Source organism: Lepeophtheirus salmonis, chromosome 6 (assembly GCF_016086655.4).
Source record: "Lepeophtheirus salmonis chromosome 6, UVic_Lsal_1.4, whole genome shotgun sequence".
Taxonomy (NCBI): Eukaryota; Metazoa; Arthropoda; class Copepoda; order Siphonostomatoida; family Caligidae; genus Lepeophtheirus; species Lepeophtheirus salmonis.
In genome coordinates, this window is record NC_052136.2 from 45,697,233 (window position 1) to 46,251,695 (window position 554,463).

Genomic DNA, 554,463 nt, shown 5'->3' on the forward strand with positions numbered 1-554,463 from the left:
TTCTATTGTAAAAAAAAGTTTCTTGAGTTTTGATTATATATATATATATAATATAGAAAAAATAAGTTATCCTAGTTGATAGATAGATACATTTTGATCAATATTTAGATATTAATTAGGATTACAAAATGATGTTTGAGCACGTCCTTGTGGAAATCTACTACTATCAATGGAATTTTAATAATATTTATACACAGACCAAGAGTGAGTGTGAGAGATCTAGAGATAAATGAATTTTTTCAATAAATGTAATTTTTTGTTTTGTTTGTTACTATTTTTTGGAGGAAACATACGTTTTAAATACAAATTAAGTCCTGAGAATAGTTTGTTTAAAAGGGTTGACTGATAAAAAAAATATTTGTTTAATATATAAACTGATATTTGAATGCATGTTCTTCAGTATGAATTTAGTTGGTTCCACATTTATTTTTATGTTTATATTTTGAACAACAGGAGTGTCAAGGAAAAAGGGAGGCAATAAATAAGACAAGTAAGTAAATGAGGAACATTGTACATATTTATAAATAAATACTTTTTACTCCTTTTAAAAAACTGGTTTTTTTTTTTTTTTTCAATTTATACAATCAAATATTGAAAATAAAAGTAAGGAAAAAGGGACTGAGAAGAGAAGAGAGGGAATAGAAAAAAAGGAGTAAGAGAGAGAAAAAAAGAGAGGAATGGTAGAGAAATTGAGAGCTAGAGCAAAGAGGAAGAGATGACATCATGAAGTTGCGTGAGGTATTATTATAGAATGGTACAAAAGAAGGGAAAGGAAAAATGTATTTGAAATTATTGTATTGTAAGAATACGGACTCCAATACTTTGATTATTATACATACATTTGTATGTATGTAAAGATTTATGCAGCACACATAAATATTGAAGTATTCATTGAGAGTGAAACTATTCTATAAATCACTCAACTTCGAGCCTCATAGTTCATGAAAGACAGATATCGAAGTACATAAGATTAAAGTACTTCTGCATTAGTATTAGTATTTTTTTTTTTTTTTTGCAGAGGTGACATCATACTCATATTAATCAACATCATCACCGCAACCCGTGTGGCTCTGAGAAGAGAAAGGGAAGAGTGAGTGATGCAAGAACTCAGGCAGTGGTGGATGGAAAAGGGCCTTAGAAGAGCGAAAGAGGGAGAGAAAAGGGGGAGGAATAAAAAAATACACGAAACATCCACATACAATGGCTTAAACTGACTTACAACACCATGGAAAAATTTAAAATTAATTATATTTCGATTGATAATTCGATAAATCGTTAATCAATTATTTACCCCTATTTAAAAAAAAATGAGTTCGATAAAATAAAGACGACTGAAGAAAGGGGAATCAAAAACTATTTATCTATTTATAGTATCGCTGCTTTAGTTTGAAAATGTCCTATCTGGTCCATTTCAAAAAAAAAAATTATCAATACCATCTTCATGTTCAGATTATTCTGAACAGTACTATCTCAAAATAAAGTTTTTTCATAGCTATTATAATTATTGTGGCGTTTATCAATGTTTAAATATTTCCTGTTTGGAGGAATCTTTTATAATTGACTAGTTATTACAAGTGTTGCCATGATGCCAATATTTTTGCATTGGTTCCCGTATCAAAATAGGTATTGGTATTTCGGTACTTTTTGATACTTGTGCGACTCTAAATACAAAATGAAAATGTAGTTCAGGGTATATGCATTTATAGGGGCGTCCGCAGGATTTTTGTTTAGAGTGTCCAAAATTTGGGTACTTAATTTTTTATAAAAGATAATTGTTATTTTTACTTTTTTTTTGTTATAAAGAAGAGAGTTAGGGGCGAGGGGTAAGAAATTTGAGGCGTTAAGAAGTCGGTGGTATAATGTGAAGGTTCCAATAGCAGTTTAAAATAGTACCTTTTAAATACATGAGTACCCTGGTAGTAAGTCTATAGTAGTGTTATAGTAGGAAAAAACACTCATTTTGTGTGAGTCCCTATTAAGGATGGAGAACTACAATCAAGTCCAGTCTCACTTGTCGGTCCTTGAAGAATGTAAAATCGATCTCTCGTCCCGTCATTTAGGGTGTTTTTCCTTTTTTTTAAATTATTCCGTTATGTTATAGAATAAATTAAGTAACCATATACTGTGTTCGTATTTTTATATGAAAAAAGTATTATTTTTTTCTTCCAGATATGTGCAATAATCTTTATACATATATCTTATCTGACTTAATAAACCATTGGAAAACTCCAAGGATTGACAGAGCTAGGACCTCGAGGACCGTTCCTAAGAATGGACTGGACTGAATAAATAAGGATCGATACAATACTATTTTTATGTCGACATATATTTTAAAGACCAAAAGGGGAAATATTTTGCCTCTCCTGAACAATTTTGACATGTTCTAAAAGGACATTTTTATTCTCAGCCAACGATGTAGTAATAAGTCAGAATTATATTAAGAAATAAAGGACATCATTTCTTTTTTTTCTGTGTACATACTGACGGATGAGAGTCAAATACACTGTTTTAAAAACCATAGATGACAATATAGGCCTAGATACTTGTTCAACCGTATTTAATATTTACAATGATTCAAAATAAAAATAATATATTTTATGAGTTGTATTTATCACGAATAATTGTATTTATGTTGTATTTTTAATATATAATGTATATTTATAATATATATGTAACAAGATATAAGTGGAAAGAAAGAAAAAAAAAAATGAAAGAGAGAGAGAGAGAGAGAAAGAGAGAAATATGGACTCCTTCTCAAAAGACCTACGAATGAGGGGGGCACAATACAAACAACAATCAGCAAAAGCTGCTTGGCAGTTCAAAAGGCTATAGTAATAATAATAATAATAATAATGTGTAATATGTAATATCCCTTTTGCTATTTGAGTTTTTTTTTATTTTTGGTTTTTTGGTAGTGTATTGCTTTGAGGTTCAATAATATTACATCACTTATTCTTCATCATTATCCCAATAATGAGAATGAGGAGGTCGAAACATGAAGAAGAAGAAGATAAAGAAGATATTGAGAGGTTAAGAGATAGAAAGATAGAGTGAAAGGGAGAATTGTATGAATATAACGATAGATTAAAAGTGTTTACTTAAAAAGATGGATAGATATTAATAAATAAATTAATTAATAAAGAAATAGGGGTAATAGAAGAGTTTTGGGTGTACAAATGTGTAGAATAGAATAATAATTTAATTAATTATCATTAATTTTGTATCTAATAATTAATTAATTTTGAAGAACGATGATCTCCTCATCCTGGTTTGCTTGCGTGTCTTTCTTCTTCTTCCTTATGATCATCTTCATCCTCGTTATCCCTGCTTGCTTGATACCTTCCTTCCTCCCTGATTCTTCTTCTTCTTCTCCTCCTCTTTCGTCTGATTCTACAATAGAGTTCCGGAATAAACATTGGATATAACGCAGAGTGATATGGAAATCCCGACAGTGATGGCGAAGGGTCCAGAGGATCCAGGGAGAATCCCATTGCACAACGTCCGTTTATTCCCTGACCCAGTGTACTTGAATCGATCCGCAGTGTAGAGTTTCTTCCAAATCTGCGGAGCGAGTTTATATCGGACTTGTGGAATGACGGAAATGTTGACAAGAGGATGATAGGAGGAGGGCTCCATGTAGCCATGTACAAGAACTGCAGAGTTCTGAAAGGTCACGGACTGGCCCCCAGAGCCTCTTTTATAAGGTCCCTTTTCAGAATAGTACATTTGGTTGAACCAGTAGGACGATGAGGTAAATCGGCCCCGATTAAATATCATCCCCACGGCAAAGTATGAGTCATGGAGATTGAAATTGAAGGGAACGCTCCACATGACAATGAGTCGAGTGTCGAGGTGCTCTATTTGCCAACTCACCGTTCCACAGGTACCCGTTGCCGTACCACCCTAGAAAAAAGAAAAAATATCCATGTTACATATATATAAATATTTAGAATGATTGATGGATGTACAATACAAAAAATATCATTATAAATCTTGACAGAATCCAGCTTTTGGACAATAAGAGAGAAAAAACCCCCAAAGTTATATAAAGCCTGATTTGTAAATCCTGATCGATATTATAAACTATGAGATATAAAAAAAAATAAAAAAACTTATTTTAATTTGAGACAATCATATTCATATTTATTAAGATTCTTCCCATATTTAGAAGGTATCTTTAAAACATTTCGAAATTAACACCCTCCTATTATAAGTTCTATTAAATCCATTAAAAATTCGGGTGAGTCTAATTAATATTTAATTAATTTTTCAACTTTATTGTTATATTATGAGGTTGTGTGTCTCCTATATGATCCTACAGCCTTTAAAGTCATTAATTTAATCATGAATCAATATCATTTACTTTTTTTCTCTCTTTTTTTTTAACTCTCCTTGAAGAGGATACATAAGATAAAATAAAAAGAATTCAAAATGATATAGTAACCTTGAAACTTTTTTTATTCTTGGATAAGAATTTTTTTTTTTAAAACATAAGGAGAAAGAAAATATATCTTTATGGACCCTATTTCGCTGAATTGATGAATATCAATCTATGTAGTTTGATATATGTTTGGTATATATATATAAAATTTTCTATCAAATATCTTATGAAAAATGACAATCAATAAACTGAAAAAAATAAAAAATATTATTAATAAATTTGAAAAGATTCCAAGCCGATTTTTCATATGTTTTTATTATTATCCATAAAGTGTTTCTATACACATATGTATATACATATATTTACGCGTACACATAAATTGTATTTGGCAAAGGGAAGGACACAAGGTCCTTGTATAGGATTTTAAAGCATTTAGCGGGTATTTACATATTTTTTAAATTTCTAAAGCTTTTTATATACGAGCAAAATCCTTTCTAATTAAAATATCAATGTGTACATACATATGTATACTCTATCAGCTGCCATTTCTAAGCTCTCAAAAAACCCACTCACATAGGATAATAATATATGATATTCTAAAAAATAAAAGTTTCAACTTAAAAAAATAATACACATATTTTATTTTTTGAAAGACAGAAAGTTTTTCCATGAATTTATAATTTATATATGTATAATGGATATTTTAAAGAAGTTTGTACGCCATTTTGTCCCTGGATTGCTCATTAATGGCCCCACTTACTACTACTTAAAATCAATCACAAAAATGGTGCGGTGTTATAACAAAACAATTTAGAACAAAATCAAGAAAATAACATATGCCAAATTTATTTTTGTACATGCTGGGTATTGTATCCATATAGCCCAATATTTTAATGAGATATTTCAATCAATTATAGACTTCCAATTCAAATTTCTAGGATCAGTTTAGATACCTAACAATATTAACTTAAGTTTAAAGCTTTTAATTGATTTATCAAGCTTAACTTTTTGAAGTAAAATTTGCGGTGCTCCCAAAGGTTTAATCAGAATAAATTGTCAAACAGTACAAAATATTGTAAACCAGACTCAATTTAAAAAAAAAATCATTCTATCGCGTTTTTGTGTTGATGGGCTATATATGTGAGAGTGGACTCGTACTTAGAAAAAATTATAAATTGGGCAACAAAGACTGTTTATGAAGTTTTTTCTCCCCTTTTTTTTTCTTTTTTGAGTCTCTATTATCATCCTTATGATAAAGAAGAAAAAAAAATGAGGCTCATAAATATAAAACAATGGCAGAGAAAACCTCTGCTTGTAAGCAGAATTGGATCTGTAAAAAAGTAAAAAAAAAATATCAAAAATATTTTTTTTATCTTTTTTTTTATGCATAGAGTTTATATGTATATATTGCAAAAATCATATGTATAATGTATGTACATGTACATATTATTTGCAAAAAAAAAAAAAAAAAAAGAAAAGAAGTCTTCCTTTCCAATAATTTATAAATTAAACATTAAAGATTCAATATTTTATTTCTCTCTGTATCTACACAGGTACAGAAATTGTCAAAGGACAGTTTATCAGACGCCTTCGATTTTCGATTTAATCATTTAAACCATAACAGATATTAATTTTAATATTATGAAAAATACATTTCATACTATATGTAATTAGCATTGGCAAGAATGGTACCTATTTAACGGGGTAGGAAGCTCTTGTAATTTTTTGAATATATTTAGACTTTGTTAACAAGAGTATTGAGGTCGTCCAAGCTGCTGTGGATGTTTTTACAGAGCTTGGACTCAATGTATGGCTAGATTAAAAAAGCGAGTGTTTTGAGATCTTGGCTCTGTGTACCAGAATTTCTTAACTATATAACTATGCCATCTGAGTTTAGATTAAACTCAACCCTAGGACGATGTTTAAGGTATTATTTGACCTCAAGGTGCTCGGATAAATTGCATATATAGTCACCTTGGAGTCTTCAGGTCTACATCAATTTTAAGTTTGTAAAGGCAGCTAGTAATCAGATACATTTTTTAATATTTTTTTTTAAATAATCGGAAGAATTATTTATAATTTAAATGTGACCTTTTAGCATACAGAAAACATATTACCTTGGAGATCTAAGTTTGTGTGTTCAACCAGCTGGTTGTATTCCAAAACTAATTTTTACCATAATATACGGTAGCTAAGTATTTGTAGTTTACAGAAATATATTTTTTATTTTCCAACCGTCTATGCAAAGTTCTTAAAATTGTACTTGAAAATTTTTACAAGATAATACTGAAAGCTACTTTTTGAATGGTTACATTTCTGCACTACTTAATTTTTCAGACATACAGTTTACATTTTTTTATGGACAATAATGTTATTCAATGTGATCTCCAATTTTACAGCCATTCTCTGAATTCTTGGCCAGAAGGCCTTGCACACCTTGACAATTTCTACAGGATCAAGAAACTCACAGTGCTTGGTAATAGAGATCTTCAGGGCCTTGATGCTGTTGTGGCTGGTTGCACAAACCTGTTTCTATAACTTCTCTTAGAAGTAGAAGTCGAAATCCATATTGATGGCCCTGGAAATGGTAGATACGTTCAAATTCCTCTTCCTGGCCAAGGTTGACATTAATGTCCTAGGAGATGTCTCCACTGACTTCTACAGCCCTTTCACGAGCCTCGTGGTCCTCTTTTGATTACTTCTAGGACAGTGGGCCTTCCTCTGGACTTGCCCTCCTCCTTCAAATGCTGGATTCATTATAGCAAGAGTGTTGCTCCTTGCGTCAGCGAGCTTGACAATTGTTAACTTTCTTCGCTGCTCCGTCGATACTTATTGTTGGATACATTCAAAACGAACTGAATCAAAAGGTAATAACATAACCTCTCAAACGGTACATTATATTGATATATACATACATTATTATATATGCTGTCTTCATTGATGTGGATGCCCCAGTTTATCTGTAAGACTCTGTATGTGTGCTATAACGTTTATTTGGTAACAATAATGTTTTAAATAAGTGAATTGAAGTCGTTTATCACGTCGTTACTTTAATTGTATCTCACAACCTTTTATCCCAAACAAAAAAAACAAAAAAACCAGGGGAAAGTCTCAGAATCGGTTGGTAGTTAACAACCATCTACAAGCTAATATTCAGAACATTGATAACAATGAATATGAAAAAATAAAGGCCGTAAAATTCAAAAAATTATTCTCGCTGCATGTTGGTTTGTATCTTTTCACACTTTTTTTAAAGGAGATTATAAGGTTTAGAGAAGAAGAAAAATGAGCGAGAATAAGGCACAGGATTTTTGGGAATAATATGATAGTTGAGCGAAGGAGAGTTCAACTTGAATATTTTCTCTTCTCTATACCTTTTAATCTCCTTTTTAAAAAAGTGTGCATAGATACATACCAACATGCAGCGAGAATAGTTCTTAGAATTTTACGGTTTTTATTTTTTGTCTTATAGGAAGTAGATGAATTCCGAAATAATTTTAATTTCTTAATGTTTTGGGCAACCCCAGGCAAACTTATTCTGGTAAGACATAAATAATTAGTCTTATTTTTGAATCCTATTATACACTAATAGGATTGGGAATAATTTCAATAAATAATATTGAGACGTGATTGATTACGAGCAGATTATTGTTTTGCAACCGAACGCCATGGATCGCATTTTTATTTTATTATTATGGTACCATTATTTATTGAAAAAATCTACATTAGGACTCGACCAATGTATCAACGTGTCAATTAAGTCGGTTAATTATATGCAGTTCGATAATAATCGGTAAACATTAGCCAAAGTAACACATTATTATTTATTTTTTTCCACTAACAGAAAAAAATTAAATAATTATTTCTAAATACAAAATCTTAATTTAAAAATAATGAGATTGAAGAGAAGTTATACAACTTAACCCTTTGAAAGTTAGACGTAACCGAATTAGCTATTTTTGAAAGTGATCTTTCCTTTCTTTTGTCCCTGATGATGCACGTAATATAAGATACTTGCAATCCCCTTTCACCATGGTTGTTCCCGGTTCAGGTTCAGCGGTTATATCGGTCTCGTTTTTTTCATTTCAACGGTTTCGTTATTGGGGTTGGTTAAACTTTATCGGTCTCGGTTCTTCTTTATACATGCTCATTTTGGTAACAGACACTTAAAACAAGGGGTGCCACAAGAAAATTTAGTCCCAGGAAATGGTATTTGATACAAACAGTACGCAGAGTGCGTAATGCCCCAAAATTTTCTCAGGGACCCCGAAAAACAAGGTTACTTACTACAATTGTTTTCATAGTGAGGGCCGTGAGAGGAGTCAAAATGGAGGGGAGGGCGATTTCAGGAAGATGGAGAATTAAGGATTGCTTTCAGTCTACACATAAACATGTTTTATATATAAAGGGGGACTTAGCTAATAATGTATTATTGTAGCGAGGGGAGCCTTGGCATTGTAAAGTTTGGGAAACCCTTGCTTAAGAAATATTATCTTTATAATCTTTAGGGCCCCGACAAGCTAAGTAGCAGACCTGAATTTATAATCTACCCATCCCTTCCCTCTTTTATTTAAAGCGCCTGGTGCCTAAAACCCCTTTACTGGGTCCATAAGAAGCCCATAGCTATTTGGAACTGAGATACAACTGTATCACCCTGGTGACGTAAAAAATATAATTGGAAAAAAGTTGAACTTTCCCATAAGAAACACATAAAATTGACTTGTAGATAAAAGCTAATTTATTTTCTATAATATATATATTATTTTCTTTATATATTCTATATAGGAGCAAAACAGAAGAACAGAGACTGATACGCAATATATTGTGATCTCAGTTTTACTTTGTCGAATCTTGTTCTAGCAGTTCAAGAACCAAACCACTTGAACCGTTAGAACCGCTAGACCGATAAGGGCACAACCTAGCCTTTCATTGTTAAAATTTTGATACATTTTTTAGCATAACTTAATCATTAATTATCCAGAGACTAAAAAAAATGCATAAAATTCCATACATGGCATATCAACCATCAATAGAATAAAACACCTACATAATTGGCTGTTCCTTACAAAAATGAATCACTAGTTCTGAAATAATCCAAAAAAATATTATTGAATGTCCTAAAATCTTAGCAGATGGGGAAAGTTAAAGAATTATCAAAGTGATGATGATTAAATATCTTAACGTGTTTATTATTATTAAATTTTCCAGGCTTAATTTGATTGATAAAAATAAATAAATCAGGTTATCGTTTTTCACCCAAAAAAAACCCGTATCGGTCGAGTTCTACTCTTTATGTGATCTGTCTATACAAAAATAACTTTGAATACATAATCAAGGAAAGGAAAAATTCCAAACTAATTTTGATTCTTCATAATGAAAATATTTCAATCAATTATAGGTTTTGTATTCAAAATTTCTGGAACAGTTGAGATAGTCAAGAATAATAAGTATAATTTAAAGCCTTTATTAGATATATGATACTTAATTTGGACCTGAAATGTTCTTGCAAATATAACCTCACAATTTTTTTTTACTCCATTGTGACAATGATTTTTGGGAACTTTAAGTGCAATATGATGCGTCTCTTAAGGATTAATCTGAATAATTTGTTGATAGAAATGGAGTATTATAATTAGTTAAAAAATAAAAATATATCCTAATTCTATATCATTCTACTATCATACTAGCTCGCCTTTGTATGGACGGGCCACATATTTAATCGATTTGCTATTTAAATGATGTGTTTGGCAGACAAATATTTGTATAGAATATTGATAATGTGGAATAATGAGATTGATTATAATTCGTTTTATATGTATTTATGCACATATGTTATACTGTGCTTAGTAATGAAGTATAATTGATCATTTATAATATTCTTACTTTAGGTATATGGAAAAAAAGTGCGTCAAATAAATTGACTAAGAAAGATTAATAAAAGATGTTAACTTTAGTACGATAACTGTCGAACACTTAAGGGTTCATAATTAAGTTATATCCCATCATCATTATCTCTAAATACATCCATATGTACAACCTATGTATGATAGGTAAGAACTGTTTTCCCCCTTTGCTTTCTACCCCCTCCCCTCCCTTTGAATCACTATAAATATGTAGCTATAAAAAAATTAATATTCACTGGTAGAAGCAATAAAAATGATTTATTTCAATGTGGATCTCTACGTCATAGATAGTACATACCATTGATGGAAATTGCAAAAAAAGTGTCAATATTCACTAATCCACCCCCTTCCTTTACCCCCCTTTTCCCTATATTTATTTTTGTCTCTATAAAGTATATATTTTAATGATGAAAAGAATACGTTTTTTTTTGCTTAGCGTTTTAAATGAAAAGATTTTCCAAGATTTTCCATTTATACACATTTTTTTAAACATTATTAAACTAGATAATGAATGCTCAGTCAGTCGTGAAATACATTATTAAGTCAGGTATGTCAAGAACTAGGCGCGTTCAATGTGTATGTAGGTAGAGAGAGAGAGGCATGTAAATAGAGAAAGAAATTGAAAGGAAAGTTAATACATTTTTTGACGAAAGAGGATGATTTGGAAATGTTGTAGGTATAAAATGAATTTTATTTTTGCACATGGGCTTAGAAATAAACCAGCTAAATAGTCTTTTTTTAAACTTTGAAAAAAGAAAAACAAAGCAAAGAAATCCTTTCTGCAAAATATCAATTGCTTCTATTTCTTTCTCTCTAACTCCCACTTTCCCCCTACAATCTACAGGGGGATAACTGAAAATATGAGTCAGCATCCAGTGATTTTTCTCTTTTAATTTTCATCGAGAAAAAATTAATGCAAAAGTAAAAAAAAAAGTGAAGGACGAAATTATAATTTAATAATGACGCCATGGATTAATAGAAGCAGAAAAAAAATAAGAGAATGAGTAAAAAGAAAGCCTTTTTGTATATATAAATATATATACTTTTATTTACTGGTAGCCTTGCAAGTCAAAAATTGGGCTTGAAAATAGAGAGAGAGAGAGAGAGGGAGAATGGAAGCCTAAAGAAGGAAAAAGAAAAAAAAGGAGAGAAACGAAAATTACAGGCATGAATTCTCCTATTTTTTTATTATATTTTATGTAGGAAAGGTCCAATTATCCATTGGTAACTGTTTCAAAAATCCAAATGGACAAATTGACTTTAAAAAAAATAAATATACATATAAATAACTTAATACTGATCCATTTTGTGGGCTTCTAAAAAAAAAAAAACTATTCAGTCTCAATTTATTTCCATTTATTTAATTATTATTATTTAAAAAAAATTTACATATATTTATTTTTATTTCGCTAAAATGTTTTTATAACTTTAGAGTTATTTAATTAGTTGCTTTCTTCTTATTCATTTATATAAATATATTTTGTTCATTTTCTAAAATGAATTTATTTAGAAATATAGATAACTTTACATAATTACAACTCTGTCTGTTTATGTATCTATTTCATTGGCTAAGAAATCAACCAAAGAATAACATAAAAATAAAATAAAAATTAGGGAGTGAAAGCAGGGCTATAAATTGTATAATAATAATAATAATTGTTTATCTATTGCTTTCGCATTTTTTAATATGTATTTTTCCAAATAATAAAAGTTGCTGTTTTATTGTATGTATACCATATACTCAAATCGAATCGGCGCTTGTATGCCCCGAAATTTTTTTATGATACAACTGTGTAAAAGGATCTTTTTTTTGCTGGGAAAAACAATGTTGTATCAACAAACTTTAGTGAATTTTTGGGCATCAGGTGACAGTTGCTCTAGATATATAGAAGGCTAGATTTACACAAGATAAACGGGGGAAAAAACATGGAAATTGTGGTACTTTTGCCCTAGAAAATCACTAGATATAGGACTTGGATCTGGCAATAAGACTCTTCACCATCTCATGTATCGGACAGGCCGCTAAAGTGACTGAGAGAACACTGCAATGAATTCATGGGAAGGAAATATAGCCCCTCAGTAGTACTGATCTGAATTTGATGGATTATTTTGTCTGGATGTTGAATCTAAAACAAATTGAACAACTTGTGTCATCAAAGACTTTTTGATTGCCTTCATCTAGGAGGAAAGGACCAACATGTCAAGGAACTAAAATGCCTGCTTCTCCTTCCATGCCTTATATCTAGACCGTGATTGACGCTGGATGCAAATATGTTAAATAAGCTCTTGCTCAACATTCATATTTACAATTCAATTTAATTTTCAAGTGAATCCACCGAAAAATGTGTTTTCAGTGAGAATTTAAATATATGTATATATAAATAATTATATATGATTTGTGTCAAAATCTAATAAAAAATATGATTTTTTAAATTGAAAATACTAAACAAATAGTTCTTATTTTGCAAAACATTTTGTCAATGATTGTCGAATTTTAAAAGTCTAAATAACTTGGAGATCTTGATATTTTTGCAGGTAGTACACAAAGTCTTTGAGAACTTCTGGCTATCGATAAATTCAATATCTAATTTTGAACTTTCATAATGAAAATCACTGATTTGATAAGTATTCTGTAGCAAGTAAGATAATAAAGGACCCACATTTCTATAAATAGTAAAAAAATACGACAATTTAATAAATGAAAATAAAATGAGAGCATCAATTAGTTACTGGTTAGTAACTAAAAGGATGTTATAATAATAAATATTATTATTGAATATAAATAAATGAGGCGCTATGTGACGTACAAATGGAAACTTGCACAATCTATTTATACAAGCTACATATTGTACAATATCGTAACTACATAGCACATTTTAAATCTTGAAAATTTGAGGATAATGTATATTACAATTTATTTCCAAAAGAAATTCAGATATATATATATCTTTTGCTCATTTGTATATGGGTACATAGTCAAGTCAATTAATCAAATTAACCACTTTCAGCTTCAACCACAGCCTCTATCCTCACCCTGAGCATGGCACATGAGTTGATGAAGAACTAATTGTCCCTGTTGAACACTGCCTCGAGAAGGGATGCCCGCAAGGAATCAACGGTGTTATATATATGTTTATTAGACTCACTTTAAGACGTTTCACACATAGCAGTCCAAGGGACTGAGATCTAGTGTGCTAGGAGGCCACATTTCCTTTGCCCAAAACATAAAGGTGATAAAAATGATTTTTTTTCCAGAGAAAATCCGTTTCTAGTTACCTGGTTTGGACAAATTACACCAACTTAAAATTCTAGTAGACACTGAATCTGTTAACATCAATTTAAGCTTTCTAGTATAAATATATATGGAGTTATTTACGTACTTGGCCGTGTGCACGGTACAAAGACCCACAATAATGGCTGCGCACCGTTCGTATTCAGAGAACATTTCTATGATTTTGTAATTTTTTTTATACATTTTTGTCAGTTGAATCTAATAAGCTCACTTTTATAAACATAGATCTCACAGTTGCCAAGAAATTGGGGTCTACACTTATTCCGAACTTCATATCCCCACCTTGTATACGTATATATATAAATTTATGGAGAGATGTAAAAAGTATGAATGGGTATGAAAACCCCTGAAAGTTAATGTTGTAACCATGAGAATTTTAAGAATATTTGGCAGAAGAGAGCTAATCTGTTAAGAAGTTTTTTGATTAGCTGCAAGCTAATGCAATGAAGGAAATACGAATTCAACTTCGTATCTAGGAAATCTAAAATTTCCCAGGAATTACTACAATATCGATCCTCAATTCTACTCTGAGTGAGTTCAACAAGGACTTAAATTTATAATTCCCCAACAAAACCTCCGTCATCCCGTCATCACTTTAACCCTATAACGCTGACCACTTTAATGTGTGGTTAGAACTTTTTAATTATTAAAATTTAAAACCTTGTCCATTTTGAAGAACAAAAGTGTTTTTTTTTTCAAAGTGGAAAACGTTTACAACACGGAAAGGTCAAATTCACATCCTTTTTGATTGTTTTAAATGATTAATTGATATATTTGCAATTGAATCCATAAAGTTTTTGTACCAAAACATTGTTACACTGCTCAAATCGAGGATTCCAAAACTCATGGTGTCAAATGTGATACAAATGGCGTTCTATTTTTAAGTATAAAGTGCGTTAGAACTGCGATGTTCCCTCCTCAAGAATTAAATAATAAGGATAACTGATATTAGGAAAATATAAACACTTTTCAAAAAGTATCGCTCCCGTTTTAGACTTTTTACAATTTTTTCTAAATAAAGATAGCAGGGGTTGTTTGTTTGAAAACGACCACACATCCTTTTTTGATGAGTTCATAAATTTTTTTAATATTACAATTTTCTTAAAAATATTATAAATACACAACATTTATAAATTGCGTTCTTCTGGTGTTTCTTTTTTACATGAGTGAAGAAATATGTAAATTGGTGAAATAATTAAATTTAAATAAATATATTTGTATATGAAAAATTGTATGTTTTTATTATAATTAATATAATTTATTATTAGGTTGTTATAAAAACATATACCCATATTAATTTATTATTTTTCCTATGAAGAGTAGGAAATATTAATATTGCCTCCCCCCCTCATCTCCATTCCCTTTCCCTTCACACAAAACCATTAAACACATCTTCTACTTGTAAATGTTTGCGATAATAATGTGTCACTTACGTGTTTGTGTCCGAGCATAACTTCTCTGAAAGCCGGTTCTACGTTAGGCGCTTGAAAATCTGAATGAATATATCCGCAGTGATTATGGGCTAAGGCGTCTTTAAGTTTCCAGGCAGTCCAATTCTCTATATTGATGAGACAGCGTACGCTATACTCTGTCATGGAATTGTACCGCAAGTTTTGGAGAGATGTTCCATTGAGGGAACCTCCATTTTCTATCACACTCCGATTTGACAAACTGGAAGAAAAAATTAGAATGATATTAAATGAAATGAGTGTGGTTTATGAAAGGGTAGTAAAAAATGTATTAGGCTAGTTAGCATCATAAAAACAATCTTGAAGAAAAAAAAAAAAGAAGAGAAATGTAAATTTTATCTTTTTTTTACCTCAAATATACATACAACTCAAAATTCCAAATACATACTTAGTTAAGTTTTGGACTATATAGATAAATTTCAGGTATAAGTTAAGATACATAAGATTGTTAACGATATGAGCGTTCTAATAGAATTGCTGAATTTCTAGTTCTTTTGTTCTGACAATTTGCGAAAATGTTGTTACTAAAAATGGACGATAATGAAAAAAAATCTATACATATAATAAAAACTCAATTTTTGAGAAAAATCCTTCTAGCATCTTGCTTTTGGGTTGACAAGTCATATGTGAGAGTAGAGTCGTAATTATAATTAATGGTATAAATTGGACAACAAATACTTTTTATGAAGTTTTTTCTTCATAAATCTTAGTTTGCTTGAGTGTTTGTGGCCCACATAGTATGTATGTATGTATGTAAAGGAGTGCCAAATGTAGGTATGTGCTATTTTAACTACAACAATAACAATTATAGAAAATGGAAATAAGACACTTTTTTGAGAAAAATAAATACATATATATAATTTTTTTATTTTTCATTCATCATTTGACAAAAAAAAACTTTATAATAATAGAAAATAAGAAAGAAAAAATACACAGTCACACATAAAAAAAGTTCTTTGGATGTCATTTATGTAACGTATATAATAATAATAACAATAACCAAAATAATAAGAAAGGTAAAAAGAGGAAGAAAAAAAAATTCTAACTCTTCTTGAAAGGTTTTTAGCTTAAAAGAGATATTATTCAAAAAAAAAAAAAAAAAAAAAAAAAAAATTCAATCAACGTCAGTGGTTTTTTTCTTTCTTTTCTTCGTGAGTGTTTCCTTTCTTCTTCTAGTTACAAATGAAGTACCTACTATGTACAATATACATATTCATTACTACATACATACCTATGAAGTGGTGGTAAAGGGGCTAACCCCCCCTTACATTTTACAGAATTCATTCACCACATAATTAAAGAAGTTTAAAAATTGGAATGAAGGAGAGAGGAAAAAACCTAACGGGGTTTCCTTTTTTCTTTTCTTTTATAATAATTATGAGGACCTTCCCCTATCTTGATCTAATTAGTATTGACTCAACCTCAACCTTTACTCCACTAGTAAGTGTAAAGGGACAATCTAAACATTTAAAAGTAAAGGAACCTTGGGTTCCTGTATGAAATAATGGAAAGTCATATTGTGTGGAAAATATATATATGTACAATGGAAATGAGCTAGGTTAATAGAAACTCAACAGTTAATATGTGGGACTCATTCATTTCAGATAAAAACTACAAATGTATAATGTGTAAGGTAGAAGTTGTACAAATTGAATATAAAAAAAATACTTGGTACTTGTGGTGAAGATAATGCAATAGTTTAATATTCCTTAATTGGTGGGTATATTAAAGATATATCTTTGGACTTTTATATTGAAAATTACTAACTGATGAGACATATTCTGTGGCACATTATATGTCCACTGTCATATTAACTACATGCTCAAAAATTCACAGGAGCACCCACAGGATTATATTTTTAATATATTATTTCTATAATAAGTACAAAAATTGTATTTTTTGAAAAAAAAAATACAGAATCCATAGCAATTCACAAAAAATTAAATGTTTGCGGAAAAAAAAATTATATTTCAAATAGTTAATTTTTGGAACAAAATTTTAATAACCCTTAGCTATTCGCAAAAAATTAAATTTTTCGCTTTGGTTCGTAATTTTTTCCATGGCGAACTTATAAAAGCAACTTGCTATTTGAAAAAAAAAAAAAAAAAAAAAAGATTTGCTGTTTGAACTTTGCAGTGTTTCCATGTGTTGACTCTTGTACAATTTAAAATATCTGATTCTTCCTTTGATGAACTCAAAAATGGTTGAACAAATGGTTTTTATTTTATAAGAATTAAGGACCTTCATATATAATTCGTGTTATTTGATATTAAGTCATGGATTTATATATTGATAAAATTAGTCATTAATGTATATAGTAATTAATTTATAAATAATAACAAACAGTTAGCAACAAGAACAATACAGATGTATATTTATCATATGTTTTGTTTTTCAAATTTTCGATTCTCTTTTGAGAGTGGATAATAAACTCGACATGAAAAAAATAAGATTCAACTATTATCAACGTGGTAGTGTATAGCCCACTTGCCTTTGCTCTCTACTTGCATATAGCTAGCTCGCTATATGTAAACAAAATATTTGCTGGAACTATTAGTTGGTAATGAAAATGATTGATGTTGTACTTAAATTAAGCGGTATGAGACGCACAAATTGTAACTTGTACAAAATCACAACTGGTGCACAACATTTTAATGTACATATATATAGAATTGTAAATCAGATACCCTACTTGTTTGAAAACAAAAAAAAACATGGTAACCCTGACAGTTTGAAGAATGTCTGGGAGAAGAACAGCTTTAATTAGATCAGTTACACAAATCCCATTACTAAGGACGTAGGTAGGATTGACTACGATGTTAATCCTTAATTCTACTATGATTCTGTCAAGGGCTTACACTCATAACTCCCCATATAATTCTTAGTCGTACTCTGCATCATTCATGAGCATATTCATGTTATACTAAGATGTTCCCTCCACAAGAATGAATGAATAATGGTAACAGTTTCGGTAAAAAATAATGCATTATATTTTTATACAACTCTTAAGGCTGATTCATTGATGAAACGCGCCGCCTCTAAAAATACCTACCTCTATGAACATATTTCGAAAGGTCAGTCCAAGTTTTTCCTTACGGCCAAAATTGTTCAACCTATCAACTAAGTAAATAAGTATTAGGAGAAGATCCAGTGTTCAAAGGAAAGAGGTTTTCAGGTAGTAGACTTGAAAGGCTCGTTTGTCCTAGGGGAAATACGTTCCTAGTCAATACATACATACGATGTTCAAGTTCGAACCAATTTAAAAAAGTTTGTCTCATATTCATCAATAAATAGTTAATAATAGTTAGTACTTCGAATAACAATCTGTGATGATAACCGATAGGGTTCAACTATTGGATTGGAGAAAATAATCTATTTCACGGATATGGAGGATTCCTTGTTTGCTTAGTCCTTTTTATGTTACCTGCATTGGCGAGTATCCTTTAATTTACTAATCGAATGAATATTAATAATTTTTATCTCATTCTCATATGTCTGTCTGGAGTAGAATAGATTATACGATAGAGCTGTTCTTTGGAAACTTGGATGGACATTATTTTTAAGAGAGTCTTCCTCCAACTTGTAAACCAGAATGAATATCCTGTTCAGCTCAAAGTTTGGAGCTCGAGTCAAGATGAATTCATAGTATGGGTGATGCAGAAGTTAAGTAACTACCTACTAGAAATAAGAAAATTCTAAAAATCATCGAGAGTATAAACAACAAATAGGATTTTTGATAACTTTGAGTCACTATATAAACTATAGTGCTCATTGCTCGATAATCTATTTATTAAATGCAAATGTGTATGGGTGGATATGATTGTCCGGGAATAACGGCCAAGCCAATGAATGGATTTTGCTGAAATATTTCATGTAGACTCTTAAGGCTCCGGAGAAGATTTTGGGAACATTTTCCTAGTCTTCAAGGTCATGGTGACCTTCAAATGTCATTTTACTAAAAAAGACTACTTCATATAAAAAATAAATATTGAAGGGTGATAAAGTTTCGAGATTAAACAAAGAAGAAAAAAAATTGGATAAATAATTTTTGACCATAACATGACAATGGAGGGAAAGACAGAAAACCGAATAATTTCCTTTTAAAAATGTGTGCAAAGATACATACCAACATGCAGCGAGAATAATTATTGAAATTTTACGGCATTTCTTCTTTGTTTTAATGAAGAAGTAGAAGAGTTCAGAATTAGTTTTAATTTCTTTATCTCAAGGGGAATGCCGGGTAAACCTACTCTAGTACGTTTGAATAGTCAAAATAGTAAGGAGGAATTAATAAGTGTATTAATATCTGGGAGGCTATCAATATATACCTAGTTGTTTCGTTAAATGTATTCTCACGGTTTTACAATTTTCAAATCTCTATTCATACCCTTTGTCCGGATAATTTCTTGTAGTTGTTTTGAATGAACCTATATTTTATGTTCAGTTGTTTTCCTATATCATTTATACATATGAAAGCCCCTCTGTATCTGAGTTGACTTTCCTCTTTATATGAGTTCATCTGTACATTTCACCCTCATTGATTATAAGGGAAGAACATGTTTGACAGTTCTTATTTCCGCTTGAGTGACTTGAGAAAAAGTATCATTTCGGTTAATAGATATTTAAGAGCTTCCATTGAGCACGGATGACGATGAGAACGACTTCTTTCCAAGTAGGAAGTGAAGTAAATTTATCAAGATTCGATACATATATATATATACATACGAACTTTTCAGATAATAATAAAAGCTTCCATAGAAAGTATTACACACATACATCAAATCAAGAGTATGTAGAATTTATAAACTATAAAAAAAATCCATCAAATAAATAAAATATTGTAACCCAATGACTGAAAGATAATCACATTTCCCCGCTTTCTCTATTTATACTACATATAAGGGTTTCTTTTTCTGCATAAATTTTGTCGTAACATCTTTTTTTATTTATTTATGTGATAATGAATAAAGTATCAAATTTTATATATAAAATTGACAAATTCTTGATTTATTTCATAAATTATAAATTTGTTTTACTTAATATATGTACAGGGTGTGCAAGCTATTTATTCCCCCACTTTGGTGCGCGCTCATAGGGCAAACGTGTGAACTTAAACAACTGTTTTTTATTTGTTAGATAGCTTGTCCAACCTACACCATTTGAAAAAAAAATTGAGTCATTCGTTCGTAATTATAAGACGGAATTTGAGGCCTCTAAACGTGATTTTGAGACTTCATTTCACCGGATTTTTGACAATCAAACTGCCAACCAGCCGAACCTCCTGCAACATCAAAGACGAACTTATCAGTAAGAAAAATAAGGAATTCCAGGATTTGACCAGCAACCAAGTGGCGAAGACCTGCTTGCTCTTACGGCCTCGTATAGAGACTGTAATTGAGGATGGAATCGGAATTTATTTAGCTTTCATAATCTGTTTTTTTTAAAAAATCTGATAACGGGTTGGAGAGAAAGTTGTCTTTGAAAAAATAGTCCTTTTCGCGGCACAGATAGCTTGCACACTCTATGCTTTCTAGATACTCATTAAACTGTTTCAGAATTGCAATCACAAGGTAGTTTTAAATGAAAAACAGCATCTTTACATTACGGGTGTCTATTTAAGCTAATATATAATTATTATTTCTTTTTTTGAGATTTTGATATTGGTATGTGCATTGGGCTTAAAGATTATTATATTGTGAGATATGAAGAAGACATTTCAGCGTTTTTAAATCATTAATATTTCCGTTATTTGTGTAAGGATGATTTGAATTCAATGTAAGGTAAAAGCTGGAACTCAAGTGAGATATTTGTTACTTTATCATAAAATGGAATGAAATAAATATTTTTATCCCGTAATTATCCTTAAAACATAGTTGTGAGTATATTTTCTACGTAATTACAATGGTTGATAGGAGAAAATACCATTCATATTTTCCTCTATTTGTTGATGAATAACTAGTGTTGGATCGATAAAAAAAAGTTTAAAGAGACTACAGTTCTAATAAAATTTGTCAGTCCTAGGATCCGTCTATCTAGGTATTTTATGGTAACTAAAACAGCTGAAAGGACGTAGTTACTAGCTTTGTCTTTTATGCTGTTCAGCATAACCTCTTACAAAAAGACAAAATGCCAGAAATTTAATGTAGGAAGTGTTTGTTTAGAACGTATAACACTCAAGTTTTATACTCCTTGCTATTATTCATTATTTTCTTTGTTTACATATTCTTCAATCTTGGAAAGGAATGAAGAAAATACAAAGATAGCTAGGACTGAAGGACCAACGAATCTAAAGGACCGTGGAGTAGTAAACAAGATTGAACCGATAAAAAAAAAGACAAGGACAGAGGGTGAGGGCGGTTGCAGGGAGAAGGATTGATATTATTTAAAAAATCCGTCCTAAGACTGACTTAACCCTGCCAATAATATAATATAAATTCAGAGTTGAATAAAAGCTTAAAACCCTGGATTAGATCATGAAGAAAAAAAAAAAAAAGAAGCATAAATCTACAACTCAATAAGAAAAATGAAGCAAAAATTAGAATAAAACCCCCAAGACATTTGCACAAATGATGATTTCTTCCAATATTTTCTATGTACATATATATCATGTAATTTATAAAGGACCCAAGCGTCTTTTAAGAACTCAATATAAAAACATACCAAATACCTAAGTAGTATGTACATACATATAACTCTATAACATTATATTTTATGCCTCATAATTCTTAATCAAAGCCATATTGTATCTTATTACAAAAAGAAAAAGAAGAAAATTTAGTCCACGTTAAGTATACCATTGGAATATTAAGTACATTTATGTATGTATATCTCTCTGTGACACACTTAATTAAGAAATCTCATCACATTCATCCCCCTTGAAATACAAAGGAGATACAGGAAGAGGTGCAAGGCAATGCATCATTTATACTTATGTGAGCAGTTAATGTATACAATATCCTGACTAAAAGATTAATTTTTGTCCGCTAGGGGCTCTTGGATTATTCAATTACAACAATATATCTTTATTGTATATCGCAACCATTTTTCCAAAAAAAGAGTAGGTCCAGTATCAGTTGGCAGTTAGAAAATTCTTTCCAACAGTTGGATTATTTGGTATTCAATAATAGGAAGTAAGAAAATGTTGATGCAATACTAAACATACATGGACTTACAGGACGGAGACCATATTTTCATTTCATTCTTAGTTTTACAAGGAGGGGATGACTATTTTGAAATGAATTAAATTTAAGAATTAGATATTGTTGTTATTTATGGGAAAATTTATGTTGGAATTGTCGTTTTGTCTCCGATTTTAGTAAACTAATCTATTTTGAATTTTGCTTTTATTATAAGTCAACCCTTAAGTCTTTCTTCTACAAAAAAACGCACATTTCATTATTATATTTAAAAAAAAAAAAAAAAAAAAATACTTGTACGCATAGAGAAGATGAAAAAAGGACTTGCCCGGAGTAAATACCATGGTCCTACTTAAAGGGGTGTTCTTATGTTTTTGTTTTGTTTTGAGGAAGGAGGGGGTTACCGTCCAATATTTTTATCACATAAAGGCGAGGCAAATACGTATTTTAATACAAACATTGTATTACCATTATAAAAAATACATGAGTACTCCGATAAAACTACATTATGCACCGATATAACGAACAGTACTAGTAGAAATTTGTTGGCAACTCTTCGGAAGCTAATTCCATTTCAACCAATTAACGTTTCTAATAACACTGTTGTAGAGTAGGAGGAATAGTAAAAAGAAAAAGTACATTTGTATGTCTTTAGATACAAAACCATGCAACCTCCATAAATCTAAGGTTAATAGAAATACAAGGCTATACCATAACGCCTGTAATACTCGTGGTTGACTTCCAGAATGCTTTTTAATATTGCCGTCATAGTCGATGAGTGGTGGCCTGTTTTCTCAAAATCAGCTTTTCTTGTCCAGCAGTGGGTAAAATACATTAAATTGAAAATTAGAGCAAGAGTGACGTCAAAGACTATGAGTGGTTGCGTGTTTTGTCAAAATGTACATATTTTGACCAGCAGTCAGTACGATACATCAAATTGAAAATTATAGCAAGCCCGATTACATGATGGTCAAACATTGCATTTCTATTAACCTTGAATACATCCACCTTCTTAATTAAAAAATAAGGTTAATTCTGTGAAGGGAGGAAAATTAATCACATGGAAAAATCGGGGTATATGTTTTCGACAAAAAGTTATTATCTTGTGAAATAATTATTCTCAATTTAGTGTTTTAGTACATTCTTGTATACCTTTGGATCTACATAATCATTCTAATAGTCGTAGATGAAAACAGTCTGATAATGGAAGCTAAAAAAAGGCTCCTGTTTTTTGTAGTTGGAATCGGAAAACATGTTTTTATTTTCCAAAGCTGTTATTGTTATTATTTTATTATTGACGAGAGATGATATAAGTTTACAGTAATCATTAAAAGTGAAAAAATAAAAATAAATTGATAATTTGTTGTCGAGTTATAGGTTTAAGTACTTGTTGGACTCAGAGTAGAGTTGAGGATCGACATCAGATAATTCCTGCCTATATCATTACTAAATGAAGAGTGGGGTTTGTTTTTATGTGCTTCATATCCTAGCTGCTTGGAGTAAATTTAATGAAACGTGATGACAGCTAAACTGCCTTCTCCAAAAATATTCTTCAAATTGTCGGGATGAATTTTTGTGTCTTGTTAGAATGCTGTCAAATCAAATTATTTTGGACTTCAATTATGGCCATATCATTTAAACAACAACAACAACAATAGAAACGAGGTTGCGTGACTAAAAAACTTACTTTCACTGAAAGATTAAAAGTAATAAATTGTCTTTTATATGTTTATTAATTTGTTATTCATATTCTATAATAATATTATTCTTATTATTGCTATAAATATATTATTTTACATTATAGTTTTTTTTCTAAGTGTTATTAATTGCTCCTACGAGAAAGTTAATTGTTCAAATAATAATAATAACAACAAAAAGAAAGAGGGGAAGAGGACAACAGTCTTTAGAACAAGGTATACGAATGTATGTACCTGTAATCTGTATAAATATATATTTATATATGTACATTGTACACATAAAAATAAATTGTAACACAATTTTGATAAAGTCTATATTATTTTCGATTTGAGATATATGACCCATCAACACAAACGCAAGCTAGATAGTTTTTCTCAAAAATGGAGTCAATATAACAGTCGCATTTTTTCACGAATTATAGTCAACTTCTATCAACAAACTAGTCTCATAAACCCTTTGAAGGAATCACATATTCCACATAAAGTAACCAAAATAATTATAAAATTTACTTGAAAGGCCATGTCAGAGTCTTTACAATCAAATAAAGGTAGATAAAACTCTTGGGTATCTGAACTCATAATTGACTCAAATATTTCTATAAAATATTGGGCTGTACGTAGTTATCAAGTATGCATATTAGGCTCTTCTTTTTCGGGATAATATTTTTTCCGTTCTGTAGAAATAGCATTGCAAAATTTAACACTATAGTTGAAGTTTGATAGTTGTGGAACAAACCCCTTCGTTTATGGAAAGACTTTAGGTCCTCCCTATCTTAATGTACAGATCTGAGATCTTAAATCCTTCTAGAAACCACAATTTTATGTCCCTGGAAAAGGTGCAAGCTAGGTTTGTGTCCTTTTTTCTTTCATTGGGAGATAAAGACAACTATTTAGGGAAAATAAAAAAACTTGCTTTCATAACTCTCTATCAATGACGTGGCAGTATAGCTGTTATTACGCAGCAAAAAATTACAATTACAAAAAAATAAACCTATTTCTCTTACACTGGATACTAAACAAAGTCTACATCTTCCACGAAACGAGACTCTCTGATCACAACACCATGTACCTCCCAAAACAAAATATATAGATTTTCAAGCATAGTTTTTACTAGAAATCAGTTAGTTTTTATAATTCATTGCTTCTTTATTTTCTGGATGTCAGCAATTTTTAATTGATTCTTTTTTTGTGTCGCATATTAATTCAATTATTATTAACATGCCGTTCCGCAAATCATGGAGCCTGAGTAAATATTATTAAACCCACTTTTGAATTATTTAAAAAGATAGTCAATGTAATAGATTAATAAATCAAATTATAGAAAATATAAAACTAATTTTTTGACTTATAGCACCATATTTGGCAGGATGGTATAAATCAACACAAAAATGACGACCAAAAAATCCATTTTTTTCAAATTAGAATGACTCGCTGCTCCACGCCAAAAAGGGTTTGAGAGGCTTCAAACTTTTCCAAAGTACATTTTTTATCATCCCTAGCAAAAAAAGTATTTGTACATGGGAAGGGAATAGTTCGACAAAAATGGAGCAGTCTGTCTACCTTTCACCAAGAGGTTAGTTTTCATTCTTCTTAAATATTTGTTTTATATCTGAACAAACATGGAGTAATGAGGAAAATCATCTCATCATACTGTTAAATATCTATCTATCAATGTATAAAAGGGGAATCAAGTCAGGAAGCAAATACATCTGGCTTTCTAATATCAATTTACACTTAAATTGTTAAGAATAATAAATATGTGGGTAGACGTAAAAATATATAACAAGGCTCATCATCTGATTATTTCATGCTAAATATACCCATTTATATATGTACATATGAACATCATCATCACTCATTTTTTCAAGCAATGACCAATTTATTAGGCATAACAAATATTTTTGTATCGAATGAAAAGATTGTTTATACTTTTATTTTTTGCTTTTACCCTGTGAACGATTGGGTATAGAATTTATATTTATGTATATTACAGAGTGATGATCTGGTTTTTTTATAAATGTTCCTTTAATTAATAAGATGGATTTGCATTGATCAAGTATAAGTAAGCATTATAGCATTGTATAAGGTATTATAAAAATTGTATTTGAAGTGCACAAGCTATCTGTAGCACAAAAATGTTTTTTTTTTTCAAACACAATTTTATCTTCAACCAGTTATCAAATTAGAAAATAAAACCAGATTCTAAAAGCTTGATGGATTCTAATCTATTTTATCTAATACAATCCCATCCAGTCTCAATTACAGTTTCTATATGAGGGCAAAACCGCAAAAAGGGTTTCGATAGGTGGTCTCTTGACAAATCCTGGTTGTTCTTTCTTGATCCGATTGATAAGTTCATCTGGTGTATTGCAGGGGGTACGGTTGGTTTGTCGTCCAATCACGTCCCACACACACAAAAAAAAACCCATCAGATTCAGATCCAGCGAGTTTGGAGGCCAAAGGTCCTTCTAGATGAAGTCTTCAAAATTGTCTTGGAGCCATTTACAACATTTTTCGAGGTACTGCTCCCTCAAAATTATCTTTAGAGGCATCAAATTCCCTCTTAACCTTGCAAACGAACGTTTCACCGAGTCTCAGAGTTCGAGCAATTGTTATGTATTCACTTCCTGCGTAAATACCAAGGATCCCGAGTTTTCCCAAGAGATTGCTTTTGTACCCTATATATTCAGTATACTTTCTTGGCTAGGTAGGAACGACCGAGACGCGAACAACCGCCCATTGAGTTCAACAGAATAATTTCTCCCGAGCTTGTTTTCCATTGAGCTACGTTGAAGATAAAATGTTGTCAGTCCCTTCTATTTCTTATTTTTAGAGTGTAACCGAGGGGAAGACTTAATAACTCTGCCACGACGTTTAAACACTCTCAAAGCCTCCATTGATTATGAATAAATTATTCCAGATAAATTTGTCGATCATGTTTATAATTTATATGAATGATTACTTTCAATAAAACTTTTTTAATATTTGTATTCAACAAACAAATTATATTCACTCTAAAAAAAGCAAAATTTCACAGGGTCACCCTGTGTTTGTAAATAATTGTAGTAGCCTCTATATTTGATTTAAGTAATGCCTATGAAAATTCTTTTGAGGCTCTGAATATTGAATGTATGAGAAATAGGCTGTATATGTAAGAACATGCGTCATTAAAGGAACCAACTTTCATATGTAAATGACCAATAACAAGAAAGCAAAAAATAAAAGGAAGTTTATAGAGAGTATTACTATGAGCTCATTATCATACCAACAACTCTGTTATGTATATTTTCCCCCTTTTTTTGTACTACATATGTATGCATGGGAAATTAGGTATACATACTTCCTTGTTTGGTGTGTTCAGTACGTACAACTAATGAAAAGAAGGGAAAAGGCACAAGAAATTGCATGAATTTGTATAACATTTTAAAGAGATGAAAGTATATACTATAATATAAGATTATAAAGATATCATCATCAACCATTCAGAAAATGAGGAGGGAAAGAAGTAGCTAGTTAATTTCATACAACATACATTTGGGACTCAAAAACTTTTGGACCATAAAGAAGTTGAAGACAAGAACAAAAAACAACAACTACAGACCTGAACAAGACAAACTTTGTTAATTCTTTCTTTGTCTCCCCTTATTTCTTTCCTTCTTCAAAAATATGTAAAGATAATCTGAGTAGAAGAACAAGAAGTGTTGTGTATAGGATAAAAAAACACACAAGAACATGGAACGACAAACTACATAATATATACTATCGAAAGTTTTTATTTGATTTGTGATTCAAATAAACGGATTTGCTTTCTTTTTTGAAATTGGTTCTTGTTTTTCTGTTAGTAGAAGAATAATCTCTGAGGGAAAGACAAACGTTTACATATATGTAGATATAAATACTTGACATTTGCGTATCCCCTCTGGTTTTTCATGCATGTACTATTTCCTCGAAAAGTGAGAGTGATTTAACAATTTATTTATTTATTTGTTTGTGTTAAGACCTTTTATGTCTTTAAAAAACAATCTAATTGGGTCATAAAATAAGAAAAAATAAACTACTAATAAAAAAGACACTAGTAGCTAATTACTTATTTTCTCAGGTGTTATTTATATATATATATACATATTATACTATATATATGTAACAAGGCCTATTACAAAGAATGAAAGAAAAAAACAAGAACAACAAACTTGTTGCTTGCTTTTGCTGAGGGCATTCCTTTGACAGGGACTATTATGAAGTGATTAATTGTCATGAAACGATTATTTATTGTTATTTTGATTACGGAACGAATAAAATTATATATATAGAAACGTACATATATAATATAAATGTATGTATTAGAACACCACAATGCAGGCTATGAAAAGAAATCCGCTTCATTTAATATTGTTTAATCAACCTTGTACTAATATATAGTGGTATGTAGGTACTAAATGACACATACTTTCTCGATAACAGCTATTAAAGAAAAAAAGGGGTGACTAACTGAGGGTGAGAGTCCGTAGTTGGAGTAAATTATGGTTGTACGTGAGTTGGACCTGTAGCAAAGATACACGTGGAGGACCTTTCTATACTAGACTTCTTGGCCAACATGTAGAAGGAGTTCCTGATCAAGGCCTATGCTAGGTTGGAGGCTTTGGCCTAAGCTGGAGATGGTCGATTTTACTGATTGACTTGACTTGGATATTTAAGAGCAAAATATTTGTGAAGTATTGAATTAACTTTGGGATACAAATTATAAAATACAGTATCCTTAAATTTTCCAGATTTAAATTCCTTAAACTGTATACATATATGAATTTGAATTTTGTTTTCTAATATTATATATATATAAAATAAACCCCTGTCATTCCACTTTATAGATGTTCTCTGAATAAGGTTGAAGCAATAATTATAATTTATTGGAAAATAAACTTAAAAACATAGTGCCCAGATTACCTACTACTAAAAATTTCAGGTGTGAGTAAATATTACGAATTTACAACTCTTTCAATGATATTTATTTTTGATTTTTGTGAAAAGGGGAATACCATTTTTTGTTTGAGATGGAAAAGGAAGATCCCTGTTTCTAGCCAGTAGCTTCTTCCCTTCGCATTCAATTGCTCCAACCACAGTAACATACCTCCTTATGTAAATCCTTTGTCTTAATGACGTATGAATCTTTCTATATCTCTCTCTTTCTCTCATTATCTTATCCCAAATAATAATGACGACCTTCAAAACAAGGCTTTTTCATCTTCTTTAGTTATTCTTGAGGGTATTATGTGTGTTATTTGATGCAATCAATTCGGTTCCCAAAAAGAAAAGAAGAGGAAGGAAGAAGAGAGGGAAGAAATAATCGATTTGTGGATTATATTGAAGAAAATCAGTACATGACAATTAAGATATCGATTCCTCACATGTACTCGTATCTAAGAATATGCTGTTCTTTTTTTTTCAAGGAGTATGCAGTTGATATGAAGAGAAAATAATAATTAGGGATTCATTACTACTACTGTATGTATATATACTAATAATATTCTTATATACAGTATGTATTTATTATGTGTAATCCGCCGAATAAGGAAGGTACAATGAATCATTATACTTAAAGTTTTATAAAATACAATCTGAAAATTTTTTCTAATTTGTAATCTGAAAAATGTTTCCTATAATCTAAAAGCTGTTATCATAATTCAAGAGCGTTTGTGGGATTATATATATATCTATTCTATTATTATTATTATTTTTTTTTTTTTTTTGGGGGCTTGATTTTTGGAACTTTTTTTTAAAAATTACAAAAATTAACTTTTTTTTTAAATTCCAAAAATCTATAGCTATTCTCAGAGAAGTACATTTTTTTAGAAATAAATTTCAAAAGTCAACAGGTATCCAAAAAATACTAAATTTTTAGAAAAAAAATTTAAAAAATCCATAGATTTTCACACAAATATTTTTTTTTTTTGAAAAAATTCTATTAAAAAGCATATGGCTGTGTTTTTTTTTTTTGTAATTCTTTGATTCTTGACGATATTATATCTAGGAGTGAGGCATTTATTTATTTCCTTCCCCTCTTGCTAGTTTGCAGGTGATAAAATATAAATTCATGATTCTAAGCTCCCATCCTCTATAATATTCCTCAAATTGTTAGTGTTACCATACCTGTTTTTAATTTTTACTTTTTAGTACACCGGTAAGTCATACTTGATACAAAATATTGGTTCCAAAATTTTGACGATGTAAACTTTTTGACGCAAAAGCCGCCCATAGATAAATAGTTTATTCTTCATTAAATAATGAAACACCTCCAACAATTTTCTTATCTATTATCTATTCTATATATCGTACACTAAAAATTATTCGCCGGACATGTAAAAGAATAGTAAAAATATTATAAACAAAAACAACACTCAAATTAAGTGATGTGCCGGCTTGGTTCGTACTCCCTGCAGATATTATCCCATCTTTGATAAATGCCTTCATCCTAGGTATCTCAGTGATGTAATTGGTCAATCAATATTCACCAATTTTCATAGCAATAATGAATACTTTCCCTAAATTATTCAAAATAGTCACGTTCTATTTTCGGCATAAGAGGTGCTTAAAGTTTTATTGAACTGATTCCATTGGTAAATTGAAGAACCTTGGTATAAAATTAGTGAAAATTATGCTTTACTAGAGGAAGTTCTAAGACTTGGGACTAACAAACGATAAATGGGTTTGAACAGCCTTGACTTTTAGTCCAATATCAAAGATGGATACAACCCTATGTATGGGTGATTTAGTGATGTTATACAGTTGTGATATTTGTTTTTTTGGATGTCTACTGTGGCCACTAATGTTGATTTGTTGGACTTAGGAAATTGATGAACGTATCATTTTAATCTATAAAATATTTTTTCATTTAGTTTTCTATTGATTTGCCTTGATTTTGTAAACACAAAGTTATATTTGTACTTATTTAAAAAAAAAATAATAATAATATTTTGCAAAATTTTATGCAAATTTTTTCTTAGGTTAAAAATTTACGTAATTTTGTTATTCTTCTTCAACATTTGGTTTAATTTTTAATTATATTATTTGATATTATGAACTATATTGTATTTTATCCCAAACTTAGTTATTCACTCATAAAGAAATACATTTTTAGCATTTGCCTGTAATAAACATTTGTTTTTTCACTTATTATCGCCTATGTATTCATAGGCCATTTAAAGAATAATATGTAACTTTTAGTAATAATTATTTATGTATATTAAGAAAAAACAATGTACAGGTAAGAATTATATTACTTTAAAAACTTGGGGATCATAAGATATATATACAATTTGCATATTAAAATAAAATTATTTTCAAGCAATATTTCAACTAACCCTAAATCAAAAATCGCTGAAATAGCTTCCTTATACTACATTTTATTTGAAAGAAAATCAAATTATCTAATATAATCAAGATAGCCTTATAGAACTGAAAATAAAAAAAAAAGTTTTTTTTTTGTATTATTATCAAAGAACGCAAAAGTAGGCATGAAAAAGGTATATTTTGCAATAGAAATTGTGGTGTTTAAATTAATTTATTAGTTTAAAAAAACAACAAGAGGAAAATGTAGCATTGATTTGTTTATATTTTTTTGAGAGCTATTCCGAATTAATTCATAGAAGTACAAGGTGAATAAAATAGTTTGTATATAGGAATATTAAATGTTTTTTGAATAATATTTTTCTTTCAAAATTTCAATTCTTTGTTTTTGTAAGCAAGTGAAAGTAAGAACTTACAAGCATCCTTTTTTTAGTTTAGAAAATATCTCAACTTCATTTTTATTTTATTACAAGGTTAGATTATCTAACTTATATGGTAAATATCAAGATGAAAATATGATTTTCGTCTATATTTTGAGCCCTTGTGATGCAAATGATGAAAAATATGTATTGGATACAGTTGTACAATATATTTTTATACTTTTACGTACTGTAAATAAAGTGTAAGAATTTAATGAGACCATGAGTTGGGGATAACTTATTCCCTTCAACTCAAAGTGCGTAGATTCAATTCACAATTCCTACTAGAGAAGAAAATATATGAACATTATATTTATGTACTTCAAAGACAAGGTTTGCGCAACTCTATCTGACCAATTAAAGAAAACATTAAAAAATTACCAAGAAGAACAGTTAGTGTTTGTAGATGAGTTAATTAGCTCCATCAGTATTGTGTATTATATATTGTCAATAACATGTAGTTCATAGAATGAAACAAAGGAACAATATAACAATTTGGGCTTACTCAATTACCCCAACAAAACTCACAACTCAAAGCTAAGACTATTGGCCAGAATTTTATTCTGGGGCCTTGCTCATAATTTGTTTATCCAGGGGACGTTTTTTATTTGAAGTTACAAATCACATTTTTAATACAAAATTTGACAACAATATTTCACTTTTTGAAAAAATATTTACAACCATAATATAATCATTGATTTTTTAAGAAGAAAGAAGACACAATTTTATCGCCATAAGGTACATGACTATTTTATGTTATATATATAAGTACATTTTTCCAATTTTTCAACCCCTTAAAATTTGAATCATTATCACAATGTCTAATAGGAGATGGGCAAATTAAAAAAAAAACACACACAAACATTACTAAGGTAATATTTTTTACAACTATATGTAAGCAACCTCTGTCAGCAGATATGTTGTCCCTCAAATTTATGAAAAATGATTTTTTTTTAAATACAAAATTTCACAACAGTATTTCAATTTGGACACAAAATCTACAACTTTACATTATAAAGTCATAGATGTTTAAATAAGGGACAATACTTTAATATATCTATATATTATATACCATGTAAATATTATTTACATTCATAATAAATGATAAATTTGAGGAAGAAAAGATAAAAAAACCAAATAGAAAAAAATGTAAGAAAAAAAAACAAACAACAACACAAGATGCTCTTAATTTTTTTCTTCCTTCTTTTGGAATAAACTTCTTTTTGCATTTACTGTATTTGTGTGTGTCTGTAGAGCACTGCTGTTTCTTTTGTGTACACACCATGTTTAGATATTACACGCATATGATAGTTATGTACATACATACATAAATGCATATGTAGAAACCAAGGACTGCCTACAGATATAAGAATATTAAAATGAAATGATACAATGTTATGTTCTATGTATGTGTTTTACACTGATGAGAAAGAAAGAAATAAGAACATGATGATGCTATCGTAAGCCTCATCTTCTCTAAAGCTTTTTGAATGAATGTAAAAATTATGTACATACATAGTCAATCTTCAACAACGCTCTCTCTCAACATGGTGTGTGTTGAGACTCAGTACAAGAGCGAATTCTTTTTCTGTTCAATCTTTTTAAACCTACTTGGACCGATTTTTCGGTCTGTCTCAAGATATAAACCAATTTTCTGCCTTGTCAGTGATAAGTTGTACAAATATGATTTATACAACATATTTAAAATCATATGACGTTAAAATGCAGATGTTCACAATTTGGAAAAACATATGAAATCATCAACAATTCATCTCCAGAATCCGTATAGACTGAATTCTAAATGAAACCGATCTAAACCGAGCATATTTTGAGTATTGAATTTGTTACGTCTACTAAAAATCAAAAGCTCAAAAGGAAGCTGCAATGATTTCTATGAAAAATGGAGTTTAGATGATTAAATGTGTGTTCCTTGACAAATTAATGTTAATTTCTATTATCAAATAGTTCAGTTTAATCCTTGGGAGACCCTACAAATTGTACGTTATGTTTGCAAAAATTCATCCCTCAATTAAAATCAAGGCTCCAGTTTGTATAAGACTCACACATTTGTACCCAATGCCACGCTTACATCCCACACCTAATATTTATTACGCATTTGATAATGATTACAGTGTGAATGATTGATTTAGAATCAAATTGTTTCAAATAGGAGCTAGCAAATCTCCTTATAACGGTTTTACAAATTAACCACAAGTACTGTTTAATGTTTTATTTGAAGTCAGTAACTTTTTGAGTGTGTTCCTATCGAATGACGTCATAAAAATGATGGTTCCCCTAAAAATCTCACCCTTAATTAATTTCAAAACTGAGAGCTCTAGAAAAAAAAAATAGTAAAACTCATAAATCAAATGAAGGTTCTAAGCAATAGTTAACACTCTGCGATATTTCAATGCCTCCCAGAAATTTGAACAAAAATACATAATTGAGTTAAATATGTTTATAAAACATGGAACTGTATTAGTAAATGATATAAAAAAATATACTGGGCATTTCTCCTTTTCTTGATTTTTCTTCAAGATTGTATTTGCTTCACTTACCAAACATATGTTCTACATACAAAGACGATAACATAAATATTTAGACTTTCCTCAATCAGAGGATCAAATAATATGTAAATAAATAAAAAAAAATTGTGAAAATTAAATATACCCACTTAAAAAAAAGAAGATTTTCTAGAAATAAATTTATACTTTTTTTTTTACTCTTGAAAGTCATTTAAGAGAGATAGAATCAACAGGTGATTTTTAAGTATAATATATATATTTTTTTCTTTTTCCTAAGGCACCTTTCATTTTATAAAATTTATATATTTTATTTTATTAGGGGAAAATATGAAAGACATGAGTTGAATTTAAAATGATAATAAAAATAATATCAAATAAATCAGATTTCAATGTTGAACGTGTCTTCAATATATTTATTATTTATTGGTAAGATGGAAGGAAAGATACACAAATTTCACTTATCCACAAACATAATCTCTATTTATTTACAACCCCATGCAAATTTTCAGGCGACCCCAGTTGGGGTTGCAACCCAAAAGTTGGGAACCACTGCTCTATGTGTACATGGATCCTGCAATGCTTTTTTCCTTCCTTTATTAAGAAAGGGCTATTATTCTATTAGTAGAATAGAATAAAATGGAAGAGATAATTAAATTAAAGCAAATGTGCCACAAATATGTTTTAAGGAATTTAACTTAATTTATTATTTATCTATTAATTATGTACCATCAAAATAATAATTTATAAATAAAGTTCTTTTATTTCCTTTTGATATCCATTAGACAATTGTGTGGCGATAACATCAAAACAAGCTGGTATACTTTTCCTCAATATTGCAACTGTATGATAAACATATCCATTGATATGAGTAATATAATTTATATTAATTTAAAAATGTGATAAAGTCCTTAAGAGCTGCAGTTTTTAAGGTTAATTGAACCTGATGAAAATTGTATATTCAGAAACACTGATCATGAAAGCTACTGAGACGTCACGACGGGAAAATTATTTTAAAAGTATTCATGTTGCCGGAATGACGAAAAGAAGAAAGGGATGAACTGGTTAAGAACTAGCATCACCAACTGGTGATTGATGATATACAAATTTGATTTAAACTTCAAATATCGCACGATCAAATTGATTGAACTTGTATATAAATTGTTAATGTAAAAATGGAAACAAATATTAGTAATATTAATAACTTGTTGGACAGCTTTCGGTGGTTTAATATCGTATTCGACAGATTCAAAAATCCTCTTCTGGTTTTCATTGAAGTAAAAAGCTTATAATGCGTTTTTCTTTGTTTCTTCAAAAAAATCTCAGCTTGCTTTTATGTTATCGCCACATAATAATTGTTTTAATGAAATTCACTCTTTCATTTCATGGCTAACTTACTAATACAAAAATAGTCCTTTGTGGGTCAAAAAGAAAGGTATCAAAAGAGTATAACCTCCATGAAATAGTACTCCTTGACTAAATACATACATCATATAATTGAATTAGAGACACAATATAGTTATTGGTTGATCAGATATTTCTCAGATTGATTAGATTTATGGACCCTTTTAGTAGTAGTGAAGCACGAATGAACATTTTTCATCTTCCTCTAATTTAATTAGTTATGTATAGGCATAAGTATTTATGCTTATACCTTTATTCCCTACTTAGAAAGAAGGTAAATTCTTGATTAGGAATATATAGGTACATGTGTAATATATGTATAAATCAGATATTGCTAATTCTTTAATAACACAAATTATAAAATCTAAGTCATAATTTGATCCCCCTTCTTAAAAATTAAACAATTCTTTCCGCAAAGAAATGCTTCCCCAACTATGGAAAGGGATGAAAATCGTGTGTATTTTGGGTATGGTAAAAAAGAAACCGAAAACCAAATAATAACCCTTGCAATTTAAAGAACGTTTTGGAGAAGAACAGCTTAGCTGTCATGACATTTCATTTGATCAGCTATAATCAGTGGTGACAAGGGAAAAGGAAATATAAAAATACATTGACAAGAGTTAATCTGTTGTAGATCCTGAATTCAAAGCTCTGAGTCCAACAAGGACTTACAATTATTACTCTGCAATAAATATTCAAAGTTGTTCTCCGTCTTTTATGACCACACAAAAATGTTTTATCAGTTTTTGAATATAGTTAAAAATATACCAAGATTTCATATCTAACAATAGTAGAACAGGGTTCCTGACACATTTAAAAAGTATTATACTAAATTAGAATTAGATCTGGACTTGCAGCACCATTATCACATTTGAATATTATCCCATCCATGACGTACCCCCGTCTGCATAATGCATAAACAATTATGCAGACCTTCCAGAAAGCGCATGTGAATTACCCTGAACGACATTAAAAATAGTTTTTTGAAACACAAAAAGTTTGGAAATAATGATACCAATTTTGGTTAAAAAACCAGTAGGAAAATATAAGAATATTTACTAGTATTAGATAGCACTAGTTTATTATTGATAAAAGAAGCAAGCATTGCTTCCCCTTTTGGAGTTTAAACACTTCTTTGTAATACGAGGATTATTTATAATCCAGAGTATTACTTTTTAATATTTTAGAGTAATTTTGTACATATTATATATACACATGCATGTATGTACATTTGGGAAGGTTGGTAACTTGTGATAATGAAAGGGTCAAAAAAAAAAAAAAAAAAGAAGAGAAAGAATGAGCCTGTATGTTGTTACAGAAAAGAAAGCAAAAAAAAAGTTAAGAATAAAAATATTTTTCATCTTTTCTTATTACTTTATACAATATATCATTAATAATAATAATACAATTCTACGCTTTATTCGTTCAAGCCAAAAAACTAATGATTTTTTTATTATATATATAGAACTAAGTAGTGTTGTAATCGAAAGAACCCGACTTCCAAACCATTTCTTTTCACTCGTGTTTTTTGATAATTAAGCCTCGTTGCCACTTCTCTCTTTAAATACTTCCCCCTCTTCTATGTTTTCACACTTGCACCTCACTTTCTCTCCCTCTCTCTTTCTTTTCCCCCCTCCTATCCATTAATTTCTTTAATTTCCTTCATTTCATCATCGTCTAATAAAAAGAAAGAAGAAAAAAGTAAATCAAGAACCAAAAATACACGTCTGATCATATTATGTACAACTGTAAATCTTTTATTTTTTTAAATATATTTTAGATACAAAGGAGGCAAATTCAGAAATCATCCATCCTACATATGATGTCATACACTAATATTTGTTAATTATTAGCTCTGCAAAAAAACAAAACAAAACTGAAAATTGACATGGTAACTCCGATAGTTTGAAGAATGTTGGGCGAAAAGAGATTTTAGCTCTCAATACATTTTATTGGATGATTTACAATCCACTATGAAAGGAAGGATATAACACAAATCCTTCTCTGTATTCATCAAGGCCATAGGAAGGAATGTTGATTTTCAATTCTACTCAGAGTCCTACAAGGGCTTACACTTATATCTTCTGCTGTAAATTGTGTGTATTTTTCAAGTGATTCCCTTTTTTTGGAATTTTTAATATGAAGAATGAATTTTCTTTCCCTTTGCTGATGTCATTATTTTTAACTCCCGAGTAGTGAAGTTATTTTCCTACTAAATTCAATTATATTTAAAATTTGAGTTATACATTGTACAGTGTAGTACAGTGACTACTACATTCAATTTTATTCAAAACTTGATTGAACATTCGTATGGACTCATAATAGACGGAGATTCAACTTCAAGATAATGTGGTTGAGCTATAATTGTAATTCCTTGTTGGTTTCAGTGTAGAATTGAGGATCGACATCTGATAAATTCCGATAGCTGATATAATGAAACGTCACCACTGCTAAGCTACTCTCCTCCAAACCATTCTTCAAATTGTCGGGGTTACGATGTTTATTTTTGGGTTCTTTTTTACCCAAAATACAGACGATTTTCATCACTACTTATAATTACCCAACATTAAGTTTGATATTTTTTTTGCTCTTAATGGATGCAATTGAAAATAATGAAAATGAAAAATTAATGGAGTATTAAACAGGTAAAAAAATCTAATTTCTTTGTAATTTTTTTTCTGTGTTGCAAAAATTATCAAAAAAGTGTTAAAATCACGCATTTTCTGAAAAATTATAAATTCAATTTTATAAGTGTTATATGGATATAATCATTTATATATGTATATATATATATTCATCAGGAAAAAAAGTTAGTCAGTTACTTTGGGAAAAAGTAATCTTCTCGATTTAGTATCAAAATTTCAAAAAAATTGATTTAAAAAAAATCAAACAGCTTAGATTTTTCCAAAAACTGAAACATTTTTGTACTTCAATAGGACAAGAATTTCAAAAAATAAAAACATTCTGACCACACATGGAGCTAACGTTTCTTTTAGAGTTCAAATAAAGGGAAACCTTCAACTAAAAATTGTTTTAACTATTGTTTCGTAACTTTTTTACTTTCATTGTTGAGGTTATCTCATTTGTATTTTTTTACTTATATTATCTTTTTTTTTCTTTTTCTTTTTGATGGGTTTTTCTCCGACAAAAATAAACTTTTTTTTCTTTTCCTTCCTTTTTTACCTACAAAGGTAATGTTTTACTTGAAAAAAGAATGGAAACTTTTTTCCAGATCATGAGCTCAACAATATTACACATAGAAAATTATTAATCTCATCAAGTTTTTTCAAACTTGCTAATTTTGTTGTGGTCTTTGTATTGCAGAAAAAAAGGATGAACAATTAGAGCGGTTACTTGATTTTGATGTTCATCCTGGAACTATAAAGTGGGAGGGTGATTGAAAGTTAGACATGCAGCTATTTGATGTATTTAAGTAAATATTTACAGTGTATAAATCTTGGGGCTTTCTTATCGACTTCTTTATATGTAATTGTAGATATCTTGCTCTTTTAACAATAACAAAACATAAACACACTGAATGGCAATAATAATAATAATAATACGGAATTGTTTATTTATTTTATCATCTAAAAAGTAATTATCGCCATATGCTTACAAAAATAACAAAAACAACAACATTAAAGAAGAAGTTGAAGACGGAAGCACTCACACACAAATTGTTTATATTGTGTACATCAAGTATAAATAAATATATTCAGTCTCGTCTCAATTCACAAATATATTCAATGTTTCTAATTTCACATACAGCAGTACCATGACATACTAGTTCAATTCATTCCTGGACCAAGTCTTATGTCCAAGCAATTTATCCCAAAAGAAATAATTAAAAAAAATTAAAGCTGAAAACAGCTCTTGCATCCCATAACTTACACTCGATCAGCTCTTATCTCAATAAAAACTTTAATGTTAGGGCTTATTTTGCTCTAGATCCATCTCGTACCTGAAGGTATTATACTGTATTGTCATTTTTTGGTGATAAGACAAGATTATATGAAATACACTTTGTTTTGATATTTAAATATAAGTTATAAATTTAATTTTGATCCCACTTTTTTAAATGAATTTGTTAGAGGTATAGGCTATTGCAATCCAAAAGTACTGTAATATATTAATCATTAATTGTTATTGTTCTGTATTTACAAAACATAAGTTTTCAAATATCTTTAGGCATTTTCAAAAAGTCAAACAAAATCACCAATCAAATCCGGGCATGATGCCTGCCAATGCAAATATCTGTAAAAATGTGAAAAATTAAACTTATCCCGTACAAAAGACATTTTATGGATGGAGAGGACCTTGGCTCCTGTACTTTATCTATAGTATTTTTGGCTGAAAATACTATTTATTGGTCGAAGTACTCTATACTCGCCTGACCTCAATCCAGTTGATTACAGCCTGTAGGTATGTATTGATACCAGGGCCTGTACTAAACTTGTACCAGATTTGAGTGTCCTCAAGAACATCCTATTGAATTAAATATGGGTTTTAAGCTCTTTTTACGATATATCACAATTTTGTAGTGTCCAGCAATTCATTTTTGAGATATTACTTAGAAGTACAAAAATGATTAATAATCTAAAATGTGTCAGAATTAAATTTACAGCCGGTATATGTGTACTTTATATCAATTGATATGTAATTTTTGCTATCAATGCCGACTACTTATAGTCATAGAAGCCGATAATCGAAATTTGGAGTCATTATTCATGTGTAGTGGGTTAAAAGTAAAGTAGAATATTTACATTGGATATTTGAATAACATAAGGCCTTAGAATGAATCACTTTCAAGGGCCTTTTATTTTGTGATCATTAACTTAGTTGATTATATTGGTAACTTACATTAAAATAGAAGTATTTTCAGATTATATAAAAAGTGGAAAAAGCAACTATGTTAATTAAAGTTTATTGGAAATTTAAATTAACAAATATATACATTTCCGAAGTTTAATTAAGTAAATAAAAATACCAAAGTAGTTATTACAGAGATCACAAACTATTAGTTTCCTAGTATCTATCCTTGTTGTAACATTTCTTTGTTGCTAAGGTACTCAGTGCCAGATTTTACATTTCAAAGTTTATTGATTTGATTGCATCCATATCGCCTTACTTTTTTATATTCCAATTAGTTTGTGTTGGAATTTGGCTCAATCGTATCAATGCACTGCAATCAAATCTCACATTGCATCATACAAATAGTTTTCCCTCCGTAAAAGAGGGTTTTCTATTATGTTTCTCCAAAAGAGGAATGTAACTCTCTACAATTTTCCCTCCAGAAAGAGAGGGGCTTTGTTTTTTGGTTTTTCCATTCTAATGAGGGCGGATTTATTTGCATGCAGATTATCACTTCGCAACTGCTTATGATTTAAATATTAATTATTCATTCGAAATAAAAACGTTCGACGATTAACACTACCTTTTGTTTAACGCGTATTTATTTATTAGTAAGTTATACATTGCACATTTATTACATTATCCTAGAGTATTGGGAGAGGCCTCAATCCTTATATTGTTTACCTTGGAACCACTGTTGTTCTCCTTAGAACCTACGTAGTTCTTATCAGGGTCCTCCGAAGATTCTCACAGTTTGATATGATACTAAAATATATCAAATATTACCAAATGCAAATTATAAAACTTATGATTTTTGGGTTGTTTATGGTCCAACATGATATAAATTAAGAAAAAAAAATGAAAATAAGCAATCTAATTTCTATACAAACTTGTGAAAACATGACTAAGGGGTGTCTTTTTTTATAATATGCTTGTCATTTTTGTCTACTATGTTTTTTTTCTTCGGGTCCAAATGAACAAACAGTGTGATGAAGGAAAGTTAATAAGTAAATAATCTTTTATATGATACATTGAAGGAGTACTGGGTACTTGTCATATTTCTCAAACAAAAATGTTTATCCTGAGACAAAGTTCCTCCCAATATACTTAGAAATATACAAAGTAAGAAGAAAAAAAACAAAAAATGAATATTGGAGAAATTTAAAAAATAATAAAATCTAATTCATAAGTGACTCGTTAAAATAATTGATCTGACTAAAAAATCAAAAACAAGATTAAGTTAAAATGATATTTTATCAACTGTCAGATTAACGTTGGTATGGCGTAAAACATCAAATATCCGCAGATATCTATAATGATCTGCGTCTGTTTATTTAGATGTTCCACAATATGTAGTTAATCCTCAATTGCTAATGAGGAAATGTCAGGCTTGATATACGGAGACATCACATAAATTCTTCTCTTTAAGGGGGCTCAGAAAATTTACTTAATTTTTTTTTATGAAAAGAAAGAGGAAATTGAATAATATAAATTCCCAGGTGAAAGAAAGCCTCACACAGAAAAAAACCAAAAAACAAACAAACATTATAAGCAAACCCATTGGGGTTTGACCTTAAAGTGAGGAAAAGAGGTGGAAAATGTATGTAGGAGCTACATTTAGAAAGAAAAGGTGAAAGTCAAATATATATATAAATATGTACATATATTTATCAATTGAATTAAGTCTCAAGTATGTTGTAGGGTATATTAAATTCCTTTAGGATGGACTATTATTGCCCAGAATCTTAATTATATTGTATTTAATAATATAGAGTTCACAAACACAAAAATAATCTTTAGAAAAGAAAAATTGAAGGAATCCTTCCGGAATTATTCCTTATTTTATGTGTTGAGTTAAGATAGAAACAATCTTAAACCAAAAGAAGAAAAAAGGTCCGATTTATCCTTTTTTACATCACATATGTACATATGTTAGAGTGCCAATATTTGATAGACATATTTGGGGACCATTTACACTATGCAACAGCTTATTTTTTCCGGCTAAAACACGCCTTTATTATTTTTATTCAAGCTATAGAACAGAAATTGGCTATTAATATTTTCAATTGCAGTAGATTGACCTTTAAAGCAATTTTGTGAATATCACGTTTTTTTAGAATAATTTTGATTCAAAGCCATATTTTGAAATGAAATAACTCTAATAGTTGTCTCTAGAATATTAATTACTTCTTAGAATTAGTCAAATAATAGATTTAATTCCATGTACCCTTAAATTGGATATTATTTATAAAATATTCTATACAAAGTAAAAAGATAAACTGAAAAAATCAATTAAAATTGAACTTTTTTTTGGTGATCAGATTTATTCTTTAGTTTTAGTTATAATATAATGCAGTTGAAAAAAAAAGCAAAAATATTAGCTTTCAAATAAGATCCTTCATTTTAGTTGATTTCTGTATCATTTTGTACTAAATATATTCAAAATAACTTAACAAATATTGGAATATCTTTTATAAATTGTTATTCCCTTTAATTTTCATCTATATATGGATGGCTCTGAATCAAAATTATACCCTAAGAAAAATAATTTTGTCAAAAAGGTAAAAAAGGCCAAACCTACTACACGTGAAAATTTTCAAGATCATTATCGTGTTCTATGGCTTAAATAAAATTACTAAATGTGGGGTTTAATTGTCGGCCGTTCCCAGATCTGAGTTTTGTTGTTTGATCTTATATTTCAATTTATGGAATGTGTTAAGGTGCACAAGGATATTAACTATACAAAATAAATATCCTTCATCTGATTTATGATATTTAATTGGAGCCCAATATGATCTTCCAAATAAAGTCCCTGGAGTTTTTACAGCTGTAAGCTGCGCCTTTACAGGATTACTCGGAATACTTAAAGCATTCGTTAAAGAATATAAATGACATCTAGACTTTAATATTTGAAAATCATTTGAGTTTGCTTTTGTGTTGACAGGCCACAAAATAACTTTTTCTTAAAAATAAATTATTTTTCCTGATGAATTGACTGGCCTCTTCAAGTGGCATGATCAGTATCTATAAAGACATACAATTATTTGTGCTGCTTCTACTTTTTATATTTATTGGCAGCACTAGAACAAAGTTTGTATTTGGTTTTCATCATGTGAAAGAGATAATCAAGACTTAGTATACTAGTACTGGTGTATGATTTTGAAAATTCTAAGCATCTTTGATATTTGCCAAAATTAAATTTCAATCAGTGTTCCTCATTGTACATATTCATATAAATATAAAAATTGTAACCCAACAAAAAATGCACTTTAAATAATGGGTTGTTCATTCTTTTGCCAAATTATAATTTAATAATAATATTCTGTATAAAAAGTCACTATTAAATGCCTTTTTTTTGTAAAGAGGAAATAATCACAAAAATTATTATCAAGTATAGTTCTGGATACTTCTCTCTACATCCTTTTTCTTTCTTCAAGAAAGATAAAAACAAATATAAATGGTTATCATTGGATATAAGATCTCATTAAAGAAAAAGGAAGAAAAGTCCCAAATAACATAAGTATGCACTAATTTATCTATCTCTGAATCTAATACGTTTGATATTTAATATATCTCATTATAATTTGGTGGGATTCTAAAATTTTAAGATTATGTCTAATAACATCATAAATTTCAAGGATGCGTCTGCATTGGATGTAAAAATCGCCCCAAAGAGTAATATTTTCTAAATAATGTCCCTTTATAAATTATTTAGTGACATCATTATCAATAATCTCAACCATCGAGGGTCCAATGGTAAAAAAATTATTTATACTTTTTTATTCGTAGACATTTTAGTGATATAATAATGAATGTATTTGACCTAACAAATGTAAGACTATGTATACAAAAGTATTAAACTTCTAAGTTTTGGCGCAAAATAATTTGGCAACAAAGTTCTATTTGCAATGTGATTTGTTGTTACGTAATATGGTTTCCATTCTTCTCTTCTACTATAAAATGAATGCTATTCAAGTTATTTTCGTTAGTCGAAATGCATCAGGTAAGGAAAACAATAGAAAATCTCTAGCGTCCTGATAAATCACCACACCAAATATTTCGGTTTTTGAGACCTTTAATTAGTCTCAGTACATTAAAATATAACATCAAGAAGATTTGAGAGACTGAAAATATTGAATTTAATCCAAGACCAAGATCCCCAAGGTCAGTTAACAATCTAGAAAACGCCCGGATTTGTAAAAAAAAAATTACAAGAGCCCTTACAAACTTCCCAAAGATGTGGTGTGTGCAGCGTGTGAGACATTTCAATCTCGTATAAGGGAAGTAGTTGATACACAAGGCAGATGTATCGAATAAATGATAAAATATAGATTTAAATTCAATAAATTTTCTGAAAAATTTACTTTGAGTATTTTACTCTACGATCAACTTATAATATTACTGAAAATGATGCCTTGTTGGAGGCGTTTTAAAGTTTAATACTTTTTTAAAGGACTCATAATAGAGAATATAACACTTATAATTTGTATAAGTATATGTCATGTACAGCAAAAAGTACAATAATTTAGAGTATTTGAGATATGAATAATGCAATCACTTAATACCTATTCCGTGGATTATTGATACATAAGTTAAATATAATTTTTGACTTTTTACAAGTTTACTAATTAATTAGCATTCTGTAGATTATTATAAAGTTCATATGTTTATAGTTATATTTTTAATTAATTTACAAATAAATACAAGTTTTAAAAATATGATAATTAAATAGTAACATCAAATATTAGTTGGTAATTAAAATGACTGATGATGTTATCAAATATCAGACGTAATGATACATATGTAGAATTGATTACTTGTACTCAACATATATAATTCATATATATATATATGCCAGAGCTAAAAAAAAGTTACTAGACTAGTTTTGGTCAAACTGTACACCACAGTGGTAATAGTTTATCCCTGAGAATAGCATTGTGTATTCAAAATTTATATTTCTGTGTTATAAAATAATAGAAAACCAATTTTTTAATGACGAGTTCCCAGAGTTTTTGTTATCTCATACATGCGCCCTGATATAAAAGTTAGAGAAGCACCTCTCCAGAGTATATGTAGCTAACATTCCTAAAAATATCAACCCATCTCATAAATTTGAAAATAAATTCTATAATTCAGCGAATCAAATACTGGGGGTATTTTTTTTCGCTTTTAGGACATTTTGTTGAGCTGATATAATTGTAATTGCAAAAAATATTTCCTACTGGAATGGAAAAAATAAGTCTAAAAATAAAAATGGATGCAATTTGATGGATATTATGATAGAGATCAGCTTCGAAACTTTTTCGACGTTTTAGTAGATCAGCTACTAGGTGCTGTGAAAGGAAATAAATGAACCCAAATCGTTCTCTGTATCTTGCAAGGGCATTGCTAGGAATGACTCTATTTTCGATCCACAATTCTACTCTGAGTACAAGAGGTACTTACAATTAAATCTCTCTAAATAATCCTAAGTGTTACGTTCCATCATTCATGAACAAACACACTTGTGATGACTTTATAATTAAATTTTCCCTCCTCAACAACTAAGAAATAATAATAAGAGCTTTGGAAATAGTAAAACACTTGTTTAAATTGCCATCTAACAAAAATTTAATGCATGAGTAAGGACATATTTTTTACAATTCTATCTATATTTCCCATTCATTTTACTTTGATTTTAAAAGTAAGTCCTCCTATACAATATATTTTACTGAAATATTTGTTTGGAGAGTCAAGGATTAGGGAGAAGAAGGAGGAAGGTATGTAATTTGAGAAGATGAGATGACATTTTGATCAAACATTGATGATGAAACTACTACCTACATAATACAAACATACATAGTGAGGCTTTCTCTTTCTTCTGAACTCAAGATATGCATGGTTAGTAGCTGTATAAATTAGAATTTTTTTCGTAGTCTGTATATATGTACATCTATGTATGTATATTATAAATCTTAGTTTCTTCCATTTCGAGTATACTTTTACATATGAACAACATTCCTAGTTGAGCACCAGTCTCTCTTTTCCTTCCATCCTTCTTTTTCCCTTTTCTCCCTTGAATGAGCTTCAAACAATTAAAAATCATTCAAATTGGAAAACAAAATATTTTATTCAAAGCTGAAATTATGTTCAAGATACATTCTTCTAATATGCTCGCATAACTTATATACTGCCCTATTTTTGTATCAATATCCCCCCTCTTCAAAAATACGATTTTGTGTTAGAGATTATCAAAAAAGGCAACTTTGGCACAGTATCAGGCCTCTCAGACCTTTTTCAGTGTAGTATAGGCTATTTTAATTTAAAAAGAGGGAATTTTAATTAAATATTTTTGTGCAGTTCCCTTGTTTCATCAAACATAACAAATCAGAATTTAACCCTAGTTGTTGAAATGTAAAGGTTTTTGAACAAAATCAGGAACGTTATCTTTGATAAAGATTTGATAAAAAAACATCTCAACATTCAGTAGTACTTCTTAGACCCCTTAAATTAGAAATTTTTAAAAGATAGGATTTCCCTCCCAGCAAAAAATCTGAGGCCACAAATAAAACATCATCTATGAATGTAAAAAAAGGTATTTTTTTCGTTAAAAATATGAAAATTAAGTAATTAAAAAAATGGTATTGAAATTCGGTAATCGAGATAAAATAGTTAAAAACGACTGTCATAAATTATGAAAGTAAGCAAAATATATAAAGTACATTTTTTGACATCATGTTGTCCACGGTGGGATGTACAAGAGGCTAAAAATGGGCAATTTTCATCCATAAATTATATTTATTGACACATACGACGGTCTGAGAGGCCTGTAGCTTGTCAAAGTCATTTTTTGGATTGTTTCCAGCAGAAAAAAGCCCTTCTGATTTCTAAATTAAAAGGGCAAATTTATCAAGTGAATATCTAACTTCGTGCTGTGGACAAGGTGCTTTAGAATTTGCCAATCTTTCTTGGAATCATAGTTTAAATAGAATATAAAAGTTTGTTTTTTGACTGATTATTTATTTATTGTACTACGGAAAATTGGCAAATTCAACTTTTTTATTGTGCCCAGGATAAAAGGTCTACAATATGCAGGTGAAAGCAAATATTAACCTAAAAACAAGACACTCTAATATATATACAATATTTTTTCTCTCTTCCTCTCTCTCTCTCTTCTCCTTCTTCTTATCAGCAGATTAGTACTACTCTTCTCTATGTACATTCTTGGAATATGAAGATGATGATATTCCCTTCTCATTTTATTCTTTCAGAAAAGTCCTTCCAGATGTTTGCATCTCTTTCTTTCTGTTTCAATATTTATATATTATCTTTTCTAAGCCTTTTATATACATATATGTACAGCTATGGTCGTACGTCTGTTTATCTTTATGTTCTTCTTCCAAAATTGACTTTTATAAGTCACCTACTTACGAGCATTAAAGATTGTAAGATTTAAAATAGAAGAAGATTGAGCAACATTGCTGATTGAACAACAATTGCTTGAAAATATTATTTTCTTGAACTCAATGGGTCTAAGTAAAATTCACTGCCCTCCTAGTGAAGTCCATAGACCTTAAGTATTTTTGAAATTAATATTTGCAACTTTATTCGTGGGGTTTAATTAAAAAATGGCGTGTCACAAAGCATAAGGATATTTATTCATTAATTATTTTTCTACAAGATACTTTCCTTTTATTTTATTACATTTTATATGAGAGTAGTCAGGGAATACGTGTACAAAATTATAGACTTATAGATCAAATTTTTATTTCAAAAATATCGTTTCGATAGAAAAAGGTGTCTTCGCATTGGTACAATAATTTCTTTTGGAATACTATATTTTTATGTTATCTACTACTATAGGAATAGTCAGTTTTCTTGTATACATTTTCAGACCTATAGATCAATTCTTTGCGAGAAAAAAAATATCGTTTTAAAGGGAGGAGGTGTTAAATATGTAAAATATTTAAGAGTCTCGAAACTAACATAACAACATAAAAAAAAGGATTAAAGTGAGTGTTTTTTTAGCTTTAACTATTCCATGGCACTACGGAAAAAGTCTACCTCTCCATGTTATTCATCATTTTTGGATATGATGTATTTGGAAAAAAGAAAAAAAAGGGTATAATATAAAAGTAGAACGTATGCTTCACTATTTCGGGTATTCTAATGGTACTTAAAATGGCACTATACTACATTAGCATTTGAACGGTTTTGGCTGCATCATGACGTGAAAAAAAAAAAGTGGCCTATGATTTAACACCCAAATTTCTGAAATAGGACCCTCTGGAACTACCCAAGATAAAAATCCTGGAGAGGTCCATTGGAGTGCATTTCTTTAAATGAGCAGAAAGATAAACTATTATAGTTTACTTATACTCCATTATGTTTTTTTCACTGAAAGTATGAAAAGAATTTGAAATTTGTTGATGCTTTTTTATAAGTGAGAACTATTATTCTTTTTTATTTATTTTACTTATTCTCAATCAAAACAGGTGAACATAATTATTATCAATAAATAAGTAAATAAGTCCATATAGATAATATAATACACAGAATTCAAATTATTATAAAATGATTTTGACAAATTATTTCATACTTTCATTGGGAAGTTTCTAAACGTGTAAGAAAATTTAAATAATTAAAATCATGTCATTCATTTTTTTCTTCTTTTCGTTTCTCTTTTGTAGTTACTCTTTTCTTTTTCTTCCTCCCCCTCAAATAAACAGATCAATTATCAAAAAAAAAAAAAAAAAAAAAAAAGGAACACACAACGAGGAAAGAAAAAAAGAATTGAAAACATTTGTGACTGACTAAAGAGACGGTATTACTGAACTATTTATCTGGATTCTGCGGCATTTATTTGTGTAAACATTAAAAAGAAAATACGTAATATGTCCTGCATATAAGTCCTATAAACTTATAAAGTTCCATTCTTGTTGACGTCACTCAATTTTATTATTTAAAACAAAAAATCAGTTCTTATAATGACAGTTCAAAGGTGTTATGGACTGGTCGATCCCCAGAACTGATATGACCGGTTCTAAGACAGGATTGAACCAAATAATTAAGGACTAAAATATCACTAATTGAGAGCGTTTTCACGTGACATCAGAATTACTAGAGAGCACCACTTAAATATAGGTTTTTTAGTCATATAAGTTAGTAAATATCTTCATCTCAGGTCTGTTCATTAGTGATATTTAGGGTTAAAATAACCCTAAAGGAGAACAGAGACTGAGATCGTAGATGATATCCTTTTAATTCGACTTATGATGATGCACCTTTGCCTTATTTTACAAATAATAATGAAGAGAGTGAAAAGGACTATCTAACTAGCAATATTTATCTCTCTTCTTCTACATTCATATTAATACAAGACAATACGAAAAATGTCTTATTATTTTTACGACTAAGAACTCTAATGAAACATTACTTTTTCCTCTCATTTATAATAATGTTTGTATACATTCATAAAAAAACAAACAAGGGAAGCGCCCAGTTGTATTTTGTTTGATAAAAACAAAAATAAAACAATTTCCGCACTTTTTATCATTATTATAAAAACATCTTCTACTTATATGTACATAAAGGGCCATAAATTAGAAAGAGAAGTTTCGTGAGATACACATTATGAACGATATATATATATACTCTAATTTACCGCATAAATCATTCGAAAAGTATTTTTTTAAAAGAAAAAAGCAACTTCACACATAGAATAGGGGAAAAAATTGAGTTTTTTTTAAAGAGGGATAAAAAAAATGATATATTATGATAATTTTATAAAATAAAATAAAAAATTGCCAAATAAATATAAATAAAGGAGAGAAAACTCAGGTAAAGAATAAAGTAAAATAAAATAAAACCGGAGAAAAAATAATTTTCAAACTCGTTTCATTTAAAGAAAAGAATATATAATAATATAAACTGGTAAAGTTTCAGTCTCATAAATCTACAAATCCAAAGTTGTTGTAGTACCATGTAGGAGTTGACTCTGTGTACTATTATATTATAAGGGTGAAGGGGGACGGGGGGGAAGGAAAAAAAAGTCGCAAATTAAATAAGAAAAATAAATGATTTTTTTATGATAAAAAAATAATATAAAAATGTGGTTTTGTAGACGACAGGATAAATGTAATATAAGGAACAGGTTTTATTTAATTTTATTGTATTCCAAGCTCCTTGAAAGTAACTCCATTTTTTAGAGTCCATTTAATAAATTGAAATATCGATTTATTTTTGTTCTTTCTCTTTAATAAATCTTATCCCTTCCTCCTCCCTAAATATGTATACATATAGAACAGCCAACATATGATGAGGGGAAGGGGTCTCATTTAAAAACATACTTATTCTATAAGAGGGGATTTAGAGAATGAAAATTGAATAGAAAATGTCAAACGATAGATTTTCTTATCTAAATAAATATTAAAATAATATATATGTTGCAACCAAAAAATGAGATGAATTATTTTAAATGAAGGATTTACAGTACTTGGAATAAGGAGTATCCAATAATTGAATATTCCTTGGATGATTGATACATTATATTTTATAATTTTTGACTATTTTAATACAAATTACTTTAATATTTTTAGATATTCTATGGCATACTCTAAAGTTCAAATACCCTCAGTTATATTACTCATAAATTCATTATAACCATGTAATTTTAATGGATTAAAATGAAATGAAAGTATCGATCAATAGTTGGTAATTCGATTAATTCATGCTATAATTAAGTCATGCATTTTAACAAATATAAATTGTAAATTGTATAATTTGCTTTAAACAGGTTGTAACTTGTACATACATCGTGATTTGACATAACATATAAATACAGACATATTACAAGTGATGTCAACTGTCTTGGAGGACCAAGTTTTTGTACATATGGGATTGAAAAAAAGGGCTTAAATATGTTATATTTGCTTCTATAAGCAGTTGAGACAATTCTTACATGTATCTAATTATCCTACTTATATCCTTCCTAATCGATCTCAATTAAAAAATTAATTGTACACATCTAGCCATTTCAAAGAGATTTTTAGCGTCTATTACTTTGATTTAATTCTAAAATCACTGTTTATTATTGGTATCAATTAGATGGGTCTTGTTTTAGTGAGTTGATTAAATATTCATAGGGAGTTTGACCAATGATTCCATAATAAGGCATTTAGGATGCAGTTTCTGACTTATAGTAAAAAAGCTGAATAAAAAGAGGACATTCATCAACAAAAACCTATCCCCCTAATTAGGGACATTGAAGGATGCTGAGTCATACTCGATATATCTTTATATATGTAAATATTTAATATGAGGACAATGGATGAGGAATCTACGGATTTGTCCATCTAATTTATTCTTTTTTATTTATCTACTATTGTCATGCAGATTTTTCCCCTATAAGTAAGAGAGGAAGAAATATATATATATTCTACAAACATACATAAGTAACAAAATATAAATTCGAAATTTGTCAGTTTGTAGATAAATAAATTTATTTTTTCTCTTTGTTTCTGTTTCTCTCCCTCTCTTCCTTTCTTCCTTATATTTATATTTTATTATATATCTGTATTCTCCTTCCTCAAAGATACGATAGGATTGTTATACATTCAAGACAGCAACAACGACTATGTACCTACATACATATTCAAATAGCCATTCAAAAAAGCCATAGTATATGACAATGACCATACCTATTTGATGAGTTAATCCCAAAATATTATTGTACAAAAATGAAATTTTTTTAATACTATACCATAAATACAACCAACCATTTTATAGACATATTTTGGGTAATTATAGGTCTATATTCAAATTTCTTGAATAAATTGAGATGCGTCAGAAGGTTAACTATAGCTTAAAACATTTATTTAATTAATGAGACTTCATTTGACCCCAATATTGCCTTTTAATTAAAGACAATTGATTTTGAATTCTTTTATGAGTAATTTGATATGGAATTTTTGCTGATTTTAAGTACAGTTTGTAGAGCCTCTTCTTGATTAATGAGAAACATTTATCCGTAGAAATTGACCATAGTTAGTTGAAGAGTACAAATGTAATCCAGGATCAGTTTGTAAAAAAGTCATTGTATATTGCTGTTGCACACAAATAAAAAATTGTGGGTATTCTCTGTTTCTTCTATCTATTCATAATAATTATTGTTGGTGTTGAATTCAGGTATTACTCAAGCCCAAAAAAATTAGTTCGTCCATAATTTTATGAAAATTCGTTGTTACTTGAACTGTAAACATTCGAATTATAAATTTGTCACATTTTAAAATAACTCATTACGATAGTAAAAAACCAACTACACGCACTCCTTCCTTAATAAAACATGAGTCGATGTATAAAAAATGAGAAACCCCATTAAATACTGATTATTAATACACCAAGCTCAAGAATTGTTATATTGTCCTATCATGATTCGAAAACTTGGAGTCTAACCAACACTAATAATTAAGGTTTCCAAAATAATTCTTTCAAATAACATTTATAAATATTTTTTGTCAATTTATGTCTTTAAATATCTATGATGCTATCAGTTTTGTTATTTGTACGTATAGTAAGTTCCAGTCTTTCTCCTGGCCTTGCTCCCCAAAGAGCATTTTAAAAACGGTTATTTTGTTGATACATAGATGGTACTGTGGGTGGTAGGTAGGAGATATAGTATTTTATTATAAATAAAAGAAACTCCCAAAAGATAAATAATGATAAATATACAGTAAGCCTTTCCTTTGTTTCATATCTCCTCATCATCATTCTCCATGATGACGTCATGGAATGAGTCGGCATTGAGGGAGGACGAAAGCGATAAAATAACAAGAAAAGCCACCCAAAATATGTCCATGATTTATGGCTCTAGTGCCTTGAAGAAGAAGGGGAAAAACCGAGGAAATAATCTTCTTATCAGAGTAAGAAATCATAAAAACACATTAAAAAATTGCAAACTCAGCCAGAATCAAACTTTCCTTTTAATTGAGTTGTAAATGTATATACATAAATATAATATAATATATGATGTAATATGACATAAATATTTTGAAGAAAAAGGAAGGCTGGAGAAATTAAATCATTTATGAATGACTAATCTTTTTACTTTGATGTCGTATACTGAGACGAAAAAACAATGTTATGGTTGTACAAGCAGGGGCGTCCTCAGGATTATATTGGGGAGGGGGTTTGGCTTTTAGAAGTTTTTGAAAAAATTAAATTTTTGGAAAAAAGTGATTATATAAAATTGTCTGAAAAAAATTTCAAAAGCTCCCAATTGTTAACAAAAAATTAATTTTCTTCAAAACAAATTCAAAAAATGTATCTAAAATATAATTTTTTTTAAAAATAAAGATCAAAAGTCTACAGCTGTTTACAAAAAAAAAAATTTCAAATGTTAAATTGTGGGAAATTTTTTTGAAATATTTAATTACATTTCAAATAATAAATTTTGTAGTAAAAAGCAAAAATTCCTTAATTTGTCCTTATTATTATTTTTTTTTTTTTTGGGGGGGGGGGAGATACAGCCCCTGATAAGATACATATATATATCAAAATACTTTCTGTCTCAAATATTCCTCATTTTAAAAAGAAGTAGATATTAATTTTGTAAGACAACAAAAAAGGTCAATTAATGGTTAAACTAATATGACGTAGTAGTGACGTCAGTACTTTCTATTTCCACTCTATCTATCCCTTTTGGCTGCATCCATATATAAATATGCATATAATATGTACTTGGTTGTTGAATAAAAATTCCTCTACCCTCTTCTCAAATAGAGATTTCTTGAAATATTTCTTGTACATATGAAGTTGCAAGTGTGTCAAATGTCTCAATGTGAATTAAATTTGGAATACTCTGTCTTCTCCCTTAACTATCCTTTCTTCTTCAATGCACATATGTGGTACGTCAATATTAACGGCGATATTGAGTATCTTAATACTTTTCTGAGCTATTTTAATTACCCATTCTATCTGTAAATGATTCCAATTAATTTTTAAAAGGTGCCCCACCTTTGCCCCGAGTCTTACGTTACTTTAGGTTGCTTCGAAATGATTGAAACTTTCCCAGTAAGACAAGAAATTATATCTCCAACCAGTTGAGGGAGTTGGTGAATCAAGTTCCGACGTTATAAGAGACGGAGGAGACTATTTGTCATAATTGAGTACATTTTTTATACTTTTGAAGGTAAATTCCTGTCTTACTGGGGTAGTCTCAATAATTTTGGAGCAATGTTTTAACCACTTCAAAAGATTTTCTATAAAAATAGTTCTATTTTGATTGATTTCACCCGTTTAACTTTTAATTTTCTAATAGAATATTTAATAAATATACAATTAAAGATTATGTAAAAATGTTTCCAAATTAAATATAATTAAGTCGATTATTTCAATAATTCTAAGAAGTAATGAATATTTTAGAGGCAGAAAAGTTTCACAAAGTAAATACAGATAACTCGATTAGATTACTTACATTGAATCCATGCATACATTGGATATTATATATTTAAATTGGGCTTAATCTTCCTGCCTCTAAAATATTTACTATCGAAATATTACAAAGTACGACAGGGAAATTTTACATGATCAAGAAGCAAAAACCAAAACCTTAGTAGCATTTTATTACAAAAGTAATTTGAAATTTTTTATTAATAATAACTTTTAGCAATCAATCTTGGCAAGAATGATTCAATATGGCCGACTCTAGCTTCTATCACAGCCTCCATACGATGTCGGAACTTGGCACAGGTTGCCACAATATAATCTGCGAAAATGTTGGCCCATTGTTTCTTTATGCTGACCTTGAGCTCCTGAAAATTTCTATGTGATGTCTTCCCAACCTTACTCTCTAAGACACTCCACACACTGAAGTCGGACTGGAAAAGGGCCAGAAAGTCTTGTCCCAGAAGTCAGCAATGTACTCCTTGCAAAAGTTCTGTGTCTTCAAGGCCGTATGGCTGGAGGCACCATCTTGGGTCCACATATAGCTGTTCTCAGGATAGTTAGCCTTCAGCCAGGGAAATAATTTCCACCTCAGGAACTTATAGTAGGCATGAGCCCTGATTTTCTCATTGGGCTTGAAGAAGAAGGGACCCATTTTCTTCCTATCAGAGGCCACCACTCTTAAGTACATTGTTTGACCGGAATGTTTTGCCGTGAAAGTGGCATGGACTACCTCTGGTGATGCTGCTATAAATCTGTCTTTTCTGGATCTTTTTGTCTGAGAATATATTCACTGTCGACGGAGGAGTCTTCAATTAATTAAGCACTCTCAAGCCTTAAGGCCTTCATCCTGTCAGTGAGGAGATGTCTTGGAGTCCTGACAAAGATTTTGAGTCAGAAAAAATTGTGAACTACCCTCCTTGTGGTGATATCGTCTATATTGAACTCGTCAGCCAAGCGGCACATTCATGCTGTTAGATCTTCCATGATCTTGGCCTCCAGGGACTTGCGAAATGTTTTATCACACTTCAAACCATTTTCTCCACTTCCTACCTTATTTTTTCACTCCTTTCCCATTCTCTTTAGCCACCATGATGTTACATACTATCTTCACGGTCACGTCTAAAACGTCTTTAACTAATTGCTGATCAACATCCGTGCTGAGAAATTCCGAAACTTATTGCCTTTCTGATTCCTGTTCACTCATTTTTTGTCCGATTTTAATCAAATCAAAAAAAAGCGCAATAAAAACAACTCATGTATTGGAACATTGATTGAAATGTCACTTGAAACCTTAATTAGCACAAAAAATAATGTTTTTAATGACGCAGAAAATTTCCCTGTCGCACTCTGTATATATTTATCGATCTATTTATTAGTTAGATGTAACACGAATTCAGTCCTTCTTGATAAATATAGAAATGAATTGACTTTGACCTAAAAAACAAAGGAACTGCAACTTCAAAGAGATACATTTTGCATGATAAGACCCAACAAAACAGCTCAGATCCTTATCTATATTTGATTAAATACTTTTTGTAAATAAAAAGATGTATGATGAAAAGTTATATGATTGTTCGTTATGAAGTAAAAATAGTTTGAAAAAGAATCATCCTTTTTTTCTCACAATTCTCCTTTTTCATCCGATTCTGCTTTTATGTTGAAGTATCACACTTTTAGAGTATATTTATGGAAGTTTAATTGCAGGGACATAATATATATGTATATATTTTATTTATAATAGGTTGAATTTTCAACAGACAAACAAGGCTGTTTATTTATAATATATGATTTATTGGGAGTAAGAAGGATTTTTTTTGTAGAAATGAGTCGTACCGGCACGGTTTATAATCTTACTCATACGTTAAAGATTATGTAAGGTGTACTAAATGTTTATCCCTTTGATAATCAAAACAGTGCCTATATGACGGTCGGACTCGACAATTTCCTTTATTTTATCCATAATTCCGAAAATTGTTTTTCTAGAGCATTGCTCATCTTTGACACCAAAATTACTGGAACGGAATGTATGGATCCAAAATTGCGCATGATTGGCTGTTGCAGTATCAGGGCCATTAACACTATTCACATTTTCAGCCACCTGGCTTACCCTTTCATATTGCTTAAAGAAAACTGTCAAATATGCCGTATTTTCTAGTTCCTGGTATCCATCTTTGACAGGCTCTCAAAAACAGAGTCAAACGAACATAAAACTGTTGAAAAAGTTTGTTTTGTCCGAAATCTTATCTTTCTAAGACCATCTAGCAAAAACCGGTGGCACTGATACAACGTGAGATACACATTACAAAATCCATATATTGGAAAAATAACGGATTTCTTTTTTGACTTATTCCTAAATCAATATTGTGAACAGCATTAAACATACGGAAAGTTGGAATTCAATGATACCAACCTCTCGAATAATAAAGAATGAAGATAACATTTCAAACCAATACCCCACTCTCACGTCACGCTTTACTCTTCTGAAGTATTTATACTCAATCATCAATTATGAATGACGGATTTAGAATCACAATGTCTCAAATGAGAGCCAATTAACCCTGTCATAAAGACCTCAACGTGATGTTTTGTATTAAGTTAATTAATATTTTTGTTCCATTAGGTATTATTCAGTTTATTCTTCATTTTTCAGACCTTATTTCAAAACTTGTGAGCCAAGTCAATAACATCATAACAATGATAACTTCAAGTAAAAATCTTAGGCTGAATTAATTTCAAAACTTGAGAGCCCTGCATACATGTCATCAAGTTTTGTAATCATGACAGGAACACGTAAATCATGTTATACTTTCCGTAATAAAATTTGATACATTTCAAGACTCATCCTTTGGTCTACATATAGACTCTGAGTCCCTCTGATACTCTATAATAGACGGATTTACAATTTTTTCCACATAATGATGACTAAAATAATGTATTTGCAACCGGTTAATAGCTTAATCCCCGATGGCTTCTTTTTATTATTGTTATTCAAAAGATTGTGATCCTTGAACTTCAACTTTATGTGTTGGAATCTCCATGCCTAATGAGCTTCTATTTTAATGTGATATAGAAAAATTGATGTTATCAATATAAAAAACAATAAAATTAGACGTATTCTAAATGGATTTAAGGGATAGGACCTTTGTAATCAGTCATTAGATTGTATGCCCAATAAAAAATGTTGTTTACTACCTAGCTATATCTTCAAACTTTACCTTAAAGTTCAAAAGAAGTCATTTATACACTTATAGGTACATGATATTAAAATAAAAGATGCAAAATCCTTTATTGCATATTATATAAATTAATATAGGAGTAAAAATAATTTTGAGTTCAGAATACATAGAGAGTCAGCTACTTTAAATAATTTAAGAATCAACTGATGAAAACATCTGACAAGGAAATATCTTTGTTTATTCCAAAAAACGGGTCGTGAGCATAGTCAATATAATAAGGTTTGAGCAGTAAAAAAGAAAACAGTAATTTTAAAGACGTCCCTGTGATACATTTTTGGGAATTTATTTTAAGATAAATCGTGATGAATATTGATAAAAGAATGTTTTCAACAAAATATTCTTTTGTAGAGATAAACATGTACATTTAAACCAATTTTTATATCATAATCATAAAAAAAATTAAGAATATACTCCCCACTTCATACCGCAGTAACGTCATTATATAGTAACCCGGGCAGGAGTTACTGTTTTCTGTTCTACTTCCTCAGCCTTATTATATTGACTGTGGTTGTGACACGGTCTACAATCTTGGGATAGATAGAGAAAATATGACGTATGGGCAAGATTATAGCCCAATTTTCAAAGGACCCCAGATGTCTGTCATCAACAGTGATGTTAATCGTAAGTATTTTTATTTTGATTTACCTTTTCCTAAGCTGTTATCAGAATAATTTAATTGCTGAGAGCTGAATTTCCTTTTCTGTTACATATAAGTGAAACTATATCATTGATTAATACAATACCGGATCGAACATTTGTGTGTGCATATAAAAACCGGAGAGTAACATATTTACAGAGCTATAAGTGTAAGCCCTTGAATAGAATTAATGGCCGATGATGATTAATTCTTTATTTCTCCCCTCTTTCATCACAGCTACTTGTAGCTGATCTAATGAAACGTCTTGACAGCTGAGCGTCATTCTTCAGAAACATTTGTCAAATTGTCAGGGTTACAAGGTTGATGCTAAGGGGTTTCATCACTACACATAAGAGAAGAAGTGATGCATATTTATAGAATATTTAAATTTATATGTATAAAAAAAGACAGGAAGGATAAATGAATATGCTTGTAATATGTACAACCGTATGTACATACATATGATGAGAGAGAACAAAAATGAAATAGAGCCCTCGAGTCGATATGCATTTTAAACGAGTTTCTCACTCTGTTTTAATATGACTTCATATCTAGTTATTTCTTTATTTTCTGTGCTTTTTACTTTAACAAGAATTCTTATATATTTTAATGATATTATCTCATCAATAAGGGGAAGTTTCAAATAAAAAATAATGATGATAAAACAACAAAATACTCCAAAATTTTCCTTTTTGTAAAAAATGAAGAAAATATAGTTTGAGCCATGTTAAAAATTATTTTTTACTTAAAAATAGTCAATATAAGTCAAAGAACCAATTCATAGCCTACAACTATTTAAACCAATAAACAATTTTGGATTTCCCTCCTAAAATACTTATTTTTATAAAAAAGGAGGAATAAAATATTATCGTATTACGTATGGCGCGCACTTTTCTATGGCTTTATCTTTAACTCTATCCCTCACAGAGGCAACACTTCAGAAATAGTCTATACTATCAAAAAATATCAAAAAAATTATGTCCTGCAAGAATTATCGTTTCAATATGTGTTTAGGGATAATTATTAATGCATTTCAGCATAGGAAATACCGGAATACTTGTTTCACGATTATTAAAATCCTTTCTGTTTCAATAACCATTATGTAGTTATGTCTAGGAAATTGTTAGTAAATTATTTATTACTGGAAAAATAATAAAATATTTTTTTAAATTTTATAAAATGAATTTTCATATAAAATAAATAGAATAATCATTATATAATCAATTAAAAAATATTTATTTTTCTCAAAGCATTGCAAAAAGTAAAGATTTTTTTTTATTTCACCTATTTTTAATTCATGAGAGAAAAGTTTAACATAAAATGTAATTTTTTTTCGGCAAGAAACGTTATACTAAATGAAAAAGTGCACATTTTCAAAAAAAAAAAGTATATATATATAGTAAAATGGATTGTAGAAATATATATTCTTTCATTTTTTACTAAAATTAAGATTTTTAGTTGATTTTTATCCCCCTTCCCCCGTTTCCCTAATATTTTGAAAAAACAACAACTTCAGGACCTATCAAAAATGTTCATCTAACACTAAGCCCTTTTATTTATAATATTGTCTTTATTTGTAGCCTGGAAATTACAGTTCAATGTCTAGAAAAAGCTTAAATTCTAACTGGATAATTGTTCTTATTTAATTCAAACTTAATCTGGAACATATTTTGCAACTAAAAGTCTCATACAATGCTAATCATTGAAAACTCTATGTTTGGTCATATATATATTATAACATGGGGATATACTCACAATGTTCACCTTAGCAGTAGAAGTACTTGTCTGATTAAATTATTCTATAAATTAAAAGCTGTCTAGTACGAAATTTAGTTTAATTTTAAACGTCACCTTTTGAAATTTATTTATTATCTACATTAGCTTAAATTGACCCAAATAATGTTAAAAGGCTGTTTCCAATTTAAAACTCAATTGTGATCGCTATGCAACTCTGAAAACTATTGTATATGTTTGCACTGATGATGCATTGAAATCAAAAGTTAATTATTGTTATTTTCTATATAATACAATGTATATTGTGTGGTTTATTGTAAAAAAACCAAAAAAGTTTTGGGTCAAGTAAAAAGGAAGGAAGCAAGAAAAAGAGAAAGAATAAAATAGATGGTATCGCTTAAAAATGATGTATATTCCGCGGATTCTTTTCAGCCCTCCCCCTCTTCCATTTATCTCTCTTTTATTATCCTTGTACCTTTTTAGTATTATCAATCAAAAGTACTATTAGCAGTCCTGAGGGGGGAGTGAAAAAAAGTATATATCAAGCCCTGTAGAAAAAAAAACCCCACGTTCAATATAAATATGTAATAATAAAAACACACAAGAAAACTCAGATTAAAACCGGAAATGAATCTTCATATAAACAGACACACATACGCACTAGACAAATAGTTATAGCAATCAAGCAAATATAAGCCACATAAGGTCTTTTTGTTTGGTGGTCGTGTTTTTTCTTTACTAATAAAACGGAAGAATGATAAATAAATTTTGGTATATATCATCATTGTACATATAACCTATGCTTAGTTACGTTGGTTGCTATTTTTATTTCTGGCCTAATAATGAAAATGCGAATATTTATCATGCAAAATGGTTTTATTGTTTTTCAAAGTATTCTCCAGCATGATTTATACACTTTTAAATACACTCTAACAAATTGTTCAAGCTCTTTTTCCACTCCGATTGAAACACCTCCAAGATATGGTTTTTAAACGCTTCAACGTCATTGGGTGCCAAGTCAGGGTTGTACGGTGGATGCCCCATCAATTCGAAGTTTTGGGTGGTCAAAAAGCGCTGGTTTGAGCCGATGTTTGAGAGCTTGCATTATCATGGTGAACAATGATTCCTCTTCTCTTGTTCATTTTTCAAATTTCTCCGAAGATTTTAGGGAAACAAATTGGGATGCACCACTTAGAATTGAACGTTGTTTTGTTTCGGGCTCATACAAATAGATCTTTTGGAGCACCACCAGCGTATTTTTCCAACAATTCTTTGCACCAATCGACACGAGCCTTCTTTTGAGCGATTGTCTAACTGTACGGATCCAACGAGAACAAACTTTTTTTTACAGCCAGGTGTACATGCAATATCGAATGTATGCTGGTGGAAGAAATACCAAGGATCTCACGGTATGTCACATGACGATCTTGCATTATCACTTCACAAACAGCATCAATGTTCTCTGGCACAACGGCCTTTTTTGGACGACCTTCACGGAATTTATCTTTGAACGAGCGTCGGACAAGATTAAATTCATTAAACCAGTTTTTTACTGTGCAATCGGATGGTGCTTTATCTCTTGTAGCGATAATCCACGTCGAAAGTTGTGAAAAATGATCGTACAAAAATGTTCACGACTTCGACCATTTTTTTGCCAAATTAATTTTTTCAAGTCACTATAAACAACACAAATAATGATCGTACGTCAAAACATTCTGAGTACGAGTATGCTACAAAAATGTCAAACTTACCAAAAGAAATTGCCCCTGGCAAAATTTAGTGTAGCCTAGGCCAGATATATATTTAGCAGCCTACGTATTGTGTTGTACCAATACGAGGGTGGCCTGAAAAGATTTTGAACTGAATGTGAAAAAGGCACCACTCCTATATAAAAGCTAATCATATCCATCTAGAATCTATTGACAGCTAGTCAACAAAGTTTCAGGGATTTTGGACGCAGTCTTTTGAGTAAGTTTATGTAATTGTTTTTGTGGACACGGAAAAAATTGAGTATGGAGCTCCGTATTCGATATTTTCCATTTTACAAAAACACTCACAACATATTCTGGATGGATGTGACTAGCTTTCATTTACGAGGTGTTCCATCTCCATGTTGAGGTCGGTATTTTCGATCTGGTTCCGTTTCCTAAATTGCTATGGATATTTTGAGACCATTTGTTACTTTTTCTTACAAAATATATATACAAAAAAAAGCTCACAGTATGAACCTTCTTCCGAGTCGACCACAGAGGGTGGGGTGGAGGGGCTGTAGCCCCCTATATATGCGATTACAGGGACTTCCTAACAATTTTTTTTTTGTGTTGTGGGAGGATTGGAATGATGAATATTACGTATTTTAGGCATGTTAAAAAAAAGAAACTGAAAATCAACATGGTAACCCTGATAATTTGAAGAATGTTTGGGAGGAGAGTAGCGCAGCGGGATGACGTTTCATTATATTAGTTACAATCATCTGTGACGAAGAAAGAGAAGTAAATGAAAAACGCTTTTGTAAGAATTACTCTGATGTTGATCCTCAATTCAACTCTGAGTCCAACAAGGACTTACAATTATAACTGAGCAACAAATCCCCAAGTTTACTCACAGTCTATTATGAGCACACACAAATGTTCATTCACGTTTTGAATACAATGAATGTATTATGAAAATAAGTTCACTACTCAGGAGTTAAATAATAATGACAACAGCTAAAGAAAAGAAAATTCATTTAAATATTTTCTTCACTTATTCAGATCAATTATAGATTCCCTATTTAAATTTCTGGGATGAGTTGATATATTTAAGAATGGTAGGTCCTGTTTTAAACTTTCATTTCATTTAGGATAATTAATTCGAATTTGATGAGGCCTTTCAACTATTATTTATCAATTTATAATTCTTTAATTGCAGAGATTAATCTTTTGGTAACATAATAATGAAACAATAAAAACGTAATTCCGACTCAACTTTGAGAAAAAAAAAACCATTCTAATTTGCTTTTGTATTGACAAATATATAGATGCTAGCCAAATTATAAAGGTTTATAATGTTAGTGTTGTCTTATTTTTGTATTGTGAACCATTTTTTTGTGACACACCTCATTCTCAGTACAACAAATAATATATCAAACTACCTCCAATATCCAAAAAGCAACCAATATTACCAAAAAAATAATCATTAATAGAAATAAAATATTTTTCTGAAAAGGATTTTAGCAAAAAAAAAAAAAAAAAATCAATCAAAAAATTGTCAAATTTCCTTATTGACAACTTTTCCGTATTTTACATATTTGATCATCTATATTGGCATAAATATATGACTGAAATTATCGATAAAACTCTGATCTTTAGATTATATTCACAGTTTTGTATTAATGAAATGCTTTTTACGATCTTAATTAAAAGTTAATTTCAAAATAACTTATTTTTAGGTGAATTTTTTTACATAAAACATTGAATGTAGATGGTTTGAAAAACAAAACAAAAACAGTTATGTCATTTAACTGTAATGTACCTTTAATATTTACTGAATTATAATTAAATATGAATGAAATCCTAATTCCTTGATAAATATAGAAAATAATATTCCTTCACACCAAAATTGCAACTTCTAAGGCAGAAAATTTTGTGAAAAAAAAAAGTTATCAAAAAGTTCAGATCTTTATCTATTTTTGTAGACAACTTTATTACCTATATTCTGTAGATATAAGGATGTGAATGAACCAAAAAAAAAATAAAAATGCTTTCATTTCTAATAAAGTAAAAATATATTTTTAAAGAATACGATATTTCTAGGTATTTTATTAATTTTTTTTTATTCATCCCAGCCTACTTTTTTTTGCTGTTAAGTTGCAGTAATGTATATGGCAATATTAGTTATGATAAAGTGCAAGTTTTTGTCATCACCTGCTTAGAACTATAACTATGTGTGAATTTGGACTATTAAAATAGGTAATTAAAACTCCGAAACGCTAGGTCGAACAGAAAATTATATAAAATTCGCAGAATACAAGAAAGATTATTTTTTAGACTGAAAATATTTTTACATGTGTATAAAATCGTTCTTCCTCTTGTCCCTCCTGAGGCCCTTGTCGAAGAATTCAAGTCTAAGACACATAAGAAAATGGGAAGAAAGAACTTGTTTTTTTGTTTTTTTACATAAATTATTCTACAGTGTTATTATAATTTATATCGAATATCTTGTAATGCTATATTTTACTTAGTTATCATTTGTAGGCAAAAAGTTTAATTTTTTTATGATATACATTAGAAAATAAAAATAGATGATCTCCAAATGAAAAAAAAAAGTCAACATTATAGTTTTGCAATTACTTCATCTGAGAAAGAAATTGTCTTTGAATTCCATATACATTAGTATCTTTCTTTTTCTAGTAACGACCGAGAATCGAACCTCACGAAAATAGAGTTCAAGATAATAATTTATCCTTAGCGTGTTGTCCATTAAGGTACGTCGATGAACCGGTTGTATCATTAATTAATCGTACTTGTTTTCCTTATCAAATTTGTAGCGAGTGAGTGTGGCCACCTTCTTCAACAGAATTAAATTAATAGACTCTACTACCTACCTTTATTGTCTATTTTAGAGAAGAACGTTTACTGTACCTACCACAGCAAATTCAATTAGCTGAAAGCCAAGATCAACTTTAATTGGGTTATCAGTGTCGACAGCAATGCTGTATTTAAGAGATTGAACAGCCAGATGTGGTTATATCAATTGAGTAAAATACTCATTAAATTTTATATGTAATAAAACATTGTTGTAGCTGAACAAGGTTTTGGAACAATAAATATTTTGTCAGACCGAATGTTCCCGAGTTTTAATCCTTTTTAATAGTCCCAACACATATGTGTCACCCTGTAGTTATGTTTGAACTTTTATCCCTTGAAAAAAAATCTCAAAAGTTAAGAGTAATAATATGTGATATGTATGTTCATATAATAAAATCCATATCAAGTTCAGATATTTTTAAATTTTTATCATTATATATATGGCACATATGTATTTTTTTCTTGGAAGTGACAGTCTCTTTCTAATCCATGGAAGAAAAAGATCCCCTCTTTTTCGCTCTCTCTCTAGTATTTTTAGTCATTAAGTACATACATACTAAACTCACTATATATCTATATATATGTATGTATATACATGAAACTACCATACCACGAGTGAAGAGAAGGCATAGTCTTATTATTATTATGTCTAAGGACACATTAAAACGAAGGCTACTCCTTTTATGTATATATATATACATGTAGAGTGGAAAAAATTCATTCCTATCAAATGAAAAATAGCTGAATTACATAGATTAAAGCGTAGAGCGGGGCTAGTTAGCATGGAGTTCACTTTTTGTACCATGTATTACTCAGAAGTTGTAAATAGAAGCAGTATTCTGTTCTTCCTTATTTAAGATTAACTACTCGAGCCTCAGTGCGGTCCATTTCAGTCCTAGCTTATAAATTTCGGTTCTTGATGGTGTCACTCAGCTCTATTTCTTCTTAAGTCTTTGTTATATCAGTTATAATACTGACAGTCTTGAGAAGCGGTTTCAAAGACCGATAGAATCGATCCTAAGTCTGGACTGAGGAGGACCGAATAAATAAGGACCTACACAACACTATATAGAAGTAATATTAAGATCTTAGTATTATTACCAAGATCCAAACAATATGGAACTTTTGATACCCAATCCATAACATAGTTAACTAGAATGAGCAATGGGTTTAAAAAATGTAAGATCTTTTATATAATATCCTTTCAGAAAGTTTGTCAGAGCTCAGAAGCAAGACATATATATAGTTATTCTATCCAAGTGCTAAAGGCTCAGCCCATACAAAAATTATTATAAAATAAGTCTGTCAACTAGCCCCATTACAACATCAATTTATGAATTTAAATTATATATTTGGTTAAATTTCTTCTTAAAAAATCAGATTTCATTTTTTTCACCGATGATGAATTGATTCTCTTTTCATTATCATAATTTTCAAATAAATGATTTTAGTAAAGTGCTAGCCAAGTCTCTTTTTATACGTTTTTCTTCTTCCCTCTCTTTTCCACTTCTTTAATTGGACAATAAAAAGTACCTTGTTAGACTCTAATTGCTTTTTAATAATTCTCTTTTCATGTTGTACTACAAATACATGTATATATACATTAAAAAAATCATTTTAGATTTAAGATTTCTTTTTATTTCTTATCCTAAGTACATTTCATGTACTTATGTACATACATAGTCAAAAATCATTAACCCATTCTCTTCCTCACTTCATATAAATAAATTAATTCTCCTTTTTTCCCCTCTTTGCATAGAATAACCATTTAAAAGTATTTATACTTTTTTGCTTTCTCTTTCTTTGCCGTGTATCTATATAATAAAAAACTTTTTTTATTTATTAAATAACTTCATTAATTATCTTTTTCTTCAACATTTATTAGACTATATTTATCTATATGTAAAAAAAGAATAATTTTAATAACCAAAGAATTTTGGAAAATTATACCCTTCTTTATTTCCCCAACTTTTTTATGTTTAAAGAAAACAATAACATTTCTATAATATTATTTTGGAATCACTTATATATTGACTACAATTCACATCCCCGTTAAAAAGAGCCTTTTAAGAGGTATATAATATGTAAATAACAGTATATATATTTTTTTTTTTTTTTTTTGTGGGGGGAATTCATATTCGATTGATTTAAATAAAATAAAATCCCTTTCATTAGTCTGACATTGGAAGTGTATACATTAGTTACATTTCATTTCATTCTGTAGGATTGACCGAGAGATTAATTAAGGGAATAAACATGCAAAATTTACATTTGACTGCTGCAACATTTTCTATAGTCAACTCCTGTAGAAATTTAATTGGTACATAAAAAAATAATATTGTTCATCTTTCTTTTAACAAACAAAAAATGTGTTCTTATATTTTAACGATTTTTGTTGTTTTAGAATCTACAAAACTTGACCAATAATCTATTATTATCCACTCAAATAAATCGGATTCTAGTCGTCATAACTATGTCTATGGACGTGATATCTCGATACAAATTAAAAACAATCAATTACAAGTTATTTTAAAGTATATATAAATGATGTATATATGTAGTGAGTTATCACAAAAACACTCTTAACAAAAATAAAGAAAAATAGAATGGCCAATTTATTTTTTACTTCCTTGTACTACAATATATACTACCCAATATTTCATTGCCATATTTTAATCATTCATAGTATATAAAATCTATATATTTATAATTATTTGACTTTCACAAATATGAATTTGTGCCGCATAAATTACAATTAGCTTGCCTTCAAAGAATTAATCAGGACAATTTGTAGATAATCATAGTTAGTTTTTGTGTAAACGGACTCATACCAGGTGCGGAACCAAAACTTGGAACTTAATTAGAATCTCCGTTAATATTCATCATGGGAGGTTGTTTAAAAAGAAAATTGAAGTTCCGATTTTCAGTTTTTTGTTTATGCCCATGATTCTCACATAAACTGGAAAGTCCGGGAACAAGAACAAAAAACAAACAACAACATGTTTTTGATTTTCTCCAGCCACAAATGGCCGCAATAAGGGCTAAAGGCATTGTTGGTATGTCCTTGATTACAGTCTACAACATCAGAGAGATCCTGGATGCAGGTAATGTCTTGAGAAGAGAGTTAAGAAACGGTGGATTAAATAAAATTCCAAGAGTTTTACCTAGAATATGATCAATTTCTGGCTTCCTAACTTGTTGCCAGAAAAATCCCGTTATTAATCCATTAGATTGCGGTGCGTGGGGCGTTTTGGAGCCCCATACCAATAGGACCTCTCACTCCTAAATCCCGAATTCCTCAACGAGTAGGACAACCTTTATGACCAGTTCATCATTAACAGGTGCTTAATCTTCAGACCTCTTGTGGAGGTTGTCATTGAAGAAAAAGGGGAATATATGAAATTAAATAGATTCTTCTATATGTTTTATAAAAGTAATTTGTGCCTAAAAACGTTTCTATATGCCACATTTTTCCAAACAATAAAAATGATAAATAATTCCAAGTTTTATTTCTGCACCCTGTAAATAGAGTTATATTTGTACCACCCTTTCGTGTCTTTTCCATGAATAGATCAGAAGGCTAATAAATATATCTTTATCCATCTATGATGCATGCTTACTTAAATGCCTTATAAAGAATCTGCATTCTCATGAAACAAAATATCGTATAATTATATATTTTATTGTGTAATTTTTTGTTTGTACTCTATTGTGTGTACGGCAAAGTATATAGAAGAACCTTTCTAATGGGCAAACGAGAGAAAAAAAAGAGACAAAAAAGTATCCACAGACTCAAGCATAATCAATTTTCGGAAAAGCTATAAAAATAATTGTACACAAAATATTTATTCGAAAGTGTTTCTACGTACAAATATTTTTATGTAGGTATTCCACGAGGAAAGAAATTGGAATGAAATTAAAGAGGAATTGCAAATAAATCGACTGTGAAAATATTTTTCGATAGCAGCACAGATACACGACCTCTATTTCTTGTCTTCCCCATCTATTTTCTATCCATCTACATAATTTGTTCGGATTCTCCCCCCCAAACTAAATCTAATACCTTGTGACTTTCTTGTCTTGATCCTCATAATTAATAAAAGTAGTTATATTCAATGATTTATATTCCTTCTTCTTTTCTCTCCAACTAAAAAAAGCAAAGGAAAGAGATAATAAAAATAATTTATGACATACAACCACATAGAGATTTATCCATTGCCTACAACCTAGTAGGATTGGAACATAAACAGTGAGAGAGAGAAAGATAAATATTTGCAAAAAATTATGCTCTATTTAAGTGGGATAAAGAATTTTACGAATAGATCTATGTATCTTTACTTTTAGAGTGGGTAAAAAGGATAATAAGAAGTGCTTCATTTGTAAATTCATCCAGCATTGGCCAAAAAATCCACATGTATGATGATTAAGGATATGCATAAATTATTCTTAACCATTTTAGAAAGGGGGGAACAAACACGGGGAGAGAGGGAAAAGAGAGGGAGAGAATCAGCTTTCCAAAAAGAAAAAATACATAAATAGCAGTTTACCAGAGGAATAAAAAAAGAAAAAGAAAAGAGGAAAGTGTTTCTGTATCATTTCGCCTTCCCCCCATCTCGCTCAAAATAACTTCGTACATATGTGCAAAATATATATTATGGGTAAATTTGATGTAGAAGCATTTTGATGTGGCATTCTAATAATAAACGATATATGTATGTATATTTGTCATCTCTCTAAAAAAAAATTTAATTTATTAATTTTGTACAAATTCTTAACCAGCGTAAAGACAATTTTTCAAGACATTCTAAAGGAAAAAGTAAATACAACTAGAGTTGTAATTCATGATGTGATCTGCCTGGATATTAAAAAAACAACAAAAAAAGAAAAAAAAAGTGGTAAACCTGACCATTTGAAGAATGTTTGGAAGAGTAACTCTTTAGCTACTCTCATAACGTTTTAATAGATTAGCTGTTAGCAGTTATGAGAGAAGGAATTCAACACAAATCCCTTTCCATATCTAGGAAGGAGATATGCAAGAATTACTTCAACATGGATCCTCAATTCTACTCTGAGTCAAACAAGGACTTACAGCGATAACTCCCCAAGATATTATCAGTGTTACTCCCCCTCTTTTATGCGCACATGTAGATGGGGAAAAAATAAACTGTTCAATTTTATTAACTAAAAAATTAAATATCGCTCTCGTTTTATTTTTTACAACTCTAGATATAGTTACATAAAGCCATAAAACGCGCTTGTTAGATTGAGTAGATTCCTTATTATATTATTATCTTTTTCATAATGAAGATGTCACTTTTTATGATAGCTGTAATGACATCACTTAATTTTTTCTGTCGTTTCCCATCATGACGTTTGTAACTTTTTATAAAAAAATGATGAATTTATGGAGATTGCATAGTTATTATTATGCTGTAGTAATCAAAGATACTTATAACTTTGTAGCTACCTGTCTATAATTGCTTCCTTCCCCTTTCTATCACCCCTCCCCTCCTCCCTTCACTTTTTTATTTAGTGACTAAGAACATTTATACATATATATATAAGTACATTTTTGGATTTATTTAAAGTAGAACTCTCTGACTTTAAGTCTTTTACTTTCCCCTCTTCATACACACTTTATTTACAGGCTCAACTTCTTAATTGAGGCTAAGTGAACTTCCCTTTCGTAATAAACATACTTATTCAGAACAAAAATAAACTTTAAGGTAAAAATAATAATAATTAAGAAAACTTTTTTTTATGTACATATATATTGTTAGGTATTGGATAGAATTGCATGGCTGATTAAGGATAATGAAACATTATGATATTGTGATGACTCCATCTGACGGAGGAATTGTCTTTGAATTCCATTTACATCATGGATGTTCCGTCTTTTAGAGCGAGCGAGTATCGAACCTAAGCAGATTGAGTTCTATTCTACTTTTGCTTAAATAATTCGAATTTCCCCTTCTTTTTTCATAGCGTATCAGTAGGGGTCTAAGTATTGCCTACTTTATTAGGATTCTTATTTCATATCTTGTGCAAGTATATACATAAATACAGCGTAACCATGGAACTCGATTTTCTGGAAGGAGCATCAAGAAGAAATGTAGTTTAGCTCCAAACCATATTTCTTTATAAGTAATAACTAAAAACATATGGATCTGTTTCAACCACATACCTGTTACTCTAATTTTGCCTTTTTATACAAAAAATAAAAAAAATTTGTAATTTTTTTTTCCCTCATAGTTGTCTAAAGAAATATATAAACTTACAAAAAGCAAAAAAATATAATAAAAGATTGAATCACAGTCTTACAATGGTATAAAACTTGCTAAACAACAACAACAACGCTAACTTGCGGTATGTGACTGAAGCATGAGCTGTATTGTGTTTACAATAAGTTCCAAAGTTTTTTTTGACCGTCTCTGACGCCAAAAAATCCCCATTTTGTGTGAAACTTCAAAAATGTCGAGTATTAAGACGGTCGAGTTCCGGAGTTCTACTATAGGACTACAGTGTTCCAGCAGTTATTTCATGATACAGCTGTCTCATGGCGTCTCTTTTTTTGCCGTCAGAAACATTGTGGTATCAACAAACTTGAGTTATATTCTGCCACCATGTTGACAACTGCTCAAGATAAAAAGAAGTTAGTATTTACAGAGGAGGAACGGCGTTGAGCCTTGATGCTGATCTCTGTGATGTGATTGAGAAAATTGTGGTACCTTGGATCGTGAAAATCGCAGGAGATCGGCATTGGCTCTGGTAACAAGACTCAGCACTTTGTCATGTCGTAGGCAGGTAGTTATCACTGCTAAGACTTAATTGGGAAGAATCTCCCCCCTTGCAGTCCAGATCTTAATACGATGGTTTATTTTATCGAGGCTGTGATTTTGTGATTTATGATGGGGGCGGATACATCAACAGATCTCTTTTTCAACATTCATATGTGCAATTAAAGACAATTATCAAATAAATCCGCCTAAAAATGTATCCTCGCTGAGAATTTAAAACTTTTCGAAAAATGCACCGATTTGATCTTAACAACCTGTATAGATCTAAAAGATAAGTACATTATTCAACATCATTATTAACATATCTTAGCTATATCGGTGATGCAAACGTAAAATATTGAATACTTATAACCTAAAAATAATTGGAAACTATTTTTGTGTGTAAAAGATAATTAAAGTTTAAGTGAAGCACTGCACTAAAATATTAGTGAAATGGATGCCTTCTCTAGGGTGTATTAAGGTTATTCATGTTATTAAGGGTCGATAACATAAACTGAGCCTATTTTAGGTTTCATATTAAGAAACAATACAAAAGTAATTTTTTGCACTAGTAAATGAATTTGTTAATATTTAAGACAAGAAATAAAAGAGTTAACAACTTTGCAATGCTAACTTAAAAAATCCTTGCAAAATCAAGTTGTCCCCTTCTATGTACATTTAAAGAAAAAAGATCCTTACATTAAAACAAGAGAATAAAGTTTCTATACAACTACACAATATATAAAGGAGCTTAATTTTGTTTGTTTTAAAAACGTTTCTTTTGTACAGACAGTAGCACTGCAATTATCCTCTGTTTTACGCCATGATTTAAACACCCTTTTCCCAAAAAGGGGCGGGAAACTACATAAAAATTACCTAACAAAATAGAGTCATTTGAGGGCCAGCCTTGACTACTAACTCAAACTTATTAAAACGCCTCTTTTTTAAACCATGAAAGTTACCTTAACAACTTTGTTGTTGTAACTAATACACACCTCCATATATTTTCTTTTATTTTTTACTAGTCCATGATTAAATTATAATTTTTTTTAATTACGAATGATTGAAGTGTAGAGTAGAGTGTACCAATATTGCAAAAGTTGGAAGCTTGGTATCACTTTTATTCATATAATCAAGAAAATGTCGGAAAAAGGTTTCTTTATAAATGCGTTTTGATTTTAAAATCTGTAAAATTTCTTTGTTACACAGAAATTATCGAGTTGAATCGATATAAATGATTTTTATAAATTGAAGTATTCTTCAGAAATTATAAGTATATTTTTCAACATTACTCTAATTTTCCACATGTTTTGAGTATTTTAGTTCAAAATATGTTACAAATAAGTAAATATTCTATTTTGGTGAAGCAAATTATGTGCATATATTTTCTTGTTTCTCTATAATTATTACTACAAAATTATCGTTATTTGATTCCAAGTGTCTAATATATTCATTACTATCAAATATACTCTCATTCTTAATTTAACTTGAATACTAAATCATAGTATGTCTATTTATCATTTATTCTAGTTCAAGCACATACAATACATATGAAAAAAATCTACTCATGTATCAAAAGACACAGTCTATCAAGTGGAGTCATTTAAAAAAAGACCTCTTCAACTCAGGAAATGGCACTTGAATAAATCATATGTATTTATGTAGATACATACATACTTAGGTATCTTATAACTCAATGAATAAATGTAAAAGGGCCTCAGGGTCAAAAGGAGCTTATCCATGAAAAAAAAAATATATATAAGGATAGTAGACACAGTTCAATCTTTGAGTAAGTATTTACAAGTTCAACACTTTAGAAGAGATTCACATACCATACTGGAACTTACAGAAAGGAACATCAGACCTAAAAGCACGTCTACCATTGTTGGGGAGGGAATGGGGTGTCCATTTAAAACTAACTAGAGGTGAATAATATGCTAAGATGGCATAAATGATATCATAAGAAACAGGGACATATTTTTTGAAAAAAAATTAGAAAGGGTCGTTCTAGAAATAAAAAGAAATATTCTGTATTTTCTAAAAAAAAGACACAACTGCGTATTTACATTTTTATTTAAAAATGAAATAAGACAATATTCTAAAAAAAAATAATTGTTTGATAAATATAGTCAAAAATATTTTTTAGGGGGGGTGGGTATAATTAAGTAAGGGTATATGTGTAGGAAGTTGTTAAAAATTATGAATGCCCCCTACGTCCAAACAGGAAAATTATTGGTTGCCTGACTATAAAAAAATCTTTAGTATAATCCGTTATATTGAAAATGGACCAATAAGACCGACATTTTAAGAAGTAACTGTACAAAATAAACTGGGCTGTACCAACACTGGCTCAAGTACATATTTTAATGCAAGTAACTTTGAGCTTAGGATTAAGTTGTATAAATTTGCAATCATTTTAAATAATTGTTTCTCTTTGAATGTTTACAAAACGAAATCAAATTGGCCCAAAAGAAATCAGGTTCACTGTATATGTGTATCCACATGGAAAAGATGAAAAACGTATATTTAACATAAATGTATTATAATTCAAAGCTTTATCCATCCTCGAACATACTTTCCATTGGCTCTGATATTAAAATTAATGATTTTTAGAAAAACTTATTTATTATTTTTTCAATAAAAGATAACATAATGTTCAATTCTACCTTGGTAACAGCTAAGCTTCTCTTCCTTTTTCGATTTTCTCTCCCTCCGTCTCTCTCAGTATTATTTTTCCCCTACTAAACAAATGTATTTTTTTTTTCACACAAAAAAATAAAACCTTATTATTTTTCCACCTTTAGGCAATTGTTGTATACTTTTCAATGAATGAGTTTAACAAAGCAAATACAAATTTTGATATAATAAATAAATGATAAATATTGCACAATATAATTGTAAAAACCGTATCAAGGTTGTTTAAGTTGTCATTTTGATACATATTGATTGACATCTGCATTCAATCAACTGCTAGAGAAGACTACAAACACATACATATGTATATTATAAGCATGCTTGGGCAATAAAAGTTGGATAGTTGGAACTCAAATATTCGAGTACACACATGAGTAGATTCATCTGGACATGATACAGTGGATTACAAATAATTTGTATATTTCCTAGTGATTATAAAGGATTGCTAAAGTACAAAGTCATTGGGGATGTATCAGTCATAAAATTTGCATGTCTCCATTAGTCCTATACTAAATCTTTAATACGCATCATAATCTTAGGCAAAATCAGTCTTATAGAACAGTCCTTGTTAAATAACGTAATTATATATATAAGGCAACTTTGTCGTCATAAATATATCAGGACTATATTGGAGTTAATATTACGAGTATATTGGGTAAGATGAAGGGCTTTATTAAAATATTAGCGATAATAATGACTTGCCTCCTTGTAAACTTAGAACCCCTTTTCAAAACTAGTGATAAGGGCGGCAGTGTTACAATCCAACAAAGAACATTTGTCTATACTTCCAGAAGATATTTAGGATATACATTTGGGAGCGTATATTTCCACCCAACAAGCTTTTGCAAAATTAGTTCTAAATTTGTCAAAATTATTTTGTGTACTTTTTTTTCTAGATAGCTATCCAATCAAGTTTTTTGGGGGATTATAAAATACTTTTTTTTACTAATTTTTTTTTTTCTGCATTAAAAAAACACCATACGGTTATCACTTTAAAAAAGTTAAGCGTACCAATGAACAATAATGTAACCATCAACATTTCTAGACTTTTGCTTCTTAAATTAAAAAATCTTATATGTTGTCATCAAATGGTAAGCAGTTTGTAAATTTATTTATAATTACAATAATATCCTGGATTATGAGAAAATTTATATTTTAAAAAGTATTTGTAATCCAAAACTGACTGAAAGTTATTTTTTAAAGCATAAAACCACTTCATGAAAATCAAAAAGGTACGAAGAGCTCTCAAAAATTTGCTTTACAACCAAATGGTAAAAAAGAAAAGTAGAAACATATTATAAATTTATAAAAAATAAGGGGAAAGGCTCAAAATTCCTCTCCAAAAATCAAGTTTTACATTTGCTTTAAGAAAAAAATCATTATATAACTCGCAAAATAAAATATGAAATTAATAAATTTTTACTTTTTATATACATAATTCCTATAATAGATGTATTATAAATACTAAGAAAGTTAAATTCACATGCATGCAACAGATGACCTCTTATGAAAACACAATACTATACTTATATTGATTTCAACAATGCTTTCAATATCAAATTGAATTTCACGAATATAATATGTTATATGTAAAAAAAAAAAAAAAGGTGAAAGAAAATCTTTAAAAAAATATAATAAAAAATAAATTTATGCATACATATGTACGTATTAAAAAATTCCAAGTCAAGAAATTTCTTTCTTGACAATATGAATTAGAACCTTTATCTCGCCAAATCTATTAAGAAGTAAGATATAATAAAGAAACTTGGCAGGCCTTTCTTTAATAGTATTTTTTAAATATTTATTAAGAAATGTACATAATATTTTTTTGCGAGTTTTACATCTAATAGATAATAAATATTGAGACGATGATTCTAATTATGTGTTTTTATCCTTGACCCAGGTCTTAAAATATGGGTAAATAATGCTAATAGGTACTAACTACCTTTTATTTATTTGCCTAATATTTACCATCCTTTCTCTTAATGCTCAAATATGCCAAATATTTAATGGGCTTTTGAGTCAGCAAGAAAAAAAAACTGACTTAGACAAAAGAAATATAAAATATTCCTTTAGATAGTTCAAAAAAATAAACATTACCCTTGATTATTTGTTTATTTATAATGTTAGGTGGTCCGTAAACAAATTATGATAATTTTGCACTTTACATAAATCGGGAAAAATACATTTGACCCCCATTGAAACTACGACAAGAATTCAATAACAATTAATCAGAGGATTATATTTATCATTTGTGAAAGGTTTTTTTTTCTTTTTTCAAATAGGGGGTCAATTTATTCGATTTCTACAAATATAGTACTACACATATGTATGTCCATATTTTAGGTAGCATTTAATCCCCCAAAAGTTGTCTTTTGAATGTATTTAAATAAAATAAAATAGGTCATATAGTTATATATAATATGTACAGTGTAGAAACACTGTTACGAGGGAAACTGTATCAATAAATATTGGATAAATATCTGTTTGCAGATAAAATACATTATATGTACACATTAGAATCATACTCATAAATCTACTACGAGAATGATTTTTGAGATTCAATATTTGATTTACATACCAATGTAGAGCCAGTCAGTCGTAGATATAATTAAGTACACTTATTGTATACACTACGGGAAAAAGGGAGTCACGACATGTCTCACTGACCTAGTTTGTTCGTTCGTATTTTTCTTACCTGGACGAAAATAATAATCTAATCTAATGAGAGAAAAAGAAGAACTCAAAAGACACCCTAACTACTTTCTCTTCCATTACCCCCCCTCCTTCTCCACAAAAACACACTAATTAAGTCTCTAATTGCTCCAAAAAATAAAGAGGCCAGAGACGATCCAGCTAGCCACTTACATAGCTTTTTGGCTCTTTACATATATTGATTCAAAATGTAGGCTATGCAGTAGAAAAATACTTGTTATAATTTGTCAACCCCTTCTAAAATATAATGTAAATACAATGAATGGGGGAAAACATACAGAAGGCACGCAATCAAAAGGGTTAGAGCAAGGTTTGTAAGAAGGGGGGGGGGGAGAGAGAGTAATCACCTGACTTTAAAAAAGAATATTTGGTAAATATATAAATAAATTGAGATGATGGGCAATAAGTGAGCAATAACACAAATATGGAATGTATATATTAGTGTCTTGATATATTTTCTAGTTCGGTCTAATTTCAAATTAGGTCTCAAACAATTTTATAGATGGACTACACACACTAATCTACGAAATTTTACATTTTTTTCAAAAATATTTTAAATTCTAGTAGCACTTAATTACTAAAAGGTAATTAGTTTTTTCGTATCAAGTTTGACTTTCTATTTGAATTGTTTCCCCTTTTTAAAGGTTGTAACCAACTTTTAATCAAGAAAAAATCAATAATCCATGTAGAATTTAGTTTTCTTATTGCAAAACTGTTATGCTTATTTCAAATGGTTATTATTTTATATGTGACCTTGAGAAAATGTAACTTAAAAGATAAAAGACCAACATTTAAAAATCCTTGTATTAAAAAGAATAATGCCTTAGTTTTTCAATAGTTTTTACGCAAAATGAGTTTATTTGAAGTATAAGTAAATATCATTTCATGTACAAAAGAGCGTTAATTTTGATTTTATTGAGGAAAGAATCAATAAGAGGTTGATAAAATCATATATAATAAATTCTATTGTTTAGTTAATTATATTTGGTTTTAATTAATTTCCTTTTTTTTGTACAATAAAATTTATTATCATGGAATTTTAAAAATCTCAACACTTAACCTTAATAAATTTCTGATTAAAAAAAAATTCAAATCGATATTGGAGTTTAACTACACCTTCTAGAACCAAATACTTCTTTTTAAAATAAGTAAACATTGGTTCAAAACGATCACTAAAAAATAGCTTAAGAGCTAATCAACACAAAAAGCACTGAATTTCAACTTTATTACATGGATATTATATACAAGTGTTGAGCTTGAGCATTACTCAAGCTTGAATTAAACTCCATTTTACTAAAGCAGACAATTTGCAGAAAATTACTCGAACTCGCAATATATATATTTTTTTTGTGTATTTCAATTACTTTCTTTATTGTATGATACAATCAAAACTAGAAACATTCCAGTGATGATTAGTCCAATTTCTATGATGTCTCAAAACGGATATTAAAGAACTACAACCAACGCTTGAAAGAAGAGTTGACATATTAAAAATGGGAAACAATCATATTGGGTGGAAGATCACAAAAACTCAAAATGGATCAAACTCGAAATATTTGACTCATAGTCAACAATTATATACATAAGAGTTGGGGCTTCAGTATGGAAATTCTAGACCTGTTTGTGACAATAGTAAAATTTGGACTTGAGAAGGGATCACGTCTTTCTTGTTAAATTTTAATTATACAGAGTGTTCCATTTAAGTATGAACACTTAGAATTTTAAACTCCAACAAGATATAATTTACTAATTAAAAATAGAATTTCAACAAAATTAATAATATAAATAGTTGTACATATGTATGAGCTCTGGCTGACAGTAGCATTGAAGGCCTCCTCATTTGTATGAAGGACACTGCATGCCTTCCCCTCGACCTGCACGCAGAAGGGGTAGTCGAGGGGGTTGGCATCAAGGGTGTACAGGGTCCAAAAGTCTCAAAAAAAAAGTTCAAAAGAATCTTAGAACGGATGAGATGGGGTTCTTTCATTTCTGTTATCAAAAGTGGCCTCTCCCCCCTAACCAAGCTCTTTTTACTCATTTTTTTTTGGTTCACTGGAAAGTCTTGAATGAAACTCAGAGATCTCTTGCATGGACCCTCATGGACTTGAGGGACATTGTCTGGGCTATTTTATTTAACTCCTTTGTATCTATTTTGTCCTTTTTGACAAACCCCTCTTCCTCTCCAAAGTTTCGGCCTTGCTTACGGCGTAGACGGTTGTCCTGGAGATTGCCAACTTCTCAGTGTGTGGAAATGGAAGTTACATGTTCAAGTGCTATTTTCTCGACTTGTACGTAAGCAAGAGAGCTCATATTTATTCAGTTTTCTAACTAATTGTTAATGCTTTAATGTATATAAATATGAATTAATTTCAATCATTGAACATTCATTTATTATTGAATGAGTATGGTTTCAGATTTCAATGAACCACCCAATAGAAAAGGAATGTCGTTTTACTTATGATTTTGAAATATTGTTCTAGATGTGTGTTGAAAAAAAGTCACTTAGGACCAGTCCAAAGCAGCCGAGCTACGTACATCATTCTTACAATAGGTGTTGTAAATAGAAATTCAGTGTATTTAACCTATTTTTTCCCCCCATGTATGTTTATCTCCTTAGCAATCAAAACAGAGTTCTTACATGACAGTCGGACTCAACAATTTCCATTATTTTATCCACATTTCCAACACTTGGTCTTCAAAATTACCGTAAAAGAATCGACGAAACAAAAATTTCACGTGATTGGCTGTTACAATATCAGGACCAAAAACACTATTCACATTTCCAGCCACCTTCCTCACATTTTTTCTATTTATTCAAGAAAAACTGTAAAATTTTGCCGTATTTTTTACCTCCTATTGTCGATCCTTGACGTGCACTCAAACAATACCGAGTCAAACAATCACAAAACTGTTTAAGTTTCTTTAGTACAAAATCTTATCTATCTACTAACATCTAGCGATAAACCGATTGCACTTATACAACGTGAAGTACACATTACTAAAGTCGTTAGTTGGAAAAATAACGGATTTTTTTTTACTGCACCTCATACATATATATATACATGTATAAGTGGCAAGTTCTTTCTATTCACGTGACTTTAACAATCTCCAATTAATTACTTCAGAGACATACATACAAAGACTGAATAGCTCTATCTATGTATGTAATATCGATTTCGGATTTTCTTGAATTATTTCTTGTTGTTGTCGTCTTCGGGTTTTTTTTTATTACGCCATTTTTGATCTTAATTTAATTAATAATTAAATATATATATATAGTTATATGTATACTAATTAAAAAAAACATATTTGCTGACTAACACAAATGGTATGTGTATCCTGCAGAATCCTTTTCATGATGGGTTTTTTATGTTGGACATAAATAAACTGCCTGTTCCCTTCCTACTTATTTATAGCTTTGAAATAGACATCAATAAATAAATAAAATGATATAGGGGAGATGAATGGGTGGAAGGGAAATAAATTCATAGGCAATAGGCCAAAGTTGGTGTCTAACTATTAGGTATTATTGGCATGAGGAGGGAGAAATGATATGAATGTACAACATAAGTACATATATAAAAATAAACTTGTATTTAGCTGTTGTTATAACCTAAAAATATATATAATACATATATAAAAAACCAAGTGTAAGAGCAAAATTTTTGTGAGAAAGGAAAGAAAAATACATGTTCATATATATACCATTAAACTGGTTTTACTTTTTCTCTTTCCTTCAGTCTTTGTTTCTCTCTCTTTTTTTCTCTCTCCCCCTCTCTTTTACTTGTTCTCTGACGTACGAAATTATAATAATTAATTTAAGTAATACTAGTTATAATAAGACCCATCATAATTAGACTATATTAATTACCCTCCTTCCCTCTCCATCAAGATTTTTTTCTATATATCCTACAGACACTCTCCACTTACCGATTGCTATCAATGCATACATCAAATCCTAATCAAATGATGACTATACTTCATTACCACCTAAAATTTACAATATACTTTGATGACAGATGTGGATTTGTTTAAATATCTGCCCCTAATCTTGGATATGATTTGTTGGATTAGAATTAGAAACTCTTTAATAATTGGTGAACTATTACCAACCCATTTTGGGCCCTTCCTCCTTCTGTCTTTATGGATAAAAGGTTGCGAGATAAACTAAAGGTAACTGAATACCATATGTGTACACACATAAAAAGTAAATTAAATAGAAATAAAAACGAAGATTCTTACAGTTGTGAAACAAATCTTTCGTCGTAGGCAGTAGCCAATATTAGGCATCGAATGAGGAAGACACTCAGTGAGGCTGCAGAGGATGAAAAGGCAGAAGAGGACAATGAATGAATCCATTTCATCATCCTCACTCCAGATCTTCTGTCCACTATTCATAAAATACAGTTACTGAGCCCTCCTGGCAGAGTGACGGAGGAGACCAGGCGGTGTGGTTGCTTGTAAACTATAATAAGGGGTGGTTGCAGCGGCAGCAGTGGTAGTGGCGGCGGTGATAGGGCGATGGCTAGGAGGAAAGGTTTGAAAATGAGAAGAGTTACTACTTGTAATGAGAATGAGAGTACGAAGTTGTGTTGATTGAAAATGTCTGTCCAAAATATAGTGATCATTTACAGATAAAATAGGAAGGTAGGTGAGATTGGCGGCGGGAGCAGCGGCTCATAAGAGTGCACTGTAATTTGAAGGTGAATGTTTGGCTCTTGAGAAATGCCCTCCTACTATGGAGTCACTGTTATCAGGTAGAAGATTGTATGTATGTACTTATGAAGGTAAATTTTTTGATATAATATGTAAATAGGTTTTGTAGTTGTTATTGTTTTTTGTAAAAGAAAAGGAGATACTAAGTAATGAAATGTAATGTTATAGACCTAAGTATATTAAGTATAAGAAACTAAGAGCTAATTTAAAGGAAATAGTGAAGTATTTCTTAATAGGTATGTATGAATGTATGTAAACTATGGAGAGATAGAGACAGAATTAGTTGTATGCAATGAGTTGATTTCAATTGTATTTGTTTTAAATTTTGTTATCACATCTGATTGATTAGATAGAAACTGGAAAATATGATTGTGTAATTTTTCCGTGGAGGTAAGGAGGTAGGAAATTGTTGTTGTAACTTGATGAAAAAGATAAGGAGTAGGCTAATGACGAAGATGGAAAAGAAGAAACAGAAAAAGAAGATAACAACAACACGATAAGAATATGAAGAAGAAATTCCGATGGAACAGCAATAGCAGATGAAGAAGAGAAGAAGAAGAAGTAAGGAGGCATTATTCTGTTTGACCTTCACCTCACGTTTTCTCCTTCTTTGAATCTCTGTTTCTCCGTTTGTGTATCTGTTTATCTGATTCAATCTTTTCTTCCTTTTTTTCAACACCACCTTAGTCCTTTTCCCATCCAGACCCTCTGCATAAGATCAACATCCTTTTCCTCTTCAAAAACACTCTAAAAATGACTTGTTTTGTGTAATTCAAAACACTCTCTGAAAACACTTTTTTTTCTTTCAACACAATCACAACACAGACACACACTTTTAGAAGTTAATGTTGATGAAATGCTCCACTCTTGCATGTGCTACACAATTCTTCCACCGATGACCAAAGCAACCACATAGTCTCCTTCTCCTCAAGTAATCATGGTGATGCCCTCTTTTCAACAAATGAATGGGCATGTAACTCACTGGATATTTGCTATTTCAATATTTTGGAAAGAAGGTGAAATGAAATGAGTTGCAACACAGAAAAGAAAAAAAGGTAGTTTTTTTTTGTTAAAAATCAAAGTAATTTGATTTTTGGATTCGTCACCCACTACTACTCTACTACTTTGTTGCTCCTTTCCAGTTGCCTCCTTCTTGACTGAAGAAGTAGAAAAAAAAGTTGTTCGAAATATACAACATGTATGCAGAAACCTAAAAAAAAAAAATTATATATATATTCTCCCCAATAGAGAGCCCGGTATGCCTGACGTCAGAATTATAGAAAGTCGCTCGCCCGAAAAGTGGAAGAGGAATATCAAAAATAAGCTCCCTTAAAAAAAATTGGGTACCTGAAAATTTGTTAGGATACTTGTAAAAAAAAGCAAAAAAAAAAAAAAAAAGGCATCCATATTTTTTTCTTCTGCTTTTTCTACTTATAGGTAGAAATGTAAACTCTCTCCAAGAGTTGTTTAATGGTTTTGAAAATACTACTCATACAATTTGTACCTATATGTAGTTACCTAAGTATATATTAATAAATACATGCTCGAAATACAAGATTGGGTTGTCTTTCTTTTAATCCTTCCTTTTTTTTAGTTATCAATCTACCTTCAACAGCCATTGGAGTCTGATTAAACGTGGGTGGGTAAAATTTAATCATTATTATTAAAACTTTGGGGAAAAAAGACTACTCTTTCTCAAAAAATAAAATAAAAAATAAACTCATGAATGAAAAGAAACAAAAAAAAAAAAAAAAGAAGAGGAAAAAAACATGGTCGATTTTGCCATGGAAAAAGGGAAAAAGAATGAAAAGGGGAGGAAAAGGGGAAGAAGAAATAGTTAAGTATTTATATATATATATTTTTTGCAAGTTAGGGAATAAATGTCTTTTAAATATTGATAAAGTTTTTTATTTTATTTGTGTAAAATATTTTTTTTTGTTTTTTTTATTCTTCTTGCTATTCAACATTATTATTGAGTTGAAAGGAAGGGACAGGGAGAAAAATAAAAAGAGAGAATTAAAATTGCGTTTCAGCAGATTTTGTTTTTAATTATAAAAACTTTATAGCTAGGGATGTAAATTATAAGCACTTTCTGTATGTAGAAATAGAAATCTAAAAATGACAAGGTTACAATATTTTTTTGATAAATGTTTGAGAGCAAGGAATATTTTGATAATAACCGTGGTACTTAGGCCTTTACAAGACTTAGCATTTGAAATTAGAGTAAACACACTTAGTTATTATAGATCTTCCTTTATTAACTACCTCACTCCCTCTGGGCCTTCTCCCGATCAGGGGTAAACATGTTAATTACATAACTATGCAAAAATACCAATACCAAGTAAATACACAAAATCTTGCAAGCTACAAATACTTAGAATTGTCAGCTTTATACATATTAAATGTAGTGGAAGGGTCTTATGGGTTGGTATATTGAAAAGGTCTTAAACATTTGTTTAATTTTTTTACATGCCAAAATGCTTTGAATTTACAAAACAATGAATTGATTCCATTGCCTCAGCTGAAAGAAAGGGATGTATACAAAGTTTAACATTTATTTTTGTTGTTCTTATTTTTTTTTTTTTTTGCATTCAAAAATGGAAAACAATTTGCACAAAATATAAAGAAATTAAAGTTTTGTAATTACTATTTTGCAATTTTATTACTTGCCTCGTCAAAATTGAGTAAATATGTACAAATAGGGATATGCTTTTCTATTCTGACCCCCTCTGACATTTTCATATTAAGTTTTATTTATTCCCAATTTAACTTTATACACTTATGCATTCCAACATGTTCTTTTCTTGCTTGCTACATATATGCATGTCCATACTGTCTGGATTTGCTTTCTTTTTGAAATTGTATACAAATACATATATACTTAAAATCAAAAAAAAAAAAAAAAAAATGACAAACCAATTTTGTATTTAATGTTAATTTAGAAACTTAAATGTTACTTTAGAACTCACAAAGTATATAAACACAACTAACTTAAACTTTTTTACATTTTATTACAATAGCTTTCTAAATTCCAAATCTAAAAAAGACATTTAATCTGGAGGTACAAAATAAACACTCTAAATGAATATTTTTTCAAACTTTTCGAATTGAAAACCCATCACAGACCAAAATTAAAAAAGTGCACACAAATATTCAGTGAAATTTAAAAGTCCACGAGTGTATGTTGTCATTGTTACTTATCCAGCTAGAATGGGGACGTTTTGTGTTATTTTGACGTCTAAAAAATTTAATAGTCTTTTACTGTGACTATATACAAGTATAATCTTTGTACCAAGTTTAATCAAAATCGAACGCTAGCTTTTGCCGTAATTCTGGTCACTAACAAATAAACATAACCTCCGTTCAACTTCGTTAGCTGAGTTAATTATCCATAACCGTAAGTTATAGTGCTTAACATTCCAGGATTGTATTAGGGGGGGGGGAAGAAGTTCATTTGAAGGATACACCATTGATCATTTTCATAATTATAGGTTTGAGGAGCTGGTATTTATTCTGTTAAAGTTGTGAAGAAACTATACCCTTGCAACATGATACGAACAATATTTCATAATGAGTTTTATAATCCTTGATTTGGGATGCTTGACAATTTTGAGGCTCGAAAAATTTATGAATGCAATTGCAGGTATAACATATAATCAATGGCCCATTAAAAATGAAATAAAAACGAATTACTGACAAATGATCTTTAAGTGTTGCAAATATATTGCCTTCGATAAAAAGCAACATTTTTTTTGGGAAAATTAATAATATAATTATTTTTGAAATGTAATATAAAAACATCATTCATTTTTTTATATACATCAGAAAAAAGATTTAAAAAATCTTTATTACAAACCAAAAATCCAAAAATCTTCAATTTTCGATAATAAAAATTCCTGTTTTTGTATATGAAATGGACATAGATTCTAATTTTTTTAAATCAGAAAATTCGACTACACATTAACCTAGTGAGTGTTGAAGGGATACAAAACGTGTCTTTACCCTTCATATAATTGAGTGGCGGAATAATGATTGTTCCTCAACCTAATTTTACAAAATAGCAGCAAATCCAAGCGTATTATACAATTTTTTTTGTTGATATAACGATACATAAAGGAGAGCATGTATAATGTGAATTACCGTTATAAAGTTATGTACAACAATTTTTATTAACTCATAAATAGTTGTAAAATGTACATACAAACATATAAAAACCATAAATATATAATAATTTAAATAAAATTAACGGGAAGCAATTATGATTGCCATGAATTATGATTATGCACTCAGGTATTTCAATTACATATTAATAATCTTTGCGGTAGTTTCATATTTTTTTATTTGTAGATCTAAACAAATAACTACTATCTACAAGAATGGTTCTCAACCTTTTAGCCCTCGTTATTCCTGTCATATAAGTTTGTAATCCTAATGGAGTGGCTTTATGCAGTAGACAACGTGCTATGGATAAATTATTCCCTTAAAGTAGCCTAGGTTCGATACTTGGTTGATCCTACAGAGGGAAATATTCATTTAATGACTTCAATTTCTTAGATCAGATGGATTCATAGTATTAGTAAAATGTCTACTTACTCCCAATTGGTGTAACTCTATTTGACCAATATGTAAAAAAATAGAAAAAACAACAACCAAAGGACACTCCATTATGTATCTATTTTCAAAAGCTTTATTTTCTAATTATTTTCTGTGAAGGAAATGGAAAGCAACAACTTACAAATTCTGTTAATTCTTTGCTACGCGACTCAAAATCCAAGTACTCAGCAGTTGGGTTCGGAACTCCTGATCTACAATAAGTGCAGTTTACCATTTTTTACATTCGTTATATTTTCCTTTCTATCTGATTTTTATGGACAGCATTGAACTTTATGAAAAGGAAAATAAAATCCAAAATTCAACTTATTTATAAGGAGCGCTTCTGAAAATGGGTTTCTCAGTGTCTGATGATTATGTCATGATTCATTGTAGATACAAGAAACATTCGTAAAAAATCAGATATCATCTTTAGAACTCATCCTTAGCTCTCGGATCTACAATTCCTTTGTATGATGCATAGGATATATACACACAACTTTATATGAATTTTGCAATCCTGTCAAGAACTAATAATTATAAGAAAGATCCCACTCTTACTTTAAGAATGTTTTAGATCACAATCAGTAGAGCTTCTTCTCCTCCTTTGCTTCTTTCTTTTCTATTCATATGGTTGGGATCCTTCAATTTTAATTTCCCATTTTCGAAACTAGGACATATGTGCAAAAATGTAAACTGCACCAATACATAAATCTATACATAATGAATAAAGTCATCCAAATTCCCAATGAAGTTATCTCTATAAAAACCTCATTTAAATACTTAATAAACGGTCCAGAATATTTTCAAACAATAAGTTTAAAAATAGCTTTTAATATAGCCAATTAAATTCAAGTCCACATTCTGAGACTTCAGTCACGTCCAATTAAAAAAAATTGGTCAACAATATGAAAACGATTAAATTTTGGTAAACAGTCTGCTAATGCTGTCTTGGCCAAAAAAAAAAAAAAAAAAAAAAAAAAAAAAAAAAAAACTCGTTCCAAATTGCTTTAGAGAAAATTGCTTAAGTCTGAACCGAAAGAATATAAGTTAGTGTTGAAACTGACTCAATACTAGTAATTATATCAGAAAAAAACTTGGGTAGTATAAAAATGATGGATTTATAGTATAATACAAATTTACATAAATTTGTAATATATTTTTTAGGAACTGTACAATTTGAATATTAATAGTGTTCATAAATACTTATATCAAGTATATATGTATCTACCTAGTAGATATGAAGAACGAGGGCTCACATATAGGCTATTTTTTCATAACCTATTTTTTGTGTGAACATGAGCTGAAAAGTCCCGGGCTTCACACCTAGATGCGCTAATTATTTTTTTTAATCCACCCTATTTTCATTAAGTAGTAGCCTTCAAAAGACACCTGTAAACATTTTACCAGAATTGTTCTTTAGTTTGTGAGTTATTGTGCTAAGTGTGACGCTATTTTTGATATTTCAAAAACAAATATCAAAAATAGTTTAGTATTTTGATTTTACACTGTTTTTTAATGAAAAAGCTATGCAATGGCTTAAAAGGTGATATGAAGACTCTTCTCCATAAAGTGAACCAAAAATAATAATTATTATTATTCAAAAAAGTTAATTTTGTGCTTCCTTTATTAAATCTAGGACTTTTCAGCCATAGAATTAGTTAAACATGATGAAAGCTTTCTATGTATATTTGATTCAGTTTGCAGTTTTTAAACTACAATCATCACACAAAAGTAATGGACAATTATTCTATGCAGCTATTATTGTTAGATTTGTAAAATCTAAGGATTTTCTCGAGTGCAATTTTGTTTTGTAGTTTGTAACCTCAAGAGTGATTTTCAATGATCGATAGCTCTGATCATTATTCTTGATAATATAATTTGTAACCATAAAGTAACTACGTGTGAGTGTGATCATTAAAGGCATAAGTGTAAACTTCAAGATTTGTTGGAATAAGAGTACAATTGAGGGTTTAGAATGGAGTTATTCCCGTATATGACCTTGCTGGAATAGGATTATAATTTGGGTTTATTTCATTAATCTCATAGTTGCTTGTAACTAATGCAATGAAACGTTATCTCATTTCAGCACCTCATCTTCCCACCATTATTTTAATTGTCGGAGCTACCATGTTCCTTTTTTAGTTTCATTGTTTTACATGCTGGACGTGCTTAAAATAAACAACTCTGGTTATGATTTAAAGGAAATAATGCTCTTTCCTGATGCAAGGATAAGAATTTTTTGATTTGGATGTTTTTTTCATTAATTCAAAGAGCTGCATGCTGTGATAATCTATATTTATTATTTCTTTATAACATGCACATAATAATTTGAGGATGAAAGAGCCATCAAAACCTCTAGCTTAAATTCATAGTACATAGTTATACGATATATACATGTATTTGTGGAAGAATGAAATGATAAAAACCTAAACATTAAATCGAATTTATTCCTTAATGACCTTCCTTTAAATTGATTCACGTTTCGTTACCTTTTCCCACCTTTAACGTCTGTACTATAACATTTTTAAGTACATATTAGGCTTGGCAAAAAGTAATTTCGTATTTATCGCTTTATTTCCATGCTTTATAAGAAGTATTACAATCATCCAATTTAAGCCAATTATGCCCTATTCTGTTCGATAGCTTGTTGCCAATGAGAATCCAACTTCATAATGCTCTTTTCGTAGAAACCCTTGCCCTATTGGCAAAAAGCTTGGACATTCAATTTTCATATGCCTCTATTGTGGCCAAATTTGTACCCCCCCAAGCACATTGAACATAGACAGGAGCAGATATTAGTCACTTGGTACTAGGTCCGGACTGTAGGATGGATGCATAAAAACTTCCCATCCGAGCTGCTGGAGCTCCTGGCGCGTAATAAAAGATGTGTGTAACCAGGAGTTGTCTTGATGATGTCTTCTTGTCTCTTATTTAACAATACTGTCAAAAAAAAATAAAAAAATCGGTGGAACAACTGTTGTACAACATGAAACGAAAAAGTATCGACCTGTATACATTATAAATTTTGTAGGTTGCTTTTGACGTTTCTTTTCCTTTCAGTTAGTAAAAAATGGTGAATTTCTTCCTTTGAGATCTTCAAACTCAACGCACGATAATTCACTACTGATCTGACAAAGCGCAGTACTTTCCAAAAAGGGTATGTAGTATACACTCACACCTTCACAACACCTTATTGTATGATCCGATATGAATAATCATGAACAAGATATACTTAATTAAAAAAAAGTGGGAAACGCGAAATAACTTTTTTCACAACCTAATATAGAGAAATACATATACCCTTATATTTATATGTATTTTTATTTAGAAACAGAGAAAAAAATTAATTTTAAGTGAGCTGTTAAAAAAAGCTTTGGAAGTCATACATATTTGCCACAAAGATATCATGGAAAATTGTTATTACAACACAAAAACAATCATGAAAAAAAATTAAGAAAATAATCATTAATTATTTTTTTACTTCATTAACATATGCTTCCCATTGTTTTATTCAAATATCTGGAATAAGCTGAGATATTTAAGAATATTAGTTATAGTCGGAATCAATAGTGTAGCTTAGAACATTTAAATTTACTTAAGTCAAGTAAAAGTACTTTATTGAAATTTTAAGTACACGTATATGTCTTATTTTTATGCGATAATAATGTAATTTACAACGTATTTAAGTATTATGAAGAATATATTTACTCATCATTTGGTCTCGATCACATTTTATGAGTCATTTTATTTTTCTTAGAAGTAAATAAATGGAATAGCTATGGACTTCTTCAAAAAAAAAAAACACTTGTTGTCTGGAAATTGAGGCGACATATGTAATGGTATCTGGTACTTTTGCCTTAAACAATATTGCCTTAATGCATTTCGTATTAAAGTCATTTTGCCTTAATATATACCTAAATGAGATTTAGTTGTTGTGGTTATTTATTTTTGATATAAATTGATGTTCCCTTTGAATTTTCTAAACAAGGAATGTAATGTGTATTACTCTAAAAAGCATTAAATAGTTGTTTTTTGTTGGAATAACGTCCTAAAATTTTAATGTATATTATCGAAATCTCATTATAAAAGGAGTTTCAACGAGGGAAAAAATAGGTAATTTAATAATAAAAATATCCAAAAGATTTGAATGGAAGAAGTGTTAATCACTTTTGCGTTATGAATTATCATTAGACATGATGGATTAATGTTTCATAGTGGAAAGTACTAATGGACTGACCTAGGAGCTCTAGATACCTGGAAGAAAGAAGGCATTTTTCCTTTTTCCAAGGGAGTCATTTTTTTCTTTTATTATACATATATGTAGGAGTTCGACTTGTTTAGATGATATTAATTATTCATACCTTATATTCTTTTTTCCTTTTTATGTTCGTATAAAGGAATGATCATTTTTACTCAGTTAAGATATTTAAATCTTAACATTGGTGAACCCGACGTGATATTATTTCTCCTAAAAAATCTCATTCTGATGGTCAAGACCATGCAGACAATGTCCCTCAGATCGAACAAAAGTACGTAGCGGAAGAGGTCAGCAACTTAACTCTTGTCGTAGCAGAACTACGAATTTCATCAAAGATTGGTCTTCCTCAGATTATTTTAAATTATACATTTTAATCTTAACAATTATTTTTACAAAAAAATTTAAAATTTAATTAATAAATTGTTAAATATAAAACATATCACTTACGTTGTATATTGTTTAATATCTTTATTTCCAAAGGATTACCAACAAAAAATGTATATTAATTCAAATTATACATTAAGAACTGTACATTCTGTCAAAAAAAACAACAGGAATATTTAAATAAAACACAAATTTATCATATAATCATTGAAATTTATTTTGTTTCCTTCATAGTATTCTCCATTGGATGCAATACACATATACCAACGTTTTTTCCAGTCCTCCAATCATTTTTATAGGCACTTTTTTGCACGGCCTTTAGCTCCTTCCACGGATTTTGTTTATGGATTCAATAGACTCATTTTGGATTCCACGGAGTGGCAATTTAAGTTTGGGGACCAAAAAAAAGAGTTACACATAGCTAAATCACGTGAAGATGAGGGTTGAGTGATGGTATTTACTGCATGTTTGCCTTTGAATTCGCTCACAATCGTGGCTCTGTGTTATCGTAGTGTAAAATCCACGAGTTATTCTTTTATAATTCTGCCCTTTTTTGACGGATTTTCTCATAACAAACACACTCCTTATTGACACCCTTGGAACAATTTCATGATGCACCAGACTGCAAATATTGAAGAAAACGATGAGTATCATCTTGATTTAGTCGTGGTTTTTTTCAAATTTGGCTCGTTTTTCTCCCTCCATTCTGATTATTGTTGCTCGTTTGCATGGCATACGCGTAGATCCACGTCTCATCACCAGTTATGATGCGTTCCATGAACGTTGGGTTGGAATTCTCACGATCAAGAGTGTCCAATGATACTTGTCCACGGTACTGTTTTTGCAGAAAATTCAGTTTATATGCCCAAATTTTTTGTCAGAATGTTACTAACTGACTCGTGAGAGATGTTAAGCCAATTTAATAACTTCCTTAAGCTGGTATAACGCTTTTTCAACACCATTTCCTTCACTATGTCGATGTTCAGTTCGGTGGTAGAGGACGAAGTTTGTCCAAAACGCGGCATGTCTTTGACGATCTCACGGACCTCCTTGAACGCTTTATGCCACTCATATGCACGGGTTTTTGATAAAACTGATTCGCCAAAAGCTTTTTCTAACATTTTCAAACGTCAGCACATGAAATTTTGTTATCAGCACAAAATTTAAGTATGAACCCTGATCTTCATTTCGTTTTGATACACGATGTGTCTGAAGAAGATGCAGTTGGTTGTAATGAGGCAACCCACCGAGGGGGCCCTTAAAAGTCAGATCGTAGAAGATCACGAGGAAATGGGAGACCTAAGTGAATAAAACTGTAAAGCTCAGTACAGTTGGAACAACAAGGAATTGGAATAGAAAGATGAGAGAGATACCTTTCGTCTCTTCATGAATCATACTTTTTTACTTTTGAATAATTAATATAATATTTTCTTCAGTTTTCTATTTTTTTAGAAGTTAGAGAATTAATATTATATTTTGCTAATTGTATATGGAGAGACATAGAATTAAATGAAGTCGTTGTAGCTTAGTACAAGAAAAAAAAATATCCCACTACCCTTTATCTCATTTTCATATTCATAATTAAGGTAGATAATGGATAATAATCTAATAAAACATTCTTTGAGAACTTTATAATTAATTCCATAATTGATTAATTACGCAGGCGCTAATCAAATACCATTCCCCAAAAATCGGGTATAAGAATTTCATTTATGGTAAATTAAGAATTTACATAGAAAGTGGGACAAAAATTTGATTTAAACCCAAACTCCCTCAGAAACATATATTAGATTGTGAAGGCTGATAGCATTGTTAAACATGTTAGTGCAAAGTGTTGATTCGTATGCAAACGGTTCATAGCAAAAACTCAATTAAAAATTATGTCAGTTCTTCCTAAAGAACGATCAATCCTGGAATGAAACCATTTTCGGTTATAGGGTATTTTCTATGTCCAGTTTATATCAGACACGAATTTGGTAAGAAGGTAAACTTCATCAAGGGGTGGATATTTCTTTTTACATGTGGTATATCAGGGTCAATTCATCATGAACTTGTCAAAGATATGACTTCCAGAACATTCTAAATGCCTCTCAAACAAATGTTGAATCGACAAGGTACGCCAAGAATTATTATTAAGGATGTTGCATAGACATTTTCAAATACATCAGGATTCAGCTGACCTATATGTAGAGTTACTGAACTAATTCCGTCACAAGATGGAAGAATAAGATCTTTTTATGGTTTTAAGTAATAATCGGAAACTTAGACGACCCTTGAATCACCAAGGATTTTGTTTTTTAACTTACGTCTAATTACTCCAGGCAATGCCATCTACAACCACTCCTGCAAATATATGTAAATGTCAAACATTTATATTCAGCTTTCTTTTGTGTTTGCAGATAACAAATTGAAATAATTTTTATTTCAGAAAAGAAAGAACGACAAAACTTATTGTCAATGAAGAAAATAGTTACTATAAGAGCAGGAAACTGTGGACATTAGGCTGATGAAAATCACTCGTATATTCATACATACTAACATAATTTTCTGAATTATATTTATGTGTGAGAAGAAAACTAACACCGTTGTGAATCTTTTTTATAAGTGAAGATACTGTAGGTATAGTTAATATATTACTTATTCTAACGTGTGCACTGTACTCTCATATAATCAAAATTCCGGGAGGAATTGAGGAACGCGATGTGTCCATACTGGATAAGGAGTAGAATTGGTGTTTATTTCTTTCATTATGAATAAATTACAATTGTTTTTTATCCTTGGATTGACATGGTGTATTCCTATATGCTTCAACCTCGTTAAATGACATTTAGAATGGAAATGTTCTGGATTTTAGGCCTTTTGAGTGCTTTTTGATAAATATTTTTATACAAAATATTCATGATTTTTCCTCTCAAAAAGCCAAATAACAAATAAAACATAATATATAGTTTGTAGGTACTAGTTTCTTGATTTTGAATATGCCCTTCTACATTAGACAAAATGTCTTGTATGAATAAAAAACATTTACGCTATCTTTGAACGTCGTATATGTAAATAACTCATTTATGACCACAATGACAAAAATTATAGCTTGTAATGAAGTAGAATATAAAAAAATTGTTTGTAAAAGTTATCTAACTTTTTTTTATTTTTTCAGCTATCAATGTTTTTGATGGCATATAAAATTTTGCTTCTTAAGGTCACAAAAGCAAAAATTATAAAGGTTATTTTCACGTTTCTTGGGGTAAAAACAATTTGGAACACACTATTTCAATCCAAGAGAATATAACATTTTTGATTAGTGTTATTTATTATTCGGAAATTATGCCAGATTCTTGGACAACCCTTTTGTGTACTAGCTAAGTGCAGGGATAGATGCCACAAAATTTATTTCTTGGATTATTACTCAGGATCTTCGCTTTTTTTTGTTCCGATTGAAAAATAGGTAATATTTCGGTAAATTTTTGATACTTTTTGGACAAAAAAAAAAAAAAAAAATCGATTCAAGGCAATTAACACGTACTTACAGTGTGCAATAACAAAAATTTTGTTGAGAATTGCAGCTAGCTCATAAATTTTAAAATATTTTAAAAACGACCGTTTTTAGTGTTGCAAATTTTTTCAGATATATGACGAACAATTTTGTTTGAGATTGAAAGTCTGAAAATTTACAGAGGTAAATGAATATATTTTATGACAATTAATGTGCTGCAAGTATTTTTTTTTCTAAAAAAATAAAAATAATTCGAAAAATATCTTAAAAATTAAATTTCAAATATTAAATTTTTATTTGAAAAAAAAACTTCACAAATCCACAGCAACTACAAAAAAAATTAAATTTGTAAGAAAAAAAATTCAATAATTTAATTCTTTGTTAAAAATTTCAAAAATTCATCGTTACTCACAGCAAAGTAAATTTTTTGAAAAAAAAGTCAAAAATCCACAACTCTTCATATTCATAGAAAATTATTTTTTTTTGGAAATAAGATTTTAAAAAATTAAAGTAAACTTCAAAGATTAAATTTAAAAAACCCAAAAAGAAGTTTAAATATTATCATTTTTGAAAAAAAATTATAATATTAAATTTTATAGTAAAAACAAATATATTATAGCCCTTCTAGTCCACATCTAGGGACGCCCCTGATAATAATTAAAAAAGTGAAAGTTAGAATCATACCAAAAAAATATACAAATTTATTAAGTCTTTCTTCTTCTCTCTCTTCCATTGAAAGGTAAAACGATATATCTTTCAAAGAAGGAGAGGGGGGGGGAATATTGTAAAACAAATTCGATAAACAAATGCATACTTAAGAAAAACTTACATTCATGTCTACATTTCTGCAGAAATATAGGTATAAACTTAAATCCTCTTTTTTCCATTTCTCTCTATTTTTTTAATGTGTGAAATATATTTTTTAGTGATTTTGTTCTATTAAAAATAAATAGAATTAGAATATCATTAGTAATGTAAGAATATGTATAAATTTATTTTTGTGAACAAATTAACCCTGTACATCTTCTATCGCTAACTCAAGAGTATGAATCTAATAATCGCGTCGTTATCTTTATTGTATGTATATCTCGAAAACATTTCCTCTTTCAAATAGAGTAAAAAAAAAAAAAAGGTTCAAAATCAGGTTGTAGGAGTTAGATTGTATTTTTCAACACTTTTTATATTAGAAATGATTATTTGGAGGGTTTTTAATCAAAATAATCTTGTATGAATAAATCTTATTGAAAAATATAAAAAGAATGATACATTCCAAATCTATATAAATAATAGGTGTAGTAAAAAGAAGGTTTTCTTTAACTTAGTTAGAGCGATCTAATTTAGCTCAAATATGCACCGTATTTTTCAATGACTAGTTGCCTTTTTAAAAGTAATTCATGGAAATACTTGTCCCTATTGGCAAAAAATGGGACAGTCAATGTTTGCAAGCTTTTATTGAGGTGAAATTGTTGCCAGCGAAATCATTTGTCATTAACAGAAACAGGTAGAAATCACTTGGTGACAGGTCTGAACATTAATTTGGATATATAAGAACCCATCAACCAAGCCCCTGTAGCTTGCTCCGATTCACTATCGATGTGTGTGGCATGGCGTTGTCCTGATTGACCACAATTTATGTCATACTGGTGAAAGCTGGCTGCTTCATAGACAGTCCAATTGCTAACAGTACAGGTCTGATTAAGATTTTGACCGTAATGGACCATGATGTCTTTTCAATCCCTCCAAACACACAGCAAAGCCTTCCTATACCTCAATCCTGGCTTTGCCGCCACTGCGTTTCGACCAAGACTATTTTAGGTTGACGTCGTCGTGATCCACCCAATTTTCATCACCAGTCCCCATCTGCTGTAGGAATAGGTTGATTTCGTTGCAGTTCACAGGGGGAAATTCTGTCCATGAGGTTTTTGTGCCATATTTCGAAGTTCTTATTGTATAGAGCCTTTTTAAGCGGTTTCATTAACTCGTGATGACTGTTTGAATCGACAAATTCCATTATTCCATATTCATTTTATTTTTCAGAATGTGGTGTTCTTATTGTAATGGGGCGTAATTGGCTGTTACAGTGTCAGGACAATTTTCAGCCACCTGGCTTGCGTTTTTGCCTTGTTTGAAGGAAAACTGTGAAATATCGTGTTAATTTCTAATTAGCTGCTACCCCCTCCCCCCATAACATCGGTCACTGTGGTAAAAAAAAAAATTGTGATGAAAAGATTGAAAAATCAATTGAGAATAACTACAGAATAAAAAAAAAACTAGTTCGCTAAGCAATAGAAAATGGAGAAACAGAAAAAAAATATATATATTGAGTCTGTAATATAACAATTTGCTAGGACACACCTTCGATTAACCATATAGTTAACGAATTTTTAATAAGTTTAATAAATATATATACATTAAATTTTATTATTAATATTTAATAAAGTTATTATCAAAAATTACATATATGAAATAATTTTTTTTAGATCCTCCGCTCACATACTATGATGGTATTTAACTTGCGTGTATCTTTTAACCCCCTCGAAAAATTAACATCTAAAACTGCACAAACCCAACTATGGATAAATTTTTCATTTTATACTACCAGAAATTGATCGAAGATTATTCAAGAGATAATTTTTGTTCAATCAATCAATGTTTAGAAGAAGTATAAGATAAATATAAAAAATAACTGACAAATATGTACAGTGTATAGTTTTAACACATCAACTTAATCAGTAAACTGAAGGTGTTATAGATAATGTTGCCCAGAATTGTATATTCTAAGTACTTTCGGTATGTAAGAAAACAACAATTGAAAAATATCAATTGCAATTATGTTTGGGAGAAGAGCAGTGTAGCTGTTCTAGCATTTAATTAGATTATTTGCTAGCAGCTATGAGAGAAAATAAATAAATACAAATTCCACTCCTTAACTAACAATAAAATTGTGAGAAAATCATTTCGATGATGTCGATTCTTAATCCTACTCTAAGTCCAACAATTATTTACTTGGGGGTAGAGTTTTAAACGAAAGAGTGACAACAATACAAATTAAGACGTTGTCTAAATTTATTCAATATCAAAAAAGTTATAAGTAAAAAAAAAAAAAAAAAAAAAATTATGAAGTTGCAGCATTCTTTTTTTTTTTGGTGCACAAATATTAATATTTTATAGAATATGGAGTATGTCAAAGGTCATTTTTTTAAAGACATTATTCTCCATAACTTTTTGGGCTTTACAAGTACGAAAAAAATCTGTGTACGTTTATATTCCTATTTACAATGCAAATCAATGCTTTTTTACTGTTGTTTTTTTTGCAAAATTATTGCAACAGTTTTGTCATTTTCTTTGCAAATTTTGATTTGAAATTTGTATTACAAGAGTAATAGATTGAATTCTCATCTAGACACATTTTTTTATGCATACACGTTGTTATGTTATTTTGCGTTAATAACACTTTTTTTATATGCATAATAACATTTTGCATATAATTATATATATATTAATGCATAATAGAATACCCTAATACTCCCCCACAACGAAGTGGTCTAAGCATTAAGAAAATTGCAATGTGAATTCCCGCTCCCTTCTAAGCCCGAGTAACGCAGGGTAATCATGCACTAGTTCAATATAAAACAAAAGTGTATGTAACTCATTTAGAGGACAATGAAATAGTTTTCTCAGCATGCACCATTATTTTAAACAACTGGATTAAACAATAAGCTTCAAACTGTCACAATTCCTTGCGGAGAATATATATTTTTTAGATTTATATTGTCCTATTCGAAGGATACCTAGTAAATGATTATTTAAAATTTAAGACAGTAATCAACGACTGATAGTAAAGACGAAAGGAAACTGATTAAGGTCCCGTATTATAAAGACCGGTACAAATCTAGGTAGTGCTTAGATTAGTATACATTAAATATTCAAGAAGGAACCTAATATTGATAATAAAATGATTTATCAAACCTTAAAATTTTAATCCTAATAGGGGTTTTTATGCTCCCTCTCCTCTTTTTTATGGCCCACATTTCATTAACCCCCCCCCCCTCACACACACAAATAAAAATCAACAACTAAAGAATGTATTGGATACTATTCATAAAAACATTACATCCTTGACGCACCGTGTATATTATATAATATGTAGAATAGAGAGCGTAGTAATTGTCTTAAATGTTATATATATTTATACGTTTTTATTGCAGATGTTTCCTTTCTTAAGTAATTAAAAAAATCGCAAAATAAAGATAGAAGAACATGCGCAAATTATACTAAAAAATAAATTGAACAAAAAACTAATTGAGGTTAACAAAAAAAAAAATGAGAGAAAGTTTTATTAATTTGGTTCATGAAATGAAACTATTTATTTATAGTATTTACTGTAAATGAAAATGTCCGAATATCAGTTCCTTATAGGGAAAAAAAGGTATAAAATATTCAATACAATATTCTAATTATATTCATTACTAATTATTTTTATTCCTCATTAATTCAATATATTAGATAGGGAGAAAAAAAGGAAAAAAAAAAAAGACAAGAAAGGTTGTGTTGAATCATTTTTCACCATTGTTGCGTTAACTTCAATTTTACTAGGTTTAAATAAGCAACCTAAGTAGATAATCAATTCCCAATTTAAGGGTGAACACAACCCCGCATATACTTCTAATCCTTCAACCATAATATCAAATTTAGTTATATTTTTAAATTAACTAATTTAATAACTTCTACATTTGCGTTTATACAAGTAACAAGACTTTATAATTATTATTTAGTTTACCTATATATATATTTTGCCAGAGGTGGGGGGGGGGAGTAGCTAGATTTTAAATCTTCCTAGGTTCTTAAAGTTTCTCATTACTTTGTCCAGAAAGTTGCAGATATAAGGTTGATTATATCTTCCATTAGTTAACTAGAAATAAAATCGACCTTACATAACCTAAGCTGATTTTTCAAAATCTCTAAAATCGATTTATATTACATGAACGTGTTGATTTGATAGGGAAACTACAAAAATAATAAGGTCTTGTTACTTGTTTCAAACCACGCGTAGAAGTTGTCTGTTTAGGTTTTATTTTAAATTATAATAACGATTTACAACAAAGTTACACTCCTGTTAGCTTGAGTATATTCAGGGTTAATATTAAATCTTTTTCTTTTCTCGCAAGATGTCACTATTCATAATACCAAAAATCACGTCACTTTGTCATTTTCCCTCATAAAGTATGCATATTTTTTTTTCGCTTTGCCGAATTCACCTTGTTAATTCAGTTAACAGGGATAATTCATAGAAGTTGCACAGTGAGTTAGTTATTGAGTAATATTTAAGTCTACTCGACACCCTTAGGATACAAAAAGTTGTATTGTAGCCAAATTACTTGATTTTTGTTACGCGAAATGGTGTCGTCTCCTTACACCATTTTGCTTTTGTTTTAGAACCAATTCTTTATTTAAATGAGTGTTAACTTTCTGTATCTATTTGTATTTCAGAAGTATACATAAAAAAACAAGTATATTGATCAAAGTTTATTGTACGACACTAAAGATAAAATGAATATATTTTTTTGAAATAGGAAAATAATTAAAAGATATTTCATTGTTTTTGAAACACATATGTCATGTACACTAAACTTTATTTTCATCTGACATCAGATCCACTTTATTATTTGATTATGAAATAATCTCAAATAAGTAATAAACTAAGTTTTTTAAGCATTGATTGACAGTAATTTTATGTATAAAATGGTTAGAATCGATTTAATAATAATGAACTTTTATCCTTACTCTTTTAAGTTACTTACTCAACTAAAAAATTTAGCTTACAAATCTAAGCAATTGTAGAGATACGTCAGTTTTTTTCAAGTTTAAATATGGCGAAAGAAACTTACTATATAGTTACACTGGTAAGAAAATGTTTGGAAAAAAGGGAACTTTACTTATTTTTCTAACTACCTTGACTTTATCCACCAGTAACACAGTAGTTAATGTTCAATGTGGGTATAAACATTCATTGTTAAATAATCAAAGTATTTTTATTTTAACTCCATCAAAAAATACTCACATTGCCAGTATAACTGATAACAGCATTCTTGCTGTTAGTTTTTCCAGATAGACAGGTGTGAAATCATTCCAAACATTATTCAAAATGTTCCACAACTCATTTTTACTCACTAAACTCTTTTCCCGAACTTTTTCTGTCTAGGTGTTCCCATAATACCTCTATTGGGTTCAAAAGAGGAGATAGAGCTCTCTCCAGAAGGATTGGATTAAGTCTTCAGGATAAAATGATATCCATTCTGAAAGAATTATCAACCAATCTCTCGTACTTGCCAGAGAGAGACACTACATATGAAATCAAGCCTTGTCAAAGCATCTGGATTTTTATAGACAAATAATAAAAAAAAATATTATATGGATATATATTTTGTATAGTAATTTTCGTAGGATTATAGTAAGAAATATTGTTAAAGTTAGAAAAATGGATGAATATGACGAAAAAGTTTTTCTTTTCCAAACTTTTTCTGGCAAATGTATATTTAGCAAAAATGTTTAATATTTCTTAAAGTTGAGCTATGCAAACTATGGGACTGGATTAAAAAAATCCAATTTGGACGAGAGTTCAGTTTAAAATAACTATAAGTTTAATATAAGAACCTATATATTTATTATGTAGTTTAGTTTTATACTCCAATCTTATTCCTCTAATTGCCATAGGTGAAAAATGTGTTTCGTTTATTGAATGATTTGCGATTCCACTTACAAAATGTTGAAGAATATGAGATTCCAACTATATGAGTGTTAACTAATCTTTAATTATCTGTTAAACTATGTATCTTGTTTGTTTGGTTTTTTCTATGTAGTTATACTTATGGTTCTAGCGTACTATCTGAGTTATCTATGCATACACAAATGTTTAACATAGCATCAGGAACCCACACCACCCAACGATATTAGCCATACTACATTCAATAAACATTATTATTTTTAGAAATAAGTGAACAGTGACTTAACCTCTAAAACAAAAGTCTATCAAACTGTGAACGGCCTCTACGTGGTTCATGATGTTGTTATTTTATTGTCAAAATAAGAAATACATCTTTAAAAAGAAATAAATACCATAATTTTTATTAAACAAATTAGTCATCAAAATTTTATGTATTTTGTAAAAAAAGTTCCTCAATTAATTTTTTTTCCTTTTATAAAAACGGTTCCTCAATTTTTTTATTATGAAAGTCTTTCAAAAAATACTAATTTCAAAAGAAAATGGTCATTTATATATTTTCCTCAGGTGGTATTGTGGCGGTCCTTAATTATTTTGCCTAGTCCAATCTTAGAACTGGCCCTATCAGATCTTAGGACGGATGCTCAAGGCTGTCTGATAAAAAAAGGCAAAACAAAGTTTAGTGACGTCATCAAAGACAAAAATTATTCAGTTTTAGGACTAGTCAGGAGGACTAAACTGGACAGAACTGCAGTCTTCAGTCCTAAATAAGGACGAACACAACACTAGTTTGAAGGTATAAACGATGTACAAACTTGAGAATTATTACTTTACAAACCATCCAAGATAAATACTAACCAGCTATAATGGTAATAGGAAAAAGTATGTAATGACTTGAAATTTTAAAACGAACACTTTATTTAAATAGTTCTATGCTATTGAATCGAAAAATCAAAAGAACTATCGTAGAATCAAAAGACATATCGTAGACTCAATTGTCTACATAGTTAACTCTGAGTTGTTTTTAGTCTTTCAAAAAACTGATTTTTAATATTCCATGCTCTGCACCATAGGAAAAACAAATAAATTTGCATTATTTATGTGACAAATTAGTTCAACTTGCTAAATAGTATGTTACATGTCCATTAGCTTGAAAAAAATTACTCATGTTTTAAATTTAAATTCAAATATGCTAAATACATTGATTGAATAATCTAATGTACAAAATATATTATGTATTTATTCCTTGTAAAAGATTGCGTGTTCTAAGTGGGAACTGAATAAAGGAAAAAAAAAATATGAAACGTTTCTAGGAATATAACAATTAAGATATAAAAGGGAAGAAAAATAGCATACTACAATTTTGTAACCTTTTATTATTATAACATAAAATTAACTTGTCAAAAAAGGCAGTGGAGGGGAGACCAAATCAGTTCAAACAAGAAATGGCGTACACAAATAGAATGACAAATCATATTTTTTGGAGCAAAGACTCCATATTATTAAATTCATTTTTAATATGTATGTATGTATTTTTGTATATTCAAGTATTAATATAAATAAATGAAAATTACGACACTTTCTCCAACTATTAATATCAATTTAATCAAAAAATGCGGTTCCATTTCGGAATAATTATATTTTATATGTTCTCCCTATATATGGAATGGGATTTACGTTTATTTTTTTCCTCTCTCGTCTGCTTCGAGCTGATCTAATAAACGTCATAACCACTAACCAGCTCTTCTCCCAAACATTATTAGGATTATCACTTTCATACTCAGTTTCTTTTATTTCTACATATCGGCTGGATATGTTTTATACATCACTATTAATAATTCAAAGGATTTTTGGCTTTGCAGGGCTTAGAATATGCTATATCTCATATATGAAATTAATTAACTGTATAAGAAAGTATTAAGCGTCCAATGATTTGATAAATCCTATTTTCACTATAATATATCTTTACACTTGAGTTATGAATGACCTTGTGCATTCCTAACAAAAAATATATAAATTCCTTCACTTGTAAGACTTTGATTAACCTGAAAATTAAAATATATTAATAGCTGGAGAAAGGGTCATAATTTTCATACTGCCAATTTATTATGGTTCTTTTTTTTTTTTTTTTACTATTAAGAAATAAATTTGAATTGATACCAATAAAATTTTTTATGTGATTAGTAGTGGTGTCACAATACCAATATCACCGATTCTGATACCAAAATGAGTATTGATATTTCGATACTTTTCAATGCTTGACTACACATATATAACCAAATTGTACCTAAAAGGCAAATCAAATTTTGATTTGGAAAAGGGAACACGAAAAATTTTATTTAAAAAAAAATATGAAAGATATTTTTGTATATAAATAGTTGCAGAGGTTCTACACATTGCACGGCTGAATAGAGGGGAATAAAAACAAAGAAAGAAGGTAGAAGAAAATATATAGCAAAATGAATGTAGAAAGAGACATAAAAACAAAGAAGGGATATGAGCTTTTATTTTCCTCAAAAACAACCCTTAATTACTTCCGACAGAGATGTAGTTTGTTATGGGTATAAACACATTATTATCATCTATTTAATGAAGGAATGGGATATTTGATTTCTTTTTCACGTAATTCCAAAAGCACAAAATAATTACAAAGGGTTTAAAATCTCTCCAAGAAGCCAATAGGTCCAAAGAATAGACGAAGAAGGAAACCCAATTATTAATGAAAAAGTTATGACAATTCATTGTCTGCATGAGGATATTAATGTTGAAGATACTTACAATGTGGTGAAGGAGTTCGAAAAGGTTGTGGGTCCTGTTAAAGTGGACTATTAAGGACTAAGATTGAAATAAAGGCCTTATGAATGAAAATTTTTAGTGTTAAGGCTACACTTAAATATGATATTTCTAGTTTTCCTTCATATTAGGGCGTTCAAGACAAGAATTAACCTTTTTAGTACAAAACAAGCTAAAAAATGTCTTAATAAATTTGTAAAATAGAGCAGCTATGTGGAAACTATAAATATGAGAAGAAATAAATAAGATAACATCAGAGAAGAAGAAATAATAAGTGAAGCCTAAGAATCAGATGTGGTGACAAAATTGCAGAATTTAAAGAAAATGTATTTTATGTTGTATCTAATGGGCCTCTTATATTCGATAAAATAGATCAACCCTAGTTTGTACACAAATATAACTCAAAAATTACAACTAATAATAAAATACAAGAGATTTTTAAGAAAAAAGATAACTCAATGAATGTGAATAAAACGCAAAAAGAGATTTCATTATTGGAAGAAGATCCTCAATCAAAGATGGAAAAATAAATGGTCCTCGAAAAACAAAACAAAAAAACACACGCACATTTGGAATATATGTAACAAGTTCAATAACAAAATACCATTTTGTGTTATACCCGAAAAGAAAAAACAGGCCGAATAAAGTAAGAAATCTGAATATTGGTGATAATTGGATATGCACAAATTAAAATAATTATAGTTTATTGAAATGTTAATTTCATTGCTGGAGAAGGAGAATGGGGACAAATACTAAAATAGGTCTTTTCACTTGAGGATGTTCATGTGTTTGCTCTTGTAGATACAAGGATTATCCAGAGAATAAATGTATTTCCTATGACCTGGTGAGAGAGATATATATATATATTTATAAAATGCAATTTACTCTTATACAACACAGACGGATAATCAGCCTTCTAAATGTATTAATAGTATTAAAAATGGTGTGTATTTTGAGCAGAAAAAGAAAAGCAAAAATGAAACCGAAAATCAAGATGGTACCCTTACTATTTGAAGAATCTTTTAGAAGAGAGCAGCTCAGCTGTCCAGACGTTTCATTTGATCACATACAATCATCTGTGATAGGGGGGAGGGGGAGAAGGAAATAAAGAAAGACATCTGTAAGAATTACTCTGATCTCGATGCCAAATTCTACTCAGAGTCCAAGAAAGACTTATAATTATAACTCGTAACAGATCCTCAAGGCTACTCTCCATCTTTTATGAACATGCATGAATAATCAGTTTTAAATATAACTGAGTAAGAAAATAAATTATTACTCAGAAGCTAAATAATAAGAAAATCGCTGAGGAAAAGAAAATTCATTCTTAAAATTACCAATTCCAAAAAACTGGGCAAGCTAAAAAATTAACAATACATATTTATATCATTAAGCATTATATTGTTAATCAGAATATGTATTCACTGCAGACTAGTGTGAACGAACAACTCAGGTAATATCATAGTATGTGACGGTAAAAGAAAGAATACCATTGTAATTTTTCTTCTAAGAAATTTCCCAAAAAATATTAAAAGTACTACCTGAAAGAACTTCAACCATTTTAATGACCGACTTCAACGCTGTAAAAGACTTCCCTAAGGACACTGAAAATTATAAAAAAAGAAAATAGTCTAGGCAAAAAATAAAAGAAGCTATTTAAAATCTAGTGTTCTGGGGATGTTGGTGAACACGTAAAGACTACACCAAAGCACATTTTTGAGGTAAAAATTGTTGTTACGATTAGGAAATTGGCTACACTGGATAGGTACTTAATCTTCATTTATTTGTGGTGTAGAATAATCTAGTATTTTGATCGCACTACGGCAATCAATTGAAAAGCCAAAAATGAAAGTTATGAAAACAAAACTTTAGTCATCTCCTAGAAGGTGTAGAATTTTCTCATAAAGACTGGGGAGGTCTTTATTTTTATATATAAGTCCCGGGAAGATCCTAAGAAGATAAATTGTTATTTTTGCCAAAAAATAATTCTAGACTTGGTTTCATTAATTCTACCAATTTACAAAAATTACCCCAATCTTTAGGATGGTAGATGAAGAAGTCTGGAAAAACTTTCATGTCAGATTGAGTACCTCGGAATGGTTCATTGTAACATCCTCATGGTATAAGGAAACGTGGAAAATATTGTGTCTTGACGAGGTTGAGGAGACACAAACTATTTATACAAAGGAATCCAGGAGGACCGGGAGAATTGAGAGGAAAGACGTGGAGGAATAACACAAGGTTTGTTTAATAGGAATAATTATATTCCTATAAATACAAAACACTACCCTGATGCATCTTTATAATACATGGGTACTTATACTTATAAAGAGGTAAAGACCGTACTTTACAGAGAGATATATATAAGAAAATACTATAAATAAGAGAATCAGAGGGAAGGAGCCATGAATACATTACAGAAAATTAAACGGCTTATCTCGAAAGTGCAAGGTATAATGTACGCTGTGAAGCCCAAGAACCAGGAACTCCCCTCTTGGCTAAGTGATTACGTCTCTGAAGCGATATTAATTTTCAGCTCCCTCTCCATCGAAGGGAAATTTTAGTGAGAAAGAGACACTAATTACAGGTTTTCTTTTTAATATTTACAGAAATAAATGGCATGGAGTCCAGTTAAACGGTTCAATCATAGCGGAATGGATTGAGAAATCAATGCGTGCACTCGCTCTACATTAATCTTGTCTAGACTCACAATGTTGACAATTCTTTTTTTTATTATTCAGTGTTCTTCTTTTATATATATAATAATTAAATGATTTGCATTATGTAAGGGGGAGGAAGGAATGGGGAGGAGAAGAGAAAAAGTGAAAATAAATCTTATCAATTGTATAATTATTCATTAAGGCAAGGAGTACTTTATTACTAAGGTGATAATTACATTTTACACGCCCCCTCCCAAAAAACAAAAACAAACTGAAGAAGTTGTTACAGTTTTTTTTTCCCCGACTATAACTTGCATTATGTATTTACGCTTAACTCTATTAGGCTCCAATTATAGGCAAAATTTATAAAGAATACTATCACAAGGGGTATCTACCACCATTTGTGGCAAAGGGAATAAATACTTTGATATCAAAGGGAAATAAAGATCCTCAGGGAGGAAAATAGCTAAAATCTATTGCTCTACAAAGCAGCTGTTATAAAATCATGACTGAGGTACTCACAGAAACGTCAAAAACCATAATTCATAGTATTATATTTTCAGATCAAAAAGGCTTTCTTCCAGGTAGTTCAATGGGGATATCAGTGTTGGCCCTATCCAATTTGCCGCCCTAAGCAAGAATTTAGATGGCTCACCTTGCATTGCAAAAAAAGAAATCAAACAAATAGCTATGTTTTAGGAAATGTATTATTCAGGGATTTCGAAACATAAATTGTGTGCGCATAAAACTTGAAAAAGGATTAAATGTTGTTTAAAAAATAATTAAACAACAGACAGGACAATATAATAACACACAAAAGAACAATCATCATATAATGTATAAAAAAGGTGAAATTTTAAACATATGTGATTTTATTAGCACCTCCGATGGTGGTGACAACATAAGAAATGCACTGGAAAAAATACTCCACGACATCCATAGTCTCACATCACATACTACAACTCTACTCTTTGGGTCTTTTTGGCAGCAAAGTCATCAATAATGGTTCATATAGCAGCTGATATAAGATCACATTGTTGATGCTGATAATGGCAAGCTCACTTAGACGGTCCTAATGCATTGTTGATCTCAAGTATGTTTTTATTAACTTGAGATTTGATAAGCTTCTCTCAGCAAAAGCTACAATAATGCAAGAATGGCTAAGATTTGTAAATCAACCCATATATTTGGGTAAATTTCTGTGAGCTTGTTTGCATGCTGTAAGGTCAAGATTTCCATGCTCGTCATGTTGTTTGATGACAATGGTGAGAAAAAATCCTTGATTAGTCCGATGCCATCAATTTCCGGTTGACTGTCATGAGTCAAAGCAGCATTAAAGTTTGACACTTCTGTAGCAAGTCCTCTCTCCTAAATTGCTGCATTTGTGGAGCACATCATAAGTTTTATTCATCTCTCCAAGAATGAAAACCCTCGTCAAATGAAGAGATTGCAGTATCCACTCTCATATTAAAAAAATGCAGTTTCCATTTTTTGACGTACAGCTTGTCAAGGCCTCCTGTAAGCAGGACCGGGCACGAGCAAACATGAATTCAAATACGCGTGCAACATGGGTCCATTGAAAAAAAAAATGCAACGTAATTGGTAAGATAATAAGTAATAACTAATAACTATTAGTTACTTTGTGGACCCCATTTTTATTGTGTTTTGTAATTCCATTCATGTCCACTAAGTGTTGTGCTTTAGGGTGTAGAACGTGCTATGACAACGAGCCACAACAGTCTGGTGTTACTATCAAACAAAGAGAGAAAATCTGGACTTGATACAGCCTTGCTGAGAACCATACCAAGGGAAACAAATCGGAAGAAGACAGATTAGGCACTATGCATAAGTACATAGCTGTGTTCCCTGCATTCCAACGAATCTGATTTGATCTGTAATTCTAAAAGAAGTCGACCCTTGGCAAGGCTCTAAAGAAGAGGTAAGACAGCTGCTCACTTTTGATGCGTATGCTTATAACTGTCCTTCTTTAACATGTATCTCAAACCAGATGTAGTACCATCCCTAGGGCCAAACTGCCCCAACTCAACTCCTAAATCTTCATCAAGACCAACTCAGGCTGCAACCACGTCACGTAGGGCTCAACAGTTCAATCAAAGGAGTTCTGTGGAAGAACTTGGTGACAAATTGGCCAAGGAGACACTCCCATCAAACTTCATCGTCATCACAAAACCAAGTGCTGCCCTTTTGAAGCTATCCAATGATGAGAAATTGGGCACCCAAGTAGTAGCCAGCATCCAGTTTGAGAAAGATATGTCACTCAAAATTTACCACTCTGGTGTGTTGATTGACAACAAGGCAGTGTCAAACATCATCTCAGAAGGCAAGGTCAACACTGTGATTCAAGCCATCAATTTGGCTTCCTTTCGGAGAGCAAAATAAGAATTGAATCAAACAGACACCCGGGAAGACATTTTCAACAAGTTAGTGAAGTTTCTGAAGTCCTCAGAGATTGAACCTAAGCAAGCTTATAAGCTCTCTTTCACTCGTGAGCAAATGGATCTCATCTTCACCAAGCCAACAGCTAGATAATATTCACCTGATCTTCTTTCTACCGCACTCATGTGGGAGCTCAGGACTATGTAGACTATCCTAAAAGTCAAGACACCTGGAGTTGGCTACGAAATGAGCTTCGGGAACCAATCTCTGAGAAGAACAAACTTGGCTTCTCTTTCTTGAGAGATTTTGTCAACTTTCTCATCGAGTGGCAAAACAGTAAAGCACCTGGCCTCAGAAACCTTCCTAGGAACAAAGAAGACGTGCCTTGCTGCAGCAGATCTGGCAGAGTATCTTCTCCTAGATGAAGACTTGTCCTGTGTACTCTTCGGCATGTTCCAGTCGGATCCCATCGAAAGAAGGTTCGGCTGGTACAAGCAACTAGGCGGAGGTATCTACCACATCAGCGTGAGACAGATCCTGGAAGCAGAGAAAAAGAATCGTATTCTGAGTCTTGTCAAATTCTCAGGTAAGGGGTAAAATATTTGTTAATAGTAAGCTTCTTTATTTTGGTATTACTTATTTTCACAATATAATAATATCATAACAATATTTGACTTTTTTCATTTTTCAGGACTGACAGATAAAAGCTGAGCTCATTTTGACTAACTGGCTACCAGATGACCTCCAGGAACTAGCTTTCAAGGGAGAGAGTAATACTTTCTACTTTGTTGCAGGGTATATTGGTTTTTCTTTGAAGAAAAAGATCAGCTGTACATCATGCCAAGAGTTAATGGTCATCAGAGACACACGGACTCAATAACGTTCGATAGCCCAACCAATCAGCATGTAGACCTGAAAAAGTTCATCGACATAATGAGCAGAGTGGGTTGTCGACTCCATCCAACCTTCTCTACCTTTCCTGTCTTTATACTCACTCCATGTTCTTTTACATCACACCAACTCCTGAAGAGAAAGACAGTTAACTTGGTGCCCCAAATCCTAGAGCTTCATTTGTTGCACCATTCCTTGACAAGATGCAAGATAGTTTAAATACAGACATTATTGCCGTTGTGGGAGTAAAGTGTGAGGAAGGACACTCCTGGTCAGCTTTTCTTCAAAGAATTTCATTCGCTTTGTTTAATAATATGGGTAAAAATTTCAGTTCTAACGTGAATGATGACATTCGATTTTTAACAAAAATGAGAATGCCAGCTAATAATTCAGAAGCTAATTGAAAAAAAAGCTAAATTTCAATCAAAATCATTTGACTTGTAGACTTGGACCAACATTGTACTTTTTGATTGTGCCTTTTCTCTTTTATATGTTTTAATGTTTATTTTGATTAAAGTACTAATAAAATACCTTTTCTATTAGAAATGTATAGTTTCATATTTTGATGATTTTTCCGAGCAAAATACTTTTAAAATCTTTATATTTTATAGGAAACCACTTGAAGAGAGACATTCCATATAGAAGAAACAAAGACACATATTGGAAACACGTGAGCGTTGTGTCCTGTCCGGCTTACAGGAGTACTTTATCTTGATCTCATCCGGAGACTCATAGCAAAAGCACCTGTTGGTGCTTCAGCTTGAGTTTGTAGACTATAGCAATTTTAAATGAAAATAAATTCAATCTAGCGTTTTATGACTAAAAGTAGAGATAGTAAGTAATTTATTCTTTTGAACATGACCAATTTAAATACAAAATACACGGCTTATACCGTTAGATACATAAAAAGTAAAAGGCAACATATTATATGATTACATAAAAATATACTCACCTAACTACTATTAATAAAATGGTAAAATGTCTATGCAGATACTCAAAAGGTAACAACTAATATACCTCACGACTAAACATGGTAATTACTAATTATATTAATATTTACATCAACTATCCATTAACACGACATCTGAAAGGATAATATTTAATTAAACCCTTTTTTCATCTCTTAATGTAAAGTATTCCTCACATGTTTAAAATGTATTTATTTTCTTCTTCTTTCCATATCAACTCGCTCATTCCCTTCTCTTCGAAACCCTGCTACAAGTTCAACCTCCACGTTTATTTCCACACAGATCAGTTTTGCAGTTATCTGTGCAGCAGCAAATCCAGTTTTTCCATAACTAGTAAGGAAATGTCTGGCTTTCTTCAGCAAGTCGACAGCCACGCCAAGCAGCATGGAGGGTGACTCCATCAGTTTACTGACATACTGGATCTTGCTGATGATATTATAACATACAGCTGTGCCAATGCAAAAGCGAAAGGATCCAAGCTCCTCGGCAAAGACAGGGCTTCAACTCTAACCACCGGATCTGCAGCTGTTTCTCTCAGCGAAGAGCCTCCCTGGCTTGCTCAGCCTAATACCTTATGCTTCAATGATTTTTATCCTACATTCCCATTTGGTCTTTGTCCATAATTTCAGAGTTATTCTCACTTGTTTCAAAAGGATGTCCCATCTATGAGTGGAGGCTGAGAAAAGCTTGAATAACTTTGTCAAATGTCCAAAGTAGTTAAGAGCATCTTACAAGCTTTTTGCAGCATCAACTACAACCAGATTTAAGGTGTGGGCACCACATGGAATAAAAAAAGCTCTTGAGTTCAGCTGAAGCAACTTTGGCTGAACAACTTTTTTGCCTGCCCTTCATGTTCACGCATTGTCATAAAACTGGCCTCTACAATCCTCAAATAAGATTTTAAGCTTGTCTAGCTATTTCAGTGTTAGAGATGATAAATGTTCTCCTGTCGACTGGTCTGCAACAATAAAGCCCAAGAAAAGCTCCTTACCTTGGATTACGTCTTCTTGTGACACGATCCGGACTATGACAGAGAGCTGTTCTTTATGATTCAGATCAGTGATGAAATCCAAAATGAATGATAAATATTTCGACATTTTGATCTCAATTTGCTCAATTGATTTAGAACTGATGGGTTCAAGCAGTTTATTTTGGATTCTTTTGCCGAGGAAATTTATATGGCTGGGAGCTCTACTTTCCACCCTACTGACATGTTGCTTTGTAACAGGATCAAATTTTGCCAATAACTATACTTCTTTCTGAAAATTCCAATTTTCTTTATTGTTCAATGTGTCTGTGGAATACCATGTTTCTGACCAGTAACGACTGAATTATTGCCACTAATAGACATCAAACATCACGCCACCTTCTTTTCTCTGCCTCTGTAAGTTCCATCTCTTGTTTGTCAATTGTGAGCCCTTTTGCAAGACGGATCTGTAAGTCTTGCCATGTTGTCACGTTAGTATTATGCTCCTAGCCATCCTCATGGACCTTCAGCAAGTGACCTGCATTTATCCAATTCTTTAGGGCTTCCTTTTGCAGTTTGTACTCTACGAAAGTTTACAGCATAAACAGTTTAAGCTATCTTATTTTTTTAGAGTACATTAGCCAAATTCTTCTCACTTTTTCACCATTGACTAAGATTATGTTAAAATGGTCATATTGGCACGTTCGCCCATCGTGTTTAGGGAATGTACAGCTGCTTCCCATTTTAAATGGTCCACTCTGAACTAATTCTGGTCGTACGTTACCAGTTAGGGATAATGGCTGGTCAACTGGGTCGATTGGAACAGCAGAAGGTCCACTTGAAGGCCGCGTTGTAAAAGTGGAGGCAACAGGAGGAGCGGTTAGTTCTGCTGTGTTGGTACTAGGTTCTGTTGCTGAAGTAGAGGCAACATGTTTTGCGACACATCAACATAGAAGTACAACCATCCAAAACTTAATGGTAGTATTGAAGGAGTTTGCAACAAAGAGTGGTCCGATGATAAACTTGCCAAAAACTGAAATAATAACAATTGAAGAAGATATTGAAGATAAATCGAAAACCAGGGCTAAGATTTAAGTTATAGAGACAGGAAATATCCTGGTAGGTCATTTAAAATTGAAGGTATAAGACAGAAAAGAAAATGTGTTTTAACGGTAGTCCTTGTTTATCCTGGGGCGTGTTTTATTACGGAACAAAAAGCCCTTATCCTTTCATTCACAGATGAGAGGGGAAAGGTAATAAATTCAAGTCGTTCCAGAATTTAGGTGACAATAGTTATGCTTTGGGCGAAGCAATTTACTCTGAAATGGCAAATATGTTTGAGTAAGATCTGCAAAAACCGTCAAAGTTTTTTCCATAACGATATCATTAAACTTTTAAATCTAAAAGTACATTGGAAAGGCCTGAGTTCGTCTTGTATAACTATTGTGGATGCATTAATCAAGCAGATGAAAGGAGCACAACCTTTAATAAAAAATGGTAGGATATTGCAGATATTCAGCGAAAATAGAGATGACAAGCTTATAAAAAGAGGCTGAAAATTAACATAAATATAGATACAAGTCAGCTGCCAGAGTAGGAGTTGACATTAATGAAGTTTACTAGATATAGGAAGAATGCTTTTCTGAAGAATCCTGAAAACTTGTGATTTCTTTCTTCTTAAAAGCTTAAAAAAGATGGAATATAAAAATAAAAAAACGAAAAAAACATCCTTAAAGATTTAAAAAGCCCTCGAATAGCTCACAACACATCGTGGGTAAACTATAGACTGGTCACTAACTCCCTACACAATGAATAGTTCGATTTAAAAAAATGGAGGGGATATCTACATACACTGTAAGACAGAGAAAGAAGATTCTATTCATCTTTTTTTGGAAGTATTTGAACTCGGAAAAATCAAGAGTGGGCCTAACAGAGGTTTTAGGATGACCTCTTGATGACTGGGTTTCAAACTCAAGAGTATTGAAGGCTCTAATCTGGAAATATACAGCAACATTGCTTACAATTTTATCACTGGTCTGGAACTCCTCAATGAACCCAAAAGTAATGTATCTTATGAGGTTTACTCTTTTGAGCGGAGATGTATGGCAAAAAAATGAACAGGACTCCAGAAAACTCCTTATGGGATAAAAATAGGCTATATATATCTTAATGTCGGTTGGAGGTCCCTATTAAACATAGGGAGTTGGAGGGGGCTAGGGTGTCCAAATCTAAAAACTAATCTATCTGGGTTCTTGAGGTTAATTCTCAGTGTGGACTTCTGGACACATATAATTAAAAAATATTCTCGAAATTAGTTGGGAAACCATCTAAAAAATCGACTCGAAGTAGGTGCCGAGAGTTATGCAAAGTAACAAAATCAATAGACAATTTTTGGCAGATTCTTATCTACTATTTGAACTCGATTCCCCCATTAGTTATCTCGATAGTTAGTCTACACCAGATCCTTAATTACAATAATTTTTTAAAAAATCAAGAAAAACTACAAAAATTCCTTAAAGGTAAAATACTGATTTTATTACAAGTTCCTTGTCATAAATGCAATATTTAGCTGTTGAGTTGAGTTATAATATCAACTTTCATACGTTTTTTTTTTAAATCCAATAATTATTATTACCAAAATTGGACCTGTGTACAATTTATACATATTTAAAAAAATAATTTTGCGTACAAAATAATAGAACATCAACGCATTATTCTATTCAGAACAAAAATTTAAAAAAAAATAACATGTCTACCTATGTTTTACTTCTTGATCCGAAGAAAGTATTAAAATACTAACACGTTTTGAAAACTCGCAAAAAATTACTAATAAAGTGGGGCGGGGCTATTTCTATATGGATTCACATTCAAAAGTTGACTAAAACATACATTTTTTGAAAAAAAAAAAAAAAAAATAGCTACAGATTTGGGATTAGTATGATGTTTGTTTGTAATTTGTGTTATTTTTCACTAAATGGTAGGGGTAGACCCATTGTTTAACAAATCTGGTTTAGTTTGAGTTTAAAAAATCAACATTTAGAACTCTAATAAAAAGAAAGGGTTTACAAATTTACGTGTGAAGTTGGATTAATTGTAAGTATTGGAAGATCTATCTCATCATGGCTACTCAATCTGAGAAGTAGGGAAACAAAAACAATGAATAAGAATGGAATATGCTAGGACAACCCTTCGTACTGGCCATTATATTATCTTAAATTTTTTTCAATGAGTGAGTTATCAATTTTGATACGTTAGCAAAAGAATCAATAATACAATTGATATAAATTAAAACAAAAAGTATATATAACGTACTACATTACCAAGAAAAATTGTGTCTCCCAAAAATTACAACCACTTTTCAAAATTTGTATTTATGCAATATATGGATGATATGTTGACGATAATTCCCCGCATAATAACTACCATTGTATTATGCAATGCCCATTTTTTTAAATATTACATCCATGTTGATATAAAACCCGATATTTTCGATGTATAAAAGGTAAATTTCAATGATTTTATATATAAATAAATATATGACTATTAGCTAAAAAAATTAAAAACACTTTTTAAAATATAAAACAATATATAAATAAAGTAAGTTTTTATGACTGCTTCTATTATACTTGGATCCGCTCTTTAAAAAAACAATCACCTAATTATACAAAAGTTGAGTAACTTTTGAAAGTAATATATGCATACGAGTATATATATTTTGTTATTGAACTTTTATTTTAAAGTAGAGAATGTTGAAACAAACAAATATTTTTTAAGAAAGTGTTTTTTTCCCTCTAAAGTATCCACATTTAGATAAAAGTATATATATACAATATTTATAGAAATAAAATCTCTTTTGTTTTGTCATCTTGTATAAATGCATTCAGACCCTGTGAATCTCAGTTATTGATACTAAAAATGTGATAAATAAATATGTATCAAAAAGAAATTACTCAAATATATTTAATCACGGAAAATGATTGAAATACATATTCACTCAATCTTTCAAAAACCTTGAAAATAAATATCTTATCCATCAGAGGGCGTCATGAAAAGGAAAGGCAGACTGACGTAAAGGGATTTCTTTACTCAAATCTAACACTCCCTTCTACCAGTCCCTTTATTATAATTTCTGAATGAAAGGATGGGTAAGAAGTACCGATAGGGGGGAGAGGGTGATCAATTCAGCTTTCTCTTTTTTTCTCCTTCTTCTTCTTTCCTTAAAACTTACAACTTCTTTGGGAAAAGGAGAACAAAATAAACAAAAAGGTTGTGTGATTAGTGCAAAGTTTATTTTCTTCAATTTATTTATTTTATTATCCTTTGGCTCATTTTCATTGTAAAGACTGTGAATTCGTTAAGTGTTACTTTAGTGATTAAATATGGGCAAAGATACGGAATTGGTGGATGCCGCTCGTGAGGGGAATTATCCTCTCTGTGAAAAACTTCTGAGTTCCAAACCAAAGAGAGCAGGACCTTTTGCAAGGTAAGAGTAAACTACTCTTCTAAGGGATCATTCACCTATTAGTTCGTGATTCCATCTCATGGAGTATAAATAGAAAAATAATAAAGCTCAAGAAACGTGTTTCTAGCTGTATTCTACATTTGAGATATATCCTTTAGTTGTGAAAGCTCTATTCTTAGAGAAGGTATAATTGCAGCCTTTCATTTGGATTCATTTCATTAATATGTAGAAATTGTTTAGGATATACAACTATATTCAACAACATACAACATCGATAGTCATACATTAAATTTGAGGTATTAAAATGTAGCTGCTCTCATTTAATTGCTTTCACATTTAAGCAAATAAATAATTGAAAATACATATACTCATATTACTGTATATTTTTGCCTAAAATTTAAACTTTATTTTTGCATTTTATACGTATTCAAAATATATATAAACCTATATAATGTATAAATATATACATTAAATATATTAGGGTGTCAATTATTTAACTTTTTGTTAAAAAATAAAGATATGAAAGCTCTAAAGTGTTCGTTTTGATACAAAATTATATGATTAACAAAGTTTGAACCATTTTTATGAGTATTTAGAGGTCAAAAGCACTTAAGGGTTGAAATTATACATTTTTTATCTTAAAATGTACTTTAGTTTTAATATCAGTCGTAAATACATATTACAGCTATTAAGTTAAATTACAAAAAGTTAAGTTAAATAAAATTACTATCAAAAATGTTTTATACATTTTTATGTGCCCTTAGTATTCATCCGTCTAAAAGAACGATAATAGTATTCAAAGAAAATGTAGTTTTCTGTCGACTCGTTAGCGTATCACAGCCAAATTATTTCATAGAGATATGCCCTAATTTGCAAGTAACTAATTTTTTTTTACTTAGATAAACAAAAAAGTTATACTTTTGATCACTTTAAGTTGATTACCTTTTTTGGGAAAAACAATATACTTAGCCAAATTTCATTAAATACATTCAAAATGTATGGGAATTCCGAAAATTTAGTAAAAGTTAATTATATAAAAATATTCATCTTTTTATAAAATTAGCTCCTTTGAAATTTTTAGCGGAATTTTTTTCAATTTATATAAATTTTGAGTTTATTTAATAAAATTGGACTATTGTATTGGAACTTTTTCTCAATAAAGATTATAAAAAGGTTACCAGGGTCGGAGCTATCAAAGTTATGTATTTCTTTTGTTTATCTAAGTAAAAAATAAAAGTACTAGCAAATTTTGGTATAGATTGGTCAAATCGTTTGACTGCTAATGCGCTAATGAAGTGACAGAAGCCAATATTTCATTTTGATATTATAATTATTGTGATCTTAGACAAATTAATACTGAGTGCACATAAAAATCATAGTTTGGAAAAATAAATGTTAAATTTCAAAACTTTCAGACCATTGTGCTACCTCTAAATGTAAATAAAATGATTCAAACTTTGTAATTCATATTCTTTTATGCCTAAGAATACTTTTAACCCCCCATAGATTTATTTTTCCACAAAAAGTGAAATAACTGGCAGCAAAATATATATTTATATGAAAATTGATTTGATTTATTGATTTTTTTAAATTTTTAAATGTTTGTATTTATCTGAAAACATAAACAATCTTTTGAATATATATTTCTCAAAAGATTGTCCAAAGAATAATTCTATATTTTTTTATGTGCATTCAGTATTTATCTGCAAATAATTTGTTGGTAGTATATATACAAATATAGATAATTGCAAAGTAGTGATGTTAATCTTGAATATTTTTTAGCTGTTTTTATCATTGGTAATCAGAAGAATGAATTTTCTTATCCTCAGCTGGGGTCATTATTATTTAACTCTTCAGTATTGAACTTCCTTTTCTACTACATTCAATTATATTCAAAACCTGATTGAACTTTCGCGTGTGCTTATAGTTGTAATTCATTCTTGGACTCAGAGTCGAGAGTCGACTTGAGGATCGACATCGGAGTAATTCTTGCCAATGCACTTGTATATTTCCTTCTCCTCCTTTATGCTAGCAGATTTGATCTAATGAAACTTTATGCTAGCTTAGCCGCTCTCCTGAAGAAAAACACGAGCTATGAGCTATCATATTTGCAAGACGTTTTGATAGTTATATGCCAGCGTTATTTTATCAGCAATTGTTTGTATTACTATTTCATATATGTTTGGTACTCCATTGCTAGCATATAGTTAATAACATAAATACGGACCGACACGAAAATATCTATAAATAGTTATTAGTTATTTGTAGTAAACAATTGTGCCAGCTATAAATACATCTTCTGGAATATAAGATATTTTATATAATGAACAACAAATGAAATTGATCACAATCTATCTATTGCAAATAGATTCCTATGTTCATAAACATAATTTATGTACTCGAAACCGAGGAATAACAATAGGTACAAACAACTTCTCACAGCAATTTTACACTATACACTGATGCCATTGACCATTTACATGGCTATGCTTTACCCACTATAATATGGACTGTTCGGGAATTTTAATTATATAGACTATAGAGTACGTTTGAATTTTGTGAAGTAAACTTATCCATGAATTCACTGTTAAGTTTAATAAATAAATAGTACTTAATATCTATAATTTATAACCATTTAGAAAAAAAAAACATTACAAACACTCAAAGAACCCCTTAAATTATAAATAAGTTTTATTTACATAAGTTATAATAATTTTTGTAATTGAAGTCGTTACAAATTTTCCAAGTCTAACTCCACCAAAAAAATGTAGCCACCCGACTCTATAGTCCTGATGTCATCATGCGATAAGATATATTTTTCAGGGAAGTGATTATATCTGTGCCTTTATACATACAAAATATAGCAAATTTTATTGTATTGATGTACAATCTGAATTGTTATGGTATATTATTTATATTTCATGATCCGCAAAGAGAGATTATATCACTATTATTATTAATAATTTAACAAAGAGATATATTGATAAATATTAAATTTCAATTAAGTTAATAAGGAATAAAGAAAAATGGAAATAGTTTTTTATTTTGCACTTTGTACTGTGTATTACATTTATTGATTTAATGTATTGACATTCAAAAATGGTCAATTATAATTTTATATATGTACAAAAAAACAAAAAAACTTTTTACATTAATTATACCAGGATAATTTTCCTTAGTGAGCGATTTTCCAAGTACATAAATGGTATTTGACGCACTTGTGGCGAGTCTATAATTAATTTTGTATTTGTATAAATCTAGTTTTTGAGAATTTTTAATTTTAATTTTTTGAAAATGTTAAATGAACAATCAAGGTATATATATATATATATATATTCATTTGTAGTTCAATATTTCATAGTTTCATCTTTTAATTTGAAACAATTTATGCCTCAAAAGAAATAAAAGCCAATCCAATATTACTACTAAACTAGATCTTTTAGAAGCAAATACTCTTTTGCAAATAAAAATAACCAATTAATAATGTACGCTGTTAAAGAACTAATTCGGCTTAAAAACAAATAAAAAGCTCAAAAGTGTTATTCTTCTCCAAACAAACTTCTTTTAAAAGAGGATTAAAGACCTCTGTATTGCATTTAATTAGAATTGAACAATTTCACATGAAATATAAACTTGTACTTGATGTTTTTTTTTCTCAAAAGTTGATTCTAACCTATAAAAACTGTAGTCATACTTAAAAATTCCATGAAACCAGAGTTGAAAACAAAAATCCTTTCAGATTCCTGATTACTGCTTGAAGCACTAATGGAATGAAATATTTACTCAAAAATATTTTTTTCGTGTTGTTGATATGTGTTACTTGAATGGTCGAAACATGGCCTGAATATTTGAACACTTGATAAAATATTACCTTTGCTGCCACTATTGAACAGTTAGTGTTTCGAGTTAAACATTATCAATTGTCTTAAATTTTTTTGTTTCCTATTATTGGATTGATTAATAGTTAACACTGCAAAAGTATAAGCATATCTACACTTATGTATACACTAAAAAATATGTATGTATAAAATTAAACGAAGTTTGATAACTATGCAGTTTATGTATAAAATTTTTGTACTAGTATTATTTTAATTAAAAACCGGATTAGAAATCCGTGGCATGTAAACTATTTTATGTAAAATAAATCGCTTAAATGTTTTTAATCATAAATATTATGGAATGTAATAACGTTCTACTTTTTTTTTTTTAAATTGGCAACTAACCCAGATTTATAAACAAATAGATAAAATAATCTTATAAAATTTAAATTTCTTAAAACGTACAAAAGATAAGGTCAGAGATGCCTATAATTACACGAACCATTAAACAGGTATTAATTGACACAAATCTTCAGACATTATACTTATGGGCTACATATATAAATATCTTTATATTCTTTTAAACATATGTAAAACAGTTATATATATACATGAACTTTTTAGTTCACTATGGTTCTTTCTATTTGAGGACATCAAAAAATTTCCAATTCCTCAAGCCATTTTTGTAACCTTTAAATTTGAAATATGAATGTGGCGTAAATACAGGTTACAAAAGTAGATTTGACTTCACGGCCAGGCCATCCAAAACTCTCCGTGGCCATTTTAAAGATTTAGGCTAATTTGAGGTTGTAATAATAATTTATATTGATTTTAAAATGTATTCTGAGCAATATTTGACTTTATTGATTTGAGAAAGCAAGATGTACAAGTTATTGGAAGATACCAAAATCCTTTCATTTACCTTTTTCGGTAGGAGATACGTGAGTTTTTTGTTGGTGTTATTCAAGTACCCAGCCAAATACTACTAATTAAGACTATTGAAATAATTACATAAAATATGAATACGTCGATCATGCGTGAGTATATATTGATGTAAAAATTAAATGTTTGTTCCCTTGTACAACAAACGAAAGCAAATCCCTCTGTAATGAATTTTCTTTGATTAATTACATTTTATGTGGAAGGAAGTAGCAACTGTTTGGTTGTGTTAGGATTACGCGTAGTAAGATTGTCACAGTTCTTAAGATGTAGCTTAAAATCAATCCCGTCCCATGTTCCGCTTTGTCCTATTCATTCTATGCTATTGGTACTTAAAAAAGGGCTAAATTTTAAACTACCATTTACATAGCATTGTGTTCACTAGTAAGGAGAGGAAGTATCAGGTTATGTTTTGTTAGTCCGTTAAACACTAATCTACTACTTAAATTACCTTAATGGAAAGCTCTGTCAAATGATTTCTGGATTACAAAGGAAACCGTTTAGGTCAGAGATTCTTAACAACGGGAAAATTAAGAATATTCAAGTGAGGAGGGGAGATATGTGTCTTGTTCTTGATTTAAAACTCTGTTAATGCGGTAAAAATCCTCTGCAACCCCTCTCCCACGCGTCATGAAAAAAAAAATATTATTCGAAAATGTGACCTCTTAATAGGCCAACACTCATACCAAGTTCTTTTTTTTTGTTTTTTGAGCCCATTAAGAACAAACTCAAAGCATTAGGGAAACTTTGGGCTTGAATATTAAATCTTCAGAAACCAGTAGATCTCTAAATAGAAAGAATTAATTATGGGAATATCCTTCTTACAATTTTGTTATAACTAATCCTTTTTTTTCTTAGTCTTCTAATTAGTGGATTAGCGATTAGCAGAAGATATTATCATGAAAATAGTTTTTCATTATAACATAATTAGGGCAGAATATAATATTCCTATAAATACAATGGATGTTTAATATTTCTAATATATACAAGATGCATTAATGATGACGACATTGACAGCTATGCATAATGAAATCCAAAGTTACACTTGATTTGAAAACTTCTTTAAAATTTAAGACGCTGTGAGAGTGGATGTCAAAATTTAGGAAAAACGTTTACATATATATATTTAGACAATTTTTGAAATAAGTGTACAAATTCAAATTAACATTATTTTGATAATGTTTTTCTAAATTGCAGAGAGTGTAGAAATGTTTATTAAAATAGAATTAATAAAGACCAAACAGACTAAATAAGATAAAATATATATTAGATTCGCAGATTGATTCATTAAAATGTTTCAACCAAAACATCCCTTATCAGTTTCAGAGAGTGTAAAATAATCTTGCGGGTTTTCCTTGATGTATTCATGTAACTTTGACACAAGTTATGGCGATTGTTTATTCTATTTTTTCTTGTAGTGGAAGATCTTATAACAAAGTCATCAAAATCTGCGCTTCCTGTCTTCAACACAGCAGACATCATGGTGGTAGTCTGGTTGTTAGAGAGTGATAACCGATTTCCAGTGCTACAAATCTCTTTACTTGTAAAAACTGAACGTGGAAAGTGAAGGCGTATTGTACTTGGTTTTGATTAATATCCTGGTGTTGTATCAGTGTATTCTGAAACCTTACTAGTACCTGAGCTTTGACTGCTCTCTGAGTTTGCATCACTTGAAATTTTTCCAACATCTGCTACTACATCATTAACTTAGGATAATATTCTACGTTCTCCTGGTTCTCAAAGCTTCTTCTTAAACACTTAGTCATGACCTGCCTTAACCACATTTATGTCATATGAGCGGTTATCGATTTTAATACGAACTGTGCATTATCATTTAATATTTATTGATGTCTTTTTATTATTACTAAACATACATCAAATTACTTATATTATGATGTCATCCTTTCTATGCATAAAAGATGTGTATGTCTGTGAATTAAAAATAGTTAAAATTCTTACAAATAATAATTTGTTTACTTTTATAATCAAATAAATTTTATAAACTTTTATTTGATACCACTTTCAATCTAATATCGCCAACTTTGTGATAGCTACAATGAAAACAACGACATCATATCTCGAATTTTGAAGAATAAAAAAAAATACAAGTAACAGTAAAGCTAAATGATTGTTGCGGCAGGCATATCCAATGTGCAAAATCAAAGTTATTTTTATAGTTAGTTACCTTGGAGAATGGGAATAATATCAGTTTGCATATGTTTGAGGAAAAAAGTATATATATATATCTTTTAATTCTTTGTCAAACTCATAAACCTCAATTTAAAAACTAGAATTTTACTTCAAGAAAATATAAAATAAAATAAAATTCTTTTTTTTGTATGTATATTTTTTCTCAAGATTTTTGATTTCTTGCACCTCTATTCGTCCCTGACACTAAATTACCTTCGTTATGTTAAGGAATGCATAGAAAACAAAGAACGTGCTAAATTCATGATGAAAGAATAAAACTGTGATCAAGAATGGAGAGGATGGCCTTCAATCTATGTCATAACTAAATAAAGTCTTTTTAGACTAAAAAAAAAAAAAAAACGCTTAAAAATTTTATATAACCTTTTATATGAGTCCTTTTATGTTCCAATATAGAGTTTTATTATTTTTTACATTCTCTTTGATTAAAAAGTTGCTCATATGTATTGATTTTGTGCAAATTATTCAATTATGGTTCAATTAATTAATAATAACTATGAAAAAAAAATCAGGTCTGGGAACGCCCAGCGGATAAAGTCTTCATAAATGTTTGTTATTTAAACCATAAAACACGAAAATTATCTTTAAATTTTTCACTTGCAGAAGGTTTGGCACTAACTTTTTTAAATCACCTTTTTTTGAGTAAAATATCGATTCAGAGCCATATTCCGAAATGAAATTAAAATACAGATTAAAATTAAGGGAAATAAAAATTAATAAAAAACATTCCAGCATTCAAAAAATAGAATAATTATAAAGATGTCTTGAATACATTTCCTACAAAATGAGTATAATAATATCTTGGCAACCCTGAGATATTTGTGTATGAAAGTGTGTGCATCAGATTAAGCAAACAAAACTGTTGTAAGATGTTCTCATAATGCAAACGGTGTGTGGGCATGATTGTGTGATTTTGTGACAGGTGCACGCCCAAGGACCATACATAATGATAATTGGTATTTAAATTGATGTTAACAGGTCTGGTGTCATGCTAGAATGTTAAATTGTTGTAGTTTGTCCTAATCGGGTAATTGGAACCGGGTTTAGTAGGAAAATACTAACCTTAATATTTTGGGCAAAGAAACTGTGGCATCATAGCTCGCTGGATCAGACCCCCCCTGGACTTATGTGAGATGCTTCATGGAGAGAGAGTTGACTGTTGACTCCTTAAGGCTTCCATTCTCGAGGTAGTGGCCAACATAGAGAAAGAGTTATTCATCAAATGTTGTGCTAGGGTCAGGTTTTTGAGGTTGTGGTTGAATCTGGAGGTTGTTTATTTGAGTGATTGACTTTATCATGGACCCTGTCAAGTAAGAGCAAAAGATTTGTAAATTGCTGAATTAATTTTGGGAAATAAATTGGAGTTTACATTATACTTCAATTTCTGGATTTAAAAATCCATCCTATATATAATTACATACGGAAGTGATATAACGGTAATTTAGCTCGTAAGTTAGTAGTTCCTTGCAGTTAAAAATGTTAGACGTTGAAGAAAAATACTTTTAGGGACGTATAATTTTTCATGAATAATAACGCCAACTTCCTTCGAGGAGTCAGCTAGCCACCTCCTCCTCTTTAAATATTCATAAGTATATGAAAAAACAGAGCAGAATGAATAAAAAAAACGAAATTGTTCTGAAGCAAAAACTTATCAAGTAGATAACAGTTTTTTGGTTTCATATATTTGGCGTTTAATTTATAGGTAGGGAATGAATGAGGAACAAAAAAACTTAGGAAATTTCCTATTCTATTCATAGTTTCTCCAAATAGAATTTTAAGAAAAACACACAAAAAAAATGGCTAAATGATGATGATGATAATGAACATGGAGTTATATTTATATTCTTCATTGTTGAATTTAGTTGTACCATCATTTTCAATTTTACAGGAGTTTAAAATTGAGACATCACTCTATTGCCTCGAGTAAGTAAATCCATTCATATATAAGGGCCTACATAACGTTAAACAGCTGTTATATTTGCTTTATTTGATGAAATGAGTTGTATATAGCTTATAACCTTTCCCTCCGTTGGAAATGTTGTTCACAGTAAGTACAAAACTTGCAACACCAATAATTATTTATTTAATTATTAACTTGTTCACCTTTTGATATAATATAAGCTCAATAAATAAATTATTAAATATTTCAACAAAAACAGAGCATTCACTGCTTTAAAATATAAAAATTGAAATAAAAATTTTGTATTTATACAATAATATTATGGTTATTGTGTGAGAATTTTTTTTTTTTTTACTTTAGAATAAAAGGATTAAATAAATGAAGTAATATATTTAAAAAAAACTGTACGATAATCATTGAATTAAATATTATATATTTGAACCTTTATAATTTTTTTTTGACTAACACAACCAACAAAATATAATTTATTTTCCCTACGATATCTCTTGGTAAATAACATCGCCAGTGCTGCCTCTGCCCAACTGCATCCCTGTCTCCGCCAATTAATCCGGGCAAGGGGTAGCTATTTCTAACAAAAGTATTTTGAATCATTTAAACTACATTTTTATCTTTTTCACAAAAGTGTATCCTAATTAATAAGTCTATATTGAATTTATAACTAACACATGCCTTTCCGAACTTATTCATCACCCTGTACATGTACAATCATCATTTTTACCTTTTAAAAAATGATCCATCAAATTGATGACCAATGAAAATATTTGCTTTTGTTGTGCACATGTGTTGTTTTCATTTTGTTTTGTCCATCACAATCACAATGATGGGTATTCATTTTTTTACATCAAGTATAATTGTTTTTCCTATTGGTCAGATGGAATTGCACGGATTCTATTTATATGTAGACATTGAAGTACTATAATTAATGAATCTGACATAAGAAGTTGAAATAAATATATGTACATAATATAATATATAAGTATATTTCTTTCACTAAGAGAGACCGGGTATCAAACCCTACGCACATTTATTTTAGGAGGATATATTCTGCCGACTTTGTTGTCCACTAGGCTACGATGCTCCACTATATGTAAACTTGAGCTTTAAACATATATATATATATATTTTGTTAAAATTGTATTAGTCTTCATATAATTAAAATAATATTCTACATTTTTTTGCATACCAACATAATTTTTACGAGGACTAATAGTTAGCGATCTCTGCTCTCAAGTATTTTCACATATTATTTAATTATAGAATAAACTATTTCATAAAAAACATAATATAAATTTCATTAATCCACGAATGACTCATACAATATCCGTATTACGTTATTGGTTTTCCAAAAAAGTCAACACATACATACTTACTGTATTTATAATTAATTAATTATTGCTATTTTCTTTCACTATAATAGCTTCAAATGGCAAGGAGATTTGTCGTCACTCATTAGTTACAGTTCACCATCACTTTTTTGTCATTAGGAGTTCCTTATTCATACTATTGTCTAAATTAACTTATTACAAGTAAAGTAACATTTATTTTTATATAATAGGAGCTATAGAAATAGTGTTTATGAGCAAGTGTATGTTGGCATACCTACACTTGGGTTTTGTCAAGTATTTTTACTGAAGTGACAGATTAAATATTATGTACACCGAAAGTAAAAGTTACAGAAAATATAACTGATATAATACATCACTTAAATATTATTTAATAAATACAATACACAGATTTACGTCCATAGAGTTGTAAATCCTAAACATTTCCTTCGCGTACGCGTTTTTTACAGGTGCTTCCTGAACCGTGGTTTTTATTTTCAAATCCTGTTATCATTAATTTTTATTGGATTTTTCCATCCTTTTTCACGCTTGTCATACTTATTTGTAGCTAATCTAATTCAACATCATGGAAGCTAAGCTGCTCTTCAGACAAACATTCTTTCCAATTGTCCGGGTTAGCATGTTGATTTTTCCTATATTTTTTACATAGGTAAAATGATTAGGATTTAGGGTTCTCATGGATGATAAGTGATAAAAATGGTTATATGTATGATAAAAGTTATATTGTCCCATACGCTATAGTGGGACGTCACAAATACCCAACCCAACTTAGATCAATTTAGCCGAAAGTAAACTGCAACTGTCCGAATCTCCCTCTATATACTATTATCAATGAAACAAAAACACGGAAATAACCCCCAATACATTCTACATAAAGCTAAAATACACAAATATTTTCTTGTAAAAAACATGTAAAATAAATCAATTTCATAAGATTATTTATTTGGAAAAGAAATGAAATAACAATATTTTAATAAAACCTTTTATAAAAATTGTTTTCCTTATAGGTGTAAATTCCTACTTCATAAAAAGGATCCTCCAAAAATTAGTTATCATGAACAATTTAGTGGGTTCCTCAAGTCTAACTTATTGTTCCAAATGGGCAATGAAAGTTTATTTTGTATAAAGTTTTTATCTTTTATATCATCATCACTATTAATACAAATAAACTTATGAGCTTACATTAGTTTATATTAGGTTTTCCTTCCATTGTATGAAATTACATGGAATAATCATTGGGCAACAAAAACTAAGAGGTTTCATTTGTTCATTGTAAATGAGTATAATATTATATATATATATATATATTAGTATTGAAAGTTGTGCAGGCGCCAACCTTAAAAACAATCATCTAATGGACCAATACACAATCATGATTTGACACTTGTATCATTTTTGAACCCCTGACGAAGAGATTAGAGAATAAAAATAATAGAGGAAAAAAGAGTTATTCCAAGTGTGCAAAAAATCTTCCCTGACATTATGTTTTATAATGGAAGGGAATAGAACTTTAAAATATACATAGAAATATATATATATACTTCAAATAATATAATGTTTTTCGAAATTCAAAATTTTCTTTTGTAAATATGAGAGGGGAAAGGAAATCTCATTATATTGCTACGTTAATTCAAGCAACTTTCGAAACCCATAAATGACAAAAATTGACTATTTATAATAAAAATTAATAACAAGAATCCCACGGATCTTGGGGACGTTAGTGTATACTAATCTTTTCCTTTGTTTAATGTATGTAAAGGTGGATAGTAGTCCCATTCTGACCACCTTAACACTAGCAACCTTTAATTTTGTTGTTTTCGTACAACTTTAGTGTGTCTGTTTGTGACCAGAGCAGATAAATGAATTGAGCTGACTTGTAGCATTGGACACACTTCCAACACTGCACTTAACATAAGTAGGTTTTTTTAATACTCAATTTCCTTGTCTTCGTACTTCTATGAAAACTTACCTTATATATATATATATATAGTACATAGCTTAAAAATTGAGGTCTCTAGGTCATAATAAGTAATCATTAAAATAATTTATGTATCCAAGTAATTTTTTGGGTAAGGGTTTGACACCAAAAAAGATCAAAATGAAATATTATAGCAATAAAATAAACGTTGTTCAGTGTACCTATATTTTCATGAAAACACTGACTACTGATATTTTCATAAATAACTCCATGGCGTTTATATTGCCAATAAGTTTGTTAATTTTTTTTAACAAGTTACACCGAGTATGACATAAATTTTCCAAAAACTAAATTTATAGACGCCCAAGCATATGGGCCTTTAAAAAAGTGTTGACCTCAGTAAGTAATACGTATATATTTATGATAAAAGAAAGTTGAATTTGCATTCACATTCAGACCAAGTTATTTACTGATCTGGTAATAGATGTGGTAAAAAGTTGGTCAAGCAGTCCTGACATATTTTTTGAGTATTGCTACTCTGTGAAAATATGTATGTGGAAAATATTATATTAAAATTTTTTTCTTTACTTCATTTTCAAATATTAATGGTTTGTCTCTATTTGTGAATTTTATAATAGTTCAAGAAAATAATTTCAAATTAATTAATAAATGACTATATTTATTTCTGTGAAATGGAAGGAACAAATATTTGTTTCTTAAATAATGAAGATCAAAAATACATAGATTTAAAAAGAATATTCAACCCATATTATAACGAATCCTAAGATTTACAAGTATCCCAAAAATATATTTCTATTGAAAAAAAAAAATACAATTGACAAAATTTATATATATAAACTAAGAGGGATTCATTTATTTTTATTTAATTTGTAAAATTTTTATAATTCGATTAAAAATGAATATTTCATGAGCTGCAAACGATGGTTTTCTTAACCAAAATAACAAATTAAAGTGTAATAATATATATTTTATGAAAAAACTATTTATTTCCCAATTTTGTTATTTCATGTTTTTCTTCAAATATTGCTTACAAATTTACATTATATAAGGTTTGATTTTGAAATCAATAGTTAAAGATTAAATAAGCTTCAAACATTTATATTTTTGATTTATCTTATAAATTAAAAAAATACTTATTTACATTAGTGATTATTAAACTTTCTACATTGTGTTTCATTAGTGAAAATATCAAGATATCCAATTACTAATATTAAAAAAAAAAAAAAAAAAAAAAAAAAAAAAAAAAAAAATAGAATTCGACAATTTCAGATGTTATTATTCTCTTATGAAAGACGTATTTGTTGACTTTTTTTTTATGAAAAAAATTATATTTTTGAATGATATTTTTTATAAAAACTACCTAACCACTCATGCCTCTTTGTACCACACGTTGTTACCTTTATTATTTCCCACAAACTTCAAAAAGAAATAGAAAAAGGCTCGAAATCATCTGATAGTTATCGAAGTAAAAATAAATAGTAATTTACTATACTTGTGATCCATTTCCAATTGAACGGGAATACAATTTCTTGTTGATCTCACGTCGTGTTTACAAATAACATATATATGTATATTTACCAGTACATTTGAGTGATAAGATCCTAGACTTACAAACTTACAACAAGGCATTATCAAGGCTTACAATTTTTTTATGAATCACTTTATAGACTTGATCAGCATTAAAAATCCATGTTAAAAAAAGCTCCTAATAGTCCAGTTCCCAATTCCTTAACCATGATTGCATGGGTGATCTTGTTTGGACATTATGCGCTCCTATTTAGACCAGGGTAGCGAAATCAAATGTTTGTAAGTTATGAAACCTTCCTACTAGAAGAATACATTTCTTACTTACATCCATAACTACCGTATGTAACTTTCCTAGAGTTCATGGGAATCCTATATTTACTTGTAATTTTTTGTTCACAGCATGTTTTTTCTCCTTACTTAACGTACTCATCCTAATTTGTCTTCTTTATTTTATATCTATTCATTGTTCACAAATTATTATTAATATTTTGTGAATAAAATAGTTATAGTTGACCTTGGGTATTTATTTTATTTTTTAAAAGCAACAAAAACGGAGGAAAGGAAACGTAATGACCATAAAATTTCTGAATAAGTTATTTATTCATATTTTCATTGAAAAATGTTTTTTTTCATAGTTTTATCCAATATTGTTTGCTTTTTCTTTAAGATTAAAGTTGAATGTTCTAGTTTAGGCATAAAAGTACACAAATATATTCAATTCAAGAGAATTGCCAACATATGTATACAACATTACAATCTAAAAAAATATATCAAATATAAAGTTGAATTTAAAGAAACAAAAAATAAAGAAAAAGGACCAAGCATGGAAATGGTAGAATTTAACTAGTCTTTCTAGGGAACAAGGTTTATCTTCAATCTGAAAAATAATATGAATGTATATTAGGGTGGAGTTTACTTTTTGAAATTAATAAATAGTAAAATGCTGGAGTCGAAATTTTTAAATTTTAGACTGAAGACATCGTATATAAATTTTGACCCGTTTCTAAAAAATATTTAGACTTGCTCCATAGCTCCAAAAGTATAGAAATTTAACTATTTTTTTTCTTCAAAAATGAGCGTTTTTACCTAAATATCATCAAACATTTCGTGTACAACAAACCTTAAAATACAAGAAATTTAACTAAATACATTTGATATTGAAAAGATATTGTAGTTTTTTCACTAAAATTTGGTGATAATTGGTCAAAAAGAGCAAAGACTATAACTACTTGCATTTTTGTTCTACGTCCATCTGATGTTCGTTAAAAGAAATGATATCTATATTGACAATTTATGTGTTCCAAATTATTAGCAATTGTTAATTTATTATTCGAAATAGAAAAATCAGATTAAGTTAGGATACATTTGACCTTTTTTGAATACAAATACTTTATTAGCTAAATTCATTAAGTAATTCGTAATTGAGTATTAAGAAATACTAATTGAAAAGATGTTGACCTTTTTCTGACCTTTACATGATCCAAAAAGTCGTAATAGGCAACTTTTGACAAATAAACAAAATAATTGTATCTTATTTTATTTTAAACTGGCTTACAATTTCTGAGCACTGAAATTTAGTTCAAATTCTTCAGGATGGATTATACATGATCAAATTCAGGGCACGTGCATTGAAACAACAAATTAATATTCGGATAGGACTGCTAGAGCTTATATTTTTCTTCTGAAAAAAAATAAAGAATACACCTTTTACCTTTCGCATGTAGACACCATATTATGGAATTAATCATAAGCACATCACATAGTGAGAGTATATCTCCGAGCCTGGATGTCTGCTCCTCAAGCCTTAAATGACCTGAATTTAATAAAATGCCTCCTTAAATATTCTTCTATTAATTCAGACATATCGAATCTTAACATCAAAATATTATTCAAGCATTTATGATACTTGCCCGAGGAACTTGTTGGATAAGCTCTCTTTGACAGTGCATTAAGTTCAGAATAAAAAAAAGGTGTAATAAAGACCATGCAAAATTAGAGTAATGGAAATAAAGAAAAGTCTTTCTTAACTCTTAAATGATTTAAAATACAAAATATGGAAGATTTTGCAACAGAAAAATCAAAGAAACTGTTTCAAAGTCTGCACCTCAAGAGTAATTTCTTGAGACAATCCTGACTTATGGAACGTTATTAATGCTCCTGTTGAGCTTGGAGTAGGACTCATTAAACAATATAGTGGTCTACTAACATCTGATGAATCGCAGCTCCAATTACTCCTCTAAGTGGTCCAAGATCATCATAGTTTATATTCCATGATTCAAGAAAAAGACTGTTTTAAAATTTTAATTTAGAAACATAAGTGCAATAAAAATTACAAAAACTTTATTACGTTGTATTCAAAATTTAGATTAATGATGAATTAGGAAAATATATCAAACTTTTATTATTGAGAAAAAAAAAATCTTCACGTTGTGATATTTTTTAGGCTCACCCCAAAATAATCGTAATTTAAAATGATAATTTTCACCTAAAACTATCCTACAATAGTTTTAAATTACAATTACTACGAAAATCTTACATAATTTATATATTATGAATTTGCTTTTAAAGACTTTTATCAAAAAAGGTGAGTATAAGGTCAGAAAATGGTCAAATTTATCGTATTTTAACCTGCTATATCTACATCAAGTGAAAAAAGGAACATTGCCAATGATTTTTAAAACATAAATTGTAAATATGGATAATATTCTTTTAAGAGCAGACAGATGAAAAAATACAAGTTATGGGGAAATTTGCCCTTTTTGACCCATTAGAAGCTAAGCTAGTAAAAAGAAAAAATAAAGAATATTTTCGATTGTAAATTTATTTGACTTAATTTTTTGTGCTTTTAAGCATGTTGTTAGTCCCAATTTTTAGTTGATATTCAGGTAAAAACACTTTTTTTTTTAAATTATAAATTTCAAAACTTTGGAGCTGTTGAGTTACGTCTAAATATTTTTCCAAACCATTCAAAATTTATAAACGATCTCTTGCACCTTAAAGAAAAAATTTGCAACCCTCGCAACTCAACATTTCGTAAATTTTAATATACACCTTAATGTATATTGTTCATATTTTTACAACCACATTTTTTTTATCGTATGATTTCTAAAAGAAAAATCTTTCCAAATATGTTATCCCATATCCTGTTTCTTTTAAACATTAATTAGAATTGGTCCTTTATATAGTTGATTTAAACTATTATTTTTAGGATTTTACTTGATTGCAAGGTACAATTTTGAGGAAATTACACTCAACAGAAGTATAGCATATATTGTTCTAAATTAATTTTGCTTCATAACATTTGGTTTGAAAATGTTTATTTTTTAATTTGATAATCATTTCACTCATTTTAAAATGGTTTAATCAAAACATTCACTAATTTGTCAGATCCTATTTTTGATTATTTTTCTTAAGTGATTGTTTTATTTATATGTAGTAGCAACTTTTTAAACTTTTCTGATTTTGTGAATGTCTAATAGTAATATTAAATATATGCAAGATTGCCTTGTAAAAAAAAAATATCTGAATGTTTTCTATAATATATATGTATATATATTATATCATCAAAATATTTTATGAATTAGGTTTTCTAAATGTTTACAATCCTTGATTGTCCAAAGAAGCTCTAAAAACATTGAAGTTGACTCAAAGTATGCTGTTGCTTTGGTTGAAATATTTATACCATTAATTTTGGATAATTAACAATGCATAGAAAGCTACTGTAGTTACCTTTTACAAAAATGTAAGAGATTTATTTACTTCATACCTCCAAGTCTGATACTATACTTGAGAGAGAGAGAGATATATATATATATATTTATAAGCTTGTCTATTATATTAAAGGCTTTTTTGTCATGTGTATCAACCTACATAGACCTAGAGGGAAATGATTATTTAGGTTTATGGAATTTAATAAGTATCTTTCATAAAATAAATGTGTATACATTCAAGTTACATTATCTTCTATTTGGCAGTCTATTTGAAATAGTGAATTTCTTTTTTCTATATTCCATTTTTTCTAGAAATTAAATGTCAGATATGTAATTTGTTCTAGTGATTTTTATTCAGGGTAGGCAGCAAAACGTGTACTGTTAATTAATGTATATTTTCTCAATACTATAATATGGTTAAGTGATAATTTTTTTAATATTCTGTATCCGCCGTCCTTTTTACATCCACAAACTAGTCTACACTTTTAGTCATTTCATCATCATGAGCAAGCAACAGGCAGCAGATCTTACATATCCTAAGATGCTTAATTTGATTAAGATTACGGACATTGTTAGTGTGATAGGGGCCTGGTTTTTAAGTTGGCCGAGATAGAAAAAAAATGAATATGGAAAATACATCTCAAGGATGTCAGGAAGTGGAGGGATACGAAGTTATTGTTAATTTGGGAGATCCCACTAAGTCGATGAATCCCCCCAAAATTTGAACCCACTGGACTTTTTTATGTGGGGTACCTTGGAGAGGGAAACCAACAGGTCTTAATGCTCAAATGTGGAATCAATGAAGTCCTCCATAGTAGCTAGATGGGACAACTTGTCAGAGGAGTTTGTCATTGACTCCTACATAGTCTTCAGGTGACGTGTAAAGGCTGTGATTCATAATGAAGGTGGACATATTGAGTGAAAAAAGTTTTACTTCTACATGTTTTTTTAACATTATTTTTTTGCCTGTTATTTAAAATTATTGATGTATTTCTAAATCCATCTCTCGAGTCCACGTCTTGCTACCCTACCTTGGATATGTTTTTTCAAACCACTGTGGCGGAGAACAAAGAAGTAGTTTATAAGCCAAAAAATTAAAAAAACTGTGAGGACAAAAACTTTGCTTATAATGTTTGTGTTTATAAGTTATATACTATCCCATAATTAGGGAACTTTCAATGTTTTTGACAAAATATCAATTGATTTTAGTTAAGTTAAGGTAATTATCAAATCCTTCCCAGGATAAGGATATTATAAATTTATGTAAAAAGAAACAACGAAAAAAATTTAAGTTCTAGTATTCATAACTATATGAATTTTCATATGCAAAGAATGTTGTCGAAAAAATATTTCGGTGAAAAAATATAAATAAATTTATTAATATTCCATGTACATTTTAGATTGTCCCGTTTTTGATGAGATCTCTTTTTTTTATTTGCATGTATTGTATATGTAGTTTCGCCTTCAAAGATAATTTGCATAAATTTTCTTTGAAAAGCTGTTTTCCATATTATTTTTTTGAAAGTTCAGAATCTAATAAAGGCATCATACTTTTAAATGACAGACGTGTCAAGCTCTTTGAAAAAAGGGCATTTTGGTCAAAAACTAGAGAGAACTAAAAAAATACCCTTAGGACGGAAAATTACCGATCAAGATGTACCTAAAAATCCTATTATAAATAAAAAATAAAAAAGAGACCCCTCCAAAGACAAGGCACATTAATGTACATTTGAATTATGATTCAAATGTACAATACTGTAAATTAGGCTCAATCCTAGACTAAAATACAATTAGTAATCTTTATTATTCGACAATTATGTACCTCATAAGTTCTTCTTGTTTCGTCATATTTTGTTCCTTCTTTCTCAAATTTCGTCACATTTAGCATCACCTCGATTTTGGCATGAAGAGAAATTTTTTATTTTAGTCCGATAAAGCATTGGAAAAATTGTTTTGTCTTGTCTTTTTCCCGTCATCTCCATACAAAACAATTACTTAACGAATACATTTTGTATAGTCCTGATGAGTGTTGAAACAATACCTATATGTATGTCCCAGTTTTCCTAATCAATTTTCATAGCTTTATTTTGATACTATTCTATACTTTTTAGTAGTTATGGGACAATTAATCGGAATTGGGAATCGGAGAAACGGATGTTTTTTCTGGAATCGAAAATAATGTGTAATTTACAATTACGATTCTTATGTATTATTATTAGGGATTCTCTGGTTTTCTTTTTTCGAGTCGATTGTTTCATGTAAATCTAGCTTTTTCTATGAAATTTAAAATTTATGTTTTCCCCATGCTATGTTGAAACTTGTTAATTTTTGTACAATGTGTAATTTTTATTTCAGTTTGTTTAAAAATTAATCTTTATTTAATTTTTTTAGAGAAGCAGGAGTAATCGATATTGCTTTGAATTACACATTTAATTAAGGACACACTCAAAAGTCCTCCTCCTAAGACCAATATACATACGAAAAACTTGTCGGCATTAATATAACTGAAAGATAATTAATAAATGAATATTTCCAAAGGTATGAAGTTATTATAAATCTGAAAGACCAAATTTGATTTTCAATCTGCTAGCTACTAATTCATTTGGCATATCCTTTGAGATTTTAGCATAAACCTCACCCCAATTCTTCTTGCAGCATTTCAGTACAAGTGGATAATCTTAGTAACTATCATTATCTTCTTTGTTTAAATAGTAATTACAACTTGAAGTGAATTTACTGGTTAAAATGTAAATGTGTATTCGTAATAGATAATTTAAAAAAAAACAATTTTCCCTCTTTTAATCATAAATATGAAGAAAAAAAAATATATTAGCAGTCTAAAAACTTTTATTTTTATATATATTATCATATGCATTCATATTAATAAGCATCTGTATCACAAAGACATATTGGTTATAAGTTATATCCAGACTATAGTCAAATATTGATGTGTAAAATTTATAAACTGCAGAATTACGTTTATGGCCATGATTAAAATAAGTTAAATTAATTTTTATGCTAATTTTGGAAAATAATTTTTCTATTACATGTTTCTATAATTCTTTAAAAAAATATAATTTTTTGGTCTGACGAGTTTTTAACGAATAAAAGTGTTAGGGTGAGTAATGAGTATTCAGGGGACTAACAATTAACAGGTGAAAACGAGTATTCAAGGGAGTAACGGGTAAAGTTTGTAACTCCTCGAGTGTTTTTTTTCAGAAACTCAAAGATACTCCTGCAGCAAAATTCAAGTCTCGGCATATCACTATTAATATTATATACATTAAATAAATGAAGGCGACTTATTGTATCAATTGTAATTCTTACAAATTTATAGCAATTTTTTTTTAACAGTTATAAAAGTTATTAAAAAATCAGAATTGGCAACTGAAATTAGATTTTTGTTAAGGATAATGAAAGTATAAAATTTGAGTAATATGATAATTTTTTTAAGCTTTTCAGACACATCTGAGTTTTTCTACAAAAAAACAAAACATGTGAAATTAATGTATTTAATGCCCAATGTCCTTTTATTAATTTATATTTAATAAAATACTTTCAATTTGTACTTTGTGTTACCAGCTTTTTACATATCATTGAAGCGAGAGCGTTTTATGAGCACGTATGAGCTAATAATATTGTTTAGTAACAGTGAGATCGATCAATTTGTTACAAAACAGGAGTACATGTCTCTGCAGAGATTGGAAGAATCTAATTAGAAATTGTGATTGATTACTAAATCACTCAAGAAGAGCGCCACAAAATTCAAAACCCTGGATAAGGTTAAGTAATACAAAGTATGCTGACTCAATGTAACATTAAGCCAACTAGGGATTTTTTTAAATTTGAAAATCGACTCACTATTTGAGTCGAGTAAAAAAATTATCAGATTTCACACAATACTAAAATGTTTCCAACTTCTTCTAAATAAGTGAGCCTTGTCAGTTTATAGAATTATATCAAATGGTAGGAAGATAACCATTAATATTCCAATGATACTTATAATTTAGAGCAAAAATAATGAATAACTAATTACATTAGTAAAAAAATATTGTTCCTCTCAAAAATAATTTTATCCAAAATCTCAAAGAAAAGTCGCCATATATTTTTTTTCACAATAATTTGTATTACATTATACTATTGTAATCTAAGTTTTGTGACAATCTTTTTTTTATATTTCTCTGCTTACTAAAAGATTATTTAAGAATTAAAATGAGCTAACGATAAAGCAAATCTATATAGATAAAATATAGGCAGAGTGAAATTAATTTAGCTAAAAATAAAATATAAAAACATGGGAAGGAACACTAGATTTGTTCATTAAAGTGGTAGAAAATAAGGGGGATAATGTCACGTTTTTCTACTTTTTCTAGATCAGAAGGTTAGGTAAGTCCTTTGTTTACAAATGTTGAAACGTCTTTACATCATCATTGAAGAATAAAAAAATTTTTAAAACAAAGCAAATCCTCGGTATACGAGGTATTTAATGACTCCATTCTCCTCAAAACTAGACTCTTGATTAATTTATGCTCAAGAAAAAGGGGTTGTTGCAACCGTTTCATGTTATAATTGTATTTGGACTACCTTGATACATATTTTAACCACTAGATCAGCCAAAAATGTCGAAATTACATCCCTGGTTTCATTTATACGAAATAAAATAAAGATAAAAAAATTCCATAGAAGTGTATTTTTATTACTTTTCTTATTTCACACATTTATTTAATTTCACAAAATATTAAATATGTATGGTTAACAACGGTACAATACTTGAGATGTTATTTTGAAGTCACATACGTCCTTAATTTGTTAGGGAATATCTCAAAATGGCTTCCAAATTGTACGTTAATTATATGTCATGCACCATATCTTTGGTTTCATTCAACGAGTATTTTGCTAGTACAATTCAGCCTTATCCGTATTTGAATACTTTAATAGTCTATTATCTTACATGTTCAACTATTTCTTCCAGATGTTGATTCGTTCAAGTGGAAGAATGAATTATCATACAATGCTCCCCCCATAGTTTAATCCTCTCTGCTTGAATATTTTCTCATATAATAATTTATGTGCATTGTACAAACTTTAATCCATTTTCTGCTATTTATCAATTTATTACAGTCATAAAAGGGATTCCTAATCCGTTTATTATAAGCGACTTTATAAATGATGTGCACTATTATATATATATTATTAAAAGTAATTGACTACTGGTAATTATGCGCAAACTATCTATGCTGCAAAAGGATTTTTTTTTGCAAAGCAATTTGCTCATAAATTAGTAATACTATTAAAAAAATGAAACCAGATTCTGAAAGCTTAATGAATTCTAATTGATATAATTTAATAAAATCCCATCCAGCCTCAATAACAGTGTCTATACGAGGCTAAAAGTATGAGGGGGCCTTCGCCACTTAGTTCTTTGTCAAATCCTGGAATTCCTTGGTCCAAAATTAAAATCCCATTAAAAAAATAAAATTATTCACAAATTGCATTTTGTATTGGAGTATCTATTAAGACTTTTTGTCAGTATTAATACTTTAATGGCCTACAATTGACTTAAATCAACTTGAATATGTTTCCCAGGAACTTGGTGAATACGCCTTGTCACTGACTTTCAGCTAGAACGCTTCTGGAATATTTTGCCAACGCAGGTTCCAATAGCTGAGCCTGGAAACTAAATTGACCGACCTTTCGACAAAACCCTACATTAAATATTTAAGGGAACTAACATCTTATATAGAGATAGTTCAAAAGTTTTTGTCCGAAAAGTCCTCAAACTGGTTTTTGAATAGCAAATCAATCGACTTGCAAATGACTTTCAACACGAATCATATCATCGACTTATTTTTATTTTGCCTTTCCTAACACATTGATTATCCTTTTTCCCCTTTATTTTTTATCTTTTCCTTTGTGGGAAATTTCTCCTATAAGTAAGTAATTGTAAACTACGTTAGTATAAAGAAGAAGAACAAGGTACTAAGAAACAGATTACGAGTAAGTATATAAAGGTATATTTGATATATCTTCGCTTGAATTTTTCATAAATATATAGATATACTTTCTTTGTAGAATCATATATCAAGGATGAGATAAGGCTACTTAGAAAAAAGACCTTTATAACTTTTCTGCCATTTTTCTTCTTTATCCTTTATCTTAGATAACTATGAATTAGACGACGATAATAGGTATGACAGGTATATATGTACATATATAATATTTACATCTGTTCAATACACATACAGTAATACCTTGACATACGAGTTTAGTTCATACCTTAAACAAGCTCGTACGTCGTAAGATCAAAGATCCAACTTGAAATTTTTTTCTCAGAATACAGCTCGTATCTCGTTTAAAAAAAGTTATCTCTGTACCTTATTTTATTATTTATTCTCTATTTCGACCTGGCAAAAACATTATTGTCATGTAGAATAAATATAAAACTTATTTTTACATATTGCTATTTTTATATAAAAACTATTGAACTGACAAAGATTTATTTTTATGAGTATCAATATGAAGGTATAAGTTGTAATGAACCTAAATATGAGACAAAAAATTTAATGTATATTCTTCTTGATCTTGAAAAAAGTCCCATTGCTGTGTTTATAGTGTTTTGTACAGTTCTGCTATAACAATTCGGCTTGGTATTTTGATATTTTTGAACAAAAATATAAAGCAAAAATATTATTAAGTGAAAATGTGTTGTATGACATTATATCTTAACGACATTTTTGAAAAATAAAATAAAAAATAGAGCAGAATAAGCTAATTGAACAATAATTCCGGAGTTTGGGAAAAATTGGTTGTCTACCAACTGGTTTAAGGCCTTAAGTTTTTTAATGAAAAGTTGCGTGATTCAATAAAGAGAACTCCTTGTTAGATACCCATATCTCACAGGATTTTTGTTCGGGGTGGGACAATTATTGACGTTTTCTATTGTAAAAGAACATTCTCTTTTCTTATATTGGAACATTTTTGATTTTTGGACTCAAAAGCTTGGGGGATTAATTAATTATTTAGCCAATTTTTGTAATAATATAATGATGATGCAAATACCAATTCCTACCGATATAACGTGCTTGCTTTATGCCTACAAAATGTTTTCTAAGAATATTGATATAATGGAAGTTTAATCTAAATTGGAATTTATATATTTTTTTGATGAAAAAAAAGAATATTTAAGAGAATGACTACTTTATGTGCATATATTAATAGATATAATACATGGGTTTGAAGAATCCAAATGAAATGAGGGACTCAAGAAAAAAAGAATATTTCCATTTTTCGATAAATGGACTTCATAAATATTGTATAGGTATATTACAAAGAAACCTACATATGTTCATTTATCTAGCTTTAAATATGGTGCTAAAATATGTGTATATATTTTAGGGTGTCCCAATACATATAACAAAAAAAATTCCCCAAAATTTCAAATGCATTTCCCCCCATTTTTTTTTTTTTTTTTTAATTATCTAAGACAACGATAACATTTGCCGACCTGAGCTTAAAGTTAATTCGATGACTTGATTCTAGGAAATACCGGGAAATTTGCATTCTAATAAAGATTACACAAAAAGTACTTATCATAAATTTGTATTACTCATTTGACTATTAGCATATAGATGTATGTCTGTTGTGTAAAAGTTTGGTATATTAAAATTTGAAGTATCTCCAAGTAATTTAGAAGACATGTTCAAATTTTTCCGGTCTACCCTACTCTATATAGAGTGATTATTTTGAGTTTATCCTTCAAAATTGAATTCCATTATTGTATTATTATAACAATATACTTAAAAAAATTTTTTTAAAAATTAAAGCCTTGCCTTCAATATAATGATTTATACTTGTTAAACCAATTTAAAGCTAAGGGAAAAATAGACAAAGCAATATCATATGCTGCCTGAAGTTAATAAGATAAACCAAAGATCAACATGGTAACCTTGACAATTTAAAGAATGTTTTGGAGGATAGCAGCTTAGTTGTCATGAAAAACAAGAAGGACATTAGAAAAAATGAGTCAAATGTCGATCTTTAATTCTAATGAATCGAGTGTTAATATAATTCAATGAGATCACTAATCAGGAGTGAAATAACAATAAATATATATACGACAAGGGACCAACAAGAAAATGTATTCCTGTGCTTTTGGAACGAGGGAATTGACACCTGACAACATAATGCAAAGATTATTTTTGTATTAGTGAGGTAAGGCCGAGATTTTTGCTCACAAATACCTTGTAACAATCCCACATTCTATAAATTTAACTTTTTATGCAGTTGTAGATGGAAAGCGGTTAAGTTGAAGAAAATAGATAAACAACAAATTGATCAACATTTTCAGGAGAGAATTCAAATTTTCTTTTAAAAGTCAGGCCTGTCATCAATCAGGAAAAACAGTTACCATCCAATCAAAAAAAAAAATACTGTGAAGCACGACATTGTATCTTTGAAATACCCCCAGTTCACTGACAAATGAACTTCTACTTCCTGCTTGGCCAAATCCATCTTTTTCAAATGAAATCCAGGCCTATTCATCAATCAGTCAAACCCAAGGTTTGTTAACTCAAAAACAGACCAGGACCAAGATTTGTCATCCAATCAAAAAAAAAAATACTGTGAAGCACGACATTGTATCTTTGAAATACCTCTTTGGCCTTCCGGTGGGTCAAACTCATTTCCAGAGTTAGGTATCTTTCTAGGTAATTCCTGGGATTTCTAAAGAAGAGGAAAATCCATCTTTTTGGGACGTTTGTTAAAGTAATTACTTTTCAGTTTTGCACACGAAAAATAAGAGCTGTTTTACCAAGGAAGTTTTTTAATCTAGTACGGCCAATATAATGTAATGGAATTAATGGAAAAAACAATTACGCTAAGGAGAAGTTAGAGGCGGGGCTGTCCTTCGCCCCGCGGGTTTTCATTGCTGCAGTCGCAGACCTGGTCATGGGTGTTATAATAAAATTTATTGGATTCGGTGTAAAGCTAGTGGGATCGAGTCATGTGATAGATCTCTACGCTGACGATGTCACTCTAACAATAGAGGGAAGTTTCTAGCTGCTCTGCAGATGCTGATTGAAGAAATTATATAATAATCTTAAATACTATTGAGAAGTGTGTTAGATTTTTCAGTAATACACCACCCATCAGATATGAAAAAACTGACGGCCTGGATATTAATATCCTGTTACAGTCGTTTCATCTGTTGAGATAAGCCATATGAGAGCATGTATAAATTAAGGGAAGATTTAGCATGGATACATTCAATAGCATACATTTCAAGGTGGAGGATTAATGCTCCAACAAATCACTGGTCTACTGCTCTACGCACATAAAATTTATGTGTAAGGCACTGAATTTCTTGTGGTTAAAACGAGTTGGAAGTTCAGATGATTTTTCGGCAATTCAACTAAATAAAATCTTACAATTGATTGGTTGTCAATTTGCAGAACGGATCTGTATGGGTACATCTGAAATGTTCGGATTGTTTAAAAGATCAGATCATCATTCGAAGAAAGTGTGCGCAGTATGAAGCTCCACCGTTGATAATCTTTTTCCTTTACTAGGCTCAAATGAATAGTTATATTGTGTTAAATAACTTTTTCTGTCCTATAGAAATCAGTGGATGTCCTTAAGGCGAGATTTTAAAAGTAAATATCTTCATCTTTCAATCCCAGCTTTCATTGCCTTAGAAGTCATTCCATACAAAACGATTAAGCAAGCTTCGAGTATAATTATTGGTCGTGAAGAGAAGGTCCCATAATATCGCGCTAGTTGAAAGCTTGACAGACTTTACCTTGGAGACGTCATGGATGCAGATAACAACGTCATTCTGAAGAATCCATTCACTGATGTATGTAAAAAATGGTTGATGTACAAACTAAGAATGTTTTGTATTTTTAGAAACAAGTTCTGGGCAGATTCTGAAAAGAGTAATTTTTTTTTTCCATTAAAAGTTGAAAACCCGGTTTTATCTATTCTAGTAATGTGTAAAAGTTACCCAGGTATTTAAGAGGGTTGAAGAAGATATCTGGATAAATTTTGATGTAAGACTGATTCCCTTGGATTGATAACTTTCCTTTTTTGACTCCATGATTACGTCTCTCAGGCAATTAAAAATCTCTACTCTCTTTCCATTGATGGGAAATACTAAAGATCTCAAGGGAAAGAACGGAAAGTAATGCACAAGAAGTGCATTACTTTTTTCCTTCTCGTTGATGATTAGCTTAAAATCTTCACCTGCTATATTTCCTATATGAAAAGCCTTGGGTGCGTTTAATTTACTATTTTGTAGCTTAATTTAAATATTTGTTTTAATTACCCAATAATTCCAATATATTTTTCCTAATGATAATTTCAAATATGTAGTGCAGTGTATTGTAAAAATAGATCAGCTACAGATAAAAAATCTTGAGGTTTCTTGTCCATCAAAAAGTTTACTTTTCCAAATCACATAAATATAATCAATGTTTTTATGCTGTTGTTGTTAATTTGTTGTCTGTCCGCTCTTTCCCTTGAGTCTTTTAAGAAATACTAATAAAAAATATAAAATATTTTCCAACAATTATCTGTCAGAACTGGCTCAAGGTCCTTCCTTCTTGATCTGATTTATTTATCAGATTTTTGGATATGCTGGCTATCCTCCCCCCCTCCCTCGTGTTGTTTCGTTTTTTTTTTAATTTTATGTTCCTTTAATTTGTTAGATGGAGTAAGTTTGAAGTATTATAGCCTTAATTTTACTCCATATAAACTAGAAATATTTTTGTGAAATCCATATACATGAAATATACTTCTTTGTATAGGAATCACTTGGGTGCGAACTTACACACATTGAATTCAAGAGGGTAACTTCTCCCGAGCGAGTAGTTTTTTTTTTTTTTCTTTTTATCCAAAACATGTCTTGTGTTAAATTTTCCCATTAATTTAGACAATTAATGATTAAGAATAAAGATATGCCTTTCGCATTAAAAAAAGAAGATGATTTTATCTTAATGTGTAATAAATTAAAATTAAAAACTTAAATCATTTAAAAGTTTACTTATTTATTCCTCAAAAACATATTATTATATTTAATTTTCTTAATTTTTAAATCAACTCCGATTGTTTTAAATTGCTGTAAGATTCCCTCCCTACAGATCATAAATAACTATCTGATATAAAGATTATTATCTAAGGAAAACTTTTAAACCTCCATAGCTTTACAATATCTCAAATTTCTCCTCAATGGGTAGATTTTCTACTATGATAAAAATTATGAAATTAAAGCTAAATAATCAATAACTCAAATGATATAAATTACAACAAAACATTGAAAAAATTATTGCAACATTTAAAAAAATATTTTTAGCTAAAAATATATTCCACTCCTTAAACTCAGTTTTTACTCTATATCTCAAAGAAAAGTTAAATAAAATATTTTTTTAACAATAATTGGTATTAAACTATACAATTGTGATGTGAATTTTTTGCTTATAGATTTTTAAATGTACCCTTCAAAAAAAACTTTTTCAACTGTTCTGTTCTTTTCTAAAAAAGGAAAATAGCAGCTTTGACAATATCTAAGAAATAGTAAAGAATGGGCAAAACTTAAAGAAAAATAATAGTTTAGAGATTAGAAAATAAAAAACAGTTTGTGTTACTGTTATTTTTTAATATTATATTCATTATTTCAAAGTTCATAATGGAGGATGGCATCCCTTTCTCTGAAAGAGGAGTTCCTACCTACTTTTGGATTATTTAAAAAAAATTGCAGAATAAATTAATATTTTACAAGTATGCTCAAATTTATCTATATCCCTTGCATTAATGCTATTTAAAACGTTGATGTTTCTTTTATCTTTAGTAGTTGTACCCGCCCATAATCAGTGAACTGATATTATTAACAAGGGCCATTATTCAGTAGAGCCATAAATCTCACTCCCCCCTTTTTCTCACATTCTATGAAATGCCCATCCCAAGAAATGATATACTTACGAGTAGGTTAGTAAATGAGGAATGTATTTAATTTATTTAGTTTGATCTTTTAGAGAAACAGTGTATTTTAACTTCCTTGATTACTGTAATTCTCACAAGTACCTAAACACAATGTCAAATATTTAGTGGGTGTACATTTGATTTTATTGTTGTATCATTAGAATGGAGTAATTGAATGGTGGAGGAGGCCCATATATATTTTGGTTTAAATTCACTCAATTATCCTTTTGTTTTTATAATTGCGTATATATAACATGTAGGGAAATCAAAACTCTAATCATTATTATTTCAAGTACCTTCATGGGCATTTTTGTATATATATAAGTATATGTTAATATACTTATGCCTTTAATGTACCCATTTAGAAAAACTAACGAGCCGAAAATAACATAATTTATATATTCACTCAAAAACGACTCACCATGTTTAATAATGAACCTCACATTTATGTTGAGAGTCCAATTTATGTATCAGACTTCTTATTATATTAAGTCAAAGAGGTTTTTGTCTTATTTTCATAGATTTTTCAAAGAGATGTAGCTTGTATTAGATGTATTATTAACTTGTAATTTGACATTCTGTTTAGTTCATAAACAATGCATGAAAAGAGGCAAGGGGGAATAATTTTTTGTCATTAGAAGCAAATAACTCATAGAATGAAAAATTGTCAAAAAAATAAGGTGCATATTGACTCGTTGGGCAAAGAGAAAAAAACAGTCTATGACTAATTTATTACTGCTATGTTAGTATTTAAAAATAAAAATAATAATTTGTATCGAAAAGGATGAAAATTAATTTTCAACTCTTGAACCAATTAATATTTTGTGAGTATCTGAAATAATAATTATGAAAGAGTTTTCAGAAATCAAGAACGTAAAAAAGATTTTTTTTTATATAAACTCAGATTTGGCAATTAATAAAGTAACACAAAATGTCATTTAATTTGCTTTTATGTAATTACTTGGATAACAATTTCAAATCTTAGATGATTGATGCCCTATGGTCCCATGGCGGATATCTAAAATAAAATGATCACCTTGGATAGAGTAATATATATTTTTTTAACTTCTGATCTTAAAAAGATTTCCTTCTCCATGATTTCTTTGTAAATCTACAGGGTGGTTTTTTTAAAGAGCTCTATAGTAAATTTGGAACCAAAATAAATTTGAACTTTAGTATAATTGATGTACATAACAAACAAACAACTCATATCTATGACACTTAATCCATTTGTAAAGATGAATTATTAATTTACATGAAGATGCATCAAGCCACACTTCCAAATCCTTCATTACCTGTGAGTATTAACTGTTACTGAAAAAGTAGAAAACGGTTCTAAACGACAGAAATAGTTCATGGGAACTATTTGATGAAATGATTTTTTTAAATTACATAATCACTTTATTTTATGTACATTAATTTCAAATATATCTTTACATTCTAAAAAACACATAGCAACTTCATCACAAAATAATATTAAGAGAATTATTTGTTATAAATTGTTAAAAAAAAAAACATGGTAAAAACTATAATAACATCTTAACGAAAATCTACTAAACAATTGAATTAAAAAACAAAACTATAAGACAGTCCATTACCATTCACGTCGAACCTCTTCAGCACTTCGTGAGATCTTAAAATGAGACTGTCCACACTAGTAGATATTCAAATATTCTTACCTTTTGCGGCGTAGAGAATATATAGGACCTATTTATTAAGTATTCTATTTTGAAGTTAAATCTATGTTTAGGTGGTAACATTATAAGTCAATCCCCAATTATTATTTTTGAATAGTATTATTTCCTCAAAATCTCAGTGGTCATGTGTTCAATGTTAACCACTTTTGGGCAATCCTGAAACAAATGTATTGAAGTCTCTAAACTGGATTTACAGAATGTGTAGGCTCTCTCTGTATCTTCGATTCTCGATTTTCCTGTAGCGGAACCCCTTTTTTTTTAGTCCATGAAAGGGTTGCAAAATATTTTTATAAAAATTCTTTGTACATCTTCCGACAATTTACAATCGAATCGAAGGAAGCGTTTACGCACCAAATTAGCCGGAGAACCCACAATTTGGCTTTTGATTGCTTTCTTTGAGACACTTGAAATAGACATGGTTCCTAATGCCATGTAGCACGGGATATGTGGGCTATGAAACTTTGTATATATGGCTTAATCATTTTTTTATTCTTTTGATATGCAAGAAGGTCGTTGGTGTGGCATCTGTGGACTCACTCCCCAATTGTCTAATTGCTGAAAGTCCTGCTTCCTTGAAGAATTCATCTCTAGTGGTTGAAGTTCATTGGTTCGTCTACGCCCATCATAGGAAGAACAGAGTCCACAATTGATTTTCATGAATTGTTTATTTTCTTCCAAAAAGCACTAACTATACTTGAAGACTTGAACAGCTCAGCAGGACCCATGTAAATTCTTTCGCTGAATAGAAACACCGTATTCCTTTTGAAATAGTTTTCAAGCATTTTGCCCAGAAATCTGAACAGCATCTTAGTCCAATGAGCCATGTAAAGTTTAAAAATTTCCACACGGTTTCTTTATTTTTTAGACATATACGCCACGATGCAGTTGGATGAAGTGATATTTATATATAAGAGATATCATAACTTCAGTTGACTTATAATGGAATATATGAATTTCATTGCATATATCTATATCAAAATATGCAATAAGAATATAGGACGAAACTATTTATAAAATTATTGATTCAGTATTCATTGACTATACCAAGTACTTTGAACATAGTAAAGCGTATTAATATGACATACAATACTTAAAATTATTGTCTTTTTATCAACTGTGAATAATATATTATTATTTATTAATTTCTATTTTAATTTTAATTAACTATTTACTCTTATAATATATTTGATAATTGATTAATTTACTCAAATACTTGGTTATAAAGATATAGCTAAAAATCTTTTTATATGTTTATTAATATTACTATTTACTTTATGGACATTGGATGATTCCTGCAAATATAATTGCAAGATTCTCATTAGGGTTGAGTTTATTTTCTTCATCTCATAGCTGCTCGCAGCTAAATTAATAAAATATAATGGCAGTCATGCTGCTTTTCTCTCAAACATTCTTTAAATTATCAAGGGTACCACGTTATTTTTTGGTTTCTTTATTTTTAACAAACCGGAGGATAATACGATTTTTATCTATTTTCCTAAGATATCTAGACCCATTCTACAAATTTTAACATGGAGGCCATAATTGACCGAAATTTGTCAATAAAATACTAGTGTCCATATATTTATGAAGTAAAATAGTAAATTGCAAATTTCATTTTTCTTATTTTTTTTGCTAAATATTGCTTTTATTTAGGTACACCACATATGTGAGGCAATTACAATAAAAACACATACGATTGTTTTTCCTAAAATTAAGTCGATATTGGTTTACTATTCTTTGCATAATGATCTACAATTTCTATTGGATAAACATTTTAATTAACCCTCTGTAGAGTGTTTAAATTAGGTTTATTATTATCAAAATATCCTGCTAAAAAGTAATGTAGCTATAATAGTTGGTATAGCTGAACACAAGGGGAGGTGGCTTTATTATAAATGCAAGAAATAACAACAAGTCTTCATGTTAGATCTGAGTTGAACTGCAAAAAATCTCAAATTTCAACACAGTTTTTTCAAATTCGTCAATTAAATTTGTCCCAAGTCATTTTGTTTTGAATTAATAGAACATGGATGTGCCTTTCATAGAGAGTATCTGTTATCTTGTCCAAAATTTGTTTCCAAGTTGTTCATAGATATTTATTATGTCTTTTGCTTCTCAGTAAGAGTTATTGCCGTTTGACTAAAAATAATCCGTACTCAGAACTGCAACGATCTCATTTATATCGTCGTCAGAGTCTCCTCTTTCCCAAGATTATGAAATATTAATTTTACCTTTTTTGAAATTTTTAAGAATAATGGAATTCCTATACTACTCCTATTCAATTTAGTATGTTTACTTTTATCACTGATAATGATTCATAAGGTAGCAATGAATTTCACACCCAACCATAATATGAGTCATCATCTTAATTAAAAGTTGGCATGTTAGATTTAGATTTACTTGCTGTAGCTTGTGAACTATTACAAAATATGTATAAAATGATTATTGTAATTTACATATATATTTTTTAGTATGACAATTTAATTCAAGTTTAACCATTTTTTAAGTATAAAACTTAATTTACCTAGAATAAATAATCAATACATGTTACTTACTAACATTTATTTATAGGTATATGTTTGGATTATTAAAAAATTGTATATAAAGTTAAAAACAAAGCAAAAATAAAAACTACAAATAAATTAATGTTTAGTTTATTATTAATTACCTCTAAAATAACAAATATGTACATTGTACAAATTTCGTATTGTTGCATCACAACAAAAATAAAAATGGAAAAATTAATTGTGGAATTCGTTTTACATATTTTAATGATGAATAATTTTTTTAAATTTCATTTCTAACTAAGTTAAAAATGACGTCGAATACGTAGGTGAAGATAATAAAGGACTGATATGGAGAGATAAATGTTATTTGTTGAAAATCTGAAATGTAGAAGTAATTCCCTAGAAATAGTTTTCAAATGGCAATTCATTAAAAATTTCGTTCCATAAGAAAAAAAAAGTATTTACATAATATGTACATTAATTCCATTCAGAGGATATCAGTTGTATTTCGTACATATAAATCTTTTGCAGGATTTATTAAGATATTTTTTCCTGCAATGTTTTAAAGTTACACATTTTTGTATCTCCTTCTTGAAATATTTACTGTGCAAATCACATCCTCTGCATGAAAAACTTATTTTCTTTCTTTTCCCATGTGACTGAAACACATCAGTTGCATATTCATGTGAGAGTCCTTTTTCTGGAAAAATGCGTTGATAAGTTACTTGTAGAATCAAAGTAACATGCTGAGCCTGATTATGGAAAATGGGTGGATTACAAATTAATATAGTTAAACAACTTAATGTTGTGTGATACCTTGTCATAAATTAGCCGATAATATTGAAGGAGTATCTTTTCCCAAATAATTAGATGGTGAATTTATAAATGATGTAGAATATTAGGATAAATTGACAGATGTAGGAGAAGAAGTGAACGTAGGCAAGAAATTGTTATTTTGTGGAAAAACAATATTTATTAATTCTTTATTGGATAAGTTTGTTGCATTTTTTATATATTCAAAAGAAGTTGTTGTTTTTATATTACAAGAAAGCAAAGGAACGACATTTTTCTCTTCTTAGAGGATATAACATTGAATTTAGTGGATGATTTGACAACAATTTCTACAAAATTATTCAACACATTCAATGTTTTGTTAATTATAATAAGATTTGGAAATTACGCAGAAGCTACCGTGTGGCGAAAACTTTGAATGATTTTCCGCAAGAAAGTGCCTTGAAACTTCATCAAATGCACAAAAATAACCATGTATGCTACAAAAGCCGTAATGATATAATTTTTATTCTGGTCTCTGTAAAGGAAATTAATATTTAAAAGTAGAAGAACTTGCCATTTTATTCTAATTTTCTCACCCAAAATTATCACATTGAATTTTAAGACGTAGAAAACAAATTTTACGCTGCAACTCATAATCTATGAGAGATGGCACACAATTTGAGACTTTATTAATAGTTTCCTAAACTTATTTTAGAACAAGATTACAAGAACTGAAATATTATATATCAATGTACCTACTCCGCTTCATCAAAAATATACATATTGGATCTTCCTAACCCTTAATTCACTGTATCAAAAAGGTTATTCTTAAAAAAAGAAATTAAATGTGTCTTTCCTATTTAAATTGACGAGAAGGGATTTATTTAGCTTAAGAAAAGTCGACAGTCAATAACGTACGCGATTCTTGATTTTTTTTGTGTATTCAACCCTCCTATTGTAAGATATCGTGTTCGCTTTGGGCATGGTGAATGTACTCCTTATCACTGTCGTTAATATTTAAATCCAATCAATCAAAGCATTTTTTTGTATAGATTCTCTGAAAAATTCATGAGAATGATCAAAACAAATATGGCAAATACCGCTTCGCCGTAATATTACAGGTATTGAATTTGGGCGAAATAGTCTTCCAATGAATTTTAATCCTTCTTATCCAGGGTATCAAAATGTCCAAACATATAGGCTTCATAACTCAATGGAGAAATACAAGATATTTCTGAGCATTGATCTCGGTGAAAAGGAAGACATTCATCATCAAACCAATTAAAAGAAGGAGATATGTTTCCGGATGGATCCCATGGCCCTATAGAACAGGAACATCCATTTTCGAGCAACATTTCAATCCTAGGTCCTTTTTCTTCATTCAAGTCACAAAATATGACATCTACACGCTCCGAAGTTCGGATATGAGAGATATGGTAAATAGATGAAGAACAAAGTGGGGAATTAATGACGAAAATATATTATGATTAATGTCAATAGACAATATAAGTTATAACAATCATAATGACACTGAAAGATTAAAAAAATGAGACTAATAATAATTCTACATCAGCTGGCTAAGAACTTAATCATACAAGCATCAATTTCGACTCATCTTTATTATCTAATTTAATGTTGTGCCATCTTTAAGAGGCAATTGTAGATCCTCTGAAGCATTACACTTTTGAAAGATACATTCAAATTAAACTAAAGATTCTAGCAATACGGGTTTCTTTGCATTTTTTTGAATTTATATCTAAAAGTGGTGGAATTATGTGACACAAAAATAGTCCTTTCTTTTTTGTGAAACAAAAATAGCTAGAAATAGAAAAAACCGTTTTTCTCCTTTTCACATATTTTTGTAGGAGTTTATTTCTTGTGATGGCCTCAATTATGTGATCAAATATTTTTTATATTTATTGTGTATATTAAATGGGTGTACGGGTGTAAATTGTGGATAAACATACTAGGACAGAATAGTGGTTAAAATGAATTACTGATATAAAGAAGATAACCTTTTTAATTCAAAATGACATTAGTTTATGACAAATATTAAAATTTTATTCAAATTCATATATAACATGCTACTATTTTATTATGGGTTCTTTAAACAATTTACTGTAAAGATAGGTGAGAATGCTTAATTCAGAGGGATAAGTTAAGACTACGACGACTAATTAAATAATGAACGAAATAGAAGAAAGTACATATGCAACAACAGTTTTTTTCTCCTAATTGCTAAACTTAGTTTTTTTCTTTCTACAAATTCCTTCTTCAAAGCGCGTTTGATAACGTACGCTCTTCATAAATATATATTAACTTCAGTTTTGAATGATAATATTTAAAAAAGAAGTTGAATATAAAATGTACATCTTCAAAAAAATAATAGGCATACAGTGTGAGTATCTAATATATGATGGCTATAGAGTTACTTAAAGAATATGTACAACGCAAATTATATCATTAGGAATTAAAAACGTACTGAGACATTAATTTTACTTAAGGAATCCTGTTTGTATATCAAATTAAAACTGTATTGCTCAATAAGCTAGAAGTAAACATACACACTTTAGTCTAAATAAAAATTATAATAATAAATTTTACAACAATGTACAACATTGAAAAATACACTGTGCATGTATGAGTAACCCATTTTCTTTAGTTAAATTTTAATTTGTATGTTTTTGTATAAAAACTTATTTATATTTTAAGTAAACAGATGTTGTATATCATGTTTAAATTATTACATTTCCTAGAATTTATGTAGTTTGTTTAATATCCTACACATTTATGTATAATATACATTTGAACCAATATGACCCTTAATTCACAAATAAGCTTAAATTAATTTTCTCAAAATTGAATTGGGATTATGACATTTGTTTTCTTTGTCGAATAATTATCATTAATTTACGAGTATATCCCCAAATTATTCTCATTAATCCTTTTGGGTACAAAAAAATAAACAAAAAAAACTTAAAGTATCATAAGTTAATCGTCACCAGGTGTGTTGCTAGCTTTCATCATTGGAAGAGGGGGATTTAGCCTAAAAAATTATTAACATCGTAATCTATTTTTCATTGCAGATTGGTTGGAACTGCTTTGAGTTAAAGAAGTTACAACTAATTCCAGCCTTTTCCCTTACATTTAAGTTTACTTCAGAATCAAATGTTATCAGTTAATCAATTTTGTCCAAAAAGACGTCCCTTATTTGACTTTATTTTTTCCAATTGTTACAATGGAGAACTCACATATGACGTATTATTATTCAAATAAAAAGTAATATTTAGTTCCTTCCTCTTGTTTTTTTTTTTTCCATTTACCGAAATGATTTATAGCTTCTAATTTAATTAAACTATGTACTAATGTAATATATGTCTACTTCATTCAACAAATGTATTGCACCTATTACTCTAGTAATCTAGGTCATGCTACATTTAATAGCAAGCTTTTTCCATGTAACTTTATAGATAGGTATCATATGTCATTGAAATTTGAGGACTTTAGCTTGTTTAGCTCTTCTTTAAAATTATGTTTAGTTGTGAACTGCGTAAGGGGGGGGGGGTGATTTTGATTTTGAAGTATTAAAATTCCCACAAAAGTACATGTTCATTGTTTACTAGCTAGTCTAGTCTGTTATAGGGTAGCTGTACTTATCAATTCATAAAACAATTATGAAAAGTAGAAGATTTATGCAATTATGTTTATGAAAAAACTGAGATAGGATCTTTTTGTCAATTTACCTCATGACTTTTGAAAACAATAGTGAGCAACTTCAACAATTAATAGACAGATTATTAGATAACCAAGATTATAAGCAATTGAATAAGAAAAAAAAATTAAACTCTGATAAAGGAGAATTTGACAGCAAAACATTAGATAAATGTGTTGAAAAATCTTGTGAGTCAAAAATGACTCGTATTTTTGGAATAATATTACATGCCATTATGTAAAACATAATCATCAGTTCTTTTTACCAGCTGTCTAATTGGGAACTTATTTTTCAAATACATAGCAGTGGAGAGGGAACTAATTCATAAAAAAAAGAGTATGTGACATGTATACTTGTTAGACTAAAATTGACATTTTGAAGTCATCACTATGGATGGACTAAATGTAGAGAAAAATATTATTTTTAAAGATTACAAATGGGAAAAATGGTTGGTAATAACGTGTGGTGAATAAGTATTGCACAACTTCTCTAACTATATTTTTGAGAAATGTAATGAGTTTCAATTATAAAATTGAGCCATCAATAAAAAGCTGTTGTTGTTATCTTTAAAACAAGATATTGGAAACAAAACAATCTTACTTCTAAACAGCGATGGATAAAAAAAGATTTGAGATTGCAATTTTGATCTGCGCCGGCCATGAAACCTCCGAAATCCTCATACAGCTTGGTTTAACCACCACACAATCTACCGCATTCTCAAGTGCCTGAACGATGGATGCAGTAATGCTAATCGTCCTCAAAGCAGTGAGCTAGTAAAGTGAACCTCTGAAGCATACAAACACTTTTTTGAGGCCTCCCGCCCATGCCTAGGGCCATATTTACAATAAAGAAGATCCCGGACTGGTTTATAATGTCAAAAGGGGTCAATGGTGTTGGGGGTATTTTAAATGTTTGAGTAGATGCCTTTTTTTAATACAATATAGGAGTCTTCTTAATCACTTCCATCATCCCCCCAGAGCCCGGATTTCCTCTGAACTACAACATTTTTTAAGAAGTCACCAAACCTAGTCCACCAAAGCACATATATGTGCACAGCATCCAGTCTCGCTCAGACTTATTCCCTACCCGGTTGTGTTTTTCTTTTGAAATTTTGATAATTTACATATACGACAGAAAAATGCAAAACAAACTTACATTTTTTGACACATATATTTCTAGTTTTGACAACAATCATCGTCGTTTCTATAAATATGCCAAAAATTATTATGCTTTTTTTTTTAAATCTTTTATTTTAATTTAAGTGTAAGTAAAATCTTACAAGGGTATAAACAGGGAGCGGGGATCAAATTGTTGCCAAAATATTTTTCTACAAAAAATAACACAAAATATACATTTTTTAACTTTTTTATTGAAAATTTATATTATAAACTATTATTATTATTATTATTAACTATGACGAGCATATAGATATAGAGTAGCTATTCATTTGATATAATCCCCTTTGGCATCAATAACGGCCTCAATACGGCCTCTGAACCGGCCGCAGGCTCTTCTGACCATCTCATTGTCCAAGTTGCCGAATACCTCCTTGATGGAGTCCATCAGGCAGGCCTTGGTGCTATGTGGATGTCTGTTGGTATGTCTCTCGACATAGCCCCAGACAAAATAATCCAAAGGATTTAGGTCGGGAGAGTTAGGGAGGCCACAAATCCTTGGTTACGACGTCATAACAGTTCTCGGTTAACCACTGCAAGGAGATTTTAGACACATACCAGGGTGCTGAGTCCTGTTGCCACACCCAGAGCCTGTCTCCGGCCACCCCTTGGATCCAGGGCAGAACCACCTTCTCCATAACATCCAGGTAGACCCCTGTATTGACCTTTAGACCCGTTTCAAACATGTGGGGAGGCATAACATGACCTTCACTGCTGACCACCCCGAACACCATGACCATTGCAGGGAACTTGGTCTTCATTACCTTCCTCACATGTATGGTGCAGGTGGCTATCCACCTGTTGTTCTGCTTGTTGACCTTCTGATCTTGACAGAAATTCTTTTCATCAGAGAAAAACCACAGCATCCCGGGCTGCTTTGGGTGCTTGAGCTTGTTGAGCAATTTTGTTGACTTCATCAGCCTGTTGTCCTTTGCCTTCTGGGTCAAGATCTTGCCCACCTGCATCTTGTAGCTCCTACACCTTAAATCCTCAGATACACAGTCCCTTATTGTTTTCTCATGGCAGCCTAGATCCCTCGCCATAGCCTTCATGGACCTGGTAGGGTCATCCTCAACCATCTTCTTCACCTTGCCCACAAAGTCGGTGTCCCTGACCTTCCTGTCGGCGCCCTCCTCCTTGGGTGCCCTCTTTATGGTGGCATCAACATCCCAGGTGTCATCTAGCTTCTTACGGATACGCTGAACAGTCCGTAAATTCACTCCTAAGGTTGAAGCAATCGTTGAATTGGAGATTTCACCTCCATTATTAACCAATGCCATGACTACGGCGGACCTCGAATGCTCCTCGTTCCATTTATAGCCCTTTATCTCCTCATATGATGATGGCATGATGCTAACTGAACTACGTATCGTCAGCTGACGAGAATAGCTTTCCTATTTGGTAACCAGTTTTTTATTTGATAATGTCGTCTTCAAGTTATCAAGGTTTAAAGTAGGCGACAATCTGATCCCCGCTCCCTGTATGTTGGCTATTAGGTACTTATTTCTAAGGCTGTTATCTATATTTTTGATTAAGGGATATTTATTTACATATACTTTTATACTCGTTTATGTAAGTTCACAACTTTTGAAGAAGTTAATTTTGTATAAATGTTCTTTTACTTATTAAGTAAATTTGCTTTCGATAATATAACCTCATAAATAACTTAATGTAGGCAATGACTTTTTTTTTTGTTGAATAACGAGCAATAATGAAGTGTGTAATTGTTTTATATTAATTTCATTACCGTCAATTAAGAAAACCCTTGTACAGTTAGAGACCCAACATATAAGTTTATATATAATAAAGGTGAGTAACGTTTGGCCTTCGAGCCTTATGCAACTCGTGATACCCTCTGAACGTAATATAATTTTTAAGATACATATATTCTAAAAAAAAATAATGAATAAAGTAACGCTTTTTATAATTTTTCGAAGATTAAAAAAAAAAAAAAGATATATGTGTGTCTAAATCAGTGGTTCTTAAGAATTTGGGATGTACCGCAAGGTTTCGTATAAAATACGTGAATATAAAAAAGAAAACGCAATACCTTTCTATAAAATAGATCATAATAATATTTTTTGTATTATAAAAAAAACGTCAATTACATGTAAAAGGTTAAGATACCCAAATCTAAATCAAAGTTATTTTTAATGACCATATGCTTATTTATTTCAAAAATTATCGGAGATGCTAACTCACCTAATCAAATTTTGTATCCCTATCGATTTTGATATTTTTTTGTCTCCCTTAAACAAATTTTAAAACAGAAAAAATAATAATACTGCACTCATATGAGTTCTTATGTTACTACAATGGATACATTTAGTAAGAGATTTCATATTTTTCGTAACAATACTTTTGTAAATTTTCGTATGGCCTTTGGAAATTTTATAAAATATAAAATAGCTCTGAATCGGAAAAAGATTCCCCACTCTTCATAAACTTATAATATAAGCACATTTTTTATAATCCTTTCTACTATTGCTAAGGATAAAAAATATTTTTAAAAAAAGAAGGATTTTTTTGGGTAGGTTTATATGTACATAAAATCCAATTTTCCATAACTTTAATGCTTTGTATTTTCCTTTGGAATCAAAGGAATAAATAAAGATTTGAGTTGAGTGTTTCGTTTACTTCAAATATGTACTCCTCATCATATGGGAGTTACATGAGATAACTAAAATGACCATTCACTAAATTATCATCTGCTACTTGACATTTGGTTTCTATTGTTGGCATTCTTCAACAACTTTTTTTTGTTACTTTTTGTATTATACAAAATACAGTGATGGGTAAACAAATAAACTATTGTTGGTGGTAGTAGATACATGTTTCATTTGCCAAAAGGCATATAAATTTATTTGATGTACAATGTATGTATATGTAGGTGTGCCGTGATTATAAAAGCTGGGAATTTGGTTTCGTTGGATATTTTTTATTTTGCATTTTATTCCTCTAAACAAGAAATTAACCATCAAACGTCCTAAGAATATGTTCCGAAATAGACGTGTTTTGATTTGAAAATCTGTAAAATGTCAAAAATTAAAATAAAATTTAGAAGTTGTTTCTTTAAAATTATCTATTTGATTCCAGTTAGAGGATTTCAATTTTGTAAAGTATTATAAATGAAACATATATTTTGCAAAAATATTTCTTAAACTTTTCTCAAATTTGCCTTGTGGAATGAGTATTTTATTTCTAAAATATTCCCTTTACTGCGGCGTATAACGCGTATTTATTTCCGTGTTTTTCATCATTTTGACTACTCAAATCTAGTTTGGATACCAAGTCTATAATATATTATTGGCAAATATACTTTTATTGTTAATTTATGCCAAATAAGATACCCTACTTTACCCATTTATAACTTAAGAATACGAAAACAAGCTATTAATACCTTCCTTTTATTTATTATTTCTTAATTTATGGGGTTGATTTGTATTTATTTAAGGGGCTCTTATTCCAAAAGTCCTTAATATTAAACCTTCTGCTGCCACACGGAGGGGTGATACCTAACTGCTATTGACGTCTTTTTATTAAATATTTCGGGTTATTCTCAAGGTTCTTCGAGAAAGTATTCAGACGTCTTCAAGAAGAATAAACTATCATTTTGATGAATATTTAATTTGTGATATATCGTGAATCAAAGTTGTGGTCAACAAGTATAGTACATCATTAAAACGTTCTCAAATATCTAAAGAAAACTTACAATTAAAAAAAAAAAAGATTTCTGAAAAGAAATGAAAATTTTCAAGGTTGGTAGTCGTTTATTTTTGAGCACTTAAACCCTTTAATTATTTTTTATAATTATAGAAAGTTAATTCTTGGAATTAAAAAAATGCTGTGATGTATGTCAATCATAGCCTAATTATGTAAGGCGTTAAGATCAAATCGTTGTTTGTGTGAGTCGGTGATTTTTTAATTATACAGCTGTCTGATGAGCTCTCTTTTTTTGCTGGCAGAAATGTTGTAGGATCAACAAACTTTAGTAAAGTTTTGTACATCATGTTGACAGCTGCTTCAGATATAAATAAAATAGCATTTGCAGAGGAGAAATGGTGTTGAGCCTTGACGATCATTTTTGTGATTAAGGAAATTATGCTGCCTTGGATCGAGCGAATCGCTGGAGATCGGCCTTGGGTCTGCCAACGAGACTCAGCAAGTTGTTATGTCTATGACTATTCGCTGAAGTTGCTAAGTGATCAATGCTATGACTTCATTGGAAAGGAAATACGTCCTCAGCGGCCAGCAGTCTGGGTCTTAATCCGATGGAATATTTTGCCAGGGGCTACGTTGAATCGAAAACGAATTGAAGATCCCGTGAAAACAAGGACTCTCTAATTGCCTCCATTAAGGAAACAATGACCAATATACCAAGAAACTACCTTGTAAATTCAATCCATTCTTCGATACATAAAGTGATTGATGCTGGAGGCAGATACATCGAACGAGCGTTGTTTCAGCATTCATATGTTCAAGTCAAGCCAATTTTTAAGTAAATCCACCAAAAAATGTACCTGAGTGACAATTTAAATATTTTTTTAAATTGCCGATTTGATCTTTACACACTGTATAATAAAAAAGAAAATAAAGTCTCATCGAACATACTCTTTTTTTTGTAAAATAATATAAATATACAAAAATACATTATCAATCAAGTAATAAAGGAAAGATAAAGTAAATAAATATCGCATAGCTTAAAAAGTGAGTATATGTGGACACTACCAGAAAAATATTGTCGATGGAAACATGACGTAACAGAGCATCAATCTTGCATTTAAAAAATCCCATTTTCTAAACAATGACTTGTTTATATCAATTAATACATTCCTATATAATCACCCTTAAGGGAACAGCATATATCTATTAAAGGAAACTTTTTAAAGAATTCTTTTTTAAGTGAAATGCATCAATAAGTTTTTTCCCCTCGCTTTTATCTCTTTAGAAGGTACTTAGCAATTACATATTATTGATCAATTACAACTACAAAGTTTTCATTTTTCTTTTTTTTTTTATGTAAAAAAAGGAGAGGAGAGGGCCAAAGGTTTTTAAATAGTTGGCTTTTTTAAAATTAATTTCTTAAAAGAGAAAGTAACTTGAATCGATTTGACCAAAAAGTAATTAGAGCATAAGATTTTCGAAACAAAACTGAAGCATTGTTTTTTTTAAATGGCCAACTATTGCTATTTTACATTGTGTAACACTATACGTATATAGTAACTCTGCTTAGAAATGAAGGTAGTACCTCTGATAGGAAGAGGAAGTGAATTAGTGAATAAACGAAGATATATAATAATAGGTCTATGGACTTTTGATTAAGTTTTATAAAGACCCAATCACCACACGTATATAAAGTATTACTTAATAGTATACACTTAATTGAGCTATGTTTAAACTTATTTACATTTAAGTATTTTTTACAATTTTATTGCATTAAGAAAAGTCTTTAGTATTTAATGGAGACCTCAATAAATAAATATTTAATCAAATAGAAAGGCTAATAAATTCAATCTCTATATGGCAATTAAGAGGGATACGCATTGGTTGTAAAGTAAGGGAATGCAAGGCATTATCAATTAAACAAATAGATATCTTCAAAAAGATAAATATTTAAAAAAGTGTACATCTTTTATATATTTGTTGACAAGCTGTATAGCTATAAAACGGATAATTGGATTGAACCTATTTTTGGCATGGAGTCACTTAGAACACTGCATTAACTATTACTGACTTTTTTCTGCTCCAAGTGCTAAAATTCCTTTTGGAAAGCATTAGATAAAAATTCAATTTCAACTAAGGAAATTTTCTTTTCACACATAAAATTTTGTTCTAACAGTATTAGACCTTCGCTTGAGATTTGAAATGACTAGTTATAAAAATGATGTCACTAGATTTTAATAAGTATTTTTTTGGCTTTTTGAGCTGAAATTTAAGGTAAAAAACACAAAATAAATGTTTACAATATTAATATAAATTGTATATTATAGTCTCACACAGCATAGACTTCTAATTTTTCTTCCCCAATCGCCAATGGCAACATTTTTTTAAAAACAGTTATTGACAGATAACAGATAGATTGACAGGTATTAACAAAAATTATATAATATATTTAAGGCAAGGTGCTAGGGCCATATGAATAAGTAGACAATGTTTAATGAAGGCTTTTGTAAAAGTTATAAAACAAAAAAATAAAATAGTTTATTTTTAGAGTATACATTTAATAAAAAGTTTTACAAAATCAGTCTATTAGAAAACATAAAATGACGGGCAATGTCTCTTACCAACTTTGATAAAATCCAAGTTAACCAGTATATCATAAAAACTACTACTAAAACTTGAGTAAAACTATTCGATCTCTTTTTTACAACTTGTCATTAGTTATAAACTGTTCTCAAACCTGATTAAATACAAATTTTTCTTGTATGTATTTTTATTAAGAACCATTAAACCAAACTTAATTAATAAATTGTTAAGTATAATTTTTTAAAAGACGTAGTACTGTACATTACTTATTTTTCTTAGTTTTAGTGAATGATTTTTTTATTTTATATCAAGTTTCTATAAGGTATGGACAAATTAAATGTACTCTCTACATTTGGTGGAAAAGATTTTTACATATTAAATAACAAACTTGCATTTACATCACTTTGTTTTACAAACAAATAAAACAATACACCTTTTTAAATCTTAAAGTATATCATATACATGTTCATTGTACATACTTAAAAGTGCTTGTCATGATACTGATATTTTTTGTAACCATTTTGTTTTGGTCAATCATATAATCTGTTCGAAAACCATCTGTAGGGTTAACGTTGATTATTTTGGACTTTTTCTTTACACGAAGGACATTCTTACACGGTCTCTTTTTATAGCAGCTTAGTTATTCTACTGAAAGACCCAGAAGTATATTTAACAATACGTCTACCTCATAATTCTAAACTACCATAAAAAATAACTTATCATCTCTATAAATTTATTTTTCTGTGGATTAAACCATTAACAGGTCAATTAGTTTTATGACGTAGTGGATTTGTAAGTACATGTACCAATACCAGTCAAGAATAGTATCATTTTAAACATATCAATGCCCCATTACCATTATAGTACCGCTATACCAAACAATATATCCTTCTTGGGCACATTTTTAACATGAAGATTCATTATCTATAACAGACATAAATGATCTTTTCATAGAACTCATAGGACAATGCTTCAAAAGATGAGGAATGGCTTTACTACAGCAGCATGAAGAAAAGTATCATAGAAATAATATTTTTTTTTCTTTAATACTTGATTAATAGTCATACATGTTATTGAATCACGCGATGGTGTTGCTTAATTGAATTGACAAGTAAAATTCAAATTTATAGATTATAAGTAACTTAGAGATGTGAAAGTTACTTGAATCCCGACTAAGATATATAAGAAAATGACTGTTGGTAAGCTGCATAATATTTGTGTGTATAGTAATCATTCTTGAAACATTTTGAAAGTTCTTATGTTATCATAAAAAAAAAAGATCACTAAACTATTTTTTGTTAACAGGTATGTCGTCTTTCAGAGTTATTAGATTTATTATGACATTATCAGATGCATTAATTTTTCTCTCACCACGATTTCAGCAATTTTTACATCTTCATTATTCTCTTTTTTTTAAAATAAAATCATATTCAATTCCAGTAACACTTGAATTACAACTTTTTTTTAGTCTTTTTTAGTGCACCAAATCTTCTTATAAAAAATATTGATTTGAATTTTTGAAGTATTTTTAAACTATACATATGTCTGAACCAGCTAGAATGTAAGTTAAAAAAGTAATTAATATAGAAATTAGTTTATTTTTTTAAAGAAAATAATATTGATTTCAAATATGCCTCAATTTTATAAATAAAATAAAATAAAATTACCCAGACGACCAAGGAGCAAATATTTACTTGTAAATAAAACAATCATAATCTATGGTTTAAATGAACTAATTCGGTGTAAAAACAATTGGAACCCCTGATTTCTTATTCCCTTATTAACGAAATGTCTAAAAGTTGACTGGTTTTTAGCCACATTAGACCGAAAGTTTTTTTAAAATTTCCAAATTTGAATGTATCCTTCTATTGAAATTATAGTTATTTAAATAAAAAAATTCAAAATTTGTACATTTATTTCCAAACTATTATGAAAAATTAAGTTTTAACATAGAAAAGGTATCCTAAAAAAAAAAATGCAGACAAGGCTCTGTATTATTGTTCAAACAAAATAACATTTGATAAAGCCTCCTTTATATCAAGATGATATTTTTTTGAAACAGAAAATGGATTTACATGTCTCTAAATTTGTATTTATATCCCATTGTTATTCTTCTATTATTTCATATAACATAAAAAATATGTATATGGAAATCACTTAATTTTAAACAATAAGGAATTAACTATATCATCATTAGGAAAAACAAAAATTCAAATAAATTAAATATTCACGGATATATTTAAACTGGTTTAAAAAGCTATGAATATTAATATAAGCTTTGGTCTTAATATATTCTTAAATTGCATTTTCTCCAGATTGAATGATTGTATATAAAATATAAGTACAAATCTAAAATTAATATATAATTTTGTTAAGAATAAAAAAAAAAAAATCAAATGGACTGCTGTGAAACTGTTAGACTATGAATAGGGTCACAATACTAATAGAAAATCGAATAGAAAATGTTTGGAAGATTTTATACGAAAAAACCATTGACTTCTTCATGGTCAACGGGTCAAGCGCTAATATAAGGGAATAAAGACCTTATAATATTTTTATATCGACAACTGTAATCAATCGCATTGTGCTCTAAAAATATTTTTAATAAATCACGTTCTCATTGGCGTATTGATAACGAAAAGAAACTTTTTATATCAAAAATATCATTTTTAATATATGTTTGAAAGTTCCAAATACTCTTCAGACCTCTGAACGTCTGTGATACATTAATAACAGTATATTTGGAAGTATAAAATTAATTATCATTTTGAATTCTGATATGTAAAAAAATTGGTTGTCAATCCAGACACAACAATTCTAATTGTTAAAATAAGAGACTTGATGTGACAAATGTAAATCAATATGTAATAAAGTAAAAATAACTTGTTGTTTTTTAATGTTCCTTTTGATTGGTCAGATGGAGTTGGACCGATTAAGTATTGTTAAACATCATATTATCAGTAGGGTTGTACTGATGCATCGGAAACGGTCAAAATTGGCCATTTATGAAGGATCAGATTCGGTTATCGGAATTGGCTCAATAATGCTGATTCAATGGATATCACTGCTGACTAATTTTTATAGATTATTAAGGGAAGAAAAATCTAATTATATAATTTTTAAATTTGTCAAGCAATATAAGGAATTGAAAATCATATTAACGACGAACCTAAGTTTAAGACAAGGGCCTCCCACTAAAATCACTTATTCTTTAAATTTTATTTTAACATAGATGATATGTTCCATAATAATAGACTTCACGAATTCTGGTCCATGTGATAAAAAGGAAAGTCTATTTAGTTGTGCGGGTCATATATACTAAGCCAACCAGGAAGATATTGACTCCTGAGTACGGATAGGAACTAATTTTTTAATTAATTTTAATTTCAAATTATTCCTAACTAATTATAATCATAATTATGAATGATATATTTATGTATTTTCTTGTCAAGCCCTTATTAATAAAAAGTTAAAAGATGTAAATCATTTTGTTATTTTTTATTATAATTTCTTAATATATAATATTAATAAAGATGATGCGGCGGTGAAATTATGTTATTGGTACATGTATAATTATTTAATTACTCCATCCACCCAGGAAGTGACTTTGAAGTCCATATACGCTAATTATATTTCCTTCTTTAAGAATGATCAAAGCCCAACAAAACCACATAAAATTTGTTTACTTAGGATGATCAAAACATGATACAAAAGTTATTTACTAGTGAATGGAGAGACAAATCTCTAATTTGGATGGGCATTTCATTTATTTTGATCAATCTTCATCCATTAAAGACGTAAAGACTTGCATTTTCTTTAGGACAAAAGAAAAAATCAAAGATACTTTATCCTCAAGAAAAGATGTTTGAATTTCAATATCTACTGTGATGATTATTGGACGATGAAAATGTATCCAAAGAATGAAAACTAAAGCAAGCTAAGCTAAGGAGTTAACTCCTTCCTTGAGTGGGAATACACATATAACAATGAATAAATTGAAGGGTAGAAGCTATGAAGGGATCCATTCACTTGCAGATAAGAGGCTCTGGATATGAAATATAAAATAAAGACATAATAATTAAGTACTAATACGGCTACTAAATGAAGTTATCACCATAAAACTAAAATATATGAAGAAACTACAATTAAACAATTTATTCATTCTAATTGAGACAAATTTGAAATTTAGATGTGAGTTTAAATTGACAATCGCTCAGACTTAAAATCATTCTTTATTGAGACTGGAGAAATTAAACATTTGTTAGAAACAATTGAAGATATAGGGAATCGAAGGAATCTACTTCTAACTGAATAATCCATCTCAAGAAATGATCTTATTCGAATTTAGTATTCCACGAAGGACGACGTGGTTAAAATTAATCTGAGGAAAACAACCAGACTTTATATGAGAGTCTCAAGTCGACTCCTACTTTGCAAAGGAGATTCCAGGATTGAACAAATAAATAAAATCTCTTCACAATGATGTCATGATAAAGTAGTAATATGATAAATAATTTGCTAGTAAACCTACATAAGAAATAAGATCAATCAAAATATACAAAATCGAACATATTTAAAAAAATGAAACAGTATTATTTTCTATACTGTTAGCGAAGATATTCCTAATCACTATGAATGATGAATAAAATATATTGTGAAAAAAGACTGTTGTTTTTCATCATTGTTCAGCTTTAAAAAAAAAACACTCTTTCGAGTTCAGAACAATATCCCGAATCAATAAAAACTCTTTCACAAAAGTTTTATTAATAGTTTTATTTTATTTTCGTGATTGTGTTGATGTTAAAAATGACAATAAACGATAAAAGCCGAATTACTATAATTCTATAGAAAAAATGCGATCCGGAGTGAATGATGCACTAAAAGATAAATGCCATTCTTAGCTTCAATTGGTTGGTGCAAATTTTGTGTTCCCCAGTGTAATTGCTGTTCAATTCAATTTATAGAATTATCTATGTATTGTCACGAGTAAAGTTCTGTATTATTTTTTGTAAGTAAAAAAATATACATATTGCAACATTAAAACTTGGATATTCAAAAATAAGTATCCTCCTGGAGATCTAAGTTCCAAAGCTTAACAGACAACATACTCAAAGGAGGCTGCAAGATCGTCAATATTCTTTATTTATAAACTGCCTCTCTTTATTATTAAGTAATTATTGACGTAATAACTATTGAAAGAAAATAAAAGAAGAAGAAATGAGGGAAAGTTTTGGATTTATTTAGAGGGGAATGATTACACTCCCTCTAAACAAACTGAATAGAACTTGGCATACATTTTGGCCGAAAGCTGTAGACTTGAATACGTATTCATTTCAGCTGATTTGGCCCCTAATATTAGTCCGTGTAAAGATTTTACAATAGAAGTCTTTGTTGGTAACCATTAGTTATCCTCCAAAATACGTGAAGGAATTATGCCCTCTATCTTAAATTACGGAATTATTTCACTTATACCAAAACCTGATAGCGCCACTTCTGATCCAACAAGCTTGCGTCCAGTAATTCTACTTGAAGTTTTGTACAAAATAATTACTGGTACAATTACTCAAACGATAATGCCTACTCTAACCAACATCATTCCTAGGAAACAAATTGGATTAATGCCCAAAAGATATGGATATGGACATATACCATAAAGTTAAGTACAACAGGAATGGCTAAAAACGTCATGAATACATGAGTTACTTTTAGTCCAATAATTACAATAGATTTTCGTAAAGCCTTTCATACCATAAGTCATCGACTTGTTCTGAAACAAATTGAAACAAACTTTGACGGTGACATTTTTAACATGGTTAGAGGTTGCATTTCAATGACAGTCTCTTTCTTATATATGGATGGAGTTTTCTCTAACGCAATAAAGTGTAAAAGAGGTGGATGGTCAAGGTTACCCTTTATCTCCATATCTTTTTAACTTGGCACTTTTACCTTTGATGGATAATGTAAATAATAATAAACTGTTGGAATTGAATTTGCCGGAGAAAAAAATTAGTAGTAAATTTTATACTGACGACAATTATATATTCATAGAGGTTAAATCAGAAAAAAATATTTAGCAGAAGGCTAGATATTGTTTACGACTCTATGAGCGATTCAGGAAGAAATCTGGCCAAAAAATCAACAAATGAAAGACAAACATTTTTAAAATTGGTGTGAAGGTTTTTTTTTCTCAAAATCAATGGCAGAATATGCAGTCGTAGACTCCATCAAACAGTTGGGAATATCATTCACAAAATCAGACACGGACACATCATATTTGGATGAAAAAATGTCAAAAAAAAAAAAGAAGAGACATGCAAAAGTGATCAAAGCTTCAAACATGAGCTACACCAAAAGGGTATACTGGTGGAATTTTCTATGTGTACTCAAAGTTTATTTATTACTTGACGGATGACTGGAAGGGAGTTTCAAGCATCGGAAAAGGGTTCCAGTATATTACAAGAATTATGTTTCCCCAAGTAAACATTCAACGTTTAAAAGTTCCAAGAAATATGGGCGGCTTTGGTTTGAACACCGGATAATATTATTTCCAAAATTTTCAGAAAAATTCTTGTCATAATTTTAAAAGAAGATATTCCATCCATGGATGATCCATTTTAGAACTACACCTGATTTTAATTTGCTTTTATTTGGATCAGAAAATTTACTCTCCTCATTTGAATTGAGGGACGTGGATATTTGATATTTTGGAAGGAACTTATTCATGGGGAGAGAGATCTTCCTGTATTCGTAAAGGTGGAAGTACTGCTACGAGGTATAAGAGGAATTAAGAAGGTGAGAGCAGAAGAAAGTGCTGCTGTAGAGAGAAAGGCAATATGTATTTGAAGTCAACTTTAGGAGGACTTCTTCCAAATTTAGACCTGAGATATGTCAGTCAGACACTAGACAGACCATTGTATATTTTTACAGACTCTATGAAAAAAGTAAATTCTAGAAAACTTGGATCGAAGATTCAAGAGATTTTGAATTTGGTAGAAAAGTCCTGGACTTTTCTTTTTGGGCCCGTCGAAGGGGGTTGACAGTCAATTATCAGAAGGAATCTGTTGAGTCAAATTAAAAAAATATCATGATTTGCAAAATGGATAGGCCATCGATTAACTGAAGAGTCGTCTTATATTTTATCTGTTATCTATCAGTTATTTTAACTGTACTTTTTAATGGACCCAACAATTTTACAAAGCTTTTTAATTTGCCAGTAAAGTCTGATATAAAAAGTATCATAGTGAGATGATCATCCAAATGAGGAAGTACGAACGCTTCTGTTGATGGTTTTGCTCCTTTAGTTATGTGGGTATATCTAGATGTTTATATCTATATAACGTTTTTATTATTTTGATTTAAGAGCATTTACATTGGGATGAAATTAAAAAAAAAAAAATATCAGTAGAAAATGAATATTATTATTGTTGATCTTGTATTATTTTTTAAATTATTTATTTTAAACATTTAAACCTATTTATTTAAAATAAAGTTATTGTACTTCGGTACATAAAAATAGTTCAAACTCCATTATAAATAAGTAATTCAATAAATATCCTTAAATATTTAATTTTTTTAAATAAGTAGTTCATTCTAAAGATAAATAACAGTATACACAGGGAAAAATAGTTGTTGTTTTTTTAAATAGAGTATATTTATCCTCTAATAATCGATTTTAAAGCCCATTTATCTAACTCTTTCTTCTACTGAAGACATGAACAAATAACATACAAGTTATGTATTGTTTTTAAAAAAAGCAAAATATTTACTATGAAATGCGTTATGTTCATTTTCAACAAAATGAAAATTGTCTTTCTGCATAACTAGTTAAAATAATATTAGATAATAATTGAACTATACATTTTTATCATATCTATAATGGTAATTGTGGGAAATTAAGATTTATCAAAATATGAAAAATATTTAATATTTATTTTTTCGAAAAACTCATGAAATAATAGGATATTTATAAAACCCAGTATTGTGTTGTGTCGACTCAAACAATTATCGTCTCGGTTCTTCTCGAATCAAATGGTGAATTGATTCTCAAATTCGAAAATATCTGAGGTGGCTTCATATTCTTGGTTTGGCCTTTATCACTAAACCTCATCAAATGGTTGAAGTTTTACACAGATCCCTTCTGTAAGTATAACTCATTACTAGAGTTGAGTAGTTTAAGATTAAAAAAAGAGTACATGGAGAAGGCGAAAGCGAGACATATTGTACGAAAAAATTTAAGACCCTTTTTAATATCATCTGCATTTTATATTTTTTTGAGGGGGGTATGAATTACTACAATAAGGATGAGGACCTTCTATATTTGAAATATCATTAGGGCAGGGAAAATATTATTATTAATTCATTTATATCTATTTTATTATGCATTTTTAAAACAATTTAGACCAAAGATATGCAAGAATGCTTACATCAGAGGAAAAAGTAAATACCAAGACAGTTTATCAAATAATTAACAAAAGAGGAAGAAAAAGCTAACGCAACAACCATTTTTCTTTTTCGCTAAACTTAGTTTTTACTTTACACAAATCCCTTCTTTAGTCATTAGATGCAACTTCTGAGATGCACATATGAAGAACATCAGGGGGACTCTGGGACTTTCTTCCAGCCAGGACTCTAAATTCATCTATTGTATGACCCTTCTCTAACTTTTAAGAAGGAATTTCTAGAAAGAGATCAATGACAAATCAATAAATACATACATTATTTTTTAATTGGAAATACCTTTTTTCAGTCTAGGAAATATGAAATAATTTAAAATTAATAAAAGAATAAAAAAATATTCAGTATAGACCTATATATATTTGAAAATTATTCGAAACTAATCAATGGACAGTGAGCATGTGCATTGCGTAGCTACTGGATTTTTTCTGTTTCTTTTCTAATTTATCGACTGACTGATGAGTTTTTATGAGTTTGAAAAATCGTTAACATGAAAAAAATATATTTAGTAAAACAGGCATTTTCAAAGATTTGGAAATGTTGATGAATACAAAATTTTACATAACAAATCCAGATTCATTAATTAATGATCTCTTTTTTTTTTAAATTTAATTTAAAAATACTGAAATTTATATAAATAGCTCTTAAATGCCAAATGAAAATAAATAAATGCTTTCTTTACTTTGCTAAATGAAAATTATTGAAAATATGTATATGAGTTCTGATATTTTTAGAGCAAGCTCAATGATTAGATACATATTTTTTTTTTTTTTTTTTTATATTCGTTAAGTGCCTTTTATCTCAAAACAAGTTATGCTAAAAACTTATGTACTTTTTCCCATTAAATCTTTAATAAAATTACATTAAAGATATATATAATGTAAGTACATACCTAAAGATATAAAGATTTGGAAACTAAAATGTATTTCTTTTTTTTCAAAGTAATAAAGTAAAATTACAAGTAAGTACTTGCAAAAATGTTTATATCAGTAATTATACATAAATAAATTTGAGTTTGAATGTCAATTAAAAATCAAATATAAACATATGTGTGAAACACATATAAAATAAATTATAATTATTTGTTTACCACTAAAATAGGAGTGCTTTAAATATTATATTCTTCAACTAATGTTATACATAATATACTACTTGCTTACCTGGTAAGGAGATCAGTTCCTCAAGGGTGAGGGCTTTTCACAGCACAAAGGTTATTTCATTTAACAAAATAAATTACAAATGATATTTTCTTGTATTATGTTATAAATAAAAAAGAGAAAATGCGTGCCTTTTTCAGCTAACAAGGTTTCAATTGTAAAAGTAGTTTATCCCAGTTTAAAATTCTTGTACAATTATAACTTTGCACTCTTTCAAATGCACGCAAGTTCCTGTTTGTTTGGTAAGACTCATTTTCAAAAAGAAAAGTGTGTAGCGTAAGCTCAGCGTGTCATATTAAAAAAATAAAATAAAAGTGTAGTATAAATTTAAAAAATTAGCAATAGAAGGAGTGGATTGACTAGTGAGTCACAGCAGTCATATTCAGAAAAAGAGAGAGTGCATATATTTAGTGCAGTAAATCCGAAGTATTTTATAGCACAAGAGTTGTTTTTTTGGTCGAGGACCTGACAGTAGCATTTGTTTTGTCAAACTATTATCAATATTGAGGAGATAATATCGAAGTATTTGGAATTAAATTGAGTGCTTCCACTTATTTCACAATTTCCACCTCATTTGATTTCCTATTAACTTCTAACAACTCTTGGAAATTAAAAATAAGAAATGAAACAAAATCCAAAAGAACATAATACATTATGTCCATTATAATTTTACCCATTTCTTAATACAGCCAAAAGAAAAATCAAATTAATGTTTCTTCCTTAAAAAAGGAGATCCGTTTTTCCCCTGTTTTTAAATATATATTTCACATAAAAATCCACAATTTGTACATAGATTATTAATTAAACTATTATGACCTAACGTCTTAAAAACGTTTTTAAAAAATAGATAAATAATTCTTCTTCTTTTCCACGGAGAATGTTTGTGCAAAAAAACAATTAATGGCTTCGTTAAAACATTACTATTTGTTCAAAAAAGAGAATCAAAATAAACTATGTATTAATTATGATTTAATTACAACTTATTCTTATTAAAACTATGGATAAAAAAAACTTTTAATAATATTGGGGGAAAAGTGTTGTTTTTTGTATAATTTATACAGTTAATATCTAAACGTAATATAGTTTAGGAGGATGTGTAAAATTAAATTCTTATATACTTTCCCATATTTTATTTACAATAATAAAATTTGTTGAGTCCCTTATTAAAAGATGAAATTTAATGAAATTATTTAACTACCTAACAGAAACCTTGGGTAAATATTAAAGAAAAAAGAAGGATTTTTTTCCATTATTTGCATCAGGATATTAGATAGTAAACGAATACGTCTATGCAAAATAGTACATCAATAAAGTTAATTCCATCCTTGGATATCCCTACCTCTGTGGTGCATCACATTAACAATACATTGGTACATATGTAGAGCCTTGTCATATTGCTTACTTAGAAGACTTGAACCCCGGGGGGGTAAAGTATCCTCTATGTACAATTTATAAAAACTCTTTAAATTGAAATGCATACATATTTGGCAAAGGGATACCCAGTTTTAAATGGGGGAAATTTTGTAATGTTTGTTAAAAAGAAAATATAAAAATAATATAAGTTTTTATAAGTCAATCACACCAATGGTTGTTTATCTCTTCAGAATTATTATTGTCATATTATTTGTACACACATTTTAAAATGAATAAAATGTATATATATTCATAATATTAAAATCCTAAATTTGTAGTATTTTATTAGATACATTATTATAATAGCTCTTAGTTATATTATACCAAAAGCGTAGATATACATTTCTATTAGTACATGATAGTCAAAATTTCTCCATAGAATTAATAAACTGGCCAATATATATATATATACGACGAGGGATCAACAATAAATTATATTCCTGTCCTTTTGGAAACGGAGTATAATTATAGTATTATTAAAGAAGGGATCCATGAGAAGAAAAAACTTAGTATAGCGATTAATAAAGGAGAAACGGTTGATGCATGTGCTCATTTTTCTTTTTTTTTCATTATTTAAGATGTCGTTAGGGTATTAACATCTACCTCGGTAAGCGAAAATTTCGTATAAATCTTTGTTGTAAATTGATTTATAAATGAATAATAAAATAAATATCGATAAATTTAAATATATTAAGATATTTTTCCTGCCCTAATTCTATTTTAAATGTAGAAGGTTCTCTTCTTTATGGAAGTAATTCATTTTCTCCACCCAAAATCATATAAACGGCAGCTGATATTAACAAAAGTATAAAACTCAGTAATACCATATGTCTCGCTCCCACCTTCTCCTCTAGTTGTTACACAAATCCCATCTTTAAGTATAACTTATTACTTCGTTTATTTATGAAACATAATAAATTATGAAGGAGTCATGACCGTTCCAGTGAGACGTGGGGACCAACAGCTGAAAACAAAATACAAAGAATATTGCTATGTTAGCAAAGTAACAACCTGTTATAGCTCTAAGAGGATGATGATATCACTACATCATATTATTTAGCAATGATTTTTTAATGGGTGTCTTTGTTATCCGATTGAAATTTGTCCATTAGTACACAGAACGCTCCTTATGTATATTTCGAGCTGGGGTTCGTAGAGGTTGAAGCTAAGGGAGAGAGGGGTGCTCTGTCATGACTTCACTGTGGTTTTAATTGTTTCTCGTCTAGTTTTGGATCCACACTTCCGTTTCTCCATCTGTTTGGGGAAAGAAGAACATCTCCAATCGCTGAGCTGTATGCTCCTCATCTACTTATGGATGAAAATATTCCACGGGGGTGAGGTGTATTTCGTCACGTCTCAACAATTAGGTGCTCTGGAGTGTAATTGTGTATTTAGGATCCATGTATAGATGAGAAGATTCTGAGAGCGTGAGGCGTGTTTCCTCACGCCCCAACGAGACGATTTTCCAGATAGATATATTGCTTATTTGTATAGTCTTGCTTATATTTTTATGTTTTACAATTAAGTAGTGCCCCTCCCTCTCAATCCCATAAAAAATCTGTTCCGTCCCCGTTATGGGTCCTTGAAAACGTCTTCTACATTGCAGCATTATCACAAATAATCACCTAAGTACCTACTTACGTAAGTTTATCAATAGTATATAAGCGTTTTTTCTTATGTTCGTTTGTAAACAAAGCGACAAAACACCGTCTAAGGGTAAAAAAATACAACTCCCTGAATGATAATACTATTTAATAACAAAGAACATTAATCATGGATCTCACATCGAGAGCACAATAAAAAAAAATTAGAGACTATCCCAACACCTTGCAGATAGAATATAATTTTATAGCTTGCTCATGCATTATTTAATTTGTCCATTAAAAATTCAAGTATTATTTATCCACGTGAATAGTTTGTCACTATTCTTAACTAAGATTTAATTAAAATATAAGTATATCATTCTTATAAGCATGGCTGATGTAGATTCATAATGACGTCATTTAACAAAGGTTGTTTTTTAAGATTTCTTATGTGTTTGGTTCGTATTTGCGTTCATAAGATTTGGAACGGGACGTCATCAAAATGTGAAAACTGATACTCGTACAACTTTATTATCAAATACATATATAAAGAAACTCCTGTACATATTTATTTACTCCTATGGGTGTTAATACACTTTTCTAGTAAAATTTATGGCAAAAAAATTTAAATAAATTATAAATAAATAGTAGTGACAAAAAAATGATAAAGAATCAACAACATTTTCATGTTTTGCAAAATTTATTTGAATAAAATATGATCAAATGACACATTGAAAATTTTACTAAATATATAAGTACGATACACATACAAGGAATTGCTATATTCCTATAAATGTACACAATATGTAATAAAGCAGGAACTTTGGAAATTAGCATATTGGATGAAAATAAAAAGTTTTTCCTGAATACCTCAAGGAAGCAATTTAGTATTAGTAAGAGTGAAATATATGTTTCATAGCATTGCTTACTACCTGAGCTTTTATATATCTTTTTATTTATATAAAAAAGGTTGAATAATTTTCTGATAAATCATGAACAATGATTAAATGTAAGTCAGGAATAACTGTTTATGGCCCTAATTCGGTATTATAATATATGGTTTGATTAGTTCTGAATATGGAACATAAAATTGTCCCGGACAGGGCCACACCCTTATTAGCCATTAAAAAAAAATTTTAAATCCGTCTAATTTTATTTATGAAGTATTCTTGTACATTCATGCTATTTTACTAAAAACAGGGAATTTTCAATGAAACTTTTATTTCTTTTTTTATTAGACAGTATTTAAATTGTCACTGAGGCAAGATTTTTTGTCAGATTTACTTAAAAATTGTCTTGCATTGTACATTTGAAGTTTGAAGAAAGGATCATTTGATGTATCAATAACTCCTTGGATCCAATCCCGGAAGGATAAATAGGGGTTGACAATGTAGTTCCTTGGGATGTTGGTAATTTTCTACTTGATGGAGGAAATCAGTGATTCATTGATGGCATGAGATGTTCAATTCGTTTTAGGTTTAAAGTAGACCTATACAAAATAATACATCAGATTATGATCTGGACTGTTGGGGCCATATTTACTTCCCAATGAAGTCTTCTGTCTGATACATGTCAACCTCTAGCAATTAAGTGGATCCAGGGAAGCACAATTTTCACGTTGTTGTGGACGAAAATCCTCGTGACAGTTTTCTGTAAATTCTATCTTATTTATATCTGGAGTAGCTTTTGTCATAATACCTTAAACTTCACTAATTTAAATTTATACAACAATGTTTATGCCAACAAAAAATGAGACACACTCAGACAGTTATGTTATAACAAAACTGCCAGTGCACTAAACCACCAATTTGATGTTAACGTGTTGTCATCAACTTATATTTTAGTAAAGTATTCTGTTAATCAATTGAACTAGTAGTTTTGTAAAACTTTAAAGATATTTTAGGGACAAGAACAGTCTGCAGTTGTTCATAATTTAGACCTAATTAGAGTATTTATTAATTTTATTTACATTGGTGAAGATTGTTTAATGATGAAGTCATTTAGCAAAGATTGATCTAAGGGGTGACTTCTGTTGTTGATTCAAATGTATCCTTAATATTTAGCAGGTGGATTGACGTAAATTTTTTTGAAGCTCTAACATACCTATTAAAAGACGAAGGAAAAAATTGAGGAGATTAAAACAAAGAAGTAGAAATTTGGTAGAGTTTAAAACTCCTAGCTTAAATACTTATTAAAAGATATAACAGACAACAATGATAAAATTAAAAGTGCCACAGCCTTAAACTTTTTTACAAAAAGTTAGTGATATAATTATACTTCTTCTTCCACAAAAAAAGGGAAATATAAAGAAAGGCATTGCAAAAGAGTTTTTTTCGTATTCTGAATGCTGGAAAATAAACAACAATTATACACATATGATAAAGATGATATTTCCAGGACCCGTATAAGTTTATGGTTTAATTTAAAATTAAAGCATAGTTAATAGATAGAACAATACAATACAAGCCTTTCTGGACTTTCAAACAATGAAGGAGAATATTTTTTTTTGAAAATTGTCTTATGTCGTGTTTTCCAATCCATAAAATATTTCAAAAAATGTGTAGGGAAAATCGAAAATAGTGCAACATGCTCTTTTTCTCGAACATAAAGAAAAAAATATAGTGTACAAAAATTAATTATTGCGAATTCACTCTTTTGATAGTTAAATGTCATTTTTTGAAGGAACAATATTTTTGTTTTACTGTAGTTAGTTTTTCATGGTATACGTCAAAACTTTTTTTTTAAAGACCTCCCTACCTATTCTATTTTTATAGCATGTAATTTATACTACTTAAGTTGTCTGCCTCACAATGGCGAACCACCATCAAAAAATAAATTCATGTTTTCGATGGGGGAAGGAGATCAAAGTTCCCTTCTGTCACGACGACCTAACCCTAATCAATACTTAAATAAATATTTCCTTCAAAAGTAGACAATTAGTTTTTTGTTAATTAATTGTATAAATTGTTGCTTCTGTAATAAATGTACATAGAGTTTAGGTCTATTTTTGGTGGAGCAGTGGGCAAAGAGGAACTAGATGGTAGTTCCTATTTCTTGTTTCGTTTCTTGTGGAGTCTTCAAAGACGAGATCAATTCTTTTAAGGCAAAGATACGATGGGGAAGGTTTCTTTGCTCTATTATATGAAGGGCTACTTTTTACTCAACCTTATCATTTGATTGGCTAAGAAAATCAAAGAGTGATAGAATATTAAAGGAAGATATGCTTGAGATAAAATCGAATAGTGGATATAATATTAAATAAACATCTTTGTGAGGCAATGACGAGAAAAAGTCCTTATAAAGCAAGTCCGAGTCAAGTCTTAAGCCTTTGCTCACAAATCCAAGTCAACGAATATTTTTATAAGTTTTGAAAATATGGAATTGAGTCCAAGTCCCCACCTCTACTATGAGGTGTACAGTATCAAAAATATTCTCAAAACTTTCAAAAACAGCAAAAATGGATGCTAAGGGTCAAATTCAATTTGATGTCGGAACATGTGAACTTGAATTTTCTGGTTTTCCTTCAGTTGAAGATACCTTGGAGTAATTTGAGATTTTGACGATACCTTGGAGTAGCTTGAGATTTTAAAGATAACTTGGAGTAATTTGAGATGTATTCTCTTGTTCAAGAGTTGTTCTTTGCCTGTATATATTTTTAACTCCAACATCCAAAGAAAGTAAGACTGATTTCGGCCTTAGTATACATATATACAGGTTTTTAAGCGTTCCGCTATTTTGGCACTCACTTCATTTTTTTTTTTCGTTCATCGTTCAGGAGGATAAAATATATTACTGCTATAAAGAGGACAACCTTGTACATTTAAAATAGCATTAGTGCTGGGGAAATATTGTAATTATGTTGAATTTCATATATACTTATTTTATTATGCACTTTTAAAATAACCAACACCAAAGATAGGCGAGCATGCTTAGTTCAGAGGGATAACTTTACACCACTCTGACTTATTAAATAATGAACAATAAAGAAGACAGTCTTATTGTCACTAAAATTATTTTTTTCTTAACACAGATCCCTTCTTTAAATTTAACATATTACATTGTTTATTTATATAAAAAAAATAAACTATGAAATAGTCTTGACGTATCCAGAATGAGGAGGGGATTGACAGCTGACAACAAGATTTTGTGTAACAACGTATTAAATTACAATTTTCTAGCTCAGAAATTAGGAGATGATGTCAATAGCAGGCTTGGTTGTTTTCTGGCCTAATTGTTTGGTATATTCTTGTTTCAATATCAATTATGATAATAAGATATGAGATAAAGTATTAAAATCCGTATCCGTAAATATTACCAGGCTTCTGGTCTTTACTACTACTATCAGCATAATATGTAGATACTCAAATGTACCATGAACAGGAAAATATATGGGAAGCCTATTCCAATTGTAAACAGTATGCGTTTTTATAATACATTTATATAAAATAAAGTCGCAGATAAAAATATTGAAAATAAATTACACTGAACTGTATTATTTTTCTTTTTGTTTCTCTTCTCCAAAAGATAAGAAAATAGTATCCACATTATAAAGTACGGTTTAAAAAAGCAGGTTTCAACATGTAGTAAAGTTAACTTCTGTCAATGTAATTGTTGTTTGAGGACTTTCATATTTATAAAATGTATTCTCATTTTGTTCAAAACATTACCATAATTAAAAGATGTCACTATGAAAAAAAGTGAATTTTAATTTGTCCACCTCCTTGCTAGTGATGCTTGCATGAGAAAATAAATTCATGAGTTGATTCAGTTTATTTTTAGCAATATTATATATATATATATATATAAAGAGGGGTTGTTTGTGGTTATAGAAACATGCTCAAAAATATGAATGAAAAATAAAAACAGAAATTGAATAAATATAGATCAAATAATGCACAAAGTCACGTAGTAGAGAGAATGAATTTATTATAATTTATCTTTTATTTTTCGGCCTTGAAGTACAAAGTAGTTCAAACAAATGATTTTGTTTATTGAACGGTTCAAATATTCTTAGGTAAAACATCAAAAATGTGACTAAAAGATATAAAGAAATACATTTGACGTAATAATTATGCATTTTATAATAATTAGACATATATTGGTAATTATGTAGTACCATACAACCCATGGAGTATTGACGATTAATATATCGTTTAATTTGTGTGCCCTGTAGGGTACAAAATGTTTGTATATTGTATTGAAGTAGTTGTATCCAACAAAAACTCTAACAATAATGAATCATTGTCATTTCCAAAGTTCTTGAAATATTTCATAAAAGAGTAAATAGTAAGACCAGTAGCAAAAGTTAAAAATAAAGAAGAAAAAGGGAAATAGATAGAGGGCCATGCGATCAATTTTCTCATAGCGATGTCTCACTTTGCTCCTCACAGCAAGGAAGCCTCCTCCTGTAGGCTCTGAGGTGTCTGTACTCGAACTATTCCCTGATCCACCACCTCCGCCTCCTTTACTCATAGAGTCATCGAAAGAAGATGATCTTTTGGAGTGATTCAATCCTCCTCCAACTCCTTCGTCCTCTCCCTCCGAGTTATGACAGAATTTGTTGTTTGTAATGTGACGACACGTCACAACAGAAGAGGATCCGCTATTGTTATTACAAAAAAGAAGACCCTTTCCCACTTCAGGAGTTTCAAAGACCTGCTCTAAGAAAGGAGCATTTCCTGGAGCACTTCCTAAGTTAACACTTCCACTTGATGATGCATGATGAATGCGATATGTGGTTCGATGTGGGTGCCCCCGATTATTCCCCTTGTTATTCTCCAATGCTCCAGCAGATTCTTTTATTGTTCTTTTTTTCATTTTAGAGAGTTTTATACAACGTTTTGTGCTTTGAGTACGCTCGGATTGAATTATTTTGAGGATACATGCATATTCTGCGAGGACAGCAAATACATGAAGGATGCACATTACGACCCATGTTTCTACTGCCGTAAGTCCCTCAGATTTTGGAGCATTAGCCGTTACAGAATTGAAAATATTGACAAGAACAAGGAATAAGGTCACCAGAAGAGCCATACGACCTGAAAGAAAAAGAAAATGTTATATTAAAAACAATATTAAGTACATTAAAAAGTGTTAATTCACTTTTCCCATTACATAGGAGTACTTCAACTTTTACACTGTTTTCATTATGTATATAAATCTCCTCTTATGTATACATGTGTAGGTACAAATATACATAAATAAATATATATGTATATACATTAGGCTAATGACTTATTTACTTTTTTCTCAAAATTAATTTCCACTAATGTCAACGCATGGACTTGTACCTAAAACGGACACAAATTACCTTTGTTTGTTTCAGTTAAGTAATTAAAAGAAAATATGCATAATTTACTTCATAGATCATTGATATAAATATATCCATAAAACATTAGCATAATATTTTGCACGCCGTTTCCAATATTTTTAGGGTCCCAACAAATAAATGTTTAATTATTTTTAACGTTCTATCAAAATAACAGTGTCTTCTATGAATATCATGGGAGTCCTAATCAATATGGATTTTGTTATATATTGATGTGATTCTTAAGTTTGTATTAAACAAATTATAAGTTATTTTATATTTTCAAAAACTATATATAATATATACGCTTAGAGTATTAATTTTAAATGTGTGGTGGGTTTTTTTTTTAGTTACTTTTTTTGCTCCGATTACTTTTAATTTAAAATTGACTCAAATAATAATCAAAAGTTATTTAAATATAATTCAGGGATTGAATTTTTGAAACATGGTTTTGCTTATGTAAATATATGTCATAGAAATCATATTAAGGGTCAATGTATGGAGTGGAACTTACTCATAATATGTGTATTGAAGTAGCTTTTTTCATTCAGAAAATACAGATAATCGATAATTTTTTACTTTATTTCCTGAGACTCTGAAGATCATATATAAACATCAGGACTTTATTAGATATCTCGTCATGGATGTTGTTTATATATACATAATATGTATTTGAAAGTTGTTTATTTCCTTCTACTATCCAAGTAATTAGACCAACGAAAAAACATACATAAAACAAAGTACCCAAGAAACATTTCGTGTGTGCAACTGAAAAAAATATGTTTGGATATGCCTTATTTAATAATCAAGTAATAGCATACTGTAAACAGATAGCCTTTAAAAAAACACTCTTCGTTTCCTAACTTAAAGAAAAGGAAAAACACATAATTGGAAAGGTTCTAGGTAATTTAGCCATAAACATTTTTGATCTCACACTTTAATATTGTATCTCCTATAGGCATTTTTTTTTTTTTTTTTTTTTTGAACAAAGTTTATACGAGTTGACCAATTTCGGATGAAAAATGATGGTTTTCACCACCAATGGTTTCGTGATTGGAACTTGTGCTCCTCAAGCTATTATTATTAGAAAATCATCCACTGTTCCTCTTCTATTATTATTTATTCATCATTTTATCACTATTATCTTCTTTTCCTATCTATATAATTAATCTGATCGAGATTCAAAATTAAAGTTCAACCCGAATAAATAAAAACATAATATGTCATGCGGCAAAATGTCTTTGAATGAAAATAACCGCTCACTCTTTAAAAGAAGAACTATTCTCTTACCGGGTACAACCTCTGGAGGAACGATGAAAGAGATCCAGGAGACGACAACAAAGAGCCCAGAAGGGAGATAGGTCTGAAGTAAAACAGGAGTTCTTCTTCGATTTAATTTAATCTAAAAAAAATTAAAAAAATAATACATCTTTTGCTCACATAAATCAGGACAATCAAATAAATCTTCCTCCAAAGATTTCATTTAATTTTTCCATTTTTTTCTACTCTAATTTATGCATAGTACATATATACGCCTTACATACATGCTTTTTTTTAATTAATAATATTTTTTGATAACAATGGAAGGTAAATACATTTTGTCATTTGGGAAATCATTTGTATTAGCTTTAAGAATAATGTGTTTCCTTCTCTTTCAACTTAGGATACAAAATGAATAAATACACCACCCAGTGACTTTTTTATGTTTTTGAAAGATGATAGATCTGCTACATTTAGACATACATCACACTAACATAATATCTAATCAAATATGTATCCGGAAAGGATATTGAATTGAAGGAACAAACAAGAAAAAAAAAGTATTTGATATCGGTTATTCTTCTCATATCTTTCTAAAAACAAAACAAAAAACTGTAAGAATAAATAAAGACAGAAAAAGGGTTCACTTATCCATTTAAGTCAACTTTATATTCATGTAAAGGGTGAGTTAACATAAAAACAATCTTTCACAAAACCATGAAATATAGATTATATGTCCAATTTATATTTTCACACCATTTTCTATACAGCCCAATATCTTAGACATATTTCAATACTTTATATACTTTGTTAACCCAGTTATGGAATAAGCAAAGATGTACAAGAGCATTAGATATAGTTTGCAGCCTTAGTTTGGTGTATGACACTTAATTTAGAACTAATAAGGACTTTGTAATAATATATATATTTCTAATTATATCATTGTGACGATGACTTTTTGCTATATTTAACTCAGAATAGCTTACATATAGAAATGGACGATATTTATTCGTCGAAGAATACGAATATATATCATTCAGCCCCAATTTTGAGGAAATAATTATCGCTTGCTTTAGTGTTGAGTGGATATATATAGCTATGTATAAATAAGGGAAGAAACATACCTTGAACCCTGTTTGTGAATAATCCCTATTGGCCCATTTCACCATTTTATCCTCAAGATCAAGAGCAGTTATGTTGATCTCATACTGCTGGGCCCTTTGATTTGCGACGTCGTGCCCATAGGTGCCGGTGAAATAAATTTGTGAGGCGTCATGGATGTAGCTTCCAACATGGAACTTGCATTCCTAGAATGTATGTATGATTTCATTTAGGGGTTGTATATTTTATGTCTTTGCAGTTGATGCAGTTTGTATTATCCACATAAAGAGAAATGAGGATCAAAAATAATTAGTGGGTTTATGTATATATATATAAATCATATGATGTAACAGACGTGTTTTGCTTAATTGAGTTATTTTAACTTTAAAATTTATATTATTTGCAAAAAGGGGGAAAAGATAGGTGATAATCCTTCCTCATTTGTTCAATATTAAGTCTTGTATTGTATCTGCACAAAAAAAAAAAAAAATCAGCCCTACCTGATGATCCAAAGGATATGCACTAAACTTCATAGGACACGAAATAATAGCTTCAGTGGAGACGGTATAAAGAACTGATCGATTTTTGAAGAGAATAACTCCCGACACATCCGTAACAATCTGCCTCTTTTGAAATTGTTTTAAATTAAGAATTTGTACATCTGGGAGCCACATACCATTGATGTAATTTGTACTCCCCATGATGCTTCCATCCTCGCCCCATTTACTGGACGATTCATCAATCAAGAATCGAGACTCATTCCAAGTGAGATCAAAGTAGAGCTCAAAGGTCATGGAGAGGGAGATATCATCTATTTTGGAGACTTCAAACACCCATATGTCAACATGGACATTGAGAGGACCCTCTGTAGGTGGAACGACGTCCTTATTGTAGTTGGAAGGAAGGCAGAAGGGGTTTTCGCTAAAATCAGGATTTTCTGGATCACAGATGGGGAGAACACACTTGGAGAGTTGTGGGGAGAAGAAAAGGAGAAGGGTCAAGGAAGTGGATAGTGATAGCATATCAAAGGACACACATTTTTCCTTGGTGTAGTCCACTTTCTTATCTTATATATCTACATAAATTTTATAACAATCATATAAGTAAGTTTATATCAAGAGAGTAGGACATCCTTTTCTAACAAAAAAATATTGGCTTTACTAATATTTAAATAAAGTTTGTTTAAATTCCTTATTGTGAATTGCTAAATTTTTTTGTTATGTTTAACATCAAAAGTATTTTTCTGCATTTTTTTTTCACTATCTGAAGTAAATAGTATAGACTAAAAATACTAACATAAACTAGTAACAAGAATAAAAAACCTCCTCAAAAAAATATTTCAATCTCAACTCTACTATAACGGAACAAAAAAAATTACAACATTCATTGCTTCTTTTTAGATGTTCAGCAAACAAATAATATTGGAATAACGATCTTTCTAAATTGATTTGACGCAATCTGCAGATATTTTCAAATAAGATGGATTTAAAAAAATCGTTTATAAAAAATAGAAGAAATGTATTTGTTTCTTTAAAGAAAGTCATCAAAATATTACGTATATCACATATGGGGCACATTCACTTTTCAAAATCTTCAATGGGTACCAAAGTTGGTACATATGTGGTTTTGAATAATCTTTTTTAAAGGCTCATGGATTACATAATGCTCAATATTTGAATAAAAACATGTTAATACTTTTTAGAGATGTTTGATTTATAGACTGAGTGTAAAATTTATATATATATATTAATTTTTAAGCCCTAACAGGTTAAACTAACTTCGAAGTTGGACACAACTTAGCATTTATGTCAGCTAGAAATGTCATATAAAACGATGTACATAAAAAAATTATTTAAAAAACAATAAAGTAAAAAAAAAAAGAGGATTAAATCATTCGATCCTCGTTCAACAAAAATTAAGAAGATACGATGTTTGATTATTTCGTTTTTTCTCCAGATAGTTTAACGTCTCTAAACTTGTTATGAATGACAATAGCTAGAGATCATATTAAAAGAATATAAATATATGTGTAATAACTTTATACAAGGAAAAAATAGGAAAATAAAAAGTAAAAGGTCTACTCATAAGCAGCCTTAATGAGAGTACAATACATAGAATATGATTGTACTCTACTCATTATCAAATTAACAAGACTCTTTTCACACGGTACAGCAAAATAAAAGTTAAATATTGAGCATTACTTAGAAGAAGAAGAAGAAGAGAGAGAGAAAACAATTGTAAAATTATTCTGGTAGAAAAAGAATTAATTATATACCTATGAGTGTTTGAGTGTGTATCTTTACTCTTTCTTCAAAATCAATTCGTTTGATTAGTTTTTTATTTATGTATTTTCTTTTATATATTTATAAGCTATTGAAAGGGAGGGACCCCTTACTATCCTAAACAACAACAAAACATGTTAGACGCAGCCTTTCTTATTTGCTTCTCATTTACCTTTTCACGACTGATGCTTGCTCTCTTGTCAATGATATTCTATGAATATGATTTGATTATTGTAAGATGAATCAAGTTTTGTACATTGACTATTATTTATCCGTTTGAGTGAACACCAAGTTAATAACTGAGTGATATAGACTATGTTTCTTCGTTCTATTTTTTTTTCTTTTTTTCCCTCTCTTCTTCTTGAGCAACCAAAAAAATGTGAAGAGAAGGGGATTTCTCCTTCTATCTGTAATATCTTCCTCTTATTACCCGAATTCATCTTTCCATTTCTCCGTTGGATGAGAGAAAAAGTATTACATAGATATAATATAGCATAATATATAATATACCTACATAGATAAGCTACAAGAGACATCTTCAAGAAAACAATATTTAATATTATGTATTATGATTAAAAAAGGAGAAGACAATAATAGACTCCAAAAGCTCATTCGTCACACTCTTAACTCTGTCTGTCTCAATGGTGAGATTTTAAGGTAAGTAAAAGTAAGGAATTACTCTTATTTCAATATATGTAGTATATCTACAAATATTTGTGCCTAAATATACTGTTCATATATAAATCCCCTGGAGTGGAACATTATTGTAAATACTAATATTTTCTCTCCGATAAAAAAATATTTCCAATTATTTTTAATTCTAAGAAATTTACATAAATAAATATAGACGGACTGGTAGATATATACTAGTTAATATATACTTATTAAGCTGTGTGTAATTTTTAACAATTATTTAAAATAAAAATAAATAGTTGGGAAGTTCTGTTTCTAATTATTTTCTTAGGAGAAAAAGTTGAGAGATGCAATAAAGGTAACGGCGTATCTTCATTTATTCGTAGAGACTCCCTCACGAAATATTATTAGTGTTTACCAGATAAAAATACAAAAGAATATAAATAATAATTACAATAGTCGACAAATAAACAACTATCAAAAAAAGATATATGATTTTTGGGAATAAAAATTAAAATCTAAACACTTTGAATTTTAAACTTCAACAAGTTATTATTTATTTATTAACAATAGAATTTCAACAACATTAATGTTATAAATAGATGTGTGTATGAGCTCTCTTAATAATTAATGTATCCGGCCTTAGGGGCAATGATAGCTTCAATCTGCGAATGTAGTACTCTGTCACGACGTCCAGTACTGGCTGACAATGGCTTTGAAGGCCTTTGTGTTTGGATAACAGACACTGCAGGCCTTCCTCTCGACGTGCACCCAAAATGTGTAATCGAAGGGGTTGGCCTCAGGGCCGCAGGGGGCCAATGTGGCAATAAAGAATTGAAAAGAATCATGTAATACAGAAGATTGGTATCTTTCATTGTTGCTGTGAAAAGAGGCCTTTCCCCCCTTCCAAGGCTCTTTCCCCCAACTTTTTTGACAGTTATCTCGACAATTTGGTGTGAAACCCCTAGATCTCTTGTATGGGCTCTCAAGGACTTACGATGTTTCCTTTAACTCCTCTGGTTTCAGTTTGGCCTTTTCTGACAGAGGTGTTCTTCTTCTTTAACGTTTCAGACTTCCTGGCGGTGTAGACAGTGGTTCTGGAGACGCCCAACTGCTTGGGCGTCTCCATTCGTCAATCACGTTGAAGTATAAATTGATCGACTTGTACGTAAGCTAGAGAGCTCTGGTTTGTTTTGTAACTAATTGTTTATGCTTTAAAATATCGAAATATGAATTAATTTCAATGACTCAACCTTCATAAATGATTGAATTAGTATGTGTTCAGATTTCAATGGATCACCCGGTACCATTGTGTCCACTCCAACCGTTTTGATAATATTTATTTTGACTCAATTTGTACATGTCATGTACAATTTATATTCATTGAATCAATTAAATTACTCAATAAAAGTAATAGTCGACATGAAAATCAACAATACAGGGGAAAAAAAATCAAAGAAAAGAGTTTTATTCCCCAAAAACTTTGATACCTAGAGTGACAAAATAAGATTTTTCATTAATATAAATAGCTGACTCTAATAAAGTGATGGGTATAGATGCCTCAAAATCATTAAATATGTGTGTCTTATATTACACCTATTACCTTTATTGATACATGGTACATTTTGATTATAAATCCTAACAATGATTGTACAAATTACTTTATTTATGTTGGTCGTAGGAGAATACTTAAAAAGTTGCTGACAAAAATATACTATTTAAGTTTATAAAATAAAAAAATAATTATGACTCTTTCTTCGATCCTTTACTCATATATACACTTCTCATTATGTAGAGGATGTTGTGAGAGGGACTTGGAGTCGATTTGCAGACTGAGAGATGAAACCAGAGGTGATCACGTCGCATCATATGAGACATGTTTTCTTGTATCTTGGCGTTCCATCAACTTTCATGATCCTCCAAAGTGCTAATTGTCCGAATATCTCGAACAATTCGAAATCTCTCTCCTCATAATCCAAAAATATAGTGTTCGCATTGAGTCACTTTGCTTCATTCAGCGACATTTTTTCCTTATTATTAAAAAGTTTAATATAATAAAATTTCAACTTTCTGCGTTTGCAGTCTCCATTTCGAGATAGAAAGAGAAAGTATGACGTGCTGTGTACAAAACGATATACTGGTTATAAATGTCATATCATTTTTTTAAATGCAAGAATGTTTTAAAATATATCTAAACTTGTATACTATTTTTTAACTTCATTTAAGTACTATTATTGGTGAGGATTACAAATTTTAAATTTCTGTATATTAAAATTGCAATTGCTTAAGATAAATATTAATATATTTCTACGTAATTGCATATATAATTAATTAGGGCCCTATACAGTTGGGGGCCGAAAACCAAAAAGTTAGAGCTTTGAAAAATATGGCTTGAAATATTTCAATGTTATGAATAAAAATAAGCAAGCTGCCTGAACTAGATTAAAATATCAAAGTATCATATCATTTTATTATGCCCAATTTTTAGACTACATTACATAGTAATTTGAAAAATTCAAGTTTAATAGTGAATAAATTCATCATTCATTGGTATTTTACTTACAATATTTTCAAAAGTATTTACCAGTGGTTCTAAAAAAAATTATTGACCTACCCCCTTCGAAATATGTTTTCACCCACATATTCACAACCCAGCGCAAACTTTTTTATTTAGTAAATATATATACCTATTATATATTTAAATCTCACCTACCTCTTGGAGATACTTAGCGTATCCCTATTTGAGAATCATTGGACTTTAGACAATTAAAATTAATTGAACATATTTGTACGTATACCCCCAACAATAAATAAAGAAAAAAACGATATACTGAAAATGACACAATTCTGACTTTTCTTTTTCAAACTTGGTTATTTTGTTTTTAAAGATATTTGATATAAACTATTGTCTATTTGTATACCTTTCTAAGTATAAGTTAAGACAAATACGTGTGAAGAAATATTTAAAGTGTCGGAAGAAAGGTAAAATAATATATCAGTAATAACCTAATAATTTTATATTATTTTAATTTCATCACATATTCAACAAAATGCATGGCGCAATAATGTAATTGCGCATTTTAAAAAAACAATTACTATTAAAAAATTGGCTATCAAGTGATAATTTTTTTAAAGATTTGTATAAGCATAAAATGGCTTCAACACCAGTGCAAAATATAATGGTCTCTTTTTAAATGTGTTTGTTACTTTAAAAAAACTCCACTGCCAAGATATGATCAAGTGAGTTTTATCGTATAAGGGGTATTCTAAATCCTTCACTAAAAAGAACTTTCTCTGAAGTAAATTAGTAAAAATTTTGCAATCAAAGTCATAAATATCTACCAAAAAGCTACAACTCCTACTGTTTATACAAAAAAAGTGGAAAATCAGATAGTATTACATCATAAAAAATAATGAAATTTGATGAAACCGTTAGCAAGAAGTTACAAGGTTACCAAGGAAATATTGATTAAGTTATGGATGATTCACATTCTTTATTTGATATTTCATCTTGTAAATGTAGAAATTTTTCATCATATAAACGTCCATTAACTAAAAAAATTCCTGGAATGGAACAAAGCTTCTAGTCTAGTCAAAGAAATGAAAGGAAAGTGGTTATTGGTGGCCTAGACAAGAAAGCAACAGTTGCTCTACAAGAAAAAAAAATAGAATAATTAATTTCCCAAACATTCAAAGAACTACCTTGAATCGATAATCCAAATCAAGATTATGGATTTTCTATCGTAAGTAATAGTAGCGACGAAGATTTTTACCAACAAAAACGACTTATAAGAGGATAATACCAGAAGAAAAAGAAGGTCTAATTAGTAATTTCAATGACAAAATAAAATATTCGTCTTCACATACAGAAGCATGTGCCCGTTAAGGTGTGTCAGATAAAGGGTTGCATTGCCATCTACGTCTCTATTGGATAATATTGGACTTATCAATGAATCTAACGTTAAAAATATCAAAAACAAAAATAAAGCTAGAAAAATTATAATTAAAGGATGAGAAGAATGTACTGTAAATATTCCTCTGTCAGTAATTTTTATACAAGATGATTCATTTAATATTGTAAAATTAGCTGATAAGTTTTACCGAAAAAAAAGAATATGTGCTCTTGATTTAGAACCGAATAAAAAGTATTTAGGAGACATTACTCCAAATACTGGAAAAGCTCGTTGGTTGTGTGATAGAACTATTAGTGTAAATAATTAATAATTCTAATTCTGATAAGCTATTGTTATTTTTCATATTGGTAAAAAGGTACGAATAATAAGTTTATTTTTATTTATTCTCATGAAAATGGTTGTTGTCAGGTCTGGTTTTACATTGAGTGGACCTTAAAGAACTATAAAATGCTAAGTTCCTATATTTTACGTAAAAGCGCAAGGCCTAGGGCAAGTACCGCCTTAAAACCGGCAATGTCTGTAGTAATTATGGTTATAAAACACTAAAATGCTGCTCGTTAAAACACAAATACACTATATAAATTCTGTAAAAATATTTATTTTAGGATAAATTTGGATTTGAAACCTGTATTGTTCTCGATTCTATTTTTTAACCAAATAAATGCTATTTTATAAAAATCTACTTATTAATATAATTGCAATAGCCTATAAAATATTTGTATCAAATAGTTTTGATATAATAATAGCAAAGCATTTTAGCAAAGTTAAAACAGAAAATTTCAATCGAGTGTTGGCAGCTAAAAAAATTAATTTTCACACATGAAATTTTACATGCTGTTTTTTAATCGTACGTATCAACTTTTTATCACTAGCCGTTTCTATTTCCAAAAATACGGGTTTGCCCCTCAAACGGCCTGCCCTACTACATAGTACACAATATAGTGTTGGCTATTTAAAATCGTTTCCCTCCATCCAGTCAAAGTTCCAGAGTAATGGAAGTACTTCGAAATGAAGTAAAATAAAATATAAAAAAAACTTTATACAATTATGGCCTATGAAAAGATAAAATATTTCATAATTTCTAAGTGATTTTTTTGAATTTATATGTAGTCGGGTTTGAAAATTATAATTTATAAGTAATTATTGACAACATACAAATATAAATAAATAATTATGATTTTTTTATTAATTGAGTTATTTATATTATTATTGCATATAATCAATCAACAAATTTTAAATAATAATAATCTAATATTTACCAGAATTTCAACTGTTTAACGCACTACAAAAGAAGACTTCCAATTAGCATTCTTATTTATATATTTACAAATGGTCATAAAGTTGTAACGTTATGGATATACCTCCTTACTAGTTTCTTACCCAAAAAAAATTTGAGGATTTTACCCTTACGTTAAATTTAAGATAATACCACATATAACTAATTTAAACATAAAGGTTTTGGCCACATAGTTTTATTCTTTTGAACGACAATAAACAAATCTTATATTTTAGAAATTAAAGCCATAATTAATGTAATAAAGTTTTAGTATAATAATTTATTGTCTTTTGATAAATAGGGATAAAATTATTTTATTGCCCAAAAAGTTAAACACTTCATCCAAATAATAATTTAGAAATTTACATAAAAAATTATATATACAGCTCATCCAAAAAAAAAAAAAAAGGTTGAACACATTTCCTAAATTCTGGGGTGCAAAAAACGATTGGACTTACATAAGTTAGTGCTAGATGGTTCTTAAAAAATTTCTAGGCTGTAGTCCTCTTCGTCTTATCTTTTATAATTTTGTCAGTCATAGGACCAATCGTCATCGGTCTCTTATTTCTACGGCATATCAGTTGTTGCAGTTTCATCAATAGGTTCGATCATAAATAATTATTCATAACTAGAGCATTGATTGATAATAAGATATTGAATTAATTTTGTACCAATGGACAAATAGGATTGTGGAACCAAAAACGGGCTAATTTGTCCTAGAACTGTTAAATAGAGCGGATAAAAGAAACTTTTTTCATTCATTTAATGTTAATAGTGTTAAAAAGTTTCTGAACAAGGATTAATTTAATCATGCAAAATATCGTTTAAATATATATGCATCGTCAGGTGTCAGTGAAAAATATATGAAATTACAAGAATAAGATCTGAGAATGTTTACTGTTATTATTTTGACACACAATATGATTAATATTACTTGAACTGAAAAGACGAATAAGGGTTTTCAATGTTCTCATAAATTGTGATATAAATTGAGACTCGATTTCTATTGTTTGATATGCAGAATAGTAATGTTGATTTAATAGAACGAAAGGTAATAAATAGGATGTGGTAACTTCAAATAAATAAACCGTAAGTCTAATTCATCATTTGATTGTCAGAGTTACACGACAATGAACTGCCATTTCGTCATTTGATGGGTCTTTTTTTTTCTGGAAAATGGTTATGAAATAGCAAATTTGACATATTTGTGAATTGCCCTATTTTTGAAATTGGTTAACATAGGAAATAATTCATACATTCCAACCTTTAAAAATGTGACGAAATACTAGTTTGTACATTAAATATGTTATTTAAATTAACAAAAAATCTATAGTTCAAAAATTTTGTAAAAATTGCTAAAACTCAGGAAAGATGACAATTGTCGTTATATTCCCGTTTTTACTTTATCCATGTTTCGAATTAATTTGAAGGCCTATTATGTAAAATACCGCAGTATTCTTAAACCATAAAGAAGAAAAGAAAGTGACTTATAGTGAAAAAGTTCAGGGTTTCAGGACATAAACACAGACAATACATGTTTCAAGTCTATTGCAGCCTGTATATTGTGAAATTACTTCCCAGTTTTTAAGTCATTCAAAGAAAAATTTTTACATCAGAACCTTCATCAATGATTGATGAAATAACGTAGAAATAAGAGCTATAGTTGGATAGACCAGAATCAAAAAGATTAAACAATCAGAAAAAGAAAACTATGAATTTTTTTCTAGTTTTCTTTTGCTATGAATTATTGTCAATTTGTTCAGAACCAAGATCAAAGACCCATATAATTAACAAATCTAGATGAAGAAATAGATGAAGACATGGGTAAAATATCATTAAATTCATTTTCAAAAAGATAAATTGATGAAAATAAAATGGAACATCAATTTTGATGGTGATAAAATCAAACATTACTTACTAAAGCATAGGGGGAGGCAAATGTTTGAGATTTGAAGAACATATAACACTAGTTGTGAGCTCTGGATCATCTTTTTGGATGTGTATTAACTCAGAGATATTTAAGTGAAGATACAAAAAATTGAAATGTTTAAATACTGCCAATTTAACTTAATATTGTACAAATGTCTAATATGTTTAAATACCCTGATAAATAAAAATGAAAATCAAGACTAGAGGTAAAATGCATATTTTTAAAAACTTTAATCGTTTTGGGGCACCTAAAAATATTTAAATATTACAATAATATTTTAATTCATATACAAGGTCTGTGGAAAGTTCTCTTAAATGTTTATCAAAGTACTTATGATATAACTATTGAGATAATTTGCATACAATTATAAACAAATGTTTCAAAAACATATGACATTATTTTCATTCAAAAGGTGTCCCTTAGTGTTAACCACAGCCCAAAGTTTGCATGCTGCACGTACCATCTCCACAGAGATTGAGTCCCAGGCCTTCAGGTCATCCAAATTCTTTGTAGAGGTCATATAGGCTCTACTCTAAAGAATGGACCACATGGAGTAATCCTTGACGTTTAGGTCGGAGCTGGAGGAGGTCTAGACTGTCTTGTCTTGGAAGACACTTAAATTGGCCACCCACCACCGTTACGTCTTTCTAGATGTGTGGGAGGGAGCACCATCCTGTCGAAAGGTATATGGCTCATTTTGGAAGAGCTATTGGCCCCAAAGAATAAGACCTTCCTCTAGGATTGTGCTGATGTACTTCTTGGTTTTGATCTTCATCCCAGCCGGCAGTAACACCAATGGGGAATTCTCTGTCTCAGTTACGGCAGCACAAATCATCAGAGACTGTGGATTCTCCACTTTGTTGACTCCATAGTCACCCAGCTCCCCTTTCATGGCCAGAACCCGATCATTTTGTTTGTTAAAAGCCTGTTCCGCAGTAAAATTCTTCTCATCACTGAACACAATGTTGGGAGCCGTGCCAGATCTCAGGTTCTGCAGAATGGCATTGCTTCTTTCAAGTCTTTTCTTGACCTTCCTTGACAGGTACTGTTGCCTTTACAATTTGTACGGATTCATTCAAGATCATGTGGGATAAGGTATCTCATTGTTGTTGCACCCATTTTGAAATCCTTGGCCATCGTGGTGAGGTTCCTCCTAGGATTTTTTGCTATCCTTGCATTGACGACTCCGGGCGTCCTTTTTTGACATTGGTCTGCCTAATCTGGATCTGTCCTTGATAGATTGAGTCTCCTTGTTATTCTCAACGGTTCTCTTGATGTGTATAGGGTTGACTTCCAGGCACTTCAGATACTTCTTGATTATAGTCTCTCTCTTGGCTTTGATTGTAGTTAACAAAACTGTTATTTTTTTCAAAACTCTTTGCTCTAATCTAGTTTTGACTCAAATTCAGTTTAAAAATAATCTCTTGCAACCTTAAATATAATTATATTATGTAAAGTTTATTTAACAGGACTTTCCCTGGACCCTGTTATATGATACAGTTGTACACCTTTTCCAAATTTTTAAATTCGCCACTTTTCGATCGGCCCTAGTGGTCAATGGTAAAAAAAATTGACCAGGTTTGAAAAAAAAAAATTGGGAAGATAAAATACTGGTTAGAAACGCAGTTCTGGGACCGATCCAACAATAATGCATGGTCAAACCATCCTCTAAACCTATCAGAAATGGTAGACCAACCTGATTTTTTAGACCAGTCTAGTGTTCATGGGCCATAAAAGAATAGTATTATTTACTAATTAGCTACAACAAAAATGCCCATAGATTTTTTTCGTTTTAAACATGATAAAAAACTACATAATTGCTATGTTGTAAATATGCCAAAATGTATGTATGCAAGATATTACTCAGTTCCTAGACGACAGTCTAACTCACAACATTACTTTTATCCCATAATTATTTTTTTTTCTTTAAAATAATTATAATTTAAGATTTGTGTATATTATAATAGCTTATGTGTTAGCTAGCTATGTGAAAAATAATGCTACTTAATTATTATTATTATAATAATGGAAGTAATACTTTGATAATAAAGCTCAAAGTAGACAATGCATAGATTCAAATTATGTAGGTTAATAAGATTCTTGGTATCTGTTAAAAATAATTATATGCATTCGTTTCAATCCTGTAATTGTTCCTAAAAAGTACTAAGTTGATATATGATGTAATTTTGATTTATGCCAATATTTCATATATGTATATAGTAGATAGATAAAGAATTTCAAAAAATCACGTCAAATTCTTAGTCATTCCTCACTTCAAAAAGATCAATTATTGATTAATATGAACATTGAACATCTTGCAAAATTGATTATTATATGTAGGGGAGACCGGAGACAGTTGCACCATTTTTTGCTTTTGGCTCAATTACTCAGAGTTGTTTTGACTTCGAGAGGACAAAATTTAGAACTACATATCTACATCTATCTAATTATTAGTTGAATTTGTTAAGAGACTACACGAATCCCTATTGATTCAACAAATTGAGTTTCAATGTGACTCTTAAAATGGGGATTTTTTTTTTTTTTTTTTTTTGAACAAAAAGACGGCAACAGTTAAAAAATATCGATGTAATTATAATAAAATGTAACTACGTACCTCAACGTACAAAGCTCTAGGGATAAATTATTCTTTTAAACTCAATGTGCGTAGGTTCGTACCCCGGTAGTTCCAACAGCAAGTAATATGTATTATGTGTATGGACTTCAAAGAAGATTCCAAGGTCAGACTGAGTAAATGTAATACTACAGGGTATAGAAAAGTACAGAGATCTGCCTTTAAATAGGTATTAAAATACTCATAATTGATCAGGATGATGATATACATATAAAATTTTATTTTATAATATTTTTACTAAACCAATGGACATTAATTATGAATTTGGTAGCCATCAGCCTCAATGATAGTCTCCAATCGCCTCTGGAACCCCTTACACATATTGACAAGGTAGTACTTCTTCATAATCCTCCACTGCTAGTTAATGGAGGTATTCAAGACATAAATATTCGGGTGGGGGACTTTGCAGGCCTTCTTCTCAATTTTTCACCAAATGGAGTAATCAAGTGGATTCAGATCTGTGCTCTGAGGGGGAGGGGCAAAGGTTATTGGACCAGAAGTTCATGTTACTACCCATCCACTCTTGTACAATATTAGCAGTATGGCCCAGATCCCCGTCCTGCTGAAAAACGTACGTTACCTTGTTAGACTTGTCATCAGGCTTCACTTTGGTAGGTTTTTCACTCATGAGTTTGTCTTTAAGGTTGTCCCCATCACCCAAACAATTTCTAGCACGACAGACTGTGGCCTTGCTGACGTTTAAGGCATTCATAATGCCCGAGGTGGTCCTCCCGAGTGGATTAAATTGCCTATGATGGCTCTTCGTGATTCCATCACGACATATACATAATTTTTATCCAAAACATATACATCATCAGAGGCTTAGAATCTAAGCTATTCAAAAATAATCAGAACTTTAAGATTGAATCAAGAACACCTATTCAAAACTGTATTTTTAGAAAGACTCACAACTTTTTCTACACCCAGTATAATACTTACTCATACTTAATCTGTGCAACTCTACCTGACCAATACAATTAACATTAATAAAAATATCGAGTTTGAGTTCGAAATTAAAAATATTACTCTAAACGCCAGTTTTAAAGCAATATATAACTATGTATTTAATTCATTAACGCATAAAACTAACGAGTGTTTCTACTAAATGAATTTGTAGTATTTGTTCATCTTATAATATTATTTAACTTTGCCAAGTTTAACTAAAAAATATTAATTCCTTTTGAAAATAAGGGGAATCTACTTTTTTAGACATTAACAATCACTTATGCGAAATATTTAAATGGAAAAAAGTATCCTTTGATTGTTTTATTATTTATCAAATTAAAGTGAATTTGATTTAAGATGTCTTCGAATAAATTAAACTTAAAAAGGATGGCAGAAACAGAATATCTAAAAATAATAACAAAACTTTTTCCTTTTAAAGAGAAAATAAAAAGTAATTAGCAATACCCGTATTGCTGCCTAATTTGTAGAGGTTCTGTGATTCAGAACAAGACAGTTAGTAAATTTTTTACAAATTAATCTTTTGATGGTGTTTCATTTTCTACAAACAAGAACAGTTTTAAATCACAAGGCCTCTTCATTTCGAAAATTAGAATGATTAAGATTTGAATATTATCAAAAGCACATAATAATTATATACATATGGCCCATTCTCAATCACATCGCGTCGTGAACATATCTGATAGATGTAAAAGCACACCTTGACAAAAGAAAAAAAAATTATTTTTACCATTTTTAAAAGTATCCCAAACAATAATATAAAGTTATGTACGTATGTGCACGATATTCATACTATTTCAACTGTTTTGTGTATGTTTTTGTTTTTGTTAAATGAGTGCCATTTTCATAAATAAGATTATCATTAAAACCGACATTTATGAAATAACACCTATATAATCATTTCAAATTATTACATTTCCAATCATAGTGTATCCTTATACTATATAATATAATAATTATATAAATGTGGATATTATTATTGAAGGAAAACAACTTATTTAATCAATTATATCAGGACTTATGGTAAGGTTATGAGGATTGATTATCATTTTAATGAGGAAAATAACACTACTACATACATACATATGTATAATATATGGTGTAGTGTTGTTTTTAATATCCATGACTAATTTTCGCCTTAAACCCCCATCTCCCTTTTAATATTTTTTTTTACTTTCCTGTTTTCTTTCAATCCAAGATTAAAAGACACAGCAACAAAGAAAATTAGATTTATGTAATTCAATTGTGAATATTATTATGTTTTGTTTTTTTATTTCATTTTTCTAAATGGTTTCAATTTTGCGGATTTTATTGATGATTCTTACTCTGGAAAGGGAATCCTATAAAACATTAAGTACGCTTTACTTCTAGATGTATCCAATCCTTCCAAGGTGACTTCTTGAATGGTATAATTTAACTTAATGATGAATACAAAACTTTCTTAAATCTTTTTTTACTCCTTGTCTTTTTTTTTTTTTTTTTTTTTTTTGTTTTACTCTAGGTTTTTATAAAAAAACATTATTTTATATCATGTATCTGCCCACTCTTAGAAGATTTTCTTACAATTAATTTTAGAGAAAGATTGTTACTAAATTACTTGGATCGATCAAGTATTTATTCCACAATCGTGGAAAAGGGAGAGTGTCCTTTTATTATCTACACCGGACGAGACAATGTTGAGATTACAATTTCTTAGACCTCAACATATCCTATGTTTGAAGAGTCAGGAAGGGAATAGAAAAGTCTGGAGATGATTATAAATCAACAGCAACACGTGGTGATCAAAGGATGAAATCAAGACTACCAGAGAGATCAAAATTTCATTCGAAATGATAATATATATTTTTTCCACAGTAGCCTAAATGTCAATGACTTCATTAAGGTCCAGGATGATCATTTAAGTCCTTGGTTTTAGTAAGTTGCAGCTGGGAGTCCATTAGTCTAGCAACCAGTATCTGTTCCATGCCACACTACAAAGAAAGCATTGATCTGATTGTTATGTTTTGTTTTACTCTGTTGGACCAAGTGTTTGGTCTCCAAGATCACCAGAACCCAATGAACTCTTTTAGGGTTGAGGCACACACCATCCGATCCTCATTTGACACAAAATCTGAGCTGATGTCCAGGATCCAGGATAAATTCTTTCATCTGCCAAAGGAGACTGTAATCAAGACCAGCTCCGTTTCTGAGGTCGATTCGAGGTATTTATTAACGTAAAAGGCAATTATATTGAATAATAATAATACAAAATTGGTTCAGCTTTCATTAAGCATTGGTTTTTATTAAAATGTGATAATTAGTTCAAGAGAAAATCTATTTTCTTATATTGTGTTGGTTCTTAAATAGAGATTCCACCCTGTACGAGTCCCCATTGATCAATAACTATGGACCGATCTCTACATATAAATGATCAATTTAAAGAACTTCTTCTCACGGTTTCTCTCTTGTTCGAATTTATGAAATAATTAATAATTTTAATTAAATGCAACCTTTTCATTTTCAATCCCTTTTACCTAGTATTATCTATACCTTTTATATGTCTTTCTCAAAAAAATTCTCTGCTTTTGTCGTCGATAGAATAAAATCTCGTCTATCGCTCTTATAATTTAAGAAAATAACAAGAAATTGCTTCTAATTAATTTTTCTTTTCTTTTTTGTGTGTTGAGGAATATGAAAATGTCACGTAGTATACTTTTCGAATTTATATGCATATGTGCACAAATTGTATTTTATAATCGGTATTCCGACCAACAGCAGATGACAAATTCTTCTTTTTTATGTACAAGTAGGTATATTAAAAATATTTTTTTAATACATAGATTATACTAGATTTATAATAGGGGTTGTATCATCAGTCCTTAATATATAAATTGAAATCAACCTCATCCTTGATATTGGATCTTGAAAAACGTCCTATATTTTAAAACCCCCTCTAAACGTCGTCATTATCGCAAATATCAAATTAAAATACCCGAATCAGCAATTTATAAATTATATTCGTTCAGTAAAACCTCAATTATCTTTAATCCACGATAACTAATTGACTGGAATTTTTGAGCGAGCAAATAAGCTAATAGAGCAAATATACCTTCCATTCCCCACTACATCTCTGTCATTTTGCCTTAAAAAACTCAAACTCTTCCTGAAATAGGGCAATGAGGAAGATTCCATAGTGTGATGAGGCATATTTCTATTTTTCCTTTTGCTCTACCAAAAATTGACTTTATAAATAATGGGTTATAATTTAAGTAATAATAGTATTTTTTTAAATTTGTTAAATAGAAGTTACCTAGTTACAAAAATATTAGTCATAAAAGTGAATTAACTATGTTGTAGCATTATGTTCATTTCAGATGGTTGAAGTTCTATCTGAATTTAATTCAAATCAAAAAGACTATTTTGTTTGTGAGGAATAATTGATTTTAAGAATTCCAACGTCTGTATTTATTTAATTGTCCATCCAATGTTTTGTTTTGTACTTGATTGAATATGATATTGATAAGCTTATTTGAGTAAACTAATCGTCACTTTACGTCATAAACCGACAAAAGAGGGTTGGGTATGATTTGAATCGAATCTAGTGTCAATCTAAGATCAAGTTTGTTGAAGAGAGTTATAATGCTTCAATGAGTGGGAAAAGAGCAATTTTCGAATGACGGGCCATAATCCTTTCTCTTTTTTGTTCAGAGTTACGTTTTTTCAATATATACAAAACGTTGATAAGCCTGATATCAAGACTTTGAGGGATCGAAGCAGAGACAAAGCCAATACCTCCAAAAAAATAGAAAAGAAAACTATATCGGAAAAGGTATCACTAGATAAACCCCTATGTATGTATACCACATGCGCCATATTTAAATGTACACGCAAGGAAATGCCGACAGCTCGAGTTTTGATAAGCATTTTTACAAAAGTAAGGTTGCCTTATGTTCTAATAATCACTTTCAATTGTTTTTATTATAAATATTGGTGGTATACTCAAAGACGTCAAAATTGAAGCCAAAATCATTCTTGCTCTGGAAATACTCAGACGCCTAAAGACCCCCAACAGACACTGCCAATGACCTCAGGATCAGCTCGACTGCCATATATGTCATATTAAAAAAATAAATTTGAAACCCAAGGAACAGTCACCAGATAGTCTGTACTAGGTCGAAAACGAACAAGAAGATGAAGGTGAGCAATTTTACGCTTCGAAGGATAATTAAGGATAACTTTGGGAGAAAATCAGGAGCAAAGAGGAAGAAACATCTCATTACGACGGCCACATAAGAAAAGAGGTGCAACATGTCCAACAACATGTGGCCTCCCACCTAGGATTACTCAATTGAGGAAAAGTCATGGGAGCTGCTTGTAACAACCCTCATGGGTCTGTGATATCTATGGCGTCCATCATCGACTAACTTTTCAGAAGGATACATATGTAAGGCATGTGCAGCCTTCAGGAAGCGGGTTTAGGCCGTCATTGATGCTGAACGAGACCTTTTTCAATAAAAAAATGTCGATTTCAGTTATAATTGACTATTTTTAACTTAATTTTACTCTCACTGTTGTTGCGAACTACTGTTTAACCCTCCGTTAGTGGAAATCATTTTTTAACGTACTTAATGAACTTAGGTCAAACGTTAATCCAAATATTAAGCGAGTTTTATTTCTTGATACACACTTGACATTGACTAAAAATTACGCTAATTAATGATAAAAACATTAGATTTGGGCATCAACAAGATATAATTTGTGATTTTTATAATTCCATTTTCCATAAAAACTTCTATAAAATATTCATTACTTTTGAGAACAGTTGGTAATAAAAATGTACTCCCGAAGTTATATTAAATTGAGTGTAATATACATGGGATAACAGCGGATATTAGATATTTAGAAACACGAATACATTAAATTGAAAAAAAGGGAAATGAAGAAAGCAAAAGAATGACTTAAAGTGAACAAATTCATCAAATCTTTATTAAAAATTGCAAATAGTTCCAAAAAAAGTCCTTATTGCAACAAACAAAAAAGAGGTAGCATTCATTCTAAAAGATGTATCAAGAGTATATTAATGCTTTTTCCAGTATTAAAATCTATTTGAAACTAATTTAAAGCAGTTTTATCAAATTGGGGGTGCAGAAAATCTCAGTTCTCTTACCAAGGGTTAATAAAGTTTGAAAATCAATCTTCAGTATAAATTTAAATATGACGAATGGGGTAGAAGCTCATATTTTTCCAACTTTCAATATCTTGTAGTTGTTTTTTTTTGTGGCGAGGGGTGGGTGTTAATGATACGCCCTACTTCTGCCTCTAAGGACTTACAAAATAAAAAAAATACTTCGATGTACTCGAATCATTTTTATTTTGTTTATTGTCGACAATAATATTCGTGTAAAAAATGGAGAATAAATCTATCATGACATGATTTTTTATTGTTACAATATATTTGTATTAAACTAAGACTGAGGATATAAATAAATTTGTAGCTGGATTGCAATAAATCATGGTGACATTTTTTTCTTTAGGTTATAACTTTTTCGCGTATTGGTGAAGGAAAGTTGACATATTTAGGACTTAACAATAATGCTGTGTTTTTTGTCCTTGGGGGCCGATATCATATAATCTATTATCTCATAGACATCTAAGAAAATAAATTTGTTTCTAGTAGGAATCTATATTTCATATTCCAAATATAAAAAGTTCAGTAACCATGAACTAATATACATTAAAGATAATGTTTTTTATTTTCCTGCCAAAATGTCGTCTAAACAATAGACTTTGTATTATTAAAATATCGAACTATCTCTAAATATTTATATTCTGGAACAAAGAAGAAAATAACCTGCAGGATTTATACCAATATGCGACATATTATACAGTCTTTAAATCATAGTTCCAAGTGTGAGAGCTCTGTTGTTTTTTTAGGCCAAAGATAATTTCTGTTGACCAAACCACCTACTTATGTAATAAGAAAATTGGTATCTCGTATGCCACACACACAAAAAAAGTATTAACACATACAATGAGGTCTACTATTTGAAAACGAATACATTTCAATCTTCAGTCTGAGAATAGTTGTCTAGATCAAAATATTGCTCTAAATCTGTATAAAAATCATTTAAGACCAAGTGGAAAAAATATGATTATATATTTATGTATATTAGAGTGCTCGCCATATTTAAAGTTAAAGTAGTATGAAGATGTGCATTTTAAGGGGGAATTTAGGCATACCACCTAAGGGGACCAAAATAATTTGGTTTCACTTTGAGTCATTCCAAAACTCGCCACGGTCTTTTTGCAGATTTGGTCTAATTTTAGTGTGAGGGTGTGATAATAAATACTTTTTGATATCACTCGAACAAATTCCAATAGCAGAAAAGTAAGAAGCAGTCATCAAAACAAATCAATACTTCACACAGTTTCAAAAACTCAATCATAAACTTTGAAAATGTCTCAAGAAAGAAGCAATTCGAGTAGTTTATATTAAATGGAAGCAAAATGAAGGACCAAAACCTTGAGATATCATTGGTTAATTGGTGATTTATCTGACCATTTAACAATATTAAGTTGCCGTCTCACATCGACATAGTTAAATATTATTTTTATCGTTAATATCGACAAATTTGAAAAATTATAGACAGTTATCTGACAACGAAAAGGACATGATTTTAGAAACGTTAACAAGAGATTTGATTGAAAATTGGCGCCACTCATCTTTACCTACTTTAGAAGACAGATACTTCAAAGAAAATGTGAAGAGTGTATTATAAGGATGTCAAATCCATTCAACAATATGTTTGATTGTTGCAAATGCCGATGTTTTAAGTATATAGTCAAGCTTGAAGACATTGGTTTTTTTAATTGTATCTATAAAGAAGATCAAAAGATTTAAAATTCAATGTCTTTATATAGTTTTAGTGATGTAGAGTTTTATATTGACCAGAAGACAACTAAAAATCTAATGATAAGTTGGGCAAAATACATAACTATTTCATCGGAAATGAATGCGATTCAGAATTAACAAAAGAAAGATGTCACATGAGCGTCACCGTCAAAAAAGATAAAGAACTTTGCAGTCCTTTGATCATACCGAGTTGAATTGGAATGGAAAGGGATTTTAATTGCAAACAAAATCGTGAGTGTAGGTGAAAAAGATAAATATAAAAAATCGTTAAATGCAATATTAATTGATTGGTGTGGTGTGAACACTGGTCCTGAGAAAAGGGCTATTAGATTTGTCGAATTAGAATTGCAATGGTCTCTACAAGTCATTATTTGTTTATTAAAAAAAATGAGTTGCCCTACAGGCACTTATTTGAAGAAATTGATGGGTAAGCTGAAGTACCAGAAAATTATACAGGATTCATTGGTAAAATAATTTCTTCAAAAGATAATCTCAAGCCAAAACCACCTGAAGAATGCAAAATGTTTGAAGCAGTTGATGGAAAAGTAACAATTATGAGATAAAAAACAATGACTTAGAGTACTTATTTCTTATGTGCTATTTGTCGAGCATGGGCCAATTAAAAGAGATTTGCCCATTTCCCTTGCAAACCTGGAAAGCTGAGTTTATCTCGTTGGAATACTACTGCAGCAAATATTCTTAGGCTCTATTGTCAATCTAAATCAAAAAACGAGGAATATAGTGAAAGACCAACTAGTAATGACCCTGATTGGTACTTCAATTTGAATCTTCTTGAAAAAATTGTATAAAATCATACACTCCTTTGTGTTTTTCTATTCGAAAAAGACAGTTATCGCTTGCAAGGGATAGTTTTTAAGAACTGCCATTACAAAGGTCGACCTTGAAAAGGTCTTTTAAAATAATTCCTACTTTCCTCAGTCTGAGGCAATTTTGTTGACAGGCATGTATGATTCTGACTTAGAAATAAGAAAAAAAGCTCTAAAACACATATTGGGAGCCAGGAAAAGGCAGTCAAAGACCAAAAATATTAGAAAATTCAAAGTAATAAAAGGTTATATTACACTGGATGGCATCTAATTATTTTGACATGTTGGATGGGGAAAAACTTAAACCAGAGAAATTTCGTCACCTCCCCTCCTAGAAAAATATTCAAAAGAAGAACTAATACTTACAGCTCAAGGAAACCGAGATTTAGAATTAAATCAAATACCTAATCTTTCTCAAAGTGAGAAAGTCTAGTTGCTGGACTTCAAGGGTTCAAAATATGAAATTGGATAGAAAAAAATACATTATAGTATTCCTAATAAGGTGAACTCGTTCAATAAACTTCCATGTAAATTTAAATGTACAAAGAAATAGTCGATTATCAATAAAATATTTTGTATACATATGATTTTGATTAAATATTACTTAATTAATAATCTATGGAAGGGCTGTTGTCCTAAGAGCATTTCTTCGGGCCATATCAAAAGTATTTATCTCGCTAGTTTGTGAGTTATTTTCCTAAGTGTGACGCTACTTTTGTTACTTCCAAAACAATGAATCAAAAACAATTTTCATCCCCCAAAAAGAGAATAGCGACGTCATTGGTTAACAGGCCAGCATAACAATTTGTCCTAGAAATTTGAAAACAAAGTCCATAATTGACAAAATATGTCTGTGAAATATTGGGTTCTCTGCATATACGTCGTTCAATGAGAAATTTTCACAAAGAAGGGGGTTTAACTCAAATTAGGAATTCGGTATTATTGACAATATTACACTTAGAAATGAAATTTTGGATCTATAACTTAATCGAACTCTGAGTTTTGCGCCCTAAAGATGAAAAAATTAGCATTTTGATGAATATTTGATTTGCGTATGTAAGTATAATACATCCATACAAACCTCAGTTAGCTTAACAAAATTTATGCTTTATTTTTTTTTCTTAAATAAAAAAACTGGACTTAGTTATTGATCCTAAAAGTTTCAAGGTAAGTGATTTTTTTTTTTAACCATATAAAGTTAAAACTAGTGATGTGCTGCGAGCTGAAGTGCTTGAGTATTTTCGAATTTCTACAAAAACAACACTCGGGGAATGTTGAGCTTAATTCGTTACTTGCTAGAATACTCATTACTAGTATGAATACTAGTTACTCAGCCTAACAATTTTTGTTTGTAGTAAAAAAAGAAAAACATTTGGGGTTTTCTCCCCCTAATCCATGTTCCACAGATTAATGTAAATGTTAGTTTTAACTTATTGAATCGTGGTCATATGCCTAATTCAACGATTTATATAGTCTACACATCAATATTTCTGGTTATAACTTATAATCAATATGTCTTCAGTCGTACTGAGTGAAAGATAGGGTGTCTAAAGGATTTTTTTTTAGGGGGGGATTTGGTTTTTGGATTTTTTTTCTTAAATTCAAAAATTAAAATTTTATATAAAATTTGAAAAAATAAACTTTTTCAAAACTCCACAGCTATTCACAACAAATTAAATCCAGTGGAAAAAATTTCAAAATTGGACCACCTGAAAATCCATCAGTGAAGGAAGATTTACATGTTATAATGGGTTCGAAAATAGAAAACAAAGAATCCCTAGTTTTGAAGAGTTCCAAGTAACACTCAGATGCCAAGGAGCAGATATTTGATTGTTTCTTTTTATTTACCTTATAAAACTCGATTACCAATTTACGAGATTTGGTCGTGGCACATCAACTACATAGAACACTTATAATTTTAAAATAAGACGCTTCAGAAATAAAAAATTAAGTTATAAAGCTATTATTTATAAAAATCAAAGCTTTGTTTATAGTGTATAAAAAATGGTAACATAGGAATTATGCTTTTATATTAAAAAAATAATAAACGAACAAAAATTACTATATATATGTTATGATTTTTACAACTCACATCATTGCTCCTAATTCCATGAGTTTTCCAACCTAGATTTGTTTCTACTTTTTTATTTAAATGAGTCTACTCTTAAATGGTTAAAATAAAAAATAAATTACATACGTTGTAAAATTTAAATAAAAAACTGAGGTTCTTTTTTTTTTCTTTCAAGAATTTAAAAATACACCAATAATCTTTGAGAACGTTTCATGGTGTTTTGTGAAGAAAAAAACCCTGCCCCTTGTTGTGATTCATAGCCCTCCTGATGATCCTGGGAGTCACAGAGAAGTGATGGCGAGGCGATTTATTGACTTAGTAGGATCCTCCTTTTATTCTTCCCCAAACTTAGCAAGAACTTCGTATCTCTTTTCAAATTGTTCTCTCAAGTTCCTGGCATCCTGGTCCTAGAACACTTAATAATGTTTATAATCTTCATCACAGCAACTACAGCATTTAAAAGGTCTTAGATGAGCTGAGTTTTTGCTTGTTGATCGCTCATGATGGCGAAATGACTGAATGATTACTATAGCTTGTTCATGTAAAAAGGACGACAGAAAAACAATTTTGAAAAAAATAATCACTGAACCTTTCCATTGTAATGAGAGAAAAAAAACATTCATTAACAGTCTACTTTTTGTTGCCCTGCCTAGTATTTAAACGGGTTACAGAGATACGATCATCGCTGTAAGAAATGTGTAGAGTTACAAGGAGACAATGTTGAAAAATTTGAAAAAATGTCTTGTATACTTGTTAGTTCGGAAACTTTTCAGAGCACCCTCGTATATGACGTAAAAAATTATAGAGGACATTTCTCCTTTGATTTTTTTTTTTTATTTTAGGATTGTTTTTGTGTTAACCAACCACATTTATAATCTTCTCAATATATATTTTTTACTCCAAATAAATTTTTTTATAAGCACAAATAGATCATTATAGTGTAAGTATATTTCATGTATACTTTGTAGGTTAGTAGGTACGTAAAAAGTTTTATTTTTATAGGTATGTCAAATGATTAAGATTTGACAAAATCTAATTAATTACAAAGAGATGAACGAGAAATAAATGTTTTTTACATTAATAAAAAAATCCAAGCCAAATATATGTCAGATTGGAAGTCAGTTTTGAATTTAAAAAATTATTTCGATTTATAACAAAAACTATTAGAATTTGGCAGTCATAAAAAGCTTCGTCATTGTTTGGTACTTTTAAATTACTTATAAACATAAATAATCATTCAATTAGGGTCTTAGTACAGCATTCACTTAAATAATTTTGTATGGTATCATTGTCTAAGTGAGCGCTTCGTAAAAAATGTTTTTCCCTTGAATGTATTAATGCGATAACTAGACCACCTACGTATGAAAAAAGTTTAGAACCATACTTAACATTCATATAGACATCAAAAATAGAAGTTTAGGAGTAAAAAGTTAGGTAACCTCCGGGTATACTAGTATAAATTTATCTATTCAATTTCTTTTTAAATTCACATTTTGAATTTGAATAAAGCTAAATTTTCGAATTTTAATCTTTGGAAATTTGACGTTTTTCTTAATATTTTTAAATTAGTATGAAAGGGATAATTTTTATTCTGAAAATTGCCAAAAAATGCAATTTTTATTTTTTAGATTTCTGTTTAAGTTCCTCTGTCGAAAGTAGATTCACAAAAATAAAATTTCATTGTCATCAATCTAATTTACATTCATATATTAGTAATGAAATATCGAAGTATTCAACGAGTCTTACAAATTTATTGTTGTAGAGTTTCTATTTTATAAGAAATCAAATTGCCTAAAACAATGACATGTTATTCAGTATCAGATCATATGTGGACATATCGCCGTCCCTTAATAGTTTTCTTTTTATTTATTTGATTTTTTTGGTATTTTTTTAATCATGTTTCTGTATAATTAATATATATTTTATCATTTTTTTTAATAGATACATTTTGGTCTTCATTTGAATAAAAAGTAAAAACCTTTTATCTATCATGCAATAATTTTCAATATAGCAATCCTTGAAAAAATTTTCTTGAGGAAGGGGACAAGACTCCCGTTTCAGGCAGCCATTGTTCAATATAATCGTTGATTTTTCCCATCAAACTATTTTTCTTCATGATCCGACAGTTAATTAACCAAATAGAGACTGATATTTTTATATTTATATATATTGTTAAAGCCGAAACACACACAAAACTTCTTTCATAACGCACGGCTCAATATTAGCAAATATATTATTTTAGAGTGTATATAAAAAAAATGTAAATTTCTTGCATTAAAATCCGCTGTACTTGAAATATAAATATTTTGCAGATAAAGAAAGATATCCGATTGACTTAGTTTGTAACTTTGAATGTAAAAAGTGCAAAATTATGAGTAGGCAAAATTTAAATAAAAAATAATTGTGTATACACTATGCAATCATTTTTATAATATTAATTAATGATCCGAAAAATGATTAAATAAGTCAAAGTCAGTTTATCTTATGAGTATAAAGAAGAGCTGCTTTGCAATCATTAACATGGACGACATGAACTATAAGTGGATGGATACTCCAAGTAGGGATAATTTATTTTATTTATTGAGTACTAATGGTAGTACACGACATTGCTTTAATAATCCATTTATAAACTCCCCTTTTCTTTTTAATATGACAGGATGAGCTTTAGCTACACACGCTCGTTACTACATTGTTATTTTTATATCATTTAATACAGCAGTTTTAAGATTTTAACAACACACTCAAAAATAAGACCTTAACCGACAAACAAATAGACACACTTTATAACACGTCAATACTTCTGTTGCATTTTGCAACCTTCCTTCCGAAAAGTAAAAGAAAAACCCCACAAAATGAGCTGCTATTAATTAGATAACTATGGAATTAAAAGTATTCAACGATTGTGGCGAATTGTTAAAAGCTTTACAGAGTAAATTTACATTCCACTTATCAACGTTTAATACCAAAAGAAGCCAAAAAAATGGCGGGAAAACACTAGTGCTCTAGTTCCCCGTTACTTTTTGGATCTTGTTAAGGAACCTAGAAGAATGTACTGACTAAAATTTTAAGAATAATTTTTAGAATTCCACAGCTTCCAAGACCATTTACCGAAAGCAGTGTTGATTTTGTCAAACTAGGCTAAGCGAAATCCACGTATCCAAAAAATATTTTATTATCTTGTTTGCAAAATTAATAGTGTCAGAAAGCAGTTTGCAGAAAAAAAAATTGATTATGATTAAATAGAACATTATAAAAGATTTATGATTCCCATTCATGATGCATAAATTTTGAAAGATTTAATGTTTTGTTATTTGCCATTATTTGAAATTATTGAATGGCTGCTGTTGATTCATCTTTTGATGAAGATGTTTGCATAAAAAAAAATTGAAATAATAATTTCAATTTTTTCGGCTTATATTATTTGTGTCAATCCTTACTTTCATTCCATTCAACAATTTCGATGTATAATTTGTATTTTATGGTAACTTAATTGAATAAACCATTGAATAAGTAAATAATATATAGAATAAATTGAATTAATTAAAAAATTTGAAGACAAATGTCTGCATTCAGCTCCTTATTATTTGACATTCCAAAAGTTTTATGTTCTTTATAATTTTTCAATCCATACTAAATTAGTTGCACATGCCAGTATTTTTGTACAAGTTGTATCTTATTAGCAAATTGTAATAACTTAATTACCTCATAAGTTATTTCAATTACAGGTAGATCGTTCAAACTTATTATATATTTATATGCGATGGGATTTATTGTCTAATGTTTTACAAAATTCTTATAAATTATTCATTTTAATCAAAATAGTACATCAGCAATACTCGTATATTGAGAATTCAAGAAATATTACTCTAATACTATAATTCCTCATTTAACCTTATAATACGACAGGATATTGGATATTAGTCATGGAAACCATAAATTTTGACTATTTTTTGTCTAAATAACTTTATAGATGTAATTGCAAATAAATAATCAATTGGTCATTAGATAGGAAAAAAATATCTTACTTATAACCTATCAAGGTTGTAAACAGATCACCTCATCAACAATGCAATAAAATCCATTTTTCAATGAAATATTACAAATTGAGTGTTAATAAGTTTTTTAAACCATCAGTAAAAACAGTTTGTCAGTTACTTCCATTAGAAAAAAAGATCATTTTTTAATCATTCAAACACTAAAAAATCTCAAATTTAAGAAATATCAAAAATAAAACATTTTAGTTCTTATTGTTACAAATGGAAGGAGACTATAATTTTCAAAAATAATAACGTTTTGACCCCATATTTACCTTGTATATGATATAGCAATTATAACACTTTATTTCATTTTTTATAGCATTTTGTATAATATACTTCTAATATTAGTTACAACTTGTACACAGTATACGTATTTATCATAATTAAACAAATTTGCAAAAAAAAAAAGCCTTTGTAAAAATATGGATTGCCCAAAATAAATATTTAAACAATTATTTTATAATAGGACTTTCTCTTTAAATAATATTAAATCATAGCTTATTTGATATTTTAATTTGAATGTAACGTCCTATTCGTTTACAAGGTATTAAACACATTCAATATTTGCTCTAAAACAGTTATCAAATATCAAAAACACCATTTAAATCATATGGAAAATATGTATACCCATTTGCATATGTACATATTTGCATTTCTGTGCTTATCATTTTCCTTCAGGAGGACATAAAAATATACTCAAAGATATTTAAGTTTGTTTTAAATGAATATTTTTTAACTTCATTAAGAGTACAAATGCAATTAAAATATATATATATATATACATTAAATAAAATCCTAAAAACACTTCAAAATTTTATATTGTTTTCAGTATGGGTTTATATAGAACTGCTTATTATTAAGTTACTAAACCACGTTAAAAAAGTAAATTATAGAGAAAGTAGAAAAATTTTTTAATTTAAATGGGCAGTGATTTATAAATGTATTGTTTAAAAATGTCGATTAGAAATCCCAATACATATTTGAGTATATTCATATAAAAGGACCGTAATCACTGGGGCCCCATTTAATGTTGTGTTGGTCATTTTTGAAATCCGCGTACCACGGTCTAGTTTAGTACAGTCCCATCTAGTCCAGTACTATTTGTCAGTCATTAAATAAGGTAAAATCGATATCTTGTGACGTCATGGAAGGGTTTTTATTTTTTTTTTAATTATTAAATTTTTAAAAATTAAGTTATATGACAAAAATAATTATATAACACAATAAAAGTATAATATATTCATATTATATTTTATAATAATGAAAATATCATATTTTTTTGCTAGATATACACTCCTAAAGAACAATAAGACTAGATTCTAAGACTGAAATGGACCGGAATAAATAAGAACCGACACAACATTAGCCGCAATGACTTTTTCAGCAGTATTCATTATCAGCAATTTATTGTGTGAGTCATCCATAGTCACTCCAATCAGCCCCCCCCCCACACACACACATTACAAAAGCGTGATTAGAGATGAAACATTATCTCTGATAAAAAAAGGTAATTAAATTTTTGAACTAGAACTTTTCAAAAAAAAAAATCTTGGTGAGGGAGTGGGTTGAGGTTTTGTGTGGTTCTATAGAAATTTAGTACTTGAGATAAAAAGGTTACGAATTGTTGATACAAATTTTCACACTATTAAGATATACTTTTATATTGTCACTGATATATTTTCTTCTTAGTATGATAAAAAAAAATGAGCATATGTGGCTAGTAAAGTCATTGTTTTTTGGATGGGTAAAACCAATTTGTGTATGGTTAGTTTCAAATTTATTTGATAAAATACACAGGAAAAATAAGTTTGGACAAAAATGTAATTTTACTTTTTGGGATTGTACAAATTATATATCGTAAAATGATGTCTCTGATAAATAATACGACAACTCTTTTCTTGGCTAAATTTAAGGAACCCAATAATAATTTGATGGAAATGGAGAAGAACAACAAAAATATGGATTTAGTTAAAAATTAAAACAACATATTTGACCTTATTTTTTTATAGTTTTTTTTTTTAATATGTAAAGACTTATAATTTTTTTTGATGATTTTCCGTTTCATGAATCAAAGTATACAATGGAAAATAGTCCAAGTAACTATATACTATATCTATTCTATAGAACGTTTAAATATTGTATCTCACTCAAATTGTCCTTTAACTTCTAAATGTCAAGAAGCATCCTTAACTGGTTTACAACAAATGGTCTATCACTCCGACAATAGATTCTTTTGTTCCCTCAGTAGTCATTAAACAATTTAGTAAGGCAAAATATACGTAATAGTACGATTCGGTATAAATGATAACAACGATTTGAAAATAAAAATCGTTTTGGGACACTTTACCAAACAAGAATAATAAATATATTTGATGATAATTCATGCTGCAATACTATTTAACTATGATTCTCATTCAAATTATTTCTATTATAAAAGATAAAATATTCAATTATTTGCCACGAATAGCAATCATTATTAAATAATTGATTCATTTAATCCTTTTTCTAAACATTTTTTATCTTTCTAATTTATTTATTAATTGGGTGGTTGTCATGTTACAACGATTCTAATAGCGGTTTGAGCCAACTTTTGAAGCATCCTCACAATAAATTGTCCATTCAGTAAAGTGTGTGCTCACGGAAATAATACTATCAATTCTACTATCTCCAAATTGTGGCAGATTCTGATCAGTTTTTGAGAGATTTTTTATTGGTATAACATAACATTCTTATAGAATGTGCAGAATGTCTTATGTTCTTTCTATTACAATTGATTTTAATAACCTTCAGTACTACTTAATTATGTTAAGACAAAGTAGTTAACTTAATACTATGTACACATGGAAACGACATTCAAAATACAATATGAAAAGTTGGTAATATTTCATTTGACAAAAAATCATTTTACTTATATATAATTTGAAATTAACTCATTTTTTTCTCAAAGAGATGTATGTAGTAGGTGTCTCTTAAATTCTGGATGAAGCTATATTGTTGAAATTCTCATTAAATTTAAATTGAAGTCAGTCAACGATAACCTATTTTTAGAATAGTTTATTTCAATAATTGCTCGTTCATGTATGTTGACCCAAATAATTATCACAGTTTGGCTATAAAATTATATAAGAGGGGAAATATGTAGCTAAAAAAGATCTGTAAAAATTCAAAAGAATAACTGACTTAAACATATCATGGAAATCAAGTAATTCCAACTATAAATTCTTTGTGGTTAATATGGTTAACAATATAATATGTTCGTATTTGTCTTCTTATATCTTGAATGTGAATGTCTGTGTGTGTGCCTCTGGGGTTCTCAGTCAAACCAAATAATGATTATGGTTATAATTTTTTTGCCCTTGAAGGCATGGTGACCTTAAAAACGCATTTTTCTACAAACGAAGGATTTTCGGACTAATACTTCCCCTAAGATAAAAAAATAAAAACCGTAAAATTCTAATAGTTATTCTTGCTGCATGTTGGTATGTATTTATGCACACTTTTTTTAAAGGAGATAATAAGGCTTTGAGAAAAAGAGTCAAGAAAAAATATTTTTCACAATAATATGAATAAAATGAACAACAGTTAGCGCGGGAATATTTTTTCTTCTCTAAACCATATAATATCCTTTTAAAAAAGTGTGCAAAGATACATACCAATATGAAGGGAGAATAATTATTGAAATTTTACGGCCTTTATTCTTTGTTCTAATAAAGAAGAAGAGTTCAAAATTAGTTTTAACTACTTAATGTTTTGGCCAACTCCGGGCAAACTTACTCAAGTTATAATTAAAAAAAAATATTTTTTTCAAAATATGTGCAATAATCCTTATACATATCTCATATTTGGTTTCATAACCCATCGACAGTTTTAGGAAAATAATCCAAGGACTAACGGTCTTAAAGATCAATAGGACAGGTTCTAATACTAGACTGTACCGAATAAATGAGGACCAACACAATACTACCTACAACTGGTTGCACAAAATGCTTTATACAGATTTATTTGCCAACCCCTATACTAAATAGTTACTTTAAATCAAACGGTGAAAATAAACGTATTTTTTCCTTTATACCTCTAAAGGATTTGAGTAATAGTTTAAAGATATAATGTCGATTTTTTTTATATTGTTTATTTTCCTTAATTTTCCTTTTGCTTTTGGGTGTCAAAAGTATAAATATTGTTTAAGAGTTTTTGGAAAATGTTCCTCATGGCCCTTAAAGATGTAAAAAAACCTATTTTTAAGTTATTTATAATTATGAAAAATTAATTGAGCATGATCGAAAAGAAAGCATCACTGATTCCATGTAGACTGAATTAACTGTTCATTATGTATATATTTTTTGAATTAAACTTATAATTTGACTGTCATCTATTTATACATTAAGTATGTCGGTATATTTTAGCTTTTTAAAACCTGTAATTTTGAGTATGTAGTATTGTAGTATATACATAATTATTTGTATTTGAAAGAAAAGTTGAATTATCACAAAATAATTATTTAATTCTGAGTAGACTGTTGTTTTTAATTTTTTGGAAAAGTCTCAATAAGATTCTTCGTTTATCTAAATTTCCTTTTTCTTATTTATTTGGCAGAAGCGAAAGTTTCCTTTTTTCTTTAAAAAAAGACTTTATGCTTAAAATTTGTATTAAAAAGATATTCTTTGGAATTGTTCTTGGTATATTTTCGTATGAGTTTCATTGTTTACTTTTGGTCATACATGGCCTAAATGCACATTCAAGGAACTGATATATAAATTTTATTGGCGTATGTGTATATGTGTTTTCAACAAAACTCTACGGTAACTATGTACACAACTTTTTTTGATAAACATGAATTAATTATCAACAAGTAAATTTGTTAATTAATCTATTTATACACATTAAAACAAACAAAATAGCCTCTTAACCATGATATAAAAACAACCATAACAAAAAAAAATCAGCAGCCTAAGTGCCTACATTTGCCCAAAAAAAATCTCCAGCCTAAGTACCTACATTTGCCCAAGATGGTACGGAAAAGTGGCGGGCATAGATAGCTTCCACATCCAGTAGATGTTCGTATTATTTCTATTTTCTGGTGGTTAAGGAGAAGAGTTAGCTACAAAATTCCACCAACATGGATATTCTCATAATTTTTTTAATGGAAAAACTTTACATAGTTATTTAGAGACTAAATAGCTAATACCTACATACCACATTTGAACATGTTTCTCCATTCGTCGCTGAACATGGAGACTCACAATTTTCACTTGTATACGTTTCAAATTGGGAAAAATAGTATCTAAGATCCACACCGACTTCACTAAAGTTTACCCTTATACCTGATCTAGTCGTGCAGCCATCTTTTGGTGGACTAGTGAAATCCAGGATAGTACTTTTAAACTCGATAAAGGTGTCCCATCAAGACGTCTTCGGGAGACAAGAACACCCAATAACATCGCCCAAGTCAAGGAACTAATAAAGAACAAACCCCCAATCCTAAAGAAGAACAAAACTCACCTGAAGGAAATTCTGCCTTTGTGGGATAAAGCATTTCTCCATATAGCCAACTATACTAGGCAGTTCTTAACGCAGAGCAAAGTGGAAACGATCAATCAGAGCCCATACAGCTCGTATCTTAATCTCTGTGACAGATATATCTCCGTAACCTGAAGCACCTGCTCCGAGATTAGGATTTTGATAGCCATGAAGAACTCATGCGCGGTGTTCAGCGGTGATGAAGTTAGTATACGAAAAGGAGCTCTCCAGGCAGTTGTGAGAGTTGGAGAGCCAGTACCACGACGTTATCTGAGCCGGACGAGCCTATATGACATGATTGAATACTTTTATTTTGGAACAACTTACTATACTTAATTTTGTTTACTTAAAATTGAAATATGAAATGGAAAAATAACTTGGTAACATGACTTTTTCACCAAATATTTCAAAATTTTTTTAACAATCATTGAAATTTGACTCATATTTTTGTTTGATTTTTTCATTTTACAAACTAAATTAAAATTTCATAATATTTTGGATGAAGTCTAGTTCAAAAATATTTTTTTTCAATTCTTATTAATAAGATCATTTATATATATATATACATATATATATGTCGACTCAATACAAATGTTATACGACTCCACGTAGTTACAGGGCCTAGAGGCACACTTCTGAAATAAACGATTCTTAAGCACAATACTTTAGAGCAATGGTACTCAAACAGGATACGCGAACTCTCTCTAGGTGTAATATCAAAGGGTAACTAGTATGAGGGGAATACAATACTCATTATAGAATTTAAAATACACTAATGAGGGCATTTTAATTTGTGTTTAATTATATTTTGTCAAAAAAATAAATAGCATTTATAAAAAAGGTACTCAAAGAGATATGTGTTTTGTCAAAATTTGACAATAGTGGAACTTTGAGATCTTGATATTTTCTGAGGTGATATGCAGTGTATAAAATTTGAAAACAACTGCTCCAGGATATCGTTATGTATAATTGAATACTATTACTATTCTGTGTTTTTAATAGAATAAATTTCAAATTATATGTATATTCATATTTGAATTATGAATGAGTATTGTTTACTTATATTAATTTATACTATTAAAAAAAATCGAAAGAGAGTGGTGGTGCTGTCTTACGGCAAAATAATGCAGCTCCCTCAATAATATAATAAATAAATATACATGTATGTTACTTGCATAGAGGGACCCTGACAATTCTTCTCAGCGTTTGCTATTTTTTAAATCTTTGTTAGTGAAATGGGATTTTCTGAGCTCCAAATTTTATAAAAATAAATTTGATCGCTGGAATTGCTCCTGAGACTTTCTAAAGAATAAAGTAACTTTTTGATGTTGTAAAAATGTATTTTCTTAGATTGACATTTTTCCCAAATTTTAATCAAAATTTGGTGAATTTGACTAATTTATTTACTTTTCAGTCGTTTTTCTTTTTTGTCTATTTCCTTCTTTTTTTTCAATTAATTTATACGCGTTGCTATAAATGTAATACTTGCTGATACTCTCTATATCACATTCAATCTCTTCAATGTAATGAAAATATTTTTATACCAAAAGTCGTTAAAAGTAATTAATATTTCCAGAAGTTTTTATAAAAAATAAATTTATAATTTTTTTTTTCTATAATAATCACAAATTATATCTTGTTGCAGCCGAAATCAAAGTATCATTGAATAAAATTCACTTGGAGTTAATGTTTAACCCCAGTTCCTTAACTACCTCAAAAAAGGATTCACTAGCAGAGAGTTAAACAACTAGCTTAAACATTAAACTACAGACTGTCACACCACCTTGCAGATAATATATATATTTTAGTTTACTCAAACCCTCTTTCGGACACAAATATCTTCCCATAGTTATAGTCCACTGTAAAGAACACATTTTTTGAAATGATATGACGAATTTATCTAGATCATGATGTATGTTATTGAAATGTTTTATGTCATTTCCAAAATCAAAAGAAATTTCTTTGATTTTGTAATTCTAAAATAATGGGAAAATATAGATGCTTTAATCTCGTTACATCAAAAGTATGGCATTTTTCATAAGTTTGATATTAAATCACATCAAAAATATTATTTCTTAAATAAGAAAGATGATGTCTTAAATTATTAATAATTAATGTAAGGACTAGATATGGGCGGATATCAAATTTCTTACAATCCCATATTTTATAAATGATTATACATATCTGTATCTTTGAAAGCATTTTTTTATTTTGTCACAGTTGGTTTGTTTGGGTTAGCAATTGTGTAATATTTATTAAGGGTTTTTTAGTTACAAAATATCTAGACCTGATAAGATATACATATTCAGCCTTGAAAATATATAATACACCAGTTTAGTTGATTTGTAGTGAACTGTCTGAAAGCATTTTTTATGCTTAAGAAATTTTTGTATCACTAGTTTGATAACTCAAAAATAATTTTGAACTATTTAACCAATTAAAGACATAGGGAAACAAATTTTTGTGTCGCACTCTCATGACTAGGGATGTGAAAATTGTCGAGATCCTCATGAGGATACATTTTTTTTAAAGGTTATCTCTGTAACCTAAAATATAATATTGCTGTTGATAATTAATTCTCCTTATTTTGAAAATTCAAACGTATTAGAAAGTGAGGAACACTATAGTTTTCAATGGGATATCTGTCACAATGTATGAAAATTTGCCAACATATAATTTTTTTGTTTCTTTACATTCAGGAGGGCTTATTAAATTTTTACACTCATAATCATAACAGATGCACTCATTTCTTCATTAATCCAAAGCGAATAATACTGTGTATTCCAAGGTTACAAATATTGTTTTGTTTTTTGTTTACTTCCAGTCTCTTTTCTGATTGCATAGTAAAGTATCGGAGGAAATATCGAATTTCTAAGAATTTTCACCGATACTACGTTGCTTTTGGATATTTATCCGATTTATCAACAGTCAGATTTCAATCCGATATATGTATACTGATAAAAATTGTGTGTATTTTTTAGTTAGCCCATTTTTTTTTTTTTTTTTTTAATGGTAATCTGAAGAATGAATTTCCTTTCCTTATTAGTTGTCATTATTATTTAACTTCTGAGTGGTGAGTTTCCTTTTTCACTATGTTCAATGATATTCAACCCCTGATTGAACATTCGTGTGTGCTCATAAAAGACGCAGAGTAAACCTCCTGAGGATTTCTTGTGGAGTTTTAGTTGAAAGTCCTTGTTGGACTCAGAGTAGAATTTGGGGATCAATATCAAAGTAAGACTTGTCAATGTCCTTATTTATTTTCTTCTCCTCTCCACCGTAGTTACAGCTGATTGTAACTGCTCTAATTAAACGTCATTATAGCTTAACTGCTCTTCTCCAAAACATTCTCTTAATTTTCAGGATTACCATGTTGATTTTGATACATGCCCCAAGATATACACGATTTGTGGGACTACAGATGTATCACTCCACGTTTCGTAAATACCTTGTGAAGCTTACTATGACAAATAAAAGAAATACTTAGTTATAAGTCCCTCATTTCAGAATGAGTCCTACATGTGCCATAAATTAGAATCAATCATCTAGAAAAGATCCTACATCATATAACTTAATACGTTAATTAGGGAAAACATATATTTCAAATGAGTGAATACATAAATGATTACCTCCTTATTCATTTGCGTTTTAAGTTATAGGAACAGTAACAGAAAGGAAAGGAGGAAAATAAATAATATGTTTTTCTAGTATTATTGATACTTATTTTTATTATTAAAGTGTAGGGTATTTCAGTAATAATTTATAAACTATACAGATTATTTGTCCATTACAAATAAATCATGTAGGTAGTGCCCTCATAAATAAGTAAGACTCTAATATTGTACTATAGATTTAAGCCTTTTCAATAAATCATTTATTTGTTATTGATATATTTTCGTAAATATAGAAATAACTTATCATATTTGTTTTTTAAATAAAACTTCTTAGTACATAAAGAATAAAAAACATGTTGCAAAAAGACACCTTGCCTCTTTTCCTTCATATAACTGGAGCAGTTTTTTAGGAAACCCGTGCTTATATATTTTCTTTTAATTTCAATTATAAACACGGATAATATTTTTTTAAAGTAAAGTTATAAAACAAATGAAAAGGATTAACCGTTTTCTAAAAAAAAACCGTCATTAGGAAAAAAAAACATTAATTGACAAGAGATGCCCGGTGTAAAAAAAAATTAATGAAACTTTCGAAAAATATAGTTTGGAATAGGTTTTTTTTTATAAAAAATAACTATATACAAAATCATCCTGATCAATTATGAGTATTTTATTGATTACTTAAAGGCATATCTGACTACTTTTTCTACATACGGTATTTTTAGAAAATCTGTTTAAAAAAAAAAATTATACCTCTTTTAAAAGACTACTCTTTTAAAAAAACGGAAGGTTCAAAATTTCTTTGTTTAATTCAAAAATCCCTGCACAATTGTCTTTACGACTGGCTCACGCTAAAATTTGCCTTGCATTACCATTCCAATTTTTCTGTTTATAGGACAAAACCACAATAAATTATTATTAAAATAGGTTCTAATTTAATTTAAGGTTCATTTTGTACCATTATTATATTCTTATGCATAAATTTCATTCAAAAACTGTTAAATGACTTCAAAATGGTCATTTTTTACATATTTAATGCCCATGAGGGGGGACTTTTGGACATTTTAAAAGAAAAAAAATTTGAAAGATTCATACTTTTAATATCTAAAACCACAGGAAAAAATACGAAAACATGACAGATTTGAAATAACGATTTTATGAAATGGTCAAATGTGCAAATTTGACGATTTTTAGTATCCAAAAGACTAAGAAAAATCACCCTTAAATGTTATTTAAATATATATTCTAATAATATCCTGAAGGAGGGGCAAAAGTGCTCTAGATTAGATTTGACTCTGACGCTTGTAAGCTTTAAAAGCTCAATCATTACTTGTGTTCATCTATAAATTAATCATAGATAAATAATAAGAGGCATCATAGCTTAATTAAAATAATTTCTTTAACATGAATGGAAATAATATTCTTAAAACTAATAGGATTAAATAATATCTTTTATATTATATTATCTTTTGTCTAATCAAAGTAAGGGATTCAGTTATTTTTCATTAATACCGACAAAATTAGTACTGGGGTAGGTTCACAAAAAAGAATCATGGATACATATTTTCTTTTAAATTCAATTATAACCACTGAGAAGATTTTTTTTATAGAAGAGCCTAAATAAAGGGATTAGCTTTTATTAAAAAAGGTTAAATATATGAGTGCTAGGATCTGCCCATCTAAATAAAAATAATATTCAACCATTTTTTAGAATTATTCGAAAGGATGTTTATAAAACCTGGATAATTCAAGGACAAACTATTAGTTGTAAATTTATTGAATTTATATTTTAAAAAAAAAAATCTTTCTTTTAAAAAGTGACTCAACTCTTTGAATGTCTTCAACTCCTGAGCGAGCTCTGGACAAAACATAATTCAATAATTGTAAAAGGAGAATCAAACTTTACAAAAAAAAAATGTATCAAAATATTTTAACATTTCAATAAAATTCCCATGAAGATCTTTCAATCTCAAACTGGAGAACTCAATTTCTGGTAAATTTCCCACCTCTAAGAACCTATGCAGAAAAAAAAGGTTACTGGGTTTCATAAATAAGTAGAGAGTGACAGTCAAATATGCAGGAAACATCCGGAAGGGATACTTAAGATATCAAGAATAAGCCACTTAAATTTTTAGTTGAATATACCTATTATATGGCTTAAGAAACCATGGCATGTCTACGAGTTTAAGGTTTTGTTGTTCATGATTTTAAAAGATCTGATTAATTAGGAAACATTTGCAGTTTTATCAATATCCGGTCGTATAAATAGTTTCAATGTGAACATCTCTTTCTTTCTAAATAAGAACTCCTGCTTAATTTTGGTGCATTTGAAAAATGCATAATTAATTGATGTTTAAGTATAGCTACAATATTTGATGCTACTTAAAATGTAGATGGTTATCCTCTTTATAGAAATAATATATTATCTCCCACAAAAATCATATGACAATTAGCTGATGTCAACAAAGGTCTTAACTCACTAATATATAGGCATGGGAAATGTGTAAGAGTAATAGGAGAAGTCGAGAGTGAGACTTATGATACTACTGAATTAAGACCCTTGTTAATATCATCTACTTATTATATGATATTAGTGGGAGAAAAAGTATTACTCCTGTAAAGAGAATAACCTTCTGCATTTAAAGGAGCATTAGTTTAGGAAAAATCTAATATCCAAGATAGGCGAGAATTTTTCTTTTAGTGAGATATACTAACACCCCACGACTTATTAAATAATGAACAAAAAAGAAGAAAAAGCAAAGGCACCAACCAACTTTTCCTTTTCTAATTTCTAAACTTAGTCTTCTCAAAACACATACCCCTTCATTATTAAAACTCTTGCTCCCACCTTCCCCACGCACTCTATAAAAACTCATTTTCTAGTTAAGGAGTAATTTTCATGGCACCCTCAACGTCAGTACGAGCAAAATTGTTGATGCGTAGCCAATTGTGTATATATGGTAAAAAAAATATAGACACATGATATTCGTTTTGTTACTTGCATTATAGCGTCCTTCATGCACGTCTCAGGGTCATTCATGTACGATACTAGTTTGAGGTTATTTTAAATAAACTTAATAGAAGTATTTATTAGTCGACATAAATGGATGATGACGTCACTTGCTGATATGCACACATAATTATGATTAGTAGGATTTTTTTTTGATATGAGATAGCTTTTGCGTCCTCACAATTTTGGATGAGAACGGATTGGACGTCAAATTTTGTAGACTTTTTCATTCCTAATAATTGCATACATAAATAAGCCTGGTGCATCCTTACTTACATAGTTATGCCACTTATGCACATTTGTAACTACATTCGTAGTTATAATATAATTTTTAAAGGTATTATGTCTAAAATACAAAAAATAAACATATTGCATTACTTATAGAAAAAATAAATTGTAGAACAAATGTAAGATTACCAATTAACAAAAAAAATCCAATTTGTGAAAAAAAAATAGCATTTATCATATTACAAATTATAATAATGATTGCTATAAAAACTTTTTTTTTAGATAAACACATAGATACATAAAGTGCAGAATGTACATACGTATATTACCATACATAAAAAAAAATATGATAATATAATACCGGAATTATAGTTTTTTATTTGCTAAAGCTTTTCTTGGAGAGAAAACATAGAAGTATAAAAAAACACAATTGTGTCAAAAAAGGTGAAAGCAACACCAAGGATTTGTTGGGGAGTTATAAGTGTAAGATCTCATTGGACTTGGAATAGAATTGAGGATTGACATCCTAGTAATTCCTGCCTATATCATTACTAAATGCCGAGTGGGGCTTGTTTTTATTTCCATCATCTTAAAGATTCTTGCAGCTAATTTAATAGAACGTCATGACAGCTAAGTTGTTCTTCTCTCAAACATTCTTAAATTGTCAGGATTACAATGTTCATTTTTTTTCTTTTTTTTTAAGCAAAATGTCGGATCATATTATTTTAAATTACCCTTAAACGAGTCATATAAAGTAATATCAGAAGTATCTGACATTGCTTAGAGTTATTTGTTAAACTATACCACAAAGTTTTGAACGCCTTTGTTAGCCTCATTTGTGGAGCAGTAAATTGGAAAATTTTCACCTTTTTGATATCTACATATTAATGCCCAAAGTTTAAATTAACGCATGTATTTAAAAATTATTATTACATTACAGAAAGTTAAAGTTATGTTTTTAATATATAGTTTTAAACAATTATTCCACATCGCAAATCAATCCGGCTCCATTACAAAGTTTTGGACGATTTACTTACCACGTGTTTTGTCAAACAGGGGGGAATTATGGTAAGTTATTGATTGATTGATGCTAGAATTGCTCAGTCTTATAAGACTATAATTTCTTTGAAGCTCTGAGCACAAAGAGTTCTTTTGAAGTTTTGCTGAAGAAGATTATTTATTTCCACAATTCTAATTTCATCATCCCATCGTGGACATTAACAATTCTTGCTTTCATAGGGTTTTTTTTTTCTTTTCTTTAATAATATTATTTTTTCAATATTGTGTACAAGTTACAACTTGTATAAGGAAACTATACTAGTTGCTATCTAAATAAGATTTATAATTTTTAATGAAGAATTTTCAGTACTTGAAAAAAATGCAATAAATGATCAAACAATGATGTAATTTTTGGTCATTTTAATACAAATTACTAAAATACAAGTATTCTGTGTCATATTATAAAGTTGAAATGCTCGCACTTATAAATACATAATAACCTTGTAATTTTAATAGGTCAAAAGGAAATGAAAGTATCAATTAATAGTAAGAAGATTTCATTGCTTACGCGAAAGCAATTTTCCTCAAAATTATTAATTAATTTTTATCCATTTGCTGAATTCACCCTGCTAATTCAATTCAAAGGAGATTACGCAGTTATTTATGAATATATTCATAGTACCCCATAGGGAACAAAAAGTATTCTCATAGCCAGCAAAATGTTGTCATTATTGACCATTTGTTCGACAATTAGTTTATTCTTGGTTTTTGTTTTTAGTTATTGTCTGAGTCCGAACGTATGCACACTTAATTGAAGTGTTTTTATTAGATTTATACTATTGTAATTGAAATATAAACGTTCAAAATCCATAAACGTTTAGTTATTTATTCGTCAAATGTATTAGTCAGTCTAATTTATATTCAAATTCAAATGTTTTAAATTGTTGCAACCATCGGGAACTTTTAGAGTGCTCAAATTTTGTTTTTGTAAATACGCTCTCTGTAGCCAGCTGTCGATGAGGGTATTTCATATCACAAAAACAAAAAATACAATACTATGCACAAAACAATTCACTTTTTTTTAAATACTTTATAAAACTTCTTAAATCAAAAGAAAGCACAATATTTTGTATTAAATACATATTATTAAAATTAGCTCTTTTCATACTCCCAACAGCTATTTTGTATTTAATATTTGAAATACGTGCGACTCTTGAGTAGTCTTAGTAAAAGTTTTTTAACGGTTAAAATTGTTTCTGTAGCCATAAAAACAGTTCCAAAATTGGACGGGTTAAAATCAGAAGAAAGTTGTATATAAACCACATATTACTTTAAATAGAATCAAACAGAAACATACATTTGAAATTAATGAATGCTGTGTTAATTTTTTTTTCTCCATTGTTCAGGAAGAGTTTCACCGGCTACATAAGAGGCTGCAAACATATCCACGGAAAAAAAATATTACCAAATTGAATTCTGATAGATTATTTTTTTCTTAGCCATATTCATCTTTTTTATCAAGTCATTATTAAGGATCTGTATTCAACACACACACAAAAAAAAAGCATAATTTTGATAAATATAGTTATTTTTTTGTTTCATTTCATCTCTCCTGTCACCTCCCTGCTTCGAGTATTCTTAGGTATAAGTAGACATTTAAACCATCTGACTTATAGTCCGAGAGCCTGTCACGGAAGATTTTACCCCATAAGGTACAGAAGGTTTGACCACCCGAAAAGTACTCACCTCCCTTTAAATTAAAATAATATAGATTCTGCTTTATCAAGACATTATAAAATTGCAGTCTTACTATGTTTTTAGTTACACATTGTATTATAAACTTTATAGATACATATTTAAATGAACTGGAGACAGGTCTGACTTAATTTACAGAACGAAAATTTGTTGTCAGTCTTGGTTTTTTTATAATGCCCTATGATACAACTACACATTAATACAAGTTTCGTCTTTATAAATACTTTATGGGGTAAAATAAATGGTAAATTTAACGTTTTGGTGCGTTTTTTGGGGGGGTCTGACCTCAAGTTTCCGACCGTTTTTTCGTCCGTCTTGGTTTTTATGATGTCTTGACATAGTGATATACATTGGTGCAAGTATTGTCCACGTACCTTATGGTTCAAAACCCCCGTTCAGAGGCTATTTTTAGGGGGGTTTGGAGGCCAGACCCAGCAGGGGGTGGGGGGTCAGATTGATAAGAAAAAATCAATATTCTAGGTCACATGAGTGATTTTAGGGGATCAAATTTGCGGTACCTTATGGTGTTATTTCTTCCGTGGCAGGCTCCCAGACTATCAGGAAATATATTTATTCCTAATATATCATATATAAATATATTCACGCTCATAAATGTGTCAAAAGAATACTTCATTTGAAAAGAACGACCGGAATTTGAACTCACACACACTGATTTCAGTAGAATATCTTTTACATAAAGCCTTAAAACAAAGTGATTCCTTGATTATATTTTTTTCCACGTAAGAAGTTTTTTTTCCATCATTTCCTATCTATTCCCCTTTTTACATATGTAACTTTTTCTTTTCATCGAAGAATTCACCTTGTTAATTCTGTTAAAAGAGGGAATTCATGGAGGCTGCGTAATTAGCTATAGAACAATATACAAGTATACTCAAACACCCGTAGGAGGAAAAAATAGAATCTTTAAGACCTCTACTTTGTAAAAATATTGATCACGTGGTCTTCCTTTCACCACTTGGTTTTAGGTTTTACTTCTCCCGAGGGCGTTGTTCACAATACTATCTTGGTCCACTTTGAATATTCTTATATCTATGTCAGCTTTCCCTGATCTCCCCTACATTGCATTGATGTATTAATAAAAAATTTAATTGTTTGTTAATTTCATGAGGCAATGGAGTTATGAAATACCACTCCCCCCCCCCATTATCATAACACTACATTTAATTAAACAAGTTAAAACAAAATAATCTTTATAAAAATACATAAATGACATCTTTATATGGTAATACTATTAATATATTACACTCTAATGTGTCTTTTGACTACTCTTGTATGGGCTTTGATATGGTTTTTTGCTGTAGAAATGCATCGCTAATAATAATAAACCTCATTATATTAAATAAAAAACAAAATAACTAAATATAACTAATACTTTTATATACATATTTAATACAATTTTAAATTAGTATGATATTTAATCCATTTTCTTCTTCGTAATAGAAATCATTAGAAGAGCTCTTTCATATACATTATTAGAATTAATTTGATTATTTTATTCAAGAAATACTAAATTTATAAACTTGCAATCTTTTTAACTTTTAATTCACTCAAAGTTAGTGAAATTAGGATTGAACGGTTATGAAATGAAGGAAGAAATTGAATTAAAACAATTACATGATGAACGTCTTCAAAAGATCCTCGCATGCTCACACAAGTTGGGCTCATTGTTGTCCTGAGTGTGAATATGTTGGGTTGTGGCATTCCTTATTTATTAAGTCCAGTTCAGTCTTATTACCAATGCTATCATCAATCTTAGATACAGGTCCTAAAGACTGTCAGTCCTTTGGACTCTCTGTACTGGAACTTATTACAAAAAAAAAAGAAGTTTTGTGACGTCATCAAATACACAACTAATTATTTTTTAGGACTTAATTGGACCGGACCGAACTGAACGGGATTGCATTCTTCAGTCATAAATAAAGAATGGCACAACAATATGAATGTATATATGATAAATTTTGACAAGTGAACGGATTTCACTATAGATTGGCATGTAATTTTATGAAAGTATACTAGCACAGAAATGAAATTTTGGATTTGTAACTCAATCCAATTATAAGTCATGAAACCTTAGTGATAAAAAAGTTAATATTTTTAGGAATTTTTGATTAACGATATCTCGTAAACCAAAGCAATGATGGGCAAGTATAAAACTATCAGTTAGCTTAACGATACTTATCTTTTAATTCATTTTTTTATGAAAGAAGTAAACCAATACATTATTTTTTACCTTAAACTTTTCAATGGATTTGATTCTTTTTAAATTTTAACTATATAGAGGTAAAACCTAAATACTTTCTTTTAAAAACTGTAGAGTGAAAAATTCATGGAGTTAGGAATAATGATGTGATTTATGAAAATCATATCTGTTTTTTATATGCTGAAAAAAAAAAGAATTCATCGAAAATATCATTATATATGAAAATATAATAAATGTACAAAAAATACTATATAGTATAGCTGATAGATTTTCAATGATGTATGATACTTGCCTATCATTGCTTTAAATTTATATAAAGCTAGGATTAAATATCGCATACCTCGTTTTAATAAGAGCGCATGACGTTATTTTAAGTTTATAATGCTCAAGGTGGAAACATGACGTCCAAAATATCAAACCTTGATTTAGAAAGACCTGATTTTTTAAGCAATGGCCTATTTTTCATTAATCTTTTTTTTTTTTTGCTCATTTACTTTTTGACTGAAATCCTATATAAACCTTACGAGTTAGTGATAACTACTCAAAAATTGAAGTATATTATATATCCATAGGACTCGTCAGTCCTACTAGCCCTTGGCTAGTCTAAATCCAATTGGGCTATTGCAGGGTGGTCTGTGTCTACCCTGTTTGGCTACGTTATGTCATAATTTAACCCATTAGTGCCGATGGTGTGCTTAAACATCTCAATATTAAAAGAATTAAGCATTAAAATCTCCATGAATATTTATTTTCATAAAATTATTTTTTTTGCTAACGACGCTCATGATGTCCTAAATAATATTTACTTTAATCTCTCTTCGGATATGAAGTACTTTTAGCATTAATATTTGTAACTATATTCATAGGATATACATATTATAACAATGGCACGTCTGAAAGCGTACTTTTTTTAATGATCCTTAATTGGGCAGATGGAATTGCACTGATTAAGTAAAAGTAAACATTATGGTATTACAATTACTCCATTTGATCTCAGAATTGTCTTTGAAGTCCATATACATAAAGTATGTTTCCTTCTCTAGAAACGAATGAGTATCAAACCTAGGCACAATCAGATCAAGAGAATAAATTGTCCCAAGCACGTTGTTCACTGAGCTACGTCATTCCATAACTTTTTCTTAACTTTTTAAATTTTAAATTTTATTTATAGTCAAGGGATATGTGTAAAAATGAGAGACTTATAGATCATTTTCTTATTTTTTAAATTGCCTTTCAATAGAAAAAGAAGTTGAAATATTTCGTAAAATATTTTAGAACCTCGATAATGATTTAAATACAGCATATACACGGTTAATTTTTGATTCAAATAATGAGAATTACCGTGTGTTAACATATAATACGTCGAATAAACATTGAAAACAAATTTTAAAACAAAAATGCCTCATTTTTTTTCTAAAAAAGTTTCGATTTTGTTGTATTCTGGGCTAGTTATTTTTTTAATGGCCTAATTAAAAAAATGAACCTTCCCTGTAGGTTAGTGTCTAATTATAACGAACGTCGATCCCTGTATATACATACTCACACTCAAGAGGGAAATATTTATCAATTAATTCCAACTTGTTTGAGCATGCATGGATCTCCTTAAGGAATTTGATTTTTTTTTTTTAGTCGATCCATTTATTTTTCCATTCTATTTCCTTCACTTAATTACTATTTTATCGATAAGAAAAAAAGAAAAGATTGCCTGTAGTAGGGCTCTAAAAAAAAGATTGGGAAACACGAACTGCATGAGATATCCTTGAATTTTAGGTTGCTTTCCTAAAAATCCCGGGGCTTCTTTTTCTGTGCGAAAAACAAACTTTCCAATATTTATGACAGTTTTTGCATTTTAAGAAGTATATAATATTTATTATTCTTTAGAAGCCAATTATTTATATATATGTAAGTATAATTATCAGAGTAGGTAATAAATATAATGATTCAAAAGACTGGATGCAATCCAGGTTAATGATATAAACCATTTACTTTGAGAACACCTAAAAATATTAATAAATATGTCCAGCTAACTTTCTCCAAAAAAGTGTTAATCCACCCTGAAATGCTAGATAATTACTTAGACTAAGGAATTTACATATATTGTGATCTGATATTTAAGAAGCATATACACTACACCATAAGGAAGGTCAATCGACACCTGCAAATCATTAAAAGAAGATTCAAAACTCGTAGCACTTCGTTGGTTGTAAAACTTTATCAACTATATGTATTCCCGATCTTAATGTACGGGTCTGAGATCTGTATTCTTTCAGAAACTACCTAATTCCTATGAAAAGGTGCAAGCCATGTTTGAGTCGTTTTTCCCCTCATTAGGGGATAACGACAATTATTGATGCAAAATCAAAAAACATGACCTTATAACTCTGTATCATAGATGTGTTATTAAGGATTTTATTACGCTCTACCGAATTTTAAACAAAAAGATAAGCCTATGTCTCCCCTGGAAAGTAAATACTTCCACTAAACGAGATTCTCCGTTCACAACATCATCTACCTCACAAAACCAAATATTAACATTTCCTTTATTATAGATCAGCTAGTCCTTGGATTCCATAGATCTATACTTTCGTTAGGGGAGTGATGCTGACCTCAAGCTATTTTAAGTTAATTTTCTTTTTTTTATTGTGACATATTTAAATACAGAGTAGAGAGTAAAACGTAGACGCGAGAGATGGATTTAGAAATACATCAATAATATCATATTTTCATTAATAGGCAAAAAATAATGGCAAACAACCTCTAACAAGTTGTCCCATGTAGCCACTATGGAGGACTTCAGTCAGTCCATATTTGGATGTGAGGTCCTGCTGGTTTCTTTGTAATAGAATCGAGCCATGTAATCTTAGAAGAACTTTTGACACTTGGCGGACGTGTCAAAGGGTGCGTCGTGCTGATTCCACACGTAGTTACCCTCTGGATAGTTGGTCTTCAGCCATGGTAAAATGGTGTACCTAAGCACCTTTTAATGACGCGATTCATCGACCTAGTGGGATCCTCCTAATATTCTTCTCCAAAACTTAATTCAGAAATAGGCCATAAATGTTTTGCTATTTTTAAGGTTCAAAGCTATTTTAAGGCCTCGGTGTTGAAAATAGGGCTAAATTATGTTAATATATTTTAAAGCCGAATGTTAAAAAATTCTAAAAAATGTTTTTTTTTTAAATATCTGCATCATCTTATAACTCGGGTTATCTTTGTTGAAAGTGGAAAATATGTGAAAAAGAAAAGAATATACATTATACAATTTGTTATAACTTTAAGTATAATGTCTTACCCTATTTAAATTATTTCAAGCTCAATGGACAAAAAATGACATTTTACATACCGTAAGTTGAGTTAGGGATTCCAAAAGACGTACATTCAAGGGAGTCCTCGGTGCAAATTCTTTATTTACGTGAGTGAATATATTTTACAGGAAAAGGAAGTAATAACCTTGTCAATAACGAATAAAAAAAGGGGCACAACCATAAAGATACAAAACATAGAGTATAAATGTGAGAAAGAATCTAACACCATCGTAGTTGACCAACACATTCAAATTGAAATGGTAATAAATAAGCACCTTAACAAGATAGAGGGTGCTTCAAATATTGTTTTATTCGATCCTCACCGTATTTTACATTTAATTATATTTTTCTTTATGGAACTCTTCAGTTTTTATAGAATGATATCATACAAGATCTCGAGTGTTTTATGTATTTACTATATTTTATATGTTTTCTGTCAACTTACTTTCGGCTTCAAAATTGTCCCTTGCCTTTGCTTAGCGTAATTAATCTTTATATTTTATTTATATGTGCGCAACAGATTCCATAACTCTTTATATCCTATACCAGCCCAACGTTTAGTAATAATAATCATTTCCATTATGTAAATTTTAGGAGGTTAAGAGTAATTATTTTACAGTTTTACCAGAAGCAATGTTGTGGAACACATAATTAGCTGTCGATTGCAAAGAAAAATATTTCCCTAGTTGCCATCATGAGCACACAGAAGGGAGATTGAGATACCAGCGCTCCTCCATGTGAAATTGTCTCGGAAGGCCATCGGGGAGCAGACTGAGGCCTCAAGTAGGGCGATTTACAATGTATCGTTTAGCGTATCCCTTAAAATTCAAGCTTAAACATAATCCCCATTCCTCTTGCAGCATTTCAGTACCTGGGTAATTTCATTGTGACTATCATTATCTTTTTGTTTAAATAGAAGTTACATCTTGAAGTGAATTTAATATTAAAATTTTAAATTGTATTTGTATTCGATCTGAAGATTAAGAATTAATTTTTAGAGTTGAGCCTGTGAATAATGAAAATGTGCCACTAAGAATTTCAATGATGAGGAAAGTAATTGTGAAGTTAGTTGTTTTTATGGCTTTAATAGTAATGTTTATATTTTTGAATCTCTTTTTGAGCCTGAAGATTGGGAAATTGTCAACTCTGCTTTTCTTATACCAGTTATACCAAGTATTAACTCAAATTCTTGAAATCATTCCTCTCCATCAGCCTAAACTCTGTCTGCTATAAAAAAGGGAAGAGGGTAAAAATAGCATCGCTTAGAATTTTTTTGCAACATTTAAAAAAGATAAAAACTTGGGGATTTGCAGTCTATGCAGCAAAAATATAAAAGTTTCTGGGGGTAATAGCTCAACCTCAATGAAACGCCAAATGGAAAACATCCATGAAGTTCATTTAAATTATTTATCAATAATAATACTTTACAACAATCAATATATTATTATATGCAGAAAAAAAAAACATGTTACATGATCCTCGAAAAGAAATGCTTAATCGGAAGGCAGCTATGATTCGGATCAAGGGTCTAAAAAAATTTATCGATCGTAGATAGAAAAAAAATTAAAGAATACAGCTTTGCACCGTATGCATATTATGAACCCCTGTCTCGCGCAAAATGATGGCTGAATATGTCCTCCCTAATATATATGAGAAGTAGAAAAGGGCGGTTAAGGGTGATAAATACTTATTTTATTGCATTGACGACAGATATATAGTATCCCATTAATATCACGGCATTAATCTCTATCATGGGTCCTTTTCTAGACAACCCCAGGAATCTGGTACAAAATTGTATTTCTTGTAAGTCATTTTTTGGATCTCATAGTGGTAAAATATTGGTGAGCTTTTGAATAACAATATTATGGAGTATGGTCTAATCAACATAGTTGTGAGTATTAATACTGATCATGCCACAAATATGTCTGGCGGATTGAGCAAAAACAGCAAAATTTGTAACCAATATCAAAACTGCTATCTTTTTACTAAAGAACGATTCTTTGAAGCTCATGAAAGGGTCTGTCAGAGATCTAACTTGAAAAATTACATGCTACTTTAGGGGGTTCCTACACATTTTAATTCCTTATATCTTATGCTGGAGAGACTTTTAATACTCAAGTTGATTCGTTCTATTAATTTTATCTGTTGATTATTTTTTTTATTGGTAAATATACCAAATTTGATGGTCTGTCACTAAACTCCCTGAGTTCTGTGTAAAGGAAAATATTATATAAAATTAATCTAAAATATGTTTGTCTTTTATGCAGATATGCCCTTCCAATTGGTGGAACAAAGTATTAAGTGTCAGAACATTAGATGTTTAAATTGAAACTAAGTGAAATTTATAACTATTTCCATTGGATCCGCTATCTTTCTCTTTGCAACTTTGCGGAAGTAATCTAACAAATAAATTATAACAATCGATTTCGATTATTAGAAAGTTATTGAGAACCTTCTAATAGTGTTCGGAGCTATGTATCTTAGTAGAGGTAAGCTTCGAAAAAAGGGCACTGTATCTCTCAAAGCTGTTATTAGTCGATGGCCATTTTTCTTAGGAATCATATGTCGGAAAGCTTGTCGTTGATATGATAATTAGTTTGAAAAAGTGGTAATGTAACACGGAAATCAATGCTACTCTCTGTGGAGCTACGATGCTTGATCCAAGATTACGTGATTTTGAAAAGACTTTTCGTAACATGAATCGTGTAGAAACAAACAAAATTGAAATTTTGGGGGATTAAAAAAAAGATTAAACACCACACACCTACAGTTCCCATAAAGTTGAAAATCAATGAAATCATTGTTGATGATAAGGATGAAATGCCTTTTGTTTTTGTAAAGCTTAACGTTTGGGACAATTTTTTCGAAAAAAATCCACCTTTCCTAAATATGAAACAACTATCAAAATTAATCAGGAGTGGCAATACTTTATCAACAAGCCTAAAGTTAAACCAAATGAAGATAAAATTGAGCGAGGGTCGATCTGAAAACGACACAATGCCTACTCTTTTATGTGTAGCAATGAAATATTTAATTGTTCAGGGGACATCGCAATTATCTGAACGTCTTTTATCGACAGCTGGACAGCCTCTGACTAAGTGGGTAAATCGATTAACAGACTCCCATGCCGAGCAATTAATCAGATTTAATAATTTTCTCCGTAAATCCCTCTTTAAATTAGTTAAAAAATCCAATAAATAATTATTCTAATATACATCTTTTAAAGTTTTGAATTGTATATTTATTATTTTTCTATGTTTATTTATTTAGATTATTTTTAATTCGTGGAAATTGTATTTTCTTTGAATTGGTAGATAATAATAGGCAATGATTAAGAATATAATCACAAAGTAAAAAAAATTGATAAATAAATTCATAAATAAAATATACTAAGTACGTACTTATAAAATTTTTATATCAAATATGTCAAAATAAATATTAGTCGTCTAAAAACTTGTATTTTTCGACATAATATCATTATTATGCATTCATATTAATAAGCATCATTGCCAGTAATAACATATTGGTTATAAGTTATAACCAGACTATAATAAAATATTGATGTGTAGACTATAGAAACTCTTAAATTACAATTATGACTATGATCAGAAATGTTCAAAAAGCTATTATAAAAGAGAACCCGATTTTTTTCAGTTGTTATCTGATTCAGGGACAGTTTCCCCTGCTTTAATATATGTTTTTAATTGCGAAAGCTGCCATAATTATTCTTTTATTGCTTTCTATACTGAATATGCCGTCACAAAGTCAATGGAGCCCAAAATAATACATATTTTAGATTTTTTTTTTCTGTTTGAATGAATTTTACTATTGGAATTAGATTCAAAGTTTTTGGCAAACATATTTAGAAAATGGTACATATATTTGTAAAATTTGAACTCAAAGAATAGCCTTGGTCACATGAATCACTGACCAAGTAAAGTCAGAAAAAAGAAATAGTTATTTATCTGCTCTCACAAAAACTAATCTTGGATGAGACATACCAATTATAAAACAAAATATTTCTTCCTTATTAAAGATGTAATCGAGATATTGATAAATATGAGCACGTAATAAAAACATAATATCACTTGGTTTTTTAAGGTTACCTCTATCAATTTTATTTAAGAAGGTATCTTCTGCATCGGAATCGTATTTTTCAAACTAGATGTTTCCCAGCGAAGATAGAAATTTCTGACAGCAGAGAATTTTTTTCTTCAATATCGCACAAGTTGCATATCCACTGAGGTAATAAACGTTACCATTGGAGGTTGATGGTAGATTTAAAACCAAAAAACAATCTGACAGAATTGAAGTAAAAAATATTTCAACATCGTGATCAACTTCCTTAATTTTTTCATTAGTTTCCGACGAGAAAATTTCCTTCATCTGGGATACTGTTGTAATTACTACCCGAAGAAGGAGAGACAAAGGAATCTTTTTTTTTTTTTCAGCTTCCAGGAACTTTCGACAGCTAAGATGGTAATTACCACCACCTCTATAGGATCAGAATTGATTTTTCAAAGAAGAAGAAATTCAAATTTTGCTGCATTCAATAGGTATTCAACATATTCAGCCTGACCCAATGCTATTTTATATACTGCATAAAATGTTTCCGGGCTCAATTCCTTTAAACCAGTAGCCTTGCAATTGATTTCCCATTTCTTAAGTCATTCTGCAAATGAAATTAAAAGGCCCATTTGCTCTCTGTCATTTGATGAAATGGGATATAATGCAGAATCATTTTTGGATAAATGAAAAGAATTCTCTTGATATAACGCGAAGCCATTTCTTTTTCAATTCCTCGTCCTCCTTTGGAAATAGATGGAGGGAGACTTTGGGCTGGGAAACAAAAGGAACGGCATTTTTATATTTATATTTTTGAAGCAGAATAACCAGTTCGACAGCCTGGGCAACAGCACGTAAGCATCACTAGACCAAAATTTGACCAAACTTTAACCAAAATTTGGACCAAATAGATTGCAAACAACGAAATGAACAACATTTCAGAAGAGAAAAATTAAGCTAACCTCCTTTGCCGTTGTTTGTACTTTAACGAACTCATGTTGACATAACATCGCACAACCTCGTATTTAATATAAAAAATATAATATTTCTCATAATATATAACTATACACTGAAATTTTGACCTTACCGAAAAATTCGGTTTCCAATAATATGAGGTAATGAGTCGATTTTAAGTTTTCATATATTAGTTTTCTTTACTATGTGAATATGCTTTGTTGTTATTTATTTTTGTTAGTCCATAAAAAGAGTAGACCCTTCAACAGAAAGAAAAAAAAAAGAATAGTAATATTTTTATTCCTTAAGTAGGTCAATGTATAAAATATGTAGTATAATATTTTCAGATCTAATGGATCTTTACTCTTTTCTTTAATTATATTAATTATTTTCTATTTAGAATGAGTAGTTAATAATTATTTATAGAATATGAGGAGGATCTATAATGAAGATGCAAAATAAATAATTAGAATTATGAATATAGGTAGATACGAGTATAGTATTATATCTTCATATTTGGTTTCTTAAATTGAGTGTACTATGTAAGTTTTATTGATGATAAACTTGACAAAAAATGTGTAGTGGCCTCATTCTTCAGTAAGCATTTAAGTTATGAGTACAAATTTCTCTATAACAGAGGTTTGATATGGCATGAATGGATAACGTTATCGTTGTTGTATTAATTGATTACATAACTTTTTTCATAGAAATCATTGATACTGAATTGAAGTACTCGGTGTAGTAATCAACCGTTTTCGATCATCATTCTTTGATAATTTGAAGTAAACAAAAAATTTTACTTGAGAGATATTTGTGATGTTTGTTTCCCAAGTAATTAGGACTGAGCGTTACTATTCTGTTTAAACCATGAGGGAGACAAGTGACATGCAATATAATTGGAAAATGTAGTCTAAGGTTTTCGACTGTTTTTATACAATAATCTGCACCCTCAATAATGAAAACTTTTATAAGCCACAGAAATCGGAGCTCTAAACGTTATTAAGACTTTTTACTTCAATACTTGTAATTTTTCTATTTCCAACCTTCTTATCATCTTCCAAATTTATTAGATAAGGGGAACTTATCAATACTGCAGTCATGGAGCGTAGTTTCGTCTAAGACAAGAAGATTATCATTTGTTACAAGCTCTTTCTTAATTTTTGACAACAATACATTCCTTTAGGACTACATTGACTTTGTGATATAATAGAGAGAAGGAATGGTTTTGCCGATATAAAATTGCAGTTATTTTACAAAATTTGGATGATTATCAATATAGAGTGAGACATTGCAGGAGACATGCATCTTGTTCATATTTGACATAAAATTAAAAGCATCACGACTTGATTCAATTATATTCTTTAAATAAAACTTCAAATTGTTATCGTGAATACGACTTTTATTATGCTGTTAAAATTCAAATTTTCTAAAAGCTTGCCTTCTAAAATCAAAAAGGCCACATGATTAAATTCTGGAAGCCTTGCATTAAATCTAGACTTTTCTCCTTCATTATAAACAAAAAAATTAGATTAAATTAATATTTATATATAACAATTATATAATCAAATTGGATGTTATTTAATGTTAAAAAATTAATGAAAATTGATAAATTTATTTGTTCTTGTTACATGCATAATTTGTTTTAAGGCATGTTCAGATTCTTCATCAGAAAATTAAGTAATATTGAAATTGTAGGTGCAATAAGTTTTAGAATGAATACATTTAAAAAAATTTAACTACCTGTAATATACGCATTATATTTTATAAATATGGAAAAAAAAAATTATCTAAAAAAACTATATGCTTTAAAATTAACTTTATTTTTTATTTTTTAAATTCTGCATCAATTTTATTTAATTTTTAATCAAACATCGGAAATTTCCATCACAGTTATACATTTAAACAGTTTGGGTTGTCTTTCTTTCTTTTTTTTTTTTTTTTTTTTTTTGTCTTTTTGATGACGAAGAAATTTTTCTTTGACGTCCACCATAACATTGAATGCGATGCATGGGAATGACAATTTTGTAATTAAGAGGCTATTATGATTTTAACATTTAAATAACAGAACAATTTAATATTGTAATATCAAAGATCCATATCGTCAACTCTTCCTATACCTTTATAGAGAGCAATGCTATTTTAGGACACTAATAATCCAGGACTGGGTCATTCTCTTCAAACTTGAGCATTTGGTAAGTCATTCAACCTTCATAAAAACTGAGTAAGATAATGGATTATCTTAGTCCATTTGTACTTGTAATCCTTAATTAATATTGTAACCATTCTTCGCTATGCAACATTAGTTGCAATGTTATGATTATGGTTATGATAAAAAGTCTTTGTTGGACAAAGACTAAAGTTTAGAATCGAAAGGTATTTCAGACCATATTTTTACTATACACAGAGAAAGATTTGTATTTGTTTCCTTTTCAACTCCAGGGTTGCTCACAGCTAATCTAATAAAACATCATGACAGTTGAGCTGTTCTTTTCCAAAACATTTCCAAATTACAAGTGTCTATAATTATTTTTTTAAATATGATTTTTATTTCTGGTGAGTTTTTTTAGCGAGCTAAAAGTGTTAGGGTGAGTAATGAGTATTCAGGCAAGTAAAAAGTATTCAAGTGAGTAACTAGAATAACTCGAATAATAATATTAGTTCCTCCATATCAGTAAACTTACTAAAAAAGAAAACGTAGATCCCCACGGTCGGTAATCCTAAGCTTGGTCATTTGATTGAAAAAACAAACAAACAAGGCAATTATACGGATGGCCTTTCCTACCAAATATGATGTTTGAAAAGCAATAAAATATATTTTTATCTTTTTTCATAATACTGGATAGAGGTGGGATACTATCTTGAGCTTTGGACTTACCTCAATCTAGTTTTTGGAGAATTGTATGGGTTTGTCCTCACCTTATAATTTATCTTCCTTTTCTCAAATTGGAGACAACGGCACAATGGATAGTTGAAAAAATTATATGTGTATCGGGTGGGGGGAAGGGTTAGAAGTCTAAAGAAAAAGGGTATTTGAAAAAAAGTATGTTAACCTGACAGTTCCTCATTGTGTTTCGAAATATAAAAAGGATGTAGGAGGTGATCTCTTGGATGTAATAGCAGCTGTGTATGAAGGACTAATGCTATACAGGAAAGGGTGGTGGCCTTGCCATGAGTGCGTCTGATGTTTAAACCTTGCGATCCATGAAAGGTAGAACAAAGGTATTGCTCTCTTTTTTTATAATTCCTTTGTCATATAATATAAAAGACCCAAAGACCCAGAAAACATCTATTTTTGAGGAGAGGAACAGCTACCTAAATAAAGTTGACAACGGCAACAATGATATCCGCTTTATCAGGTCTATTTCTTAGCTAAAACGTTACAAATGTCCAGGATGTGTAAGGAAAATGCAAAATTTAAGTTTCCTTGATTCAATATTAGGCTACATCTACATTGCTTCTATAATTGTCTCAAAACTTTATTATATATATATTTTTTTTTCATGGAATTTTATTTGCATAAATATAAAGTCTACCTATCTGAATATGATTATTTAATTTTTCGTGTAATAATATCAATAATTTATCCTAAATATATACCTATTCTTATATATAAATACTACTGATGCTAGACATAGTTTTATTAATTAACCAGCCACTATTGGAGCCCCATGGGTCTTTTTAAATTAAAAAAATAAGAATTATCTCATTTAAATAATTAATGAATGAAGTTTACCACAGAGTTATTTCCAAGCCTAAACAATATAACCTTTAATGTGTTAATAGCCAAAGTCAATTAAGATTATAATTAAATCTGGTTTTAATTAATTATATGAGTAGAAATGGAGAGGGAGAGCCTCATTGATAGGTATTTAAAATTGTCGAGCATCTTAGTATAAATTTGTACACTGCAATATATAAGTGCTCTATCCATTTTTTTTCTCTATTTTAAAATTCAAACGTATTAGCAAACAAGGAGCACTAAAGTTAATAATGATCCTTTCATCAGATATCTGGTTCCCAACATATAATTTTACTTTTTTTAATTTATACTCACAAAGATTTAGACAGCTTTCCCATCCTTACTTATCGACTCTTAATTTACTGCTGTTAAAGCAGTATTAATTGATTTGTGAAGTCGACCACTAAGGTTTTTATAGCCCCTGACGCTGCTTATGGATTACAAAAAAACCAATACAACTACACCAGTTACGGCTTTTCAAGAAACTGACGAAACAACGATGACAATTTATCATGTATGGTTTGTCGTCTATCGCACCACAATATTGTTAGCAAGTGGGATGTGTTTATCTTGGAAAAAGCTTGTTTGTTTAGCTCCTAGATGCACCCCACCACGCCGGAACTCAATCTGGTATCAGCCATTAGAGGTTAATCTATGAGTTTCTAACTATATTATTACAAAAATTAAAATAAAATAACATAGTAGCTCATCAATTGATTTTTTCTTTTCTACAGACTTCATAGACAGCTCATTCATTTCCTGCATTGTATCAATATTTAATTCATTGGACTCCACAGAGAGGTTGCTCTTCTAATCTTTTTTGGATTTTTTAAATTTATTTATTTCATATGAGTTAATATATTTATTTCTTTGGACACTGCTTAGAAGTTCAACAATTTTGTCCAATATACCATGTTTCTTCTTTTTGATTTCCTTTACACCTTCAACCTTCTTTTTTTTCTTCATTTTTTTGCTTGTAATTATTTTTGGCTTGTCCTGATTAATACTACTAGACTCAGTATTGTCCTGTAGTTTAACTTTTTTCTCTTCCTCGTTACTTAACTCTCTTTTCCTTTTCATATTGCGTCACCCCACAGTTACAAAGCCTTCACCAACATTGATTTTTTCATAATATCTTCATGCTGTTTGTTACATTTAGTCTTTCAATGTCCAAAATTAAAGCAAAATTAACCATTGCTTGATCGTATTTGCATATTCCATGTGAAAGATCCTGCCGTTTACAGGAAGGAATGTGGAAGGTTTTTAGGTAACTCCTTAACTAAACGTTTAATGATGAGCTCAGTTGTTTTTGCAGATGGGGAAATTGTTTCAAAATTGAGGATCTTAATTCCTTCAACTTTAGCAAAAGGAGCTAAATGATTAGCTACTTCAAATGAAAATACTGTGCCCAGGCACTCTTCAATCTGATATTGAAGTTTATATCTCTTTGCAACATGTCAGTAAAATCCCAAAAATCTACTTTTGCATTAAAGGGATCGCTTTGATTGTCTTTTAACTCTGTTGTGAGAGGGAAACAAATTGTTTCATACAGAAGACTGAGGGTTTCATTGGAATTATTTCAGGTTTATAGGGGGTTTCACAGGAAACAGTTCTAACATCCATTAGATTGAGACCTAAAGTATCCCTTAAAATGACAGTAACGTTTTCCAAATACATGTGTTGGAAGATTATTCTTCTACGACTATTTGCATCACTAACAAATAGTAAGAACTTAATCCAACCACTCTCAGAATTTTTGAGGATGTCCATTCCATCACACTTAAATGCCTGAGGATCAGGCAAATGGGAGGATTCATTCTGAGGTATTGGTCTCTTTTTTTTCTTCCAACAATATCAGAGTAAGAACATACATTACCTTCCTTCTCTTTGCTTGTGAGAGTATCAGCAGATGACCTTGATACAACGTCTTCCTTTGATGTTACATCATTCTTTTTGTTATTAGAAATTTTTTGTTCATTAATCTTATACATTGAGTCCTGTGTCGTCCGGATTATTTATCACCTAAAAGGTATCCATCCACTGTCTGGAGATTCCTCTAAATCACGAACTTATTAATATCACAAGAAGAACACCGAATTAACTAAGTAAAAAGTTAAAGTAAAAAAATAAAAAGAAAGCGCGATGTTACACGTCTTTATACTTGGAAAGAAATTGAATACTCTGGAAAAAGCTATCAATGATATTAAATACCGACTCTCCTTTAGTATTTATTTTAAGATTAATAACAAATATCATTTTCTGAACCAACTTTTCATCTTTGACAAACAGAAACATAAGTGTGAAACACATATTCATTTCCTAGTAAAATGGACTCATCAAAATTACATATTGCACCATTTATCTTCTATGTTTTCAGGCATTTCATCTATTCTTCCAAGAACGGAGTTATTACTAGTCTTGTGTCGGTCCTTATTCAGAACAAAGGACCGCGGTCCTGTCCAGTCCGGTTCATCCAGTCCATTCCAGTAAAATCGATCCCTTGGGACGTCAATCAAGGTGTTTTTCCTCCTTTTAATTATTATGTTATATAATAAAATAAGTTATATAACAAAGTAACAACATAATATGTTCGAATTATATTGTATAATAGTACCAAAAAAAATATTTTTTTATCGAGATATGTGCAAAAATCTTACTACATATTTCATATATCTTACAAATTGATTTCATGACTCTCAAGGACTTTTGTTTTAAATAGTTAAAGAAATATATTATTATTGATCCAAAAAATATTTTAATACAGTTTTATAATTACGGGATCCTGTAAGTACTTGCTTAAAGTTTTAGATTACATAATTTGGGTTTTATTCTTTTTTAAACTAAATTATAAGTATTTATTCTACGTAGTCTATTTATATTTAAGAGAAATAGTATACGGAGTATAAAATATAAACGCGCCAATAATGAAGTACATTAATACAATCTCGAAATAACTTATTTATATCCTATTAACCGGATAATAATCAACATATTCATTGCTGCTACCTAGTAGTCACATTTTATTAATTTTGTAGCTCAATTTGTTCGTTCTTTATAAAAATATGTATTATTATTTTTTTTTTTTTTTTGCCCCTTCCCCAATCGACCCTTTTTTCTTTACTGCCCATGGATCAAAGTAACTTCCTAAGGGAGGGGTATCACCCACTGTGGGAAATGCAGATATATGTTATGTAAAAGTATCAAATTTACACATTCCTTATGTATTTCAGAGAAATATAAATGTAGCTATTTGAACATATTTGCCAATTACTAAGTTTCAGTAAATAAAGTAAAAAATTACATCATTAATATATCACCATTCATGTAACATTAATTTATTCCATTATCCTCATCAAAAGTTCCATATTTTTTTTGTGCTGTGACCTGCATAATTTGTTTATACAAGTTACAACATGTACATACACATAAAACACGTAAAAAAACACTTTGGCAAAATGTTTCATGTAAAATAAATTTGAACCCTTTTGTAAAGGTTCTTGACATATCTACTTTTTGAGCTCGTAAATTGAGGAGTCTTAGTAATAATTGTATAGAAGTGTGTTTTGTAAAAAAAAAGTTAAATATAAATTTAAGATGTATTTATATTTTAGAAGCAAGAAATATGATGTAACATAAAAAACGAATATAATTTATTCGGTTAAAGTTGATCCTTGGTATAAGGCAGGAGCACTATTGATGTTTCTTAGAAAAATTACATGTAGAGTAGGGTGGTTATTAATTGTTTATTTCATTCTTCTATAATGTTATTTTTAGGTAAATATCTCAATCAAGTTTGAAAAAAGGAAACAAATTATTTAGTCAATGAAGAATAAGATAAACATGTATTCGTTAAATCAATTTTGATATACATTTTTCTTAACTATAAAAAAAAAATTATAAAGTAATTTTCTAAAGTTACCTTATGAAGTAATAAAGTAGAACAACCTAAATAAACTTTGAACATAGATTTTGACTTTTTTATTTGAAAGTACCGGGCCGTGCAGAATTATTCACCGATTTTTGTCCAGAACATATCGCGGACAATAATTACATTTCCGAATGACTTGAGAAACAATTTATTCATACATTTTTAGAATAATAAAATAGTTTGTGATCAAATTTAATCAATGTAGCCACCATTTGACTCAATGACACTGGTAAGGCAACGTCTGAAGCTGCCACAGACTTGCTGGATGTAATCGGCATCCATGAAGACCCAGGCCTTGTTGACAGCAGCCTTTAAGGCATTTATGTTCTTGTGTCGTTTTTTGCAGGCCTTGGTCTCCACGTGCGCCTAGATAGAAAAGTCTAGTGGGCTCAGATCTGGGCTCTGAGGGGGCCAGTAGTCCTTGGGCTAAAATTTCATGTTGTCCTTGAGCCACTCCTGAGCTTTCTTGGAAGTGTGGGCGGGTGCTCCATCTTGTTGAAAAACCCATGGAGAGTTGCCGACTATGGATTTGATCCACGGAAGGACCTTGGACGCCAGAATCTTCACATAATCATCCGCTGTTAATCTGTAGCCAGTGAGGAACCATACCGGCTTCATGGCCTTCCCGTTGGAGGCCACGATACCCAACATCATCACCGAAGCAGGGTGCTTTGTTGTTGCCACATAGCGGTGCTTATCTTGCACATCTCCAAAGCTCACAACACGGTCATTTTGCCTGCTGCATACAGGATCGACCATAAAAGTTTTCTCATCTGAAAAAATGAGGATGCGTCCAGATGAGCTCTTGATATCATTCAAGATTTTCTTGCCACGCTCAAGTCTGACTTCCCGCTGACGTTCAGTTAGCAAAGGGCGTTCAGTACGCCTCAGGGACTTTCCTCCAGCCCTTTTTAATGCACTTGAAACAGTTGATCTCGACGTTCCCATCTTTCTGGCCATGCCGGCAATGGACCTGTTGGGAGTCCTCTTGTCTCACGTGTGGAAGTTGTTACACTCTCACAGGAAGGATTTTTGTTTATTTTAACAGTAAAAATACGAAACAATCAGATTGGTTGCCACAAAACCTCTTAAAAAGTATATTTACATCATCGGTAAATAATTTTATACGTCCCTGTATAATAAAAAAGATGCATGAGGGTAGCCAACACAAATGAACTTACAGAACCCAAACAAAGGCTGATAAATAATCCTTCAAAAAATCCAAAATCTCCAATTTTCCAATGTCTGAGTTAGTTAAGTAAATTAAAAAATTTCTTCTCAGAATTTACATTTTTTATTTGAAAAATAGTATTTTTCAACATTATCTTTATTTCTATTCTTGTATCAGCACTCTACTCACTTGATAAAACTACTTTGTAGTCATCCATGATGATGGTGTTGTATAGCCCTTACAATTCAACATTGTAGGTATTAACAACAATGAAGGTCCCAATCAGGGCCTTTGGCACACTTGGTGCTGATGAACTTCTGTATATTTTTTGCAATATGATAACAGCAATTATTAATGTGCAAGAACCACTACTACTTCGTCGTAGTAGGTTTTTTGTCTTTAAAAATTTTCATTCAAATCTCTACCATAAATAGAGATAATTATTTTTGGTAGCAAATTGGACATAGTGATGGAGGATAAGCCCCTTGTTGTCAAACCAGGGGAGGATCATCTGTTTTTTTTATTCAATCTACATCTTGAACTTGATGGAGCCTTTTGTTCTTATTTCAATTTTTTTTTTTGTCGTCTTTTGTCTTTGGGTCATAGAGGCCAGTTTTGGTTGCATCTGTAGTGACGATGGAGGTGTAAAATCAATTTCTTTGTCATCCATATTGGAGCTCATTTTAACAATACCAAGATTAAACTTCAGTGTCCTTCTAACGGTTTCATTGGGCAGGTCAAACTCCAACATGATTTTTATCACATTAACTTTCTTAAAGTTGCCCACAGTCTCGATCATGTCCTCTGGCATTTTAAAGTTATGATTCCTCTTTGGAGTTTGGTACCGTTTGTTTGAGATGTTCTTGACAGTCAATGTATAGTAAATTTAATTGAAACTGGTGGTATTGTCACTGTGAGTGACTTTACACAATTTGAAGTAGGTATTAGGACCCTGAACGATACAAACAATGTTGACAACAAACGTGCAATTTTCTTAACAGAAAAATTTGTTGGGGATCATATCAGTTACGTTCAGTGGCAAGGTGTTACAAACTATGGCAATGTCGATAGAAAAAGTTGTACTGAAATTTCACAAAACTTCAAGAAGGAACTTTTTTTTCATTTAAATTTTTTGTTTGTGCGTCAGCATATACATTCACATTTGTATTAGTTATACCTTCGTATACGTATATATTTGTATAATTTTTAAATGGAGCAATAAATAATTTATTTCAAAGAACTTTGCATATTATAATCTTCAAATCTCAACAATTCTCCCTTTTAAAGTAATGAAGTTCTGTAACTGAACTCTTTCACACTTATGGAACACCAGTGTTCCATAAATTTAATATTAATATTGCTTAATGAGCTTGTTTTTAAACCGAATTATATTTTTCGAAAGCTAATATGTCAAACTATATTTCATATTATCTATTAATTCATCAGAAGTTTGTTTCGAATATTTTGTAGGCTTTTGAATGTTATCATTTTTGAATATATAAAAAAATCAATTTTAAAGCTCCATAACTTTTTATTTTTGAAGGGAATCAAATATATACTTATATTGTATATTGAGACATCAATGTTTAAAATATTTTTTAGTTCTAATATATCCATAAAAAGTTGTTCATGTTTGAATTCATTTGAACACAGTTGTATTAAAGGGTCTGAAGGCAGTTTTTTATCAATGTATCATGTTATACATATATTATAGTTTTTTGCGTTGTATCTTTTGCTGTTTTGATTATTTTTAAATAAATTCGGTTGAATACTATTATATTTTGGTATAAGAGACGGAAGATCAAATTAATGGTGGTCTTAACAGTGAATAAATATGTACTCTTCTTGATTAAATTGATAGTAATTTTGTGAATGATCCATATACGTAATTTATTGTTGATGAATATATTCCAAAACAAAAAATAACAAATAACCATTTTTCTCCACTCCTGAGGCAATATTTACGTTATTTGAAACACTACAAACATGATTTCAATTGAGTAAAACTGTTTAAATGAAGCAACAACAGCAGGGCTTACTGAATAAGACTACTACAGAGAATATGAATTAAAATATAACCCTTATTGAAGTCTGCAAAAAAATTATAGAACGGATGAATTAATAAATTGGCGGACCATAGGGACATTTATGGGTACAAAAATTGCCAAAACTTTACAACAACCCTTGACAAAATATGAGTATTGTGCAAGAGACGATAAATGCAATAAAATTTTTGTTGCATGTATGGCATGTGAAGTACCTTTATGTTTATAAATGATATAAATTGCTTTCAAATACCTTGGGTTTGATTAGATAAAAATGTATCTTGTTTGAAGGAATGAAAATGTTTTGATAAATTAAACTTTAGAAGCCTCAAAATTACTAATATGACATTGTATCTCGTACAAACAAGAAACATTTTAAATCACATAACTTCATTATTTTAACAGGGAGATTTGTTGAGGTTTATAGATTATAATCTGAAAAGTACATAGAAATAATTACATGCACATATATGTTGTACGTTATGGGTATTTAAGAGTGGCTAAATTTATCGATTCGACCAAGTATGTATAACAAAGACTACATTTGAGATAATTGCATTAAGTTTCTTGATAGAAAGTTAAACTTACTTACATTATAACCCACCTAAACTCTAACCCTTTTTCTTCTTTTTGTAATCAATCAATTTGGTTCAAATTAAATAAAATAAACACATATTCATGTGAATCTCTACTATAAATTCATAAATATAAATTAGATTATCGACTTAGATATAATGCAGTTATTTTTATAAAAGCTTGATTGACTTGCAATATATGTATGTATGTAAAATATTTGTATATACATTATACACAAATGCAGAGAAAATATGCATTATGCACTAACAAAATCCAAGTAGAAAACATTATTATAAAATATGCACATATACATAATATATGTTATAGACCATCAATAAATTAACTTTAATAAAAATTAACACTGAAGTCATATTAAATAATTATAATGTGAGTAAGTTTAATTTTCTATTAAGAGACTTAATGGAGTCATTAAAAATGTAATTTTTGTTATAAAAATGGTGTCGATTAGATAAATCTAGACACTTTTAAATACCTGTTACATTCAACATATATTCTGAAAAAATTGTGCAAAAAATTACAAGATTTATAATCTTAAGGTTATAAATCTTGTAGTTAATTGAGTCACTTTTTACGCTCCACTAAATACGAAGTGAAAGAGAATTATAAATATTTACCCACATCGTTGGGAAATATAGCAGCCCAATATCACTGCTTCCATGGACACTCAGGGCCCTCATGAAGGCTCGTAACTTTGCTTTGAACATGTGAGACCTATCATCTCCAATTTCCATTACCTAGCGATCATTTTGAATATATTTTCACGATCCCGTTCATCTAATCAATAAAGAAAATTATTCATTAAACGAACTTCATTTGTACAACAATGTTTCAATATTTGTTACACCGATAGCTTTTAAGTTTACTTATAAAGATGTGGTATTTGAAGGCTTAACTATTTAATGGATTTAGGGACAAATAAATGGCTCCAATTGTTGGTTTTTTTTTTTTTTTTTTTTGTTAAGATATTCCTAGTTTGGACTGGATTTTAGCAGTCCTTTTCTTGTCATATCTTGGCTTGTTGACATTTCGAAAATCTGGGGCATCCTTTCCAGCGATTTTAAGTGTTATAAACTTTGTTTTTGTAGTAACCAGACAAGTTCTTGATAGCACTAGAATAGTAACCTGCGTTACGTGTGATCTAATTCAACCATTGTATTTTGCTTTAGATTATTTAACCTTTACAATGATTCCTTATTTGATATGAGAGAACTAATATTTTTTCCAACACATAATCCAACAAGAATCAAAAAATTAATTCTTATTTATTTTTCTTGATTGAGTATTAGATTAAGACACATTTTAGCTATTTCGAATAAAATTTAGAAATATAGATATTTTATAAAAATATTTTTCCTGAATAAAGATTCAATTTAGAATAGAAAATAAAAATGTATTTTGTATACGTCTTTTAACTACAGTATAAAAATATTAATCAAATTTACAAAAAGTAAACAGAGATGTCATCTCGATAATAAAAAGTATTTGAGCATGTGCTGTTTTCTCCCAGTCAAACCAGCCCTGCATAGTTAATGTACATATTTTATGTAAATAGGAATTCTTAAACGAAGTTATTGTCTGTTAATAATAATTAAGGTTTGAAATTATATACAAGTTATTTACAGGATCTAATTTCTTTGGCCCTAAGAAAGGCTTTCTGAGCTGAGTTAAGTTGTTCTGCAGCCTAGTACCACGACAATGTTTAAGGTTGTTCCGAACCTTCAAGTGCTTAGATTGATTGTCCAACAGTCTTCTTTCTTTGTTTTTGGTATTGCTCTGTTATTTCCTAGTAAAAAAAAATACTGTGTAGAGAGAGATAATAATCAGTTAATTAAGTTTTTCAAAACTTTCAAAACGTCGACAAAAATACATTAAAATTTAAGTTTAAATAATTACTATTTGACAATTATATTAAGCTTTCAGCTTAAAGATTTCCTAACGAAATGATAATCAAGATTATCTTTACTTGTTAAAAAGCCTTGGATATATTTTTAAGAAATGGCTTCAAAGTGTTAAAAAAAAGTGAGAAGAACAATAAGAAGAACACATACATAATTTGTAAACTAAACGGAGCTTTGAAGACTTATAATACATTTGAAGATCTCTTTGAAGAGAAAGAGGAATGAATACATGTTTTGCATTTTGGTACATTGTATGGAATGTATCTATAAAACTACTTTTGAATTTGGGAGTAAATATTTTTAGTAGAACACATTTTATTGGGTAACTGAGTGGCTCTTTAAATCGATCCAACTTGAGTAGTATTTTGTGCTTTTGTCTAGTACTGAGTAAATATATGTTATTGAACTTTGGACTCGAGTATAACAGGTATTAATATAATATCAAGTAATTTGTAGCAATATAGCCTTAATTACAAAAAAAAACCTTCATAAGTAGATAACAATGCACTAGTAGAATTAAATAGTGCATCTAAGTTATTAATGAGTGAGAGGCCAGAGAGCAAACAGTTTATAATTATAAGTGACGTAATCATAAGCATTGATTGTTGATTTTTCAAAACAAATGGGGAAGTCACAAAAATCTATAAACCATTTTCTTTTCCTTAGTCATCATTAGTGTTGTATCAGTCCTTATTTATTAGGTGTCAGTACTAGAACTGATTTGTTTTAAAAGAAAAAAAGTTAAATGACGCCATCAATGACTGAACTTTATAAGTTATAGGACTGAAGTGGACAGGACTGCAGTCTTCCGTTCTAAATTAGGTTCAAGACCACATTAGTCATAACATGTATATAAATACTCCAAATTGACCTTAGATAGTAATCGATATATGAAAAATACCCGGGTGAAAACGGCAAATATTAATTTAGATAACTTTTTTTTTTAAATTTCACCCACCGATGATTAATTAAATTCAGTAAATTAAAAGACAAACCTGACGTTGGTTTCAGTAAATACTTCTTTTAATTTTTATATGTCCTATATTTATAATAACAAAATGGTCCATTTATTTATTCAGACGATTATATTAATTTCTTCCAACTCATATTTTTTATGGAACAACATTTAAATTGTTGTAAAAATTATCACATAAATAATCCAAAACTTTCTGACATCCCATTTTTTTACTCTATTAATCCAATAACAACACCTGGTGCTTTTTGTATATTTTAAACAGTCATTAAGATTTTAAGTGGTTTATTTGAGTGATTTTTTTATAATCAACTCATAGTTTAGTAGGTATATCATAGAATATTATGTGAAATGTTATTTTAAAATTTTAAAGAAGCGTATTAAGACTCCAGTTTCTTTCATTTTCATGATTTTATATAATATAGACTTCCTGATCTCTGTATACATTTTTTTAACTGGACCTTTCAACGAAATAGTTGGGTAGGCTTTGCATAATCTATTGTACACCATGAAGCCTAAAGTAAAAATAAAGCTTTTTATTGCAGAAAAAAGTTTTACTAATCCTTGAGCCACTTAATTTTTCTTTGGTATTACAGATGTCTTTGCATATTTCCCAGTCTTATTTAAGTGTTTTTTACGTCTATATTTATTGTATAGTTTTGTAGTTTTGAATATATTTTAAAATTAATTAGTATATGTCCAAAATAATTTGAATGAACAGTTTCTACCACTACAAGTACAACTAAAGATTAGTGAACTAAAATTCCTTCTTTTTCGAATTTTTGATTGGCTTCCAGTAAAAGTGACTTTTTTTTTTCAGTGAGACTAAACTGAGCTGAGAATACGATTTAAAAAAGTAATTTGATGTTAAGAGTAAAAGTTTAAAGTTAGTAAATAAGGGCTTGCAAAATGCAACTAAATCCTAGCTCTAGTCATTCCTCATTTATTCGTACAGATAAGTATAACTCAATGACTAATACATATTATGAGGTAACCACAATTGAAGTACATATATACTGAATTTAGCATGAGCAATTTAGTATAATCACTCTCAAAATTCAGGAATACATATAATCCTATAATCTGTCGACTATAAAATTCCTATTTTATACGACTATATAGAAAATGTAAGCTTTTTTTATTGTAATACGATATGTAGTTTTATTAAAGGATTACAATATGAACTTCTTGGACTTTTTTTACATACTTGAACCATATTTAATACTCTTACTTCGAAATAGTCGATATGTTTTAACACTTTTTTTTTAATATGTACTAAGTTCAACTCCCTCTTTCCACCACAAGATCAGTTCATCTGGAAGCAATTTCATCACAAAGTAAGCTCATTGCAACAAAACTTCCTCCCAAGACAAGTTTATCCTCAGGAAAACTCATCCTCGACAATACATATATTTGGAATATATATTCATCAAATAAATCAAATATAATGCAGTATTTTATTCTAATTTTCAATGCAAATATTTAGTTATTAAATAATATATTTACTCATTATCCTATTAAATAAGTTCCTAATTTAAATAAGAATGTATACTGAACGAAACTCTTTATTTTACCCTTAGCCACTGATACCAACAAATTTCTACTTAAATTTAAAATACTTAGATTTCCCTAAATTGAATAGGATTTTTACTATTTTTTTATTTTACAAGAAAAATATTCATTGGAAAACAAAAAAATATAGATTTCTTTCCTCTTTCTATACAGATAGGGGGGAAAATATACAAATTGAAAAATTTGAGGCATAAAATGCTTTAATACCCATTTCTCAAGCATTCAATGTTTCATTAATTAAATATAGGACTTGGAGGTATTGAATAGGGATTAAAAAGTTTATTTATAAATATCCTAGTCTTTGGTACTTAAAATTAACCAACGGTAATCTCCTCCTGTCCTTGGAGGACCTCCACTACCACCTGATCTTACACCTCCATTAAACCTAGATCCACTATTACTCTTACCACTTTTGTGTGATCCACTATTCCGATCACCAACCCTGCTATATCGATCACCTCTACCACCAACAGCACGACGATTAAAACCACTACATGGGGAAAGTTTTTGCAATTCAGGATTTACTACTTGATTAGCTTCCAATAAAACATCGACTAGATCCTTAGACTTCACACTATTGCCAGATGTAAATAAAGTATAAACAGTACCCGTTATATCATTTATACCAGTTTTTCCGTTTCGATGATCATAGTATTCAGAATTATTTGGATAGTCATAATTTATAACAAACTAAGCGGTGTCAATATCTAGTCCACGTGCTGCAACATCAGTGGCTACAAGTATTGTAATGTCATCCTACACAAATTCACCCAAACCCCAGTTTCTTTCTTTCTGTTACTTTTCACCATGAATACACATAGCGGGATAACTATCACGTAGCATCAAATGCGTTTCGTATCAGCCTTTCTTTTGGTCTCAACCAAAATAAGAATCTTATTTTGAGATTCACGACTTATTTCCTCCAATAGAAAAGCCAATTTATCTTCTTTTTGGAAATCCTCACATACATATACGATTTGAAGAATGTTGAGGTTTGCATAGAGGGTAGGTGCTCCAATGTTTATGTGAACATAGTATAAAGAAAGTCTTAAGCAAGGCGTCTCACTTCTTAAGGCCAAGTAGCTGACCACATTAACAAATTTTCTGTCAGACCGGACTCGTTCAATAATTTTACGAATTTGAGGTTCAAATCCCATATCCAACATCATATTGGCCTTGTGAAAAAATTAATATGTGCAACGGCACATATTAATTTTCCCCATTTCCAAGATATCAATTATGCACCAAGGGGTAGCGATGACGATTTTGCAACTACGCTTTCAGTCCCTGAGTTGGGAGCGCCTCCAAAAATACAGATACTCTTAATACGAGAAGTTCTCTATAGTGTACTAATACTATATGTATACTCAACTCTCTTATAACAATATACATATTTTGTACATTTTACACATAGTTAGTTTTTGTATAATATATTACATTAGTGAAATTAAGAAACAAGTTCAACCTGAACTAAGTTCATCGTGAGGAAAGGTCATCCCAAGACAAGTTCAATTCGGCGAAAATTCATCGCTAACAATAAATATATTTTGAATATATCTTAATGAAAAATATCAACTCTCTTATTCTATTTTTTAATAAATTAGATTTAGTCATTTAACAGTATGCTCATTATCCTAGTAAATAATTTCCTAACTTAAATAAGAACTAGTGTTTAACGAAACACGTTATGTAACCCTTAACCATCGATTACAACAATTTTCTCCGTAGCTTTTTTTATTTGCCTGAATTTAATATAGATAAATAAATAATTTAGTTCTCACTCCTTGTGACAATTGTCTTAAATTATCTTGGATTTTATTATATTTTTAAAATACATTTTGAGCTTGTACATGCAAATTATACAACGCACTCATTTGACCTTCTCTAATAATTACACTATAAATATGTTTTTTTCCTGGGAAGGAACTTGTCTATGGATGAACTTTCCTCACGATGAACTTATCTTAGTGTTAAAAGAGAGTGGGGAACTTTTATGTAACCAGTATAAACATGTTATAACTGCTAAATGACCAGGTGTCAGAAAAAAAAATAAGGATTTTTAAATTATTGCCCCGAGTAAATATATATTAGTACTCAGTGGCTAACCAGGGATACCTTTGATTTAATTGATGTTTTGAATTTATTTTTTTATCATGAAGCGCCAAGTTTAAGAAAATAAGCAATTAAATACATTAAAAGTTTAAAAATCAGGCCATTTGATGCACCCTAATATTAATACATATGTAAATTAAACATATATAATAGTATAAAAAAAGTTCATTTGCCAATATCTATTACTATTTATATATTTAAAATATTATTTTTTATAATGGAAGTATAAATTGTGCTGTTTATCTACTAAGTTGCGTTCTCTGCTTGATTTTCATTACTGAAACTAGTTATCCAATTCTTCATTAAATCTAATCATTTTACAAGTATATTTATTAAATCATATTTTTCGTCCTTTTTACATTCTGAAATTTTATTTTGAGCCTAGGATCTAATACATACAGAGACATTCTAGTTTTTCTACTGTAGTAACGATGCAATTGAATGGATTGCTTGCCTAAAAATAAGTCATTGTTTCAATTGTGGGCATTATTATAGAAAATACGTTTATGTTTTGCTTTGTTAATCAGCTGATAACTTAATAATCGGCCAGATTACTTATCAGTGCATCCCTATTAATAACTATTAATGGGCAAATTGTATCTTTTTATATAGCAACTACAAATCCTATGCATTAAAATAGATATGATCACTAATGATGAAAATATATAAGCATAATGTTATTCTTTATCGCGATAATTTGTTACATAGTAAATATCATTTACACCACTCAGAGATCCATCTACATATCTTTTTCTTTTTAATTATATTATTTGAGTTAATGATAATTTAGTATTTGCAGTACATATCCTAGTATGAAAAATGCATATATTTGATTAATCCATCAGACAAAATGCATATAAGTACGCACTCGAAAAAATTTAACATGATTGGCAGTTCCTTTGAATGTGAATAATCTTGTATAAAGATAGGAAATTGATGGGGGAAAAATGTTTCAAACTTGGCATTCAGTAAATAGAATATTGGATTAAATGGCCGATTGATGAAGATTCAACAGAGATCGACGACACCTTTGCAATTATTAGTATAATAAAATAATTTTCAAATACAAATCCCAAGATGATTTTTGATAAAAAGGTATTAATTACGAGTACTAAAACAAAGAGCAACTGTTTTATATGTAGACTATACTTATGGGGAGTGGACAAAAAGTGGAATTACAAATTATGAAAGAAATTTCAAAAATGGAATAATAAAACTACAAAAATATTGGATTATCTGTATATTTATAGAATAGAATTTGTGTGTGAGTCCAGAATGGATGCCCACATCGTTGATCCAAAGAGTATAAATTTTTTGAATGGGTCATTTCTTAACCTGATACGGCTAAGATGCGGTGTCGTTTTTGGAGGGGGTTATATAATGGAGGTTTTTCAAAAAACCAACACAAAAAACTGTTTTTTTTAAACTCAGAGAGACTAAATTCATGGTTGAGTTATAAATCAAAAAGAAACTTTCGTCTGAAAACTATAAGAATAAGGATGTTTTTTATGCAAAATCACAAAAGTTATGGGTAAAATAAGTAACCGGTGAAAAGTGCATAATTTTCATTGGAATAGTGGACAGTAGATAAAATAAAATTTGTCAGGAAATTCGTTTGCATACAAATTTGACACATACAAATTAATGTTTAACTGAAATATATGAATCTAGCAAGGGCATTTCTAAGAACTACTTTTATTTCTATCTTCAATCCTACTCTGAAGCGAAAAAGACGTAACTCCGGAACAAGTTATATGTATTAAGTTCTGTCTTTCATGTGCACATTCACAACTGATTAATTTACAATTAAATGTTCGCACTTAAATAATTATGACAGCTTTTGAAATAAATTTTTATAATGTTCATCTTCGGTTTCTTTTTTTAGCGTACCAGTAGGGTATATTTTCTACAACTACATCCATAGTTATTGACCTGAATACATCCATTTTCAAAAAAAACCCTTCTATATTTTTGAAATTAGATGTGTTGTCCTACTAACTGACTATATATGTGCTAATTATTCACGTATAACACACTTTTTTCTATAAATCAAAAAAATAATTATTTGAAGACTTTTGGTTTATCATTAAATGATTCAAATCAGTTTATCTATAAATGAAAAATATGAATGATATAATTTCCCCCCTTGTACAAATGTGAAGCTATTGTGTTTTCATATGATTTTGTATGGGAATTTATGGATATATTATCTACTTATACTACAATATTAAACCCTAAATTGAAACTAATCCAGTATATTAATTGTTTCTCTTACATTATTCTCTTATGTAAAATCGTGTACGGAAATTTCTTAAGCTTAACAAAAAACTTTATTTTCCACCCGAACTGGGGGTCGAAGCTACTTAAAGAAGGTGGTGGGTGACTTCTTTTTCGAAGTTTGGTGCAACAAAACCAGGGAAGAGGAAAGAATGAAATTTACGCATCATATGTTAGAGAAACAAAAACAAAAGAGTTTCAAACTTTTGCATCAAGGCATGAACTTACTTGTTCATGCCTACACAGGGCATAGACTATTTTTGGGCCATCAAAGCAAATGGAAAAATATATATGCAATGTGCAATATTTACATAGAAGAACCACAAAGCGCAGACCACCCTTTTAACAGATGTCCATCGCTCTCATATGAGAGATACCAAGCCATGCAAGAAGAAGAGTCTTCTTTTCTTAAATTTATGAAATGTACAAAAATGAAACAAATTATTCATAATAACTATAAAATTAAGGACGACTTAAGATCCATTTCTACTGTAGTAGCACATATACACCTTTGTGTGGTCGTGTAATTTGCTGTATGTATTTATAGCTTCGTAATGTATACATACCTGTACTACTTTATAATTTATTTATGTACAATGGTAAACAGAAATAAATTCTTAACTAACCACGGATCCCAACAAATTCGTGACATAGCTTCATGTTATTTTTATTTTCCTAAATTGAATATAGGTCAATTACTAATGTATGGTACAACGCACTCATTTTTCCTTTTGTAATAATTATTATTTAGATTAGATAAAAATATGTTAGTTCCTCGATATGAACTTTCCTTGCGATGAACTTGCTTCGGGATGAACTTGTCTTGGGATCAACTTTTCTTGGAGTAAAAAGAGCGCGGTGAGCTTTCTTATAACCACGTTAAATAAATTATTGAAGGTAAATCCAGGGGGAAGAAGTAAAAAAATATTATTTTTCAAGTCTAGCAAAAAAAAAAAAATTGTTTGGATAATAATTTTCTCAAGTCGTATTTGTTATTGTTCTTAAAGCATCAATAGGATCAGCCATTAGTTTAGTTAAAATTATATGCAAAAGAGCCTTTATTGTATGATTAATGATGAAAAGTGGTACTATGTATATACCTCTTGCTAATATTAATATTTATTTACAAATACATCGTGTAGCACGTGTTTTAGGCATAATTGTTGATATAAGATACTTTAATTGCATTAATCTTTATTTAATGAAATATATACTTATGATTCAGCATGGGTATTAATATAATAGTAGCTATTCTACGTTGAATAAACTAGGAGGCTGACGTATGAGTTATGTATAATTAAACTTCAGCTGTTGGTTTGCTCAAACTTACACGTTAAGTATGAACTTTGGAAAGCAAAAAAAAAATCATCAACCAAAGGACAAAGCTAGGGAGGGATATGCAACAACTGTGTTTCTCTCCCGAGATGTTATGCCTACATGAAATTAACAGAAGCGTTAAATACATATTTTTTTATTTTTGTACCAAAAAAAAAAACTTTATTTTTTCTGTGTTTTGTAGGGTCTTAGTCTTTGCATAAAAAGCTCTGTATCAACAGGAATTCATCGATTCCAATGCTTTTAATACTTTAGAAAGACCCTTTCCACTCACTTGTTTAAAAAAACCTGCTTCCTTGAAGGATCACTTGATTATACGATTTATACTTTGAAAATTATGTGATCCATAATTAATGATGCCCAACCAAATACTAAAATATTTCTAATAATAGATATAACAACTATATTATACATATTTTGAAACATTCAATATAGCGTATGTTTGATATTTGGTAAAGGAAATAAGGCCTAAAAAAACAAGCACATTTTCTATGTGACGGGTAAATGATTTGTAAATTGTTTCATATTTGCTCTAATGTTCCGTATTTAGAATAAAATAAGAGTTTTCAAAAAATAAGTATACCATGTAACCATTCATATTATTGATGATTTTTCTAAAAATTATTAGATGGATTGCTTTGGACACCTGCCCTGGATCCAAAGGCAGCGCCCCATGCATATTTTTTAATCTGTGGTTGTAGGTTGTTCTACAATTAACGAATGTATGATAACTAATTTAAAGAAACCCTGGGCATTCCTTATTTCCATGTGATCCACACGACTTTTGGTAGATTTTTTTTGAAAACAACTTTTTGCAGAAACTCTTAAAATATACAGAGTTCGGAAGCAAACCGTGGACTGTTATTAAATGCTAATTACGTAATTAAAATAGAGAGGTTTTGTGATTTTCCGAATCTCATGTAAACAATAATAAATATTTCTCAAATCTTTCATCATGAGTGAGCAAGAAGCAAAACCTTACCTTCTGGATGCCAAAATTAAGGTGGCAGAGATTATGGGCATTGTGAAGTGCTCCATATATGAAAAAGGATGGAAAAAACCTTTTTAAGGAAAGAAAGAAACGGGGAACACAACTTGAAAAGGGATTCTGAGTTTCTGGGGGACCTAAAGAATAAGATCAATGAAACCCCTACAAAACCCATGAATCGCCTCTCCAGCGAGTTCTAAGTGGATGAGAGGACAGTCAGAAGGGTTGTGAAGGAGGATTTAGGGTTTTCTTCTTACACAAGGACACCACACCACCGGTTGACGGACACTCTGAAGGAAAAGAGACTGTAGAGGTGCAAGAAAGTTCGTGCGTGGATCAATGCAAATGAATCCACAGTAAAAATTTTCTCTGACGAGAAGATTTTGACCGTGGACCAGGTCTACAACCGTCAGAACAATCGTTGGCTCGGGGGATCACCAGAGGAGGTCAAGGGGTGTTCTGTACAAAATATCTGGCCCAAAAATTGGTCCTGGGGATCGTGGTGTCCGACGGCAAGAAGATGCCTCCCTTCTTTTTTAAGACTAGGGAGAAAATCGGCCAGGAGGCCTACTACAAGGTGCTAATGTTCACCATACTGCCATGGCTCAAAAAATAAAATTATTCACATTTTTCTCAAATCAGTCATTCAGTCCACGTTTTGCTTCCGAGCTCTGTAATCTCTTTGTAACTTTGTAACATAAAGAGCTTTTAATACAAATATCTTAAGCCCAAGGAATCCGATGATCACTTAAAGAATTATATATTACTATGTTAAAATTACGTGGCAAAAAAACCATTTCCATAAATTAATACACATTTGAAATTTATATTCAAGTGTTTTCTGCAAAATATTTTTCCAAGTAAAAACTATTTTCGAATGTCCACTAAAATCCCTTTTAAAAAAAATGTAAATAAATACATTTATAAAACATTCAAGCTGATACAAAAATGTATCAATTGTTCATCATTGTTCATTCTTTCTTTATTTCTTTTTTCTCAGTGAATTCTGATTTGATTACAATCAGCTCTTTAAGACATAATTTTACTCTTAATGCTTCATATTTTGTTCTCCATTGAATTATTAACAATGCCCTTTTTTATGAGGATAATCATTTATTTTTATTTTTTTCAGTCTAAGACGAGCTAATGGCAGTGGAACGAATTGTAGAGATGGAAATGGGTATACGGCATTACATTATGCAGCATTAAATGGATACAAGTAAGAGTTTATTACACCTTATATTTATCTTGATAAGTACTTTTTATAAGTTCTATATATTAATGAATGGGTTATCTCTCGAAGAAAAAAGTTTTTTCTACCTGAACTAAATTTGAACAAAACTTATCACTTTTGCGATTTACTTTTAACTTATTAATATTATAATCCATCAAGAAAATATAACTTGAATAAATCTCATGAACAACAGATTTGAGTAATGTACGAGGAACAATGCCTTTTGTACTATGTTTACATTCAATGTTCATTAAGACATTTTCCTCCTTATATTTTACATAAATATCTATTCATAAGAGCTTACCATGTAACCTACAAGGAACACAACACTCATTTCCAATCTATATTCTAAATCATGCAGATAATTCCATCAAATTTACGATAATTTATGAGTTATGATGTTTTGTATAACTGATACGATAACAAAAGAGTTTATAAAATAACTAATATTGTCCAAACAATTCCTTAATATTACCGGAAAGGAATGTTGTTAGAATTATGCTTCAATTCACTGAGCATCCACTAACATGAATCAGCATTTATAAGTAATCTAATATTAGGATATTTATTGTGTTGTGCAACATTTGACATGTGTATAAACATCACAAGGAAATTAAAAAAATGTTTGCGTACCAAACCTATTGTATTCTGATCACCAATACATATTAATTTTCTTATGTTTAAAATCTGGTTTTTGATCAATATTGATTTGATTTTTTTTTTAATTATTTTAATCCTTTTAGAAGATTGAGACAAAAAATTAGATATCTACATGAAACTGAAACTATTAAAAGATGCTCATTAAAAAAACGGGCTTCTATTTTTTGTAAGTGTCCTGTAATAATGAGAAAATGTTAAGTAAAACATGTTTAATGGATTTGTTTGAAAAAGGTTTACTAATTTATATGCAAAATAAACTCTGTTGAAGCATAAATAAATTATTTGTCTTTAATTTGCAAAAGAAAAATAGCTTCCAAAGGTAATAAAGGTTTTTTGTTCTCTTTTTTCAAAATTAGTTCGAACATACAAAAAGTGTAAAAATGTTCAAAAATTCCAATCCAAAATTATTGACAATCTGATTTGAAAATACATTACAGATTATATTAAATCTATATTAACAAACCAAAGTTTGTCTGTCTATGTAAGCCTTAGTTTTGAGTTTGTACTTCATATCTTAGAGCTGTGTGACAACTTGATCTAAGAATTAAGAATGTGGAATCGATCGTGTGCAGCTTAAGCTCAGCATGTCATATTAAAAAGGTAGATATATGTGTAAATTATTAAAGCAAAGTTAGTTTGTCTTTTGTCAGCACCTAATATCTGCAAGCAATAGCAGGTACTCTTGCTATTATTTGTTCTCCTACATATGTAACGGTAGAGCTTCAAAAGTAAAAAAAATATTTTTTTACTTTTGAATTGTGTTTTGGTCAGATCCAAAATCAACAGATAATATTCTTTATTCTATATCTGAAAATTCTTTTTTGAGATATATAAGCCATAAAATAAGTGATAAATTACCGGGTGTTAACTTGAAATCTGGACACTTCAACACAAAACATAAAAGAAGGGAATAAGAATAACACATGAGAGAAATTGATAATTCCTCCCAGCAACTAACAAGCCCTCTCCAAAAATATTAACACAATCAATCGAAAAGTGACCTCACAAAGAAACAAAAGAATTGAGATCGCTTCTCTAGATCCGAAACTTGGTTATTTGATGGGCTTGGATTTGTTGCATTCAATGGACTGGCTATGCCACTCATCCGGTTCGAAACAGAGTACAGGCTCAACACTACGGACCACATCGACATGTTGAGGACTAAGTTGATTCCCTGGATCAGGGACTGGATCTAGATGGGAATGTAGTACTGAAATAAAATGCAGGACGAGGGCACCTAATATCGAAGCTCTCTGTTGATAAGCATTGGACCTCCATGAGCCCTAATTACATTGTTACTACATCCATATAAACTTTTATCAAAGTCGATAGAGGCTACATTAAAGATTAGAAAAAGTAACACTTGTGCCAACATCTGTACAAAGTAAGGTTAATTAGCTTCCCTAGTTTCCGATATAATACTCCATCAAGTGTCTCTTTTAATAAATATACATAAATCTCGATGGTTTTTTTCTAATTTAGTATAGATTATTAATTTCTGTCGCATACAACCGTGAGCAAAATTTAACTCCCTTCTAATAAACCTAACATATCTTGTATAAAATATTCAACACTAGATACATGCAAAGTGATCAAAAATATACGCTAATTTATTGAATTAAATATTGATTAAAATAATATATTCATAGAATTATATTTCGTGGGAAAAGTTTGAAATTGAAAAAAAAAAGTTTTCTATAATAATGTCAATAAGTCACATCAAACGTGTGCGACAAAATTGAATCCTACATTCTATTTTTCGTCATTCTTATGTTAAAAACAAAACAATAAAAATCCTATTTACTTATTAAATTATCACAAACATATTTTCCTATTAAAACAAAAGGTTGAGTATTTAAAAATTATGGTACTTAATTATGCTAGAAAATTGCGAAGATTTTTTTCAATTGGCATTTGACATAAAATTCTATGAATATGTAATTTTTGTTGTCACAAAAGCCCCTATTTTTTATAAGGAATTCTTACAATGATATTCACAGTTTAAAACGTCAACACCTGCAAGAATGAAGTCTAATCTTCATTAGAAGAACCTAAGAAGATTTTTTTCAGTTATTAAAGTTTTCCAAGAGTTCAACTCTTCTTGGAGTCTCAGTAACAAAAGAAGATGGAGCGATCGGTATTTACACTAACGTAGGGAATGCAACAGAATATATCTCCCATAATAGGTCTTGGTATAATAAGCATCACATGTATCTCTTATACAGGGAGGAAATATGGAAAACGGTATCAATATCCTGAGTAGTTCACTTACATAGGTATTATCATTATTCAGAGAACAATTAAAGAAAGGATATAGATCATGAATGAAAAAATTATATTGTGTTCAAAGGGAGCTTATAATTTAAAGAGCGGCTGGTATACTCCAATTTATGGTGGAGTATAGGTCTAACAGTATAAGAACTTGAAATCATAAAACTTTAAATGTTTTATTAGACTCAGAAGCTGTTTGGATTTCTAGGCAAAATACTAGAAAGATAATTTTAAAAGAAATACTGGGCTTCCAATCAACAAAATGATTTTCATGTGTCCTAGAGAGCTATTTAAATATTTGTGTATTTTGATTTCTTACTTGAAGCAAATGAAGAATTCATAGAAATCAATTGTGGACCTCGTTCTTCCTATGCTGGGCGTAGACAAGCCACTGAACTTCAACTATAGAGTAAACAATAAACATGAACTATTCATGACATTAGGACTTTCAGCAATTAGACAATTGTGGAGCGAGAACACAGAAGTACCGCAAACGACTTTTTTGTCTTTTAAAAGAATTAAAATGATGATCGAGGTACAGAATATAAGGTTTTATAGCTCACAATCGCGTGCTACTTTGAGCTGGAAACCATAGCTCTTTCAAGTATCTGCAAGAAAGCCATTAAAAGCCAAATTGTGGATTATCTGGCTGATTTGGTAAGTAGACACCTTTTTTTATATAGGTTTTAAACCGTCGGAAGATCTCCTATTCAATGATATATAATCTATAACATAATATTGAAGAACGAATTAAAAAACACGACTTTAGTCAACTCGAAAATGTTCTGAACTTTACTAAAGCTTGCTGAAAAGATTTAAGGGAAACATTTACATTACTTGAACTCGAATAATTATCAAAGCTAAAAACATTCGAGTAGAATTAGTCGCATGTCTATTGTCACCCAAGAGGACAGTAAAAACTACAACGGACCCTCTTTTTTAGTAAGAGAAAAGTTACTAAGGAAGAGAAACAAACATGTTACATATCACACGTATTTAAAAATTCTCAAAAGTTTGACTTTGAACTCAACTCGAAGCAGCGCTCACCAACATAAGCTTGAATAGTCTAACTTGTATTCCAACACTTTTGTAAAGTCATTCTACACAACTTTTATTTGTTTTTTCAAAATACAATATACCACACGTTTATCTGCTGCACATCTCTCAACCTTTAATTCTAAATGTAAGGGAGACAAGGCTCCAAAATCGTTTAGTAGTCACAATAAAATTGCGTCATTTGTTTGAAAGAAAAACAGGCTCTGAAACTAAAAAGAGGGGGAATGTGGACCAACCAATAAAAAGTTAGCTTAATTCTTGATATAGTGGAGATTACAATGTCATAAATGTAAAATTCCTTGAATAGATTATGCAAACTCAACCATTTTCTTCTCATCTTTCACTTAAAGAAACAGTTTTCAAATAATGTTATTTTTAAGAAAAGGGCCTAAATTTGTTTTGATTTAATGAGTTCGATTATTTATAAGTATGAAATGTGGGTAAACTGTATTGATAAGAGTACTTAAAAATTAAAGGTTTTTTGTTTTTTTTTAACTTTAGATCGTAATAATTTTCAATTAAACAAATATTGGGAACCTTTTATCTCCCTCTCTGTCAAAAAAGAACTTATGTCCATGTATATTGAATAGAAGGTTGTTTTTTTTAAATATAGAAGGGGGGGTCAATTATATTCTGAAGAGAGATTTATGATCTTTAATTACTGGACATTTAATGTTTTATTATGTCTAACCCATACATATTGTAGGTATATTTTCCTTAAGATTAATAGTTCTTTGTTGAATATAGAACTTAGATAAATCGATATTTTTCTCTTAGCGTCGTGAATAGTGATTTTTACCTACCCCAATGAATTTATATTTTCACCTTTGTCTTTGTCTGCAGGATTACAGAAAAAGTTACAAATCAATTTTGGAGAAACTTTGCAGGAAATTTATATATGTATATAATAGTCTATTAAATATTAAGAGGTGGAATGTCAAGGTTCTTCAAGATGTTAAACACGTAAAATTGATCATAACTTTTAAAAAAATTGGGATAAATAACTCAAATTAAATTTGGAGAAGTAAAAATTGAAGATCAGACAAACGTTAAATACTAAAACATTTGAACTAACTCAAACAAATGCTAATTTTTAGGGGAAAAGATTTTAAGAGAAGATTTTTGCACTAAGATATATATGAACTCTTTTTTTGCACTATATTTTTTGAAGGTCTAAAATATGGAAGCCGCCAAGATATTTATACTCTTATTAGTTGTTACCTCCCTATTTTAAACATTCAGATCTATTAAGGAGTAAGAGTAACTGTATGTAGTTACAAGGGGGATCACGGAGTCCATAATTGAAAAGAAAAGTATAAAATTTATTTAAATTCATTCTACCAAAGATTTATATATTTATATGGTAGTAATGATGATGGAATGGAAAAATCGTTAACCATGCAAACAACATGAAATATATTTACATATAGAGGTTTGCATGTTACTTTAAAAACTGTCAAAAATAATTCAAACATCCATTAAAAGATTATATATATACATACTATTGTTTTTTTCCCGAGATTCTGTTTTCACGGGGTTTCCGTGGGTTATTTTTTTTTTTTTTTCTGGTAAATCACGTTATTTATTTCATAATCTGAATTGAATTAAAATTAATCACAAAAAAATCAAAGTTTGTCTAAGGAGGACTCCTTTTTATCAACGATCGTGTGCAGTTAAAGCCCAGTACATGTCATATTAAAAAAAAGGCAAGTGCATACAAGATGAGTGGACAAATTCTGTCGCTTCAAAAAAAAAAAATACTACAAGCTCATTTTATAATATTTATTGATAAGATAAAAACGAATATTTTTATTAGGATAAAGAACAGCTATCTATTCAAAGTAGCCGACGTCTGCGGCCAAAACCCGCTCAATGCGGCTACGAAACCGAGAGCAGGCATTTTGGATCTGCGCTACTTCTATCTCACTGAATTTCTCCTTGATGCAGGTGATGAGAGACTACTTGGTGTTATGGGAGGAGCGGTTGGTCATGTTTTCCACGTAGGACTAGACAAAGTAGTCCAACGGGTTCAAATCCGGTGATGAGGGAGGACAAGAGGAGAAGGGTGATCCTGAACAAAATTCTTCTCATCAGAGAAGAACCAGAGCATGTTTGGCGATTTTGGGTTCTTCAAGATGTTCAGCAGCCTGAAGCTTTTGAGCAGCCGCAACCCTTGAGTCTCTTCAGTCATAAGTTGGGCTGTCTGACGCCTGTAGGACTTCCACCTTAAGTCCTCACTGTCCCCTCGGCCACGCCCAGGTACTTCGCCATGGCTCTCATGGAACGCTGGGGGTCCTCGTCGATGATGTCCCTGACCTTGTTGATAAAGGTGACGTCCTGGACAATCCTGGTACTCTTCTCCTTCTTCTTCCTGTCAACAACGTCCATAATAATGTCACATTTTGATGTATGTTCGTACATATATAAAAAAAATGGCATATTGAAATAAATATTTATTTATTGAACTCTCAGTCATATCCCTTTACACAATATCTATGTCCCTACAAAAGATCTACAATAAATTATATGTACATGTATTTGTTTGATTCAAGAATAAAAGTCTTCATGGATCTCCTTTCATTGATGAAAAAGGCTTTAGTAAAATAAAGCTATGAACATTTTATGCATGAAGACACACTCTTTTTTCTCTTCTTATTCTGACCAATTAAGACCTATTTTTAGAGTCAAATATGTATAAAATGAAAGATGAAATTGACTTAAAACAATTACATAATAAATACCTGAAGGAATGAAAATATTTTTTTTGGTTTATTTATTTATTTTATATTATATCAATTAATAAATAATGTTCCGTAATACATTTATTAAACAATTGTTTTAGTTTCATTCCCTCTTTCATATCATAACTTTTCAAAGTAAATGAAAAAATAACCTTTAGTTGGTCAAAAAGGGAAGGAAAAGAAAGAATGTGCGGCTGATGTATACTAAATTAGGTGTTCCCGGCGTTGTCCCTAATATTTAAAATTAAAATCAATTCTAAACTCTTGTGTTTCATATAAAACAAAAATATAGGCGTAAAATTCTATGAATTATTTTTGCTAAATTATGGTATGTATCTTTACATTACTTTTTTTAAAGTAGACTATAGGCTTAAGAGAAGAAATAACATTCAAGTGCCGACCGTTGAACTGTCATTTGCTCAAATTTCATAGTATTGTCAAAAAATATTTTGTCTTCTTCTTCCCCTTCTCTAAACTTTTAAAGAAAAGTGTGCAGAGATACATACCATAATGAAGAAAGTATAATTCTTAGAATTTCACGGTCTTTATTTTTTGTTTATATAAAGTATTCGTTTGCTTGTCAAAAAGTTTGTTTTAATACATATGGTAATGTAGTTTAAAGTTTATTTTTTTAAATCAGCTGCCATTTATGTTTTTATTTTGAATAATAGAATTTGACGTATTTCTGTTATAGAGATGAGAATCTTCTACATTTAAAATAACACTAGAGGATGGTTAATATTAAAAATAGTTTAAATTTTTGATACATTTCACGAATAACATTAATGATGAGGCACAAGGGTAGGCAGCATACAATAGATTCTTTATTAGAGGAAAATATTATCATAACAATGATCTGATAAAGAATGAACAAACAATAGAGTAAAAGGAGCATACACAATAACCATTTTACCTTTTTAATCTCAAAATAGTTACGTTATTTATCAATACCTTTTGCTCAGCTCTAGCTATAAGTAGGACATTTAGATGTTAATCAGATTTATATTATTGATCAGTATTAAAAATAAAAGAAATTCACTTTCTCAATCCTTTTGAAAGTCTTACCATGCCGAACAAACACGCTATTAAACTTTGAAGTAATAATATACAAAATATTAAAGAATAATCAACAATTCTTGCAATTGACCCCTTTGCATGGAGCTTTAAAATATCTCAAATTTTTCTTTAATAAATAAGAATTGAATTTTAATTAATTAATTATCAATTAATTGCAAAATACTCCATAATTCAAATGATATCAGTTAAAAAGAAATCAATGAAAACTGATGAATATATTTGCAAAAATATTCTTATTTATATCAGTGTTTCTCCAAAAAATTACTTTTAAGCCTCAAAACCAAATTTTATTCAATATCTCAAAGAAAAGTTGTCAAAATGTACGATTAATTTCAATTTGGAAGTTAATTTTGTATAACTTATAATTTTTGGATGTTTCCTACAAAAAGGTATGTTTTTTTGTTCGTTATAATATTGCCCCCAACAAAAAAATACATTGACTCGGACTTAGAATAATATTTTATACAATATATTATAGAATTGTACTATAAATGATAATTAAAATATTTGTATTAAAATATATACGATGTACCTATATTAATATTTCATTGTAGATTTTTTTTTATTTGAGAAAAAGGGCCTGTTGAGGATTTTCCCGGTCTACCCTACATAGTTATTATATGTATGTAATTCGTTGTTACATTGCATATATTACTAAATATGGAATATTTGCCTATCAAAGTCATTATTCTCAAACAATAGGTAATATCATTTCCTATCGGCAATGCAATAGACATCCTATTAAGTAGATATAGTTTAATGCATACTAATTTCGTGAATTTGTATTTACGGAGATCAAATGATATGAATAACAGAAATACATGTTGTATGTAACCAATAATGAAATAGGGTTCATTAGTAAATCCACGAACAATCCATGCATCAGATTTTATTTAATAATATAAATAATTCCTTCTGTTGTTGATGGAGTTCTAGTAGTTTAATTATCAGAACGTTGCTCCATCTATCACAAGGTACTGTAACGAGGAATCAATATTAATATGGGATTGACCGTGACGTTTGTATATAATGTAGTGCTTATTAGTTAGGGATCTAAAATAATATAGTTGTGTACATAAAGATAAGGATCAGTCGTCATCATTATTGGATCGTTCCAAACATAAAATGGTGTAGTATGTAGGATATTGAAGATCGAATTAATGGAAAGATTCGAGAATGCCTACAAAGAGTGCATTGGAAGAAGAAAGAAAATCGAATTTAGATAGAGAAGATTTAGATGTTAGAAGGAAATATTACATCGTTCAATGAAAATAAGAAGAATGATGATCCGATGTTGACAATGATGATAATCTTGATGTAAGATCCAAGGCAAGCTCAGAAGAGATGAAATGTTCAAAGTATTTTATTGCAGAAATAATGAGAAAAAAGAGGAACGACCTTTGCAGGAAGAAAGTGTTACGAAAATAAATCATGAAGTGAAAATACTCATAAAATCTCCCCCGCGGCTTGAGGAATACATAGAATAAAAAGAATTTGTGAAGTGGAAGACCTTATAGGATAATTATGTGTTGGTTCTGGGGATCAGAATGAATCAAAGAAAAATACACTTTTTAAGTCATTGTGTGTTCTGGAAATGCTGGATACGATAGAACCATACCATATCCATAGGCAAATTGAAATGAATATGTTCCTCACTACCTTGGAAAATATTGTGGAGGAGGAGGAGATTCTTGAAAGGGCAGCATAGAGTTATTAATCCTAAGAAGATTGTGAACTTTGCAAGGGATTACGAAGAGCGTTGAGAGTTCAAAAAATTTGAATTAAGAAAGGAGCTGTTGGGATGCTAGTAGTTTAATAAACAGGTAGGAACGTCCTTCTCTCTAATACAAAGTATTGACAGAAGAGTCATTATTAATATGGAATTTACCATAACGTTGTTTGGTTATTAGTTAACGATATAACCTAATCATTGATAATTATCATTTGTCATCATTATTGGTCGTTCTAAGCATAACAGTTGTAACTAGTTCTTAAATTATACTACTTTCTAATTTTCGAATTGCAATACACTTTCTTTATTGTAAAAATCCAATATACTTATTTATTTGCTTTTTAATAATTTTTGAAAGAGGGATGATTAAGTTACATATGTTTACAGGAAACAAATAATTTCATGCTGAAAATATGTACATCAGTGTTTATCTCCATCATCATAACTTTCATATTTAAAAAAAAGAGTTATAATCTATCAAATAAAATAAAGGTTTTTTTATATTATTTCTAGTTCAAGAAATCATTAAAACTCTCCCTTAACTTTATAGTTGTTCCATGTTTATACATATCTGAGATAAACACCAAATATACAATGTACATACATTAGGGTGAGGCTTATGTCCTAATTGGTGGAAAATAGCTTAACATTTTTCTACTGTACGTTTAAAAAACACACACGTCTACCCAGAAAAGTTAACCATTCCTTAAAAACTCAGGCCATCATGGTCAAATCATACTCATGAAAAAGATCCTAAATAGATCTCTCTAATGATGCCACATTAGTTTGAATCAAAATTCTGGTTTACCTTTTTAATCAGGATGAAGTTGATTTTGTAATAGATTCAAAATTCAATTCAATTCTGTTACCATTCTTACATCTATCTGACTGATTCTTTAGTCACGATAGAAAGCTGACTGATGTTACTAATTTCACAATTCTTGGATCCTAAGGGCTGACCCGGATGACACCAGGAACCAAAAGGTATTTTTTTCGGTTTATACTCAGTTTCAAAAAAATTTAAACGTTATCCATCAAAATTTAAGGATTGTTTGGGTACTAGTCTCACCCTAATGTAATACATTCTACAAAAACTAATTATGAGTAAAATGTACAGAGTATGTATTCTATATAAGAGAGGTTAGTATATATATATATTTATGTAATAGTATATTATACAATATACGTATGTCAACAAAATGGATAGAGTCTTTGTAAAAGAAATTCATCAAAGCACGTCAAATCGACATGTGAGTCTGATGCTCTGTAATTAGTTTCACATACTAGTATCATATGCATTCCAAGAATAGTAAGCTTCTTTTTATCAAGATATGTGTTGCTCTATTACGTTTTAACATACTAATTGGTATAAAAGAGGAGATAATTGGATGTATGATTATAAAGCTTCAAAATACTTAGTCCATGGTGAAAGGCCCTTAATAAATATACAGAGTTAAAAAAAAGTTATACAGAAAGTCCCTCAACTCTTCAACAACAATGATTGCTGCCGAAAGAAAATGTATGATGTAGAGAAGATTAAAAACAGTTGATATAATTTTTGTCTCATACCTCAAAGCTAGTTTATGAAGCGACGTAGCTCAATGGACAAAGCGCTAAGGAGAAATTTTATCTTTTGATTTCCATAAAAACAAGAGATAAAAAAACTTCAAAACTAAACATTTTCCTTTAGATTATGGATATTTGAAAATATTATATTAGACAAGCAATTAACAATGATTTACATATCTCAGTTTGATATAAAGCATAAGATAATTGTATTTAGTAGATCCTCCTTCCTTGATGATCTCTGATCACACAAATGAATTTCATTGCAGAGAACAATCATTCGATTCTCACTTGTGATCCTGGCATGACACTAATGTGTACGCAAGGGAACGAAAGTCTGAGGAATACATTAACATATCCTTGTTTTTCTTTTTCATAACTCCGATTGGATACTATAATTTCAGTGGCATCACGGCTAATTAATGTCAAAATAAAAAATAAAAGATTTAAAGTACACTAAAAAACTAAAGGATACTAGAATGGATATTCAAGTACCCTTTAGTTTCTAAATATAAATTCAGACTATTTGATCGCAGACCGATTGGGTTCTTATTTTGTCTGCCCAACATATTAACTTTTAACTTATTATAGCAAATTAAGATATAATCAGAAGTTTAGCAACAACCCTCAACATTATAGATAAGGGAAATTCAATCTTACATACCAATTAAAGGTTAGTGATTCATGGCTAACAAGCATACTTGCTTTTTTTAATAATAAATAATAATAAGAATTACAATGATACAAGTAATCACAACACTTGTTGCAAATGAGCCCTTTGTATTAAGCAATATCTCAAATTTATACTCAATGAGTTACTTCTGGATTTTTTTGAAGAATAGTCGATAAAAGTTATTGATTGATTTTTTTCATAATAATTATACTCTTGTGATGTTTGAAAAAAGGGTTCAGGCTGCAAGTCTTCCATGTATATTTTTTTATCCCCACAACAGCCGAACACTAATTTTGTACAAATGAATTTAAGCCAAAAAATGAATTTATCTTTGAGTGCAAAATCCAAAATTGATCTCTGTTTTTCTCTCAGTCATCTTAATACTGAAATATTCGGGATTATAGTAATTCGGGACTATAATCGTTTAGAGTCATTTTTACCCTTAAAAAAATCCTTTAATTAAAAGTAGGATTAATAAAACTAATGCAAAAGTGTTTTTGTGATTCAAATGTGTGTTAAGTGATTCCGTATCTTGTTCTATATTGCCATTTTTAGGCTGAAAAATGATGAAAAACGACACTCTTCTTAAGACCCTTATAATATATTCATAATACATAGTGATGAAGAATATATCATAGCCTATATTATAGAAAAATATTTCATGTATAATTTAAAAAATATACATCTCCCAGGATTTTTGTTCCATTTGTTATTTTTTAATTGAAAAATTTAAATTTGAAATATTAAAATGATCTACTCATCGTGAATGGATCGATTTATCTTTTCGATCCTGGTATCTCATCCCCAAGGAAGGAATCCACTCTACTCCCTTATGAGATTTGACAGTTTTCCTTAGATGAATTCTCCTCTCGTCGTCCATTCGTGGAATTCAAAATCCAATGTTGAAAATTTCTTGAGATAGATGGTCAAGTTATAAATATCTTACTTTGATTGCCTCGATATTCCTTTAAGAGGTATGACATCATGAAACTAGCTTTGAAATCGGGAAAAAATATGATGATAATGGTGACTATTTTTTAGTACACCCCCCCCCATAAAAATAATCAATTAAAAATACAAAAAACCTTGTAGATGCATATATTTTAAATAGATCTTTCATTAAATTATACAAATTATACATTGAATATTTATCAATAACATAAGCTATGATATTTTTCATCACTATGCATTATGATTAAGTTATAAGGATCTAAAGAATAGTGTCATTTTTCATCATTTTTCAGCCTAAAAATGGTAATATATCGAGTTCAGAATAAGATACGGATCACTAAAAACTTTATAATATAATAATCAAAACACGTTTACAGAAGTTTTAATAACCCTACGTTTAATTTGAGGATTTTTTTAAGGGTAAAAAATGACTTTGAACGATAATATTCCAAAAATACTATAATCACAGATATTTCAGAATTCAGATGACTGAAGGAAAAGTTGAGATCAGTTTTGGATTCTGCACTTACAAATATATTTGATTATTTTCTTCAATTCATTTGTACAAATCCCTCGCCCCCTAATTGTTCCCCTGTGTTATATATATCAATTAACGAGATATGTAAATGTAAACTTCTCTATAATATATAAGAAAATAGGAAACAAATTTATTAATTGATCATTAAAAAACAATCAATCTATAAATTACTTCCATGAATTCATTATTCATTTTTTTTATATACATTTATAAAGTAATAATTTATTTTTCTACACCTTTAAAGACTTCCTCAACTCTTCTATATACATAGAAAAGTTTTGGGTAATTTTATATATATTTTATGTCTCTTCATAGAATTTACGAGAGAGTAAATTATATATAATTATATTTAAAAGGAAACTTTAATTTTGATGAACCCCGTAAAAAATTGTGCTAAATAAGAAAATTACTTGATATAATATATTCATTTACAGTAATCGTATTGACAGAATTATTTAACTTTTTTTATTTATCTACTTATGTGTAAATAGATTTAATTAATTGTACAAGCATGGAATAAAGTATATAATTGTGTTATTTGAATTGCAGGTTAAAGCAAATACATTTATATTGTACTTAAGATTCACTGTCTACATATTTTAAATTCAAAAATTAAACTAATTATATTTTTCATGAATTAATACTCAATTCTATTCCATATTTCAATCATCAAGACGCAACAAAATGTGTTTTTGTTTTTTTATTTCTATAACTAACAATATTACATTTTAGATTTGGTACCTATTATGTTTTTGACGTGTTTATCACAAATTTCTATTCTTTTTTTTTCAAATTTAGACCCCTTTACAATATTTGTTCTTTTCTGTAAATTTTTTGTTCTAATATTCCATTTTATAAGAAAATTAATGGCCATATGCTCAATTTTTGTCCAAATTTAGCTTGATACAAAAAAAAAACTTTTTTAGCAACGACTGTACATGTTCGATTCACTTGCGACCAATTAATTAGCCAATTGAATCTAAATAAAAAATGGATGGCGTGATTGTCATTCATTCATATTTGTATTTAATTATTTCCTTTTTTTAAACTTAACATCGAACAAGTTATACACCACAAAATATAAATCAAGTCAATATTGCGGCTGAAATATAACTTTTGGAAGCAAACACTTTTTTTTAAATCAATTTAATTTATACATCACGTTTATCTAGTTAACTTAAAAAATTCAAAAACCATGGAAATAATCTTTTTCAAACAAAACTATAAAAAAGAGTTTTATAACCTTTAAATTGCGTTTTTTAGGATCAAAAGATCCCATATGAAGTTTTATACCCATATTCAAAAGTAACAGCATTTAAAAAAGAATTAAATAACTTTCATTTATATTACTGATTTATCTAATAGATCTAATTAACTGAACACTACAAATTTGAAATCAACATATTATTTACAATAATTTACTTACTCGCAAATATGAAACTTGACGAAATGTTCTTTCTCATAAATCTTTTAAGTCTCCTTTTTTTCGGCCTCCTTCAATAAAAATAACTTTACTATTTTATATATAATTTTTCTTTGAGTTTCTCTTGAACGTCATCAAAGTGTACACTGTTTTGGCACTAATTGAACGAGATTTTGTGAAAAAGAAATAAAGAATATTGCCTCATCATAACTGACCTGAATTGTTGAAATTTAAAAAAAAGAAAAGAAGAACATTATACACAAGCAAATCCACATACAAAATTCATTTTAACATACCAGCGTGTATATATAATAATGTTATTTCATAGATCAAAATATGTTTATGATATACAGCATGGAGCACAATATACAGTGCATCTGATGACTCGTTTCTTATATTTATTCAGATAGAAATAAATAAAGACAGACAGACAAACTTTCCTTTATTAATATAGATGCCCATACGTCAAACTTGTATTTATTCATAATGCAAGGGTAACAGAAAAACAACTGCTTGGCTCATTTCTTTAACCAGGTTTCTTATTTTGTAGCAGTTCTAAATTTGAAAACTAGATATGGTCGCTTAGTGCAGGAACACACTTTAAACAGGGGGCTATTTGACTAGGTTTGACTGAATTTTGATCTGAATTTTTCTTAATATTGACGACAAATGTATTATAGATGTTGGGTTGTTCGGCTCACGTTAGAATTTGAAGGGAAGGTAATGTTGATTTCAATATGGATATTTAAATATTTTATGACAAGGTTTTTCAAAGAGTATATAATAATATGTAGAATGTTTATAGTATAAAAACAAAATCTTTTTTTTGAAGTGAAAACACATTCATAAAGAGAAAAAATATTTAAATAAAAAGTGTGTGAAAGACTGAGCCATTAGCTTCAATGGACAATAGAGGTCTGTTAAAGAGTGGTCAATGAATTTCATTACATTTGTTTTTAAAGATATTAAGATATTCCAACTTGATAAAAAATAACAAATTTCGAACAGAACGGATAATTGATTCCGTCGGTATACTGTGCTGTTTAAATCCAGATTGTTTGAGGCTGTGAATTAGTACAAAAATGGTGGAGTTTATTTTTATAATGATCTTAAAATAAAAAAATACACTAAGTCAAAATCGGACGGATCAAATTAGTTGCATTATAATCCCATTAAATGCTTGTATCCTGTAATTGAATTTATGATATCTAAATAAGATTTTAAATCATCACTATTACCAAATTATAGCAAAGTGATTAAACATAACATTGTGGAATTATGATTCTATCATAAAAATTATACTTTATTATGTTGACTGCTAACGATTTTTCTAGTATTATACTCCACTCCATGGTAGTCTTCTGAATTAGCTCTTGTTATAATTTTCTCCAATTAAATAAAGAATAACTTCAGAATTGTGAGGGACTAGCTAACTACTACCAACTAATTTAAAGTCAAAAGAGAAATCAAAGTGAGGGAGTGCAATTTAAAATCTTATCGAGGGTTTGGACCAATTTGAAGACTCCTAGCCTATTACAAGAATAGAAAAACTAAATTTATGGGATTTGGATGATTCCACTAGGGGATTTTGGCGTTTTCATTTTTTTTTTTCTAGAAAAGTTGAAAAATACGATAAGATAATAATTGTAGATAGCTTAAAAACTATGGCCTAAATACATTCAAATTTTCATAAATATCCAAATCACGATGAGTCTGAAAATTGACGAAATTCAAAAAATCCAATATATAAGGAGGGCAGTTTTGTTTCTTAAATAAGATCTTTTTTTTAAAGATATTTAAAATTACTGGTTTGATCATATGTATATTTTTTTATTAATGGATCAAAAAGTTTTTATTCTTGCACAGTCTTTATCGTCTTTAATTTAATTGTAAAATTCAACTTCCCTCAATTGAACAATGTCTTCTCCTCTCATGCACCTATCTTCATATTTTCAGACAATTTTAAATTAATAAGCCATTGATTAAAAGTGCAATTATTTAACCTATATTATTTTCCGAAAAAGTAGATCATTTTTTCTAATAGAACATGAACTACCACTAAAAAATTAGATTACATTTTTAAGCAACTTAATCATTGAAGTCCCAAATATGGCCAGTGGAATAATTTCATAATTAATATTTTTGACCTTCACGGTCGATATTTTTTAAGAAATGTGATATCACTTTTGAATGTAACTTATATACATTTAATACTTACTACCGATTTTTGAATAAAGTAACAAATCGGGTTTAATAAAATTACTATCAAAAGTGTTTCTATATTTTTATGAGCAATAATTTGTATAAACGAATGATAATTGCTTTTCAATGGAATGTAGCTTTTGGACTGTCTCTCTATTCGTTAGTGTATAGCTAATGATGTAAATTTTGTGTATTTTTTAGCAGGCCCGCTATTTTATAATTGTTTATATATATATATAAATTAGAATTAATTTTCTTATCCTCGGCAAATGGCATTATTATTTTACTCATGAAAACAGCTGAGCTTCTTGCTTTAAAAAAAATCATCAAATTGCCAGGGTTACCATGTTGATTTTCAATATTTTTTAAACATGCCCAAAATGCAAACGATTTTCATCACTATGTATCATAGTCAAACGATTTGACTGACATATACCAATATAAGCAAATACGTCTATTTTTAATTAAATAAACAGAAAATTCGCTAATTTCAATGAGCGTGACGAACTTTTAATTATCATTGTTTGGAGAAAAATATTCATCTTACCAAATTATAATCAATAATCCAAAAATCTAAATAAAATAAAAAAATGACAGAATGTATGATTGTACATTAGACTGAGAGTTATTTTACTTTAGTTCCTGTTAAATTTTCTTTGCTAATTTTTTTCTTGAAATGATTGTACTTCATAGATTAACTAACTTCACACCCTTATCTAGCATTGAATCATCATTATAATCCAGAAAGGGTATATCTCCTTGCCTCTCATTTTGATATTCAATTTTCTTGAGATATTATCTTAGTAAGTTTTAAGTCATTGTCAGAAAAAGTTGTAAGATAGTTTATATGTGTACATGGGGATAAGCCTATTTTACGCATTAGAGTTTAATAAATAAATAAACTGATCACATAAATCATAGGATATTTTTAATACAGTTAGTTGAGTTTATTTCTATCTTGTTTCATTTCTTAATTTTATGATCCTCAATTCTCTCTTTCTATTTGCAAATGTGTAGTCAACACATTAAAAAATTATTTCAAGGAGATGAAAAAAAATTGGACTAAACTTTTATTTTGAATTTTTTTCTTTTGTCTCCTCCATGATAATACCTAAGAAAAAGTATCATTAACAAAGGAATATTATACTTGTTTATTTATTTTGTTTGATATTGTTTTTAACAAAAAAACATTTTCAAGAGATTAAACAACTTTTTTTGCACAAATTTAAAATAAAATAAAGTTTTGATTCAAAGAAAATAAATGTTTGATCTATCCTTAAACAATATCAATCAACTTGTATTTATTTTTACTTTTAATCAAATCCAGTTATGAAACATTTCTTTAACCTTTATTTAGACAGTAAATAATTTATAAAAATTAGAATTACCTAAAATTTTTTGGTGGAGATGCATTTACAAAAATATAACTAAACATTATAGTTTAAAATTTCTATATAATTAAGGCTAACAAATATAAAATACATTTATATATTTATTTTTTTCAGAGACATTGTAGAGCTTCTTCTTACTTATGAGGCCTCATGTAATAGTGTGGACCAAAAAGGCTCAAGCCCTCTTCATTTAGCTTCTTGGGCTGGGAGATTTCAAATTGTAGAAATCCTACTAACGCATGGACCTTCTGTCGCGAATCCTAATTTAGCAGTAAGTTGTTCCTTCTTTAATCCTCTGATTAATCCTATCATTTTTATACATTTATAGAATGCGGATCAAGAAACGGCTTTACATTCAGCATCCCAGTATGGTCATTTAGAAGTAGTGGATTTATTACTCAAGTACGGTGCAGATCCTAATATAAAGAATGCACGAGATGAAACAGCCTTGGATCTTGCTGCTCAATATGGAAGGTATGTGGTATTCCTAGAAATATACAAAAATAAGCCCGTACATGCAAGTAAAAAAAAATATGGTAAACAATCTTAACATTCATTGTTTTTTTAAACGCGGTTATCATTATTCTTTTATACGGTTGAGGAGATAATATATAAATATAAAGTATCCACGAGTGCATGTGAATACAAAATATGAAGAGTAAAACAAATTATTTGTAGGGAGTTATAAAATTACGTCCTTGTTGGACATCAATATCAGAGTAATTTATGCCTAGGTCCTTACAAGATACCAAGTGGTTCTAGTGTTTATTTCTTTCCTTTCATAGCTATTGAAGCCCATCTAATGAAACATGATGAGAGGTGTTGAGCTGCCGTCCTTCTAAACATTCTTCAAGTTGTCAGGTTCACCATGTCAATTTGTTTTTCCACCTTCTGAATAGGCCTATTTTTTACAACTCTAGCCATTCATTATTTATATCTAGTCTTATTTATGTCTTACAACAATCTCTTCATTTCAGAGTGGATACAACGTCTCTTCTTTTGACACTTCATCCAGAACTTGTTTGCCCTTATACAGCCTATGGTGGAACTCTATATCGACATACACCTCTTCATTTGGCGAGTCAAAATGGCCACAAGTGAGTATTATTCAATCTTTAGAGGACAAAAAGTCCAAGGATTTTTGTCTGTTTTACCTTGTCATTTATGTATGCAAATACGTCGATACATAAATGCAAATATGATTAATGTTTATCAACTCCAAAAAATAGATAATGCAAAAAGTCTTGTTATTTCTTGAGAAGTGAAGTGTGATTAATAGATCATATTTAATAACAGGATGAAAAAATGTTCATTTTTCAAATAAATTATGTATAACTCCCGCTTTGATTCATGAAGCTCCTCTTCATTAGAAAAAGTACTTAACATTTGTTAGGAAGTACCTACGTAAACTGGTTATAACTATTTATAATAATACATAAAGGGCTGTTAAAACATTATAATATTGTTTGTGACTTTAATGTATGGTTTATTTCACATAAAATCGCCAAACGTCTCATAGTTTAATGTAATTTAGTATACAGCGTGGGGATTTTAAATCTGAAAAGTTCAAGGAAAAATATATTACAATATTTCCCAAATTAATGGATAAATTCACAAATATTTTGCTCTTAGATGTCATAGTGAAGTCAACCACTCAAACTGACCACCTCCAGCTTCAACCACAGCCTCCAGCCTGGCCCTGAACCTAGCACCGACCTTGATGAGGAATTCATTCTCCATGTTGGTTACTGCTTCGATAATGGAAGCCTTCAAGAAGTCAACATTGCTATATGCATGTTTATTGGGATCTCTCTCCAAGACACATAATAACTCCAAGGGGGTCATATCCGGGTAGCCTTGAGACCTCATTACCTTTGACCAAAACATTAAGTTTTTAAAATGTTGTTTTTCCAGAATAAATCTGGTTCCAATAACTTGATTAGGACATAACGAACCAATTTGAAATTGTAGTAGACACTGGATCTATTAACATCAATTAAAGCTATATAGCATAATTATCTGTGGAGTTATTTGCTTCCTTGACCACGGTCCTGGCATGGATGCATACAATAATGTCCGTAAGGTTTTCGTATTTGGAAGATATTTTTTCTTATACAATTTTGTCAATTGAATCTGATGAGCACACTTTCATAAACATAGATATGAGTGTTGGCAAGATATTGATTCAATTATTTTGGATTTATAATACCTGCCCAGTAGCTACAAGTATATTTTTAGAAGCAAACTCCAAATAAATGATCTTTATAACCCAAAATTTCTGGTTTTGCGACCTACTGAGTACTTTTTTGAAAAATAAACTGTATTTTTACAACATTTATTTGATTTAGAGTTGTTTTCTTGACTTGAAAGATATTAGAAAATATAAAATATATTAAATCGGTACATGTTTCTAAATTCAAATAATGTTTTGCTTATTTCTGTATCTTTATCTGAAACGGGAAAAATTCAATGTAAGTACAAAAAAATGATATTTTTTGTGGAACTGTAATCCTTTCCTCATTTTTGATAATAACAGTCAAAATCAAAGATTGTCGTAAAGTGAACAAATATAAGAGCTTTATAATAATAAAAGATGACGTTAAAAAATTTTAATTTAAAAATTTTATTAAGATTTCTTGCTTAAAAAAGGTTATTTTGAAGATTTATTAAGGTATGAAGGCTTATTTCTAGTATATAAAATGTTGCTCTTGGTTTATCATGAATCTATAAATTTTGGATTATTAGATTATTTTCATGTTAATCGAGCTCAAAACAATGAAAAACATATTATCTCAATCCAAGCGCAAAAATTTGTTCACAAGTGTTATTTTTGCAATTATGTGGTTCAAACTTAATTTAAAATAGTAATATCTTCTAAACCTGCTTTTTAATGTCAAAAATACTTTATTTTTAACAAGTAAAAGCAAGTTAAAATTTTTTTATTTCAAACTTTTTTTATATTAGGCGTTTTGGTGATGCACCTTTATATTATGTATGGCCTTTGAACTTGACTCCGTCGCTTTGATTTGATCTTGATCGAATTGAATTCATTCTCTAGCTATGAAAATTATCTATAATATATGTTTATAAGTATGGGGAATATAAGACTTCATTTTAGAGATATTTCGATTTGAATTAGAAATGAAATACACAAATGTATAATTTATATACATTGATATCATTGTAATATAATACTGGATTAATATAAAATTTAATATTTATTCTATAAACTGCATTTCATTTCTAATTCCAATTGAAAATTGCAAAAAATGTAGAGAATTTTGTTATATTTTCAATTTAAAGTTGAGAAAAATCACATTTATAAAACGTTACATCTTCATAATTGTTCGAACTTCTAAAGGACTCTTACAAAAAAAACAGCTTTATAATAATCCTATTTATAGGTATATGTTTTGAAATGAAAACTACTTCTTTCTAGTTATGTCAACTTGGAATATAATGAATAAGACAATAATGGGGTTTCTCCTAACTTTTAATAATTATAATTAATTCTTAATTGTTTTCTTAAATCCATTTATTTCTTAAATTATAATTATTTTAAAAGCACTGAAGAAATAACAGATTTTTTTAGCTTTAGGAGTGAAAAAAAAAAATAACTACATATATATTTATTTTTCATTATTATTTTTTGTTCATATCAAATCATATCCTTTGATACTTATACGGGGAAGACTGACAAAAAATATTTAAATGATAACAAATACCTTTTTTTTTTTACAAAAATAATGTTAACTGTGATGGAAACTTAATTAATCATGCATTATATTTAAAAAAAAGTTTTTTTATGTCTAGTCCCATTTCAACAATATGCAATTAAATAAAAAAATTAACTCAACTTTATATAGTTTGCGCAATCTGTAAACATTTGTAACTTTTTAATACATATCATACTTAGAATTTATTCACCTGTAAATTCAATTTCCTTGGTTTCCGTTCGGTCTTGAAAAGTTAATTCAAATAAGGGATTCTATAATTAGAGTTGATAAGTTTGTAATAGAAAAATGACCTCCTTTAAAAGTAGAAAAGGAAAAGCGATTGTTGCGTGTGCTCTTTTTTTATTATTATTATTTAATCATGGTGTAAACTTTTTCCTTGTTCACTTTTGATGTAAATTTTTCCTGCAATGCCTAAGTTTATCAAATGACCTTTTTTTGAAGAAAAGAAATCCTTAAAAATAAAATTCCTAGGTTTTTTCAGAATTTTTTTTTCTTTCAATACGGCATTTTTTTAGAGAATCATTCGACCACCCCTCCAGCCCCCCTCCCTGTGGATGCCTGAGATATATTTGAATTTAAATATAATTACAACACTTTCCCTGCAGTAATGATATTTTAAAGGTAGAAGGTTCTCCTGTTTAAAGCAGTAATTCATTTTCTTCCCCCAAAATTATATAAAAGCAGTTTCGCCTTCTTCTCGGCCTTTTTTTTTTTTTTTTCATTACAAATTACTCAACTCAAGCTATGATTAGAAATGGGGAAATGGTCAAAATCCCAGTGAGGTTACAATCCATTTCCAATTTTAATATGCTGAGTAAGGATCCGTAACTAGATTTCCTGATTTGAATATGGTTTTTGAGAATGTACGATAAGAATTTTTGGAGTATGTCTATACTTTTTATAGCTTTGAGACAACTTTTGAGTTAGAAAAAAATCAGTAAACCACATAAAAGTTTAATTTATTTTTTGCAACATGTTATGTTGATTTCAATAATGTATTTATATTTTATATAAAATCATTCAATTTTGAGAAAATGCAATTTATATAATAAAAAATCACCATATTTTATGGGTTTTATTTAAAAAGGAATAACACCTCACTTTTAAACTGTTTTTACAACAAAATATTTTTTTTCAAGTGTATATACAGCAAGTTTAATTTGTAAAAAGTATTTGATTCTAAAATGAGGTTTTTTTTCAGCAGCAATATCGATATGAATGTTGTTTTTTAAGCAGAAATTTAATGAGGTTTAGTACTGACATTTCTAAAATTCTGTGATATTGGATTATATTGAATAAAGGAAAAGAAATAAAGAAATTCAAATAGAAATATGGTAAATGGAGTTACGACCTTACTGAAGAAAAAAAAAGGAGGGGGGAAATAAGTAAACTATGTTGATTTTATATATTCTTATACATTTTTCTTAATAATTATTTCTTCCATAAACTTGAAAATAAATTCATCGTTTAGCTGTTCTGACGTTTTATCAACCAGGACACTTTCGTTAATAAAATCCCTATTATTTGCGTTTAGATGAATTATTTTGATCTAAAAACAATAAAAGAAATGGAGGCGTTATTCTATTTCAAACAATTGTCTTAAATTATGGTGCTTTTTAACCTTTAAATTGCTTCTTTTTTTTTTTCAAGATTGTTCGTAAATATTAGTATATATTTATAATTAGTATATAATTTGTAAATAAATAACAATCTTTTATGTGTGTTACTTTTTTTGTTTCTTGTTCAAAAGTTGTCTTAAAACTATAAAATACTCCAAAAATTCCAATAAAAAATTCTTAAACCTAGTTTTGATACGGATAAACTAATTGCAGATTTGCAATCAACACGCCAGTACTATTATAATGGAACAAAGGTTTTAGAAAAAAAAAAAAATATTGACTTGTGCAATTGATCGTTTCAACAATACAGGGAAGACTGACTTCAAATTGTTTATCAAGATAGTAGAGTCAACCTTTATTTTTCTTTCCTTCCTGAAAGTCAACATTTCTTTCGTTTTTACTTATAATGTATGATTTATGTGAATATAGTGATTTTTTTAACCTCTCTATACCAATTCATTTATATAAGTATTTTCTTTTGTATTCGAGTCTATGATAAATTTGATGGTTACACTAAGAGATGATTCTTTTATTTGATATATAATAAAATAATTAGCAAGAACATTTGATCATGTTAACTTCGTAACAAAAGGATTGAATAAATAAAATCCTTACCTTTCGATTGATCCTTTTTATGGCCGACATTAAATCTCTGTCAAGAATATGCTTCCTTTTTGTGTGTTGCAATTGATATTTCACAACAATTTGTAGATGCTTAAGACAGGTTTTCTGTATTTTATTCAATTCTTGTAAAGCTCTTTATCTGGAATGGGAGTAGGAAAGTTCTTCCTTTTAATATTTTAACTTGATTTTTTATCTTCAGTTTCTAGTACCATTAAAGCAAATGTTACTGACATTAGGTTAAGCAAGAACAAATAAAGGATTACATATACTACCCTGTAACGAAATAACTTTTACACGCGTACAATTAATGTTCAGAAGTTTACGCGATTTTTTTCTTGAATCCTTGACAAAATTATGTTTTATAAAAAAATTCGAGATATCAGATATGTCCTGAGAAGCCTACAGGATGAGGACTTTTCGAGGCCGTCTAGTCTCTGTTCTGCAATTTTGACATTTTTTTATTTGGTGTCATTTAAAAGAACTGACAAAAACCTACAATTTGAGCTTTGTTTTGTTTTTGTACGATCAAAAATGTCCAAGTAACAAACAAAACGACAGAGGGTGCGCGATCTCCTCCACGCTCATATCCATTACCGACAAGAAGATATTCACTGTGAAGGCTGTTCTGAACATGAGATATGCTCGCTTCATGGCTTAATCAAGAGTTCAGGTCATGGTCCTCGACGTCATGGCGTCCGATGTCAGCAAAATTTATCCTTACTTCTTCAAGGCCAACGATAAAATCACCACACACAGACATCTACTACAAGGTCCACAGATACCATGCCTTACTATGATTGAAGATCAAGCTCCTCAGGGACAACTATGCGTTAACACAAGACGGTGCCCAGCGCACACATCCAAGAAGGTGTAGTATTTCTGCTGGGAGAACATGGCTGCCTTCTGGCCGGGAGACTTCTAGACTTCGCTTTTTGGTGTGTCTTGATTGGCAAGACAAACAAGACTTCTCATCCGAATGTCGATCCCCTGAGACCGTGATCACAGAGGAGTGGAACATCTTGTCCTCGAACTTCATCAAGGCCAGCTGCACTTCTGTCCGTCCCATTATTCAAGCCATCATTCAGAATAAAGGGGGACAAATTGAATGAAAAGTGTAGACATTTTTGAATAACCAACTTTTACTTCAAAAATTTGGCATAAAAATGGCACAAGATAAAAATATGTAGAAGTAATAACGGATTTTAATTTTTTCTAATTTTTGAGTCCTCGCCTTGTACATTAAAACTTTCTGTAAAGACTTCCAGAATAGATTGAAGGCGATGGAGTCTATAATGAGCAAAAAAGTTTTCCTATTCGTCTTAAATTTAAAATATATTCATAATAAAAATATCAATTTCAGCTTATTTATTTTCCACTGCATGTTCTTCTAGATAAAGTTAAAGTGTAGATTTTTTTTTGTTACACTCGGTATTTCTATTATTAAATTTACCTAGTCCCTAAATGATATTATCCTAGTTTTCCCTTGTTTTTGTTGTAAAGATCCCTTTTTTGGTATCTGTTTTACTTGAATTCTAAGGTTATCATAAAGAAGAATAATTAAGTGCATTTGCCGCTTCTCTTGATAAAGTGATACCTTTATGATCGTGATCCAATAACTACGAGGGCGTCAGGCACCATGCCCATTCTAACTGAATATAAATATTAAATTAGTATACACTTTATTTTACTAAAACTGTAGAATCTTGACAGCATCCTAAATTATTGTGCGTAACAATTGTTTATTTTAAATGTAGCTTCCAGACCTCTGACTCCTTAGGGATGTAAGAATAACATAAATGATCAATAAATTGTTGCTTTTAAAAAATAAAAAACTGGGGCATTTATAAAAAAAAACAATAAAAACCTTCAAACAAAAATATATAGATAAAAATATTATCTCAAGCTAGACAACCAGCAAATGAAAAATTATAGTAAAGTTCTTGTTCACGTCCCTTTTATAATTCAGAGTCCCCCTCTTTACATATAAGCCATATTAAGGGACTGTCTATATGACATCAAAAAGAATATGGTAGGCAATAAAATCAGATCATTTGCTGTTACACATAACACAATGGGCGTGCCTGTCATATCTCAATCCGTAAAATAACTACTAACAAAAGGGCGTGTAAAAAAATAATAAATATTTCAGCTGTCGATTTGTATAACTAACTTATTCAGAGACTCAGATTTGAACATCATTAGCTTCGTAAATAAAAAAGTTTAAAAATGCGAAAAAAAAAGTAATAATTACTTATCTAACATAAGATTTGTGTAGTCATTTTGTACCTTTTTTGTTTTACATACCGGCAAAACAGCTTTTAACAACTGACCGCTTAACACTTGAACATATATTTGTTTTTTTACTGGTTATCAGTTGAGCAAAAATATGACAAGAACAGCCAACAAGAAGAAAAAAAATAATAACGTCGTACTAAAATAAGATGGTTGCCAAAAGATATTTTTATCATTTTATTTGGCGCATCTAAATTTGGTTATTTTCATTCTTTTATTCATATCCTTGCTACCATGAAGAACGAAAGTTTAAACCATGATCAAAGGAAAACGCAGCAAATTAACTGCATCTATCCTTCTCTAGGTATTTGACTTTTGTTTTGATTCCCACATCAATCATGCGTGTACACGCAATTCATTCCTAAGAAATTTGTATGTTATAGTACTAAAAATTCTAACAGTAAATTTCAGGTTAGTGATTTTCGTTCATCTAAAAATTAATTTATAACTCCATTTTCTCTCCTACATAGAAGACATATTTTTAAATCACATAACCGTTTCATTTAGAAAGGGAGAATAATTGAGGCTTGAAAATTAACCATGTGCAAAGTTTTTATAAATATATTATTAAAATATCTTAATGTACAATGTACATTAAGATATTTCTTTTTGTTGAAATGTCCAAGTAGTCGGGTCAAAATCTGTTACTTTTCATTAAAAAAATACAGTTGACTAGGTTTGAAGAAAAATAAACCATTTTTGGAAGTAGCTCAACAGCTTCAATTTTTTTAATATTGCCAACTTTTTCATTAAAAGTTACTTCTTCTTAAATTATGGAAACAGTTCACGATACAACTTTTTATGTTCTTTAATTTTTTAAAGCTGACTTAATATATTCTCGAAAAATATTAATTTTGGGCAGAGAAAAAATGTTTATAATTTAAATTATAACGCAAAATAGTTAAAGAGAAAACGAATAAATCTAGAACCTGTTGCATGTAATATTTTTGGATGATTTTCTCCATTTTTCTCCTGCAAAACTAGACTTTTTGTTTTGATTGTATCGGTTTTTAATTTGGGATGTAAAATTAGTCGAATTTATTATTCCTTCAAATTTTAAACGCCCTCTAATAAGTATCATTGCAGATTTGCAGATCTTGAGTACTTTTGTTAAAAATATAAACACATACAGTATAAAGCTATCCTCAATTACAATTATAAATTATAACAGTTGAAGAATAATTAGTAACAAATACTATTACTGGATACTTTGTAGTTTCCTTACAAGTTAGTTACACAAATACTTATTTGAACAACGATGGAAAGGAGATATATAACTCGAACATTTTATTAATATAGGAAAATATAAGTAGGATTAATGTTTTATTTCATAAAATTAGAGTAAATTATTATGTGCAAAAACGATCGAGAAACTAACACAATCTTAAATTAATTTATATCTTAATCACGCATTTGTTACAAAATTGACTGTAAATAAATGTCCTTCATCGAGAAAGGTGTTATTACTATTAAAGAAATATCAAGTTTTGGGGGGAAAGCATGCATGGGAGAAGCCTCTTCTCCTCATAACAAAAAAGTCGTAAACGATAGATACAACTAATTGTGAGCCTCGTCTTAATCAGGTGTACCATATGTCTCGCTCTCACCTTCTCCTCGTGATCTTACGAAAAAACCATCGCTATGTATAAGTTTGTTTACACGTCATACTTTTCCTTTCGATCACGAAATTCGAGATCTTTTAACACTAAGGAAATAACTTTGCTATGTTCAACGTCGCTTCAAAAAAACGAAGAATATATTATTGAAGTAGGAGGAGAAGGATCACGACTTTCTCGAGATATTCGGACAATTAGTACTTTGAATGATGATGAAAGTAGATGGAAGGTCAAGATCCAAGAAAAAGCCTCATATAATGAGATATAATCTTCTCCGGCATTATCCCTTAGTCCACGAATCGACTCCAAATCCATCTCAAATACTCCAGCAGAGACACACTCACAACCTCCTCTAAATAATGAGACCTTCGACTTACTTTCATGATCCTCCGAAGTACAAAATGTCCAAATATCATTAAAAAGTCGAAATTTCTTTCCTTCTAATCGAATAATATATTCATTGCTTTGTGAAGTTATTTCCTTATAGTTAAAAGATGGCAATAATTTAATTTTAATTATTTTCTGTCTCTGTCTCAAATTTCGAGATAGAAAGAAAAAGTATCTTAAACTTATACAATCGACCCGATATTATAGCCCACCTTTATTCTACTTTGAAGAAAAAAACAAATCAAATATGCAAACTGAGGTATCGTATAAAAATCCATATATATTAAATATTATAAATATTTCATTACAAAAATCTTCAATTACTCCAAAGAAAAAAAATATTATGCATGTATTAAAATAGACTCATTATATTTATAAGCAAAAAGTCTACGAGGAAACGACTTTATTGATATTATGTAATGGAGGTTAAAAAGTTCAGAATCACTTATCTTAAGTAATGGAGTATATATTCTAAAGAGATTTATTACATAATATAGTTTGAATATTAATGTTTAAAATGTTTACATTTGAGCATAGTCAATTATTTCGAATACTCAATTAAGTTTGTATAATAGTCAAGATCGTGGATAAGATTTTTCTTTGAGGCGAATAACAAAGTAGAAGATTGACTAGCTCAGAAGCTTATTTATATTCAGGATAAATTTAAATTGTTTTTTGTTTTATTTTAGTGCACAGTATGATACTTTTATAGTATATTAAACAAAAGGAAGAAATAATTGTTTAAAAATAATAATTACACATATTAGTTTAGAACTATTATCTTTCTAAAATAATATTTTTATTTTTTTTTCAATTGACATTTTTTGAAGAATATTATAAAATTTGACATCTTATGGAGAATGTTTCACAATTTTTTCTTTTTTCTTCTCTATTTTTTGATGAATTTTTTTATTATAAATGTCATATTTTCAATCAATTGCCAACTTTTATATCCCTTTTTGACAATATAATGTTATTTTTTGATAAACATATTACAAGTTTCATGATCCCACTTTCTTTTAAACAATATTTTAGAAATTTTCGCAACAAAATTTACATTAGAAAAGTCAAGCTTAAGTATATGTGGAACGAAACATTCATAATATCAACATTACTTCTTCAACTTGTGCAAACTACAACCTTAAATACAATCTACTAATATATATGTTTATGTCGTATGTAAGTAGGTATTTTAAATCTATTTTAACTTATTTAAACAAATTGTTCAAGTTGCAACTAAAAATTAAATTAAGATTTTCTAATGGCGAATTTATATTACTTGTGGCGAGATAAGTGAAAAATTATATTTAAGTAGATAAACTTGATTTTTGACTAATTACACCCAGCAAGAGTTGTATTCACGATTACTAATTAAATAATTTATCTTTCGGATTCTGGAATGTTTTATCAATTGTTATTACCTTTAATTTTCATCTAAATAGTTATTTTACGTTGAAATATGGTTCTGGATCGAAATTAACTAAAAAAAGTTATTTTTTTAAATAGGCTTTAAAAGCTAAACTTATTGGAGTTCAAGGTTTTTAATAAAATTTTCGTGCTCTAATGCATACATAACTTACAATATTAAATGTGATTTTCAACCGAGGGGCGATAATATTGTAGTAGATTTTAAAATGCACCAATTGTAACTTGTACAGTCTGTTTATACAAGTTTTAACTTTTACATACATCACAACTCGTACACAGCCAATATATAGATTCTAAGTAGGTTTCTAAAGTCGAATCCATTTAAAGACTGATACAATCAATACAACATCTGAATTCCATCCTACCTAGAATGAAAAAATGGTGAGTAAATCGATGATGCTGGGAAAAATATAAATTTCCTTCACAGGTGAAAAGATCAATAATATAAGGAAAGATACACAAGCAATAGGGAGAGAATCAAATCTACTACTATTGACTATTAATACCTATATAGTTTATGTAGAAGATTACGTCAATTTAAAAAACATTAACCCAATGGGTTCTATCTACTAAAAAGACGAGTTAAAAGCACAATATAATCAAGAAGAAGTCCTGATATGTTGTTCAACTAAAATTATTATTATTATTTTTTTTTTTGACTGTAGGTTCTGTTTTTATATATTGTATTACTATTCTTTTTAGAGAAATAAATGAATTTCCTATAACTACTTTACTATTGGATCAATCTAAAAATCTACTAAATAGCACGTGATGCCACTAGACAGTCATAAAAAGAAAACTGTACATTATTTGTACAATATCATAGCCAATGGGAAAAGTACCAAAAGCCCCTTTTTGTTAAAAATGAAATTTTTGCCATACATTAATACATAATTCGTTATTTTAATTGTATCTTGCAACCTTTTCTCAAATAATAAAAGATAAAACAAGAGAAAGGCCTGATATAAGTTGGTTTTAGATAGACAGCTCTTCTTAACTACGAAATATTTTATTTTGAACTCTTCACAACATCTTAATTTTCTCCGGCCTCATCATCCCTTACAAACCAGTTTTAATACAAACACACGCTAATAGAGATAAGTCCGGTAAAAATATTCTCTACCACGTCAGTTCCTCATTATCCTTCCTTACGGAAAAATATGTATGTCTTCTTTTAATCAGGAACAAAAAGTCTCTCACTTCTGTGTATTTTGTGAAATTGAAATTATAAAATAGACAACGCTATTTTTGCTAAAAAAACTACTTTTTTAATCGAGGCTTATTTAATTTAATTAACTTTTTATTTGAAGGTCGTTCCTTTGTTTTTTTTTTTATTTGATTTCTTGATTTTATCTTTTTTCAATGCGAGGACTAAGGTGTACAACAATGGCTACAAAAAATATAATATTTTTTTACATAATGCATGCAACCTCATTAAAACAGATGGGTACTAACCCCCCCCAAAATTTGCAAAAAGTATTCATAGTTTCACTTTAAGTATAACAAATTATATATGGTTGAAACCACAAAGGTATACTGTTAAGATTATTTTAAATAAAAATGTGTTTTTCTTGATACCTTATATTCAAACAAGTATTTTTATCGTTTTGATTGATATTTATGAGTGCAAAATCTATGGAATAAATAGGTGATCTATCAAAACCATAATATTGCGACTTGTGGCACTTTTAATCTAGACCCATGATATGCAAGCACTAAGGATGGCATTTTCATATGTCTATGTGTACAGATAAGGTGACCACGTACAACATAACAAAAGTGGGAGGTCTAGAGTCTTTAGGTGGGACATTGAGAGGACATTTAGGCTTTAGTAAAAGTTGTATTCTTTCTCAAAAAATATATATTATAAATAAACTTCGACATAATGATAATAGTAAAACTATAAATATCACAATGTACAATCTTGTAATCTACTTGTAATATGAAAGTAAAAGTTTAATTTGATTTAACAAAGAAAAAAAATTAATATATTAGATGTACTAAAAGGTGTATTTCTTAAGGGTTATATTTTCTTTTATAAATTGTAATAAAAGAAAAGTTTCTGTGTTTCTATATCTATGTTTTTTACTTTAAATATAATTTATTGAGATTTATCAACAAAAGAAAGACATTGACTGAAAATGCGAGACGTGAGATAGAAACCAAAATAGCTGAGGGGAAGGGGAATAAGGAAAACTGCTCACTCTAATTGTTAAGGGAACCGGATTTTCTAGAAAAATATTTCAACAAATATTTGTCTTGTGCCATTTTTCTAAAAGCAAAGATAGGTTTAAGGAGCAGTCATTTATCTAGGAACAAATCATATCTACACCCCATCCAGAATGTGAGGGCAATAACAAAATTTGTAATAAAAACAATCATTGCTACTTTTCAATAAAGTAATTACAGTCAAATCCGGATATAAGAAGTATAGAATAAAAATGCACAACTTTATCTCTGAATAAAATACCTCGTATCGAAGAAACATGAAGTAAAAAATCTGCATCAAGTCAACTTCATTAGAATTCATGAGTCTGATGAAGAAATTAGAATGAAGAATTTTCATAAAGATTTCTCCTTTTTTAGCTGACACAAATTGTAAGCTGACACAAACATATTTTTCTGTATGTTTATTTTTAGATTTATTTCACATATTTTTAAATCAGTACAGATACTTATTATGACTGTTTCACGAAAAACATTAACATTAATACGAAAACATTACAGAATACGTGAATTAAATATTACTTTTTAATAGTTAAAATTTGATGTATCAGATCATTTACATATTCTAACTATCCAAAAATTATGGTCTTGTATATACTTTGGATATAAGAAAAATCTAGATATAGTCAACTTTTCATCTGAAAAGTACGAGTTTCCTTGATGCAGATTTGATTGTATTTACATAAATTGATTGAAATAGCCTTAATCATAGACTGGAGTAATATGAGGCCATCGGTAAAATGAGACACCATTTATTAAAGGATTTATAACGCAAAACGTCTACTATAGAAGTTCTTCCCAAAACTTAAAAAATATAGATAATTTTGAAAAAGCGTCTTAATTACCCCAGTTACCCCTACTTTATATGTATATGACACATGCACTATTTTCTACTTTTATTTTAAGACCAACTACGAGCTATTTTTTTCTATTGTTAGATTAGTTATGAAATTGAATTAAAAAAGGGTTGTAGTAAATGTCTTCATGAATTGAACATAATTTTTTTTTATTAAATATTATTCTGATGACATAAAATAAAAAGATTAACCAAAAAGAAATAGTGGATTATAAATCTTTCTAACAAAGGTATATCGGTCCTTAATATGACATGAAAATACATCTTGTTTTTGATTAGAAGACTTGAAAAATGTGACAATTTTAGAGGGGCCTTTTGAAGGTATCAAATTACAAATATTATGGTAAATTTCCTCTTGTAAACTAATTGAAAACTTTGATATCATTACATGCTAGACTAGTCTGTCATTAATTTTAATTTAAGTTCTAATTACAATATTCATTATTCTTTAAAATTGGATTGATGATGAGGTCATTTAATAAAAGTTTTTTAAGTAGTCTTGTAGTTTTGTAGATTAAAGCAATGTCAAATAAGTCATTTGTCTGCTATAATCATGTAATTTTTTATAATGGAAATGAAAAGTTTGAATCGTCTTCCATTATTGATTTACAATTTTGTTCCAGAAGAAGTCGTATTCTAGGATAGAAAAGATTCCATCTAAAGATATATGATAAACATTCAAAGTGATTATATATTTTATCATATCATGAAGAAGTATTTTTCTGCTTTGTATATATATATATATAAAGCAGTATAGAATGGGAAACGGTCGATTTAGATGTCTAAAAATTGAAATATTATATCCAAAGAATATATCTCTCAACATATTAGTACATAAACAAACATATCAATTTATGATATTAAAAAAATATTGTAGCTATGCTGCCCCTCAACGAATGCAGCCTTGGCAATTGCCCATTTCTGTGTAACCGTTTCTGTGTAAAATACATAAGAAGAAAATAGATTTCCAACTTTAGACATATAAAGGGACATTTTTATTAGCTTCATTTATATATTTAAATAAAATTTTGTTACAGTTCTGACTTTTTTGGATTATCTTTCTACTAATTACTAATAGCAAGTTTATTGTGTAAACTGAAGCCACATTGTACATATGCTTGTAAGAAGGTACAATGTACATTAGGATGAGAATGATATTACAATGTAACGAAGTTTCATTATTACATTTCAGAACTTCCTCATGGGTCAATTCTAGTGTTGTACCAGTCTTTATTTATTGGTTTCAGTCCAGTCATAGGATCGGTCCTCCCGACTATCAGTATTAGAACTGAAAAGAACAGAAGGAAATAAAGTTGAGTAACGTTATCAAGGACAAATATTATAAGTTTAAGGAAAGAGATGCAGGACTAAACTGGACAAGACTGTATTGTTCAGTCCTAAATAAGGATTGAAACATCACTAGTCATGAAAAATTACCACTTAATATCAAAAAATAGATGATAAATTCAAAAAAAATGTTCAAGTTTACTTCATAGTCTGTGCGCAGTATGCAATCTAAACATAGTATTTTCTTCATTTTCCTTGATAAAAGTGCGTATGTTAAAGGATTAAAAAAAATTAAAATTGTAGGATACATTTTATTGTAATTGATGTAGCTTGTTCTCCAGTTTTCAGTGATATTTATTTGATAGAAACGGAGTAATTTTGTTTTTTTTTGTTTTAATATGGTTTATGACAGCTGAATTTGGGTTCCTTCTTTCCAACATTTTGAAGCAAAGCTTCTCTTTGCTCTTTAGTGTTAGATTCATTTATGGGAAGATACATACAGTGTACACATGTATCATCATTGGAAAGGATCGTTTCATGAAGAATCTGTCACCTATGAGCAAGTTGTAGAATAATAATGATAAAATAATTGAAGAAATATATTTACAATTTTCATTTATTTCTAAAGTGGCTTGATATTAATGCTGTCTTCCTTTAGTTTTATTAAATTAGTTATCTCGTTCATCCCTATTTACTGTATCTATTTGGTATTTATATTAATATTATATGATCACAGTATGTATTGCAAGCTCCTGGTATAAGTGCGCATTTGAAGTCAATTTCCCCAGGAAAAATTATTTATATGTAGCGAATAAGTGGCACTTCGTGTACACCACGAATCAAATTCCATTGGGAAAATTTGTACCGAAAACAAAGATCCAGAAGATATATTGACATACAATAGGAGCGAGTGGATTACTTAAAGAAAACAAAGATGTCAAAAGTCACTTATCTATGGAAATACAAAAGAAATAGGGTCTTAATAACATAAATGACGTTTTAAACTGTAATGCGACTATTCACCCTACAATAGCGATGCTGAAGCGGTGACTACAGATTTCCTGAATTTCAAAGATGGTAAAGGCAAATTTGCGAATAATTTGAGCAAAAATTATGCTTATAGGCGTATGAATGTGTAATTTTATCTCCTTGCCTCCTTCTCTTTGATTCAACAACATCCCATGCTCCTCTCAAGGATGTCTTGGCCAATGCTTTCATACCATAGCTATGATCAATTTCCGGTTTAAGCTCAGGGGATATGGTTGAAATAATATCGGGCTTTAGATATATTGAGCCTTTGGTCATGTTCTTGGGAAATAATTTTTTGTTCAAAATGTTGAAAACGTAGGATAAATAACTTAGTGACGTCATAGAAAAGTGAGATCTTACGATAAAATATTGACCGCAGTATCTCCTTAAACTTGTTAAGCTACTTTAGATTTGGTTTAGAGCAGCACAAGCAAAACTCTTTGTGGCATTTTTATTCTGCTCTAGTCTAGATAATATACATTGTAATTTACTAATAACTTTTGACGCCACTCACTCGAGATTGCTAGCTCCCCCAAAAGCATGTGGGACTTCGTGATTCGATGGCTTTCTACCCTATTTGGACTCCACATCCTGGCTAATTTTTTGTAGTTATACTTCAGGGTGCCCCCCCCCCCAAAAAAAAAAAAAAAAAAATTAAGGCTTTCGTAGTTTTTTGTTACTTTCTTCAAAATTTCATCAGATTTGTGCTCAAGGTAAATATCAACATACTTTAATTAAATTTCTGAGATGAGTTCGTTAATAAACACAGTACAAAAAAAATCAAGCTTTACCCATAAAATTTAGGAACTAAGAGGGCACCAGCCTCACCCTATAAATAGTATGTAATAGGAAAATGATAAGTCCACGTAGAAAGGATTTCAGTAAATGTTTTTTTTTTTTTTTTTTCATTTTCTCTCCATAAAAGTTTTCATAATAAAATATATATTTAGCGTACTATAAAAATGACTATTTTCCTGCAACCCACTCAACAAATTATTGGTATGTCTCATTGGATGTTTGTATATAAATGTAATTAATTATTTTATAAACAATCTTTAAATATCGGACGAACTGATTAATGAAGGCCCTTTTTCCATTAACTAAATTGAAGATAAATAAATCATTAGTATAGTGAGTATAAGTGATGATTGCCCATGCTCTTTTCTCAGAAGATCAATGAATTTAATATGGAACTTAAAATGTATCCCATTCAATACCTGTTATTGATCCTTGAAAAAGTCCAAATTTTAAATCTTACCAATTTAAATTATTCAGTGAAACTTTAAGGATATCTTATACACTAGAGTAATTTATATCAAAAATATGTCTCGAGGTAAATCCGTATTTCCTAAATATTGAAGCTCAAATAATACATTATTCAATATTTTTTGAGTTTCATATTTCCATTTTAAAACTTTCTATTGGGTCTTGTTTTCAAAAATTTCAAAAAGTATAATCATATAACTTCAAATTAGCTTCTTTAAAAAATGTACAAAACGTAAATACTACTTATGAACTAAATTTCTGAAAATTTAAAATGAATTCTCAAAATCTTGGTAGATGAGTTATTTTGCTACTATATAACTTTAAAAGTAAAGTGGCCATGCTTGAGCTCTTCTCTTATACTTTTATCGTAGTTTTAAAGAGTAATAATATAAATGGACTAATTTATTATCTATCGTTTTATTTCTATGAAAATTATAGATGTAAAGTCCAAAAACAAAAAGACCATATCGTTATCAATAGGGATGGGAATATTGTCTTATTTGTGTTGTGCGTAAAAACCACCCCTGAGAAAATGTCATAAAAATGTGGTAACTTAGCCAATAGAGATTATTAAGAACTATATTACTCCTTGCCCACTGCTACGTCCGAATGCTTAATATCGGAAGGACTAATTAATAAGATATATTTGTACTAACAAAAGAAGGCAAGGACTGTCTAATTTTTTGAAAATAATCTTTGCTAATACCAATATAAACTTTTTTTTTATTTAAAATCAACGTAATTTATACAATAGTCCCATCCCTAGGTATCAATATCATAACCTAGAAAGGTTTTTGCTCTACTTTTCCTAAAAAGCATTTCCAACTCTGCCTATGGTGTCCAGTATTTGAAAAATACGTATTAATATTCTATAATCTTCTTTGTACAGGAAACATTAACGTCTACCATTTTTATCTTGATTGATCGTCTTTTTCGATTGATTTTATTTGTATAATCAGGATTGATCATGATAGCCCTGATTTCAATCACCATTACGGATGTGAGTACCATTGTTCCATCATTTTTTTTTCTTCAAAGAAAAGAATACTAATATCCCTTAATCAAGGAATAACAAAATCATCAATGCATGAAAGAAAATAACAATATGTAAATAAATTATCTTAAATTAGATTTTCTTTTGATTTAAAAAAAAGTTTTACATTCATCGGTAGCTTTTGTTATTTTTATGGGTAAAATAATCTTTGATAACTCCTCATTTAAGCTCAAATTATTTGCCCTAGACAATATTCATCCCAAGATAAGATTGGAATCGGATTAACATTCATTTAAATAATTCAAAAAGGGTTGTTGTTTCGTTCATAATTTTTATAGGTTTTCCATGAGATCAAACCAAACTGACTATTGCATTGTATATATTGCAGATATATATATATATATGAGTATGTAGTAGAGGGGTCATTCCATAGAAATTTTATACATAACTGTCACTTTGGTATTCAGAGAAATTACCACTATTTCTTCACAGGAGATTTGAGGCGTCGGGGGGTTCTGTCTTTAGTCTCGAAGTGAATTGATAACCCCAATTGTGTAAAGGAATTATCAAGCTCAAGGGCCTGGCATAGAATATTCATCCCAACAATAAATGGAGGATTTTATTTATTAAATGTTTATGGACCTAATGTTAAGTGTTCTGCCTTCTTTCAAGCCATTATCAATAAGAGCAAAAATGATATTTATTCACTCTTGACTATTGGTGATCTGAAAGTAGATTTGTATAATTAAAAGGCCGACTACCCAAATGTTGAAATTCTGTCTAAACTCATCATAGATATAAGGTTACATTATATCATCAGAATTCTTAGTCCAGAAGATACTATGTCCTGGAGAAGTGAGAAAAAATCCTCACAGATCGAGTTGGTGCTTGCTTCCTCTTCTATATTCAAGAAGATAATAAAGGCAATCTATCGCCCTCATCATAAATCGGATCATAAGATGATCAACATCGATATTGAACATAGTCGGACTAAAAACAGGTTTAGAATACCCAGATGGGCAGTGGAGGACAAAAATGTTATCAAAATACTACAAACACGTTTTTTTCCATAATTTTCACCCTTCCTTTAATACAAAAAAGATCGCTGATTTATTTTTTTAAACGGTTAGATCCACCGTCTTACAATATACTTTATAAAAAAAAGTTTGAAGATGTTTTAGATAATGGTTGTCAATTTTTTACGCATAATTACAAAAGATACTGCAAACCTATTTCGTGTCTCAGAGATAGCTGATACAGAATATAAAGAAAAAACCATGTTGTAAATTAAAACATCAAAAAGACATAAAAAATTGGTTCGAATTGGCCTATCAATCACTTATCCACAAGAAATTTCTTAACTCTTCGATACGCGCTTCCAAAGGCTTGTTGCTGTTAATAAAGCTAATTTTCCTCGGTCTAAATTGGGAACGCAAACGATTTTTACTGAAGATAGCATGTCCAAATACAATATCTAAATACATAAAAAATATTTTAATGGAAACAAAACTTCTAGACCCAATTGTATCGATGGAAGGATTTTTACCCAATGCGTGTAGGAGGTAGTTCCTTACTTAGTCCAACTTGGGAAAGTTCATGAAAATCCATCGGAAACTTCCAAAATTAGTTACTTAAGGCCGGATTACTGTTATCCCTAAGAAAGATGTGGCAACGGACATTCATATTTGGAGACCGATTAAAATCCTCAATGAGAACTTCAGAATTCTTTCTGGTGTTCTTGCAACTGAAATTGAATCAATTTTAAATTCCAAAATAGGAAGTGATCAGAAAGGCTTCCTCAAGGGAAGAAAGATTTCTGACATTTCTAGAAATGTACAATCTGCTATTGAGACTGTGAAACTTTTGAAGCTAATTGCTGTTGACTTCAGCAAGGCTTTTGATTCAATTCCACTTAACAATTTATATATGATTATTTTCATCACTTTTGATTTATTATAACTCATTTATATTGGACTCCAGACAAACATAAAATTCAAACTAATAACTGTAGAGTTGAAATAAATCTGAGAAGTAAAACTAGATACAAACATTAAAGGACTTGGATGGAGAGAAAAGACTTTGAGACTCAACACTACATAGGATTTCTCATTTACCGGGAAATAGTATTTCGATTATGTTTCGTAATTTTTCCTTACCATGGAATTATTAATTCAATAATGGTGTGAAATTATTCACAGCATTTTAAAAACTAATCAAAATCATTAACTTTCAAAACATTGATAACGGGGAAGGAAGTAAAAAAAATCTACAGATGACTACAAATTGAAGCGTAATTCGGTATGTTAGACAAAGTTACACTGTGTTAATCAAGAATGTTAGATGAAATTATAAAGTAAATTGACAAAATTCCAAAAATATCTCAACTAATTTGATATTTTCATGTACCTCATTTCTTCATTTTTTCATTCATTTGTTTGGAATGGGGATATGTCAAATATGTATGTAATTAATTTGCAAGGTTATGAGAAAAACTCCTACATATTTTGGACAAAAAAATTCTTTCTTATAAAACATAAATTGAAATAGATCATACATAGATTGGGTATCAATCTTTATATATCTGCATATTACGGGTATGTATATATATTTCAATGTTACAAAGATGAGGAATCAAAAATACGAGAGCTCTATAGTAACTTCTGAAATTAAATAGCTATTTAATAATCCTTTTGGCTTTACAACAATTGTAAATTTAATTAATCTTTAAACCTTCTTTAAAAGTTCATAAATTATAACTTGTATAATATATTTACTTAAATTTTGAAAGAGAGCCAGTCAATATACAATTGTTCATTTTTACAAATAAGATTTTTGCATTTTTATTACATAATAACCCTACATATAGTACGTCGTTACTTCTATTGTATCAGGGTACCTTTTTCCAAAAAGAAACTTAGAAGGAAAGGTCAAAATCAGTTAGTAATAAAAATTCAATTTTTCACAACTATGAAACTATAATTCATTAATTGTTAGAAATGGTTTACGGCTTAACAAGAACTAAACCTAACAACTTTCAAATACTGATAAGAGGAAAAGAAACTAAAAAGTCTACAAGTGGCCACGAAACCCAAATTAAACTTTTATGTTAGTGAGATAACACCGTAAAAACGATTTTTTTTTACAGTTCAAATATAGAATAGCTCTAAATAATAGAGTAGTTCATAAAATACTTCAATTTCCAAACTGTTGAATGATGTATTATTTAATATTGGAGATCCAACATTCATAAAAATTTCAAGTTGTAGTAATGTTCACTGTATTTCTCAGTTTCTCCTCCAAAAAATCGTGAAACCACAAAATTTACTACTAGGTAGCTAATTTACTCATTCCTATCAAGATGGTGTAGATTTTCTACAAAACTTTATGATTAAGTTGGTGCATATATATTTAAGAAAAAATCATCTTATTTCTATATAAAAAAAGTTGAAATATGTGATGCAAACTTGAATTAAAAAATTCTTCATTTTGGGATTCATTTTCTTAGAAATAATATAATAGAAATGTGCTTTTCTTAAAATAAACATATACATACCTATATGTTCACCACATTTTTTTTTAATTAAGTCGTGGAATAAGATTGTTTAATTAGTAGTTTGTTTAACAAGACTCAAGATAGCCTTGGTATCCTTGCCATTGTGAATAGTACTGTGTCAGTACTTATTTATCATTGAGGACTGCGGTCTTCCCCAGTCAGGCACCATACAATCCAGTTCCACATGTCGAACCTCAAAGAAGGTAAAATTGATCCCTCGTTACTTAATTGAGTTTTTTTGCTTTTTTTTTTTATTATTTGCTCTGTTACATAGTAGAAAAAATAATATAACTCAGTAAAATGTAGAATATGTTTGTTTTATTTATCATTATAAAGCAAAAAAGGAGTATTGCTTGTAAGAAATGTAAAACGTTTTTCATGTATCTAATATATATTATTTGGGTTGATTTTTCATCGATATTTTTATAACAATTCCAAGGACCGACAGTCATTATGACCGATAGCATTGGTCCTATGACTGGGGTGGACCGAATAAATAAGGATCGACATAACTCTAGTTGTGAGTGTTTAGCCAGCTTTATGATGCCCTATAGTTGATATTTAATTTGAAAATATTATTTATTCTAATTTTCTTAAATTCTAAATCAAACTTGAATTTTTAACTGCTGAAACTGTTCCTGGCTACTGGAACAATTGACAATTCGTATTCAAATGTAATTTGTGAAGAAAAAAAAACTTAGGACTAATATTACTATAAAAAGATTCAATCGATTATATTTAGATGTTAGTATTGATTTTGGTCTGTAAATCCAAAAATCCCCTCCCCGTAAAATTCTTGTAAGAACTTACTAATTCGGTTTCGTTATAAAATTTGGAACAAAACAACAATTTTCTACCATAAAAATTGCCCTTTTCTTCAGCGGTCTTGTTGCTAAGATTACTAAAGCAGGATCAAATTGATGAATCCGTATTTGATAACTAAAATATTTTTTATTGAAATAAATATTTCTCTCACGACTTAGCCTTTTCGATCAACTAAAGTATTTACAAACAAATAAAATCCTAAGGATATGAATTTGTTGACAAACAAAATTGACCAATTCTGACAAAACTAATATTATGCTTTAAGGGATATCGGTACATCTGATCATTTGAAAAATATCGGAACGACATTTTTTTATACTACCAGATCGGAAATTGGATAAGAAAATATTTTGATTAGTTTAATTTCTTCTGTTTATTTTATTTGAAGTATTTTATTATTATTTTTGTAAAGTATAATCAAAAGCTATTGACAAATTTTTACCAAATAACTCCTTTAACAATTTTTTTTTTACTAAAGACTACAAAATAAGTGAATTCATAAATAAATTCTATAAAATTCAAAGTGAGGAACTACAAATTTGAATTATATAGTCCTGGACTAATCATGCAGAATTTTATTCCTAAGTGAATGGAAAATAAAAGGTTGAATGGTTGATCATTTTTTATTCCATTCCTTCAAGAAGGAGTAAAGAAAAACAAGTTAGGCTGCATGCTTGATTATTTCATGAGTCTAAAATTCCATGCCCATCAATACTTATATTAAGGATTAGAGAGCATTTCCTGTGGTAGATCAAATCAAGACTGCAACACAGGACTCAAAGTGTCGTAAAAGATTCTGCAAGGTCCTTCCTCTCTACAGTTTCCTCCTCCGTTCATCAGGGTAGTCCCCGGGCCATACTCTATTTGCAATCTATATTAATGATTTAGCTCTTACCCTTCAAAATATAGTACATCTCTTTTTCTATGACTCCAATATAATCTATTGCAATGGTGATAAAATGTTTCATACATTCATTTCTAGGAGAAAAACATGGAAGCTACCTATCAATTTAGTAAAAAATGTGCAGTTTCCTTCACAAAAAAAAAAAAAAATCAACAGGCTCAAAATAGTAAATGAATGTAATGAGCTTGAAATCTTGTGACTTTAAATTCTCAAAGTACAAAAACTCTTAAAGAAGAATTTCAAACTTCACTGCCCAGGTATTCTGACCAAGTTGTATTGTTTATATGGCTTACCTATCTTAATATATGGATCCGAAGCATGGAACCCAACGACATTTTATCTAATCATTACAATTGAGAAAATTTAGAGGAGATTTGTACGACTAATATACAATGGAGACTCCTACATAGATAATCTCAGAAAGGCCGGCATAAAAGCACAAAGGACATTTTAACGTTTCATCGTTTATATCATGGGAAGTTTTGTGTCAATATACCTGCGCTTGGATCTCAAATCATGGTAACTTTACCTACATCACAAGAAGATCTCTTCACTGTCCGATAGAGCAGTAGTTCCCAAACTTTTTGAGTTCAACCCTTAAAATATAAGGCTAGCTAATGTACCACCCTTACACCTCCCATTGAGAAATGAATATAACATTTGGAGTTCATGCATTTATATGACCTAAAGCTATAATGTTATCCCAAAGGTAAATAATATAAGTTATTTGACTATATTGATAAAAAATAAAGATTTCAATCCTAAATATTATAATAAAATCGATATAAATATACACCAATTGACAAACAGGATATTTGAATTCCCCAAATAAATTGTTTTCCTTTGCAAAACAAAGCTTCAGAATTAATTAACTACTTTATTGATTTCACCTTCACAACAGAATCTAGGAATTATTAATTAATTTTTAATCTTGTTAAGCATGTTTTTGAGGGCCTTAAATTTGGATTGATCCTCGACGTATACATACATATATTCTTCCTATATCTTCATATTTTTTTTAATAAAGGCTAAATAACATAAATATATTTTGTAGGGCCTTTAAGTTTTATATGAAATATATACATTCATCATTATTTAAGTTTTGATGTCACTAAAAGTAATGTCAATTTAAATTATATTCTTCTCTTTTTGAAAATCATTCTGCGACCTTACCATTGTGTCCCCCGATCCCCAATGAGGTCGCGATCGTCCTTTTGGGAACCACTACGACAGAACTTCTTCTTATCTATAAATTCTTAACTCAGTAGAAATTTTTCTTGTGGGTAATGAAATGTGGCAATAGTTTCTACCTGCCTATTAGAAATAATGAAAATGAAAAGCATTTGAAAGACTTTATTAAAAACTATATTAGAAAAATTGTATACTTATATGATGTTTGGCTGGCTTTTAGTTGTTATTACCTCTCGATCCCATTTTCTTATTTTATAGCTTTTTATACTTGTCTTATATGTATTGTTTATACATAATCAACACTCACTGACATTATTTAAATAAATAAACTATCTATGTAGTTTGACCCCCCTCTTTATACATTTTTTCGCTGCTGCAAGGAGCTCAAACCTTTTAAGTATATATTTATTTTATTAATATATGCAAATAACAAAAGAAAAAATCAATGTTTCAAATCTCAAAATTTTACTTAATCGAATAAAACCTCTCAGTTATTTTTTGATAAATTTCGAAATGATAAAATATTTTCGCTAAAATTATGTTAGTAAGTCGATAAGTGATGTATAAGTTTTTGATCATAATTTACTTTTATGTAAAAAAAAACAACATATTATCATAATTTTATAATTATGGTAGTTTGAAGAAACACCTATTTTTTTGTACAAATACATTTTTAGAATGACGTGGTCATTAAAATAAAGGAGAAAACTTAGTTTTGTAAATTGGGGGAGGGGGGCAGTATTCACGTAGTGTCTTTTAATGATAGCAAGTGAATGTTGAATTTATCTAAAAAGCTTTGACGTCAACTCTCACGGTTAAATGACCATCTTTATTCTTTATGTATCTTTTAAAGAGAGATCATATAATGGTCATGTAAGTAATATTATAATATATATCTTGAAAGTTGCATGCTTTCATTTTAAAGCACTTGTTTTAAAGTAGAATACCACAAACTTCATGAGTATGTATTAGATTGTATTATCTAAAATGTACATAATAAAATTGTCATTTATTTAAATACTCAATTTGCATATACTTGTTTATACAATATTATGTATTGTCAAAAAACATTAGAGAAAAAGTCATCATGCTCATGCAAAATGCATTTGTACTATGGTTGTGCAAACAAATTAGGAACAATCAAAACATATTTTATTGTCCAAAAGAATGTTACATACTTTTGGGCGGTGCATATGTATAAAAAAGATTTTTAGTCTCAAGTTTTTTAGAGGAAAAATGAATTTGTCCATCTTATATGTACAAATTTTCTTTGCACCTCTCAAACTTGCAGATATATATTTTTGTCCTACAGCAATATCACTTAGGTTTAACTTTTTTAATGCAGAAATAACTTTAAATTTAAAACAAGTGACATTATATAAGGAAATGAAATAACTAAGTATAAATAACTGAACAATGGATTTTTTATATATTATTACATCAATTTCAAATGAGTTTTAGTGCAAAAAAATTGAATAGAAATCAATATTGCTCCTAAACTGAGCATACTTTTTGTAAATCAAATACTTATTATTTATGCTACAAATAAATACATTTTGCTTGTAAAAAGTGAAAAATTCAAGGAGTTAATCTTTTCCAAGCAAAATCCTTCAAAAAAGATAAGTATTTTTTTTTTTAACACTTAAACTGTATTTTCCCAAAATTATTATATGACCATATTTAAAAGCAGAATATTATTTGCCATACACTGCGGCATTTTTATTAAAATTAATACATAAAAAACTACTTGTCAATTTGTTTAATTTTATTTAATGTACAAAATTCAAATTTTATAATTCTCAAAAACCTAAAACAAATCATAAAAAATAAATAGAAATTCATAGTAAACGCATGAAGTAATAATATAATTATATAAGGTAATTAAAATACTTAATTTTAGGGTTGTGTTGTCGTCGCTAGATAACGACTCTACTGAAATATAATCTTGAGTATATGGGGGTGGGCAGAAGTATCTAGTGCGTTTATCTTGCTAAGCTCTAACTTCATCTGAAAGTACTGTCCATAGACAACAATCTTTTGTTTCTATACTTAATCGGATCTATTTCACCATGAAGCAGCAAGAGGAGAAGCGTGAAGTCATTACAAAAACTGTTTGACGCCGGCAACGATGCTAAGAGTCGTGATATATGCCAGTAGTACCGGCTATGTACTTATTAATTATATATTTGCATATTATCCTAAAGATACACTCAGTATTGCAGTTAACTTTATAATTATATGGTCATTTCTTATTAAGAATATAATAAAATTCACCATTTAGTTTCCCATAAATATTTAATGAGGAGTGTATTTCCCCCGTGAGAATAACTATGATCATTAATAAAATAATTTAATTAAGAAAATAAGCACATATGTAGCTTTCATCATCCTTTTGTACGCTTTCTAATAAGTGAAAGTCGTTAAAGTCCTTCATATACCATGATTTTTTTCAAACAATTTAAAAGAATATTTACATTAATAAATAATAATTTGTAAAACTTGTTATTTAAATCAAATTTGTTGAGGAAAATGTCGATAATAATATTTATATTAATAAAGTAAAGTTTGTAATATTTTAGAACTGCATGACTTCTTGTTCTAAGAAATAACAATGTAGCAACGAGCTTGTGTAGCTAAAACTTAGCGTGTCATATTAAAAAAAGAACAGAAAGGGGGAATACATATGTATATTATTAAAGCAAAGTGTATCTGTTAGTGGATGCCTAATAACTCTGAGCAATATCGGATACACCTGCTAGTATTATTATAATTACACAAGTCGATTTTGTAAGCTTATCCTTTTTACTACATTGATTTTTTTTTATTCTAGAGAAGTTATTGAGCTAATCCTAAAAGCTGGATTCGATATTAACGTTCGTACACCCCGAGGTACAGCATTGCACGAAGCCGCCATTTGTGGAAAAATTTATGTCGTAGAAGTACTTTTACAAGAAAATGTGAATCCAAGTCTCCAAGATTCTAATGGGAAAACCGTGATTGATGTGATGAATGATATTAAAACACCTGTATCCAAAGAGATAATTAAAATTATCCTCGGTAATCTTTCATAAATAGTCTTATAAAACTCATTTTAATTCGAAATTTTATTTCATTTTTAACATTAAATATTTCATTATCATCTAGATGTAGAATATGTATATTGGGTAATTTATAAAAAAATATATATACAACAACTGGTGCAAAACAAAATACCATAAAAAAATTAGGTACTTCCTATAATATATCTAAAATATGTAAATTTGTATTTACTAAAACCTGTATAAAACCATTTTCATAAACCGAAAGTGCAAAAATAGGGATTGGACTTCATTAAAAGACCATGTAATACACTGGATATTTCAATATTCTGAAAGAAAATCTGTAATATATTTCCTGAAAAATGCAAGATCCAAAATTTCAAAAACAAAGGCCTATTTTTTAACCGTGAACTGTAAAAATCCCCAATTCACCCCTAAAAATTTACTTTTAAAAATTTCAACATAAAACGCTGTCATGCTATCTCTCAACCTTTGTGTATAAAAAGAAATGGCTCACTTTTATGCTAACAAGGAATAGGAATACATAGATAATTAATTGCAAATAACAAACATAATTTAAATTTGCTTGATAATGTGATCACTCATCTAAATAATGTAATATTAAAATAAGATTCTTTGACGGATTTCCCTGTTCTGTGTCAAGTCTTTCTTGTGAAATAAATAATTGGTGAATGAGACTGTTTGGTAAATGAAATATACCTAACAGCAGGCCATGATATATAATGATCCTTTTTCTTTCTTAATATGCAAAATGTGCCTCTTGATCACAATGAATGAGGAATATCCCCTTCCAACTACATTATGTCAAAACTGTATTCTAGTCTATATATAGTTGCAATCTATGTACAAGTTACAACTTGTATAAACAAATTGTACAAGTTACAATTTCTTATTCTTAAGATGCATTATGTAACTGCAACATTGGGCATTCTAATTACCAACTCTACATTAATACTTTAATTTATTTTTGATCCATTAAGATTACATGGATCTTATTCATGAGTTAAAAAATTTGTGAGCATTTGAATATTAAGCTGTGCCACAGAATACTCATATATCAGTATTTTTGTTTATAATAGTAAAAAATTAGACTATTAATATATCGATCATTCATGGAATAATATTCAATTATTACATAATCCTCATCCATGTACTGTTCTTCAAAAAATTAGTAATCTTTTTTTTTTTTTTTAATGTTCCTTTAATTGGTTAGATGGAGTTGTACTGACTAAGTATAAGTAATTATCACAATATTACATTTACTCCACCTAACCTAGGAATCTTTTGGTGAAATCCATATACAAAGTATATTTATTTCTCTAAGAAACGCCTTGGCGCGAACACACATTGAATTCAATAGAATAACTTCTCCCGAGCGTGTTGTCCATAAGCTATGGCGATTCTAGTTTTTTTGGTTGAGAATAGTACAAATTTTTTATAAAAGTTACAACTTGTATACAAAATAGATAAACAAGATTGGATTGTTTAATCAATAAAGTCGTCGAAGAAAATGCCCTGATTACCACAAGATATTGTCAGTTGGACTTGTAATCCGGTTTAGAGATTGAGTAAAAATGAGTACCGTTAATACTTTCTGTTCATTTTTGAGTGTCCGAGGGATTATAATTCCAAAAATAAATATCAAGATTTTTATCAATATGTTCAGGTAACCGGACGTTGAATGGATGAGACAGCTTTCATCAAGCGAATTCTACCATAGACTCATGATTGGTACTTCATCTCAGCAAACGAGAAAATTGATCTCCGGTATTGGCTGCAGCTTAACTCATTATTTGGTCAGTTGTTCCTTTATTCAATAGGAATTCTATTCTGTATATAATCCGAAGCAAGTAATAATACGAACAAGACAGGCTTCTTAAGCCTGTCTTGTTTAGGAATCTTAGCACTCCGAAGAAATTAGGTGGAAGAAGCCCTGCGAAAATATATTTTAACCTTTCATGACCTAAAAGCGCAAGCCCCCTTTTTCTTTGGTCGTTTTTACTTCAATTTAAAAAGAGCAACAAAAGATTTTATTGTTTCTAAAACCCTAGCATCCTAAAATGACTTTTATTAAACCAACAGACGAAGCTCAATCTATTTGTGATTACTATTCAAATTTGTTAAGGCTTCAAGAATATTGAAGAAAAATAAGTTTATCTTCCCTTATGTATATTTCGGATCGTAGGAAATTTACCGTTCAATATCAAATCTCTGCCAATTGTAACAAATTTTATAAACCATGCATAGATTGTAGGAACATTTTAACACTATACTACATGCCTTTGTGGATTGCAGGGATGTCAAAATTCTGCAAAGATATGTCGCCATCAACATCTAGGGTATGGAAAATGGAACTTTGAATTTAATCAAAGCTTTTATACTCTTTGGATTATTTCCAAGGAAGATACAGTCTCCACAGGCGTCTAAAGCTATTAATTTTGCTTTAGTAAGCTCCAAGGCATTAATTGCTGGAAAGTTTATATCCTATGAGCCAAAATACCCTTACGAACTTAATGCAACATTTATGGCATCCGCTACTAGATATACCAACCTTTTCTTGAAAATCCAAATGCTAATGATACGGCCTGCATGCCGGCGGCAAAAGAAGTGAAATTATATCCTTCGTTATCACTCCAACATAAGAAGCTACTTAAGGCAATCCTCAGAAGTTTTAGAATTTATACCCGAACTCTTGATTGCTAGTATTTATTTTGATTCTCGCTGCTCTTTTGTCTCCATGACACGCAATGAGGAAGTGATTGTTCTGTTCTGGATCAAACACCGACTTTGCTGTTCCCCTATCTCCATTGTCCGCAATGAGGAAGTAGTTGCTTTATTCTGGGTCAGGCGCCGAACTAGCAGTCTCGCAGCCGCTTCCTTGAGCATCAAGGAGCCCAAATCCTTATGATCTAAATATACAGCACAGTTCTCAGGTTGTACAGTTGAAGTATTGGCCCTCAAGACAGTTTAAACTGCACCGCCGACGCATTTCAAAGCACCGAGAACCCTTATATATCCTAGAATCCAATGGAAGGAGTCCACTTTACTCCCTTATGAGGCTTGGTAGTTTTCTGCGGACAAATTATCTTCCTGTTATCCTTCTTCGAATTCGGAATCCGAATTTAAATATCTCTTGAGATGGATGATCAAGTTTGAAGTGTCTTCATTCGAATGCCTCGATATTCCTTTTACAAGGCAAAAAGTCATGAAATTACCATACAAATCAGAAAAAATATAATGATAATTTGGACTATTATCATAAAAATGTGATCATAACATAATGGAACAAAATCCTTGGAGATGCATAGATATAGATCTTTTTTTAAATTACACACTGAATATTTTTCAATAATATATGCTATGATATTTCTCATTAATATGTATTATGAATAAGTTATAAGGGTTTAAAGAAGAGTGTCGTTTTTTATTAATTTTCAGCTTGAAGACGGAAATATATAGAGTTGAGAACAAAATACAGAATCAATAAAAACCTTTTTTAATCATAAAAAACAATTTTACATAAGTTTTATCATTCCTACTTGTAATTAAGGGATTTTTTTTAACGGTGAAAATGACTCTGAACGATGATTAGTCCCAAATTACTAAAACCCCAGATATTTCAAAAGTCAAATTACTGAGAAAAAAAGCAGTGATCATTTTGGGATTTTGCGCTCATGGACAAATTCGATTATTGTCTTTAATTCATTTATACAGACCCCACCCCTAATTGTTCCTCTGTGTTATTGTCAATTTTTATCAACAAATTATTGTAATTAATCCTTATAAATTGTACTCTATGTTACAAAAATATTAAAAAATATAAGTTGATAGATTTTATTTTAAAGACATTATAAGGCCCAAATTAAGTCAAATGAAGACTTTAAACTGTAGCTCATATCCTTGTGCATGTTAATGCGCAGAGCTTTGGCCAAAACATTTTTGCCGGAAGACCATTTGGGAGATTTTGTCGAAAAATTATATTGAATTTATTGATATTTTATTTTCATTCTATTCACAATAGACGTTTTTTAAACCTAAAAAAAGGTTTTTTTCTAAATTTTTTTACTTTTTTTAAAAAGAAAGATCAAAATTATTTTATTTGTTTCTCTCTTTTTTCCATAGAGTAGCTTAAGAAAAAAAAATTATTAATATTTTTTATAGGTTAAAATACTGATTATCATAATCAGTTAATGCAAAATAATGATTAATCCTCTATCTTAAAATTTATTGATAAAATAAATTACTTATTGCCTCCTTTCAAACTTTGAACCAGATGTGCTACCTAAAGATGAAATCCTAAGAAAATGAAATTCTGTACATCTCAGCATTTCAGCATACTAACTTTAATAAAAATTCGGAAAAAAAGAAAAACAAACCATTTTATTGTGCATATACTATATATGATTTGTAGATAAATTAATTAGTGTTCTTTTTAAAAATAAAAAATTATCTTATTTTTATATTTATGAATGATTATTATATAAAAACATCATAGTAGTATGTGGTTCGAATCTTTACCGCTGTATTACTTTAAATGAATTAAGTAATTAAAAAACACAACAGCAATTCTAATGGAAAAAGTGCTTATCTCTTTTCTATTATCATCTAATTATAATTCGACTTAATGAATTATACATATAGAAAATTACTCATGGATCGACGAACCAGCATAATATCAGAATAAAATTATGATTTTTCAGCCAAATTTTCCTTTGGCAAAAAAAAGTGTTCGATTGTCCCAGAACTATGTTAATCTACTCAGAAATTTGAATCCATGACCTAAAATTGATCAAAATATGTCAGTGAAATATTGGACTTTTTTTTACGTATATGAAGTAAAAAACTATTTAGACATTTCCCCTTTCCTTGATCTTTGTGAGTGATTTCTTTTGTCTTCACTCCCTTACTAAAATATTTTAGTAAATCCATCGATGGAAATACAACTAAATGAAAAGTTATTAGATAAAAACTACATATTTGAAGCATACTGAACCAGAAAATGATATCCTCCCATGATTATATTTCTATGATGTAATTTTTAAACAGCCCATATGTGCATATCGCTTTCAATGTTTATAACTAATATAGTCAATATCAAGACATATGCAACACCTTTATATATTAAATGTGGGTTAAATTATTGCACAGATAACAAAAGAATAAGTACTACTTAAAAATGAAAAAAAATAAGCTTTACACATTCATTAATTACAACGATGAGTAGGATTTATTATATAAATTTTGCAAAAGTTGGTCTTATTCTAAAATATAGAAAAGTTATCAACTTTAATACAACTTAGAATACAATTTTCATATTTTTTCAAAGAAATTATTGACGAATGTTCTAAAAACCTATGAGAACATTTTATCGTTTTTTTTTACTGTGCAGGATATTTTTTAAAAAGAACATTGGAATAAATTACAATGGATATTTGAAATAAAATTTATAGCTTTATCAAGTTGTACTCATAGCTTTGCATATGTTTATAATTTTATTGGTAAAAAAAAGTAAAACAAAATTTTGCTGATATATTCAAAGTAGGAGAGAGAAAGTAAACTATACAAACCTCATTGTGAGTGTTTCTCAGAGATTTACTCCCCTTTTAAATTATAAAGTAAAATAAAAGAGGTTATACAAGGGTGCAAAAGGGATTTTACTTCAAGTAGGACACCGGCAAAATTTTCCCTTTATAAATCATTCAGGATAAGGGTAAAAGAGAAAAAAAGGAAGTAGGAAAAAAAAATCTTATCATTTGTATAATTATTGATTAAGGCAGGTAGTACTTTATTAAATAGGTTGTTAATTATATTTTACACGCCCCAAAAAAAGAAAAGAAAAAAAATCGAGGAGTTGTTACAGTTTTTTTTTTTTTTTTTTTTTTTTCAACGATATGATGATGTATTTAAATTTAACTCTATCAGGCTCTATGGAGTCATTAGTAATAATTATTATCTACTTTTGTATCAATTTGTCTGTTAAGTAAAGTAAAGTTTGATAATTCCAAAAAAAAAATGAAACATTCCCCAAGGAAAATCCACTCACCCAAAATGAGAGAGCTAATAGTAAATCTTCGAGGTGTTTCTAAGATAATTAGGGATGAGAGTTTGTTTAACACAAAGAGTAGGCATTAAAGACATACATATGGTAAAAATAAAATTAGGACTCTTGTTAATATCAACTGTTTTTTACATTATTATTGATGGAGAAAATTTATTATTGCAATAAGAAGAGGAATCTTCAACATTTAAAATAATATAAGCGCAGCATAATATTTTTGTTATATTTAAATATATATGTATAGAGAGTAGGGACCCAAAACTTTCAGTAGCAAGTGATTTTTAGGAAATCAGGAAAAGAATACTCAAAAACAATTTGTGATATGTTTAAATATTATATATAGCTATACTTTTATTCAATATGTTCACAAGCAATAACAGCCTCAACATCCCGGCGAACGATTGGCAGCTCTTAACGATGAAAGTCACTCCATGGCTTACTACGCTGTCATGATGGCAATTCGGAGCGAATCCAAATTTGGATGAGTAGTGCGGTAGACATTTTTCTGCAAGACACCTGCACAGTCCAGAGGACTAGAGAAGGGCCCCATGAAGGAAAACTATAAGCCAGTCATACTGTTGGAGCAGAAGTTTTTTTTGTTCTTGGCTGTATGGGGATGTGTTGGTCGTCTTAGTGTTGTAGGCAGTCTGAATGGAGATGCCAACAGTCTTTGCAGCCTTCTTGGCACTGAAACCGGCGCGGAGGATATCATACATGCTTTGCCTTTAAAGTTGTTGCTATGACACTTAGAGATATGGAATAAAAACTAAACTTTTTTTTCTTTCATCTGTCGTTTGGTTGTGTAATGACACCTTGAAGTTAAAAATAATGAGCATAAAATCGTAAATAAATATTTCTTCATGTTTTGGGTTCCCACTCTATATATTAAGATAACTTTAAAAAAGAAGAGACCAAACATTTTATAAATAATAATACTAGTCAATAAAGTTTTACTTTAAAAAATATACTTTATATATTCAATATCTATCTTTAATAGTACTTGATAGACGGGTAAGGAATCTGTAATTAGTTTTTTGTACCAATTCTTTTATATAATTTACTTTAACAATCTCTATAGATTTGAAACAATTTTGTTTGAACAAGAAAAATATTAGTAACCCAAATAAAAATATGACTGTTTTCACAAAAAGGTATGTTGACTAGGAAAATAGTTTTATAGCTCATGTGGGATTATCAAAAGAAATGGAATTTGTAGGTAAAAAACACATTTTTCTGGGTTTTTGTTGGAATGAAATAATGCCACCGTTTTTCAGTTGTTGTAATCCCAAAGGCTTAGATTTGAAATGTTAATAATCAGTCTATTATTTACAAAAAAAAAATGTTCTTCAGTAATATTGATTGGATTTCTATTTATTTGATACAAAAGTTGTTTGAGATTATTTGATGAAATATTAAAAATACCATGATAATGAATTATGTTATATTAAAAAAAATTAATAATTACTCGTACAACGCGAACTTATCTTTATTGTATCACGCAACCTTTCCCATAAAAAGAAACTTCAAAAATGCCCAAAATTATTTGGTAGTTAGTTAAATAAGTCAATCATAACAACTACTAATTATATCCAACGTACTTCGAGGCTATCATTGTCATATGATCTCCCCACAATTTTCAAAAATAAATTAAAGATATATAATCATATAATTTCGTAACATTAAAATCTTAGATAGTATTTTATTCTATAATGTATTATAATATTGCTTTATAGTATTTAATTAAAATCATTGCTATACATTTGTATTTCTATATGATAGCCAAAATTTATTCCTTAAAATAGTAAGATAACCAATATATATATATATATTTATATACTCGAGGGATTAACAAGAAATTGGACTCCAGTCCTTTAGAAATGGTGCATAAGTATATCATATCCTACTATTATGTTTATTTATCAAAAATAATAAATTATAAAATAGCCATGACGTATCAAGTTAGACGAGGGAATCGACAACTGATAACCAAATACATAGGGCATTTTTAAGTTATTGTTATGAACATTATTAATAGGTAAAAATATCCACCTAGAGCAATTTTGACATTAAAAAAATTAAGTCATATCAATATTGCTGCTAAACTAGACCTACTAGACGCAAATAGATTTGTTTACACGACATATTTTATTATTTGTGCTTTAAATTCTTTTGATTTTAAAACAAATGAAAAACCAAGGTATTATTATATTCCAAACAGAACCCTTTCTAAAACGCGTACTTCTTACATTTTAATTGCACTTTCTGTTGATTAGGTAATATCAAATTAATTATAAATCAATATGCAATTTTGCAGATAATATATTTATTTTCATGGGGATTACAATTTTTTTATTCATATTCTAAAGTTTGTTCAGCCCTATAAAAAGAGTTAAAGTACTTTTAAAATTTTAATTGAAAATTATCAAAAAATCAAATTTGATTCGAAAAAATTAATTATTTGTAGATTCGTAATCATTGTACTACAATAACTATTAACTTTAAATATTTTTATTGCTTGTGTAATTAAATTTTGGATTTGTATTTAAAAATAGCATTTTTCGTATCATTGTTGTTGTTGTTTTTTAATCTTCAGGTGGAACAGTCTGTTTCACTTGCTTTCAGATTTGTTATATTAATGTTCTTTAACATTTTTTTTCGCCCAGAACATGGAGGCAATTTACTCGTGAGCTCACCCTATGAAAATCTTTCATCCTCCTTGTCACAATCATTAGACACCTATAGCCTGGATTTAGATCTCAATACACTCAGCTCATCTTCTCTTCATCACTCTTCCATTTCTTCGGTTGCCTTTGCCGGTGGAGGAGGTGGAGCTCCTCGCTTAAGACCACGCTCTGCCAAATCTGTTGAGGATATACTCGATAGAAGGATATCTTCTTTCTCTGCAACATCAGGGTAAGTATTTAAATAATATTATTTAGCCTACACCTCGTTACCTTTATTGTATCTTGAAACACTTCCTAAAAAAACATAAAAAACACAAATCAATTAGTAGTTAGCCAATTTATCCCAACAACGGAATTTTTTCTAAATTATTGTTTGTAATAGTGTACAGTTTAGTAAGAGTTTCCAAGATTCATAAGACTGATAAGATATAAAAACTTTATAGTATTATGTTTTGTAATAACGCCGTAAATAATTTATCGAAGATATTAGCTGAAAATAGTTTCCAAATATGACCAGTATTTTATTTCCATAATAACTAAGATTTATTTTTAAACTATTTTTGATAACTCAGTATTTGATAGAAATTATGGAATTATTTGTATAATAATTTACATCATACATTTTGTGGGTATACCTTTTATGATGTTCGAGAAAAGTGGGGCAGTTAGAATTCACTCTAATTTTCTAAATTTGTAACCTTTTTAGAAAGAGGCTTTTAGTAAACAAATAAGTTGATGACTTCTCTTCCCATTTAAATCAACGTTCCTTGAATATGAAAACATAAATTGCTAAATAAATTGTCAAGTTAATTTACTGAAACAGTCACCTTGTTGTATGTATACAACAATTACAATCATGACTATTATAACTGGCTTTGTTAAATAAATGATGAGAATTAAGGAACTCAAAGTAATCCCTTTCCTAATAAATACATTAAAGTCATTCCTTTAAGCAGAAAATTAATTAAATTTTTCAAGAAACGAAAGATATATTAAAATGCAAATGAAAATGAAATAAATGTGGTTAGGTATAGGGTATTGTATGTGCCTAGGTATGGATGTATATTCCATAAAAAAGCAGGGATTATAATTGGATAAATATTCTTATTGCGAAGATTAATAATGTCATAAGAGTTAAATTAATCCAGATATTACATTAAATTATTTTTTGACTATGCACTACATAACTCAAACATTAGAAGGAGAGAACATGTGTATGAAAATATATCCATCCTATACTACAGGCTTACATTATTTGCCTTCCCCCTTGACATTTTTTTAGGATTAATATTGGTCCTGTTTTTTTTTATAAATAAAACCTCATGTGCCTCATGTCTTAATTTGCCACACCCTCAAACTTAAATCACAGAGGGGAACACAGACATATTGGGTCCCCAACCAAGGCTTCTAGCTATGATATAAGTAAATTTGGTATCATTGTAAGAATGTAGTTTAGGAAAATCATATATTTCTTTCTAAAAATTTGTAAATGTAGTGTTTTAAATCTTCTTTATGTGAAGTGGTTGTCCTCTGCGGTTATAATTATGTCCAATTTATCTTTAATTTTTCTACAAACTTATATGAAACCTAGCAGTATTTAATCTTGTTTTTTAGTGATTGGAAGTTGGGGTGCCTCCTAGGGTAAGTCTATGCCTCTAACAACGATTACATCTAATAACAGACACATTTAAATGAATTTCTGTCGCAGATGACAGCTATTTCATGTAATTAAGATGTAAAAAAAAGCTTCTTCCTTTTTTTTTTTAAATGCCATTTTCGTAAATTGTGGAAAATATTCCTATCAATGATACAAAAATTGAAAAAATGATGATATTCATCCCAGAGCTAGAAGCCTTAGTTGCAGGTATACATTTTTGGCAGACTCTGTCCAACTTTTTTTACAAATTATTTGCAATTGGTATTTTGACCGGAAATGGGTATAACTAATCTAGTAGCTATCCATTTCTCACACTTAATTCTAAATGCACGTTGGGAGAGGGGAGGGGCTGGCAATTATAATTTAGAATAATTCCTAAGAAAATTAAAAAATAAACTCATGTTCTCATTTCAGATGCTCTGAAAGTACCCTAACAACAGCACAAGATGAAGTTGATTCCATCTCATTTTCTAATGAAGGAGATACCCTACTTGTTTTTCGGCAAGCAGACACCATAAGTATTTCATCCAACGGTAGTGCTCCAGTCCTCAATTCTTCTTCCACATTTCGTAATCATGGCGATGAATCCAGTACCAAAGTTGGCGACAATAATAACTTTGAAGACGAGGAATCTAATAATCGAACCCTTACGCGCGAGAAATCTCCACCTCCTGCTATTCCTCCTAAACCAACTCAAAAGCCTGCCATACCAGCCAAGCCGGCACACATTCGCCCTGGGTTAAAGCCCGTAAAAATACCAAAAATAGATGATAAAATTATTTTGGTAAGTAAATTAAGAATTATCGTCTTTCGTTTAAAATGATATGTATAACAAAAAAAAAATAAAGGCCTTGTATCATATTTAACCATATTCCTAATAAATGAACATCTTTTTCTCTGTTCATACGTATTTTAAAAGAACAAGCGTCTTGAATTTATGCATCCCCTTTACGAGTAAATATAGAATACCAATGTCAATTTTATCTTTTTCTATGCAATTGAAGCAAATATTGCTTGTCTTGGTACATCAGCAATATCTAAATAGATAAGATATACATAAAAATGATACTTAAAAGAAAAGTTATAGAACTTGGATTAAATTAATATCTGAATTATTATTTTCTTGCTTCATATATTTTTAACAAATGAATCTATTGGAAGTAAATTAAATACATATGTACAATATCTTATGTATACAAACTATAGGGTACACAAGCTATATATGCCGCCAGTTTGACGCGCTCTGACGGTCACTTAGCGAACTGATTTTTCTTTTTCTTTGATACCTTGTTCAAACTTGCACCAGTCGGAAAAAAATGAAATCAATTGACGAATTCGTGGTCGCAAATATTTGGAAAAGGCCGTCCTTGGAATCCTCGCTGGGAGTGGCAGGAAAACAAACACACAGAAGTTCTTTCGCAAGGCTAGGAGGGAATTTGAGGCATCTAAAGGCTACTATGAGATAACAGCAATATGGGTTGCGGACAAACAGAACCAAGACAATTTTGACGACTTCATCTTCACGGTACCTTCAAATTCACCGGATTAGAATCCAATGGGCTTTTTGTATGCGGTACACAATCGAACGACAAACCAATCAAACCTACTGCAACATCAAAGAAAAACTTATCAGTCGGATCAAGAAGGAATTCCAGGATTTCCCAAGGGGTAAAGTGGCGAAGGCCTACTCGCGCTTTCGGCCTCATATAGAGACTGTAATGGAAGTAGGAGGTGATGTTATTGGTTAAAATAAATAAAACAATGCTTTAAAAATTTGGTTTTATTATTTAAATATAATAATTGGTTTGAGAAGAAATTGTGTTTAAAAAAATCCTTTTTGCGACACAGACAAATTGCGCACCCTGTAGATGAATTAAAGAATGATGTTTATTATGAGTAGGATTTACCCCCTATTACTATGACTTTTTCACTTTTTTTTCAAAATAGATTTCCTCTAGTCGCATTCTATCCCTCATTTGTAATTTCAAAGCATACTAACATTCCACTTTGTTCCAGACATGAACTATCCACTATTTCTGTCCAATTTCGAGATAGAATGAGAAAGTATGACGCGCATGCAAACTTATACGATGTACCCAACTTTTAAGTAAATTAATAGTATGTCCAGGTTTTTTGTGCGTAAAATAAAGAAAATGGAAAGAAAAAGAGTATGGGTTTAGAGTATCACAAAAACGATATGTAAAAATGAATGAATTCTTGCAGGAGTTTAGGATTATAAAAGAAAAAAAAATGGGTAGTACTTTTTTTTTAAATGAATATAACTTTAGAAGAGGTTTAACAACGAGCTAAAGTACTCCCTGGCACATCATATCATATTAATTTCTGTTCGTCAAGCTGATTTGGTTATTCTTGTGGAAAGAACATTGAGTAACAACGTGTGAGTGTGTACATGAAAAACTAAGAGCAACACAGAGGATTTAAATACCATTAAGCCCCAGAAAGCGGCACCAATCAGGGAACACATTACTTCTTTTGAGAAAATAAATAAAGTACCCTATGTCCATCAAATAGATCCTTTTAATGAGAGTTATTAAAATCAATGATGAAAATTTTAAAAAGTATTATCCGGATTGGCGTTTCAATAAATATAAAAAATAAATTTTATGAATACGTGATACAGAACACTTTTTGACAAATTCTTAAAATATTTAATATATGTGATGGCCCGTTCATTAGTTCACTATTACAGAACATTATTTGTGATGTAAATTGTTTGCATTATTTAGCTGGACTGTTTTTTCGGAAATTATAATCTGACGAATTAATATTCTTTTACTCAGCTGTTATCATTGTTATTTAATTTCTGAGTAGGGAATTTCCTTTTCTACTACTCAAAAGCTGATTGAACATTTGTGTGTCCTCATAAAAGACAGAAAGGAACCTTGAGGATTGGTTGCAGAGTTGTATTGTAATTTCTTGTTGTACTCTCAGCACAATTGAGGATCGCGAACGGAGTAATTCTTTTCCATGTCCTCCTTGTTTATTGACTTCTCCTAAACCTCCTCGTCACAACTTATTGTAGCTAATCTAATGGCAACTAAGCTGCTCTCTTCCAAAATATTCTTCAAATTACCATGTTAATTTTCGTTTTTTGTTTTTTAACATGCTCAAAATTAGTGATGTCCCACGAGCTGAATTTTACTACCTGAGTAGTTTGAAGTTTCTCAAAAAGATACTCAAGGAATTACGAGCTTTACTCGTTACTCACTTGAATACTCGTTCCTCCCCTGAATATTTGTTACTCGTTTGAATACGTGTTACATGCCTGAAAACTCGATACTCACCCTAATACGTTCGACTCCCTAGAAAATTCGTCTGTCAAAAAAATAATATTTTTTAATAAATTATTGAAACTTGTCATTTAAAAATTTTTGTAGTTCTCTAGAGGACTCTGTATTTGTAATTGAATATATTATATATTTACATATAAAAGGATCTTATAATAACTATTGTTTTCGTAATTTATGTTCCACAGATTAATCTAAAAAGTAGTTTTAACTGATTTTAATCGTGGTCATGAGCGTAATTCAACAGTTTATATATTCAATAAATCAAATCTGGTTATAACTTGTCACAAATATGTTTTTAGTAGCACTGATGCTGATTAATATAAAAGCATATTAATGAGAAAATATTGAAAAATAAAAGTTTTTAGACGACTAAGTAATTCCTAGCAATGTCGAGTACTCCCGCTAGTCTTTTAAAAAAAAAAAGATTTTGTTTGAAACGAAATGAGTACACATCTCACAAAAGTCAACACATTTCTACCTGTGGGAAAACATAAATTCTAAATTTTGCAAAGAAAGGAAGTAAGTCCAGGAGGATTCACATGTTATAATGGGCTTGAAAAAGAAATCCCAATTTTTTGACGAGCTCCGAGTAATACACTACTTTCTATATCCCCGAGCCGAGCTTTTTGTGTCTTTTTTTATTTCATTCATAAAACTCGAGTAGATTTTTTATTATTATTATTTATGTTCCTTTAATTGGTTAGATAGAGTTGCACTCATAAAGTATAAGTAAACATTTACTTCATCTGACCTAGGAATCTTTTAAGTGAAAACAATATACACAAAGTGTATTTCTTTCTCTAGGAATCACCGGGCGCGAAAACACATTGAATTCAATAGAATAACTTCTCCCGAGCACGTTGTTCCTGAGCTACGGTGATTCCATTCCAATTTATGAGTTTTGCTAGAGGCACATCACTAGTCAAATATATACGATTTTCATCATTAGACATTATACTATTCTAATGAGTAAATAAGGAAATGAAATGTGATAATCCCTGGTAGAGAACTTTTTGTTCTCTCATCTAACCAAAGAGCGCTACTAGGCATTATGTATACTTCAAATCTAATTTGATGGGGGATATTATGAGGAAATATTGATGAAAAAATAATTATGATTTTATTAAAATTTTAATTAATTCTGATTAGAAAAAATCCATTCATTAAAACTTAACACGGAGTTCCTGAATTTTGATTTTTGGGGTTAGATTTATTATGACTCCAAAATTTGGTTAAAATCTTAATTCACGTCTTGGAAAGGAAGTGCAATTCATATTTTCTTTTCGGCTATATATGCCTGACAAGGGTTGTAAATTATAATCATTTACTCGCTTGCGAAATTGATTGTAGTTGGCAATATGAAAAATGTTTATTTTCCTTTTCCAAAGCTCTTATAATTATTTTTTAATTTTTGAGGATAGTACATGAATACTTATATTTTTTATTATAAGGCTTATCAGTTAAAAATATTTGTGTGCCTTGTTAACTAGCGGTTTCACTGTTTTATCAAACGTAGAACAAGATAATGTACCTTATTTTTGTTCAATAACTATCCCTTCAACTAAAGGTAAAATGTTCAAACTAAGTGTAATAGTTGTATAACATTACTATAAAGTTGCATTATATTCTTAGTCCCCTGAAACATTTTTTTATTTTGGAATTGGTAATGTAATGAATGGATTTTCTTTTCCTTAGCAGTTGCCATTATTATTTCATTCCTGAGTAGTAAACTTACTTTCCTAAATAGATTGAAAACCTGATTGAACATTCGTGCCTGCCCATAAAAGACGGAGAGTAACCTTGAAGATTTGTTGCGGAGTTAAAATATAGCATAAGTGTTGTTTACTAATAATATTTGGTAAATAAGGCGACAGAGAGTGGCGCCGTATTGCGACAAAATAATACAACTCCCTGAATCATAATTATCATTATCACATAGAGTAGACATCAGCGCCCTCAAGCAATCTACACTTGTATTAGACCAGTCTGCAGAAAGTCACACCACCTTGCGGATAATATTCACTTTTTATTTTTATCATTCTCTATTGAAAGCCCTTCTTGGACTCTGAGTAGAATTAAAGATCAAAATAGCAGTAATTCTTGCCAATGTCCTCGTTAATTTCCTTTCTCCCTTGTACTAGATGAAGTCTTCTAATACATTCTTCAAATTTTCGGGGTTACCATGTTGATTTTTGGTTTCTTTTTTATTAATATATCCAAAGTGTAATCGATTTTCACCACTACTAACAATACATAACCTATTTATGAATATATCCATTCTCATTTTAGCATATCATCTAGGGTTGCCATTGGTGGTTCTAGTACTTTTTCCCCCCGAGTGGTAGAAAAAAAATGAGATTAATTTGAGAGTTTCGTCAAAGTCAGTTTTTTATTGTGTCTAGAAGAGGGCAGGAGGGAAACATTAACCCGAAAATCGGAGAGTCTAATCAAGGAACTATAACACTTTTCTGAGACTTGATATTCTCTTTCTCTCTCTCTCTCACTCATTTTTTAGAGTTAATCATTAATCCATTATTTATGTGTAATCGAAAATACGATATTTTTTTATGTGAGTATGTATAGTAAAATAACTAACAGGCTCCTCTTTATTGTGAGTTAGGAGTATTTCAATACATTGATATAATATGAATGTGTTGGATATTGTTTATTGTTGTATAAATATACATTATACATAGATTATTCTAATGGCCACTATTATCTGTTAGTTTATTTTTCTGAGCAAGACTTATTGAGCATTGTTACTCAAAATATTTTCTCCTTTATTTATACAATTATATTATAGTACATATAGAAAAATTATTATGAGCAACATAGCACAATAAGATCCAAAATATGAGAGTAATAGGGATCAATGTGTATAAGAACTAGAAAGTGGCTGAATTTGAGGAAAGTAACTTCGCCAAATGACATTTGAATGTTCGTTGAAGAATAAGAAATAGTTTTTTATGATTCATGAAAATTTAGTAATTAGGTTTTTATTTTATTCTTGAAGTTTCATCATAACAAATTTCAAAGAGACAAGATACCTTAAGTTTAAAGTGGGAGATGTGTGGCTAGAACTTTTTATTATACGTTATACTGGAAGTTCTAAGAGTTATTCCCAAACTCATGTTTAGCCCAGAGCTTGACACGAGCCTATAGAATGTTCTCCATGTATTACTTTGGATTTACCTTGACCCCAGATGGAATAAAGACTAATAGTGTATTTCCCACTTCCCAGATACCTGCCGAGACCATAACAAAAGTAGATTTTTGTGATCTGCACACATGTTTGACATCATTGTTTCCAGTCTTTTTCAGTACGCGGTCATTCTGGACGTTCAAGGCCATTTATGTAGTGAAATCATTCTCGTCCGTGAAAACATGGCTTTGTAGCGGTTACACCTTATCGTTTTTTAACGTCTCCCGAGCTCTTTAATTACTTTAATTTCCCTCCACCCTATATATTATGTGTTAATATCCTAAATGGGTGTCACAACCGGTACTTGCAATGTCATTGCGTCATAGAAATAGTTCCCATCATTGACGTGACAATATAAGCAATAATGCAAATTGTATTTTAAATATAAATAAAAACACCCTACATCAAATCATACATTTTTCTTCAATTGTTATTATTATTCTTTCATTTTTGAGGAGTGAACATCTAAGCATTGAGTAAGTAACTGTGAGTGCGCTTATGAAAAACGGAGAGAAACCTTAAGGATTCTTTGGGATGTTATCTTCTAGATTTTTAAAGCAAAGTTTGTCAGTGTCTGGTAATAACACGAGTATATTCAATAAACAATTCGAACTATTGATATTGCTTTAAATTTGAATGCTATTTTTTATTTACTGCATTAATTGCATTGCGGGTTTTGTTATACATATTTTAATTTCGTATTATAAAATATTAAAATATTCAATAAGAACAACCTTAGCATTTAACAAGCAAAAATTAGCAGCAAAATTCACGTATTTAAAACACACACAAACATCTCCCCCCATCCCCCATTGTCACCCACTTGCTACGTTTATGGGTTATAGGATCTAGTACAAAACAACTATTTATATCCTCACAACACTTAATATGAGTTCTGAATAAATGTAATTAACGTTTATATACAATTAGAAAATATATTTAAATCCAAGTTTGTTGTTTTTGTAAATCGGAAAAGTAGAATTGGGTTGTTTTTTACTTTAAATATCCTCGTATACAATAATATATACATTGATTAGAAAAAGTATTAGATACTTATGATGATTTTTTGAGTTTTTTTAATTATTGAATCACTATTGTCTATTATTAGGATGAAAAGTACGATCCCTTAATTAAAAATAGATATGATCTAATATGGTTTTTTTAGTCAAGAATATGTGTATTAATTATATACAGGGAAAATAAGTCGCAAAATTATTTTAGTAAAACAATAATGAAATAACTAAATTGTGTACGTATAGACCATTAGTTCCATTTCTGAGGAAGTTTTCCCTCAGCAAGACCCCAAGACATCAATTTTTAAATTAAGAGATTCCCATAAAATTCCCGGATGAGAAAAAAATGTTGTGTTTTTTTTTCTTATTTCTGTTCACCAAAAAGTAAATATTTTACAAAAATGTAAAAATTTCTGGGAAAAAAGTTCAAAAATCAGTAGCTATTTACAAAAAAAAATCCAAAAGAATTTCAAAAATTTGCAACTATTCACACAAAAAAATTCATAACAATATACAGGTAATTAAATACTGGTCAGTATTCATCGAGTAAGTAAGTTTGATCCTTCTTGAGCGAAAATTATTGGTAGAGGAAAAAGTGGTAAAGGACTTGAGAGAGGAGGTGCAAAGCGTCATCGTAAAGTACTCTGTGATAATATTGTTAAGCTTGTCATGGTGGAGTGAAGCGTAAACGGGACTGATAGATAAAGAAACAAGAGGTCTTGATCCGAGACGCTGTAACCTACAAAGAGCATACCAAGAGGAAAACAGTTACTGCCATGAACGTAGTATATGCTATGAACCAACAAGGACGTACACTCTCCGGTTTTGGAGGATACAAAATTCATCGTGGATTTTTTATTTTCTTCATTTTTTTCTGTTTGCGATTGAAATTGTACTTTTACTCTCTTCCATTTATCATTGACTGCGATTCTAAAATATGTTACTTTATATATAAAAAGAACAACGTAGAAGAAGTCTTGTATTTTATTTCGATTCTATATATCCTTCTCTCATATACAATTGTGTATGGTAACTCTGTCGTCATCATAGTATTATTGGCTTGAAGAAGTCTTAAATTGGATAACCCCCCAAAATTTTTACTTGTATCACGTCATTTCTATATCAATTTGGTAGAAACACTGTTTTTTGGAAAATATATACCTATTAATAATATAACAAAAAATTACAGCTATTTTCGCATAAAAAAGTTTCATCCTGACAAAATAAATCTAGTAATAAGTACAAATTTCTCCGTTAGACGCTTCTGTACTGACAATGGCGATAGGTTAATCAATGAACCAACTTCTATTGGAGTCGCAGGAGTTTTTTTATTTTTTAAATGTAATTCTCTTATTTTAGTCAATATCCTCTAATTTTTCATAACTGTACTAAATAATTATCGCCTGTAATGAGTTAAAGCTCCTCGCATTTGTAGAGTTTGCCGACCTGTACCTTCCAAAAGCATCATTTATAGTTGTAACAAAATTCGAAATCTACTAACTTTTTTTTAAATATTCTGAATAAACTTTGTAAAGCTTAATTAGTCCTTCCTTATGTGCCTCCTGTATTTTTTAAATAAGTTTCTTAATTAAATTCTTTTTTAATATGATACTAACGTAGATAAAAATATTATAATTATGAACTTAAGTTTATTTACATATCAATCAAATTATCAAGTTTCAAAGTACACATTGAAAGAAAGGAAATTTAAATTTACTCGAGAAAAAAGAAAAAAAGAATTAACTTTCTTTTTATGTTTTGTCAAATAACACAAAAATTTAAGAAATTGGGTTTTTGATTCATTTTAAATGTGTGTCCTAAATATTTAAACTCATTTTTCGATACGAAGAATTCAGTACATGAAAAAAAAAAGCATAAAAAAAAATTAAACTCAAAGGGTATCAGTTTTTTAAAATGTCTAGTTTTGAAATTTAAAAAATCGTATACAAGTTACTAAAATTGTAGAAAATAATGAATTTTTCTTTTAAATAATTTTTTTTCACATCTAAAAAAAAGAAAATAGAAGATTTAATTATTAAAACATATGTAAAAGTCTTTAATGATATTTTTTTTTAAAATAGACTTTCTTTATCGAATTTTTTAATGTTGAAAATTTTTAAAAAAACAACCTTCTTCTTTAGGGACTTGTAACTTATTCATCATTCAACCAGGGAGAGAAGGTATTAAAATCAAATTGAATTACCCCGAAAATTACATTTTGACACATGAAAGTCTATTTTTTTAATTCATTTTCAAAGTAATGAGAAGAAATTCGCAAATGTAGTGATCATTAAAGCCTTTTATGCATAAAGCAATATTTATATAACATTTTGATTCTATAAAGTACAGTTTTAAGGCGATATAAAAAGTGAAAGTCACAAAAAATGTATATTTCTTCTTAATTCTTATTTTAGTGTGTGTACTAGGGTGTCCAATATTTTGGGTGACGTGCTAATTCGATCTTCTGTTGTATTTTAATGAAAAAATTATCTTCGTAAAGTTTCAGTCTTCAAAGGGCATTTTTTGATCTCTTTTGCAATTTGAAAATCACTTTTTTAACGACATTTCATATTTGTAAAGGGTTTTAGAAATTTGATTTTTAAATTGATTTTCTTGAATTTCAAAAGTATAATTTAAGTTCCTTTTCTCAAGTGGTACATATCAATATAAACCTTATTTTTCATTTGAAGAAAAAAAAACAAATTGTAGCTCAATGAAATACTTAGGATACTTAAATAATCAAAACCACTGTACTTTCCTCCGATTAGCAACATCCGCAAATGTTCAAAAGTTGATTTTTTTTTTTTTTTTTTTTTTTTAATCTCAAATTTGTGATTAAGGTAAATTAATATATTTGATTAAAACAGTACATACTTCAAGTATATTTATACAAAATAGTTTTAAAAAGTTTTGCTTTTTTAACAAAGTTAAAGCTGAAATCTTATGCATAATTTATATTTAATTTGATGGGGGATATTTAATGAGGAAATATTGATTACATTAATGATAATTAAGGGCTTATTAAAACTTGACTAATAAGGAAAAATCGAATTCATTAAAAATTTATACAGAGTTTTGAATTTGAATTTTTGGTATTATATTTATTATTGAACTAAAAAGGTAATATGTTAAAATATTAGGATCTATAACTTTGCTAATTCATGTCTTCAGCCAAGTTCCAATTGATGTTTTCTTGGCAGCTATATGTAGAGACATAAAAACATGCCTATATTTAAGTTTAAACATGTTTGTAGTTGGCGATCAGGGTAGGGATTTTTTTATTCTCTAAAGCTGTTATCATAACTAGGGATAGCAAATTGTGAAAAATGCAGTGAGCGTAAAACTAAGACTAGGAGAGTATGATTAAACTTATGGGCAGCGACATATCTACTGAGAGTAACACTGAGGATTTTTGTGATATATATGCACCTTGTGCGTTATATTTCAGTTAAGAAATGCTCTGAGCTCGAGTTTTGATAGGATTTTTTATATACGCGAGGTTTCGTTGTATTCGAATAATCATTTCCAATTGTTTATATTTATAAATATTAGCTGTATCTTCACAGACGACAAATTGGAAGCCAAAAGAGTCCTTAGGCTGGATATTCTTGTGCACCAGAAGACTCCAACTGAGATTGCCAATGACTTTAGGATCACTTGTACGTCCATCTATGGCCTTAAAAATAACTTGGGATCAAAATCAAAAGCCAGGAGTATGAAACATCTCATTGCGACGTTCATAAAGGAGAAGAAATTGTCTAGAACCATGTTTATTTTGAATGTGTCCAACAACATGTTGGCTCCCAGCTCCCCCAATCTTAATCTTTTTTCTATAATATCAAAGAAAAGGTCAAGGGAGCTACCTATAACGAGCTTCTCGGGTCTGTGAGATCTTTGGAGTCTGCAATCAAGGCTGCATGGGCTGATTTGTTATAAGAATACATCTGTAAGGTTTGTGCGTCCTTCAGGGAGATAGTGGATGCCGTCATTAAGGATGAGGGAGGCCATATTGAATAAAAAATGTCTATTTCAGTTATAATTCACTGGAAATAAATTTTATTTTGTTTGCACTATCTTCACAAACTAGTTTTTAATAAAGTTTAAAATAAAATCTTCAGTATAAACTTAAATATGACGAATGAGATAAATGATTGATGGACTCAAAGTTGAAGTAAAAATCGACAGCAGAGTAAATTCTGTCTATGTACTTCCTAGGTATAGAGTAGGATTTTTATATATTTTCTTCCTCTTATACGTAGTAACATGTAGCTAATATAATCAAGCAACGTGACAGCTAGTCTGCTTTTTCCCCCAATCATTCTTAAAATGGGCATGGTTATTATGTCAATCTTTGGTTTCTTTAGTTTTTTAACATATTTTATGCAGGGCATATTTATTTCATCTTTAGCTATACTTATGTGCATAAATACTTGGATATTATTATATTGAAATAATGTCCGTACTTAAAACATATTACTGAATAAAAATATTTGAAACATAATATTAATTGGAGAGATTTAACCCGATATTTAAAAGAAACATAATTTGTCTTCCAACTCTCAAATGTACTCTTTTTACTTATATAAACTCTTTGAATTTAAGAAGATCATCTAAATTGAATGTTAAACTTGCTCCCTTAAGTCATTTGACAAAATAAATTGGACATGATCTCAAATTTGCCTTTTTAGTTTGAACAAAAGAGCTTAAAAGATATGTTTCATGACCATTATTATTAATAGTTCATCAAAAAAAAGGTTTTTTGTTTATATTTATCTTCTTAGAAAGGCTTAATTCTATGTTGTGTTTTAAGTTAAGTACTGCCTTAAGCTTAATATCATTTTTGAGCGGAAAATAGTCCTGGAACTATGAACTTGATTCACAAATAATATATCCTTTCTTCATTAGGTACACTAATTAATGGAAAAGTCGATATTTCATTTACTATAAGTAAAGTGCATATCCTATTGGCTTTTCGTATATATAAAATATCGAATAGGAATATCCAATCAGATAATATGTAATAATATGATTTTGCTTCATCCCTTTTTGTGGTATTTCAACTTAGTAAATATTCTTTTATTTTTATCACAAGTATATATGTACTTACTTTCAAGAGCCATCATAAAAAGTACATTAAGTTGAAGAGATTTATATATTATTTTCCATGTACAATAATATATGTATTGGTAACTCATAATATATTATACATATTGTGACGTTTCATAGAATAAGGCAATAACATATGTTTGTTTTTCATATACTCTCGAGTTTCTATTGCCGAAATGACCCGAGAAAATATTTTAAATACATATACCTCAATATCACTCGGACGCTTTTATTATGATAACAAAAAAGTAATTAACTTTTTTAATAATAATTTTAGATAAATTTTTACTCAAAATAAGTTGAACTAGATATGCACCTATGTAGAAGTATTTCTTTTCAAAAATTACCAAGTTTCTGTGTCAGCCTCCAGTCCGACCTGCTCTCATGTTTCGTTTTAATATTTCGTGAACTGAAATATATCTTTTTAAGCCATTATGCTGCAGCTATATAATATTAATTATTTCAAAATAGAGTACTTCTTATTTTATACATTTCATACATGTACACACATATATGGGGAGTACTCAAATAGGCGCAAAAAGGTGTTTAATTTATTTCAAAGAAGGATTATTCTTGCACTTATATTTTTGTTCCCCTCTTTAGAAGAGTTTTGTATTTTCCTTTGTTGTCAAAGGTAAAACAAAATACAAAAATGTCAACATTTTTATTTATTGTCGTTCTATATGTATTTACTTTTATAAATGCAACAAACTATAGTTTTAATATATATAGTATAACTAATAAATATATATCAAACTTTATAATCTATGTTATCAAATATTGCGGCTCCAGACAAATATGATTTGGGGAAAGAGGGGACAAAATGGCTCTTTTGATATTAAAGGTTTCCTTCCCTGGCCTATACAAAACGGGCATGAATATAAACACAAAATATTATATATAATAACAAAAGCCTGTTTCATAACAGAGATGAAATTATTTTATAGTAATTTGATAAATACAATACAACCAGAATAGAGGGGAACTATAAACAGCAGGGCTGAGTGAACGTACAATTATAAACAAGTGCACAGGTAAGTTTTGTCGAACAACGTGCAACAGACACCTTATTGCTGCATTTCAGCCTATTTTTAACATTTTTTAAACACGCGTAATGATATGGGTGTACAATATTCTAGGAGCAGAGCAAGCCCATTCTGGCCTTTATTTTAGAGACGGTCACTTGTAGATCCTCCTCCACGTTCAGCCGCGATCTGTATTTATTCCTTATGTAGGTCAGAGCTGAGAACGTTTTGAAGCCAAATGGAATCAGGAGATGCATAGCGGCCTTGGAGTGCAGTAGTTCCCTCTCGACCAAACTCCAAAACCCCTCCAGCGTCTTGGTATTAAATGCTGCTCTAAGGTTCTGCCACTTGACATCTCAACAAATACGTCCTCCAGGTCGGATGTGTGATGATCAGCCCTCGTAACGGTGAATGGTGATCTTATCAATTTATATTTCTCTGGAGCAGTTTCCAAAAGAAAATATTAGTTGAAGTGTTCCAGGAGAGACAGAAGGTGTGCTGTGATGTACTTCTGCACTACTTTGATACTCAGTCCATTTTCCCTAATGAAGTCGTCCAGCTCAGAAAACATACTCTCACTTGCCCTGACTAAAGCATTAAAAGAAAGTGGCACATTCGACTCATGGGTCAGGCTCTAATCTAAAAAATCTATGAACCCTCTTTTATTTCGATGAATTAGGAGTCCCTCCTCTTGGTATGTCAAAACAATTTACGACAGTCTTGTCAGATTTCACTCGAACTCAATAGGGAAATTAAATTGAAGGATTATTCTGTGTTAACTTTTTAGCCTTGTCATCATCAATTATCTCATTCAATCCCGTACCAGATATAGTCAATCTATATATCTATTTGTATTGTAATAAGTAATTACTAATTTGTATTGTTAGGTGCCTATCAATTACCATAAGCCTTCTTCATCAAGATACTAGATAGAGCCTGATTGGCGAATTGAATCTAAGAAATGGTAGTGTTATTTCGTCACTCCCACCATTGAAGAATAAGTAATTGTGATAAAGTGGAACATAACTACAAGTAGGGATTATGTATATTTAGTTGTAAACATTCCTTCAATTTCATTCTACTCTTAACATATAGTGAATGTTTTAAGAGATAAGAAGACATAAATAAATTCAAATACGGACTATGTAAAAGGTTTGCTTGCTTAAAACAAATAACCTTTAGGATTAAATGTAGCTCAAAACTTTTATAATATGTTTTTTGATGTAATGATTTAATTAAACTAAAATATATTTACTTTATTAAAATAGAATTGACAACAAAGTTAAGATTCTGAATTTAATTTAGCAATTGTGTTTGCAATAACATAATTATTGTTACTTTTCGATGTTCTGAAGGAAGCGACCCTAACCAGGAATTGAGATATGTGCTTGTACAAGAAAATATCTTTGAACTTAAATCTAAAACTCCAGACAATTTTCTTAAGTATGAAATGCTTGGCATAAAAACCAACAATCATGTACAATTCTTCTATAGAGATAAGGACTACAGTTTTTCCATAGCAAACACGTTACTAAAAAATGGATAGAGTATCTTCTCTGCTTTCATTTTTATATATTGTTCAACTGTTCGGCTATAGAATTTACCTTTAGTTGAAAATTATCTTCTTCATTTTCAATGGTATTTAGAATTGTTATACACTTACGGCTTCTTAGAGGTTCTAAGGAAGAGACATTCTACGTATTATTTGAGCAACTATAAATCAATTGAAAGAATTTAATAAAATTGTATTTATTCAATTTTGTTCCTCTTACATGAGGTCCTTCCTTACAAGTAATGAAGCTAATATAAAATTCAATGATCTCATAATGATGAAACGATGAAGTATGTAGAATTGAATGGATGATAATTTAAATTAATTTGAATGAGAGTAATAACATTTATCATACATGTTATTCTTATGTTACAATTATATACATGATGTATGAAATTATTACGTAGGAATGTTGATTCAAAGCGACATCCCGTGAGAAAAAAAGCCAACGCTTGTGTACTGAATTTTTATAGGCTACCTGCCTCGATGATCTACTTTCTTTTAATGTTTTAGCCCTGACTAGCACTCGAGTACCACGTAACAATTTTGTCTGCTACCTTTTTATCACAATCATATTACATTGAACCACTACTCTGTTGTGCTTATATAATGTTGATTAGTGAATATAAAATATTTTTTAGCAAAAAAACACTCAATAATTTAACTATATGACATATATAGTATATGAACAATACCTATATATCATAGTTTCATTTTAAATTGAATTAAAATATGCAATCGTATACATCAATAACTTTAATATCATTTTTCGGCCAAATGTCCCAAATGGTCTTTGGGTGAAATGTCCGCTTGGCAAAATGTTCTTCAGCAAAGTTTATATTCGGTGAATTCACTTTCAGCGAAAATGTTTTCGAGTAAAAGTTTGCTCGCACATATAAATATTGAGTAGTTACATGTAAGTTTGATCATGAAAAATAGAAATTAACAGTTAGTATTTCCTAGGGAGTTATCTTCTATAATATTTAAGAAAAATGTCTCTTTTAGCCGACAAAAATGTTAAAAAAATATATTCTTCCTTTTTTCTAACTGTTGCTTTCTGCAAATTATTTCCTGTGCATAAAGGTTCAGTTTTAACTTTAAAAAAAATTTAGTTTTCTTAAGTTGATAATATGGAATTGAACTTTCTAAAAAGAGCTATCAACAGTTCAGAAAAGTTACTAACATGTGATGCACCCTCACTTGACCGTCAACGTATACTGTGAGTCACTCTCCTAAGACACAGGGGGATTTTAATCATTAATTGACAGGTTATCTTACACCCTTCTTTTCTCATTTTGCATAAGCTCTTGATAATAAGTTATAATGTATCAGTACATCTATTATTTAAGTATGTTTAATCAAAATATCTTTCAAACATGAAATGAAATGTAAATATTTCTATGTAAATGCAAAAAAACATTAGGCTGTATCGAAATGGAAACGTTTAGAATTTATTATCTAAAGCTATTTTTTATTTTACCTTTTATTTGTCTGAGCAAGAAAATAACCATCAAATGGTTCATCAAAACAGCTTTTATAGTCTAAAAATGATCAATACAGGTATACTAAGATTTATAAATAGATATAAATAAATAATGAAAGAATATTTGATAATACTATTATAGATTTTTGGTATCAAAAAATGAGAATTGAGTAGTAAAAATGAAGAAAAATATCAAAATATTTGCACATAATACACTGTATCAAAAGACAATATTCATATATTTGCACCATATTTTTGTCTGAAATACTCAAAATAAGTAGTAAGCTGGATTAATTTTGCCGAAATAATGTTGAAAGATATATTTCTAATATACACTGCTTGATTTTATAAAAAGATAAAAAGTAATGTATAGGATTAAGCTAATTTTTTAAATTAAAAAAATGTTAAATTCAGAGGGTCGCAATTTTTTTCTTTTATGTAAAAGACACCGTATATAAATTTTGAACGGTTTTCAAAAATATTTAGAGGTAGCTCAACGAATCCGAATTTTTGAAATTTGTACGATTTTTTTCAAAAATGAGTGTTTTGACCTAAATATTATCAAATAACTTTGTGATAAAACAAATCTTATGATACAAAAAATTTAGCTAAATAAATTTGCAATCGAAAATATTTTATAATTTATTTACTAACGTTTGGCTTTAATTGGTCAAAAAGAGTAAAGATTCCCATCTTAATCTACATTTAACTCGAAATTTTAAAAAAAACAACATTATAAAAATCCCTTTTCTCAATATTTTCTAGATTTTCCAATGAAAAAATGTCGATAAAGGACCTTTTTTTGAATATTTTGAGTTATTTTCTTGTTTAAAGCATCAAATGCTAAACAAAAAATATCCTGTAATAACAAATTCCAAACTTGTGTCATATTACATTTCTTTGTAGTGTTTCATATCACTTATTTTATTTTACAGAATCAAACTGAGCATGGAGGAGTAGAAACCATTTTTTCAAATTTGACTGACATTCCACCTCCAAAACCACCTCGACGCAATGTGTCAGTCTCGCCAATTCGTAAGGATGCTCCCATCGAACCCGTAATATGTTTGAATGCACATTTTTGCAAATATTTCATTTAATTCATTTTTACAAAAGGATGAACTTAATCTTTCTTCAATGGAGTCCTCTCAAAAAACGTACTCATCCAAGAGCTGCGATGAATTGGATGACGTTGTTCTCAAGGATGGTCAAAAGGAAAGAGGCAAAACCATGAATAAGTATGAGGATGAGGTGAAAAATCCGTCTTCTTCTAGTCCAAGTAATGCAGATGTAAGTCTTCATTTCATAATGTAAAACATTCATATGTCAGGGTTACTTAACGCTTTGGAGTCCAATCAGTGGCGAAGTATCAGGATGACCTCTCCCCTCGCCCCTGCATTTCCATGAATTTTCTATAAACACATATTGAAAGGAGAAAATGATATAATTATCTTTTTATAAAAGTGCCTTGAGGTGCCAACATATATTATGGCAAGGTTATCATAATCTAGTGGACGCCCAATCAAAAGAAAATATCTGGAATATATTTTCTAAAAAAATACGCGATCCAAATTCCCCTAACAAAGAGATAATATTATATTAATAGACTTTTGTAAAACTGTAGCGTAAGAGTGTTAAAATTTACATACTACCTCTTCTGTGAAAGTCGCGACACTCTCCCACTGAGTTTGGAACCACTTAAACAACTATAAATCCCCAGCCTTCAGCTTGTGGTTTTATTGTTGTTGTTGTTGGCAAGCTGAACAGTGTTTTTTTATTTCATTTTGTTATCAATTATCAGCATCATTTTTATATTGAGTGGAGAAAATTTAAATAAAAATTATAATCACAATTGTGTATGCTCATGAACACGTAGATTGTTACACTGAGAATTTGTTGGAGAGTTATCTTCTATACTAATAAAGCAATTATATATTATTATATGTCCATCGACACATAATAACTCCGAGCAATACAGGGTACTCCCGCTAGTAAACTACCCAAACACATTTCATTAAATGTTATGTATTTTTCACCTTATCAAATAACTTTTATTAACTCGGACAAATTTGCCATTTTGATTAACATGCATCTCTTCAGGTGAAGACCCTTGATTTATGGAGTTGTTGTTCATATATTCTTTTTTAAATTTAACGTTTATGTATGTAATCATACAGATTTAAAGGCCCTTGTATATTTAACAGGACATGAGCAAACTAAGAAATTATCTATATCTGCAAAGTATCCAGACTCTGTTTTAGCGTGTGCGGGCCCTGATGCAAAGATAAATGTGTCCCGTTTCTATTTTTAAATAATAGTTTTAATTTTTAGAAAATAAATATCTTTTTTTATTTTATTTTAACGACAATAAATAAATATACTCGAGTAATCTTTTTATCAATAAATTGTACATACTTGAGTATAAATAACGTTGTATTTGAAAATAATTTTTATTTCACTTTTTAAAATAGCTCCTTTTTTAGAAAATTCAAACCAATTTTTTATTTAGGACCTTTTTAAAAAAAAATTCAATCTGTATATTGATTTTTTTTTGTATTCTACCCACGGTCGAGAGCGGCACTTGGGGCTACCTATTTCCCCTCTAAAATAGGTGAAAGTTGCGTAGATACACAAGTAAAAAATAGTTAACTAAACAAGCTACTATTAGAAAATAAACAAATTATGTTATGCGTTTCATTTCAATTAGCCGCAAGATGTTGTCACGATCCTCAGCCATGTAAACAAACAACTACCATTTAGTAAACAATGTCCTTACCAAATTGAATATACTAATGAAATGTTATATATCATTTCTTTTTTTAAAGGTATTCTTATGACCTATTATTTAATGTTTTTTTATGGAAAACAAATGTTTCTTTTATTTTAGTGACCTTTTGTTGGAAAAGAATTTGTGTCCCCTATTCCCTATAACGTAATTTATGCCATCTTGGCATATTATTCAGGTCTACGCCCCCGCCCATTGTGGTTAAGTCCTAACATAATTAGATATGGAATGAAAAAGTTGTTTCTCCTCAAATTGCAATAGGTTATACATATTATCCTTTTTCTAACACCGTTTAAAACTAAATCCGTAAATCTATTTTTGCTTCATACTATTAATTACTGTTGATTAATTGATATAAAAGACTTCATTAAAAAGGATATTCGTTACTTTTATGATCATACTCAGTGTAAGCTTATATAAATTAATAAATCAGCTTGTGTAAGTCTTTTCACATACATCATATAAAATATGTTGTTTTTTTATTTTACATTTAAATTGAGAGAGGCTAATTTAGGCATTTGATGCATTCCTTGTTTGATAGTACATTATATAATTGTATTGATAGATTATGTATATACATGTTCGTCATATTTATAGGTAGTATCCAGACACTCCTGTGATGAAGTGATGATGACACGCTCGTTCCATGAAGGAGAAATTTCAGACACCTCATCCCAACTTTCATCCGATTGTCAACGATGTTTGCTCAATTCTATAAGCAACAGAACTATGTCATTGGATTGTGAAGGATTTTGGACATCCTCTGGGTAATATATCTGGTACTAAATTAATTTTGGTTAATATTCTAAATGACCTTTTTAGACAAGCAAGACTCATATCTCAACGGCAATATAAACGTAAAATTAAAAGAGATACTCCAGGCTATGTAACTCTTGAGCGTAGACGAGGAGATAAGAAAACAAATAAGATACATGTGAATAAAGTAGAGGATGAAGTGGATGGATTCATTTTGGATAATGGACTCGACACAATCAAAGTTTCGAAAACAACATACAAGTTGGAGACGCAAAATCAAGAGCCTGATAGTATTGAACTTATGGAAATACCTACAAGTCCAACAAATTATGAACAACCTTCAACGCCAGAGTGCGATCCTCCTTCTCCAGCAAGGGCGGAAGAGGAAATTTCTAAAGTCATTGAAATGTTATCAAAAGTAAGTTATCAGCCGCTGAAAATATCGTATTGCATGACAGAAAAGTTGTGTCGTGTTACCACAGACCAGTTCAGTCCGGTCCCATTCAGTCTAGTTTTTTTTCCTAGAAATTTTGTTATTTAAAATAATAAATTATATATCTAAGTTAAAAAATAATATGTTAGTATTACATTGTATTATAATTAAAATAGGAATATTTTTTGTATGACATGTGGAATGATCTTAATTCATATCTCATATATCTTATTTGGTTAAACAAATGTGCTTATAAAAAATCTAAAGACTGACAGCTAAGGACCGGTCCTAAGACTGGAATGGACAAAATAAACTAAAACTGACACAACACATATAACAACAAATCTAACTGAAAAAAAAGTTATATTTATGCATATGTGGTGAATTAACACAAACCAAATATGGAAAACAAATCTTTGTTTTTCTTACATCATATACAATTATATACACATTTCAATCATTTATAGACTTTGTTTTTACATTTTTGGGATAATTTAGAATATTCAAAAATGTTTGCTATAATTTAGAGCCTTCATTGGATTTTTAGTACTTCAAAGTGCAATTTTAACCGCTTACAAAGGGTTAATTAGAATAGTCTGTTGATATAAATGAACACTGATTATTCATCGAAGAATACAAACATAATCCAGACTCAATTTTGAGAAAAGACATTCAAATTTGTTTTTGTGTAGATAGGCAACATATTATTAATATTTTTACAAACTTGAATAACTTTAATCCAGGAGTCGAAACGACATAAGCGAAGCAAAGGAACTGAAATAGAGGAGGCATATCTCTTCCCCATTGGAAAAAGAAATAAATTGGAATCCAAGAAAGTTCTGCAATTCGCATCAATTGGTGTAGGAACGGATTCTGGAATGAATTGCATCAATACAACGACCATGACTAACAATCAAAATACAACATCTAATAATAAGTAAATGATTATAAATCGAATAGACAATTAGTTATTCAATTTTCATAACACCATAGAATAATGGAATTAAACATACTTGACGACCCCGGGAATAAGGAAGTAGTAAATAAAGAGGATTCAGGCTCCTTAAATCCAAATGATTCTGGTGCTGGTTCTACTGAAGCAACACGAACGTCCTCCATTTTATCCCCTTTTGATGAAAAAGACGAATGGTTAAAGATTTCTCAAATAATCGATTCATTTGGAACAGACATAATTGGAGTTGATGCAAAAATGAATGACGAAGAGGAAACAGTTAAAGAGGAGAGTGATTGTAAGTAGAATTTCCATATCGTTCAAGTAGTTTTTAATCAATAGCTATTAAGCTATCATTGACCTGAGAGCTTATACTTCCACCAAAAAAAAATCCATGTTAAAGAAGGAAATATCCATAAAGCTGTCTGGATAAACGTTCATGAATTTATGAGCTGAATCATATTGTAGTACAGTGCTGTCACTAGAGGGGGGATTAAGGGCCGTGTCCCCTGAAATGATGTTTGAGCCACCAAATTAAATATAATTTAAATTTTATTATTGTAAAAGTCCAGTACTGTTCCTACATTCTTAATTTTTTTTTATAAATGCCCCGAGACCTGTGACTACAGCTTGAGGAATAGAATTAAAATGTCTCAAATGAGTTGTTGCTTTCAAAAAAAAGATCGTCAACACAAATTAATTACAAATTTTATTTTGGAGAATCAATAAACAAAAATGGGATCTCAAGCCTTCCCCCTTGAATTTGGAGCGTTTCTCCTTTGTTTGGTTACGGAACTGTTTTAGTATAATAATATTTTTAACTCAATACATAGAAATTACTTTTAAATCGTTTATTTAGTCTAAAATTTATTAAAATACATAATTTTTCCAAATTAGAGGTTCCTGACCGTATGAAGCTATTTTTAACTTCACTATGGGAATTTATGATATTTATTTATTTATTGAGAGAGGGTCACTCTCTTCGGGCTCCAACAGATGTGACAGCTTGCTATATTAAAATTTTTATTTTTCCCATTTATTTTAAATGACAATGAGTACAACAGATGATATAGAGCACATTTTAAATGCTCAAGTCATGGAGGAAGAGGCTTTTAAAGTCGTAATTTGTACAAAACCTATCAGGGAAAGGAGTAGTCGTAGGATCATAATTCTTGATTATCTCATAACTTTCTGAAAATGTTTTTCCAAAAAAATTTATGGTCTTTACTGACAGAAGGTTTATTATTTCCTCATACAAAAATAATTTTTTCCCATAAAAGTTTTTAATTTATAGATATTGAAGTGTTTGGAGCAAGTATAGGAGTAAAGTGTTTGAAGATCATCCTATTTTTCTTCTTTATAAGGTTAAGGAAAATAAGTGGAAGAGCAATTATTTTCAGAATTTTGTACTTGATTAGGGTTGAGAGTTAGAGCCACTCGGATTTTGTGGACATAGGGCATTGACGTCCGTAACTTTTTAATCTCAAAATATTTTCAACACATAATAATTTCCTTGCTAAATTTAGCATACAAATGCTTATTATTCAAATAAAAGTACAACAAAACAGGTCACTTTGAGTTTACATAATTTTGTTGTTTTTCTTTCAATTTTGGCAAAAATCTAATTCTAACTTACATTGGTGCGATAAACAATATTATATTTCATAATGTTTGTTGTATTTTAAACCAAACTCTCACTCGTTGAAAACAAAATAACACTTTACACATATGTTTTTTTTCAATTATTATCCCCTATGTATTTATAATTCATTTAAAGAATAATTTGCGATTTTTAGTAATAATTATTTATGCATATTAAGTAAAGTAAAAGTTTAAGTACTTTCGAAACATACCTTTTTACATGGGATCATCAGAAATATATATAATTTGCATTTTTTTAAAGTCTTATTTTCAAGCAATATTTCAATTACCATATTCAAAAAGATACTGGTTCAGTCCTCTTAGATGAAGCTTGTGTCATTGAAAAGATACAAAATTTTCAAATATAATCAATATAGGCCTATATGGTTATACTAAAAAGAACGCAGAAAAAAAGTATTGAAAAGTTATTTTTTGAAAAAATACTTTCTTAATTTTTAAAAAGAATTAATGAAAATTTTGACCTTTTGAGGGAGACAAAAGTATTTGTTTTTCAAAATGAGTGAAAGTTAAAAATTTCAAATATGATATCTTTTTTTTCTAGAAAATATATTTACTTTTTTTTTCATAAAAGGTCGAATGATTTAATATATATGGTTTAAAAATTAAGTCTATTTAAGTTAACATGTTTTATCCTACAAAATTGTCCATGTCTGGAACCATTGTGATTCGTATGAATAATTTGGAACGGGAATAAAAATTAAATATAATAAACAAAATCCTTTATAAATATCAAAAATATTTTGTTCTTGATTAATGAGTTATTTGTGAGTCTACAGATACTTTATTAATTTTTTGTAATGAGAATAGTACCAATCTTAATAGTATCCTTCAAATGTATTTTAATAACTCAATAAATAAAATAGCATAAGAAAGGCAATGTCATCTATTTAGAAGAATTTGTATGTTAAAAAAATTAACAAACTAATATGTAACATACAAATGTAAGACACCTTCATTTCTCATCCATCTACAGCACCTCAATACTCAACATGGAAACGTCAAGAAAAAGTACTTAATAGTGTTCCTGAATGGCTGCAGTATATATCTTGTCAACAATATGCTGATAACTTTGAAGTGAACGGATATGATCATCTGGATTTCATCGGTGAAGGTTTTATATCGAAGGAAGATTTATCTGACATGGGGATAAAAAATGAAAATGATTGCAAACATATATTAGAGAGTCTTATTTCGCTTAAACTATCATCAGGTAATATTTACAATATAAGCACATTTTTTTAACCTTTCTTTTGGGATCGATTAAATGAAATGCTATTATTTTATTTTCTTCTATTAATAGAATGGTTTTAAAATGAAAGAGAGAATTATTGAATTTATACAATGGTATAATGAATGTCTAAAGGAATTAAAAGAACTTTATTTATTTATATTATTCGGACAATATTAAAAAAAATCTGTTAATTTTTTAATCATTGATGACCCGATTGTTTTAATTCAATTTTCTCTTTTATTTCATAACCATTCTGCTTATAATAAACTATAAAAAACATAGCCCTTAGTTGGTCAAAGGAAGTTAAAAAAAAGTGTGCGCGTTCCTTGTATAGAGTATTCCTTAGCTATTAATACATCTAATACTTATAATATGTTATTAGTTTTAATGGTTGAAACTGATCCAAAGACAAAAATTAGTTCTATTCCTGAGGATGTTGAAACTTGGCTTGAATCACTTCATTTGTCAAATTATTCTGAAGACTTTAAAAAAAACAATTACGACGACATGAATCGTGTGAAAAAGATTTGGGACGAGGAATTGAGAACTCTTCTTAATATTCATAAAAAGGGACATCGGAAAAGAATGCTTTTAAGTTTAATGGCATCGTCTGGTGATCAAACTGGTTCAAATGCAAAATCTGGATTTACTGTAAGTATTCTTTTTTGTAAATATTTTGGATGTTCGACTAATTCCTTTAACCCTAGAATTCTCGTGAATTGGACACTCAGGTTTACATATTATTATAATTCATTCATCCCGTAAAAGAAATGAATTCTTATGTAGCCATTTTTAGAGACCTCATAGCTTATTTAGAATAGATAGGCTAATAAATTATTTAGTTTTATGAAGAGTATTGCACCTTTTTTATTTTAAGGCCGTTTAATTTGTATAACAAGGACTGGACTTGGAGAGGGCTAGCGTGTCCCTGAAAATATATTTTGCATTTGGGTATGCGGAGCTATTCATAAGGGTGCCCAACTGTGCAAAAAATATATTTTTGTACATAGGTACATCTAGTGATGTATATCTTTTTTATATCGATATCTTTTTTTAGAATTGGTAATTGGAAGAATGAATTTTATTTTCCTTAGCAGTTGACATTATTATTTAATTCCTGATAAGTCAACTTCCTTTCCTAAATAGATTCAATTATGTTCAAAACCTGATTGAACATTCGTGATTCATGAACAAGAGTGAAAACTAATGTTGTATTATTAAATATTTAGGACCGAGGACTACATTCCTGTCAAGTCCTACTTGTCGGTCCTTAAAGAAGATAAAAAAAACATTGTCATCACACTGAGGGTGTTTTTCCTTTTTTTAGTTATTACGCTATATAATATAATAATTTATATAACAAAGTAAAAATAATTTTATGTTCGTATTTTATGCATTATAATGAAAACATAAAAACATGATTTATTTTTTTGCAAGATATGTGCAATGATCTTAATACATATCTTATTTTGGCTTAATAAGCCATTCATATTTTTAGGAAACATTCCAAGGACAGGCAGTCGAAATCACCGATAACTGAATAAATAAAGAACCACAGAACACTTCTGATCACTCCTGATTTATGCCCGCCACCTCTTCCCTTTTTGAAAAATAGTAAAAGCTCAATAAAACGTGATGATGGTACATTATCACCATAAGGATGTCTGGCCGTTTATTTTAAATTTCATCGTGGGACCCTTGCTTGCCTTGCCTTTCCACTAAAAGGCAATGCTGGTAATCACTTTGATTCATTTGCTGATATTGATTTATGAGTGTAAATTAAAATGCAAAGCAGGCAAGAGTATTTGTACCGCAATATCGTCGTATATAAGTTATTCTAATGAGTCGATTAATATGAACAAAGTATATTGCTTTTGAGAATGGCTATTATATGTAGACAAATGCTGAAACGATCATTTACATGATTTTTCATACATTTGAGAAGATTATCATTTATCTTTTTATTGTTAGTTAGAATAAGTATTAAGGATTTAAAATGATTAGGTATCTATAATTACGTAGGAGGTCATTACCATTAGTATTATGTCTCATTATCTTTTTTCGCAAGTTGTTTTTTTTTACATTTTGCGTCTTCTTTGATGTATGTATCATTAATATGACCATATTTATATGAAAAATCATAGTCAAGTATGTACATAGACTTATATTTTTAAGAGTTTTTCATAAGGTAGAATAATATTTTATATCTCACTTATTGTTACACCTTTGAATAAATGAAAATCTAAAGATTAATGATCGTTGAGGATATCATATGTATGTACATATAGAGTAAAATTTATATTATGTACTTATGAATAGATAAATTTGAGTACATGTTCCTTTATTTGTATATTGTAAGAGTTGATAAGAAATTTAAATTCAAAATGCTGTATATTTCTGTTTTACCGGATGTCAGATAACTATTTGCTCCCATTACATAATCAAAAACTCCTTCAAGAAACAGCTAGAAAATTAGATTTCCAAGTACCAGAGAAAGTATTTTGCCTATAGAACTCAATGTAGTCACACTTAGTCTCCAAACGGGCCCTGAAGACTGATCCTCCCCCTCATGATCTTGTCCACTTATTGCCACATTGCAATGACTGAGACCCTCAGAGGATTGGTGTTTGAGTGACGAGTGAAGTAAATATGGTTTTTAACATGCAACCAAAAACATTAGTCCAGTGGGCTGGCTTTAGGCTAAAATGGAGGTCAGATGGTCTTGTCCCAAAAAGGACACGCTATGATTACGGAAGCTCACGGTCGTTAAATTGACAGTGTGAGCAGAGCCGCCATCTTATTGCAATACAATAATTTATAAACAGTCTTCCTGTCCAAACAGCTTTTCTTTTTTTTAATGTCGATTTGATAGTATACTGCAATAATAAATTGGGCCACTTTTATACAATTTTCCCTCTAAAATTTATCATTGGTTGTATCGAACCGAAAATTGTATGTGGATGTACTTCTATTTGTCTACTTTTAGTAGTGTTAGAATTAACTTACGCAATCTTTAGTTATAGTTATTTTAATAGTGGGAAATACATCGTTATTAGACACCTAATATGTACTCGTATATAGATTAGAAGAGTCTTGTTTTTTATTTCCGTCATGATAATCTACAATAAGAATTATATATCTACATAATACTTATATTAAAAATCCAATTTATTCATTGTTTTTTATCACTTAGGCCATTGATAATCGCTGTAAGCCACCTCCTCTTTCCCAGGAGCAATCATCACAGGCTTCAGTACCATCAAAAAATGATCCCTCAATTGGAGAACATCAGCATAATACTCTTCAAAAACAATCATCATCTACTTCTTCGAAAAAAAAGAGTGGAAAGGAAAAAAATTCACCTTCAAAGACACCTCCTCCTGTTTCCAAAGCTCATCCTCTCCCACCAAAGCTTCTCAAGTCGAAAACAACTCTAATGGGCCGAGAGTCTTTGAATTTGAGTGGAAGTAATATTTTATCCACAACTTTAGGTCGAAGAAAGAAAAAGACTGCTCCATCAACTCCAGCAGAATCCAATAAAAAGACTAGCTCAAAGGAGGAAAAGATTTATTTATCCTATGGAGTTAAAGTATGATTTTAATTAATTAATTAGTGCAAAAATTTGCCTATGAATTGAGATGGTGTGCCCCTGATTGCTTTCATCTTGAGAAACATCGAAATGACCTATTTTTAACCAGAAATTTTTGGCTTTTATGGTCTACGGAGTTTACATACTGACGACAACGCTTGATATTTTAATATTTTGAACAATTTTTTTTTATCCAGCAAATCTATTTTTTAAGATTTTTTGAATTAATTAAAATATGTCTTCACTTTACAACAAACTATAATTTTTATTACTGTGATCAAAAATAATACATTTATTAGTCTTTTTTAGTCCGTTTTTATCACTTTTTTATAAGGCATATTATTTTAATAAGAAAAAGATAAAGAAATGGTTATAATATTTATTTTTGTCAAAATATACCACAAAAGCAGAAATTTTCTGATTATAAAACTATATACATCTTTTTCGAGGTAAAGTAGTCAGGATTATACCATTTCAATCCAAGGGCAGAAGAAAGCTGAAATTTGTTGACTATTGTTATCTATGATGGATCAGTAATAAGAAATATTTGTATCGTCAGTATTTTGGTAAAAAAACAGTTAAGGATTTCAAGGGTAATGACAGCACCAAGGGAGCTATTGAACAGATTAGACGGGCTAAAGCAGGAAGACTTAGGTATCTCCTCATAACAGATAAAACAGTGACTGTCATTAAAAGGGACACAAAGGTAAATAACTCTAAAATATATTATTTATACCTATTCCAAAGAATAATGATAAATTTACCATGTTTTAGGAGGCTGTTGAGGTTCATAATATTGATAATATTTGTTGTGTTGTTCATGACAAAGATGATCCTCGAATCATGGGATATATTTCAAATGATAAACAAAAATTAACTCATGTATTTTCTACGGATTGCAAGGTAAAAACATTATTTCACTTACTTTAAAGTTTCTGGGCTCTCAAGTTTTCAAATTAACTCGGCGTTAGATTATTACGTGACACCATGTCACTAGGCTCTCAAGCTTTAAAGCTCAGGGCCTCATTCATAAATTTTTTTTCGTTTATTTTTTTAAACAAAACGACAACCAGATGATCAACCTTTGTCAAAATTTGGTTGGCTACAAAAAACTTTTTTTTCACTATTTGTCACTGTTGAGGTATCACTTTATACTACATCCCCGCGACGCATGCATTTTTTACTTCCCTTCGTAGAGCTCGCCTTTTGAATTCATGGAGGATGCATAGTTGGAAAGTCATCCTCAGTACCTCAAGCGGGCAAGAAATATTATCATAGCCAATTAAATTTGTACTAAAATTAATCAAATATTCATAGTTTCTACACTTTATGTAGTTTTGGTCCTGAGACAAAAGATGTCTTTGGAGAACTAGTAATGGAGAGTGAAGTAATGTATGCCGTTCAAATATTTTTCCGTTAATCGTTTTATTTTTTTTGTACAGATGCTCAAAAATAAAAGGGAAACATAAATGGTGGTAGATTTTACAGTCAATCTCTAAGCCTGGTTCTGGCATACGAAGAATTATACATACATATAGAAAAAATAATTAATTGACTTAAGATAAAAATAAAAAGGCGCATGTAGCTTAATTTGAGTTCTTTATTACGGGTTGGTGGTTCCCATTTGGAAAATTGTGAGGCGTGAGAGCGTGACATTATATATATGCTTTAATACTACGTTAATTTCATAAGACTTGAAAGCCCTTAAAGACATATTAATACTATACCTTTAATGTAACTTATTACTTATTTAACCTACACTTTATTCAATAGGAAAAAACATCTGAGATCTTATCTGTAATATGTGAAGGCTTTGGAGAAATGAGGAGCAAAGTCAAGTACCAAGATCCAATACTACCATCATCTACAGGAATCATTCCAGGGGTTTTAGGAAATACGCCTGTGGCTTCAAGTGGCTCGGATACAAAAACATCCTCTCCTCCATCCCCTGTCTCGAAATCCAAGTCGGACTTTTTAGTGTCAAGAATGAAACTTTTTTTCCAGGGATCCTCTTCTTCCTCTTCCACAAATGATTCACCTTCTTCAATAGCTCCACCTATTGCTGTTCAAAGCTCTATTTCTAGTAGTGGAGCAAAATCTCAGGAGGCACGAAGGTAAAATGTCTTTTTTTTGTGTGTGTTTTGTTTTCATTTTATAACACTATGTACAATGTAAGAGAAATCAGGTCTTGGAATGCCCGTGATCTGAAATCTACATTCATTATTTTAATTCAAGCCTTAAAACATCAAATTTTTAATCAAGTTTTTAGAGTATTGTTACAATTCAGAGCCAAAGAACCATATAGATGAAAATCAAAGGAAATAAATTTAATAATAACATTGCAGCATTAAAAATATCATTTTTTTTACAGCTATCCTCATTACAATTCCTAATAAATGTCTATAATCAAGAAAAAAATCGCGTAAATTCAAGGATCTGACTCAAAGTCTAATATTTTGTTCCATTGCCTCATATCAGCTATGATTGAAGAATAAACCTTATATTACAACTTTTTTTAAATTGCCTTAAAAAAGGTCGATTTGAATTTATTTTTTTCAATTAAGTTTTCAAATATCTAATTGAGTAAAGGTAGATTGTATGATAAAACTTCCGAAATTAAATATAATCCAGCAGATTGTAATAAGTAATAATTCAGAAGCAAGAAGATTGGTCCTAATTTAAATATGCTTCATGTAAATTATTAGTATTCATCATTTATATAGTCATATAATCGATTTAATTTGATTAATGGCTCTGAATCGTAATTATACACTAAAAACTTGATTTTAAAAAGCCTCGAAAGTTAAAGGTTTTAATAGTCATTTTCGCGTACTACGACTAAAATAACGATTTGGATTTCACACCATGGACACAAATGCTATTAAATATAATAAATAGGAAAATATTCGTATTATCACTAATATTTTTGATGTTTTATTAGGAAAAGAGGTGGCTCTGTTGATGATTTAATCGATCGTTTGGATGAACCTCTTACTAATGAGTCTCGACTTAAATCTATTTCTACAAAAAATTTAAATATAATTGGATCCAGGACATCCTCTTCTTCATCTTCTTCCTCAGGTGCAAAATCAACTGTTGAAGAAGTTAAAATTACAACTGTATAAATTAATAATAAATTGCATGATAAATGTCAATTGTTTTCGTATAATTTTTATTTGTTACTCTTATAGTTAATATTGACTTTTTAATTATTCTCTTATTCATTTGAAATATTCAATGATTTCTTCAAAAAATATCATAGTTATACTTAATCTAGTCTTGCATCTTCCTTATCATTTTTACATTTATAACTGTTATATTTTCCTTTTGAATGATTGTTTAATTGTTATACCGTATTATTTACTCTTATTTACAGAATATATTATAATTTATATCCTTCGATCATAGCATTTTACTGTAGGCTTATGTATATGTTCATTTTTCTCTTGGAATACGTGTAATCAGTATGAGTCTGTTACATTGTAAATATAATGAATATGAATCAGATGTGTCATGCATAGAGGAGGAAAAATCTAGAAGTGAAATTATATTACCAGTTGAGGGTAATTTAAAAAGAGGAATTACTAGATAATAAGGAAAGGAAGAGTCCACCTCATTTTTTACTCCATTCCTTCTAGAGGGAAGAAAAGAAAAACAAGCTAAGCCATTTTAGATTCACGGCGCTAGTATTGCTGTAAAAACTCATAAACTTTAAAGCTATATTTCGCACGAAGTGAAGATTTATGTGGAAAAAGCTGAAAAAAGAAAATATTAGACACGTGTTACTTCCTCACGTCCTTTATTTACACCAAAGGGCTATATATAGTCACCTTAGTTTACACTGATTACAACGAGTACATTCTAATCACAATAATAAAATTAATGAAACAGATTATAAGTTATTACTTATTGCTAATTTTAAACTACTATAGAAATATCAGAAATAATAAATTACTTATATATATAGTAGGTTAGAGAAAAAGTAACTTTGTTTTCCCAGCCCTTTTTTTAATTTAGTATATCTGCTTGTTAATTATTAATCCTGATAAGGCGTTATGTGTATAGGTGTGAGTATATACTACAAACGCTTTTGAACAGTGTTGCGCTTGGCTGGTTCAGTCGAGAATTATCCTACGTAGAGTATGAAGGTATCAAAGGAAGAAATTCGCCATATTTTATGTTTACAGGGGCGATACTCTTTCGGTTTGTGTTACACAAAAGTGGTTTGAGCGATTTTTCCCCGCTCAATTCTGCCCTTTACTGTGAACAACTCGATCGTTTGAAGGTGGTGATCGAACAGAAGCGGCCAGCATTACTAAATAGGAGAGAAATCGTGTTTCATAAAGATAACGCCAGACCGCACACATCTTTGATGGCGTGCAAGAAGCTTGGGGACCTCGGATGGGAAGTAATTATCCATCCATCCTACAGTCCGGACCTGTTCCCAAGTGGCTACCACCTGTTCCTGTCTATGGGCAACGCGCTTGGAAGAAAAAAATTGACCTCAATAGAAGCCTCTGAAAATTGGTTGTCAAAGTTTTTCGTCAATAGGGATAAGAGCTTCACGGAGAAGGACATTATGAAGTTGGATTCTCGTTGATAACAAGTTATAGTCATAGATAAAGTTGATAATATTGTAGAGAAAAACGCGTGCAAGGAGAAGGGGGGGGGGGAAATACATATGGTATCATTGTTTAAATTCCTGATGTGATTATCATCTGCCTGCTTTATTATGATTTGATTATGATCTCACAGTAAGTATTCATTTTTTTTTAAATCTAACCATAAAATATGATTCTATTTTAACTAAACATATCAAGAATTATGATACACAACTCATTAAATAGTAAAAACAACTGCTTAAATGGTCACAACAAAGGGGGTTGTAGCTTTAAATGGTTCACAACTAGTTTGTCTGAGACTAGTTTCTTCACTTAAATACTTGGGTATGATAATTAGGTTTTCCAATATTACATAGTCAATAAATATTACTTTTTTTTATCACTTAAGGCTTAGTTATGGTTGATAGGCTGCAAGAAAACTCATAAAAGGGAAAAACAACTGCTTAAATGGTCACAACTAGGGGGGGTAGTTACATTGGGTGTAACATTATAATTAGCAATTGTGTTTATCCTTCATGATAATAGTATGTTACATAAGCATAAATAACGGGGGAAAGTATCTTTTTTGATGCTCTTAATAAGGAGTAATATTGCCGGACATTACTACATAATTAGCTTTTGCTCTAAATCTTTAAGATGGATTTATTTCTAACACTTTTTTTATTAGTATATTTATTGTCTAATTTTAGGATTTTGACATTTACTTTATTATTAATAATTAGTTAGATCTCATCGGTAGAGATATATCTATCCTTTGCACAATTGTATGTAGCAACTTCCACATGAAGAAGAGGGTGATTATATTTTTGATTAAACTCCACGTCTTGCTTGTGTTTTGCAACCTAAAGTTATGACATATTTAACTGGATTCCGGTGTCAGAACAAGAAAATATTATTTGGATCAATCTATTATTTCAATATTCTGTATCTAAAATTTATTGTTATTAGTTATATGATTCCAATTGTTTAATTTTGTATATTTAACATAAATGTATGATGGTATATTTTTTATTATGTAGATTATATTTAATTAAAGCCTTCTTTTTTAAACTTGGAACTTCAAATATATTTCGAAATACTTTTCTTTGCCGTTTCATTAGCTATTATTCTGAGAATAAGGTTCATAATGAATTACAATTTCATGGAGTGTGACGTTATAAAATCTACTGTAACGGATAAAAAAACGTGTAAGTCAATTATACGTAGTATATCTTCATTAAACATTTTGCTAATAAATACTTTCGTTATACCCTCAAAAATCATAATAAAGCAGGCAGATAATAATCACATCAGTATTTTAAACATGATACCATATGTATTTTTTTCCCCCTTCTCCTTGCACGCGTTTTTCTCTACAATATTATCAACTTTAGTCATAGTCCATAGAACAGTATGGGGTTTGTTCTATAGTCTATAGATAATAAAAAATCACGCAACCTTTCACACCATTGGTATGACGTCACAGTGCTAGAAGGCGGTTGATTTTCAATTTTAAGTTGAATTGTACACAAATGAGTGGATTGAAGCGATCGTGTTATTATATAGAATTATTGATAATTATAAATATTAATTACTAGAATAAATTGGAATAATAAAGTAAATACGAAATGCAGGCTCGAAATTCTATGGGTGGGAAATCTCTGGGAGCAGGTTCTCTAATGCTTTCAACTTTAGCATCATGTGAGAATTTGAAAGATGTCAGAAAGCGAAGTTCTTCCAAGAATCGGAACTCCCATTTGAAAACACCCATTTCTCAGTCCCAGTTACAGCATATGTCGAGTTCATCGCGGTATTTTTCCTTCATTTCCTTCGATATCCTTTTATTTTATCCATTCTATTCTAATCTTTGTAGGAAAACGGGCTCCACATCCAAAAACCGAGGATCGATTGTTGTTCCCGATTCGAGAGCCACAAAGGATACTCGGCCTCTAAGAGATAAGCATTGGCAAACGGAACAAGTGAAAAACCTTATTGATTTCCTTAGAGAACACAACTATCCAAACAGAGAACTCACTTCCAAAAGTTTTCCTTTGAGTGCCTCTGAGTTTCGATGTCTCTTTAACTTTTTGTACGGAATTCTCTCTCCTGGTTATGTTCTCCCACAAAAGTTTGAGTCAGAACTTACTTCTTTATTAAAGGTTCATTTATACTTAACAATTAATTAATTGACTCCTAATAAATCTTAATATTGTAATTGTTCTCTAGGGACTTGATTATCCAGGAGTCATTTCCAAGTCAACATTCGTCACTATTGGATCACTACACTCATGGCCTAGTATTCTTGGTGTTATTGTTTTCATAAAAGAGATGGTTGTATATTACTTGGAGCGAAAAAGTCAATCCTTCTTTGTGAAGGTGGATGAAAACGGTCAGGAATCCGAAGATATGGAAAGTAAACTCTATTTTGAATTTTATATTAATACCTACAATAAGTTTATGGATGGTCAAAGTGACTTTGAGCAAGAGATCAAAGAACTGGAGTCCAAACTATTGGATCACCTAGATTTGAATCCTCAAGACTTACAAAGTCTAATAAAAAAACGTGATCAGTTGAAGGAAACTTTTGATAGCATCAAAGCCGAAACAAATCACCTTGATTCACTTCGTCAAAAGAAGGAACTTATGGCCAAGGATCGTGAATACTTTATGGATTATAAAGCCAAATACATTGACTACACTGAAAAAAAAAGCAAATGAACTGCAAAATATGAAAAAGAAAAATGAGACTCTTCTAGAAGAGATTAAAACTCTGGAACAAACCATTGAGCTGAACAAGAACGATAGTGGTGCAGAAGAATTGACCCCTGAAAACCATAAAGCAAGATTTGATTCATTGGAGGAAATATATTCTAATATCAATAATGAAATTCGTATTACTGATGAGGATATTTGTGTTCTTGAAATACAAATTAGTAAACTCAAAGTCAAGTCTGATGTGGTCATACGTGAGTTTAACACGTACATCGAAGAGTTGGAGGAGTTTTCATTACCAAAAATAAGTGATATTGAGGATTTTGACGAAGAATATCATTCTAATTTACTTGTTGCCCTAAGTTCGAAGAAGAAGAAACTTCGTCAAATCCAAGATGAAGTTGAAACTGATTTATCCTCTATAAATACCATCAAACTCGAAGTTGGACTCCAAAAAGAAGAATTAAATAACCTCATGAAAGAATTGGAACTTCAAAAAATGGAGTTCCAAAATATCGAGAGAAATATGAAAGAGGAAGAGATAAATTTGGACTCAAAAATATTGAGTTTAAAAGATAAATGCTACAATTTGGACCAAAAAAACCACTCCCCACAGATTAGGTCTCTTATAGATAAATTTAACAAACTGGAAGGGATTCGTGATCAGAAACGTGAAAAACTTGATGAAAGAAAGCAAGAAATTGAAGAATTTTTAGAAAGTGCTATGGAGATATCTTGTTCATATGTGTAAGTATTTATCCTACCCTTATCGTTTGTCTGACTTCAGTTTCTAAATTGTCTACAATAATATTTTATTTTTTTAAGGGAAAAAATGACTCAAATGAACACTATGGACATGGATAAAAAAATTGAATCACTGAAGTCCTCCCTGGGGAATGATGAAAAATTATTGAGAAAAATGAATAAACATATTCAATTTTTAAAAGATAGAGAAAAATTTAAAAATTAAATTGGGACTTTTACTTGCTTTTATTGCCTGTTTATTTTATATTTATTATTTATCTGTGGGTACATAAAAGACAAAGTAATGTTTAATTTTATCTCCATAGGTATAAAAATGTTGTATACCTACGTTTAAATAGTACTTAATAGCTTACAATATGTAGAGTATTATATTATAATTTTGCTTTTATTAAAAAAACCAAAACAAAACGAAGAATATAAACATTCTATTTTACTTACGAATTTTAAGGGTTTTTTCTTTTAAGCCATGGATATTTGCTTAATATATGTATGGTTCTAGGTTTTTTATTACTCATATACTTTAGTGTGTGGACCACTTTGGAGAAAATTAGAGTGTTTTTTCAAATACATATAAAAATGTTTTGAGTCATCCACACCAAATGACGATCAAGTTATCAGTAAAAAGTATTTACGAATATCGAAATGGAACTCTGAATTTTTAACTATCTCACAGTAAGTATTCAATTTTTTTTTAAATCCAACCATAAAATATGATTCTATTTTAGCTAAACATATCAAGAATTATGATACACAACTCAGTAAAGGGCAAAAACAACTGCTTAAATGGTCACAACAACGGGGGGTAGTAGCTTTGGATGGTTTGCAACAAGTTTGCCTGAGACTACTTACTTCGCTTTAAGACTTGGGTATGATAATTAGGTTTTCCAATATTACATAGTCAATAAATATTACTTTTTTATCACTTAAGGCTTAGCTATGGTTGATGGGCTCCAAGAAGTGGTGTTCAGAAAACTCATAAAAGGCAAAAACAACTGTTTAAATGGACACAACAACGAGGGTAGTTACATTGGGTGTTGCATTATAATTAACAATTGTGTATATCCTTCATGATAATAGTATGTTGTTATATAATCATACCTAAATAACGGGGGAAATCTTTTTTGATGCTCTTAATAGAGAGTAATATCGCCGGACATTACTACATAATCAGCTTTGCTCTAAATCTTTACGATTAATTTATTTCTAACATTTTTTTATTAATATATTTGTCTAATTTTATGATTTTGACATTTACTTTATTATTAATAATTAGTTAGATCTCATCGGTAGAGATATATCTATCCTGTGCACAATTGTATATAGCAACTTCCACATGAAGAAGAGGGGTGATTATCTTTTTGATTAAACTCCACGTCTCGCTTGTGTATTGCAACCTAAAGTTACGACATATTTAACTGAATTCCGATGTTAGAACAAGAAAATTATCAGGATCAATATATTATTTCAATATTCTGTATTTATAATTTATTATTATTAATAGTTATATGATTTTAATTGTTTAATTTTGTATATTTAACTTAAATGTTTAATGGTTTATTTTTTAGTATGTAGATTATATTTAATTAAAGCCTTCTTTTTTAAACTTTGAGCTTCAAATATATTCCAAATACTCTACTTTGTCGTTTCATTAGCTATTATTCTGAGAATAAGGTTCATAATGAATTACAATTTCATGGAGTGTGACGTTTTCAAATCTACTGTAACGGATAAAAAACGTCGAAGTCAATTATACGTAGTATATCTTCATTAAACATTTTGCTAATAAATACATTCGTTATACCCTCAAAAATCATAATAAAGCAGGCAGATAATCACATCAGTATTTTAAACAATGATACCATATGTCTTTTTTCCCCCCTCCTTGCACGCGTTTTTCTCTACAATATTATCAACTATATGACTATAACTTAAGTTTGCCCACCCGTCATACTTTCTCTTTCTATCTTGAAATTGGAAACAACGACAGAAAATAGGTGAAATTCAATTCTAGCAACCTTATCATGAGTTCTCTCTGAGTTCATCCGATGAATGAGGGATGAGGCCGGAGGAGATCATTTCTAACTATGTAAGGCATTACGACTTTCTCCTATATCTACCAGAAATCATGACAGTAGACAGGAATACTTTGTACGATCGTCGTAGGGGGCATCGATGAACTCGGATAAGAGTGAATTCAAAGACTAATTGAAGTATTTTTACCCTTAGTTTACAGTCTATAATCAGGGTCCTTCATCCTTTTTCAAACTTAATTATTTGTTACCTAATAATAAGTTTTAATATTATATTACATTAATTATTAGTTGATTTGTAATGATTTTATTGATCATAATTGTTGGAATAAGTTTACTGGTAGGATTATACAATCATAGAAGCATTTACTGTATATTTCTATACCTAACAGCTATACAACAATAGTAAATAAGTAATAACTAAAAAATAAACACGTCTATTATCAATAGTGTAATTTAAATTAAGTTTTCTTATTTAAAAGATATGAACAAATCAAATTTTTTTCATATTGACGATCAGCTTACAGTCTATAATTAATCCCTGCTCAAACTTAATTATTTGTTTGTTACCTATATGAAGTCTTCATATATAGTGTAATTAAGTATCATTGAATTGTGCTATAATTTTATCGATCACAATTGTTCGAATAGGTTTTTACGTTTTAGCCGGAACAACTGTCATTTCTGGGGATTAGGCAGCCTATCGCAACCTTGGGAATGAGTTAGATATGGCATATTTTACTGTTGTGAATCAGTATAACTTTGTGGATCCATTAACTGGAGCTCATACTCAGGCAATGGAGTCTTTTTGGAGTCATTTCAAGAGTATGCTCAGACGGTTTGGAGTAATGAATACTTCTAGAGATCTTTTTCAGACATATCTCAACAATTATAATGTGGAGGAAGTGTCTCAAGGATATTAGTCCTTTTTATAGAAATCTTGATAACCTTATGACCCAATATACGATATGAGGTTCTTTCATATTTTTCATCAATTTTTTTAAAGTTCATTTATGCTCCACTTTTTTTTCTGTTTCCTGACTTAGTAGATTTGATGGAATATATGTTCTTCACAATGATACTATTACTTTCATCCAAGAAGAAGAAGAAGTATATCTGAAATATTATTCCCAAATTAGACTTGTTTTATAGCTTTGGATCAAAACATTTACTTTTGGAAGAATTACGAATTAACCGAACTGGAAATTTGGACTGCTTTAATTTATTTTAGAATGTTTCTTTTCTGTATTTAGATAAACTCTTCCACATAATGAGACCTTCTATCTACTTTCGTAGGTAGCCTTACATAATTAGATGTAATCTCCTCTGGCCTCCTCCCTCAGTTAACGGAGGGACTCCGATATAACTAACCCTCCTCCCCTTCTCTGAATACTCCAAAGCCAAATTCACAATTTCTTCCACACAATGGGACCTTCCATGTACTTTTCGTGACCCTTTGAAGTGTTATTTACTCGAAAAAGTCGTGTTTCTTCTCCTTTTCCTCCGTCAATATTTTTCCTCGTTTCGCTTCGCGTTCCTACACTTGACGTACCGAAGTTATTTCCTTATTATTAAAAGGCTGCGAGAATTGAATTTCAACTATCCTCTGTCGCTGACTCCAATTTCGAGATAGAAAGATGTGCGGGCAAACTTGTACAGGATACCCCAGACCGGGCATATTTGGCTTAAATCGGATGATTGTAATACTTCTTATAAAGCATTGAAATAAAGCGAAAAATACAAAATTACTTTTTCCCAATCTATTATACAACACATATAATAACCATATATCTTAAAAATTTAAAAAAATAGCTTTTAAGTCAATCATTAACTTTTATTTGATGTTACTTTTTCTCTTGATTTCAATGATGTCAATATATTCTATATTTATTTGACATTCCCGGAGTAATTTAAATTTTGCCACATAAATTCAAACTTCCTCATAGTATTTCCACTGTAAAATGTTATTATTTTTTGCGAATTGATTTGATAGAGGTCGCCCTAGTGGCCATTCTTGTACTTCAAAAAGTCCCTAATCCCTATATTCTCAGGGCCGGCCTGAACTATTGCGGGACCCAAATCCCAATCTGGGTTAGGGATAGAAAATAATCACTGAAGACGCGCCGGTTTTAGCGTGAGTGTGGCCAAGTTTCTCTAATTAAGAATCTTGAGTGGGGCTTGGAGGGATATTTTCTTTCATTCCGTTTTGAAAATTTGAATTTAATTTTATTTAAAATATACAAATTTTCCCTAAATTTCTCATTTTTCTCAAATGACCATTTTTAGGATACATTTTATTTTTCAATCAAGCGCGGGCCCTAATAAGAATATGGGACCCACTGTGGTTGCATAGATTCCGATTGTCTAATATCGGCCAATTTACAATAAAATCCTCAGTTCTAGCTAAAATTTTCTGAAGTTAAGAAAAATTTCATTTTTTTAATTATTTAGGTAAATATGACAAATTGCTAATACTTTCAAATCATTTTTCTTCTTTACTATGAAAATTTGATTATTATTTTTTAATTTCCTCAACGTTGGGATTGCTATTACGTAGAACGAGTTTCTTCCAACACTATTTTAGAATAGACAAATGAGATAAGAAAAAAAAAAAGACTCGTTGGAATTCAAAAAAATATTTTTAACTTTTTATCTTTAAATTGTTAAGAATGTTCTACGTCAAAATTAATTCCAAAAGTTACACTTATCCGAATTTTTTTAGCATAATGTGACTTTTAAGGGAAGTACGTAGTTTATGGAGCATAAGATTTGTCTCTAAGAAAAAGTTGTTTTTTGCAATTTTTTTCTTATACAGATTTGACGGTATTACTATATGTGATTATGCTTGTTATGTGAGACTTAATACCGTATTAATCTAATAGAACCCGAATAATAGCAATTTCATTTGTTTTGGTACTCAGTTGTTCCAAATATTCTTTATTTGTACTATGATGGAATGGGGAAAAAAGGTACCGCAGGATTTATATTAGGAATAACATATATTTAGCATAATTTTAAATAAATTTTTTTATAATGAAAAGTGTAAAATATATGTTCGTGTTAGGTGCACGTGGAGAAGGGTCTATTAATTATAGAAAAAAAAAATTATTATAATTCATCTTCTTCGCAGATATCAGGTAATTCATTGGGTAGGATATGTGAGTAAAAAAAGTGCTATACAACAAGTTTGTTAAAATCCTTCATATTCAAACAAGGAGACGGAGTATTTATGAGATTTAAACCATCAAATGATATATATGTAATAATATAATAGGTATATTTTTTTAATAAGACTAGAAATGCCACATTAAGTCACAATTACAAACAAATCATTAATCTAAGTACGGATTGGTATTTTTTTCTACTTCGTTGAGGGGGGAAGAAATCTTTTCTGTATGAATGTATATTTATAAATTAAAGTTTTTTAAAAGATTATCAACTACAATTTTAACTAATCGGAAGAAAGAGTTAACTGCTTGAAAAAAGTATATTAAGTTAAAAAAATGAAATACCAAAAGAAAAACGGTGCAATTATTTATTTGCATTGATTAAAATTTAACTAAGAGTTATGGAATAATAAACTTGACTAATAATGGGATTTATTAAATAAATTATTAATTTTTTGTTTTGTTGAAAAGGAAAGAAAAAAAAATTAACCAAAAAATATCCTAATATTAATTTAAAAACACAAAGTTGCCCTCTTCTTGGGTACACATTGTGTTAATACTGAATTAAGTAAATAATAAATTGGGCTAATTTTTCCCACCTAAGAGCTGCAATTTGGTCGATAAAAAATTATGAATAGTAAACACAACAATTTTAGGATTCATATCTAGAGTAAATTCGTCTTCAGGCATACCACGGAACTGAAGCCAAAGTAGTTTGGATCCATCATCATTGGAAGCAGCCAAGTTTTGATAAGGTTGAGACCATATTTCAGAAGAAGAGTTGTTAGCCTCATTGAGAGAAAATCCTTTATCCACGTGAATGGTTAAGATACATTCCTTATTCATCCACAAGCATTTTGTCTTGAAAATCTGGAGGTTTTTGGAGGCATACAGTGTGCCTTGAATTAGAGAAGTCAGCCAATTTGTATGTTCATTTTTTGTTGAAACTTGAAAAGTATAAGTATGAACACCAGCATCAGATCCGTGCCTAAGAACGAGTCTTGTTGTTCTTTTATCCTGACAAATAATCCTACTTTGTACCAGGGCAATTTTGTCCCTCGGATTAGACCACTCCTTAATACTCCAGGGAACAGTATCCCAGAGGAATAAACTATCTTCTGTTTGGGCAACAAATGATGGACTCCAAACAGTATTGTTGGTTGAGTCTGACATACCTGAATCAAAGGAGGTATCTGAGCTATAGGACCCTGATTTCTCTGAGATTTGTGACATCCATCCCATCTTATTGACCCTAAATGGCAAAGCAAAGTTGGCTTTAACGAGAGCCTCTTGAACAGTACGATCAATGGCAAGAGCAACACTGCTATACCATTTTTCAAAAGATGATTGGGAGGAACATCGAAGGTAGGCAGTGTGTTTGCGATCAGGAGAAGTAATCTCAAAGGCATGCTGCGTGTTCTGAGGCGATTCACGAGTCAGACAAGCAAGACTAAGCGGAGTCCACTTCATATCAGATCCTGGGGAGATGATATCTTCCTGATAGGAAGAGCCACCCCCATCCACCAGAAAAGGAACGGGCGGAAGAGACCAACCCACTTCCGACAGAAGCACCGCCTTTTGGAAATAGGGAGTCACTTCTTTCATGTGCTTCACTTCAAGAACCACTTTGGATGCAGTTGATTTGAGAACACGGACGGCTTCGTCATGCACCGCAGAGCGAAGATCAATCCCATCAACACTCAGTATCGCATCCCCTAAGTAGAGGCCTCCCCCATTATGAGCAGCCATCCCACCAAAGATTTTGCTTATCAGGATTGGCATCCGATTCTCACGACCCCCTTTAATGCTTATGCCCAGACCCGCGTCCTCGGCCTTCGATATCCTAACAACACGCTTTCCTTCGGGGATATCCGGGATAAGGCCTCCACCTCCACCTTCTTCATCCCCTTCCTCCAGGGAAACTCCGAGGTACCCATCCTGAATTGAGGCGCGGACGCGATGCCAACAGTTCTTTATCAACACCTCCAACTCCCATTCTGGGGAACTTGGCTCATTCATCACTACCCTCCCCACTTTGCCACAGGTATTCTATTCTAGTAGTGATACTAATTAGTAATTAATTAGATTCCAGTATTCCAAGTGACGCCAAGCAAAATACTTGCTGTGTTTTAAGTTCAAGTCTCCTTTTTTTTTTTTTTTTTTTTTTTTTTGTCTTGAGCTAAAAACGGACTTGACTTCAGAACTTGTTATAGCCAAGAAATACTAAAACTTATCTACATACATAAGATACTATTGTTTTTGCATTCTTTCATCTAGCCATTTTCATTTTTATTCACTACATACCTTATTGTGCCAAAACAAGCACTCGCTGCCACCTCTGCCTCTATAGAGTGCTCTCTCTTTTTTCCTACTCACTCTTTCACCTTCGGAAAGCCATGTTGCACAACCAATGTAATGCTAATGAATCATGACCTAATCCAATTATACGAACTTAACAATTATCTACTTACTAATTCCCAATAGTCTTAACTAAAATAATCGATCAGACTGACATTCACGATTGATTCTGACCAAGAACATGACTGCTCATTTTCAAAAAAATCATTAATCAACTCTGGTGTCCAAAGTGAGGTGGTCTCGCAACTGAGGGAATGATCGTCTAAGTAATTATGTCAAATATTGTAATTTATTGCCCCACTCAGCTCACAAAATTAAGGAAGAAGATTAATGACGCTTAAATGAACATAATTACTTGGATAGCTGCCTTGCTCTAATTAGTAAATATATGAACACAGGATCATTCAGAGACTCTGTCAAAGTGGTATCATAATCTCATTTATAGACAGGTTCTTTACAGCAACATATTAGCACACAACTATGTACTATCAGCGAGTTTCATATAAATTAAATGTAAGTGACAACATTAACAAATTGAAAGGAATTAACACTACATGTAATTTGAACTTATCTACTGATGTTAGACATGACCTGAGAATGATGAAAAAGGCGGTTCTGACATATTTTTAGACTTTTATATGTATTTCCATATAAAATAATATAACAGCATATGAAATTGGGAGTCAAGAATGAGGATGTACGGATTTAATCTCTATCAGAGTTCTTCTTTCCTCCTCTAATTCTACCAGTACGTCTGGCGGCAATGAGACCAACCTTGCGACCGGCAGATGTTCCTCTCTTGACAGTGGAAGCTTTACCAATATGTTGATGGTTACCACCACCATGAGGATGCTCAACGGGATTCATAGCAACACCACGAACCTTGGGCCATGAGTTCCTCTTCACCTTGTACTTGTGGTAAGCACGTCCAGCCTTCAGCATGGGCTTGTCTATTCTTCCTCCTCCGGCAACAATACCAACCATGGCACGGTTAGCAGAAGGGATGATTTTCTTAGTCCCAGAAGGAAGCTTGACACGGGTTCGTTTGGTGTCAGGGTTGTGGGCGATGACTGTGGCATAGTTTCCTGAGCCACGGGCGATACGGCCACGGTCTCCAGTCTTCTCCTCGAGGTTGGAGATGATGGTACCCTCAGGCATAGAGCCGATAGGCATGACATTGCCTGCAAATAAAGGCTAGAGTTATCAATTGAAGAGAGAGAGCAAGGGAGTGAGACCTACCAACGGTGAGTTGGGCCTTCTTTCCGCAGTAGATGAATTGACCAGTGTACATTCCCTCGGCGGCCACAAATAACTCCTTACGGGTCTTGTATCTGTAAGGGTCACGAAAGTGCACCTCAGCAAGTGGGGCACCACGACCGGGATCGTGAATGATCTTCTTCACAGTTCCCTTAATGTAACCATTCCTTTCAGAATAGTCGACGGCACGAAGCTTGGGGGCTCCCTTACGGTGCTTGGTGTGGCTTTTGAAGACGGAGCCAGCTCCTTTACGCTGTGCACGAATCACTCGTCCCATGATTCAATCGGATTTCTTAGCAAAGCTAACCTTATCAGTATGGGACACAGAGTTGAAAAGAAAGAAAGAAGGAAGGAAGCGGAAATATTATATTAAATAGTTCTCAATTTAAAGTAAAGGTATTATTCATATTTCTATTGGCCGAGATACAGTATTGCGCAAACGGTCCAAAAAATAAACAAATTAAAAAAGAATATTTTTCAATATTACCAAACTATATTTATTGTATGATCCACTCATTCGAAGATCAAAATAGGTCTAATGGTGAATTTATGATATTGATTCATTATAATTTTATTAGGTCATACTATTTCACCTTATCAATGAATAATTATGCTACGTCAGGATTACAGTTTAATGTTTCATGACATTCAATTCAATTAAGAGTGGATGATAATGAATCATTATAATAAACGGATCAATACACATAATTGAAGTACATTGCTTATTAGTACTTTGTATAAATGTTTCAATAAGTTCATATAAATATTGAAATGGAAATATTTTATATTATTTATTATTTTATTAAATATTTTATTATTAAAGAGACTATAAGGGATAGAGGCGTCTTGTATATCAACCAAAAATGTTTTTTCTTATCTCTAATTCTGATTTGTCTAAAATTTGTATATGCACTATGAACTTTATTTCACAATTCATTGTTTTCACGTCTTTTGACTAAGATTCATCTAATATAATTTAATAGAAGTCAACGTTTCGGACAAGGTTTATGTATTTTCCTTCAGATTTAACTAGAAACATAAACTATGAGTAAAAATCATAGATCAAAGTATCTGAATCATAATTATGCTCTAAAAAATTATCAAAATTATTTTAAAATAACAATACAACCCTTCAATCATCTAAGAAGGGTATTTAAATTCAGATTCTATATTTTTTTGTTGAGGTTAAGTGTATACGGAACATAATTCATATACATTTTTTTTGTTTACTTTTTATTTCAACCATTTTGTCTTTCCTTTTTAGTCTCTTTACATCCTATTAATGCTTAAGATGTTATGATCTGTCAAGTGACGTCATTTTTAATTATTTCTTCTTAAAATAAAATTGTATTACATTTAATATCAGAATATGATAGATTTAAAAATGAGGTAGCTAATAATAACTCTATAATAAAATAAATATACAAACTTATTAATTAGAAAATGGACTAATAATAAAAACACTAATAAGTAATAAGTATATATTGAAGAGTATAGCTCAAAAATATGGAATTAGTGTAAGCTAAAGTTGGGAGCTAGCTAGCTACTTTCCATTATCTAGCTAAGTAGTAATTGAATAAATATCAAAGGGCCGGATAGCTAGCTTTAAGAAAGAAAAGGAGAGCTAGAGAGGTGAGAAGAAGAAGAAGAAGAAGAATTAAAGTTAAAGTAATGAGTAATGTATAAAGTAAAGTAAGGATGAACTAAGAAAATGAAAGATTGATGAAGTGTCGGAAGGGGGGCGAATTGGTTGAAGTAGGATATATATATTGGCATCTAAGAGGCTGTCCGTGGAATGTGACTTGTAGGGATGAGAATGGGTGGGAGTAGTTGGGAAGAGTGAAGATGATGAATTCTGGGAAGTTGAAGGTGCAAGTGTCCTTCGTGATCCGCGAGGAGAAGGAGCCGTGCCACCGAGCGGGTGTGAATTCTCTGCAATATGATGCCTCCATGAAGCGTCTGTACACGGCGGGGAGAGACTCAGTGATTCGTATTTGGAATGTGTCGAGCTTGAAGACTGAAGGGACGTATGTGTCCTCCATGGAACATCACACGGACTGGGTCAACGACATCGTTCTGGGCTGTGGGGGCAAGAACATGATCTCTGGCTCTTCGGATACGACTGTCAAGGTGTGGAACGCACACAAAGGCTTCTGCATGTCCACGCTTCGAACCCATAAGGACTATGTCAAAGCACTGGCCTATGCCAAGGATCGGGAGCAAGTGGCCTCTGCAGGCCTGGATAAATCCATTTACTTGTGGGATATCAATACACTCACGGCGCTCACGGCCTCCAACAACACAGTCACGACATCCAGTGTGAGTGGGAATAAAGACTCCATCTACAGTTTGGCCATGAACCCTGCAGGGACTCTCCTAGTGAGTGGGTCTTCAGAAAAAACTTTACGATTCTGGGATCCCAGAACCTCGGCCAAACTTGCGAAACTGAAGGGGCATACGGATAACGTTAAGGCACTCATTCTTAATAGAGAGGGAACTCTGGTATGTGGATTCATATATGAATGCCCTCTTTGGGCCAAGGCTTCACAAATTATTTGTTTTTTCTTTTCTTGTACAGTGTATTTCTGGTAGCTCAGATGGTACATTCAAACTATGGTCTATCGGAGAGCAACGCTGTATTGCCACTTATTATCGTCATACCGAAGGGGTATGGGCGCTCCAGGCCAATGAATCTTTTACGCGTGTTTATTCTGCTGGAAGAGATAAAAATATCATTCTCACAGATATTCGAACCTCAGACAATGCTTTTCTAGTCTGTAGGGAATCTGCTCCAGTCTTAAAAATGATTCTCACTACAGATCAAGAAGGCCTCTGGGTATCAACGTCAGAATCAAATGTCAAATATTGGAATACATCCAAAATTGTTCGACAATGTTTACCAGTCCCCTCATCTGCGCCTTCAGACTTTCCTAAGTACGTCCCTGTACTTGATAAACCTGATGTGGTTATTGCTGGTGGAGCTTCCATTAAACAATATCGAGTTTTAAATGATAAAAGGCACATATTAACCAAAGACACATGCAATAATGTGGCGTTGTATGATGTTTTAAAAGCACAGAAGGTCCAAGAACTTAAAGAAACAGAGTTTGATGTCTATCAGCGTGAGCAGGTACTCCTACAGTGATTTAGATTGTTAAAATAAAACAAATTTAAATTTGTTTTTATTTTTATAAATTATACATATTTATATTTTTTTAGATGGTTTATGTGCCTAGTTGGTTCTCAGTCGATTTAAAAACTGGAATGCTGACCATACATTTAGGACAAGAAGAAAATGATTGTTTTAGTGCTTGGGTATCTGCTCGGGAGACAGGACTTGCACCTAATGATGCAGCGGATCAAAAAGTTAATTATGGAGGTCTTCTTCTTCAAGCTTTATTAGAACATTGGTCGCGACAGAATTCAGTTGAAGATGATTCTGATATTGACGGGGTAATGATCTATAGTTGTAAAAGAAGTATTTATGAAAATATATAAACGAAATACTTAATTTATTTTCTTTATCTCTTATCAGGGCCAAATGCACAACGGCGTTAACAAAGGAAATGGAAATGAATACTTTACTGTGCCTGGTCACACTCCTGTCATTTTTTCAGAGGTTGGAGGACGCACTTTGTATCGATTACTAGCTGGAGATGCTGGGGGCGAAACGGAATGCACCCTTCTAAATGAAAATGTTCCTAGTTGGGTTATTGACATCGTTGTAATGAAAAAACTACCCAAATTTATCAAAGTAACGTTTTACGTGTTACCACATCCGTGTCTAAATGCTAAAGCTATTAAAAAGGAACGGCTTATTGCTAATGATTTTTTACAAATTCGTAAAGTAATTGAGCATGTATATGAGAAAGTTATGATGGAAACCGTCTCTTCGGTTGCAGGAAGCCCCACGGGAGAGAGTAATCGTGATGAATCTTCTTCTTCAATCGTATATGCAGAAGACAAAGTTGAGCTATTTTGTAACGATATTATTATTGATCCTAACATGGATCTTAGAACTGTGAAGCATTTCATATGGAAGTCGTCTATGGATTTAGTGTTAAACTATAGACCCATAGGATAAGATAGGAAGATCTTATTCCCCTTTGATGTTCTTGTTACTTATTTGTTAATTTTAGCTCAGTACTTACGTAATTATTGGTAAAAATATTTTTTGAGAGTCTCAACAGCATATATTGTTGGCTCTTCATATTTATTTGTATATTTATTCAACATCGAGGGACGAGTATGTATTAACCAATCTCTGAATCAATTCTACTTTGTTCATGTACTAACGATTGAAAGGCAATTTATTATTTATAGGTTAAAATTTGAATTGAGATTTTAAGTGATAAATAAATTATATTGTGGTTCAATATATAAATTTAGTCAAAAGCTATCTATTGAAATTATTCGAGTTCAAATCTATTCTTTGTATTACGCCTTACAACTTAATTTAATAAATTACTATAATAAACAATTTTAAAAGCTGCATTATGTAATCATGTCAAACACCTTATACACTTAAATTATTACTAAATAGTATTACTATTATTCAATATTGAAGGATTAAAAACTAATATATTTTTTCCGTACATTGAAGACCGTACTAGCATTGAATTGATTAAAATAGTTACCTAATTCATATATTTCATTTTTATTCTTCCGTTTTCCTCATTTAAATTGAATTAAAGGGATTATCAGTATATGATTATAAACACCATACCTATATAGAAAATAATATAGCAGATGAAATTATATCGTCTATATATTGGGAGTACAAATTTTCATTTTGATGACAAATCTAATCTCTATATATATATATAACAGAGAGATTGTGTGTGTCTAGATGTCCTTCATACGTTCCCACACCGTTGAACCTAGGGGGCTGAAATTTTGCATGGGTCCCTCTTTTGAGCTCGGACGTGCTAAGATTGGGGGGGGTCATATAAGGGGGGCTTATGCTATGCCGAAAACGCAAAAACCGTTTTTTGCAGCTCGTGGAGACTAGATAGGGGTTTGATTATTTATCATAAAGAGATTGGCGTTTCAAACAACAATTATACGAATAACTACGTTTTCTAAATTTATTCAAAATCAAAAAAGTTATGAGCAAAAAAATAAATCAGTGAAATTTGCAATTTCGTTTATTTCAGGTGCAAAAAATGAACTTCCAATGTAATATGGTAATATTAAATGGAATAAAGTTTGTAGAAATTTGTCTGGAGATTGGTTTGCATATATATTTGCCAAATAAAAATTGATGTTTAACTGAAATATCTGTCATTTTCTGAATAATTTTTTCAATTTTTCTCTCTTTTTTTCACCACATTTTTTCATCAAACGTCAATTTTCAATATTTTTAAAAGAAATGCCACAAAGCGATACATTTTGGACATGACATTTGAGATTCTAACCTTTCAACGGAAATATTTTCAATTTCTGGAACATTTTGTTACATAATTTTTGCAATATTTGCAAAAATGAATGAGTAATCGAGGGTTACTTTTCGGACAATATTATTCCTCATAACTTTTTTGTTTTTGCAAGTACGAAAAAAATATTTGTAAGTTTTTGCTTCTTTTACAATTCCAATAAATGCTATTAACTATTTGTTTTGAAAAATTAGTGCAAAAAAGTTTTTGTAATTTACTTCACGAATTTCGATATGGGAATTTTTTGAAGTAAATAGAAAAGGGACTTATCATCTAAACAATTTTTTAGATGCATATATGTTTGTATGTTGTTAGAAGTTTATAATACATTATTTTTTTTTTTATATTCATAATAATAATACTAAGGTGACAAGAGGCAATAATAAGAGTTATTTTTTTCAGGGGGGTTGCTATGATGAGACGTTGTAAATTACCTTACTTATCCGGATTGATATAGTCTGAAGAATTCAAGAGAATTAAGAACAACGAAACATTCATACTATAATTATTAGTATATGGAAGTATTTTCTGAATATTTTTTCATTTAATTTGACCATTTTCAATGTGATTTCCCTCTCCCTCCTTAGCCCGAGCAACGCCTGGTAATCCTTAGCTAGTCTTCCATAAATAAGCAACAATATTATAGTAACATTAATTTTATTCATCAGTTACAATACATACTGATTAAAATTGAAGAGTTGTCCACGACAGACCTTAATATTTTACTTTGATCCGTCTTAGATACGATTATCTTCTTCTTTTAAGTTTTAAAGACTATTTTGTATGTTTAGTGGTGAACATAATTTCCCCTACAGGTTTAAAAATAACCACCTCAGGCAAATCAATTCATAAAAGTTGCGTCAAACAAACACTTCTTTGGGTACAATTAAAAAAATCAATTTAAATCTATGAAATCAAACTATAAGATAAATAACAGAACAAATGCAGATTGAAATAAATTATGATTTAAAAAAAAAAAAAAAAACCAAGTAAATATATATTTACTATAATAATTAAGATAATAAATAAATTTTTCTAGAGCATTCCACTATTTTGACCTATCATATCAATATTTATCTTGTAATACACATAAGGATAATATTCTTGGTTGAATCCAAGACCAGCTGGAATGTCAATCTATCAAAAAAAATAAACCAATGAAAGTATACCAAAATGAATATATAAAAAGAAAACATACAGGTTCATTTCCTCCACCTGAAGAATCCAAGTGCGAATAAAGATTATTCAACAAATCTCTAAGCTTTTTTTGTGTTTTCTTTTGGGGAAGAAGTAACATCGCTTGGAAATTAACAGGAAGACCAAAGCGGAGAACAGATTCTACAAAAACTCTCAAAGCCTGAATCGAAAATACGAACAAAAATAATTATGTGATGTAATTTTAAACAAATAATACCTTAACGTGTACGCACGAGATAAAAGCTTCACTAAAATTGACTTTCAACCATCTGACCTAAATTTATTGGAGAAAAAACATATAAGGATGACAATTCTGAATTACAATGAAAACTAATTAAATCAATCACGATAGTTACTCAATAATTTTTAAATAAAATAGCATTTTTGGATAAATGATGATTCTCAGTTGTTCCCCAAAAATACATTTAAAAAAAGAAACACAAATACCAGAGGGCCGAATTGTTTCTTCTTATCCGTAGTAAGTTTGGTAATTTCACATTTTCCAGCTTCAAGCTCATCAGGATCATAAACAAAATCTCTGACAATGAATTTCTTTTCACGTGCCTTGAATTTAAATTCGTCCACAACTTTTAGAAACAATGATACATTAACTAATGCGTGATCCGCATCCTGATAGATAAGTTGTGAAGATCGAGGGGCAACCATGGAGGAAAGCTTTTCATAGGTGGAATGCCATTCATTAAGAAGATTAATAGGAACAACAACTAACAAGGTAGTTAAATATTCTGAACCTAGAATGAAGTGTTCCTTTTTGACAAGGTTTCCAAGATTACGAGTCATCAAACTTCCAGTTTGTTTTTTCTCAACATTTTGAATATTTGTTTTGAGATTATTGTAAGCTTGGGATTTGACCTTCAAATCTGATTCTATTTGACTAACTTGCTTACCTGAAAAAAGGAACTTTTGTTATTAATATTTAACTTCTTTTTTTGAAGATGTTCATATTTTTTTTTTTTTTTTTACAAATTACAATATAATGAATAACGCTTGAACTATGTAGATGAAATTTTCTATGTATTGGTCAACCATTCTATATAACTTGAAAAAACTAAAAATAAAGGTTGTCGAAAAATGTATGACGAGCATTAATCAAAAATCGTTTTGGAATATAAATGGATTGTTTTCAATGGATTCATTGGATGAATAATTGAAAGGATATCCACAGCTGTTGTTGTTTTTATGGAGTATAGGACTATTAAAAATGGGTGAGGAACTATTATGTTTAGAAGAGTGAGCCTTGATAGGAGAAAACATTTTTTGTGCCTCTTGACGAAATTTAGTTTCTGGATTGCCTAATTCTTTGAGTTTGGATCTAAGCTTTGTATTTTCCACCTTTAATAACGACAATCTCTTATTCTCTTTTTTTAAAATATCATTGTTGTTTTTCATTTCTAGGCTTAGAGACTTAAACTTGGTTTTTAAATGTTTAAGAAGATCCGAGTTGTGCTTTTCTTGAAAAGACATGGCTTTGATATAGCACTTCAAATAGGAATCTGCATTTTCCAGACGATCAACGTATGACTGCTCTAGATCTTTCTGTCTGAGCGCTTGAGCGTGTGTGATTTTTGTTGAGCAGAGAATACAAAACTCATTTTTGGATCTACTTAAACATGGACGACAAAAGATGTGAAAGCAGCTTGTAAGATATATTTGATGATTCAGAGATTCTATAGGCTCCAAGCAACCATTACAAATGGTCCAAGATAATTCTAAAGGCATTTAAACTCTTGGGGAAAATGATTCCATTACTCTAGTATTATTTATGTATATTTTGATTATGTATCGACTTTGGCATAAAACAAATCAATTTTTGTTTTATTGATCCGATTTTGACGTAATAAATATTGACTAGAAATGAAAATGATGTTTTATTGGATGATATGGAGAATGAAGCCTTATCCGGCTATCCGATTCTATCATAAGAGAAAGGCGAAGAAAGAGTGAGAAATGGACTTACTTATGATGTCTGTTAAATTTTTCAAAGACTGTTTGATGGGGTATTTGGCCATATCCCAAGAGAACTTGGTTAAATAAGTAGGGAGATCGGATCCATTGGCCAGCAGGTTCTCCAGTACTTTGTCCCTCTGATCTTCAAGAACATCCACCATATAGTGAGCAACCTTACGGACCACACTCTCCACATAAGCATCCACTTTACCCAAGTCATCAGAGAGACCCACAAGCTGATCCAAAGTTCCAACCTTGAGATCAGGGATAGGGAACTTCCAGTTGGAGCTTAGACCCGATGAATTGGTTGCATTTGTCAATTTGTCCCATGTTGCACCACAGGTGGGGTCCCCAGGGGCAGAAATCAGCCAATACTCGGAGACATTCATCCTCAAAAAGTTACTCTAAACCTCTAAAGACCAAAGTAAAGGTTATTACTTATTACTTATTGGAAGGAGTTGTCAGTGTAGTTATTCCAACTAGAAGTAGTAAGCTGTAGAGGAGAGGGAACGAGAGCTGAGAGCTGAGGGCTAGAGATGAAAAAAGTCATAAGATTACTTATTTATTTCATATAATATTATTACTTCATGAGTCCCACAAAGACGTACAAATACGGAGAGAGACGTCAAACACTTCATTCCGCCCATACCACCATTAGGCAATAATATCATTTATCAACAAAATAAAATAAGGAAAGGAAAAGGTCACGTGAGCTCTTCCTATTTCATTCCTCCTTGGAGGATGACGTAGTAAGTTGCATATTATCACCTCAATATAATACGCAATCTACAGAAGTGTGTCAAAACAAAGACTCAAGAACTCCTCCCATGCTCATCCTAGGTTTTACAAATTAAAACTTGTAAATGTGTAAACTCCTACAAAGTTGAGTTTCTTTAACACATTTCTCGCGCTGATCTTTCCTTTTCGACTGTAACTCACTCCATAAATTGTAGTTTTAAAGATGTATCAATTGTCTTTATGATTATAAATTTTTCATAGATCGAACATTTTTGACGTCATATTTTAGTACAGACACCTAAATATGGAGTTAACTAATGTAAATCACGCAACTTTTAATATATTCTAATTAATATTAATGCCATAGACTTGTAAGTGCACAATTTGAGTTTAGGTCCTTTTAAAATTACTAAAGCACACAGTTTATTTAGCTGCTATTAACTACAATTATAGTATGAGCTATGTATTGTAATTGATAAGTGAAACGTTTGGAATGGAATGAAAGAGACAAAAAGCAAAGAAAGTTGTAGGTTGTGCGAGAAAGAGGTGAAGAGATTTCCCTAGGAATGGACTGAGGAAGGCCACTTTAAGATATTTCACATTGTTACTGGTACTTACTTTGTTACTCAAGTGATAATTGTCTTGATAAGTCTATTAGCTGGAGTTGGGACTCGCTCACTGACGAGGATCTGGGGAGAATCATGGACAGTAATCGCAAGGAAACCTTTGTGGCAGCTTCCATCACAAAGGCAGTTAATTTAGAGAAAAACAAGTGCCTCACAGATTCTCTGAAATCCTATAAAGAGGGGATCGAGGCTCTCATGGAGCTCATTAAACGTGAGTAGAACTCATGACACAACTTTATACTGTTCTTTATTTTAATTAATGATAAATATTAATTCAATTGGATACCCGAAGTTTCTCAAAATGAGCAACAAAAAGCAATTTACAGAACCAAAGCTTCTGAATACTTGAAGAGAGCGGAGAGTTTGAGCAAAAAGATCGAGGCAGAGAACAAAGTGAAGCAATACAGAGAGCAAACCAAGATCTCGAAGGGAGACAAAGGAAATTCCTATGAAAAAATATTTGGCCCATATTTGACCGATCAAGTGAGAGGGATTCGCGTTGAGGATCCTTATATTCGAAATCATGTTCAAGTATTTATTTCTATCCTCGCAATACTCTAGTTTCTTACATTTAACCTGGTCCATTTGATTTTTTTATGAGTAGGTTCTACTTTTTTTGAGATTCTGTGAAGTGGCCGTCAAATATTGTTCAAATTTGGTCTCCATTGTTTTAATCACAGGGAAGGATAAGCGAAAGACCTCAGAGCAAGTGCAAAAGTTAGAGGAAATAAAAGACAGTCTGAAGAGTCACAATGTTAACCTCATGATAAATTATTGCGATTCACTTCATGATCGTGAAATTAAGTATATTGTCTCATTTTATTCATATTCATATATCCTATTTGTATTATTTTTAAACCTATAGATTCAATACAGGATGGACTTTTAAAATTGGGCGTGGACTTGACTTTTATAAATCTGTAAATAGTGTTTTTACGATTGGGACTTACGACTTGGATTTAAGAGAATGTCTTGAAACAACAATTGATATATTTCATTCAGACTCAGTTTCTAAGTTTACATAACTTTTACTCTTTTTATGATAAACCTCTGTATGACTTTCCCCTATTTCAAATAAGTGAGAACTTTTCAATAGTAGTTAGGTATTGAAATAGGAAAATTTGTATCCTATTTTCTCGTAGGGTTATTGTTTATGTGCAAAATATTAATAAATTCCTTTAATTTTGCTGGGATGAATTAATGCAATTCATTAAAACTTAGAAGAGAGAAATACTCTTCTATGAAAGATAATATATTTTTATATCCATATATTTTGAGTCACTATTGGCTTAACCATAGGACATCTATCTATTGCATGTGTATGTATTTGTCATGTTATACATAAATTCATTCTGAAAAGTATAAGAGCATAATAATATGTTTAATCTAAAGTCGTCATTTTTATTGTGTTTTACTTCTGGACCGTAAAAAAGGGGAAGGGAACTTCCCATTTTTTGATAACCATACAGCAGCAAAAAAAAAATGTTTAATTTTTAATTACAGTTACTGCCAATTCCACCAACTTAAGTTGAAGTTGGTCGTTTGTGATTTAATTTAACCATTGTACGGTCTTATGTATAGGAGGCCCTTGGAGTTTAATAGAACGAGGTTACTGGTTGTATTTCATGAATAAAATATAAGTTCTAATAAATGTTTTACTTCAAATATCGTTTAAGTAAGTTTTTTATCTTATTCTGTGTAATTTCAATATTTCCGTTTCTTAATTATAGCACTATGATTTATCATTATAAATGAAGTAATAACCTTTGTACGGTTTTAATAATTTTTTGAACTTTAGATGTTAAATTGATAAGGTAGTATTTAAATCTAATCTAGAATAAAAATATGTACGTAGGTACACACAAGGCAAAGGAAAAACGTTGTAAAAATTTACATAACATTATAAAAGAAGTCTACTACATATTTTTAAATTTAACTGTTACTTTAGTATAAGGTCAAAATAACTCGAGGGATTTATTGTTATGTCCGTGTAACTGAAACACATTGAGTATAGTTTAAAATGATTAATTATTTGCTTTAACTAGTTTGGCTTATAAAAAAAATAAGCTAAGAAGATCAAGTAATTATCGAGTTCCAGAGGGACTATCACCATCTCATATTATATTTTTTTCAATTTTAGTATTTATCGGTCCTATTAATAGTGAGTCATTTATAGCTAATCAATGGTCCCCAATAACTTCTTCTTTTAACGGCACAGATTTTGTATTCAAAATATTTTTGTTTATGGAACCAATATCTATATCAAACTAATGTTAGCTAACCAGAGTGGGTTAAAATTTTTGCATTTGTCAGAAAAGGAGATCCTTGGCCCTTACAGCTTATAATTATACATTATTATATAACCATTGTTCCAGAAAAATTTATCTTTCAGTACAGAATCCAAAACCTCCTAGCAACTATTGCCTTGGAAATGGTATCACCTCTGTTTTTATTTGTATTAACGGGTTTCAGAAATATCAGAGATTATAGTATTTCCCGTCTATTATCGTTCAGTCATTTTTCACTATTAAGAAATCTACCAAATGAGTTCCTGATAGTATAATAAAATTGTCAGTAATTAAAGGTTTTTATAAATATAAAAGTTTTTTGGCAAAACCATTGTCATTCCTATCCCGAAAAAATGAAAGGACCCCCGCAAAATACGTTACTATAGACCTATTACTCTGTTAAAGACGTCATACAAAATTGAAATACTGATCGGAATAATGAACGATAAAATAGCAAAATTCCTCCCTTCTATTATTATTTATTACTAAGTGACAATAATTACTCTCCATATAATAAGTTATTATTTGATATTCGTAACCAAATTTTTATATTATGACAATTAATATTCAATACTTTTATATCATACAATAAATTATAACAAACATTAAGACATTTTCTTGATAATATTATTTTGATTAAATAGTACCAAATAAAGCTATATTTTGGTGAAGGAAAGCTTCCATATGTAGTAAATTTTCAGATAAGCTGTAATGTAAAAAAAATCATAATTGAGATATCTTATAAGTATGTTCGAAATTACCTATCGGTTATCAAGTATGATTTATGATTAATAATACAGGGGAACATTTAGAGTGTCAAAATTTAAATCAATAAAATTAGGCCAAGAATACAATTTATTTTTGAGCACAAAATCCAAAACTGATCTCAGTTTTTCTCTGGTTAGTCAAGTTTCAGAAATATTTGAGATTATAGTAATTCGGGACTATTATCATTCAGATACATTTTTATCATTAAAACAATCACCAAATTGAAGTACCATGAATAAAAATGATGTAAAAAAGGTATTTTATGACTATAAGGGTTTTTATTGATTCCGTATCCTCTTCTGAACTCGACATATTTACATTTTTAGGCTGAAAGATGATGAAAAACGGCATTTTTCTTGAGAATAACTTATTCATCATTCATAGTGATAAGGAGTAACATAGCTTCATTGGCTTAAGTAGGGGGGCGGGGCGACAAAAATTTTTGGGCGGCATTTTGTGGATCCAATGTATTATTATATGATACCTTTTTTCTCATTTTTCTAAAATTTCATTATTTTTCTGCATTTCTCAAATCTCTATATTTAAACTACTCTATAATTATTTAAATGTCAATAATTGCAATGCGGTACCATCATAGCTTGTACATCGTGAATATTTATTCTTTAAACGTTTATATATGTAGCTTTATCTAGAAAGTCATTCGATATTTTTGGTGCTATATACTTTTTGTATGCTTCATTCACCTACGAGTTGTGATTACAACTTTTTATATTTGAATGTTCTTATTGAACATCCTAAATCTCTTTAAATATATACTGATATTTCACATACACACGTATCCTTCCATACCTTTTAGTTATTCTATTATTGAGTCTTTTTTTATCCTTTAACCAATAAATTGTATATAATTCTCCGTCTATAGCTAAGCTAGGGTTAGGATCAACGGTGTGTCAGTGTGTGGAATTATAGAACAGGTTAGGTAAGGTTGGAGTTTCTTATTTAATCAACGTTGGCAGATAGCCGAAGAATATTTGTTATGAACAACTGTTCATAAAATTAAATTATTTACTTATTAAACCTATTTTATTATTGTTAAATTAATGATTAATTTACAGATTTAAATAATTATAGGCATTTTCAATTATTTATGTAATAAAGATTCGTGTATTTATTATTTATTTAATTTATTGTCAGTCATCACAAATAGATTACTGGAACATATCTTATTACTTATTAGTTATTACCCATTCACAGATGAAGCGAACTAACAATGAGAGTGGTGAAGCATTCCGAAGAAAGAGAAAAACAAGAAAAGAATAAGAAGGGGTGAATAATGGGGTCATACTTAGATTTCTCAGCCCAGCCCATACAGACCAAACTAATATTGATGCAGAAGTTCGTGGAAATGATATTGTTGAAGTTCATGGAGATGGAAGTTCATGGATTTGATTATGATGATGTTGGTGAGGTGCAACTTGAAAGAAGATAGAATATGATCATGCTGTTGATGAAGCCGATCCACCACAAACTACTTAAGAACAAACCTAATATTAATTTGAAATAAATTAGGATGTGGCCAGCGATGTCTAATTACAGTATTCAGGAAATGCTTATACAACAAGGATCAAGGGCTGTGCAAAATATTGAATGTGAATTAAAAGAAGTTGTACGTCCAGGACAAATATCAAAATTGAAAGGGGAACTAGAAGCTTTTCAAGAATATTATTTTTTTGACCTTTACAAAACGGGTAAAAAACTTGAGAACCTGGATGATATACTCTCCATCGAAAGAAGCCAGGTTTTGTTTTTGTTGTAAGCAAGGTATATATAATTGTAAGCTATTTTCAAATGAAAACTCCAAGTTTTGCTCTGTTGATGGTTTCAAATCTTGGTGGAAATTGAACCCTAAGTTACGAGAATATGAATCTTGTCTTGCACATGAGAATGTTTTCACTCAGTGGAAAGAGCTAGGAATTCGCCTTTTCAAAGGCAAGACAATAGATAACAAACACCAAATCCTTGTTAAAAATGCAGCAGAGAAATGAAAGCAAATCCTTATTAGATTATTGGACATAATTATGTTTCTTGGTAAGTAAAATCTAGCTTTACGAGGACATAGAGAACCTGTTCGAGGCGGGGAGGAAAATGAAAATAAAGGGAATTTTCTGGAGCTTGTTCAACTGAGGGGAAAATACGACCCAGTTCTACGTGAACATTTGGTTAATGTAAGAATTTCTAGATATGCAACTTCCTATCTCTCACCACTAATTAAAAATGAATTTTTGAACCTTTTGGGAGATCAAGTGAGAAACAAAGTTATGGATGGAGGGAAAAAGAGTAAATACTACTGCATTATTTTTTATAGTACTCCAGACATTTCTCATATAGACTAAATGAGTCAGGTGTTACGTTATGTTAAAATAACTGACACCCCCGTCTTAGCCAGTCCAAGCTCAAAAGAGGGACCCATGCAAAATTTCAGCCTCCTAGGTCTGGGATATAATAAAGAGGGATAGTGCAGCTCTATTTTTTGTCTTACAGCTGGTGTTTTAGGACTTTCAGTTTCTAAGTCGAATCCTTCTCGGAAACTCATAATAATTATTATGAATTAATCTTAATAGTCAAGTGGATCTTGGTGGTGTGCTCAAGTAAGAGACGGTGCTCAGTGCTCCGTACCGAAGTGCTCTAGTGGACTTAGTTCAAACAGAAAAAAGGACAAGGACGAAAGAATAGTGTTCCATAGATTTCCTCTTATAAATGAAGAACTCATGAAAAAATGAAAAAAGGCCATTCCTAGGTATTTAAGAATTAATTCTAATTCCCTAGATTCTCCCCATATGCACACCATTACAGAAAGAACTAGAAGCCAACAGAGCATTCAAGAATTTGTAGCATGCAGTTCCTTCATGAGAATTACAAGACTTCAAAAAACTATAGCAACCCGTCACGAAAAAAGGACTCCGCTCTTCTTCGACGTCATTTAAATCCAAATTGTCTTCCCTCATAATTCCCAGATGTACCTAGAAGACTATCTAACTCTCTTGCACTGAGGCCAACAACAACAACAAAAAAAAATCTTCTTCACGTTAAGTTCATTTCACAGTGGGGGTATGGGGGTTCTGAGTATTCATATAATCACATATTATTTCTTTAATCCATAAAGCCTAAAATTAAATTAAAATGTCGACCCATAAAATCATTTTTTTTGTTCAAATTAAAATGTTCCTACTTTTGTACAAAAATAGCCTGAGAGGCATGTATGTAACTTTGTTAATGTCAGGTTTTGTTTATGTTTGCAGCGGGTATGATCTTTGTACCGTAAGAAAAAAGTCCTAAACCAAAAAGGGGATAGTCTAATGATATTAATAAAATTACAACACAGAAATGCATGCATAATTTGTAATTGTCTCGCAAGAAGGAGTTCACGTTGAATTTATAGGAACCCTTTAATCAATTTAAACATTAGTATTTTAATTAATGACTATTTTCGTAACATTTTGGATTTTTTAGTTATTACTTATTAGCTTCGTTATAGTTTATCTCATAGAGTCATAATAGATCAATAAAATTAACAATCACTCGAAAATAATTTCTTCGGAACATATCTTGTTCACAATACACCCTCATCACACCATGACATCCTTTATTATTTATTTAAATGTAAATTAATTTGTAATCCGTTATGTAAAAAATTTGACCAATTTACGTATAACATCATCCCGACTCGTGATTCTACCTTTCTTCGAACCATACTATATATATATATATAATGCGTAAACACAAGAACAATCTTGAATAATGTTAATAGAAACTGAGAAATTTCTAAAATTTTATTCATTTTTACTTCTTAAATACATACGGCCAAATATTTCATAAATATATTTCACTCATCTACGACCTTTATATTCAAATTTCTAGGAAGGATTGAGATACCCAATAATATTTACTATGTTCAAAACATTATTTTAGTTCATTATACTTTCTTTGGCCCTGATATGGTTCCTTTCAATCTTAGAGTCTATCATTTTATTTTATATTAATTAGAATAGTTTTTGCAGCATTTAAATGTAATTTGTGGTCAGTACAAAGGATTAATCATGATATTTTTTTAAACAGAGATGGAAAATAATTAATTTTAAAATGAAAATAATGTAATTTGGACTCCACTTTGGGAAAAATAATTTTAGCTGGTTTTAATATTGACGGGTCACATTTATTTATATATGTCATTTTGTATTTGAATAAATGACAAATGATTACAATAATTATATAATGACTATTTGATATATATGATAAAAATTATTTACTCGAATTAATTCTATTTTTCATCAAAATATTATACAAAGATATTTTAAACACAAACATATGGCTAATATTTATATTTCCTGAATGAAGGTTACATCCATCTATTTAAATCAAATGTAAAAGACAGTTTTATATATATTGATTGAACAACCTAAAAAACTCCATTTGATGTTGCTTAACCCTTTAGCGTTATTCGTGTCATATTTGAAATCCTGGATTTGAGCCGTTTGCGATAATTTTTAGGCTCAAAAACTACATTGATGCAATTACAAATATATTAGAATCATTAATAAAATAAGGGCAAAATTCTTACTTATGACCTTACTAATAACCTATTAACTTATCAAAAAGTGCTTAATTCCTATGTATTTTGAAAAATTATAAATTTAATTTTAGTGATGTTATTAAATGGAGATAATAATTTATTTTTTTAAATGCACATCATCAAAAAAGTCATTAAGTTATACTGAATAGAAAAAATCTTAATTTCTAACCAAAAACTCGAAAATCTTAATTTAAAAAAAAAATAATAACCGATTTTTTGTCAAACAAAACATTTTGATCATTTATGGGGTCAAAAACTTCATGGATGTAATTACAAATATATAATTAGAATGGGCACTCAATAGAGCGCAAAACCTCGATATAAACTGAAATATTAAATGAATCTCAATTTGTTCCATAGTAATGGTGGATAATACATTTTTACTTTTTGTGTTACCTTTACCTTGACGTCTCAAAATTTATTGTAAAAAGTGGATTTCTAAAGAGGTATATCAAATTAATTGTGATATATTTCAGGGTATTGAGTTTCTGGGATCAAGTGTAACTGATATACACTTAGAGAAGAGTGAGGATACATGTTACATTTTTTTTTTTAACTGTTATAAGTTTCAATATAAAAAAAAAAAATTCAACGCCCGGGCAACATGGTAATTACCTAAGATAATTAATTCCAAAGTATTTTTGATGTAGTGCAATAATTAATAGTTATTTATTGGTGTTTTTGGAACTAACCAAAAGTAGGATACTTGTTACACCAAAAGGATACATGTAATATGATACATGGTAAGAAGAAGCATGGTACAGGCTAAGATTAGAGATGTTACAACTGGAGAAAACAATTAAAACTGCCATTTGTCATATTCAAGCATTTATTTTACTTTTTATTACAGTTTGTCAGCATAAAGTAAATACTTATAATTATATATATGAAATAAACAAAAAAAACCGTTTACAGAAATAGAGCATAGTTAATAATGAAATTTAAAAAATATTTTTTTTACTATCTACTGTGATTGATAATGAAATATATAGTACTAGTATATATAGTACAAATGGGTGTAACAATTGCATCTTCCATAGTGTTGGAATCAGAATAAATGATGTGAACTGAATATTGAAACTAATAATATATTACAGACATGTTAATTAATTGAACAACATGCTAGACTATGACATTTAATAAAATAAAATTAAAATCTCACGTTTTATAATATAAATATATCTCAACAAACACTTAACTAAAATTTTTATTTTTTGTGTCAAAAATTATAATGTCAAAATTCTCTATAACTGTAAGCATTAGGCAAACAAAGTTTTATGTTGATTTGATAAACAAAGGAAGATATTCAATTGTATAAGAACAAGGATAGATAACTTTAAATTTTAAAGTTATTGGCACTGTAACATGTCTTCTCCGTAACAAGTATCCTCACTCTCCCCTACTATTTCCAATCAATGAAAAAGTTAATGGAAGTTCAATAAATCATGTAAAGAGAGATTCAAATAAGACCAATGAAAATTTGGAAAGATCGCTTGAAATATCCTATTAATCATATTGCTACAATTTTCATTTTTCTCTTGAAATATTTAAATTTTTTATACTAAAATACATTGTAATGATAATCATTATTATATTTTTTCTTAATATATTAAAAAAAATTGTTTTTTATTATTTAAAAATTGAACAAGTGGTCTGTTTGAGTGACTTCGGACCCTGACAACTTCTGAAAAATAAAATGGAAAGAAAAACAATTATGGTACAATTTTTTTAATGACTACAACCAGATAGATGTTCCTTAATATGAATCTAACTTTGTAAAATATGGCTCATCCATGAATGTCCGATGGTCCAAAGATTGTGAAAGTACAGGAACTTACTCAGTGCTCCCTTACATTTAAATACATATATTTTTTTTTGTTAAAAAGTTGTTGCAGCTTTGAATTATGATTACACCTTATAATAATAATTAATTAATCAGGGATTCAGTCATGAGTGAGGACTGCATTACAGCATGTACACCATGTGGTTGCATTTCACTCCTTACTTATAAATTATACATAATTCACTCACTTTGTTTCTCTCTCTCCCTGCTCTATGATTAAATATTACTCCGGAAATAATTCCATTCTTTCGATCGTGATAAAAGTTTACATGTATTTTATTTATGCATTTATGTATAATATACATATTCACAACTTTTTATTTTGTTATTTCCGTTATGACTTTTTCATAAATTCTCAGAGTTTTTTTGTTTTTTTTTGTTTTTCCAAAAAAGTTTATAGGATAGAACTTGTTACTTTTTATAACTTTTACACTATTAATTATAAGTTCATGTACAAGTCTTGCTGTCAAGTTTAAACGAATAAATGTTGTTGCGTAGATTGCTTACCATGATTTTATTAAACTAGCTTTGAGGTGATTAATTTTTGGGATTTAAAATCTTGAAAAAGAAGTGATGCATGTAGAAGAAGTTAAAATAACTAAAAATATACGCAAAAGGATATAGGTATAAAATCACGCAACCTAATAAAATATGGTGCCCTTGCACTACAACGTTATTTTTATTAGGATACTTAATAGGATGTTCAGAGCTCTGTTAGATGAGTTAAGACACTAAGCAAACTGCCTGAATTCAGCTCACAATCAGCCGAAATAAATTTATGGGCTTATTAAAATCTTATTAAGTGTGAAGACAAAGTAATTTTTCCAATAAATCGACCTATAATCTCAAAATTAAGATAGAAATGCCTTCGTGTAGCTCTGTTAAATGCTCGAGCAAAACTGGAGACAAAGATGCCACGTTTTTTTCTTTCCACTACGAATTTCACAATGAAGAAAAGATTGAGGATCTTGAATTCATTTTTGTTAACTCTCTCGACATAGCTGAAATGAATTCCTTTGCTTATTTGGTTTGGTTACTTTGTTTACGTAAAACATTTCAGAGTCATTCACATTGTAATGAATGCAAGTAATTCTATATTGACGAAGAAAAGTCGACAAGTGATCGGACCAGCCTGATATCCTTACGAAATTATACGCCTTCAAATGGATATACTTTTTTCTTATATAATCGATTTTTTTGATATTATAAGGTTATAAAATCAAGTTTTTTTGTGATTTATAAAGCTAAAGCATTATTCAGTTAATTTTAGATTGAAAATATTGATATGTTTGTCATTTTTTTAACTACAAGCAATTGCTTCATTTTCTATAACTTCGTCTGAAAATGAACGAAAATTTAAGACTAGAATATAATATAAATTCCAGTTGCTCCTTTGACAGAAAAAATCATAAATTAAAATTAAATTTAGAACAAAAAGTTTATAAAGCCACATAAATTTAAAAATATTTTATAAAATAATTATCGACTTCCAATTGAAAATTGGAAGTCGATAAGAATAAATATTAAATGAAAAAGGTAATTCCTTATTGACATAACACCTTTATTTAATTTATATTTTTGGTCATTTATAATTGCAAGCAAATATTTTCTGTAAATGTTAGTTTTCATATTTATTGAGTATATGTATAATAGAAAAAGTCGTCTAATCTTATGTCGTACTCGTAATGTTATGTAATTTGAATTAGTTGTTTAAACAAAATGAACTTATTATATTTACAAAAAAGTTAATGTTATCATTTAATAATGGTTTTATTAAGTTTGATCTAATTTCAATGTAATGAATTTAAGTTATTTAAGGCCCCAGTTGTAGTTACATAATGTTGACGCAAGGTGGCGCTTAATGTTATTGTCGCAACTCTTATTAATTATTATAGGGTTCTGAGGATGTTAAAATAACATCGAATGGGAAGCGTGGGTGGATTACGAAATATGAAATAACAGTGTAGGTTGTCAAATTCCTTCGTTATTAGGACCCTTAATGAAAGGAGGCACTATCTACTAACTATTTTACAACTTTAATTTTATTTTATATTGAACGTTTTCACTAGATGTCTATATAGTTGATGTCAATGATTTTGGGGATCTAAACAACTAAGCCTTATAAAAATAAAAACCCCTTTTTTTATAAATATTAAGGTAAATAGTGAAATAAGGGATGCAAATGAGCTAATAAATAAAATGACTTCAAACTTTCAAAAATTTATTCCTCTATTTCTAAGTTATATTTAATCGCTGATCAGAAAATGTATAAAAATATATTATTACCCAGTTATACAATATCATTTCCATATTGTAGATAAAAATAAGATATCACAATAGAAAGAGTAAGATATTTTTCTCAAATTATCCTACTTTTTCTAGTTCCTAATCGATGAAACAAAATAGTAGTTGTAAAAATTTAGACATTTTATGTTGATTTTCAGTTCATATTACTTTGATTTAATTCAAATATCACTGTTTATCATTGGCATCAAATAGTATTAAATACAAGAGTTAAGTTATTTTATGCTTTGAAGAATACATTTGAGGAGCTTTCATGAGGTTTTATTGGAAATTTGATGAATTAATGTAGTAAAAATATCAACTCTGGTCCCCCAAAGTGTCGTTAATTTCAATTATGATGCAATTTACGACGTCAGTGTAAATTATATTTAAAAGATTCGGAGAAACGTTGTATTTTTATATCACGCAACCTGTTCATAATATGGGTACGATTTAATAAACACGAAATCTCTTCCTATTTTCTAACGATCCGTTACATATCAATAATCATATTTAACTTCGCTTCTTATGATATAAATATAAAACTACTTTTGACAAAAAGTACATACTACTTTAGAATTTTGTAGAGTCATTCTTTTACATCTTATTTATTTTTATTCACATATATATATATATATGCTCGTACATAACAAAGATAATTAATTATCAATCATTTTATGCAGCAGATTACTAATTTTCAAATGTATGTGTTTGCAAAAAATATTATGCATCTATGAAAATTCCAAGGGATATCGAAATGCAATAAATATTACTGTATTAATAGTACAGGGTAAAGAACCACCCTCCTCTTTTTAAATTCTGTCCGAAACGTCACGATACTTTTTTTAGGAATTCATAAAATCTTCAGTTTTTTATGGTTTGGATCATTTTTGAAAATCGAATTGTTCTTAAATGTCATTTTTTTATAAATACATAAAGACCAGACCAATCGAAAAGGTTTCATTAAATATTGTATACTCTAGATAATATTTAACATGAATCAAAAATGTATTAAAATTGTATTCTTAAATTTTACGTATTCATCAAAATAATACCTTCTAAAACGACATTGATAAGGTGGTTTTGGCCATTACTTGTACACTTTTTGGTAATCCAATATGGTCATATAAAATAACATGTAAACATAATTAAATGACAAGTGTGTTGGGTGTTGTTCTTGAAATCTTAAACTGTTCTGGGACCGTTATTTTTTTTAAGACCCAATTAATTCGGTCCAAGTACGGTCTTCCGTCTTGGTTGGTCACAATTTTTTCTTTAATTTTAATGTTTCAAAATTTTTCCTCTATGATTTTAAGCTGGCTGGACCAGAATAACATGTAGCCATTTTTTTGAAAATTCAAAGCTCTCAAGTATCACACATTTTTAGTTAATCTGACACTCTCAAGCTACAAATTACAAATATGACGCATCGTAATCTAAACAGTTCTAAATATATGATTTAGAACTGTGTGTTCTTAATGTTGATTGGTTGAAATTTACATAGGTCTGGTTAAGCTGTAATTACTTTTTAATCATTCCATATTTGGGAATAATTGGCAGAGAATTGGTCCACTACCAACTAATTTTAAGCCTTTTTTCTGTTTCTTTTCGTATGAAAGGTTGTTTGATACAATATAAGTAACAAAAGGTGAGAGATACAGTTGAATAACGTCATAATGACTCAGATGATGATGTCTGGTAGTAAGGTTCAAAATTTCACACGGAACACATTTCAAAATATGGTGTACCTTAATGAAAAATAGTACTTGAAATGATAAGAATAATTATTGAATTCAGATCAAACATTCAATTACATCTGCACCTTGAATTGATGCCTATAAGGAAGGGGAGGGGGGAAGTTTAATCCATTTGAAACATTATTGTTTAGCGTAGATATTTCGCACTGTTTTGATTGCTGATGATCATGTGAGATCTTGAATCGGAAATGCATGGGATTTGAGAGCCCTGGGTTCGGGTTACATGTAAGACTGCTGCAACTAATTTAAAAGTAGAGGGGGAATATGCTTTAGTCTCACAACGTATATATATACTCACTAGACATCGCTGATATCAAACAAATTTCGGATTTGATATTTTACAAATGATGAGAAGCACCCGTACCCCGTTTTGTCACAATTTGTTTGTTTAGCTTAGAAAAAAGATTCATATTCTAGGGAAACTATCCCTAACTTTTTGGTAAATCCTTTACTTGCTCGAAAAAGCTCACTTGTAAGAGACAAATTTATTTGAAGAAAAAGTATTTCCGTTATAGAGTACGGATTCATCAATTTGATTCCGGTATAATAATGTTAGCAAGATGATCATTAAAAAAATAGCAACTTTTATAGAAGACAAACATGACAAGCCGTGGTAATTAATAACTCTTATCTTGGATTTTTCCCCCTGATATACTCATAATGACCAGGGAGGCAATCATTGTGTCACATTCAAGAAATACATATGTCATAAAAGATACATTCATTTATTTATCTAAGTGTATTAAGCATTCGCTGTCTACAAAAATTGAACAACGATTTTTTTCATTACCTCTTTTCTTTCTGATTGCATCACATAAAATATCGGAGTAAATATCGAAATTTCTAATAATGTTCTTCCATACCGACACGATGCATATATCAGATATATCTTTTTCCTATTTTGATACGATATATCGCCCCAGGTCTAATGGTGTCCCACCTCAATTATATAGTGTGTGTACTCATGAAAGACAGAGAGTAAGACTGACAATTTTATGGAGTTATACAGGTAGTTGCTTAAATACGCAGACTATTTGTAGCAAATAATTAAATGTGTAATAAAATTCGTATGACGTATTTTTTTGAGAATTATATAATAGAGAATTTATTCTGGTATAAAATTTAATATAATTACTGAATATAACCGCCATCAGCTGCTATGACACCCCCCAAGCGCCCGTGGAAGGCCTTGCACCCATTGATGATGTAATGGCTGCCCATTGCTCATTGACGCTGTCCTTTAATCAGTCCAAATTCGGGTGGCGGGTAGCACAGGCCTTCTTCTCTATTTGCCACCACACACTTTAGTCGAGGGGGTTCAAATCAGGTAATTGAGGTGGTCAAATGTTTTTGTTCCAAAATGGCATGTTGGCAGCTAGCCAACCTTGAGTCATTCCAGAGGTATGAGCAGGTGCCCCATCCTGCTGGAAGATAAAGGGGACCCATTAGAGATCTTGAGGGCCTATGGAAGGACCTTGTCCTTCAAAATCTCCAAGTAGACAGACTACCGGCGCGGAGGAGAGTGGCAACCATATGACGTTTGGCCTCGTCATTCATCATAAACGACTTTGTTTGACGCGAGTAAGAAAAACAAAAACAAAGCCAAAAGATTTACCGAGTTACTTAGGCGTTTAAAAATTATTCCGCGTATTTATGCAACTACCGGTAAGTAGTGTACGCCCTTGTTGAACTCAGAGTAGAATCGAGGACGGACAACAGTTTGTTTATTGTCTCTGTCCTTGCTAGACATAGGTGGTATCTATGGTTATTCCTTTTGCCTTATAATAATTAGACAATAAAATACATTTTCCCCTTCTCTCCTTACATTTTGATTAAATCATATCGGAGGAAATATCGAAGAATGTTCTCCGATACTAATACGATGCAGATATTGGACAATTTGTCCAATATATTGGTTTTCCGATTTCTATCCCGTATATAAGCCCACGTCTAATACTCACACAGTACTACCGCAACGAATTAGGAGGGGTTGAATGATTTTTACTCGACAGAAAAATAGTAGGGCTCATTCCTCCTCTTTCACTTCCCCTTCTTGGGTTTCAGCATCCCTAACCCAGGAGTATTAGAGAAAAGGAGAGTACAGCTAAATAGCGAGTGTACAAACTCAGGCCCATATTTAGAAAAAGAAGAGAGATAATTTATGAAGAAGTGTAGTAATTTACTACAGATTAACCATATAGATACATCAGTTTGTATAAAATACTTATAAATTAAAACAGTTTTATTCACAAATATTGCCTTGCTGTCCCACGTAATTACATATGCAAGTATAACAGTTTATAAAATATAAAGAGGTAAATTTCAAATGAATAAATATTTGAATTAATACTTGGGGCCAACCATGAATTCAGACCCTGTATGTACTGATTTAATTTAACTGCACATCAATATGAAATTATTAAATGAATTGTCTTCTAAAAAAAAAGACTCATTTCACTGTTATAAATGATAGATATATTATAATGGGATTGTTATGCCATGCCCCACCACGAATAAATGTCTGACCTTGCCCGGCAAAAGGCAAGGATTGAAATTAGATATGTTCTATATTTCTTTCGAGTGACGATTCTGAAATAGGTTTTATCTACCATTTGGTGGAAGAATAAAATTTATAGACTCATGGAAAAAGTCCAATCCCGATGCTGATTCATAGAAAACGGTGAAATATAATGGATACAAATTCTACATTTGATTTTCCATAGTAGGGTTATCTCCCAATTTTGGAATAAGTATTATTTAATAGTGCATTTAAAAATCCACCAAATGGCTGCTTTTTGAATAAAAAAATACTTTTGGATGGAATACCACTTTATGCTCTAGATATTATTCTTTCCATTATAATAGTTGATTCGCATCTAAAAAACGGACATATGATTGTAACCCGATGTAATAACATGTTATTAATACATTTTAGGGTTACAAAGATTATAAAACAAGGTGATTGAGCGATAAATTTTTGGTAAACAGTACGGTTTAATTCGTTCTATTTCTTGCTCCCATTTTGAAATCCAATAAATAGTTCACTATTTTCCTTAATATTAATGAAGTAAAGGGACTTGATAGTTCTAAAACTTGGTTGTTTGGTCTCCTATAATGCACATATAGAACGGCGTAGCTCAATGGACACTGTGCTCAGGAGAAACTATTCTCTTGAATCAAATGTCTGTATGGTCGATACTCGGTGGTGCTTAGATAAGGATTTACACATTATACATACTTATGGACTTCAAAGACAATTCCCATGTCAGATGGAGTAATTGTAAATAATAAAATATTTACTTATACTTACTCAGTGCAACTCCATCTGACCAATTAAAAGAGCATTAAACGACATTAAAATTGTCAGTCACGTAAAAACCGCTGTATATACAATAATTAAGGAAGGGATATGTGTAAAGAAAAAACTAAGTGGGTAAAGGGATATGGGGAAAGGAAAAGCAGTGCCCTTCTTTTGAATGTTCTTTCCCTAATATGTCTTTCTTTTTTAGGGAAATCCAAACATGATTTCCCTAAAAAATAAATAAGTAGAATGAAACAACATACCCAGCTATTCTAGTTCTGCATACTAACTAATATTAGATATACACAAGTGGATACCTATGTACAATGTTCTAATATCTTAATTAGAGATCTAAATTTGTATATATGTATGAATACTCTATTAACAACACACATAGTATTACTACATACAAGCTCCTAGATTGTATATTGATAAACGTATTTACATATAACCTGTGTTTTTATAATAATAATAACAATATTTATTAACAATACATATTAAAACTTGGAATATATGTAATTATTAGTGATGAGACTCGGTCCAATTCGATTTTTTTTTTTAAATTTCGGTCGGTCTGAATTAGTTTTTCTTGACTGATATATATACAGCTAAAATCATTAACAATTCATTATTGAATCGATCTAGACTTAATTTTACATAAAATCGATTTTTTCATTTTCATTTGAGAGCGGTCCAGACAGAACCAGTCCTCTAAATATCATTACAGTCTCAAAGTAGTCTAGGAATTTTAGACAGAAATCAAACATAACTAGTAATTATGTATCTTTTTATATTTTTAAATTGCATTGTAATAGTATAATTAAATACTATATATTCAAATTGTCTTATACTAAAGTAGTACCGAGATACTGAAGGATTTAGCCCATTAATTGCCACACATTAAACCTACTTCTTTGTCATGAAAATGAGAAATACTTAGGGGAACCAAGATTAATAGAAATACAAGGTCATGCCATAACACTTTTCTGACTGATGTTTGATTTCCACCATGCTTTTTAATAGTGACATCAAAGAGTATATACTGCTACTATTAATCATATAATTTGTAGTATTATATGCGGTTAATAAACGGTTTTTATACTCCATGACTGTCTTACCTAGCAGCCGGTACGGTATATCAAATTTAAAATTATACCAAGCCCGATTACAATGTTTTTTCAAGTTCAGAAATATTTTCTTGAGGGTTGTATACCCATTTAAATCCTCGTACAATGTTTTTCATGCACTCAAATATACATTTTGTTGAGGAAGGGGTTGAGAAATGATGGTAAAAACCTTTAAATCGACATTGTAACTAATGTTAATTTTCTAATTTTTTCGGTTACAAAAGTTTTCAAACGAGTGCTGCCATCTTCAATTTGATGTCGGAAACTTTAGAGACAGTCCTAGTTTTTTTACAGCTGAAAAAGTATCAAAAAATTTGAAATTACTAATACTAATATTGATAACGAAACCAGTACGAAAATATTGGTATTGTGCAGAAGTAGACAACTGGTCGTTTTTTGTCAGTCTTCTAAATACTAATTTACTTATTTCCTTGCTATTTTGCTTGTTCCGCCAGCCCACGAACGATTATCGATCTGAAACAGCCCACTAATTAGGGACGTATCAGTTCCAAAATATTACCGTCCCGTCGAGTACAATCCTAACTTTTAATGAAAATTGCATTATATACAAAGAAGGTCATCAAATTCTGAGCTATCCTCAGCAATCCCAATCAAAAATCCTTTGGACACTTCTGTAAGTAGTGTTAAGTCAGTCCTTATTTATTCAGTCAAGAATAATCTTTGGAGTGGTCCCAATAGTCTTCGTGACCAGTCCTTATGACTGTTGGTCCATCGAACTGTCAGTACTAGAACTGATATAAAAGAGAAAAAATAAAGTTGATTGACGTTATCAAGGACCGAACTTTATAAGTATTATGACTGACATGCAGGACTGAACGGAACAGTACTGCAATCTTCAGTTCTAAATAAGGATCGACATAAAACACCCTTTATGTGCCCTTAACGACATTTTGGTTTTATATTTTGAGTAAAAAAAGTATCAAAAAGTGTTGAAAGTTCCATACTAGTTTTTGTAACGAATCCGCTATCAAAATATTGGATTCGTGAGTACATAACTGCACATATATATATAAGTGAAGTAAAGAGCCTTTTCTGCATGAGGAGCATGACTCCTTATCGATAATGAAAATCTTTGTTTGGATGATTTTTGAAATACTTATGTGTGTACGTGTGTTTGTGCGTCTGCTTGCGGCATCATTCATTTATATGTTAATAAGTTTTGTTAGGATAATGTACACAGTATATGTATATGTATGTACATACCAAGAATCTACTTACATATTATTAAACTTTTTATTAAAGAAAAAAGAATAACAACATCTTAAAGATCATGGCATTAAGACAAATTGTGTAGCGCATTTGAAAATAGGAGTCTATATCTATATATATAGTGATGAAAATCGTGTGTATTTGGGTCTTGTTAAAAAAACTCCAAAATTGACATAGAAGCCCTGACATTTTGAAGATTATTTTGGAAAAGATCAGCTTTGTTGTCATGACATTACATACGATCAGTTACAATCAGCTGTGACAAGGGAAGAGGAGGAAATAAACAAGGATATGGGCAAGAATTACTCCAATGTCGATCATCAATTCTATTCCAAGTCTAACAAGGGTAAATCCTCGAGGTTCCTTTTCAGCTGGTCTGAAAAGTTTTATACCTCAACATGAAGTTGGCAACACTCGTAAATAAAAGATAGTCACGTCTATCTAGCATCTGTTGAATGTTACTCTCCAAAGTTTCAGCCATTTTGGAAACTCAAGTGTTATCTAACAGTCGTTTGAGTGATTTGAAATGAGTGTTTTTTTGTTTGTTTTTTTAAATGGACAAAATGCAATATCGAGCTGTAATTAAATATTTGTTTTTGCTGTAAACTTTATATAGATTCAGACAAAAGACAATTTTTGTTTGTTGTGTTAAAATTTGACGCGTCTAAGTTAATCCAAATCGGAGTAATTGAGGCAAAAACCAGATAGTATCTCGTGAACAATTATTTTGCAGAGAAAAACACCGAGTACTATTTGGATAAGTTACAGAGATGGGATCATCGCTGGGAGAAGTGTGTAGAGTTACAAGGAGACCCATGTTGAAAAATAAAATCCAGAAAAAATGTATTTTATCTTTGATAGGTCGGAAACTTTTCAGACCATCCTTGTATGTTACTAATATGCCTTTGAAAAACCTTGACTCTTAGACTCTTGACTTAGAGCTTTTCGACCTCAAATACTTAATAATTCAAAAAGAAATGAATATGTGGCACTGAAATGAACTTTGTAAGCATTTTTATCTATCCGTTGTGTACAAGTTAGGAATTTATACAAGTTGTAATTTGCACTATAACATGATTGTGTAAGTTATAAATGAATAATTTAGAGTATAATTATGAATAGTATTATTTAAGGATTTGAAATGATATTAGTTGTTATAAATTAGTGATGGGGTTCTTGAAATTTTTTTCGTCTTTTCTTATGATCTTGGTATAATTCAGTTATCCATAAATACCAAGACCAAAGCAATTAAATTAAAACTTTCCTTTTATTAAAATACAAATATGAGAACTTTTTTTTTCTCTAGGTCTATACTTGGTCTGGATCTCTCAATGTCTTGATGTCTTCTTGATCTTTATATCTCGATACCTATCTCTTGTTTTGGTCGTCTCAAGTAAGGTTGTCTTGACCACAATACGATATTATATTATACGTAGTAAATATGGCCCATTCTAATGATAACTAACTAATACATCAATTTTAGCCGTTCACATAAATTGTAATGACCCTAACGTACATATTACAACTTGTACAAAAACCTAACTGATAAACAGCAACATATCCAAATGGAACAATTGAATTGGAGAAGGATTCGAACGTAGCTTTTTTATAGGAACATGCACACATTTTTCCTGTAATTATAATAACCACGTAGAAAATAATATTTTCTACCTTACAACCCTTGAGATGTACTCCTATCATAGTAACAGATCCAGGATTGCACAAACAAAAAATAAACAAAAACAGATCAGAAAGTGTTTATATCTTTTATCACTTCAAAAAGTACATACATACCATTTTACAAATCTCTTTGTGAGTAGTATAAAATATTAAACATTTTGCCAACAAAATAAGAACTTTATTTAATATTTTTTTTTTTTGGGTGATTCATGACAAGATCTGGACAATTGCACGAGTAACAATTTAATCATAGTAATAATTGTAATATTTGTATTATTTATACAAAACAATATTTTTTCTTGTTGAAATAATTTTGATGTCCATATATATATATTATGTGTACAATTTGCAACTTGTATAAGAAGCTTGTACAAGTTGATACCCAAAAAATGAGATGACTAATTTTAAATGAAGGATTTAGAGTACTTGAGATGGAAGGATAATGCAATAATTGAATATTTCCCATCCAAAATTTTAGGTTAGCATCGACTCGACATGGACACGTCCTTTATTGTCTAGAGCTGCCAATCCGTTCGGTGGCTTATTGTTTGTGAAGGAGGAGCTAAATATGTTTTTCGTAATTTAGCTGTGCTACTTTTTACAAGTTTTGGTTCCCTACTCTATAGATTTGGTAATAAAAAGGACTGTTGATGTAATTGAATAAGAGGTTATGAGACGTACAACTTTCAACATGTACAATCGGCTGATACAAGTTGCAACTTGTGCAAAACCTTAACTTGTAACTTACATATATATTAATATAATAAATATATACAATGTACATACATAGAGTTCTCTTGTTGTTTTTCTATCCTCTTAAAAAAGAAATGAAATTGCTATGGTCTTCAAATGATGATGGATCGTGTGAAATATGATTTTTGACACTTACTCCCAGTGCCATGTCTCATGAAGAAGTCAAAGTATATATATTTATCATAATAATATGTATCTTCCATCTAATAGAATGGAGTCAATCATTCATCAAAAACCTATGATGATATTTTTATTTTTTGTGTGATTGATTTTTCTTCTTTGGGAATTTTTCTTGTCTTAATAGGTGTTTCGACTCTCTATATACATTCACACAGACTTGTTATGTAACGAAGCCTTGAATTACGATTCTGGACTATATGCGGTTCTTTGGTCTATAGTTAGGCAAAAAAAAAAAAAAAAAACCGTTCATAGGCAATTCATTTCTAAGAGCTGTTCATATTATAATCTTCAAACCTTAACAACTTTCTCTTTCAAGATGAAGAGGTTCCATGATTTAAAATGTGTTTTTTTTTTAATTTTGAAAGCACTGTTCTCTCTACCAAACAAGAAATGTTTTGAATCATAAAACCTCTTTATTGTGGCAAGGAAAGTTGTTGAGTTTTAAAAATTGCAATATGCAAAGTTCTTTGAAATAAATTGTTGTGTGCGAATCCACTTTAACAATTATTTGCGGTTCTTATTGGATAATCATCTAAATTTTAGGGATTCTGATTCGTTTCCTCGATTGGGCTGAAGATTCATTTTTTTACTCAATTATCTGTTTAAAAAAAATAGTACTTATGTGATATAGGGGACTAGGTAGAAGTGGTAGAGGCAGGCCCCCTGGTTATAGGGGAGCATCATCATAGAGGTGGCAAAAAATCTTTGTCGATTAAGTAATTTATTATTTTTCTCTAATTTTTAGAGGGTAGATTTTACAATTGGCCTAGGGCAGAAAAATGCCACTGACCACCACTAAATTGTAACTTAAATATTTGTTATCTTTTAAGTCTTAATGAATCAGAGCATAATACACTAGGTGAACGATTACCAGAACTGTCCCTAGGATTTTTCTTTGATTTTTTTTTCAAATTTTCTGACTGACATCTTATTTTGTCCAACTTTAATGAGTCATTATTATGTATTTAGAAAATGGAGCCCTTCCTTATATTACAATTTTTTGGCCCTTCATACATCATAATCTCCTTATTAATTAACTGTTTCCATATTTCATTTTAATAATTTTTTTTAGATAAATTTTCACAATGATTATATAAATAATCCAAATTTTCCGAATGACATCCCATTTCTATTATATTTAATATAATACTTCATTCTTTCTTTTTGTTCACAGCCCAGTTTATTCTGCAAGAAACGGGTCCTTTACATATTTGGAAAAACGTTTCGCGGGTAACCCGCTTTTCTACTTTTAGCTATACATAAATGGTTTGGACTCGCAATCCGTGACATCACTAATACATACGTTTCATATTTTCTCCACACACTTCCTTTCCCTCTACCAATCTCCTCCCTCCCCTCATTGTAAATTTGATAGAAGATGGGTACCTATATAAATATACGAGTATATAATCATTTATAGGTAGGGATAATACTATTTATAGAGCAAGTCTTTCCGTATTCCTATGATAAATAAGATTAGGATAATTAAAAAAAGAAAGAAAACAAAACTATGTTATACATTTTTTAATATAAAAATTTCAATATTTGATGTCATATTGAACCAGTTATTTATCAGTTTTTATTCTAATGTCTTTTTTTTTTGCAAAGAAATCATAAATGTATGTACTCTATGAAACAAGATTTTTGCATAGTTTAGATTCTTTATCTCAACTTGTAATCGCCTTATTAAAAATTATACCGATGTTTATTAAATATGTTATATGAGAAGTGGTACTTTACGAATTATAAAAGGTATATTCCATTGATAAAGTTACTATTTTCTGTTAATTAACAGACTTTGACTGTTTATTTACTGAAGATGTTCCATAATTTTTAAAGCGACTAAGGTACCGGGAAAATTATATTATATAGAAATGATACTAGGAAAATTGCCAGAGTAATTGAAGCAAATACATTTCCAACAAACTAAATTCTCTTTAAGACAAAACTTAGTTAATTTCAGGCAATTTCAGGAGTTTCAAACTTTACCATTTATGATTCACAAACACAGGTTTGTATTTTTTCCGAAAAAATTAATTTTTTGAAAAAAAAATTGAAAATTGAATTTCAAATATTAAAAATGATATTATTTTTCCTTCAAAAATTTTTACATATTCACAAAAAATTAATTTTTTTGAATTTTATTTCAAAAATCCATAGCTGTTAGCAAAAAATTTCAAATATTCCATTTTTCGGGAAAAATTTCAAAAATCCAAAGCTATTCAAAGAAAAATAATTTTTTGGAAATAAATTTGTAAAATTAAATTTAGATATTAATTTTTTTGGAAAATTAAATTTGGATATTACATTTTTTTGGAATTTTTTTTTCAAAAATCAATAGTAATTCACAAAAATTTTGAAATTTTTTCAAAATTCATATTTTTTCATATACAGTAAAAATTTTTGGAATAAAAACTCGAACAATTAAATTTTTTTGAAAAAAAATTGAAAAATTAAATTTCAAATATTATAGTTTTTGGAAAATAATATCAAAAATTAATTGCAAATTAGCAAAAAAATATTTTTTTTTCTGTCATAGCTGAAACCAAATTAGGTGCAAATTCTTGCTGGCGTAATCCAGATGATTAATTTTAATCTTTTGCCTATCCCTTATATTAAAACTAGTTTGCATTTTTGAAATCTTTTTATGTGACAAATGATTGAAAAATATTTGCCGATTGACTGATTCAAAACCCACACCTAAGCTTATTGGGTGTCTTGGAGTCCCTAATGTTAAAAAATTATCATTATACTGATTGAACTAGTGTTTGATAAGAGAGCTGGATAATCTTAATTCAATATTTTTGGCTAACTTCTTTGTATATAGGGGTTACGATTTTAATTTTTTTATATTTGAAACTCTAAAACTATGTAGATTTAATAAATGCAAACAGATTTTATGGAGATTTTTTCCAACCTAATCCTACTTTAATTGCATCGTGCCCTGTAATTTCAGCGGAGTGAAAATGGATTTAACCATTGAATAACCGAGTTTATCATAAATTTATACAAAAGTTTTGAGCATGGTTGTACTCACTCAACACGCCTCATAACACATATATTTTACATATATACAAATGTGTTTGCATTCACAAAATGCTATTGGATTGCATTCACAAACGAGTACACAGGAAAAACGAAATGAAACCTTGTTTGTACATACTCAAAGGAGTTGAAGAACATAACAACAGTTTCTTCCTCTTCAAAAGAGGGGATATCATTACTCACTTCGTCTTCTTCTCCTTCTCAGAAGCAGAGTTTTGTGTTATGTATATATGCTTAGCTCAAAGATAAATGAATAAAGATAGTTGTGTACAAGAAGAAGAAACAAAAATTTGCACCTGTCTAAAAAACTTTTTGACTTGATGTAAATACAATGTGAAGATTATCTCAGTACAGGAATCTCTAAAAATTGAGAAAGAGAGAGAGAGAGAAAAGGGGAAGAGGGGGAAGGAAATAATAATGATAAGACGTCTTTCTATTGGATAAGGAGACGTAGAAGTTGTGTTGCTTTGATCGTCAAGCAAACTTATAAAATGTTTGTTCAAATATATATTGCAGCTACAAGCGAAATATGCGAATTACTTATCAGATTATCTCTGGTTTTTTTTGGAGACATATCTCTTGATTTCTTGTACCTTAATACACACACATATAAATATATATCTAGTCTCAAGATGTAGGTACAAACGCAAAAAGACTCCTACTTGAATACTCCTATCCATATAATTTTTTTATTTGTGTTTGTGAAAAAAGGATCATTCCCGGCGAGGGAAAAAACTAGGCATAAAAGGATGACAAAAAAAAATATGGCATTTTCATGAACAAATTTAAATTTCTTGAGAGCGCTGTTATTGCATGATCTCAGACCTGTTGTTGCTTTTTCGCACAACTTTTCAAAATTTTATTATTTTTGAAAGAATGTTAAACACGTCGTTACCTTTATTGATTACAGCACCTTTCTCCCAAATAAATATAGAAAAAAAAGACATAAATCAGATTTTAGTTAGCACAATAAGTCAGTTATAACAACTTTCATATATCTCTTAAGTCTTATTATTTATCTTCAATTTTAACAATGAATCCCATATATATATTTCACAATATTAAAACCTTACAATGTGTTATATTGGGATACTGTATTATAATATTGCTAAATGATATTTTATTAAAAGCGTAGCTACCTTTACATTTGGGTTGTATATGATAGCCAAAATTTGTTCATAGAAATAATTAAATGGCCAATATATATTTGTATACGACCAAGGCTCAACATAAAATTGTATTCATGCCCTTTTGGAAACAGACCAAATGTATATTATAACTTATTACGCTTTTTTTTATCGGAAAGAATAAATTATAAAATAGCCATGACGTATGTAGGGAGATGAGGAAATCGACAACTGATAACAACACACATAGGTTATTTTTGTGCCAACGAGGTGACGCCGTGTATACAACATTCATTCAAATTATATCATCATTTAAAAAAATGTATTTTAAATTTTGGAAACCAAAACTTTATTATCCAGGAAGTTGTACTCCATGTAGTCACTGCCCTCCCCTTAAAACCAAAGAGAGATAACATAGCATAGTTTGAGAACCACTGTTCCACAAGAAAGTATGCTGACAGCTTTAAAAAAAATTTAATTATAATCTATAGTTTGGCAATCCCTAAATGCTTTTAGAGGAGTCCACGCTGGTCGGAAAGGCTCTTTTCCCCATATTTAGTTATTGTGTAGGAGAAGGATCCTATTTTTAGTACAATTTGTTAGATTATTATAAGAATGGTTGACTAATGAGCTGAGCCAGCTACTGTTGTTGTTTTAAGAAAGAACTTCCCCGGGTTTCTAAACACATTCATACATACACAAATATCATTTAACACCTCGATCCATCATTTCTCGAATAGAATAAATAAATAGCCAACCAAATAAATAGAGATTAATTACTCCTACAGAGACTAATGGTGATGGATCGAGCAAAAACGTTTGATTCAAATCTACTATTCTTCTTCTAACAGAAAAAGAAAATAAATATTTTCTTTAACAAGTTTACATATATATATATATATATGTAAAAGCACATTTAGCTACTTTTCTGTGTGTTGAAATGATCATTAAAATATCATTTGACTTATTTTATGACATTCCATTGATGATTCCATTTCAATCAGGTATCTGATATAAAAAAATGTTAGTATGTTCTTATACTATACATAAAAAAACTTTTATACGATATTAATGTGATCAAGTATCTAACTTAAAATAATATCTTCAGCATGAACTCTTATGTATGAAATATAAAAATAACCAAGTTGTAAAGTCTATTAAACTTTTTGTCGTTCGTACAACCATCAATATATTATGATTGCAGACAAAATCACTTTGTTTCAGATCACTGAGTAAGCATGTTTATTTTTTTGATTGATTTTATATCATAATTAGTGTTGGGTCGGTCTAAAAAAACTAAAAAGACTCCTATCAGACTGGACCTCTTTCAAATGGACAATATAACTGAAGTTGGAAGTAGGAGGAGTGTTCCGTATAATGTATAATACAGGGTGTTAAGATCAAATCAGCACTTGCGTGTGTCGTTTAATTTTGTTTTAAGGCAGATGTTCGATAGCGTTCATTTTTTCCTGGCAGAAACATCATTGTATTAAAAAAATTTGGTGAAGTTTTGGACATCTTGATGATAGTTTCTCCAGATAAATAGAAGATTGAATTTACATGGGCGCCGTCACGATGTTTTTTGTCCACTACAACATGGGGATTTCAAATCAGGAGGTTTCAAATGTGCCTGGCGTTCCAATCCTGATCGTGCAAAAGACTTGCAAGACTCTTCTGCAGACTCATGATCCCAGATCCGTCATCAGTTGTTGCAAAAAAGTCGACCAGGAACGTGCACTGCTATGACTTCATTGGGATAGAAATATATGCCCCCCTTAACAGTCCGATGGATTATTTTGTTTGTGGCTACGTTGAATCTAAAACCAATCAAACATCTCATGCCATCAAGGACTGTCTGATTGTGACGGAGGAAGACACCTCAAATGAGCTATTTTTCAACCATGCTATGTACAATTCAAGCCTCAGTGAGAATCTAAATATTTTTGAAAAATGTGGCAATTTGATCTTAACACCCTCACTCAAGCATAATTCGTTCCGGCTATCGTTCTTTATTTTCTTCATTTTTATATTCTACAATACTAGCTAGGAGTAAATAAGTAAAATATATAGCTTGGACTACAGAACTATTGAATGGTAAAAAAGATAGGACCAATAACAATATTTAAAAAAAAACAACAACTGGAAGTCTATAAGTACTGTTATATTTCGTTCGGTTTTAATTTTTGAGTGAAGTTCGTGTAAGGACAATCAATATTTATTAGCTAGTTTTTTGGATGAAAATTCCCAGATGAAAAGAAAAATTTGTTTGAATGCTTCGTCTGAATAAAAACTAGAATAAAAACTGAATAAAAAATATTCTTATCTTGATGAAATTTAGAAGGGACAAAATTTAATAAATGAACAAAAACAAATTTAAACCTGAGGACTCATTTTTGGGTTTTAGATAATTTCTACTTATAAGTAGAGAGTGTAGTAAGTGTACAAATTATTATTACTCTTATTTTTCCATTTCTTTTGATTATGATTCAAACTCAAGTAAAGTCGAATAATTCTAAAAAAAAAAAAAAATATTCTGAGCGAGTTAGAGTTATTTTCAGAAAATTGTGTGTTTGAATAAAAGTCCGTATTTCAAGTTTGAATAATACTTGAATCCAACAATAATGTTTTCAACGTACTGCTTAGTGTTGAAACTCGGTCTAAAACCGAATTATTTTCCAGTTTAGTCTTAAAATAAGGGTTTTAGGTGAATCTGCACCGATAATTGATACAAACTGCGTTTCAAATCTGTAGAACGAAATTTAAATCATCTATCAAAATAATATTCTAAAAAGAACGGAGAAACGGATCAACATACTACTGGTCTTACATCAATCTAGGATTTTACCAACTCTAGTAAATAACGTATATGCTGCGTCAACATAAAACAATCTTGAAAAAAAATTAAGAAAATAGAAAATGCTAAATTATTTCTTACTACATTTATTGTAACATACAAGCCCATATTTTGTATGCATATTTGTATCAACTATTGGCTTGGTATTCAAATTTGTGGGATGAATTAAGATACTCAATCATTTTAGCTATAGTTTATTGGTCCGAATTAGCCTTTCAAATGAAATATATTAATTCCTCATTCTTTTATGTATTAAAAAGATTAACTTTGGATACTTTCAATGCAATTTGCGAAACTCCCAATGGGCGAATAAGAATATTTTGTTGAACTAAATTCGAAGAATACAAAAATACTCCACACTCCATTTTGATAAAAATCATTCTTGCTTGCCTTTGTGTTGACGGACTGCATTTAGGGGGTTTATATAGAAGAAAAAAGCAAATGGAGAATCGAAGGAATAAAAAATACAATGAACTTTTATTAGTAGTGGAAATTATCTAAGTAAAATATTCCTACTTATTATATATGTGGTCTAACAACATAAAAGAAAGGTAGGTGGATTTTTCTCAAAAATAAGTATGGATTATGTGCCTTTATAATCCTCCACTAATATTCTTCCATAAAATACTATTCTGATTCAGGGATTCCCAAACTTTTTTATCAATCTGTAGCAACTAGTTCTATTTTTTTAAAGGAGAGAGAAACTAATTTTGCTCGAAGCGTGAGGACAATTTTGTGTAGAATTCAGTTCAATTTGCAACACATTCAAAGAGTGAATACGAAAAATTTTCTGTATTGAATTCAACAATAATTCCTCGTAGAATACAAATGTAATGATGCAGACTCAACTTTGAGAAAAATTATTCTATCTTGCTTTTTTGTTGACGGGCACCATAATATGATATGTATGTGGATTCTAATTCTCTCATTCTTAAGAATAATAATAAAAAATTTGTATGCGACCACAATCTCACATACCTATACATCAAGTCAAAATAACTTTTTTTTAAATACCTACGACAACTTGCAGCGTCACTCTCTTCTATATTTAAAAAAAATCATACAAATAAAATATTTTTTTAGGACAGTGGAACTATCTTTATAACTTAATATGAATATATTTTAATATTAATTGTAGGGTTGTATTGGTAGAGTCCCTGTTATCAGTTTTGAAAAAAGTCCGATATTTTATAACGCACTCTGTATGGGAGTATTATCATTCACTAAAGAGAGTGACAAAAAGACATACAAATTTTGCTCTAATAATTTGGTTAGCAGGAGATTCAAAAATGGGTATTGTTTTTAGGCATCCATAAACAGAAAAACTTTAATTTCATTTAATTGATAATATAACTTGCAGTTCAAAGACTCTAAGTGCACAATCAAGAATGAAGCCTCCGCGGAAAAAAAGTGAGACACACTTTGCTTCATTAATATTGATTACGAGGTCTCAACAGTTTTTAAGTGTTAACCAAACTAAATGAAGAGCTCATCCCGTGGGACACACTAATAAAACATTGCCTTTAATTTTAATTGGACACTAAAAAACATGATAAAAGTCATGGAATTTTGAATATTTTGATTTATACATATGATAACTTTAATTTACTCTTGAATTCTTGGCTATCTTTTTAAAACTTGCATTCAGACTGGTTCATACTATCCCAATTATCAGATATAAGTGATCATGTTTAGTACAATATTTATTTTTCACTACATTTATCTCAGAGAAAACAGAATCGTTTCCTTAATTAATATATACATACATAGGATAAAACCAGGGAACACTGAAATTGGTCGTTGGATCAATTTTAATAGTTAATTACTTGGAGCAAAGATACTGTTGCTTGATGTAAAGGCGTTTGAATAAAAAAAAAAGAAGGATATTACCTAGCACTGTTAGAATCAATTGGTGGCAATTGATTCACATTTTCCGGAGATTATTGGTTAGTTCTTGCTAGTCTTGTCATAAAAACAGAATTTAGTCTAATTATACAAAAATATATGCATTTATTTTAGTTTTATTATTTTAAGCAATAATTTTCGCGGGCCTGACTTGAGAATCCATGATATAGATATTAGATAAAAGTACATATCAAATTTTTTGTTACCATATACAAGCAGAGAGCAGAGCAATGTCTCCTATATATGAATAGTTATTATATTTTATGAGGACTTGAATTAGTCTCGATGAAAATTTTCAAAGCCTTGGACTTGTGATCAAAGACTTGAGTTGGACTTGTAGTATACAGGCTTTTCCCAACTTTTGTCCATAACTATAACAATGGTATCCGGTAACAAAGATTGCTCCATCATAGGACGTCTTTTGTGTTCCATTTAATGCAATTTTAAGATTTACGGGATGAAAATGAGACAAAACCCGGACGTCAACATTTTAGGGTCAGTACCTCCATGATTAATACAATATTAAAATAATTGTCCACCTCTTAGGGAATAACTTGGTGGGTTTTTATGGAAGGCTTCATTATTAGTATGGTTTATATATGGGTTTTTGGTTGAAACCATCCCCACATAAAGGAAGGCAGGAGTGAAAACTACAATATTAATGCCTAAAATAATAATAATAATCTTTCTTTCTTTTTCCTTCCCATGTTGTTAGAAGAGGAAGAATAATAAAATGATTTTTTTTTTTGGAAAAAAAGAGAAGAAGAAAAACTTGCATAGAACCATTTATCATTTTCAGCTCCTCTCTTTCTTTCTCTCTCTATTCCTCCTATCAGAGAACGTAGTGGTTCATTTCTCCCCACAGGGTGACTCGACTCTCAAAATGGAGAAAAATATATGTACATAGTAGAAAAAAACAACTTTTCTAAGGTCAAAAGAAGAAGAAGGAGGAGGAAGAACCAACAACAACAACAATAACAACATGATTAATTATTATTGATAAATAAAAAAAAGGAAGATCTCAATATTAACAAAAAAAAAAAAAAAAATAGAAAAAAATACTTTTAAAAAGATGATAGGTTGAGTGTCTAAAATATTTATACAAATATGTACAAGATATTCTACTATAAAGTTTTTTCATATGACGTCATCATTCGGCCATTTTGGGGACTAAACAACCAAATTTCATAAAATGAAACGCAGTTTCAAGGAAAATAGTAAACTATTCAATGTCAAAATGGAGCCCAACGAATTAAAGGACTTACATTATGGACTTATTGTGGACATTAAGGACTTATTATATGTATACGTGACCCTAAACTGTATTAGAAATATGCTATTATATTGTTATACAATCTTATTTGCATATTGTAGGTAAAAATTAAATATTAAATATTATAATGGAAATAATAAAACGTTTTACATTTCTCGTTATTAATCCATCCTAAAAAAAAAGTAACAATTTAGCCATTTTTAAGGACTTTTAGAACATATTCATTTGATTTAAGTCTTTATTCATAAAACCATTTGATGAATTTTCATCAAGGTTTATACGAAATATACGATTCAATATAGTTAAAATATCAGCTCTGCCCCCCAAAAAAAAAAAAAAAAAAAATCATCGACGTCTATAATGATGGCGTCCGTGAAAATGGCATATTAAACTTTTTCACATACGTCACAAATTGCATCATATTTGAAGGCCAAGCCATCATGATGACCCATAGTTAATAAATTTGCTAAATAAAATCTACACATTTTCTTACAAATCTTGAAGAAACTTTATTACATAATACATATAACGCAAAAGATAAACAGTGACATTCGAGTTACATTTAAATTCAATTAATATGCGTTAATAATCACCATAAAAAGGATTGATTTTTCAATCCTTTTTATTTAAATTGAGAAAACACGAGAAAAGTATGCAAATGTGTGAAAAATATCATATTCTTTCAAATGTGGTAATTAATTTATTGTCACCACTATGTAAATAAGAATATAAAAACATATTCTTAACACATATTACGATGGGATATTATATACTAAATATAGACTTGATAATGATATACTTTTGATCGAGAAAGTAAAAACTTAAGTCTTTTTATTTGTGAGTCCCAAATAAACTAGAGTAATTCCTTGTAATATTCTAAAAAAAAGATTTTTTTCATTATAATATAAAAATGTAATCCTATATATCTCCTCCAAGATAGCAGTCGACATCAACAATGCGGATGACGCCACCCCGAAACTCTTTATATATTTTATATACGCTTTATATTTATACTACGCTATATACGTATTGTAGGCCAATTTTTATTTTTTATTTACAATAATAGCCACTAAGGACGCCCTCTATCCAATCAAAAACTGACATAATAATCTCAAATTTGAAAGACTAAGAGGAAGCTAAATTTCCGTCGAAAAATTCGAAATACATAATGATACCATTTTTCTGTGATAAACACCTTGCTTTGAGCTTGAATTTTTCAGATTTCATAATGTTTTCAGTCATTATTATGGTTTAAAATCCTATGGATTTTTGCGATTATACTAGCGCTATGCATCTACAGACGAGACGTGCAGACCTTAAACAGTCCCTATATAGGTAATAGAAGGCTATTCTTTGAGTGTATTGGAAAAGTTATTAATAACATATGTTAATAAAATAAACTTTATGTGCATCATGCCCACAATTTGCAAACTGATATGACGTCATAAATAATGTAATCACGAAATAATTCCAGACAGAATTATAATAGAAACAGATTTTTTTTGTGAACAATCTATGCTGAATTTGTCTATTAGTGTGGCCTAAACGGAACTTTATTTTGGTCCAAAAAAAGATATATACTTGTCCCAGGCCGGTCTAGGATTTCTAAATGTACATATGTATCTATCCTAGAAGGCTATTTTTGTGTGTCTTGGAAAAATTCTAAATATGATATAACATATTTTTATTTTGATTAATTATCTTTTCATTGCAGTTAAAATAGCCTATGAATGTGTGTGCCTATGTGTGTTTGTACTTCATGATTGATGATATAAGAGTGGCCATAAAAACTAAATTTCATTTATTTATACTTTTTTCGTCCTTTGATAAACAAATATGTAATTGTAGATTATAATCAGATGATGATTGCAAAAAACGAAACCCCAACTTTTTTATACATAAAAAATAGAGAGAAAATAGTTGAGACGCATAACAATGCAACAAATTCATATTTTATACAACTCTTTTTCCCCGCGTTTTTTTTCTGTAAACCGCTCCATAGAATTTTAGAGACCTGGAATAATCACGTAGAAAATGTATTCCCACATGAGGGGAATATAAAGGAGTTGTAAAAAAGTAAAAAAAGTCAACCTAATTTTGTACCCAATTCCTTCAAGAGGGGAAATAAAGAAAGAGAAAATAATAAAGTTCCACAACCACAAATGATTAAATGGTAAGTGATGAAGAACCAAAATTTTAGTGGATTAAAAATAATTATAAAGATTATACTTCTAGTATGAAATAATCATTAAATTCACCTTTTTTGGGAACTTTGTATACATGTAAAATACGGATAAATCCCGGGATACCAAACGAGGAAGCCTAGTTAATATCAAATATGTAATGCAACATTTTGAAAATCAATAGTTATATATTCATCAAAAACATTATTCAGGATCTTTTTTTAAATTTCTAATTCCAATTCAATATTTTTTATCAGTTGTAACCGTCCCTGGATATGAAGATAGTTGCAACATTTAATAAGTGACATCCAAACTCAATTTATGTAAAAACTGTTGACTGGTACAATGTTTATATAGGTTTAAACGATAGTTTATAGGTATGTTGTGTTAAAGTTTGGAGTAAAAACTCTAGCCCGTCTCCCCTATAGATACAATTCCTGGAACATTAAAGCAGACAATGTATGGGGGGTAGAGACACAACCCCTTACTATGTACACATGTACAATCATCTATAAGCCTTCGTCCAATACTCATCTAATCTCCTAAAAGAGAAATAAACAATCTCCACAACCAATCTTGGATACAAAAGAAAATAACACGAAAATCCGTATAATCCCATATGTATTTAAAAATGATAATAACGGCGGGTTGACTTTAGAATAAATCCCTCCTGTATATGTGTACATAATATATTTAGATACGATATTCTATTTATATATATATAAATGTACAAGTATTATTATATATTTTATTTCGAATTATTTTATTAATGCTTTAAATATCTCCAGAATTTAGTAAAACTTGTCAATTGACAACATGATAATTAGAAATATGTTCCTCCTTGAGCCATAAAGAAGATACATACTAAGACAAACTCGCTAATCCTCTTCCTTATTCCCTTTTTTAATTCGTATTCAATATACGTTCTCCCTTTTTCCGTTTGTACAATAATTCGATTTTTTGGATTTTTAATCTTTTGGTGCATTTCCAATCTACAATCCAAATCTTAGAAAACTTTGAGACACTGGGAATTGCTCTTATTTTAGCAAAAAAAAACAAACTTGCCCTCCAGCGCCCAGGAATATGGTCTGATCAGAGTGAAACATAGCTCTAGGCAGGTAACTTCGAATTCTGAACAACTTTTATTTTATGTCTAAGGTAAGTATTTATTTCCATTTTTGAAATTATTACCCTGGTTATGCATTTTTATTAGCGGGCATATAAACAAATATACAACTAAAACTTGAGTTTCTCTACCAATATCTCGTTTTCTGGGGTTCCCCAGGGTTTCGCATCTATGAGAAATCCTGCATTTAATTATATTATTTACTTGATTACCTTAGCCAACAAAATATTGCAGCAAAAATTTCGAATCGATGTAGATATAATTAGGTACAAAGGTTACAAATGGTCGTAATAAGAGTTAATTATATCTTGAGAAGTCATTGTAGTATAAAACGTTAAATATACAAAATTGGGGAAAAAATAACTTTAGAACATATTGTGGTACAGTGTTCAAATTAGTGGTATTTGTGTAGGTTCAATAAAGATACTTCATATATAAAAAAATACAAGGTCAAGATTAAAAGTCAAAGTCATACAAACAGTCAAAACTATTCAACATCCCACATTTTTGTCTTTAGTACAGAAAAGAGATGAAAAAATGACCATAGGAAGAGGTTTGCGCTCTACCGAGTGCCAAGTCTAGTTTAATTATAATAATTATCATATATGTATACCGAGTTGACTTTCAGTGCATAGGTTGAGTTGTGTATTTACCAATTATACTACCCCCCAGCTCCTTAAAAAATACACTCTTACATAACTTATTATTTAATTTTTTTGATGAGTTGGATCGGGTGACGGAATTGAAAAAAATATTGATCCAATCGAGTTGAAAGGAAGTTATGTTTTATCCTCTGTTTGTATGTTAGTCACTGGGACTACGGCAAAAGTTATTGATCGAACTTGGTACAAGGATTATATATGGTCATAGTAAGAGGCCTTTAAATTTTGAGAGGTCAAGGTTACAGAAAACGTTAATTAAAAATAAATAATACACCATAATTTTTGGACATAAGGGGGTACAAAACTTCCTGGAAAATAAGTAAAAATTATTGAGTAAAATCATTACATATTTGCCGTTTTTTTATTTAAGAAAATGGCAAATAAAATATTGTTCTTACTGCGTATTTATTTATGTCATTATAATACGAGCTGCAAATATTATAATTATTAATGACATGAGGTGGTAGTGTTTTGTTTAGTTCTACCTCTGGTTTTTTGGGCGGTACTCCACTGCAAAGAACACAATTAGTCGTCCTGGAGCAATACACTAGGTATGGTATGTGCCGTAAATATATAAGGGATATATCCGACATTAATGTGCACTTTTTCCTTACAAAAACGCTATTTAAAAAATATTCAGATCTTACATTATGCAGGATAGGGATTTTATATCTGGAACAAGTTCAGACGTCCTTACCTTGGCAACCCAGAAATATATGTTTACGAAAGTGTGCTCATCCGATTTAACTGGCAATATTGTATCAGAAAATATACTACAAAATACTTAAGATATCCTCCAAATAAAAACACTGTGCAGCCTTTATTGTGTGCCTCAAAGCCAGGGGTGCCCCCAAGGATGCAAATAACTCCGTAACTAGTTATAATTATAAGCTTAAATTGATGTTAAAAGATTTATTGTCATGCTAGAATTTTAAATTGGTGCAGTTTGTCCAAATCAGGTAATTGGAACCCGATTATTCCGGAAAAACTAAAACTTTTAAGACTTGTATTCTCGAGACAGTGGCCAACATAGACAAAGAGTTCCTCATCAAGTCAGATTCAGGGCCAGGTTAGGACGCTGTGATTGAAGGTTGAGGTGGTTGGTTTGAGTGATGATCCTCGTCATGTAAGAGAAAAATATTTGTCGATTGGGAAATTAATTTTTAATACTAGAAATTCTAATTTACATTATTCTAAAATGTTATGGATTTAGTATCCCCACCCACGGTACAATAATACTTTGTTTATTGATTTTTACAAAAAATAATCATTTTTTGTTCATGTTTTATAAACTCCCTTAAAAAATATTACTTCACTTATAAGTAAAGTATGCAAATAACTTTTAAAAATCCCTCAACAAATCCTACTAGTCATTTTTTTCAAAATAAAAGGAGTGGTTTTTATCATTAAACATACCTTTCTTATTTAGATCACTGCATATATCCAAGAAGGTCAATCATTTAAATTATTTTAAATGAAATATTTATATATATAATAACTATTTCCCCCCAAAAATTAATGAAAATATGTTACTTTGTAGGTTAAAAATAAAGTAATCGATTGTATTAATATAATAAACATTCATAGCTACAGAGGAATGTTGAATAGTATTTTAATTTTGTGTAATGATGGAAATAATAGGAGCAATAATCATATAATTGTGTGACTATTATTGTGGTCTCAATAGTAGAAACAGGCCTCAAGGGAACAAATAATGAGGGGGGGGGGAAGAAGATGGGGGAAAATCTTTAATTGAACCAATTTAAATCAATAAAGAATTTGTCTCCATTATTCTTTAATAGTCATTATTTTTCTAAATATGTATTGATATAAACTTATTTCTCGAGAATAATTTCCTAAATAATTCAAATACGCCGATTTGTAAACAGAAAAAAATCATTCAACTTCAAGTTCAATTCGGGTCTCAACACTCTTTTCTCACAAGTCCAAGTACTTGGAAATTTTAATCCAGCTAAGTTCAAATTTTCGGAAAATAAGTTTGAAAAAGTACTTTTATTTCTTATCAAATAATTGAAATCACATGAGAGTTTATATCGATTTTACGAATTTTTAGCTTTAAAAAAAAGTATAGTCGTCCGTTTTAGATTGTTTGATTAAATTGATTGGCAAATCTTAAAAATCGATCGACGTAGCTCAATGGACAACGCTCAAGGGATAAATTATTTTCTTGAATTCAATGTGCGTAGGTTCACGCCTAAAGTGAATATTTGTAACTTGTCAATACAAAAGCAAGCTACAATGATTTTTTTCTAAAAAAAAAAGTATGGATTTCATTTGTATTCTTCAACAAATAATTATTATCAATCTATCTATCAACAAGAAATGCCCCTATTAATCATTTTGTAAATTAATAATTGGAGTATTTATGAACTTTTCCTGACTTTTCTTGTATATTGACGTAGCTCATAATATATTTTAAGTACCTACTTAATACCCTTTTAATAGAACATACATATAATTATTACAAACGAACGTCTGGAGTTAAATTAAAGAAACATTTATTATATTTAACTCCTTGTTGACCTCCTGTGTCTATTTTTTTAAATCTCTGTTTGTAGGAAAATTCGTCATTTAATACATTTATGACCAGGGTAATAAAATCTGTATATAATATGTATGTAGTCTTAAATTACGAATAAATATATTTATATTTAGAAACGTACTGTTAGTTATTATATAGACGACAATCTATTTCGTTGTTGGTTGGTAAAAGTGTTTTTTTTTTCCACCTGCGGTTAGACTTTTCATTCATTTTTTTTCATTTATATATATATATATATATCTAAGTGTTGGATTTGGGGCCAAAATTTTTGAGTTTTGTGTCGAGTCGTATAATTTGTGTTATAATTTTTTTTTTTTTTTGTGTAAATCGAGTTTTTAGAGAATTTTCATAACATATTATGTGTTAAAAGGAATTGTTTCTCCTTCTAAATACAATATCAACTCTTTTTTTAAATTTTTTAATGTCTTTTTATATATTGTAGCAGAAACTTGACCAATCATGATTACTCAAATGTTTCAAGTATTGACAATAGTTTGATTTCAAGTCAAGTCAAATTTTCCACCAATAAATATTTAGGGAAAATTCGAGAAACTTTCATAAAACTTTTGCAGCAGTCAAGTAGAGTTTTTCTTTGAGTTTGAGCAATACTCTAATATTGATGATTATCCTTGTGTTCTGCTTGGAAATTCTAGACCAGTTTGAAACATTTATAATTTCTGTAAGATCGAACAAATTCGTTCCTTTCAAGAATTTGTCTCCTAGCTAGTCTCATATAACTATTAGCTCAAAAAAATATTCGTTAAAGATATATTTCACAACCAATAGCGACCTTGATAAGACTCATTTATCGGATCGAGCTTCATCACTAATATTTACATATTATCTACGCAAAGTTGGAACTTGAACTCAATACTTGAATTGGACTGGAGTCCATATTTGGAAGACTTACGAGTCGAGTTGATAACATAATCAAAGATTTCTTTAGTTGGACCGATGGAGCTGCACTTATTAAGTATAATATAATAACATTTTAGTATTATAATTACTCCATCTGATCTAGGAAGGTTCTTATTTCTCTTAGAATGACCGAGACGCGAAGCTACACACATTGAGTTCAAAAAAATAATTTTTACAAAGCGCGTTGTCCACTAAGCTACGTTGCTCCATAACTTGACTTGAATTCAAAAGTTATTTGAATTTTTCAATGTATAATATACTCCTTAAAGTATATTTTATTTTCTCTGGACTAGAATTGGACTCGATCAAAATATTCAATGACTTGTACATGTAGGCAAAGACTTGAGATTCGACATGGACTTGCAGTATAAGGACTTTTTCCCACCTCTGTATCTACACGTTTGAGTATTATGGAATCATAATCCAAAGAATCTTCAACCCACAAATACCCATAAAAGAAGATCAACTTTACTTCATTTATTTATAAATTAATTAACACCTGATCAAATAATCAGGTATAATAAGCGTAGCTTATAAATATATATCTAATATTATAATGATATTAAAACAAAAACCGCCTACTCAGATGGTTTTCTCCTTTAATTAGAGAACCATTGTTATTTAACGATTTGTATCTGTATATAATTTAATTCATTAAACGAATAAATGTTCTATTTGTTGTATTTCTATTTTTATTATTCAAAACATTTCATGTTTTGATTCGGGCTTTTTAATAGAACATGACTTGCAAAAGTCAATTTAAATAAATAAGCATGTGCTTTGTATTGGTTTGTTTTTATTGTTGCTGTTGTGTTACAAAGTAATTTGATATTGGTAATTAACGCATTTGAACAATGCCTTTTTTATATTGATTCAAGTATCTCATTATCACACTTGTATGTTTTATGTTCCCGTCTAATGAAACAAGAGATAGAATCGAATGTAGGTGTTTAACTTTTTTTCTGTTTTATTTATAGAGTGGTAGTGAGATAAATGATGTGTCTTCCACCTGTGTCAGTCCTGTTACTAGATCTACATGTATCCAAGGAAGGACAATTTAATTCTAGGGTGCAGGGCTTTTCAGGTTGACTAGCTTGAGATGACATTTTGAGTTTAATAACCTTTTTCTTCAGAAAAGACAATTAATTTACCAACATTTATGTTTTTATCATAACTCTCAGTAGTCACCACAGGTAAAAATATATGGTTGTTAAGTGCAAAAATTTATAATTTAGTCTCAATTCTACAGTCTTAGTAGTTTTACAATATTTAAATCTGGTTTATATTAATATTACATTTTGAGGGTCCAAAAGGAATGGTTGGGGTAGTAACCAAGGTTTATTTATTAAGATTTAATGACGTCACTGGGGTATGAAGTTGGGGATATGTTTGAGTTGTTTACTATTATTAAGAATAAAATTGGTTTAAATGTCGCAAATACTTATTTTTCAATAGAATATTTTGTTTATTACATACTTAAGCATCAACAAAAAATGTGTTCCTAACTTTAGAGCCCAATAACGTCATTATATGATAACACGCCTACGATTTACCGTTTTATTTTTACTGCCCGGACCTTATTAGAAGGAATGTGAATATTGTCTAAATTATGCAGTGACTATAGAAATCACGGCTGAGATAATGTCAAAAACATATTTGAGTGACGACATATATGCTAACAGATAAATAAAGTATAGGGACTGTTTGATGTACAATAATAACAACGAGGGCGCCCTCTATCAGAAGCAAACCTGACATGATCTGAAATTTTAAGCACTAAGAGGAAGTCGAATTTCTGTCAAAAAATTAAAGTTACACTGTGGCATCATTTTCTTGTGAAATGAACTTTGCATTGAGCTTGGATCTTTCACATTTTATTATCTTTTAAATCATAATTATCGTTTAAAGTCCTATAAATTTTTTTCTGCGATACTAGCACAGCCCTTCTGCAGGCACGTTTTGCCAGACATTAAGCAGTCCTTGAAGTGTTCCTTGCTAAGTGATACGTAATAATTTTCTAAATAAGGAAGAATAATCAATAAGAGCATTCATATTTTGCTCTAGCTAACATATTCTTATTGTTAAAGATTATGCTACCGTAGTTTAGACAATATTCACATCCTTACTGATTAAATATTATTGTGGAAAATATGATCTATCTTTAAACTATCAAAAAAATAATTCGAAAAATGACATGGTCACTCTGACAATTTGAATTTTTTTTTTGAGAGAGAAGAGGATCTTAGTTATCATGTCGTTTTATTACGTTAGCCACAAACAGCTACCTACGAGAAAATGAAAAGAACAAAAAAACCCAGATATCCTACTCTGAATCTAGCATGACCCTACGACGGCATTACACTGAGTTTGATCCGCAATTCTACTATGAGTTCAACAAGGACTCACACTTAACATCCACAAACAATCCTCAGTGTAACTTTACGCCCTTCACTAGCACTTGTGTTTTTGATTACTTTGTACTTAGATATTTTATTCTCAAGAATAAAAGAAAACGATAACAGTTTTGGGAAAAAAAACAAAAAAACTCAGTTTGCCAACTATAAAAATTATCACAGGTGTTTCAAGTCATATTTTCTACAACTATATTTGTATTCCTCAGTAGTTACGGCATTGATCTAGTTAACAATGGCATTTTGGAATTTTTCTGACCTTCACATGAAGAAGACAATATTTTCAAAAATTGAAGGAATAAACTTTTCCTCAATGGAAGAATGCATGATCAATTCTTGATCATTATTTATGAAATATATTATTCACTCAAAGCAATTATTCGTATACATACATATATGTTAAATAGGTTTTCATAATTGATGAATGAATAGGAGTCACTCAGTAGTCTATGATCATGATTAGAGAGAGGAGAGGAGGGAGGAAACCCCAGGAAGTCATTCCAGAATTTGTTGTTATAGTAATCTAACAGAAGAGGGGCAACACAGAAAAAAACTAACATCGGGAAGCAAACAAATTTATTTGGAGGAATATTGATGAACTCAGATGATATCTAATCTATGTATTCTTATCCCTTTTAACCCTCCCTTACTCCTTGCCTGGGGTGTTTAACTACCCCAAATATTAAAATGGATATTTTAGCAATATGAAAAACTATTTGTCCTTAGTAATTGCGAGAAATGAATGATACTATAGGCATAAAAGAAAAATTATATCACTTTTCTACCATTTATATTTTATAATTATCTAAACTAATTGGAGACAAAAATATAAAAAAATTTAGACTTTAGAGGAAAGTCAATTATTTCGCAGTTCATAATATAAAAACCATTAAAAACAATATAAGACCTTTTTGATCTATTCATCGTTGGAGTAGATAAATAATTATAAGAACGCAATTTTTAATTAAAAACATAATTTATCCATAACTCCGAAGCTAATCAAGCGACATCTCTGAAAAATTGGCTAGAAGAAGTATACAAAAAATAAATGTTCAACGAATAATTCAATGTCTGTAGTTGATAAGGGGATGACCATATTTTGATTTCCCAAATTGAAAAAAAAAAAACTTGGCTTAGGAGGGTGGTTGTTAGAGTTTGCAAATTTTGGATCTTGCTTGTTTTACAAAAGATATTTTGGATTTTTGTAAATATTGATACATGTACCATTTGCCCCATAAACCTATTAAAAAAAACCCGGACGCCCCTGACATCAAGTAGAAGGAACACATGTCCATGGCATAGAAAACACCATAATCGATGAACCCCCCAGCAAAGGCACAGAGTGTTAAAGATATAACGGTATATTATGAGGCCTCTCAAATCTAAAATAGTTGGGTTCCATGATAGCAGTGCTCTCAAGTTTTTAGTTTTTATAAATTAATAACAATTATAGTGCATACAAAAATATATTTATTGCCTTAAGATACTACATTAAAACGCACGTGTGGCTTGTTTATAAGCCCTCTATGGCGAAAATGGCTTTGGAAACATTATGCTTCTAATCAACCATTAAAAAAAAAAGATTATTTATATAAATGCTTGATAAATACAATGTTTTGGCGAGGGATTGATTGAAAATGCATGAGTCTCAACCCAATTGCCTGAAATTGATAGCCCTCAAAATAGTAGTTGGATATTTTTAATTATGGACTAGAGTCGATGCTTAACGACTGGGGTTGCTTCCACTCAAGTCGACACAGCACCTATTTACATAGAAAGTGGAGCAAAATATGATACAGACACAAGGATATGTCAGTTTTTGGGGTGTTTATTCACCCCAGGGATGTAACTGATTTTGTATATTATTATGAAGAATTAAAAAATAAACTCGCAGAAAGGTGAAATGGAGTAATAAATAATGCATATCATTTGCTATTTATTATGTGTTTGGTTTTTTTATAAATAAAAAAATGTTAAAATAATGAAATAATGACTCGATGACGTCGACAACAACTAAAGTGTTCAAATAGAATGTATATATATAGATATATATTTGTATATATATTTTACAAATTCACGGATGAAAATTATATCTTAGTGATAATAATAATAATTAATATTTATAATAATAATATAAGAACAAAAGATAAGAAATAAAGAAAAACAAAATTCGCGGTTTTTTGATTATTTTTGTATGTTGTGAAAATAGTATTATTGTTCATGTATATGTAGAGAGAGTCCATCATGGAAAAAATATGTATACACGGCGGCGAAGGAAATTTATTATTATTGACATTAGATAACTTTTTCTGACTTTTTATGTACGTACGAAGGAGTTTCCCTTTTTTCCTCCCTCTCTCTCTCTCTGTTTTTACACTTCTTTTTCTTTCTTCTTCTTTCACTGAGAGAAGTTGCTGCAAATGTTCCAACTATAGAGCAGAGTCAATCATTATTCAGTTTGCGCGTACGTCAGTACGTAGTCGTTGTGTAAGAGAGCATAACAACAATAACTACAGGCAACGTAGACGCAGGAGGAGAAAGGAAGAAAAAGGAGCAGTGACAGCAGCGCTAGTCAGTTGCTTCTAGCGGAGAGAATTTTAACTAACATATCCACCTAACGAATGTATATATAACTAAGTGAACGACAAATGTATGTAATAATGAAGAAGGAGAGAGAGAATGGGGGAGAAGAGAGGAGAACTAGTTTTTTTCTTCTTCTGCTTTTCTTCTCTCAATATATGTATGTATGTATTTATTGGTAATACACGCACGAATATAAAAACTGGCTGAATTTTATTTGATTTTATTTTTCAACAGTTTTTGTTCATCGATCTCTCTCCCTCTGGACACAGCGGTACTTCACTGACACAAAAAAATTACTTTGGTTGTCAGCTTTTGATGCTTCTGCTCCCCTACCCCCCTTTAATCAGTGATATGAGCGTTGATTGGCTGAATTACAAATGGCTCTTGTAAAGCTTTGATCAATTTTCGATCATTATTTAATAATCATTCCATAGATAGGAAAAAAAATTAGCCAACTTCTGGCAACTTATTGTAGGCCCTTATTTCTACTTATTTTCGGAGGAAAGGTCGCGAAATACAATTTTCGTTTGTTCTTCTTGGACTATTGATCAAATTTCGGATGAAATTTCATTGCATTTGAGATGTTGTTAATTTTGAAGATTCTTGGGGTCTTGGGGGTGTGTGGATTCATAGGGATGTAAGCCCATAGGGTTGCTCTTGTTTGAGAGGTAGTTGGCAATTACCAATGGGAGGAATTGCACTATTGGCCAGACTGCTGTTATTACTGCTGAAAGAAATATTGTTGTTTGAAGAGACTGGTTGTTGCGGAAGGACGTTCCGGTTGTTGTTAATGTTACTATTGTTGTTACTAACACTATTGGCCACAGTGGCCGTGGTCGTGCTGTTGTTTCCGGACGATGATTTGGGGATGATGTGAGTGGTAACTCCTGCTGGATTTGTTTTTCGACGGACGTTCTTGGTATTGGGTAATTTGTTGTCTTTTTTGTACTTCATACGTCGGTTTTGAAACCAAATTTTGATCTGTCTCTCTGACAAACACAGGGCATGAGCAATTTCGATCCGCCTCCTTCGAGTCAGATAACGATTAAAGTGAAATTCCTTTTCAAGTTCTAGTATTTGGTGTCGAGTATAAGCCGTTCGTTGACGTTTGGGCTCCATTCCAGGTTGGAAATTGTTGCCAACTAGAGGGAAAGAAAAACAAACTAAGATTAGTACAAAATCCAAACATTTCTTAGTAAATAACATAAATATATATGTATATATAATCAAATCAATCTAACCCAAAGTTCAATGACCATGAATGTTTATTCTATACAGATTTACTTTGACAATTTTTAAACATCATTTTATTTTTATATAAAGATCCCACATATTAAATATGTTTATTTTATTTCTTAAAAAACAGATGATGATATTCGAATTTAGATTTTGTTCATTAAAATTCGTCTGATATGTGTTGTGAACTTGTATTAGTAGATTGTATGAGTGGCAACCCCAAAATAAGATGAAACATATTAAATGACAAATTTAGAGCATAATTTTCTAATGAGAATAATCGATACATAAATGGTGTCATTACCAACATTTTTAAACAGTTAATAATTAATTATAAATATTCTGTGCGACATTATCAAGTTCAAATGACTCAGTTACAATATTACTATTAAATACATAATGAATTTGTAACTTGTAGAATCTATTATAGTAAAAGTTACAAATTGTACAAAATTATGTTACTCGTAATAAATCAAAATAAAATATTAGCATCAATCAATAGTTTGGAATAATTTAATTGTAAAAGAAGATTGTACAAGTTCTATGTCCTATTCGAACCAAAATTATTCATTTGAGTTTTTTATTAATATGCTAATGAGTATCTATCTAATGATGACACATTTCTCGGCTTCTTTATTTTTCAGATTTTTATTTTTATTACCCAGCCAGCACCTAGGGAATACATAATTTATTGTTTCAACACATTCTCCCCCTATCATCCCCAGAACCCCCTTCAAATCCAAATGAGAGGAGAACCAACAACAACCTAACAAGTCAAATCTTTTATTAAATATTAGTGTTGGATTCGAAAACTACATCAGTTCGAAAAAAAAACTATGAAAATTAACCCGAAATTAGTGTTGTCAGAATACCGATATAAATTCAAATAAAAATATTTTTAGAATTGTAGCGAAGTGACAATTCACATATATTTAAGCATCCGCAGGAGGGGAATTGAGAACGTTTTTATTTATGAAAGGCAATAGGGATGGGTTGAAGTACCAGAATAGCCACTATGGTGCCTTCTACCCAATTTCATCCTTTCAGGATCTCAAATTTAAAACATTAAGAGAAAGTTCAATTTCTATTAAAAAATACAAATGACTCCGTGCCATCATTTTCTTGTTTAATAATCTTTGCCTGTACGGGGTACAGAACAACACTACTCAAAATATTATTTGAAAAACTTGACTAAATTCGAAAGATCAAAACTCGAAATATTTGACTAAAGTAGATTAATATGATCTCTATTCAAGTATTGGAACACTCAATGAAAGCAAGTAAAACCATTTTAAATTTGTTATAGCAAGCCATGAAATACTTATCCACTCCGACGACTCAAGCAAGAGGATTTTTTCTACTGCTGGGGAAATTGTACCTAAGAGAAGAAATACCTATAATTGTTAGTGAGTGATGTGTCGCAAATATTACTAACTATGTCTACATAGTAGCTAGTGATGCACGGGTTTTGCATCATTCAAATTCTATAAGCCAAAACAGCATATATAATTTGATTAATATAAAAAAATTGACAAAAGCAATTAATGCATAATTAATTCTTGCCTTGCATACTTTTTATAGAATATATAGTAATTCAATCTATACAATTAAAGTTTAGAAGTTTTTTTACGGTTTTTCCTATAAACTTTTTGACTCAATGAATTCTCCTTCCAATTTTTTTATGTTACGTAACACTTTTAAATATAACAAATATATATATAACAATTTATGACAGAGTTGACAGAACCTGCAACCATCAACTGTATCTCTCGATGTTATTTTCCAAAAAGAAAAAGAAAAAAAAGAAGCTTTTCACATCAAATTCAGGGGGGGTTACTTTTCTAAGTTTGAAATTTTTTTCAATGCGTGGCATAAAAGCATGATATAGTTTGGATTTTCTGCTTGAGTTTCTAGCCAATTTTTTGCAACTTGTGAGCCCAGGCAGGAATGGATTGGTTTTTTTACGAAGAAATATATTAGGTTGTATGGATTAAAGAAATGTAACTTCTAAGTAATGAAGGAGCTGATTTTTTAATGAAATTGCGAGCTCACAATACACAGTTCGACCCGAAATGCCTTAACTCGAACTGGAACGCGACGTTACTTCACGCTCTATAGTTATAATTCAATTCACGCATATGTAAATAAGTAAAGTGGTAAATTTTTTCTTTGCCTAATGCCTTTACTCCATGCTCATGAATTCGAACTCAATCGCTGTAACTCGTATCCAACAATACTATTATATATAAAACATGATAGATATTTTATTTTTACCATTTTCTATACTCCCTCTGTTGGATTTTTGTTAAGCTTTAATGGAAAGAAGAAGAAGAAAAAAATCATGTATAAAAATAATAACTAACTCCATTGTATCTTTTAAAGAATGGAAGGGAAAAAAGAAATATTTATATATAATTCATCATTCCTTCCACACAGGGTGGTTTTTTATAATAAAAACTACGTTTTTATAGAGGCTTTGCATATGGATGGGGCTTTGGTTGAACTTTGGGGAACAATTATTTTATAAAAGAAAAAAACCAAACATTTTTTCCTCTTCTTTCAAAGTAAGCTTTTTAGATATTGTATGCATGTACTGAATAGTTGTATGTAGAGACGCGTATTTCCTGGATAGAGGAAGAAGGAATCTCCGTTAGCTCTGGGGGGTGAACATGTTTTTTCCTCCTTATAAAACATACAATATATGTACAAGACTGTATTTTTCCATCTCATATACATATCCTCCTCTTAGGAAGGGAGGCAGACAGAGAGGGATGGACGAAGAGAAATAGTCAAAATAAATAAAGTATTGGTATTTCAAAAGAAATATAGTTTTTGTTAATGAATATGTAGATTGTTGAAGGCTCAATAGCTATTCATTTATAATGTTCCTTTAATTGGTTAGATGGAGTTGAACTGATTAAGTATAAGTCAACATCATAGAATTGCAATGACTACATCTGACCCAGGAATCAGTGTTATTATAACAAGGTCTGCAGTTTTTTAGCAAAATGAATGACGTCATTGGTATCCCACAAATACAGGAATAAAACGATAGAGAATAATTGAAAAAACTAAATATAACGTTGATGAATAAGGAATCAATTGAACAAAAAAGTTTAAATCACTAAATTATTTTGCTTTTAATGTATTACATTTACTTAAAGAAATGCGCACAATGACGTCACTATATGAGAAAGAGTTACTTAATAAATTGGCTGTTTCTTGTTGCCTAACATGCAAACATGGCCGTCTCTATGATTGGGTAAAAAATTACAAATTTTATATTAATTGATTACTTTTAATATATAATTAGCCGTATTATCCTATTATTTATAATAACCTTAACTATAAATTTAAAAAAAAATCATGATTTTGTTCATAAAATATTAAAATTTTTGCTTAAATTATATCAATTTTTTCGAGACTACCAATTCCAATTACCCCCCCAGAGAAACACAATCACACTCACAGGGTCCATATATCTAACTGAGACCCCAGAATATTTAAAAAAAATAGTATTCTTCCTCACAATACATATTTGCCTCCTCATAGGTCATGGACAACTCACAAAAATCAGTATTTTATTATTTTTAAAGGAGCTTAAGTACCCCAGACCGTCATTAATTGTAAACTGTATGTCCATCCCCCACCCCCTTAAGTGTTTTCAAAACGGGCCGAGAGTGTGGCAAAATCAGTAAATACTTTAAAAAAATTTCTTACAAAACTGACCCATAGTCGACTTCAGCCCTAATTCTAGAATTTAAAAAAATGATTTTTTGGAAGGGAAAGAGGCTTTAAAAAGTATTTATTTAATCAAATTCCTATTTTTTATGCTACACTCTAAAAAAATTATGGTCCTTTTAATTAGTCTAAATGGATCTAAAAAGTCTAAAATCTACTTCTGGGCATAAATGTTGTAATTTTGTACGAGTTGTAGCTTGTATTATCAGATTGTACAAGTTACTAATTTTAGGTCTTATAGTCCATTATTTAAGTACAGCATATATGAATTTATAAATTATGTTATTGTGGGCATATCAACTTTATAGTGTACCATACTTATCAATTTGTAATTAATATTACAAAATTCCATCAATATATTGACCATCAATGGAGTATTAAATTATTGCAATATCCTCTTTACAATAACTACACTAAATTGTTCATCTCATCTCATTTTTGAGCTGTTACCACTTGTACACAAATGCAATGCCTTTTTAAAAATACACAATGACCACGAAAATTGGCCATATCTTAAAATTTATGTACTGGTTGATCAAAAAAAAAAAAAAATTATAAAAAGTTCCAAAGATCTTACTCAACTCTTGAGCCGAGCAAATTTCCTATACTTTGTGGCCATTGACCAAGATAACTTCAAAACTTTCACATTTTATTTCCTTTATGCTCGTAACTTAGCTAAAAAAACCTCTTTTTTAAATCAAAAAGGTTTTTAATAGTTATATTCAACCAAACTTTTTAAATATTGCATTTTAAACATGTAACAGGAAAAGTAATTTTTGTGTCCTATTGTCAAGAGGGTCAGCCTCCCAGGTGCCAAGGATTGTGTAATTATTAACATCTGACAGCTTTCCCTCTCGCTACAAGTTTCAGTCGGATAGATTCTAGTATAGGGGCACAGGTTGCAATTGAATTTGGAATCCGTTCATTATACAAAATCAAATTTATCCGGATCTCAAGGGCTAACCAGAAGTTTGATCCCAATCAATTTGACATCATTTGAAAGATCCATTGAATTATAATAAAGTATAAATTGGCATTATTGGTCTCATGGGGTTTCAAGAACGTGGGACGGTCAATTTTCTGCGTTTTTTTAAAACATATATACATATACTCACAATACACATATACCCAAAATCTGTACTAAATAAAGCCCCAATAACAAAAAGAGAGTGGAAAGTCCAACAGTAGATATTGTATAATCAATAAATTACATAAAGTCTATAGGAATTATAGATGATGTTGAATAGAAAGTCAGTGAAAGAAACTGAGGGAGAAAAGAAAGGTGGAAATGTATAAATAAATCAAAGGTGATGAAGAAATCATTTTCACATTTCCAATATATATCATGTAGATGGATTAAAGTTAGGAGAAAATAAGGGTAAGGTGAAGAAATAATAAAGAAATGAATTAAACCTAGCACAGAAAAGAAATAGAAATACGGGGGGAAAAGAAATGAAAAAAAAAAAAAAACTATTCCTCCACTTGTTGGGAACAAATTGTAATTACTATTCCCATGGGATAAGATATGAAAGTAGTCATTGGGGAGCCCTTTGTTTTATATTTATTTATATATGTATACTGGTATATGAGGATCATTTGAATTTTAATCAACGTGTATATGAGTGTGATTATTTTGTCAAGAATAACATACAAAAATATATGGTCAGACAGAACTTTCAAAAATTAAAATACAAAACCTCCGCCTAAATTCAAATTGAGACTATATATAATCTTCGTACTGAGTTTGATCTAAATTGATCAGTAACTTTTGCCATAATCCTGGTGAACAACTGACAAACATATAAAGGTAAAAAAAATCGGTTTAACTTCGTTGCCAAGGTAAAAAGATTTTGTCTCGTTATCGTCATGCAAAAAACATTTCCTCAAGAATACATTTGTCTGATGAAATTAACAATGCTATATGAGACTAGATGGCTATTTTGCATTATAATTATTAATAAAAAATATTGTTTGATCTTCCTATATGACTTTTTTAAGAACAATTAAGCAAATTGGGCAAAATCACGGTCTTTGGAAACACATATGTGGCACAAAAATAATCAATTCAGCTTAATCCAGAGGAAACGCCGCAAATTGTACTAAAAATAGAAAAAAATTATAGTGTCAATGACAGACAAATTGGTATAGTTATTTTAAAAGGACCCATATCGGGGCAAATAAAGTCTCATAAATCAAATGAAGGTTGGTGACTATAGTCAACATTCTTCGGTATCTCAACGCATTCCAGAAATTTGAATAAAAAGCCTATAGTTGAGTAAAATATGCCCATCAGTTAGCAAATAAAAATGTAAAAATAAATTGAACATTTTTCCTAATTTCTTGATTCTTGTTGCAGATTGTTTTGCAACATATTTTAAATAATCAAATGAAAATATTATTCGTGCAAAATGAATAACAAATAAGTATCTATAAGTAAGGTATGCCGTGTAGCTAAAACCCATGAAGGATCCAATAAAAAAAAAAACCCACAATATTTTTAATAAAATTATTTACAACATTTTAATTAACTAATTATTATTCGCATTAAATATACCTGAATATATTTTACGGTTTGTTTTCCTTTTCCTGTATCTATATAGATATTAAAACAGCCATATTAAAAATAATTTCTTATCAGTTTGTAATATCAACTTCACAGACATTAGTAGATAGATTATCTCTTTGTGATCAATTCGCATGTTTTTGCACATGTTCACACCTGTATATACATGATCCTTTGTGGAGCGTCACTTTTTGCATAAGAATATAAATCTTTTTATATCCTTTTTATACATATATATTATGCGCAAATGATTGCGTTTGACTTATTTCTATTTTTGAGAGAGGGAGAGAGAGCCTCTTCATTTATCAACCGACAACTGCAGATTCTTTTGAAGGTGCTATTTACTTATAAGTTAGAAGAAATAAATTAACGAGATTTTATTCAAATTTATATACATATATATATATATATTGAATGCCAAATAACTTTTTCTCCAAATATAACAAAGGGCCTTCTTTTTTATTTCTTGATTAATGCATTAAAGTTTAAAAATTTAATTATATATATAAATGCTTTTTTCCTTCTTTTTTGATTCACAAAGAAAGAAAAATAAAAAAAAGTGCAAAAATAATAGTTACGAATAAAGAAGAAGTAAACAAGATCATAAAACACCTTTTCAAGAAAAAATATATTCCTAAGAAGAAAAAAAAAACAAAGAATTACACCTGATTTATGATCTTATTCAAGGTGTCAGTTGTTGTATTGTTTTTTGTTCTTTTTTTTTGTTATTTCTTCACTCTATAACACATTTCACAAGTAGAGTAATAATACAACCTACTTGGAATTAACACATCATAAAAAATTCAAAAAAATAATTAATGAACACATATTTATGTATATTAAATAAATATAAAAAAATTTCGAAGAAGCGGCAAAAAACCCTCAAAATTAAGTTATATGCAACTATATAGAGTTTTGTTGATTCAAATAATTATTGACTCAAATGGTGAGTTCAAAATCGGAACAATAAAAAAAAAAAGGAAAAAAATTGTATTTCCCCTTATACGTAATTCTTGCCTATTCTCCCAAACTAAGGGTACTCTAATAAGATTACATCGTAGCATCAATTGTAATAGAAATTGAATTAAACTAATATTTTTTAATGCTTATCCCACCCTCAAATATATAAACAGGGTCCTAGTCAACGTCTGGGAGCTAGTTTTTACGAATGCATATAAGCTTTTTACCAATTTTTGTTTACTTTAATTATTTCTACGTTTTGCCACACCCTCGCCCAGTTTTGAAAAACATAGAAGAAAAAAAAGACTCTATAAAAAATAAACATGCAAAAAGATTTTGTCTTTTTCCATCACAATTCCTGCCTGATATGCACAAAACTATGTTTCTTCGACTCACATTGACAAGAGCTCTGATATGTATAATGTGCATTTATATTTTGTATTAGTAACAACAGCCCAGGATTATAAATGATTATAAATTTTGGAGGACTTAAGTTCTCACAGATATGTATAAAGGTTCTTAAATAAGAACAATTAGCGGCATTATATGACCCAGGGGCCGAATAAATGGAGCCTGTAGTAGGGAAGAATTTAACATATTGGAATCACGGTTTTGGATTTAATGTTAATGGGTCGATTATGTATTTGCAAACCAGGGATGTAGGATAAGTGCTGTTCTTATATTTTATTCGAAAATGTATCAATCCTTTACTGATTGAGAGCTTATTTTAGTGTTGTGTCCACTCAATCACATTTTTGACACTATTTGAGGACAAGATCTTTTGCCTCAATTGGAATGGTGAGTCGATTTTCAAATTTTACTCGAGTTCACTTCATATTTTTATTGAGTTGCCTTAGTGATTTGTATCATTAAACCTCATGAAATGATGTTTTGAGTTTCTAATCAATCAATATTTCTAATGAAATACTTCTCATCTCTGAGAAGACTGACTGGAAAAAGATATACCACGGTTTTCTAACAAATTACACTATGTCAGAGTTACTAAAAAGTATTCGCTCATTAGTGCCCATGAAGCAAAAAAAGAAAAAAAAATAGGAATCAATAAATGGGCAGTGGGACTTAATTTATTAATCTTTTTTTTCTCGACTCTACTCGGTTTGACTTAACTCAAGTCGATACAAAACTATTTCAAACTATGAGTACTTCAAAGCTCCAAATGTTTTTGTATCTTTTTTTTTTTTTTTTTTATGTATGCAAGATATTTTCCAGATTTTTGTACAAATATATATAAATGTATATTTGACTCGAAAATAACAGTCACTTTAAAGTAACCAGATCTCTATACATATATTTGTTTGTTGTTCGTCATCTGTTGTAGTATAATCACCATAATGCATGATTTTCAAGGACAAACAACGACAAAAAAACAAATACTACTATGAAGCAGTGTCTATGGAATAAATTAAATTTTCAACAATCTATCTATTCCTTGAAGGTTTTTAAGGGAAAGTTAAATGTTCTTACAGGCCATTTCATAAATAAAAATTTGTTGAGAATAATTATAGATAGTTAAAGTGCGTATAATTTTGATTTCTGTAATTTTTTTTGTTTAATTCTTTCCCTAAAATACATTTTCGATTTAGACATTAGTCCTGTCAGGGCCATAGTCATCAGTAACCTAGGCTCCCAATAATTTTTTCAGTAGTAGTCTTTATTGGTTTATTAATGGTCAGTCATCCAAGGTCACTCCAACTGGGGCCATATATAACAAAGCTGGGGTGTGGTCCTGCCTGTATCAACGACATTGGAGGGAGGAAAGTTATAAAAACAGCTGCAGTTTATCTTTTATCAATTGCAAATCTCAACTTATTATATCCTAGTATTTCACCAATGTGTGTCAATATTTGTAGTAGATGCTAGATGAATAAATAATTTAAAGTTTTTATATACTTAAAGCCCTTAATTTGGGGCCTTAAATCGATCCCTACACTATTATTGAAATTTGAAAGCATCTTCTTTAAGAGATATATTATCTCTAATTCTATAGATAAGTAACATAAATGTTTTTTGTTTGTTTATTGAGTTAGTTAAGTAAAACTTTCTAGGGCATATAATAAATCACAGCTTAAAATATGTGACATCATATGTTCTTTGTTACAGTTTAAGTCGAATTTGAAGAATCAAATCTTATTCATAAGTATCGTTTTTTTTCATGCAAAATAATAGCTCTTTACTGTGTGTACCTCAAGTTATGAGGATTTTGTTCAGTAATTTTATAAATAATTAACAATCATATTCAAGGAGAATACGATACGGGAACTTAAGTCGATACCACTTTTAGTTTTAGAATCTTTTATATTGTATTAGACTTTAGGCTTCATTAAAGTATTTATTTACTATTTTTATACACTTTGGATGCTTTAACTACAATATACCCGATTAAAGATGAAGTCAAATGCTGACATTCGAGATTAGGGATTCATCATTCCCAAAATTTTGATGATTCATATGGTTCTGCGCCAAATCTCAAGAATATGGCTGAATCAAACGTAAAAGTAGTCAAATATAGTTCAATTAGGCCTACATGAGGATGACGAACTATTATCGGGGATACTTTTACTAAACTCACTCAATTGGTCAACTAACAAAGGTATCTTATTATAATATTCATGAAAAGGATGCCTTATAGAAAGTGTGTTCTAACATTTGGATTGTTATACAACGACTGATAATACGCGACCGATTTAAGTCCAAAATTATATTTTAATTCCCAAAAATATTCATTACACGATTGTTTTATTCAATACCCACTTTTTATTTCATAATTATGATATATATGAAAAAATTTCATTTAGTGAAACAAACTAAGGGTAAAAAGGAAGAGCAGAAAAGGTCGTCCATGTTCCATGTATAGAGATTATTTCTTAATCTGACCCAGGAAATATCCTGAGAGTCAATTTTCACATCATATGACAATATCCTTCTGTAGGAGGGATCTGGATTGAAACTCACGCACACAGATCAATCTAAATGGACCGTGGGACGACTATTACGAAATGTCAAAGTTGTTGGGCAGATAATTCCCCAGAAAAACACAAAGTATTTTTCCAATAATAGTGTTTCTACTTTTTTTTTCATTCATTATTAAGTGATATTTTTTATAGTCTGATCTGGACTGATATTTCAGTGAAACACATCAATTTCATCACTTTTCTAAAAAAAAGAAGAAGATGCAATTTAATGAAATTTATTTCATTAAAAACTACATTTTTGAACCCAAGGTTAAGGGATCAGACGCTACTTGAACCGAATTAGTTCAATTCTACAAAATTATACGGCTATGAGACTGAGCCCCAAGTCTATTACATACATGTATAAGGATATGATTTCTCTTTTCGGAGGAGTGTTGATTTTTTTTTCTTCAAATTTTCACTGGACATCCCATTTTTTCAACTCAATTAGGACTTTAAAAAAAAAGACTTTTTTAATCTTTAAAAAAATTAATCATTATAATCTTACTTAAGATTGTTCTATGGAGTAGCTATTCCGTTCTTCTGATGAAGAATTTTAATAACTGAAAGCTTATCTACAGAAAGTTCTTAACATATAATACTCAAGACCCAGCGCCGGGAAGCATTTGCAAAATGGGGGAGGGGGGTTATATAATAGTAACGTCATCAGGGGCACTTGTATGTTGTTGTTTTTTTTTTGTGGGGGTGGTTTTTTTTAACAACTTTAACATATTATTTTGTTTCTCTATACATGGCAAATTTGACGAAAAACTTATTTTTTTTAGAAGAAACAAATTTTTTTATAGATAGCTTTAAGTTTTAAATTTTTTGGAGGAAATTAAGTTTGAATGGTGATATCCTTTATTAGAAAAGACAAATACTTTTTTAAAAAATTTTTGGAAGCTATAAAATATCATTTATTTAAAAAAAAAATCGAAATAGTAGACATTTAGAATTTTTTAGACATGAGGAAATTTTGTATTTTGATATTTTTTTTTTAAACTTATCAAAATTCTTCAAAAAAGGGGGCCAATGGCTCTGCACTCCTATGGCTCCGATGTTGGATATTCTCCAATCCCCCCTAAAAAAACGCACACACAGAACTAATATGAGGACGACGACAACCAATCATCAACATCTTTGCCTCTTGCATTTCTTAACATTTAAGACAGAGCTGTGTAAAGGAGATTCTTTTATATATTAATGTATATATACATAGAAAGAACACGAAACAGCATTCCACTATTCAAGAAATAGAAGAATGCCGACAAAAAATAAAAAGGGGGAATTGTATATTAGATATTTATATATGGAGAGGGGAGCATTCGATAATGGAACAGCGTGTTTCATCATCACATCACTCTGCTGTACATACAAACGTTTTACCCCTCATCTTCATAGGATGGTAGTGGAAGCCAATTTAAAGCACAGTTGTGAAGAGGGGAGGGAGATGACTATTTATTATAACTCAGAATCGATGAAATTGACAAAGAACCAAAAAGATGAAGAATAATTCTGTTTTTTTAATTCTTGTTTACCATAAAAAATGTGCAGTCAATAATTCTACTCTTTTACTTGAGGAGGGTCTTTGGCACACATTTTGGGTAGTATTTGCTTTTTATTATAACTATTGGGTTTGAAAAAATATCATCAAGGATAAAGCCCGAGTATCCATTTTTTTAGAGTTGAAAAACTGAAGAATGATTTTTTTCCCTATGCTGTTGTAATTATTATTTGTGAACTTCCTTTTCAATCCATTTTTTTAACATTGTAATTGTAGATTTTGAGTTGGAAAAGTCCTGGACCTCAAGAATGAGTTTTTTATCCTTCTTCCCTATGCTGATTGTAACTATGCTGCTCATCCTTATCACATTTTAAAGTATTCACAGAAACCATGTAGATTTTCAGTTTTTTTGACATGCTCAAAATACACACGATTTTCATACTATTCATTATCTAACCCGAGTGAAAAAAAGTGCATTTTACTGACACACAATGTTTGTAAAAATCATGTAAAAATTTGTAGGAAAAGATTCTTAAATAATTATACACAAATTAACCCACAAAGTCAATCTTGAAAAGTCTTGGGTATCAGCATACATCCCGATATGTCATAGACATTTTATGTTCTAGTAGGGATTTTGTATGCAAATTTCTGGGATGAGTTAATATACTCACAAACGTGGGCTATAATTAATGTTCTTCTTTGGCTTTAGGAAACTCAATTTGGCTCCCATATGAGCCCTTTCAAATAGTAATTGTGAGAGTGAATGTTTGCCACTTTAAGGGAAATTTTGTGGCGTGACGTCTTCAAAGGATTCATCCGAATACTTTGTTGATTAAAACAAAATTGAGTCTGGATTAAGTACATTCCTACAATTTGACGAATAATTATCAATCTTTAATATTAATAAGTGACTGAGGTACCACAAATTGCACTTCAATGTACTAGCAAAAATTCTTCGTCACAATTACGTAATTATAAACTCCTAACTTTTCTATGAAAATGACATACCGGGGCTGAATTATGATATATGAATCAAATGAAGGTTATGAATTAAAGAAAATATTTTAATGTATCTCAAATCACCACAGAAATCAAAATGCAAAGGCTGTAAGTGATCAAAATAGGTCTATGCGTCATTGGGCTAAATATATAATATTTTTCTTGATTTCAATTTAAGATTGTTTTTATGTTCACTCATCATAAATGTATGTAAATACAAAATTGTCAAATTAAAATTGCATCAAAACAATTACTTAATTATTAATACAAATTTTGATTTTTTTTTTTTTTTTCATTATCTGCCTTTTTTTTTTTTTTTGTTTCCCTATTTAATTGTTCTGAATCATTCTTGCATGACACAGCAGAATATTATTGCTTTCATAGAACAAGAATACAACAAAACCTGACGCGAGCCATTTTTTTATTATTACAATTATTTTAAGGTTTTAAGATGAAAAAAAAATATATATATAATAATAATAAGACTATGGATGAAGGGGGAAGGAAAAGAAAAAAGGAAAAAGAATTATCCAACCCGGACTAGTAATTTTATTGGACCTCCCTTGTGTGTGTGTCTCTATGTGAAAGGGAAGAAAGACGAAACGGTTTGATTGACAGCTGCTCCCCCTCTTCGTGTTCTTCCCTTTGTAGTTACACGCCCTCTGTGTTACGATTTAGTAACTAACGTATATGTTAGGTATTATATTTTGAAAAATATTTCTTTATATAAAGATGTTCTCCACAGGCATTATAAATTGCTCTGTTTAGTTTGTCTGTAAGATCAAAAGGCTCATTAAATGCGACAAGAACCTCTCCAGGAAGGCAGAAACTGAAAAACTCAATAAGATTATCACTGAAGACTTATTGAACGGTGTAGCCTTTGAAATTGAAGTAGGTGATGAAAGAAGTTGTGAAGCCTTGATCGGAGGTAAACTATCCCAAAGGGGGGAAAAAACCTTCCAGCTTAATGCAAGGGAATCCTTACCAATTTCTGGTCACAAAAAATGTGGCCTTCCTCATCAGCAGACTGATTTCTACAGGACTATGGAATATGGGGTTTCGTGGAGAGCAAGGCCGGAAAGTTTCCCACTGCAATGTTGATTCCCTCAAGGCCTCCGTTGAGAATGAGTGGGATGATATGTCCAATGACTAAGTCATCAAGGTGTGCAAGGCCTTCAGTCCCAGACTGGAGGTCATAGTGGCCGCAGAAGGAGGACATTTTGAGAAATAATTGTTTATATTAGAAGGTATGATTATAATTAAAAAATACTCTTGTTATACATTTTGTTCTTAATAAAGTTGATTTAAATTTTACTATCAAAAATATGTCCGATTTGACTAGCGCACTCTGTATAATTTATTTTTAAAGTATGTATTTAAAATGAATGTTCTATTTATACCTTTGAATATTAACAAGGTCATATAGAGGTCAAATATATGGGTGTAAATGGGTATTTAATAATGTTTTGGATGTAAGTGAAAAGTTTCGAATTTATTTTAGATGGTTATTTCTCCTTTTTAATACAATCTGTCAACTCATACTTTGATAAGAAATTATAACGTCTACATTTAGTTTATTACTGCCCTTTTAAATGATACTATATATAAATTTGACTAATCATTACACTTTGAATATTACAAGTTTTAATTATAATTTGAGATCAAGTAAAAAATAATTTAACTCCCAAAATTTAATTTTCTTTAATGGAAAATTCTTTAAAATGGATATTTTTGATTTTTTTTTATTCGAAATTTTTGAACCAATGGTTAAAAATTGAGATTTTTTATTTTTATTTAAAGTGACTGTTCATTCAGATAATTATATTATATAATTTCTACTTACAATAACACCCATAAAATTTATTATACAATTTTTCAAAAAAAGTTGGGCCATAACACTTTTTCTATGACATTTCCAATCCTAGAAGTATAATAAATAAAACAATGGTATGTTTTTTTAATAAAGGATCAACTGATTATATATTTGCTTGGGGCAGGAGGGTTATTTACTAACTTGTACTTTATTACTTGAGAAAAGTGGCGCCGTCTTGAGTATATATTATTGTTTATTTTAGTTTGTAGGTATATCTATTATTTTATTGCAACAGCTTATTATACAATGGACCATCTTGAAACTATTCATGTTTTTTTTTTTTTTATAGTTACAAAATTGTGAAACTGGAAGATTTTTTTCACACTCATGTATCAAATATGACGTTGTAGGTTATAAGGGTTTTAGACATTGCACTTTCGAACAACTCTTGCTCTACTAAACAACAACCAACATAAATAGAATAATTTATCTTTAATCATGACAATAAAAACGTCATATACTTTTATTTTTTCTCGTATTTTTGTTAATGAATTAATTAAGTACTGCGTAAAAATATGGAGTAATAATGACAAAATGCTTTTTGTCTCGACAAACTTTCAATTTCAAACTTTTTAGAATGAGTATTCAATTTAACAATTGTTTCTATGGTAAATTCATGAGCGAGGATCGAACAAGTAAAAATAATAAAAACAAAAAAAGACAATGAACAGCGTGTCTTTGTTGCTTGGAGTTCTTTTGGGTCCATGACTAAAAAAACACAATGATAACACACACTTAATAGGTACTCCTGACTATTATTATTCCTCATTATGGCACTTGAAGAACCCATGAAGAAGATAAAATATGTTTCAATGGCCATAATAATCCCTCAGAGATCATAAAATTGTCTTCATACATTTTTATAACTTTATGATCTGGTACTCAATTAGCTATTACATGATAACTTAATTAAAACTTGTAGAGCATCAATTAACATAATACAATACCAGTGGCAGGCAAGATCAATTATTGGAATAAAATTATAGTTCGTTAAAAATTATTACATTATTGGCTAATTCGCTTTAATAACCAATTAAATGTCAAATCAACATTAAGTTATAGTTATTTTCAAAATTAACAAAAAAAAAAATGTATATATTTTTTGTGAATAAAGACATACTATTGTAGTTGAAAAAAATAAAATAAGCGGGGAGTCTCCGCCATTTTGAATTACATCGCTTTTCTTTTCTATCTTTCCTTTTCTTTTATCCCGCTACGCGGGTACTGCTTGTCTCCCTCTCTCTTTATTTTTCACTAGTCTTTCATTGAAAAGGAGGGAAAAATTTAGCGGATTTATATATATATTAATATTTACTTTTGTATTAGTTATATCCTCACTTTTCAGCTCTGAAATGATAACAAAATACACATATTATGTTGTTATTTTTTTTTTGTAAAATAATATCCTTGAGAATCTCACTTCTTCATATTATAAAAATAATAATTGCGTTTTATGATTAATGAATAATTTTGAAGGAACAAAAATACAAAAAGAGAATCGCCTTTGGGTGAAATATTTCTTTCTTTTATTTTTGGGTGACCTTTTAATTTGTTGTCAGGAGGGGGGATGGAGGTGAATTAATGTTTTTATTATCGTAAATAGAAGTAAACATAAAATATAATGTTTTAATTATAAAATCCAAATTTGGATAAACAATATTGAAATTAACTTTTGGAGCTTATTGGTGCAAATATTTAAACAAGTTAATCTTTATTCTTTATAAATATTGGATCTTATATTACTTGGCGCATTCTCTAATAGATTTTAATTTATGTAAATTAGTATATAAGGCTATATGGAGTCCATTGGAACATTGGTATTACGTTTAATATATGATTTTGTGTTTATATATTTATAAAATATATACCAATGAGGTTCAGTTTAAAATCCTACTTTACTAAATTTGTATTAATCTGTGGCACTTAGAGCACCAAAACGGCATGAAAACAATGACCAAACGAGAACATACCCTCTAAAAATTTATGAGCCTCCCAATCTCCAAACAAAATTGTTTGTTTTTATATAAAAAAAATAACAAATTTCTGAATCAGCTCCCCATCCAAACAAAAAACCTAGTGATGGACATATAAATAGATAAGAAATTAAGGAAATTTTTGTTTCATTTTTTTAGTAAAAAAAAGTATTGGAAAGGATCGAAATACCAATACCTATATTGGTACCGGAATCAGTAGAAAAATGTTGGTATTGTGATAACAATAAAATAAAATATTAGACTGAGGAAAAGAAAACTTGTGTTTCATTGAATATGTAGCAAAATATTGGTTGTTTTGTTGGTCTGGACCAGGAATTGAATGTTAAAAAAACCAATGGATCCAATAGACCCATTAGTATTTGAAGGATTAAATTGAAATAAACTTCAACTGGATAGTTTTCTTCTACATTGAAGAGAAATGTGATGTAAAAAAATTGTCTAATAATGTTTAAATGAAAAACTAAAAATACCTTTTGAAATAGAGTTAAAAACAAAAAAGGGAATATTTTTTTAGTGTACCCATGGGGGAACGTAACCTGACTGTTGTTCTCCTTCACTAATCCCCCAAGGATGCTTCTCTTTAGACGAAAGAACACAAAAAAATATATATTCCCTGATAATTACTTTATTGCATATAATAAAATGTTCAAAAGAGTTGAGTGCCCCCCCCTAACCAGAATATATTTTTCTTACCTCCAGCAATGTGGATTTTCTTCATCCATGGATACACAACCGGCATTTGCCCAGATTGTGTTTCGTCATCTGAACAATCCGAAGAGAGTCCTTCGTTATGTCCAGGTGTTAAATCCGGTTGTGGCACTATGAGAGTCGAGGACGAATCCTCATTGTTCACGACTGGCGCTTGGGGTAAGAAATTGTTATTGTTGCTATTGGTTGAATTATTATTATTGGTAGTATTAGGGTTCGAAGGCTGCGGACTCGATACGGGAGATCGCGTTTGAATGGAAGATGAGGACGAAGACATGGTTGACATTTGCATGGTTGGGGATATTCCACAGGATGCTTGGGCAGTTGGAGCGCTGTTTGTTTGTCCATAGGCTCCATAGGGTCCATAACCCCCGGTCATAGAATCAAGTCGATTGTTATAAAGTCCTTGTCCGTATGGCGGGTATCCTAAGTGTTGTTGCGTCTGTTGGGTCCCATAGTAATCATGGGCTTGATGGTGTTGTTGCAACACATGTTGTTGCTGTTGTTGCAAGACTGCAGCTTGTTGTTGCTGTTGATGAAGGCCGCCGTGCTGATGGTGCATTTGTTGATGATGACTGTGGCTATTTTGATGGATATAGCCGTTTTGTGAGTACTCATCCGTGAATTTCGGATCGTAGACGGAATTCATTATGTAGGAACTCATCTCGGCCTTTGTTTCGCCCTTTACTTTCTGGTTTTAGTTTCTGTCTACTCCTAATGGGTGTCTCTGCTCCGGTTTGATTGCTCTGAGGCCCTTAAAGTTTGATTTCTTCAATTTCTAGAGCCTATAATTTCTATATACTTATGCTTTAATATGACAAAGGTCAGTTATTGAGGGATCAAATCTCGTAGGATGGAAGACCTTCCAACCCTTCTTCTCTCAAGGGATCACCTCCTTCTATACTGCCCGACATGACCTTTTTATCACTACTTGTCTTTATATATAAAGGGCTTTTCTCTTAAACAACAATCTTTATAAATATAATAAAGTTGTATGTCTAATAATTTATTTTAGTAATATTATTATTAATGTTTAATTCACTTATGATCTCACACAACTTCGTTTACTCACTGAGCCAAATAAAATATTCTTCAAAAAAAAAAGCCAATATATATTTTTTTTTCCTTTTCGAAGTGGGCAAAATTTTATAGAGTTTTCTGACGTCACACTAGCGTGCTAAAAAACATGACGGCCATTTTGGAAACTACTACTACTAGTACAGACGCAGGAGGAGTAGAAAAGAAGAAGAAAAAAAATAAAAAGGAGGGGGGAAACTTGACTGCTCTTGGTCCTAGTAGTACTGACTGGTGCTGCTGCTCCAGAACTTCTTTTCTTCTTCTCTTTCTTAGTCGTCTATTCCTTTACCAAAACGAGCGCCCTCCTTTTTCCTCGCTTTTTATACTTCTTATAGTTATAGTAGTATACAGATGATTGATTATAAATGTTATCCACAAGAAAGAAAAAAAAAAAGAAAAAGGAAGAAACTCCTATCTAGTATTTATAATAAGTAGTAATGACCAAAAAGGAATAAATAAATATAAATAAAAAACCAGGAGTTACGAGATATCATCATCATCATTTTCCAGAAAATAATTTGCATTAAAATATTATTCATATATATATTATGTAGAAGTTGTAACTTAATCAGCAGATTGTTCAAGTTACAATTTCTACGTTTAATTACTCTTTTGTAATTACAAATTTGGTCATTTTGATTAATAATTAGTAATTGAGGCTATCATTTCATTTTGATCTATAAATAATAGGCATTTACGAGTAATAGGGTAACTGTGGGCATTTGAACTGTATAATGTGCCATAGATTATCTTTACTTTTGCCATCAAAATAGGCAATATTTACATTATTAGTTTATTGATCATCTAAGTAATATTATTTAGTTATTGCATTAGCCTCATCACAAGTACTCTATATGATTCATCTCATTTTTGAGTTTAAACTTTCACAATTCACTACTGTTACGCTAGAACACGGGCTTGAGCTTTATTTTTATTTATTTTAAATTAAACTCTAATATTTTTAACAGATCTAAACTTAATATATGTAGAAAATTCTCCTTCTAAAGCATTTAAAAAAAATTCACTTCATACGGAAACCTTTTGGTCAAAACTGCTAGGATAAGCGGGAGGTCTCAGATTGATATGCATTGTATAAAAAGGATACATTCATAGACTCGTGATCTTTCAAATGTTGTGTTCATGATATCTCTCAATATATAAGGGTAGTTTGTTTTTCAACTTTTTTTTTGAATTTCAATAACTCAATGACAACATTTTTCTCTCTCATTTTACTCTGTAAGATGACTTTAGAAAATAAACTTATTTTTAAAGGATACAAAAATGTCAATCAATTTGTTTGAGCAAAATATTGAATAATGCAACATTTTAAACATAACTGACTAAATCTTATATATATATATATATAGAGTACCGTCTCTAATACGAGTCAAAAAATTTAAAATCTTATAAAATTTATGTACCTTGTAATAAATAAATTAATAGGCCTGTTTTGGATGTGCTCAAGGATTTTTTGAGAATAGTTATGGATTTTTTTTTCAAATTTTTAAAATAAAAAATTTAATTTTTGGAACAACTCTGGAGTTTTGAATTTTTTTTCCAAAAATTTAACTTTTTGAGAATAGCTATGTAATTTTGAAATTTTTTTCCAAAACATTTAAAATTTTAATTTTTTTTCCAGAAAAATTGAATTTTTCGATTTTTTTAATCCAAAAATTGTAAATTTTGGATGAAAAAACCCAAGCACCCACCCCATAATTTTTTTTTTATAGAACTGCAGTTCTTTGAGACTGATCGAACACTATTTATTGTACATAATGTGTGGAAGGAAAGAAAGACGTTTAAAGAAAGGAATAAAAAAGAAAGAAAAATAAAAGAGAGAGAGAAAAAAAAAGTGAAAATAATTTATTATTATTGATTTTATTTCATATTAATATTATGGTTCCAGATGTGTATGTAATTCTTTTTCTTCTCATCTTTCTTCACTATACATACATATATATTATATATAACTAATATAAACCACAAATAACTTTATTCCATCAGAAGAAAATATGTTTTGGTTTTTCAACTTCTTGTGTTTTTTTGTTATTATTGTTTTTATAAATATATACTCGTATGTACTTGCCTAAGTCTTCTGGGGTGGTGGCATCCTCATCATGCCCTTCACAAAGGTATGTTTAGTAGGTTCATAATATGTACATACGTATATTTAAAAAATATACGTATGCATATTCGTGATGTGCTTCCCTTTGAAAATCGTCCTAGACCGGTCCGAAACCCTGTAACTACTGATGAATCTCAAGCTATAAAACAAAGTCCCAAAACACGAATCATAACTTGAGTTGAATCGAGGTCTAATTAAATCTGATTTTATCAGATAAGATGTGGCTTTTTATGGTACCACAGATGACGTCACGATATCATTTTCCCTTATGCTGTTTATTCTTTGCTTCGTAGAATGACCCTCGTCAATTCAGTTAAAAAGGCGAGTTAAAATAAATTAATAAGGGTCTAACTTTTAAATTTATTTTTCTTAGGCCCGAAATAAAATTAACAAATAATATTTTTATATTAATTGATACTATCATTTAGGGAGTTGTATTATTTTGCCGATATTTTGATGATCAAGGGAGAAAATATTTTTTTTTTTAAATTTAAATTTCTAATATTATACTTTTTGCTCCTCTGCATAATTTGCAAGAAAAAAAACAAAAATTCCTTAATTTGGGTGGGCTGCAGCCCTTCCAGCCCTCCCCCTGCGGACAACCTAATTTAATAGTGTTGATACTTGATCCGAAACCAATTTAGTTTGGTTCTGTTTTAAGTAATATTTTCTATATCGACATTTCCGTCGAACATTTTATAGTTTTGAAAAAGCTTATATTTTTTTGAACCCCAATTTAACTAACGATATTTGGTAATGACCCGAATTTCTACCTCTAATCTAACTTATCCGCTGTACAGATATAAATAACGTGGACCAAAAATGTCTATTCACAATTAAAAATTTCTTAGATAAAAAAATCAATTATTTTTTTGTTGGCCTATGATATTTGGTCTATTCTAAAACATACTTAGTTCTTTCAACATGAAATTTCTTAGATAAAAAAGGTTTTAAACAACATATGAACATACTGTAGTACCGATGTTTACAATTCGGAAACATATATGATGTCACCAAAAGAACAAATATAAAATCGGCCAAGACCGATAAAAAAAGAATTTTTTTATCAGTTTTGTAATATTTAATTTTCCTTCATATCAATAATTTTTAGGTAATACAACTATCCCTTTTTTTCAGGGGCGAGGGTGTAAACCCCTCCATCCCAGTTCCTGTAAGAATTTTCCCCTGTAATACAAAACACCCAGTTCAACCCCTGATGTCATGAGGGATTGCTTATCCCTTCTTCAAAGACCGACAAGTGGACTATATTGGACCGGACTAGATAAGGACCACGGTTTCAGACCTGTCAAGAATTTATTGACCCAAATCCAACACTAATATTCATCAATGTATTCGATACATAGAACTTTAAATAGCACAGATAAACAAAAGATTATCATCGTTTTTTTACTCTTTTTTTTTTTTTTTTTTTCTATTTTTTTTTCCTTCTTTCTCAGAAGTAGCATTCACCCTGATAATAGGTATATTATTTACTTACTTAAAGGTAGTAGATACCTTCAACATAATATCATCTCATTTTTCTTTTTTTTGTAGAGGAGAGGAAAGAAAAAAATTCGTCAAAAAAAACTTTTTCAATCAATCAACGCACCTATGACTTTTTATAAAAAACGTTGCATAAGAACTGTCTAGAGAGACGACGAGGAAAAGAAAAAAACTATTCAAAGAGTAATTAAAATTCCAATATCGTAGTCCACAAAAAAAAAGAAAAAAGAGGATGAAGATAAAAAAAATTCTAAGTCTTTTTTTTTTCTTAAAAAAATGAATAGGTAATGTACCATGCGTTCATTACAAATAAAAACATCTCCATATAAATAATAGAACACACTTGATATATAATATATTTCATAATTAGAGATGGTTTTTTGTAAGAGCGCAAGAAAAAGGCTGGAGCAAGACATATGGTACTACTGAATTAAGACCTTGGTTTATATTAACTGCCTATTATATAATTTTGGGAGGATAAAATATATTACGGCTTTTAAAGGAGAACCTTCTAAATTTGAAATAGCATTAATGTGGGGAAAATATTTTAATTATATATTTATTCTGATATATATATATGTATCTCATATGCAATTTACACCAAAGATAGGTGGAAATGCTTACTGCATAAGGAAAAGTGAACACCACGACGACCTATTTAAGAGAACCCGCATCAAGACATTTTATTCGTTTTTAATAGGTCAACTTAGTTTTTTTTTGCATACATTCCTTCTTTAATTATAATTAGTGCTGTATGTAGGTCTGGATGTCCTAAATCGGTGTAGTAGCTGTGAAAATATTATCAAATTCTTGCCAAACTTTGGTCTTTTAGTAAATTCTGGTATACAAAAAAAAAATAAAAAAATATGAGGGTTGAATAATGCTCGGGAAGCGGAGGTGGAAGAAATTAACTTGCTTCGGGCATTAGCAGATCACCTAGACGACCTGTGGGATGGGGTGTATTATAGAATATTAGAAGGGTTCTTGGTTCTTAGAAACACTTTCAGCGGTAGATTCGACCTACATTCGAACCATATAATACTGTGTTGTGTTTTTAAAATGATCATTTATGAATATAAAGTGATTTTTTCACAAAAGAACACACATAATGTACCTATGTATTGATATACATATAGTATATCAATAATACCTATTTATCACAATATCATTTTAAATGGAATTAAAATATGCAATCTTAATTATCGATTATTTAATAGCATTTTTCGGCCAATTGTCCAAAATAGTTCTTTGGTAAAATGTCCTTTTGGCAAAATGTAAATTCGGCAAATTGTCGTTCGGCGAAATGTCCGTGCGGCAAATTGTCCTTCGGCAAAAACTGTTTTTTCCCAATTGTCATATAACAGTCTGTGTGTACACAGTCGATGTTACATACTTAACACCTCCGATACTTTATTCATTTTTACACACCAGCCTTTATATTTTATTTAAATCTTAACAGATATTGTAATGGATATGACTTTTGATATAAATAAGGAAGCCATAACAAAAAGAAACATAATCAGTCTCCTTATATACTTACTCGATTCTGCATGCACGTGCCTGTAATATTTCATTATTACGACTAAATTGTTAGTTTTTAGATAAAAATAAGTTTATGATATACATATGGGAGTACTATATACGGTATACACACTTGATGATACATGCTAAACGACTGCAAGATCTACATCGACTACATTGTTATGTCTTTGATCAAAAATGCCTTCATTTGGTTCTAGGAATCATACCTACATACAAAAAAACTTTGCTCTATTTTGTAAAAAATAAAACAAAGTTCGGAAAAAGAAAATCGAACCCCACGGTCTCGAATCAAGTTCGAAAACTAATTATTATATATATTATTGTTACATTGATTATAGTTGTATTCCTTTCTTTTGTTCTTATTGCAGTCTGTTTGTGTGGCGAACAAAGTTTTTAATTGTCTGAAGCAATAATGAGAAAAAATATCCTACGACAAGTTTGTAAATCAAAAGGATTAAAGTTTTGTTTATTTCTTATTATTGTTATAGTATTAGTTTTCAATGACATTTTATGTATTATATAGATGTTTAATTTAGATATATCATATATTTTATATGATGTATAGGATATCATATGAATTTAATGCAAAAATCGTCAATTGACTATTATAGTCATTAAGAATAAATCATCATGTATGCAAATTGGATTTTTAATACATATGTGAATATATAATCTATTTAGTCTTTGATAAAAATATAATAATAATGTATTCTATCATGCATTTTATCATGCTTTTTGGCCTGAGAAAATTTATCCTTTTTAATAAAATCCATCCATTCTTCTTTTAATAAGAAATTCCACCGTCTATATTTAGTTTTTCACTGTCCTTTTAAGTAGTGATACTATGGGAAAATTTGTTTCATTATCAATACTCGAATGCTTCGATTTATTGTTATCGTAATTCGAGTTTAAGTTAAATTGAATATTTTTACTTCTTTATTTTTAAAGAACGAAGGAGGGATAATGATTTATAGCTAGTCATAAAAGTTGTGGGTATTTTGGGTATGTTAAAAAAAAAGAAACCGAAAATCAACATAGATTAAATAATGTTTTGGAGGAGAGCAGCTTAGCTGTTTTGAGTTTCATTAGATCAACTACAATCACCTGTGACAATGTAGGATAAAGAAAATAAAAAAGGACATCGGCAACAAACACTCAAAACTCGATCCCCAATTCTAAGTCTAACAAGAACTTACAATTATACATACATTTGCAACAAATCCTAAAGATTGCTCTCCGTCTTTTATGAGCACAAACGAATGTTCCATCAGGTTGAATCTATTAGGAAAGGAAGTTCACTCCTCAGGAATTAAATAATAATGAGAAAAGGCGAGTTAAAAGAAATTCATTCTTCAGATGACCAATTCAAAGAAGAGACACGTGCTAAAAAATACACTGAATTTAAATCCCTATTTACATCTTTTGAGTGAAGGAGTAATGTAGATTGCCAAGTAGAATTTTTATTATTAATTTATAATCATCGGGATAAAGTTTTTACCTACGTCTCATTACCATGCAATCTATAGAGTCAGTTTGATGTACAAGAATAACCACTAGCCCCCCCTATCCAAACTCACTCCATCTTAAATTGTAAAAATAAATAATTAAAGGTTGTATTGGAAATAAAAAAGGAATATTTGAAATTATTTTCCAAAAAATTAAAAGGTTAAAAAAATTTTTTCAAAAAATTCAATAATTAAAATTTTTTGTTCCAAACATTCTTTTTCTACATTTTTTTACTATAATTGAATCATCACTGTAGTGACTGGTTTTTTATCATATATGATGAGATCATTTCTTAAGATGGGAGGATGAGGGTTGAAGGTGCCCTTTGCTGTTTTTATTCTTCTTTTTTTTATGTTTGTTTACAGTTCATTTTTCAAATTGAATATATTTTCATCATTTCCTGTTATTTTAAACTAATTAATACATTTGAACAAAGATGATTTTTATACGCATGTTATAAGCATAGTTGGTTTTATAGGGGAGGGTTCATATTCTACTACGAGTACCTCCATTGTGTGTTGTTTGCTAATAATCATGTATACACATCTCTTATGTTAGTCGTTAGTCGTGTATCAAAATAATCTTCTTTCTTTTTCTTTTCATTTAATGATTATTATTTTGCAAAAACGCAAATTTTTTTACAAGTATCGTGTTAAATGGCTATTTTCTTTCTTTGGTCGGATATGAAACCATATAGGGTCAAGACATGATAACCATCAAACTCGTCACCTTTTTAAAAAGTGTGACGACCAGATGGTCAAATATATATATTATAGTTGAGATGAAAAGTGAAACACCGAAACATTAAAAATAATTCATTTTAAAAAGTGGGGAAATATTCACGTGTTTTTCTCCGAAAAATAAAGATAAGTTTTCCATTTGATATATAAATATTTTTTTTTAATAAAAGTTGTGAATAAGATGTTTTTTTTGGCTTGTCCTATTGTATATTTGACGGAAAACATATTATAATTTAATTTTTATTCTCTAGCACTAATTTTTACTATTTTTGCACAAAGTGCGTCAACACACAAAAAAAAATCAAGGATAATTTACCAATCTCTTATTTGTATTATTTCATAATTATAAACCCCTCAATATTTTATAAACATTTTTTAAACAAAAAGAGGTTTTATATTTAAATTTTGGGATTTATTGATTTATTCAATAATGTCAACTATCAACTAAAGCTTTGATTTAATTTATGTGAGTCTTTGACTCCGATATAGGAATTCAATTATAGAAACAATGATATTTGAACTCAATTTAATTGTAAATGAATTTATTTTTTTTCAACATTAAGTAGAATTTTTGGCGCCTTCAAATGATGAATCAGAACAATGAATTCAAACCAGGACCCCAAGAGACTATAAAAGTCGTCGATAAATATCCTTTGTGGAAAATTTTGTCATCTTCAGATGTTTTTCCTCTAAAAAAATATCATGAGGAAATAATTTCAAAAAAACCCAGACCCAGATTTTTGAGTAAAATTAGTTTCAAAATCCTTTCAAAAAATTAAATCCAGTGTCTTCACAGTGATGAAAAGCTTGAGAATCACTGAATCAGGATAAAATATAAGAGGGAATGAAGTTTATTTAGTGGGGGAATATAAACGCAATAAATTTAGACTATTTCTTTAGAAAAATCCGCCTTCTTTTTTTTATGTTGATAGGTTTATATATAATAGATAACTATTTCACCTTCCCAGTAAAAACTCTTAGGCTCTTATTTCTTAACGAATCGCCTAATTTTGGTCCATCAACACAAACACAAGCTAGAATGATATTTCTCCTTATTGAGCAGGGATTTCATTTGTATTCTTCAAAGATGAATTATATTCAATTTCTATAAACAAATAATTCCTATTAATCCTTTGTCTATGCCGCAAATTGTACTTAAAGTAGTTATAATTAATCATCTCATTAAAAGAATGATATAGTGATTTTATTTGAAAGGCCATATATGTTTTGCTCAGCAGTCAGTAAGGTGCATCAAATTAAAATTCTAGCAAGCCGGATTACATGACGGAATACCCTTGTATTTCTATGAAACTTGGTGGAGATTACATTTGTAATCTTTAAAAATAATTATCCATTTCCATCAACAAATGATTCTTATAAAACGTTTGAAAGCCCACAAATCCTACTTACAGTAGCCAAAATTCATCGTTACGATAAAAAAATGAGAAATTTATTGATTTTATTTGAAAGCGGCCAAATCGGGGCCTCTATAAGTCTCTTAAATAAAATAAAGCTTCTTATATATAGCTATCATTTTTGAGGATTATAGTTCATCCCACATATTTGAATAATATGCTGATAATTGACTGTAATCTTTGAATTATTGAGCTGTATTTTAGGTATATGAAGCGAAAATTGGGATTTTTCCTTTTTAGTGTTTTTTCACCAGATTGTTTCTATGTTACCGCACCATAAAATAAAATAACCTATTAATAAGGTACAAGATTTCATTTATGTACATACAACGTTTCATGTTCAAGTAAAAGCTCACTTTTTTCCCCTCTTAGATTCTCAATTTTTCTTTTCCTTCTTCTTAATAAACTACCTAAATGTGAACTTTAGATCCGCCTGTAGCGAAAAAGGCGTGACTATTTCTTACCCCTGCCTAGAGTATACATATATGTATGTATGATATATTTTTTCTTGTTATTTTTATAATTTTTGTTGTTGTTATTTTTGACTAAATATGGAAAATTAGTAATTTAATGTTTGGGTTGGTTATTTTTTTTCTCAATTTATTTATTTATTGGCATATTTGGTCAATTCCTTATGAGAAGATCATTTATAATAATAGCAAGATTCGTTTTTTGTTCGTCCTTTGATTTGAAAGAAAAAAATATAAAGATTTTTGCTTACATAGTAGTTAATGGAAGGAAGATCATCACTGATAAGAATGAAGGGGGGGGGGGAAATGCCCATATCAAGTGGAAGAAACAAGAGAGAAAGATAAAAATGCATGGAATAACTTTATATTAGTGTTGAGACTGGATCCGATACCGATTTTAAATTCGATTTGGTCGGAAGGTACTTTTTTTTTGTACGGATATGGACCAATATTTCCGTAGATAGTTGTTGTGTCAGTATTTATTTATTCGTTCCAGTCTTAGAACAGGTCATATCGATCCTTAGGAGAGTCAGTCCATCAGACTGTTGGTCTTTTAGAAAAAGTTCTTAGAATTTATCATGAAAATATCGCTGGTTTATTAACCTATTTAATATTATTTATATATTGTTGTGGTCTTAGTTGATTTTTTATAAAGCGATTTGGAACAAATTTTTGTCGAGACCGCCGCGGTCTTATACTGTGGGAAAAAATGTAATCCTTTTTAATAGCGGACAGATTTTCTCCTCATGACAGTTGTACACAAATGAAACATTTTAAACAATACATGACGTCATTGAACTATCATATTCACATTATTGAAACACATGTATTGACGTCATCAATAATTGATCTACAAGTTCGATCTAAACCAAATTTTTAAATGAGACTGATCAATACTACAATTGTTAAATCATCCTAAATAAAAAACAAACAAATGAAATAAATAATATTGTATTCTTTTTAAAACAATAATCAAATAATTTTGCAGGTTTCTTTTTAAATTATCTTTATAATTAGAAAACTTCATTTATTCATTGTTTCAAATGTTTTCTTAAATTCCCTTATTTAAAGTATTAAATTCAATGACCAGAGACTGTAGAAAATAGATTTAGAAAAACTCTTTGGATATTCTTTGTTAATTAATATCTTTTATCCTAGCCTATTATTATTAAAATTTTGGTCCAACATAAATCTTAATTGTTTAAAACTGATTTAGAAGTTTTATATTGAAACCCAGCATTATAAATATATAATTTTTACTCATTTGGATTAAAAAAACCAAAAAAACAATGCCTCCAAGACGCATAATTTGTGGTCCATAATTAATTAACCATTAATATATCCATACCAGACGAATTACTTTGTCTAATAATAATATTATCATATATAGACAATTAAAGTTTTTTTGGAAATCCATGGATACATAATATTTATATAGGTAGTACAAAAACACGGAGATTGAAAACTAAGACAGACTTTGGTTTGAGTTCTCTATTTAAATGACCACATTACTAGACATCTAGTAATGATAGGTAGGGCAGACCAGGAATAGTTATAACAATTTTTGATAAATTGCTCAAAGTCGCTTTGACTTGGAGCCTTCAAAATTAAACCCTTCATAGTTACATTTACATAAAGGGTGAGAAATAAGCCCTTGAATATACATTTTGATTCATAAATTCAATATTAATTTATTAATTAGCTTAAACTTGTCTGATCTAATTAAAATGTTATATAAATTAATTTAAATAGCCACTCCTTCCCGGAATTACATGGCAGAGACGACGAGGTACTTGGTCATATACAGCATAAACAAAGTATTTCACTGCTGAGGCCATCCCTAATTCCCAAAATAACAGTGTTTTAGGCAGGCCAAGTGGCAGTACTCCTTGGAAGCGCTGCATCATCCCTAAGTGCCAAAAGCCGTCCAGTCTCATGGTCTGGGTCGATTTTATGACAGACGTGGAAAATATGCACCTCATTTTCATTTGGAACGGTGCCAAGATCTACCAACACATCTAATAGGCAATGTTGCTCAACAAGATCCTTTCCTGGGTTAAGAAAACATATGGTGTTTCCATTTACATCTCCCGCCAAGACCAGACCCCCTCTTACACTACAAAAAGTGTTCTTTATGTTTAGAAAATGACTCCACTTGATGGATTCAAATTAACTAAACACAGAAACCCTCAAAATTTAAAAGTATAGTTTATAATTATTTTCAGGGCACGACGGGTGGGCGGAGAATTCGCTTTCATAAATATTGTAAGAAGTGTACGGTTGATTTTTTTTTCTTCTAAAATCATATTAAACTGCATTAAAAATTAACTTCCAGGACAACAAAGCTCCTGGTACTGATGGAATAAGAAACACTAACAGATTGATTTTTATGTTTTATATTATTTAGTATGTGATTGTTTTTTTGTGATTTTTTGAATATTATCATATTTTATGTTTTGTATATATCTGTATATATATACAGATATGATATGAAATAGATCAAAAAGAAAAAGAAAAAAGTTTCCTAAACTAAGAAAGAGTTGTAATTTCTTCATTCTTAAAATGCAATTTTTAATAAAAACATTGGTTATTCTGATGAAAACTATTAATTGATACTATTATTTCATTTGGTCTATTGAAATAATTAAAAATTTCAAAAATTATACTATAATTATATATATAATCTAATGAATGTTAAATTATTGCATGGCCCTCATTCAAAGTATTGTAAATACTTCATTTAATATTAGTTATCTATTGTTTTGGTTGCAACTTGTAAAATTTGCTTATACAAGTTGCAACATGTACAGAGGATATATGTATAGAAAAGAGAGGAAATGGTTTTTGTATGACGTTGGTTTACGATTTAAAATTTTGATCCAAGTTTTGAGACCGTGGCCGGGACGCCAATATCAGTCCTAATCGGTAAAAAAAAATAACTTACGACAAAATAGAAACAAACTAGAATATACACTCGGTAGAGCCCAAACTCCAACCTATGATCATTTTAACTATATTGTATGTTTTATAAATCATCATGAAAACCTACATAAGGATAGCAATTTGAGTTCTGTATTGCAATATGTTCCAAAATTATGATGGATTATGTACTGAATTTTTACCTCCGCCAAATCCAGTTTTGGACAGAGTATCAAAATTACTCCTCGTCTTCCCTATCATATTTAACAATATAATATATGTATTTATTAAACATAGTGATTGATGAATTTCGACGAAATTCGATAGCTTATCTAAGAAGAGAAGAAGTTAAAAAAAAACATGTATCCCTTAGGCCCTATTTTTTTTTTTTTTTGTGTGTGTGCATTTCATGTACCTTATACATATGTAGATTATAGGCATATATTGACTTGAATCATTACTATTATTTATGTTTATTTCATGGAGTATTTTCAAATGGAATACTCAGTAAGGCCTCGTGTGTTTTGTCTCAAACAAACTTCCATATGTTTTTATGCTGTTGTTATGATTATATAAATAATAAATAGGTATGTATGTTTCTATTTTTTTGTTTTCCGACTCGATGATTAATTGACTTTGACGTCCGGTAAATATATATATAGACAAAATATATAGGAAGATAGAGAGGGAGCAAATGAAGCTTCGACACCACTATTTGTGTATAAACATAAATTAGACTGTCCCGTTTTCGGGTAAATATGTCGTTTTTCTACCACAAAGACTTTTTTTAATCTAAATAAATACACAGGAGACTTTAACAAACTTTATGGCAGCTTAGGGCATTTATGGCGCAGACAATGCCATTTTAATTTTGGTAAATTGATTATTCAGTTGAAAGTGTAGTTTTTTCTATATTCCAAAAATGTGTCAAAAATTGTCAATTTTGTATTTTTTGTATTTGATCTATAGGTAAAAATTACCTTGTTTTAAATTTTTTAAGAGGTTGTCTAATATGTGTTCAATGATTTTCTGTTTCACTGTTTTATGATCAAAGGAAATGTTCATATTTTTTTTTTGCTGAGAAAAATAAAAAACTGAGTGTGACCACGTTTCTAACCAATTTCGTCATTTTTGACGCGGTACAAACCATTTTAATTTTTTGAAAAGGATGATTTGTTCAAAAGTTACCATTTTTTTACAGGACTAAATATGACACTTTGAGCCAAAAATTGTAGTTTAAATATAAATATATTTGTATTTAGTTTATGAGTCAACAGTATTACTTTTACCTTGTTTTTAATCTTTTAAGGTGTTGTCTTAGATGTGCTCAATCAATTATTTGGAGTATCTCCGTTGTATTATCAAAGATAATATTTCTCCATTTTTTCCTAAGAATAATGAAAAAAACTTACTATGACAAATGACATGAGGACTCTTTAGGCTATTTATGGGGTGTTACAGCCCATTTTAATTTTTAATACTAAGATCATTGGATCAAAAGTGCCCCTCTTTAACTGGTGCAAAAATGACGCTTTGCGTCAAAGCTGTACTTTTTAAATATGTTAGTATTTGGTTTAATAGTAAAAAATAAAATAACTTTTACATTGTTTCTAGTACTTGAAGGAATTCTCTAAGATATCACTTCAACAACTTGAAAAAAGAAATAAAAAAAGAAGATTTTTGAGGCAAAATTTGCCTTTTTTTCAACTAGATTTACATTTTGCTATCCTATGTTGAATAAAACAAGAACTTTGCAAGTCATGAAACACATTTTGACTCATAACATCATATTCGGAAGGGTCCAAGACACTTCAAAATTACTAAATTTTTGTCAAAAATCCATTTTCTTTTCAAAATTAAAATGCTTTGATCTACGCCAAAAAGCTTCTAAAAGCTATTAAAATTTGCCAAATTGAGCTTTTTGATTGTCCCAATCGAAAAGCTATTTGTACTGGGAAATATTTTTTCTAACACACACGCGGAGCAGACTAATATGTACCAAAAAACAACGTCAACGACGAACAACCATTATTTCTCTTCTTTTTCTTCCTTAATTATTATGATTGTCATAGGTACAGTAAGGTATATATATTTTGTCCCTTGTAATTAGCTCATAATGGAGGAAGTGATTGGAACCATAGCTATCAAGTACCAACTATTTTTAATTCAATTAAAATATCGTCTACAATACTTTATGCACACATAATACAGCGTTTTCACTAACGACGACACACTTTGCATAATAAATTGAAAGGTGGGTGGATCTATATTCATTATATAAAATGAAAAAATTTACAAATAAACTATAGCGGACCTTTGAAATGTCTTGAACCACTGATATGAGGCTTGTTGAAGTTCCAATCAAATTTTTCCAATTATGTCAGCTGAAACTGGATTTTTTAGCTAACAAAAATGTTTTGTTACCTCTTTACATTTTAATTATTTATAAAAATGAATGCAAAAAGGTGAAAGATTGCAATATTGATCCATACCCGCCATAGCTACTATGACATTGTTAAAGGGCGAAGGTCACAGAGGTCAGAAAGCTTGTGCGGGATTAAGAAAGCCTCAGTAATCGGCCTAGAAGAGTTAGACCATTAAAATTTAAAACAAGAAAACATGCATTTCTGGCCTCCCCTGATCTGAATCCTTTTGACTTTTCTATTTGGTGGCATATTGACTCCAAAGCCTGTAGTGATTGCCACAGCAACATCACCAACCTCAAAGACTGTTTGGACGTCCATTGGAGGTTAATGTCCAGGACTTACATTGCTAAAATATGTATTGTCATCCGACCTCGTCTGGAAGCTGTAATCGAAGCTGGTGGAAATCAAATTCATTAAAGACTAATATTCATCATGTGCTGACAAAAAAACATTTTTAAGATTTTACTGTACAACCTCATTTTGATCTGTTGTGCATAGTTATTTGTGGCACAATCATAGGGGTGAAAGACTTTTCGAACACCTTTTATAAGAAAACTTCATCTAATTCCTGCAAACGATTCAATGCTCAACGCTAGCTAAAACTATACCGAGCTTTTGAAAAGTAATTTATGGATATCTAATTGCTATGGTATGCCTGTACTGATGGAGTACTGTTCCATGTAAAATGGTACATTACTACATCTATTCCAAATTAGATTAACACCCCCATTGGGTCAAACTTGGCCATTTTCTTCATCTATACATTTTTTTGTTCATATAATACGCTCACTGTTAAAATAAACCTACCATTTAAATTATGGACCGTTCTTTTCTTTGTCGGTGGGCAAACTTACAAAAGCGGCAAGGGATCAAATACTTATTCTCTCCACTGTATTAATAAAGATATAATTATTTTTTATAGACAATAAAGTTTTATGTCCTTTCTGTTCGTTAGAACTATTACGAAATTCAAATACAGAGTAAATGAGGTTATATTTTGGCCGCTGTTTGTTTGTTTGTTGGTCATTTTGATCTAACATGGTACAATGATTCAATATGTTAACAGTAAGATGCCATTAAATTTTGAGAGGTCAAGGTAGCAAAAATTGTTAGAAATACATAATCAATAATAACTTCGAAATTTATTGAGGTATAAAGCTCAAATTAGTGTCATTACGTAGGTTAAATAAAAATACTTCCAATAAAAAAAATCCAAGGTCAAAGTTAAAGATCAAAGTCACACATAAGGTCAAAAACGCATAATCGACTTTTTTTTTTTAAAAATGAGACACAGAGGTAAAATCATCTCCTTGTGGCACAAAATACATTTACGAGTGTAACACATTATTAATTTATGTATGAAAAAGATATTTAATTTGACTAGTCCAACATTGCACATTTAAAAAAAAAATATTCCGTTTAGGTAAAGTAATCATCGAGGTTTGTGCTTTACCAAATGCTTATAATAGCTATTACTATTTCTCTCAACAAAAACCAGCCTTTATTATATATGATTAATTTGGTTGTTGGTATGTTTAAGCTCCTATTCGCTGGGCTTATTCCATATGTAAAGGGAAAAAGATATTCACTTATCTCTATTTTTTTATTATTTCGAATTGTTGATTTTATATTTTTGGATCTCTTCCCTTATTCAAACCAATCACAGGCAATATAGTTTTATTGTAGACACGTGTTGCAAATTAATAAATTGTCTTGTATCAGCTTAAATAATCCTTACTTGAATAAGAGAATATTAATGCCTTGCAGTTGAAATAATATTGAAAAAAAGTATACAAATTAATAGAAAAATCCTACGAAGTGTTGTTATATAAGCAACCAATTTACAAATAATATCAGTGATTAAAAATTTAATTAGAAGGTACATAGTTTAATAAATAAATTAAATAATAATTATTTTTATTCATGTATCTGATATCTCATATAAGGCAATACAAAATTACTTCCTTTTTAATAATGTGTAGCAATACGTCTGTAGAAGTACTTGCGGGATGGGTGTGGTTTCATTATAGAGCTAAGATTTTAAAATTTTCCTGGAAACACAGTCAGTTACTATCATGCGTTGAAGTAGTGGGGAACGTGTGTTTACTGTAGAAAAAAATTCTTATAAACTTAAACTAATTGCAATTTACCTTCTCAGTTTTTATTTATAAAATATTTTTTAATTCCTTTTAATAATATGAAATTTTTCTAACAAAAATTAATTCAAAGATAATTATGTTGGATTGCTAAAATTGGTGCTATCAGATCGGATGGGATGCAAAAAATTTTAATTGGTTAAATTTGTCAACATCGGATACTTGGAACAGAATTTTGAACTGAAAACCCAATATTTTTAAGGCCTTTACAAAATCGCCAATACTTTATTACTTAATCAAATACTCATCCACAGTTTTAAAATAAAATATTTTGCTAAGTTAATTTTTTGTATAAATAATTCTACCTTTAAAACCTCTCAATGAAAAGTTATTATAAGAGAGAAAAAAACATGAACAAACCAACCGAATTTCTGTGTATTCAGTGTATAGACAATGACGCACCAGACTTATCTTTATAAAACTATGTAAATTTTTTTTTAGATATGTCTTATCATTGTTATAGATACAGTAAAAAGTTCTGAGCGTTTTTTTCCTTTATTTAGAAGATAAAATTAACATAGTTAGGTTTATCCGATTTAGATTAAATATGCCTTTTTTTTTTTTTTTTTTTTGGATAACATTTGTCATTTTGAAGGCAATTTCACAATTCTGCAATTGAACAAATATTCATGCATATTGGTAAAAAAACTTAACCAGCCCATTTTCACAAGCCTCTCTGGAGGCCACTTTTGTACCAACAAGAAAATATATCCTGTCATCTAAGCTCTCGGATCCTCTGGCACGCGGGTAAAGATGTGTGTGGCCAGGTGTTGTCTTGATGGAATATTACACCCTTTCTTTTGGCCGATTCTGGCTATTTCTGGTCAATCGCCTGCTTAAATATGGGCAGTTGTTCACAATATAAGTCTAAATTGAGTGCAAACCATAATTTTTTTGGCCGTTAATCTGGTCTTGGCGATCGTTATAGTTGCTTCAATGTGGGTTGACCACGATATTTTTCGGTTGCTGTTCTCGTATGTGACAAATTTTTTCATTACCAGTCACCATACACTTCAAAAATGGATCGATTTCCTTACTTTTCATGTGGCACCCATGCATCGAGCTTCTTCTTATGGCTAGTCTTATCAAAAAAAAAAAAAAAAAATCCCACAAGCTCAGCCTTTTAACCTTGATGGTAGTGATACTGAAAAATATATCGAGTTTTCTCTTTTTTAGCATCCATTTGATTCACCAATTGCTTCACGAAACATAAAACTGTCAATGAACTTTTTCAAAGTGTACGCTTAATCTTTAAGCATACCTTAAGCTTTTTTGTATGGAATGTATCCATCGTGAGATATAACTCACTAAAGAAAACGCTCAGAACTTTTTACTTAACCTAACAACAAATTATAAAAAATAAAATACGAAACAAAACTTTTTTATTTAAAAAAACTTGCTTTATTGCCTTTTAGATTGTATTAAAAACAATCTTCAATATACTTTTTTAAATCATATGTGAGAAGTACACACAGCCAATATTTCATAGTCTTATTTCGATCAGACATAGGGTTTGATTTCAAATTTTGGAACGAGTTTAAATTTCAAATAATACTAACTATAATTTAGAACCTTTATTTGATGATTTATGAGATTATATTTTACTCCAATATCATGTTTATAACAATATCTATAATTTTCTAATTTTTTAAAATGTGATGCTGATTTTTTTGCTACTCTAAGTGCAATTTGCAAGACTTCAAAGGATTAATCGATATAATCCTTATGGATAGTAAAAAATGATAACTATTCGTGGAAGAATACTAATGAATACTTAATTCAGAGTGAATTTTGAGAAAAATCATTCAAGCTAGCTTTTGTATTGACAAGCAGCATTTCTATTGCACAAAAAGATTGGTTTGTACCCTCAATTTTAACCTATCCAATTTCTTAGGAATTTATATTCATTTAGACGAGAGGTTCTCAGTCTCTTGTTTAAACTTGTTGAGAAATTTGAATCTCTCTAATTCAAATTTAATTTTCATAACGAAAAAACAATAGCTAGTACAAATTAGCTGATCAATACTTTGTTCTAAAAGGTAAAAAATAATTTATATGAAACAAGTAACTCTAATTAGTGAGATTTCTGTAGCTGTTATTCCGGTACATTATTTGAATTCGAGGCTTTGTTTTAGACAGAGCACAGCATAGATCATTTTGTAACATCATCCTTCCCTTACAATATTTAAACTTAATGGTGGTAAATAATACTGAGAAGCCTGACTCATACATATATGTGGCAGCAGTTTGTGGGGAGCAATATTCTCTACCTTGGGAGAGAATGTGGTCATTGTTGTCCAAAACTCGTTTACTTACATTAGGGCACATTCAATAACCACGTGGTTACATAGGGAGAAGGGGAGTAAGGTCTAAAACCACGCGTATCCTCGTTGACGTGGCGGAGAGATCCACTTTAAACAATGTAGACCTGAATAATATCTCAAAAGCGTATAAATGACCATAGAAACAAATATTTGTTTCTAAAAAAAACCGTCTTTCGATCAAACTCTTTCAAAACGGTTGCAAGAAGGCCTCTAAAGAAATTTTCAGTTTAAGAATAAAGTATCACATCCTAGTCTTAAAAAACAGTTTATTTGGGGGTAACAAATTTGTGTGATTGAAAAACCAAGTGGCATATGAACGACCCCCTATTTAAGCCAAAGAAATTTATATTATATTGTGATGGCGTTATCAGGGGTACCTGCATGATTTTTTGGGTGGGCGTGATTCATATTTTTCTTGGGGGGGCTTTTTGACAATTTGAACAAAATGTGTATTTTTTTTCATAAATACAAAATTTTCGAAAATGTAGTGATTGAAAATTATTTATCCAAGACAGAACTTTTTAATTGCTATAATTATAAAAATTCTCACAACGGGGGGGGGGGGCAATGGCCCTTGGCCCAAATGGTTTAGCACCAATGTTTGATACCATTTTGACTTCACACTAAAGATGGATTGATTATCAGATACAAATCTTCATTGGGTATCTCAGGGAAAAATCTTTTGAACAACAGGTGTTCTGCTCAAGCATTGTACTAAATGATTGAATAAGTTAGATACCTAAAATTTTCCTTCTCTGTTTGGGAACTACTGATTTAAAGTGAACTGCTTATTCACCTTAAGACTTTTGAGCGTTTAACATGTTAGTTTCATGATTAATTGTATCTACGCAATCCTTTAGCATATTTACCTAAATGCATATGGGTATATACCTAGGCATATATTTACCATTTATGTGCATAAGTATTTCCTTGATTATTGATAAATATAAGGAGCCAGGGAATCGTAAAAATATTGACATCTCTTTATAAGAATATGAACTCTAAATGGGGGAGGGGTATCTTCTATCTTTTTTTATTAAAAAGAAACTTAGCAAAAGAGAAAAAAAAAATGTTAGCTGTAAAGTCATTTATGATCTATTCCATACCACATAATTTTATTATATGGTATTTTTTTCACACCATGTTTAGTGACTTAGCACGTTTTTTTATCAGAGTTGGGATTTATGGTCCTTGTCTATTTTTAGAAAAACTAAATAACAGAAAAGAAACCTTAAACTTAGCACGTTCTAAAAATACAAAAATTGTATTATATATATTATTTACGGTTTCTGTACAAGTTGTAATTTGAATAAGCAGATTGTAAAAGTTGTAATTTTTTTATATTTTATTTTTCTCACATTATCCTCCATTACAATAAGTAACAATTCATTGATGAATACTTAAGCAATTAAAAAAATTTAAAAATTACGTATTTATTATCTACTACTTGTAGTATCCGGCATTGCCCGGAGTTATTAGGCATCGACGAACATACAAAATTGTTTTAATAGCATAAAAGGTAACTCTGGAAGAACGACTGAAAATATTCTGAAGCGTTTTTTAAATGAAGTAGAAATGAATGGTGAAGCGCAAATAATAAGGAATTAATTTTACACCTTAAGCAAACGGTTTTCAGCTTTTGGATCGAATCAAACTCTTTTGTTATCATAATGAACAGTTCATTATATCAAATATTTACAGTAGACTGGCTCTTCTTGTATGTTTTTTTCTCGAAACTGTTCAAACATGATTCTTTTGATAAAAAATGAAAAAAATATAAAGTTTGAAATATATTTAGAGCCTTTGAAGTTGCAAATTTCACCATTGTATGAAAAAACTTGTCATTGTAAGTAAGAAAAAAGAGCATTTAATATAAAAATAACAGTTTTAGATTAACCCATTACAGGTGGTAATTGTTTAAGATAGTTAGAAATGAAGCCGGTTAATTAATTAACATATCACCAGTATCAGTATCATTTACATCTAATAAGAGATGTAAGATTTGGAAACATATTTGAAAATCAAATTGTTGGATTCAATCTTGAAAAATTATATAAGTAATTATGAATTTATTTGAACGAAATTTCAGAGGAAAATATCAAAATTACTAGTATAATTTTTATTATTTGTGATGAAAATATAAACAATGTGAATATAGTCCAATATTGCATCTGAAACACCAAAATTTTGGGGGTTCCTTGCACATTGTCTTTTGTAACGTCTTAGCTGATTAGTAGGCTTAACTTTAAAACCTCTGTGCATCCTTTAAAGTTAGATCAATAAACATATCTCAAACTATATAGTTCTACCTTTTTAAAACATAGATAATTTTTGACGAATGTCCAAACGACATTTCGAAAAAAAGAAGAAATTAGAACCAGTCTAATAAGCAGTGCTGTAATCGCATTTTTTTTTTAAATGTTGGGCCCGTTTGTAGTGACTTTAGATGACTCACCATACTATTAAATAAATGATTTGATGTGGGAGAAGCCATGGGGGACAAGGGGCTCTCCGATGATTGCGCTCTGATATGTGTACATAATCTTATATCCCGTGCCATATTTAAGTTTACAGGAAGGTTTTTTTCAAACTTTATGAAAAACTATTTCTTAAATACATTGAAAACAGAAATATTTTTATTTGCTCTGAAATCGAAATTTATATTTTATATGGTCTCACTCTATCTCAATGAAGGCATCCATCTTATTCCTGAAGACTGCACAAACCTTATGGATGTAGTCTGCTGACAAGTTAGCCCATGCATCCTTGTTTGCGGACTCCAAAGTTCTTAAAGAATAGGGACGATTGTATTAAATTATTTTTCAGAGCGTATCCTTGCTCACATTCATCTTCTAGGCCCTACTGCAGCACGTCTTAACTGGATTGATAGCAAGGCGTATTTTTAAGTGTATAATCATGGTCTTTGTTCTTATTGTTCGTTTCCAACATTCCCCAAAATTTTGGGGAGCTGTTCCTTGGGTTTCTAATCGCTTTTTAATGCAATTTAGTTGGGAAACTCAAAGCTGTAGTTTGCCAGGAAAAGGATTTGAGCTATTTTTTTATGTACTCGCCCTTAACTCTTAGACAGTTGGACTTTACTAGGATCAGAGCATGATGACTAGGACTAATCTTAGATAAAGACAAGCTGTACCCGAATAAAGCTCGGGTCTCAGCCTTACTTCCTAATAGAACCCCCTTTTCTATAGATATTTTAATAAGGGATCAATAGAGTTGAATCCAAAAGTAAGAATAATTTTTTTATGTTATAGAGGAACGTTTTATTCATTTATGTTAAAAAAATATATATATATCCGGATATTATTTATGACTTTATTATGACAAGAGTTTTTTGCCGAATTTTTCTTTATATTTACAATCAAAATATGAATAATTATTTATTTTGCTAGAGTGCCTACATATGTTTATCTATTATTTTGGAAATAAGGGTGTTTGCTACATACTTAGATAGACATTAACATCCCACGTCGCTGAATATTTGTATATACATATATTTGTACTGTACGTGAAAGGACGTTGTGTGAGGTTCTTATTTATTAGAGAGAAGGAGAAGAGATATACAATACTGGGTTGTACAAATGTTTTGAGACAATTTTTAAAATTTAATAACGCAGTGTATACTTCAACAATTTGATTATTTTTCACTTCTATGGAGAGGTCAGAGTTATCTTATTTTAACAAGGTTAGTCAGGCATGAACTTCAGTTCTCACTAAAAATTAACTAGCATAATGGAAGACATCAATGGGAGTCGAAATATAGGAATTTAACTGGAGAGAATAATTAAAAAACCTAACTATAGCGTAAATAAATTAGAAATCAATGGAAAAACCAAATTGTAAATACTACATTTTTTTACTTTTTATCCAATACATTTACCGAAAAAAAAAAAAAAAAAAAAAAATGAGCAGAATAACGTCATTATAAGAAAAAAGTGTTACTTAATAAATCTGCTGTGTTTTTCCTATGATTTTCTTGAAACTATTCTTGATCTAATAAATTTCTTTTTTTCTTTTTCTTTCAAAACATGAGAGTTTATTATTAAAAACAACGAAGGGGAAAGATTACCACCTTTTTTGCCGCTGGAATGTCCACAAAAGTGGTTATTGCGAACAAATATTGCTCAATGACAACTGTCAACCGTGTCAAGGAGCACCTGGGCAAGGGTGATGCTTTCGTAGTAGCCCGAAAGAGTGGTCGTCCAAGAAAATTGACTACTGAAGCAATATTCGAATCCATTATAGAGCAACCATATTCCTTCATGAGTGCGTCAATGTTTTATGGTCCACCGTATCGAGGTGCATCAAAGAGACTGGTAGTGTTTCTCTACGATTCCAAAAAATATCCAATGTGGAAGCATAGATTGTGAAAGAGCGATTAGATCTGACCAAATTATCCTTAATATAACTATTGACCTCCTCAATTACCTAAATTATAGTATCTAGTAGGAATTAAAGTCCCAGGCCTGCTTAATCGTACATCCAAGTTTTGAGGCCTTAAAGAAGACTGTCAATTAACAGTGTGCTGTCATGTCAAAGGTCTACGATAAAAGCACATGCAGCAAATATCACCACCATTTTAAGCCATTATTAATGTTTAAATTATTCATATTCAAGATAATAGTTTAATTCGTTCATTTTAGCCTCAAAACTTTTGCACGAGCCGGAAGGGTCAGACTTGTAAATTCTAAGCAATTTAGGTATAAAAAAATGGTAACTCAGACAATTTAAATGTTTGAACAGAGTTCAGCTGAGCTGTAATGACGTTTCATTAACTAAACTGTAAGAGGAAAGAAATAAAACAAGTACCTATCAGTATAAATCAATGTTTGATCTCCCTTAATCTTATATTAAAAAAATATATGTACTTATCGATAAAAGTTTGTAAATTTCTGTAGTTCTGCTGGTATGTTAAAAAAGAAAGAAACCAAAAATCAACATGGTAACCCGGACATTTTTAAAGAATGTTCTGGAGCAGTCTAGCTGTAATGATGTTCAATTAGATTAACTACATACATATGGCTGCAAGATGAAGGAAATAAACAAAAGTTAGAGTCTTATTTAAGAGGGCCGTAATCGCTAGAGGACAAGTGGGACGAGTGTACCAATATTTTATTCCAATACTTGTATTTATTGCCCCATTAATGGCGAGTCATCCAGTGCTATTCCAATAACGAAGCCATAGTCATAAAAAATAATTCATAAGCATAAATTATTTACATCTTTGTCGATCTAAAGTTTTACATTGGGCACAACAAGGACCTAAAATTGATTGAAAAAAAAAAATATATATTTGAAAATTTTTATTTTTTACCAAAAAATTCGAAAATTAAAGCCATTAATAAAGAAATTAATTTTTTTAGAAAAAAAGTTCAAAAATTTATAGCAATTTACAAAAAATTAAATCTTAAGGAAAACATTTCAAGAAACCAATGATGTTGACAAGAAATTACTATAAATTAAAAAAATTCACAGTTGGAAATAAAAATTAAATTTTTGACAGAAATTTCAAAAAATTATTTTTGAATATAAATTTTTTGACATAAAATATCAAGTCTTCAAAGTTTCCAAAGTCCATAGTTAAATTTTATTGCAAAAAGTATTTAAAAATTAAATTAAAATTCGAATATTAAATTAAAAGAAAAGAAAAAAAACTTCAACATCAAATTAAAAAAAAAACTCAAATATTAAATTTTCAAGTACAAAGCAAAAATTCTTTAAATTGGGGGTGGATTACAGCCCCTCCAACCCACCTTCTAGAGACTCCCTTACACACAAACTCGTAGTCACATTATAATCAGCTAATCCCTCTTCAAATATAAAAAAATTATGATAATTTATAACTCTACTCTTCAAAGATTGTAAGCTCAATATTGATCATATAATAATTACGTATCACTTTTAAAGAATAATGATAATAGCTTAAGAAAATATAAAAAACGATTTCCAACTTCAAATATTTCAGATTGCATAGAATTTGTAACTCTAGAGATTAGATATAGTTTTGGAAATTAAGGTATATTCCCAAACAAATAAAAATCTATGTATGCATTTAAAAAACATAAACTTTTAATAACATGATAAAGTTGAAGTACGAGAAAAGTACAAAATAAACATTCAATGTCAAGTGTACCATTATTCAATAAAAAAAAATGTTCATTAATATTCAACTCTATTCTTTTCCACTCTTTTTCATTATAATTCTTTTTGTCTTTTTCATATACTGAAATTATAAAAATAAGATCAGATACAAAGCATACCTTCAAAAAGATATTCACAAAATATTTCAAAAATAGAATTTTTTGGAAAAAAATTTCAAAATTTAAATGCCGATATTAGCTATTTTGAAAAAATATTTCAAATGTAAAATTTACAACTGTTCATAAAAATTAAATTTTAAGAAAAATAAATTCAAAAAGGACATTTTTAATATTAAATTTAAAAAAAAAAAAAAAAAATCAAAAATCCATAGTAATTCAGAAAAAATTAATTTTTTTTCTTTTAATTTCAAAATCCACAGTTGTTTACAAAAAAATTTCAAATATTTAATTTTTGGGGACAAATTGTTTTTTCTCTATTTTCGTGTAAAAATTTTTCATCTTGAGCAAAATAATTTCTATTAAAATGCAAAAATCCCTGAGGGGGCTACAGTACCTCCGCCCCAACCTCTGTGGGCGCCCCTGATATATGTATGTTGTGGTTAAGTTGTAAGAAGGAGAGGGTTACATAAATATGGAATTGTCTCCAGAAATAGCAAAGTTGATCGGATTGTCGACACATAATTACTCTGGGTACTACCGAGTACTTCCGTGAGCGTTTATATAAGTTTGATTTGTTGAGGTGGAAGAGAGAAGGAGATATATATATATATATATATAGAAGAAATGTCCTTTGAAAAAGAATCCCCTCAAAAAAGCACTTAATTTTAATAAGATTTTATCTGATTCCATTTTTTGTTTTTCTCTTCGTGAACTGCCCACCTTAGTCATAAAATATAATAAAAACTACTAAAAAAAAGAATGAATTTATACTTCATAAGTATGTGTATAGCTATTCTTGTTGGCTCTTCAATTTGATTAATTGATTTTGAGACTTCATCAACAGATAATTTAACTAGATACGAGAAGGCATTCCGTTGTATTTTATTCATAATAATAGGTATCTATCAAACAATGTATGTACGTAAATATATTATTAAATACTTTGGAAGAATGGCTCAAGACAGTGGGGTCTGCTATATATATATATATACATTATTATTGTGGCTGAGGTATTCATTGAGGAGTACACACACATTGAAAGACATTTAATAATTTGTTACTTCCCTGGAGTAACTAAAACTGTGCATGTGACGATTATTTGGAATCGGGAATCGTAGAATCGGCTGTTTTTTTAACAAAAACGGCATCGGGAAAATAATGTTTAACTTGCGATTCTAATTTTTATTTATTACTGGTATTTAACCATTTATTACTTCTCGAAGTTATGAAAAAAATAGGCTCTCCCCAAATTAAGGAATTTTTGTTTTTACAAGAAATTTAAAAAAATGGAATACCTGGTTCAGTACTGGTATACCAAACAACATAAATTTTCAATTATGGTCCAATTAAAGTCTTCGTAAAGTGGCTTGGTTAATATAAGACACCTAAATATACACTTTATCATTCATTCTAGAGTTCCTTTGTTTTATGACGTGACAGTAAATGACAATATCATCTTTTAGCCTTATTGCATTCAAGATAATTGTTCAGCCCATGTGAATATTTTAATTGCACTCTATTGGAGGATTAAATCAGTTTTGTAAACAAATATAAAATAAATATGTGGTACTAAGCAGTAGTTTCTAAGAATAAGAGAATACCTTTTTTTAGTGACATAATAAAATGGTTGTGCGTGGGGGGAATAAAATGAAACCCACTAATGTAATAATATTGCCCCCATAGCTTTATAAATGTTTCTGACATTGTCCCAAATTACCTAGAGTATGGGGTGTTATGGGACAATTTTGGCTTTTTTAAAATGCATCTAACTTCAAATATTTGTGTGTGTTGAGATAAGTGCTTTAATTTTTAATGCACAACAAAAGGACACATCTACTGTAAAAGTTCCAGCTACATGACCATAATAATATTTTTTTGAAATATAGGTGATTTTTAAAGAGTTTATTATATGCACCGGTGTTATTCAAATAAAAATGTGCGAAAATTGATTGATGATGATGTCACTAGCTGATATCTATGATGATGTCTTTTTAAAATATTCTATCAGATTTGCTTGTGTTAGGACGTCCAGTCAATGCCTGGGCGACAAAAGTTTGAGACTTTTATATCCTTAATTTGAATAGAGACATTACTTTGGCAATTTTAATATAAGTTAAATAAATAAAACATCGTCGAATAATACAACAGGCTTTAAAGTTGCTGAAGAATGCAACACTAAAAAACTTTTATGACTTTTTCTTCTTGTGCGATAAACACAAAAATCATAATCGTTATATTACTTCTTTTTTTTTACAACATTTACACACTCACATTTAAATGTCCCCTACCACACAGTTGCAGAACGGAAGGAATCGTAAAAATGAAAGAAGAAAAAACCCGATAGATGATGATCAGAATTAAATAATGAAAAACATATGAGAGTAGTTATGGGGTAGTTGTTATGTTGCTCCAAGAGGAGGAGGATACAGGAATGGGTAAATAAAAGGGAGGCTGTAAATATTTCAGATACTTTCATATTCTGAATAACAAATAATAAATATACCTATAGTAAGAAGGATCATCATTTTTCCGGAAGAGTTGAAAATTCCTTTTTTTTTTTTTTTTTTTACGACTCTGGGAGAATATTTATCTATGTAGGTATTTTATTATATTCCATAATAGTTAATATCTCAGAATTCCAGTACTTAAAGACACTTTAAAATTGATGGAGTAATGTCAAAGGATTCTTTGAATCAATTAGTCATAAATATCCAGATAGGTTAATAGAAATACAAGGTAAGACCATCATGTAATCGGTCTTTCTAGAATATTCAATTTGATGTTTCGTACCGACTGCTGGCAAGACACACAGATTTTGACAAAACAAGCAACCAATCATAGTCTATGACGTCATTATTGCTAGAATTTTCAATTTGATGTATCATACCTATTGCTGGGCAAGAAACACAGATTTTGACAAAACAAGCAACTACTCATTAACTGTGACGTCAATATTAAAAAGCGTAGCGGAAGTCAAACATCAGTCGTACACGCATTATGGTATAGCCTTGTACCTTTTTTCTACTTTAATGATTGATTATAAATTTGTAAATTGCCTTCATAAAGTTTACAAGACAAAAAGTGGATCAAATTTCTCAAATCCACGATTTCAAGACACATGTATCAAATATGATACAAATAGTTTATAGGATTAAATCATCAAAAAGTAATTGAGCAGGTTAAATCAGTAAATTTTTTCTGTCAAATAAGTAATTATTTTATTAAAAGTGAACTATTTAAGATGATTTTTTTTTATTTTTGCATTTAATTGGTCCGTTATTTCAACCCACAAATATTTATCCTCCCATTTCAAATTCGAAACAAATTGTGTCGTTTCATTATTTTGGTCAATTAGTTTTACTTAAAGTTCATTCCATAACGATAAGGTAGTTACAAAAAAATATTTTTTTGTATTAATTTTTGAGAGGGGAAAAACGCCAATATCTAACTAATGATTATTATTTCACGAGTCTAATATATATGTATATATAAACATAGTTGAAATTGTCTCATTAAAAAAAAGTGTCAAAGTGCCTATTAATTAAGCAATTTTCAAAAAGGTAGACACATATTATGAATGTATAATATCTAGTGTGGAAGCAGTAAATAGGCAACAATGCACCTATGCAGGTATTTACTAGTGATGAGACTTGGTCCAAGACCGACTTTATTCAGGTTCAGTCTTAAGTGACTTTTTGCACTGGTCTGGGCATTGTTAATTATTTTTAGGTTGACAACTGTGGACTCGGGTTGTTGTTACCAGTGAAAGCAATGAATTGTTCATTTCAAATTTTGACAAAATACTTTCAGTTTTTGACCAAAAAACACAATATCTTGTCGACAAATTTGCCTACAAGATTTTAGTCATGACGGTGTAAGACTTTTCTCCTTCCCCTTGTATTTACAGGCCTAAGTGGAATAAAATGTAAAACAGAAATACTGAAATTCAAAACGTGGCTTGAGATGATCTAAATTAATTTAAAGTCTGAAGTACTTTTTTGACCAATTTGGAAAGTGTTACTATAATTGTAAATGGTAGAATGGAACAACATAGCTCAATGGACAACACACTCAGGAGAAACTATTCGCTTGAACTCAATGTTCCATACTCCGTCGGTCCTAAGAAAGGAAAAATACTTATTGCTTCTTGACATCAAAAAGAATTTCTAGATCAGATGGAGTAAATGTAATAATACTATAATTTTGACTTATACTAAAAAAATACAATTACAAAAATGTAAATTGAAATTCCAACTGTGGCCTTAATTTTTTATTTCTCTTTTCTAAATGTACTTTCATTCTTTTACTCAAATTTCCTTAAAAAATACTTTTTTCATCAAACCCAATTTGGCAATCTTAGAAAAATAATTAATAAATATTATAACTGTCTCAGACCGAAACCCAAGCACTAGCATCCAACTCCTTCTAGACCTATATAAAAAAGAAATAATATAAGTTCAGATGCTTTTTTTATGAATAATTATCATTCGAGGTTTATCTGCCAGTCAAATGTCAACTTATGAAATATTATTATTTACTTTTTTCATTTATGAAAAAAAAGAAATGAGAAAACTAGGGAAAAAAATAATGTAAATTACAAAATATGTGTTACTATTTCTCAAGGGATATTGTTACCCCTTGGAAGCAAATATATATAAAGCTTCATTTAGATAATTACATATGGTACTTTAACATGCAAAAATACCTCTGCTTGAAATAAAAGACCTACCTAATGCAGGCATTTTATAAATAAAAAAAGTTCATGCAAAGCCATAATCCTTTGTCAAACAGATTTTATTTTATTATTTGCACTTTGCAAAACAAAAACCTTTTTTTTATTGTATATCTCAATATCTAAATGTTCATAGCAACTGTAGTTTTTTTTTTTTTACATATTAAACCCTAAAAATACACCACCAAATTAGACTCTTATTCATTCTTCAGCATCTTTTTATGCCTTCATCGCGAAATATGGGTGAATTATTCGAAAAGTCTACCTTAGTAAAGCATAATTCATAATAAAGTCGTTTACATACCGGTAGTTGCATAAATACGCAGACTATTTGTGGCAAATAATTAAATGTGTAATAAAATTTGTATGACGTATTTTTTTTTTGAGAATTATATAATAGAGAATTTATTCTGGTATAAAATTTAATAAAATTACTGAATATAACCGCCATCAGCTACTATGACACCCTCCAAGCGCCCGCGGAAGGCCTTGCACACATTGATGATGTAATGGTCTTCCATGGCTTCCCATTTCTCATTGACGCTGGCCTTCAATGAGTCCCCATTCGGGTGGCGGGTAGCACAGGCCTTTTTCTCAATTTGCCACCACACACTGTAGTCAAGTATTCAAATCAGGTGATTGAGGTGGCCAAATGTTTTTGTGAAGGCCTCCTTCACCTCATCCACATTGATTTTCCGTGGTCTGCCGGTACGAACACCCTCCTTCAGATCATTTCCCTTCTTGACAAGCTTCTGTACCTTGAACACAGTAGTCCTAGATAGTCCAGTGTCCTTGACAGACCTACCGGCGCGGAGGAGAGTGGCCACCATATGACGTTTGGCCTCGTCATTAATCGTAAACGACTTTGTTTGATGCGAGTAAGAAAAGCAAAAACAAAGCCAAAAGAATTACCGAATTACTTGTGCTGAAATTTTTTATTTCCGATCACGGAACCTCGAGATATAAGCGTTTAAAAATTAGTCTGCGTATTTATGCAATTACCGGTATAATAATTAACCGATTCATATCCGAAAGAACAAAGAAAGGGTGTTATACTTTAAATATTATTCATTTGTTTCCTATTAGTAACTAATTCGTTATTGGAGTTGCAACAAAGAAATTCGCATTTGGAGCGTATTAGAAGAAAAGTTGAGAATTAGCTAAACTTTATTCTTAGTAGAAAGGGGAACTTCTATTACTCTAATTAATCTATAATATATTTTAAATTTTGAAAATATATGTTTAAGGTAACATAGGTGTACTTGTTCTATGTGAATCATTGGTATTTTTTGCAATGTTTTTATATTGATATAATAAAGTGAGGAACCAAAACTTGCAGGAAGATTTTATCCCCTTTATTTTTAATTACAAGATTTCATTATGCAAACAAATGACGGTAAAAAAACAAGATATATTCTTTTATCCCACGTTTCTAAGAGTAAAAATGTTTGAGCAATAACAAAAAGACAACATGTGTTTAATATACTCCCCACGGATGTCAGTACCGAGAAAGCTGGAGAGACTGCTAGCATCGCTACCAAGACCGTCTATAACATCCAGAATTCTATTAAGGAGCGTCCCCTCCCATACAGCAAAGAAGAGCCAAAACTTATATAGCTATAATATGGCTGACTTCTGAACCGCCTCCATGGGGCCCTTCTCCAAGACATTGGAATTTGAGGCCCAAGGAGAAAAATGTCTGCCACACATCTCATCCAAATTTGGATTCGTTCCAACAAGTCATTATGACAATGTGGTATGCTATGGTCACGGCCTTCATTGTCAATCTGTTCGCCGGCATGTCGAGATTGTTATTGCTTGTGTAGGTGTTCATACTGAATAATAAGTATAGCTTGAAATAATATACAAATATAATTATTGTGGGTAATTTAAGAGTTAGATGATGTTAATTTGTGAAATATTCAGTGAGATCATTAGTGTTTAAAGTCAAAGAGTTGTAGATGCAAGTTGACACATGTTATTTGGGAAAAGGGCTACTTGAGACGTCCATAAGAATAAAACAAAGTTTGTCTCTTTTTTTTGTTTTGTTCTTTGTGGAAGATTCATTTTTAATAATGAGCGTGTGTAACTTAACCTCAGAGCGTTATATTTAAAAAAGAAAAGAAAAAGGAAGTATATATTATGTCATTTTTTTCTGGAGCAACGAGCCAAGTAGAACTATGCCTCATGGCCCTATGGATCTTCCCAATTTTTGGTATAGTTTCTCATTGAGTCAATAAGACATAGTTCTACTTTGTCCTTTGCTCCACCAAAAATTGGCCTTTTATCTATATTATTAGAGGATTTTTTTTCTCTGTTCATCGACGCCTAATAGCTTCGAATAGTGATAATCACTCTCGCTAGTAATAAATAAAAAAGAAAAATATTTTAGTTTTCCAATTTTTTGTGAGAAGAGCACATCGCCCATACCTTCAATGTCATAATGGTTGTAAATTATTAGAAAACCACGAACTAAATAAGATAAAGCTTTGGTTACATTAAACTTTGTTTCAATTATATGGGTTAACACTATTAATTCTTGTTGTTATTTACCGATAACTACTGTCTAAACCTTTTATAGAGGTTTCTCAACTTGCCTTATAGATGAAGGAAGTTGATAATAAAAATTGGTAACATTTTTAATTTAATAAAACTTCTAAATACAAGTAGAGTAGTATGCCAAAATATGAACTAGACCCTATCTCCTCTTATATGTTTTTGAATAAAAAAAATAGGTTTTGAAGTTAAATGATAACTAAATTACTAGTTAGGAATAATCAATCAGGATGTAAATAAATAAAGGTTTAAACTATGACTTGAATTATCTTATTTCCCCTATTTCATTATTCTATTTTAAAAGAACTTAAATAAAACAATGATTGATAAAATACCAAAAATATTTTTTAAGGACTCATTCAAACAACCAACGATACGACTAGAAAAATGACAATAGGATTAGTTCTTGATAAGGATTACATAACAAAATGAGTACGTACAATGAACGATGATTCATCAATACGAATTGATAGCTCCTTTTTGGGCTCTAGTCTATTCACATAATACAATAACTTGGGTTTGATGGGAAATGTATGTACTTACAAGGATAAAACACCATTTTTTTTATTGAATTTAAATACAATTGAGCCTAAAGGAAAACATTCGGCAAGAATTAGTTTAAACAAAAAAGTATACTACATTTAAAGATTTGATACATAAATAAGATTGATTGGTTTTGATTAAACACTCATTAAACTTATGGTCTTTAAACCTTCCTTTTTTTGTAAATCACTTATTAAATTGTGTTATTAACTTTAGAAGGCTTGAACTGACCTTAGAGTGAAATTTTCATGGACTTGAAGTATTTTTTTTTATATTAACATAAGCCTTTATTTTTTGGAAGCTTTAGATGATATAATTCTACGAAAAGTATGCCTGCAATCTGAGGCATTTACATTGAGCATCTTGGAAGTGACCATTTCAATTTCAGTTCTCAATTAAATGTCGGTTGAAAATAATAAAATATCACTCGGAAATTTTGATGTAACTTGTAATATTTTGGAATTAAAAGTATTTTATAAAAAATACCAAATCTACATTTTATCAAAGAAAACATGTAAAACAATTTCTACATCAATTTTAAAATTGATTGGAATGGAGGTGTGAAACAAATCCACTTCAGATTTTGAGCAAATTTTTATATACAATTGATGGAACAGTGACAACAATGTAATCAACAGTGTTATAATGTACGTTTATTTTGTAAAATGAGCAACTTACTCGCTTAGCTTTACATATACGTAGCCAACCAACACAAAAACAATCTGGCATGGTTTTTCCAAAAAGTTGAAAATAAATTACATACATAAATTTGCAATTAAAGTAGCAAAATTTTTGTCCCAAAAAAAAATCATATTGATAATTGGATAGATTTTATTTGAGAGGGATATATGGGAGACAATTCAGCCTTCACATAAATTTAAAAGAAAGATTTTCGACTATAGTTAACATTCTAGGGTATATTCACTCATTCCAAGAATTTGAATAAAAAGCTCATTATAGTCCTAAATATATCTTTGAATTATTGTGCTTTAAGTAGAATACATGATGTAAAAAAATGCATTAATTGGAAATTCTCATTTTCTTTAAGATTGTCTTATGTTCACCCACAAATTTATATATAAAATATATATTTTTTTTTTTAAAAGGTCATTTGTTAAATTTCTTCTTTCTACTTGTGTACATAGAAAATGTATCGAAATCCTCCATTTCTCTATAATTGTCTCAGTCATAATTTCTAATCAACTCTTATAACCTTTGTACAACCAACTCCATGCCGCAAAATTAATGACCCTCAAACAGCTGCTGCTACAACGTGACATAGAATTTCATATATATATTATATCTATTTATAATTTTAAAAAAAGACACGAATCATATTGAGGTAGTACCATCTATGTACATTATTTGACCATTTTTCATTCATTAGTACTTCCGTTCCTTGTCGGATCACATCATGAAGGATTCATCTATCCTTTTTTTCTTCTTCTTTTTTTTCCAGCATGTTGTTACGTCTTGAAGAGGAGCATGATTCAGTACAATTAAAATTATGGCTCGTGTGTGTGTTGTCTTTATTTATTTATAAATAATCATGGATATAACAACACAAGAGAATGAGTCAGCATCAGTTATTTAAAGAAGAAGAAAAAGGATTTGATCTGATCAACGTGTGAACAAAACAAAAACATGAATGTTTCAATGCATAGAATGAATACACTGGAGAAAACAGAGTGGGTTTGGAATATTTACATTATAAACATATATAAGTGTTGGGTTTCGGTCTGGAAGTCGTACTAAATCGGTTTGAGATCCTTATAATACTACAATTTTTTTAAGAAATTCTGTCTGGATCACTCCTACAAAAACAATCAATTTTGATCGGTCTCATTTAAAATTTAGTCATGACCTAATTTATAAATGTGTTGTTGCTAATGATGTCATGTGTATTTCATCGTTATCCTTTATGGTATTCCACGTCCTCTGCTGCAAAAAAATAAGAAAAAAGGGCCAAAATAATTTAGTGATTAGCCAGTCTTCCCAAATACATAACAATTATTTAATCATTGTTATGTATGTTTGTTCACAGCCTCACAATATCTATTTCCTATTCAACTAATCAAAGGGGCTAGGAAGAAGAAAAATAAAGAACTGACGAGAAAATACCCTGTAAATTTTTAAGTTATTGAAGTATTGCTATAAAGACAAATTCGATCTAAATGCTCCCACTAAAAAAAAAAAATAGATTTTGATCCTATGATATATCATATAATTCGGGTTAAAGCAATTTGATGTATCCATTGTTGATTTTGTCATCAGTGTTTCCAAATGATGAACATTGGTAGAATGTCATTTGAAGTTTACAGTGTTTTGTTTGTGTACACTGTACAGCTTGTATGGCTAGAATGGGGAGAAAATTGATCCATAGGCTAAGGCCTATGGATCAATTGTTCCTTTATTTGAAAACGATTAAATTTTTGAACACTGTCTGATATCGCAGTTTCTACTGAAATATTGGTTTAAATTGGGTTTTTTTAAAAGTCATTATGAACCTATGGTTGTCACTATAAAAATATCCTTATACCATTTAAGTGCCAAAATTTTTACTTCTATACATTCTTAAGCTCATCAGCCATAATTTACAAAAAATGATCAGAACTTTCACAAGGAGTACTGGATGTCCGCAGATTTTTTTATTAGGGGAATGGAGAGGGATACTAGCTTCGAAACTTAATGACTTTTCTATTATGTAGAGTTTTGTATGTGTAGGGGTCATTGTTAGTCCATTTTTTTATGACGTAATGACGCTAAAAGTAACGGTTCAAATACCAATTTAGAGAAATATAATTTGAAGCAGGTAGTTAAGCTAGGACGACTATAATACAGATATACCCAACAATACTGTTTAGACCAGACAGAAAATTGTCGATCGGTCTCGGACCGAGTCTCAACACTAATACTATATGTACATTCTACATACATAAAGGGAATTCGACCTGTTCAAAGAGAGTGAAAAAATATATATATGTTTTGATTAGATGCAAAGCTTCACTGGATTTTTTTTTTTTTCCAAAAAATCGAAATGTCAATCCTAGAAAATTAATGATGTTTTTCTTTCTTTCTCTTTTCTGCCTTCTTCTTTTTTTTCTCGCCCCACTCAGTTTTTTTACTCTCTCTCTCTGTTTCTTTCTCACATGGAACAACGTACTTATATACATTGTACATATATTAGACTGCCCCGTTTTTGGGTTAAATTTTTTTCCTGCACAAAGACATTTTCTAGTGAGGATATTAAAAAAACTGTAATGAGAAAGTTTCAGGCATCAAAAGCCTTTTTTAGCATTTTTGCTAGGGAAAAATGATATTTTAAGTCAATTTTAGCCATTTTTAGGCCTCCTATACTGTATAAATATGATCAAGGGCGTCCGCAGAATTATATTTTTGGGGGCTTGGTCTTTGGATTTTTTTATAAATAAAAATTTAAAAATTAATTTATTTTTAAATTTCAAAAATCCTTAGTTTTAACAAAAAATAAAAATTTAATTTAAAAAAAATATCAAATACCAAATTTTATTTGAAAAAAATATCGAATACTAAATTTTAGTTTTAATAAAATTTCGAAAATTTATAGTTATTCACACAAAAAAATTAGAAAAATATTTAAAATTAAATTTTCTATATAAAATTTTTCGAAAACTATAGCTTTTCACAGAAAATTAAACTTTTTGGAAAAAAATCCAAAGCTATTCATAAAATATTTAATTTTTTGGAAATAAATTTAAAATATTAACTATTATTTTCTGCTTCATAATTTCCCCGAATGACGGATTTTTTAAAAATAAAAATAACTTTATTTAGAGGGGCTTCAGCCCCTCCAACTTATCCCTTGCGGACAAACCTGCTAATGGAATGCATAAAAACATTTACTTTTGATATTTTTTAGTATTTGGCATATCAGAAATTCAAAAATATTCATCATTTTTTTTTAATAATTTAAGGGGCCTAATATGTGCTCAATAATTTGTGGTTTCGCTGATCAAAGATATCAAAATTGAACCCTAGTTGAAATAACAGTGTTTTTTTAACAAAAAGTAAGAACTTTATCATGTATTATGTACGATAAAACAGGGAGAAATATTAACCCGAAAACAGGAAAGTTTCATCCTTTTGATTATTGAGTTTTGTTTGGACAAATCTAGATTTGATTCAAAGCATTATAAATTTATTAGACGGAACTATTGGGTTCCTTTTTAAGAACTTCAGTATGGACTTTGTGTTTTTCCTGTTTTACGAAACATAGTTCAAGATTATGTCCCAGCTGTTTGAATAACAACTTTCAAAATTCAACTCTAGTTGAATTTTGAAATGTTATCTTTGATAATACAACAGGGAAATTGCAATTCGTTGATCTTAGGCCTCTTAAATGATCAAAAACAATGTGTTCAATATGTGTAACTAATAAATTAATTACTTTAAAATAATATAGGTACATATTTTTACTCATACTTATATTTGGGACGGCACAAGAGGCTTAATAAATATGTAATTCTGACAATAAAAAATTCCAAATTAAAATGGATTGTTCGTTACCAAAAATTGCTTAACTGACCTCAAACTTTGTTAAGGTCAGTATTTTTATTATCTTCAGCAGAAAAGTCAGTCTTTGAGTAGGAGACAAAATTACTAATTCGAAAACGGGGCAGTCTACTGTACTCTCATAGCTGTTTATTTTTTAAATAAAAAATAAAATAAAACTACAGATACCTGGAACGATGGATCCACATAATACATACTTTACCTGATTAAATTATATAGGTATAAAATGTATAGGTAATGTGAATCAAATGATGAACTGATTTCCCCCTCCTCTTAGATACTTCAAGGTAACTACACATATTAAATAAATATATATGAACGTTCACTCACTCAAAGGCAGCACTAAGTATATAATAATGTGAGACTATCTTTCTCAATCTTTCATGTCCTTAAAAAATATCGAGTTCATTCAATTTATAAATGATTTTTTTAGGGGGAAGAAGAGGGTATGTGTTAAGGATTTGGGTCGTATTTTATTTAAATAGTGTGGTTATATTTTACTCTAAGAAAGTGCCTTAACTACAGAGAGGCTCCAAGGGACAATGCCGCCCATGCCAAATGATGACCCCATCATCCCCAACTGAAATATATCGATATACCCCCTACGTCAAATTAAAGTTTACCAATAATTTTTCAAACATGATTAAAAACTAGTTTGTGGAGACAGTCATACGAAAATTACGTTATTTTAAGTCAATTGTATCAGAAATCGACATTTTTTATGTCCCTTAGCTCAATGAAGGTCTCCTACCCTCTTCCAGTATAGCTCCACAAACCAGAAGTAGTCTTTAAACAGGTCAGCAGGTTTATTACAGGTGTAACCTCGCTCACAGTCATCTTCTTGGCAATCTCTGATTACTGGATTTCAATCAAGGTGGCTTTTGACACACATAATCAAGACTTTTGTTCTTGTTTGAAGGGGCTACGTTGTTTAAGATTTGCTCGACAGCCATCAATAGTGAACGTTGTCAAGGAATTTGTGAAAATTGAGAAAATGGGTCATCGTTATGGTAAACAATAGTTTGATTTAAAAGGTATCAACCCAACTAATAAAAAACTGAACTAGATTATACTCTAGGTGAGTCTGTTCCTTCGTTTACAAAATTAAAATTTTGGCTAGCGGAGTTTAAACGAATCCGTACGAGCTGCTTAGATGAGCATCCCAGTGGTCTTGCAAATGAGGTGACGACTTCATAAATTTGTAAGAAAATTTACAAACCGGGCGTGTGGATGGTCGAAAGAAAGTGCACGAGCTAGCATACATTGAAGACAATTCAAAAAGTGTGATAAATTGTATTTCATCTCAAAATTTAAACATGATATAGCTGTGTTCAATATAGGTGCTACATTTGATCACACTTGAGTAAAAACTATGTCTCGAATAATTTTGAGTTGAGTATTGAGCGAGGTTTCACAGTAAGAGAGCCAAATTTCGAAATTTTTAAAAATATAATTAAGAAATTATAAAGTTTTCTTTTTCCCTGCACTTTTTGTGTGTGTGTGTGTTTTCTTTATTGAGTTGGGTACTTCAAGGATTGTTCTCGTATCCTTTGCTTCTATGTACGCTTTATCATCTATCTTTTAAGCAGAAGAAGGGAAGAAAATATCCATTAATTACTTCTTATTTTCTTAAAAAACAGCATCCACAAATAATAATCGTCAGAATAATATTTTTGACGTTCCCTAATTAGCCAATACTCTCTGCTACTACTCTCAAGAGATGATTTTTTTCTGTTAAGGGTGTACATATTTGTTATCTGTCTTTTAACAGAAAGATAGAACAAGGTTGATCATTTTTTATTTTGTTCTTTTTGTCTTTCCTTTCTTCCTTTGTGTGCCAAGAGGAGTTGCTGAAGTCTACCATAGATGGATATATGTGTATCCAAGAACACAAACTCAAAGATCTATGAATCAATGCTTCAGTATTTTTTAAATAGGAATTGTAGAAATGTCAAATAAAATTATGGGAACTCATAGTATTTTTTCTCGGAGTTATAAGGCTTCAATAAACAGAAGAAATGACAAACATAATTGCTTGAACAATATGATTATGTATTCCACTTTTTTTACTTTTTTATCATAACAAGCTGAGTTTTAGCTACACACGTCTTTTGTAACATTTTCATGTCTAAGATCAAGTTGTAACGCAGTGCTAAAATGTTACACACACACACTAAAAAATGAGTTTATCACGGAGAAACATATAGACAAACCTTCTTTTATTAATATAGAATAAGAATAATCATTGACTCTTCCAGGAATGATTCAAAAGGTGATCAAAAACTTTACTCAAAAGCAAAGGACCTTCTTAGTCGTCTAATGAAAGGTATCCGAGTTGAAAAGATTTGAATATAAATTTGAATTGAAGATACATAGGCGAAAATATATATTAAAAGGCACAAATTTGTAGCTCATCAGTGATCCTCTAAATTTTATTTATATCTTCCAAGCACAATAATAGTATTAAATTATGTTGTAGAGGTTCTAAATAATATTTTTGAAAAAAGCTCTCTGTATGCAACAAAAACAGAAATTTCGGATTAAAAAGTTATTTTCATGTTTTTGGTGGTAAAAGTACTCAGAAACACAACATATCAATCAGAGGGGATAGGAAAAAGTTTAGGCAAATAAATAATTAGAAGTTGATATATTCCATTTGAAGCGACCATATAAGGGCTATAATAAGTACCATCAACCAAATGAACGCTGTAGCTCATTGGACAGCGCTATAGGGAGAAATCATTCTTCAGAACTCAATATGCATAGGGTGGATTCATATTCAGAGAAGGATATATACACTATGGAAATGAACTTCAAACACAATTCCTAGATCAAATGCAGGTTTAGTTTTATTTAATCAGTGCAACTCCATCAGACCAATTTAAAGAATATTAAATAGGGCTATTAACTATAGTGAACATTCTTCGGTATGGCACTAAATCCAAGAAATCCAAATATAAAGTTCACAATTGATCCGAATATGTTCAGAAAATTTGGGCTGTCTGTTCTATTATAGGATTTAAAATAAATGGATTGGACATTTGAGGGTCATGAAGACAAAAGCAAGCTAGAATGATTTTCTTTTTTTCAAAATTAAGTGTAAATTACATTTGTATTCTTGAAGGAAAAGTGGGATATTTCTATGAATTATCTATTCATATTAACACCCTTTGAGACCCCGCCACTAACACTGAAAGTTCACGAAATTTATCGTCAAAATAAATAAATGAGAAATTGATCAATTTTATTAGAAAAGGCCTATATCGGGGAGAATATATGTCTCTAAAATCAAATACAGCCTCTAAACTATTCCTATAATTATTAGGTATCATATATCATCCCACCAATTTGAATGTAAAGGTTGTAATTGACTCAAGTGTGTCTATGACACATTGGGCTTATGTGAATATGAAGTAATTGAATATATTCGGATTTTCCCATTCCAACGTTTTTGTTCAAAGTTGATTTTATATTGACGCACCACATATGTGGTATTTGTATGCAATGTTATTTTAATCCAAATAACAGGATTTCCAGAAGTTTAAATCACGAGCTTCCACTGGTATTAAATTTGTAAGTAACCACCATTGACGAAAACCACTGTTTTTCTCTCACATACACACATTGAATATCATGGAGAAGGGGGGTTGGTTGTGAGGAACAGAAGCAGCTTTACGTATGGTTAATTCCTTTGACAATACAGATCCACTCAACTGTACATTATACATACATATATGAATATTTTATGAGTAACAGAAGAAGGGTTGTGTTGGTAAGACATTATGAACAACGAAAGAAAATATACACACACAAAAAAATACATTACATTTGTACATATGTAAATTAGGGTGAAGCTGATTCACCAATTTTGCCCAAAATAGTTTTTTTGATACTGTGTATGGACTACGTAACGAAATCACCTCTTCCCTTTTAATGAAATATATAGATATTTACTTTATGGGTTGTATTGTTTTTTGGGGATTATTTTAAAGTGGGAGAGGGATTCAAATTTCCCGCCAATATATTTGAGTTACACTATTTTTTAAATACATTTTCTCCACTTTTCTTATAAAAACATTTGTAATATTTAATAGGCGATATCGAGACCAAAGAAAGTCTCATAAATCAAAGATAGATTCTAAACTTTTGCGAAAGTAACTGAATGTTTTACATCATACCCCAAAGTTGAATAGTAAGACTTTAATGAACTCAAATATATATATGAAATATTGGGTTGTGTGGGATCTAGTGGTTGAGCGATCAAAAGTGGATAGTGCATGCTATAGGCCGGTGATTTTAAATAACTCTAAATAAAGTCATTCTCGAGTCACGTTCCTTCATTCCATCACAGATATTTTCCAACTCTCGATGTCTAGCCTGATCTGAGATTGAGCAACCAGGTGTTGTCAGGGTGGTACTGAAATCACATGGATTTCCTTGAACAAAGTTTCTCTGAGATCATGTACACATAGAGGGTTCAGAACCATGCCTAATATAGTCATAATCTTTGTTGCAGAAGTAGAGTCGTCTTTGCTGAGTTCGAGTGTTCTCATGAGACGAAGTTTCCATACAGTCTAAAGCCACCTAAAGGCCGTATATAAATGGGTGATGAGGCCGGCGAAGAGGGGGTCGATTCACACATTAACCCAAGAGATTGTTGATTTTGTTCTTCAAGAACGTTAAATTGGGTTCATTAAGCCTCCTAGCTTTGTCAAAACATGAAGTCCTTGAAGAGACAATGGAGTGTGTGACGAAGTGCTAGACTGAAACTTCCAAGTCATGAGAGGCCAAGAGAAAAGGGTCATAAATTCCTTCTGCTAAAGATATTTATGAAATAAAAAAAAGATTTGGGATCTTTCTGTTTTCTAGATTGTTTTTATGTTGACGCGCAATAAAAGGTTCATTATATAACCTCCCAGTACCTAAAAAAGGCTAAGTGGTTTTATCATTAAAATCTGATATAAATGCAAGGTACAGACGCCTGTTAAATCTATTCTGAATTTTTGATGTAGAAGTACTTTTCTGAGTTCAAGTTCTCTCTTCACTCTTTCATGGGACAAAAGTCTCCACAAAGTCTATATCCTCACAATGACCCCTCTACAATGTGAACACCTGATGAGAACGAGGTGGCAGAGGGTCTAAAAACGTCATTTTTTTCCTTATTTTTGTTCAAGATTATTTTTATATTGAGGCACCATATTAGATGCAGTAGAAAAAAAAGTTTTTGTGGTATCCTTTCAATTTATGAATGACTTGAGCACTCGTCTCACCCCTAATCTATGTACATTGTACATATTCAGTGTTCTTTCATTTTCTTCTTGCATGATTCAGCAAAATTAAGGGATCTAATATATTTGTGTGTCGTTGATACTATTATACTCCTGCTTACTACTAAAACCAACAAATACTTACTACAACGACAATAACTTGTATTCCTTTTGTCAAAACCATGTTTAAACCATTAGACGTGATTGTTATGGTTTCCACATTAAAAACCATATTTGTATACATACATATTACTATGTACACAGTTACCTCGTAAGTACCTACGTATTACAGTCATGGTTGCTTGCTGCCTTACTTAATAATTAACTTCACACTCTTTGACAGGATACCTTGTATTTATTATTATGAAATATCCTTCGTCAATATGATTGATAAAACATCGGGAAAAGTCCCGGGCTAACAAAGAAAAACATGGTTTTTTTCTCAATCCCAATTGGCTTTTTTATTTATTCACTTTATGGAGCAAAAACCCAAATAACACTTTTCAAGACATTGCTTAGCTTGAATTGTATTGAAGAAGCATTGTAAAATTAAAGCAGACAATTGTTTTTGATTCATTGTTTTGAAATTAACAAAAGCAGCTCCACACTTGGCACAATAACTCACTAACTAACCAACAGATTTTGATGAAAATATGACAGCTATCTTTTGAAAGTTGGTACTAACTGAAAATGAAGTGAATTAGAAAAATAGCGACATCAATGTGTGAAGTCTGAAACTTTTCAGCCCATGTGCTATGTATTAGAAAATATTTTTTTAACGTCCTATATAGGATTATAAAAACCGTTGTTGTTGGCATCTAGTGGCCCATTTTGGTTCAGTTCCCCTCTTTAAGCATCACTTTACCACACGTCTGATATAAAGAGTGAATTCAGATGAATAACTTAAGAGTAACAGTAATTTAAAGCTGTGACCAATGCTAAATATATCATAAAATGTCGTATTTTTAATAATTTAAAATACAATTTTAGAGGTTCAAAATGATGAATAGGTATGATGGTATTCATTGGCATAAAGGAACTCTGAAAGTCAAACAAAATATCTGCGTGTATTACTGGAAACCAACAGAAAATAACATATTTCTTTACTTGAAACATCTTTAGAACAGAAATACTCATTACGTGAGATAAATTTGAGCAATGTTGTTTCAGTATTGTCAAAAGAAATACTTAATTGAATAAAAATCCTTTTATCTCAATTTAACCAGATAATTTAAATGGAACAACATAAATGAACATTTAAAAAAAATATTTTACAAATTTTCAAAACGAAACTCGTCTATAAAATACCTGTTTTCTGACAATTGAAGGTTGTATTCTTGTTTAAATGAATAAAATGCAAAATCGAAAGTTTCCTGAGATAACAAATTCTAAACTTTTGTCATACATACAGGCTACAGCTCAATATTTCCGCCAATTATAGACTCTGTATTCAAAATTGATGTAACTAGTTGATATATGTAATAATGTTATTTATATTTTAGATCGTTTATTTCAAATTTTGATATTTAATATGTAAAATATAAAACTTTGCAAATAGAATCGATCATAATTTTTATCTCAACTAATTTCTTGTAATTATAGTTCAATTTAGAGTGCCTCCAAAGGATATCTAGAATAATCCTTGTTGTTAAAAATTGACAATAATTAATGGTTGAGGAACACAAATATGCTTCATCCTGACTCAGTTTAGAGGGAAATTTTTCTTACTTCCTTTTGTGTTGAGGAGCCAAATATCCTTAATATGATTGAATATATATTTTCAAGGCGTCTGTTGGACTATATTTTGGGGCGGTATTTGGTTTTCAAAATTTTTTAGAGAAAAATTTGATAAATCATTTTTTTTGGTCTTAAAACTTCAAAAACCATATTTCATATAATAAATATTTGAAGAAAAAACTCAATTATTAATTTTTTTTAAAATAAAAATTCACAAAAAATTATATTTTGGAAAAAAAAATTCAAAAAATTAAATTTTTATATAAAAAGCAAAGATTCCATAATTTCGCGAGGACTACAATACCTCCAGCCCACCCCTGCTGAAGCCCCTGATTTTAGATAATTAAAATCCCCCCCCCCCACTCAAAAAAAAAAAAAAAAAAAAAACTTATTTCGTGTTTTACTTCATAATTCTTGGATCAAAAAATACCTTTTTGTAAGTCTGTTTTTTATAAATGTAGCACATATAACCAACAATCTAAGTTAAAATACTTTTGATCATTTTTAGTGTCATGATGTCTTTTTTTGCATGTTATTTTTCACTGATCTCAGATTTGTTTTGTGATTTGATCTTATTAGGTTAAATTTTTGTTTCTGTCATAATTAAGAATAAAGATATGCCTATTAGGCTTTTCTTTAAAAAAGGCCTTTTATTAATGCCAGGGACCATATTTTAGAAGTATTTCATACAAAAGTCGAAAAAATATGCAATTAGTCACCCTAACGTTATCTAAATAAAAGTATTGAAATTTCCAAGCTAGCCACGACCGTCACAAGGGGGTTTTAGGGGGGGAGTAAGAGGGTTTTACTTCATTCACATCATGACATCTAAACCACAATTTAAACTTTCATTCTTTTTTCTCTCACACAAAAGAGAGAAAAACACTATATATACAGTGTTAGAAGTGATAATATTAAGACATCTGGTACTGCCCCCCTATATACAATATATTCCATATAATATTGTATATTACACCCCCTCCCAAAAAAGAAGGAAAGAAAGAAAAAGAAGAAAAATCGAATCAAATAACGTAGTACTGCATTTGGTTCTTAGTTCATGCATCACTCACAAGATGACGTTCCGTATGTATATAAAAGTAGGAAGGGAAGAAAAAATAACTAGTGGGGAAGGGGAGAAAAAAAGTAAAGAGGAGTGAGTTTTGTTGTTTCATTGTTCCTTTGGAAATCGATGCACCCCTCATCTCTCCCCGCCCTGCTATCAATAATAACAATAATAGCAGTGACTGGGTATGATGCAAATGCATGGTGGTGTGGTGGGGAAGGCTGTTTGTGCGTTGTACATCTAATATGCTGCTGATGCATCTTATCCGATTGACAATAAATGAACAAAACAACAAAAACGACTCCTTCTCTAAAGATATTTAGATGTGTAAGCGTTGATAAAAGAGTAACTGACTAAATAAATAACTGTGTACAAGTTGTATTTTTGTACAAGTCGCAACTTGTATAATCAGATTGTACAAGTTGCAATTTCTTCTTCGAAAAATGTCTTAACCAATTACAACAGGAGTCATTTTCATTATCCACTAATAACTGATGCTATACTTAGAGCGTTTTTTCGCCCTGAGTAAAGTATATGGAAAGAAAAATTATAATATTAAATTCAAATCTACAAGAAGGAAAGAATGAGCACTTCACATTTATCTTTAGCCCTGGCTCTGATCACACAAGTTTATTCTTACCCAAATTTGAACCCATTGGAATACGTATCTTATAGGGTTTTGCAGTAGCTAAGACTGGTGCTGGCTTTCATTTCATTTTGACCTATTAAAATTATTGATTACCTTCGGAGGACCTTCTGCAGGATTGTATTTAGAAAAAATTTCAAAAGCCAACAGCTGATTATAAAAAATTAAATTTAAAAAAAAAATTGAAAGTTACAGTTGTTCACAAAATTGAAATTTTTTCCAATTTAATTTGAAAAAATGTTTTTCAAAATATAAAATTTTTTGAAAAAAATTTTATATTTGAAAATTTAGTTAAAAAGTTTGAAAAAATATATTAAATTTCAAATATCGAAAATTTTCAAAAAAAACAACAAAAATTATTAAATCTAGGGGGTGATAGGGGCAACAGCCTCTCTCACCCACCCCCAGCGGACGCCCGTACTTCTCATAAAAAGAAAATCGTAGGATCAGTTTTTTCGCCGTGGTTTGTTTGTTGATTTTTCTGTTTTTAAGCAGGATTGCAGAAAAAGTTACAGACTGATTGGGGTTAAACTATGTTGAAAGATGATATACTTTAACAGTAAACTTTAATGAAATTTTGAGATGTCAACGTGAGACAAAACATTAAGAAAGCATAATCGACCATAACTTTGATAACATAAGATAAGATATATAACTCAAACTAGTGCCATTTCTTCTTTATCAAATGAAGTTACTTTTAATACAGCATAAGATGAAAGGTCAATGTCACAAAAAGGTCAACAAATGTTCAACAGTACACAATTTTGACAAATAATATTCAGCAAAAGTTAATTATATTTTTAAAACAAGAATGAATTTAGCGGAGTTTTGCCCTGTACCAATGCCCATTCAAGGTTCGTAACGTATTATACAATAGTATAACTGCGGTCAGTTGCACTTTCTAATATACCACAAAATACTAAAAAATCATTTGTCATTGTAAATTTTAAAAAGTCAGCAATTACATAACTTATATATTGAACATTCCAGAGAATTTAATTATTTCAATACCCTCTCATCGTAAGAAAGACTCTAAATACTTTATTTCAAATAATTATTGCTCTGATTTTTTAATTTTATAACTTGTACAGTTTGATTATGTACAAGTTAGAACTTGTACACAACACATTATATTTATATGAAGATGCTTTTTCTACTTATTTCTTTCTCTTTTCCCCTTTTCACAAACAGACAACAATAAACAGCAGATAAAAAATTGTTATTTGACAGAAGAAAAAAAAGATGCATTCTTTTACAGAGTGTTTAAAAGAAAGAGCGAAGAGAAATCAGGGGGTTCTATATTATTAGGTTATGTCATCTGTGATCTATATCTCACGATTAATACATTGCATTAAAAAAAGCTGAAGGTATGCTTAAAGGTTAAGCCGGGATTAACGGCCAAGCAGTTTATCCTTTGAGTTTGGTGGGATTGGAAAGGAATAATCCACTATGAGCGGATAAAACACTCAATTTGGATTTATATTGTCTACAACTGACCAGATTGAAGCAGGTGGCCAATAGAAATGGTATTTTATTCTATAAAGACAACGCCAGGTAAGCCACATCTTTAATGACGCGTCAAAAAACTCCCAGACCTGGGGTGGGTGGTTTTATTTCACCCACCGTATAGTCTAGACCTTTGATTATTACCTTTTTAAGGATTGGAAAATTTTTCTGATCGTACAAAACTGGCCTGAAGAGAGGCTTGTGAAAATGAGCTGGTCAAGTTTTTTAGCGATAAGAACAAAGACTTTTTCAATCGTAGAATTGTGAGATTGCTTTCAAAATGAACAAAAGTTATCCAAAAAAAAACCTTGCATATCTGATCCAAATCGGATAATCCGAACTATATTAATTTTATTGCCAAATAAAGCAAAAAAATGCTCAGAATTTTTTACTTCACCTGTTGTGTGTATATTAATAAAGAAAAGGTTATTTGTATTTATCAATTAATCTTTGAACCAAATGAAGGCATTTTTGATCTAAGATATAACAATGTAAATCTCGAAGTGGTATAGCATGTAGCATCGAGCGAGTATAAATTTTACACTGCTTACAATGCTCCCTGATGTATATCCTATACATATTTTTGATCTAAAAAATAATAATGTAGATCTCGCAGTCGTTTAGTATATAGCATCGATCGTGTATACAGGATGATTCACTGTTTACAATACTCCCTGATATATATCCTATACATATTTTTGATCGAAGAACTAACAATGTAGTCGTATTAATGAAATATTTTAGGCGTGTGTATATAGCATCGAATGTGTATACAGGATACACTTTTTTTATTAGTGAGTAATCTAGATACTAAACTACTCATCACACAATATTTTTATTCTTTCATTCTTGAGGCGAGAACACGTCATATAAATTGATTTAAGAATTGAGTTGTTAGATGTGAGTGTGCTCACAAAAAACGGATATTTTTTAGGGAGTTATCTTGTACAAAAGGGAGACTTTGACCAAACACGCAGACTACTAATAGTCTATGACGTCACTATTGCAATAATTTCCAATTAAATTTATCGTACTGACTGCTTGTCAAGAAAAAAAGATTTTGACAAAACCCGCAACCTCTCATCTACTATGACGCCAATATTAAGAGCGTGGTGGAAGTTAAACATCAGTCGTACACACGTTATGGTATAACCTTGTATTTCTATTAACCTTGAGATACTCTAAGTAATATTAAACAAAGTTTTTGACAATAATAGAACGTGATTTCGTTGCATATATAAATTAGATCCTAACATGTACAAAGCGTTTTCACGTGATGTCAACTAAGTAGATGCTGACCAGTTGGGGGGGGGGGGCTGAACCACCAAGTTTTATATCAGTGAAAACCGTTTTTTCAATGATTTTTTAGGAAAATAGTGAACTAGTGTATGTTGAAATGAGACCAGCAAATAAAAGGAATTAAAATTTACTGGCCATCTAAAATATATACCTCTATTGCCTAGTTTTGTTATAATATATGTATATCACACCCTAAAATTTATTAAAAATTTGTTATCACATCGTTATATAGTATTATACACAATCAATTATCTTGTAAATACAATGAAAAGAATAAAATATTTTTCTCTAATTATTTTACTTTTTTCGTCACTAATCGATCAAAAATATATATTAATAATAATTTTAGACATTAACTAGGAATTTTAAGGAAATATCCCTTTGATTTAAAAATAAATATCCATGTTTATAATTGACATCAAATAGTATTCGATGCAAATCTAAAGTTTTTTGTTTTTTTCTTAATCAATTAGATGAAGTTTGATGTAGATTTATAGGGTGTTTATCCATTTCATGTAGAAAAATATCCAATTTGGGCCCCTAAGATGACATTTCCTTCACTTACAATGCAATTTATGATGTCCGTGAAAATAAATACTACATCAATATATATTATTATTATTTAGAAAGTAGAGTCATTAAATTTTACATTGGTAAGGATAATATAGGTTTAACTAATTATCCTACTTTTACCATCCTTTGTCTATCTGTAACATGATTGATAAATCGAATGTAGCCATTTTATAAGGATTTTACTTGCAGGGTTAATTTTATTCAATTTAAATATCACTGTTTTTCTTTGGCATCAAGTTATATATACTCAATAAAATTATTCAATGTTATAAAAATCTAAAGCCATTGGACAATGTTTTTGTATGATTTCTTTGTAATAAATTTGTCTGTTTTATTATATATGTACATAATATATCAACTTCAAATCCCCACCATGGTGTGGCTTTCAATTTATGAAGAAATCTGTGATATATATCATCAGTGAAAAAAACGTTCTATTACATAATTTAAAAATATCAAAGGAACAAAATTAAGAAACTATAGGTGTTATAAGTTATATTCAGTTTACAGTCAATTCTCAAAAGTGGTGTAGCCCTGGTCGTTTCTAGACTTTTTCCTAAAGAAGAGAGTGGGGGACAGTTTTGACAAAAAAAAAAAAAATCTAATAACAATTTCAACCATGAATTATTTCAAATTGTGACAAGAAAAATACAAATCTTGACTACACACTATCATTTTATTTTCTATCAATTTTACATCAAAATTTTAGTCACGGGATGCAAATACCCTTCTAACTTCCTATACTCTCTGTAGTCATGGGCAAAGCCATGCCTCTCTGCCCCTGTTGCTCTGCACCAATTATTTAATAAATATATTAATTAGTTCTAGGCCCTCATATTGACTACAACATTTTCATCACTTCAGAGTACCATTGCTGTATTAAGGCTTAAAGTTATTAGAGATAGTCTGTACAAGAGTAATGTCCCCAAAAATAGTTTTTTGAACATCATTTGAAAAAAAAAAAAAAAAAAAATGGCCTTATCAACGTCAAATCAAAAGAAGTATTATATTAAGCATTTTCTAGAAAAAAAATATGGATTCTTTACCTTGATAATATCACAGAGCCCAAGACATCATCACTGAGCCTTTGTTCTCTACGGAAATGTGGTTGGAAATCAGTGTTCATTTCTGTAATCTTCACAGGGCTTGTCCGAAATAGTTTTTATATATTATTACTTATCGGTCTAAAATTGGCGAGTCATCTATAGTTACTCCAAACAGGCCCACCTCCCCAATAACAAAACTGTCATTACCCTTACAACTGTTCTACAACATACGTTGTATAAAGATATCAAATTTTGTCAAAAAAATACCACTACCTAAAAAAAAAAAAAAAAAAAGGAAGACTCTAATCGTTATCGTAATAAATTATTTTTACTATCAAATTATATTTAGCACAGAGTAAAAGGTGCTCTGCTTCATTTTGTATCCTCCTCACAAAATGTCATTTTAAATCAATTATACTCTAAATACATATATTATTCGGGAGTTTCTGTTTTGTTCTCCATATATATGAATATACTTTAATTTTGAAAATAAAACCATACAATATGGCCACACCTACACATATAATGTACATCGTACACAGAGGTGTATTTTGTATATATAAATATATTATTAATATAGGTTTTATGTATATTTTTAATTCTATACAATTATAAGACTAGCTATATAATATGTGGTGTTATTTGCCCACTGTGGTTTAATCTCCATTTTCTTTCTCCTTTTCTTCTTTCTTTTGTTGTTATTATTATTATTATTGTTATTATTGCTGTTCTGAAAAAAGGAGGGAAAAAAAAGAAGAAGAAGAAAAAAAAGGGAAGAATCATTTTTCAAACTCTTCCCAAAACGTCAATATGCAATTCTCCCTCCTTTCGTTTCGTTCCCGCTGGATTCCCTTGCTGCTCCCTTGCTTCTGTTGTGTTCTTCTTTTTTATTATTATTATTATCGTATACATAGTTGGCTAGTATGTATTTATTAGAAGAAAATAAGACGCATACTGAATAGGGAATATCCATATCTCTACACGTCATATATATGCTATTTTAGCTCTGTTTTTAACTAATTAATGTTTATATTGAGTATAAATATCGGGAAACAACGTATATTTTTGTGTGTTATTTTTGGAAAGGATTATGTATGAACTTAATAATATCATATGTAGTACCTCAGCATAAAAACACTTTTGTAAAAAAATACAAAAATCAATATTTTATATATTCATTGCCTAATTTCGCTCACTTGTGGGCTGTATATTTAAATCACTGGGATGGTTTGAGATACACAGGAATGTTAGATATAGTATAAAGATATCTTTTTACAAAAAATAATCTGTCATATTTGGTGAGTTAAATATAAAAACCCTTTTTGAACAAAAATCACGTATATGAGAAATGTCTCATTTATTTTTATAGATGCAATTCAAAATTATAAGACATATTTTGCTCAATTATAAGCACAGTCTTCAAATTTAGGGGACGTGAACAGATACTATATTAGCAATACTTTAAAAAATTTATTTGGGTTATGATAGCCCCGATATGGTCTGTCAAATAAAAATCACCTTTAATTATTTCATTGTCACAAGAATTTGAAGCCCAATTTTTGACATCTACAAAGGATTCATTTTACTAATGTATCAATAGATATGAACAATATTTATTCGTTGAAGAATAAACGTAATCCAGACTCAATAATAGAAAAAAATCGTTCAAACTTGTTTTTTTATTGACGCACCACGTATATGAATCATTTTTCATTTAATTTTACAGTCATGACGTCTTCTTCTTCATTTTCATCTTTCCTATGACGAAATAAACAACAATTATATTAATGACTGAATCCCCTTTTCCTTCCAATCAAAGAACAAAATCCCCTCACTCAACCTCTTCTATATCAAAAGTGATATACATTTGATGTGGGATATTGAGCATCCAAAAATGTAGTTATGGGGATTTGGAAGCGAATTTAAACACTCAGAAGTTGCCGGACGAAAATATTTCGTATAATTATATGCGGATATAAATGCAAGTTTTTGTTACAGTCCAAGGTTAATAGAAATACAAGGTTGACCATCCTGTAATCCGGAATGCCAGAATTTTCAATTTGATGTTTCCTACCGACTGCTGTGTGAGAAACATAGATTTTGACAAAACACGCAATTACTCATAAACTATGACGTCAATATTAAAAAACCTGGTGGAAGTCAAACATCACTCGTACACCCATTATGGTATAGCCTTTTATTTCTTTTTACCTTGATACAGAGCCGGAAATAAGTATTTCAATCCTTTCCCATTTAAAAAGTTTGTACACTGATAAAGAATTTCTATGGTATTGAGGACTAAATGGCATTAATGTGCTAATTCTTGAACCACTTCTTTGTTGCCATGGTCATTTTTTTTGTTCATAATTGTGCTGGAAGACTCATCACCTATACATTTTCAGTACCTTGCTCTGATACAGGGGCGTCCACAGGGTTATATTCAAGGATGCTTGATTTGTGGAATTATTTTGAAAAAAAGACCAAAAATTCATAGTTATTCACAAAAATTCAAATATTACATTTTTTGCTCCTTTTTAAAGAAAATAAATTTTCAAAAAAAAAAAAAATAATAATAATGTTTACCCCTATTTTTCTTTAAATTTTTTTCATTCTAACCAAAAAATTCTAGTAATAAGCAAAAAAGCTAAAGTCCCTCCAACCCAGCCCTGCAAACGCCCCCGTGATAGAAGAAAGTTGTCATTCCGGATAGACTGCCCTTTGGCGTCCACACTACAATCGATTTCCCCTTAACAAAGAAACACTCCAAACCATTATTTTTCCATCTCAGTTTAGTTGCGGAAATTGTGTTTTTGTAGTTATACTCAACATCCATTCCTTCTTCATACACTTTTTTGTGTTCATATAATGTATCTTAATGTTAAAATAAATTTACCTTTAAAATTATAGACCGTTCTTTTCTTTGGTAGTGGACAAACTTACAAAAGCGGCAAGGGATTACCGATAATCTAGTCATACCGGAGTACTGAGGCATTTAAAGCAGTACACTACTAAACTGATATTGGAACTGGCAATTGCAGTTCCAAAGAGTTAGCCACTCAAATTTCTTACAAACCTCTTCAAAAAAAAAAAAAAAATTCTTTTATAAAACAAAGTTATCAAATTCCTGAGTAGTGTTAAATTAATTAACTTTTCTTCTATAATGTTGTAAGAGTGTTATTTTTGACTTGTCTAAAGATAATTAATTAGTCATCAATTATAATTATTGTACATATACTCATAACAAATTCCTATTTATAAATATATCAAAATGAAAAGATAGCATCAATGATTGGTAATTAGTTAAAATGACTGATGTTATATTCATTCAATAAGCGTTATTTGAAAAATAATTTGCAACTTGTACAATTTACTTGAACAAGTTACAACTTGTAAATAAATACATATACTAATACTAATAGTGACTTTTTAATGAAAATTACTCATTAATGGATAAATGTTCTGCGGTACTTTACAAAACTCCATTGTTCATAGTTACATTACTCATCATTAAATAGTAACTATGTCATTTCAAAGGATCAAAACGAACTAATAGCATCAAATGTCATTTGATAATTAAAATGATTGCTGTTATAATTATTTGAGCAAGATATTTTTATTACTATAATAAATTGTAACTTCGTATAAATCCTGACTTGTAAACAATCCTTTACCTTTGCATATTTCTTTCTTAATTAACTTAATTAAGTAAGTGGCTCCTATACTACAAACTACTTACGAGTGTTAAATAACTTGATTTAAATGTATTGCATAAGAGTTTTATGATTTATGTACCAATCATTTTAAAGTCCATTACATTACTAACTAACATAAGTGGATTTGTTTCCCCTTACTCAAACCATCTAGAGATCAAAGGTATATATTAATAATTGAATTGCTAACTCGTATTTCCAAAATAAGGGGTGATGTATAGAATTGTAAATTTTAAGCACTGTCGGTCCATAAAAAATAATAATAATAACGTTGTAATCCGACTAAGCTGCTCTCCACAGTGCTTAGAGCAAGTGCCCCCTATCATTCCCTAAAACCTACTCTCTCTAAAAATATATTTACTTTTACTCAGATATTATCTCTTCAAGAATGAAAGGATAATCACAACAGCTTTGGAAAATAAAAAAAAACACTGTTCAATTTATCAAATATGTAGAAAAAAAATATACATAAATGCTAAGAATTTAGAACTGACTCCAGTGATGTTTAAAGATACGTTCCATTTTGGAAAACAACCACCTCTTCTACCTCTTTCGTTTTTTCTCCCTTCTCCAACACACCCTCTCCAGTTCACCCCTTCCCCTTCAAGCATTCTCTCTTTCAATTCCTTCTCTGACATTTGTAATGACAAATTATGTTTACATATAATAATGACATACAACAAGAAAATTATAAAAAATAAAAAATGGTAAAAACTTGTAATTACTCGCACACACACTGGGAGAAACAAAAAAAAAAAAGACGAAGCTAATAACTGAAGGTACATGCATATATTTATGTTTATGTAAAATTCATGAGTTATATGCTTAATGCACATGTAGCCCCAAAATATATATGGGTGTGAAAGTAAAATTTTCTTGTCGATTTAAACGCAATTTTAGTGTATTTTTTGAGTAAGATGCAGGTATTTTTTTCAACTTGTCATTACGTCCTAAACAGTATTGTATTGATCCTTATTTATTCAATCCATTCCAGTCTTAGGATCGGTCCACAAATATTGGTCTTTGGAATATTTCCTAAAAAAGTCAATGGTTGATTAAGATATATGCAAAGAGCAATATCGTGCAAAAAATATTCTCTTTTTTCATTATAATGCCAAATAATACAAATATATTATATTTTTACTTAGTTATAATATTTATTCCACTATATAGCGGGGAAAAGGAAACACACTCGAAAACGTCACGAGGGATTGATTTACCCATCTTTAGGGACCAACAAGTGGGACTGGACTGCATGGGATTGGACTGGAGATCAATCATTTGTCTTATATATGGGTCAACATAACATTAGTCATAAATAAGCTTTGTTTTTATGTAATTTTTCTTTTGATTCGGCGCCGAGTAAACAAGAGGCAAAAAGCTGTTGTGTATCCGATTTCCTTGACGCACATACAACCCAAAAATGCATCGTGGCCATTGTCTTAGTCAATGAGATGTCTTCCAGTGTTCCAAGAATGTTGGCAAAGGGACGTCCAGAATTCCAGACTTATGCGCCCAAAACTGTTGCCAATTTTTGGGCCAAGGGCATTTAGCATCCATCATTTCCCAACTTGTATCCCACCAATGATAGATCGTATATTGTATGTAGTAGAAAAGGAAGTTAGCACATAATAAAATAATGATAATGATAACAGTTTGGGAAAAGAAAATTCACTCTTTAGGTTGCCAACTTAAAAAAAAAAAATGTGGGAGCTAACAATATTTCCAATTACCTTGACTAATTATCCTAATGCAACAAAATTCAAGTCTTGAAATATGATTTTTCATTTTACTGAATTTTTGTATGAATATACATATTTTGTAGGAACTGTATTCTGTATAACTTAATTACTCCATCTTTCAAATGCAGGAATGTTTTCTATCAATTGTTATTACCCTTGATTTTGATCTATAAAGTTATTTAAAGTCGAAAGATTGGACAGAATTATTATACATATAATATAATGCTTTAAAAGCCAAATCAAGATCATTTTCGTGTTCTATGGCCTAAATATCAACAATAAATTTGGTTTTTAGGGAGTAGGCAAATAGAGTGTTGTAATTTTAATTATAGTTCTACCAAAAATTAGCATGTTCTTCATTTACTATTTAATCATGAATTAAACGGCTCCTAAAGTTATCCCGTTATTTCCCCGGAGAAATTAAAAAAAAACCTTTTTGGTATCTGCTCAACGTCTCTTTCCCGGGATGGAATGAAGCCCTAATCTGACAATATATATCAACATATATAATTTCTTTTTTCCTTAAATAGATTAATATACTCTAAACTTGTTTTTTGTTTCTTTACCATATATTTTTTTCATACATAAATCAAAATAAATTTCTCTCATAAAAAAATTACATGTTTTGATTTACTGAGTTTTACATTGTATAAAATTGAAGAAAAAAAAGAGAAAATTGTATATTTTATGTTCTTATTTCACAATTACCATCACACACATAAAAGAGTGTGACCAATTCATACTAGATTCAAACATGTATATGGATTTATAAATAACCTTTTCCTTGTGTATGAGATGGGACAATTAAAGAACTGGATTGGTAGTTTACCAGATCCACCTCCTCCTAATATCACATCTATAATTGACTAGGAATAAAGAATCAATCCCAAATCAAATTCACAGCGTATCTTATCCAGGGACGTCTGTAGGATTATATTTGGGGGTTGAGGGTTGATGGTTTATTGGATTTTTTTCAAAGAAAAATCCAATAAATAAATTATTTGAAAACAAAGTAGGAAAATTTGTTAAAAAAATTGTCTTGGTTAAAATTTTCAAAAATTAAGTTTAATATATTAAATTTTGTGGAAAAAAGTTTGAAAAATTTAATTTGTAATATTTTAATTTTTTTTTTCAAAAATCGACATATATTCACAAAAAATTAAATTTTTTGGATAAAATCTATCACTATTCTAGAAAATTAAATTTTTGGATAAAATCTATCACTATTCTAAAAAATTAAATATATGGACAAAAAATCCACAGCTGTTGAGTAAAAATATATTTTTTTGGTTATTCAACGAAAATTATACAAATCCACGGTTGTTCTCAAAAAATTAAATTTTTTTCAACTTTTAATTTAATTTGTTTTCTTTAATCAAATATTAAATTTTTCCTATACAAATTTCTAAAATCTATAATTGTTTACAGGATATAAATTTTTTTCCAAAGAAATTTTTAAAATCTATAATTGTTTACATAAAATTAAATTTTTTAGAAAAAACTTTGAAAAATTATAAATTTTTTTTTGAAAAAAGTAAAAATTCCTTAATTTGGGGGGCCAATACCCCTCCCTAGGAACACCCTTCCTATTCTTCTACCCCCTAGCGGACAAAAATAATATTTTCTATCCAATATATATGGCCAACTATCGATCACGTGTTCATCGTTTCGCCACTGGTTTTATAGCTTTGTCTATCTGGCTGAGGAGTGATAGAGGGTATCCTAGTGGCCATTATAGTACATTATACAGTCGTTATAGATTTGATGCTAATAAAGTATGTGCTGGAATACTACTACACACCATTTCATTCATTTTGGAACTCAGCATACTTGACACACATTTGCCCCCCTCTCCTTTTCCTCCTTCAAGTTTATATCTGTATAAATCCAGTCTGACAATGCAGATGTCTTCATTATTTTTTCTTCTTCTTCTTTTTTGGCAGAATTCTTTAATTCTCATGGGACTCGAGATAAATACATACATACATATATATATATATATATACTATAAAAACAAGTCGATATCTTATGTCTATATACGAGTAAGTATATTTCTTGGCAAAGAGGGAAGAGAGAAATCGATTATTCAAAATGTGACGACAAAGAAGAAAAAGAAAAGGAAATATCTTAATCCCTCTGACGTAAACTTTATGAACATATATGTACCATTGTAGTGATAGGACAATTATTCAGTATCGGGGATAGGAGAATGTTGTATTTTCTCTAGAATCGAAATTGGAATTGGGAAAATAATGTTTAATTTTTTGATTCCCATTCTTATGTATTACTATTTATTATTGGTATTTAACTACTTATTATTTATCAAAGGTATAAACTATATATAAAACTACCATGTGAATTTGTTACTTGAGTCTTGTAATTTTGAAATAATTAAAAATAAAAAATGCTTGAAAAATGACAAGCAATAAATTGAACACAAGCTAAACGTGAACAAAAGTGTTCTAAACGAATGTGGTTGGTGCAGCATATATTGTTATTTTATAGGGATCAGTTTTGTAAAGAGATCTTTGCAAAATTTGCCTGTGGAAAGTATGCCATGGAATTACTCACCCTGGGAAATGTCGCGTCGGAAAAAGCTTGCCGGGCAGAGGAATCGCCTTCCTTTATTTTATCAATTGTAATTCTTAGATGTTTATTATATTATGGTATTTTTTTACTAATATTTAAAATATTAAGGAATTGGAATCGTCATCAAGAATTTTTACGAGAATCTTATCGGAATGTTTTTAAAGTCGTCCCCATAGGGTCATACATAGAGAGTGGCGAAAATCATATGTATTTTGGGGATGTTAAAAAAAGTAGGGAGAATCAACATGTTAACCCCAACAATTAAAATAATGTTTCGAAGGAGAACAGCTTAGCAATAATTCCGTTTCATTAGATCGGCTACAAGCTTCTATGACGAGGATGGAAAGGAAATAAACAAGGACAATTGAAACTCAATTCTACTCTGACTCAAACAAGGATTTACACATGAAGGTTTAATCAGATTTTGAATATAATTGAATGTAGAAAGTAAGGAAATCCACTACTTGGGTGTTATATAATAATCGCAACAGCTAAGGAAAAGAAAATTCATTCTTCATATTATTATCAATTCTATAAAAACGAGCCAGCGAAAAAATAAAAACGATTGACAGCACTATACGTCCATATATTATGGTTGTTACGATCTATATATATATATATAAACAAGAAGGAAAGTGAATTTTAATTAATATTTAAACGTCGACAAAGCTATGTAGGTCGTCTGTCTGAATACCAATAAATTGTCTTTTAATTGACTGTTTCTTCTCCCTCTCTTCTTTTCCTTTAAAATCACCTCCTCAATAAAATAATTCATTAGATTTCTATTTGTGTTTGCTTGTTGACAGATCTGATTGCTTTAACAAGATCAACGATGACTTTGGGAAATTCATTGATGAATGTCACTTATACAAATGATACTCTTCCATAGGCACCCCACTGTAAAGAGTCCTTATCCTAAGGATGTAATTTCTGTCAAGAAAAATATGTGCAAAAGGAGATGGCGAGAGATAGAATTATGTTATTACTTAATTAAAAATTTTGAACTGCCCGTTAAATCATTTTTTTCAGGGGGGAGGAGAAAAATAAAAAAAGAGAACCTTCAACATTTAAAATGGAATTAGTCCAGAGAAAATATTTCAATTCCTATATATTTATTTTATTATGCATTTTTTAAACAATTTAGACCAAAGTTTGGCGGGAATGGTTAATTTAGAGCGAGAAGTTAATACCACAACGATCTATTAAAAAATGAATATATAATCAATAATAACAAAAAAAAAAACATCCGTTTTACCTTCTTCTAATTTCTAAACGCAGTTTTTTCATAACAAAAATGACATCCTTACTTATGACTAGTGTTCTATTCACTCTTGAGTAGGGAACATCTCATGAAAAAAAAAAAAATGAAAGAAATCTTTGTAGGACTCTAGAATTGAGGAAAATATGCAGGGGGATCGACTACAAAAAAAATAAAAAAATGAAAGAAATCCTAAAAAAGGGGGGATCCCAATAGTACCCCCTGCAGATGCCCTAGATTTGATTACAGCCTATATGCCTTTGCTATATATGGAGTGGGATTTGTGTATATTTATTTCCCCTCACGTCTACTGGCGGCTGATCTAATAAACCGTAATGACCGCTATGAAGCTCTCCTCCAAAACATTCTTCATTCAAATTGTTCGATTTATTTTCAGTTTACTTTCTTTTACATTCCGGCAGGTCACACTTATTGCATCACTGCAAATAGATCCATTTTTCTAACTAAAAAATTAAGCTTAATTAATGCCATTGTTAATTACAATTAGATATATTATTTTACAGTAAAAAAAATAAAATATTTAGTTATACTCGTATGTCATTGTGATTAATCACACGTAATTTAACAATGGAATATTCTATATACATAATGTGCATTCCTTTTTTTTTTCTTCCTTTTTTTCCTACTAAACTTAGGGTTTTTTTTAAAGTAGAAAGTTATATAATAAAACTGGGGAGATTAAATTTAAAAAATCGGTTAATACATGTTTTAAGCAATTAATCTATTTTTTTTATGTCATCCATATATTAATTAATACAAAAAGTTATTTTGATCCCTTAAAAATTTCCAACCTAAAAATTTTTGAGCCGTTATTTTACCATAATGACCACCAGTGTGTAGATTAAATTAGTCTGATATTATTCAAAATTGTTATTTTTTTTTTTTTCAATTTGGATATGATTGAAAGAAATGATCATATAATTAATAATTTTCCAAAATTATTCAAAGATTTCTAAGAAAAAAATATTCTCGCAATTTTTTACTTGACATATAGGCTGTTATCGTTAATTAGGCTTCAGTTGGTCATAAAAACGACTGCATAACATATTTTCTTAAAAGCAATGACATAATGCCATAGAGATGGTTATGTAATTAATTACACAATCTCCTTCTTACTAAAAAATAGAATGTCATTTAGCCATATATGGACGAGTGTCCCTTCAGAAGTACGCCAACAAAATCGTTCAAATAACTCATATTTATAGTCTAATCTTTATTTATCTTTCCAAACTAGCTCAAAAGATGCAATACCACAATTAGGAGTATAATTTGGTATAATAACATAGCTTGAACAAAAACTCATTAGACTATTCACATTTCTAAATTCAACTTTGGTGAATAATGAAAAAAAAAAAAAACACTGGTCTATATTGGGAAAACTCAATTCATAGAAAATGAACTCTTTTTTTTTTTTTTTTTTACTTTTTCACCCATAGTTGGTCAAAAGAAGTGCGATTTTTAATAATAGAATAGTAAGGAAATGAAAAGGGGATTTAATTAAAACATTTAATAGTAATTAATAAATAAATTTTAAATTAAAGTTAGTATTAAGTAGTTAAGAAGGTTCTATCTCAAGTCTTTTCGACTTATTACTCTTACTTGATTTGAGTTAAGATCAATGCAAGCCAGATTGGTTTCTATCTTAAAAACTTAATTTAATTATTAGTAAAAAAGGAAAATAGTTCATTTTGTCAATTTAAATTAATTTACTACACATCTAAATCTAACTGTTGTCAAGAATTGTTAGAATGACTATAAGGATAATAAGTATGTTTAAACGAAATCAACCTACCTCTGTCAAAATCAGCTAAAACGGGTCACCACCTTACTATTGACTCTTAAACATTTCAATAAATATATGCTAAGCATGCTATAGATAATTCCTTGGGTGGAAGTAATTCAGCTAAAATTACATCAGGTCCATTTGAAGAAAAATCCGTATAACTTGGTTTTTTTTTATTTTTTTTTAAATAAAATATATACAGTCAAATACGGAATTACAATAAGAATCAAAATTTCTCTCAGATACTGATATTTTAATACATACAAAACTTTCCATAGAAGAAACATGAAGTAAAAAATCGCCATAAAGTCAAGTCTTTCTTCCTTTTTTGGGTATCAACTTCATAAGAATTTATGAAAATTTAGAATTCCCATGATGATTTTTTCTTTAATTATGGGCACAAATCATGAGCAAGTCCCTAGTTTATTAGACTATGTTTCTTTTTAAATTAATGCCACATTGCTTCTGAATCAATGCAAATACATATGACATGAGCGTCTGGAGGATTATATTTTGGGGAGGGCTTGGTTTAAAAAAAATAAATATATTTCATTTGTTGGAAAGAAATTTCATCAATATATAGCTGTTTACATAAAAATTAAATTTGAAATATAAACTTAAAAAAAAAAAATTAAATTATTAAATTTTTGAGAATAATTTCAAAATCCATAGCTATTCACAGAAAATTAAATTTTTTGGCTAAAAAAACTCAGAAGTTATATTTAAAATATTTAATTTTCTTGTAAAAAGGATTTTTTTTTTTTTGGGGGAGGCTACAGCCCCTCTAATGTACCCCCTGTATCCTGATTGCCAAAAAAAAAAAAACATCGCGCTGAAGGATAAGCTAAAATCCTGGATGATCTGCCAAAAAAAAAAAAAAAAAGATCTTATCAAACAGGGATGACCTTCAAATAGGAAGTTTTTAAAGGGCTTATTTACATAACCATCTCAAAATTGTGGTTTTCTTATTTGGATTGGACTCTATTTGGAATGATTAAATTATTATAATAAAATTTAGCTACCCTTGTCATTGAAATAATAATAAAAAAGTATATATAAATCAACAACTCACAAAAAGCTGTGTTATGATATCTGAATGAATTTACAAAACTACACATTGTTGATAAAGAATGAGAACCACTTTTGATGAAATAAAACATGTAACATTTTCTTCATCGAGTGGATGTTCCTTCACTGTCTATGTACGGAAGAGTTATCTTTTTCCTTCGTCGTTCTGTCTCTTTTTCGTCATGTTTTTGTAGAGCTGTTTTGTTCTGTTCTATGTAGAGGAGCTTTTAGAATAAGAATTTGATTAATTATCTTTTGAGCTCTTCTTATTCTTCCTTTGCTCCGCTACAACTACTGCTGCCTCTGCTGTTGTTCCTCCTCATCTGGTCACAATGAGTGAACGAACGAACAATGAAGGAAATGAAACGGTCGTTACTATCTTCTTTTTTTTTTTTTTACTTTTTATATTTTTCTGTATCTACTAGTTGTTTATACATTTATGTATAAACATATTCACTACTACAATATGTTAGATGACGTACTTTTCAGCCCTTCGCATATTACCGGGTGCGTAATTGAAAACTAGAAGGTTTGAACCCGGAATTTTAACCAGTTTAATTTGAGAAACTAGGGGCGCTACAAAAAATAAACTTTGTACAGATGTTGGCCAGTGACTACGCATTTCTAATGCAGCCTCCATCAACTTTGATAATAGGTTCTATACGCCGCTGGAAGCTCTGAAATGTGGTAATAATGTAATCGGGGATCATGAAGTTCCATTGTTCATAAACGGAAACTTTGAGAGCTTCAAGATTCGATGTCCTTTTCCTAAAGCCGCTGTCATTCATATCCTTCTTGACATTGGAATTAATCTACCTGTTTGCCTAAGTCAAGTTTGGGATCTCTGTTGGTATGTATTACGCCTGAATTAGAGCAGCAATCTCGCTTTATTTGTCTTTTTGTTAAGCCATTTTTCGATTGATTATGTTGTTGTTTTTTTTTGTTTTTTTTTTGGTTAGAATAATTTATTTATATTCTACAGTACAAACAGTGTAAATAATGAATACACATAAAGAAAAAAATACATCATATAAATAAAAAGCAACAGGACAATTACGTTTAAAAAAAACATAAATGAACATTATATATTGGTTATGTTAAGTTTTTTCGAGATGGGTATCAATAAACATAATTAGTCAGCTAATGGGAGGAATTATCAATACGTCTCATGTATTTTTCTTTTATAATTGTCGAGATTTCAGCTACACACCCGATCTATGTATATTAGACTGCTTCAAAATTGCAGTTACAATGTAATTTGCTATGGAATTTTACAGATTTCGGCATTGTGAGATATAAAACACGCTTTTTTATATTTACTCTACATATTTCTTGATTGAGTATTATAATTTTAAATTCTGTTATAGCTCTAACTCATATTGAATCATTGTTATTTCATATGAAAATTGAATACAACAAGTAATTATACATCAAAAATGACCCTAAAATTAAGAAATCAGAATAACTAGAGTATTTTATTACACTATTTTATAGCAAAACTGAATAATGTACATGCTTTGACAACAAAAAGACAGATAAACTTCAGTCTTCAGTATACCTCAAAGTTATTACGAGAGTTGTGAAGATTTAATTTATATATATTACTTTTATTTGTTGACCAATTATTGAAATTCAAAATCAAGGCCCAAACTAAACAATTGAATAAAGCAAATACTTTATCACTAAATAACCCCATCAAATTCAGTTGTCAATAAATCGCTTCCCTCATTAAGAGTGTAGTTAAGAGGAAAATACAAATATATTCAAATTTCCTCTATTGTAAATTGATTATTGAAATTATAAGTCAAGAAAGAACTTTCAATTCATATTGTAGGATAAAAACTGAGTCAGGATCATAGTTCTACAACAAAAATAGCCAAAAACATTCTCATAATAATTTTTTTTTTAGCCCCAATACCCTTTATCAATATCAACATTTCAGACATATTATTTATCTATCTTAGTTTAAATTGAGGCAAATAATGAGAAATATTGTCTTACATTTCCATTTCCATTGTGTCTGCAATTCGAAAACAGTATAACGTTCATATGCAGATAGCATTGAATAGAATATGGATGAATACATACTGCATTTTGACAATTTATAAATAAATATATTGAACAATTGACGCATCTCATTATTCATACGTTCCTAGAATATATCTATTCAGTTTATACTTATTAATATTATGATTCCTTTTCAAGCAAGCATGTGCCATCATATTCATTCTTCACAATTGGAGCCCTTCTCTACATATATTGTATATTCACAACATCATTAATCCTGGCCTCTGAGGATGTTTGGACATTCAGTCCAATTATTCATCCAGGGTTCTAAAGTTGTTTACGTATGATGAAATAACAATATGTTATAATGAGGATGAGAGTTGCTATTCAGCTCGTATTCCAATCACTCCTTGATAAAAAGTCCCAAAGGAATATTTACCTTCTTCTTATAGCTTTGTAGAATGAATCACCATATTTCTTTATGTTAAAAAAACAATAAACACATGACAATACATGCTAAATGCACATTTTAAACATGGATTTTCTCCTAAACTAATGATCTGATTTTAATAAAAACCATTGTCAAATCTGAGCTAAATAATTTTTATTATTATTTAATCTAGCTGAAGGATCCGTTGGTGTGTCACTCAACTTCCCCCTACACTAATAAGCATATGGGATTAATGTATGGTGAGCTTGGATCCGATTACACTGGATCCGACAAAGTAAAAATAAACTATGACAACCAGCTAAACGTGTTTTGAACAAAATTTTGTCTGCTTCACTTTTTCACTATTTCAAATGGACTCAAATCATGACCAGCCTTTGTTGTTTTGCTTGCTGATTTGATAACGGCAAAAGTAGTCTCTCAACATTGTCTCGTCCAATGCAGATTGCAACAAGGAATCTATGCCTTTTCCATGATTGTGGAATAATTACTTCGTTGATCAATAACTTTTTTTTAACTAGCTAACCACCAAAACAACACAACGTCCCACCTACGCATGTGCAGGTATCGCTAGCACTCAACGTTCGTCTTTAAACAAAGGCCGCACGCTGTACATTACAGTGTATAATAATGAAACCCTGGACTTTTGATCCATCTATGTGCTTTAAATTAATATGAAATACAACATTTTAAACCAAGAAACTTACAGTACTTTTGATGACGTTAATGCAATAACTGAATATTCTTTGGATGGTCAATAATTTAATGATGTAATTTCTTACCTTTTGATTGAAAATTAATAATTAATCATATTTATTATATCACACGTTATAAAATTCAAATGCCCACAGTTTAGCTACTTTTTATTACTTGTGTTTAGACTCGGTTTGGTTGGAAGTGATTTTTTCGAGACCAATATTTTCTTTCTGAATAAATGATAATAAATTTTACAACAAAAGATAATAAATTATATAGAACCGGATCAAGTCCGAATTCTACTAGGTGATCAGTCCCAATGAGGTTGGGCAGAATTATTTTGAATTATAACGGTCCCCGATCGGTCTGTGATTTCCAGAGAAGAACTCAATATTTCAAATGTATATGTAACTTTAATATTTCATTAACCTTAATAGAAATGTAAATCAAACAAAAATATTCTAATATTGTTCTCTCTGAATTTATTCCATTCAATCTGCAAATATTTTTCAAATTAAAAAAAAAAAAAACCATAAGAAAGAAATCAATAAATGCCTTTGTCTTGAAAAAAGGTCATGAAATTGTTTTGTGTCCTCAAAAAAAGTAATTTGAAAAAAATTAAAAGATATTTAATTTTTTCTCTCGATAATTTATCATCAATATTTATATAAAAGTTTGTTTGTCTGTCTGCGGATGCCTTATTTTTTATTGTGCACTTAATATCTTGTAACTGTGGAACTACTTGACTTAAAAAGTAAGAATGTAACAACGAGCTTGTGTTGCTAAAGCTCAGGTATGTCATGTTTGTTCGTTCATCGACACCTATTTTTCTCGGGCAATGCCGGTTACTCCTACTTGTCTATATTAATGTAGCAAAGTTCGTCTGGATGGATGTGTCTCGTAAGTCATTAAAAAAGAAAAGAAAAAGTGTGTACATATACAAAATAAAATGCAATGATGTTACTTTAAACTGGGTTTAGCAACAAGCGTTTGTATATAAAGCTCAACCAGGGAGGGATGTAAGGACTAAAGTAGATCCTGGCGCTTCCTGTCATATTTAAACAGAAAAGAAAATGTAAGTATTTATATACTAAGTGTTGTAAATGCAAAGCATTTTTTAGCGTGCAAGTTTGGTTGTTGTTGTTGTTGGCAACATAAACAATGTTTTTTTTGATTTTCTAAAGCTGTTATTGTTATTCTTTCATCCTTAGTAACTACATGTGAGTAAGATTACAAAAAACGTAGAGTAATACTGATAATTTCTTGAGAAGTTATAAGTGTGAGTATATAAATGAAACAAAGTTTGTCTGTTTGTCGACACATAATTTTTCCGAGCAACGGCGAATGCATTATCAAAAATGAAATCATAGCATAAATTCATAGAGGGTAATTAAAATAGATGATGTTTTAAAAATAAAATAAGGTGTTATGAGGCGTAGAAATTCTAGCTTGTACAATCTACTTATTCAAGTTACAACTTGTACAAAATCATAAGTTGTAAACATCAACATTTACACAAAATGACCATCAACAGCCACTTACTGCAGTACACGTACATATTACACATTTTCACTTCAATATGAACAGGAATCTTTGATTTATATTCCAACAGTTGTTTTAAAACCATTTTTCATTATTTTTTGTTTTTTTCTTACATATACATATTTTTTTATTAATAATAATAATTTATTCTGTAAAATAATAATAATATATATATAAAAGCAGGAGAGCCTCACTTTAGGAGGAAAAAACAAAACCATTTACTCTAAAAATGAAGTATACATATGTAAGGACTGCATATGACTGCCTTTGACGATATCCTAAGTGTGTCCATCTAAGGCTATACACATGAAGCTATGGTAAATTTGAAATTGAAATACTTTTTGGAACAAAAAAGACTACGATTATCCAATAAAAAAATCATCATGTGCGATTGCGGCTTCCAGCTTGGACTTACACTTCTTACAGACCTTTTTAATCAAGTTCGTATCCAGGTTGTTTCAAGCATGAGAACGGTACTTGAGCTGTTGCTCGGAAGTGAATTTGATTCCTGAAAGCATACTCTTCGAACAACTAGGGAAAGTAAAATCAATTTGTGACAGGTACGGGTCTTTTGGGGTTTTTATTGAGCTTGTTATATATATATATATATAACAAGATCTTTCATAGGAAAGAATTACGAAATATTTTACATAAATAAACATCATAGTTTATAATTAGACCCCTTAAAAGATTTATTAAGTGCAAGGCACTGTCTCTATCTCGACCAATTCCATTCAATAGGATTGATGCCTTTTACAAAATAAAATTTTCACAATAATCAAATAAAATATAATTTTAAAACGAACAAACAAACAACATTCTAAAAAACAAAAATCAGAACGTAAAATTGATGGAATAAAGAAAACAAGGTTATTATATGAGTAATATAATTCTGGGCATTTGAACTTTAGAATGTGCTACATAATACTTATATTTTAGTAATTTGTATTAAATAGTCAACAATTACACCATTAATGTATCGATCATCGTTGGAGTATTCAATTACTGCATTATCCTCCCATCCCAAGTACTGTAAATTCTTTATTTCTTATTATTCATCTTAGTTTTTGGCTGAAACTTGTACAAATTACTTATGCAAGTTACAACTTGTACAAAAGCGTAACTTGTACCCAATATTTATATTCATCTGTTCTATCGATTATCCCGTGATTACGCTAGAAAGATATGACTTTGTACTAAAATAAAAACTTTTTAAGATAGCTTTGTGATTGTTTGACTCAGTATTGTTTGAGGGGTCCTCAAAGATGGACACACGCACATAAAAAAAACAGCACAATTTACAGCTTTTCTTCATACTGAGGTGTAACACAAGCCAGGTGGCTGAATATGTGAATAGTATTAGTGGTCATAATACTATAATAACCAATCGCGTGGTATTTTTGTTGCATCGATTCCGTTCCGGTAATGTTGACTTCAAAGACCCATCACACTTTGGAGGGCCAATTGTCGAAAATGTGGATGAAATAATTGAACTACTTTTTGGATTAGCAAGGGGATGAACATTAATTGAAAAAAAAAACCCATTAAAAATAATGGATTTATTTTTACTACAGCAATATATATATTTAAATATGTTCATACATAATATGCACTTACTGATAAGTAAATGGAGGTTTCCTTGTTTATATATATATATATATATATTTGTTCCATTAATATTGTTATTTTCAAAGAAAGATATAGAGGAGGAAGGGGGGAGAGCAGAAGAAGAAAAAGTAAAGGAAGAAATGGAAAAAATCACCACCCCACCCACTTCTCTCTTCTCACACTGTTTCTCATAATTGCTTCAGAATCCCCAAGTCGTTTATAATTTTTTGTTTTTTCCTTCCTTTTTCGTTTCATATATTAATAATAATAATCTTTATTCCTCCTCCCCAGTTGGATACCGTGTTCGCAATGTATAAAAAAATCAGAATGGTTAGAAGAACCAAGAGGGAATATATATTTATTATTGATATATCTACATTTTAGGCATATTTTTTTAGGGGAATATTTTCCCCCATTTCTTCTTCTTAATAATAATGTGTTGATTGTTTCCTTCACTGATTATTTCTGTGATTCATGACTCAATTATCTACCTACAAAATCAGAAAAAAGTAATAGCAACAATGGAAAGAAATAAGTAAATAGAATATTTTTAAAGAATGAATAATTGAGCAGCAATTTTATATACCTATATCATCCGTCAGCACAAAAGCCAACAAGAATGATTTGTATCAAAGTTGAGTCTGGCTTAGATTTATGTCGAGGCTAGGGATGCCATTCAAAATTTTATAATATCCCTAAATTACCCTCAAAAATCCTAAGAATCAACATTGAAATCCAAAGAATATAATAATAATTTACAGAATAGCAATTTAATTTGACCTTGAATTAGTTGTAATATTTCATATTCTTCTTCAATAATACATATTTGCTGATAAGTGTATAAAATCATGTTCTTTAGTCGTTATAATTCTATTATTGTATCGTTGATGAACATTTCTTAGTTCAAGTTTCCTTATTAAGGTTAAAGGGGGGTTGGTAGTTCGAACTTGCTCTGGGTTAGTTTCATTATATTTCAAGAAATTACCAAGCAATTTTATACCCACTACGATGAAAATGCATTTACCTACGATATTGCATAGAGTATCATTAAATATATACCCCTTAAAAAATGATTTTAAAATTAGCCAACCCGTTAGCGAGATATGGCCATTTTAAAAATCTTAACCACTAGGTAAAACTAATTATTGACTCAAATGCTGAGTTAATTTTCAGATTTAAAAAGGAAAGCAAAAAACGAGTCAACCCCAACATACCTGAGTCTTCTCAATTTTTATCAGTAAACCTCATCAAGGGGTTTTATTTTTGTGACTTTGATGCTCTTAAGGAATTTTTTTCTTAGAAATATTAGCTCATTTGTGCTCAAAATAATAAATTGTCAATAGCAAGGCATAGTTATTGAAATTTTTCTCTCCTTTTTTCAATTTTTTCTACTCGAGCCGATACTTAACAACTTGACTCAACTCAATTTGACACAACACCAGTTCAGTGTACCGGTATTAGAGTTCTACTGGGTTACTGACGCTTTTAAAACAGTGCTATAATAAATCAATGTTGTAACTGGTACTTGTCACGGCATTACCTTTCTGAGGTAGAAAATTGTCATTAAAAAAAAGGATGAGTAAAAATTGTCACTTATAAGGTTATCCAATTTCTGAGCTAGCATTCTATCATTATTTCAGACCAAAATCCCTGCAAACCTCTCTGTGAGTGCGTGTGACGACATTTGTAGTTATAAATTAAAAGAATGGAAAAAACTAATTTTGCTAACAGAACTATTGGTATCATGACAACATTATTCTATTTTACATTTGGAAAAATATATATACATATATCGTTCATTTCGATCAAAAAGGATGATTTTGATTAACCCTTGGGAGGTGTCGGAAATTGCAGTTAATTAAAGTGCCAAATATTAATAATTAAAATGAAATCATTGAAAATTGATAGATTTTTTGCTTGAAAGGGTCCATATTGGGCCCAAATGAAGTTAAATAGATCAAATAAAAATTATAATTAAAATTCTTACGGATTTTAACACATCCCACAAATTTGAATAATCAGCCTATAATTGACTGAAATATGTAAATTATTTATTGGCTTGTATGTATAATTAATGTAAGAAAATAAATTGAAAATTTTCAGCCTTTTTTGATTTTTGTCAACTCATCCGACGTAGTTAAACAGAGGTTATGTTTTTGTCTCTGTCTGTTTATTAGGCACCAGGATTACAGCAAAAGTTACAGATCGAATTTGATAAAACTTGGTACGAAAATTATAAACGGTCACTGTCAGAGGTGATTAAACTGTGATAGGTCAAGGCAAGACAATGCATTAAAAAAAATGCATAATCGACCATACCTTTGGAACAAATTGAGATACATAACTCAATTTGATTTTAGGTGGGGGTTTTGAGCTCTACAGAGTGCCCATTCTAGCTGAAGATTGTTTTCATATGAACTAAATTGGGCATTTCGTAGAGTGCAAAACCTCCGTCTAAAATCCAGTAGAGTTTGTCTTCTCAAAATTTAATGGCCTCTTACTGTGACTATATATAATCGTACCAAGTTGGATCAAAATCGATAAGTAAATTTTGGCAACTTTCTGCTGACTAACAAACAAACTAACTAACTAATTAACAGAGGCAAAAACATAATCACTGTTCAATTTGGTTGGTAAATGTAAATATCTCCGTCTTTGGGGTGAATAAACACCCCAACGAAGAAATAGAGCTTTCAATGGTTGTTCAGGATTGTTTTTGTCTTAACTTACGACATAATATGTGATACAGGCAAATATTGATGTGAAAAAAACATTTTGAAAATATGACTATATACGTAATTAAAATATTTTTCATTCGAAATAAAAATATTACAAAAATCTATATTTGGAGAACATCATCAATTAGGGACACCTACTTGGGTCATCATAATATTTGGTGCCTCAATACTGGTGGGTATTTAGAAATACTTTAGTAGGTTTCTTAGGCTAAGACATAATTTTTTTCCTTGTCTTTGTCGTAGTTTTTCCATCTTATCAATTATATTTTAACGTTTTTCAAAATCCTAGTTATTTTTCCCTTCAATTCATTATTATATTATTCTCCATTTCCAGACCACCCATTGAAAAAGAAGAAGTGGAAGTCATTCCAAGAGTGAGGCACTTCCGTACAACACCAATATCAAGAGTTTCAGTCACGTTTGTATCTTACAAATGTTTTGTAAGGGTATTTTCTTCCAATTTTTGAATGTCACATGGGTAACTTAGATCTTGATTGATTATGGGATGTAGGTTTCTTAAATCTTAAGAACACGTCTGAATTGGGCACCGATATTTATAAGAATGTTCATTATTTAGGCCTGAATTAAAATTTATGGTTACAGTTATTATTGTGCATGTAAGATTATTAAAATTTTACTTAAATAATGCAATTGGTAAAGTGCCAAAGGTATAAAAAGGACACTTTGAGGTAACACAGAGGTCAAAATTCACTTATCTAGGGATATTTGAAGAAATTGGGGCCTTAATAATATCAATTATGTTTTGAACTGAAATGAACCTACTCAGCCTGCAATAGAGATGCTGAAGCAGTCCCTTAAGATTTCATTCAAACCAAATATATGAACCAATACCCATGAACGTTATTAGGAATGTTCCAAATCGTTCCATCAAAAGTAGATTGTGTTTGCATAATCCAAATCCGGATGAACTCCACATTTTTATCAGGTCTACAATGAAAAGGGAAAAGACGAAAGAATATGTTAAAATATAGGCCCTATACTCTTAGCCAAACAAAGATGAACGTAAATACAAAGTAGCCTCGGATTTCTTCTCCATGCCAAAATGGTTCCACGATGAGCAGAGTCTCTACAGTACCTTTAATGTGATGCAGACATTAGAATACGACTTCAAGGAATGCTAAAGACAGGAGAAGGTGGTAGTGGGTATTGGGAATGAAATACCCTAGAATATTTAATATATTACAATTTATTTTCCAAAATTAATTCAGCCATTCATACACCTTTTATTCTCACAAGTCGGGTCCATTGTGAAGTCAATCTATCTAACCATAGGCCTCCAGCTTCAATAACCGCCTAAAGTCCTGCTCAAAGCCTGTTACATGTATAGAAGAGTAAGTCCTTGTCCATGTTGACTACTACCTTGAGAATGGAAGCCTGCATGGAGCGAACAGTGATATGTTCACATTTATTAGACTCTCTCTCTTTAAAACGTCCCACACATAGTAGTTCAAGGGGTTCAGATCTGATGCGTCAGGAGGGCACATTTTAATCGTGTATTCCACTAATTTGCATTTTCAGTTATTAATGCAAAACGATCATGATTTGCAGGTGTTCCCGAGCCTTGAAATCCTTGGAAATTTAATGACTGCACATTTTCCGTATTTTTTCTGATTCAGTTATGTCAGCTGAATCTGATGAGCACACTTTCATAAACATAGATTTCAGGGTTGTCAAGATATCGAGGTCTAAACTTGTTCCAGATTTAAAATTCCCAGCCTGTATAAACCTATACTAACATATTAAAACATAATATCCCCTCATGTTATTTTGACCATTGATAAAACATGTCTATATACTTAATTAATGTCTTTAAACATATGAACTAATTCCTTTTGCATTTTTACCAACATTTTAAAAGTCAATTTGTAATTCTCATATTATATATATATAGGTAATATTAATAAAAAAATAGTTGACATCGTTTGAAATTGCTGAATGATCCTGCTTTATTAAATGAGCATAGGTTGGATAAATATTTAACTATATAAAATAGCATTTTTAATTATTTTATCAAAAAAGGAAAAATAGAAAATAAAACAATTTATTGACTGACTGAGTATTTCTCTATAATGCTTTCAATATTGTATATAACGAATGATTAATGATATAAAACAAGACCCTGTGTTTATATTTTGTTCGTTGTTCGTCTTCACAACTCTGTTGTGGTGAATTTATATATACATACATATTATGTATATACGTATACAGTATTCTGTACTTTCGAGAGAAAGAGATAGAAAGAAAAAAAGAATTTACCTGCCCTCTACCTGGGATAAATTGAACCTCTCTAACATAAATAATACATAAAATATTTATTTGTCAGATGTGACTCGTCAACACAAGAACTGGATAAAATATATATATCTTTTTTTTCAAAATATGAGTTTGAATTTAGTACATTTGTATTCCTCAATCAATAATTATCCTTCATTTCTAATAACCCAATACTATGGGTTCTTCGTTAATGGTACTGTAAATTGCGTTTACAGTAGCGAAAATACATCGTTACGAAATTGAAAAAATTATAGAAGAATATTTCCATTAAGTTAAATTAAGTCTTATAAATCAAATCAAAAATTTTAAACTATGTTTAATATTCTTGAATATCACATTTAAAGGCTTTTTATTCAAGTTTATGTCCCAAAAATTTGAATCCAATGCCTATAAATGACTGAAATATACATATCTATGAGATATTATAATGTGAAAAAACAATTGCCCATTTTCTAACTTTTCCTTAATTTTTATTGAAGATTGTGTTTGTATTCACTTGTCACATATGTATATAGTCAATAGGCCTTTAAACGATATAGAGCTACATGGCCTACACCCTGTAAAAGTTGATTTATATTTTTTTGTTCAAAATACATAATAATAAAACTAACCTTAGCCCCAGCACAGATTTCGTTGATATTGGTGGAGCAGACTATATTTAAGTGAGGGCAAAGTAAAGTTAGCTTTAGACTAGCCTGTTGGTACAGCATTTTTACATCTAATTGCCAGCTTTATTTAGCTATATACTACTTTTCTTTGGACTAGTATTTTTTATGTGCGACATTCAAATGTTAGCATTCATATAATTAGTAGACTTTTTCGCATTGTTTCAACACTAGTTTGTAGATACCAATAAGCTACAATTCAATACATTCCATATTGATATATGCTTGCTTTGAGTATTCTCATGTTTGTAGATCACCAGCCTTTCCATCCAAACAATTGAAAACTATTTTACCCTACAAATTAACACTCATTTGAGTTATGTATCTCTTTTTTTTTCAAAAGTATGTATAGATTATGCGTTTATGTGTGAACTTGACTTTGACCTCTCAAAATTTAATGACATATATCTTTGAACATATATTATCTTCCTTCTAAAAAGTATCAAAATTGGTTTATAATTCGGCTTAAACACAAAAAACCCGTGGAGAAAACATAACCTCCATTCAACTTCGTTGAATCAAATCACATACATTTTTAAGGCTCTCAAAAAAGAAAACAAAACAAAAAAACCTATCAAATATAAAGTCTAAGCAATTAATAATAGCTAGTCCAAACCTTTTGATTCTTTTAGAAGGGACCCCAACTCAAACTATCTATTACATTTAATTAGCTGTGCAAAAAGGGGTATAGCCATCCCACTTTTTGAGAGTTTACAACTATCATATTGCTAGGGTGTCCATATTTTGATTTAAAAAATAACATGAATCCCAATAATGTGAGTTGACTTACAGGTTAAATTTATATTCTTGTTTATAATCGTAGTTTTTTTTTATACAAATTTTTATTTATTTTGATCTTTCCTTATTTTTTATTTGACTTTTATTATATATTTTTTTATTATTACTGAAAATCCTTATAGTATATTAAATCAGAGATACCGACCATTCTCTTTTGCACATTTGCCTCTTTTTACATCCTGAAAATCGACTTGACCCATAAAAAACAGAAATTTATAAAATAGTGCCCCCAGACGCTCCATACAGTAAATAAAAAGAGTAAATTTCGGGACAAATGAGCATTTAGTCACCCAAAATATGGGAGTACTGTGAAATTTTAATTTAAGGTTTTGGCCCCTCGACTTAAAAAACAATTTGCAGAGCCTGCACTTTGTAATATATTGTTTTTAACTACTCTACCCCTGTATCAGAATAGTACCGCTATGTAGAGAAACACATATGTATATAAATGCTATACTTAGTCCAAAAAAATATCAACCCCGTAAAATAATTTCAAAAATAGAAGTAAGTCTTTTTTATATATTGGGCTGTGGAAAAAGTAAATTGGTATTTTTAGAACGCTTTTTAGACAGTATTGGCCGGTTCTGTCGTGAATTATCGTGCCTAAAGTACGGAACAGAAATTCCCCATATTTTATATTTTTACTACCTGAATGGGAAAAACGTGTCGAAAGCAACAAAGAAAATTTTCAATATATACCGAGCTAAAACTCCTTTGGTTTGTGTTGGACAACAGTGGCTTGAATTCGTTCTGGTATAGGAGAAATAAATGATACACAACACATTGGGAGGCTTGTAGTCAAAAATGTTGATAAAATCAATGAAAACATCGGAATAAACTGTCGTTATGTTCCTCTCTAAAAAGAGACTAGCGATGCCTCTGGTTCTACCTATATTACTTTAGTTCCGTTAAAAACACCTCAACGTGCCATACTACAAATCAAGCTAAAAGTATTTTCAAGTTAATATTTTGTGTCTTGTCAAAACAAAACATCATTTTTCAAAAGGATTACTTTGTAATTTGAAAGAAACAAAAAATCTTAATTGGAAAAACATTTTGTCTCAACATGACCTCAAAATTTAATTTATATATTTTGAACTCATTCGGAGATGAGTTTTGTTTCGAATTTATGTTATAATATTTTTTTACACATTTTAATTTAAATAAAGAAATCCAAGGCATACACAATTTGGCATAGATTTTATTTATTATTATATCAATGGGAGGGTTAGAATTTTGTTTTTTGAAGATTAATATTATGATTTAAAATGCATATTTTAAATATAAATAAGATGAAAATTATTATCTAGTTAACTGAAATTTTCTTCAAATCTAATAGTAAAATTTTTAATAAATTAAAAAATATCAAATGTAACGACCCATATTATTTGGCAACAGTATTTATCGGTCTATTAGTGGTGAACTTATTAAAAATCCCAACTTTAATAAATATGTGGTCCATCATTATAAAAAAAACAAAATAGGCACTTTTGGATTTAAAAGTTCGTCGGATTATTTTATTATAAATAGAGTCTGGATTACATTTATATCCTTCGTTAAATTATCGTCAATTTCTATAAATAAATTATACTGATTAGTCGGAACACTTTTTGGATCTTATCCCAGTTTCAACTACTCAATGAATGAAGAGAGAAAATAAACTTTTTATTAATCTAATGACCATTTAGATTATAGAACACCGAGAAAGAAGAAAAAAAATAGTTGTAGTAAAATTGAATTCATTATTTTCCAATAGTTGGCTTTAGTAACTTGTATCTCGCTTTGTATAAGTGCAATCGGGTTCAGCTAGATGACCTTCATGTAAAGACTGCTTTGACTGGCAATGAGATAAATATTAAAAAATTAATTAACAATTCGTGGATTTCATTTAACTACTCCTAATATGTCAACTAGGCCTAAGACGATTTACGATCCTCTTGCACGTTATTATTATTATTATTTTTTTGTGTGTGTGAGTGTATTCAAAAGACCCAAAAGCCATATAAAGCTATACAACTTGCAATGCGTGTGAGTGATTTATATAAGTGTTCATAACACACAATCTTCAAAAATTAGACAATGGATCACAATTGATTGAATTATTTGTTTTTTGAAAAGTAATATTTAGCTCCGTTCACCTTAGTCATGGTTTTGCCTACGCTAAAAGTTGCAGATCGATTTTGATCAAACTCGGTATATATGGTCACAGTAAGAGACCATTAAACTTTGAGAGTTGTAGGTTAAAGCTCAAGGTAGCATAAAACGTAAAAAATGTATAACCGACCGTAACTTTCGAACAAATTGAGATGTATAACTCAATTTGATTTTAGGGTGAGGGTTTGCGTACTATTGTTTATTCTTGTTTCATTTATATTTGTTTTAATATATATTTATTAGTAAAAAATGTAGAACGAGTTTTAGTGGTTAGCAAACCATGATTCGTGAGTTTTCTTTGACATAACCCGACAACCCATGAATGTTCCTATCTACATATTTAGGTTGAAAGAGGAAAAATATCTTTCATCAAAGAAATGAAAAAGTAGGACCGACAGATCGACCAACTAGTGTATTTTTTCTTTTCTACGAAAGAGAGACTCATTTGCAAAAATGACTTCGTTATTATAGCTTTTGATCCCTAATTTTATGCATATTAACATGAATGGCGAAAAAGAAAAGAAAGTAAATAAAGCTAAAAAATTGAAGTTAGGGATTTTAAATTCGGAGCATGTTTAGACCTCAGTACCTTGGCAAACCTAAATTATACATTTATGAAAGTGTGCACACATAAGATACAGCTGACAAAACTGTAGAAAAAAAGTACAGCCTCCTCCAGATGTCTTCCGAATAAGGACCACATGCGGTCATTATTGTGAGCCTTTGTGTCGGCTTTATGAATAATAAAAACTCAACACTTGCATTGAATACAATTTTTTGCTAATGATATTATAATTGAATCAAAGTAATATGTACTCAAAATCCCTATGAAATGTCTAAATTTGTACAAGTTATTTATTCTTTGGATCGATTATGGATGAGAAAAGTTGAATAATAAGAGAAAATATCGTGTTTTATTCATTGTAATAGTTAATTTTTTACTACACAATGGATATAAAATTGTAGGTATAAATATATCACAACATATTTTTAATAAATTTTAGGGTCAGGTGTATAATAAAACAAGGCAATATAGGGATGCATTTTTGATAGACAGTTAAGTTTAAAGTAGTTATATATGTTCTTCCTTAATTTGGCATCTAATAAATAATTAATTTCCTTAATATTAATTTAAAAAGGTTTTTTATTATTATAAAACTCGGTTGTTTAGGCCCCAAAAATGGTCGATATCAACAATCCTGACGTCCCGTGAACAACCTTTATTAATAATAACCGTGCATATATGTATCAATTTCATTTTTAAAGATAAAATAGCAACCGGAAACACTGATCAGACTAAAATTTTGCAAGTTAATGTTTGATGGCGTCTATAATAGCCTAGTTAATTAAAATTTGACAAATTGTAGATATAAATACCCCCAAGGAGAGGGGTTTTGGGCAAAAAAAAAAAAAATCTGTAAGAAAATTAAGCTAAAATATTGCAATAATTTTATTTTTTTTACTTCCAATAATTAATTTGGGGCCTAAAATGTTCTCAAAATAGGATGAATCGTTTCAATTTTATGAGTTTATTTTAATGTAAACTTCAAATAAACTTATACAAATGTGATACTTCTGATAGTAACAGGTACTATCAGAGGCTTGATTTTGACTTTAGATATAAAACATAATATTTTATTGTATTGATCTGAGAAGGTAACTTAGTCATTATCAAATGGTCACATAAAGCTTCCCAAATAACCAATGATACCTGAAAATTTTATTACCTCATAGTTATAGTTTCTATTTGATTTGAACCTCATGAAATGATTCTTCTTTCTTCAGACATTTTCAAAGTTTCTGATTGGATTTTTGATATATGCCCCGTCAACACATAAGTCCACTAGAATAATTTTTTTTTAAATGAGTGTGAATTATATTTGTATTCTTCAACGATTGAATCATCGTCAACTTATACTTATAAATTATTATTATTAACCCTTTGGAGGACCTTCAAATGGCACTTAAAGTAGTTAAAATTCATTGTCACCATAAATGAATGGGAAATTTATAGATTTTATTTGAAAAGGGGCATAATGTAATCGAAAATAAAGTTTTATAAATCAAATACAGATTGTAAATTATAGCTTAACCTCATGGGTATCTTAACTTATCCAACAAATTTGAATAATAACCCTAGAATTGACTAAAATATTTCTGTGGAATATTGGGATGTATGTATATATTACGTTAAGAAAATCCCCCTTTATTAATTTTTGTCCAAGATTGTTTTTATGTTGACGTGTCACATATGCCAATTTTTGCTTTGTTCACTGTTTGTTTGTGCTTTGCAAAGAGAATTTGTTCGGAGCATAACTAAAATCCACTTATTATCGCAATTTCGTAACAAAAAATAGCCCAACCCTTTAAAATGGCCCTGTTGAGTTTTGAAAAGAGTTAAAATGAAGAAAAATATATTCTTATAATCTTTGTTTCAAAAATGTTGACCAGTCTATAATATTTATAAGAATTTAAGAAATTAAATCTTAATAATCACCAATTAAAAAAAAAGCATTCCCTCATATTAAATAACATCTTCGACATTAATTAAATAATATTATAAGCCACTATGAACAAAGAATAGAAAAATATGGAGGATAATTATTTGATTTCCATCAGTTGTTATTTGATTATTGTTTTTTTTTTCTTCAAATAACTTTTAACCGATTTTTTAAAAAATAATTAATCATTTTTTGGATTAAAGTCATTTGAAGATTCGACTGACATTTATTAGATATTTATGAGTGACTTTGCAATAAAGATAAATAAATATATTATTAATTAGAACTGATTCATTGCAAATAAATTCATTTAATAGTTATATTTTTGTTGTTTTGTTTTCTCTTATTAAATAAATAATCATTAATTATCGTTGATAACAACGGAATCAAAATATATTTACGTGAATTTGAAATTGTATATGTATATTAAACATTTTTGTAGTAATATTTTTCCCCCCTTACACTAACACTTCTTCTAATGAGGATAATCTAAAAAATGACTTTGCCAAGTTTGAAAAAAATGAGATTTTTGTGTAGAAGTTATCCATTTTCAAACTTTCTGTTCCATTCTAAACAGTTTCTTAACTATGTTATTTTATCAAAGATATAGCCAAATTTAACTTTAATTGAAATGATAGTTGTTGAGCAAAAATATTTATTTTTTCTTTTAAATAAAACATGGAACCCGCAAATGATTAAGTACATTTTAGACCCTTAAATTGTTAAAAATAAAGTGCAAAAACACTAAAAAATATATTTAGCTCAATTTTTAAATCATAGCATCATACTTGAAACGGTATAAGAGTAGTTTATTTTTTGTTGAAAAGTGAGTTAAAATTTTTTGAAATCTTTCCAAAATAAAAATATAGCTCTTTATCAAATAAAATTATGACAAAATCAAAGATCAAGAATTAATCAGCTATTGACTGAGTTAGCCTTTCATCTTTATAAATATGGTAACTTTTCTTACTATGCTTATTCTATAATACATTTTAATAAATCGGTGTAAAAGGTTTTAATGGCTCTTTTGGAGCCATTGGTGCTATAAGTTATGTTTTTGTGTTTGCCCGTATGTTGAACATAATATTATACTCAGGAAATAAATAGCCTGTGTTTCATTTCAAATCTAATGATACAAATGAAGTCAAAAAATTATGGTTGTCTGGGACAAATAGAACAAGTATTAGTACAAACAATCAAAATTTAAAAAAAATATTGTCAACATACCCTGTTGGTACTTTTAATTGTCAAACCGAAAATGGAAAAGTCAAATGTATGTACATTCAAACTATTGTATGATATTGATTAGGACACATGGATTTTTCAAGAGGCTAAAATAGGTGATATTATGTAGATATGCTACCCCCCAGCACAAAAGCAAGCTAGAATGATTTTTCTAAAATGTAGTGGGGATAACATTTGTTCTCCTTGTCAATTTATTAGCCTTTTGGGTGTGTTGTAAATTGCACTAGAAGTATACAAAATTGATATCACTCAAAAAGAATAAGAAATTGAAAAGTTATATTGAAAGGTCCACATCTCACGAAACAAATAAAGATTCTAAACTAGAGCTTGATCATTTTAATTCATCCCACAAAATTGAAAATAAAGGCCTATAATTGACTCTTATATGTCCATTAATTATTAGACTGTGTGTATAATATATATGGTATATATTAGTTGCTACTTGTTTATACAAGTTGCAAGTTGTATAAGCAAGTTGTACTGAAAAATAAATGATACTATCATTTTATTTTGAACTATTAAGACTACATGATTTTTATGCATTTTTGAGTAATATAACACAGCACTTTGGAAATTTATAATGTTCTTCAGAATGCTCATATTTTAGTCATTTGTATTAAAATAGTCAAAAATTGCACCTTTAATATATCAATCATCCATAAATACTCATTTATTCAGAAATATTGTAGCAGGACATAATTTATTTCTAGTCATTCTTCTGCTTTTTTGGTTGTAAACTTTACAATCTGCTTATACAAGTTGCAACTTGATCAAAATCCCAACTTGTGCATAACACATATAAAGTAATAAAAAAAATCAATAAATATTTTTGCTCTTTACTTGATTTTTGTTCAAGATTGCTTTTATGATGATGCACCATATATATAACAAACTTTTCCCTTTTTTGTAAAAAATTTAAATCTTTCCCAAAATAAATATATACTTTTCTATCAAAATAAATGATGAAAAAATAATCAAAGATCAAAATTAATCCGCTATTATTGCCTTATACATTACATATATATATATATGTACATTAAACATATTATGTGACTATCATTTCAACAAATCTCCACTTTGTATACCATATATACATATATTTCCCAATCTTTTCTTTCTCTATTTTCAAAAATGCATTCTCCACAAAAATAAAATATTATACAAACACATTAAGATAAGTTGTTTTTTTGCCTTTGCAAACTTGTAAATAAAATATACATTCGTACATAAATACTTATATGGCTTCTAAATTATGAGCTACGGAAATAAGCAATTATAAAATTAATGGGATAAAATTAGTGCAATATTTTTTATACTTTTTAAATAAATGTTTGTACATATATGTAAAATGTGTGAGAGAAAGGTGAGTGGTGAAAAAAGTATATATTTTGAATCCTTTGTAATGACTTAAGCACGCTGTCATATGCCACTTAGTTTACAAAGACAAAGGCCACAAGAGCTGATGGCTGTCCGAAGCTTTGAACTACTTGAAGTACAAGGGGCTTCAAAAGTCATTGTCCAAATTAATGATAAAAAGTTTATGATGAACACAGAAAATAAGTCGTTCATCCAACCAAAGTCCCACCAGTTTTGAAGTCTAATAATCTGTCTAAAGTAATAGTTTTTGGTGCAGTGGACAACGATGGTTCCATCAACCACCGCATTTTATCAAGGCCGGACTTAAGATCAACCCAGCTGATTACCCGAAGATATTATAGTATGTCTTGCTACCCTGGATGGAGTGGACGTTTGTCATGAACAAAATGATACGTGTGTAGGACTCTTAGCCCATACCATGCCTCAAAGTCAGCTCAGTCATTCTATTGGAGAGGGTCCTGATTTTTGTGAATGCTGAAATACAGATTTGAACATTCTAGAGTACTGTCTGCGGGGCATCCTTCAAGAACAGGTCAACAAACGCTCCTACAACAGTGTTAGCTCCATAAAGACTAGCATCACTAATAATGATCCTGGCTGATCACATGATTCAGACAAAGGATCAGAAAGGTCGTTGAAACCTAGAGAGTCTTCAAATCAAATAAATCCGAAAAAAAGATAACTGGCAACAACTTCACAAATTTACATTAGATTTGATGTATAATTATCTATACATACTATAAATATGATATGTAATTCCTCAAGAATAAATTCCCAAATAAATCCGCAAATCCCTGTACTTCATGCGTCTATTTATTTATTTTAATATATGATACTTAGTGAGGAAAATTGAGGGCATTTTTTGGTTCGTCCATTTTTTTGGAGTTGATAAACTGACGAGTACATTTTTTTTCCCTAAGCTGTTGTCATTATTATTTAATCCTTGAGGAAGAGTTACACTAAGGATTTGTTGCACTCATATTGGACTCAGAGTAAAATTAGGATCGACATTGGAGACATTCTTGGCAATGTTTTGTTTATTTCTTTTTCCCCTTCCTCCCTATTCACAGCTACCCGTAGTTGATCTTATGAAACGTTATGAAAGCTAAGCTGTTCTCCTCCAAAATATTTTTCAAATTTTCAGGGTTAACATGTTTTTTTTTTAACATGCCCAAAATGCTCCGTATTAGCATCACTGATGATACTATATTAGTTTCTGTGAAGGTGAATAGAAATACAAGGTTAGAACATTACATAATCGGGCTTGCTAGAATTTTCAATCTGATGTATTGTACTGATTGCTGGACAAGACGGGCGGATTTTGACAAAGCACATAACCACTCATAGTCTATCACACCACTATTGCTAGAATTTTCAATTTAGTGTATTGTACCGAATGTTGGTCAGGAAAATCAGATTTTGACAAAACATGCAACCAACCATATTATATGACGTCTATATTAAAAGCGTGGTGGAAGTCAAAAATTAGTCGTACACACGTTATGGTATAACTTTGTGTTTCTGAGTTATGGACAAATTATGGATTTAATTATCGAGGTTTCACAAAATGATGTTATGCACCTTTATTTTTTATGTACCCTATCGTTAATAGGCTCATTGGACACTTTGGGGTTTCCCTACTATGTTTATGTAAAAGTATGTAGAATATGATATGAAGCTGTTTACATATAAAAACCTTTTTTATCTAGAGGTACAAATGAAGTGAAAGAATTATGATTGACTGGCACCAACAGGGAAAGTAGATCAAACATACAAAGTTAAAAAACGGGTCCAATGGACCCATTGCTACTTTAAGAGTTAAATACAATAAAAAATGTCCTGTATTTGCTTTAGATTGCTTTTAAGGCAATATCCAATTACGACCTTATTGGACAAACAGTTAGGAATGACAACCTATGGTCGAACTCTGTTTCTTCTAATTATATTGGATCCAATCAGTTGCCTACGCATCCATTTTCCCATTTCGAAATAAAGAAATAACGAGTTCTAATTTTTCAAAAAATAAAATAAAATATAGCTTTAATAAAAGTTATTGATCAACATATATATATATATATATCATTTTTGGTTTTTTGAAGATATAAGCATTTTCCCAATAAATAAATAAAATAATTGGACAACAACGAATTATGCTAACCTCTTTTATGGTGAGGAGCCCTTTGATTGGAGTCATTCAATGATCGAGGTCAATAATAATAAAAACCTTAAATACAAACCTTCTTTACTTTATAGGCATGTATATATAATTGAAACCAATCAATCAGTCATAGAAATAAATAAAATTTAAATGGGTTCAAGAGTATCATACAAAGTTCAACAAAGAAAGAAGGAAAAGAAAAAAATCTCTAAATGAGTAGATAGGTCTACAAAATTAAAGGCAGTATAATTCAATATAAAGTGCTGTAGTTTTTTAGCATACTTTTGCAAAAATATTACGTATTAACTTATAGGTATTCATACATATATTTTTTTTGAAATTGATAAATGTTTATGACAACGAAAATTTCATTTTGTTGCAATACTTGGTGATGGATTTGTTGAGTGTTTTTGCATAAAAGTATAAATACACACACAGTATAGGCATAAAATAGGTCATAAGATGTCTCATTTCATAGAAATATATTTTTTTAATTAATGGGAATTATGGAAATATTTGGATCCCCTTAGTAAATAATAAATACTGTGAAATTTAAATACTTATTTTGATACTCTAAAAAAGAAGGAAGAATTTTTGGTTTTCTTATATTTCCCTCTAATTGATCAGAAGAAGTTGCACTGATTATGTATAAGTAAACATTATAGTATTAAAATTACTCCATTTGATATTTGTCTTTATTAGTATAAGTAATGGTTCAGTCTCGGCCATAATGGGTTAAATCACAAGTGATGAACCAAACTAACTTTTGGTAGACTGTAGTGTTTCCCAGGAATTTCTCTAATTGTAAAACCCTGCGAAATTTCAGGAACTGGGAAAAAACACCCTAATAGGTATTTACAAGTTGTGGATTGTATAAGTAAATTGTAACATTTACAATTCGAAAGTTTCATTACTTCTAATTTAATTAAAACATTAGTCAATTTAACATTATCACCTATTCTGATTTATTCAAATTTATTAGTGATTTACGGATAGTATATAATTGTGGTCATTTGAACTATATAATGTCCCACAATTAGTTATTGTCATAAAAATAGTCTGCAATTTCACCATTAATATATGGACAATCCAAAAAATACCCAATGTTACATAATCTTTATTGAAAATATTTTTTGAATTACTCACTGAAAATGCTTCATTTCATTTACAAGTTTTGAAACTTTTATAATAAGTTTTCTAATCCCTATACTTAGTTCTTTCTTTACATGGATCCCTTCTTTACTCATGACTGAGGGAAGATCCAGACTTTGAAGTATTTTTGCAATAGAAACAAAATGTACTTCTTCGAATTATTTATGAAAAGAAAAACTTTGAAATCAATTTGCGTTTGTTTTGGTCTTAATAACTTAATCAAAACTTTGAGGTTTTAAAATGGATCTGAATTGTAATTTTGCTCTCAAAAAAATAAAAAATAATAATAATAATAGAAACATAAGAATGTAACTTGATTTTCCATTGATAGATCAATTTTTGACCCTTCATAGCAAAAAACTTCGGGATTTGCCTTAATAATTTTCCGACTTTTTTTATATGTTTCCGCTATTGTCATATGGCATTTGGTGAATAATTGGTTAATAAAAGTATATTTTTGAGATTCAAGTTAAAAAAGGAAGGTCTTTGTATCTAAAGTTTCATTAATACACTTTTGTATAAAAATAAAACCATTTTTATATTGTTTCAATAATATTAGATTAATATCAGCAGGGATAATATTGCTAAATTTAAAGAGTAATATATTTTTTTGTATAATTTTAATTTCGACAAAATACACATAAAATTTATTTTGATAAAAATAGTACAAATATAAATATTTAAGTTGATCTTCAAAAGTTATTTCAAAATTAAATTTTATACAAATCCTGACTGGATCGGTTATATGTTTTACAGTATTTTCTATTACGAATAAATCGTAAATAAATTTTATTAAATGAACAACATATGATTAATATAGATCTGGATGTTAATTTCCTATTACAGCGATATTGACAGTTTTCAACCTCTTTCTCACACCTTGGCACAATTTAAAAATGGTTTCCTTTTCGATTTAGTTACATTCAGCCCATCCAAATTTCACCCTATCCTCCATAATGTTGTTCTTCTTGATAGTGTAGTTGATGGGTTTTTTGGTCAATTTAACGGCCTTTTAGACTTCAAAAATGGCTTTTTTTTTAGTGCCAAAAATTGATAATGGGTTGAAGTTTTTTTTTGTTTTTTTTTTGCCAATTTGGTACTCTTTCAGTGAAATAATTATAGAATAAAAACAAATCAAATTGATGCAAAATGATGTTAAAGCAGAATCAAAGGGTGACAAAATTCAAATATAGTAGTAATAAATAAATAAACATATGGCAGATCCTGTAATGTCAGTAAATTTTAGAATTTTGAAGATTCCTTACAAATTAATGTTTGCTTTTCGTTGAGCTTTATACTTTATGTACCCTGAAATTGATACGGTAATAGACTTCACAAACATGTATTTACTTATAAAATATATGAGTAAACGATTATCGTTTAATGTGCTACTTTTATGTGTTAAAATAAATGAAGGCACAAGGAAATATAAATTAAAAAATCTTGCAGTTCTTTATATAACTGTGATCAATGTTTTTTTTATTTCCAACTACAATAATTTAATTTCTAAAAAGGTACATTAAAACGGCTTATCGGTTATAAGCCTTTGTTTTGTACATACTTTTACATTCGAACGTTGTATATATAGAAATATCTAATCAAACAAATCATTATTCATTTTTTTTCATGTTAACTGCATAATTTACAAACAATATTGTGTTGTACGACAATAACAATATTGTCGTACAAGTCTTGGTACTAAAATTAGCATCGGTAATTCAATATTTTTACGCCTGAAACATGCACGGAGATTCTTATGACGCTATGGTGCTGCAAGTACCGGTTCCAAACCATATTTTGTTAGAAAGACGTCCCAGTTAACTTCAAGTCAGTCTTGTGGGAAACCCAAACATAACCCTCCAAGTCTGCTGTTCTGAACACCTTGGATTTCCATCTATAGGGGGAGTTGGAAAGGCAATGCGCTACCTAACATAACAGTAGGAACCCCCTCAAGGGCACCATCAAGTGGGTGGCTGTAAGGCTTAGTTCTGCAGGAATCATTAATCTGTGGGAAAATTAAGGGAGGGATTGAGAACAATAAAGGTTGCATTGAAATTTAATATGATTTTACCATCTGTTCTATTGAAAAAAGTAAGAAAATTCTGCACAATGCATTTGTTCAGGATGTTCCAATTTTACAGAACATATTAATTATTGCATATTAACTGCAGAAACCAATACCCTGTAGGTAATTACTCATCAACTTTTGCATTTTTTTAAAATATTCGGATTTTTTTTGTATGAATACCCATTTTTAACCGGGTTTTTTTTCATTTATATGTTAGGAGTAGAGCTAATACATTTAGATGTAAAAAAAGAGCACAAAGAGAAGGCGGGAGAGTAAGGCATATGTTACTTCTGAGTTAAGACTTTTGTTAATATCAGCTGCCTTTTATATAATATATATATATATATATTTTTTTTTTTTTTGGGGGGGAGAAAATGAATTATTACTATAAACAGGAGAACCTTCTACATTTTAAGTAGCATTAGTGCAGGAAAAATTTAATAATTATATTTAAATTTATATATTTTATTATGTATTTTTAAAACAATTTATAACCAAAAATAGGCAAGAATAATTATTTCATATGAATAAGTTAACACCACGACGACCTATGAAATAATGAACAAAAAAAAAAGAAAAAGAAAGAGCACACGCAATAACCGTTTTTCCTTTTTTCAATTTTTAAACGTCGTGTTTTCGTTACAAATATGTCAACTCTAATTATGGGTGATGTGTACTTATTTACAATTTAATAACTGAGTTAACGAAATAGTTTATGGTTTCTTCTGATGTCATCAATGTCTTGAAAACTCAGTCAGAAATGCTGTAGAAATACGTCAATTAGAATAATTACAAATTGTATTTTTCCTGCACTCTCGCTCATCAGTCATCACCAGTAACTTAATTACATTATTTAGTTACAATATTGTCTGAAGGTTAATTGTAATTAAGACTATATTGTTTCAAATTACACAGGGGTATTAAAATACATTGGTAATTAAAAACCCAGTTAAACTCGAGACAGAAATTAAATTAACTGTCTACAAAGTAACAAGATCAATATTTGTCCAATTTAACTTGTCTATTTTATACTTTTTCTGCTAGGGGCGTTGAGAGTATCATGAATATTACTCAATTCATATATCCACCCTTTTAATATAAATAAAAAACAGAATAAGTAAATGCATACTTCACTGGAAAAAAATGAAAAATTTACGTCATCATTTCAAAAGAAGCATCTAACGGAGAAATAAATAGTTTTATTTAGCCTTAATGTTATCATTAAGCTAACAGCGCGTTTGACCACTCTGTCTTATAAATTTGGCCATGATTCAATACTGTGTTAATAGTTTTTTATTAGGGCGGCTGATTAACGATGTCGGAATGTATTTGCAAGTAAAGGATCAAATAATATAACGGTGACGTCATTAGGGCGTCCATTTTGGGGAGGAGGAGTTCCGTAACTAAATTTTTTCTTCATAAGAAGGGAGGGATGAGGATGTTCTCATTTTCTACAAACATATTTATTATTGATATAATTATAAAAAAATACCCAAAAGTGAGCTCCCTTTGCTCCTATGGTTCTGGCAACCCTGGTTCTTATTTGAGTTACTATGGATGACTTATCAAGCCATTGATCTATCTACAGTTACTCATGTATAGCCACCAAAGTTATTCTTCAGGAAGTGTTTGCAGTGTCCAAACTGTGTATTCAGGCCCCCATGGCCTTCGGGAATTACGTCTCTGTATATTATGTACCAATACAGGCCCCTCCATCTAAATTCGACACTTTTTTAAATGGCGTGTATATTGATCGAGAATGAAAAATAATATGTTCCTTGATTGTATTTATGAATTAAATTTTCAATTCTTTGAAATTTAACCTGTATAAGCCCTTGTAGACTTGTAGTCTTACTTATCTGACTTCCCACCTATTCCTACATTCAAAAACCCACACTTTTATGGTGATTCTCTGCATAGTTTTTGATCTTGAAATTAAAAGAAAATGAAGTTATCATAAAAATATAATATGTTCCTTTTCTTTAGGGAACAAAACTTCAAATGACTAATGATATATTGACAAACATGTCACACAAAGTAAGAAAAAAAAAAGTAATAAATTAAAATCATTATTTTTCTCAAGACCGAATTCCAGGTTGTTATAATATGAACTCGGGTGGTCCAGAGAGAGTTGACAAACATTTACATATTCATACTGATATAACGACTACTTTCATATTTTTGAAGTTACTCATTGTTGTATGTAATTCATTTGTCAGTAGTAGGGTCCTTCTTTCTTCTCATCCAGATGGTGGATTCCTTTTCATTCCTAAAGTCGTATTTTTTTCTTCTTCTTCAAATCTCTCTATAATCCTCAATGTCCATTAGTGGAGCTTAACATTGTCGGATACAAAAATATACATATTTGCAGTCATATTGTATTAGGATTTTTCCTTTCCCGAAAAATAGATTGTGAGCGGGTTTTCAGGAGACCATTTATTAATTTAAGATTCCACGGAAATATATGGATCCTGTAATTAAATAATAGATACTGTGAAAGTTTAATATTGATTTATTTATTTAAAGAAGAAATAATAAACTTTTAGCTAGTTGTACAAATATAAAGCGGCGTCAATATAACTTACTCTTTCAAAAAGACAATGAAAAAAGCTTTATTTTTAAGTCATAACGATAATACTTATCTCAAATTTTGTTTTACACAATTTTGAAAGTTATAAATCTATTGTTTAAAGACTGAATAAATCAAACTTTGGTGTTTATATACTGGGTGATTCTTTCATTTCTTTATTTCTCTATAAAATAACTTTTCATTAAATGATTTAGACGCAATAACTATGTTAAAAACTAAGATGATAAATTTAATTGGCATACATATTTTATTTTATGTCGATTATTAGTTGCCTAAGTAATTTATTATAGGGGATTCCAGTAAATCTGGTTCTAATTACTTGATTTTAACAAATTTTTTATTTCTAACATAAATAGGAATGGAGTTATTTGAGTTCGGAGAACTTTGCAAATTTCAAATTATGAAAATAAATCAAAAACATTGTCTTTTTATATTAGAAATTGAAACAATTAACTGATTTTCATCAAATGCACCAATAAAGAGTTGAGAGCTAAATTACAATTAGTTTAATTTCATAAAATATATCATACTATTTGTGGGTAATATTCATTTCGGACGGCAAATGCGCGTTCCTCACTACTCCAACGCATGCTAGCGGCTGTCTGAATTTCCAAGAAAACTCCGGAAAAATTACAGGAGAAGGAAATTTTCCCAAAAAAATGGACTGAGGCGGAATATTGTCACCAAAAAGTATAATTTTTAGTTATCTTTGAATATAATAAGCAACTTATTGCGAAACTCCTGAAATTTTCCGAAATCAACTAATTTTTGTCTTTAACACAATTTAGTTTCTTGAAAATGAAAAATTAATTAATTAATTAATTTCTTCAATTAAGCTTCTAATTGAATTATTTTTGTATGCCCTTTTGAATAGCGTTTGATTGAAAATAAACGAGGAGGATAAACATATTGAATTTCCATTTAACATTTGACAAAAATAATCTCATCTTTATTTTGATTCATAAATTCATAAAGGACACAATTTTCATAATAATATAATTAGAATCTTAATTGTTTAAAATTATTATAAAACAAAACTTCTTTCATTTCAGGCAATTTCAAAGTTTAGTTATAAGTAACTCGGTATGTTGAAAGTTAGTGAAACATTAGCCTTTGATGACAATATTCCCCACCCAGGGTCTGTTTTCCATGTACCATAAATATATGTTTATTAATTTGTAAGGGTAGGACTGTCTAAAATGTAAGCATTTCCGGTATTTAAAAAAAGGAAAACCGGAAATGATCATGGTGACCATATTAATTTGAATAATATTTTAGAGCAGAGCAGCTTAGCTGTCATGATGTTTCATTAAATTAGCTGTGATATGAAAGAAGTAAGCACAAGTCCCACTCCGTATCAAGCAAGGATATAGATATGAATTACTACGTTTCCGATACTTAACTGTACTCTGAGTCGAATATGTACGTACAAATATCCTCGGTGTCTCTCTCTGTTTTTCATGAACACTCAAAGTTAAACTTTATACTTGGGTGTTCTCTCTTCAAAAATGAAATAATAATAATAACAGCTATGGAACATAAAAAGTACATTTGAGATTGGAAAAAAAAAACAAAAAAAAACTTAGAAGCTAAAAAAGACTTTGGATGTACAATTTTATGTATGGAGCACAAAAAATAACCAAGAACGTATGAGATTATTTTTGTGGTTATTTTCCATCCTTAGAAGCATATTGGTGCTCCATTTTTAATATCGATACATATAGAGTTTGCAAAGGATGAATCGTTAAAACTTTATACCGAGCGATTCTTTAATGTATAGGTATTTAACAAGTTTTTTTTTTAAAATTATTTAGGCATGAAACATTTTAAATTTTCGTATTAATAACCCTCCAAGACTTTTGGAACCCCCGGTATCAATGATAGCTATTATGCTGTAGAAAAGGAAGTTCACTCCTTGATAATTAAATTATAGTGATAGTAGTTAAGAAAAAGAAAATTCACTCCTTAGCTTGCCAATTTCAAACTAATAGGCCAGTTAAAAAATCCAACTGATTAGCATCACTATTGATTTTAATCTATAACAAAATCCCTTCTGCATTCAATCATGAAATAATTAATCTAAATTCAACTTTTCTTATGTGTAAAACTCTGAAAACCCCATAGGAAACATAATTCCGAGAGAGAAACCCGAGTTTGAATAATCCATTATATATACATTCATGATTAAAAGATGTATGAAGCTTGTGAGAAACTTGGTCTACATTGTATTTTGAATAATTGTGCATATGAGAGACAAAGTCTACCGAAACTCATTAATAATTAATTAGGTAGATAATAAACGCTAATTGAATGAACAGATGTTAACATACCTATGAATGATTAATAGCAAGGTGTAATTAGTAGGTTTGTACCTATATATGTTTGTAGGTAACTTGCAAAAAAATGAAAAAAAAAATATGAGAGGGGGAAAAAACCCGCACAATAAGAAATAATTCATTCATTTCTTGGCAAATATTTATAATTGCAAAGACGTAAATGTAGCACAATATAGAGATATAATTTTTTGAAATACTTTTTTTACCGTCATCATGCTCTTTTATGTGTAGGGTATAGTGTTATTTGATATACCGGTACGTGTGGTGCCGGAACTATAGGGGCAATTGGCACATTTTGAAGAATTTTTTCTTTTTATTGGGATAAAAGGAATTTGTCTTCACCCAAAATATTACAATGTCATAATTTGGGGGAAAAATTGTCTTAAATGAAATGAAAAGGTTATTCTTTGAAATAGTATTTTTTGAAAAAATGGGAAAAAAATTCCTTGTCTAATTTAAAAAAAAACTGTTAAAAATTACATTCTTAACACAATGATCAGTACACCTGTGAATGGATCTCGATGTACAAGTTTAATCACTGATTTTTGAGGTCATACCTATGAAAAGAGTATGATTTTGATATCAAATTAAATGTTTTTGGGTGTGAAGAACTTGAATTGGATGGTAAAGTTAGAGTAAAACTAAGGAAAAACAATTATTTATAATGTTTTATGTTTCGAGTAACTTATCTTTGTGTCCCAATTTGCGAATGAAGGATTGCACAAAATTTTGAAAAAAAAAAAAAAAAAAAAAATGATTTCTTCAAGAGTTTCATATTCAACTAAAAATGTTTTGTTTTTGTTAGTTACTTCCTTCAACTTTAATTCATATATGAAAATTAAATGTTAATTTAACATTCAAACATTGAAAATAATTGCTTTTCCTTAGTTTTACACAAATTATACTATCAAATTTAAGCTCCTAACTCCAAAAAACATGAAATTTTAAACCAAAATCATACTTCTATCGTCAGTAAGGCCTTTAAAATCAGTTATTAATGTTTTTAAATATGTGAGCGCTACCTAGTGGTTAAGATTTTAAAAAGGGTTATATATCACTAACCGATTGTTCAGATTTAAAATTTTTTTTTTTAGGTCGTCATATTGACTCATACTTTATACAATGGTGTAGTTAAAATAAATTTTCGTCGTACTGGGTATAAAATTGTTTGAAAATTTGATGAAATATAATAAAACTACCCTAAAGTGACTTAAGATTATGTAAGCGACTAATTCCTTATTTTAAAAACAAGGAGAAACCTCTTTTAAAACGATTCCACATTTTTATGTAATACGAGTTTAATTCGTTCCTGAACCAAACTCGTTAGTTTTAGCAATTTATCTCATAAGAAATAACTTTAAAAATTAAAACTTGAAACGGGACACATGTGTCCCATTCCCTACTCTCAACCAGCACGTATCTTAAAGAAATTTCTTTCTAAGAATCCACCTTCTATCTATGAATACTCGTATTTTGAGGCAACGTACCTCAAGGTATTACTGGATTGGTGAAATGTCTAAATTTATTAGTTTTACTCGTCATATCTGTACAACATCAATAATAAAACCTAGATTTTAACGCATTGAAATCGATATAGTTAGTGCCATAAAGCTTTAAAAATATTACCCACCGATGACTTAACTCCTAAACTTTTGACATATAAAAGTTAACACATAGCTGTATTTTCAAAAGCAAATGTGGTTCTTTAACAGAAAAGCAGGCTACAATGATTTTTTAAAATGGATTATAAATTACATCAATGAAATAGCTTTTTAAAGCCTTTGGGGTGTTTCGCTACTTGGACTTAAAGCACCTACTATGCATTGTCACAATAAAAGAACGAGAAATAGACATTTATTTTGAAATAAGCCTCTTAAATCAAATAAAGGTTAAAAACTGTAGCTAATTTTTTTTTTTTTTTTTTTTGGTACCTTAATTCATCCTGGAAATTCAAATACAGTGCCTATAATTCACTGCAATATGTTTTTTAATTATTGGTCTGTTTGTATAATATATGGGAAGTAAAAAGATTAATTCGGATTCTCTCTTTTTCTTAATTTTCGTCTAAAATTGTTTTTATGTTGACGCACTGTCAATGTATTTAAACAAAGAACTATTTATTCTAAGTAGAGTATTATTGGTATAGTTCTACATACTTAATTAATACAGATCAAGACAGTTAAGGATTATTTTCATTACTTATTTACAGGTATGATAAATGAATGCTTCTAATGTGAGGTACATTATAAATATACTATAGCTTCATACTTTGACTATGTTAACCCATCCTATTAGCGCACGTTTTTACTTCATCATATTGTAGAATAAAGGATGATTATTTAATATAAAAATAAATTATTAGCAAACAACGCAATAATACGCCTTCAATAGCGTTAGTCCTTTTAAATCTCAGGAATTACAAAATAGTTTTATGAGGATTTATTAATTTATGTATCAGTAAATTTCGCTGCAAACTTTTTACTGCCAGAGAGTTCAACAAATTTACATCTACTTGAAGAAAGTTTACCATGAGAAACTGTACCTCGCAAAGAACCTTACACTCCGGCAACGAAGTTATGTTTTCGCCTTGGTTTGTTTGTCTGTTTATATGCAGTATTACAGAAAAAGTTACGGATCGATTTTAGTGAACATTGTAGGAAGGTTATATATGTTAACAGTAAGAAGAAATAGATTTTAAAAGGTCAAGGTAAAGGGCACACAAAATGTTTTTGTTATTTTAAAGCAAGATTACGGTAAAAATTACAAATCGATTTTGGTAAAACTTAAAAGAACGTTTATTTAATAGTAAGAGACATCATTGATCATAACTTTTGGACAACTTGAGATGTTACATAGCTCCAATAAAAATTTAATTTTTATGGGAAAAAATGTTAAATGGAGGTATGGTTTCTACCGAGTGATCATTTTGATTAAAAATTATTACAAATTTTGTATTTGACAAAATAAATTATTATTTGTTTTTTTAGAAGAAAAAATTCAAAAGGCGGATTAACAATTACATTTACTAAAAAAGTACAATGAATAAATTAATCAGACGTAATTATACAATGACTACTTCATAGTTTTATTTTTTTTGCTTATAAATGGGATGCATCGGTCCTTAATGTGGGACTTAGAATCGTTCCCGCTCCTCTTAAGGTGAATTAATATATTGTCGCTTAACGCAGCTTTTTGCAAACTCCTTCCATCTTTTAGTAATTGTTATTTTTAAGGCCTTCTTTATATCACCCTTATATATGGCCTTTCAACACAATCTCACTTATTTTGTATTAAATGATATATTTTGCATGCATAAATACAATATATATATCATTTAAGACTAATTGTCTCTGCTATGCCCAACAATGGAGGCCTTGATTGTTCAACTTCGTTGTGAAAAAGATATTGTAAATAATAAAAAATAAAAGAAGTAAGGAAATTGAAAAAAAAAAAAAAAAAGGTGTTAAGCGATAAGGTATGAACTAACCTTGAAGGCCGCCCCAAATTTGTTAGGTCCCTCTACAAGGCATAATTACGACTTTCATTACATTAATGAAAAAGTAATACAATTTGTTAGTTGAAAAAAAAAAAAAAAAATACGATAATAGAAAGATAAATTTATCATTTGTATATCTAAATAAAGTAAAAACTAGTCCAAAAGCCAACTTTTCAAGCCGTGTCACTGCATTAAGTAGTTTTCAAATTAAGAATTGTTACCAAAATCGGAAATGGGAAACTATAGAATATCTGCACTAAGTGCTCACTTTTTCATTTCCCCTTGTGTGATCACTCAATATAGGTTGGACGGAATATTCAAAAATAGCAAACATATGTAATTACGTTGTGCATTTAATTTTACCGTGTCTAATTGAGGACCCAAAACTTGGACTAGCATTTAATTTCGATTTTATCCCTGTTATTACTAATTATGAAGTTTCAGGTTGCATTACGCAACAAAGCGACAGCTAAAACAAAACAAAAAAAGATGTGTTGTACTTATCCCTTGTACCACAATCTAAAAATGTCGGAACATCAACAGAAAAGGTCACGTGTGTGATATCTTATTCGTGCCCGTATCAGTGCCAAGAAGGAGGCCGTTGGCATCTCTAGATGCCTACAACATCAAGAAGCCAATTACAGCCCTATAAAGCCAAGAAGAGCCAAAAATTCTACGGCAACAATATGGCTGACTTCAGGCCTGCCCCCATGGGACATTCCTCCAGTCCTGATCTCAATCTCTAAGACTTTACAGTTTGGAACGTCTTGGAGAAGAATGTCAGCCGTACCTTTCAATCTGTTTACTGCTGTGTCTAGGCTGTTATTTATTGCATATGAAGGATATCAGATTGAGTAAAACTTTTAGCTTAGTATAATACTTAAACATATCACAAATTTATTTATTTTGAGGGTGTCTTTTCTTGATACCATAAAAATCACGATTTTTTTTAATTTAGTAACGCTACTACGAGTATAAGGTTTGGGTCCTCGCTGAAGAAATGAGACAAAAATAAAAAGTGTTACAATTGTCCCCAGTCTTCCAGTTGTTCAACAAACAATATGTATTTTAAGCTGGATATGAGTCATTATTAGAGAAAAGGATCAAGTATTTTCTAAATATGTTCTGCTGGGCCTTATGCACGTGCAAACTACCACACAAATATACGGATACCCTCTGATTGTAACTGATGTACACACTACACATATTATGTACATAGAGTTAACATTAATATATTACACTTGTCAATCAAAGTTATTTGCAATATCGCTGGATTTGCAAATAGTATATTTTATGCTAAATAAATCATGTTAAATACTTTGTAGGCTAATGATAACCAACACGGTTGAGTTCCTAATTCCTCAACCTCCACTACTGTTTCAACTATATCAGCTACTTACATACATACTTTTTAATAGCGGCTTATAATACATATAGGCTCTGACAACATAATTTTATTTTTCCAAAAGGCTAAAAAACAAGTTTCATAAATTAGAAAAGTTTTAATTTTGGTTCATAATGATAGTACACATTTAAAATTTTGTATCAGATACTGCATCTTCCATACATTGAATAAACCGAACTTATATATAGTAATACCCGGTTATTTTTCCATTTTTTTGTTTCTCTTTAAATAACGTTTCACTGAGAGGTTTTAAAGAAATAATTATTTTTTATAAAAAGATTGGATTGGCAAAAATGTTGGGTTTTCCGGAATAAGTCCAGTTTCAATTACCCAATGTTAAATCCTAACAATAGTACTTTTCTGGGGTATTTAGTCACGTCGAGGTAAAATTAATTTTTAGCAATATAAAGTATGAGCATCAATGATCAAATTAAGTATTTCTTTACTAATTTTCTTTTATACTTTTATAGTATTTTTATTTTTTGCAGACACCTTTATTCAATATTTTCTACAGCTGTAGTCACAACTTTTTTTCAATTTGTTTCTTCTCTTTTTGAAAGTAAAGATTTCGAGAGACAAATAAGCTTTTTGTGATGTAAAAGGTAATTTTCTGTTTTTAGTTGTATTTTTTGGTATTGTTTCTGTTTCAGGTGCGTGGAGCAGCAAACTTGATTTTTTGAAGTCATTGAAAAGAGTTACAAGCTGAAGTTGAATGATAAAAAAAGTTATTTCAGTTATATTTTATTTCTTCCTTAATTAAAATTAAATTTCGGTACATTCAATGCTTGTTTTAAATGTGCATACAATTTCTAAGATGCGTTTTTATTGATGACCACAAAAAAGCTTTGGTTCTAAAAGTTTCGTGAATTAAAATAGTTCGCAAAATAAAACATGTTATATATAGTATCAAATGGCGTAATCTAATTTCCAATTTGTTCGTCCATTCAATTTTTTAAAATGAAAGTATTATGCTCCAATAATCTCTAATTACTTCATATATCAATAAACAATCTAAATGAAAGCGGAAAGTATTTACCCTACTTTCATAAACCGATAGAACAATCTCCCTACTCAACTTATTCCCTAATTGGTGGGTTGCAAAAATTAGAAAAAAAAAATACAAACTAGTGGAGGTCGATATGAGTCATAAAGGCTTTTACTTAGTGTATTTTGATTGCTGAGTCGAAGGAAATACCTCCCACTATTTCGTTTTTGATTGGAAGATTAGAAATTTCTTCCTATATGTTGCTTTTTATTTTTTTGCAAGTTACATATAGATTATACGCTACTAAAGTATTTCTTTATTTATCTTATATTTACTAGCATAGTCATATTTTCAACTTCATGTAACGGCTATAAAAAAATTAAAATCCCTTTAACACCTACATGGGTATCTATATTGAATACTACTTGATCTCAAAGGAAAAGAGTGATATTCGAATTAAATAAATGATCATATAATCGTTTATAATATGACCTGAACGCTTGTATATTTTTTTTCTACTGATCAATCTGAAGAGTTGTTTTTTTATTTTTATATTCCTAAGCATTTATCACTATTCTTTAATTCATAAAGAAATAATGAGAAAGAGTAACCTTGATGAATTATTTGTACAAGTATTTCTTGGAGTCGGAGTAGAATTGAGGATTGACATAAGAGTAATTTCTGCCTATGTTTTTGCTAGATACGGGAAGGGATTTGTGTCTTTGCGACCAACTAATCGAATAAAACGTAATGACAGCTAAGCTTATTTTCTCCCAAGCATTCTTCAAATTGTCATGGTTACGATGTCATTTTTGGTTTCTTAAATTTTACATATCGACAAGTCATTTTGTATACTCTTCTTGTAAAAAATACGAAACATCCCTATCAAAATACATCCAAATACACGTATAATTACTCACCATTTTTCTTAAACTTCTATGAAGAAAAGGTTTATTATCTATAAAAATTGCGTTATTTAGGCTCCTAATATCTTTGGTACCTAAGGAATAGGATTTCTGAGTATTTCCTTTCCATCACGGAGGCTTCCAGGTGTTACAATAAAATATTATGACAGCTAAGCAGCTTTCCTCGCACACATTCTTACTAAATTAATTTTTGAATTCTTTTATTCTTATATACCGACAAAACACATTTCATACTACCCTGTACGAGAGTAGTCTGAAAAGTTTCCTACCACAATGTGAATATGGTAGCAATTGTAAATAAAAGTTAGTCACATCTATGTAGCATCGGTTAACAGTTATTCACCAAAATTTCAGACATTTTGGAAGCACAGTTGTTATGTAACAGTCGTTTGAGTTACTTGATGTGAGAGTTTTTGTGGAAATCGACAAAATTAAATATCGCTCTATTGGTGCAGTTTAAGCACAATCAATCCAAATTTTGGTGCCGATTCATTACTGTTGATGAAACTTGGATACACCATTATACCCCCAAAACAAAAATACAGTCCAAACAGTGGACTGCAAAAATTTCTTTCAAATAAAGAGGAAATCATCTTCGTGAACAATTTTGCAGAGAAAAATGCTGAGTACTATTTAGACGGGTTACAAAGATGGGAGCATCGATGGCAGAAGTTTGTTGAATTACATGGAGACTATGTTGAAAATTAAAATTCAGAAAAAATGTCTTGCATCTTTTCTGAATGTTAGTCATTTTAGTACTTTCAAAATTTTCTTTATACTGACATTTTCATTCCTACTATCAAAACACATTTTAAATCAAATAACTTCTTTATTTTAACAGGGAAATTATTGAGGATTGAAGACTATATATAGAAAAGTTCTTAAAAATCTTAAGAAAAATTCTAAAGAAAATGACCTATGCAAAACTTCATTACGATATGATTCCATCTTCAAGTAGCACATTTTGTTGTTTATTTCGTCAATAAAGATTAAAATACAGCATTAACTATTATTTTGTATTTATTAATATGCTATAAATTATTCTAAACTATAAAAAAATATTTTTAAAGTTTTTTATGAAGTTACTTTGTGGAGCAAAAAGAAAGAATAAAATAAAAATAATTATCATTCCTTTTTAAAAATGTAATAAAAAAATGATTAATGTTGTATTTTAATCTTAAAAATGAAATAAGTAACTTTTTTCTCCTTTATAACTTGGAACGATATGTGGTACCAAAAGATGATATTATAGAGCAATTAAATTTTGCATAAGTGATTTTCTTACCATATCAGGTCATCTTTTTGGTCACACATCTCCATAAAATCTCTATTGAGGCAACTGTTTTTTCTTATTTTTATTTTTTTTCAAAAAGTTGGAAGAAAGAAATGAGTCCTTCAGTTTAGGAACTAAGTAAACGCAGATATTATGTCCATAGAGACACACGCGTCGTATTTTTTTATAAATCCATCGAATCGCAGGGTATTTGTCTACATATATATCTTCTTAATGATAATATTTCTCGATATGTAGACTGACATAAAAATGTAGCACTCAGACGACTTGAATACGAATCGTTAAGTTCCAATCTGCCCGATTTGAACTTAACGATTAGTATTTTTCTTCTGCACAAGTTGAAATATTTTTACTGTCAAACGTCTGAAGATAGAATTGATAAAATAATGATTACTCACATATTTACCCGTGTTGGTACGTCAATAAAAATTATACATATCGTAATTGGCTTTTCAAAGTACTCATGATAATGAGTCAAGAGAGAAAAAGTCAATCAGAAGATGATTCAGAGGTGTTCATAATCTCATAATTGTTTCTATAAAATATTTTTCTTACAAAATGGTAATTTTATTTAAACAACGTAATAATTGAATCTTAAATGCTTTGAAACCAAATTACATATGAGACCCATCACCAAAAAAAAACAAGCTACAATTATTTAAAAAAATAATCAATTTTTGGACTACATGTGTAGATTCTACAACAATTAATCGTCAATTTCTAAGTATAAATTGATCTTATTGATCTTTGAAGGCGCTGCAAATAACACTTAAAGTAGCAAAAATTCGTTGGAACAATAAGTTAATTAGAAACTGGGAAAAATTTTATACAAATTACGTCTCATAAATCAAAATTGAGATTGTAATCTATTGTTAACATTCTTGGGTATCTCAATTTATTCCACCAATTTGAATGCAATCCCTATAATAATAGGCTAAAATATATCTTTGAAATATTGGACTATATTTATTTTTCATGTACAAGTTGTTACTTTTATATGAAAATTGTACATGCTGTAACTTGTATAAGAACAAGATGCAACACAAAAATGAATGGGAAGAAGAGTTATCAAGGAGGAACTTATGCCAAAGATAATGTAAAAATTGAATATTTCTAGAACAGTTAATAAATATATAGATGATGTAATTACTGACTTTTTGATGTAAATTACTAATTGATAAGTACTCTCTGACACATTATAAATATCAAATACCAACACTTATATTACTTATATATACATAATAAATGCCTAATTTTAATCAATCAAAATGTCTGATATCTAATTTTAATGGCAATAAGAAGAAGAAATTGTAACTTGTACAAAAAGTTTATACAAGTTATAATAAATACCCTTAGAGTGACGCAACATAAATTCCTTTTTATAGATCTTTTATGACAATTAGGCTGTCGACGTAGTAGCAGGGTGGGCGTGTTTCAAAAGTTTTTTTTTTTTTATATAAATAAAGTCAGTTGCCATCATACGTTGAAGTAGTGAGAAACGTGGGGTTTCTGTCAAAATAAATATTGCCCATAATTATTTTGACAAAATATTTTATATCATTAAATTAATTTTAATTTACTTTTTGAGTTTTAAGTGGTGTAATTTCTGAAAATCTGTTAATTGCTTCAAATTCTAATATTCGAAAAATTTCAATTCATTTTTATGATTTGAAATTTGCAAAATGCTTTGAACACAAATAACTCCAAGGATTATTAGACTGGAGAGCTACAATTTTGTATCTAATTAACTAATCGTATAATATTAAAAAATAGGGTATGTTTTTAATTAAATTATCAGTTTTTGTATATAAAGTAATTACTCCTCCAAAACCTCTTCATGACAAGTTATTTTAAGCGAAACAAAAAATGAAAAAATAACTAGGTATTAAGATATCGAAGTTTGCTTTTTCAGTGTGTGGATAATGAGGATCTGATATGATTTTCAAAGCTTAGGTAAAACTAAAATTTTAATATGCACTATCAATATGAAACAAAAAAAAACCATTCTTTTTTCATAAAACTTGTCTTATTGCCTTTTGGAAGAAGGAAAATAAATAGATTAAGCTTTTCCTGACTTTTGATCTAGATTGTTTTGATGTATGCTCAACCAATATTATGTCATATTTAGTATATTTAGAAATAAAATAATCAAAGCAAAAATTATTCTTTATTCCAATTGTTGCAAAAAAAATAAAATATTCAGAAATGTTAATATCAATAAATACTATCAAAACCAGCATTATATTACAAATAATAATAAAAACAAGGCAAAAAACATTTTCTGTTACTAAAATATATCCAAATATGATAAAATCTTAGAGGTTATAAACAAAAATATTGTTATATTAAAAAGAAAAAAAATATTTCTGTAGTAAAGTGCAAAATATATTCTTATTATTTAATAGTTTTACTTACTTTATAAATAAATAAAAAAGACCATATACGGTTGTTGGATATAAATCCAAAAAAAAAAAATCTAAATGATTATATTATTTGTTATAGTTTCCCAGTTTTTAAGGAAGTGTGCCAATTTACATGAGTGGCTCGTACATTTTTTTTTTTTTTTTTTGCAAATCAATGTTAATTAAATATCATATTATGGCTTGTGTGATGGTTGGCTTATGCTATTGACTAATCAATCAATCTTGTTTTCTTTATTTTTCTCCTCCACAAGAAGAAATAACTTCATGAGATGTCATCTCCAAAATTAATTTTATCAATTGGATTCCATTACATCTCACTTGCAAAAAAAAAAAAAAATGGGTCTAGGAATATATTGTTATTGTATGATGTACATTTTTTCAATATTTTTAACTTCAGATCTTGTCGATTAAATTATCATAGGAGGAGGGGTTGTGTCAGTCTTTATCTCGGACGGAAGACAGAAGTATCGTCAAGTTCGGTCCTAAATACTTATAAAGTTAGGTCATTGATGTCACTAAACTTTTTTATTCAGTTCTCTTACTGACAGTCCAACAGTCTTAAGGACCGGTCCCAAAGACTGATAGGACCGGTGCTAAGACTGGACTGGACCAAAATAAGTAATGGCGGACACAAAACTACCTATGATTATATTTAAAGCTATGAAGAAAGGGTATTAAAAGCAAAAGGGATTACGTTTCAATTAGTGAACCCTTCATTAATTCCTTTGGGGGTTTATACAGCTCAGAGATTGAAAATTCCTTAAAATATTTTGTGTGTTTCATATTTTTACTCTCATTCTGAATTTTTCAAATAATAGGTGTAATTCATATAATATGTGCTTAGATATATGGCATTAGATAGATGAGATTTTGCACCAACAAAAACATATTAGACAGTTTTGTGATTGTTTGACTAAGTATTGTTTGAACGCAAGTCAAAGATGGACACCAGAAAAAAAAAAAATACCCAATATTTTACATTTTTTCTTCAGACCAAGCAAAAACCCAAGCCAAAGGTCTAAAAATTTAAATAATATTTAAGGTTCTGATACTATAACATGGTATACATGGTATTTTGGTTTTGTCGATTCCGTTTCTCTAATGATGATGTCAAAGATGCAAGGTCAATTGTCGAAAATGTGGATAAAGTATGGGAATGGTTGACTCAGACTGTCATAAAGACACTATTTGATTACCAAGGAAACAAAGATGAATAAGGAAAAATGTAAATAAATAAATACAATAAAAATAATGGATTTATTTTTACTTAACCTATTACTTCTTGTATCCCGTTTTTGGGGGATGGTACTTTAATAGTTTAGTAGTGACTAACAAATTTTAGAACTAATTATTGAGGCTGCAAAGAATGTTTTTATGCGTCTTTACTACTTATCGAATCCTACTACATATGTGAAAAAGTGATACAGGAGAATTGTCTTATAATGTAAAGAACATGTGTTGTTTAATAAACATTTATTAATTTTGAAATAATAATCTATCCTCTACAGTAGTGATGGGTTGAGTTGATAGATTTTTTATTGAATAAATATCGTTAGCATTTCCCCTTAAAGAAGAATTATCGCCTCTCTTAGGTGTAAATTGTCTTCAAAGTAAATTATGAAATAAATAAGTTCAAATATAATTACAATATTTTCTCTCCAGTAATGCAATTTTAAATATTGAGGGTTCTCCTCTTTAAAGCTGCAATTCATTTTCTCCCCCCCAAAATCATATAACAAGCCGCTGATATTAAGGTTTTAATTCAGTAGTGCCATATATCTCACTCGCAGCTCGACAATTTGACTAATATTTGGGTGGAATTCAGCTTTACTATAATTACGTTTTATTAGATCAACTGCAAGCAGTCATGAGAGGAAGGAAACTTTAAGCAGAACAGTTAATTAAATTAACTAGACCTGGATTAAAAAATCCTCAACAAGGCATTATCCAAATAAATACAGAATTGCTTAAAATCAGATAATAATAATAAAAATATTTATTGCTACACTTCATATAGAACCTACAATCAGAAGGTGCACATGTAAAAATAACTTTAACTTTTGGTGCCCTTGCAATAGTTTGCCGGATTAGGTATCCTACTGCAGTGCAACCTGGAGGTGTTTTAGGGATAGTGCATTGTTCAACCAGCCCCGATATCTGGATTGATTTATTAAAAAACTGGAGAGGCTGGAGACGGAATTTCCTTGAGAAGGTCGAATATTTATCAAGAAGCTGTGTCCGCTCGATCATAAATTTAGGACATTCATAAACCCGATGAATTGGTTCTTCATTTCTTAAACAACACCCACGACATAGTGGGCTAACTTCATGGTGATAGTGTCGGCATAGGAGACAATTCCGAGTGATAAACTGAGCCAAGGAGTTCAGTTTTCCTTTCAAAAAAATCCAAAAGATATATCCACCTCTCAACTCTAACTCTTGGGAGCATGGCATGGTTTTAACGACAATATTCCAGGTTTGGTCAAAGTATCTGCCATTAGTCTATGTAATGGTAAGATACCTCCTCGCTAAGAGATGGCCGAGGATTCCCAACAATTCGGGTAGGAGGTTGATCTAGTGCTCCAGCTTTGGCTAGCATGTCAACCAACTCATTTCCAGTGACATTACTGAGACCTCTTACCCAGCAGAGGGAAAGAAGGACCTCACAGTCTAACGACCGGAAAAGAGTTTTGTATCTCGGACAAGGGAACTCTTTCTCTATATTGACCGTAATGCTCGAATTGCTGCTTGAGAGTCTGGCCAGATACAAAATTCTCTAGGACCCTTTCAAACGTTATCTGTCGCTAATACTATGAGAGATACACATTACTAAAGCATTCTACTAGAAAAATAATGGTTTTCTTTTTAATAAGCCTATTATATTTTCACAAATGTACTATTTTTAATACTTAAATATCCAATCGGGTATTCCATAAAATAGCCATTGATCGTCGTTCTTTTTCTTTTTTTACTACCGTGTTTATGGCTTTTGTAAGACAACCATTGGCGTATAAATAGAGTCATTAAAAAACAATAACTTTATTTTTCTGCCAATAAGTCACTTTATAAAAGAATAAAAATAAAAAAGTAACATGAAGGAACTAGGTATTGCATATATGTTATGTCTTATCTACTGGAATCAGTTACTCTTTTGATTAACCCTTGTGCAGTAATAACCTAACTGGAAATTGTTGATCCCTTAAAGATCCTTTATACTCGGCCCTTTCATCGACCACTTGCATGTTGTTGGCAAATTTGAAGGATCAGCAATTAAGGCAAAGTATATATACACACCTAGATATTTAGGTATTACATATTGTACCCATACTCAGCCTGAAATTCTTAAAACGTTTTCGACATGAGAAATGATGGATATTATCTATAAATATGTTGGTACTACGTTTACTTTATAGAGAGGAAATAATTGAAATTCTTTATGTATTGTACAGTAAAATTTAAGGTAATTGAAAAATGGGGAAGATCATTGAATAAAAATAATTCATAGGTCTCTTTATGTATCCATATATTGTGTACAAGTTGTAACTAGTATAAGCAAATTGTACAAGTAGCAATTTATACAGGGTAGACCTTAAATACTGTAAAATGAATAATCGTATTTAACTTCTTTATTTAAATAATTAGTAACCTAAAATTTTGCATAAATACCACTGAATATCATAGTAATAAAAAAATATTCAAAATTGTCACTTTTACCTAAGTATGGAGGCTTTCACTACATATAAATTAGGATACAGACTGTCTCTTTCAAAATGTACCATATTTCAAAATTCATTGGATTCAAATTGGGACTAGATAAAGGCTAAAAGTAGTTGGTTCAAAAGCTGAGTCTCACATTGGATGTGTAAGAGTGAGGACCATCTGGTTGAAAGATCTAAATCTCTCACCTAAAGTTGGCTGGAGGTTTTTCTCGAGGAAGGTGCCAACGTACTCAATGCTGTTAGTTTTATCCCCAAAGCCACAAAGATAATGAGTACCTATCCATATCAGCTGATGGGACCCTAATCCATCACTGATATCGGTTTGTGAATTTAGATCCCACAGGTCGAATCAAATCTTTTTTGACCAAAATCCGATCATTTTGAGTGGTTGATTAGACTCTAAACAAAAAAATTAAAAGACTTTTGGGAGGCGTGCTAGACTTCAACAAACTGAGAAATTTCTTCCTTTTGTTTACTTTTTCTTCTTTCGTAAATGAAGGTTCTTTGATTTAAAAAAATAAAAATAAAATGGTAATCTCTAAAGTTAAAATTGATATGTATCTCAATCCCTTATGACATGGGGCTTAAGCATTTTTTGCTTATTAGTATTTTGTTTACATACACATTGCATTAATTAAACTACGGAAAAAAATACAGGCCCTGGAATGCCCGCGGCTAGAGCCCACATTTATTTTTGTTATTTAACCCAAACAACATAAAAATTATCTTTAAAATTTTCAACTGCAGTAGATTTGGCCTTTTAAAGCCTTTTTTTGTTAAAAACCCAATTTATGAATATAAGTTAGATTTCTAAATGAAATTAACTATTGTAAATGAAAATTAAAGGTAATCAAATTAAATCGTGCATTTTGCCTATACAAGTTATAGCCTGTACACTACTCTGACTTTTACACGAGAAATGTGGGCCATCAATACAAAATCAAGGTGGAATAAATTTTTTTCAAAATTGAATGTTTTGGTATTTTTTGACGAATTATTATCAACTCCTATCAATAAATTATTATTATCAACCCCTTGGACGTCTCACAAATTGCAATTAAAGTAACAAAAATTGATCGTCACAATAAAAAAAGAGAAATTTATAGATTTTATTTGAAAAGCCGATTAAGTCTCTTAAATTAAATAAAAGTTTTAAACTATTCAGAAATGCTTTGTGTATCAAAAATCATCTCATAGATTTGAATACAATACCTATAATTGGACCATACGTATTTATGGAGTAAAAAAAAATAATTGAAATTTTCTCAATTTCATGATTTTTGTTCAAGATTATTTTATGTTGACGCACCAGACAATCAAAGAAACTTGTGAAACTTTTTCACTTGAGAGTTGGAATTGTCAGGGGCGTAGACAGAGGGGGGATTTTAACTGTAGGGTTTGTCGTATAGAGTCATTTAAAAATACCTATTTTAAACGTGATGACTCAACTATTACGCCAATCCTTTATATCTAATCGCAACCATGACTATCAAACAGGAATGGACATATTTTCAAAAAACATATGGTTGCTAGCCTTTGTATTTTTTTTTGTTGCCAATGGATAAATACTTTTTAGGTGTTAAGCCATTCACCCAAATAAATATATCTTGAATATTTTTGAATGAAACTGTTTAATTTAGCTAATATGGATGTAAATAAGGATGAAAAATACTTTTGCCAAAAATGGACGTCCTTTGGCCGAGAAAAAGGATGTGTTAACATGATTGCACTACGGGGATCTTAATGCAAAATCTTCAACCATTGGAACTAATATTTTTACTGTGGAAGTGAATTTCAAATTCATTTTGGTTAATTTGGTCAAAATTTATGAAAAATTCGACAATAGATCGAGAATAAGGAATCTTCAATAAAAAACTCAGATGGAGTGGAAAAAATCGATATTAACTTGGGAAGATATTATAAAAATTGTTGAAATATATAACAGGTACTCTTTGAGGAATATGATATTTACCGGGCCGTGCAAAATTATTTACCGATGATGTAAATATACTTTTTAAGAGGTTTTGTGGCAACCAATCTGATTTTTTCGTATTTTTACTGTTAAAATAAACAAAAATCCTTCCTGTGAGAGCGTAACAACTTCCACACGTGAGACCATGTCCAATCAGGAAACAAAGAGGATCGAAATTGTTACCCTCCTCCTAGCGGGAGTGCCTCATAACAACATTAAGGAACAGGTTGGCGCCTCGTCGAAGACAATTTACAACGTTTCGAAGTGCTTGGAGGCTGGGGGTGATCTCAAGCATTTCCTTGGGGCTGGCAGGAAGCCCACTGTCTCAACAAGGCAAGTAAAGGCAGTGTTCGAGAGGACTCCCAACAGGTCCATTGCCGACATGGCCAGAAAGATGGGAACGTCGAGATCAACTGTTTCAAGGGCATTGAAAAGGGCTGGAGGAAAGTCCCTGAGGTGTACTGAACACCCTCTGCTAACTGAACGTCAGCGAGAAGTCAGACTTGAGCGTGCCAAGAAAATCTTGAATGATATCAAGAGCTCATCTGGACGCATCATCATTTTTTCAGATAAGAAAACTTTTACAGTCGATCCTGTTTTCAACAGGCAAAATTACCGTGTTGCGAGCTTTGGAGATGTGCAAGATAAGCACCGCTATGTGGCAACAACAAAGCACCCTGCTTCGGTGATGATATTGGGTATCGTGGCCTCCAACGGGAAGGCCATGAAGCCGGTATGGCTCCCCACTGGCTACAGATTAACAGCGGAGGATTATGTGAAGATTCTGGCGGTCAAGGTCCTTCCGTGGATCAAATCCATAGTCAGCAACTCTTCTTGGGTTTTTCAACAAGACTACTGGCCCCCTCAGAGCCATGATCTGAACCCACTAGACTTCTCTATCTAGGTGCACGTGGAGACCAAGGCCTGCAAAAAACGACACAAGAACATAAATACCTTAAAGGCTGCTGTCAACAAGGCCTGAGCCTCCATGGATGCCAATTACATCGAGCAAGTCTGTGGTAGCTTCAGACGTCGCCTGACCAGTGTCATTGAGTCAAATGGTGGCTACATTAATTAAATTTGATCACAAACTATTTTATTATTCTAAAAATGTATAAATAAATTGTTTCTCAAGTCATTCGAAACGTCATAATTGTCAGCAATATGTTCTGAACAAAAATCGGTAAATAATTCTCCACGGCCCGGTATTATTTAATATTTTCAAATAAAGAGGATTAATTTAATCAGGAATTGATTAAATTTTATTGGGAATTCCTGTGCTCATATGATCACGATAGGTGTAAATGGATTAATTATTCATTGAATGGACAATTATATCAATATAAAAACCAAGGACTAAGCATGAAAGGACACGAATTCCAAAAGATGGTCCTTGATTTATATTAAATTTCATAATACGTCGAATCCGTTAATTTAACTATTTCAATAATCAATTCATGAAAACAGCTGAAAGGAAAATAGGTGGATCTTTGTTTATTTAAAAAAGTGGGTCGTATATAAGATTACACTGAAATACTGCGAAGAGCAACGACACCTTGATGCCAACAAACGTGTTTTACTAAATGCACTATATTCTTAAAAAAAAATATATATATATGACTAATTAATTATTGTACCTCACATTCTTTTTGTAACTAAGTTACCTTCACTTTTCTAGTGTATTGTATTTATTTATGAATGTAGGAAAGATTGGGGTTAGTTGCCACGCTGGTAATTTTGTAGACTTCAGTTTTCTAAAAAGTTTTCCGAGTTGGGTTTCATAACTGCCTTGGAATAACAAACTATCAGTGTCACATTAGCTACGGCACTTTGAAGGTAGCGAGTACTTCCAGTACTGAGCTGTTGCACATTTTCTGAATTTACTCTCACTGAGTAACTTTTTTATGTTCATTAACTTGCTTCCCAAGTTCAATTATGGTCTTAATTCTTAAACCCTTTTAATTTTATGAAAATATAAGTATTTGTTGTTAATTTAAAAGTTAAATGCTGGGCATTTGGTTAAATCCTATTCAGTAAGATACTATTGTATGAAGTCAAAGGGTATGGAAGATTTTTTTAAAGCAAATATAAAATAGGGGCAGGTTGTAACACGATAATTGATGCAACTTGAGACATATTTTAGATAACAAATCATATATTTTTGTTTCACTTATACTGGTGTTGTCACGACACCCATATTTTTGTACTCGTTCCGCCTTTTGTTAGAATTAGGGAGGGTATAACTTTGGGGTATTATGCAATTTGTACGCCAATTTATATGACGTAATAAAGCTTGAGTACTGCTTGAAGTACCAAAATAGTTTAATATCGTTTTAAATGCGTCAGTACCACAGTACCAATATAGTACCTATATAATATAAAACAACTCTAAACTATATCAATACACATAATTATTTATAACTACTTTTCCATTTGGGCCCATATCTGCCAACATTAACATAAGCCTTTTTTTATTTTTAAATTGAACAGTTTTTATTTTATTTTCCAAAGCTGTTATAAAATTATTATTTCATTTTGAGAAAGTAACATCCAAATATAAAGTGCGTAGACTCTGTAAAGAGAGAAATTTATTGATGGAGGCAACAGGATAGGATGATTGAGCATAGATAGTATTATGTCGGTGGCAATTTATTACAGCTAAGTTGCTCTTCTTCCAACCATTTTTCAAATTGTCAAGGTGACAATGTTAATTTAGGTATTTATTTCCTTTTCCTTGAAAAGTTATGTTAGCTAAACTACTCTTCTTACAAACTTTCTTCAAATTGTTAGGATTATTAGTTTCCTTCTCGCGGTTTTTTTTTTTAACTTACTGACGTTTCATATTATTTGAATAACCGGTCATAAGGGTAAGTTAATGTAGGACTCGGCGTATAATAGAGGATCTGGATCGCTGTAGTTCCTGTCTATATCATTGGTAGTGCGTTATTTTTTTTTATGATAATTGAGGGTAAGTTTAGAAATTTCATGACGTTATAACTGAACATTTTCATTCATGCTTTTTTTTTTTAAAGGATAGTTTTCTAGCTCAGGAATCTTAAAGGTTACATTTGTTCCCCAGGACAGTTCTTGTTTTTTTAAGTTCCTTTAAATGGTGAGATGGTCTTGCACTAATTAAGGATGAGTAAACGTTATAATACTAAATTTACTCCATTTGACCTAGGAATTGTCTTTGAAGTTGATCTATGTACATAATATATATTTTCTTCTCTTGGAACGACCGAGACTTGAGCCTACGCACATTGAGTTCAAGAGAATAATTTATCCTGAGCGCGTTTTCCATTGACCTACGTCGTTTATTTCCTTCACCTCACTGCTGGCTGCACCTGACAAATCAAGTTGTTAGGGTGACCAGATTAATTTTCGTTTTTTTTTTAGGTTTTTTTTGTACATATCCAAAAAACCTTAGGATTTACAACTCTATACATGTTTATAATATCAGTTTGCAAAGGAAATGTGATGCTTTGAGTGTCAAATGAAAGACATAACCTTTAGTGTAGGTAACTACATATTTCATAAATATATGTTCATAATATGTATATATAAAAGCTTTTTAAGATATTACATATTATTTAGTTTGAGTTTTCAACACAGACATGATAAAACGTTATGATTAATTATGTGAGAGAGACAAGGCACCTCCTTTTACTAGAGAGTGAAAGGTAGGTAGGTATATATCTCGAGGGAAGAAAAAAATATTTGCCTCTTTTTATATTATTATTAGAGTATCTTAATAAGCCAACTACAAATTGCTTTGAACATGTTTTAAACGATGTTTTTCTTATTAATAAAAAATCCCATAATATGACTAGCAATTATTTTGGGAGGACTCAAGTAACTAAATATATTATCAACTTTTTTAATTTATAGAAATACTTTGTAAAATTGTTTGGTTCTATAGGGATACCAAAAACTTGCAATAGCATTTAATTACAATTTTATCCCGCTCATTTTTAGTTATGAGATTAAATTAGACAACCAAACGACAGCTGAAACAAGAATAAATTTAATTTAATTTGTTTTTATTCCGTGGCTCTAAGTATAAAAATGTCTTAGTAACAGCATAAAGAAGTTACGCGCAAGGTGTCAGTCCCGAGAAAGCTACAGAGACTGTTGGCATCTTCCTCCGGGCTATCTACAAAATTAAGAAGTCAATTGCAGCTTCAGACGACCAAGAAGAACCAAAACAATCCCTTGGACTTTTCAGTTTAGAGTATCTTTGAGAATAATTGATGTTGCAACTTTCATCCAAATTTGGAAATTGCCCCAGCTGCCATCATGACATTGTGGTACGCCATCGATACGGCCTTCATCGTCAAGAGCCGCCATTCTATTCGCTTGAGGGTTGAGGCTGTTATTGCTTGTGAAGGAAAAACATATTGAATAAAAAATATAGTATTTAAACGTATCACAGATTGATTTTGAGTTTGTCTATTCTTGATTCACTGAAAATCTTTTTTTTTCGTAATTTAGTCATGCTACTGCAAGGTTTAGAAAACTGTGGACACTTCATGCAATATTTAAGCCTCCAAATTGAATTGGATATTCAGCACGGTGTTACATCGCTTATATACAAATGTATACAATATCTTCTTCTTTTCCCATAGTCAGGTTCTAAACTTTGATTTAGCTTTTGTTTAACTGTGTACAATAATTTTTTCTTTCCTCTTTGACTAATTTTTTTAAAAATTCAACATTCAAAGTAAACTATAATTTTTTCACAAAACCTCGATCAGAATGAGACAAAATAATGAATAATTAATAATATATTCCTAGAATGTTCGAGATAAAGCAAAAAACAAAACAAAAAAAAACTAGAGATAATTATGAAAATATTTTTTAAATGAGGAGAAAAAAACACTTGGGAATAAAAACAATGCGTCTTTTTAAAACTGGGTTTTCTAGCACCTCCAGAAATCTTTATATCTTTTAAATAAGTTTCATAGCCAGAGCTTTAGTCGTAACTTATATTTTTCTAGGTCAGTAGTTCCTAATTGGGACTATGTGGTACATTTTTTAGGGCTAAACGAAGTTATCAAGGTCACCAAGAAACTTATTTTCTAAAAAAAAAAAAGTTATCAAAAACTCTCAAGAAATGTTTTTTTCTAAAAAAATAGAATTTTATCATTTTCAATTTCAAACATCCAGTCAAAATAAGCTGCTCAGTTTATTTTTTTAAAGCCTGAAAGTTCCCCTTTTTGGAATTCTGAAATCCGATCCGACTCACAACAAATAAACTTGAATAACAGATTATGTACAAGCTGATTTTTGGGGAATCTGGAGGTAGTATAATTTTGAAATTCACATCCCAAGCTATAGGCTAAAATACATCTTTATTCATCACTAGAAACTATTTAATCCAAAGCATGAATTGTTAAAATTTTAAACCAAGTGGTTATTCAGTTAATATGCATTAAACTTTTAATCTAATTAATTATATAATTAAATAGAGCTTAGACAAGTTTGATGATAATAGTGAACATTCAAAGATTGGTTTTACACAGTTTTGAAAATCCTATGAAATAGGTGACGTACCCCATTGTAGAATACATGAAACTTCGATATTTTAATACCTGGGGATTTTTTGATTTTTTGTTTCTCTTATAATTAATTTCATGAGGAGGTTTTAGATGGATAATTATTTTATGCAAACCTAGATTGGTAATATATTTTACCTAAAAGTTTGATTAATTAATTGTGAAAGTTATCGGTCAGTGGCGATTCGGCAAAGTTCTTAAAAATGATAATTTCCATCATAAATCCGATTTTAATTATCTTATTTGTACAAACCGCACCAATTTAAAATCCTTGCATGTTATCAAATTTACTGGCGTCTATTTTAGATCTTTAATGTTATTGTGGTTGGAGTTATTTGTATTCTAATAATTTTTCAAATTGTAAATTATGAAAATTAATTGAAAAATCGTTTTGTTTTTTTTTGTATAATAGAAATTGAAACAACTATTGGTTTTTCATAAATCCCACTAATAAGAATTAGTTAATTTGTTTGGTTTAATAAATATTATACTAACCGTTTTTAGCAATATTTATATTCTATGACAAAACGAATGCTCCTCACTACTCCAATGCATACAAAAAAAATTACTTTGTTTCTAAGAAAACTTAAGAATCTCACTTCTAGAATGAAATCCCGCCCACCTCCCTACTATTTTTACAGGCTGATTGTCAAGCATTATATGAAAGGAAGTTATGTTGCCGGACTCTTTATTATAAAATAATAAAATACGGGTTTTCCACAGAATTTTGTATACGTGTAAAACTCCAATAAATCCTGGAAAATGTATGCAAAATAATATATACTTCAAAAGTTCGAGCAGAATCTCATATCTTTCATATTGTAGTTAATAGTTTTGTTGCATGGCTTTTGTAAACATAGACGCATTCGTTTCATAATATATGAATGAATGATACTTTAAAGCTTTTTTGTAGTTTTTAAAATAAATATAGAGCGACTTGTTTCAAGGCGCCCATACACATAAAATATATATTAGATACTTTTATTGATATAAATGTATGGCACATTACTTAAATGAAGCTAATTTATACAATCAAAATGTATGTACATAATATGTACTTGAATATCAATAAAGTTGTTAATACGTAAGTTGACAAAGAATAATTAAATATATAAATAATTTACTACGTAGTTATATATGTATAAATTAAAGCAGAAGTAAGTGGTATTCTTACAATAAATGTCAAAAACCAATGCAACTCATAAATCATTGAACCAATATACATTGTATATAAATATTTACTACATTTCTTAAGGCGTTTGTTTGTTTACTTTATACTTTAACACACGTTTGTTAAGAGTTGTAAAAAATATGAACGGAGGTTATGTAAAAAAAAACACCCCGAAAATGTACGTGTTGATCCTGACTAATGCTTCAAAACAATGCTGGGAAACGCAGCATTAGCAGGAATTGATTAATGGTTGTTATAACAGCATCAGCGGTAAGATAACTGAATGAAAGGGGCCAGAAAATCTGAACGTTTGAATAAGTGGTATCCCTCATTTCTTGAACTAAACGTACTTGATTATTTCTGATTGAGAGTTCTAGAGAAGGAGTATAATTCCATTCCTTTAAACAATTTAGACAATTAATATAATAAATAAGATATTACTCGTGCTTGATACATGGTTCCTGAGGAAACTATCAAGAAAACTTTAGTAGTTGCATCCAGATATGTTAAAAAAAAAAGAAAATGATAATTAACATGTTCATCCTGGCAACTTGATGAATGGTTTGGAGAACAGCTCCTTAGCAACTTTCATGACGTTTCATTCCATTAACTGCAAGCAACTTTGAGATGAACCAAATCAACACATCACTACTCCGTAGCTAAGAATAATATATGTAGATCGGAATTATTCCAAAGCCGATCATCAATTCTACTCTGAGTCCATCATAGACATACCTCCACAACAATTTATCAGTGTTACTATCCGTCTTTCATTAGCACACGTACTCGTAGTAACACTTTATACTTGGATGTTCATTCCTCAAGAATAAAAGAATGATGATAACAGCTTTAAAAAATAAATGCCAAAATAAATAAAAAACTCGTACGCTAGAAATGCTTAAGACGAAATTAAATCAAATATTTGTTTATTTGTCCCGAGACTATGAATTTGTTGAAACGATAAAAATATTGATTGTTTAAGCTTTTTAAGGCCTGTTTCAAGTCTAAATCATGAAGATTCATATAAAATATGTATTACGTATAAAAAGGAATACCATACTTTATATTTATATAAGTAAAAATAAGTGCTTTTTTAAGCGTGCATGTATACTTTTACAAATAGATTACTCAGCTTTATCTGCGTACGCTTAAAGATGCACGCATTTTAACTTCTTTACTT

At 29.8% G+C, this 554,463-nt stretch overlaps 11 protein-coding genes, 3 long non-coding RNA genes and 1 pseudogene across 18 annotated transcripts; 6 read left to right on the plus strand and 9 right to left on the minus strand.

The window, feature by feature from the left end:
• Positions 1–2,586: 2,586 nt before the first annotated feature.
• Positions 2,587–82,092, minus strand: LOC121119536 (conoporin-Cn1). Of its 3 annotated transcripts, XM_071889606.1 has the most exons (5): positions 81,783–82,092; positions 81,442–81,724; positions 69,078–69,161; positions 15,010–15,247; positions 2,587–3,903 (listed from the first exon to the last, which is right to left on the minus strand). In XM_071889606.1, exons 2-5 carry the CDS (start codon positions 81,564–81,566, stop codon positions 3,391–3,393), a joined length of 960 nt encoding a protein of 319 aa, XP_071745707.1. In that variant the 5' UTR covers positions 81,567–81,724; positions 81,783–82,092; the 3' UTR covers positions 2,587–3,390. The 3 variants fall into 3 exon arrangements, with proteins under 3 accessions (XP_071745707.1, XP_040570166.1, XP_071745706.1); XM_040714232.2 differs by lacking the exon at positions 69,078–69,161; XM_071889605.1 differs by having other exon boundaries at positions 81,442–82,092.
• On the minus strand, positions 67,611–69,055 carry LOC121119538 (uncharacterized). Its single transcript, XR_005864775.2, has 2 exons — positions 68,179–69,055; positions 67,611–68,125 (listed from the first exon to the last, which is right to left on the minus strand). It is a non-coding gene; the product is annotated as an uncharacterized lncRNA (long non-coding RNA).
• A 737-nt stretch (positions 82,093–82,829) lies between the features above and the next one.
• On the plus strand, positions 82,830–83,470 carry LOC121119537 (uncharacterized). Its single transcript, XR_005864774.2, has 2 exons — positions 82,830–82,970; positions 83,058–83,470. It is a non-coding gene; the product is annotated as an uncharacterized lncRNA (long non-coding RNA).
• An 8,356-nt stretch (positions 83,471–91,826) lies between these two features.
• LOC121120061 (protein GVQW3-like) lies at positions 91,827–92,271 on the minus strand. Its single transcript, XM_040714907.1, has 2 exons — positions 92,044–92,271; positions 91,827–91,985 (listed from the first exon to the last, which is right to left on the minus strand). Exons 1-2 carry the CDS (start codon positions 92,269–92,271, stop codon positions 91,827–91,829), a joined length of 387 nt encoding a protein of 128 aa, XP_040570841.1.
• Positions 92,272–116,268: 23,997 nt separating this feature from the next.
• Positions 116,269–349,335, plus strand: LOC121120063 (uncharacterized). 3 transcript variants are annotated; one of them, XM_040714908.2, is made up of 22 exons: positions 116,269–116,523; positions 260,159–260,245; positions 278,656–278,812; positions 278,870–279,015; positions 279,519–279,638; positions 307,206–307,432; positions 316,156–316,405; positions 318,248–318,617; positions 335,461–335,583; positions 335,642–335,815; positions 337,908–338,077; positions 338,133–338,484; positions 339,243–339,436; positions 339,493–339,749; positions 342,087–342,323; positions 342,727–342,995; positions 343,052–343,075; positions 345,538–345,933; positions 346,493–346,639; positions 346,708–346,836; positions 347,707–348,047; positions 348,875–349,335. In XM_040714908.2, the coding sequence occupies exons 1-22, from the start codon at positions 116,420–116,422 to the stop codon at positions 349,056–349,058; spliced, it is 4,458 nt and encodes a 1,485-aa protein (XP_040570842.2). In that variant the 5' UTR covers positions 116,269–116,419; the 3' UTR covers positions 349,059–349,335. The 3 variants fall into 3 exon arrangements, 2 of the variants coding, with proteins under 2 accessions (XP_040570842.2, XP_071745713.1); XR_011780914.1 differs by lacking the exons at positions 347,707–348,047; positions 348,875–349,335 and adding an exon at positions 347,376–347,523 and having other exon boundaries at positions 346,708–347,320; XM_071889612.1 differs by lacking the exon at positions 343,052–343,075.
• LOC121120772 (glycine receptor subunit alpha-2) lies at positions 179,513–185,850 on the minus strand. Its single transcript, XM_040715631.2, has 5 exons — positions 185,721–185,850; positions 183,767–184,341; positions 183,290–183,472; positions 182,196–182,307; positions 179,513–180,636 (listed from the first exon to the last, which is right to left on the minus strand). The coding sequence occupies exons 2-5, from the start codon at positions 184,286–184,288 to the stop codon at positions 179,843–179,845; spliced, it is 1,611 nt and encodes a 536-aa protein (XP_040571565.1). The 5' UTR covers positions 184,289–184,341; positions 185,721–185,850; the 3' UTR covers positions 179,513–179,842.
• Positions 252,673–253,794, minus strand: LOC121120062 (probable ATP-dependent RNA helicase DDX5 pseudogene; annotated as a pseudogene).
• A 2,595-nt stretch (positions 349,336–351,930) lies between the features above and the next one.
• On the plus strand, positions 351,931–354,452 carry LOC121119936 (kinetochore protein NDC80 homolog). The gene is made up of 4 exons (XM_040714776.2): positions 351,931–352,344; positions 352,408–352,693; positions 352,761–353,993; positions 354,072–354,452. Exons 1-3 carry the CDS (start codon positions 352,163–352,165, stop codon positions 353,250–353,252), a joined length of 960 nt encoding a protein of 319 aa, XP_040570710.1. The 5' UTR covers positions 351,931–352,162; the 3' UTR covers positions 353,253–353,993; positions 354,072–354,452.
• A 4,569-nt stretch (positions 354,453–359,021) lies between these two features.
• On the minus strand, positions 359,022–361,555 carry Syn1 (Syntrophin-like 1). The gene has a single exon (XM_040713946.2). It carries the CDS (start codon positions 361,225–361,227, stop codon positions 359,794–359,796), a length of 1,434 nt encoding a protein of 477 aa, XP_040569880.1. The 5' UTR covers positions 361,228–361,555; the 3' UTR covers positions 359,022–359,793.
• A 632-nt stretch (positions 361,556–362,187) lies between these two features.
• RpL8 (ribosomal protein L8) lies at positions 362,188–364,499 on the minus strand. Its single transcript, XM_040713948.2, has 2 exons — positions 362,806–364,499; positions 362,188–362,747 (listed from the first exon to the last, which is right to left on the minus strand). The coding sequence occupies exons 1-2, from the start codon at positions 363,098–363,100 to the stop codon at positions 362,272–362,274; spliced, it is 771 nt and encodes a 256-aa protein (XP_040569882.1). The 5' UTR covers positions 363,101–364,499; the 3' UTR covers positions 362,188–362,271.
• Positions 364,438–367,315, plus strand: LOC121119555 (WD repeat-containing protein 48). The gene is made up of 4 exons (XM_040714255.2): positions 364,438–365,325; positions 365,402–365,953; positions 366,043–366,276; positions 366,359–367,315. Exons 1-4 carry the CDS (start codon positions 364,669–364,671, stop codon positions 366,905–366,907), a joined length of 1,992 nt encoding a protein of 663 aa, XP_040570189.1. The 5' UTR covers positions 364,438–364,668; the 3' UTR covers positions 366,908–367,315.
• Positions 367,316–368,898: 1,583 nt separating this feature from the next.
• Vha44 (V-type proton ATPase subunit Vha44) lies at positions 368,899–372,163 on the minus strand. Its single transcript, XM_040714072.2, has 6 exons — positions 372,008–372,163; positions 371,434–371,953; positions 369,903–370,363; positions 369,673–369,729; positions 369,457–369,615; positions 368,899–369,395 (listed from the first exon to the last, which is right to left on the minus strand). The coding sequence occupies exons 2-6, from the start codon at positions 371,810–371,812 to the stop codon at positions 369,294–369,296; spliced, it is 1,158 nt and encodes a 385-aa protein (XP_040570006.1). The 5' UTR covers positions 371,813–371,953; positions 372,008–372,163; the 3' UTR covers positions 368,899–369,293.
• LOC121119413 (MIT domain-containing protein 1) lies at positions 372,150–374,452 on the plus strand. Its single transcript, XM_040714073.2, has 5 exons — positions 372,150–372,532; positions 372,593–372,998; positions 373,080–373,318; positions 373,392–373,591; positions 373,653–374,452. The coding sequence occupies exons 2-5, from the start codon at positions 372,863–372,865 to the stop codon at positions 373,810–373,812; spliced, it is 735 nt and encodes a 244-aa protein (XP_040570007.1). The 5' UTR covers positions 372,150–372,532; positions 372,593–372,862; the 3' UTR covers positions 373,813–374,452.
• Positions 374,453–378,230: 3,778 nt separating this feature from the next.
• LOC121120790 (uncharacterized) lies at positions 378,231–380,070 on the plus strand. The gene is made up of 2 exons (XR_005865205.2): positions 378,231–378,601; positions 378,658–380,070. It is a non-coding gene; the product is annotated as an uncharacterized lncRNA (long non-coding RNA).
• Positions 380,071–417,035: 36,965 nt separating this feature from the next.
• On the minus strand, positions 417,036–436,864 carry LOC121120544 (uncharacterized). Its single transcript, XM_040715426.2, has 2 exons — positions 435,777–436,864; positions 417,036–418,380 (listed from the first exon to the last, which is right to left on the minus strand). Exons 1-2 carry the CDS (start codon positions 436,453–436,455, stop codon positions 417,866–417,868), a joined length of 1,194 nt encoding a protein of 397 aa, XP_040571360.1. The 5' UTR covers positions 436,456–436,864; the 3' UTR covers positions 417,036–417,865.
• Between the last annotated feature and the right edge of the window lie 117,599 nt (positions 436,865–554,463).

Coding starts and splice junctions, on each gene's coding strand:
- Vha44 (XM_040714072.2), bottom strand. CDS start 371,812: ATGAATGTCTCCGAGTATTGGCTGATTTCTGCCCCTGGGGACCCCACC. Junction 369,730..369,902: donor AGAAACAATTCGGCCCTCTG/GTATTTGTGTTT, acceptor CAATAAATTTAG/GTCAGATGGTTGAAAGTCAA. Junction 369,396..369,456: donor CAGGTGGAGGAAATGAACCT/GTATGTTTTCTT, acceptor TTTTTTTGATAG/ATTGACATTCCAGCTGGTCT.
- LOC121119555 (XM_040714255.2), top strand. CDS start 364,669: ATGATGAATTCTGGGAAGTTGAAGGTGCAAGTGTCCTTCGTGATCCGC. Junction 365,954..366,042: donor ATGTCTATCAGCGTGAGCAG/GTACTCCTACAG, acceptor ATATTTTTTTAG/ATGGTTTATGTGCCTAGTTG. Junction 366,277..366,358: donor ATGATTCTGATATTGACGGG/GTAATGATCTAT, acceptor ATCTCTTATCAG/GGCCAAATGCACAACGGCGT.
- LOC121119936 (XM_040714776.2), top strand. CDS start 352,163: ATGCAGGCTCGAAATTCTATGGGTGGGAAATCTCTGGGAGCAGGTTCT. Junction 352,345..352,407: donor CATATGTCGAGTTCATCGCG/GTATTTTTCCTT, acceptor TAATCTTTGTAG/GAAAACGGGCTCCACATCCA. Junction 352,694..352,760: donor AACTTACTTCTTTATTAAAG/GTTCATTTATAC, acceptor ATTGTTCTCTAG/GGACTTGATTATCCAGGAGT.
- LOC121120544 (XM_040715426.2), bottom strand. CDS start 436,455: ATGAGTTCCTACATAATGAATTCCGTCTACGATCCGAAATTCACGGAT. Junction 418,381..435,776: donor GAAAATCCACATTGCTGGAG/GTAAGAAAAATA, acceptor CTTTCCCTCTAG/TTGGCAACAATTTCCAACCT.
- RpL8 (XM_040713948.2), bottom strand. CDS start 363,100: ATGGGACGAGTGATTCGTGCACAGCGTAAAGGAGCTGGCTCCGTCTTC. Junction 362,748..362,805: donor GAAGGCCCAACTCACCGTTG/GTAGGTCTCACT, acceptor CTTTATTTGCAG/GCAATGTCATGCCTATCGGC.
- LOC121120772 (XM_040715631.2), bottom strand. CDS start 184,288: ATGCTATCACTATCCACTTCCTTGACCCTTCTCCTTTTCTTCTCCCCA. Junction 183,473..183,766: donor CATATCCTTTGGATCATCAG/GTAGGGCTGATT, acceptor CATACATTCTAG/GAATGCAAGTTCCATGTTGG. Junction 180,637..182,195: donor TCCTCCAGAGGTTGTACCCG/GTAAGAGAATAG, acceptor TTTTTCTTTCAG/GTCGTATGGCTCTTCTGGTG.
- LOC121119536 (XM_071889606.1), bottom strand. CDS start 81,566: ATGATGAAATGGATTCATTCATTGTCCTCTTCTGCCTTTTCATCCTCT. Junction 69,162..81,441: donor GAAAGATTTGTTTCACAACT/GTAAGAATCTTC, acceptor TGCTTTTTTTAG/TTGGAGAGAAAAGAAGAAGG. Junction 15,248..69,077: donor CAAGACAAGAAAGTCACAAG/GTATTAGATTTA, acceptor TTTTTCTTCCAG/TTTGTCAAATCGGAGTGTGA.
- Syn1 (XM_040713946.2), bottom strand. CDS start 361,227: ATGAATGAGCCAAGTTCCCCAGAATGGGAGTTGGAGGTGTTGATAAAG.
- LOC121119413 (XM_040714073.2), top strand. CDS start 372,863: ATGGACAGTAATCGCAAGGAAACCTTTGTGGCAGCTTCCATCACAAAG. Junction 372,999..373,079: donor TCTCATGGAGCTCATTAAAC/GTGAGTAGAACT, acceptor GGATACCCGAAG/TTTCTCAAAATGAGCAACAA. Junction 373,319..373,391: donor ATATTCGAAATCATGTTCAA/GTATTTATTTCT, acceptor TTTTATGAGTAG/GTTCTACTTTTTTTGAGATT.
- LOC121120061 (XM_040714907.1), bottom strand. CDS start 92,271: ATGTTAGAAAAAGCTTTTGGCGAATCAGTTTTATCAAAAACCCGTGCA. Junction 91,986..92,043: donor TTAACATCTCTCACGAGTCA/GTTAGTAACATT, acceptor CTGCAAAAACAG/TACCGTGGACAAGTATCATT.
- LOC121120063 (XM_040714908.2), top strand. CDS start 116,420: ATGGGCAAAGATACGGAATTGGTGGATGCCGCTCGTGAGGGGAATTAT. Junction 318,618..335,460: donor TAGATGATAAAATTATTTTG/GTAAGTAAATTA, acceptor TTTATTTTACAG/AATCAAACTGAGCATGGAGG. Junction 346,837..347,706: donor TATTTTCTACGGATTGCAAG/GTAAAAACATTA, acceptor TTTATTCAATAG/GAAAAAACATCTGAGATCTT.